The sequence below is a fragment of the Takifugu rubripes genome, chromosome 9 (assembly GCF_901000725.2).
Source record: "Takifugu rubripes chromosome 9, fTakRub1.2, whole genome shotgun sequence".
NCBI classification, from domain to species: domain Eukaryota; kingdom Metazoa; phylum Chordata; class Actinopteri; order Tetraodontiformes; family Tetraodontidae; genus Takifugu; species Takifugu rubripes.
Genome location: NC_042293.1, coordinates 13,688,323 through 14,099,304, shown reverse-complemented (window position 1 = coordinate 14,099,304; position 410,982 = coordinate 13,688,323). Strand labels below are relative to the sequence as shown.

Below are 410,982 nucleotides of genomic sequence, written 5' to 3'. Positions count from 1 at the left end.
AACACAGACTCTCCATATGCAAGTGTAACGTACACATGCGCAGCCTGTCTTGACCAGAACTTCAGAATGCCTCCCAGCTGAAGGTTTCACGCACTGAAAGGTTATTTTTATTTCATTTTGGACAGGCCTGCGTTAGCGTGGTTCCTCCAAACGTGAGTCACAGCTGACGCAGCGCCGTTTGCTTCCCTCTAGCGGCGGGCGTGTGTCACTGCGCCCCGCCGAGGAGGAGGCAGCAGGAATCGGGCATTCCGGTCATTACACTTGACGATCGGCACGGTCACGCCGTCGCTGCGGCGAGACGCGTCAACGAGACACTTATTTCGTTAGTTTCAGAGCACGATGACCACATCGTGAGCACAAAGGTGGGAGGCTACAAGAGACGACCGCAGTGGCAGCAGCAACAGGTAGAGTCGCCTTTTTTACATTCCTTACCTCGTAATTCAACAAGGCGTCTGAAGCAAGCGCGGAAGTTGCTTATGGCCCGCTGTAGGGCCCTCATGTGGTTTTCCTGTCGGACCAGAGAGCATCTGAGGTTCTGGTGTCCAACAATGGTGGATGAAGCCTGTTTTTAATCGCAAGTGGCATCAACGTTGAGGATCTTCTCACCATGACGGGCCACAAGAGGCAGGTAGGTGATCCACAACCTTCATATTAACAACTGGAATATTAATGCGAGCTGTGCAACGGAGAAACACCTGCTTTGCCAGAAGAAATAAGGGAAAACAGTGGAATTTTCATTCCAAGTTCCAGAGGCAAGCTCCGACTGCAGGATAGATACAGGCAGCTGAGATTCCACAGGTCTCAGACACAAACTGTGTCCCACCACATTATAACCGTAGAGGTTTGGTAATGGAGCCCCTTCTCTGTTTGGATGGAGAACATGTCCATCCCAGGTCGGGTTAGATCCAGTGTCCGCTGCCTGTCCTCCCGGTTCAACACGGATTCCTCCGGTGCTGCCTGACACACCCCCATGTGTCACCGGGAACAGGATTCTCATAACCTCTCTGCTGCTTTGATGAAGCCAGATTAACTCGTATCGAAGTCACCACGTTCATTTACTGCAGTTTAAATGAGAACTCCTCCACTTCCCACATGTGGCTGCTACATGCTCTGCATGGGGGATAATGTTGGTTTCCATTTTTGTTGTTGCAGCCCAGTATCGAGCTACTGGAGTTAATGGGAGTGGTGAGAGAGAATGGAAATGAGCAGATGTCGTTTCCTCCCGTGGTAAGAAGCTGATGTGCCTTCAAAATCACAGTTTTAGACCCCGCTTGAGCTTTTGTAGTCTAAAGCAGGAGGATTATTTTTGTCACCCAGCATACACCTCTGTCCTACGACTACGTCCTGGTTGCCAAGACGATTGAAAACCAGCAGCGGGAGGCGTTCAAGAAGCAAATCGAATACATCGAAGAGCTGAAGAAAAAGAACATTAAAGTCACTGTGAGCATTTGCTGCAGACCAGGTTTCTCTTCCCCGAGCGGCCCTCTAACCTGATCAACATTTATTTCAGAAAATTATAAACGACGACCTCGTTTTTTATGGGATTCAAGCACCCAAAGAAATCTTTGAGAAGTACAGGTACCTGCTCAAAGTGTCCGATGCCTGCAACTGGAGTTCGGATCAGAATACCGTCCCGCTCAGCACCCGGTAGGTCCGACTCAGACATTTGCGACTCTGACTTGATATTAACGACACTGTTATTACCGATGAATTAATAAGGACGTGAGGAAGGAGGCAACGCTCCTGATGTAGCGGAGCGGCAGAGGTGGGGGGGAGCGCACCTGTTGCTTCAGTTTGGAATGAAATTTCACTTCCCAGTCCGCTACGTCGGTTAGCAACCCCGAAGCTCAATGTTAGCGCCATGTGTGCATAATGTGGTTAAAAACATTTATCTCAAACACAGTCAACTGGGACTATATCACTTATTTTAACTTTAATGTCACCGGTTCAGTCACAAACCATCGTTATTCATGCCCTTTATTTCTGTCCCTGTTTCAGGATCAGGATTGTCCATTTCATCTTGACTCACACGCCGATTCAGTCTGGAGGTGAGAAAAACCTGCCGCGCCTTGGTTTAATGTCCAATCCGACGCCTCAACTGTCGCCTTTCTCTGCTCCCCAGAGAGTTTACGGGACCTCATGAAGATGAAGGTCTTTGAAGCCAGGTTCTGCTTGCATGAGGTGAAGAGATAAAGATTTATGAAAACTGATTAGGCTGCACGCTTGACACGTCGAATACCCGTAAGAACGAAAGCAAAAGCGAGCTCCTGGCGCCTCCGGTGGTTGTTTCTGCTGGAGAAGAGACGTCTAAAATGATGAAGCGAAACTCGGCTTCATCCTCGGGAAACAATAGATCATCGCAGGTGAAGAATGTGCTAAAGAGAATTCATCGTGAGTCACCATGACGCAGTGAGCCAGGCAGCGCCGGGAGTGAGTGGGCGGGAACGTACACTGACATATGAACCCTCGCTCGGTTTCCGCGAGAACGCCCCGGCCGCGTTTCCGATGGCGGCGGACGTGCGCATCATTATTCACGCCGCCGAAGCTTCGTGTCTGATCTTCGCGTTGTTTCTCGCCTTCCAGAAAAAGAAACAGAAAGAGCTGAAGGAGAGCTGGGCACGATGGACCGCCTGTCTCCAAGGGCAACCCATAACTGCTGTCAGGTTGAGACCGCGCCGCATCACCACTCTGCCCTTTACAGTCGCAATTATTGCAGCCTTATTGTTTTTCTGCTGTGAAGTGGCCGCCGGCGTTCGGCGTCGGTGCGCCCACGCAGGCGCCATTTAAAATGTAGCGCCCCTGCTAGTCAGTTGCTCACTGTAATACAGGAATATACCATCACCATCATGAAACTGGCCACATGTGAGTGGATATATGTGTGACCTCGTGACCTTTGCTCTTTCCCTCATGTCAGGAACTACTTTGGGGAGAAGGTGGCCTTGTACTACCTGTGGCTGGGCTGGTACACGTATCTTCTCATCCCGCCCGCTCTCATCGGGGTCATAGTCTTCCTTTATGGCCTGGCCTTCTTCAACAGCTCGCCTCTCATGTGAGCGTCCTCGCCGACCCCGCCGTATCTGTGTCGCCGGCTCGGCGCTGAACCCTCCGCTCTCTTACAGAAAGGAGGTCTGCGACGCCGACACGGTCATGTGCCCGCTCTGCGACCGCAGGTGTAAAGTGTGGCAGCTGTCTGACACCTGCACGTATGCCAAGGTACGACCACGTGCGCTCGGCAGACGGCTCAAAGTTGTCCCGTTGGTTCTGTCCTCACCCCGGCTTATTTGCCCCCGCAGGTGAGCCTGCTGTTCGATAATAATGGTACGGTCCTGTTTGCAATGTTCATGGCAGTGTGGGGTGAGTTCCACGTCACGTCGTTTTTTTTGATAACATATAATAATTCCATCTCCCTAAACTTCGATATTTCTGTTCATATTAAACAAACCCTTTATCCGCCTCAGGCTTGTGTTATGCAAGTTGGATGTTTATGTAACGCACGCGCTGCCAAGGAAATGCAACATCCCCACCTTCTCATCTCAATCATTCCCAGCCATCTGGCTACGGGGGAGTTCAATCCGTTCATGTGCCATCTTTAAAACATTGAAACTGAGCAGGATGCCAGAGGCTGTTGCTGGTATCTGCTCAGGGTAACCTGCTACCAAGCTAGCTCTGAGCGCTCCTCTCTGGCCGCCAGGCGTTGGCGTGTTTTATGTGAGATCTGACAGCTTCACTATTCAGGAAGTTCCTGTCAGGTACTTGGTACAGATCAGATTAGTAAAAGGAAACTTCGCTGCCTGTTTTCTGCGAAGCAGTGGTGTTTTTGATCTCTATCAGACCCGCATCTGCTGATTAATGAAAGTGGTGTTTTGATTGCAGCTTTAAAGCAAATAAGACATTTCAAGGATCTTTTAGTCAACTACAATTAACTTGTGCTGTTTCACCGTGCAACAGCGACGCTGTTTCTGGAGTTCTGGAAGCGGCACCGGGCTTCATACGTATGTGAATGGAAGGTTTCTGACTGGTGTGAGGAGGAGGTACCGTCACTTTTCGCTTGTTCCTGCTCTGGAATTGCATTTCAGTAAAGGCACCATCAACGTTGGGGTTGAGTGTTTTAGAGTGTTTTAACTGACCGTAGGAGGAGCTGATCCTAGAGATCGTCAACAACGTCAACTGCGAGCCTAAAAAGTACAAGCACTCCTACCTGCGCAGCACGCTGGTGCTGATCTGCGTCACCGCCATGGTGGGTGGCGTTTTCACTCTCTTCTGGACGGTCAGACTCGTGTCTACGGTGACTGGCGAAGACAATCGTGCGCCTTTTTGTTCCTCACAGATATTGGTCATCATTGGTCTGACACACGCCCTGGTGGTGTTCAGGGTGATCGCCGCTGTGCTCTTGGCCGAGGGATCGTGGGAGTTCCTTAGCAACCACTCCAACACCGGAGCCATGATGCTGGGGGCCGTCCTGCATTACCTCATCATCACCGTCATGACCCGGGTACGCAGGCAGCAGCGCCAGGGGCTCGGTCTCCTGTCGGCGGCGTCCTCTCTGACTCTGATCTCGTCTTTGTCTCTGCAGATCAACCGGATCGTTGCCATGAAGCTCTGCGAAATTGGTAAACCCTCAATTTAAAGACTTGAACTGATCCGGGTTGCGAGCTCGCTGTGTTGTGTTGTGCAGGGGTTTGGATGAGTGCAAACAGAATTAGCAAAACAGCGCCGACGTCAGTTGAAGCAGCAGCAACAAACCGCATTATTCAGCCCTATGGTCATCAAGCACTGACAGTAGTTCAGTCTGAAGTGGGACAGCAGGTAATCAGGCAGGAAGTAGGTCAGAGGCACACGGGCCAGGCAGATAAGCGGCGGCAGGTTCAGAGACGGGACGTTTCCTCAGAGGGACATAAAGTTGTTTTCTTTAGAGCCCTTGTCTTATGTAAAGTCAGTGTAGTTCTGCATTATGTTGGACCCAAAGTGGGTCAGGTAACGGTGAGATTGTGGCTTTTACCCGATCCTGACATGGGGTGTGTCTCGATTAGAGGAAACGCGATCTTTCGCTGCCACGGAGAAGAGCTTCACGGTCAAGATGTTCACCTTCCAGTTCTTCACCTATTTCTCCTCCCTCTTCTACGTGGCCTTCTTTCTGGGCAGGTAAGAACAATGTCATAACTCAAGGTCCAGATGTACGAAACGCTTGGGACTCGTGGGCCAGCTAACGCTAATCGTGTTTTGCTTCCCTGACATGCACGGCAGGATAAATGGTCACCCTGGTGGTTATGTTCGAATTGCAGGGAAATGGAGGCTGGAGGAGGTAAAGCATGAATTGTTTTCACCTCCAAGGTTGAAATCAGGCCTCTGTTAACGCTGGACTTTGTCCCTCCCCAGTGTCACCCCAGCGGATGCCTCACAGACCTCTTCATCCAGATGGCCATCATCATGGTGCTCAAACAAACCATCAGCAACATCTTCGAGTTCACCGGCCCGTGAGTGCAACCGGCCGCTGCGATTGGTGTGTGTTGATGGCAACGCACGTGACTCGTGTGTGTCGGGGTTCGTCAGCTGGTTCCACAGGTGGCTGAGGAGGAGAAGGACCCAGAAGCTGCAGAGGAAATGCGCCCACTGTTACCTGAAAGACGAGCAGGAGGCCAAAGACGGAGACGAGCTGTGCGACAACTGCAAGCTTCGAAACTGGCTGAGCAACTACCGTCTAAACAACGTGGACTCCTTCAGCCTCTTCAACGAGTTCCTGGAAATGGGTCCGTGCAACACTCGAGACGCACAGCGGAATCTTGTTTTTCGTCTAATATTCGCCGTTGCCGTGTTCTTAGTGATCCAGTTCAGCTTCACCACCATATTCGTGGCTGCGTTTCCACTCGCCCCTCTGCTGGCCCTCATTAACAACGTCATCGAGATACGCTTGGACGCCATCAAGATGGTCACGCTGGAGCGCAGACTCGTTCCCAAGAAGACAAACGACATCGGTGAGGGTGACTGTTCAACCGCTCGCTCGCGCCACGCCAGTTTGTTCAGGGTCGCGGTCTCTCTTCTTCAGGCGTGTGGATCAACGTGTTGGAGGCCATCGGCGTCTTGGCTGTCATCGCAAACGGGCTGGTCATCGGCGTGTCTTCGGACTTCATCCCCAGACTGGTGTACCGCTACCTCTACGGGCCGTGCGCCAACGGTACCGTGCCAGATATCGAGTAAGGAGGGACTGCTGGGACCTACTTTATCCTGTCCGGTTCTGAGCGATAACTGACTTCTCTCCTTCTCTCTCCTCAGCTGCATGACCGGCTACATCAACAACAGCCTCTCCATCGCCCGGATGGGCGACCACAACATTCTCAACGAGTTTTCCCCTAATCAGATGGTGACCGCGGGCGGCCTGAATGTCTCCCACTGCAGGTTTGATCTTATGTCTTACATCTTATCATCATGTGGAGTTTATTTTAACGTAGCTGTGAGGTGGCTGCTGGGTACTTAAAGCAGTTGGGAGGAGGCGCTACTTTCCTTACCGCAGCCCGCCACCAGGCGTCTCACTGTTAACAAGCTCATGTGTCTTTGGTCTTTTTGTGTCCTAAATTGTTCACACTAAAGGGCCCATTTCTCTTTGCAGCTACAAAGATCACAGGAGCAACGAAGATTACAGTTTGACTCCGCAGTTCTGGCTGATCTCAGCCGTTCGCTTCGCGTTTGTCATCCTGTTTGAGGTGAGTCGGGAAGCCCAGCAGCACAACCGAGACCATCCAGGGCCTGGTACCACGTTAGCATAAATGAATTTGGGCTGCGTAAATACAGAGGTTAGCATGCCGATGAGCTAGCAGCAGCTCCTACCTGAGGACAAATTCATTTGATGACGTTCTGGATTAACTTTCTTCGTCTCACTTCAATAGAATAGCTTTATTGTCATCATGCCCATAATACCAGTTGATCCAGTGAGGCCATATCTGGTGCATGCAGATACAGTATAACACCTTTAAAAAGAGATGAATATCACACCTGAAAATACCGTCAGAGGTTAAAAATGAGCTGACATTCCTGACATTCTTTTCTTCCGCCCACAGCACATCGTCGTCATATTCAAGTTCGTGGCAGCGTGGTTCGTGCCGAGCGCTCCCATGCAGGTCAAGAACGACAGACTCTTTGACAAACTCAACAGGCTAAAAGAGGAACTCAGGTGAGTCACCAACAATATGCAGTCAGACAGGTGAGGTGGCTGGTTTAGTTTTGATCTGAAATAATGTCCCACGGGAACTGCACGAGGTCATGAGGTCGACTCCTGATCAGTCTGATCGTCATAGCTAAGATGACCTTAAGATGATCACATTTGATTCTCTCTTTCCAGCTCGTCTGAAGCCTGACGGCATTCGAACGCTGCGCCCCAGTGAGGTCGTTTCCTCGGCGCTGAAGCTTCTGGACCGTCGCAGGGATCCGGCCTTGGATCACGGCTCTGTCGGCTTCGGACGGAGGGCTCGGACACGGACCAGATCGTCCAGACTGTCCAGCAAATGCACAGATGAGATGACAATTGTACAGTAATTAACTTTACTGGCTGCATCTGCAATGAGATAGTTCTATTCAGAGAATGCACTGATGTCTTGCTGGTGAAGCCTTTCTTTTTGTGAGACGTGCTTGAGCGTTTTTATGGAACGTGCGGCGTTAATTTAAACTGCTATTGCCTGCAGATGTGCGTTAAAACGATGCCTTATATTGAAGGAAAAAAGAGCTGCGGTGAATGTGATTTCTGCACTCTGTGCTGATTGTGCCATTTGTAAATCAAGCAACTTGTGTTTTGCATTAAAATGCAGTATTTTATATGAAGTGAGAGTGTGTGATTCGCCTCACGTAATGTGTTTTAGATATAAAACTATTTGCTGATGGTGTTGACAGCCTTATTTGTACTGACAAAATGATTGACGGACAGTGTTTGTTGTTTGCTTAATGACATTTTTCATTCCATTATCTAATAAAATATTATTTAATACATGTTTATGATTTACTGCGTTTATTTATTCATTTATTTTTAATGCCCACGTTATTGTCGTTGGGAGCCAAAGCATCAATCTTCCCATTGCAAATTTACTTTTATAAGTGATTCTTTTTTGGGAACAAACCGACTGTGGCTGAGGGTTCGGGTGGCGCTCTGGCGCCCTCCTCTGGGCGGCTCTGTCCTCACAGCCAACCGTCGCCGCGCACAGGTGGAAGCCGGCGAGCGCGTCACGTGGTCACGGAGAGCCAATGGGCGGCGCCCTCAGGTTTGACCAGGTGCAGTTGCGGACGTTCCCGACCGCGCTGCGCGTCTGCTCGCGGCTACTGAAGTGTCATTTAGTGAGGGGAAGTCTCGGGGCCAGTGATGTAGTTCCAGCGGATGAGGAAGGACGAAGAGGAAGACTCCGGCCCATGGCGTTAACTGTCGCCCTCGTACTGGTGTGCGCCCATCTATGGAACAGGAGCTTCCTCGCGGCTGGTAGGATCATATAAACTGGACTGGGCTGAGGGTTCGGCAGTCAAGTTTAAACTTTCTATGGCTCGACGACTATTTTCGTGAAGCAAAATCGGGGCTCTGGCTCGCTGGATTCAGCCTTTTAAACACTTGTTGGAGATACGAGGTCAACAATCTTGGGGTCACTGGGCTCGGGGTCACCGTATCTGTCCCAGTCACGCGCCGTTGCCGGGGAACAGAAGGACAAGACCGGACTTTGGACCCGATTGAGTGTCCCTTTGTTTATAAAATATTGGTGTCGTTTTGACGTGCGCGGTGAGCGCATGCGCTGTATATCTGGAATAACGAGTTTTGAAACGTCGGGGCCCCTTATCGAGTTTGTGTGCCTGAGATTGATTGCGGTTCCGATCCGTCTGGTCAGTTTTGTCCAGACAGTCCGGTCCTCACAGTGGATCCAGGGCCTGTATGCAAACCGCGGTCTCTAAAATTAAGGGAGGATCACGTGACTCCGCCTCTGTCTCTGTTTGCAGCTCAGTCGTGCGTGGATGAGTCCAGAGTGCAGGAGCACGTGGTCGCTGCGGGTCCCCAGGAGCCTCCTTACCGGCTGAACTGCCCCCTGGAGCCTCCCTCCCCCCTCTTCAAACCTGCCTGGCAGAAGGACTGTCGTCGCCTCCCTGGACAGGATGGAAAAGCATACTTGGACTTTGCCTCTGTCAGTTTGGAAGACCAGGGGAATTACACCTGCGTGCACCAGGGCAACAGCTCGGCCTCGTTTACCCAGCGCCTCCTCGTTAAAGGTACCTGTAAATACACTTTTCCAGCCTGCCACCGTGTTAGAGGGTGAAGGCGGTCGTGGAACACCTGCAGGCTCTGCTGCCCGGGCTGGTCCTGGACATGAAGGCCTCCATTGTCCGCAGCTCTGTAACAGCAGTGTGTTTTGACAGAGTCCTCGTGCACCAAAGCTCCAGTGTTCAAACCAAATGGGAACGTGACCACGTACCTGGGGCATGTGGGCTCCGAGGTCACACTCAACTGTACTGCGCTCTTGTACGTGGAGCCGGGAGAGGAGCAATGTGACACCACGCTGCAGTGGAGGAGAGAGAGCCGGCCCCTCGGCAACCACACGCTTTACATGCAGAACACCACGTCCTGGTGATTTGAAGCTTTTAAAGCATCATCTTTCCATTATTGATGATGCACATGCATTAATCACAAGTACTGAAGAGTAACAGACCTTCCTTTTCAGGTCTCCTGTTGTTGGTCAGCTGATGGTGAACAGTCTTCTGACCATCAGCCTCACTGAGCACGACGATGTGGGGACGTACAGCTGCACCGTCAGGAACAGTTCTCTCCAGTTCCACGTGCGCAGCATTAGTACCGGTAAGTACGCTTTGGTTCTTAAAGGTGTAACCCTCCCACTGGATTTATGAATCAAGGCTTTTTATTTTCATAATTAGACAACACTCCAGATGAAGTTGCCCCATCTGTCTGTTCTATCCGTTCCCAGCCTTATTAAAACTGCCCAGCAGGGGGCGATATAACCATGGGCAGCACTTTAGACAGAAACCATGAAGGTTATTGTATTAAAACAATTTCAGGAGATATCTGGAGATGGCAGTAAGCAGTCCAATTCCCTGGAATAGTATTACTTTCAAAGAGTTTGGATATAGCAATAGCTTAGCACAGCGTGGCTCTGTCCGTATGGCCTGATTATACTGGAATCTTCTTCGGCCAGGCGGTCCCAGCCACACCGCGGCGGTCGTCGCAGCCATCCTCCTCCTCCTCTTCCTGGGTGTTGCTGCTGTCGTGTTCTCCAGGTGCCACCTGAATATCAAACTCTGGTACAGGAACTCTTACGGGGACTACGAGCTCAACGGTAAAAACCTCTCGTCACGTCCTGTTCGAACACTGTGCAGAACAGTGAGTTGAGTCCGTCTCCACGTCCTCAGATGGGAAACTGTACGATGCCTACATCTCCTACGTGAACAACGACCACGACAGGAAGTTTGTCAACTTTATCCTCAAACCTTACTTGGAGACTAAGAATGCTTACAAGGTGCATCTGAATGACAACGATGTATTGCCTGGAGGAGGTAGGAGCACGACTTCCAGTTAGCCTGTTGCCTCTTAGCTACATTGAAACTGTTGTTTCCTGTGTTTTAGAGGTTTCAGCTCAATGAATGTTTTATGTACGTCTATCCCTTCCTTCAACCAGAACCTTCCGCTGAGCTGCTGATGAACATGAGTCGCTCCCGGCGTCTTATCGTCTTGCTCTCGTATGCGTATCTGGAGCAGGAGTGGTGCTACGCTAACTTCAGGTGGGATTTCTGTCCCGTCCCGCCACATGATGTCAGTGTTGCTGTAACGCTGCCGTGCCTCCCTTCTCAGGCAGGGCCTCCTGCGCCTGCTGGAGCTGTGTCAGCATCCCGCTATCGTCATCGTGCTGGAGGGTCAGTCCAAACGCATGAGGCCCGACATCAAGCAGCTGATTGGCGAGCACCACCACCGGCTGACTGTGCTCACGTGGAGGCACAACTCCGTGGTGAGACTTCTGAGAAGACGGGAGCACTGTTTTATCTTTCAGCAGAGGAGGATTATTTGTATTTACTTTGTGTCTCTGCTGTTTAGATTCCTTCTTCTGTCTTCTGGAAGGAGCTAGCTTTAGCCATGCCTCGCAGGGTGGTCTACCGCAGTCAGTCTGCGGGTGACCCTCAGACCATGCTGCAAGACGACAAGGACCCGATGCTGACCCTCAACCCCGATTACCTGGACTGTCATTCAGACACTGACCCCGCAGGAGATCTGGGTAAGGGCAGCGATGACCCTGAGGTCAACAAAAGGTTGCCGCCCACTTGGGCATCACGCGGAGCATCATTAGTCCACTTTATGCAGCAGAATTGTCGTGTGTAAATGATCTACAATAAAATAAGCTCTTTTTCGTCCTGTTACAGGGCTACACCTCCCCGTGTATAAAGCTCTGGCCTGTAAAGCCCCCGTGCTCCCGGCTGTTCCCACCACTGCGACCGAGCCCAAACCCTCTGACATCGACGTGTCGGACCTGGGCTCTCGCAATTACGCAACCCGCTCGGACTTCTACTGTCTGGTCTCCGAAGCAGACATCTGATCCGCTCTCCTCTCTGTCCTGAACAGTGTTCATCTACTGCGTTGTGTTTAAAGCTTTTTCTTTTTAAATTTTAGAAATTGTACAGGAATGTATGTGGAATATTTGTGTGAACGAGTGGCGTAAATTATATGTAAAGACAGAGTTTCCTGCTGGATTCCCCAGCAGAGGGCAGAGTGCTGTCAGAAATCGCACGTTTGAAGGTCAGAAATGGAGTTGTTGCTATTTGTTAGCACGTTCAACTGTTTGTAATAAAGCAGTTTGAAACCAGGTCTTCTTCTTCAGCGCCTCGTGAAGCTCACCAAAGTGAGGACCGAGATGAGGGCGTAGCAGGGAGGGTCTGGTATCGTTCCTGTCTGAGCAGGAGCAAATATGTCAACAGGGCGTGGTCGGCGTTCCGCCATGTCAGCGACAAGCTCTGAGGCGCTACAGCAGAAATGACAGGTCGCCTTCTAATCGGTGTCTTTATTTGCTGAAAATACACGATACAGGTGTCAAAATGCAACACAAACACAACACAAATCAACACCGCACATCCGCGACGTCCGATTAAAATGTGATTTTTAAACAAAACCAAAGTTTTACAAGCAGAAGTTGCATTAACTTTCAAATGGACATTTAATCAGGTCATCTGATATTGCAGATGGTACTTGAGGAATCTTGATTTTCTATTTAGGAAATAAAATGTCTCAGCATTTGTTTAAAAAACCAACATTGATATGTTCTGATTCTGAGAAATAATGGCACAATTTTGACTTCTTACATGTGAGAAACACTAAAATACAAAAGTCTGAAGGTAGAATAATTTCTGAAAGACAACATTCAAATCTGAGCAAAGCTTTTTTTTTTCCCAAACTCCTGAGGTTTACATTCAACGACTACCTTTATTGAAAAAAAATGTACAAAGTTCATTGCTACACTATATAAAAAGGATATCTGCATAAAAGAGGACGCGCTATTTACAAAAAAAACACACTCTTGCTTGGCGGTGCGTGCACGTTGCCATCTGACAGAAGAAATCCCAGAATCCAAATGAAGAGAGTTCAAACTCAGAGTTACAGATCATCCAGCCATCAACAGTCCATGATCCGGAGCCACGTTTTGTTCAACTGTGCAAATCTGAGGGAAACAATAAACATGCGCGCGCACACACACGCACACACACTTTGTGTGTCTGTGTTGATGCAAAACTCGAAGCAAACGTTTAATAACCCTTCCAACTCCTGCTCAGGTAAGAGAATCTGCTCCAGGAGGGGCGAATGGGGGGAAGTGTGCAGCACTGGTGAGATGAGATTTCCCATGATCTTTGACTTAAACCATGTCTTCAAAATCCCGTCTCATGAACCCTTTCTGTAACACACACACACACACACACACACACACACACACACACACACACACACACACACACACATACACAGGTGTCACCAGGTGTATCCAAAGTGGCCAATCGGCCCACAATATACATTTAAATGTGTGTAATTATTTCATACAGCAACCCTCACTGTCAGACAGGCATTGAGACCATTTTGTTGCTCTGCTGAGACTTGTTCATGAGGATGTTCAAAAGGCAAATGCCGCACCCATGGGAGTGGAGAGTCATGAACTGTGAAAGCCAGTAAACCTACCTGGCCCTGCCCAAGAGGGGGGGGGGCAGGGCGGCGCAGGGCGGGACGGCAGGGTGGTGAAAGAACTGCAGTTTGAACTGATACAGGTGTACCGTAAGAGTACAGCCATCTGACTGACGGAATTCCGGGAAAGAAAACGTCATCTGATGGAGTCCTCCACCTCCACCCGCCCACTCGTTAACACACACACACACACACACACACACACACCCACACCCACACACACACACCCACACCCACACACACGCGCAGCCTTTCTCACGTGGCCACTGACACATGCAGAGGTGGAGCAGAATCCAACTTGTTCCTGCTTGTAGCAACATCCAGGACACTGGATACATTGTCATGGAACTCGTTTAAATCTGTTAAACTGACAGGTTCTTTACCGAAGGGAGAAATTATAAAGGGAAATCAGCGTCTCCCAACATCCCAATTATTAGAAGAATGAAACAAAAGTTGATATTTTGGAACGTTGAATGTATTCCTGCTTCCCTTCGATCAGGCTCCTCACCTGTCCTGCCCTCTGTTGTTTTGGAGATAATCGTGCATATTTACCTGCCGTTTCTGTACTTTTCTTACCGTTTTATATGTTTTGTGCAGCTTCTTGTACTGGAACATGTTGCACAGAACCGTTGACGCAGCTTTGGCTGCTTTAACCTTCCCAGAGCTAAAAGGAGAGGAGGAAGAAAACACTCGTGTTCACCACACCACTGGAGCCCATCATGGAACCGTGACCCAGTTACCTGACCGACCACTCACCTGTTGTCATGTGTGTCTTTGATGCCAACCAGTTTAGGCAGACCATCAAAGAAGGTGATGTCTCTGGCCGCCAGGTAGCTGCTGGTCACCAGGTTGTTGAGGACGCCGCAGATGTTGACCACCACCTCGCTGGAGGGCTCCTTCTGGTGTCCGTCAGCAGGGAGCTTGGTCACCAGGATGTTCACCACTTTTGTGGCTGCACCAAACACATAGGAATAGTCAGGATGACGTTCACCATCCACACGATGGAATGGAAAACAGCATCTCCGAACAGGAACGCTTCCAGCTACTTACGAGAGGAGTAGGATCATAGAGACGTCAAGAGAGGAAGACTTACACATGTCATTCTTGTCTTTGGCGTGTCGGGACATATTTCGAAGGAAGCCTGTGAGGGAACGCAGCTCCAGGTCATTGTTGGTGCGCAGGAGGTCGAGTATCACGGGCAGCATGCGCTCCTGCTCCAGGGCCACGCGGCTCAGCACCGAAGCCCACTGCAGGACAGAGACACGGCGGGTTGGGTTTATCATTTACTTCACCCCGATGGGCGTCATCCCAATAAGCTGCTTACGCGCTTGTCCCCAGCGGTGATGTTCTGCAGCGCTCCAGCGGCTGCCTCCCGGGCGGTGGAGTTGATCTCGCACTGATGCAGCACGCGGTTGTACACGCCCACGATCTGGGGGTGCCAGAGCCACTCCATCCCCTTGGGCACCCGAGCGACCTCGGTGAAAGTGGAGATGTCCTGGTTGTTGCCCTGTCAGGGAGACACAAGGCAGCGCTGTTGGGAGACGGACGGGCCGCTACAGGGACACCGGTGTCAGAGTCAAACGTACATTCTTGGCTTTCCTGCTTTGAGGTGTGAAGCAGCCGATGGCGTCGCCCTTCCCCGAGTCCTGACCTCTGGTGGGTCCTTCAAGGCGCATCAGGGCAGATGGAGGGATCTCATGGTAGAGTTGGTAGGAGAGGTTCCTCAGGATGCAGAGAGCATTTTCCACCCCCTAAAAACACGGAGATAGAGTCAGAGTTGGAGAGCAGCATCGGCTGTGCTCTTTCTTCCTCTTCTTCATGCCTCCCGCGTCTCACCTTGTCCTCGGACTTGTCATCGAGGGAAGATTTGATATAGTTCACCAGTGAATCTACGAGCCCCGGCAGCTCTCTCATCTGCTGGCGGGTCTTTTCATTCACTGAGCTCAGATTTCTGCACATGGGGGTGAGAGAGAGGGATCAGGAACTGATGTGGACTCGTCCAAAAGGATGAACGGGGGTCTTCATCAGAAAGACAAGCGTACCTGAGGCATCCAGTGGTGTTGTAGAAGATCTCACCCTCGGAAGGGGAAAGCGGGTTGCCAGACTCTCTCTCAGACAGGGGGATGAGGATCTTCTCCGTCAGCTCAGGGAGGGTCTCTCGTGCCAGTTTCTGCTTCAGGTTGTCTTTGGAAGAAAGATTCCACAGGATCCCTGCGCAGGTAGACAGCGGAGAGGATCAACTCCACCATTCTTGTCAAGGAACCAAAATACCTCAGCTTGCCAAAACCCTGAGAGGATCCACTGTGCAAACAAATGCCTGTATTTTTCAATGAGGCCTCTTACGGCTACACCATAAATCAGGGGAAGTGAAAAGCGGATTGAAGGGAGTGGAAGGTGCAGGCTCAAACACAGGCTCAGACACAGCCTGCACACTTAAGAGGGGAAGATTGGAGCTCTGCCTGCTGCTCTTCAAACGATCTACGATATGCAGAGGCCAGCGAATAAAGAGCGCACACATTCAATTTACAGTTTAGCAACAGAGGCCTCAGAATGTGTCCAGTCCTGGAGAAGACTGGTTACAATGCAGGGGTGTCGTCCTTCTCCGGTTCATCACGAGGACATACAGTCTTCGGACATCGTCTCCACATCAGGCATTTTCCTACCTGTGATGTTTTTGCGGAGCTCGTCGTCATTTTCCCTCAGAGCCTCGATCAGCTGCGGGATGCCGCCCTCCTCAATCAGCGCCACCTTGTTGTCCATGTTCTCAAAGATGAGATTTCGGGTGGCGCCGGTGGCGAAGCGCTGAACCTCCTGGTGCTCGCTGTTGAACAGCTTCACCAGCTCCCCGATGCCTTTCAAACGACGCACCTAGAGTGGCAGAAAGGTAAAGATGATGCTTCTTGTTACCTTTGCCTCCAGCTTTTCAGCATGTTTTTGGCCAGAATTTACAAAATTATGAAATTTTTACAAGATATTTGGTCAATAATAACCAAATCAAGTGGAGTAAAACATTACAGTGGCAAACTCTTATTCTGAAAAGACAATATGGACTCTTCTTTTGAGTTTTAAATCCTAAGAAATAAAAATTCCCCCCAACAAGAGTCAATCTTCACTCTACAGGCCTGTTCTGTCTGCGGGTCGACCCAGAAAAGAGTCGGAACAGCATTTATTTCATGTCAACAGTCCATTTCCATGTGCGTCTTAATAATAGCTGTGGACATTTCTAACCACTAGTTTAGTCTGGTTACCCACCGCGACTTTGGCGTCACTGTCGTTGTAACACTCGTGCTGAATGTAGGCGGCTCCCAGCACCTGCAGCTCCGGGTCGGGCTCGCCGAGGTGCTGCACCGCCGTGGGCATGTCCAAGGAGGTGATCCTACCAAAGGAGAAAATTCAGCTTAAAGGCTCGGAATGATGACACACTAAAACCGGCGTTTGACTGAAAACAGGAACGCTGTGTCAATTTCTGGAACCAATCCACAACACACAAAACCAGTCCCCCACCTCCCAGTGTGACACCTGACGACACGCACGATATTTACCTAAACAGATAAATGACACCAGCTTAAATCCAAGAGAATCAGTTACATTAAAAAAGGGCTGGTTCTGTAACATTCTTTCGACAGATAGCATTACTGCTATAAAATAGCTAAAAAGATCCGGTTCTCACTGATCAGCTGGATCAGGTTGTTGTTAGATTTGATCCTAGTTTTTAGGTTTATCTGTTTGATTCTGATGAAATCTAACTGGTCAAATGCCATCAGAAGTCCGAAGTGAGCGTCTCACCCGCTGAGGTTGCCCATGCTGACGCCCGTCTCCATCTGCCCGCCGTAGATGTCCATGCCCCTGCCCACGCTGTGCATGCTCTTCACAGACATGGCACGGGACAGGGTGCCTTGACGCTGCATGAGGTTCCCCTGAGATCCCATGCCCAGCCCGGATGCGATGAACCCCCCGTCCACTCTGTCCCCACCCACAGCGTAGGCGCTCCCGCCTGACATCTGGCGCTGCATGCTTCCGGACACCGACCCCATGCTCATCCGGTTGCGGTTGGTAATCCTGCTGATGGTGCGGTGAGCCGGGCCTTTGAAGGACGGCTGGTGGACGATCTCCACCTCTCCTCCAGACATGCCGGCGGTGCGTGAAAGCGTGCCGCTGAGGGACCGGTGTATGGGGAATGAAATGGTGCCTCCTCCTTGCCTCATGGAGCTATTGAAGCCGTTGACCGTGCCCTGGGAGTACTGGCGATTGTAGACGGCGTCCCGGTCCGAGACCATGCTGCCTGCATCGCTTCCATCTGCAATCCAGGGATTAAACTGACCCACCGCGGGCATGGGGACGGGCTCATGGTCCATCTGGCTCTGGTGCCTCACGGTGCCCTGGAAGTTGCCCATGCGCATATTTTCCTGGTAAAACCCGCCGCCGCCGCCGCCTCCAACGAACCCTCCGCTGACGCCTCCACCCCCAACGCTGATCTTGTGGTACTGGGGCATGTTGGGGCCGGCGGACTGGCTGCTAAAGCCTGACCGCTGAGTCATGAGCGGACCCTGAGGATGGAGAAGACAGTGACTCCGTGCCCGGGAAAGAACAGAACCGTCAGCCATTTCTGTCACTCGGCTCGTCACTCGACAAGCTCGGGGAGGAATTTAGAGGGCGGAACTCAAATCTCAGTGCTTGACACTTCACAGCTCAGTGTGAAATACCACACCCTGTGAGGCCCGGTGGAGCAGGTTAGGACCCCAGTGCCATTTGGTTATTTTCTACTGGATCTAGTCAGATGATGCATGACCTGATTAGCCAAATATTTAGAACATGTTCTAAAATTGCTGCAGGACTCACCATCGTTCTGCTGCCCGAGTACGCGAAGGAAGACTTAGAGCTGAAGTTCGGGGTGTAGCTGCTTGTTTGATAATTCATTGTCGAAGAGCCGCCATAGTCTTAAAGTGAAGAACAGGGAGAGAAAGCCACATATTAATACCGATGCCACGCAGCTGCAGCAACAGGGCCTTTTGTGAACTTTACCAACAAGAATATCATGTTTCAAGTTTATTGTAAACAGCTACATGACCCCAAGGACGATCCCATTAGTCTTAGTCTGTTTAACAGTAAATACCTTTTTTCCCTCCAATATTTATTCCCACATGCATCTGAAGTGGGAACAATGGCTCACTGGATTGATAAAAATGGCTCTGGGAGCTTTGAGTCGTCACTGAACGACAACCACGACCTAGCAGGCTAACCTAGCATTAACCACACCTGCTCAGAGTTCATATTGGCCAACCCTTAAATTCAGATACAATAGCAATATAAGCTTCAGTGTAGGCGCACAAGGCCGTGTAAAGATCAGATCTGTCGATTTCTTATATCGACGCCCCCCCCAACCCACGTTAAACCTGCAGAAGAACACGCATAGACACCGGACCCCAGAACATGACATTGTTGTTGACCCATGCATGAATATCTGCTGCATCGACAGATTCTTCAGCTCTGCCACAAACATAGATGTTAGACACACACACACACACACACACACACACACACACACACGCACACACACATCAGTCCGGACCAGTTGGCTTAGAAGTGACTGACACATTGCGTCTCTTGGCCCAGCCCCTACGACACGCACGCCTCGTAACAAGGCTGACTTTTTGCTGAGACTTGTCCACCTTTGAGCGATTAGTCAGTCACCCTCGCTCTCACGCGCACGTGCACAGCCTCTCACTTTCTGTTTGCAGGTTAAACCGGCTGCCTGGGACGGGCGCAGCGGCGGCTGAAAGTGATCCCATTACAACAAATATACTGAAATGACATTGGGGCAGAATTTGCCAGATCAGCAAATGCCGGTACAGCGCTGTGTCCTGATGACACCGGCAGCTCTGGCAGGGATCCACCGCAGGAGCCGACTTTATGTCACAAACGGGAGCGGGAAGTCAGCTTCATTCTCACATCAAGATCCTATCCTACGGCTGAGTTCTGATCAGGCTGTGGGGAGTTTAACAGACACCTGTAAGCTATGCACAGGTTATACAAGTAAACCCAGAGAGACATTAACCACAACTAGAAATGGAGGCTGTAAAGTTATGCATCAAATTTAAAGCAGGCCCTCAGGTGGAACGGCTCTAAAACAACAACCCACTGAGCCGTCAGCAGGTCCCACCGACCCTACAGGAATCAGGTGAACAGGTGAGAGCTGCAGATGGATATGAGGTGGATCGCGGCGTTGTTGCCTCCCATTAGAGCTCAGGGGCAAAAAAGACCCCACCCCCTTTACTCATGTTTGATTTTGACATATTTCTTCAGCAGAATCGTGTCAGTGATGCAGTCACGAAAGTTCAAGCAACCTCGGGGAAACGCCAGAACCGGAAGAGCGAGAAGATGATTCTTTGGCCATCCAACCTGACACGGAGCAGCTCTGTCGAGTTTGAGAAGGCTGCGAAGTATGAGAAGGTGGAGGAATGCTGTCACAAATCAGGCAGCGGCAGGCGCACGAGATTTATGAAGCAGACAAGACAAGACCGACTCGGCTTCGGGGATAATTTAACCACATCCGGCCGAAAAAAAATGTGTGTTTTCACAACACAATGAGCAAAAACTGTAAGTTATTAAGTGCAGACCGGCTGCGGGTCACCAGACGGAGCCATTGTGGTGTTTACGCCCAGCTCAGGCAGACAGCGGTGGAAAACACCCCAGACACAACAGCGCGTTCTTGCGACACATCATCACAGGTATCTCTAACCATCAGCTCCTGGACCTGAGTCAGACCTGAAACCCAACTCCACGGAGGGCGGCCTTCTGACTCGGCTTACTATCGAGCGCGCTCATGAAAGCAGCACTTGTTCCAGCCTGTTACACATTAACCCTTTCTGGGAGCTGCGCTGTGGAAGACCAGCATGCGGCTCAGTTCCAAACCAGCTGAGTGAGCAGGCCAACAAATCCCATCCAGGCTGACAGGAAACAGGTCTGCAGGACCTTTGCACACACACAAATACAGGTGACAGCGGGGGCGTCAAACTGCCCAAATCCACAGATCAAATCCTAAATTCTTACCCTAAATAAGTTCAACGTCATGTGTGGGTGTGAAAGTGTGTTTTTTTTAGTATTTTGGACTCGCCCAGTCTTCAAATTCTATGTCATTTTATGTTAAGATAACATACCTGGGGGGAAGCATCTCCGTGGGAATATGGTGATAAGGCACTTTGGTTACTCTGCATATAATTACATAATCACACACGCAGGCGCACGCTCACGCAAGGTTTCATGAAAATCCAGCCAATGTTTCCAAACCTACGGGCCGAAATCGGAAACACAAACACAAAGAAAGCACAATAGTTCCGCAGCTGCAGCTTTCTGTCCTCTCATTTAGCTGCTGCAAAGCCAAAAAAATCGAGTCAGTCATTCGGCCGGAAGAGCGCGATCAGCCACCTGTGTCACCTTTACCTGCAGCTTTAGTTTCTCCCCGAGCACAACTCCGTCATGCGCGCACTTTACGCGGAAACGCGGTAACCAAGTTCAGATCCACAAGGTGACAACAGAAGCGGGGGTTTACCTGACATGGCGTAGTGCGCGGCTGATCCATTCTGACGCGGAAGTGTGGACTTCTCCGCCAGTCTCATCTGAACCTGCTGCTGGACGCGCTGAGCTCTGGACACCTCGTCCGACGCGGAACTCCCGTTCACCAGGCGGATGTTCGACGGGAGCCCGTAGGTGGTCACCAAGCTGTTGGGCTGTAAAGCGGACAGAAACACGCCGTCTGAGGCCACGGTGCTCATCGTGTCAAGTTTGGGAGAAAAGAGTCAGACACGGTGGTGCGGACAGGCCGTCTGCGCAGCTACGACTGCGGAGGAGCGCAGGAGCGCACGGAGCGGCGGCGCGCCTGGAGGTGGAGCCTCCGAGCCCACAGAGAGCACCTGAAGCAAAGGTAGCCTTCCTCCTGGAAGGGTTGCGACAGGTCCCCTCCTAGATATCGCCGTGCTGTCTGCCCCCAGGGTAGCGTCACTGTTATTAAGGCAATTCGCCCTGAACATCATTAAAACGCCCTTCAGGTCCCCACAGAGACTGTAAATGACAACCCTGCAACGGCCCTCAAATTCACCGTCATTCGCCACCTTTAATGACGTTTGAATGACTCAGATTCATTATTTAGGCTGCTAATCCGCCGTTGTGACACGTTTGTTTTCACACTGAAGCCTAATTCACTCTGTATACCAACGCCACTACCAACCTGTTGAATCCACACTGGTTTCCTGACACACTGGAACTTCATTTTTGCTTTAATACGGTTTTTATTCGTACTTTAATATTGCTGGAGTCCACTAAGAATCCCTAAATCCCCATTCATGCGGGGGAACAACAGTGTGTTTAGCAGTTTGTTTTTTCAGTTTTCCATCAACGATCACCTTCTGCTCCACCAAAGCTGCTCCTCAACGTTAGACTTATTTTTAGATAGAAGTTTTCTTGGTGAGAATAAAGCACAGGGAACATTTGCAGGTGTGTTCTAGTTGGTGTTATTACGCGGGGCCACACCTCAGGTTCCTCTGTTTCTTTAGGCCTTTAGAAAACTATGAGTCACTGTAACCGGCACAAATAAACACATATCTGGAGGGAATGGTGATTTCTGAGCTGTAATATCTACCTGCCTGTTAATAAAGTTAAAAATCAATTTTTATAAAATTGTAATTTAAGAGAATCTCTGTCCTGATTTTATGGGGTCAAAGGGGCCTTTTCGTTAAGCTCCACGAGTTACTCAGCCAATTAAGCTCTCCGTAGATACCAGCAGGTCAAAGTCCCTTAGCTCACTACAGCAGGGGGGACGTCCTCCTCCCTCTGCTCCACACTAGCTCCTCATCGTGCATCACCTGTGCAAACAGTCTTTTACATATGTGACAAAACATGACGCCATGTTGCCCAACAGGCCTCGGGTGAGGAGAGAAGCTCCTGCCTGGGCCTTGAACATCAGTGGAGACCTCCGTAAATGCATAACCTTACTCACCATGACCATGGTGGCTGCAGACATTCCTCTCAGATGTGCACTGGCTGGACGTTCGGGCTGATCTGGCGTGGCCCGAAAGAGCATCAACAGTTACATTCAGAGACGCCAACCTGATTGTTACGCTAATGAATAAGAGATGAGTCAAGGGAGATTATGTGGACAGGGAGGGGCAGAGGAGTGTCTTTGTCAGGTATCGGAGGTCAAAAACCAGACAGAAGAAGGTCTCTGACATGAAGTGCCAGCTCTGGGGGGAGGGGGCCGAGGCCTGGACGGGGGTGGGCACCCGCCTGCACAGAAAAGTCGATTTCTGAGGGTTTATTTTGCAGCAGACCGATGTGGATTGAAAGGATGTTGCAACGCGTTGCTGGTGACTCACGGGAGCGTCGGAGCAGCTGCTTTTGTGAATGGGCCGCCCATGTGACAGGAGTGTGCGCCTCGTTCAGGGAGAGTGATTTCACCAGAGAGTGAGAGTGACAAGCGTCTGGTGCGTCAGACAAACGTCTGTTGATTCACAGCTGAAGCTGAATCACAGCAGAATTACTCAAAGATCCAGGAGCCGATGAACTCCTGAAAGGGTTCAGAAGAGATGAGGCTCCAGAAGTCCATCAGCTGGGGGGGGGGGGGTGACAGGAATCAAAACCAGCATCATTAGCTCCCCGTTTCCACAGAGCGAAGCCCAACTAGGCCAGCTTAATCCCTTTTCTTCAGGTGATTAATGCTAATGGGAGTCACCTGCTTTTACACTTTCCCACGAAAGGTCTCGACATAATTGTACATTTAAAAGCATTTTATTAATCAGACAAATACATTTACAAACAATGAAGGAGCAAGAAAATCATCATATTGTACTCCGTATCGTGGTTTGGGCCCCTCCCTACACCATTGCCACAGGTGTTTCACCTGGGCACCCCCCTCCGGCGTTAATTCCCTCTTCTGAGTCTTTAAATTCCCAAGTTTGTTGTTTATTGGAAGACCGGCTCTCTCTTCAAACACCAAATGAGGCCTCTGAATATCCCTAGAACATAATCAAATAAAGGAAACATGATCAATATACCAGATTTATTGAGAGCCAGAGAGGGTTTAACACATATAACAAATGTAGTGAAATGTCAGTTAAATTATTCTCTTTGTTTAAGTGATGTTATTTTCTGGCTGTTTTAACCGATGACTCTTCAGGTGCGTGTAGGTGTGGAGGAAAAATGAGTTTCTGAGTTGTACATCATTCAGTCATCAATTGAGACTGTCAAAAACACATTTGCATTTTGCAAGCTGCAACTTGTGTTTTCCCCCTGGAAATTAGCAAGAAAGGATGAAAGTCTACATAAGTATTTTATATTATGTGTCACAGTGGTTGGACACGAATGGAGCTCATGAGGGCTGTGCACAGGGTGTGTTCGCTGCCACGGACCCAGAAATACAGGTCAGGTCAGTTTTTTATGACATTTATTCACCTACTGTGGGAAAATAATGGCGCCGAGAACGAAAGAGGCGCGTCAAGGTCACAGCGCTCCCTTATGGTGACATGTGGTAATTACAGACCAGACTGGTTTGTGGAAACTTCAAGAACCTTTCTTTTTAAATAACCCAGTAGTTCTCAGCGAGACAAGACATGTTATTTTTCCCTCTTTTTAATTGTTTTATTTTCTTGATCCAAGGCTGAAAATGTGTAAAAATCATTATTGTCCAGGGGTTCCAGGAGACAAAGATGAATACATATTAATATTATTTTATATACATTTATTGAGTTTATTTTTGTCTGTGTGTTATTTCCTATTTCATCCAGTTGGAATAAAGATGATTAGGTCAAATCCCCTCTTAGAAAAAAAAGTTCTCACAATAAAACATCAAACTCACTGAACTTTAAACTAATATTAAACTCAGTTATTGCAACAGAGTACGTTCCAGCAGTAAAAAAGGTTGAAAAACTTATCAGCATTTAAAAGGCTTGTTAAAAATGATTACATTTGTTATAAAGGGCAGATGTGGGCAGAAGCTATGAAGATGATTCATTAGGCACAAAGAACAGATGCTAAAGGCAGCTAAAGCTAATGCAGATTACTGCTCTCAATGATGTTTAGAATATAAAAGTACAAAAACAGCTGCTGCTTAAATTATACTGAAGCCTAAATTAGCAGAGACCAGCAAGTGTATATACAATTTATACATCCACAGAGTTCAGCGCCATCACAGAAACCATCCACAACATCCCCAATGTATAAAATATTTATATGTAAGTTTATGATAAATTAAAAAAAAGGAGCTAAATTTGCTGTGTGAGAACCACATTTTCAAATCTAAATTTAAAAAAGAGGGCCCCGCTAACATCATGGTGACGTTGAGGTCGGTCGAGGACGGCTCCATCAGGGACCGGGCCTGGTCCTAGTACACCCCGGGGCTGTTACGGATCCCACAGCACAGCACCATGGTGAAGATCATCTCGAAGATCTAAGCAGGTAAGAGAAAGTGAGTGTTTGGTTAAGGCCCAGATCCTCCTCTGGAGGACGGGACACTCACCATGATGACGCCGACCACCAGAGCAGCCAGGCCGATCAGGTAGAGCTTCTCAGAGAACAGCTCGACGAGTTTATCGTGACAGCTCTGTGTGGAGACAGGACATACCCGGTAAATGAAAACTGGGGAAAAAAGGACCCAACGCTCCTCTGAAAGGTTTAAATCCCTTAACTGTAGCCCAGACATTGAGGGGACAAGTGTTTGGCATATACCTGAGACTTCAGGAAATCTTCTGGAGACTTTCTGGGACACAAAGTACTGGCTACTTGCTTGAAGAGAGCGGTGTCGTCGCCTTTACCGCAGCAGTCCAGCTAAAAGATGGAAAATCAGAGGTTGTTTAAAGGCTGTCGAGGAGAAAAGGCCGGACGGTTCCACGTCATAACGTACCGTGGTGTGAAATACATCGAGAACCTTGATGGCAGCATCTTTGCTGGGAGATCCTGAGACATCCACGGCCTTGATGTACGCGGAATCGTAGAAGTTGATCAGCTCTTTGGAGATCTGAGGGTGAAAAATGGTTGAAAAAAACAACCCCAAAAAAAAGAGAGAATCTTGGATGGAAACAATCACGGTCACTTACTGTGTCCCTGTTCATGAAACCCCAGATCGCTGCAGCCACCTCACAGGCAAAGAGGATCACCAAAAAGAAGAAAAACTACAGAAAGAAAAGTAAAAAAAAACAAAAACATGATTACAGTCTTCGTTTATAGATGTGGCTTTTAATGCTGACTTGTAATTTTGAGAAAATTCTTAAAGTGGCGCTGAAATATTGGAATAAATGAAAAGTCTCTCACTGTCCCCAGGAGGCACTGAGACTCCTGAATGGCCCCATAACATCCAAGGAAGCCCACCAGCATCATGACAGCACCCACAGCTATCAGGATGTAAACGCCTGCAAAGACACGCACGCTCAGTGTGTTTCCTCATCAGCGCCGCTAGGGGGCAGCCCTGCCCCTGCGGCGTGGATCTGCCCAATATGCAGCTGATCAGCTGATACTGGGAATTAACTCAAGCACATGTTAGTTTTCCTTAGAGGTAACGAAGCACACCTGTTGAACACGTGGTTTTATCTGTAAACTTTTTTATTTTTTGAAGGGTTTTAGCTGACGTGGTGGACTTTGCTCACAGGAGATGAGGACATTTTTGGCTGGGCGAGTGTCCCTGTCGTCACTTTTTGGGTCAAACATTTGGATCAAATGCCTCGGAACCGCTGATGGAATGAAAGATTGAAATGAAACCTAATTATGATAATTGTATTCTTGGTTTTCAGGCTAACAAACAAACAGGAGAGTTAAGGTTTAGGGATCAAACGGGTTTAAAGAAGTAAATTTATGAGATGTAAAAGGGGCAACTGTTACTGATTTCATGCCAGTGAGTGCCTGTTGTTTGTCTAATTTAATCAGAAATGTAGGTTTTCTTTAGCAGATATTCTTTGCACTGATGGTGCACGCGGCAGATGACACGAGCGCCACATGTTATCTGCTGCGTGCACGATCAGCCGTGCAGACGCTCTGGTGGGAGTCTGTTTCTGGCTCCTCTGCTCTCGCGCACATGCGAGCAGCCTCTAATGCAGCCTGACAGGGCGCTCTGAAAGGACTCTGATGCTGCCCGGCTCCAGACACCTCGCGCTGCACCTCTCCAGCCTCTCCACCCCCAACCCCCCCCTTTCACTTTCAGGACTGGCTGTTTGCATTATTTCCACTGCCTTCCATTGCTATGACAACACCCTTTGAGGATTGAAGGCCATTGAGACTTTGAGGGAGACGAGCCATTTTATGCGGCTGTGGAAGTTCATTTAATTCTTGTCTCCCAGTGTGGTGGTGGTGGTGGTGGTGGGGGGGGGGTGGCAGGGGGTCATGGGGTGGGGGAGGGGGGTCCTTTTTTGGTCCCATTTACTATGTGGTTAAGTCCCAGATGAGCTGAGCTGACCCAAGTCTCATAGTATGCATGAACGATGATGCGGTGATTAATTATTGACGACCAGCAAGAGTCTGATAAATACGCCGTTTTTGTCCTGACACCATCCCAAAGGAGGAAAAAGACGGCAGCATTCCCTCGTGTGTTTCCCCTCATCCTCATCATCGGCAGCAGCATTCCTGACTTTCCATCAGCCTTTTAAATTCTAACTGGGAGAATAGAAAGAGGAATATTTGGTGTGAAAGTGGACATTTCTACAGTAATGGATTTTGTTTTCTGTTGCCATGGAGGCTCCCAGTCCCGCCTTAGTGAAAGGGTGTTCTCAAATAATTCACACACGGTTTCACGGCAACTGGGCTGAAGGTCAACACTGGAGGCGTCATACTAAACGCTGCAGGGCAATCACCTATTATGGGGGGGGGGGGGGGGCATGTTTAAATGGATCAGATCTGGGGTACATCGGTCCACTTTTGCCTGCTAAATAAGAGGAACAGATATTTTCCACTTTTAACCTTCTGACTTCCTCTTAAAAATCTCCTTGTTTTTGTCACTTTCCGAGGTCGCGCTGCTGCAAATGTTCTGCTGGACTTGCTTCCTGGTGGCATCTGACTCATTAGATCATTTAAATCATCTAAATGGAGACGTGAGGCACAAGATCTCCGAAGGAGCCCCATCAGAACACTGGAACCTGCCTCCCATCATAACTTTAGCCGCTGGTTAAGAGGCGTACTTTCAGCGGAACATAAATATCCCTTTTGTGCGCCAGCGCGCTAAAAACACCCGTTCCCAACTCTAATTTGAGGCGGTAATGTGCAGATGTTAAAGGTTATTTGTATCACAGAAGGGCGTATGTTGGAGGAAAGGGGCGGGGCAACAGAAGAAACGCACTCCAGATCTGACATGGGTGGGCCTCTCTCACCGCTCTGCCTTTAACATCACCAGAGCTGCTGCTATAAAAAGCTCAGGTTTGTGTACTTACAGAGGAGTAAGTATGGGAGAGCAGCAGGAAGCCAGATGTAAATTAGTGGGCTCGCTGGAGTTGACGGCCACAACAAACCGACGGTGGACCTTTGAAATCCAACAGTCCTGTCGTGTTCTCCGGCGTATGAGGCCACTCGGACACGGAAAATGATTTATACCACATGTTTCTGATGGAGCCTCCTTTTACATGAGAACGGCCAGTACTGGGACGAGATCCATGATGATTTACTGGTGCTCAGTGGCAGAACATTCTGAAGAGCCAGTTTCTAAACGAACATCTCGCTCTTCTATCTCGAAAAGAGCGGGAGTTTAATTCATATTCTTAGGTGTGAGTTCACCAGCGATGGCTGTGTTTGAAGCACGCTAACTCACTCTGGTGGGACATAGTCAACATCTGTCTACAACATCTGGACCGGCACACAAATATGGTTCTTATATGGTTCCTTTCAAAGGCCAGTGGGACCGCTATAATATTGCCGCTTCTTGTTTAGCAAATTTCAATATAAAAAATTACTTGGTGAACATAATTAAAGCGGGGCTTCCCCGAGGGGCTGAAAGCAAAAGATCCAGATTCTGGCGGCTATTTTAGGGGAATTTGGCTGCCATCTGTCAGGGCGGCAGCTGAGGGAAAACAGTGAGGCGGCGTCTCCGACGGCGCGGTGCTGCGGATCTACGCAGGTCCTGCTTCCTGGCCCTCACTTGGAAGTTGCGACCTCACAACCTTTTAACATGGCTTGGCTCATACAGGGAGGAGAGCGCCCACAGAACAGCCCCCAGGTGACTGTCTGCGGCTTTGTTGACACCCCTGAGGGTCCTGCCAAGCCACTGCAGCCCACCTCCACAGGTGACATTAAGACTTCCCCACATGAGCACATTGGTTTTATCGCTTTAGGGGCCTAAACTGTTGCAGCATTTGACATTCAGAGGTCAATGTGGCGTGACTGTGGGTCTGTGTACTCACTGATGTAGAAGGTTCCCGGCGCCTGGTGACCTTCGAACTGGAGTATGAGGAGGCTGCTGGTTTGACTGTCATGGCGGAGCCAAAGGGCCACTCCTAAGATCACCCCTCCAGCCAGCTGTCCCGAGGAGAGAAAAGCTTTTAATCATGTTCCCTCATCTTTTTCTTCCACCCTCTTTTCTTTGAGGACACCAGGGTCGCTTCAAACACTCAAGACAGATTGTAGCATGAATATTAAACCCCCAGAAGAAAAAGCCTGACTCATGAGATCAAATCAGTGTCTAAAACCTTCCTGTCCGGCCTCGGAGGGCATTGAACTGTCCCGTCCTTTAGAGGAAGTAATGAGAGGATTTCCTGGCACATGAGTGAACCTTAACACAGTCTGTGTCCTCACCCCATTGTCTGAAGCCCACCGGTCAACTCTGTAGCGTATCTTTATTCTGCCTGATCTCTCCTCCAGAACTGGCTATCAGATAAACCAGAGATATCCTATAAAAAAAAAACCCAAAGTGTATCTGAAATGGCTCGAGGTGTTGTTTTCCCCGTGTCTGTGTTTACACGAAGACATGTGCACATTTCGGTGACATGGCACCGCTCTATTGTTCTCCAAGAAACAGGAAACTGAATCCTCCAGATGAAAAATAGCAAAATGAGGAAGAGAGGGCTCAGAGTTTTCACAATGCCGGGCAAAACCAACAGGAAATGCCCCATCATGTGGAGCTCGGACAGGATGCGACAGTTTTGCACTGATCCTTAGAAAAAGTGGGCGAACGCGTGGTTACCGACATGAGTGCAAAGTGGAAAAGAACACCCACAGGATGTCTGATGCGACGTAGCGTAGAAGTGGAGGAGAGCCGAAAAGCTCTTAAAACTATCAAAGGTTGCTGTTATGGCCGGGCAAAGGAATGTCGGGGAACAACTCGCAGAAACTCCTAATCTGGTGGGAGTCAGACTGCTTAAACCAACAAGCTGCGTCCAATACTCCAAGAATCTGCCTGAAAACAGTTTTTACTGATGTGGCTGGCAGGTTATTTTAACTCAAACAGAAGGAAATCAGTGAGAGACAGGAGACGAGTGAGGACCACCCTGATCTTCTGTCTTCACACTGGTGCTCAGCCACGCAGAAAATTAGCGCTGATGAGGGGAAAAGAACATTTCACCTCCTGCCTGGCCAGGGTTTGGGATGTTTCTCCATTCTCTCCTCAAATTACAAGGCAGCACAGCTAACGACCAAGGCTGGGAAATGACCCTTTTCCCCTCCCGCACCTCAAGTTTTTATCACTTTTTCAGGATACAAAATGTACACAGCACTTTAACAAAATCAAACAAGGAGAATAAATGTGCTCAACTCACCCAGAAAATAAAATTAAAGAAAAATAACATATATTTTATGCACTTCGTACAGCCCGCCACAGCCATGGTGCCAGCTCGTCCTGTCGCCAAAAAACAGTGGACTGTCCCGGGTCAGTGCCTCCTTCCAGGCTGGTTTGAGTGTCTGTGCTGCAAACTCCTCCCTTATAATCAAGAGTGAAAAATGAGACAGAGAACTGCCCACCGACAGCGGGAACAGCCAGTTTCCCAGCAGAGCAGTCTGTTCTCCTCAGGTTCAAAACTGGACAGCTGCAATATAACAAAAATAAACTTCTGTGGGTGGTTTAAAAGGAAAATAAAACACAAATTCAACAAAATAACAATGAATGCCAATTAGAACAGTATAACACGAGGTGGATATTGTGCAGATGGATTGATTAACGGTTTGGAGGCGTTGATTTATGAGCATTTATTTGATTTCAATCAACAGCTGATTCTCTGCTGAGCAACAGCGCCCCCTGCTGACAGAGGAGGCGCCGCCGAGCGCTAATTGTTCCATAAGTGAAGCGTAAAAAAGAACCTCTCTGCCAACACACGCGCTGTCGACGCAGCCCTGAAGTAAATGCAAACATAATCGGGCTAATTACCGGCTGTCTTCTCCAGTAAATCAGGGGGATGGAGGGAGAGGACGGCAGGGAGGAGATATATGATCTTTATGGCGTTATGGGCGGATCTTGCGCGTTCATGTCTCCAGGGTCACACTTTCTGTGAGTGAGGAGGGTGACTGACCACAAGCCCTCCCGGCCACGACACCAGAGAGAGGGAAAGAGAGGAGAAAATGACACGAATGGCAATTTAAGCAGCATTAATTGAAGGATGCGCCTCTCGTCCACTGGGCATGCTCCATCTGGTGTGAGGCAGGAACTGGGCTCGGCGTGAATAACACTCATTTGGGGCGTTTATTTGAAGAGGTTTGCTGCTCAGTCAGCTGTGGTATTTTGGTTTTAACTGGAGGACACACGATCCCCGCGCTCTTTTTTCCCCCAGTAACCTGTGGGTGTTCCTCCTCTGCTGAGACAAAGACCTGTGAGCGCACAGAAGCTGCAGGCGGCGCGTCGGTGTGAAGGAGGTGAGTCTGCAGGCAGCAACAGAGGAGGGACTGAAGCGGCGCCGAGGCTCCATCAGCAGCTGCCCGCTACGCAGTCACCTTGCTATCAAAGTCACAAACCTGCTCAAGACCGACCTGATCAATACCCGCAACTCTGGCAGCCCGGTGAGCTGCCTCCGTTCCGCTGCGTCTGCGCTTTCATCTCGACATCTTGGATTTACCGACGATGTGACGTTCCACCCTGAATGTGATGCTATTGGCTGCGATCGTTTTGGATTTCGATTCTGCACCCTGCGGTGAAGCTGGCATCCACACAGTCGTGGGTAAAAACACGGGGTTCTAGAAGAGGGGTCGCTTCCTGCTGCGCGTCACGCGTCGCTTTTGTAGTTGGCGAGAAACGACAGGTTGCCGTGCGCGCTGCTGCCCTTATATAATTGCTTCCTGCCGTCTCCTCGGTGCCGTGCATGACTGCTCGGATCGTCTAGGCTTACCTTTGCGATGAAGGGAACTTACTGGAGAAATGCCTAGGGGACGCGATGGGCCTGAGCGACGACAAGGATCGCATTGTGATAAACGTGGGAGGGATCAGACATCAGACATACCGCAGCACCCTGCGCACCCTACCTGGCACTCGCCTGTCCTGGTTGGCAGAACCTGATGCGCCCAACCACTTTGACTATGATGCCAAGATCGAGGAGTTCTTCTTCGACCGCCACCCTGGTGTTTTTGCACACATCCTTAATTACTACCGGACAGGTAAGCTGCACTGCCCGGCTGATGTCTGCGGGCCCCTGTACGAGGAGGAGCTGGCTTTCTGGGGCATTGATGAGACAGACGTGGAGCCGTGCTGCTGGATGACCTATCGCCAGCACCGGGATGCAGAGGAGGCCCTTGATAGCTTCGGCGGGGGGGGCTTGTTGGACCTGGTGAGCGATGATCCGGAGCCGGATCATGAGCACGCCGAGGACGAGGTGGATGAAATGACAAGGAGGCTTGCGCAGGCAGACACTCATGATCACAGGACTGGAAGCCTGTGGAGCCGCTGGCAGAAACACGTCTGGGCTCTGTTCGAGGACCCTTACTCTTCTAAATATGCAAGGGTGAGTTGCTCTAAGCTTTGCTTTTCCACATTTTAGCTGAAAAATCATCATTTGGGTTCAAGACAGAAAGATTCTGCGATGGTGAACGCAATTTCCATCTGTTGCACGTGTGGGTGGATATATATGTTTAGAGGGGGCTTTTGATGACCTTGAAACAGCCCTCTCGGGGGTCCCCGCAGCAGCGAGAGGGGACGAATATCAACCAGACTTTATCAATGGGCGGCACTGACACGCTAACCTCCTCCGCGTCCTCCTCTACTCTCTAGAGAGACAAAAGGGAATTTATTGTGTCTTTCCTGTGCATTTCCAACGATCCAGGCTGTCTAGGTCAGCTTCACGTTAGGACACCAGAAGCCTGGCACCACCAGGAGAACAATGGCAGGTCTCCAGACTAAATGAGGCTGATGTTAGAAGTGACCAGTTTGGTCTTTCTAGTGGGCAACTGTCCACTTGGGCAGCAATAAAAAGTGGAAACCTTGTGATATGTGATTCCCCCCCCCCCCCTGTAAAGGTTGCTGTGCTGCCTGCTGGTTGAACAGATGTAAAGTACTGATTGGTGTAATTAGCCATCAGGCCCCATTCAGGCAGTGTAAACTGTATTGACGCATCCTCGCTCTTACAGCAAGCAACAGTGAAAGTGGTTTAGCACAGACGTCGCTCATTCACTCACTCACACACACACACATGCACGCACACACACACACACACACACACACACACTGTCACACATATTCACAGACACACGCAGGCGTCCCCAAGGCAGAAAACTCCTCTGATGTGTCCTAAATTTACCAGTGAGCAAGACAAAGCGTAGAGGGGATTAACAGAGTTCCACCCCAAATGGCTGGAAGATTAATTAGAACTGAGCCTCAAAGCTAATCACAGCTTCACTTTTGCACTGTGTATTAGCCAACAGGCAGCAAATAGTCCCCCATCAGGGCCCTGAATGTCACAAAGACTTCAGAGGCCCCAGTTTATGTTTCTACAGTCTTAATATCATCAACAAATCTGAAAATTACCGTCTTCGTTGAATATATGTGGGTACAGAAAAATACGCATTTTAGAGGGGGTGGACAAAATAATATTACATAATCCAAAGCAACAACACCACAGACACAGTACTGATGGATCCAATATGCACTTTTTAATATTCCACCAGAATTTATTATCCAAATGTGAGAGATGAATGTAACACTGAAAAATGAATATTTATGTGGATGCTTCAGCAGTAAAGTAACAAACTAATGCTAGTGTGGTGATATACTGTATAAATCAGGTCTTCTTATATTCCGTCCAAAGATATACTGGCCCTTTAATTCAGTGACAATTATGTCCAACTGCTGATGAGATGGGAAACAGTATGTGGCCCCCACCCCCACCTCTGTGAGACATTCATATTCTATATTAAATTGCATCAACAGCCAGTCTGATCATCATCACTCCGGGGGAAGTGTGTGTGTGTGTGTGTGTGTGTTGGGGGAGAGCACAGCCGTGGGACGATCTGAGTGCCTGTTTTCCATCTGCACGGCTCCTTCAGTAACACGCAGACACGATGAGGCATAAATGTTGGACTTCCACCTGCTCGGACTTGCCCCTCCCCAGCTGCTGAACAACGCTGCACATGAGCGTGAGAAGCACCACAGGGTGCACGTATTCACGCCCAAAGAAACTACTATTGATCTGACTGTGGTGCTTGGGAGGATGATTAACTACCCTCCTGTCTTCCTGCTGAAGATGGGTCCATGTGTTCTCCAGTCCAGCGCTGGAGATGTAAAAGGTTGTGAAGTGGTAGCATGACTGGAGGATAAACCCCGGCCTTGATCGATACCTGAGTGAAAACACTGTATCTGTTACCATCAGAAATATTAGAGCCTAAATGTGATGAAACTCGATCACCCAATCGATACGCAGCGTAGGATAAAGTGTATATTTGCCATGAAGGGAAATATGGGTTCCTTATAAAAGTCCGGTTCTCAGCACACGACCAGTCCCGAGAGCCGGTCGCAGAGGGCGTGACCTTGTGTAGGGAAAGACCTCCAGAGGATGTGGTGCCGAAGGGAAGAGCCCTGGCTAAATTTAGTCATTAGCACTGACACTGATGCCCTGTGTGCTGCTGCCTCGCTCTTTGTAATTCTGTAGGTGGGTTACCCTTGAAAACGCCGTGACCTTGAGGTACAGTAGTGACGGGGGCCCAATGCCTCATTGATCGTCTGCTTCCCAACGTCTTAATCAGGACGACCAGATAAGCCTTTTCCATCAAGATTGTTCTGAATCAGCACAGATTGGGTGACCTAATAGCGGCCTTAAGTCGTATAGAGCGCCCCCTGGAGGCACTAGAAAGTAAACCGTCTGGATGGTGGTGTGGTGGCGCCACAGCCGCCTCATAGCAACAAGGTTCTGGGTTTGATTCCTGCCCAGGTTTTGTGTGGATTTTGCATGTTCTCCCTGTGCCTGCGTGGGTTTTCTCCAATTTCCTCCCACAGTCCAAAGACATGCACGCTGGTTTGATGGGAGATTGGAGGTGTGAGTGGCCAGGGATCGTTCCTGCCCGTCCGCTACTGAACAAATGACTCCTAAACTCGGTGTTGCTTAGAGCCTGTGTGTGATAGTCTGCGTATAATACAATATAATCTGTTTACTTCTGTTGTCTCATGGATGTTGCCTGATTGTCTTCTAACCACACGTGTGGAAATGTGATACTGGGCTCTCAGAAAACTTCCTGGGTGGTTTCTTCTCGTACAGCAGAAGGAACTCGGTACATGTCCCTCCCTAATGTCAGCGCCTGTTCTGGACCCAGTTCACTTTAATGAGGATCTGGATCACAGTTGCCCTTATAGCATCTTCTCTTCCTGGAAATGATAGCGATGTTCAGACACAGCGAGAGCGCCAGGGAGGGCGTGGGGGGGGAAGCCACCGTCAGCCTGGAAGCCACCGTCTGTAATATGTTTGCTTTCATTTTCTCACAATTGATGCTTCTTAATGGTGCTCTAATAATTGTGCTCATTCTCCTCTCTGCCCTCCCCCCCCCTCCTTTCCCCGCTGTATCTCACGCCTGTGTGGCTCAGTGGGTGGCTCTGGCCTCACTCTTCTTTATTCTGGTGTCCATCACCACCTTCTGCTTGGAGACCCATGAGGCCTTCAACCCCATTATCAACCGCACGGAGCTGGAGGACGTGAACAACTTCACCATAGTGCACAACTACCAGGAGACGGAGACCGCACCCTACCTCACCTACATCGAAGGCGTGTGTGTCGTGTGGTTCACCTTTGAGTTCTTAATGCGAATAACTTTCTGTCCGAATAAATGTGACTTCATTCGGAACACGCTGAACATCATCGACTTTGTGGCCATCCTGCCGTTCTACCTGGAGGTGGGCCTCAGCTGGCTCTCGTCCAAGGCAGCTAAGGACGTGCTGGGTTTCCTGAGAGTCGTCCGTTTCGTGCGGATCCTGCGCATCTTCAAGCTAACCCGACACTTTGTGGGACTGAGGGTGCTGGGCCACACTCTGAGGGCCAGCACCAACGAGTTCCTGCTCCTCATCATCTTCCTCGCCCTGGGTGTCCTCATCTTTGCTACTATGATCTACTACGCCGAACGGATTGGAGCTAACCCCAACGACCCTCGAGCCAGCGAGCACACGCAGTTCAAGAACATCCCCATTGGATTCTGGTGGGCCGTGGTGACCATGACGACCCTGGGATACGGAGACATGTGCCCTCAGACCACCTCTGGGATGCTCGTTGGGGCCCTGTGCGCCCTTGCGGGTGTCCTCACTATCGCCATGCCCGTCCCCGTCATCGTGAACAACTTCGGAATGTATTACTCGCTGGCCATGGCGAAGCAGAAACTACCAAAGAAAAAGAACAGGCACATCCCCCGGGCGCCCCAACCAGGATCTCCAAACTTCTGCAAGTCGAGCATCAGCTCCCAGCCCCAGAGCCCCGTCGTTCACGACGATGTTTTCGAGATAAAGTTTCAAGGTAAGGAGCAGCGAAGCCCAGCAGCTGTTTTGTCTGTTCCCACACTCCAGACACCAGATTAAACCAATGAGTTTCCCACCGAAAAAACGATCGATGAAATATGATGAAAAGCAGATTGTGCTCCGGATAAGACAACAGAGAGCTCGTGAGTAATTCTGCTATTGATTTTGTGCTTCTTAATGCCGTGATTCACTCCTCCTCTCTCTCTTAAGGCTAAATGAGAGTCTGCAATCAGCGGGTATTTGTAGTTTTACCAACGCCGTGCGCAGTCACTCCTGCAGCCCTCCGCCAGCTTAAGCATGAATATATATTGACCTCTGATGCACTTCCCTTCCCAGAAACAAACAAACAGAATGCGACGCAAACATTAAACTACACGTGCGCCGATTCCAGGAATCCCAACTGCTTTCAGACAGCACGGAGCGATGCATTAAAAACCCATTTAAACCCGTTTTCCTCTTTTGGTCGTCACCACGGTTCCTTTCTCATCAGAGTCCAAGCTGAACGGCGAGGCAGCTAATGCGGCCCTGGCCAACGAAGACTGCCCCCATATCGATCAGGCCATATCTCCGGAGGAAATCTTCAGCCCCGGCGAGCGAGAGCGCCCCTGCTTCCTGGTCACCACTGCTGAACGCCCCAACCACACAGGGGGCAGAGTGAGGCGGGGTATGTACAGTAACAACCAATCACAGGCCCCTGCAAGACACTGACACCCTGTAGCTTGTAAAGTAGTCGAGGCACGTTCGTCTTTTCCTCTGTGCTGTCACACGTCAGATTTTTACGCACACGCGCACACACACACACACACACCTTCATCCTTTTGGGGGGGGGAATGTAAATGTATATAAATCTCAACACCATCTGTCCGGGCCAAGCACAATCACTGCAAATGCCAACAACACCCGTCCACATCGACATAATATCTATTTTTTGATACCGTGCACAATGTAATATCCCTATTTATTTACAAGTGAGAAAGCTATTTTCAAGATTTATATGATCTAGAATGTGTTGTCTAACATGCCTAAGGAAGTATATATGTGCTACGTGTGCACCATGTTTGTACAGTTTGTGTGTTTTTAATGACAAGTACCATGCAGGATCCTGATCTTTGACTCCTCTTGACCATAACGGTGCATGACATGTCTTGCTGATGGGTGCTATCAGTATGGTGAAGGAGCACAACACAAAGGGAGGAGGGCAAAGATAACAGACCATTACGGGCAATTCATTCAAAATGGCGTACAAAATGCCACCTGTAGCTAAAAGAAAACCACAGTCCCCACCTGTGCCTGCCATTTTTGAGTCTTTCGCAGTGTTATACTCCAAACCATTCCAGTACCACCCGGTGCATGCTGTTGTACTCCTGATGCACCCAATGCATGGAGAATAATAATCTGTCTCAAGTCTGTGTTGACCTGTTTCTCTGGAGACAAAAACAAGAAAGCAACAGGTGTAGTATAACCAGTGAGGACCGCCAAAGAGACAAAAGAAAACCAAACCAAACCAAAAAACCAAACCGAGTGTCGTGGATTCAGTGCTGCAGTGTACTCAGAACGTTCTCTGTTTTTCAACTGAAGGTTATGAAAAGCCTTGGAGCCTTAACAGCATGTCTGGCATGAGCGGGGATGCCTCTGGAGTGTCCTCAGTGTCCGCCCTGCCCTGCAGCCCACCCTGTCTAATGCAGCACTCACATTCTCCCATCCCATCCATTATGTAGCACGCTTGAGTAGCAGACACAATGCCAATGCCATTGGAGGGCCAAGCCACACCCCTCCTTAATTCTCCTGCCTTCGCTCTTGCGCTCTCCTCCCCTCCACCAGTTTTATTTTGTTCTCTCTCTCTTTCTCTGGAAGACTGCGTCTCAGCTGTGCTTATCCTTAAGCTTCCCCAAGGTCTCCTTGGGTGTGTCATCACATCCAACACTAGCAAACCGACACATGCCCCTCCGCATGGGTGACCTCAGTTGCAGACAAAGCACTGTTCTAACTTTACCACAGGCTAACGCCACTCTTTCCCTGGGTTGACATCATTGCCTGTTGCTCTGTTGCTTTTGATCTCATATACTTTTCTGCCAATAACTATTCCCCCCATCTGCTTTTTTTTTTGTTCTTTTGTTTTTTACAATTTTGTGAAAGACAGTTTTCATGATGTAAGCCCTGACAGCAGTTTGCTGGACATTACCAACACACGGCTTTTAAACATATCCCGTAGGAATCATTGCCAGCTGTTAAGGAAAAGTCCTCTTAAGTGCTTTGAATGATGTAAAGTAGAGACGTTATCAGTCCAAAAGTGCAATCCAGGCGAGAATCGATGTTACCTGAGTGGCCGTCAAAAACAAAACAAAGGGAGAAAAAAAAAAGAAAAAAAAGAATCCCATGAACGTGATGTTCACGATGCAATATGGAGATGAAGTCCTACGACACTAGTGATGAATTCTAATGTCAGCAGAGCTACAACTGTTTGTTCATTTGCATGAGTTGCATGAGAAATTCTGTTCAACAAGAAACTAACTGTGTTGCGGTACCTGTGAGAAAAGTTGTCTTTCTTTCTAAAGCTTCTAAAGCTTTGCCACTTTTTATGCATTTTTGAGACAGCTTTACAAGAGACTCAGTCATAGCAGAGGTTTTTATGTAGCTGCCGTTCTTTGCCTTTCCCCAAAAAATCCATAGATTTTATTTTTCGCGTGTCTATTCGACAGGGGCCTCCTGCTAAAACAGGCAAATTTGGACTGAATGAGCTGTTCTAAAGCCCACTGATGCTGTTATGAGCATTAGTTTTATACAGGATACTTTTGTTTGGTAGCCTGCAGCAAACTAGCACAGCTGTGCTGCCAAAATCAAAGCAAGATTCGTGAATTATACAACGACGGCGCCGTCGAGGCGAAGCAAAAGTCATAAATGAAGCTACGTCCTAGTGTGGCATCAGTACACTTGATTCCATGCTCATAACAGTGTAACGAAAGCTTTATTTTGTAAGGCTATAAAAAAAACATGGTTATCGTTGTAACGCAAGCAGAGGCGTGAAGATTTATTCTATATAAGGGGTGGATGTGATGCATTGCTGCAGGAAGGAAATGACGATTCCTTTAAAAGCCCCATTTTAGGAGAAATTTTGTATGATAAAGCACAAAAGTGTATAGAGCCTAAATGTGTTGTGTTCTGATCAGGATGGCTCCTGCTGTATGTACGCCTATAACACAAAAAAATCAATACTGTTACAGTGTATTGACCTTGTCCTGATTAATATGCACAATTCTTTCAGGGCACTTTAACAAACTTAATTTAACCACTTAAACAAACAAACAAAAAAAGAAATTCTCGAGGGAGATTTAAGCGCAGAGACTCATCAGTTTTATTTTTTAATTCCAAATGAGCCGAGTTTAGAGTCGTGTCTCTTGTGGTAACGTTCTATATTTGAAAAAAAGAAAAAGAAAAAAGAAGATAAATAAAATAAGAAGATATTTTAAAAAAAACAAAACAAAAAAAACTTGTGACAATTTGATGTGAAGAGTTGCAGGTGAATTATATGCTCATGCAATTCAAATGAAAAAAAAAAAGCGACAGTATGGGTTGTGGGTCTACTTGGGGAAAGGTAAATGCATGTATTTTACATTTATGCAAAAGAAAAGCATTCAAATAAAATATGTAAATACAAGTCCTTGCATGAAATAAATTTTATACACAACGAGTGTATAGACTCCGTCTTTATTCAGCAGCACATGCATACATACATCCTTTTGTTCCTCCACTGCAGCTGGAGCCTCTGTGCTCAAAAAGATCTGAAACCTGAATAAACGAGTGTGGCAGCATGATGAAAACCACACGCACGCATGAAAATGACCGAACGACTGTCCATCGACCTTTCAAAGCGAGCATGATCGGGCATGTTAATGAACTCAGAGTCCAGGCTCTGCGCAGACACCACGGTGTTGTCTGAAGCCTCGGCCGCGCATGGCAAAGACATGGTAAAGCTGCGCCTTTACCATGATGGAGCAGACGGAGCACATTCCCGTTCCCCTCCGAGCTAGTCCTCATCCCTTACCTCTGTCCGCACCTCCGGAGGTATCCATCCCCACCGCCATGTCCACCGTTCGACATGATCCGTGTAATAATTTCCTTTTTTTGTTATTGTTGTTTTGTTTCATGTGTTTTTTAGAGCCCCAGCGACAGCACCGGAGCAGACAGCCGGCAGAGTCAGTTTGTGTCATGAACCATGGTGTGCCAACCACTATGTGTATGACCCATAACGGCCCATCCCCCACCTGATAGTCCTGTAGCATTGTTGTGTGTATTACTTAGTACTTTTCAATGGGTGTGACAGTGACAACCTGTGCATCACAAACTCAGCATAGATGTAGCACTGAGGAACTTTCTGTTGTCGAGCCTTATGTAGCTGAGTATCTGTGACTGGTTACTGTGTTGTAAACTTGTGTGCCTATTTTCAGTGTGTGCCAGTGCTGTAAATGCGCTTTCTATGTGTGCAGAAGTCGTGTGTACCAATGTTTTTTTGAGTGGTCATCGATATTTGTGTGCTTCTCATGTTGAACGGGAAAAAAAAAAAGAAAATAAATGTTGCTCCGATTTGAACCCCCACCCCCACCCCACCACCACCACAGACCTCCCCCGCCTCCTTCCCCCCCCCCCCCCCCCCCCGCAGCAAATACCCGTCTCCTGTCAGAAGACTCGAACAGTCCAAAAAAAAATATATATATCAATAATCTTGCACTGTCATGATCACGTCTTTTTTAGACCTTTGCACTGTTTTGCACCAACAGACCTTTAAGATTCCTTTGGTAGTTTTATCAAAGCATCAAAGAAAAAAACTTCAAAGGGTGTCATAGCTCAGATTCTTCTTTTCCTGCACACGTGCAAACTCAGTGTGTGAAACCAATGCAGAAACATTCATGTCATACAGGACAAGTGCCTCTGTTATGCAAATTCCTCCTGACATGTCCATAAATGACGGATTAATCGGGATCTTACGTCGAAAACCATTTAACCTGTGAAAACAAGCACCAGCTCGGTCCTCACAAAGCACACAGATGCAGTAAGGCTGCATCGGTTCCAACAAAAAGCAGAACCCCCCGAACCCCCCGAACCCCCCCCCCACAGTAGAGCCGCAGCTTGATCTTTTGTGGGAAAAGTTCATAGAAACAGGGGACCAACTTTTATACTCAACAACTTCAGACACACTGCCAACGGACTTACTGGGATCTGTGTGCGTGTCGGGTACAGCAGGTCTGAATCTGCCAAGCCGAGCGGGACCGGGGGGGTGGCGGCGGTGCGCAGCCCGCGAACCGACATCAGAATACTGAAATTAAGAGTCAACCAAGAGGCGACTAGCGTGTGCCGTTCAGCGAGACTTCCGAGTGTGCGTTTTGAACACTGTATCTTGTGGTTAGTTCTCTCAATAAGGTGTTCGGTGATTGTTTTGATTGGTCTGTTGTTAAGGGAGTTTCTGTGTCTCTTTTGACCGATGCAGGTCAGACTTGTACGATAAAGTAGTGATAAATAAAATCTAAAAAAAAACCAAACCCAAAACAAAACAGAAACCACCAGTTTTTTTTTTTCCCGGTGCGTGTTGGTTTATTTTTTCCAAAGTAATTGCAGGTCAAATCATAAACGACAGCATATTAATTAATGTATGATTTCAGGGATGCATATGCTGTTAATATGCAGCAGGAATAAACTTATTTTAAAAAAGGAGACATGCATTCTTGAGTCCCAACCCCCCCCCTCCCGGCGCAGGACGCCCGCAGCTTATGAATATGTTAGAGAGGTCAAGTGCGGCCGACATGACACCACCAGGGAGGAAAGGTTACGACATAAAAGCTGTGCAAATAAAAAACAGACCATATATGTGACCAGCGAGGAGATAAATAAGTGATGGACAACTGCCAGGGGAGGAAATACGGCGCTGTACGCGCGAGGGGTGAATCAGTATGAAGCGCAGAGATTGACGGCCTCCCGACGCTCAAGATTGCAGCAATAAAAGCAGTGAGGCAGAAAGATGGAGCTCCAGCACCAGTGGAGCCCATCCCTCACATGACCCGTAAGGGCTCCCTTCAGAAAGACGAGCGAGAGCCGTACCTGGAGCCGCAGGCACGGCCGTCTGTCATGGGAGGGGCCGCCCGGAGAAATGATGACCTCTGCCCACAGCCAATATAACTCAGCACACGGCAGTGTCTGCGGCGCCCGGGAGCCTTTGTGGAAGTAAAAGCAGCCCCTAAAAGGTGCCGACGGGCCGTTTAAAGAGCCAGTGAGTTTATATATTCAGTCTGATTTTCCTCATCGCCTCTCGCTAAATAAATGTGGAAGTGCATTTCCTGTCTTCCGAGGCTGCAACGGCGGCGCACACGGCCATAGAGTGTCCAGCCCCGCAGCCAATCAGAAGAGGTCTTAGAGCAGGAACCAGCTGTGGCTGAAAGACGTCCGCGTGCGAACCGTCTCCACACATGCCGTGTTCGTTCCAGCCCCAGGAGAGGAGACGTCCACCTGAAACCAGAGGGGGTCATAGGTCAGTGGAGCCGACAGGAAAGGGACCCACAGGAGGACGTCAGAGAAAATTAGCAGTCTGAAAGAAAAAGGCGCACACACACACACACACACAGTCCAGAACAAAGCCTCCCTGCTCCCCACAGCTGCTGAGGTGTTGGTGGGTGTGGTCAGGTCTGCATCATTGAGGAGACACGTGCCATGGCAACACTGTTACCCAATAGGCGGCGTTGTCATGGCAACAGAGACGAGCTTGCTTTTCAAGGGTAACACATCTTTAAGCGCTTCACGTCCTGCAGCTGTGTGTCTCTCATGTCCTGTCTTTTTGCTCTTTTTTCTGCAGCAGCGGTAGTTCGTCTGTCTCCATGCTTCGCTAGCACACCTCACACACACACACACACACACACACACACACACAAAATCAAACATTTGGATTTGCCAAGGGGGGCACGTGATGTCACACCAAGCAGCTTATGTTGCTGTGACTCCCTGCCAGGAATGGCAGAATCACAAACACGCGTAGCCGCTTTATCTAAGAAATCCCATACTTTCCCACCCGGACCAGCCCGGGTTTAATTAGGAGAGCTTAATCTGCCCAAACTGTCTGATCTGTGAAGGGAGAAAAAACAAACCCAAACAAGCCTTATTTTGGGGCTGCGCTTAATTCATGGGCTCACTGACTGGAGCGTTGCACATCAGTGTTTCCATGGCAACAAAGTGCCCGCACAACACTCTGCACTCAAATGATCCAAATCAAGACGCTCCATTCTAAAAGCTGCTCCCTTGTAAACAAATGCGAGCATTTGCTCGACACTTTGACGGTTTCAAACCTCACATCTAATTAGCAACAACAGACCCTCGCCGACTCCCTCGGAGCCGTTTGTTCACGTCGAATGTCTGTATTAACAAAAGTCTTTCCCCAGATTGGATGAGCTGTGCCCCAGTGTCACTGGCCTATCTCCCACCTCTGAGCGCCGATGATGAATTTTAAACAGGCGGAGGACTTCTTCAGGTGCTAACGGGCAACAGATACCACGAGCAGCATGCGATGCTCTCCCTCCGTTCCTTTCCGCCTGACCTACTTCAGCACCAGAAATAGCAGCACTCAGGTCTCTGCTTCCAATCCGGTTTTGCTATTTCATTTCTCCTGCCATGCAAGACAAGAGGAGGAAAAGAGGAGCGAAAGGGCGCAGGAAGGAGGTGCATGAAGTTCACGCGAGGTCTCCCCTGAACTGCCACTGCTTGCGTCACGCATGACTTACAGAGCAGCTTTGGGAGAGGCGTCCCAACGAGGGACGCGTCTTAACTGTAACGGCACGATTTTGCTTTTCTCCCCCTGTTTTAAAGTTGATGTGCATTTGTCATTTACCAGCAGGGTCTTTTTAACCAGACCCACCTCCTTGTTCATCTACCGTAGATTCATCCGCACTGACGTGACAAAACTAGGGCAGCGTTCAAAGTTTAATGGGAGCGTTTTTACTCCCAAAATCTTTTAGTGCGGCTCTGGGTCGACTGTACACTTAAATCCCATCCCAAGACCTGGATTCTAAAGTCTTTGTTCATGTGTGAATCAGTGACTGCCATCCAAACACTCTGGAAATAAACCCATGCCTGCAGAAATGTGTGTGCACGTGTGTTTAATTCAGCCCGTTCCCCTAATTGCTTCTGTCAGTGATATCCATCTCTCCCACCTGTAATTACTTCCTGGTGCAAGAGCCACAACGCAACCAGATGACCTCAAGGATCCTTTACGGCATTACCACAAGGATTAATATTTCACACTCACGTTAGTGTAACATATTAGCCGGCTCCCTCTCTGACTCTGCTGCACACAGGAGGGCGACTTGAAATAGCTGATCCTCTCCACCGTGCACCTCCGTGCACCGTCTATTCCTTCATGTGCTTCAAGCGAGAGTCACGTAACGCCAAAAATGGAGTCTCTTGTTTCAGGGATGCCTGGCAGTTAAAACTACTTAAACAGACTTCCCCCCCCCCAACAATGGATCCTTTAATTGGATAAAGTTGTTGATATTCAAGGCAACTGAAACATACGCACCTAGAATGGCCAGATTATGTTCAGAACCACATGTGATCTGTGGAGAAGAACAGGTGAGACAAGATTAAAATGCACGCGGAGGCCAGATGGTGGGTTAAAAAGCCGTAACAGCTCTCATTTGCTCCGCACACATGGAGACCGAGATGCTCTGCAAACAATCCCGGCCCGAAACGGAAATAAAAAGCCATATGTCAAGATAAAAGCGGCTTTATTCGGAGCTGCCGACAACTCGAAAGAGCAAAGCACAAATAAGGTTAGTGACGATTGCGTCTGTAAATACGTTAGCTGCTTCCTTGTTTCACGCTCATCAGATTGCAGCTGAAAAGTGGAGCAGAAATGCAGCTTCATTAATTCATACTGGAACACAGTACTGGGCTGTCTGGAGGAGTTACTGCAACTGTCTGCATGCGCCTTGGCAAGAAAGAGAGAAAAAACCTAAGAAAGAAAGCATTAAATTGTGAAAAGGTTTCGGTCAGCAGCTTTTCTTCTCCATAACTGTGACAGGAGCTGAGGGAATACATGAAAACACACATTACTCTTTAAATCCATGAATAGAAACTCATCCACTGACTTCTGGACGTTGACAGGGCAGAATTTGTTGCTGCAGCCACATTCATTGATCTCATAAAGGTGTGGCAGTTTACTAAATATTGACTTTGTTGGTGTGTGTGTGTGTGTGTGCGCAGTGTTCACAGGATAAAGGTGGCCGGATGGACTGAGAGATTCATAGTCATCTGAGCTAATCCATCTTCCCTTTACACACGCGAGAGGACTACACCTTGTCATACACTATCACAGCAGCAATGATCGGGGCACGAATGATCCAGGACTTGCCCTTGGATGTCCCTGACATTCACTTTATTGGCTGCGATCTTAAGCCATATAGCTGCCATTAAGCCTTCAGGTTAACTGATGTAATCCCAGGATACTCACACATATGACCTTATGGGAGAGGAGGGCTGTGAGTGAATGTGTATGTATGTGCACTACACTCTAGTGTGAACCATGGCGAACGGACGCAAAGCGTGTTTGTGAGTGTCTGCTGCCCCCTGCTGGACTGATACTTTATTACTGCGCTGCAGATGCATTTAGCACGACTAAAACAAATAATTCAACTGCACTGTCCTTGTAGGTGTTTCAGTTTGAAAAAAATAGTCCCAGTGTCTTACTTGTGTTGCTCCCTGAAGAGCTGGAACTTCTTCCGGGAGGCGTACTTCTTGGTCCTCTGTTGTTGACTGAGATTCAGAGCTCTGACTGGTTGACGCATGTCTGCCCAGTTGTCCGTAATTACCTCTGCCCCATGTGAACACTCTCCCGGTCTCTGTGGGATGACACGCACGAGTCAGATGCTGCGTTACATTTCATCTACCTATTTAATATTTAAGATCTGCTTGTTGTCGTTCTTCATTTTGTGCACTGGCACTAAATGATTAAACCTAACGTGTGTTACGCTGCTGCACCTGTCTGGGCGACAATGTGCGTCCACCCACTCCAGACACGAAGAACCGTCTCTCCACCCAGCAGAGATCTCTCCACTGGAGTGGGAGAAGACAGGAAGGGTTCACTGCTGAGAAGCTGACTGTGTTTGTTGCTTCCCCAAAGGAACAAATCACCATTTTCTAGAGACAAGAGAAGCATAGTAACACGTGGAATGTGTTTATAAAAATCAAGATGATCAAATGCAACACGAATACAGCAAAGAGATATATCAGTTTGTCCATCATACCTGTCAGACACACGCAATGCATCGAGCCAGCGGCCACCACACGGGACATCTTCTGATTCAGACCTGCAAACACACATATGTGGTCCCTTCTGATCATCAGGGGCATAATATGAACTCTGGAAAAAACATGTGAAGTTACCTGGTACCAGAGACGGTAGAACAGAGCTGAGGTGTGAGGGGACGGGGCTCGGGCTGAGTGTTCTCTTCGCCTGACTCATGAGACCGATGCCCCACTGATACACACAGCCTGAGTCTGAAAGTAGAAGATAATAAAGAGGAATTGTGGATTAAGCCTCTTGTGGAGACATGCACCATTGTGAGTTACCTGTAACAGCCAGCGAATGTCTGAGTCCTGCTGCAACACTCACCACCGCTGCCTTTAGACTCTGAGAACCAAAGAGCTTAAAGTGATCAAGGCAAATAATTACAGATGAATACTGTATCACTTAGAGAGAAAGAAGAATCACCTCCACAATCTGAACATCTGCAGTATAGGCTGGCTTCTGACCGATGCCAAGTTGGCCAAATGCATTAGAACCACACGAGAGCACCCGACCAGAGTCTGTGAGTGTGACGAGAAAGAGAGATATTCAAATTGTCAGCATCATCATACGTATTCCCGTATCAAGGGTCTCACCGGTGAGGAACAGAGTAAAATCCCAGCCACAGGTTACGTTGGTCACCGTCTGAGTCAGGCCGAGGCAGCGCTGAAGAGTTGAGATGTCCGTGAGGTGGCCAAGTCCCAGCTGACCTCTGTGATTCTGTCCACACACAAAAACCTCTCCATCCTCTGAAGTGAAGGCAATATTAACATTAGTTGAGTAACTCACATCACTTATAAGGCATGAAAGACATTTGGCCATTTATCAAAAACCATCAATTCCAATATGGATTTTAAATGACAGGTTTTTTGGTTTTTTTGATAGACTGTTTCTATTTCAAATGGCTTCAAAGCCGTTTAGTTGGTCCTGGAGTCCAATCTGGGATCTGAGCATGTGGACTTTACATGTTCTTCCCATGCCTGTGGGGTTTTACAGGATGAGATGTTTCTTTGTGTGTCCTGGGATGGACAATTGATTTTCCAGGGTGAATGGACTCCAGCACCGTTGGTGAACAAATTAAATGGAAAAGTAAAGGAATGCAATTCCACAAAAATACATTATCAGTAATACGATTTGTCCACTAGAGGGAGCCAAAGATTCAGATATAATAAAAAGGCTGTCTACCCGACCGGATTTCAATCCACTGGTATTGATGAAAGTTTCAAATTCATGAAATCGGGACCAGTCTAAGAGAAAACTCACCGGTAATGACCGCGGTGTGACCACCCCCGCCTGTCACCACCCGCACCGCCTTGTCTTTCAGCGCGGCGGCGTCACAGAGACCGGGCACCGGCCGGTCCTCTACCCCTCCGTGCCCCAGCTGCCCGTAGCTGTTGGCTCCCTGACAGACATGACGATCGCTTATCACCAGCATTGCAGTTGTAAGAAATGATAATGATACTGAGGTTAGCCTTCGTCAAGGCTTAAAGGAAAATGTTTCCTTTACTTCTTGAGACAATTCGTCAACTCTTTAGCTTAAGTTAGCAGCAGAAGGTTGCTTAACATCCCCGTTAGTGTTCTTTCACTGCGCCGGTAAGTAATGACGCTTGTATACAGCTGAGGTCACTGACAACTTAAACATTTCAATATAAATGCAAACATACATACCCATGATTGCAAAGAAAACTCTGGTCCCCTTCTTGCTTGCATGGAGCACCAATGCCGGCCGTAAGGGAAGATTTGCGACACTGTCGTAAAACAGAACTCACGACTCGCTGATTGCTTTAAACATTTCACAACTTTCTCAACTTATTTTGTGCCTTTTAATACTGTTTTTTGTATAGCCCGTGACATGGCGGTCAGTTCTATTTTGTAGCATTAATTTAAATGATTTGGTTGTGATTTTTAATTCAATATTTTGTTGTAATTGGGGGGATACACAGTATCATAATAACGCCACACAGGTAAGTACCCAGAAAATGTCCCGTTTGCTTAAATATCTCTTCTGAATGTAACGTTTGAGGATAAGTGACTACAATACATGTTTATGCAGATGCATTCAATAAAGTTATATGTCATATCATTTGCCACAACATTAAATAGGGTATTTATGTAGTGTTACGTATTAAATCAATAAAATGTAAACTCATGCAGGAAAATCGAACATTTCATTTGATCTTTTTCAGTGTTCTTCAGTGATCATCACCATCAGATTTACATTGATCACATCTGGATGCGGAAAAACGCAGGTAGTAAAATCAAATGACACACTTTGGAGACACAATAAATGTTTTATTGTTCACTTCAATAACTTTATACATAGCCTACCATTAATGTCTATAGTTTTTCATAGTAGAAAAATATTTTGGATTTGAGGAGTACTACAGTTATTCACTTCCAGAGATGTTGAAATGATGAATATATGATGGTCCAGTGCACTGATGTGACCTAATAGGATCAGTTGTGGAAAGAGGTTTCACTATACTGGTTATAACTTCCATAATTCTCTCAAAGCACACACACAGAAACATGATACACTTACATAATAAGACCAACAAAGTACCGGTACATATCACTCAAGTGAAGAAGGTTAAATGTGGAGAAACGTGTTGGAATACAAAATATATTTATAAATGACCATCATAATATACAAGAGAGGAATTTTGGGATGAGGAAACGGTCTGTATTTGGAACATCTGGAGATGTTTTAAACCTACAAAAATATTATGAATGGTGAAGGGAAACAGTATCTTGTGTTAAAACAGCTCTTTGGCTTTGTGCTACTACTAAATGTAGTGGGGTCAGCAGAATAATCGCATGGACGAAGGGTGATTGATACACAAGTATTGTATGGGGGGGGTGAAGAGGTGCCCACCGAGGGACGCTTAGACGCCCAGCTGCTTGTTCAGCCGACAGAGGGCGTCACTGATGATGTCCAGCTCGTGCCGCAGCTCCTCCACCACACTGTTGATGCTGGAAGTGTCTTTGAGAACGTCCACGCTCTGGGTATAGGGGTTGTACCGCACTGTGAAGGGACGCTTGATGGTCTTGGCAAACTCCCTGAAAGGAGCTCAGAGTCATCACGAGACCCGACGCCAGGTTAATCCCATCTCAATGTCAGGCCAAGGGACTTACCTCATCTTGACTTTGGCCTCCTCGAAGCTGTCGGACACAAAGTAGACATCCTGGAAGGTTGTGATGATGCATTCCTGTTTGGATGTTACTTTGGGGTCAAAGGGCATTATCCTTGCATTCCCAGAGAGTGCATGCTGCAAGAGAGGGCCACCGGTGAGGAAAACAGTTGAAGGGGATTTAATAAATTCAGATGAACCCGCGGCTTCGTGGGGGGTCTGTTGTTACCTTAAGTTCGCTGATGGACGACAGCAGCCCCGCTCCGTAAGCTCGCAGCTTCCCTTCTTGTTTGCATAAACCAAACTCCACCGTGAAGAAATAGCACTGCAAGGGACAAATTCCCACTTTGTTTTTTTTGGTTAAAGTAGCCCTGAATGCTTGAGGATCAGTCACTCACTGTAGCCAGTTTCTGCACCGAGTCATCTGACGCTCCCAGTGAAGCCAGACCGATTTCCTGGGAGAACTGGGCGAAGCTGGGCTCGGCCAGCAGGGGGACGTGGCCCAGCAGCTCGTGGCACGTGTCCCTTGGTAGTGAGGGGAAGCAGAATATTAGAGCCAATAGAGCCTCGACGTTCCCTCAGATGTTCATGGTGCGTGTGTTACTCACGGCTCTGGGGTGTACAAGGGTTCGGAGCTGTGCCGTACGTACTGGGTGCAGTGGAAAACCCGGAAAGCTAAACCAGCCAGGAAATCGCGTGGGGACAGATAACCCGCCACGGGCCTGATGGTGAATCCAGTGCGTTCTGGGAAGATGCAAAGATATTTCCTGTTGTTGTTTTTTTTCTTCATTTTTGGATCTTTTTTCAATGAAAGCAAACCTACCCCTGAGGAAGCGCGACACGTCCTCCAGCTGAGGGATGTTGTCCTCCCGAAAGTCGCAATATTTGGACAGCAGCGGAAGGTTCTTCAGGTATTCCCGGCAGGCGTAGGTGGGGTAGAGCTTGTTAAGCTCCCTGTAGACAACTCCCCACGTCTTCACCTCCTCCTCTGTGAACTCGATCCGAGGAATGGGATCCCCACTGCCATGGGAAAATTGCCTCAGCGTCAAAGGAAAATGAGCACGCTTCCAAAACAGCCGCGAAGCGTTCCCGAAGGAAAACTCACTGTTTGTGGGACATGGCCAGGTCGGCAAAATACTTTCGCCTCTTTCGGTAGACGTTGTCCTTGAAACCTGGATGATCCGCGTCCAGCTCGGAGCCGTACATCAGGACGCGGTTAGCACAGTTGTCCAAGTCTGAAATCCTCTTCGGGAAGCAGGGTGCGCCACCCATGTCTGAGAGGAGAGAGGGCGGATTCCTTAGTGTCCCGATGCCTCCGAAGGGGGCCCGCTGAGGGGTGTAACTCACCTTCTTTGTGGAGACAAGAGTTATCCAGAGGCTCCATGTCCAGGACGCTCACGTTCTTCTGGAGCAGCTGGATGATTTCATTCAGCTGCTCGTGGTTGCTGTCGCAGTCCACAAAGATTTCAAACTCAGAGTTGCGTCTTTTGGATTTTCTGGACTCTATGTGCACGAGGTTGACATGGTTTTCCTGGAGGAGACACCGAGAATTAGCCGTCCGGATACAGTCGGAGTGAAGGGGCTTAATGGTGCGCAATTTCAATAAGTGATTATGTTGCATTTTAATCACAGTTTTGAAAAAGTAAATAAATTAAAAAGTGTCAGTAATGTGTTCATAATGAGGCTTAAGTGTGTTACCTGGAAAAGCTTGAGTGCCTTCACCAACCCCCCCACTTCATTCTTGAGGGAAAAGATGATTGTTGCTCGAGCTTTCTCTGACGTGTTCTTCTCGCCGTTTTCTTCGATTTTTTTGAAGGTCGACCTGTTTAACTGCAAGCACAAATCACAAATCACAGACTTTTATAGTTTTCCCACTTCAGAAAATCTGAGCAATTCTATTGTGGAAGTAAAATATTTATGGAATTATTTATGGAAGAACGCGTGCGCCAGCCCGTTCTTTGTCATTCCTGCTCTGCCTTTAAAATCCTGGACATGTTAGTGAATCATAAATCGAAAGAGGCGTGAGTTGCTATAAAGTCCTGCTGGGGGGTCAGATTAAATCCAGCGGGAGGCCGCCGGCTCCGTTCCAGCGCGGTGGCTGCGCGCTCGCTGTGACGCATGACGGCTCACTGCAGACGCAGGGGAAAATGCACACAAGTAATCCCACATTAGGAGCCGACGCTCACAATAAACGACACTTTGGGTTCCAGCTCATGCAAAGACTTCCCCTGACTTTACGCACGAATCTCACGCTCCCTTCTCGCGCCGCCGTTACTTTCAGGGTTTCGTTTTACGCAGGCAGTTTAGAACAATTCGTTAATTTGACAAGAGTTACCGCGTTTCTCCCGCCGATCATCGCGTACACGGCGCGACAGAGCACTTTTCTGTGGATCCGCGCGGGTAGAACCGAGGAATGCATCCGTGCACGGAGGACGGAGGACGGTGGCCGGGGTCAACTCTTCAGGCGTCTCGGTTTAATGGAGATGGACTCGTGTCCAAGGATCGCCTTCTAATCTGATTTAAACCGTGAGCGAGGATATTATTAGCTGCCCGCGGGTGTGAGCACGTTACCGGCAGCGTTTAATCAGGCAGGTTTTATGGTTCATTAAAAGGTTCTTCATCCCATTTCCACATTTCGGATCTGCGTTTATGGCTCTGAGGAAAGTTTACGCGCATCTCTCTGTTGGCAAAGAGTTTTACCTAAAAATGTGCAGCCTGTGAATGAAGATTCTAAAAAAATCTGCTTTTAAAATGAAGTTTAATGGAGCCTTAACGACTTTTAATTTTAATTTTAAATGTCCCTTTAGTTATCTTAATTGTTTGACTTAAAGAAACAGCTTAAATTAATCTTCTAGCCTGCACTTTTACCACCGGGACAAAACACAAGCTGTCTTAAACTGTGCAGTGCATTTAGAAAAGACCACCCCTCCCCTCCCCTTTATTCCTTTTTTCCTCTTTTATTTTTAATTATAGAAGTTCTTACCTCATTGTTGAGCAGTTTCTCATCGAAGCCAATGTTCATGGAGTCAAAGGACCTTCCTCTGCGCGGCCCATCGTTTTTGTTGGAGTACATGTTCAAGTGTCGCCGGCTGTGTTTCCGTCTTTCTGAGCTTTTCCCTCTGTAGATTATCTGTCTGCCCTGCTGCTATTTAACAGCAGGGAGAGACAGGAGGGGGCAATAAGCTGAAGCTCAGCAGCAAATGGAAGAACAGGAGCGCTGCTCACGTCAGCGGGCTTGGGTTGGGGGGGGGGGGGGGTGTAGAGTAGTACCTTTTATTTTAGCTGAAGGACTGAACAAGCTCTCACAAGACCAAGCACTAATTGCAGATTTTCTGCTTCCAAATACAAGTGAATAACAAATGCTCCAGATAAACGTTAAGTCCCGCCACGCTGTTGCGAGATCTGTCCATAAAAAAGTCACAAAATTACTGAAAATGAGAACAAGAACGGCACAAATCCAGTCAGCAACATCTAGTTCAGGGGAGCGCTCAGCAGTTTAATCCCAGTAAGAGCTTTACCACATATTTCCCAGGAAAATGTCACCTTTGTATGTCAACAGCAGCACTTTCGGACCATTTTAGATGCAGTGTTCACTGTTAAAAGCATTTAGACTCAATAATTAAAGTGATGGTCGTCTCCCGTGAACCTCAAGGTTGACACGAGCGGCTAATTCTTTTTTGTTGACGCCGTTAAGCGGAGGTCAACGTTTAAGAGGATTCACGCAGCCCACCAGAGTGCGTTGTACAGTCATCCAGCCTGCCCCCTTCCACAATCCATGCATCTGCACTGTAAGCACCTCTGGGCTCTCGTGCACATAGCAAAAATAATCTGCATGTTTTCCCGTCTTTAACACCATGAGCCTTTTAATAAGATCAAGGCAATCAGTAGAAAAGGCTCGGTGGGGCCTCTGTAGGCAAACCGTGGTGGCTAAGGCGGCTGTGAAGGTACCAGCTCATTACTTATGGAGATAACGCCGCTGCGGTCACCCGAGAAGGTGAAACCTCTCCCGATTCACCATTCATGTGGCCGACGCACATGCTGCTGCGCTCAGGTGGTCCTGGCCCCTGTCACCCGTGACGCTTTACACAACAGCCCAGGCGGTGGAGGGGACTTCCTCCTCTGATCTGGCCGCCGTCCTGTCAGTACAGCCGCAGCGTGTCGAGACACATCAGCAACGCCGGGATATCGCGCAGCTCATTTTTATTTATGATTCCTGCAGCAGACAAACAGCAGCTATAACAGGGGTCTTATTAAAGACATCTGCAGGCACCATTATTGCTACTGACAACTGTGTTTTCAGACATTTTAGTTGGTCACTTTGTGGAATACAGGCTGTAATTAGCTTAAAACTTAAAACGGCCGGGGCGGATGACAGATAATTATCATCACGACAGTGTCAAGAACACCCGACTCTGTTTCAGAAGTCTTTCATGCTGCAGTTGCTCTGGCCACGTCTTTGATGTTGCAGGACGAACCACCTCCCGTCACTCCCAATTCTTTTAACGCCAGCCGTTAGGTTCAAAGTTGGATCCGTTTCCACGGCAACTGTAACATAAAGCATGTTTGCGTCGACTTTGATTGGCAACTCGGTGCATCAAGCCAGCGGGTGCTTTGAATGAGTCCAGCCAAGGAGCCCAAATAAGCAGGGTGTGTACCCCGTGAATGGAAATCTCCGGATAATTAGATAAAAGAACATGACACAACAAATTAGCCATCACTAAGTGCAGTTTTTAAACAAGGAGATTGAGCGGTGCACCTTAGTTTCTACTGGATTCTTTCCCATTAACAATTCATGGTGATTTTCTGCTTCGATGCCTCTATAGACTCACGTCTTCATCCACTTCTGCCACTTCTGCAGAGTGTGTGGGGTCAGTCTGTCCCAGTTCTGTTCACTTCAATCAGAGGGATTTAATCACTGTCTGAGCAGCACGCTGCAATATATCTCTTAGGCTAATCTGAAGCATGGCACTAAGAAGCTGCCCACATGAGCTTTGTCTGGCAATGGGCACTAAGAAGATACTAAAACACTGTAGCACGATGATACGCAGGAGGCTTTTTTGTGGGTAAAGGAGGCTTAAAGGGCCACGACGTCAAGCTAAGTGAAATGATAGATGATGACAGTGGGAAAAGGCTTTGTTTCCATTTAAAATCTCCTTAATTTGTTTTGTGGGATTAAGAAATATTTGGAAGATAAAAAGAAAAAAAAGGTCTTGAAAAGTTCTGTTTTGGCATACAAGTGCTGTGAAAATTGAACATATTATAGAATTTTATTCTGTTTGTACCAAAACTGCAGGTCTATTTTTGAGCTGTAGAAATGAACTGTGGAAGGTAAAGATTAGAAAAAGTACATTTCCCATTTCAGAACAGTCCATTGTGGACACGTTTTGGTCCCATTTCCTGTTTACCTTTTCCACTCCTGATTTAAATGCAGCTGATATTTGAATTTCCGTGGATTTCAGGGACTTTAAACCGAACTTCATCAATAGAATTCCAGTCTTTCTCCTCCCCCCCCAAGCCGTGTTTGAACAACTAACTAACCGGAGCGGTGATTGGTCCTGCTTACGTGCCCTTCCTGTGCAGGACTCGTCTCTTTAATTAGCTCCAGCTCTTTTGTTGGCGAACAAACAGCAGCATCTGCCCTTGGTGACAGGCGTCAGTGTGCACAAGGACGCCACACAACTGCAGCCGTAAACATCTGCTGAACCAGATTCGGTCGTGTGACAAATTTGAGTGTGCTCTGATTAAAAAATGAGGTTAAGCTGTTGCATAATATTTTAAATGTACAGTAATAAGAGTAATTGATTCCTGAAATTTAGGATGATTATTTAACGAGGAGTAATTTTTGGAACACAGTAACGGCTTCTTCTTCCTTCTTTTTTTAAATGCTTCATTATGTTGATTAGTTGAATCATTAAGAGGCAGCATTTCCCTTCACTGTTGAATGAAAGCTCCGCTGACCCTTGACCCTTCGAAGCGACCGTGTTACTGTGACGCAAACAGAGACGCCAGCGTCATTTTGTCGCCGGCAGGCGACGTCAACGTCTGATACCTGGGGAGGACGAAGGGGAAAGTTTTATTGAGATTCTGTTGACAAAAGATAGAAAGGCGGGCAGGTCAGGAAATGAGCTGAAGGGGGCTGTGATTAGCATTGTGCGTCCTTATTAGTGCGGCCAGGTGGCTGTGAGGAGACACAGCCGAAGGAGAGCGTACGTGAGGGGGCACACATTCTTCCTCCTCATTATCCGCAGCACGTACACGACAATGGCCGGCGTGAATGTTGTTGATCTGGGAAAGACCCGTTAGCATCCCTGGACACGGCCCGAGCGGAGCTGAAAGGAACACGTGACGTCAAGAAGACGGAAAAATGCTTTGTGTCGCGTGCCGGGCTTGAAAGGCGAGAGACAAAACCAAAGCCCGTTTGATCCCAGTCCGTAACAATTAAAGCCTCTGGCACCTTCATCTCAGGAGTGGTGTCATCCTCCGTTTCCTGGTTATGTAAAAGCACGTCCAAAATAGAACGCGTCTCACTGTGAGGCAAAACACGAGGCCGTCAAAAGAGCAGCGGGTTGTGTGGGCAGAGATGAGCTGGAGAGGAAGTTAACTGACATCCATCATCAGCGTCACGGGAAGACGGGCGGATGGACCGCGATGTTTGTCGGGGAACGTCTGGGCTTCAACCTGATCTTTGTGACGTGACACGTCTGCGGGCGAGGCCTGAAGCACGGAGCGCCGGGTGGAGCGCAGGTCCCCAGCCCGGAGCCGCCCGGAAAGGCCAAGCGTGATCATGCCTCCATCGTTCTTAAGATTTCCAACAAAAAGACGACGTGACGGGCACGTCGAGGCAACTCTGCGCATCGGAGTGGAGGCCGCGCTCCGAATGTGCCGGATCAGAAAGACATTTCTCCCCAAGGGGTGTACCCTGCCTCTCGTCCACGCTCACATCTCAGGATTTCCATTAGAAAGAGTGTTCTACATATCAATCCAAGCTTTAATTAAAAAGCTGCTATATTCACCAAGCTCGCCGGAGGTCGTTCAGCTCTCCTCCGAGTGGGTGAAATGGTGCATTTGGAAACCAAATGAGTTCATTGTTGCCAGGCTGGAGCCTTTCATCTAGTTTTATTGTCTTTACCGAGTGACTGTCACCCTCTGGTAAACACTTGATGCTGTCATCAGCATTAGCACCATTACTCATATGCTTGGGAAGGTGGCTCATTTCAGTCGGTACCGGTTCACCGTGTCAGACTTTTGTATTTTATCATACACCAAAGGACAAATGAGGTTTATTATTTAATAAAGTCAAACGCTTTGTTACTCTGTCGCCACATTCATCAACCCAACGTTGCAGGAAATCAAGTGGAAAAACAAAACACTCGGGCCAAAAAAGGAGTTTTAATAAAAAAAAATCATCCGACACAAACATGCTATTTATAAAGACGTCAAACAGAGACACAACTGTTGTCGGGTTCAGTCCCCTTTTGATTGTGTGACACCCTCATTGTCTCTCCAGTGGAAATCCAAACAGCTGGATTTGAAGCAGGATCTCAGGGATGGAAACAGACGTGGCGTCTATAAAAAGGATCGTCTGGTCAAAGTCTGGACGGGCGCTGAACCCTGATCCCGCCCGCGCCTCAGGCAGGAACCTGCTTCCTCACCTCGTCTGCCAACCGGGGATCTGCTTCAGACAACACGCACTGCAGGTGCTCAAACTGTTCCAGGGGTGGAAAGGTGCGTGGAGACAGGTTTATTTTCCAAAAAGAAGTGGCAATGGCTTAAAAAAAGGTCTTAAAATAAGTCTCAAAGGCATCAGAAGCAAAACTCCAGGATGTGACTCAAGCTTTCATCCAGCATGAACCTTAAAAGCACTTACTGAAGTCTGAAAGTTGGGAGTTAAACTCCGAGCAGCTGCCACACACGTCCTCTCTGTAAGGTAGCCTTCCCTCACCAAATCTGCCACCGTCTCCTACAGGAATAAACGAGATATTAGACACTTTATAAAAATACATAGAAGGTAAAGTTAGCACTGTTTAGCTTCACCTTCTGAATCTGAACGCAGATGTCAGCCAGAAGCTCTGCTGCCGCCTCTGCCAGAGCCTCGAGCTGCTCGTCTTTTTTCTCTTCCTCGCCGCTCTGACTCTCACGCGTGGCGTCGCTGTCGTGCTGCAGCACCCGCAGGACGGTTCCAATAAGCGGAACACCTTCAAGTAAAGATCAAAGCTCACATTGATGAGGGTCAGTCGAGAAATTCAGCTCATTTTGCCCCTTTAACAACAATACAAAGTGGCGGCGATCGGCAACAGAGCTGAAATCAGACTTACTTGTGTCGGCTTTGCTGCGCCACTGGTCCTGACATCTGTGCAGAGCCTGCAGTACAGAAAAGGCCTGAAGCAGAGTGCTCCTCTGTTCCTGCAGAACGACCGAAAGGTCTTCTGCTTGGCAGAGGTCCTTGCACACAACTTCACCAACAAACTCCCCTACTGCTTGGCCGGGCCCGTCCGGGGCGGCTGGGGGAAACAAATAATCTCTTCAGCTTTAAAGTGACTCGCAGCTTCATGTACCAGCAGGTAAATTCAACAGATTACTGTATTTACCGAATGTCTGAATGCCCTCATCTATGGTTGTGAGAAGCTGAAGGGCGTGAAGGTAAACCTCCAGGCCATTCGGACTTTCAGATCTGCAAAAGTAGTTTAACACTGTTGAATGCTGACCGGGCATTTTTCTATACTGCAGTTACAGGCCTCTGTTTTATCCCGTTGGCACAATTGTATCTAACTTTAGCATAAAGGACATTTGGATTCTTGAGATGCAATATGGAAACAAAACATCTATTTCTTCAGACATGAGATATGTTGGATTATTTCCCTTTCAGGCTCCCACCTGAGCTGCTTGGCTGCTTCAAGAAGACATGACGCTACGTCCAGGTCACCCTCCGCCTGTTTTGGCTGAGCTGTGATCCAAGACTTCATGATGTCTTCATCAAGGTCAAACAGAGTTTCCACCAGTTCTCCAACCTTTTCCAGCAGGTCAGCTGCAAAACGGGTCAGTTATTACCGACAGGAAACTGACCTAATGAGACGGTATTCTCTGAAGCGTCGAGAGACAATCAGACCGTTTAACAGGATCAAAGCCAAAAAAAAATAAATCTAAATTTAACAAATAAACTGAAAACAGAAGTGAGCTAGAATGCAGTACTATTGGTAGAACTGCTCATGATGAAGCAGAGGTTGGAGCGAACAGATGTTTGCTGTCGTATCCGCTGAAGCCACAGGGAGCAGACGTCTTTCTGGGAAAGGCAAGTCAGCAGCAGCCTGCAAGTATCACAAAAGAGGGATGAACACTTGGCTTCTTCACTCCGTTTCGGTCTTTGGAAAGTGCAAATGTCACCTGCTCGTTTCCAGCAGGGTTGGAGGATCTGCGTCTCCAAGAAGCAGCAACAGCACCTCCCTGTGGACGCGGGGAGGAACTGCATTTACAGATTCACCATCACACCGTGGCTGTTGGACATACTATGTGCACTCACCCCAAGTTTTCATTTTGGCTGAGAGTCGCACAAGTGTCAGGAAAACAGGCAATGTTTCCGAGGATTCCCACACAAATCTCCTACAGGAATGGAAAAAAAAACAACATCTAAAATCCCAAACCCACAAATTTCTCAACACAAATATTATATTCTCCTGTTGTCACAGAGAAACTCACTGTGAGACGTGGACAACGTGATCTAGAAATCACCCCGACAAGGATATCTGTAGCTTTAAACGCCTGCAGAAGACCAGCAACATCCTGTAAAACAGTGCATAACAAACATTAGCAAGCATGAAAAGCTAAAAGGTAACTTCCCCAATCTCAGCGTTAAATTATGACCAGCTCTCTTGCAAAATGTCTTTAATTTAATCCAATCAAAATTCATTCAGTTTATTAAATGCACTGTGTGTTCCCTCACTTCTGTAAAACAGATTACTACTTTACCTTGTCCATCGCCATATCCCAGACTTTACACAGATCCTCCTCATCTCCATCAGGGAGCTCCATTTGCCCTTCAGAGTCCCCCTCTGCGTGCTCCGTCACCATCTATAATCCACAACCATTTGAAGACATCGTTGCCATTTAAGAAACAAACCTTGGCTAATGATGACAATGGAAAGCCTACGTTGATGAGGCGAGTCAGTGTGCTGAAGAGCCAGTGTTTGCTGTAAACGGTATCTCCAATAGCGTCCGAATCTCCATCTTCACCTCCACCAGCTGTGTCTGGAGGCGGTGATGGGTTCCGGTCCAAGTCCGGAGACTGACCTCCACTTGATGATGGAGATCTCTCATCTCCCACGCCATCAGCTTTACAATCTAGAGGGCAATTGGATATTTACGTCTCAATTGGATCACTATAAAATGAATCAGTGGGTGAATGTCTAAGATGTCAGAGCATCAATAAACTTCATCTCTAGAAATTTAAGTCCCTCAAGTAGCAAAACAATCGTCTTTGTAACTACATTAAACGGTAAAATAAAACTAAAGAAATCCAAGTGGCCTGGATCGAAGCACCATGAAGTTTGTGAAGTGACACCGACAGACTTAAAGATAACACAGATATATTGTAATTCTACTGCTTAGTTATAACATCCCAATAGCTAATTGCATCAACTTATTAACATTATAGCGTTGGGTTCGTGCGAGCACAGTTCATCCCCGCTGCTTCCTTACATTTAAACTCACCCATAGTGACCAGGTCCTACAGTCCTAACATTCTGAATGTTAAATTAATACAGTTTGTCTGCTTTTCTTTAGCAAATGTTCAAACGGCGTCGGTTGAATTACCGGAGGATACTGGACGCGCATGCGCAAACCACGCTGCCTTCTTATTCTTCTAACATTGGTAAGTACAGAGGTGCGACACTGCCACCTGCTGTCAATATTAAGAACAACATTCAAGCAGTGCGTGTCAACGAGGGAGAGTAATTACGTTAATGTTTTGCTGTTATTTTTTCTTTCTTTCTTTCTTTCTTTCTTTCTTTCTTTCTTTCTTTCTTTCTTTCTTTCTTTCTTTTTAAAAACCCTCTGATTCAATTAAACTAAATTATGTAGATTCAGGCAGTCTCCAATCCTTTCACTGAAATAATAGTACTGAATTTGTTATTAAACATACATTCATCACAAATGTTCCCACTTCTGGTTTCTATTTTGAGCTCAGCCTGTTAAAGATTTCTAAACTGAGATTGTATCCAACAAATGCACAAGTAAGGTCAGAATAAAATAGTATGCAATATATCTCATAGTACAAATTCATTTTAATAACTATGTGACAAAGACAGAGAATCCTCATATTTTTCACAATTGAGAATTCTCTTTTCTTGTGAAAATACGAAATCTATCTGCTAATTCCTGAGCGAAATCCCTGATTTGCTAAGCTTGCTTGATATCTTGTAGTAAAATAACCATATCTCACTTATCTAAGCTTAACTAATGACAATGATCTTCATTTAACATTGAGAAATGATAAGATTTACCGCACTAATATGAGAATACTTATTGTTTCAGTGAACATTTTTGCTCTATAAATCCCATTTTTTTTAATTATTACTTTTTTTTGTCTGAAGGAAACTGTTATATATGCAGTAGGAGCCTTTTGTTTACTTTTGATTGTGCAATGTTAAAACTGTTCCATTGTGTGATTCTCTTTGTTATTGGATATGACACCAAGCCTATATTAAACAATATTCAGCTCCAGTGACATCACAAGCAATTTTGCGACTGTATCATCCTCCCTGAATCAACACAACCAGACCAGGAAGGAATAATAATAAAACGTTTCCCCGTGGTGCACCTGGCCCCCTTTGGGAGTGTTCCGCGGACCTGTTTGCATATGGAGTGTAAGGAAATAAACATGCAAAAAGTCACACAACCAAATGAATACTCCTATTTTAGGTAAAATGTGGGATTTTTAAAGCGTTGCATGAGCATATAATTGAGAAAATCAGCTCTCTCCTCTCCTCTAAGGATGTAAAATCACATTATTTTACAGATTTTCCTCCTTGAAATAGGTTTCTAGAATTAAACTCATGTAAATAAGTAAATAAAGAAGTGAACTCTGTTGGTGAGTTTGACCTTGACGTGAGGCTGACTATCATGTACAAATGTGGAACTGCAGTAGAAGAATGACTTTGATCTAGGATGTTAGTCTTTAGGTCCATTTGTATATCCGTAGCTACCTTTAATACATAAGTAATTAAGATAGTAGGGTGTACTCTTCCACCACAAAACAAATATTAACTCTAATTTATGAGAACTGTTGTGTTAATTGTAAATTTGTTGACTTTCCTGAGGCCACAGGTGCTCTCATGTTACTGATGAACCTGATGGAAAATACACAAACTGACCAAACTCTTTATCTTTAAATGTGACAAGCACAAACAGCTTAAACAGCCAAAGAGGAAAACAATGACACAAGAAGCCTCTTATGGATCCTTTATCTGTGTTGGTGTTGGTTCCCACTATTAGCTACCTTTATTGTACTTCTGTGCTTAATTTCTTCTTATTCTTTACAAATTAAGCTCTTTCTGACATTTTTATGTTCCCACCATGGTCACACTGTGCCACCAAGCCAACTAAATGCTGTCAAAGTTTTATATAGATGCTGATAATCAATACTTAAACCTACGTGTACAACTAAAGACACGTTCCTGCGTATACCCCAGCACCGTACTGAGACTATAGCAGCAAGCACCGGTGGATAATCACACCTGTACATCTACCGCGCAGCACCAAGCAGCCAAGCTGCCAAGTGTCAAATAGTCATTTCCTAATTTAAAAGCAGAAAAGAGGAAATCGATCTTAACACAATGCAACCCTGGTTCTGACCCTCAACCAGACGGGAGCCAAACTGTTTTATTGCTGCTAATTTCTGTTCTTGATTGAGGTGCACACATAATCAAAAGATAAGTAGGATGTGGGGATAAACTGCATTGTACTTGTCAAAGGCGTGATTCAACATTCAGCACATGTTATTCACGTCTTGGCAATAAAACACGAGTTTCCTCAGAGGTGAAGAGTGTCCCTATATAAGGGGCTGCAAAGAGCAGGCTGACATTTACCTGCTACAGGACCTGCAAACCCAACGTGGCCACGATGAGGTGCACACGTGTGTGGTCGTGTTTGCTCGTGTTGTGTGTTGCTGTTGTGCAAGCCAGACTGGGTAAGATGGATGTTAACCTCCATCAAATCTCTAAAAGAGATGGGCTACATTTCTTTGCTGCTTTGCCATCATCCCCTAGGTCACAACCACGTCGGCAGCATCTGCAGCACATGGGGCAGAGAACACTTCAGGACGTTTGACGGCGATGTCTACCAGTTCCCCGGTTTGTGCGAGTACAACCTGGTCTCTGACTGCCACGAGTCCTTCCAGGAGTTCTCAGTGCACATCAGGAGGAAAGTTCTGAACGGGAACCCGACTGTCAGTCACGTGGTGGTCTCCATCAACCAGCTTTCCTTCCGACTCTCCCCAAACCTGCTCACTGTCAACGGCATTCCGTGAGTGCCCGCCAGTTGCCGTGGCGATTAAAAATGTCTCTGATGGACATTCTAATCAAAGCATTCTCTCTTTCCTAGAGCCAAAATGCCATATTACAACTCAGGGGTCCAGGTGGAAAAAAATGCTGTTTACTTTAAGCTGCAGTCTAAAGTCGGAATTGTGGTCATGTGGAACGGCGAGGACGCCGTCATGGTAACAGATTCATCATTCAGAAATATGTCTGTGGGAAAAAAAAGAATCAAAAATGAGAAGCTCTTTTGTTCTGTCTTTGTGTCGTAGGTTGAACTGGACTCTGATTACACCAATCGCACTTGTGGCCTCTGTGGCGACTTCAATGGCATTTCTGTCCTCAATGAGTTCATTCAAAATGGTGGGAATCTTTTCCCGCTCTAGACTTTAAGGCCTCTTATTCCATGTATTGTCTCTGATGTTGGACCCTGTTTCCATAGATCGCAAAATCAGCGCCACTGAGTTTGGCAATAACCACAGGGTTCATCTCCCAAATGATGAGTGCGAGGACCCATATGAGGATGACGAAGAGTCCCAGGAGACTGAGACTCTGAAGGATTCCTGCAGGGAATTTGTGAGTTTATTTTGCGAAACCTTTTGGAAGCTTATCTTAACTCTGGCCTTTCCACACAACCCTGCTACCTGTCTTGTTTTCCCGCACTAGCAAACCAGCTGTGAGCAAATGCTGCGTTCCGAGTCCTGGAGCTCCTGCACCAGCCGGATCGACCCTGAAGCGTACATCCAGGCCTGCGCGCAGGACATGTGCGGCTGCACCAACACCAGTGACTTCTGCATCTGCAGCACACTGTCCGAGTTCTCTCGACAGTGTTCCCATGCTGGAGGACAGCCTCCCAACTGGAGGACATCCCAGTTCTGTGGTAAGGTTTTTTACTTTAAATCAGCTGTGACTGATTCAGGACATGACTGCATCTGTGAAAACGTCACCTGTTTCTTTGACCTAATGACTCATTCTTTCCCTCCACCAGCTAAACAATGTCCATACAACATGGTTTATGAAGAGAGCGGTTCACCTTGCGTGGACACGTGCACACACTTGGACACGAGTTCACTGTGCGAGGATCACAAAATGGATGGTTGCTTCTGTCCTCCTGGTTCGTGTCATTGAGAACACTACGAATAAAGTTATTTTTACTGCTAGTATTGTAAAGTGTGATCATAGTTTGTGTAAATTAACTGTGTCTACTTTAGGAACCGTGTATGATGACATTTCCATGAGAGGCTGTATCAATCAATCAGACTGTCAGTGTAAACACAGTAAAATATACAACCCTGGGGAGGTGTTCCGACGGGACACAGAGGAATGGTAGGCCGGATTCCTTTTTCTAATATCAACACTGCCTTCAGTTATTTTATTCATTTGATTTATTTTGGCGATTTCAGTATGTGTTTGAATGGCTGGTGGTCTTGTAAGAGCCTTCAGAAACCCTCTACATGCGCTGTTGGAGAGGGCTCGCACGTAACGACCTTTGATGGGAAAACTTACACCTTCCACGGAGATTGTTACTACACTCTTGCAAAAGTGGAAAGCAAGGTAAAGACGCTTTTGCTTGAGGATTTGTTTTTATAAAGAAAATGCACGAGTGACAGCATGTCATCACTTCAGGATGCTGCAAGTCCAAAGTTTACCATCCTGGTTCAGCTGGTACCCTGTGCCAATCAGAAATTTGACACGTGTCTTAAGACCGTCAAAATCATCCTGAACAACGACAGGAACAATGTGAGTGAAGACCAAATCGCCAAGACTGGAGTCACAGCCAGACTGCCGATGAGCTAACGTCAGCTGTTTTTGTCCAGGTGTTAATGTTCACCTCTGACGGTGTAGTCAAGCAGAACATGCAGACGGTGACTTTGCCATACCGCTCAGGTGGGTAAGAAACTCTGCCGGGAACTTTGCTGCCACGCTTCACCCTGTGACATTAAGGAATTATGGTTTTTATTAGGTGATATCAGCATATTCCATGCATCGTCTTTCCACATTATTCTCCAAACCACCTTTGGACTGCAAATTCAGGTCCAACACGTCCCTCTCATGCAAATTTACGTCAGCCTGGACCAGAACTACAGAACAAAGACGCGTGGTGAGTGTCGGGCGGCTGCTCTGAATCACCGAAACATTAAGGCCCAGCTCCATGGACTGATATCTGTCTCCTTCAGGACTTTGTGGAAACTACAACATGATCATGTCTGATGACATGACAACTCCTCAGGGCATCGTGGAAGGAACGGCAGCAACTTTTTGTAACTCTTGGAAAACTAGCCTGGCGTGCAAGGACAGAACGGAAAGGCTAGATGACCCCTGTTCTCTTAGCGTGGAGAATGGTAGAACAGACCGCGCGACTATTACCACAGGCAAGCCTCCTTTTGTTTGTCTTTAACATTTTTTCATTGTTGTATAGAAAATTATGCCAAACACTGGTGCGATTTATTGCTGAGACAATCCGGCCCATTTGCAAACTGCAGCTCGCTGGTGGATCCTGATTCATACTACAAGGTACGGCGTAAACTATCTGTTTCGCCAACGTTTATCCAGCATTGATGCGATCGTGATTCATTAAGACTATTTCCTGTCCTCTGCAGCGCTGCCTTTATGCCAGCTGTAACTGTGAGAAGAGCGAGGCGTGCCTGTGTGCCGTCTTCTCCTCCTACGCGAGAGCTTGTGCATCAAATGGAGTCTTCTTGACAAACTGGAGGGAGGACGTGTGTGGTAGGCCTTTAGTTTAACTTTAAAGAAATCACACAGCAAAAAACTGATGTGTAACCACAGCCCAACTGCTCACACAACAGAAAAATACACGCAGAGCTGCCCTGCATCTCAGACGTTCTCGTACAAACATCAGCGATGCCAGCTGACGTGCAGGTCGCTGGGCTCAAACCAGCAGAGTTGCATGTCGGACTTCCTACCTGTGGATGGTTGCTCGTGTGCTGAGGGTCTCTATCTGAATGAAAATGGCATGTGTGTTCCCATGGCCAAATGTTCCTGCTTCTACAATGACGCCTATATTAAGCCAGGAAAGTCCATCAGCATCAATGATGAGCACTGGTGAGTGGATGATATAAAACCTAGTGAAAATTTAAAGATGAATTTTACGATAATGATGTTTTCAATACATCTAACATTTGCTAGCGTGTGCAACAACGGAATTCTTCATTGCCGTTCTTGGAGAGCCCGCATGTCATGTAAGAGTTCCCCCTCTTTTGTTCTTGTGTTTAAACCTGTTGTTTTTACAACCCTGACTGAATTTAACACTTAGAGTCCACGTTGACTATAAAACAAAGCTGTTTCTTCTTGTGTTACAGCGTGTCGTTCTCCAAAAGTGTACTTCAACTGCTCCACCGCAGGGGCAGGGGAGCTTGGACTGCAGTGCGCTCGGACATGTATGAATCTGGACGCCGATGATTGTGTAAGCTGCAGTTTTTCCAAGGAGTTTAATTCAGTGTTTACTGTCCAAATGTAAAAGTAAAGAACACATTAACGTGTGTATTGTTTTCTGTGACTCCGTAACTTCGATATGTCCGTCTTCTCAGGACTCGATGGAGTGTGAGTCTGGCTGCTGGTGTCCAACTGGCCTTCTTGATGACGGCAAAGGTTCCTGTGTAAAAGAAAGTGACTGTACATGTCAGCATGATGGACATCTTTATGCCCCAGGATCGAAAATTAACAATGAATGCAACACTTGGTATGTACTTTCAAATGCACACCGTGTGCATGTATGCACAGTTTTGTTGATTAAAATATTCAAAAGGCTATATTCTCATCCATCTTTGATCTTTTTAGCACCTGCAAAAGCGGAACCTGGGAGTGCACAAAGATAAAATGTCCTGGAACTTGCATTATTTATGGGAGTGGCCACTACAGCACATATGATAAAATCACATATGGCTTTCGAGGAGACTGTGCTTACGTTGCTGTCAAGGTAAACAATGTCAAACAGTATGCATTACAAACTATCCCGTCACCTGTTTACTCCTCTCTGGTCGGTAGCAGTAAAATAAAACCCATCTCAACACTGTCACCGATGGCTTCCACGTCTACAGTGTTTTAGACGTGTATGTTGTGATAAACATTGATTATCCTTTTTTTATATAAGTATAAATGCTTCTCTATTTCTCATTTAAGAACAAATGTGACAATAGCACTGTGGAGAACACCTTTGGAGTTATAACAGAGAACGTACCATGTGGGTCTACAGGCACAACGTGCTCTAAGACTGTCAGGGTCCAGCTGGGAGTGAGTGCAAAAGATGTGTCATGCACCAATCTGCACTTCTGTGTGTTCTGTACACTGCAAAAACAAGCCCAACAACTACATTTCTTTCATATTAGAGAATGGAAGTGAAACTGTCGAAGGGTAAATATGAGGAAGAGGACCTTGGACACGGCCCTTGGATTGACTACAAAATAAGAACAGTGGGCCTGTACCTGGTGATTGACTCCTCTATCGGACTGGCAGTGATGTGGGATCGCAAAACAGCCGTCCGAATCCTCCTGCAACCACAGCATAGCGTGAGTACCAGGAATGAGTGAAATCTCTCAACAGTTCAGACGTTGAGGGGATGGCACAGCAGTAGAGGTTGGCATCATTAAAGTGGCTGACCTTCCTTGTTGACAGGGAAAGGTTTGTGGCCTGTGTGGAGATTTTAATGGTGATGGACAGAACGATTTCACCACCCAAGGTGGGTTGGTAGTGAACAGTGTGTTAGAATTTGCTAACAGCTGGAAAGCGATGAGCACCTGCCCAGATGCAGGAGTCAATGCGGACCCATGCGTGTCAGCATCCAATCGCCAACCCTGGGCAAAAATGATGTGCAGCATCATTACAGGAGAAACTTTCAGGAGCTGCCACAATACGGTAACTAGTTTCTAATTTGATGTGATTTCACACCATGAATGCCTGGAATTATTAAAGCAGTGGATACAATTTGTTTAAACAGGTAGCGTATCAACCATTTTATGAAAACTGCGTGAAAGACTCATGTGCGTGTGACACTGGAGGTGACTGCGAGTGTTTCTGCACGGCAGTAGCAGCTTATGCTCAGGCGTGCAACGAGGCAGGTGTCTGTATTGCATGGCGAACTCCGGAAATCTGTCGTAAGTCAACAGTTTCATCCTGGCTTTAAACCTGGTTTGCTCCCAAGAGAAGATTATTATTTTCCATGTCCTTATGTCAAACAGACATTATGACTCACAACATATTACACTTTGTGTCTTTTTCTTGCAGCTGTGTATTGCGATTATTACAACCGCCCAGAAGAATGCCAGTGGCACTACCAACCGTGTCACACACCATGCTACAAGACCTGTTTAAACCCTGAAGGAACCTGCACCAACCCTATACCCAGCCTTGAAGGTAAGCTGCAAAACAAGAGAAGCTTTGAGGGTCACACCCAAGTTCTAATGCAATGTAAATAATAATTCCTGTTGTTATTTACTTGATCTTTGATATCAATTCAATTTAAACAGGATGTTACCCCATATGTCCAGAAGATAAGCCTATATTTGATGAAGCAACCCAAATGTGTGTGGAAGAATGTCCCACATTTTCAACATCCAGTACTACAACTGGACCTACAACTACAACTGGACCACTAACGACAAGCACTGCAATAACGTCAACTATATATACGACTACAATGAAGTCAACGCATACAACCCCATGGTCTACTACAAAAATTGTACACACTACTACATCAGAACCCGTAACGGCAACCTCAACAACAGAACATTCTACATCAACTGGACCCCCAAGTACAACAACAGCTGTAACTTCTGCAACCACCAAACCTCCTACTTCAACCCCACTAAGTAGCACAACTGGATCTCCCACAACAACTGGACCTCCTACTTCAACTGAAACACCCAGTTCAACCCCTACCACCACCACAACAACAACAACAACAGAACATTCTACATCAACTGGACCCCCAAGTACAACAACATCTGAAACTACACTGTGTATTCCAACATGTGAATGGACAGAGTGGTATAATGTGCATGACCCAGTTGTGGATAAAAATGACTGGGAAACATATGAAAATATCACAAACAGTGGGATACAAATATGCAAAGATCCCATGGAAATTGATTGTAGGTCTTCAGCTTATCCTGACATGAACTTTGAGGATTTTCTACTTGAAACCAAACAAAATGTTATTTGTGATTTGGGAATTGGTTTATATTGTAAAAAGGAGGAACAGCGTATCCGCAAGTGTCTGGACTATAAGATCAAAGTATGTTGTAGAGTAGTTACATGTGGATCCACAACCCATCCAACAATAACTGTGCCAACATCGACAACAGCAATATCCACAATATCAAGTTCTCCAACTACCACTAAACCCCCAAGTACAACAACAGCTGTAACTTCTGCAACCAACAAACCTCCTACTTCAACCCCACTAAGTAGCACAACTGGATCTCCCACAACAACAGGACCTCCTACTTCAACTGAAACACCCAGTTCAACCCCTACCACCACCACCACCACCACAACAACAACAACAACAACAGAACATTCTACATCAACTGAACCCCCAAGTACAACAACAGCTGTAACTTCTGCAACCACCAAACCTCCTACTTCAACCCCACTAAGTAGCACAACTGGATCTCCCACAACAACAGGACCTCCTACTTCAACTGAAACACCCAGTTCAACCCCTACCACCACCACCACCACCACCACCACAACAACAACAACAGAAGGTTCTACATCAACTGGACCCCCAAGTACAACAACATCTGTAACTTCTGCAACCACCAAACCTACTACTTCACCCCCACTAAGTAGCACAACTGGATCTCCCACAACAACTGGACCTCCTACTTCAACTGAAACACCCAGTTCAACCCCTACCACCACCACAACAACAACAACAGAACATTCTACATCAACTGGACCCCCAAGTACAACAACATCTGAAACTACACCGTGTATTCCAACATGTGAATGGACAGAGTGGTATAATGTGCATGACCCAGTTGTGGATAAAAATGACTGGGAAACATATGAAAATATCACAAACAGTGGGATACAAATATGCAAAGATCCCATGGAAATTGATTGTAGCACAACAGCTGTAACTTCTGCAACCACCAACCTCCTACTTTCAACCCCCACTAAGTAGCACAACTGGATCTCCCCACAACAACAGGACCTCCTACTTCAACTGAAACACCCAGTTCAACCCCTACCACCACCACCACCACAACAACAACAACAACAGAAGGTTCTACATCAACTGGACCCCCAAGTACAACAACAGCTGTAACTTCTGCAACCACCAGACCTACTACTTCAACCCCACTAAGTAGCACAACTGGATCTCCCACAACAACAGGACCTCCTACTTCAACTGAAACACCCAGTTCAACCCCTACCACCACCACCACCACCACCACCACAACAACAACAGAAGGTTCTACATCAACTGGACCCCCAAGTACAACAACATCTGTAACTTCTGCAACCACCAAACCTACTACTTCACCCCCACTAAGTAGCACAACTGGATCTCCCACAACAACTGGACCTCCTACTTCAACTGAAACACCCAGTTCAACCCCTACCACCACCACAACAACAACAACAGAACATTCTACATCAACTGGACCCCCAAGTACAACAACATCTGAAACTACACCGTGTATTCCAACATGTGAATGGACAGAGTGGTATAATGTGCATGACCCAGTTGTGGATAAAAATGACTGGGAAACATATGAAAATATCACAAACAGTGGGATACAAATATGCAAAGATCCCATGGAAATTGATTGTAGGTCTTCAGCTTATCCTGACATGAACTTTGAGGATTTTCTACTTGAAACCAAACAAAATGTTATTTGTGATTTGGGAATTGGTTTATATTGTAAAAAGGAGGAACAGCGTATCCGCAAGTGTCTGGACTATAAGATCAAAGTATGTTGTAGAGTAGTTACATGTGGATCCACAACCCATCCAACAATAACTGTGCCAACATCGACAACAGCAATATCCACAATATCAAGTTCTCCAACTACCACTAAACCCCCAAGTACAACAACAGCTGTAACTTCTGCAACCACCAAACCTCCTACTTCAACCCCACTAAGTAGCACAACTGGATCTCCCACAACAACAGGACCTCCTACTTCAACTGAAACACCCAGTTCAACCCCTACCACCACCACCACCACCACAACAACAACAACAACAACAGAACATTCTACATCAACTGGACCCCCAAGTACAACAACAGCTGTAACTTCTGCAACCACCAAACCTCCTACTTCAACCCCACTAAGTAGCACAACTGGATCTCCCACAACAACAGGACCTCCTACTTCAACTGAAACACCCAGTTCAACCCCTACCACCACCACCACCACAACAACAACAACAACAGAAGGTTCTACATCAACTGGACCCCCAAGTACAACAACAGCTGTAACTTCTGCAACCACCAGACCTACTACTTCAACCCCACTAAGTAGCACAACTGGATCTCCCACAACAACAGGACCTCCTACTTCAACTGAAACACCCAGTTCAACCCCTACCACCACCACCACCACCACCACCACAACAACAACAGAAGGTTCTACATCAACTGGACCCCCAAGTACAACAACATCTGTAACTTCTGCAACCACCAAACCTACTACTTCACCCCCACTAAGTAGCACAACTGGATCTCCCACAACAACTGGACCTCCTACTTCAACTGAAACACCCAGTTCAACCCCTACCACCACCACCACAACAACAACAGAACATTCTACATCAACTGGACCCCCAAGTACAACAACATCTGAAACTACACCGTGTATTCCAACATGTGAATGGACAGAGTGGTATAATGTGCATGACCCAGTTATGGATAAAAATGACTGGGAAACATATGAAAATATCACAAACAGTGGGATACAAATATGCAAAGATCCCATGGAAATTGATTGTAGGTCTTCAGCTTATCCTGACATGAACTTTGAGGATTTTCTACTTGAAACCAAACAAAATGTTATTTGTGATTTGGGAATTGGTTTATATTGTAAAAAGGAGGAACAGCGTATCCGCAAGTGTCTGGACTATAAGATCAAAGTATGTTGTAGAGTAGTTACATGTGGATCCACAACCCATCCAACAATAACTGTGCCAACATCGACAACAGCAATATCCACAATATCAAGTTCTCCAACTACCACTAAACCCACAAGTACAACAACAGCTGTAACTTCTGCAACCACCAAACCTCCTACTTCAACCCCACTAAGTAGCACAACTGGATCTCCCACAACAACAGGACCTCCTACTTCAACTGAACCACCCAGTTCAACCCCTACCACCACCACCACAACAACAACAACAACAACAGAACATTCTACATCAACTAGACCCCCAAGTACAACAACATCTGTAACTTCTGCAACCACCAGACCTACTACTTCAACCCCACTAAGTAGCACAACTGGATCTCCCACAACAACAGGACCTCCTACTTCAACTGAAACACCCAGTTCAACCCCTACCACCACCACCACCACCACCACAACAACAACAACAACAACAGAAGGTTCTACATCAACTGAACCACCAAGTACAACAACAAAGATGACAACACTTGTAACTGGCACTGTAGTTACGATCACACCAAAACCTGCTGTTTCCAAAACACCAAGTTCGACAACAACAGCCCATAGTACCACCACAACAACAACAACAGAAGGTTCTACATCAACTGGACCCCCAAGTACAACAACAGCTGTAACTTCTGCAACCACCAGACCTACTACTTCAACCCCACTAAGTAGCACAACTGGATCTCCCACAACAACAGGACCTCCTACTTCAACTGAAACACCCAGTTCAACCCCTACCACCACCACCACCACCACCACCACAACAACAACAGAAGGTTCTACATCAACTGGACCCCCAAGTACAACAACATCTGTAACTTCTGCAACCACCAAACCTACTACTTCACCCCCACTAAGTAGCACAACTGGATCTCCCACAACAACAGGACCTCCTACTTCAACTGAAACACCCAGTTCAACCCCTACCACCACCACCACCACCACCACAACAACAACAACAGAAGGTTCTACATCAACTGGACCCCCAAGTACAACAACATCTGTAACTTCTGCAACCACCAAACCTGCTACTTCAACCCCACTAAGTAGCACAACTGGATCTCCCACAACAACAGGACCTCCTACTTCAACTGAAACACCCAGTTCAACCCCTACCACCACCACCACCACAACAACAACAGAAGGTTCTACATCAACTGGACCCCCAAGTACAACAACATCTGTAACTTCTGCAACCACCAAACCTACTACTTCAACCCCACTAAGTAGCACAACTGGATCTCCCACAACAACAGGACCTCCTTCTTCAACTGAAACACCCAGTTCAACCCCTACCACCACCACCTCCACCACCACCACCACCACCACCACCACCACCACCACAACAACAACAACAGAAGGTTCTACATCAACTGGATCCCCAAGTACAACAACATCTGTAACTTCTGCAACCACCAAACCTACTACTTCAACCCCACTAAGTAGCACAACTGGATCTCCCACAACAACAGGACCTCCTACTTCAACTGAAACACCCAGTTCAACCCCTACCACCACCACCACCACCACCACAACAACAACAACAGAAGGTTCTACATCAACTGGAACCCCAAGTACAACAACATCTGTAACTTCTGCAACCACCAGTCCTCCAACTTCAACCCCACTAAGTAGCACAACTGGATCTCCCACAACAACAGGACCTCCTACTTCAACTGAAACACCCAGTTCAACCCCTACCACCACCACCACCACCACAACAACAACAACAACAGAAGGTTCTACATCAACTGGACCCCCAAGTACAACAACATCTGTAACTTCTGCAACCACCAAACCTACTACTTCAACCCCACTAAGTAGCACAACTGGATCTCCCACAACAACAGGACCTCCTTCTTCAACTGAAACACCCAGTTCAACCCCTACCACCACCACCACCACCACCACCACCACAACAACAACAGAAGGTTCTACATCAACTGGACCCCCAAGTACAACAACATCTGTAACTTCTGCAACCACCAGACCTACTACTTCAACCCCACTAAGTAGCACAACTGGATCTCCCACAACAACAGGACCTCCTACTTCAACTGAAACACCCAGTTCAACCCCTACCACCACCACCACCACCACCACCACCACAACAACAACAACAACAGAAGGTTCTACATCAACTGGACCCCCAAGTACAACATCTGTAACTTCTGCAACCACCAGACCTACTACTTCAACCCCACTAAGTAGCACAACTGGATCTCCCACAACAACAGGACCTCCTACTTCAACTGAAACACCCAGTTCAACCCCTACCACCACCACCACCACCACCACAACAACAACAACAGAAGGTTCTACATCAACTGGACCCCCAAGTACAACAACATCTGTAACTTCTGCAACCACCAAACCTACTACTTCAACCCCACTAAGTAGCACAACTGGATCTCCCACAACAACAGGACCTCCTTCTTCAACTGAAACACCCAGTTCAACCCCTACCACCACCACCACAACAACAACAGAAGGTTCTACATCAACTGGACCCCCAAGTACAACAACATCTGTAACTTCTGCAACCACCAGACCTACTACTTCAACCCCACTAAGTAGCACAACTGGATCTCCCACAACAACAGGACCTCCTACTTCAACTGAAACACCCAGTTCAACCCCTACCACCACCACCACCACAACAACAACAACAACAGAAGGTTCTACATCAACTGGACCCCCAAGTACAACAACATCTGTAACTTCTGCAACCACCAGACCTACTACTTCAACCCCACTAAGTGGCACAACTGGATCTCCCACAACAACAGGACCTCCTACTTCAACTGAAACACCCAGTTCAACCCCTACCACCACCACCACCACCACCACCACAACAACAACAACAACAGAAGGTTCTACATCAACTGGACCCCCAAGTACAACAACATCTGTAACTTCTGCAACCACCAGACCTACTACTTCAACCCCACTAAGTAGCACAACTGGATCTCCCACAACAACAGGACCTCCTACTTCAACTGAAACACCCAGTTCAACCCCTACCACCACCACTACCACCACCACAACAACAACAACAGAAGGTTCTACATCAACTGGACCCCCAAGTACAACAACATCTGTAACTTCTGCAACCACCAAACCTACTACTTCAACCCCACTAAGTAGCACAACTGGATCTCCCACAACAACAGGACCTCCTTCTTCAACTGAAACACCCAGTTCAACCCCTACCACCACCACCACCACAACAACAACAACAACAGAAGGTTCTACATCAACTGGACCCCCAAGTACAACAACATCTGTAACTTCTGCAACCACCAGACCTACTACTTCAACCCCACTAAGTAGCACAACTGGATCTCCCACAACAACAGGACCTCCTACTTCAACTGAAACACCCAGTTCAACCCCTACCACCACCACCACCACCACCACCACCACCACCACAACAACAACAACAACAGAAGGTTCTACATCAACTGGACCCCCAAGTACAACAACATCTGTAACTTCTGCAACCACCAAACCTACTACTTCAACCCCACTAAGTAGCACAACTGGATCTCCCACAACAACAGGACCTCCTACTTCAACTGAAACACCCAGTTCAACCCCTACCACCACCACCACCACCACCACAACAACAACAACAACAGAAGGTTCTACATCAACTGGACCCCCAAGTACAACAACAGCTGTAACTTCTGCAACCACCAAACCTCCAACTTCAACCCCACTAAGTAGCACAACTGGATCTCCCACAACAACTGGACCTCCTACTTCAACTGAAACACCCAGTTCAACCCCTACCACCACCACCACAACAGCAACAACAACAACAACAGAACGTTCTACATCAACTGGACCCCCAAGTACAACAACAGCTGTAACTTCTGTGACCACCAAACCTCCTACTTCAACCCCACTAAGTAGCACAACTGGATCTCCCACAACAACTGGACCTCCTACTTCAACTGAAACACCCAGTTCAACCCCTACCACCACCACCACAACAACAACAACAACAACAACAACAGAACGTTCTACATCAACTGGACCCCCAAGTACAACAACAGCTGTAACTTCTGCAACCACCAAACCTACTACTTCAACCCCACTAAGTAGCACAACTGGATCTCCCACAACAACAGGACCTCCTACTTCAACTGAAACACCCAGTTCAACCCCTACCACCACCACCACCACAACAACAACAGAAGGTTCTACATCAACTGGACCCCCAAGTACAACAACATCTGTAACTTCTGCAACCACCAGACCTGCTACTTCAACCCCACTAAGTAGCACAACTGGATCTCCCACAACAACAGGACCTCCTACTTCAACTGAAACACCCAGTTCAACCCCTACCACCACCACCACCACAACAACAACAGAAGGTTCTACATCAACTGGACCCCCAAGTACAACAACATCTGTAACTTCTGCAACCACCAAACCTACTACTTCAACCCCACTAAGTAGCACAACTGGATCTCCCACAACAACAGGACCTCCTACTTCAACTGAAACACCCAGTTCAACCCCTACCACCACCACCACCACCACCACCACCACCACAACAACAGAAGGTTCTACATCAACTGGACCCCCAAGTACAACAACAGCTGTAACTTCTGCAACCACCAAACCTACTACTTCAACCCCGCTAAGTAGCACAACTGGATCTCCCACAACAACAGGACCTCCTACTTCAACTGAAACACCCAGTTCAACCCCTACCACCACCACAACAACAACAACAACAACAGAAGGTTCTACATCAACTGGACCCCCAAGTACAACAGTAATAACGAAAACATCAACAGGTGTGACTGTAACGGTGTCACCCACCCCCATTGTACCTGTTTGTCCTGATTGGGACGTAGTTGTAAGTATCTGTCTTTTTTTAAAATAATGAATCGTCTTTAACGATGGTTTTTTTACATGATCCTAATCTTACCTTCCTACTGTGACTCCATTTTCAATCAGCAAAATGAGACCTTTTTTCTGTGCAACTGCACCATGGCCAGATGCATCGAGAACAATACAATTGAAATAGTTCCATATGAATGTCCACCGCTTCAGAACATCACTTGTACTAATGGGAAGAAACCAGTTCTTGCGTACGATGAGTACTACTGCTGTCAACATTATGTTTGTGACTGTGAGTGTCTCTGTCATTAAATAACCTCCTCCTTCTTTATAGTTATAGTGTAGAATTTTAACTTTTTTGTCTCTTTTCAGGTGTATGTGAAGGCTGGGGTGACCCTCATTACATCACATTTGATGGGCTTTACTACAGTTATCAAGGAAACTGTACATATGTCTTGATGGAAGAGATTTCACCAAAACACAATTTAAAAATCTATATTGACAATGTCTTTTGTGATCCAACTGAGGACGTCTCCTGCCCACGGTCCATAATTATATCATATGCGTCACAGGTTATCACGCTCATAAATTATAACCTGATTGGAGTTGTTGAGTTAGAGGTAAAAATCTTCGAAGAACTCACGTTAATAGACCATAATCCTAAAGGCTGATCATTTCACTCATTTATCGTTTATGTTTTTCTTTGTAGGCAATTCAAGATGGAGTCAAGTTGAAATTACCATATTCTCAACATGGTGTGAAGGTCTTGAATTCTGGCCTTAACCTGATTTTTGAGATCCCGCGTCTCAACGTAATCATTACGTTTGGAATCACCGGCTTTAGTGTCAACCTTCCTTATAACTACTTTGGCAGAAACACGCAGGGCCACTGTGGTAAAAACATCTCTCTACCATACCCATTTTTGTCGACCTTTCTTAAGCTACAGCGTTAATATCTAATTCTTCTCTCAGGAACATGCACCAACAACCAGGCTGATGACTGCATGCTGCCTGGAGGGAAGCTGGTAGAAAGTTGTGCCGTGATGGCCGACTACTGGCCCGCAAAACACATTTACCAACCTGAATGCCAGATTCCATCTGTTCCCCCCACCACTGGACCTGAACCCATACCTACCTCAACACCGTGCAACCCAGATTCTATATGTGACATGCTCAGGAGCAGGTATACATTAGCTTCCCTGTGCCACTAGCTGAACCAGAAGTCTGACAATCGGAAGGATCCAACTGCTGATTTCCTTTTCAGTGTCTTCGAGCCGTGCCATCCATTTGTCAATCCTGAGAATTTCTACTTAGGCTGCGTGTTTGATAGCTGCCACGTTTCCAACCCAGCAGTGGAGTGCACGAGTCTGCAGACTTATGCGGCTGCCTGTGCTCAAGTTGGCGTTTGCATCCACTGGAGGAACCACACCACAATTTGCGGTACTTTATTTTGCAGGTCTTTTTGCTGGTGTCGGTAAACACAAGCAGGAGTCAACGTTTTCACTTTTATCCTTTCACAGCCAGCAACTGCCCTTCAGACAAAGTTTATAAGCCTTGTGGCCCTTCAGAACAACCAACTTGTGAGGACAAGTAGGTGCCAGCAGATTCGATAATCAGTGAAGCACTAAAGATTCCTTGTTCGGTAGACAGCAGGTATCTTCTGTGATCTACAGAATATGAAAATAACTCTTTTCTCTTTTTTTTATGCAAGTCCTAATGAGCCATCCATGAATTTCACCACTGAGGGCTGCTTCTGTCCTGATGGCATGAAACTCTTCAACAGAGAGTCTGGCGTGTGTGTTGACAAATGTGGTAAGACCTTTATTTTCAGTTCAATGGCTACACAAATTATGCGGCGTTCTTTGTGAATTTTCTCCAAAACTGCTCGTCCTGACAGGATGCCTGGACCCTGAGGGGATTCCTCGGGAGGTAAGGGGATTCTTTTGTCCACATTCATTTAAAACACAGCTTGGTTCTGGGAGAGACTAAGTTCCCCCTCTTGTGGTTTATTATTTCAGTTTAATGAGAAATTCGAGTACAAATGTCAAGACTGCATCTGTGAGGAGTCCACCAAGGCTGTGACGTGCAAGCCCAAGGCATGCCCGCCACCGCCAGTAGCAAACTGCAGTGGTCCCGGATTTGTGCTCGTCAACCAAACGAATCCAGCAGACAACTGCTGTCCTGCCTTCCTGTGCCGTAAGACATGAAGTAGCGCTCCGTACTCGCCTTTAAGGCTGACATTGGCGACGGTTCCATTCTAGTTACTCTGTTTTGTCATCTTTAAAGAATGTCAGAGCAGCACTTGCCCGGTTATCAGCATGAAGTGTCCTGTTGGATATTTGCCGAGTTTGACTGTTCCTAATGGAAAATGCTGCCCAGAACTCATATGTGGTAAGCTCATTTATTCCCAGCTTGAATAACACAGTCTTTCCAACAACAAACCTTTCCTTTTTTTTTTAGAGCCCAAAAGAGTTTGTGTCCACAAAGATGTTGAGTACCAGGTAGATATAAAATATACATATATACAGCCCAACAAGGCTGCATAAATAACCACTAATGATTCTTCTTCTTTATTAGCCTGGGTCTTCAGTTCCTGTGATTGACTGTCAGGATTGTACCTGCACCAATTTGGTCGACCCTCATACTAATTTATTCAAGATAACTTGTGAGTTCCAGCAGTGTAATGAAAAGTGTGATGAGGTAAGAGAATCCTAATCAAACACTGCACAGTACACACTGTCGTGCGCGGATTTAACTCCTTCGTCCTCTCGCAGGGCTTTGAATACATGGAGCCTTCCTCAGATGAGTGCTGTGGAAAGTGTGTGCAGACTCACTGCATCCTCGATTTCAACGGTACCAAGGAGTTCTTGGTGGTAAGTTTTACCCTGTTTATTGGCCACAATTCTGCACACTCCCGTCTTTGAGTCCATAAATGTCCCCAATTCTCAGCAAGGACAATCCTGGTCACCTTCCAAGAGTAAGTGTGAGATACACACCTGTATTAAGACGGCCGGGACTCTAGCACCAGTCAGCTCGCAGATCATCTGCCCACCGTTCCAGGAGAGCAACTGTGACCCCGTAAGTATGGCCGTGCTTCAGCCAACATGCAGCTGACTCCAAAGTCATTCTTGTCCTCTTCCTTAGAACACAGTTCAGACCGCGGCGAACGGCTGCTGTAAGATTTGTGAGTATGACTCTTGATTTGCTGCTAGGTCACTTAGTCAGTTCAGTGAAAAGCTGATTGTGTCTCATTGGAACAAGGTGTGGAGAAGGAGAAGGCCTGTAAGATCGTACCCATGAAGACTAAGATCACACGCAGGGAGTGTCAGTCACTCCAGGAGGTCGAGCTGCCGTACTGCGAAGGATCCTGCAACACATATACAAAGTATGGACACTCTTTCTGTATAGTTCTTTCCATTTTCAGCTTGATCGATTCATAACCCTGCTCTGTTCATTTTTTTAGGTACTCGGAATTAGCAGCTGCCATGGAGCATTCCTGCTCCTGCTGCAAAGAGACGCGCTCCAGCACTCGATCCGTCGACTTGCACTGCTTGAACGGGGACGTGATTCCTCACAATTACACCTACGTGGAGCAGTGTGGCTGTGACCGTGCACAGTGCTCCCAGTCCACCTTAAATGCACGCAAGAGACGGAGCTACAGGCTGGTGTGATTAACATGTGATCGTGTTAACAGACTCAGCCTGTAGAGGTTTCATAATCTTCATCTTAATTCATCTATATTCATCAGTTCAAATAAAAGCATGCAGCTCCAGACTCATCTGTCAACTTTTACTTCGGTCCTGTACTTTTACGTCGGTCGCGCAGTCTGAAAAGATTAAATAAAAAGGGGTCAGTTATTACCGACAGGAAACTGACCTAATGAGACGGTATTCTCTGAAGCGTCGAGAGACAATCAGATCGTTTAACAGGATCAAAGCCCAAAAAAAAATAATCTAAATTCAACAAATAAACTGAAAACAGAAGTGAGCTAGAATGCAGTACTATTGGTAGAACTGCTCATGATGAAGCAGAGGTTGGAGCGAACAGATGTTTGCTGTCGTATCCGCTGAAGCCACAGGGAGCAGACGTCTTTCTGGGAAAGGCAAGTCAGCAGCAGCCTGCAAGTATCACAAAAGAGGGATGAACACTTGGCTTCTTCACTCCGTTTCGGTCTTTGGAAAGTGCAAATGTCACCTGCTCGTTTCCAGCAGGGTTGGAGGATCTGCGTCTCCAAGAAGCAGCAACAGCACCTCCCTGTGGACGCGGGGAGGAACTGCATTTACAGATTCACCATCACACCGTGGCTGTTGGACATACTATGTGCACTCACCCCAGGTTTTCATTTTGGCTGAGAGTCGCACAAGTGTCAGGAAAACAGGCGATGTTTCCGAGGATTCCCACACAAATCTCCTACAGGAATGGAAAAAAAAACAACATCTAAAATCCCAAACCCACAAATTTCTCAACACAAATATTATATTCTCCTGTTGTCACAGAGAAACTCACTGTGAGACGTGGACAACGTGATCTAGAAATCACCCCGACAAGGATATCTGTAGCTTTAAACGCCTGCAGAAGACCAGCAACATCCTGTAAAACAGTGCATATCAAACATTAGCAAGCATGAAAAGCTAAAAGGTAACTTCCCCAATCTCAGCGTTAAATTATGACCAGCTCTCTTGCGAAATGTCTTTAATTTAATCCAATCAAAATTCATTCAGTTTATTAAATGCACTGTGTGTTCCCTCACTTCTGTAAAACAGATTACTACTTTACCTTGTCCATCGCCATATCCCAGACTTTACACAGATCCTCCTCATCTCCATCAGGGAGCTCCATTTGCCCTTCAGAGTCCCCCTCTGCGTGCTCCGTCACCATCTATAATCCACAACCATTTGAAGACATCGTTGCCATTTAAGAAACAAACCTTAGCTAATGATGACAATGGAAAGCCTACGTTGATGAGGCGAGTCAGTGTGCTGAAGAGCCAGTGTTTGCTGTAAACGGTATCTCCAATAGCGTCCGAATCTCCATCTTCACCTCCACCAGCTGTGTCTGGAGGCGGTGATGGGTTCCGGTCCAAGTCCGGAGACTGACCTCCACTTGATGATGGAGATCTCTCATCTCCCACGCCATCAGCTTTACAATCTAGAGGGCAATTGGATATTTACGTCTCAATTGGATCACTATAAAATGAATCAGTGGGTGAATGTCTAAGATGTCAGAGCATCAATAAACTTCATCTCTAGAAATTTAAGTCCCTCAAGTAGCAAAACAATCGTCTTTGTAACTACATTAAACGGTAAAATAAAACTAAAGAAATCCAAGTGGCCTGGATCGAAGCACCATGAAGTTTGTGAAGTGACACCGACAGACTTAAAGATAACACAGATATACTGTATTGTAATTCTACTGCTTAGTTATAACATCCCAATAGCTAATTGCATCAACTTATTAACATTATAGCGTTGGGTTCGTGCGAGCACAGTTCATCCCCGCTGCTTCCTTACATTTAAACTCACCCATAGTGACCAGGTCCTACAGTCCTAACATTCTGAATGTTAAATTAATACAGTTTGTCTGCTTTTCTTTAGCAAATGTTCAAACGCCGTCGGTTGAATTACCGGAGGATACTGGACGCGCATGCGCAAACCACGCTGCCTTCTTATTCTTCTAACATTGGTAAGTACAGAGGTGCGACACTGCCACCTGCTGTCAATATTAAGAACAACATTCAAGCAGTGCGTGTCAACGAGGGAGAGTAATTACGTTAATGTTTTGCTGTTATTTTTTCTTTCTTTCTTCCTTTCTTCCTTTCTTTCTTTCTTTCTTTCTTTCTTTCTTTCTTTCTTTCTTTCTTTCTTTCTTTCTTTCTTTCTTTCTTTCTTTCTTTTAAAAACCCTCTGGTTCAATTAAACTAAATTATGTAGATTCAGGCAGTCTCCAATCCTTTCACTGAAATAATAGTACTGAATTTGTTATTAAACATACATTCATCACAAATGTTCCCACTTCTGGTTTCTATTTTGAGCTCAGCCTGTTAAAGATTTCTAAACTGAAATTGTATCCAACAAATGCACAAGTAAGGTCAGAATAAAATAGTATGCAATATATCTCATAGTACAAATTCATTTTAATAACTATGTGACAAAGACAGACAATCCTCATATTTTTCACAATTGAGAATTCTCTTTTCTTGTGAAAATACGAAATCTATCTGCTAATTCCTGAGCGAAATCCCTGATTTGCTAAGCTTGCTTGGTATCTTGTAGTAAAATAACCATATCTCACTTATCTAAGCTTAACTAATGACAATGATCTTCATTTAACATTGAGAAATGATAAGATTTACCGCACTAATATGAGAATACTTATTGTTTCAGTGAACATTTTTGCTCTATAAATCCCATTTTTTTTAATTATTACTTTTTTTTTGTCTCAAGGAAACTGTTATATATGCAGTAGGAGCCTTTTGTTTACTTTTGATTGTGCAATGTTAAAACTGTTCCATTGTGTGATTCTCTTTGTTATTGGATATGACACCAAGCCTATATTAAACAATATTTAGCTCCAGTGACATCACAAACAACTTTGCGACTGTATCATCCTCCCTGAATCAACACAACCTGGCCCCCTTTGGGAGTGTTCCGCGGACCTGTTTGCATATGGAGTGTAAGGAAATAAACATGCAAAAAGTCACACAACCAAATTAATACTCCTATTTTAGGTAAAATGTGGGATTTTTAAAGCGTTGCATAAGCATATAATTGAGAAAATCAGCTCTCTCCTCTCCTCTAAGGATGTAAAATCACATTATTTTACAGATTTTCCTCCTTGAAATAGGTTTCTAGAATTAAACTCATGTAAATAAGTAAATAAAGAAGTGAACTCTGTTGGTGAGTTTGACCTTGACGTGAGGCTGACTATCATGTACAAATGTGGAACTGCAGTAGAAGAATGACTTTGATCTAGGATGTTAGTCTTTAGGTCCATTTGTATATCCGTAGCTACCTTTAATAGATAAGTAATTAAGATAGTAGGGTGTACTCTTCCACCACAAAACAAATATTAACTCTAATTTATGAGAACTGTCGTGTTAATTGTAAATTTGTTGACTTTCCTGAGGACACAGGTGCTCTCACGTTACTGGACCTGATGGAAAATACACAAACTGACCAAACTCTTTATCTTTAAATGTGAGAAGCACAAACAGCTTAAACAGCCAAAGAGGAAAACAATGACACAAGAAGCCTCTTATGGGTCCTTTATCTGTGTTGGTGTTGGTTCCCACTATTAGCTACCTTTATTGTACTTCTGTGCTTAATTTCTTCTTATTCTTTACAAATTAAGCTCTTTCTGACATTTTTATGTTCCCACCACGGTCACACTGTGCCACCAAGCCAACTAAATGCTGTCAAAGTTTTATATAGATGCTGATAATCAATACTTAAACCTACGTGTACAACTAAAGACACGTTCCTGCGTATACCCCAGCACCGTACTGAGACTATAGCAGCAAGCACCGGTGGATAATCACACCTGTACATCTACCGCGCAGCACCAAGCTGCCAAGTGTCAAATAGTCATTTCCTAATTTAAAAGCAGAAAAGAGGAAATCGATCTTAACACAATGCAACCCTGGTTCTGACCCTCAACTAGACGGCCAGAACTAGTTGGGAGCCAAACTGTTTTATTGCTGCTCATTTCTGTTCTTGATTGAGGTGGAAACATATTTGCCTGATCAAAAGATATGTGGGAATAAACTGCACTGTATTTGTCAAAGGCGTGATTCAACATTCAGCACACCTTATTCACGTCTTGGTAAGAAAACACGAGTTTCCTCAGAAGTGAAGAGTGTCCCTATATAAGGGGCTGCAAAGAGCAGGCTGACATTTACCTGCTACAGGACCTGCAAGCCCAACGTGGCCACGATGAGGTGCACACGTGTGTGGTCGTGTTTGCTCGTGTTGTGTGTTGCTGTTGTGCAAGCCAGACTGGGTAAGATGGATGTTAACCTCCATCAAATCTCTAAAAGAGATGGGCTACATTTCTTTGCTGCTTTGCCATCATCCCCTAGGTCACAACCACGTCGGCAGCATCTGCAGCACATGGGGCAGAGAACACTTCAGGACGTTTGACGGCGATGTCTACCAGTTCCCCGGTTTGTGCGAGTACAACCTGGTCTCCGACTGCCACGAGTCCTTCCAGGAGTTCTCAGTGCACATCAGGAGGAAAGTTCTGAACGGGAACCCGACTGTCAGTCACGTGGTGGTCTCCATCAACCAGCTTTCCTTCCGACTCTCCCCAAACCTGCTCACTGTCAACGGCATTCCGTGAGTGCCCGCCAGTTGCCGTGGCGATTAAGAATGTCTCTGATGGACATTCTAATCAAAGCATTCTCTCTTTCCTAGAGCCAAAATGCCATATTACAACTCAGGGGTCCAGGTGGAAAAAAATGCTGTTTACTTTAAGCTGCAGTCTAAAGTCGGAATTGTGGTCATGTGGAACGGCGAGGACGCCGTCATGGTAACAGATTCATCATTCAGAAATATGTCTGTGGGGAAAAAAAGAATCAAAAATGAGAAGCTCTTTTGTTCTGTCTTTGTGTCGTAGGTTGAACTGGACTCTGATTACACCAATCGCACTTGTGGCCTCTGTGGCGACTTCAATGGCATTTCTGTCCTCAATGAGTTCATTCAAAATGGTGGGAATCTTTTCCCGCTCTAGACTTTAAGGCCTCTTATTCCATTTATTGTCTCTGATGTTGGACCCTGTTTCCATAGATCGCAAAATCAGCGCCACTGAGTTTGGCAATAACCACAGGGTTCATCTCCCAAATGATGAGTGCGAGGACCCATATGAGGATGACGAAGAGTCCCAGGAGACTGAGACTCTGAAGGATTCCTGCAGGGAATTTGTGAGTTTATTTTGCGAAACCTTTTGGAAGCTTATCTTAACTCTGGCCTTTCCACACAACTCTGCTACCTGTCTTGTTTTCCCGCACTAGCAAACCAGCTGTGAGCAAATGCTGCGTTCCGAGTCCTGGAGCTCCTGCACCAGCCGGATCGACCCTGAAGCGTACATCCAGGCCTGCGCGCAGGACATGTGCGGCTGCACCAACACCAGTGACTTCTGCATCTGCAGCACACTGTCCGAGTTCTCTCGACAGTGTTCCCATGCTGGAGGACAGCCTCCCAACTGGAGGACATCCCAGTTCTGTGGTAAGGTTTTTTACTTTAAATCAGCTGTGACTGATTCAGGACATGACTGCATCTGTGAAAACGTCACCTGCTTCTTTGACCTAATGACTCATTCTTTCCCTCCACCAGCTAAACAATGTCCATACAACATGGTTTATGAAGAGAGCGGTTCACCTTGCGTGGACACGTGCACACACTTGGACACGAGTTCACTTTGTGAGGATCACAAAATGGATGGTTGCTTCTGTCCTCCTGGTTCGTGTCATTGAATAAAGTTATTTTTACTGCTAGTATTGTATTATTATTAGTAAGTGTGATCATAGTTTGCGTAAATTAACTGTGTCTACTTTAGGAACCGTGTATGATGACATTTCCATGAGAGGCTGTATCAATCAATCAGACTGTCAGTGTAAACACAGTAAAATATACAACCCTGGGGAGGTGTTCCGACGGGACACAGAGGAATGGTAGGCCGGATTCCTTTTTCTAATATCAACACTGCCTTCAGTTATTTTATTCATTTGATTTATTTTGGCGATTTCAGTATGTGTTTGGATGGCTCGTGGGCTTGTAAGAGCCTTCAGAAACCCTCTACATGCGCTGTTGGAGAGGGCTCGCACGTAACGACCTTTGATGGGAAAACTTACACCTTCCACGGAGATTGTTACTACACTCTTGCAAAAGTGGAAAGCAAGGTAAAGACGCTTTTGCTTGAGGATTTGTTTTTATAAAGAAAATGCACGAGTGACAGCATGTCATCACTTCAGGATGCTGCAAGTCCAAAGTTTACCATCCTGGTTCAGCTGGTACCCTGTGCCAATCAGAAATTTGACACGTGTCTTAAGACCGTCAAAATCATCCTGAACAACGACAGGAACAATGTGAGTGAAGACCAAATCGCCAAGACTGGAGTCACAGCCAGACTGCCGATGAGCTAACGTCAGCTGTTTTTGTCCAGGTGTTAATGTTCACCTCTGACGGTGTAGTCAAGCAGAACATGCAGACGGTGACTTTGCCATACCGCTCAGGTGGGTAAGAAACTCTGCTGGGAACATTGCTGCCACGCTTCACCCTGTGACATTAAGGAATTATGGTTTTTATTAGGTGATATCAGCATATTCCATGCATCGTCTTTCCACATTATTCTCCAAACCACCTTTGGACTGCAAATTCAGGTCCAACACGTCCCTCTCATGCAAATTTACGTCAGCCTGGACCAGAACTACAGAACAAAGACGCGTGGTGAGTGTCGGGCGGCTGCTCTGAATCACCGAAACATTAAGGCCCAGCTCCATGGACTGATATCTGTCTCCTTCAGGACTTTGTGGAAACTACAACATGATCCTGTCTGATGACATGACAACTCCTCAGGGCATCGTGGAAGGAACGGCAGCAACTTTTTGTAACTCTTGGAAAACTAGCCTGGCGTGCAAGGACAGAACGGAAAGGCTAGATGACCCCTGTTCTCTTAGCGTGGAGAATGGTAGAACAGACCGCGCGACTATTACCACAGGCAAGCCTCCTTTTGTTTGTCTTTAACATTTTTTCATTGTTGTATAGAAAATTATGCCAAACACTGGTGCGATTTATTGCTGAGACAATCCGGCCCATTTGCAAACTGCAGCTCGCTGGTGGATCCTGATTCATACTACAAGGTACGGCGTAAACTATCTGTTTCGCCAACGTTTATCCAGCATTGATGCGATCGTGATTCATTAAGACTATTTCCTGTCCTCTGCAGCGCTGCCTTTATGCCAGCTGTAACTGTGAGAAGAGCGAGGCGTGCCTGTGTGCCGTCTTCTCCTCCTACGCGAGAGCTTGTGCATCAAATGGAGTCTTCTTGACAAACTGGAGGGAGGACGTGTGTGGTAGGCCTTTAGTTTAACTTTAAAGAAATCACACAGCAAAAAACTGATGTGTAACCACAGCCCAACTGCTCACACAACAGAAAAATACACGCAGAGCTGCCCTGCATCTCAGACGTTCTCGTACAAACATCAGCGATGCCAGCTGACGTGCAGGTCGCTGGGCTCAAACCAGCAGAGTTGCATGTCGGACTTCCTACCTGTGGATGGTTGCTCGTGTGCTGAGGGTCTCTATCTGAATGAAAATGGCATGTGTGTTCCCATGGCCAAATGTTCCTGCTTCTACAATGACGCCTATATTAAGCCAGGAAAGTCCATCAGCATCAATGATGAGCACTGGTGAGTGGATGATATAAAACCTAGTGAAAATTTAAAGATGAATTTTACGATAATGATGTTTTCAATACATCTAACATTTGCTAGCGTGTGCAACAACGGAATTCTTCATTGCCGTTCTTGGAGAGCCCGCATGTCATGTAAGAGTTCCCCCTCTTTTGTTCTTGTGTTTAAACCTGTTGTTTTTACAACCCTGACTGAATTTAACACTTAGAGTCCACGTTGACTATAAAACAAAGCTGTTTCTTCTTGTGTTACAGCGTGTCGTTCTCCAAAAGTGTACTTCAACTGCTCCACCGCAGGGGCAGGGGAGCTTGGACTGCAGTGCGCTCGGACATGTATGAATCTGGACGCCGATGATTGTGTAAGCTGCAGTTTTTCCAAGGAGTTTAATTCAGTGTTTACTGTCCAAATGTAAAAGTAAAGAACACATTAACGTGTGTATTGTTTTCTGTGACTCCGTAACTTCGATATGTCCGTCTTCTCAGGACTCGATGGAGTGTGAGTCTGGCTGCCGGTGTCCAACTGGCCTTCTTGATGACGGCAAAGGTTCCTGTGTAAAAGAAAGTGACTGTACATGTCAGCATGATGGACATCTTTATGCCCCAGGATCGAAAATTAACAATGAATGCAACACTTGGTATGTACTTTCAAATGCACACCGTGTGCATGTATGCACAGTTTTGTTGATTAAAATATTCAAAAGGCTATATTCTCATCCATCTTTGATCTTTTTAGCACCTGCAAAAGCGGAACCTGGGAGTGCACAAAGATAAAATGTCCTGGAACTTGCATTATTTATGGGAGTGGCCACTACAGCACATATGATAAAATCACATATGGCTTTCGAGGAGACTGTGCTTACGTTGCTGTCAAGGTAAACAATGTCAAACAGTATGCATTACAAACTATCCCGTCACCTGTTTACTCCTCTCTGGTCGGTAGCAGTAAAATAAAACCCATCTCAACACTGTCACCGATGGCTTCCACGTCTACAGTGTTTTAGACGTGTATGTTGTGATAAACATTGATTATCCTTTTTTTATATAAGTATAAATGCTTCTCTATTTCTCATTTAAGAACAAATGTGACAATAGCACTGTGGAGAACACCTTTGGAGTTATAACAGAGAACGTACCATGTGGGTCTACAGGCACAACGTGCTCTAAGACTGTCAGGGTCCAGCTGGGAGTGAGTGCAAAAGATGTGTCATGCACCAATCTGCACTTCTGTGTGTTCTGTACACTGCAAAAACAAGCCCAACAACTACATTTCTTTCATATTAGAGAATGGAAGTGAAACTGTCGAAGGGTAAATATGAGGAAGAGGACCTTGGACACGGCCCTTGGATTGACTACAAAATAAGAACAGTGGGCCTGTACCTGGTGATTGACTCCTCTATCGGACTGGCAGTGATGTGGGATCGCAAAACAGCCGTCCGAATCCTCCTGCAACCACAGCATAGCGTGAGTACCAGGAATGAGTGAAATCTCTCAACAGTTCAGACGTTGAGGGGATGGCACAGCAGTAGAGGTTGGCATCATTAAAGTGGCTGACCTTCCTTGTTGACAGGGAAAGGTTTGTGGCCTGTGTGGAGATTTTAATGGTGATGGACAGAATGATTTCACCACCCAAGGTGGGTTGGTAGTGAACAGTGTGTTAGAATTTGCTAACAGCTGGAAAGCGATGAGCACCTGCCCAGATGCAGGAGTCAATGCGGACCCATGCGTGTCAGCATCCAATCGCCAACCCTGGGCAAAAATGATGTGCAGCATCATTACAGGAGAAACTTTCAGGAGCTGCCACAATACGGTAACTAGTTTCTAATTTGATGTGATTTCACACCATGAATGCCTGGAATTATTAAAGCAGTGGATACAATTTGTTTAAACAGGTAGCGTATCAACCATTTTATGAAAACTGCGTGAAAGACTCATGTGCGTGTGACACTGGAGGTGACTGCGAGTGTTTCTGCACGGCAGTAGCAGCTTATGCTCAGGCGTGCAACGAGGCAGGTGTCTGTATTGCATGGCGAACTCCGGAAATCTGTCGTAAGTCAACAGTTTCATCCTGGCTTTAAACCTGGTTTGCTCCCAAGAGAAGATTATTATTTTCCATGTCCTTATGTCAAACAGACATTATGACTCACAACATATTACACTTTGTGTCTTTTTCTTGCAGCTGTGTATTGCGATTATTACAACCGCCCAGAAGAATGCCAGTGGCACTACCAACCGTGTCACACACCATGCTACAAGACCTGTTTAAACCCTGAAGGAACCTGCACCAACCCTATACCCAGCCTTGAAGGTAAGCTGCAAAACAAGAGAAGCTTTGAGGGTCACACCCAAGTTCTAATGCAATGTAAATAATAATTCCTGTTGTTATTTACTTGATCTTTGATATCAATTCAATTTAAACAGGATGTTACCCCATATGTCCAGAAGATAAGCCTATATTTGATGAAGCAACCCAAATGTGTGTGGAAGAATGTCCCACATTTTCAACATCCAGTACTACAACTGGACCTACAACTACAACTGGACCACTAACGACAAGCACTGCAATAACGTCAACTATATATACGACTACAATGAAGTCAACGCATACAACCCCATGGTCTACTACAAAAATTGTACACACTACTACATCAGAACCCGTAACGGCAACCTCAACAACAGAACATTCTACATCAACTGGACCCCCAAGTACAACAACAGCTGTAACTTCTGCAACCACCAAACCTCCTACTTCAACCCCACTAAGTAGCACAACTGGATCTCCCACAACAACTGGACCTCCTACTTCAACTGAAACACCCAGTTCAACCCCTACCACCACCACAACAACAACAACAGAACATTCTACATCAACTGGACCCCCAAGTACAACAACATCTGAAACTACACCGTGTATTCCAACATGTGAATGGACAGAGTGGTATAATGTGCATGACCCAGTTGTGGATAAAAATGACTGGGAAACATATGAAAATATCACAAACAGTGGGATACAAATATGCAAAGATCCCATGGAAATTGATTGTAGGTCTTCAGCTTATCCTGACATGAACTTTGAGGATTTTCTACTTGAAACCAAACAAAATGTTATTTGTGATTTGGGAATTGGTTTATATTGTAAAAAGGAGGAACAGCGTATCCGCAAGTGTCTGGACTATAAGATCAAAGTATGTTGTAGAGTAGTTACATGTGAATCCACAACCCATCCAACAATAACTGTGCCAACATCGACAACAGCAATATCCACAATATCAAGTTCTCCAACTACCACTAAACCCCCAAGTACAACAACAGCTGTAACTTCTGCAACCACCAAACCTCCTACTTCAACCCCACTAAGTAGCACAACTGGATCTCCCACAACAACAGGACCTCCTACTTCAACTGAAACACCCAGTTCAACCCCTACCACCACCACCACCACCACCACCACAACAACAACAACAACAGAACATTCTACATCAACTGGACCCCCAAGTACAACGACAGCTGTAACTTCTGCAACCACCAAACCTCCTACTTCAACCCCACTAAGTAGCACAACTGGATCTCCCACAACAACAGGACCTCCTACTTCAACTGAAACACCCAGTTCAACCCCTACCACCACCACCACCACCACCACCACAACAACAACAGAAGGTTCTACATCAACTGGACCCCCAAGTACAACAACATCTGTAACTTCTGCAACCACCAAACCTACTACTTCACCCCCACTAAGTAGCACAACTGGATCTCCCACAACAACTGGACCTCCTACTTCAACTGAAACACCCAGTTCAACCCCTACCACCACCACAACAACAACAACAGAACATTCTACATCAACTGGACCCCCAAGTACAACAACATCTGAAACTACACCGTGTATTCCAACATGTGAATGGACAGAGTGGTATAATGTGCATGACCCAGTTGTGGATAAAAATGACTGGGAAACATATGAAAATATCACAAACAGTGGGATACAAATATGCAAAGATCCCATGGAAATTGATTGTAGGTCTTCAGCTTATCCTGACATGAACTTTGAGGATTTTCTACTTGAAACCAAACAAAATGTTATTTGTGATTTGGGAATTGGTTTATATTGTAAAAAGGAGGAACAGCGTATCCGCAAGTGTCTGGACTATAAGATCAAAGTATGTTGTAGAGTAGTTACATGTGGATCCACAACCCATCCAACAATAACTGTGCCAACATCGACAACAGCAATATCCACAATATCAAGTTCTCCAACTACCACTAAACCCCCAAGTACAACAACAGCTGTAACTTCTGCAACCACCAAACCTCCTACTTCAACCCCACTAAGTAGCACAACTGGATCTCCCACAACAACAGGACCTCCTACTTCAACTGAAACACCCAGTTCAACCCCTACCACCACCACCACCACCACCACAACAACAACAACAACAGAACATTCTACATCAACTGGACCCCCAAGTACAACGACAGCTGTAACTTCTTCAACCACCAAACCTCCTACTTCAACCCCACTAAGTAGCACAACTGGATCTCCCACAACAACTGGACCTCCTACTTCAACTGAAACACCCAGTTCAACCCCTACCACCACCACCACCACCACCACCACAACAACAACAGAAGGTTCTACATCAACTGGACCCCCAAGTACAACAACATCTGTAACTTCTGCAACCACCAAACCTACTACTTCACCCCCACTAAGTAGCACAACTGGATCTCCCACAACAACAGGACCTCCTACTTCAACTGAAACACCCAGTTCAACCCCTACCACCACCACAACAACAACAACAGAACATTCTACATCAACTGGACCCCCAAGTACAACAACATCTGAAACTACACCGTGTATTCCAACATGTGAATGGACAGAGTGGTATAATGTGCATGACCCAGTTGTGGATAAAAATGACTGGGAAACATATGAAAATATCACAAACAGTGGGATACAAATATGCAAAGATCCCATGGAAATTGATTGTAGGTCTTCAGCTTATCCTGACATGAACTTTGAGGATTTTCTACTTGAAACCAAACAAAATGTTATTTGTGATTTGGGAATTGGTTTATATTGTAAAAAGGAGGAACAGCGTATCCGCAAGTGTCTGGACTATAAGATCAAAGTATGTTGTAGAGTAGTTACATGTGGATCCACAACCCATCCAACAATAACTGTGCCAACATCGACAACAGCAATATCCACAATATCAAGTTCTCCAACTACCACTAAACCCCCAAGTACAACAACAGCTGTAACTTCTGCAACCACCAAACCTCCTACTTCAACCCCACTAAGTAGCACAACTGGATCTCCCACAACAACAGGACCTCCTACTTCAACTGAAACACCCAGTTCAAACCCCTACCACCACCACCACCACAACAACAACAACAACAGAAGGTTCTACATCAACTGGACCCCCAAGTACAACAACAGCTGTAACTTCTGCAACCACCAGACCTACTACTTCAACCCCACTAAGTAGCACAACTGGATCTCCCACAACAACAGGACCTCCTACTTCAACTGAAACACCCAGTTCAACCCCTACCACCACCACCACCACAACAACAACAACAACAACAGAAGGTTCTACATCAACTGGACCCCCAAGTACAACAACAGCTGTAACTTCTGCAACCACCAAACCTCCTACTTCAACCCCACTAAGTAGCACAACTGGATCTCCCACAACAACAGGACCTCCTACTTCAACTGAAACACCCAGTTCAACCCCTACCACCACCACCACCACCACAACAACAACAACAACAACAGAACATTCTACATCAACTGGACCCCCAAGTACAACAACAGCTGTAACTTCTGCAACCACCAAACCTCCTACTTCAACCCCACTAAGTAGCACAACTGGATCTCCCACAACAACAGGACCTCCTACTTCAACTGAAACACCCAGTTCAACCCCTACCACCACCACCACCACAACAACAACAACAACAGAAGGTTCTACATCAACTGGACCCCCAAGTACAACAACAGCTGTAACTTCTGCAACCACCAGACCTACTACTTCAACCCCACTAAGTAGCACAACTGGATCTCCCACAACAACAGGACCTCCTACTTCAACTGAAACACCCAGTTCAACCCCTACCACCACCACCACCACAACAACAACAACAACAACAACAACAACAGAAGGTTCTACATCAACTGGACCCCCAAGTACAACAACAGCTGTAACTTCTGCAACCACCAAACCTCCTACTTCAACCCCACTAAGTAGCACAACTGGATCTCCCACAACAACTGGACCTCCTACTTCAACTGAAACACCCAGTTCAACCCCTACCACCACCACCACCACAACAGCAACAACAACAACAACAACAGAACGTTCTACATCAACAGCAATATCCACAATATCAAGTTCTCCAACTACCACTAAACCACCAAGTACAACATCAAGGTTGACAACAACTTCATTCACACTTAAAACTGGCACCGCATCTACGGTCACACCAAAACATCTTGTTACCGACACAACAAGTTTGACAACAACAGCCCATAGTACCACAACAACAACAACAGAACATTCTACATCAACTGGACCCCCGAGTACAACAACAGCTGTAACTTCTGCAACCACCAAAACTCCAACTTCAACCCCACTAAGTAGCACAACTGGATCTCCCACAACAACAGGACCTCCTACTTCAACTGAAACACCCAGTTCAACCCCTACCACCACCACCACCACAACAGCAACAACAACAACAACAACAGAACGTTCTACATCAACTGGACCCCCAAGTACAACAACAGCTGTAACTTCTGCAACCACCAGACCTACTACTTCAACCCCACTAAGTAGCACAACTGGATCTCCCACAACAACTGGACCTCCTACTTCAACTGAAACACCCAGTTCAACCCCTACCACCACCACCACAACAACAACAACAACAACAACAACAGAAGGTTCTACATCAACTGGACCCCCAAGTACAACAACAGCTGTAACTTCTTCAACCACCAAACCTCCTACTTCAACCCCACTAAGTAGCACAACTGGATCTCCCACAACAACTGGACCTCCTACTTCAACTGAAACACCCAGTTCAACCCCTACCACCACCACCACAACAACAACAACAGAACGTTCTACATCAACTGGACCCCCAAGTACAACAACAGCTGTAACTTCTGCAACCACCAGACCTACTACTTCAACCCCACTAAGTAGCACAACTGGATCTCCCACAACAACTGGACCTCCTACTTCAACTGAAACACCCAGTTCAACCCCTACCACCACCACCACAACAACAACAACAACAACAACAACAGAAGGTTCTACATCAACTGGACCCCCAAGTACAACAACAGCTGTAACTTCTGCGACCACCAAACCTCCTACTTCAACTCCACTAAGTAGCACAACTGGATCTCCCACAACAACTGGACCTCCTACTTCAACTGAAACACCCAGTTCAACCCCTACCACCACCACCACCACAACAACAACAGAACATTCTACATCAACTGGACCCCCAAGTACAACAACAGCTGTAACTTCTGTGACCACCAAACCTCCTACTTCAACCCCACTAAGTAGCACAACTGGATCTCCCACAACAACTGGACCTCCTACTTCAACTGAAACACCCAGTTCAACCCCTACCACCACCACCACAACAACAACAACAACAACAACAACAGAACATTCTACATCAACTGGACCCCCAAGTACAACAACAGCTGTAACTTCTGCAACCACCAAACCACCAACTTCAACCCCACTAAGTAGCACAACTGGATCTCCCACAACAACTGGACCTCCTACTTCAACTGAAACACCCAGTTCAACCCCTACCACCACCACCACAACAGCAACAACAACAACAACAGAACGTTCTACATCAACTGGACCCCCAAGTACAACAACAGCTGTAACTTCTGCAACCACCAAACCTCCTACTTCAACCCCACTAAGTAGCACAACTGGATCTCCCACAACAACTGGACCTCCTACTTCAACTGAAACACCCAGTTCAACCCCTACCACCACCACAACAACAACAACAACAACAAAAAGTTCTACATCAACTGGACCCCCAAGTACAACAACAGCTGTAACTTCTGCAACCACCAAACCTCCTACTTCAACCCCACTAAGTAGCACAACTGGATCTCCCACAACAACTGGACCTCCTACTTCAACTGAAACACCCAGTTCAACCCCTACCACCACCACCACAACAACAACAACAACAACAACAGAACGTTCTACATCAACTGGACCCCCAAGTACAACAACAGCTGTAACTTCTGCAACCACCAAACCTCCTACTTCAACCCCACTAAGTAGCACAACTGGATCTCCCACAACAACTGGACCTCCTACTTCAACTGAAACACCCAGTTCAACCCCTACCACCACCACCACAACAACAACAACAACAACAGAAGGTTCTACATCAACTGGACCCCCAAGTACAACAACAGCTGTAACTTCTGCAACCACCAAACCTCCTACTTCAACCCCACTAAGTAGCACAACTGGATCTCCCACAACAACTGGACCTCCTACTTCAACTGAAACACCCAGTTCAACCCCTACCACCACCACCACAACAACAACAACAGAACATTCTACATCAACTGGACCCCCAAGTACAACAACAGCTGTAACTTCTGCGACCACCAAACCTCCTACTTCAACTCCACTAAGTAGCACAACTGGATCTCCCACAACAACTGGACCTCCTACTTCAACTGAAACACCCAGTTCAACCCCTACCACCACCACCACAACAACAACAACAGAACATTCTACATCAACTGGACCCCCAAGTACAACAACAGCTGTAACTTCTGTGACCACCAAACCTCCTACTTCAACCCCACTAAGTAGCACAACTGGATCTCCCACAACAACTGGACCTCCCACTTCAACTGAAACACCCAGTTCAACCCCTACCACCACCACCACAACAACAACAACAACAACAACAACAACAACAGAACATTCTACATCAACTGGACCCCCAAGTACAACAACAGCTGTAACTTCTGCAACCACCAAACCTCCAACTTCAACCCCACTAAGTAGCACAACTGGATCTCCCACAACAACTGGACCTCCTACTTCAACTGAAACACCCAGTTCAACCCCTACCACCACCACCACAACAGCAACAACAACAACAACAACAGAACGTTCTACATCAACTGGACCCCCAAGTACAACAACAGCTGTAACTTCTGCAACCACCAAACCTCCTACTTCAACCCCACTAAGTAGCACAACTGGATCTCCCACAACAACTGGACCTCCTACTTCAACTGAAACACCCAGTTCAACCCCTACCACCACCACCACAACAACAACAACAGAACATTCTACATCAACTGGACCCCCAAGTACAACAACAGCTGTAACTTCTGCGACCACCAAACCTCCTACTTCAACTCCACTAAGTAGCACAACTGGATCTCCCACAACAACTGGACCACCTACTTCAACTGAAACACCCAGTTCAACCCCTACCACCACCACCACCACCACAACAACAGAACATTCTACATCAACTGGACCCCCAAGTACAACAACAGCTGTAACTTCTGCAACCACCAAACCTCCTACTTCAACTCCACTAAGTAGCACAACTGGATCTCCCACAACAACTGGTCCTCCTACTTCAACTGAAACACCCAGTTCAACCCCTACCACCACAACAACAACAACAACAACAACAACAACAGAACGTTCTACATCAACTGGACCCCCAAGTACAACAACAGCTGTAACTTCTGCAACCACCAAACCTACTACTTCAACCCCGCTAAGTAGCACAACTGGATCTCCCACAACAACAGGACCTCCTACTTCAACTGAAACACCCAGTTCAACCCCTACCACCACCACAACAACAACAACAACAACAGAAGGTTCTACATCAACTGGACCCCCAAGTACAACAGTAATAACAAAAACATCGACAGGTGTGACTGTAACGGTGTCACCCACCCCCATTGTACCTGTTTGTCCTGATTGGGACGTAGTTGTAAGTATCTGTCTTTTTTTAAAATAATGAATCGTCTTTAACGATGGTTTTTTTACATGATCCTAATCTTACCTTCCTACTGTGACTCCATTTTCAATCAGCAAAATGAGACCTTTTTTCTGTGCAACTGCACCATGGCCAGATGCATCGAGAACAATACAATTGAAATAGTTCCATATGAATGTCCACCGCTTCAGAACATCACTTGTACTAATGGGAAGAAACCAGTTCTTGCGTACGATGAGTACAACTGCTGTCAACATTATGTTTGTGACTGTGAGTGTCTCTGTCATTAAATAACCTCCTCCTTCTTTATAGTTATAGTGTAGAATTTTAACTTTTTTGTCTCTTTTCAGGTGTATGTGAAGGCTGGGGTGACCCTCATTACATCACATTTGATGGGCTGTACTACAGTTATCAAGGAAACTGTACATATGTCTTGATGGAAGAGATTTCACCAAAACACAATTTAAAAATCTATATTGACAATGTCTTTTGCGATCCAACTGAGGACGTCTCCTGCCCACGATCCATAATTATATCATTTGCGTCACAGGTTATCACGCTCATAAATTATAACCTGACTGGACTTGTTGAGTTAGAGGTAAAAATCTTCGAAGAACTCACGTTAATAGACCATAATCCTAAAGGCTGATCATTTCACTCATTTATCGTTTATGTTTTTCTTTGTAGGCAATTCAAGATGGAGTCAAGTTGAAATTACCATATTCTCAACATGGTGTGAAGGTCTTGAATTCTGGCCTTAACCTGATTTTTGAGATCCCGCGTCTCAACGTAATCATTACGTTTGGAATCACCGGCTTTAGTGTCAACCTTCCTTATAACTACTTTGGCAGAAACACGCAGGGCCACTGTGGTAAAAACATCTCTCTACCATACCCATTTTTGTCGACCTTTCTTAAGCTACAGCGTTAATATCTAATTCTTCTCTCAGGAACATGCACCAACAACCAGGCTGATGACTGCATGCTGCCTGGAGGGAAGCTGGTAGAAAGTTGTGCCGTGATGGCCGACTACTGGCCCGCAAAACACATTTACCAACCTGAATGCCAGATTCCATCTGTTCCCCCCACCACTGGACCTGAACCCATACCTACCTCAACACCGTGCAACCCAGATTCTATATGTGACATGCTCAGGAGCAGGTATACATTAGCTTCCCTGTGCCACTAGCTGAACCAGAAGTCTGACAATCGGAAGGATCCAACTGCTGATTTCCTTTTCAGTGTCTTCGAGCCGTGCCATCCATTTGTCAATCCTGAGAATTTCTACTTAGGCTGCGTGTTTGATAGCTGCCACGTTTCCAACCCAGCAGTGGAGTGCACGAGTCTGCAGACTTATGCGGCTGCCTGTGCTCAAGTTGGCGTTTGCATCCACTGGAGGAACCACACCACAATTTGCGGTACTTTATTTTGCAGGTCTTTTTGCTGGTGTCGGTAAACACAAGCAGGAGTCAACGTTTTCACTTTTATCCTTTCACAGCCAGCAACTGCCCTTCAGACAAAGTTTATAAGCCTTGTGGCCCTTCAGAACAACCAACTTGTGAGGACAAGTAGGTGCCAGCAGATTCGATAATCAGTGAAGCACTAAAGATTCCTTGTTCGGTAGACAGCAGGTATCTTCTGTGATCTACAGAATATGAAAATAACTCTTTTCTCTTTTTTTTATGCAAGTCCTAATGAGCCATCCATGAATTTCACTACTGAGGGCTGCTTCTGTCCTGATGGCATGACACTCTTCAACAGAGAGTCTGGCGTGTGTGTTGACAAATGTGGTAAGACCTTTATTTTCAGTTCAATGGCTACACAAATTACGCGGCGTTCTTTGTGAATTTTCTCCAAAACTGCTCGTCCTGACAGGATGCCTGGACCCTGAGGGGATTCCTCGGGAGGTAAGGGGATTCTTTTGTCCACATTCATTTAAAACACAGCTTGGTTCTGGGAGAGACTAAGCTCCCCCTCTTGTGGTTTATTATTTCAGTTTAATGAGAAATTCGAGTACAAATGTCAAGACTGCATCTGTAAGGAGTCCACCAAGGCTGTGACGTGCAAGCCCAAAGCATGCCCGCCACCGGCAGTAACAAACTGCAGTGGTCCCGGATTTGTGCTCGTCAACCAAACGAATCCAGCAGACAACTGCTGTCCTGCCTTCCTGTGCCGTAAGACATGAAGTAGCGCTCCGTATTCGCCTTTAAGGCTGACATTGGCGACGGTTCCATTCTAGTTACTCTGTTTTGTCATCTTTAAAGAATGTCAGAGCAGCACTTGCCCGGTTATCAGCATGAAGTGTCCTGTTGGATATTTGCCGAGTTTTACTGTTCCTAATGGAAAATGCTGCCCAGAACTCATATGTGGTAAGCTCATTTATTCCCAGCTTGAATAACACAGTCTTTCCAACAACAAACCTTTCCTTTTTTTTTTAGAGCCCAAAAGAGTTTGTGTCCACAAAGATCTTGAGTACCAGGTAGATATAAAATATACATATATACAGCCCAACAAGGCTGCATAAATAACCACTAATGATTCTTCTTCTTTATTAGCCTGGGTCTTCAGTTCCTGTGATTGACTGTCAGGATTGTACCTGCACCAATTTGGTCGACCCTCATACTAATTTATTCAAGATAACTTGTGAGTTGCAGCAGTGTAATGAAAAGTGTGATGAGGTAAGAGAATCCTAATCAAACACTGCACAGTACACACTGTCGTGCGCGGATTTAACTCCTTCGTCCTCTCGCAGGGCTTTGAATACATGGAGCCTTCCTCAGATGAGTGCTGTGGAAAGTGTGTGCAGACTCACTGCATCCTCGATTTCAACGGTACCAAGGAGTTCTTGGTGGTAAGTTTTACCCTGTTTATTGGCCACAATTCTGCACACTCCCGTCTTTGAGTCCATAAATGTCCCCAATTCTCAGCAAGGACAATCCTGGTCACCTTCCAAGAGTAAGTGTGAGATACACACCTGTATTAAGACGGCCGGGACTCTAGCACCAGTCAGCTCGCAGATCATCTGCCCACCGTTCCAGGAGAGCAACTGTGACCCCGTAAGTATGGCCGTGCTTCAGCCAACATGCAGCTGACTCCAAAGTCATTCTTGTCCTCTTCCTTAGAACACAGTTCAGACCGCGGCGAACGGCTGCTGTAAGATTTGTGAGTATGACTCTTGATTTGCTGCTAGGTCACTTAGTCAGTTCAGTGAAAAGCTGATTGTGTCTCATTGTAACAAGGTGTGGAGAAGGAGAAGGCCTGTAAGATCGTACCCATGAAGACTAAGATCAAACGCAGGGAGTGTCAGTCACTCCAGGAGGTCGAGCTGCCGTACTGCGAAGGATCCTGCAACACATATACAAAGTATGGACACTCTTTCTGTATAGTTCTTTCCATTTTCAGCTTGATCGATTCATAACCCTGCTCTGTTCATTTTTTTAGGTACTCGGAATTAGCAGCTGCCATGGAGCATTCCTGCTCCTGCTGCAAAGAGACGCGCTCCAGCACTCGATCCGTCGACTTGCACTGCTTGCACGGGGACGTGATTCCTCACAATTACACCTACGTGGAGCAGTGCGGCTGTGACCGTGCACAGTGCTCCCAGTCCACCTTAAATGCACGCAAGAGACGGAGCTACAGGCTGGTGTGATTAACATGTGAGCGTGTTAACAGACTCAGCCTGTAGAGGTTTCATAATCTTCATCTTAATTCATCTATATTCATCAGTTCAAATAAAAGCATGCAGCTCCAGACTCATCTGTCAACTTTTACTTCGTTCCTGTACTTTTACGTCGGTCGCGCAGTCTGAAAAGATTAAATAAAAAACGAGAGCTCCTCCATGGGTCAACACGGTTAGAGACAACTTCCACAGGTGCACAGCATCTCTGTCCTGAAATATTGACTCAGGGAGAGCGAGTGATGCACGGCTGGATATATTTGCAGGACTGTTCAAGGTGTCTTCATATGTCAAACATATCAGAGAATGAAGCTCATGCATAACGGACCTTTACATGAGACTGAGCGCGCGCGCACACACACACACACACCTTAAATTCCTTCCTCTATCTGTTTAGTGGCATTATCTGCCACTCCCTTGATGCCCCATAAAAACCCATGCGCGTGTGTGTGTGTGTGTGTGTGTGTGTTTAAGGTTTGGATATTTAATATTGAGGCTGACAGATTCAAGTAATATAAGAAACCAAAAGTTAAAGAAAAAAAGAAACTACATTTCTGGTAATGACTAATTTAGGACCCCCGCCCGCCCACACACACACACACACACACACACACACCAACACACATCTAAAGAGGTGAACCACACACATCTGTTTCACATCAGTTGCTCACGATTAGAACATCTTTACTCAGGATATCTATGCCACACACACACACACACACACACACACACACACACACACACACACACACACACACACACACACTGTCAGTGCCTCCACTGACAGCTGCTGCGGTTGCTGTCCTCCATGTTGTTGTGAAGCATCTACAGGGGTTTCAGCCCAGAGTCATGAATAACTACATCCCATTCAGGTCACATATGGGCCACCTGGGCTTGCAGTGTGTTTGTGGCCTAAATTTGATGAGCTTTTCACTGCTGGACTAAACACCAAGTGAGATCCAAAGAGCTGTCTGAGGCTATCGGGGGTCTGACTCTCTGGGAGCAGATGGTTAAAAGAAGTCTCCACAACTTCACAGTCAGAGACACGGAAACGAGGAAATATTTAGACGCTTACCTACCCTGTAAATATGTGCTCAGATGATCTATTACCAGGAAAAAGACCTGATATTTGACCACGTTGTCTAGTCCCAAATTCACACCCTGCTGTTGCCATCCTCTGTGTAAACATGTCCCAAGTTGCTCATCGCGTGTCAACGGTGGTTTCGGTGTTTTCCACTGAATGTGCACATGGAAGCGTGGCGGAAACATACAAGATTAAGAATTAAAAATTGCTCTCTCACATCAGGGAACTGGGACATGGTAGACTGTCTCCAAACATTTCAAAAGGCGACTAATTCCTTCACAAATATCCATCAGTACATAACCTATTGATTCATGGACTTACTCAAGATTGCACTTCATCTCATTTGAACCGGCCATTAAAAGATGGAGACAACCCACAGCTTAAAATCACCAGCTGAGGAGCGTGCATAATGCTTGTTTAAATATGCGTATTCTGTAAACAGGACCTGGGCAACAGGGTTCCCTATTGGTTTCACTGTTGCAGGCTTAGCAGTTTGATTCAACTATACGTGGTAATGTTTGCTGAAGATTGATTGGCCGATACGAAATGACACACAACACGTAAGTGAGATAAACGGTGTTGTTCTAAGCAACTGGGTGTGAATACGATAGAAATAAAAACTCATGTGGCTGACACCCAAAAAATTCAAACCCCTCCTGAACTGTAAACAGTAATTATGATCCATGCCAGCACATATATATGAGACCAGTGTTCTTCAGACAGCATCAGCATACTCGTCATGGCAACAGCCAGGATGCTTGTTGAGTGGGCCTTACCGTGGCTCATCCTTTACATCGGACTCTCTGTGGGGACCACAGAGGACTACACTGGATATCATCACTATAGATTTGTATCAAAGACTGAAGTACAGGCTACCATTTCCTATGACCAACACACACCAGTGTTGCCTCACTCTGACCACCAGTTCTGCAGTACTTGGGGAAATTATCATTTGAAAACCTTTGACGGGGGGTTTTTGCACCTTCCCTCCAATTGCACCTTCACATTTGTTCGTCATTGTAAGGGAAGCTATGAGGATTTTAACATTGCCATCCAGCGGCAGGAGACACCCGGGCTCCCTGTTGTCAAGGCCTCTGTGAAACTGGAGGGGTTGAGCGTGGAGTTATCCCAAAACGCCATCAGCGTTGATAACAAGCGGTGAGTCTGAGTTTTGACCAGGGATGTTACCTGATAAAGTGGCTAAAAAGAAGGCAAACGTCTGACTGCTTCTTTACTTCCTCTAGGGTGACGCTGCCATTCAGCCAGGATGGTGTTTCTATTGAAAAAATCCTCTCGCATGTGCACGTCAAAGCAAAGCTGGGCTTGGTGGTCATATGGGACGAAAAGGACTCCCTCTGGGTATGTAGTCTCATCACATCATAGTTCCTATAATGTCGTCATTATGCTTTGAGTATAGAACAGAAGTGCTGCTTTTGATTCCTCTGTTTGATTTTAGTGATTGTTGGAGATATGTGGAAACATTTTAAAATCATCTTCTTAACCTGCTGATTTCAGTCCTGATCATAGAAAACAAAAGCATGATTGGGGGATAAACCTTGAGGATAATTTTCAAATTTCTGGATTCTGTTTACAGCAAGGTCTTAATGCAATTTCTTTTTTTTAAAAACTTTCAATTGATTTTAAAGGTCGAGCTGGATTCAAAATTCAGAAATCAAACTTGCGGCCTGTGTGGTGATTTCAACGGGATTAATGACGAGTTCCGCCACTCTGGTGAGTACAAAGAGAAGCCAAATCAACGGTGCACGACATTAAAATCTAAAATAATCCTCTCTTCTGCCCTCCATGACAGGAATGCTTATAAGTCCTGAGTTTTATGGAGAGACCCGGAAAGTCAGTGATGATGATCAAAAATGCACAGAAATCAGCTTCCCAACCACTGAAAATTGTGAAAATCAGGTGCGTAACCCCTTCCCCCTTGTTCACCTAGTTTTCACGTGCCACTGCTGCCACCTTGAACCTTATCTTAAATGGTGATCTGCAGGAAAGCCTCTGTAAGAACATACTGTTGGGAGCCGCCATCCTCGACTGTCAGAAACTGGTTGACCTCGATGCCTTCGTGGACATCTGTACTAAAGACATGTGCAGCAGCACCAACACCACAGACTTCCTGCCCGTGTGTTCCACCATATCGGAGTACTCCCATCAGTGCGCTCATGCGGGCGGGAATCCGGGGGCCTGGAGGACCCCCGAGTTCTGTGGTAAACAAAGCAGCCGCATCTTTTCACTGTGTTTATTTCGTAACCACTGCTTCTGACCGCTGGGTTGTGTTTGGTGCGGAACAGCAAAAAAGTGCCCCTTCAACATGCAGTACAGCGAGTGCGGCACCTCGTGTCCGGAGACCTGCAGCCACCCCCAGAGCAGCCAGACGTGCACTACCCACTGTGTGGACGGCTGCTTCTGTCCAGCTGGTAAATTCTGCCGCTTTCATCTCCTCCACCCTGCGTCATTCAAGTCTTGAGTTGAAGTACGACCACCTCCCTGCAGGGACGGTGTTCGATGACGTCGGGCGCAGCGGCTGTGTTCCCAGGAGCGAATGTCCGTGCTCACACAACGGAAGGCTGTACAGTCAGGGAGAATCGTTCTCAAGGACGTGTAAAAACTGGTATAGCCTTTGTTGTCAGTGCCGAGCTTGGCTGTGCATTTAAGATGCTTTGATGCGGTGAAGTGACTGGACTGTTTTGACAGCACCTGTGCCAAGGGGAAGTGGAGCTGCCTGGAGCTGAAGTGTCCGGGAATCTGCTCCATACTCGGAGGCTCCCACATCTCCACCTTCGATGACAAGACCTACACGTTCCACGGAGCCTGCACATATGTCCTGTCCAAAGTGAGGAGCTCTAACATCAGGTTATAAACCTTATGAAGAAATAACAACTGATCTCATCTTTATCTCCGTGGTTTTAGAAACTCGACACGCAGGTCAGCGTCCTGGGAACCCTGGTCAAATGTGAACAGGCTGAAGTCCCAACGTGCCTGACTGCCGTCGCTCTGCTGCTGTCTAAAGACAGGGTAAAGGGTCTACTTTGTGGTGGGGCTTGAATAAACTGCAACTCCTCATGTAATCACCAGATCATGCTCCTTTTTAGGTAATTGTGATCAAGTCCAACGGAGAGGTTTTATTCAACAAGCAGAGCTCTGCGCTGCCTCTAATCCTTGGTGGGTCACTTCCCTATGAAGTCATGAGAGGACTGAAATCTGGAGACTGGAGGCATCTTGTTTAGGTTTAAAGTGTTTCCTCTCTTCCTGCAGATGACGCCATGGTTTTCACGCCGTCCACATTCTTCATCGTGGTCCACACTAACTATGGGATAGATCTGGAGGTTCAGATCACACCTGTAATGCAGCTGTACATTAAAGCCTGCGACTCCAATAAAGGGACTCTCAGAGGTAGGATTTCCTTTTGTAATTGTTTGTGTTCCAATGGATAATGTGGTGAATATTGCAGCCACTGCGAATCTCCTTCTTCGTCCAGGGCTTTGCGGAGATTTCAACGATGTGGAATCCGACGACTTCAGAGCCACGAGCGGGCTGATCGAGGGGACCGCGTCCATCTTCGCCAGCACGTGGAAGATGGATTCAAGCTGTGTAGATGTGACTATCACAGAGGATCCCTGCACCATGAGCATGAACAAGGGTCAGTCACAGGCTCAAAGCCAAATATCATCCTTCTCTTTTCACACCCTAACTCAGAAGTTTGTCTTGTCTGCCTGTTTCTGCAGCGGAATACGCCACACACTGGTGCTCCTTGCTGTCAGACCCAAAGGGGCATTTTGCCAAGTGTCACCGTGATGTAAACCCAGAAGACTATAAAAAAGTAAGCAGTCCCCTTGTTTTATCTGCTCTTATGCAGCCATTTTACAAATACACGGCCCACCTGCAGACCTACTGATCCTCTCTTCAGATATTCAAGGGTCATGACCTTGGGATTACATTACCCCACAGGCCTCTGACTCAGCAGTGTCACTATCACTGTTGCCATCTTAAATACTTGTTAAAAAAAAGCCATTTAAGGTAGCAGGTTTGTTCATTTCCATTGCTCAGCCGTTGTTGTGAAGCAGTCCCGCAGTCCCAGGGAAACTCCAGTTAAACTTTTAACAATGCATTGTGTTTGAACTGGTCACTGACATTGCGACTGCCCCCCCCACCCCCCACCCCTCCACAGGCCTGTATTTATGATACCTGTGCCTGCAAAAACAGTGAAGAATGCATGTGTGCGGCCTTATCCTCCTATGTCCATGCGTGTGCTGCTGAAGGGATCCTGCTGCCAGGATGGAGAGAGCTTGCATGCAGTAAGAAGCCCAGACCATCAGATCAAACCTCTCTTGTGTCTTGTATCTCTACATGTATGTTCAAATTCTAACTTGTCTCCTTTTTTTTTCCTTTTCAAAAGAGAAATACACAAACAACTGCCCGTCCAATTTTGTCTATAGTTACAAAATGACCAACTGTGCACGCACATGCCAGTCCCTCAGTCAGACAGACCCAACATGTGCAGTCGCCTTCACACCCGTCGACGGCTGTGGATGCGCTCAAGGGACCTACCTCAGTGAGAAGGGAGAGTGTGTGCCAGCCTCGGAGTGTCCTTGTTACACCGGAGACGTTGTCGTTCTCCCAAGGCGATTCGCCCAAATCCATGGAAAAACCTGGTGAGGATTCCTTTGTTCTTTTTATTATTATTATTATTATTATTATTATTATTATTATTATTATTATTATCATTATTATTATTATTATTCATTGGGGAATGTGATGGCCATCTGGAAGGCTGAAGGCTCAAGAGGATCAATGTCAGGGTAACTTATTTGTGATATTATTTACAACATTAACAGGGAAGCCTTCATTTCAAGTTTTAACTTTTGTTAGCTGCACAAATGCTGTGTAGCTTTGATCACCACCAACTTTTCTTATTTCTCTCATCTATTGATGCCTTTTAATAAGCATTATCATTCTGGGATGGCTATTAGATTTACTTTTGTGGGTATTTGCTCAAGCTGATACTGTAGAGTTCTTCACAGGTTCTTTCCATTTGCAGTGTGTTGTCTTTATTTGTTCCTGAGAGTGAGAGTGAAGGCGTGGCAGGACCCAAAATGAAGGGTGTGACAGCTTGTTTGCATTGGCGTCCTTTCAGTGGACTTGAAAACAATAACATGTCTTAGTGAAGTCTACATTAGCTGTTGATCTCTACTTTTTGGCTGCCACCCACCATTCAAATGCTAACAGAGAGCTAATGCATCCGTCTTCTGAGGCTTCTTACTGTAATTCACTTCCATTCACTGCAGCATCTTTTTAGCAGCTGTGGTAAATTTCTTCTGGTGATAGATGAGATGTGCTGATGAAAAAGCAATCTTCGTAGACACCGACTTGGTTTTAAGAGATGTTTATTGGAGAGAAAAGTCAGGTATCAATCGGACGCTGCAGCTTGTCCGAGGGAGGTTTCGTGGTCCCGATGGTGAAGGTCTCCGAAGTGCTTTGTTCGGTAGAACCTTATATATGGTCAAGGAAACACATTCCTTTCTTGTGACCCCTGCACTCCTTCACAACACCAAATCACGAGCACAGGAAAAACATAGGTGACAGGACACAGATGGATCATGTTGATATGGTGCCAGGATGGCTGAAGAAGATAAGGTCTCTAAAGCTAAGATCCTCAGAGGTCAAAAGTCAGGATCTGCTAGGGATCAATACACATTCTTCAGACACTACACAGCTTTTACATGATGTCTGCACTACGCATATTTTGTTGGCATTGACGCTCTCACCATTTTGTGAATTTCAGCCTCTGTCACAGTGGGAAGCTCACATGCAATGGACCTCTCACAAATAACTGTGCGTATAACCAATCTGAGGCACAATTTGGATGATTTGAGCGTCACCCTGGTAACATGCTGTTCTTTTCACCAGCGTGCACCGATCCCATGGTTTTCTTGGACTGCTCAAAGGTCGACCCGGGAACCCCAGGAGCACAGTGTCAAAAGAGCTGCCAGATGCGGGACATTGACTGTGTATGATGGCTGACTGCTGGCAATGAGTTACTGGATACTCGGATACTGTTGCTTAAGGATGACATGTTTCTGTTGTGATGGTGTCCAGGTCACCCCCTGTGTCTCAGGCTGCGTGTGCCCCCCTGGTCTGCTGTCAGATGGCAGAGGAGGCTGCGTTGAGGAGGACCAGTGTCCCTGCACATACAATGGAGACATTTTCAGCTCTGGACAGAACATTACTGTGAAGTGTAACACCTGGTGAGCATTTTCCCTTGATTAGGTGATGCTGCTTCAATTCCATTTGTTTGCGTTGTAGTTGTGGTAGTTATGGTAACAGGCCGAGGGATGCTTCAAGTCAATGAGAGTTCTCATAAGGAACAAGTTGCACAGACTCGTATCATTTTGATATTAAGCATGCAACGTGATGCAACATGTCCTAAATCAATCCATTCAACCCGCAGCACCTGCAAGAACAGCAACTGGATATGCACCGAGGATGACTGCGGCGGCACCTGCACCCTTTATGGAGAAGGACATTACATCACTTTTGATGAGAAGAAATTCTTCTTCAATGGAGGCTGCAGCTATGTGTTTGTTCAGGATCACTGTGGGGACGATGTGAACGGCACCTTTAAGATTGTCACCGAGGCCATTACATGTGGAACAACCGAGACCGTTTGTTCCACAGCCATAAAGCTCTACTTGGGGGTACGTCTGGCACTTACACATGCCGACATTTAAAACTGACATGATTTAATAGTTCTAGATTACAAATGATCTGATTTTCTTTGTTTCAGGGCAAAGAAATTGAGCTTGTAGATGAAAATATTAGAGTCATAACAGGCATAGGAGAAGAAATACCATATAAAGTCCATACTGTGGGTCTTTATCTCGTTATTGAGGCTAGCAATGGTCTTGTCCTCATGTGGAATAAGAAGACAACAGTCATGATCAAACTCAGCTCCAAATTCAAGGTTTGGCAGATACATGGAAGAATATTATGAATGACTTCAGTATTTACAAAATGGATTTCATACTTTCCCAGGGAAAACTCTGCGGTCTTTGTGGGAATTTTGACGGGAACATCAAGAATGATTTCACCACCAGCAATGAGGAAACTGTGGTGGAAGCCACTGATTTTGTAAACAGCTGGAAACTGTCACCCACCTGCCCCGATGCAAAACCACCAAAAGATTCCTGCGGCCTTTACTCGCACAGACATGCATGGGCATTAAAACAATGCAGCATCCTCAAGAGTAAAGTCTTTGCCAGTTGCCACTCAAAGGTAGGGAAACTAACCTTAACCATGGTAGGTCATTGTGATCAGAAAACTAAAAAAATAAGACAATGAAACATGTTTGAAAAGGTGGAGCTGAGAAGCTTTTACGATGCCTGTGTGAGGGATGCATGTGCCTGCAATGCCGGTGGAGACTGTGAGTGTTTCTGCTCGACCGTAGCAGCTTATGCAGAGGCCTGTAACGAGGCTGGAGCCTGCATAAGATGGAGGACCCCAAACATCTGCCGTGAGTGTTTCTAACCCCCCTCGTGCTTATTATCTTTCAGTTTTATGACACATATGTGAGTTAAATGAAAACTCAACCCATTCTGGCATCATGTCTCCTCTTCTTTTTTTAGCCCTCTTCTGTGATTATTATAACTCTGATGGAGAGTGCGATTGGCATTATGAGCCCTGTGGAAAACCATGCATGAAAACCTGCAGGAATCCTTCAGGAGAGTGCTACAACAAAATTCCTGCTTTAGAAGGTGAAAAAAAGCCCACATGGACTTATTTGACCTTTAATGCTTAAACAGATGTCTATGTGCCAATAACACTTAATGTTTTACTGCTTTAGGAGAACTTTAGGGTGAGAATCAAGACTATAAATTATATGATCATCTGGGAAAATTTTAAAAAAATGTGCACAATTATATCCAGGATTTTTATGGGGTTTATGCCTCATATCCAAATCTCTGCCCTTTCCCATTTTCGTTTCAAGGTTGCTATCCAAGATGTCCAGCGGAACGGCCATTTTTGGAGGAAGCTACCATGAAGTGTGTGTCAGGGGACCAATGTGGTTGCTATGACACAAATGGAAAGTATTATAAAGACGGCGCCAATGTACCTACAGCGGAAAACTGTTACACCTGGTAGGACACACCGAATTTTACTGATGAAGCAAACATTGTTTCCAGGAACAGCATATTCTGGTTGAAACAACATGCCAACCAGGTGTGAGGTCAAGTTTGGCTGATCTACTAACGAGCATATTCCAAATGAAGAGTGAGATTTAATTCACAGTATTTGTTTTCCAACAACAATTTCCAATCTTAAGCATTCTTTGTTTTCCTCATTGTTTATCACAATTAATGGTAATTCAACTAGTCGTGCATGTCCACGTACAACAAAGCTGTTAAAGCTGCATCGATTTTCTGTACCTTAAACAAGAATAAGGCCTGCTGAGAATAAGATCTTATTCTCACTAAATACTTGCTAATGTGGCAATAGAGAGAACCAGGATATCAGAGCAATGCTGTTCATGTAAACAAGGTCATTCTGAGCTTTTACTGTCATCACTGTCAAGTGTCTTTTCTCTTAGCTGTCACAGAAGTGTTGACATATATAATAAAGTCCTGAAAGTCCAGATTAAACACTATAGAAATCATGCCATTCTACTATATAAACAAAACTGAGTATCTTTAAATTGTAATTGATGCTTGAAGGGAATTTATTTTAGTAGTTGATATGTGTAGGAAGTGTTTTTAACCTGAACAAATGTTTATTTATTGCTCTTTTCTTTCCATTTTAGTACTTGTTCTTCAACAAAGATTGAGTGTAAATACACCGTCGAAGGTGATATTTCTTTTCTTCTTGTCATCGCATCATATCCAGTGGACTGGAAAAATAGTGATGTTCTGCAAAGTCAGGCGATATTCATGTGAAATCTTTTGCAGCCTGCACTTGCTACTATAATGGAACCATATATAAGTATGGAGATATCATCTATGACACACACGATGGAGATGGAACATGCATAACTGCTGTGTGTGAGGAAAATGGGGAAATTGTACGACGGATTCAAGATTGCTCCACAACTACCCAAACACCCTTTACTTTTACAACCGGTAAGATTGACAACAACACCACTGGCCTATAAATCATAACACAGACAGATGTTTAACGGGAGTTTAATTATTTTTTCCGACAATTACAGAGAAAACAACACCAGCAACAACACCAACTACAATCACAGAAAGTTCCACAACTACAGCTACAGAAGGCTCCACAACAAGTAAATCTACACAAGGACCCACACCACCTACAGTTACAGAAATATCAAAAACCACAGTCTCTGAAAAATCCACAACTCCAACTACAGAAGGACCCACAACAAGTAAATCTACAGAAGGGCCCACACCAACTACAGTTACAGAAATAACAAAAACCACAGTCTCTGAAAAACCCACAACTCCAACTACAGAAAGACCCACAACAAGTAAATCTACAGAAGGGCCCACGCCAACCACACCTACGGAAAAACCCACACCAACTACAGTTACAGAAATAACAAAAACCACACCGACACGGTATCCCTGCAACGTTGTTTGTGAGTGGTCAGCCTGGATGAATAATGACTACCCAGATGTAAATGATGGTGGAGATTTTGAGCTGATTGAAAACATTCCCGGTCTAGATCTCTGTAGACAGCCACTGGAAATTGAATGCAGAGCAAAATCATTCCCAGATCAACCTTTGGATTATTTGGGGCAGAACGTAACATGTGATCCTAAAGTTGGACTTAAATGTTACAACAAAGATCAAAGTCGGCCTCGCATCTGCCTTGACTATGAGATACGAGTCAAATGTTGCATTTGTGAGCCTAGAACAACCACAGAAACAATCACCTCAACCACAGTCACAGAGCCAACAACACCAACTAGAATCACAGAAAGGTCCACAACTCCAACTACAGAAGGACCCACAACAAGTAAATCTACAGAAGGGCCCACACCAACTACAGTTACAGAAATAACAAAAACCACAGTCTCTGAAAAACCCACAACTCCAACTACAGAAAGACCCACAACAAGTAAATCTACAGAAGGGCCCACGCCAACCACACCTACGGAAAAACCCACACCAACTACAGTTACAGAAATAACAAAAACCACACCGACACGGTATCCCTGCAACGTTGTTTGTGAGTGGTCAGCCTGGATGAATAATGACTACCCAGATGTAAATGATGGTGGAGATTTTGAGCTGATTGAAAACATTCCCGGTCTAGATCTCTGTAGACAGCCACTGGAAATTGAATGCAGAGCAAAATCATTCCCAGATCAACCTTTGGATTATTTGGGGCAGAACGTAACATGTGATCCTAAAGTTGGACTTAAATGTTACAACAAAGATCAAAGTCGGCCTCGCATCTGCCTTGACTATGAGATACGAGTCAAATGTTGCATTTGTGAGCCTAGAACAACCACAGAAACAATCACCTCAACCACAGTCACAGAGCCAACAACACCAACTAGAATCACAGAAAGGTCCACAACTACAGCTACAAAAGGCTCCACAACAAGTAAATCTACACAAGGACCCACACCAACTACAGTTACAGAAATAACAAAAACCACAGTCTCTGAAAAACCCACAACTCCAACTACAGAAAGACCCACAACAAGTAAATCTACAGAAGGGCCCACGCCAACCACACCTACGGAAAAAACCCACACCAACTACAGTTACAGAAATAACAAAAACCACAGTCTCTGAAAAACCCACAACTCCAACTACAGAAGGACCCACAACAAGTAAATCTACACAAGGCTCCACAGCAAGTAAATCTACAGAAGGGCCCACAACAAGTAAATCTACAGAAGGACCCACAACAAGTAAATCTACAGAAGGGCCCACGCCAACCACACCTACGGAAAAACCCACACCAACTACAGTTACAGAAATAACAAAAACCACAGTCTCTGAAAAACCCACAACTCCAACTACAGAAAGACCCACAACAAGTAAATCTACAGAAGGGCCCACGCCAACCACACCTACGGAAAAACCCACACCAACTACAGTTACAGAAATATCAAAAACCACAGTCTCTGAAAAACCCACAACTCCAACTACAGAAGGACCCACAACAAGTAAATCTACAGAAGGGCCCACACCAACTACAGTTACAGAAATAACAAAAACCACAGTCTCTGAAAAACCCACAACTCCAACTACAGAAAGACCCACAACAAGTAAATCTACAGAAGGGCCCACGCCAACCACACCTACGGAAAAACCCACACCAACTACAGTTACAGAAATAACAAAAACCACACCGACACGGTATCCCTGCAACGTTGTTTGTGAGTGGTCAGCCTGGATGAATAATGACTACCCAGATGTAAATGATGGTGGAGATTTTGAGCTGATTGAAAACATTCCCGGTCTAGATCTCTGTAGACAGCCACTGGAAATTGAATGCAGAGCAAAATCATTCCCAGATCAACCTTTGGATTATTTGGGGCAGAACGTAACATGTGATCCTAAAGTTGGACTTAAATGTTACAACAAAGATCAAAGTCGGCCTCGCATCTGCCTTGACTATGAGATACGAGTCAAATGTTGCATTTGTGAGCCTAGAACAACCACAGAAACAATCACCTCAACCACAGTCACAGAGCCAACAACACCAACTAGAATCACAGAAAGGTCCACAACTCCAACTACAGAAGGACCCACAACAAGTAAATCTACAGAAGGGCCCACACCAACTACAGTTACAGAAATAACAAAAACCACAGTCTCTGAAAAACCCACAACTCCAACTACAGAAAGACCCACAACAAGTAAATCTACAGAAGGGCCCACGCCAACCACACCTACGGAAAAACCCACACCAACTACAGTTACAGAAATAACAAAAACCACAGTCTCTGAAAAACCCACAACTCCAACTACAGAAGGACCCACAACAAGTAAATCTACAGAAGGCTCCACAGCAAGTAAATCTACAGAAGGGCCCACAACAAGTAAATCTACAGAAGGACCCACAACAAGTAAATCTACAGAAGGTCCCACGCCAACCACACCTACGGAAAAACCCACACCAACTACAGTTACAGAAATAACAAAAACCACAGTCTCTGAAAAACCCACAACTCCAACTACAGAAGGACCCACAACAAGTAAATCTACAGAACGGCCCACGCCAACCACACCTACGGAAAAACCCACACCAACCACAGTTACAGAAATAACACAAACCACAGTCTCTGAAAAACCCACAACTCCAACTACAGAAGGACCCATATCAACCACAGCTACAGAAGGCTCCACAACAAGTAAATCTACACAAGGACCCACACCAACTACAGTTACAGAAATAACAAAAACCACAGTCTCTGAAAAACCCACAACTCCAACTACAGAAGGACCCACAACAAGTAAATCTACAGAAGGGCCCACGCCAACCACACCTACAGAAAAACCCACACCAACTACAGTTACAGAAATAACAAAAACCACACCGACACGTTATCCCTGCAACGTTGTTTGTGAGTGGTCAGCCTGGACGAATAATGACTACCCAGATCTAAATGATGGTGGAGATTTTGAGCTGATTGAAAACATTCCCGGTCTAGATCTCTGTAGACAGCCACTGGAAATTGAATGCAGAGCAGAATCAGTCCCAGATCAACCTTTGGATTATTTGGGGCAGAAAGTAACATGTGATCCTAAAGTTGGACTTAAATGTTACAACAAAGATCAAAGTCGGCCTCCCATCTGCCTTGACTATGAGATACGAGTCAAATGTTGCATTTGTGAGCCTAGAACAACCACGGAAACACTCACCTCAACCACAGTCACAGAGGCAACAACACCAACTACAATCACAGAAAGGCCCAAAACTACAGCGACAGAAGGCTCCACAACAAGTAAATCTACAGAAGGCTCCACAGCAAGTAAATCTACAGAAGGGCCCACAACAAGTAAATCTACAGAAGGACCCACAACAAGTAAATCTACAGAAGGGCCCACGCCAACCACACCTACGGAAAAACCCACACCAACTACAGTTACAGAAATAACAAAAACCACAGTCTCTGAAAAACCCACAACTCCAACTACAGAAGGACCCACAACAAGTAAATCTACAGAACGGCCCACGCCAACCACACCTACGGAAAAACCCACACCAACCACAGTTACAGAAATAACACAAACCACAGTCTCTGAAAAACCCACAACTCCAACTACAGAAGGACCCATATCAACTACAGCTACAGAAGGCTCCACAACAAGTAAATCTACACAAGGACCCACACCAACTACAGTTACAGAAATAACAAAAACCACAATCTCTGAAAAACCCACAACTCCAACTACAGAAGGACCCACAACAAGTAAATCTACAGAACGGCCCACGCCAACCACACCTACGGAAAAACCCACACCAACTACAGTTACAGAAATAACAAAAACCACAGTCTCTGAAAAACCCACAACTCCAACTACAGAAGGACCCATATCAACTACAGCTACAGAAGGCTCCACAACAAGTAAATCTACACAAGGACCCACACCAACTACAGTTACAGAAATAACAAAAACCACAGTCTCTGAAAAACCCACAACTCCAACTACAGAAGGACCCACAACAAGTAAATCTACAGAAGGGCCCACGCCAACCACACCTACGGAAAAACCCACACCAACTACAGTTACAGAAATAACAAAAACCACAGTCTCTGAAAAACCCACAACCCCAACTACAGCATTAACAGAGGAAACAACGACTTCAAAAGAGACCTTAACTACCACAATTACGACAATAACTAAACAGACTACAACCGCGCTTGAACTTAGAACAGGTGCGAAGTATACAACAACAAAACCATCTGGTGGGGTGATTGCTGACACAACAGAAAAAACATCATCGACTAAACTTACAGCAACTACAGAAGGACCCACAACAAGTAAATCTACAGAACGGCCCACGCCAACCACACCTACGGAAAAACCCACACCAACTACAGTTACAGAAATAACAAAAACCACAGTCTCTGAAAAACCCACAACTCCAACTACAGAAGGACCCATATCAACTACAGCTACAGAAGGCTCCACAACAAGTAAATCTACACAAGGACCCACACCAACTACAGTTACAGAAATAACAAAAACCACAGTCTCTGAAAGACCCACAACTCCAACTACAGTAGGACCCACAACAAGTAAATCTACAGAACGGCCCACGCCAACCACACCTACGGAAAAACCCACACCAACTACAGTTACAGAAATAACAAAAACCACAGTCTCTGAAAAACCCACAACTCCAACTACAGAAGGACCCACAACAAGTAAATCTACAGAAGGGCCCACGCCAACCACACCTACGGAAAAACCCACACCAACTACAGTTACAGAAATAACAAAAACCACAGTCTCTGAAAAACCCACAACTCCAACTACAGAAGGACCCACAACAAGTAAATCTACAGAACGGCCCACGCCAACCACACCTACGGAAAAACCCACACCAACTACAGTTACAGAAATAACAAAAACCACAATCTCTGAAAAACCCACAACTCCAACTACAAAAGGACCTACAACAAGTAAATCTACAGAACGGCCCACGCCAACCACACCTACGGAAAAACCCACACCAACTACAGTTACAGAAATAACAAAAACCACAGTCTCTGAAAAACCCACAACTCCAACTACAGAAGGACCCACAACAAGTAAATCTACAGAAGGGCCCACGCCAACCACACCAACTACAGTTACAGAAATAACAAAAACCAAAGTCTCTGAAAGACCCACAACTCCAACTACAGTAGGACCCACAACAAGTAAATCTACAGAACGGCCCACGCCAACCACACCTACAGAAAAATCCACACCAACTACAGTTACAGAAATAACAAAAACCACAGTCTCTGAAAAACCCACAACTCCAACTACAGAAGGACCCATATCAACTACAGCTACAGAAGGCTCCACAACAAGTAAATCTACACAAGGACCCACACCAACTACAGTTACAGAAATAACAAAAACCACAGTCTCTGAAAAAACCCACAACTCCAACTACAGAAGGACCCACAACAAGTAAATCTACAGAAAGGCCGACGCCAACCACACCTACGGAAAAACCCACACCAACTACAGTTACAGAAATAACAAAAACCACAGTCTCTGAAAAACCCACAACTCCAACTACAGAAGGACCCACAACAAGTAAATTTACAGAAGGGCCCACGCCAACCACACCTACGGAAAAACCCACACCAACTACAGTTACAGAAATAACAAAAACCACAGTCTCTGAAAAACCCACAACTCCAACTACAGAAGGACCCACAACAAGTAAATCTACAGAAGGGCCCACGCCAACCACACCAACTACAGTTACAGAAATAACAAAAACCAAAGTCTCTGAAAGACCCACAACTCCAACTACAGTAGGACCCACAACAAGTAAATCTACAGAACGGCCCACGCCAACCACACCTACAGAAAAATCCACACCAACTACAGTTACAGAAATAACAAAAACCACAGTCTCTGAAAAACCCACAACTCCAACTACAGAAGGACCCACAACAAGTAAATCTACAGAAGGGCCCACGCCAACCACACCAACTACAGTTACAGAAATAACAAAAACCACAGTCTCTGAAAGACCCACAACTCCAACTACAGTAGGACCCACAACAAGTAAATCTACAGAACGGCCCACGCCAACCACACCTACGGAAAAACCCACACCAACTACAGTTACAGAAATAACAAAAACCACAATCTCTGAAAAACCCACAACTCCAACTACAGAAGGACCCACAACAAGTAAATCTACAGAAGGGCCCACGCCAACCACACCTACGGAAAAACCCACACCAACTACAGTTACAGAAATAACAAAAACCACAGTCTCTGAAAAACCCACAACTCCAACTACAGAAGGACCCACAACAAGTAAATCTACAGAAGGGCCCACGCCAACCCACACCAACTACAGTTACAGAAATAACAAAAACCAAAGTCTCTGAAAGACCCACAACTCCAACTACAGTAGGACCCACAACAAGTAAATCTACAGAACGGCCCACGCCAACCACACCTACAGAAAAATCCACACCAACTACAGTTACAGAAATAACAAAAACCACAGTCTCTGAAAAACCCACAACTCCAACTACAGAAGGACCCACAACAAGTAAATTTACAGAAGGGCCCACGCCAACCACACCTACGGAAAAACCCACACCAACTACAGTTACAGAAATAACAGTCTCTGAAAAACCCACAACTCCAACTACAGAAAGACCCACAACAAGTAAATCTACAGAAGGGCCCACGCCAACCACACCTACGGAAAAACCCACACCAACTACAGTTACAGAAATAACACAAACCACAGTCTCTGAAAAACCCACAACTCCAACTACAGAAGGACCCACAACAAGTAAATCTACAGAAGGGCCCACGCCAACCACACCTACGGAAAAACCCACACCAACTACAGTTACAGAAATAACAAAAACCACAGTCTCTGAAAAACCCACAACTCCAACTACAGAAGGACCCACAACAAGTAAATCTACAGAAGGGCCCACGCCAACCACACCAACTACAGTTACAGAAATAACAAAAACCAAAGTCTCTGAAAGACCCACAACTCCAACTACAGTAGGACCCACAACAAGTAAATCTACAGAACGGCCCACGCCAACCACACCTACAGAAAAATCCACACCAACTACAGTTACAGAAATAACAAAAACCACAGTCTCTGAAAAACCCACAACTCCAACTACAGAAGGACCCACAACAAGTAAATCTACAGAAGGGCCCACGCCAACCACACCAACTACAGTTACAGAAATAACAAAAACCACAGTCTCTGAAAGACCCACAACTCCAACTACAGTAGGACCCACAACAAGTAAATCTACAGAACGGCCCACGCCAACCACACCTACGGAAAAACCCACACCAACTACAGTTACAGAAATAACAAAAACCACAATCTCTGAAAAACCCACAACTCCAACTACAGAAGGACCCACAACAAGTAAATCTACAGAAGGGCCCACGCCAACCACACCTACAGAAAAATCCACACCAACTACAGTTACAGAAATAACAAAAACCACAGTCTCTGAAAAACCCACAACTCCAACTACAGAAGGACCCATATCAACTACAGCTACAGAAGGCTCCACAACAAGTAAATCTACACAAGGACCCACACCAACTACAGTTACAGAAATAACAAAAACCACAGTCTCTGAAAAACCCACAACTCCAACTACAGAAGGACCCACAACAAGTAAATCTACAGAAAGGCCGACGCCAACCACACCTACAGAAAAACCCACACCAACTACAGTTACAGAAATAACAAAAACCACAGTCTCTGAAAAACCCACAACTCCAACTACAGAAGGACCCACAACAAGTAAATCTACAGAAGGGCCCACGCCAACCACACCTACGGAAAAACCCACACCAACTACAGTTACAGAAATAACACAAACCACAGTTTCTGAAAAACCCACAACTCCAACTACAGAAGGACCCACAACAAGTAAATCTACAGAAGGGCCCACGCCAACCACACCTACGGAAAAACCCACACCAACTACAGTTACAGAAATAACAAAAACCACAGTCTCTGAAAAACCCACAACTCCAACTACAGAAGGACCCACAACAAGTAAATTTACAGAAGGGCCCACGCCAACCACACCTACGGAAAAACCCACACCAACTACAGTTACAGAAATAACAAAAACCACAGTCTCTGAAAAACCCACAACTCCAACTACAGAAAGACCCACAACAAGTAAATCTACAGAAGGGCCCACGCCAACCACACCTACGGAAAAACCCACACCAACTACAGTTACAGAAATAACAAAAACCACAGTCTCTGAAAAACCCACAACTCCAACTACAGAAGGACCCATATCAACTACAGCTACAGAAGGCTCCACAACAAGTAAATCTACACAAGGACCCACACCAACTACAGTTACAGAAATAACAAAAACCACAGTCTCTGAAAAACCCACAACTCCAACTACAGAAGGACCCACAACAAGTAAATCTACAGAACGGCCCACGCCAACCACACCTACGGAAAAACCCACACCAACTACAGTTACAGAAATAACAAAAACCCACAAACCCACAACTCCAACTACAGAAGGACGCACAACAAGTAAATCTACAGAACGGCCCACGCCAACCACACCTACAGAAAAACCCACACCAACCACAGTTACAGAAAAGACCATAAAAACAACCAGAATTACCGAGAAACCCACAACTACCTCAGGGGCTGTAACTACAGTTCCCACCACAACCAAAAACCCCACCACCACATCAAAAGGCACGACCACTCCTGAAGTAACTACTCCATTTTCAAGATCTTCTACTCCTGGAAGTACAACTTGTTTCTGCAAATACCAGGACCAAACATTCTCCCCAGGTAAGCTGTTCATCACTGATTATTAGGAGTTTATTAGGGTTTCCTTTCATCATTTAATGAGCAAATGTTGCATTCCGACTTAACCAAGAATTTTATATTACTCATTTTTCTATATATCTTTATTTTTTTTAATTCAGGGTCTTTTATGTACAACAAGACTGATGGAGCAGGCTGGTGTTTCACTGCATATTGCAACTTGACCTGCAATGTTGAGAAGCTTGCAAGACCATGTGAATCTACAACCCCACCTCCTTCTACTACTGTCATCATCACTACAACAGGAAGTACTGCAGCAACAACCAGTGCACACACCACCCCCAAAGGTCGAGATTGTACATTTCTCACCCCACCTCGAAAGGTATTGGAATTTATCTTTACAACAAGTTGAGTCAGTAAAGATTGTCTGTATACTTGAAAATTGTGTGAGGTAAAAAAAGATATCCCCGCATTTTAGATTCTTGCCAAGATGTCACCATAACGTACACACTGTACCATTAATGGGAAAAAATATATATATATATGTCACTATTTTTTTATCACTTTTTAAGTGAACATATGATTTTGTTCTTTCCAGCATGGTGAAACATGGTATTCCGATAACTGCACCAAAAACATTTGTGAAGATGGAAAAGTAACTACAGAGTCAATGTGTAAACCGGTTACGGTCCCAGTGTGTGAAAATGATGAACCACCAGTTAAGGTTTACGAAGAAAATGGGTGTTGTTTCCATTATGAATGCAGATGTAAGTTCAATATTGAAGCCTTGATTTTTAATTTCAGATTTCAGGACAGCAGCTGTGAGTGAGACCTTGCTGTCATGTTTGCAGGTGTTTGCAGTGGCTGGGGAGATCCTCATTATCTGACATTTGATGGGAAGTATTACAGCTTCCAGAAAAACTGTACATACGTCCTGGTCAAAGAGATTGTTTCTCGATACAATTTTTCAATTCTCATCGACAATGAGAACTGTGATGCTTCTGGAACCGTGACCTGCCCAAAGGCTTTGATCATCAATTACAAAAACTTCAAAATTGTTCTTGCAGCCGAGAGAAGCCCATCATTTAAAAATATGGTAGTTGTTGGATCACGGTTGAAAGTTTGCCTTGAATTCTGATTATAATATAAAGGAATGGTGAAAATTTACGCTCAGTGTTGTGTCTCTTTAGGTTATTGTCAATAACAAACAAGTGTTCCCGACATACTCTAATGATGACTTCAGCATAACAAGTACAGGAATTGAGTTGCATTTGAAAATCCCAGCAATCAACGCCACTGTGACATTTAAGGGGCTTATGTTCAGCGTGGAGTTGCCATTTACTCTTTTCCACAATAACACAGAGGGACAGTGCGGTAAGCTGCATTCCTTTATCACTATTACAGCCTTTAAAAAGCAATATATTAAATGTAAATACCAATGCTTTTGCAAACCTGGCCCTTTTTTTTTATAAACCTTTCCTTTCCAAAGGTTTCTGTGACAACAACAAGCAGAACGACTGTCGATTACCAAATGGCCAGATTCATCCCTCGTGTTCTGAGATGGCAAACAAATGGAAAGTAGAGGACAAGAATAAGCCATACTGTGAGAAGCCCCCTCCTCCAACTCCATCTCCAGGTCCAACATCCACCCCAAAACCGTGCAAACCTGTTATTTGTGATATTTTGCTGAGCGAGTAAGTCTCTCTAAAGACCGATGCAACAGGCCACATGTTCCACATGACACATGGCACGCTGGACTAACAACCCTGCTTTCTCTCGTACATCCAGCGTGTTCAAAAAATGCCACGATGTCATTTCCCACAAACCGTACTATGAGGCTTGTAAGTTTGATGTCTGCCGCACAAATGCCTCCATTGGTTGCAGCAGTTTGGAGGCCTATGCCGTCAAGTGTGCCGAAGCGTCCGTTTGCCTCCCGTGGAGGAACGCTACCAACGGATTGTGCGGTACGAGATTTTGACTCTTTTTTTTTTTAGGCGCTTCAGTCACACCCACCTTCATTTTTGCTCACTCTTCTTTGCTGTGTTCTAGAATATAAATGTCCCCAAAACAAGGTCTACAAGGCTTGTGGGCCGTCTGTGGAGCAGACCTGCAATGGAGGGTAACCGCTCATTGCTGTTATCAATCAAATCAATGCACCTATAAAATAAGTCAATTCATAAGTGTGTGTTGACCCGGCAATGTGTGAAGGGATAGAATTACTTTGCTTTAGACAAATAAAACTAACTTTTATGTTGTTGCCATAATTGTTTCATTCAGGTACAACAAGAAGTTTGCAGAATGCCAAGGAGACGACTGCGATAAGGTTGGAGAGGGATGTTACTGTCCAGAGAATACGACCTTGTTCACTTCAAACTCAGATCTCTGCGTCTCCATCTGTAAGAAAATCTTTGTTTTGGTGTTAGAGAGCCCGGTATTTTGTCACATATTCTGCCATTAACATGATGTTTGCTTGTTTTTTTTAATATTAAAGGTTGTACTGGTCCTGATGGGAAACCTAAAGAGGTGACGTCTCAATTACTGAATATGTCCAGTTTCAGTGCTGCTGTATCTCTACATCATGATCTCTTGAACAGGTTGGTGACACTTGGCAGAGCGGCTGCAAGAAATGTGTTTGTGATAAAGACACTATGGGTGTTGAGTGTGAGCCCATCATATGTCCCATTCCCACGCCGGTTGTTTGTAATGAGGAAGGTGAAGTGTTGGTGAACCAAACACTCGACTGCTGCAACAAACAAATATGTGGTGAGGGTCTGAGCGTCGGTCCGAAATGCCTTTTCACGAAACGGTTGTTGTGCCTAACCATCGTTTCTCATTCCTCCATTCCCTCCAGTATGTGATAAGTCCCAATGCCAGCTGCCACCGGAGTGCAGCTTGGGCTTCACGTTGAAGAGGAAAAGCTCAAATGACAGCTGCTGTCCATCTTATCACTGCGGTAAATTCTGGCAAACTCGTTTTTTAAGACAATCCAAAACAAATTGTTCTTACTAAACTACTAAAGAGGATTGTTTTCTGTCACACAGAACCCAAAGGTGTCTGCGTCTTCAATAACAACGAGTATAAGGTCGGGATAACTGTTCAGATAGAATTGAATTTGTTCAATATATGACTGTCTGTCAGATTGTCCTTAATTGCACTGTTGTCCTCCTGCAGCCTGGCGTGGAGTTCCCCAAAAACCCGTGTGAGCAATGTCGGTGCACTGATTCGCAGAACCCCAGCACAAAGACGAATACGATCGAATGTTCCCCAGTGCCGTGTAATAAAAGCTGTCCAATGGTACTTTTACATTGCATTTTGACTTTAAGCTTTTCATTCAACAAATGATTGTTTTTTTAAGTCATGGAAATGTCACGGATTCACCGACATGAACGGCCACGCTCCGTTCTAGAGGGAGGAGGAACGTTGCAGAATCTAATTGGCTGTTCTTTTTCCAGGGTTACACGTATAAACCCCAACCTGGAAAATGTTGTGGAAAGTGTGTACAGACGAGCTGCGTTTTTGTGTATCAGAACAACACAATCAATATCAACGTAAGCAGATGTTAGCAGGCCACCTCATATGGTCTTAACGTTCTGCCACTTTTCAGTTATGTTCTCCAACCGATCTCTTCTGCATTTCTAACAGATTTCAGACACTTGGTCGCCACCAAATGACAAGTGCACCATTTATGAGTGTAAGAAATTCAACAATGTGTTGATGACATCAACGAAGGAGACAATGTGCCCTGAATATGTTCCAGACAACTGCGTTCCCGTAAGTGTCAACTTGTCCTGAATGGAGTGCCCATACTGTTTTTATTACTTCAGTATTTTACAAACTAGGTTTCTTACAATCAGATTTGATGGCTTAACTTTTTGGTTTAATCCATGTTTTTTGAATTATAGGGAACTGAACAAACCACCAAGAATGGCTGCTGCAAAACTTGTAAGTGTGAAATACTAAAACCAGCTGGTTTTGGGGATTTTTTCCAATTTCAGACATCATTCAAACTCAAAAGTTACCAAGGACCTTTCTTTCCATAACTCTCCATTCGTGTCAGTTGTGATAAACACGCACTGTTGTGGCCGTTAACAGGCATTCCCAAAGCTGACTGTGAGATAATCAGGAACACCACCCATCTGGAAAAAGACAATTGCAAGTCAGTTGTGCAAGTGGAGCTGACGTCGTGCTCGGGATCCTGCGGAGCATCATCATCAATGTAACTATCCAACCCTGCTACTCATCCAGGCTGAAACAGCCTGAAGTTGATGCTTGTTGGCTGAACCCGATCCTGTGTTTGCAGGTACTCTGCCGAGAGCAACAGTTTGCTACATTCATGTACCTGCTGTCAAGAACTGTCCACCAGTAAGAAGGAGGTGGAGATGTTGTGCAAGGACGGCAGCAAGAAAACAAGCTTCTACATTGCAGTTGAAAAGTGTGGATGCAAAGTTAAAGAATGTCCTAAACAAGATTAGACCAAAGTCACAAAAGTTAGTTTCATTGTTGGGAATTTCTGACTACTTAATCTGAGTTGTATACGCTCTGGTGCTTCTCTTGCCTTGTATGGGATGGCTGGGATGGCTTCAGATACAAATTTGATTGCTGCTCTTGTAGCTCTGTCTATTATAGTTTCTGTCATTAAAGCTATATGATTCATCACAAGCTCCTGTTCTTTTAATCCTTCTTTACAACTGTTAGTTATTATTGTTATTACAACTATTATTGTGCTAATTCTAAAAGCTCCAAAAATCAAACGGACGTTTTTCTTGAGCTTTGCAACTTTTCATGCACGCTCAAAATTGCTCAAGTTGGATATATCAGCAGCCTTTGGCACTGATGGAACGAAGATGTTGACACATTCAGACATGTGTTAACTATAACACGGTATTCTCACCAGTTTCCTTCCAAAACTTGGAAGTAAATGTGAAGTAAAAATCCGGGTAACCACAGAGAAGCAATCTTTTGTGAATTACATGATGCCCTGGTGCACATACATGTATAATACATTACTAACTGTGTCTATTAATCCCACACGTTGGTTTAGATCAGAGGATTTGCTGTTCGGCAAGTGATGAAGCAGTTATCATGCTGTTTGTACTGAAACACCTCAGTTTCTGATGCCCTGTCAGCATCATTTTAGGGTTACTTTGTGTTGACCCTGGAAAATGATGGAGGCCCGATGACACCATCCATAGGATACGTGTTCAGCCTCAGAGATCATGTTATTGAAATGTAGGACAGCATTGACCACCATCGCTGGTTGTCAGCAATGTCCACAAGTTGAGGCAGCGCCACTTCAATTATTCAATTCAATCCAGGCTGACTGTTGCACCACATTTGGCCCTGACCTGGGTACTCCGCCAGACAGGTAATTTCCTCATATAGTGTTTTACATCCATATGATACATACTGAATAGGAAGTTGTAATACAACATTATATAACATATTACCCTTGGCTTTGATCACTGGAAGGTCACATGTCAAAGTCCCTCCCTTTGCCAAGGTGAAAAACAATTCGATCTCTGATGGCACCAATTTAATTTCATGGATATGATGGCACTTCAAAAAGAATAGCAAAAACATTGTTTCTTTGAATATAAGCTTTATTATTTTAATATCAATTCTTTCTACAATAGCTTTCAAAATGAAATGCACGGAAATAAGTTGATTGGCATTCGGAAAACCGCGTGATGCACATGATTGTTTGTTGGGGGGGTTTGTTTGTTTTTTCGTTAAAAGTGCTCCGACTGGAACCTAATCATGATCGTTTTGTCCAGCCGGAACCTTTTAAGTGTAACACACACACTATGTCGGCACAGAAGTCAGCGCACAACGCTGACTATTTCAGTACTCATTTTTTGTTTTGTTTTAAATAACCCTTGGGGTGATTTTTGTATTTAGTAATGTACGAGTTTGAGATTATATGTTAAAGCAAGTCAAAGTGTTCGTCGCGGTGTCAATTTACCTCGAGGTAACAAGTTTATTGCCGACTTCTCTGTCAGGCTTGTGCTCTCTTTTGATTGTCAGTGTTAGCAAATATAATGCTGGTTAGCTAAGTTAGTATAATTTTTAAGACAAAATTATATAGTGCCGCTTTTCTTTAGAATGTACTGCATCGCCGTGAATAAAGGCACTGATGCTTCAATACTAAGAGCCTTATCACATATTTTGCTGAACTAGTTCCTCGTAACATTGATGATTATCCACTGGTTATTTTCTAGATTTACCTTCTTCATCGGGTAATTTGACGTTAGCGGTTGAGAAATATGGTCAACAGATCGTTTACTTTTGTCCCTTTAAATCACAATATGTGGGGAAATTAAATGCTTGTCAGAGGTTTGAGCACTGCGAGTGTTTTTTTTCTAGTGTAAATCTGATTCTCTTTCTAATGGAACTGTCCTTACATTCATTCTCAGTCATTTTTTGAGCCATGGCGTCATTATCAGAGGAAGTGTTACTGGTGTTGAAGAAAGTTCGCCAGCGGAAACAGGATGGCACGCTTTATCTGATGGCTGAACGTATTGCTTGGAGTCCAGAGGGAAAGGACCGCTTCACTGTCAGCCACCTGTATGCAGATATTCGCTGTGAGTGCTTAACAGTGCCAGCTCAGAGGCATTATTAGCATAATGCAAAGTTGATGGGTGTTCATGAACTAAATAAATATTCTCCTCTGTGTAGGTCAGAAGATCAGCCCAGATGGTAAAGCCAAAATTCAGCTTCAGCTCGTCCTTCATACCGGAGAGAGCACTACATTCCATTTTTCTAATGAGAGCAGTGCGCTTAAAGACAGAGACACTGCCAAAGAACTGCTGCAGCAACTTTTGCCCAAATTCAAGAAAAAAGCCAACAAAGAACTTGAGGAGAAAAACAGGTGACTGAGCAGTCCACGGCATTACACTGAGTCCAGAGCGATGCCAGGATTAAGAATGCAAACATTATAATTCTCCAGTTGGTTATAAAAGAGCAGCAGCTGTTATGGATTGTGTGAAAAAGAAATAAGTATAGAGCACTGTTTTTGTCTGCAACAGGATGCTTCAAGAAGACCCAGTTCTCTTCCAGTTATATAAAGACCTGGTGGTGAGCCAAGTGATAAGTGCTGATGAATTCTGGGCCAATCATTTAGGCGATGTGAAAAACAACTCCGTACAATGCAACAACAAACAGGATGTTGGTATTTCTGGAGCCTTTCTAGTGAGTCCATGAAGTCTTACACCTTATTTCGGGGGGAAATGTTTGATTGAAACGCTCATAATGCCGCAAATGTGATTTGATGCTTCTCAGGCAGATATTCGACCACAGACAGACGGCTGCAATGGTTTGAGATATAATCTCACAGTTGACATTATTGAGTCCATCTTCAGAACTTATCCCGCAGGTAAACAGGAAAAAGTCATCTTTGACATAACGAGTACTAGACTGAGCAAAGCCCCCTTTGGAATTTACTTTAACCGCACTTTATTAGTTCAACCGTAACCATTCACATAAACGTCCGTTTTGCTTGCAGTGAAGCAGAAATACAGTGAAAATGTGCCTCATAACATGACGGAGAAGGAATTCTGGACCCGATTTTTCCAGTCCCATTATTTTCACAGAGACCGAATCAGCGCAGGAACACAAGACATCTTCTCAGAGTGTGCTAAGCAGGATGAAAAAGGTAGCGTGATAAGCGTGTGGTATTCCAGCTCAACGCACCTCGACAACATGTCATTTTACTACTTTATGGCTGATTTGTTTTCAAAGGTCAATGTTTTACCTCTGTCTAATGCAGGATTAAAATCTATGGTGGAACAAGGAGTGAGGAACCCTTTGGTTGATCTCCTGGCGTTAGAAGATAAAACATTAGATGAGGTGGGAGTTAATGAGAGTTTCATGTAGTCACGGCAACAGGGTCAGCCTGACTTCCTCTTCATTTGCTGTAATCTGTCACAGGGTTATGGAGTTAACGCAGCTTTACCTGCAGCATCGACTTCAAACAAAACCGTGAGGGAGAGCAGCAATGCTGCCATCATCAAGAGGTTTAATCACCACAGCGCCATGGTGCTGGCAGCAGGCTCCCAAAAGAGGTAACAGCAGCTCAGCTGGAGAAGATGTGGACTTTTTTTTGTTAATGACGTTGTGTTTTTAAAGAGAGAAACTGACCGACCAAACCAGTGAGACCAGCAGCACAGATGGAAACTCGAGAGATTCGGACCTCTTCCAGCCTCCCGTTAAAAAGGTAAAGAAAAAAAATTAATTAAAATTCTACCATTTGCTTACTTTGGTTGACTTTCTTAGGTGAAATTACAAGAAGCAACTGAATATGAGGATCTCCAAAGGGAAAACAAACCAAAAACAATCGCTTTAAACCTCAAGAAATCAGACAGGTGCGTTGTTCTGTTTATGTTCATTTTTAGGCGAATCCAAACAAAAAGGGGTCACAAGTCCTGTCACATCTATCATAAAAATATCCAAACGGATCTGCTTATTCACCTTCCAGATATAAATGTTTTTAGTTGAAATTTCTCTTTTCCAAGGTACGCCCACGGTCCCGTGCCACTGCAGTCCCAACATTACGCCACCAGTCAGGATATCATCAACTCCATCACCTCCATCCAGCAGGAGATCTCCAAATACAAACCCTGCCTCACTCAGGTCACATTTTACTCCTCGACGTTTCTCGGACCACGCCCAGCCAACTGGGGGTCAATTTGTCAATTTAAATGGAATTTTAGAAGATGTTTCTGCCTCTCCAGGTGTTGTGCAGCACAGCAGCCAGCTCTGCCATTGCTGCACTTTCTCCAGGTGGCGTCCTCATGCAGGCAGCAACGCGGCAAACTATCAATCGTGAGTGTGTGACACACACTTTGAATGACGCGTTTGGAATGTGCTCTGTGTTTACTCTTATTCCGAATCCTTGTGAATCCCAGAGATGGTCCCCACTGATGTCCAAGGAGAGCTGAAGCATCTTTATACAGCTGCTGGAGAGCTGCTGAGACACTTCTGGTCATGTTTCCCTGTGAACACGCCATTTTTGGAGGAAAAGGTGAGCAATTTCCATCCAATAGCAGGCGCTGTTGTAGCCAGGGTGCATGATAACTTCTCCCTTTTTTGCGTCGAAGGTGATCAAAATGAAATCAAACCTCGAGAAATTTCAGATGACCAAGATTTTTCCTTTCAAGGAGAAGATTCAGCGTCAGTACTTGAGTACAAATGTAAGTTGCAGTCATGAATGCAGTCATGAGTGACAGCAGGTCAGCGTTAATCCTTCTAAATGTCGCCGCAGCTCACGGGCCATTTGGAGGACATGTTGCAGACAGCCTACAGCAAGTTTCATGCCTGGCAAACGCGGCGTATGATGAGGAAAACCTGAGCTCGGCGCCGAGGATATGGATGTCTTTTGTTTTAATGGACTCATGACCATTGTGAAGAGCCCAAAGGTCACATGAAAGCGCCGTGGTTTTGCTGGATGCCTAATGAGGACGTTCACTTGGACAGTTCTTCAGCAGAGACTTAACTGCAACCTCCCCATCACAAATCTTTCTAATTGGATTCTTCCTTTCGTTTGTATTTTCTCAGTGTTTGACAGATGGGGATTCAGTGGACCTTTTAAAGTGCTGAATCAAGACCAAATTTTGTCGAGGTTATTCAGGAAAGCGCTCAGGAAGCACGGAAGAAGTGTGGGGATTTTGAGGTTTTTGGTGTTTGGGTTTTTTAAAGTCAGAGAGCAGAAAATGAGAGTTGGTACAAATGCATTTTTTAGCTCCGGGCACAAGTTGAACAAAACGAAAGGAGAACTTATTAAAGCAATACTGTATCGACATTTCACACCCCGGTGTGTGTGACTGGAACCACACTGGTTTGTGATGCCTGTACGCTCGGTCTGCACTGAAACAAACAAGAACTGACTCTGAATTAAAGGACACAAATAGGACTTTTGCCTATTTGATCGTTTCCTAAACCTTTCAAACACCAACACTTGTAGTTTATTGTCAATACAGGTTAGTTCCATCACCGACGCCCATTTCTGCAAATATGTTGAAATAATAAACGTTCTTTAAATTGGTGAACCTTTCATTTGCGTGCGTGCGTGTTTATGTGCACGTTATGGGTGATTTGTTCATGATTTAGGGGGGAGGGGAGGAACCGCCACCCTGCTTCAGGAAGTCCCCTCACCGCCGCCCGTCACATCGGTCGGGCTCTCCCGGCAGGTCCGTTTACTCTCATCGTGACCGACTTTTTCCAAAAAGCCCACGGAACCGGCCATGTAGGGTGCGGTTGAACGGAGCTGTGGGCGCTAAATGCCGCGTCGTTCCGAACATTTGGTAAGTTTGCGGGCAGAATGCGGTTTTGGACAGCTAGCTAGCTCGGACGGCTGCTAACTGTAAACGCAACCCACGGCGATTTCGCAACTTCAGGTTTGCGACGTTTTCCCGCAGACGACAACAACAACAAAAAAAGGCGCACCGAACACAACTCCGCTATTTTTGCCTTAATTTATAGAAGTTGTCGCGGTTCTTTTAGTAAAAGATCAACGCTGGTATCGGCGTCACCAGACGCGTCTCGTGACCCGCGATACAGCGGAATCGCCCACTCGCAGCAGCCGGATCGATTCCTCGGCTCTGCAGCGAAAACACTCTCAAATTAATCTGGTTATGCAAACTGGACGTCAGAAATCTGGTGTTATCTGACAGTGGGACGCAGCAGCTCGTCCAGCCAGTTCTCACGCACACCCCGCAGCCCTAAACTCGACACTTGCTGGACGTGCGTGTGTAGAAACGACTGTTTACCCCCAAAACCCTCAAGTTTGTGATTGAGTTAATGGTTAAGTGTAATCCTAGATTAACAATAATACGAAAGACAGCCGTTTTTCTGCAGCCCTCCCAATCCAAACCGATTTATTTTTTTATATTGTTGGACTGACAGGAAATTGAGTAAAGTGGAGTCACATCTTGTAGGTTATACAGGATAATGCATGACTGATGGCTGTGGCATTCAAGGTTGAAAACCGGCTCTTTTCCTTCCATCCCAAACTTTGCTGACTGTTTTCTTTGTCATTTGTAACCCAGCGAAAATGCCTCCGATACCAGTGGCACCTGAGAGCTGCAGTCACATCCTGGCAGAGTTTGACTGCCTCGACCCGCTTCTGTCCGCCCTTCGGTTAGACTCCGGCAGGCTCAAGGTACATGCCCCCCCCCCACTTCATGAACTGGCCCGCTGAAGGCTTCAGGATTTTCTAAAGGGGGCTTTTTGTCACAGTGTACCTGCTTGGCCGTGTCGAGGAAGTGGCTGGCGTTGGGCACGTCAGCCGGTGGGCTTCACCTGATTCAGAGGGAAGGCTGGAAACAAAAGCTCATCCTCACTCACAAGGTAACATCGTACCTGTCTCAGCTGTTGGGCTGCACGTTATGACGGGTGACATGCATCTTTTAATCTCCTTCCCAGGAAGGTTCCATCACTCAGGTGGCTTGTTGCCCCCACGATGAAGATTTCATTGCTGTTGCAACAAGGTTAGCGGTGACACAATTAGGTGTCATTTAGAAATGCACTCGCGCCTGCTGGGTTGTCGGGTTTCTCTTTTTGGTGGTTCCCTTTTTGGTTTTGCATTGTTTGGTGTCTGCTCCAGTCAGGGTCTGGTGGTGGTCTGGGAGCTGCAGCTGGAGCGGAGGGGCCGCCCAGAGAGAGTCAGCGTGTCCTGGGAGCACCGCGGTCAGGCGGTCACCAGCCTCTGCTGGGACACCAGCAGCCTCAAGGTGTATGTGGGCGACTCCGGTGGCAAGGTGTCGCTTCTGCGTGCAGCATCTTCCAAACTGGGCAAGGTAACGACCGCGCGACTTGTGGCTCGTGACAAGAGACCGTTAAGAGTTTAACCTCCTCCTCCTCCGTGTACATAATCCCGTCTTTACGCTGTGGACCACATCTTGTTTGTGTCCAGGGTCCATTCGTCATCTTCCCTGTTCAGACCGTCACCACGGTGGACTCCAGGGTGGTTCAGCTTGGGTACCAAGATGGCCGCCTGTTGGTGTCTTCCTTGACTCGTTGCTACCTGTGCGACACAGAGAGGTGAGCAGCACGCGGTGTTCACCAGCACACTTTGTTGTTCTCAGTTTCTCTTCATGTGTGCGTTTGTTTTCCCGCCGTTCAATTACAGAGAGAAATTCTGGCGTGTTGGAAATAAGGAGCGTGACGGGGAGTACGGGGCTTGTTTTTTCCCTCAGAACAAGGGCTTGCTGGTGGGTCAGCCGGCACTGCTGTACTGCGCCCGGCCGGGCTCTCGGATCTGGGAGGTTAATTTCAGCGGCGAGGTCCTGAGCACCCACCAGTTCAAGCAGCTGCTGTCCTGTCCTCCTCTGCCTCTCATCACCCACAGGTCCAGATGAAACGCCGCCTCTGGAACGCCGTGTTCGGATGACAAAGTTCTAACTTGTCTGTTTTGGGCTGCAGAAACGAGCCTCATTACGATCCAGATCGGAGGGCGTCCCAGTCGGTTGCCTTCTCCAGACTCCTTTACTTGGGGTAATTTCCGACACATGTACGGATCTCTTGCTGAGGTCTGTTGATGGCCTCAGACTAACAGAACCGCGTTGCATTTGTGTGCAGAGACCTACACCTGTTGTCCTGGTCCGATTCAGCCGTCTACATCTTCACCCCTCAGAGTGGACAAGTGCTGCTGTGGACTGAAGTCAAAGGTTCCTGGCTTTTCCAAAACCACAGTCATCCATAAAAATCCTTTTTTTTTTTTTTTTAAACTTTGCTCCGTTTTTGCAGACATACTGGACGTTGCCGTCCATCGCAACGAGCTGTTCTGTCTCCACGGCGACGGGCGTCTGTCTCACCTCTCCCTGCTCTCTGCCGAGCGCTGCGTGGAGCGCCTGCTGCGGCGGGAGTCTTGGGCTCTCGCTGCGACCGTCTGCTGCATGTTCCAGCACGCCGTCACCACCAGCAGGGTGAGGCGCCTGCGGGGTCAGCGCCCTGAGGCAAAAGGACAATTTATTTAGTTGGCCTTTGCTCCTCTTTGATTCAGGCCAGGAAGTACGTTCCCATCGAGCGCCTGGAACACCTCAGGGCGCAGCTCGGCTCCAGCCCAGACCTGGAGCTCTCCGCTCAACTGGAGCAGGTCATCGGAAAACTGGAGCCTTCGGATTCAGCGTCCAGCAGCCGCAGGAGCAGCATCTCCTCTCACGTATGTTCCAGAGACGCCCTGTTGTCCCGTTAATGGCACCTTCTGGGCCGATGGTCACTGCCGCGCTCCTGCTGCCTTCCCAGGAGAGCTTCAACGTCCTGGACTGTGGAATTTATCGGGTGATCAGCCGCAGAGGGAGCCAGTCGGAAGAGGAGACCGGCTCCCTCATCAACCACTCCATGTCGGAGGAGGAGCGGCTGAAGGAGTTCAGCTTCACCCAGGAAGAGGAGCAGATGGATCATGGTAGGACTTCAAGTTGTGCTTGTTGTCAAGCACCATCCTAACGTTTGCAAATTCACTACATTATTAATAATATTAATCAACAATCATGTTAAATTTTGTCTGAGATCTTTATCTGTACAGTCTGGCATGAATGTGACTAGAAGCTATAAAAATAGTTTTTTCCATTTATATTTGTTCACTTTTGAATCTGGCCGCAAAAATCGCCGATGACCCAGAAAGGTGTAGAATCATTCACGCACGTTATTTTTTCTTTTTTTCTTTCTCTTTTTCTCTGCTTTACTTTCTTTGTCCTAACAGGATTAAATGCTTTTTCTGCCTCTTCTTCTGATTTCAGCAATACAAAAGAGTGAATTTATTTTCAGTATCACATTTTATTATCATTCTGCAGATTCAAGTAAAAATCAAGTATGATCTGACAATAACTTTTACTCTTTGCCGCCTGTACTGAGCCTCTCTGTATTTGTGTCTCTTTGGAGTTAATTTAACGTGCTTTTGTTCTGATGAGAAAATGATTAAATCATTGAAGTGATATTTGAGTGTTGATGATGTCTTAAGCTTTACGTTCATAATCACACCTTTTTAATATGAATTTTGTCTTCTTTTCACATGAACATCACCATTTTGGTTCTTTTTGCATTGTGCAGCTTCTGATTTTCTCGATAGCCACGTCTTGCACCTCGGCTCCACCTGCTTGCATCACGTCCTCTGTCTCTCATCGTTCCCCTCCAGTACTCCATCCATCTGTGTTTTTTCCTCTGGCTTTTGCCCCACCTTGATTCAGATCCCCAGAGCAGTGAGCGTGTGGAGGCAGAGCGATCAGAGCAAGGCCTGCAGTTCCACCTACCCCTGTCATTCCGCCACAAACCCCCTCGCATCGCACTGCAGGCTGTCAAAGACAGGTGAACACGGGGAGAAATGATTAGTTAGCCGCTCCAGAGAGAGTAATGAGTTAGATCTGCAATTAATGAATGTTTAAGACGCTTAAATGATACTGCTTGCTGCGTACGAAAGTGACAGCAGGGTTTTCACTGGGCTCTTACTTCCCTATTTTATAACTTAACACGATCTGGTAGGACATTAAAGAGAAAGCAGCTCCAGTGAAGTAGCCGGTTCTGGAGGATGGAAAGAAACAATTGTGAGAGAGAGTTCCCTTTTTCAAACTGAAATAACTTGTTGTTCCAGTCCAGCTGTCTCTTCAGAGGACAGAACTTCCTCTTTCACAGAAGACTCACTTCCAGTTTAATCCTTCACACTTCATCCGCGTTCCATGATTAATTTTTAAAATGTCACACTCATCCATTGAGGTTCTGTCCATCCTCGTAGCTGTAATCCGCTGGCACGTGGTTTTATGTCGATTCTCCTCCCGCAGCGTGTCCAGTTTTGTTAAGAAGACGACGGAGAAGATCAACACCCTCCAGATGAACTCTGAGCTCCGACAAAAGCCTGAATCCAGAGAGGGCGGACAGGCAGACGGCGCAGCGCCTCCCTTGGAGGACGTGGACTCTGAGTAAGTGTGCGTCTAGAGAGTAGATGCTAGCCTAATTACATAGGGTAAAACGTTGTGTTTCTCTCTAGAGTTAACGACGAGCTGCTTCACGCAGAGGCCGACATGCAGGAGCTCCGGTCGGCCACAGAGCGAGCTGCGTGAGTAAGCTCCAAGCATGTTCCTTCAGTCTGCAGAGCAGAAACTGACCCATTTGTGCCAACATCAGAGCTCAGATTCAAGATCCGCTGGTGCTGCTGGATCCAGCCAGCCTGACGGAAGCTCTGCTGGATTGGCTGCCGGCTCTGGAGCGAATCCTGGGCCCCGTGGAGGCAACTGCTGCGGTTGATTCACACGTGGACGTTCCAGGCGATGAGAAGTGGGACGGGGGGGATCTGGCTTCGTGCTCGGAACCGGAGGAATCTTTCCTCACTTTTAACAAAATAACAGAAAACGTTACAGAGGAAGAGAAGAAAGAAAATTCTGATGATTTCAGGGGAAAAGAGGACCAGAAATCGTCCATTTCAAACTGGACCAATCCAGAACCTGTTCGATTGGAGCCTCCTCGACCCATACAGACGGACCTTCTCTCTGACCTCACTCAGCTGGCAACGCTGTACGCCGAGCTGAGCTGCTTCAGAAAGCTGCTGACCGAGCAAGGCTTGGGCTGCACGTCCTTCCTGCGCCGCTACTTCTTTCTGCTGGACCAGGAGCGCGTGAGAAGAATGTGTCTGCTGTGTTACCAGGAGCAACCAGAGGCGCAGCGCTCCTTCATGGAGGCCATGTTGGGTGAGACGCTTTTGATCCTTCGACAGTCGCTCCACCAGGAAGAGACCAAGCCAACTGTCTCCGTCTGGACTGTCTTTCTCTGCAGATGTGACCCGGTCCAGTAAGATGGTGGAGGTCATCCAGCGAGGAGACCTGCTGAAGTCGCTGCGCAGCCTGAGAGAGCTGCAGCCATGGCGCGCGCCCCCCCTGCTCGCTCACTTACACAGGTGGGTGCTCGGTGTCTAACGCGTGAGGTGGACCCTGTCACTGATTTCACCCGGTCTTGTCTAGGCTGTATGAGAAGCACGGCGAGGCGGCTGTGAGGTCACTGTCACAGTTCTATCCCACCGTGACGCCTGCTGATGTAGCGGCCATGTCTCAGAGGAGCCACTTCCTGGCTTACCTGGATAATTTGGTCCAGTCACAGACTGAGGAGCACAGGTGACTCCTGCGCTCGTCGCCACTGTCGACAGACAGCAAACGCTCCCTTTCTTGATGATTTCTTCCCCCCCCCCCCGCGCAGGTTGTCATTTTTGCAGTCACTTTTGGAACCAGAGTCACAGAAACAAGACTGGCTGGCCCTGGCCCTTTCCCACGATGCTCCTCAGCGCTGTGATACCATGACCCCCGAGGGGAAGCCCAGGTCTGGCCTCAGCGTGTGCAGAAACTCTGGTTTATGCTGTCCGCCCAGCGAGTCACGGTCAACTCTCGTTGAAGGTGGCGTTCTCACTGCTTCACCTGGGGTTACGGACGCCTCCTGTCGCTCCTGATCCGCCTCCCCGCAGACCTGCCCTCCAAACAGAAGACGGCAGAGACCTGTCGCGCCCACGGGTACTGGATGGGCTACCTCTACCTGTGCCGTGAGCTGCAGCACCGCACAGAGGCCTTCTCCACCATCTGCCATCTGGATGACATCAGCCTGCTGGAGGACCCTGAGGGTAAAAGCAAACCCCCCCCCCAGTAAAACAAGCCAATCATGATGGCGTTGTTTTAAATGCCAGGTGTTGAGCCTCAGACCCTGGACGAATGGAAGCTGCTGATCCAGTTATCCCAGCCGCGCAGCAGTGAGGCGGAGCCAGAGCAGGTCAACGGCAGCAGCTGGTCCGACGGCGCCGACGACGGCGGCGGGAAGATCGACCCAGAGAGCCTGACGCTGATGCTGGCTCGTACGGCCGGGCCCGACACCGCCATGGCCGTCCTGGAGGAGTGCGGGCTCCAGCCGGTCCTTTCGCCGCGCTCCAAGCTGGTCTTTGAGTTGCAGAGGGTCACAGAGAAGAGGCAGAGGTGGGTGATAGCGGCCGAAACGGCGGCTCCTTCCTCTCATTCCAATGATTCCAACAACAACCGTCCTGTTTCAGAGCGATGATCCAGATGATGCTGGAGCGCTGCGATCGCTTCCTCTGGTCCCAGCACGCCTGAACAAAGATGGCAGCTGTTTGATGCTGGAAACACATTTATTGTGCGGACCGTCGCAATTATCTAAGCTTGTCGAACTAAATTGAAGGTATTTCTGGAATTAAGAACAGTATTACTTAATGTTAACATGTTTTTGCACAGTTATTTTCTACATTCCTTTCAGGTATATATTGCTTAACTATATTTTATGTATCTATAACAAATATAAACCTAACAGTAAATAAATTATTGAGCAATAAATAATAAATATTGCATTAAATTACTCCTGCGTTTGTGTTTTCGTATTTTTATTTCGAGCTTGAATCGAAACAAGAGATCATTGTGGACACGTGGGGAAAAACCCCAGAAGGGACTCGATGTGGACGGCAGGTATTTGCCTTTTCAGAACAAAGCATTTCTACATTTCAGCTCTTGAATGTCAGCAGCACCCAGGGGAACGCTGGAGAACAGAGATAAAATTAATAACAGTGTAATGAAATGGGCCTGGGTGACCCGCCTGATGGTATCGCACACCTGCAGCATCAAAGCACCCGGAGCCAAACCCCCCCTGAGAGGTGCCAGCACGCTGAGCGCTTCGCCGGCCCGGTCCGAGAAGGCAGCTCCTCTGTCGTCTCGGGGGGAATTGCTTTATTTAATTGGAATGATCCAAATGTGACAGAAGCTTTTCATCAGGCCGCAGAGGTCCGTTTGATTTGTGAAGCTCCTCGGGGAATCCTGCGTTTCATGTTGCCGCGCTGTCACCAGGGGGGCAGATAAGTGGATTCTGCACATACCTGCAGGCTCCGCTGCTGCTGTATAAACAGCGGCGTCGACACTCGGACCCCTGGTTCTGGTCCCTAACCTGAAGTGAGTCCTCTCAACAGCTTTGACAGAGCAGATGGACGCAGCGCTCATGGTGAGTCTCTGATGGCTTCTCCTTTCGCGAGGACGTCACCTCAGCTCTCACCGGTTCTGGTTCCAGGTGTCGATCCCTTTGTTGGGGCTGGCTCTCGTCCTGCTCTCCCTCCCCGTGGAGGCTTCACTGACTGGACAGTTTGACAACAGCTCAGGTAGGATGTCTGATTCACGACACCCAGCCAGGGTGGGTCTGATCTTAGTCCTGTGGAACCTCCAGGAAGCTCCTATCTGGGATCTGTGTTCATGAAGGAGGCCCTCCGGAGGGCCATGGAGCTGACGGATGCTGCTTACTCCCGCACAAGTGAAAGGTAAAATAGTGGGAAATCCTCACCCACCATCCTCACAACCAAGATTAGTCGGAAATGTGATATTAATGCCACTGATAGAAGTTTCACCGCGCTATTTTGGCCCTGAGGCTGCCTGAAAAGCAGCTTACAATGAAAGTAATCGCCGGTGTAAAGCGCGTGCTGATGTCGGAAAACAACAACTGCAGGGTGAAGAAATCCCTCTCTGAAGGAGCCCTGAGACCCAGCGACCTACTGGCCCATTTCAAACAGATCCAACCCACGACCAGGACTCAGATCTGGGCTGCAGAGCTGCTGGACAACACGGTGGAGCTGATCAGAGAGATGGTCTACACCCACACGATGGTGCAGCCCAGCCCCCACGGTAAATCTTACACCCCATAAAATGCCCCTCACACCTTCCATTTCAAATATACGACCACTTCCTGCCGCTGCGTTGGTTTTCCGTCGACTCCCAAAGAGCTGCTGAGCGAAGGCGACGTGGAGAATCTGCTGCAGGCGACGGGCTGTTCTGCAGAGCTGCAGAGGCCCAGCTGTGGCCCGGGCTGCCTCCCGGAGCGCTACCGCTCCATCACGGGGGAGTGCAACAACCGGTCAGTGCTCGCGCGCGCACGCGTGGACGGGGGCGGCCCTTTTCCCTGACGGCTCTCGTCCTCTTCAGACAGCATCCCAGATGGGGCGCCGCAAACACGCCGTATTCCCGCTGGCTGCCTCCGGAGTATGAGGATGCCTGGGGGGCCCCCAGGGGGTGGGACCCAGGGCACACCTACCATAACGCCACCCTGCCTCCGGTGAGAGAGGGCGCAGGCGCCGCCTCACCTCCCCCCCCCCCCCCGGGTGTTTTAACCCTGCTGCTGTGTGCAGGTGCGCCTGGTCTCCCAGGAGGTGTTGTTCACTCGCAACGACAACATCTCGCTGGACTCCGCCCTGTCCCACCTGCTGGTGGAGTGGGGCCAGTGGATCGATCACGACATCGTGCAGACGCCACAGAGCCCCAGCACGGCCTCCTTCAGGTCCGGAGCCGACTGCACGCTCAGCTGCAGCCGGGAGGCGCCGTGCTTCCCCATCCAGGTGCGCGCCGTGTTCAGAACTCATTCTGAGGTGAATAACCCTTAAATCCTGAAAGACGTTCGTTGGCTTGGTCTTCAGATTCCTCTGTCAGATCCTCGTAATGGCACCCAGAGCTGCATGCCCTTCTTCCGCTCTGCGCCCAGCTGCGTGGCCGGGACCTTGTCCCAGCGCCGCCGCGAGCAGCTCAACGCCATCACCTCCTACGTGGATGCGAGCATGGTGTACGGCAGCTCCGCCGGTTTGGCGCTGGCTCTCAGGAACCGGTCCTCTCCGCTGGGCTCCATGGCACTGAATTCTCAGCACTCTGACCACGACTTGGCCTACATGCCCTTCCTGCCACGCATGCAGGCGCACCTGGACCCCTGTGGCCCCCGAAACTCCAGCCTGTCAGGCGGCAGCTCCCGTAGGTCTGAGCGTCCGGGCAACAACACGTCCTGTTTTCAGGCTGGTGAGTAAGAGGTTCAGCTCTCATGTTCTGCTTGGTCTGTTGGTAATGATGCACTTTTCCCAGGTGATTCCCGAGCTAATGAGCATCTGGGAATGATTGCGCTGCACACGCTCTTCCTGAGAGAGCACAACCGGCTGGTTGAAGAGCTGCACCTTCTCAACCCTCACTGGAGTCCTGACATCCTGTATCAGGAAGCGCGCAAGATCATGGGAGCCATCCATCAGGTACCAAAGGGGCCATTCTCGTCCACCTCGGTGAGTGTTCCCGGCGCTGAGCTGCTGCTTTTAATGTTTTAGATCCTAACATGGGATCACTACCTGCCACGCGTCCTGGGAGAAGAGGCAATGGTGCGTCTGATGCCTCCGTACAGGGGCTACAATCCAAATGTGGATCCAAGCATCGCTAACGTCTTTGCGACTGCGGCGTTCCGGTTTGCTCACGTCACCGTGCAGCCCGTGGTGACCCGGCTGGGGCCGGGATACACCGCTAACTCCCAGCATCCTCCGCTGCCTCTGCATAATTCCCTCTTTGCATCCTGGAGGATTGTCCAGGAAGGTAGAGCTCCAGAGCCTTCACCGTAGACGACAGGTTCCGCAGGTTCTCCTCACTTTTCTGCCTCTTTTCCCTCCCGGTGGGTCAGGTGGCATCGACCCGGTGCTGCGCGGCCTGCTGCTCTCCCCAGCCAAGCTGCAGACCCCTGGTCAGATGATGGTGGAGGAGCTCACAGAGAGGCTGTTCCAGGCCCAGGGGGGGGTGCCTTTCGACCTCGCGGCCCTTAACCTCCAGCGGGGTCGGGATCATGGTCTGCCTGGTACCGATTTTACTCCCTTTCTGCTGCTTCTGGGTACGCGCACATGCAAAGTTCTGAGAACCAGCCGTCTAATCTGTCAGGTTGCCGCTTCGTTATTAATCAACAAGCCCGGTGTCAACGTGTGCAGCCATCACCAACGCTGTGTCTGAATGGAATGCTGACTCACAAACCAGTTCCAGATGTAGGAATGTGCCTGGAGTAAAATCCTCCAGAGGCTTTTGTGAGACGGATAAATCTGGTCGCTGAAGTGGGAGCACCTGTTTCCATCAGTGAATATTAACAACAGATACTTTGTTGTTGGCTTTTACAGCACACTGGGCGCGGTCAGCCCACATTTCTGTTTGTGTACCAGGACCTGGAGCGGCTGCTCCCAGCTGCCGACCACAGGCTGATTAAACCCGCCTGAACTTTCTCTGCCAGCAAACAGCTAAATGGCACTTTGCCACCCTGCCCACACAGGATCTGATGTGTGATTAGGAGGGTTTTTTATGCACCGTTTATGTAACTTGTCTAAGCTGCGGTCAGTCAGAATCACTGTGCTCCTCTTCCTGGAAGGAAGAGTCAAGAGCAGGACGTGACTTTACAATTTAAGCGGAACCCTGAGGAGGGAGTTCATCTCTAAATTTAGGCAGGAGGCAAAAGGTTCTTTGTTTATTCCAAGCGGTTTGGAGGCAGAGTGGGGGTTCAAAATGGAACGTTTAACTTCTGGGCTCTCGTCCCATCAGGCTACGGCTCCTGGAGAAGGTTCTGCGGACTCTTGGTTCCAAACACGACGACAGAACTGGCCGAAATTCTACACAACCTCACTTTGGCCCACACCTTCCAGCTCCTCTACGGGACGCCCCACAACATCGACGTGTGGGTGGGGGCCATCTCTGAGCCTGCCCCGCCCGGCGGGCGCGTCGGCCCGCTTCTGTCCTGTCTGCTGTCCAGACAGTTCAGAGCTCTGAGAGACGGAGACAGGTGGGTCCGAAGGTCCGCGCCGTCCTTGTCGATGCCAGTGGAGAACCGTGACTCTGTGTTTGTCTCCTGAAGGTTCTGGTGGGAGAAGGAGGGCGTCTTCACCAAGGCTCAGAGGGAACGCCTCCGCTCCGTCTCCCTGTCCCGCATCATCTGTGACAACAGCCACATCGCCCGGGTGCCCGCCGACCCGTTCTCACACACGGGGAAGGTGGAGGACACGATGCCTTGTTCACACCCGCTCATCCCCCACCTGGACCTGCAGCCCTGGAAGGAACCAGACTCAGGTGAGGACGCCCACCACAGCAGCAGGCCCGTTTGGCACAGCTCCGCCTCAGTCTGCGACACCCGTTTCAGATCCCAGCTGTGGTCCCATACCCAGAATTCAATCTGGGTTCTGGCTGCTGTGCGACTCGGTGGTTCTGTATCAGTGTCAGACGGGCTTCAAGCTCTCGGGATCTTCGTGGACCCGCTGTGACCCAGTCAGCCAGCAGTGGAGCCCCAGTCCTCCGACATGCAGAGGTCCAGATGGAGGCATCAAAAATGTGCTCTAACGCAGCAACAAAGCTCAAATCTAAATATTTCTTTTTTTATTGGCAGACATCAACGAATGTGAAGAACAAACTTCCGCCTGCCCAGAAAACTTGGAGTGCCTCAACGTGCCCGGTTCCTTCATCTGCTCAGGTTTGTGGGGGACCTTTGATGGAGCTCTTTGGATAAATCCTTGTTTTTACTCCGTCATGTTCTGTCGTTGGTGGATCCAGACCCCTCGGCGCCGGCGGCCGCCTCCGTGGTCGGCGCCGTGATGCTGGTGCTGGTTGGAGCGGCCGCTCTCCTGCTGCTGCTCTTCTGTTACCGCCGGTAAGAACGTCCACAACAACACTTTCAATCCTTTAAATGAAGCATCAATAACCAAATGTTTCCTCCAGATATTTCCCCAAGAGAGAAGAGTCGGGTGCTGCCTGCTGCCACCAGAAAAGTTAGCAGATCCTCCTCATCCACTTTTTTGCAGCTGAATTATTAAAAAAAACAAAAACATGTTTTTGTTGTTGACCTGCTAACGGAGCTCGTTTAAGGGATTACAGCTTCCATTTCTGCCCACAAGTCAAATTGTGTCGTTAAGCCGATTAATGGGGTAGAAATCCGAGCGAGGGGATCAATAAGAACCTTACGAAAGTTTTCAATCCGGAAACCAAAATCTTACTGGAATATCTGCTGCAAAACCAGATTTGATTGTAAAACCCTGGGAGCAGCATTATGGGATCCATATCCCAGTTCCTGATTCCTGCCAGCAAACCAGTGAGGAAATTCCGGGATGAGATCAGAGCCAAATCACACCTGGTATCAGCTGTTCGGATCAATAACACACACGCGTGCACACACAAGTGAGGTAAAAAGGCTGCATTGACTCAATTTAATGTGTTTACACTAAAATACAGTCAATTATCAACACTGAAGAAACAACTATTGCACTTTCTGAAACTTCATTTTTACCTTCCATCAGATTGTGATAAATGTGTAAATAATGTGTAAAAATTGGCCGTTGGGAGCAAATCTGCGATCTGATGAGGTCCAATCAATAAAGGTTCCCTATTATGGCTGGTTACTGTGTTCATGAGCAACATTCAAGGCTTTGAGGTCCTAACGAGACGTGATGGCGTCGCCTCCCATGAGGGTTTTTGGGGTTTCGCTGCCCTGGCCCCAAATGTTCTGGGGTCCCGTCCTGACGAGGCCCTTCCACAGCATCAATACATAACTATCTTTATGTAATTCTGGTTTTCATCCCACGATAAATGACCTCTAACCTCGTCTCCAGAGTCAACAGGAAGTGAGTGCACGGAGCACGTGTACTCGGATTACTTGTACTTAATTCATTTAAATGGGCAGTTCCTTAAACAGCACGAACGGGCTCATCCTGTTACAAAAGCACAAATTTGAATTCACCCTTTGCATTTTTTAAAAAAAAAAATCTATTTTCTCAGTTATTTGAAGTATGAAGGGGAAAACTGCCTCCAGCTCAAATTACACCATGTGCCCCCCCCCATTGTTGCAGGAGATGCCGTAGCTGTGTACTGGTTGTAATCTAGTACCATCAACAGTTGCTGCCTCCCAACGCCGCTGGAATGGGTCGGTCCATCGTGTTCTTCTGTTTCCCTCTCACTGCATCCACACACACACGAATGGTTCCTGCAGCTCCCCACACGGCCCCCCCCATAGTAAAACCCTCCTGTTACCACAGTCCAATTCCTCGGCGACCCGGGTCGACGGTGCTCTCTAACCCTGGTCGGCGACGTAGAAGCCCAGCCTGGCTGTGGTCATTTCTCTGCGCAGACGCATCACCTCCCAGAACATCTGCTCAGCTGAGCGAGAGGAGACCAAAAGGGCAGAAGGTGAAACAAAAGCAGGCCAAACGTGCACAAACGTGCGCTGTGTGCCTTTACCGTCGTGCCTCACCAGGCCCTGCTGGATGTAGCGGATGTAGGTAAAAAAGTTACAGACTGCGGCGATCTAGAGGAAAAAGGTCACATGTGACAAGCGGTAACCGTAGCGACCGGCGAGCAGCGTCCGGGGGAAGATGACGGGAGTTACCCTCGCTCTGCTGGAGGGAGAGATGAAGTGGTAGCTCCCCTTATCGCCCAGTTTGATGCGGTGCCTGCAGAGGCGCGACATGCCGCTCAACGCGCACTTCCTGCCAACAGAGGACGATCAGAGTCGGATCAGAGCTGCCGAACACGTTCGTCGCGACGGGGAACAAGGAGCAGCGAAAGGAGGACTGAACGCAGAAGAGCGCAGGGTCAGAGGGCGCCGTTAGCGGAAGGTGGGTGCACGTTCAGGCACATGCAGGCGGTTAATGAACGGACGCGTTGAGGAGCGTTCAGGCACCAGGGAGACGGTGGGCGAGAGGACAGACGGGGGATCGTTTCCTCAAGACTTACGTCTCTACTGCTGCTCTAAAGCCGCTGGAAGAAAGATTTTAAACACGAGAGTGATTAGAAGTGTGCCCGGACTGCACCCCGGTACAGAGAGACCCCTCCAGCCAGGATCATTTAGCAGCGGGGTGGGGGTGGGGGGGGTTCTTACTTAGCTGCTGCTATGAGAGGATGAACACAATGAAGTGATGAGTCCACACTCACTTGGGCCCGCCGCACTCCGTCGCCGAGGCTTTGACCACGGGCGGCGCCGACACGGCCACGGGCTCGATAGTCAGCGAGTTGCTCTCCACGGCGCTCTGCACCCGCTGCGACAGCTGCAGGAAACAGAACGTGGGTGAAGGGTGAGCTGGAAGATCAGCCGCCGGCTCACGTCTGCAGGGCTGGAACCTCGGATCTGGTGAAGGAGAGGCAGGGGCCGACGTCCTCGCTGTAGACGCGGCTCAGGAAGGCGGACGAGCGCTCCAGGCTGGGGTTTTCCTTCCACAGCAGGAACTCTGCGTACAGGACAGAATCCATCTGCAGAGAGGAGACAGAGCGTTGGGACGGGCGCGCCACCAACCAGGCGGAAGCTTGAAAACAGCCTCATGACCCTCATTCGCTGAATGCGCCTCAATATTCAACGCAGGTATTTATTACGGCCGTCTCTGAAAATAGGAAATCAATCACTTCTCACTATCAACACAACTGGAAGTTTATAGACATTAACCTTCAAACGGTTCCAGTCCCATAAATTCATACTTTCTAGGGGACAGACTCCCCTCCCTGACATGAATGGAGGAAAGAAAAGCATAAAATAACTGAAGGATTCTCCAGAGCTCTGTGTTTATGCCCCATATAAAACCTGCAGTGATCTGTTAGCGCTCCAACATCAAAGAGGAGAGACAGCAACACTTTTAACTTTCAGTGTTTCCAGGAGACTTTGAGCAACAAGGCTGATTGATGCGCTGCAGGTTTGGAGTTTACCATCGCCGCGTTGAGCTCGGAGAGACGGATTAGTCGTTCTTTGGACCATAAAAGGCCACGGCTACAGCAATGCAGTAAATCTGTCAGCATCTGAGGATCAAGCACGTTTAAACGGCTGCCGTTACCTGACTGCGGTCTATGCCTAATCCCTCATCTCAAATCCTAGCGGGAATGGTCACCAAGAAAGCCCGGGGACCAGGTAGAGTATCAGAGAGAGGAGAGCAGGAGCAGCAGGCTGAGGGAGGAAGACACACCAGAGACTGAGAGGAAGAACAGGTCAGGGGAAGGTTAGTACTGGCCGGGAAGAAACGGCTGAAAGGAAGAAGAGCGCAGGAACGAGTGGAAACGCTTGAACTCGGGTTAGCTTACCTCTCGCTCCTCTTTGGACACAGGCTGGATGGAGACGGAGGAAGGTTCTGCTCTTCCAGCTAGGGATGGAATGGTGCCGCTCATGCTCTTGTTGCGGCTGTGGTGCTTGTAGGCGCCCCTGGTGCTCGGAGACTGCAGCTGAGGGTGAAGCTGGCGGTTCGGCGAGGAGGGCGTCGAGGTCAACACCAGAGTCTTGAGCGCCGTCACTTCAGCTTGAAGGACATCGATCTGGGAGTCACGGCCGAAGACAAGAGAAAATGATTCAAGGATGGAGGAACTCATAAAGCTAGAAAGGCTCCACAAACCTTTCCCTGAGCCTCCTTCAGCCGCTTTTCTGACGCAGCTCGTTTGACATTAGCTTCACGCACCATTTTGTGAGCTTCCTGTTGTGAAAATGACACCAGGGACACATTACTTTTTATTTTATTCTCAGCTCGGTATCATAACATCTTGTAAAATGTCTTCGCTACTGTTGTTTTTCCTTTAGTAAGATGATGAATCAGAGACAGACCTCAAACAGACTGGCAGTCAGCTCTTCTAACTCCTGCTCCAGCTGGTTCCGGACCTGTGACAGGCGCTCGCACTCCTTGTCCTTTAGTTTCAGTTCCTGACACAAGTAGGTCACAGTCATATTTTACAGGAATGGACGTGTGCACTGGCTGGTATTCTAGGTCACAAGAGGCTGTGCGTGTGTCAGCACAATATCATTTACTGCACCTTCTTTGCGGCGTCCAACTGTTCCCTGAGGATCTCTGACCCCTTTTCTCTGATTTCTTTCTCTCTGTCCTCCAGGGAGGACCTACGGAGCAGGGACAGGTCGCCATGGGCTCTGCCTGATGGGGGCCCGGCCTGGCCTCCGCCCTCCACTCTGAGGTCCGGCTCCGGATCCAGATCTACCAAACTTCTCACATTCAGAAACATAGCCTTAATGAGAGAGAATAAACATATGCAATAATGCACAATAAACTGCTCTGTCCTGTTCGATCCCTGTCGTGCACGTACATGTCAGGAGGTCGCACGTGTGGATTTCTATTCAGATCATTCAAATTTATCCACACCATTCATTTAAGGTGGGGAATGCCAGCAAAATCTCCGATACTTAACAAATCCTACACTTCAATATGACTTTTTCAGCTATTTTTACACCTCACTAATTGATGACTTAGAGAATTGTCCCAAAAAAAAGTCATTATCAATTACAACAGCAGCCTGTCAATTGATTATTACCCGAAAACCTAGTTTCAGTGTTTCCACTGATGCATTAAAACCGCAAATGAGCCAAAGTATTAGTTATTGTTTCGGTTCAGAGACTCTCCAGCGAACACTGTTGGCTAATGAGCGCTAGCCGCGGTTAGCATAAAGAAAACAACTTAAAGAAAGGAATAAGATCCCTCTGTAAACGCCCTTACCCTGTCCGGGTCCCGGACCGCAGTTCAACCTAGCCCGGCTCTTATCTGAACACTTTTGCCCCCCGGAGTCCTTCAAATAACTGTTGTAGTTCCCGAATCGCCAAAACTAACCTTCGTAGTTTCGGGTACCGTAAAATCTCCCGTTTTAAATCACGGTCGGCGGAGGAATGCGGACGCTGACGGAAACAACCGAAAACAATAGCGCCGGGAGCAGCTGCGAATTAATGCAGACAAAAGCACAAAAAAAAATTAAAAAAAAGCAACTCAGGCGGCCGGTTTCAAACTCTTTTGTCCATCTCTTTTAAACCGCTTTTTATTGATTTCCTTTTATTTCTCCGGCTTCTCTCTCCCGGGTCGGAGCTCCGTCTGTGACCCAGGTCACATGACAGCCGCATCTCCTCCAGCACTGTCACCAGAACAGCCGCCTCCTTCTTCTTCTACGCCCGTGGAACCGCTCCGGCCTCCGGCTAGCTAACGTTCCCCAGAGTTCCCAGAATAATTCCAGCATTTATGTGGCATTTTATTGTCATTAAAGTGGGTGTTTCGCTGGATGAGGGGACTGCGGTACCAACAAGGCATCCACGGTTACATAAAGGAATCCGGAAAAAAAAAATTTTTTTAAATAAATGGTTTTTCCAAATAGCATTCCTAATTAGCAATTAGCGCCGACGTCAACGTTGCTTGAGCAGTTGAAAAAATGTCTTAATTTAAGTACAAGAAAATAAAATCTGTCAACAATTAAAGATGAATTTGGTTTTTTTTTTAAAGTGAATTCCTACAGTCTTTATGAAGAAAAATAAATTAAAAGACTAATTTAGATATACAGTGCAGTACATGCACATTTGGAATGTTCAACTTTATTGCTGTAATCAAATTAATAAAGTGGCCTGAGAAGTAACAAAAATAAACAAATATTCCAATACAACATGCCTGCCCACTGCAGAACACACATTTGTTCAATCAATAAAACTCATAAACATTCTTTTCAGTCCAGCTTTTCAATAATTGACCTTCTACTTCATCACTTTCCTGTGCTGATGATGAGCCATTGTTGGACGAACCTCCTCACACATGAACCATCGTGAAAACACAAGTTTCGCTTACCGTCCAACAACGCAGCCTCCTTCCTCGGTTCCTCTGCTCGACTTCAGTCTTGCTGCCTGAACATCAGGTGTTCCGAAAAACACGCTGGAGGAATAAACTGCTATTCCGGATCTGCCTGCTCTGAGGACCTCATATCCTGGACCAGCTGACGGCATAGGCGGAGGAGACGGGGAAATCCGGACACTGTGGATTCCCTCAAAAGCATCCATACTTCTTTCCTGCAAAGCTCAGGAAGTTCAGGAATTTCTTTATGGCTCCAGCAGAGTTGCGCACAGCATGATGAATACTTGTATGTGTGGGGTGTAATGATCCCAAGACCTGCACTCTTCCTTAACACCTGAAGTACAAATGGGAAAAAAAAGTTCTCCTGTTGTTACTTTGAGTCACTGTGGCCTCTCTTCCCAGCACTGCAAACTCAGAAGCTCTTTACTCTTCATGTTGTAATGCTCCAGGAATTTTCTCTCTTTGAGACATCCTGCGCAAACACCACTGAACCTCTCAGACCTGGTGAGTGAAAGACAAATATCCCGGAGAGAACATACTTACAAAAGCCTCCCAGCTGTTCCCACTCTGCTAAAGATTAAAAACCGGCTAAAATATTAATAAGGCTGGGAGGTGAGTGGGTTGAACTGACTCTGCACTGACTGCGCTCCGTTGTCCGCTTAGACTAGAAGGGTTAATAATCACTGTTTCCAGCGCAGTCGTGCACATTCCTCCCAGCAGGGAGGAGGTCAGGCACACACTCACCTGGCCAACAGCTCCCATTACCAAACACCGATTGTCAACGTTAACAATGGAGTTCCGGGTAGTGTAGAAAATCTTAAAATCCTTCTGATCAAGTTTCCAGAATCATCAAATCCACACCGGTTGCTCCGACCCATCGGTGTGTGGCTGCGTCAGATTAACAGTCTCACAATGCGCCTTTGTTCCCCAAACAGATTAACACATCAAGTGACCGGGAGTGTGCGGCTCCCTGGTCCTCTTTTCCTTTTTTCTGCCTCTCTTTCCACAACACTCTCCCACACGACTCCGGAGGTTCCAAGTTGTGTGGTGAGCGTTGGACCCTTGGAATGCTGGATGCCGACTTTGTGATCCTGTTGTGACTCTTTGAAGCATTTCCATGAGATCCAGGCTGCTTGGCTTCGGGCTCTGTGGACCTCCGGAGAGCCGCGCTCTTTTCCTACATGTCACCTCACAGTCGAGCAGCAGGTTGCCCAGCGAGAAGCAGCGATGACGGTGACGTACTCCCGCAGGGTGGCCGACGCAGGCCTGGGGACCTTCTTTCACCTGCTTCTACGATGGAAGGGCAGCATCTACAAACTTCTCTATAGAGAGCTGATCATCTTCAGCCTCCTATACTCCTTCTTCAGTATCGTTTATAGGTCAGAAACCTCAAGGAATAGTGCATCTTGTCACCACTGCAGCTAATAGAATCTGATTTATTTCATTTTACATAAAAACCTAACACATCTTATTACGATCTGGAACTATGACCTGGTGTCGGCTCATCTGTGGTTAACTCATCATCAGGTTTGTGTTAAATAATGACCAGAAGAGGCTGTTTGAGAAGCTGGCGATATACTGCGACCGCTACGCTGAGCTCATCCCCGTGTCATTCGTATTGGGTGAGCCCAGATTAATCCTACAGATGTCGTTTAATTTAGGTGTTTTGTGAATATTTGACTGCTACCTTCTTGCAGGGTTCTACGTAACGCTGGTTGTGTCGCGTTGGTGGGGCCAGTTTGAGAACGTCCCCTGGCCGGACCGATTGGCAGCGTTAGTTGGGGGTCACGTCCGCGGGGCGGACGAGCCCTCCAGGCTGACCCGGCGGACCCTGATGAGATATGCCAACCTCTCGGGGGTCCTCATCTATCGCTCCATCAGCACTGCTGTCTACAAGAGGTTTCCCACCATGGAGCATCTGGTGCAGGCGGGTATGGAACCCAACAACTTCCTGCTCATTGAGCTCTGTTTTAAGGTCCTGAAGAACGTGCTCTCTCCCTGTCAGGCCTGATGACTTCAGAGGAGCTAAGGCATCTGGAGAACCTGCCCTCTCCTCACAACAAGTTCTGGGTTCCTTGCATGTGGTTTGTGAGCCTGGCTCTGAGGGCTCGCACCGAAGGGCGCATCAACAACGACGTGGCGCTCACAGCCATTTTCACCGTAGGTCTCCATGTGAAGATCTCTTCAGAAATGTTGTTTATTTATGTTTATTTCTCTGTTCAGGAGTTGAATAGTTTACGTGCGAAATGCATGAAGCTGTACGGTTATGACTGGATCAGCCTGCCGCTCGTCTACACTCAGGTTTTTCTTTAGTTACTGCACCAGCAGATGGCAAAGTGTGTTAATGTAGGTCAGATGGTCCTAAATTGGTGTTCTCTGTGGTCACTAGGTGGTGACAGTGGCGGTCTACAGCTTCTTCTTGGCCTGTCTGATCGGTCGTCAGTTCCTGGATCCAGCTCAGGGGTACCCTGGTCACGACGTGGACTTCTTCCTGCCGATCTTCACCCTGCTGCAGTTTTTCTTCTACGTCGGGTGGCTGAAGGTGACGAACATCGTCCACGCTGGCTGCCACTGTGGTCGATTTTGGCACTTTGTCACTGTTCTCTGTTTTGTTTTCTGCTCCTCAGGTGGCCGAACAGCTGATAAATCCATTCGGCGAAGACGACGACGACTTTGAAGCCAACTGGCTTGTTGATCGTAATCTCCAGGTTTGGAACACGGGTCGACCAGTTCCTCGCCACCCCAGCCTGAAGTGTTATGGTTTACCTTTGGTGTGTTTGTGTTGCCTCTCAGGTTTCCTTGCTGTCCGTAGATGAGATGTACGACAACCTTCCGATAGTTGAGAGGGATATGTACTGGAACGAGTCGGAGCCTCAGCCACCATACACCGCTGCCAGCGCTGAACACCGCAAGCCCTCCTTCATGGGCTCAGCTTTGGACATCAGGTCCAAATAACAGTCTTTGGACATAAGTCACACACACATTGTAGTTTTTAATGGTACATCAACGTATTTCATGGTTCTCCTTGATGACTGATGCTCTTTTTCTTAACTAGTGTTCCAAAAGAGGAAATGGAGTTTCAGTCCAATCTGGAGCAGATCAAAGAAAATGAGGAGGCCAACTACTCCACCCCACTGATTGGGGGTCTGGGTCGTTTGCTCGGTGTCCAGTCCCCAAGCTTCCACCGCTCATCACGGTTGTCTCTGCTACGCCGGCGTCCCGGAGCTCCTTTGAGCCGCTTCCCTCTCTACCTGCACCCAGACGCGCCATCGACTCCGGTCCAAACCCGCCAGGCTTTGAACCAGGAACGAGATCCCGACTACGCCTTTTCCGCCACGTCTCTGTACGAGAGGTCCGGCTTCTACAGCTGCCCGCAGACACCCATTCACTGCGTGCCCCCCGCAGTGCCGCGACCTCGACCCCCTCGGAGGACAGCCAATGAGACTGACCGCAGCTGCTGCTCTCTGGCTCCTCCGACGGTGGGGTCACAGTTACTGCCCCCTGACACCCCCGGTCACATCCCGCCACCACCATCTTCTGCTTTCCCTTGGCTCAGCGAGGATGCCGAGGTCCCCACAGCACCCACCTTCTCCTTTCCAGACCCACTGCCTGAACTCTGTCCGATATCTAAACTCAGACCGGGTCACGGCCTGCTGGCTCGCCGTCCTCCACCTCCGCGTCTCACGCTGGACCCCCCCCCCTCAGCCGAGGGCCAGGCCGGGCCCCTCAGTGCCCGGGCAGCAGGAACCGGTGGAGAAAGGGTGTTTTCGTTCACTCCTCCCTCTCGCGTCGCAGGGGCAAATCCCAGTAATCCCAGCAGCAGCTCGGGCAGCATTAATGCAACCGGCACCAACGGCTCTGGCACAACAGGAAGTCACAGCAACTTTGGCAATCAAGGGAATTTCAGTGCCAATCTGAAGGGTAGCAACGGGGGCACCAACGGCGGACTGAGCAATAACGTGGGCGCCGTTCCTATCCCAGCGCCGCCACAGGCAGAGAGCAATCAGCAAAACTCGCCCAATGATTCAGGAATCTCATTGGCTGAGGCGGACTTGCTGGGTGTGTTGGTGGACAGAGGGATGAACAAGGTAGCAGGAGGGAGGGAGCAGGAATAAAAATAAGGCTGTTTTTGTAGCATTTCAACAACACTGATCCGTGTTACACCGGAGGGGCACGACCGAGGTAATCTCTACTTCCTGGGAGGGTCTTACAGTACAAGTAACCTCGTGATGCTTGATCACCTCAAGAGGTTTAATCATCAATATGTGGAGGCGGAACCTTCCAGTTGCCTCCAAAACAGGACAAAACGTGCTGACACTAGCAGTTACCCTCGAATCCACATAATAAATTCAGCTGTTAAGCATGTTTCTTTTTGATAAATTTTGAAATAAATGTCAATGTCTATTTTATTACATAAAATCCAATTACCGGTAACTGAAAAAAGACTAGTAGTATTTTGCTCTATTTCACATAATCCTCTGCAAAGCCAGTTAGGTCAAAGTTCAAGGAGTACTATAAACTTCTGACCCAACCTTCTTGCTTACTATGCTTATTTTTCTAAATTAGCTACCCTAAAAAGCCATTTTAATGCACACCAATAAAACGCAGACACAGAAATTCTAATCTTTTAATTAGAACACAATCATGTTTACTGATCAGATAAAACTTTAACATCCCACTGGGTTAAAATAGACCCATTTTCAAGTACAAATATGAAAACAGTAAAATATTGATAAAAGCATAAAAACATAAAATTGCTTTATTTGGGGGAAAAACTTAAAACTATACAGCGACAGGTCTGTATGAGACCCTACTTGGACAGAGTTGGAGGCAAGTGCCAGACGGCCGAGCTGGTGCGTTTAAAGTAGCGCGGCTTGCTCTTGTAAAAGATGTCTTCAAGTTTGGGAGGTTCGATTACTCCAAACAAAGAGTCGAGATCAGGAGGGTTGAAGTACTGTTTCATTATAATCTGATTAAGGTTGTGATCTAGAGAGAGAGAATTATGACCGCATTATGATCAAAGAACAACAGTTTAAACTGATCAAAGCCCGGCCCGTCCACGTCACCTCGTATTTCCGATACTTACTCTCTGCCCAGGAGGGGATCGGTTTCCTGGGCGCAGACTCGTCGTCCGTCGAATCATCACTGTTCTGGTCCATCCCATAGTCTTCTGCAGTTTTGGACAGCACAGGTTTGTTGCCACCTTTTGGAGTGATGACGTACGACTGCGGTGATTTCTGCAGGACGGGCAAACATGGCGAGTGACTTTGTGTCCGATGAAAAAATCCTTAAAACGAGGCAAAAGAAGTCAAATTCACCTCCATGTCCACAGTCACGTTGAGGCCGATGCCTTTTCCAACCGGTGTGCTCAGGACGGAGCGCTGCGGAAGGGAGGGGGAAAGTAAGGTTTTATCACGATGGTAGCGACACCTTATCAAACAGCAGTGACATAAATAAATACACAAGGCTGCAGTGGACATCTCCACAGGTGGGAGACCATTAACATCCCAATCAGAAACCCTTAGAACCCATTTCCTCTGTGTCTCACCTCGATATCCACAGTCACATTCAGGGCAGTAGTGTTCTGGGGGGGCAGACAGAGACATTTAGGCCAAAGACATAATCACAGCTAAATTTGACGACCATGAAAGTAGCAAAATTAGGATCCTGTGACTCCGATTTACCTGTTTAGCAGCAGCTTCCTTCTGTTTGGCAGCTTCTCTTTCCTTTGGAGCTTTCTGCTCTGCGGCCAGTCGCAGCTGCTCCTCCTGGAAACGCAGACAAACCCCAGAAGATGCATTTAAAACGCGGAGAGCAGCGTGAGCCGGGCAGGCGGACGCGCGCTCATCCTTTTTAGCTTTACCAGTTTCCTCCTTTCCTCGAGCGCCTTCCTTTTCTCCTCCAGTTCTCTCCTCTCCTTCTCTCTCGCTGCTCTCTCCAGTTCCCGCTGCAGAGCCAGAGATTTTTCCTTCTCCACTCGTTCCCTGCAACACAGACAAGTGCGTTCGTACCGTGCATAAGCTCGCTCCATATATTCAGACCGACCCTGCCTGGGGTGAGACCGCTTCCATTGATGATGGAACCCTTTGCGTGTGTAATGTTTAATAACCTTTCAGCGGCTGCCAGCCGCTCCCGCTCCAGCTGCCGCTCCCGCTCCAGCTGCCGCTCCCGCTCCAGCTGCCGCTCCCGCTCGTGCTCCTGCTCCCTCCTCAGCTCCAGAGCTCGGCGAGCTTCAGCCAGTTTACGAGCGAGTTCCTCCTCTTCTGCCTTCTTCTTGGCCAACAATTCCAGCTGTCGCTTCTCCTCCTCCTTCATGAGAAACACACCAGAGCCAAATCAAGAGGGGGGGTACGGGGCTCAACGCAGGCGATGGAATCACCATCCTACCATTTTCTTCTTTCTAGCCTCTTCTTCCAACTTCTTCTTCTCTAGTTCCTCCTGGCGCTTGACAGCTGCCTTTTTCTTGGCTTTCTCCTCCGCCAGGCGCTGCAAGTAGAACCAAATCTGACACATCTGACCCGCCTGGTGCTGAACGTGCAGAAAGAGCGGCTGTGTACGCGTACCTCATTCTTCACCTCGATCTGAGCCATCTTTTGCTCAACCTTCTTCTTTTTTTCTTCCTCCTTCTGCTCTTCTTTCACTTTGGCCTCAAAGACTCTTTTCAGCCTCTCATCTCTCTTCCTGCAACAAATAAAAGCATCAAGTTTAAAAATGAGAAGGAAAAGTCGAAGGTCTGATTGTTTTTTTAAGGCCGAGTTTGGACCTTTTGAGTTCTTCTTGTTTCCGTTTCTTCTCCTCCTCCATCTTCTTCATCCTTTCCTCCTCTTGTTCCTGCTTCTTCTTCAAGGCTTCTAATTTGTATCGCTCTTTTGTCTAAAATTTAAAAACCAGAAGGCTCATTTTAGGCCTCAGCTCATGTATCTGAAAAGTTTATTGATATGAAACCAGAGCAAAAATCAACTTTCATTCGACTCTACACTTTAAGTATAAACTTAAAGCACCTTAAATGGTACCTAAACTAAAAACAGACAAATGCATTTATAAATGTTAACATTGTCAGTAGAAGATTTAGGTTTTCATGCTGTCTTTGAACTCAATTATCCTCCAGAAGCCAAGACAGGCATTTTGGACCAGTTGGCCGTTCCTTTACATTTTTGCTTCCTCCGCTCACATCACCATGGTGCTCTTACTAACAACACCTCCAAGAGTCCAACCTGGAATCAGCCCAATAACCATCATCACTACCCCAGTCCGAATAAGAACAGAAGAGCCACAGATCCCCACCAGTGACAGGACAGCCAATCTTCAGCTTCTCTTTCTGATCAAACATTCCGTTAATTCACCAAAGCCAGCCTGACAGTGGGTGTGAATATTAGTGAGGGGCATGACAGCATTTTACACAGTGCTCTTAAAAACAACTCCCCTTTCAGCAATGAAATAAAACAATATTCTGAATTCCACCAGTGTTCTGGTTCTAATTTGGGCGAATGACTTCAACACTGACACTTGAAAGGGGCTTGTTTAAAGGAAACGGTTAGAAGAAGCTGCGCAGTGAAGTATTAGAACACCCACAGTCACGGTGCTTCAATAATACACTTACCACGACACCATTGCTCAACTGTGGGCGATAAAATCCACAAAGAACACCGCATCACAACAGCTCATAGAAAAACGCATCATTTTGTCTCACTGTCCCATAGGTGCTTCTCTGAGTGAGGAACTAATTTACAGAACCAGCTGTGATGACGTGACATACCTTAGGGTCAATCCTCAGGGGCGTGGTGTGTTTAATGAAGGATTTAATGACACCGGTGCGCCCGAGCGTGTTTGGAGTCATCATGAGCATCTGGTTCTTCTGCACGGTGTGGAGGAAAGATCTCATGTTGGGCCTGATGGCCTGTATATGAATAAGGAGAAAGATGGACAGCCTTCTCAAGCACGCCGTCATCTCAAAACAGTGCCACTTGACATCGAAGGGCCTTACACTCTGACTCTTCTTGGGAGGAGAGAACCTCTTCGTTGGGCTTTCCTCAGCAGTATCTGGTGCTTTGCGCTTGGTGCTCTGGCGTGACCTGCACAAAAGTTCACGTGTCGCTGAAAGTGGCTGCTGGCATTAAGGAAGTAAATAAATAAATAAATAAAACGGTCTGTGAGCTGCCACTCACCTGCGCCCAGACTTTGCTTTATCACTTACAACTGAAATACAGACAAGACAGGGAAAAAACCCCCGTTAACATCAAATTCACGTCACAATCAGCATGAAATGGTAAACAAAAGAGCGACTGGGTACCTGTTTTTCTGTTGGGGGTGCTCATTTTCTGCTCGGCACTATACAACGATGGAAGTGCCAGTTTGGGAGAGTTTGCAGCCACTGAGCGAGTGACGCGTCTGACAGGTAAATCTACAGGCTCCTCAGCCTGGACGCATCAGTTAATCAGTTAAATAAAGCATCAGTTTAGTTAGCGACTCTTTAAGCATGGTAATGTATAGACATACCTTTGAAGTTGCTGGTGAGCCCTCTGCTGCATTATCCTCCGTGTCGTTGCTGTAAATGTGAGCGGAGAGAAAAAACAGAATGCAGTTTGTTCGAATAATGCTGAAACGTAGCATTTTCAGATCTTACTGACTTACACTTCTCCCTCTTCTTCAACAGCATCTTCTAGAACCACAAAGAGCAAAGAACGACGTAAAAAAAACAAGAAATCAAAATCCACCCTGTCGAGTGTTCAGGAGTCACGCCTCACCCTCATTATTGCTGCTGCACTGGGAGCTGGTGGCGCGCGCCACCTTCCTCTTCAGCATGGAGCGGCGGGAGGCCCGGCGGACCGATTCCTGAGTCATGCTGTGCCGCAGACCCGCCAACGAGTGACGCAGCTTGAGAGAGCACTGTACAGAGCTACGCCGTGAGCTTTGAGCCACCTCAGCGATGGCCACCTTTGTAGCCGTGCGGCCGGGGGAACACACCAGGATTTTGGCATTTTCAGCAGACAGGCGGTCTGTTGAGGAGATGCTGACCGTGACTTCAGGGGCAGGCGGGTCAGGCAGGGACTGGTCAGCTGAGGCACTGGGGGCCACCTCAGGCGCAGGTAACTCTGGTGGAGGCTGCGCACTGTCAGGATTGTCTTCTCCTTCGTCCTTCTCCTGCTCTCCCACCGGCTTCTCGTTCTCCGTCTCTTCCGTTTTAGGCACCTGGCTAACATCCTCAGTCTCCTCGAACATTGTCTGTTTCTTCTTGCGAGTGGTACGTTTAGGTCTTGAGGCCTCGGGAACGCACTCCTCTTCAGCAATAAAGTTCAGCGATTTCACAGAGGAGCCACGGAGGTTGCTGCGTCTCCCCTTTGAAAACCTGGGATGACAAATGAAAAAGAATAAAAATGAGAATAAGGACACAAGCAAAAAAAATCATTAGTAAAGCAAGGAGGAAACAAACCTCCTCCTGGTTTGATTCTCCTCATGACGACCCACAGACACGCGCTTTCTGCGACTGTTTTTCTTCTGCGATGGTGTTTTAGGCATCAATTCAGGTTCAGTATTAAAATCTCTGAGGGGGAAAAAGTTGGTGAGTAAAACATATAACCTGTCAGCCCAAAGAGGACAGCAAGAACCTTAAAAAGACCCTTTTGTTTTGGTTCAGGTTACCTTGAAAACATGCGGTTGGCTTCCTGCTGGATCTCTTCCAGCCAAACAACGTGGACATTTTTAATTTCATCGATGAAGTCCTGCATTTTGCCGACAAACATTTCCCGCATGGATTGCACGGATGACAGTACAGGGTTCATGCCTGCCTACGAAGGGATTGTCTTGTTAAACGTGTTCTTACACATTTTCGTTAATTTACAAGAAATAAAGCACCCAGCCATTGATGACCAGGAAGCCATCATCAATAGTAACACATAAAAATCCAACACTTTAATGTGTATATGTATATCTGTGTATATATATGTGTATATAAAGACACACACACACATATATATAATGAATAAATAGTACAGTAAAACTAGTGTTACAGTAAAACTGGCAACATATTCCACATCCCCGAACCTTTGTGGCGTTAGCTTCAGTGGCTAAAGCTTCCAGAGCTAACATGTTAGCACCAAACATAGCACAAAACGCCCAACACAAACTGACCAGAGCAGCTCAATCATACTCCACGCTGACACCTCCCCAGAAAACATTAAAAAATGGATTTCAGAGCTCATATGTTAATGATTTAAAAACGCTGCGCACCTAAAGCTTGAAGCCTTTTGTTATGTTCCAGCAACTTGACGTTACCCTTAGGTTTTAGGGTTCTCGGTTGGGAATCCAATGGTCGTTGCCCTGCTGCACAGCTATTACAGTCGCATACTTACGTGCAAACAAATATACGGGGAAAAGAAATGATAATCCCCCTACTTGACCGCTAAAATAAACCCCTTCTCTCCGGCGAGGAAACTGCAGACTTCCCCGCTGAAACCGTCCAACTGTTTCAAAACTTCACCAGCCAATCCCGACACGCGGTAAGATGACGTAGGCAAAGGTTTGTTGGATTTAGTGTTAGTGGCCGCGCGTAAGGGTGAAGAGCAATGGCGCCAACCGTAGCGACGTTACGTTTTAAGAGAAATCGAACAAACCCAACGGAAGTCCTGGGCGGGGTTACAGCGCCGGTGGTGATTTAAATCAACCAATTATCACATGGCAGGATGTCGAAAACGTAGAAGCACTTAAACGCCACATTTATACTTCTGCTAACGGCAACAACAATAACAATAACACAATATGTCAGCCAACACTTATTTAAAAAGCAATTTTCCAGCACACATTGTATCAATATCAAAACAACTATTCAGGATATTTGTTATTATTCAATTTTTATTTTTGGGTTGTTTCAGAAAGGCCAACAGTAAGAGGTCAAAGCCAGTTTACAAACGCACCCTGGTCCTCGAGGAAAGGTCACAGGCTGCCCTGGAAATGAACACATTAATAACATTAGTTACCAGTAATCAAATCTGGCAAAAGATCTAAAAGCATTTAAAAAAAAAAAAAAAACAGATCATATTTACATGACATGGGATGAGGGATCAGTAAATAAAATGACAACATGACAGGAGAATGTCAGAAATTATTCTCTTTGAATAATATAATACCATAAATGAGTCCTCGTCGTTTTACCTGGCATGAGAGGAATTTGGATTCCTGAGTCCTTGAGAACCACCTGTAGATTACAGGACTTGGCATCGCTGTCAGCGCCACCTGCCTGTTGCCTGAGTATAACACAAACGTCATCTTTCCTCAGCAGCCAGTCCATCCGACAGCCCAGATAGCTCACGCCTCGAATGCAGAGCTCGGAAAGGTCGCTGGGGAGGAGCGGGGAAAACGCCAGGCACTCCTTTTGAACTCTATGGAAAAAAGAAGTAGGACTTTTAAAGCTCTCTTCAAACTGACATTTAATTTACTTTGGCGAGAAGATGCACTGACCTGAAGCCAGTGTAACCGAACAGCACAGCCTGTAGGAATCCACCCATTCCTGTGAGAAAGTTGACTGCGCCAGAGCCATCGGACGACTCGCTCCACACCTGCGGGGACAGGTAACCACGTCAGCATCCGTTAACCAGCATTTAATCTTTGTCAAGGTGGGAGACACCAGGACACCTGGAATGGTCCTTGAATGTTCTGGAAGCACTTCTGGAGTAAAAGCTGAGCTTTCTCTGTGTCCCCCAGCTCCAGCCAACCGATCGCAAACATACTCTGAACAGGACAAAAGAAAAGGTTCAAATATACAGTATACAGTAATAACACACTCAATCAGAGCGTTGTGCATAAAGTGGCACCAGTGGAATATAGACATTTCAATTTTAATTTAATTAACTGTAGCATGTTTATGTGGTGTGACGACAAGTGACAAAAACTTTATATTAATTTGCTCCTATTGTGCAGCGGGTTGGCTCTTACCCACGTCATGGCTGGCCCATTAGGGTCTGTTACCGGCTCATACACCTCAAGGTCATTTTTCCTGACCTCTAGGGGCATTTGGAATCCAAGAGGATAACCCAGCATCACCGTGTCGGCCTGTTTCACTGGATACCCTGTGAGGATCGCACAGATGCTCACAACTGTGTCATATATGTCTGCGAAAGGTCAGTCAGCGGGTAAAGAGTCACCTTTGACGTAGCCGTCGTACTCAGGGTGGTACTGGGATGCCTGATCAAAAGGTATTTTTAGCCGTTCGGCCACATCCCGCCATTTTTTAGGTGCAGGATGATGGAGGAGGTTGGCCAAATCCTCCGCAAAGTGGAGACTGGCGGGCAGAAAAATCTGAAATTTGCGGGTAAGTTCACAGTGGAATGTGGTGCAAGTGTTCGAACCTCAATTTGGCCGCTGCGTTTGTGTACACCGAGTTGTTGACATTGCGGTAATACTCATCGGGCGGCATGACGCCTAACAAAAGTGGACAAAAGTGTGAGTTGGGTTTAGGAAACCCTCCAAAATACACTCTCTATTAGCAGTCTTACCCAAAAGATGATACTTCTGGTCTTCGGGGTTCCATTTAACCCTGGAAACCCAGTAGTCTGCCACACCGTACACCAGCTCAGCGCCGCCCTCCCTGAACACAGACAGATCCTGCAACACAGAGCTCAGTCACCAGGAGCCCAGAGGTCGAGATGGCACCAGGGTGAGGAACCAGCGCACCTCTGTGAGGTAGAGGTAGTTCTGAAAGGCCAGGGTGACGTCTCCGTTTATGTGAATCTCCTGTTGTCCGTAGACATCATCTGGACACACCTCCCTCCCCGACAGCGCGCTCTCCCAGGGGAACTTTAGTCCCTGTGAAACCAGCTTCAGCATGAATCCCAACCTGACTTGTGAGTTCCGTCGCTGTGCTCAGGCCGTGGCTAATATTCAAGCTACGTGCTATATGGTGATCAGCTGTGCTCATTTACCATCATACCTTGTACCCCTGCTTCTGCGCATTGTATTTTGCACCATCGACCGTCCCCACCCTGTACCTCAGTACAGCTCGAGCTAGCTCGGGGTAGAACAGCGCTATGCCCGGGTACATCCAAATGTCCTGTCACAGGAACACAAGGTCATTTCAGGATGCCAGTCCAAGATGAATCATCTACCCAAATGTGTCTGATACCTGGTCCCAGAACACGTGGCCCCAGTAGTCCTGCCCGTCCCCGCCATTAGACAGCCCGCCTGGACTGATTCCACCGAAAGAGCTGGACGTGTCGTGTATGGATGGGAACGCGCTGAGCAGGTAGAACATGCAGCCAATCAGAGCCCTGCAGAGCCTTTCTGAACCCACCACCTCCAGCGTGCTCTTCAGCCACAGCTCCGCCCAGGCCTTATCGTGAGACGGCCGCAGGTCACCTGTCCCCATCTGAGTCAGGCCCTCATCGTACGCCCCCTCGGCGGACTCTGAAGTGTTGGCCACAGCCAGGAGGAAGCCCCAGCACACTTGGCTCTGTGCGGCAGGAAGTGTCAGAGAAGAAGGCACGGGCGTCCAGATGAGGTGCACCGCGGGACGAGGACCTCCGGGATACTCGGCGCTCTTCGTCATCCCATGAATGTACCTGAGTGCGTGAGATAAGTTGTAGCATATCCTATTCAACAGTCAATAAAGTCTTCCATCAACCTTACCTTCCTCCTTTATAATCGGGACCCAACTTGAATTCAACGTCTTGGCTTTGCGGCGTGAACGAGCCGACCATCTCAACGGTGAACGGCTCCTCTGAGGTCACATGACGCACCATCAGGACCTCCATCACCATAAGGTTGGGGTAGCATCGGTGTGAATAGAAGGTCTGGGAGACGGCCACGCTGGGCGTGGTCAGCGTGTGGGTAAAAACACCTGGAGGAGAAGACGGGACACTGAGGACGATTCAGGACAGCAGACGACCTCTGGGGAGGGTACCTGCGCGGGCGTCCAGGGTGTATTCCTGCCGGGCCGATGCCTCTACCCTCATCACCACAGCGAGAGGACAAGGCACATCTGCGCGGTGACACCGTCCTCCCTCCCCGTTGTAAACGCCACCCATGTGCATGACGTCGTTGTACACCCGCCATCCCAGAAGGCCGTTGGCTAACGGCGGGAGGAAACGGGGATCGGTGGGTAGAGAGTCGGCGGTGAAAAGGTATGGGTCTGAGCCACGCGGCATGGCGAGGGCGAGGGTGGCACTTCGAGGAGGGCCTGGGCAACAAAGCCACGCCGGTACGTGTGAAGTAGCACCGAGCTAAAAGGAAATGTTTTAAGCCCGTCATGAGATATGAGTCAGAACAGGAACAACATGCTGCTTCAGCATTTTCCACCTGATCTGGGTTTTTTTAACACTAAAAATACATGTTTGCTTAACAGACTCCTTTAATGACCTCTTTAATGGCATTTTTTTTTGGGGGGGGGGGAATTAAGGACAAGAGTAGTGGAGTTCTTATAAATAAAGTCAAAGTTCAGACCTCAGGAATTTGGTCCCTTTAATAAGGTCTCGTCTGTGTTCCGACCTTTTGATGCCCCCCCCCAACAACCATCCCCCATTACTGACTTGGGAAATAAATTGATTGGTAAACAAGTAATTCGTTAAGACTAATTGAGCAATCAACAACCCGCACAGACATGTCTAATATATATATAAACTTCATGACTTAAAAAAGAAAAAGTTTTTCATACGTGCAGATTTAGGAACGTTTGACGCGCGTCCGCGACGAGGTCAGCAGAGCTGGACGCAGGAGGAGGAACAGGAGTGATGGTGCGTGTTCCCCGAAATGGTTTGAATGAAAAATGATTAAAAGCCACTTTGATGCTTCCTCTAAAGGTACTTTCTTGGTTTATTTTCCAGGTCGGAAAAAAAAAAAATCGAGCATTTGTGTCGCCGGGTCGGGCTGCAGGGAAAACCTGGAGTTGGGTGTGATCCAAAACCCGGAGTGGAACGGACACCGTTGTTGCAGTTTGGTGGGCAGGCATTTGCTTTTGGAGTTTAATTAGGGCGTATTGTTTTGTTGCCTGCGGAGTTGGTATGGAAAAAATAGTCCCTTAAGTTTTACCATTGACACCTGTACACATCCTTTCATAAAAAATATATTAACTAATTTATAATTTCATATTTTTATTGTTGCAGAAGCCTGTAATAGGACAAGATGAGTAAATTATGAGGTGATTCATCAATACATTGGTACCTGTAAGCTCTTTTTGTAGTAAACCCTCTCATGCATGTTCTGTTCTGATGAGGGATTATGTCTGTCACTGTGAGGGCTGTGGATGCTGATACTGATCCATCCGTTGCCTTGGCAACTGTGGCTGTTCAGTCACATATTGTTGACTTAGTTTTTCATGTCCTAAATGATTTCATTTACATTAAAAGTCATAAATGACACCTTTTGATGGCGAGACTGATCATTTTGATAAAGTAAACCTGTTGTGGAGCGCTTCAACCCCAGCAGCAGTGCTCCACACCGGCCACCTGGTGGCGCAGAGCAGCTGTTTGTGTAACATCTGGCGTCATGCCGGAGGTCAGATCCACAAACCCTGGGAAAAAGCAGTGCTTTTCCCATATAAGGCTGCAATCCATCCGCTTCCCTGTTCCTCCCCAGCTCCCAGACTCGGGGTGGGGGGGTATTTACAGAGAGCGCCTCGACCGGCCTGGCATTCCTTATTAGGAGCTCAGCTCGTCAGCGGGACAGCGGTCCATCTCGGGTCCGATGGGGGGAAACGGATGAGCTTCGGCTACGCTTTAACACGCACGGACGAGATCTTTTGTTTAAACGTCTGTGCAGAGTCTTCGTCACCGCAGCAGACGTAACGACGCTCGCGCTCCGTCATCGATGATTTACGGCCCACCTGGGAGACGCCGGAGATGGACGTACCAGTCCGGTCACACTGGAAAATCCATCCTGGCCCAGTTCTCCTTCTCCACCTACTGAAGTTGGAATGAGAAAACTGTAGAGATGAAGAACCTGGTGACAAAGCGCGGAATTAAGAGCCAACAAACCGCCGACTGTCGTCAAAAACCAGACAGAAAGTACAAACACTTTTTTTTTATTAGAGTGCAGACATTCATTCAATATATTAGAAAAACCAACGTGATGAGAGGCTACATGGCATTTTACTTCAAAAGGGTATTATTTAAGACTAATATTTATATACACAGATAATATACATAATCAAGCTCCCTCTCAAGAGTGGAGCAAATATTGAAAAACTATGAGAATACCTTTATCAGTGGTAATATTAAAACCATGAAGAGCGGGAGTGTTCGTCGGAACATTTCTTTAATTGCGCATCGGTGGCTGATCTTCATCTACGACTTCTTCCGGCGACGCTGACAGAAAGGACGGGCAAAGCTTCGGAGATCGCTTTTAAAGTGCTGCGGCGGAACGAGCTGGTTCTGGTCACGTTTTCTTTAAGAGCGAGGAGTGCGTCTGTGGTCACAAAAAAAAATAAAAATCCAAACATGTGGGGAAGTGCACAGGTGGAGAGGTAGGTGGCTTCAAACACGTGTGGGAATATAAATAACCCAGCAGAGCTTCATGGACTTCCTGTGAAGACGGAGCCTGATTGAAGAGCTGTCTGTTGCTTTTTTTTCTTAATAAACACTTAAACTGCTTCACCACACCGTACATTTGTGAGTGAGGGCATTCGTGAACGTGTGGCATGTGTTTGCAAATGCAAAAAACACGAATAACAAAGTGGGAGCTTTGAGGCCCAAGTTGCCTAATTTGCTCCGTGATTGTGCATGAAGGAAATATATGTTGCACGAGTAGGAATGTGTGTGCATGGTAGCGGTTCCCCGATGCACCGTTGCGGTTGTTGTTGGGTTTCAGGTGGTACACCAGCCCCGGCGTCTGCTGTCGGGGGCCTCTGGGCCGCTGCTGCTGGTCTTCTGCTCACAAACTGGGAATTAAAACAAAAACACAAGGCACAAAGGCCGCTCCAGCTGTTCGCAGAGGCCTCGCAATCCAGGTCAGGACTGCTGTGTTTAGGAACGTGGGACATTCGGCTGCTTCCCCCTTTGGCACCGGAAGGAATGCGTGGAAGCAGAGACGGATAGACGAATGATGGATGGAGGAAAGAATAGAAGGAGGGGTGTTTCCCTGGTTTTGGTCTCCCCATCTCGCCGTCTATTTGGAGAGTTTGCTGATGACCCGAATAAGAGCTCCATTTTCATCCTTTAGACGCTGGTTGTCTGCTCTCAGGTCAACCAGGACCTGGTTTGAAAAAATAAAATCACAGTAACATCAAGTGATGCTGAAGTGATGCAGGAGGTGATATTTTAAGTCCCGTTGGTAAGATTTAAGCAAATGTTTACGGTCAGCGAGAGCTTGAGGTTTCTGGATGTTAAGAGGATGTCAAAGCGTCAGCGTAGCGTCACCTTCCTCTCAAGAATCTAGCATGGCAGCACGTGTGCGACTGCCCGAGGAGCTATTCTCCTCCAGAGTGGGAACGGCTGCATGCTATGACGACGTGGTTTATTAAGCTAAGCTAAGCTAAAGTTAGCCAAGTTATAGGACATTATTACAAACCCTAACCCGGTTGTTGGTGGGGAGCTAAGAGACCTTCACAACACTCCATGCCTGCAGCAGCCAAAGCCAATCTAACAGAGCAGAAGCATTCCAAAGAGTCTGTGGCCACGGGAAGAATGTCTTCTCACCTTTAGCTCCTCCTCCAGCTCTCCCAGTCGTCGCTCCAGCATCCTCCGGTCCTGGTGTCAGAAAGGTGTGGAGGAGAGTGGAGGTGAGGAGAAGCGTGAAAGAGGAAGAGGAAGCAGTGAAAAGGTGAGAAAGCGGGTCAGTTGTGCCTGGTGGCTGCAGTGAGGCCGCTACCACGGTACTTGCCTTCCTCTCCAGCTCCAGCAGAGCCGAGCAGTCGCTGAGACGCTCCTGTCTCTGTTGGGTCAATGTCAACACATCAATGACTGTAACTCAGCGTTCCTCAACAGACTCAGTTACCTGATAATTATCCTCCCCCGTCCTCTGTAACTACATCACATCAACAGCAGGCATGTTTGCTAATTATTGTCATTTACAAAGATAATCTGGTTACAGTTGCACAGACGCACAATCTGACAACGCCACGTCTTTTATGGCATCTGGCAAAGCAACTCCAGGCTGCATTTCACACTCGGTCTTATTTATTCTACTATGGTCTGTGTGACATTAATGCAAGTGGCTTTCAAATGTTACTCGAAACAGACTTTCAAATGCAGTGCCGTTGACACAGCCCCAGGTCATGTGACCTAAAGTGTGATTTAATGCTGTTAAATACCAACAAAGGGCAGAGGTTTTTTATAAACCTGTGACTCTGTGTGTTACTTGGGCGTTTCTTTACAGCCGTCACTCTATTCTCCACTTCAAGCATTTAATTATTTGTTTGTTACACAAAGACTCTTCAGTGGTGTTAATTATGAGCCTAAACTGGGTGTGAGTGTGTGTTGAAACCCTGAGCATCACCGCTTGAGCGTTTAACCACGTTAGTGGCAACAACATGAACAGCAGCCACAGTGACGAAGCATCACTTTGGGAGGACATTCAAGTGTCTCCGCGTCATCACCTGTGTGGCCTTTTCCAATTCCAAGCGGGTCTGACTGATAACCCTCTGGGTGTCCTGCAGCTGGGTCTGGAGCTGGCTGTTTTCTCTGGAGACCTCCTCAAACAACTGCAGGGACACGGCAACACGTTTGTGTGGTGGCTGTTAAACAGTTCCAAAGGCAACACAAAGACAACCCCCAAAGGGACTAAAAGGAGGGGGACGCCTCACGAGTCTCGGTACCTTTTTGAAATCTTTGGTCTCTCCCCCTGGGGTGCAGTCGTTACACGAGCTGTCCGACCTGAGTGCGTCGATGAGCAGAGGTCAGAGATAACGCTCTCGGAAAGACTACGCCGATTGATTGATTGAATGAATGAAGGATGAGGGGAAAACAAACAGGGCAAAGGCCGCGGCCATACCTGGAACCCAAGTGTCCGACTGTCTGTAAACACAGAAGATAAGCAGAGCCGGTTACAGGCGGGATCTTAACCTGCCGCAGCAAGACCTCAAACTAAACACACACGTACCCGTGGATCCAGCCCACTTCCTGTAAACTCTTCCTCTCCGCTTGGCTCGTTGTCGTCGTTCTGAACACGACAGAGAAACTGCAGGTTAGGTGCCGAAACCAAAACACAACTCTGTTAAAGCCATTATTGTTCCGCATTTCCTGCTGACAGTTTTCTCTTCCTAACATGGTTCGCTACCCATCCGTTAAACAGACGCTCCCAGTGTTTACCTCCCCGGTCCTCTGTGCCTTCCTCCTGGCCCGAGCTTGTCTCCTCTCTCCGCGCTCTCTGGCCCATCTCTCCATTTCATTTTCCCCAGTGCTGGTGTCAAGATCTAGGGAAAAAAGCCCCCATCTAACGTGTCAGCATGTTCTTGTGTGCTGAAAGGAACTCTTTTGAAAAGGTCATCGGTGATCTGCACCTTTCTTGTCAGCGGTTTGTGGTCGCGGGGAGCCAGCGGGCTGCGTGAGGCCCAGCAGGTCGGACTTCTGCAGACTGGCTATACGAGACCTCCAGCTCACTTCCTGTAAACACAGTATTCTCCTGCTAAGTGATGTCACATGACCTGAGCACAGGCCTATAACTGGAACATATGGCCCTCACCCCTTCCTCTGCTTTCTTTAGTTTTGCTTCCTTCTCCTCCTCCTTTTCTCTTCCTTTGTTGTCCGTCTTCATCGTCTTCTCTGCCTCCTGCAGGTCGGTCAGCGTCACCCCCTGACAAATAAACAAAACAACAACAAACAAACACCTTTATTCAATCTCTGCCCACCTTCGTTGTTTCTAAAGAGGACCGTCGGGCTCTTGTCTGTACCTGAGTGGAGCGGCGGGACTGCCGTGCGTGTCGTGAGCGAGCTTTCCTTTGTGCCTCAGCCTCCTCGTCCCGCACTGGCGTCAGGTACGACCTACACAAGTCACATATTTTCAGATAAATGCAGCACCATCACCTCTCACACACCAGTCAAAGACCTACTTGCGCCTCTGCTTGGTCTCCTGCTCGCCTGTGGTTGGAGCTTGAGAGTTGGCACTGGTGACAGCAGACTGATCCTTCTGTTCCTGAGGAAGTCTAAGAGAGGATGGTAGATTATTTACAAATACAGACAGGCCTTGTTAAAGGAAGCCAGTGGCTTTTCAAGCATTTAAGGGTCTATTCAAACCTTTATCTGGTATTTTAATTGCATTGTAAATGTAATGAAAGATGTCCCGTGCGTCATCACTCTTATCTACTCATGTCACGATGTGTTGGTCTACCTCTGGGACAAGACACTATTAAGATGGCTGAGTCCACTGGAGCTGGTTCCTGTGTTAGCTGAGGTTACCGACGGGTCGTCCAGTCTCTTTCCGTAAGACGAGCTGAAAATCCAGTAAAACACAGACATGTTTTGCAGTCACGCCTCGACGCAGACAATAGCCTGCGATTCATCAAAAACAACACAAACAGGTGGGGAGTGGCGAGCTGCACAACTGACCTGTGGAGCAAAGAAGGAGTGGAGCTAGTGAAATCATTCCCTGGCTGACTATAGAGGCGTCGGGTGTAAGAGGAGCTACGGCTCAACCAGCTGAGGGGGAGGGACAGACGGACAGACAGGCAGGCAGACACAGACGTGAGCACATTTACAGCAGAGTGAGGAGCTCTGGAAGCACAGACAGCAGAACACCCACTTGTTGGAGTTGTCAGGGCTGCTGTCTGGAATACTGAAGAGCCTCCTCGTTGGGATGGGTGGCACGCGGGCGAGTCTTGGCTCCTAAGAAGGATGGAAGAGATCGCTTTGTTTTTCTTGTATGACTCATGAAATCATAAAAGAATCCTTTCATTAGAGGCATGAAAGATGAACCAAAGCAGCTGGGTTCTTATTACTTCAGCTCTTCCCCGACCATTATATATAACACGGATCACATTAGATTTAATGATCAGCTCGTTACTGGGGAAAAAAACTATATTGAGAGATTAAGGCGAGATTATTATGGGTCAAGTTAGCATTACTGCTAGCATTACTACTGCACCACCCAGTGAGCACGCTAAGGGATACATATCAAACACACCCCAACATTCCAGGTAAAACAGCCTGATCAGCTTATCCAACTGGTTATACTGGGACATGGGATGGAAGAAAACACTGTTAAAACCGTGTTGACCTTTGCATCGGCCTCGGAGCTGAGGCGGGGGCTGGAAGCAGACCGGGTCATGACCAGGCCAGCGTCTGGTACTCTAGCGTGGTCCTGACCGGAGTCTGTCAGCCCAGCAGAGCCCAGAGTCACAGAGCTTCCCGCCTTCCTCAGTGACGTTCTCCAAGAGCCCGGCGCTTCGGTGGTCGGGGGCTTGTTCAGGTCCTGCAGTAAAACCAGGAAACGTCAACACTTTTGTTGCCTGACCGTCTCTCCACGTTGCGACCACACTTGTCCGTTACCTTCTTCATTTGGCTCACAGCAGAACCCACTGACATGGAGGTAGGGAGCAGGCCGGTCGTGTTGCGTTTGTTGTTCAAGTTATTAATGAGCTCTCGGTTTTTCGCTTTCTCTGCAACCAAGTTAAATTCAATAATCAAGCACAGAAATGTATTTGTCTTTCTTCAAACTTCCTGTCCGGCTCTTAAGGTTAAACTGATTTTTAATAAAAGCTGTGTCAGATTCTTTTATTCTTACCCGACTCAGCGTCACTCTCCGATTCGCTCTCCTCTTCGGAGCTGGAGCTGCTGGAGGCCTTCCCCTGGCTCTGACCCGTCTGGCCTTCCTCCTCCTCATCCTCCACCGGGCTGCTCGGCAGCGCCGGCGACGTGTGCTTCTCACGCTCATGGAGGCAGATCTTCTCTTTGCTGCTCATACGAGAGATAGAAGTCCTGGAAGGGCGGGGCCAAGGTGGGGGGGGACAACAGGTGGCATGCAGGGGGGGGGGGGCTGATCAGTGAGGGCACTCATTCCATGTGCAGCCGATTAGAGCGAGCATGCAATGCATTGTGGGTGAAACAGCGGGGTGTAGCGTTGCTGTCTATGGCTACGTTCTACTGTTCTACCTGCAGATGTTCTTTATGTTCTTGCTGCATGAACAAAGTAACATAAGAAGAACAGGTACAGGACAAAACACGACACTGAACAAAGATGCTGGAATGGATTCACTCTTAAAAATACTAATGGTAAAGTAGAGTTCATAATAAAGGGGTTCAACGCAGAACTGAATGTGCCCGTGGGCTCCATCTATTCGAAGCAGTGTCGCTGTACAAATGGCTCATGGGAATACTTGCATGCACACTGGGAATACTGGGATTCAGCTGTGTTCATCTGCTGCCACACGCACAAACCCGCTGGCACTGACCTGCGCGCCCGAACTGGTACGATGGGTATTTGCTGGCTGGTCTCAATGACAGGAGTCTGTTTTTCTTTCTCGGTGCGTAACTGGAGAGAAATATAAACACCGACCGTAAACAGGCGCAAAAAAAACCCCTCTGCTGCCGTAAAGTCATCAGTCATAACAGGTTTATCTGGAGGTAGCGGCGAGCGGATGCCAGCAGGGACTCACGGCGTTCTGTTTCTTCTGAAGCTCCTCCAGCGCGTCCGCGAGGTTCTCGTCCGCCACGTCTAAAGGCGTTTGGCCCTACAAGGACATTCACAGCGCAGCATCATGGCACACGTGCGGCCTTTTTTAAGTAGGTCTAAAGCTTCCCCAACGCTCACCACGTTGTTGACGGCGCCCATGTCGCACATGTTGTCGGCGAGCAGGCTGCACACCTCCTCCTGCCCCCAATGAGCCGCGGCGTGCAGCGGCGTCCACCCGTCGCTGTCCCTGCTGTTCACGTCCACGCCGCACTGCAACAGCACCCTGCGCCGGAGGAGCCCGGGAGACGAGAAGGACGATTAGGATGTCACGTGACTTTTGTTAGAAACAGCTGCAGCACATTGGGAAATTCCGGGCTGCGACGCTCCAGACGGATTCTCACTTCAGGACTTCGATGTAGCCTTTGGCGGAGGCCACGTGCAGAGCGGTGGCCTTGGTGTTCGGGTGAGGCGTGAGCGTGCCGCCTACTGCCAGCACGGCCATGGCGTCCTGCAGCATGACCCGCTCCTCTTCCTTTCTGGACTTATCCACATCTATCCCTGAGGAGCAGAAACACAAAAAGGACAAAGTTTAGTCCCAGATTTCCCCTGTAAACAACAAACAAATGAATAAATAAAAGCACCTCACCTTGCTTTTTGATTTCCGCTTTGAGAAGTCTCTCCATGGCGTCTTCCGTAGCCACGTCAAGAGGAAGTTCTCCTTCGCTGTTGACTGCTCCGACATTAGCTCCGTGCTCTATCAGGTATCTGCAAAAACAACAATAACAACATGTAGAGGCCATGTGGCACTCAGCTCCCCACGTCATCATGGTGGCGTATTTGTGTCACTGGAAACTGGGAGGGATTTGAGTCACAGGGTCATAATTTCACCTCCTACTTCAGCCCAAAGTCTAAACTGTGGCCCCAGAGAAGCTCCCCAGGCTGCTGGTTCCTTTAGGTGCTTTACTTCCAGATTTTTGAGTAGCAGCTGGATTCATACGGGTGCTTTTTCAACATGATAGCGTGACTGTGCCTTTTTCATCTGGACATGTTTTACAACACTCACTTAACGATCTGTATGAAACCACAGGAAGCGGCGGCGTGCAGCGGAGTCCAGCCCTCGTTGTCCCCTCTGTTGATGTCGCTGCCGCTCTCCACCAGAAACTGGACCATCTCTGCGTTCTCATCAATGCAGGCCTGCCAGACAGCACACGTGACACCATAAAAACACTGTTTACAGCAGGAATTACAGCCCAGGTTCGGCAACGAACCAACTTATTTTAGTTTGTTATGACAGCCAACGCCAAAGTCCCTCCCAAAATCCATTAAACGCAACTGAGGCACGTGGGTAAAACAATGACTACTGTGTCTGCTGCTTCTAATGACTTGGTTAAGTGGGCTGCTAACAGCCCTAAAGTGCTTTTCAAAACAGTAGAGGCAGGGAAACAGTGGGCCTATTTAAGCGTTTTCCCTGAAGCAAAGTCTCGCAGGGATCCCAACGTGATCCAACACACATCCCAAGATGGATCTCATGAGGGCCCCATGCTGCTGCGTCAGGATACGTCACATTCATTCCAGCCACTACTTGGCCGAGAGAGTCCTCCTCAAAATAAGTGAATCCAGACAATGAAACGAACATCTTAAATAACAGAAAGAGGAAAATAATTGTCTAATTCTCTTTTAGCTTCAGGACACCTGCTGCGGGGGATCATGTGACCAGCTACGTGCCCGTGTCCTCCAGGAGGTTAGAGCGGCGAGTGTCTGCAGCTGCGCAGAACCTCGACCATCAGGACATCTTAAGCCACCTCCTGTAAGAGGCTTTGGGCAACTAATCACAAAGCTGCTCGACGCCTTAACGCACCGGTGGACAACCAAAAATCACCCACGCCATCGACCTGCGATCCACAACTGTGGCTCAGCAACTTCACCCGAACATCTCAGAGCCAAATCCCAAGTTATCAGCCCCGAAGTGAAACCCAGCTCAGTGCATCCGTCCCGGATCGGATCGGATCGGATCGGGGCAGCTGTGGTAAACAGTAAACGCAGCACTGACGTGCAGGAGAGGGAGGAGGCCCTCCGAGCCAGCCGAATGAATGAACAGAGGACACTTCACCCCATGCTTGTTGCGAGGGTCACACTCGTCCGTGCAGCAGACCCCTTTACTGGGTCATCAAGTGACTCATTGTGGATGCTGCCTTTGTAACAGCAGCCTGCTCTGTCCCAGGAATGCTTTCCATTTCTTCATCTGAATTCCCTAAAGTCCCCACTGTGGGGAATTGTCAAAGGGAAGGAGAAAGAGCGGCAGGGAGAAGAAGAGGAAGAGGAGGAGGAGGAGGAGGAGGGGGGGGGCACAAAGCATAGTAGAGAAGACAGAAAGCCTTTGGATGGAGGGGATGGAAAGTTTAGAGAGCGCGGGCCTATATTTAATTCTGGTTTCCCGGCAACCGATGAGTAACGGGGAGAAACGGACCGCGGTGGGTGACAATCCCACACACGGCTGGTCTGAAGGAGGGTCCCATCCAGGCAGCACGTGCCTGGCTGGATGTAAAACTTCCACAAATAAAACCCAGCCAACCCTAACTCTGATTTTCCTCCCAGGAGCCCAGAGCAGATGAAGCCCGGTTCACCCGGAGTGGAAAGAAGAACCGGGTCCACTGGTGCACTCGGGTGCCCAGATGAAATGCAGCGCGTGGTGTGACGGCACGGTGACGTGTTTATGCCACGCGGCGTTGTAAAAGCAGAGGAAAGACCGAGGGCTGGCGTGACAGCGACGCTGTCCAGGCGGCTCCTCTTTGTTATGACTGAAGGGAGGGATGATACCGAGCGGCGTGAAGACACGCTCAAAGGAGGCCGAGCCAACAGAAACAATCCTTTAGAATTCCATCGAAACCAAAAAGGTTAAACATTCATCAGCACCGACTGAACCAGGGAGCTTCCTCCACTGGGCAGCACAGTGAGGATGCATCCATCCATGGTCAGAACGCTGAAGCGTGGCGCCGGATCAGGCACGAGAGTGTTTCGACATCCTGAGGGATGATCAATACGTCTCCCAGAGATTACCAGAGCTACAAACAGACATGGTTATCAGCATTTGGACTGTAACTCATCCAAGTGTCCCCTGAATGATAGTCAAGCTCAAAAGCACAAGTCCAGAAGCCAGTTTGTGCATCAGATCAGGTCAGATCCATCATGCAAGAACTGATGGGTTGTTATTGAAACTGCATTCACTGACCTTCTATTTCACCCGGGGGGACCGTTTGCTCGGACGGAACCTATTAATGTCCAAATGTCGGGCTCCGGGGTGACCGGTTTTACTGTCAGATGCTAACAGTTGGAAACTTTAGGCTAGAAAAGAGGCCTGTTAACGACAGACAGACCAATGTTTGCAGAGGCCAGAAGAGTCGCTGAAGCCGGGCCAAGAGATGACAAAGTGATGACTTTAGCCTCGCTATCCTGCAGCTGCCACGTTGAAAAGCTGCGTAGATGCCGAGCACCACAAAGTCTACCTCTTCCCCCCCCTCTTTTACCCTCATCGTTAATACCTCATCGACAGGACGATTACAGCAGGCAAAGGCGAAATGTCGCTGCTTGACGGGAGGCGACAGTTAGCAACTAGTTAGCCGAGCGCGGACCGAGTTGCTAATGGTTTTGGAAGTCAGGGCAACTTAACTACCTGATGAAGCGCTGTCAGCCCGTCTATGTTGGCGTGGTTGATGTCAGCTCCCTGCCGGAGCAGCGCCGCCACCTCCTCCCGATCCCCGGCGGAGCAGGCGGCCATAAACACGGCGCCCTGCGCGAAGCGAACTTTGGCCCGCCGCGTCCCAGAAACACTCAGGGTATCCCGGCCCTCCGATCCAGTCCGATCCGTCTCCGAACCCAGCCATCGCTGTAGCTGATCCTGCCGTCGCTGTTTGGCAGCTTCGGACCGGGAATGGTCAGTAGCCGCCATCTTCCCTGGTCTGATTCAGCTCATGGTACGAGGAGAAGCGGGGTGGATGGTTTGGATCGAGGCTCCTCGGGGCGTCGCCCCCTGGCGGACACATGGCGACAGTGAGCCGTGAACTTCAGAGGGAACTTTTCTCCCACGCTGCGTTCAGGGTCTACTCGGAAATTCTTTATCAAGCTCGACCTTGTCTTGATCTCTATTTCCTTTTTTTTTAAAAAAAAGATAATTGTTTTTATTATTGATTCATGTTGTGTGTAGATTTGCTACTGTTTGACCAGACAGTCGAGTACAGTATAGAAATACTCAAGGCAGTCCAAACAGGGGTAAGGATTCACTCAAACGCAACAAAACCTAAAAATAAGAGTACAGGCTTGTTATTTGAGTAGTATATATTTTGCTTGAGATGTTTTTGTCCCAAGCAAACGGCCTTTTATTTACAAAAGCAGTTACATATTCATCAAATACCTAACTTTGCTTGAATTCTACAACCAAGCTGCGGGGGGGCGCTTCCCGATGTCCCCCCCCCCCACTCCTGCCAGGCCCTGTCACACGGTCTCCCAGATCCTCTTAGTTGTAATGATTTTGTTCTCCTCTGTTTTATTTTCAGGCATTACCTTGTTATGTTATCATAAGTCATAAATCAAACCAGAAACGTGACGCACGTTGCTGCGCCTCTGGTATGAAGATCAAAAGCACTTGAGTAGTTTCTGGCTTCGGTCGCATTTTAAATAAATCGCATTTCAGTTAAGTAATGAATAACATTTCTATAGGAACCTAAATACTGTGTCACAAGTCCAGGATTCTCTGTGATTAGAACGGAACAACTCTTTATTGCGATGCCTGCAAAGCAGATACATTTATTTCCAAGAATTTGCTTTGTAGTTTTTTGGGCCAGTTATACTCCGTATGCATGTTAGATTGTTCACATTAACTCTTTTTTTAATGTATATTTGACCCTTATGACGGAGCCAAAGTATTGACATATGCAGTAATGTGTCGTATTTCTGTGCTTGTGCTATTAAATGTAGAATTTGATCTGCGTCGGAGCCTCTGGAGGCTTCCAGGAACAGACGTTTGCTGTCCTCTGCTGTGTGTGCACAGCGAGATTATAGTGAACGTCGTTGTTGTTTAACGGATCTCCGAGTATTCGCAAGGTAAATCATCCACAAACTGCAGCCAATTATGGAAATTTATTGAGATTAATCACAGTAAATCCCAAGCACATCCATGCATCCCATTGACTTACAACTATTTGAGTGAAATAATTTAAATCTTACAACATTTTATTGCATTTTCTTGAGTAACAAATGGTAATTTTTTACCAGAGAATGAACATGACATCACACCACATATACAATTAAAACAAATTGCCCACCAGATTTAGCTTATTCCATATCATTTTAAAATAAAATCAAACTCCTGAATGTTAAATTAGCGAAACGTCAAAGTGTTTGAGGTTACAAATCAATAATAAACTTCATTCTTGTGAGTCTCATTCAAGACGATCAGATTATAGAGATGGGTTAAAATATAAGAACTTTTCACTTAAATAATCTTCTTAAACATGACACTTCCACACAAACACAGAAACCTTTAGACAGTAGTGCACAAGGACATATTTTACAAAAATGGAGTATAATGAACAGACATTTGGAATCGTCAGTGTTTTCTCAGCTCCAGGCGCTCTCCTTCCACTTGGAGCTATAAGTACTGCTCTGACGTCATTCCACAGTGAACATAAACACTTGCCTTTTTTAACCACGCTCATTCTCTTTGTAACATCCTGTTATTCAAGTTTGTACATGACCGTGTCCCCACAAGCCTTAACTTCTTCACATTTAGACACACTTTGTCTAAATGTTTTATGATCCACGGCTTAAGAGTCACAAGTGTTAAAACACACTGGAAATGTGATAAATTATTACCATTTCCAACCCTCCGCAAGGGCTTCATCAGACCAAAATGTCCTGGAAGCTTTTCATTTAGTAAAACCTGAACTCTTCCTAACTGCACTGAGGTCTGAAGCCTGTCAGAAGCTCTCTCGGCCGCTGGCTTCTCCACAGTCAGCAGGAGGACAACTGCTTTGCATGACGAGACCCCCAGAAGAGAGGATGGAGGGAGGGGGCGGCGGCAGCAGCAAGGAGTCCGTTCTGAAGGAGCCTTGCAGGTCCATGTTGATACACAGCGCCCCGGACAGCAGCTGGTTCTTGTACTGATCGAGGCGCGTGAAGGCATCCAGGATGGAGGAACTGCTCCCGTTCACCCAGGTGGGGAACAGGTTGGCAGAGCTGATGCGGGACGTAAGGGACTGGTAGTGGTGGAGCTCCAGCTGGCAAGAAAACCTGCGCGTGCATTAGCAGGGTGTCAATTTGCTGTCATTCAAAGGAAGGAAGTGAAGGCTTGGGCTGTTACCACAACCAATAACTACCATCTCTTACATATGTTTATAATTTTAGCTGAATATTTCCACCCTCAGAGGAGAAATCACTATATGCTACCCGCAACTAACTGCATTTCACCCCCAGATAAAACCTTCACTGCCCCCAGGTGGCCAAAATTGTAAAGACCCGGCAGGTTGAATCCCAGCCATGCTGAGATGGATGTATAAACCCGAATATAAGAGGGGAGCCACACATACCTCGCAGACACATGCTGGAATACGCTTCTGGAGGCCTGGCGCAGAACACACTGAAGGACTTTTAATACCTGCTCTCGAATCCAGCCCACGTCTTCTTGCACATCTGGCAGCCACTCCAAAAATCTACTCATGCAATATGTTAGTCATAAAAGAGGAGCGAGAGGATTTATGAGCGCTGTATTTGTAAAAAAAGCATGAGTAAAAACATAGCGTAACATAATTAAACCATGAGTAAAAAGATTATTCTAAATAACGTCATAAATGCGACTGCGGGATCCCATAATCCAGCATTTTTCTCTTGGAGAGTCGGATGACTTGAATCCAACAGTACCTGAGGGTAAAGGAGACAGCCGACTCCAGAGGGAGGGTGTAGGGGAGCATCAAGGCCGACGCCACCCTGACAGGAAGCATGTTGCCGAGAGTCTTCACCAGACTCCTCCTCTCCATGCAGGCCTCCACCAGAGCTGCGGGAGGCAACAAGGTGACTGACTACTGGAAATAACCTATAATGTCACAGTCTATTAACAGAAGTGTTTAAAATAACCTTATAACATTACGCCTCATCTTTAACACTGCTTGTGTCGGGTCTCTGCGGCTGCCTCGTTCGGCCAGTCCCGCACCCACGTCGGCTGTGGCGTCCTTCCCTGGGTTTTAAGTCCATTTTCTCTGTTGTGTTTGTCAGATCACAGTGTCCCTGATCTCACATTCTGCTGGTGCTTCACATCACCTCTGTCTTCATTGAATAAGTGCCAGATTGGATTTATGCCTTACAACATTTCATAGTGTTTGCTGGTCGAACTGATACCATATTTTGACTCCTCTCTACGATTGGACCCGATTCGGTCTCACCTCTGTTTCTGGCACAGTGATGAATGACATCATTATTATAACTATCAGTATCTGATGACCTCGATATAAGATGGCTCACAGGCCCAGTATCCAGGCTTCCAAGTCAAAATGACCTTGTATTGAATAAATAATCTGTCAACAGTGACCAAAAATAGATTTCAGCAGTTCTGCAGGGGGTTTATAGAAACACAATATTAATGTATTACTTTATGGTCACGAGGTTGAGTGAATACATTTTAAATAAATTCCCACTTAGGTTGTTTTAAGGGTTATTTGCTGGTAGTAAAAACCATTAAAGGTCAACAACTGATGATGATCGACAGTTAAACTGGAAAACGTGGAGACGGATCTGTTGCTTTGCCACATAAGTTACCTTTGTGCAGGGTGGGTGAGAGGCGTTCAATGAAGTGCTCCTCTATGCAGGCACTGCAGTGAACCACCGCTGCCTCCTCTTCATCATGTTTATTGTCCTCCTCATCGTTGTGATCCGGCCTCTCTTGGCCACTACCCAGCAGCACTCTGCCTCTGTAAGGCCCGTTGAAGTTTAGCAGCCCTGACAACCAAAGCACAGGCAGAACGTCAGTTTGGCACCTATTTGGGCAGCGTTTAACACAAGCAGCAGCTTTGTTCAAGCAAATAAAAAGTCTGGGGGCGATTTTAATTTGCGTTGGCTTTTGGAAAATTGATGAATAATCCAAATTTTGTATCTTGGAACACAAGAGGAAACAAAGGAAGACAAAAGTGGGACATTAAGGAGCCAAATACGAGAAAGTGAAGGTGGGCCTGAAGTGACCTGAAGGTGTTACAGGTAGATCTGTCCCCGCCCTACAGGCTTGTTTAAAGGAACAGCTTTAACAAAAGAAAGCCAAAGCTTCTCACCGTTCTTCTTCAGGAAGTGCAGAGCGTCTTTATAGCCCTGTTTACACATGACCTTCATGACCTGCACCCGGAACACCAACACATACATAAGTCTCTCACGAGGAGTTCACTTCAGATCATCCGAGCCAGTGGGTTTAAACGTGGACTGTGTCATGTGACCTACCGCCGGGTCTGGCGGGAACAGCGCCCTTGAGACCCTGTAGAGGTTGGTGAGGGTGAACTGGATGCTGGTGTTGGTGAACCTCAGCTCGTGTATGTTGGTGGAGGAGTCCCGGGGGCAGATGTCGCTCTCGCCAGAGAACGGGGAGACGGTGATGGTGTTTTTCAGCTCGTACTGGGGGAGGTTGTTCGAGATTCCTCCATCCACGTAGCGCTGTGGGAACGACAGCACAGTCAGGAGCAGCTCAAGTCCTCCGACTTTGATTTTTCAGAGGACATCCGAATGATTATAGAACAGGTGATGTCACATCCAGAAGTGAGTCAGGTTTGTTTTTATTGAAGCTGGCGACCCTTTGACCCTGCTGTGTGTGTGTATACAGATAAGAGCAGGGTGACATCAGTTTCATGAATCGGAGCCACAGAACAGAACAACCTCGCCGTCTCTGCCAACATGATCACATTGGGCTTGAGCTCTTTAACCAATCACTGAGGCGGGGGGGGGGGGGGGACTCTCAAAACCGCTGCTTGGTTTTTCCCAGAAAAAGTTAGAGCTATTGAAAAAAAAGATTGGCAAACCCCTTTAGCATGCAGCCTGTAGAGGGATTTAAAAACTATCTTCCACACTTGTGCTACCCAGAACAAACAGATTCTTGGAGTGGGGGCACCAATGGGGGCAGAGTTACGGAATGACTCAAGTGCCAAAGTAACAACACAATGATAGGAAACAAGGTGCAAAGTTGAAGGAAAGCAGCGAGCCAACCCCCAGCTCAGCACACACCGCCAACGCAGGGCTGGCGAGCACGAGGAGGGCCGAGACGTCCGTCCTACTCACCACTCCTCGCAGCGTGGGGGGAATGATTCCACAGTACACCGGGATGAACGCGCTGCAGACACATGCCTGAAAAGAACAAACGAACGTCAACAAATGAATCGTTAATTCGAGGAAGAACACACTCAAAACACACCTGCACCAGCTCCTCTTTGTCGTTGAAGTGCGAGACCAGGACGTTTTCTCCGTCTGCCACTCGGGTGAGGGAGACCCCCAGCCGCCCGCTGGCTTGATGGTGACAGTCAGCTGGGAGCGTGCGGCCCATCATGTGACGTACAATCTTCACGAGGTTAAAGGAAGGGTGCATCGGGCCGAGGAACCGCTTCCGTGCCTCCTTTGCAACATCAATGATGCTCGCACCAGTTTCTCCTGCAAAGACAATGAGGGAAAGACAAATCAAACAAATGTAATCAGTTACCATCACATTTACAGAAAGGTCTAAATAGGGTTATTATTCCCCCTCAGCAGCAGGCGGCAATGCTCTATGACTGCTGATCAATATACTGTGTAATACATCATTAATAGGATGAACCAACACCATTACAAAGGCAGGAAATTACATTTGTACTTGCAGCTCACAACACTTTTGTCAAATACATCAATTCCAAATGTTTCGTACCAAGACAAACTCCGGTAACCAGGGCGGTGGCAGTGAGCGCTCCAGCGGACGCTCCATAAATGTGCCTGGCGTTATGCACCAGGAAAGGCGCTTGTTCCAACAGACAGCTGGCAACACCAACGTGGTAGATGCCGAGGAACCCACAGCCGGCAAACGAAATGTTCCACGGCGAGTCTAAAGGAAACATAACGGTCCGCGGACTCCTGAGGTTTATTTCACAAGGACAAAAATGCGGCAGATACACTGGAAATACGTGTCGAAAAGTTTGTATCTTTGTCCCGTTACATGACTGTATTATTAACGTAACCTGCTGTTGTTGCTTTTTTTTCTCTCCTCTAACTTTTTAGGGGGAAACAGATGACCTCTAACTTTAGCAGATTCCAGCGGATTCAGATTCAGACCAACGCTAAACTGAGAGGATGTGAAAGAGCAACAAAAAGACTATGTTTCTCTTGTTTTCTAGATTCTACTCCTGATGAACCCTGAACGACTTCCAGCACGGGGTGTTGTTGATACGGTATTTCACCGAGTGTGAGTTCGTGGGATGGGGAGGGGCTTTCCCTGATTATCCAATCACGGCCGAGAACGAGGAGAAAACCGACCAATCACAAGTAAGATATCAATACGTCATAGCCGACGACAGGTCAGGTCGCAGCAAGTTAAAAAAAACATGTTTTTTGTACTAAATTTATGTGACAATTACCTCTGTTTACCTAAAAGGCCCAACCTATGTTCGGCTTTATCTTGCTGATTTTTTTTTTCTTAAGGAGGAATTTGCATTGATCCGTCCAGAGGATATTGGGTAATGGTTTACAAATCGATTGAGCAAACCAGTGACAGCGCTTCATGTTCTGTTCATTTCTGCCAATTCTAATTTAAAATATGTAATAAAAAATACAATACATCTGTAGATGTTTATTGCAGGAATAGTCATATTACACGTAGGAGTTATTACATGCTAACACGATTTCACAGAAGAATCCCATCAAAAAATAGGGATCGGGTTTTGATGAATGGGCCAACTCGAGAAGGAAAAAAAATCATAATAATCAACATTTAAACATTGTATTGATCGTGCGTCGAATCTGAACGCTGAACTACTTAGACAGCAGACGCGCAACAGCGCCACACTGTGGTCAGAATGAGGTACTGCAACACTGACAGCTTACCGCCCCCTGCTCAAATTTTGGCGGCGCTCTTACAAGGGGCACTTGCTATGTGTGTCGGGAACAACCGAAAAGGCGGCACAGTTGCTGCTCTCTTGTTATATGGACGATTAGACTCCGCTCGTCGCTTGTCGGTGAACTCTGTGTAAACAATGGTCGGACATGATTTGAAGCCCTTTCGTTCAAAAGTGTCACAAGGAAGTGCTCAAACAGAGACGCAGCCTCGATTGGCGATAGTTTCGGTTAGCACGGTAACATTAAATTGTAACAATACTTGTTATATTGTACGGTTCCGTCTACATTATCTGTCAGATCATTAAGAGTTTAATCAAACCAGATGTGTACAGGATGCAGTTGCTAATATTTGTAGCACAGCTGCTGTTAGCTGTGAGCTAGAATCAATGCAATTGTTTCAGACACCTTGCAAGCATGTATAGAAAATTATTGCCTGAATTCCGGCGGGCATCTGCCCAAGTCTTGCTTAACTACTGATTATTCTTACCATGAAATATTCACATAATGCCTAACTTAAACCCGAGAAGGAAATTAATTCGGAGAAAGCTTTCTAGAACTGTAAACATTAGCTTAAATGGAAAAAGGCAACCACGAAGGGGAAGGTCGTGATGAAATTCACAGGGAACAGTCCGATGTTACCACGGATGGTCCAGGTCTGAGGTTCCCTGGACTTTTAAATGACCAGGCTCAGGAGAAGTCAAGTAGGCTCAGATCTCAAGGCCAAACTAAAGATATGGATGAAGAGAGCGATGCTGCACCTGCGACTCCCCCCAGCTTCACCTGTGGTCCTTTCATATCAAGCATGCCCCTACATCTACATCCCAGTTTGTCTTCATCCTCATCGTCCTCCTCCTCTGGGGTGTGTCTCAGTCCCCCCTTGCCTCCCTCGGTGGAGCTGACGTCTGTGTTGGCTGATACCAGGCTGACCCTGGATGTGTACAAAGGAGGAGCGGCTGCACTGCCTCTGCTTTGGGCCTCCATCCCAGAGCAGCTAATGGGAGTGCAGTACCTCACAGTGGGATCAGAGGACAAAGCAGGCCTGGATGATGCACTGGATGTCATCCCCAATCTGACAGATCTGCACACACTCACGATCCGAGGTACAGTTATGAATACGTTGTCATAATACATGTTCATGCCACACAACAGTGCCAAACAGATGTTTCATTGAACATTTACATATGAACAAATATATCTGATTCCAGGACACCGTTTTTATGATGCACAAGGTGACCCTCTTCCAGGCCTGCTGACCACTCTGCCCATGTCCTTTTCCTGCCTTTCTCAATTGGTGCACCTGGACCTCTCCTTCAACCAGCTCTCCTGTGTGCCTCCCTGCCTCCTTGGATTGCCGACATTGTCGTCTTTGCTCCTTTGCCAAAACCGGATCTCAGAATTGCCTTCTGATGTCGGCCAGTTGTCCTCTCTCACCTACCTCTCCCTCCTGGGGAACAAACTAATCACTCTTCCCCCGAGTCTGGGTCAACTGTCAGGGCTGCGCACGCTGGATGTTTCCCTCAACCTTCTGCAGCGACTACCTGATGAAATTGGCTCCCTGGGGGGTCTTGTTAAGTTGGAATTGTCCCAAAACAAACTGAGGCAGCTACCAGAGAGCATGGGTGAGTGTACGGGTGCAAAGGTATTGTCGTTTCTTTGTTGTGTTTGTTAAAGTCACAGTTGCATCATTAACCAAGAACACTTCCTCTCCTTTGTTGCCAGGTTCTCTCTCCTCTCTCAGGGAGCTTTTCATCTACAGCAACGATATCCGTGTCGTCCCACCTTGTCTGAACAAACTGCCCTTGCTAAAAATAGACATGCGTGGCAACCCTTTGGGACGACCCCCCACGCCTCCTCCTCTCCCTCCTGTACCTGGTAATGGAAAAAGAGACTCTTACTGATCTATGTTCTCTCAACAGATTGGCCCCTGAGCACCTTTATTTTCTTTACAGATCCAGCAGAAACCAAAATTCAAGAACTGCATCTGAGATTTAATCAGCGCAGGTGAACTAAACCAGGGATTACTGTCGACACGTCGTGTTTCTGAGCAGTAATTTATACCGCGGTGCTCCTTTTGCTCTTTAGCTTTTGTGTTTCGCCCGCTGGGTGTCACGTGTTTCTCCCGGGGGGGGCTGAGCTGCTGTTCCCCCCAGGGTGCCTGTTGACAACCACAAGATTGGAGTGGGTTGAAAAGACACCAGAAAAGACGTTGGTACATCTGGAAGAGCATGAAATCTTACTGAGTTGTCCCCTGGAGCTTCGACCACATGGAATCAAATTTTTTAAAGTACGTATTGAAGCACTGAAAACTATATAAAGAAATATGGGAAGATTTAAAGGTCATCATAATTATTTCAATGCATTTAGATCACATGTTCGTAGCATTGTGTGGACAGGTGAAAATCCACTAATCTGTTGAACAACCACTTTTCATCTTTTGGCTGTTGCAGCCTGTAGAGGTGTGTGTGCCGTATCACCGGCCCAAGAGAACCGAGGTGGTGGTGCAGAGGTTTGATGGATTCTCATGGAGCACTCTGCCCACGGTGCTGAGGAGAGGACGTAAACACCGGAGCGGTAGCCAGAGTCGCCGTCCTCCCAGGGTAAAGCATCCCAGTGCAAGACCTTTTAATAAAGCCGTAGCTGTCTTTTCTGTGACGGTGACAAATTTTAATGTCAGTGTTTAAACAAACGACCTCTAGCTGGCCTGCTGCACAGTGCGCCAGTTCTCCTGGTTTATGGTTGTGTCCCGACCGGTAAAGGACAGTTGCTCTCTTACATCAGCTGGAACTCTGCTCGTTTCCAGCGCCGACCCAGGAATAAAGCTCCACTTCCCGCCAGACTCCACCTTGGAGAACCGCACTGTAACCTTACAGGTATCCCTTCAGTCCAAATAACAATGACAACCCTTTCTGTCGTAGAATTTCACCGTCCTGCTCTCTTTAGGTGCTTCAGGTGTCTGCAGCGGAGATACAGGTTCTGTGTGGAGACCCTCAGGCTCGAGTTAGCCCCCTTCTCTGCCTCTCCCAGAATCCAAGCACAGATTTCCTGCAGCCTGTCAAAGTCCAGGTTCCCCTGCCTCCTGGAGTCACAGGTGCAGTGTGTTCACGTGGGGCCTTCTGACCTTGGGCATTTGCTCAAAGTGGCGCCTACTTACTTTTCTATGCCGCCGCACAGTCTGCTGTTGTCACCGTCTTTGCTTGTAGCCGCCTGAGCTCGTAGAAAGGTTAGCTGTGAACTGTTGGCCCTGCTTTTAATGAAGTCTGCCTCGCTCTGCGCTGGGCGTCTGGTGACCTTGTGTCGGGGGAACAGTCGGCACCGACCGCGTCTCAAGCGGCTTCTGCTGCTGCCTGAAAAACACTTTAGAAAAGATAATGATCTTCTGACAGGGCGGTTTTGCTGAGAATCCTTATGCGGTCCTGCTAAAAACAAAGCCATTTCAACCCGTTTATGTCACCAGAGAAGTTCCGAATACTGAAATTCTGTGCCGTTACAAATTACAGGTGTAATTCTGCTGTGTTGGACAGCACCGGCGCGGTCGACCCTCCTCCCTATGCATGATTCTATATTGTTTTCTTCTGTTTTTGAAGGTCATACAGCTGACATGTCCTGCTTGCATCTCCTACACGGAGACCCTGCGGCCCAAAGTTGGACTGACATCACATCCCAGGTGTCTCTCTACGTCACCCACGTCTACGCTATCTTCTACATCACACATTTCTCCTGGTGAGATTTTGGCCCTGTATTGTGTGTTCCGTGTATCCACTGTAGTTGTTTTTACACCCTGTGTGTGGTCACAGGTACTGGTTGTGGTACACCACTCAGCGAATCGTTTGTGGAACCGTGAGGAAAGTCTACCAGAAGCTAAAGCAGTTCAAGGTCCAGTTTCTCGTCCTGCAGCGCAAAACGGATCCTTCACAAGTTATTCTGCAGTGTTTACCTTCGAACAAGGTTTGTTGCTCCTCTCTCTGCTCTGTAGAGTTCATTTAACTACGTCCTGGACCCGTGTGAGGGGGGTGAACCCTGAACACATGGAGAAAAGCCAAATTCTGCTGCGGTGTGCACAGGTGGACAACAGGGTGCAGTCTCTGGCGGAGCTTTACGACGGACCGCAGCCCTCAGACATGTGCGACCTGCTGGAAGGGGAGCAGTTCTTTGCCGGCTTTGAGAGGGGCTTGGACATCAGCACAGGTCTGAAGGTTTGGTTCAGGTCTCAGACGGGTTGTTCTTTTCCTGCTGCTCACAGTCTGCTGGTGTCCCACAGAGAGACCGGACTGCGTGGAGGGAAGACTGTGCTTTGTGTTTTACTCCAGCCTGAAGAACCTGAAGGAGGTTTACATCTGTGCAGTGGAGGGTCATACAGGACCTGTGAGGGGCCAGGTGAGAAGATCACAGTCATCAACCAACTACGGTGACCTTTACTGTCTCTGGCCAAACATAAAGTCCATTTTCCACATTATTCCGAGTATGCATGGACCTAATATAACGTTTATTTGCAGGTAATTATTGTCTCCTGTTTATGATGATATTGTTTTAATACTAATATTTAGTATTAGGGAATAATTTAGAGTTTGGTTATCATACCAGTAGCTACTTCAAACTGCAAACCTATCTTTTTAGCATAAAGAGAAACTAATAATGAGAGAAAAGTCAAAAGGTCTGAGCTTGCTGCACTGTAATTATGGCCGCGCTGAATTCTCTGGACTGGATTATGATCTCTGAGTCCCACCACATGATGATGCCACCAACCTGTGCTGCAGGTGTCCTTCTATAGAGGGGAGATCCCCGGTGATCTGCCCGAGGAACTGGCCAGGAAGAGGAAAGGCCACGATAACCAGTGGCTTGCAACGTTACCAGTTAAGCTTCCGGTGAGGGACAGTTTTCGGCTTTGACATTGAACATCCTCCTGCAGTCCTGCTTGAAATCAGCTCCCGTGTTTTTGCCGCAGGCCGCAGATTCGGAAAATGGTTTCTTGGTGGAAAATTCCCAGCATCCGCCGCTGAACCTGGGCGATCCTGAGAGCGGCTACCTGACAGAATCCAACCTGCTGTCCATCTCTCTCCAGATAGGACAAGACTGGCGGGTCGTCGGCATCAACCTTGGCTTAAGCTACGAGGAACTGGATCGCATCCAGTACAAAAGCAGGTCAGTAATGTTTAAATTTGACGTCTTTTGGTCTATAATGATATTTAAAAAGGGAGAAACCTGCCTGGTGAAGCACCGGCAGTCCAGACCTTTGTACATGGGGATTACGGCGTCAGACCTGCGGAACACTGATTTGTAGCATCTCTGCATGAGCGAGTGATGTAACGAGTGCGTGCATGTGTGAGATACAGAAAGCACACTGGGAGAGAAGGAGAAGAGGGGTTTGATTGTTTTAATCTGCACTGTCAGCCATCGCGGAGCCATCTGGGACACTGTAGGAGATTACACGTAGAGTGGTGCTCATCTGTCCCTCCTCTTCCTCCTCCTCCTCCTCCTCCTCTTCCTCAAGCCTCATGATTTATCCTGAGGGTGGAAGAACAAATGGAAAAGATGTTTTCTTTCGGATGCTTGAATTGGAGCTCTGGCGTCCTCCCGTGTCAGTAAAATTGTGGAATTTTTATGTGGGCAGGACTGAAATCATATCCGCTTACTGACATTATGTAATGTGCTGCTAAATTCAATATCAAAGCTGATTCCATAAGATAAAATCCTCTTGCTCTGGCCACCAGGGACAACTTGGGAGCCCTGGTGCTCGACATGCTGTTTCACTGGGCCAGAGGGCAGAGAAGGGCCGGGCCGGGCGCCGTGTCGAGGCTGGTGAGCGCCATGATCGAGAGCGGGAGGAGGGACCTGGCCGATGAGATAGAGGACACGGTTCGTATAGGAAGGAGAAAGTACTCGGAGTCTCTGAAGAGGGTGGGCCTGGAAGAGGAGAGCTCCACTTTGAGCGAAGGCACAGCAGTCGGCGCACCCATGCCGGGTCCAGATGGTCAAAGGTCACCGTCGCAGCCCTCGCTTCACGCCGCTGTCTAAACAAACGCATTGGAGTCGAAGATGGATAACCAGCTCATGGAGCGAGGCGCCGCCTGAAACTCTACATCTGTCCTTTCCCAACGTGGTGTGCAGCCACTGTAACCATAGTAACTATACCTATAATATCATGTCATGTTGTGACCCACGGCGGCCATACCATTGCCCCAAACAGTGTTTTGTTCATTTTAAATGTATTTAAGGAATTTTGGGGCTGCGTGATCAGATTGGCCTTTGTGGACGTGCACAGGCTGGACTATGACTGGTGCCTTTTGGTTTAACAAAGATAACTTGACTAACAGCGAGTATTTTTTTTTTTTTTATCATAGTTTCAGAATGAAGATTCACATTAGAACATTTTTATGTAGTTCCAGCTTTTATACGTTGGAGGACTATATAAGGAAACTAAGAAATAAATACAATTTATCTAAAGGTTGCTTTTAAATGTATGGGTTCTCTGGAGGTATTGAAAATGCTGAATTGACGTCACTCAATTCGTGTCACCTACACGTATTGAGTGACGTCAATTCAGCAAAAACAGCCATTTTGCCCCTCTGAGGATGTTCAAGGTTATCAGGTTTACGTCACCATGACGCCGGGGCCCCGCCCCCTTCACCTGGGAGCAGAGCAGCAGTTGGGCCACTCGCCACCAGGGGGTGCAATTTCTCAAACGCTCCCGTTCCATCTGATTTCTCCAACGCACCCCCCCCCCCCCGCGCCGCCTGCCCGCGCTCACTCCCACCTCCTCTGCCTCCCTCCAGACGCTTGGACGCTAGTAATGCCGGTAGGTTCGCTTTTCTCTTCTGTCAGTCAAAGTTGGAGCGTTAAAACAAGAAAACCCGCTTTGGTTTAGCAGCGCCAGCCGCCACCGGAGAGGTAACGGGACCAGCCGCATGTGGTACGTAACGTGCGGCTGCACGATGCGTCGCCCGGAGTCTGGTCCTGAAATCCTTTAACAATCACTGATGTTGGGAATTTGACACATTTACGCCATTATAAATTTTGGGGGAGCCAGAAAGGGACGCACGAAGCTGGTTGCTGATGCATGATGATGCGTGTGTGTGTGTGTGTGCGGGGATTGAGGCTTCGACGCGGGAGGAAGCGGCTCATCCTGCATTTTGCTGCAAACCTCGATTTTCCTGCACATACGCGCGCAACGATGCGAGCTCGTGTAAAACGCACATTGGTGTATCAACGCAATGACGCGCACGTTGCGTGCGCGTCTCAGAATGGTTCTCCTCGCGGCAGGTGCAGGCTCAACCCTGAGATGCGGAGACGTTTCTAACGGCTGCCGTTGGCTTCACGGGGATCGGATGAGGCGCCGAACCGGTCCGAGAGTCCGTCGCGCCGCAGCTGTTGGCCGCCCTCTGCCGGCTCCTCCGGGCCGGGAGGCTCCCGTGGGCAGCGATGGTGGCGGTGGGGGGGCGAAACCCACTCGATCTGCGCCCACCTCCCCTGTCATTAACCCAGAGCGTGTGACTGGCGTTCGATAGGCATCGGTATCCTGTCAGCATTCAAACGGGACGATTCTTTATTCACGTCAGCCATCTCCTGCTGGAGGACATGCAGTTGTATCCGTTTGGCTCCCATAAAACCCACAGCAGTCACACATGACACCGGCGGGTTGTGTGGAAGGATCCAGTGAATGAAAGTGCTCCTGCAGCCTTCAAATAATTGATGAGGTGAGCCGTTGTGGGGTGGACCGTGACGTCTATGTTTTCCAGGGGACCTGTTTCGGGCTTTCATTGACTTTAAACAGGAGTTTGGGCTGGACCAACAGGACTGTTTAATATTTAATCTGCACTGGACTGCACTCCACCGCTGACTGTAATCTGCAACATTTGGAGATGCTGTTGGAGAAAATGAAAAGGGATTAACACGAGAAACTACCCCGAGTGATGCTGGGATCACGGCTCCTTCGAAGCGATCGCTGTCTGAAAGTCGTGCTTTTCTGATTCCAGTTCACCTCCCGTTCAGGCTGGAAGACCCTGCGGTGGCCCTGGTGGCTCCCACTTTATTCAGCAGGTATTAGGTTTATAATCCTGATGCTGCAGAGAAGAGTAATCAGATTTATCTGTGACACCACAAATGTTATCCCCTGTTTCCGCTCTCGATGGCCAAAAATAGACACAACTTATGCTGGTGCTGGAAAAAAGGCAGCAGCTGTTGATTATAAGGGAGAGTGTTGAGACAATATCTTGAAAATGAGCCATTACAGACAATATCACGCTGTCATTTGAGGCATTTGACTTGTATATTATGGACATGAGTGTGGTGGTTTTGACCCTCCAGGCTGCAGGAACGCACGTGTGTGTCTGGGTGTTGAAGCCGTCTGTGCTGTGGGGGTTTGTTTTTTTTGAGTCTCGAGCTAGAGAATCCTGTTTCTATGAAAATGGGCTGAAAATGAGGAAGAGCGCGCCAGCGTTGTCCTGACTCGGCAACATTTCTCCACTGAGTCACAGTCATGCCTGCGCACCGCTGACAGCGCGCTCACTTCCTCTCATTAGCATCCACTCACCTCCAATGACCTTTGCCCCCTCTCAAGGAGCTCCTGTTGATAAGATATGACTGCTTTATGTATTCATGAGTGAAAGGAAAACTCCAGATGTTACGCAATTACTTTCTATATTGGCCATGCGGTATCAATCATAGACGTTGTGTGACTCCGCTGACACACCCTGCATTGGGGCATTAAAATCATCACTGGTTTGTCTCCCTTCACGCACATGTGCGCCTTTGTTGAGTGAGGAGCCAATAAGGTCGCTAATCACTTATATATTGTGACTATTCCACATCCACTATTCCAACTGCTTTCCAGCAAATGTTTGACTGTCTGTGACTGGAGGCAAATGGGAATCAAGAATGCAAAGTTTACGGCTTTGCGTCATGGAAAGCTGCAGGTAGTTTGCCCTTTTGACACACGTGCGACACTCGCGGACGGTAAAAACGCCAATTCCTCAATATACGATTGCTCATTTTTTGCCCTGACTTTTGGTGCACGTGCGCCGCTTCGCTGACAACGTTCAACGTCCCCGACCTTGGCAGAAAAGCCGTGTTTATTGCCACATTACTCAAAATAAAGAACAAGGGTCAAAAGCAGCCGTTATCAGTGACTTGCACAATTGGTCCGCTTTGATCAACAGTGCTCTCCCTTCCCGCCGGTGCACCGGCTCGCCCTGCCCGCTCAGAAATGTCTTCTTCTGCGGTCCCTTTTCTGGCTCCTGATCCCCTGTAAATAAGTGATGCTGCACACTGAGGCCGGCCGTCTCCTCCAGTTGTCATGGCAGCACTGTAGCACCAGGCTGTGGACTAGATAAGCATCCCGGGGCGGGGGCGGCTGCGTGGGGTGGATGGACTGAAGTGGACAAACAAGAGGAAGACGCCAACGTTCATCATCTTCAGCCGATGGCGGCGGCGGCGGCGGCGTGGACGCTCAGGAAAGAGTGGTTGGGTAGAGGCGCTGCAGGATTGTGTTGGCGTGAGTGGAAGAACATGGAAACAGGAACCAGAAGTGCTGCGCGCAGAAATGAGAAGTGGCAACGGCAAGAGGGAGCAACGGCAGAGGGCTGGAGGAGGTCTGCTGTGTGCTGGCTGCTCCCACACCTCTGGAGCAGCCAGTGGTGGAGCCGGCCCGGCCTCAGACCCCCGGCCAGGGTAAACACGGCCTGAGTCAGGGCAGAACGGGGAGGAAAAGGCTGCGTTTGTAGTCCTGAAACCGATGGCTGCTGAGGAGCAGAGCGGTGGAGGCAGGTCAGGGAGCCACGGTGGCCGGCCGTGATTGGTGCACGGAGGGGGTGGAGGGAAGGGAAGTGGGAATGAAAGCGTCTTTTATCCACACTGAGGGTATTCAGTGTCAAAAATAGGCCAGAATCTCCGCTAAATCAGGTATATTTCATCTGTTTACGCCAACGTACCCAAAGGAGCGAGAGAGAGAGAGAGAGAGAGAGAGAGGATGAATAAAACATGGCCGCTCAAGGACGAGCCTGATGAACAGATGTTCCAGTTAGATTGATTTAACAGACAATGAGGCCGGCGTTGTGTGTTTAATAAATACCTATTTTTAACACATGAGCCACAGCATGCAGCAGAGTGGAGGTGCACCCTGTCATCTTATAACTAAAACACACAAATGATTTATTAGCTGCTCACACTGCTGATACCAGGAGAGAAGCTCTTTAGGTGACTAGCACAGCCTGATGTTGCCAGACCTTTGGGATGGGAGCAGTTTTGGAATATCCCTGATGACAGATCAATAAAAGAGGCGTCAACGTGCTTTTTGTGCTGTTTAACAGCTTCTGCAGTGGCCCGGGACAGGTGGGCTTAAACAGGAGCTCCACTAACAGAGCCCCTCACCTTCTCAATCACATCGTGTTTGTTGATCGTCTGTAAACAGGCTGGCGTCGCCTGTGTGACAGTTATCTGCACTGTTGTCATGGTTACCAAATGCTACTACCACAGAACTGTCCAACTAGCGCAACGGTTTAAGCACACCCTCGTTCAGCATCACTTCCTGTTCGTCTTTTATCCAGTGATTCGACGCAGGCCGTCTGTTTGGCAACATTTTCCCCCGAGTTAATGATGAAGCCGGTCCTCGCTCGCCGCCCTGACTGAGACGGGCTTTTGGGTTTGCGTTTGCAGGTTCTGTTGAGGAAATGTCGCTCTGTCGTTTTTGCAGATCGGCTCAAATTAAAGCGCACAGGATCCCACCGGAGCAGCAACGACCCACGGCAGCAGGACCGTCCCAGAGCACGTGCACAGACTGACACCCACCGGCCGCGGCTTCACATAAATGGCTGACAAACAAATAAGGTGAGGTCAGGAATGGCCGGCACGGCTCCATCGAGGGGCCGGGCTTCATTTTCACTGGTTTTTCCCCAGTTTGCCTGCCAAACTGATCAATGGGGGAGTCGCTGGTTTGATCGGGGTGACCTGCGTGTTTCCCATCGACTTGGCCAAGACTCGCCTGCAGAACCAGCAGAATGGATCTCGCCTTTACACCAGCATGTACGTGCTCCCTGTCTCTGATCTCCACTGCACGTGCTGCGCAGGCGCCCCCTCATTGTTGCTCCTGCTTGTGTTGCAGGTCCGATTGCCTTATTAAGACCATCCGGTCAGAGGGGTACTTTGGGATGTACCGGGGTAGGTTTTCTGCGAGAGGGTCGACCACACCAGGACGCTAACAGAGTCAGTCGCTCACTTTCTCCCCTTCTTCTTTTCTTTTCCCCTCTCAGGAGCGGCGGTGAACTTAACACTGGTCACGCCAGAGAAAGCCATCAAACTGGCCGCCAACGACTTCTTCAGACATCACCTCTCTAAGGATGGGTGAGGACTGACACACACTCACACCCCAATTACTGTCTACTAGCGCGCAGCCCTCCACATGAGCTGTCTGTTCACGCCAAGGCTCCAGGTACTCCTCCATCCTCTCAGGACATCGAAGCATCTTCAGCCGTTCTGTTTTACTTTTAAAATTTAAGGATGACAGACTGTGTTAGCGAGCTTAATTAGCACTGCTTGCACATGTAACCAGGTGTGTGCAGCCCCCCCCCCCCCAAAGGGTTGTGGGCATATGCTTTTATCGCTATGGTGACAAAAGCGCGGGTTGATGAATGATTGACTCATCTGGTTCACCTTGTGAATTATTAAGCCTCCCGCCAGTGTGACATGGCTATACAGAAGACAAAGATTAGCATCCCTATCTGTGGTGCTGACAGCTCCAGAAAGGAAGCCACCTGCTTTAAATCATTCCTCCTTTCCTTTTCTTTTCAGAAAACTTACCCTGGTCAAAGAAATGCTGGCAGGCTGCGGCGCAGGCACCTGCCAGGTGAGTTTCCACTCTTCACCTGCAACCATCAGTGTCCCTCTGCCTGTAGCAACAGCAGAATCACACTATAATTCTGTCTGGGGGAATCACCGGAATGTTGTCCTGTTACTCTCACAATGGCTGCTTGATTTGACGAGCCAGATAAGACCGAGAGGCTGTTGTCACTGAGGGCAAAGGCTTCAGTATTGCAACGTGATTAGATTAAGTGTAGCAGACCTTGGATTAAAATTGCAGCTGAGTACATGGCAATCTCACCTTTAATCCAGTTAACTAGTCACTACTCCAAGGATTACACTGGGACACGTATATATCCATTGATCTAAAGTGTACCAGTAGATACACACACTACCAATTTATCCAAAACTATTAATATTCCAAATACAAGAGTGTTAAACAGATTTACTGACAGTGTTGCAGGGGAAGCCATTACCTGACACTTTTTGTGTTGCCATAGGTAATTGTCACAACTCCTATGGAGATGCTGAAAATCCAGCTCCAAGATGCTGGGAGAATTGGTAAGAGAAACCAAATACGGCGTTATTAAAAATGAAGATAAAAATGGAGAAATCGCGACCTCGTGTGGCCATTTTAGGGATTACGTGTTGATTCTGCATCCTGTGTGTAGTGAATTCAAAATGTCTGCCCGTGTAGCTGTTTAAACTACAGCAGCACGTGGCTTTACTGTGTGAATAGATAACTGTGATGGTTCGTGTTTCCTCTGCTTCTGTGTAGCTGCTCAGAGGAAGCTGATGCCACAGACAGTAGCTCCAGGAACTGTGGAGCCCAAGTCCCCTACAGCCATGCAGATTTCCAGAGAGTTATTCAGGGAAAAGGGCATTGCTGGGCTTTATAAAGGCCTCGGTGCCACTTTGCTCAGGTAGGACAGAGTTGGCTTTTTTCCTTTTTTTTCCCAAGTTGCAACCAGCTTCAAAGTGCTCTCTCTGGATTGTGCCTCCGTTTGTGTTTGTAGAGATGTCCCTTTCTCCATCATCTACTTCCCCCTCTTTGCCAACCTGAATAATCTGGGGAAAAGAGGCGCTGAAGGACCAGCTCCTTTCTATGTGTCCTTCCTCTCAGGCTGCGCTGCAGGGAGCACAGCGGCCGTTGCTGTCAACCCCGTTGATGGTGAGCAGTGTGTGTGTGTGTGTGTGTGTGTGTGTGTGTGAACTGCTGCTGCATCTTCACCTGAGCTCTGTGTGTTTCAGTGATAAAGACTAGACTGCAGTCGCTGAACCGAGGGAGCACCGAAGACACGTACAGCGGCGTGACCGACTGCATCAGGTGACCTCATTATCTCTGCTCTGTGTGTGTGTGTGTGTGTGTGTGTGTGTAAAGTCAAGGTGAGATTTATTTAAAGCAGGTACCTCAGAGGAGGGTCTCAGGAGACATGAATGAAATCCACTCTGCAATAACAGCCACTATAGTTTGGTTTAACTCACACATGAGGGGATTTTCCAAACACGCACTGGTCCTGTTTACGTTTCCCTCCCATTAATTAATTACACGTTGAATTAACGTGTTTAATAAATGTGTGGAGATACGTCAAATGATCTCCTGGTTGCTGTAAAAGAGCACGAAGGCCGGCGACGTGTGTGCTGCCCTCTTGTGTCCGATTTAATTCACACCTCAAAGTTTCTTGTATTCATTAACTTTTCTGCCCTCTCAGGAAAATCTTGCGTAACGAGGGCCCGGCGGCCTTCCTGAAGGGGGCCTACTGTCGAGCTCTGGTCATCGCACCTCTGTTCGGCATCGCCCAGGTGGTCTACTTCCTGGGTGTGGGGGAATATATCCTCAGCTTCCTGCCTAAAAAAGACAACTAAGAAGCGCCTCCTTACTGCCCCCCCCCCCCCCACACACACTGAATTACACCGACTGTGTGAGGACGCACCTCATCTCAAAATGTTCTTTTAACGGGTCGGAACCCGACCAGCCGGTACATATTGGTTTTAATTTCTTCTGTTGAATGTCTGAAATTGTTCCGGGGGGCAGTGTTTGTTTGCCAAGCGGCCTGCGGGGGGGGGGGGGCTTCACTGGCCGATGTTTTTGGAAGCGAAGCCACAAATATCAGTCGGTGATGGATTTCTCAATGTGATTGTTGAATTTTAAAAGTGGGTCTGAGGTGGAGCGGCGTTGCCCCCCCCCCCGTAATCGCAAATCCGTTTAAATTGATTGCACATCCATGCTTTATTTAGATGAATGATGAGTAGAATATTTCCGGGACCTCGTGTCTCTCTTTATTGACCCCCGGTGACCCCCCCCTGTCTGGGATTCTCAGCCCATCATCTCCGAGGCTGCTTCAGCCTTTTTTCCTTGTCTTAACTGGAGCTTAGCAGCAGGAGCCAAAGAGCTAATGAAACCCGTTTCCTTACTGTAAACTTGACCCCCCCCCATCCCGTCCCGACACCGGAGCCCCGTCACTGGCGACCAAGATGACCTTGATGAGGGCGTCCAGTCTCGTTCCCTCCCGGCTGCTGAGGCGGGAGCAGCTTCTACTGTCACACACATAAAATATCGTTATCATTTGTGAGCTCTATTTATCACTATTCCTTTCTATAGGAGGTATAGCACTATATATATATATATATATATATATATTTCTATGTGTTGTTTATCGTGTCAGCGCGTCCACTTTAACTCTGTTGTCCATATGCAAATGATATGATTTTATGTTTTAGGATCTATTGTGTGTTTTGTACTTGACGGCTTATTTGCACACCGACCTCTTCCCGCCCCCTCCCCCCCGCTCGCTTGGAGCTAAACGCACGGTGATCTGACTGTATGCAAAGGGGGGGGCACTGGTGTGGCAGGTGGAGGTTTCTGGAGGTGCCATTTCTCCCGAGCTGGGTTATTATGGTATGGCAAGAATCGTTTCTATGACACTCTGACGGTGCTTCTGTTGTGCTCCAGGCCGAGGCTGCACTGACTGAATCTCATTATCACTGTCTGAACCAGAGGCCAAAGCTCAGGGAGGGGCAGCGGATGGGCTGGTGATCCTGTGGCCCCTCCGGCACCAAGGCAGCAGAGTTACAGGGAAAACGGGGGTGGGGGTGGGGGTGGGGGGGGGGACTGTTTGTTGTGTGAGCTTGTCCGGCAAAAAAAAACAAAACTCCTGCTTTTCCAACCAGAAACCTCCGTTTCTGTCACATATTGGTGTCGTTTTGCTTGTTGGGCCTGTTTTTGTGTTGTCAGCCACCAGCGTTTTACTGATTTTATGATCCGCTTTGGTGAAATATGGAAAATATTGTGCAAAGTTATCGGAACAGCCGTGAAGTTTTGATGAACTCGTGTGTTTTTGGTTGTGTGCGTCTGTGTAGTGCTGTAGTTGATGTGTAGTTGTGACACAGTTTTTCTCTTTGTCAGACCCCCCCTCTCCCTCTTTCTCTGTCTCTCTCCCTCTCTCTCTGTCTCTCTCTCCCTCTTTCTCTGTCTCTGTCTCTCTCTCCCTCTTTCTCTGTCTCTCTCTCCCTCTTTCTCTGTCTCTCCCTCTCTCTCTGTCTCTCTCCCTCTTTCTCTGTCTCTCTCTCCCTCTCTCTCTTTTCTTGTATCTGTCACACTTCTCTGACACTTCGCCCTCCTTAGCGTCCACAGCTTGGTGTGTGTGCATGTGTGTGTGCGTGCATGTGTGCGCGGAGGGGCACAGAAACACCGAATGTGAGTGTGTACAATCATAGAAAGCACAAAGGATTTTAAGGCACAAAACACAACTGGACAACTTGGGTTCCTGACAAATCACATTTATTTCAAAGTGTCGAGATGAACTTTTTATTGTGGCGAGAGAGTTTATGTCTGTAAAACTTGATCTATCGGGCTGGGACCGCACGTCCCGCTGATACCCACACAATGTATATCGCCTACTATATGAATCAGAATGTAACGTAGATATTATGAGATGTATTATAAATATAGTAAAGAGTTTATTACATTTTAATCGAGAGATTTGCGCTTTACATGTCACTGATATGCAATAAATGGAAGCTGCTCGCAGAGCCCGACGAACCACCACACAGCTGTCAGATTTACGATGCAACCAGGGACCTTAGAGGCCTTCTGGAATCTCCTCGCCGCCTCTGTTGTCTTTCTCCAAGAGGAATCCTGTATTAATGCACTAAACAAAGCCCCCCTCCACCCCCCACTGCCACTGTCAGCATTTCTCTGTGACAAACAGGGTGTTTATGTAGTGAATGAAACACTATCCCCACGCGACGATGTAATGGAAATGAACTCTATCTATTGTGTTCCCTGTCACAACTTACTGTTGAATAAACGGACTGTCCTGGAAAAGTCTCCTGTGATGCTTCGCGTGGCCGCTAGGGGTCAGTGTGGGCCCGCGGAGGCGACTGGTGGCGCACCCGTATGGAGCAGATGTACCACAGGTGGATGCTGAGGAAGTCAAGCCATCATCTGTCACGCACGATTCTGTCGCTCGCAGCTGCTCCTCCGCAGATTTATTCACCTTTTCACAGAATGGATGGATTTGGTGTCTCCAGCCTGGTGAGACCACGGAAAGATGCTTTTTTTTTAAAAAAAAAATTGTTTTACAAATCCCTCACAGTTCCTGCACGTTTCAGCAGAAATGATGCCGTGACAGGCTATTCATTATTAATCCCCTTCCTTTTTGTAGTTTATTTGGCAGCGTCATTTACATAATGGCACTCTGGTGCACACACACACGCCGCTCTCTTCCTACACGTGTGTATCCATTTCAGCCAGAGTCAGATTTCATATTGAATTTAAAGCTCCTTTCATCAGACTATTTCATCCGATCCAGTGTTTACGCACGCACGGCTCAGTTTCCAGACTTTGAAGCAGGCAGAGGAACGAGCATCAGCTGCTGCCCCCCCCATCCTCCTCCTGCTCCATGATTTAAGCACACACGGTGGACTATTCTTAGCCTGTCAGGCTTTCTAGCAAGAGGAGGAGAGAAGGTGGAGGGAAAGGTGCACGTTGGTGAGCTCAGGAGGCAGACGATAATGGAGCAGGGGGGGAAATTAAAAGCTGGAGACAGTTAAGGACCATCGATAGCAGCAGAGAGTGAGTGTGTGTGTGTGTGTGTGTGTGTAGGGGGAGTAGTGGTGTTGATGTGTATATAGGTCACTAAATCAATAGGAATCAGGTTTTTGAAGAGAAGAGAGGAGAAGGGAGGAGAAGTGGGGAGAAGGGGGGTATTTATAGATACCAGAGGAGATGGGTGACAGGCACAGTGATGATGGCAGCACACGGGAGAGAAAAGACCACAGAGAGTTTTACCAAACGGCCAAAGAGCCGCTGGAGCAAAACGAAATATAATCAAAGGGAAATCACTGTAGGACACTTGGAGCAAATGACCCTCTGGGCTCCATCGACCAGAACAGGCGACCCGTTACGGAGGCGCTGGCCTCCTCACATCCCGCTGAATTCTGATCTGTGATATCAGAACAACGTGTGACTGGGTGGAATATTGGTCTCCTACAGAGGAGGGGTTCGCTATGCGCCAATAAAAAGCATTACAGGCTGCACGGATCCTTCAGAAAGACCTCAGGTCAGAGGTCACAGTGCATGTATGGATTCAGCGCAGTTTCATTAACAGGCCTGGATTATCTCATTTATGCTCTGACGTCCCCCCCCCCCCCCCTCCTCCTCAGTCTGGCTGCTTCATGTAGGAAGACTTCCATCACAAATTGAACATTTGCTCAGAGGGGGAAAAAAGCAATTGAAGAAATTGTTTTAAATTACCGCCTGACTGGATTTTTCCCCCCCCTGTAGGACGAATTCAAGGTCATGAACAAACTGTTCCTCCACAACTGGCAGTGTGATGTCAGTCAGCTCGAATCCCCGGTGGTGTATTAATCCATCCCCCATCTCTGCATCTAATTTGGACAGTGTTTGCATGAAGGCCTCCTCCTCCTGCACCAGAAACTGGAGGAGTGTTACTGCAGGAGTGCTCCTGATCTCTGGACCCTGCCTAAAAATAATCCAGCACTCAAGATGAGGAGCATCTAGAGACCTTCTGACCAGCAGGATATTTGGTTTGGACCTGGTTGAAACAGGGCTGAAGCCTTAAAGACACTGAGAAAATAAGATGAAGAATAAATATTCATAGATGAATGTCAAAAATATGACATTATCCTGCATAATGAGCAAGACTTTTCACAGCCAATAATACTACAGCGTAGAAACTTCTGGATTTCTGCTTTTTCCAGATCTCTGCGAACTCTTTCCAAGAGTAATGAGTTTCCCAATTAACCCATTAAACTCTGCAATCGAAAGCCCCGAAGATCCAGCGCTGCTGCGCTGCTCATTATGTGCTTCAACATAATCCATAAAAGTTTCACACTGGGAAAAAAGAAACAGCAGAATCCGATGGTGCCATTAAAACATCATCCAAGGATATAACCCCCTTCAAAGAGCCGGTCCAAAGATGACAGTCACACCAAGGGCTTATTTTTGACCAGGTGGGAGCTGGAGCAGATTTAAAATGACCCCCGGAGAGATCCAGGTGCAGGAAATGTGGCTTGATTAATTGACTGTCAGAGGAACAATGGTGGCCATTGATGACGCTAATGGATTATTAAAATCCAAAGGTCTTTGAACGCACCATCACGTTAAAGCCTTCTTGGCGATTTTAGGGGCTTTCTGAAGGAAAAGGAAGGAATTTTAGTTCTTTATTTATTGCACAAGCTGGAGAAAAGTCAGAGAGAGAGAGGGAAAGAGAATGAGAGAGAGAGAGGGAGGGAGGGAGAGAGAGCGGGAGGGCGAGAAAAGGAGGAGGAGGGAGGAGGGAGGGTCTGAGACTGGTTTAGCCTACCTTTCCACTAGGAGGAGAGGAGAGGCTGTTGAGGAGCAACCAAACAATAAACAGCTGCTACTACAAACCCCGACAGCCTCCGACAGGAGTAGCCGCGCATCATTAGGAGCACGCCGTCGCCTCCACCGCGGGAGTCAAGTTACCAGCCATGTATCTGAACAGGGAGGAGGGCGGCAGCAAAGGTAAGACATTCTTTTGGCGGAGAGCCTGCAGACAGTTTGAAGGTGCTCTCACCCCCCCCCCCCGACCCGCTTCCATCTCTCCGAGGTGACATTAAAGGTGGGGTGGTGTTCTGGCCGCGCTGCTGCCCGCACCGCCGCCGTGCGTGGAAAGTGTGGGCTGTCATTATGTAATATCAGTGCAGTTAATTGCCTGGCGGGAGGACGCTGGTCATTACCCCCGCTCGTGCTTTTATTCCAAACTGCACCGCAGACGGTTGATTGTGAACCTGTTGGAGGAGACGAAGCCGCTCCGACATATGCGGGATTCTGCCGGCGTGCGGGGAATGTTCTGCGCGTCTGTTGATGCCTAGTTGAGGGAAACACGGCACAAGGTCAAAGCCTGTAGCCACAATGGGAAACCAAGTGCATATAGGTTATTTACCGCCTTTACAGCGGACGACACCGTGCGCGAAGGCACGAGGCTGCAGCGCACTGCCCAGCGGGGGCAGAAAACTGTGCGTCGGGCAGATCTGGAGGGTACAAAGGAGGAATATTTGAGTAATCTCTCCCACGTGTTTATGAGGCGTGATTTCCTCTCTCGTGCAGAACCCCCCCCTCCAATCGCCACCCCCGTGCGCGTACAGCCACCATGAAGCATATCTAACCCTCTGGGGGCTTAAAGAGGTAATGATGATTACCACTTAAATCTCCAGGTTACACCAGAATAACACCTGCTGCTGCCGTCGTGCACGGTGGGGTGGGGGTGGGGTAGTCAGGGAGGGGAGGGACGTGCACGGGAGCAAGTGGGAGGAGCCACTTTTGTTCATTTCCCTCTGATGTGGGATAATGTGATCTCATCACGGCTGGACAACATCCCTGGAATACACCACAGGGATGTGTAACAGCAGCAGCAACAGCTGGGCCGTAGAGTGACCTCTGCACAGGTGACCAGCGTCACAATTACGGGGACTAAAAGGCTTTAAAGAGTCCTCGTTTGGCTGTAATGAGCTCCAAAATAACCACAGTAGCAGGAGAGGGCGTGACCTTGTCGCTGGGATTTAATGACTGCGGGTTGACGGACATTCACGTTAAACACTCGCGGGGGAAACTGCAACCCCCCCCCCCCCCCATAGGCAACGTGCATGTGCAAGCACAGGTGCAACACGTCAGGCTAGGAGGACACAGGTGAGAGCGTGAGGGCGGCGTCCTGGGCCCCGTAGCTGCGTGTCGGGATCTGTAGTTCCTGGATGGGCTCGTCGTGGCTGGTCCAGCTCGCTTTAATTCATACTTTGCTGTATTTTGTGGCTGTTGTTTGTTTGTCAAAGTGACAAACAGAGAGGAAACGCCCCCTCCGATGGAAGCATGTTTACGTGTAATTGATGGTTTTATGTGCTGTGACACGTCATGCAGCTGGAGATTTCTGCCTTCTTTCTGCAATTCAACAACAAACCAACCCCCGAGGCTGAGACTCAAACTGTGTGTGTGTGTGTGTGTGTGTGTGTGTGTGTGTGTGTGACATCATTTAGATGCATCAGGAGAATTTTGTTTAGTTATTTGGGAATCTAATCAGAGCTCTGAGCAGAAATGGGGCGGGCCTGAATTATTGCATTAGAAGACGAGCACATTAACGGATGCGGAGTTGCATCCGAGCCATTTCAAGGCCTCACAGATGGTTTTTAAAGAAGCCAAGGTGGGATTTCAGCTGGTGTCACTCGCGGCGTGCTAACCGTTCCGTGCACAGCTGATAAACCGGCGTTCCGCCTGTATCGGACACCCACTTGTTCCCAAAAATGCGAGGCTGTGCTTGAATTTGCTCATTTTTCCCATCTTATTTGATTATATTGGCTGTTTCAGCAATCGGCTGTTTTTCCCATTATCAGGATACAAAGAAAGAATCTAAACTCTTTGTACTGTTCTCAATAGTGTCAAAGCCTGAATCACGACTGTATAAAATGGTTTTTTTTGCAAGTCGCTGCCTTGTTGAGTTTGCAGCATCATTTCCTTAATGCAAATATGCAACTGAGGGTATTTACCAAAGACTAGAGAGGTTATGGAGAATAGATGGTAAAAATAAATACAGTATACATTTGTTTGCTTTTTTCATTTTTAATGTCCAATAATGGACAAATTGCTTGCCTTGTTGCCAAGGCAACCACAAAGCACTGCTGACTGTAGCTGTCATCTTTGTAATTAGCTCAGTTTGTGGCAGTATTAGCTGACTCTCGCTGCTGCCTGTCAGAGTAACCAGCCTGTGCAGTAGCAACCAGGAAGTGGAGCCGAGCCATTAGCTGCGTGCTTAACTACGATCCCAGGCTTCGCCCTGCTTTTACTGTCCAATTTTATGGGTCAGCGTCCCATCACCATTAGTGCGCACGCTAAAATAACAGCAGCGAGCAGCAGCCAAACGGGTTGAAGGTCAAAGAGAGATGACAAAAGAAATGTTTGAAGCTTAAAAAGAGAAGTGGTGTGAGGACCTGTGTGATGTTTGAGGTCATGTTTGTAAGTCAAAGGGAAGCCCGGCGTGAATCCAGCAAGCGTTGTCTCTGCGAACCGACGGCGGCTCGTGTGGTAAAGTTCCAACGAGCCGCGGCCTTTAAATTCAGGCGGCGTCTCAAGGTGGAGCGGGAGCGCGAGGGATAAAGGTCCTGCAGGGACGTATTGATTGTGGCCTCGGAGGATTAAAGGGGATGAGGACAAACAGGTTGATCATATGTGAGCCTGACAAACCACCCAAACTGCTGCCTACTGTCGAGTAAACATCTGGAAAAAAGACTTGATGTGAACCCTGATCAATACCGAACGGGCGTTTTAAAAGTAAATTGGAGACAGCAGAAAGGAGAGAATGCTGGGGATAAGCAGCACCCTATTATTGTTGTCTCTTCGGTCTGAAGGCTAAATGGTTGGTTATTTATACCCAAAACATTCAGTGACTACTTTAGGCTACTCACTGGTGTAGAGAATGCAGCTGTGCTGACTCCTGCAGTGGCTGCTGCACGTCCATTAGTAGATGACTTCAGCAGAGCCAGTCCTGCCCTTGTTTTTGTCATTTCTCTTAATCCTTTTAAACTTTCAGTGCTGGAAGTGAGACGTCAAATGATCGAATCCGCCGGCCTGAAAATGCATTTGTTTGAATTGAGTGTGTCAGAGTGGCAGGAGGAGTTCAACCACGATCTGTCTGCAGCCTCGGCCCTGCAAACAGGTCACTCGTGCCACAACAGACCCCCCCCACAGGGGGTCCTAAACAGGTCTGAGGCGGTGGCTGTTGGTACTGATGAGCGATATTACAGAACAGTTAGAAAACCTAATAAATAACTTGAATGCATTAATCGGGGCGACTGCCCCCTGGTGGTTGATTGCGGTATGGCAGATGTTCCTTCTCTTTCTGGAAGTCAAATATTGTGAAGGCTAATTTCTAACAGTTTGCCTGATCTCATCATAGGAAGCTATAAAATAACACTGACTGGTTACAACAGTGCACGTTGTTGCTAGTAATCTGGTAACCTGTAGCGTTAGCTGTTACGGCACGTAGCAGGTAGCATTCTGAGCTACCTGCTGGGAAGGAATTAGCAATTTGATTAGCTGATGCTCTCAACATCAGAACTAATTCAATATTTGGCTCTCAATTAACATCGTTAGATGGATTTTCTTGCTCTGAAATGCTCACTTGGAAGCGTTCTGATGGTGAGGGTTGATGGATTTGGAAGTTGACGCCGCGCGCCAGCAGCGCCGCAATATCGCCGCTATTTGATTATGATAATCTTATTGATGATACAGTCGTCTCCCACCTGCTTTATCGTTACTGTCTGCTCTAACTGGGGAGCTGCATTTGGATTGGAGTGCACTGGTGCAACTCCAACTGGCTGTTTCCTGTAAATTTTGCTTTTGTTCTTGCAGAAAGGTTCATATATAGGGGGGGAAACCATTTCAACCTGATTATTTATCTCAAATGCTCTTGAATCCCCGGTTGATTGATTTTTATGCTGCTGAAACGAGCCTGCGTGTGACTGCGGCCTCGCCACCCTCTTCACCAGCACCAGTAGGTGAGGAAAATCTGCAGGGCCCCCACATGTCCACAGAAAACCCTTCCTCACTTGTGTGGAACGTCTGTGGTGGAATTCCATCTGATGCCAGAAAAGCCTTTTCCTTCTTCAGTCCACCTAAAGACGGTGGCGTCGCCATAATTGCAGAGATTTACAGCTTTGTCTGTCGGAGACGGCTCCGATGAGCGGCTGTAATAGATTTGTTGGACAGGAGCTTGTCCCTTTTATCGATGGAGTCCGCTGAAGTCGGGCGCGGGGTAGATTTGTGAAGTGGCGGGACGATTTAATGCGTCCTACCTGTGATTGTCCAACTCTTGCGTTTTACGGCGTCTCGTCCCAGACGGCCCAGCGTTACTTCATCCTGGGTGGCAGCTTTTTATTCTATGCATCAAGACGCCGTGAGTCTGTGAGCCAAGGAGGAGTTCCCTGGATGTATTTGATGTGCGGTCACATTCTCTGGCCGCCATCCCACGTGAAGAAGACGTACGGGCGATACAATCGGGGTCGGTATTGATTGACGCCGTTGGCCAGCGCCTCTAATCTAAATGATTTGTTTGGCTCGGGGAAGCGGAACGCTGAGAACTCTTTCAGAAAAGAGATTATTGCTTTGGCATCAAGGCGTCGTTACTTCAAGACTTTGTGACAAAGCGGAAATTATTTCAAGGACATTTTTTGGTTCTCATGAGCAGCAGCGCCACCCCCCCCCCCCCCCCCACACACACACACACACACACCAGCACTGCAGCAATGTTATTAAGTCTAATGGTGCCATAAATGTGTGTTTACATATAATCAATGGCCACAGTCACCAACACTCAGCAGGACTTCAAGTTTGAGCTCGCTCAGTCGTCCAGAGGACGTTTCTGACGGACCAGCTCCTCCTCTGCCCCCCCCCCCCCCCCCCCCACTCCTCCTCTTGAAGTCAATAACCACAACAGTTGACGACTTGCTCAATAGAATTGAGTAAAACGACATTGTGCTGCATCGTAACGTGCAGCTGCTCGATGCGTCACGGCCGAGGAGAAGAAGTGGGGAGTTTAGCAGATGCCTTTAACCTGGAGGAGACGGGAGTTGGACACGAAACCTCAGAAATCGATGCCGCGCTGCTCCTTCGTGCCCGTTAAACCAATGCGGTGGGAAATAATTTGAAGGTGGATCACTGGGGCAGTTTTATTTTTTACCTCCCGATACAAAAAAAGAAAAGAATTAAAAAGGAGGAACTTTGGGGGGAAAATGTCCTCTCAGCCTCTGCAAGCTGCCCTGTTGTCTTACTAATGAGCTGCATTGGAATTCGATGTGGTAACGGAGGAAAATTCCACATTGGACAGTAAATTAAGTAGAATATTAGTTCTGAGCGCAATATCTGAGAGGTATAAATTGGCATAATTGCTTGATCAGCCCGTTTGACATTTAATGGCTCTGAATGGAGTCAAACGGTTAAGAGCTTTGCTTCGTTTTACAGATGGTTGTTGTGCTCTAAGCCGCCGGAGTCAGAGGATCAGGCGGCGGCGGCGGCGCCTCGACGCTCGCAATTATACGCCTTTTGTGGGAACACCTGCGAGGAAACGCGCGCCGTTTGGAGAGAGACGATCATCTCCCCCGGTGAAACGGGGGGGGGGGGGGGGGCCGTGTCAGCTGATTAGAGCCGAGTCTAATCACGCGTCAAACCAGCATGTGACGTGCACCTCAAAGCAGCAAAAATCACATTTGTAGAGACGGGAAATGACTTCCCATTGATCCGCCCGCTGCCTCCGCTCCAGCCCTGGTTTTCCTCTTATGCAATGTGCATCTTATGCAAGACACAAATAATTTGCTGGATGTCAAAAGTTGTTTTGTTTTTTTTCTTTGAATTTGAACAGTTTTGGTTTCCTCTCCGTTAGTTGAGCGTGTGTTGGGTCGAGGCCGCGGGTTCCGACTCCACCTGTTGAGAAAGTTCCACAGTGGCGCGGTGATTCGGGGGGGGGGGAGAGGGCGGCATCGCTTAACATCAGCTTCCCGGATGAGGAGGGACGGCGGAGAAGAGGTGGAGAGGCAGGCGATGGAGTGGAGGCGAGCGTGAAAAGATGCAGCGTGCGAGAGGCAGAGGGAGAAGCGGAGAGAGGGAAAAAAGCCCCGGAGTGCTGCTCAGTCAAGGTCACACAGAGGAGAGGAGAGGAGAGGAGGGCCTGCTGGTGCATGACTATGCTCGTGTGTTTTTAACAGGGAAAACGGCCCGCACGGTCACGAACAACGGGCTGCTGACAGCTGATTGCTTTATTCTGGGGGGGGGGGGGGATTTATGGGGGGGCTGGAGGAAAGGAGGGAGTGGGAAACTGTAACTGAGGCCCCACAAATCACCTAAAACTGCATTATTGGGGACAGAAATGTGAATATGTGGGTTTCACCACGTCGGCAGCAGCGTAAGGTCGCCGCTGCCCTCCCGTGCGCTCCTCATGCACGCCGTTGCGTAACAGCGGTGCCATCGTGCCGATCCACGTTCTCTTTGAAGTCTTTTTTTCTCCCTCCTCTCCTGTTGTTTTTATTCGCTCGCCGCCTCTCTGACCTCTGCAGCTTCCACCTCCACGCTGAGATCCGAGCGCAGCAGTGATTGGAGGAAACGTCTCCGCAGGTGCTCCTTACTTCCTGTCTTTAGGAAGGAGCGAGCGCCGATCTCCCCCGAAGTTGCTCCAGTTTTGATTAGCGGCGGAGGGACGGGACGTTGCATAATGGATCGCCTGGCGCTCGTCGTCTTAGCATCAAGCGACGTGAACGTGGGGATTGTGCTTCGCTGAGAACAGCCTTTATTCCGGTTATCCTCGCAGGAAGTCACGTGGACGTGTTATCAGCGCTGTCTTTTCAAACATATTAGCCCCATTTGCATCCCGCGCCCAGGAGAGATTACATGCGTGAGCGGTTGCCATAGCGTATTCTGGCGCTCCGGGATACCCAAGTGAAATATCTGAGGTGGTTTGGCGCTCTGGGATTATTCTTCCAGCGCGACGGTGGCCTGTGTGATAGCAGGGAGATGAAGAGGCTCCCTCCTGTTGTTATCACCGCCGCAGATTGTACCTGCCTGGATGGATCCAGGCTTCCTTGATCCCATTTGTTTAACTTATAAGGAAAAAAGTAATTATTCCTGCCTATTTCTCTGTCACCCTGCTGCCACTGCTGCCACTAATCCTCACATCAGACCTCCAACACTGTTCAGAATGCCAGAAAATACACGGCAAATTATATGTTGTTACCATTTCACTTTTAGGAATCTGTACACAGAAAATGGGCTCTCTGGCATTTTCATCCATCCATCTATGTCACGCTGGAGCCCGTCCCAGCATGCATCACATCTAGCATGCATGGTTTTTGGACTGTGGTGAGGAAAACCAGAGAAAACCCACCCAGGCAAAAGAGTGAACTAAACTGGGCCATGGCAGGATGTGGCGTGTTTTCAGGTCAGCGTCTCTGCCCGCTGTGCTGCGAATCAACATTTCATGTGTTCATCTTCAGATGTTGTCACCAAACTCTTCTGTCTCCCTTAATCGCCGTGTTTGAGGGGCCTGCTGTGTCCTGCTGGGGTCACACTATCAAACCATTCGTGGCACGTGGACCAGGATGACGATAACGATGATATACGGCACTCTGCCACCAGGGGGCGATAGACACACCGGGGGCTTTACTGCCCACGTGCTTCCAACTCTGAAACTAAAGTACAGATACTTGCTCAGGAAATGTTTCTGTGGAGACGTTTCAGTACAGCGTGTTCCACAAACGTGTGTGTACTCTCAAACAAAATGTGTGTGTCGCTGCACTGTCTCTTGGTATTTAGCGTTGAGAGGGTGTGTTTGTGTGTGAGCCACCCTGTTTTTTGGCAAGGTGGTCAGACTGACAGATTGGGCTGTGCGACTGCCATCTCCTCAGCTTGGCTGCCTGAACGTTTCTCCCTCGTTCCGACTTTCTCTGTCCTGTCCTTCCAACTATCTCATGGCCATTTTACCCTGCTCCAGCAAGGCGAGGGGGTATTTTTTCCTGCATTTGCCTTATCTAGCTACCTGTACGGGTGGATTAAGTCCACTCGCTGTTCCGTAACCTTGGTATGTGATGGATCGGTGGTCTCGCTCCTTTTTCTCATTTAAAACACATGATTTGTTGTGACAGTGTGAGTTCGGCTCTATATTTTACATCAACTGTATTAGGTAGAATGGATTTCTGTATTTTAGGAACAGCTGATCCTTTTGGCCTTAGTTTGTCAGAAGCTTGGGAAGCTTTGGACTGATTTTTGGGGAGTTTTCATTTTGAAGGAAGCTTCACTGCCCTCTGGTGGTGGGGTGAGGCTTTGGTAAATGAATCCTAGCCCAGGATAAACCGAGCTAGTTTTTTTTCTTTGTCGTGTTTTATCCGTCAGAACGTGTCTACTCGAGGTCTATAATCGCACTGGCGCCGTCTGATCAGTCGAGGACGAGGAGAGCCAGCACAGCAGGGGGGGCTCTGTCAGCGAGAGTTATTTGATGTTTTCTGGCATCATGAACAAGTCAAACAATGGAAATGTCAGTGTCTTGTGTTGCAAATTGAGGCAATAACAACCACTGCTGATATCTTTACCTGCTCAGGTGTTCAGCAGAAGCTGGATTTCCACTAAACTGGCTTGTTTTGTATTATTTCGGTACATCCTTAAGGTGCAATAGGAGTTAATATTAGCCCAAAATAGTAGGTGGAATCCCATTTGTTGAATACAGTCTGACAGAGCGAACAATGCACTGACGTGATGGATCTTCCCAGTGCTAATTTTATACATAATTATCACCCAGTCTTGTCTCATTCTTTGTCCTCTTATCATAAATGTTAAAAGAAAAGTCCCCATTTTCTTTTCCTCTCGCCAGTCTGATTGACAGTCTTCTCTGAGCTCCAGGTTTGTTTCTTTCTACAACTTTAATGACCTTCAAACCATTCTAAACAGGTCGGTGGTAACCAGGCTACCTGCGCCACGCCACGGCAACAGGCCGCGGTTAGGATTAAGTGTGACACGAACGGGAATCACCTGAGGTTTTGCTGTAACCACGGAGACTGGGACATGTTTAAGGTCTCCCTGGCCGTGGTCCAGAGAAGACATTTAGAATCAGCTGTTGCAGAGCAAAGAGAGGAGCTCGAGGAGCAGAGTAATGAGCCTAATGGAAATGGGCAGGAGCAGATAACTGGAGACCCGGCGGAGACCAAACAAATGTGCAGTTTTATCGCCACTGATTGAAGAGTTGCACAACAAAACGAGAGGATCGGATGCCTTCAGAACCCCCCCACCACAAAAAGCAGGCGGAGTGTTTCTGAGTGTTTGTGAATACCTGAGTGCTCAATTTGCTGAGCCCGACTCACCCGTCTCCGTCAGTCGTGGATCATTCCCCACCCGCCATCTCACTTCCGCTGTGTGCCGGCCGATCGTCCCGTGTTGGACTCGGCGCCGGCGGCCTGAATCTGCGCAGCCGGAGGAGGCCGCGGTTTGGATCCGAGCGATTGTGCATGCAAGGGAGCGCGCGATAGCCGGAGTCGCCCAAGCAGTGAATTCGTGATTGGTCCGGGCCGCGGAGCTGAAATGGGTCTTTGGCGCCGCTGGTCTACAAACCTGATATCCTGCAAACATTTTTCTCTCCCGCCTCACTCGCAGGCTAATGAAATGCAGCAAGCAAAGACCAATTTTCACACACACAACATTTGGTGATTAATAACAACCACCCTGAGCCCCTTTTGTAATTACAGCTCTCGGGCCTGGGAGGGACCAGCGATACCCTTAATGAGTCATAAAAGGCAAAGAATTATACACTCCAGTGGTCTTGACATTGGGTGATATTTCAAGATTCAGCCGCTCGCTCTGAATCTATATTTCCCACCAAGTTGGCGCTCGTTCAAATGCCCGTGGACACGCATTTGTGAAAGCAAACAGAGAAATCTTGACTTTCCGGTCCCGCGCCTGCGCTCCGCGTGCACGGCGCTCGTTACAGGCTGCGTCCCGTCGCACCGCCTGCTAAAAACAAACACGCGAGTTAAACAGCCAACTCCCAGAGTGCACTGTGCTTCAGCGCCGCTCGCTCGCCACCAAAATATGCACGTTGATTACGTAATCAAAACAAGAAACGTGCATCGCCAGAGCGGCTGTATGGAGGTTCTGGTGCCACCATCCAGTGTGCTGACTGTGCACCACAAACACTTAGCTGGGTCAAAATGTTCCGTATCACACCGGACTGTATATTGTTTTGGCCGCAGGCGGCCTCCTCTGAATACTTCCTAATTGAGCGTTCATAGATGAATAATGCAGGATGTCATAGTATCCGCCACGCACGCCATCTTTCCTGGGGTCTTTGTGCCCCCCCCCCCCCCCCTCCACATCTGAGAGCCCATTACACTCTATAGCACGCTGCTTAATTACAGAGCAACGGAGGAAGGCAGTCGGCAACAAAGTGGGAGGAAGGAGCAGGAGCCAGAGTTGTGCTATCTGAAGCTAGCATCTTGCTAGAGGAGGTAAAACATGCTCACTGAGGTCTATGATGGCAAATTGGAAGCGTGCCTGTAATGATTGTCTTATAAATCTAGTAAATGTTTGATGCTAGCTGCACTCTGCCATCCCTGCCCAACAGGCTTTGAGGCAAATACACACTGACTGCACATCAGACATAGCTCGGGATTGACAGGCATGTGGCTCCCGGCTCCCTCTGACAGACTTACTCCTTCATAAAGTTGCCTGGCAAACCTCATTAGAGACTTTTCCAACAGGCCGTATTGACACGAGTCACATAAAGAAAGGTCCACATATCCAATATGGAGGTCCTCAGGTTTTATGTGCATGCCTGTGCATGGATTTATAGTGGCGTATAAGATATTAAATGTAAAACACGTGTTATGAATGGTGGTCCGTGGGGGAAAACACCAGGCACTGTTTTCATAATGGTGGGAACATTAACATTCTGTGTAAATAACACACACACACACACACCAGTCTGTTTCAGTCTAAAGCCCAGTGCTCCATTTACCCCTCTGAAATATTAATATTAAGCAATGGGCTTATCTTTATCGAATATTTAATCCAGAACCGAATTTGCATCTTTAAAATTCTGCTTGGTTTTATTTTCGCTGTTTGGAATTCCAACAGAATAAGAATGACACAGAGCGGATCGGGGGTGGTGTAGAGACAGCTCAGAGTCGCTCCGGGAAGCTGGGTAAAAACGCGTCTTCTGTCCTTTCGCCTGCTCTGTTTTCCATCCCCTCCTTCAGAACGCAGCGCTGCGCTCGCTCTCCCCCTGCGCGTCGCCACTCTCTGGAATGTGCTCCACACACGTCCTGCACGTGTCCTGTTGACGTCCTGAGAATCGGCCCAGGCACAGGCCCCCCCGAGAGGTCCCAGCGGCTGAAGCCAGGAGCCGCCCGGAGCGTCTCTGAAGATCACAGCAGCTCCACATGCGGGTCTAGTTGCACGTTCCAGCCTTTGAGGACCTTCTGAGACCGGATTCCTTAAACGGGCATCCAGTTGATCACTGGTGCATGTGGCTGGATATTCAATGTAGTGTGAAAACAAGTGCTTGGGAGGGGGGGGGCATGAAACTGAAGGGACGGTGGAGATGGATTCCAGGTCCTGCGCTGTGTCACTTTTATTATTATTTTTAATGTTCTGCAGTGGTGACAGTTTTTCAGCAGATAAAAATCCAATGTATGTTTGGAGGGAGAATTAGTGACATGGATGTAATGAGTTGGTCCTGTGTGAATGTTTCCACTGCTGCCCCCCCCCCCCCCCCCCCCCCCCCAGCCTTCAGCCTGTCAACCCCCAGCGAGCGCAGCCTTGAGGGTAGGGCATGTGGTTGTCCTCTGCGTTTCTGTTTTTTTTATATATCAACACGGACTGATCCTATTTTGGGTGCTGCTTTTTTGAGTCAAGGTTTGCACAGCCTCGCCAGTGACACGGCAGCCACCCCCCCCCCCCGCCACGCACACACACACACACACACACACACACACTCTTTATGATATCATCTGTTTATGACCACACGCGTGATGCAGGAGCATCTCTACCTGGTCCCCCATCCTTCATGGCTGTGGGATCCTGGCAGAGAACACATATGGTCCAGCTCGTCCCCCCCCACCCGTACATCTGCAGCTCCCTTTAATGTTTTATACAGTCGACCACTTTACTTGTACTTGCCAAAAAGAGGAGTCGCGTGCTTCACCGGCTTTCCTGTTTTGGCTGAAATGTGCCGATCGGCTCGTTGGACTCATTTAACGGTGACACAGCGGTGACCAGCTGTGTTGTGACAGTATAATGTTAATGGTGGTGTAGAGGGGGAATTATGTCGAGAGGTTAATCCGACAGGCCAAAATAGATTAAAATTGCCCGAACAGTAATTAGCACAAGAACCAGTCCAAATCATTGGCAACAATCAGCCAGTGGATGCTGATCTAAGAGGAACCTCTGTTTAGAGAGTTTCCTTTGTGTTCTCAAGAGCCCCTCAATCAGCTTAAAGGTCAGCTTGCATACAAATCACACCGCCGCCCTGTTTGTCCTTTCAGTAATTCAGCAGGAGAGACGAGGAGAAGAGGCGGCTCCAGCGGCCCTCGCTGCTCTTCGCCTATTCCATCTGGCCCTCCACACACGCCGAGGGTTGCAGCTCCGGTGAAGAGGGTTAATAAATCAGCTTAAGATCGCCTGTTTTTCATTCCAGCCGCAGCAGTTGTGTACGGCGGTCCGAGCGCCTCGCCGCTTATCGGCGTCTCATTTGGCAGGCGGACCAGTCGGGTGTCTTCAGGTGAATGAAGCCCTCTGAGGAACGCCAGAAAAACGAGAAAGTGATGAAAACCAACAGCTCCAGGCTCTCCACACTTAATCAAATATTTATAAAACCACTGTCCTGCTCACTCCTTTCCTACTAAACACGCGTTAACGGTGATTTCCCCCCCCCCCCTTCTACCTGGTCTTTTTCTTATTTCCCCCATCAGCTGTGCCTGCAGTAGCCTGATAAACACATCTTTATCTTGATGTTGGGGTGTTAATGTCAAATAGGTGTGGGAGACGTGTGTGTGTGTGCGCGTGTGTGTCAATCACTTAATAGCTTCAGCCAAGCCTGCCATTTATTATCTAATGCCCTTCAATCCAGTTGGAATGCTCCGGCGTCCACAGAACAAACAGTTGCATCCTTATCGCTACGGGAGTCGGACTCGCTCGCGTCCTCGCAACGTGAGAATTAAGACCGGCTCTTGCGGTGTAGCGGCGAGATGTCCTCAGGTGCTGTGTAATTGCGTTAATGGAGAAGGAAAATTGCGGCGCTCCCAGCAGACGAGAAGCCTGATATGTAGCTGGAAACGATGTTGCCCAGAGGTGCACAGCTGCCACCTGTGATGGAGGAGCGGCACAATGTTTACTACGCTCACACAGGCAGCGGAACTCCACCCTCTTCTCCTATTCTGTGCAATCATGGTCAACGTAAGCAAATCGATAGGAGCCGGCGTTCGCTGTAAGGCAGCCCGCCACCAGGGGGCAGTCACACTACCTTGGCCTCGCCATAGTCGGGAAAAACAATTCCCCTCATGAGAATCCCTGATTTCTAGTATTTTCTATGCACACTAAAACATACAGTTGATATTTGACGATGTTAGCGTGAGTTTCTGTGGTGTCCAGCTGGCGTCTAAAAGCAGAGGGGCATTTAAATCTGCCCCCGGGTGCAGCAGGGTCCCCGGGGCCTCGGCTCAGTCCGCAGCGCTGACGATTACAGGATCCCTTCGATCACAGCGGAGCTTTGGCGTTAATGCACGGCCACTGATGTGGGAGGTCACCTGGGGGAAAAGGTGGTTAGTGGAGCGATGGGAGTGTGATGAGAGCGGCCGCCGGGCAAATATAATGCCCCCTCCTGCAGGGCCTCTATTCTCCCGCTCCTATGGCGGCGGAAATTACAGATGATGCACGTACGAGGACAACATCAGAGTGGTTATTCCTTTAAGGAAGCCATTTCCTCTCCTCCGCCCACCGATCTAATATCTGTTTGTTGGTGTTGTCGGGATTTAAAAGCACGCTAGCTTTTTTTTATGGAGTCTGAACAGAGGCGACTTGGGCTGGGCTGGAACCGTCGATACTCGCTGGGGGCTACCTTCTCCACCGTTCTGGGGTTTTACTGCCTGACTGGTAATAAAGTGCTCTTTACAAGGAGTGTGTAATTGAACAAAGCAGGCAAAGGTACTGCGGTAGCCTGGGGGGCGATCATAAATCAAAATTAATTAAAGACGGCACTTCCATGTCCGCTAACCCCGTGGTTTCAGTCGTGCGCTATCGCGCCTCAGACTGGGTCGATGGTCTGGCCGTTGAGTCTTTGAGGAGGTTTTTCAAAGGAAACGTCTGGATTTGGCTGCTTCGCTGTCGTCTGACTGTCATTAAGCTGTCACTCAATTAAACTTGCACTTGTCCTGCCAATACTTTAATTACACCCTCAATAATTGTTTTCCCACTTTTGACGGCGCGGGAATATTTAGGCTAATAAATGTTTTTTTTTTTTTTTACAGAGAAGCGTTGGAAGTCGGACACAGGTGGCGCTTACGCAACATACGTTTAGCATGTATGCAGCGCAGCCTCGGGCCTCTTTCGCTAACTACAACGGACTAGGATTAGATTTTGTAATGCCACCCACGTAATACATCTGGAGCATCTGAGACCTCTTTGTCTTGGTGGATGTCACCGGCGCTGAGCTGGCGATGTGGGCAGATGGGGACTGTGGGCTTGTATGCATATGCAGGAGCTTCACAAATTGCTTCTCAATAGCATTAGAGTTGAGTCTCTTTACCCTTTACTCCCACTCTGCTTATTCCTGCACCACGCTCTCCTTTTCCCCGGCTTAGTCACGTCCCTAAAGCTCCTGCGTTCCCACCCGAGTCTCTATCGGGTGGAAAACGCCCTGAATGCAGCACAGGACGGCACATTCCCCTCCTGATGCCTCCAGAACTTTGACGTCCTTTCGGGATTGATTGTCATCCTAAATCTGGGCAGCTGTGTAGTTCTCTTGCACCGAATGTTACATAACTACCAACAATATTGATGGTCTGAAAACATCCACTCACCTGGAGAGCGACTGATTACAACAGTCTGCACGCAGATGTTCGGCGAATGCTTCCTGATCCTCACGCTTGTTAAGATTTCACTTCATCCCTTTCTTTCCCGACTGCCGGTATTTTCATCCCTTTCTTTCCCGACTCTGCCGGTATTTTCATCCCTTTCTTTCCCGACTCTGCCGGTATTTTCATCCCTTTCTTTCCCGACTCTGCCGGTATTTCCATCCCTTACTTTCCCGACTCTGCCGGTATTTTCATCCCTTTCTTTCCCGACTCTGCCGATATTTCCATCCCTTTACTTTCCCGACTCTGCCGGTATTTTCATCCCTTACTTTCCCAACTCTGCCGGTATTTTCATCCCTTACTTTCCCGACTCTGCTGGTATTTTCATCCCTTACTTTCCCGACTCTGCCGGTATTTCCATCCCTTACTTTCCCGACTCTGCCGGTATTTTCATCCCTTTCTTTCCCGACTCTGCCGGTATTTTCATCCCCTTACTTTCCCGACTCTGCCGGTATTTTCATCCCTTACTTTCTGCTGGTATTTTCGCAGCCACCTTCGGGGACCACAGGTGTTCAGGTACAGAATAACTTACTGGTGGGGACAGTTTTATTTGGCAACCAAACTGTCGGCTCCTGTTGGGAACTTCACTTAATCTGTATTCCAACCAAACTTCGGGCTGTAGCGAGGTCTCAAGGTTCAATCGTATTACTGAGGTGGACTCTAGACTCCCTCCTGAGTACCAACGGCTACGATGTGGATCAGGTCAATAAAGTCAAAGGCGTGCGCGGTGAGTAATGCCCTGTTTTAAAGTGAGAGGAATGCTGGTAGGGCTCCGGGGAGAAACGTGGCGGAGAAACTGATTCAGCCTCATTAGGGCTCCGGATGGCGTGAGAGTTGCTCATCCTGGGATTCTTGATTAAATGTGGGCGGGATCTCGGGAAAAGAGCGGGCGAGATTCGAATTGGTTGTTTGGGATTCGCCCAAAATGGTGAGTCCATGTGTGAATGCAGCTCTGGGTGCTCCTCTTCATGTCGATACACTTCGAAATCCTCAGTTGTGGTTCCGAACGACGTCACCGGCGCATTCTCGGTGCCGGAGTTCTTTATCAGTCCAGGAATTCACGGTGCCGGCTCAGACGTAACAAACACCTCCACAGGCCTCAAACAACGCGATGCTTCAATTTAATTGCCGTAAAATGCTCGCAAACATTGCAATTTTAGCACAGATGCAGCAAAATTAGTCATTATTTTGGCTGCAACAATCAGGAGCCTGTGAAATCCTGGGGGAGAGACTATTTATTCCACTTAGTAAAACTGAGTCGCATGAATCAGAGCCACAGTCTGTGTTCCGCCACGTTTCCTAATGTTGCTGTTTTACAAAATAACCATAGAACTAAATAAACCAGAGTGTTAAAACCTCTCGGTGACCGACTGTAACGACGACAACAGCGAGCTCCAGGTGTCGAGGCCCCACTTCCCCACTTCCAGGTCATAACTCGGGGGTCAATTTCAGGCCTGAGCGGTGTGTCACCTGTTAATTAGGACTCTCTTTTTCCAGTGTTTCCTGTCAACAGCGTTGCAGCTATTTGACCAATTAAGCTACCCGCCGTCTTAAAGCGGTATTATTTTCATCAGAGATGATCTTGGTGTCACCCACACTGTCCAGAACGTGTTTACTTTAATGTGCGATTCATCTGTTTGGTATCAAAGGTGCTAATGGGATGACTGTGCCATTATACAGCAGGTGACACCGGGCATGTGTCACATGACGCTGCCCTGCCATGGAGTTTTACCCCCCTTATGTCCGAGCAGACAGGACGTGGGTGGCCGCCCTCTTTCTCTGTGGAAGTCTGTGTGACAGCAGTGCTGCAGCCGAGCCGCGGGGACCTCGCAGGGACAGCGAGGCAGCGGCGCTCGCCGGAGACGCTCGCTCCCGCCACAGGTGCCCTCCGCCTGTCAAAATCGCCGTTCGCCCCACACGTCCCGGCGACGTGCCGCACGCGCTGCGTGGATTTGCACGCAACGATGGGAAAAATCCGAAAGGCTTTGTCACATTTTGTGGTTGTGACAGGACAGCGGCGTTTGTCTCGATGACCACATCAGCTTTCAGGAGACCCGTTTGTCCACCGTCTCCTCAGAAATGGACACATTGATGTCCACAAACGGGAGACGCTTTACGTCCCCAACGAGGCGAAAGCTGTCCATCGTTTGTCCTCTGCACCGTTTGTCGTACCCATGCACGTCCTGAGGCTTTGGAACATACGAAAACACGTTGAAGGGCAAATCAAAGAACAACAGGTCGTCCTGCGAGCGGCGAGCGCCACCGGTCTGTGAAATGTCATCTCGCCATTTCACAGCAGCGTCATTTAGGTGGAAGCGCCGTGATTATTCGCCACTCTCTTCCCCCCCCCCGAATCAATTTTACACTCCGGCCACACAAACGAGAGGCGGCAGCGCGCAAAAAAATGTTTCTTTTACCCATTAAAATGCAATCGGTGGCGTTGGCGCCGTCCATTTTCCCGCTGAGATATATGGTTCAGAAAAAAGGCGTTTCAGGCGCCGTATCGGACCAGGAGTAACGTTCTGCTGTCGCACGCACGTGCAGCATCACAGCCTCAAGGGACGTCTGAGGATTAGCCCCAGCGGCGGCTCACAGAGGGCAGGATCCAGACTCCGGTACAAGGAGGGGCCGCTTTGAAGCGGCGGCTGGGCTGTGAGCTCTGCCCCCTCGTCCACCTCAGAGATGTGGCGTGGCAGCTCTGCTGACTGGACGCTGCTCCAGTTCTGCCTGTCCAATTAGCCATCTCCCCTACCCCCAAGGACCGCTCTCTTTCTGCTTGGCTTAGCTCGCTGCATGTGGGCCAGATCACCTACGTGTGCTCACGGCGCCGAGCACTGAAAACCACTCGGGTCTGAAGACGTTTGAAAGGCTGTTCTTCAAACTGAGATTCGATGACAGAATACTAGGACATCTAGTTCCAGAACGTCCCCCCGAAACGGCCGTTCTTCGTTCTGAATAAGGGAATTGTGATTTTGGGTGATCGAACCATCAAATTGTCCGTACTTATCCCCCTGCTCGACTCCGTTTGTTGTCCTCCTCAGCAGAAGGCTTTATTGCAGCCTCGTTTCACTCCGGCGCCATTTGTTTTCTCTTTTATGTGCAGAAAAAACCCCCACAAATGGCAAACGACTCGCGTGTTGAAGAGTGCTTTGACTTCTAAAGGCCTCTGATCAAAGGTTCTGAACTGCTTGCTTAGGCCACTTCAGTTTTAGCAACTGGTTCCCTTCTGTGATTCATCTCCTGTTTAGATGAGCTGCTCGTGCACGGGGATCCGAGCAGTTTCCCTTTAACATTTCCTGCCTGTTTTAGTTCAAAACGCCGGCTCTGTTTTATCTCCCGGCTGCTTTACCTGCTGCATCCGAGCTTGAAGTTCTGTTTTCTTCAAGGGCGAATATATGTTGACTGCCTTGATAGCAGGCTGCTCTAAGACTAACGATGCCTGTTTGTCTCCGCAGCCGCCGCGCTAATGATTTGCATATCTCCCGAATACTTCAGTGCCTTTCCTCTAAATCCCCGAGTCGGCCGGCACACGGCGCGGCTTCCCTGCAGCCTGCAAAAACGGAATAAATCACAGAGCCTTTGTCCACCGATAAAAGCCTGACCTCTCTGGACGCAGCTTTAAACCGGCAGTAAATATCTCAGAGCGGGACACAAATTATAAACCATACCGCCCCACCCTATGGATTCTCAATGGGGGGGGGGGGGGCTACGAATCACCTCACTTTATAGTCCCATCAGAAGAAAAAAACCCAAAACCATCCATCAGTAAACCACTTAGCTCTAACGTGACCACTGCTGCCCTTAGCTTGAAACCAGTTCAGCTTTCCTTATTTAAGATCCATTACGGCCCATCGTGGTTGTGCCGTGTAATGGACTCAACTTTATTGACCTCTCACTGAATATAGTGTAGCGGGATGAAAATAGTCCACGGCCTCTGTCTATTTCTGAACATCTATACATGTAGATATTCGCCCTCCAGCCAGTGGATGTTTTTCTTTTCCCCGGCCCTCTAACGCTCTGCAGGCTATGGACATGCCTTTATGCCATTATTCCGCTCCAATATTGTATAGAAATTGTGTGTGTGTTGGGGTGAGGCTCGGGCAGCGTTCCTATTATGCTGATCTTATCTGTGCCGTTGCACTCTGACGATCAGGAACACGATCGGGTGATTAGCATTCAGTCTTTACCAGCGCAGGGGTTCAGATGGACGGCTCGGTTTGGGACTGCCCGCGCATTCTGATGCAGATAGAATATTTAACAAAATAATCGACTCCTGGCTGTAATTAAAAGGTGGACGTGCAGGAACTCCTGGTGGAAACCTGAGCTGAAAGTGAACCTCCCGGTTCTGATGCTCTTCTTGGGATTCGGTATCTGCCCCTAACGTGTCCGACTTAATTAAGCTAATGTTCCAACTTTCCCCCCGCGCGGCACCGCGAGATACGCCACCGCTGTTCTGAGAGATGGGTCAGACAGAGGAGCATTTTCACAGCAACACCAGGAGCGTTCCCTCATATCCCGACTAGTCCAGCATTTAACCAGATTAACGCTCTTACATTCGCCCCAACGCTGGGGTATTGGGGGTAAATTCGGGCTTTAGCCTCTTTCCCAAGGACATATCAGCGTGCATGTGCAGGCAGCAGACAGGGATCAAACTGCAAATCCTTTAATCTGAGGACGTCTCTTCTGGTCCGGCTCTGTTTACTGACGCCATCTTACAAATTCACCCCCAGTTCCTGCCGCCAGTTCCTTTTCGCGTCGCTGTGGGTGCGTTTTAACGCCGGCGTCGACCCGTCGGTGCTCTCGACCCGACTGCCAGTGGCCTCAGGTGTCGCTCTGACTTCAAAAACGGTATTTGAGGGAATTCGGTGCGCCTCTCGTCCTCGTTTTCCTCCTCCAACAGGTTTAGCCGATGCTTCCGGCGCCCTTTGAGCTGGTCTCCTCCTCGGGGACCTGCGGGATAACACCTGAGGGAACTAATTACCTCGGTCATGTGACCCACAAACCTGTAAAAGCAAAACCTTTTTCTGCCCCAACAGTCATGGGGCAGAACTTTGGTATATTTACACCTGTAGGTGTGACGATGAAGAGGTGTCAAAGGTCAGAGGAAAGACCAGCATCTGTGAACACGCAACTCCTCCCACCCTGTCTCCAGTCTCCGAAGCCCACGCCCGGCGCCGCCCGGGTTAGCGTCCGGTGCTAAGCTCTTATAAATGCTAACTGCATTAACTCTGACAGTCTTGCATCTCATCACAGGCGCAACAGTGAAGATTAAGAGTTTGGACCCAGCGACGGTGCGTCCTTGTTTTGTCCTCTGGCGTGAGGGTGTCGGGTTGAAATGCTGACGCGCCAGGTTTAAAGCGCTCTACGGCAGCTAGCGTGTAAACAGGCGCGCAGGTGCAGGTGTTAATCATCACAACACACACACACACACACAAACGGAGGTGAGCAGCAATAGACGTGTTTTTTACGACTCTTCCAGAGCCTCCTCTCACTGGGCATCTCCTGATCCCCATTAATCACAGGCTCTGTTGTATTGTCAGCATGCCCCCCGCCCCCCCCCCCCACCGCTTTCAGCCCGTCACTTAACAATATATGACAGAATGACAGCGGCGTGACGCTGCAGCGCGCTTCGCTACTCCGACAGGAAGGGGGCAGCGATGAGCGCCGAGTCCTCCCGGAGAACGGGTGCACATGTTTGACCGGAGCGCCGGGCCCTGCGACGCTGATGAATATAAAGCTCCTGGAAAAGCGCCGCGTTCGCATTTTACTCCAAGAAGATGCATCGGTGCTCATCTGTCCTGGTTTGTTGTGTTTGTGCGCAGGCTCGGTGTCCCTCAGCGTGTTCCTGGTCTCTCTGGCAGTGACGGTGTGTGCTGTCTGGCTGGTGGCTCTCTGTGGCGTCTGCGGTTGGTGTCAACGCAAGCTGGTGAGTCCACAAACGCACAAAGAATCACTAACTGGTTTCATCAGCGCGGTTTCAAAAGAGAAAAGCGGGTAAGTTTCCATCCCGACCTCCACTGAGGAATGGAAGGAGCGGCGTCCGTCTGCGGCGTGACGAGGCCGGAGAGACGTGGAGCATTCACAGGATTGTTCTGAGCGGCTAGAAATGGGCCTTTTATTGGAAACCTGAACTTGAACCAGAGTTTATTCGCCTTCGTTCTAACCTGCTTTCAAAAGGGAGCCATTTCAAATTCCATTTTCTTCTCTGTTCCCCAACAAAAACGCCTTCAAAACTCAAATTTCTCCTCCTTGCACTTCAAACGTGCACCTGAAATGCTGCGGGAGGTCTCGGCGGTGAGGGGTGGACGGACCAGAACCTCCAGCGGCTCCGGCATCGGGCCCGTGTGATGGCGGGAGCAGACTGACCTCCAACAGAGGGCGTGTCATCGCCATTATGTGCTATGAAATGTGATTGATTAGAGAGGCAACCACTCATTAGGCAGAGCTGTAACGCCTCCCTTCAACGATCACTTTTAGCTTCACGTGCCTCTAAAGTTGATTGATTTCCTTATTCTTCCCAGAGACACGGATCATCTTTTGAGGCTGTGAAAGGTGACTGTCTAGATCACTCCTGGATGTTGTTATTGTAGGATATGAACGGGGGGGGGGGGCTGTGCCGTGCAGTGTTTTCATCTCTGAAACATTTCCTATTCCCCTAAAGACTAAATGGAGCAGTGAACAAATGGCTTCCTGCTGTGGGCGGTGATATTTCGCCTTCAAGCACCTTGGAAATTTCTGGAGGTCTTTTTTCGGAGCGGCGCTATCAGTGAATCTAATTTTGTTCGGCGCGGCGTGAGGATGACGATTTGTCGGCCTCATGACGATGATTACAAAATACAGCAAAGAGGGGAGAAAAATGAAGTGGACTGGTGTTGAAAAATCGAAACTCCTGGGATTAATGAATCAGACGGGAAAACATAACGGAATGCTGGCCAGCCCTAGCTAGACAGGCTAATAGCGCCTGCACGTTTTATTAAAAGGAGCAGTAGAGGTGACATCGAGGAGACACATGAAACTGGATAGAGAGGATGTGACTCTCCTTTGATCATTATATTTACTAAATCTTGGGTTTGGCTGCATTAGCATTAGCTTATTTAGCCTTTCAGTCGTGGATGTGATGATCCTGTTCAGTAGAACCTACCGGACCCACAGGATGGTGTGTTTGCTCCTCATTTATCTGTTGCATGTTCGTCTTTGTATCTTTTCGTGCCTCTGATGTAGGAGAGTCGCAGTAAAATGCTAATTAAGTCCTTTGTAGTCTTCTGGCCTCTTACATTTAGGGGGGGGAAAAAAGTCAGTGGCTCACTGGTGAGAAAGCGCATTAAACCCTTTAATGTACAAAATAATAAAGAGTAACAGAGAAAATGGCAGTCGTTTCCATAATAACAGATGTGTTATTGATGACAGCAGCGTTCGGCAGAAGCACAAGTACCGCTCGTCTTCTCCCATTAGGTGCCAAAACATTAACGATGGATGCAGAGGCACAGATTCGCTTTTTAATCAATACAAAAAGAAAGAAAAAAGATCTACAGCGGAGGCCATCAACGACCTGGGTCAGGTCAGTCCAAACACAAACCAACAGGCCGACCCAATTACAAGCCAGAACCCACCTAAAAAGGTGGTTTTGAGGAGAAAGTTAGAGGGGAAAAAGTCCAAACTTTGCTGTTTTGTTCTATTTCCTTGCCTTTAAAACTGCTGTTCCAAAATAAGTCAGGATACAGATGTTTCCCGCCCTTCTCTTCCCTCATCCCGTCGTCTGTTATCCAACCCAAGCACTTGATTACAATGTAAATGCCTCATAATTTGCATAGGCAATGTGGTCCAACTGAGATGGCTTTTTATAGTCGAGCACTGCGGCGTTCTACTCTGCTCCCCTCACAAAACATCCCTCTCATTAGCTGCGCAGTAGCTACTCTTACGTAAAGCTAGCGCAGGCGCGAGGCCCGCCCACATCTGAAACCTTGGTTTTCGATATTTTCGGGTGTACTCTCTGACAGTGTCGGCTTTCATAAGGACAAACGTTTGCCCGCAGCTTCACGTGTCAGTCGTGAGTGGGCTCGTGCCAGTTCGGGTTATGATTCATTGGTCAGTCGACAGGACATTTTTGGCCGGCGTTGCTTTCGGTATTTTAGCTTCGGCAACTAGTGCAGTGATTTTTTTATTTATTGTAAAAGTCCTCATGTGCAGCCATCCCGAAGCCTCCCTCCTGCTTGTCTTCCTATTATATAAACCCACTGGAAGCGCTCAAAATTGAATGCAATTGTCTGCAGCTGCTGCCTGCTAAGTCTTATTGATGCCAGGCGAGATGCTCTTTTTCTTGTAGCGTATTTGACTAAATTCCCGATCCAGCTGCGTCAGGCCTTCTTTTTCTTTTTTAAAAACCATAATCTGGGCCACATGATTGGGATGCTGCTGTTCCAGCGGCTGTCAGCCCGAGCTCGTGCGGCTAGCATCTGCCGGCGCAGCGGCGGCTGTTTGGCATGCAGCAGCTCTTCTGCAGGTTGTTGTAAGCCCTGATCCATGACACGGTTGTGGGTGCAGGTGGGCCCGGCCCGATTCGTTCGGCGTATCGACGCTCATCGTGGGTCGGTCAGCAGAACAGGATGATGCGTATCTGGGGCCTCGAGCCGCCCCGGCTGCGTATGCATCTAAATGTTTCGCTTCTCCAGAGAAATCCAGGTAATAAAAATGTTGTGACGGTTGAAGATTATCGTTAAACGATTCGGCGTCGGACGAACATGTTAACGCCCTTCTAATTAGGATGTAATGTGGGTAATATCGAGTGAACGTGCGCGCTCCTGCTGGCTGCTAATTCAGGGCAAACAAACACAGCTGGGTGGCGGAAGGAAGCGCACTGCCAACTGAGGCAGCCGCAGCGGTGGTGTCGCTCCGGCTCCTCGCGTGTCTGATGTCTTTCACCATCACCCTGGGCTGGCCAGGCGTCCAGTTCTGCACGGTTATCGTGCACGTGCAGGTAAACGAGTCGGCACATGAACTGGTCAGCAACACATCAAAAACAGCCGCCCACCGTGGAGACGCTCGCATTCATACTGTTTGCTAGCGTTTGCACTGGAGGCTAATGGGACAGCGACTGGGGGAATGGTTTTTTGAAGGTAGATTCTGAGCTCGTTTGATCCACGTTGGGTTCTCGTACCCACACGGCAGCGTTGGAGGTGAGAAGGGCCGAGGAAACCGAGTTCTGGGGGCAGACTGGCGAGGATTAAAGTTGAATAGCGTTTTGATGATGACAAGATCAAAGCAGAAGCCATCAAAGCCACCGCCTCGTCTTAATTCACCATTCTGTCCAGGTTGGATCAGGATGGTTCCCGGTTGGTCCGTTAGCAACAGAACAATGACTTGGCTCCAGCCCAGTGATCTGTTGAAGGCTCCCAGCCCTGTCACTGGAATCCACTGATGTCACCGGTCTGTCAGCTGACTTCACGCTCCCGGTTCCTTATCCTGGGATAAGGCTCGGAATCTGGAGCGCGACCCAAAAATGTGATGTCATTTTTCCCTCCATGCAACTTTTGGAATTAGGAGACCAGTGATCATCGTTGGCCTCTGTGGACCAACTGGGCAGCAGAGTTGTCACCATTTGTCCACGCTGGGATCCAGGGTCGGACCAGTCGGAGGCAGATGGAATCCTAATCCCGCATGGGGGGACCCAACATCCCAGTTGTTCAGAATTTCAAGGTGGGGGTGGGGGGTGGGGGGGTTCGGGCTCTGATGCTCAGAGGTATTACAGTTCATAATGCACCGCGCACGCTTCGGTCATGTGACTCCGGCTCAGCCACCAAACCACTGAACGAGTGCGACGGCCTTCGCCGTTTTAGATCATTCCGGAGTATTTTCAAGGGGATTTGAGGAGCAGATGGAGAGGGAAATTGCTCAGCCTTCCGCTGCTCCCGTTTAACCCTCATTTGCAACCCGGAGCTGAATTTCTCTTATTGTCTCATGCCTCCGTCCTGGGAGCGGCAGAGCTCTGGCCCGTTTGTCCCCGCCGCCGCCGCCGCCACGGCGCCGCTTCGCTCCTCTCTGGTGATGCACGAGAGGCGTCGGTCTGTTCGGGAGCTGAGTGGAGCAGGGAGGGGCAGCTTGCAGGCGCGCTCACTGCAGCGGATTTGAGTCCGTCCTCGTCCTCGCGCCCAGCCCACCTGGGCTTTTCCGTCGCTCGCTGTTCCGCTCCGCTCACGTTTCACACCTGTCCCTTCCTCCCGTCGCGTCGTCTCACTCGCCATCCGGCTCTGTCCTGGTTTGGCTCTCCTGCCGACTGCCTCTTTGGAAATTCGGGTTCTATTTTCAGCTCTCCTCTTCCCCTGCTGGACTCTCGCACGGCCACCGCCTCTCTCCCGGGCCCCCTCCAAACAGGCGCCGGATTGAGGCGCGGGCTGATGGCGGAGGCTAAAACCACAAATGCTGAATTTTCCAAACCTGAGTCCCTCCTCTGGGAGACACGGGTGTATCAAAAGTGAGGCCAAATCTGCTTTGTTGAGGCTGAAGGCTGCGATCTGGGGAGTCGATCAGACTGTTGAAACCCCCGACAGCCCTGGTGGGTGCAGCTGTGCACCGGCTCGGTCCTGGGAGGGCCATGTTTATTCATGTGTTGACCTTTCTAGTCCAGGTTAGAGCTGATTATACACCAACAGCTTTGTTTCCTGGCGGGTGACAGGCCTCAGCGCTGCTTTGTGGGCTTTATCTTTTCTGCTCAGCAGTGCTGTTGTCAAATCTGTGTGGTTTTTTTGTTTAACAGGTCCAATGATATCAAAATCCACCCGTTATGTATCTGTCCTACTTGGACCTCGCGGTTCTGGTACAGGTTTGACCGGGTTCCTCGCTGGAGCTGCCGACTATGGAGGAAAATGACTGTGGAATTGTTTCAGAAGTTTTCTATTTAACTGAACTGAGCACAGATGCTTGGAAAAACTGCCCTTTATTGGATGGAAATAGTCCCTCCGGGCGGAGAGAGGAGCTCGTCCTGTCCTTGTGAAAGGAACATGAGGACATTCTATCAAAACCCACTGTTATTGTAGAAAAAAGAGTCGGGTTTGCAAAACCCAACTTCTTTTCAAACCACACTTTGCTTTCAGAGGCTACACAAAGAGGAAGCACAGGTTGAGGTTAAGTCAAGCTGGAGTTCATCATCCATGGCAGGTGGGACCAGGTTGGGTTACTGTCCAACGTCGGCTGGTCCTGCCCCGTGTCAGCAGGGTTTACCGGCATCCTGACGTGTGTGAAACCCCTCTGGCTGTAATCAGCGTTTCCAGGAGGACGCATCCTACACGGCTCCGTTCAGACTTCCATCATTTCCATGGTTACAGCAGGTCACGCTCCAGCTATTTAAAAGCAGCCCAGCGAGAGACTTTAGAGGCTTCTCCGCCGCACCCGTCGGATTACCTTAAAGAGGCAACGGCGGTGTAAATTTCAGGGTGGCGTGAGTGACGAGGGTGGTTTGAAATGGCTCCTCGGGGCAGGTTCCGTTTGGCTTTGAAGGTTGTAATCAGGAGGCCGTGGTGTAAACGAGAGTCTTTCTGAGATGATGGCAGAGACGTTCACAAAACGCAGCTTCAAAGCTAAGCTAACCTTTTGTTTCTCCACTTTCTCCCCCACCCCCTCCGCCCGCCTGGCTCAAGGGGAAGAGGAATAAGCCAGGAGTGGAAGCGGCAGATACTCCAGACTCGGCACGTGCGCGAGGGGAGAAGAAAGCCATCAAGTAAGTGCTCAGGAACCGGGCGGGGTGGAATGATCCGGTTCTAACGGACTTCCCTTGATGTCCCAACACAAACAAAGCAGAAAGTGAAATAAGAATCAGCCCAATCTGCCCTTAAATGAAAGGTTAGCCAATTAACCAGTCCAGCAGATAACGTCCCGGTTATCTCGGTGAGGATCCGGGCTGGGTGAGTCCACTCTCTGACTTATCTTATGGGTTTTAAGTCTCCCCGAAGGCATCTGCGGTGCCTTCAAAGTGGTCTCGGTGAAACAGCCGCGGCGCTTTTCTCTGAAATCACAGGTTTTTGTTTTTTTTTTCCAGGGCTGAATCTAAGTTTAAGGCCTTTTCTTCTCTTGATGAATCAAGGCCGTAGGTCAGTCGCAGCAAATGTCAGCTTTAGCGAGGTGCTTAAATCCACAAAATGCCTCCATTAACCTGCTGATCACGACTTCTCTCCCGTAGCCGCCTGTCGTCTCGGGCGTCTGTGAATGTTTCTGCTTAACGCCTGTACTCTGTGAATGTCCCCCGAGTGGAGCGTCTTGGTAAACGTGTGCATTTTCTCTCTCACCGGCTCCAGCGCCGCTGCGCCCTGTTGGTCATTTCAGCTTCCACCTTCTCTCTGTGTGCACCTGCCCCCCCGCTCTGTCCGCTGACCGCCGGCCACACCGATTCACCCTTTGTCCTCTTTTCCACCTCGTTCGCTCGTGTGTTTCTCGCCGGAGACGGGAAGCGAGTTTTTTAACGTTTTCCCTCTAATGTTGTTGTCAGAGGTGGCGAACAGACTGTACCCGCTGTACGTTTCCATGAACTCAGGACCTTTCTGGCTGCATACCTTCTGTGTTTCTGTGTCTTTCTCCAGGCTGCTTTATGAGGAGCTTTTGTGACTGTCTTTCCCCCCTCCAGGCTGCCCCCCCTCTCTTTCTTTTTATTTTGTAATTGTGACTTTTCATCACCAGGTGGACAAATAGACGGTAATGTGGTCCTGCATTCTTATCATGTTGAATAATTCCTTTGATGCAGCTGTAAAAGCGACCCCCTCCTCCTCAAACCGAGCCCGGCTCCTGAGAGCGGGAGGACGCGGACGCTTGCTCGGTGCCGGGGCTGCCTGTGGTTGTGTTGCTCTGACCTTTCTCTCTCTTTGGCCGCAGTGATCTAGACAGAGACTTTTGGAATAACAATGACAGCAGCACAGTGCAGCAGAGGTGGAGCTCCTATCCGCCAAAGGAGTTCGTACTAAACATTTCTCCCTATGCCCCATACGGAGATCCCCGCCTCACACTCAAGTGAGTCTTGGTCCAAGGCTGGTAAGAGACTTCCCCCCTGAGCAGGGCTGTAACGAGGCAGGGGCACCACCTCTCTCCCCATTTCCCCCCGTTCCTCCTCTCTTCCATCCCTCATCCCCCAGCTGGCCAGCGACCACCTCATTAGACTGGGCCGCTGAATGCGGACGCTACAACGCCTGACAGCTTATTAAATCCACCTAGTTTCATTATTCTTTATTATTTCTCTTTGCCCACGGAGACAATTTTCTCACAAGTCGTATTTAGCCAAAAGGCCTTTTCTCCTTTTCTTTTTTTCATAAATGCCAAGCAAACTGCACATTTCTTTTATTACTGTATTGATGTGTAATGCGATTTCCATCAAGGATGATGGTAATGGCACCCATAACAACCCACCCAATCAAGTGGACCGGAGGCCAGCGATGGTTACTAATGATTACTCATAATCTGCTGGGGAAATGTGAGCGTAGGAAATGTCACACGCGCACATTAAAGCGTCCCTGCGACGGCCATTTGACAGCCCAGGCCTGGAACACCCCCAGGCTCATCTCTCGTCACCTTTTCACGGAGACGGAGGCGCACGTTGGGATGCCCCCTACTCCCTACAGCCCTGCCGGTGCCACTAACTCCTGAGCTCTAACCTCTCTCCCATGGGGTCTAACCATGGAGACGGACAACCCTTGTAGCCTCTCTGCTACAGACATCTGTGCTTTAACCCACCGCCTCTGTGCATCTCTGTGGTTTTGCTTGTGTGGATCCAAAGTGATTGTGGAGGGTTGACCGTTACACCAGGTGCCAGTGTTCACCTGTGGTTCACATCTGTCTGTGGCTTCTCTCTGATCCTCAGTTACCCCATATCTATCTAATCCAACGTACACACCTGACCGTTCCATCGTAAAGGGAGATGAGGTAAAAGTGGTTTCATGAGCGAAATAAGAGGTTTAATAGAGCGGTTGCAAGGTCGCACCCAACTCCCCGCGGGCCCCAAGAGGAGCGTGAGTGGAGACAGCTTGCTGCCAGTCTGATCCACCCTCTAATAACTGGTCATCTTTAATAGACCTAGCTGTCGGGGGCCACGTGTGAGATTGCCTGGAGAGCAGCAGCAGTGTGTTTATGAATGGATTACTGTCTGCAAATCCTCGCCTGAAGATAATGGGTGCTGATCCCAACCGGCTTCAGACCTGCGCGCTGGCGTTTTGTTTACTATTTGCAAAGCCCTCCGGCGTTCTGTTTAAAGTCTTAACCTTTCCCCCGTGAAAAACCGATAAAGGCAGGGCCGCAGTGGCGCCGCATTAAGCTGCTATTATTCAGGAAAAAGGCAGGTTATCCAATTAAAATAAGGCGGCATTTTGACCCCGAGCCTTTTTAAAGTGGGAGAGACTAGAGACGACCTCCCGACTCCGACCCATAAAGTGTCGCTAACGCCGACACACGGCTGGGAAATCATTTCCTGTTTTAGATTCCCCCGAGATCAGCAGCCTTCAATCTCCGTGACACCTGCCCTCATTTATCAAACAGGGTAGCTTTCCCGTAAAATCTATGTTTGCGTATTTATGGTGCTGGATGTTCAATAGCGTAATATTTCAGCGCCCAACTTTATCTTCCACCACAGCAGCCGTCCGAAGACACCGTTTTAAACCGCACAGTCGGTCCCGTTTACGCACGTCATTACGTGAACACGCCTCTTCTGATGACCTCGACGAACGCGGCTCGCGTCTCCTGCACTGACCGTCGCTCCAACAAACGCCAATGCTGTGATTGATGACCGATCCACGCGCACTGTCAGGTCAATTGGTCAGAATTAAATGTGAAAGGTGACCTTCAGGACGAGAAGATGAAAGTGTAGCACGCAGACAGACACACACGCGCATGACTGACATCCTATTAGCTTCCACTGTTTTGTCAGGGGGAACAGAAGCGGCGTGCATATTAATTAATCTGGTGGTGTCACCAGAGGGCACTACTGTGCTTTAGTCTTGATCATCTCTTTTGTCTGAGCAGACACGAGCTTCAGGAGTTTTAAGAGGTCCAATTTCACAGGAAATGCTGGATCGTTCCTGCGCCGGGCGCCTCCCTTTAGGAGTCGGAACTATTATATTGCTGTTATTAATGAAGTGATGAGCAAATTCCAGATGTAAAGATGTCTTTATAGGAACAAACACGCTTGTCTTTACCGCAGTCTCCCTCGATGAATCCATTATTTGCTCATAAAGCACCTCCATTCTCCTCCATTTGCCTGACTTTCCCCCCTCTGAATTCCTCTTTTTATTGCATGCTGCAGATTTCAAACACATAAATGAACGGGAGAGTAAGAGCTGAGCAGCCGATGTCCACACACTGTCGCCGCTAGTGAATGCTGGCAGCTGTAATCTCGGTCCTCCGGCCCCAGAGGAGCGACTTCTTGCTGGTTTTCCCCCCCTTCTACAGGCTCTTTGTAAATTCTTCTCATCTTCTGCTTCTTCCTCCCTACTGTCTTCTCTCCTTGCACCCATCCTCCTTCACCCTGGACTCCAGACCTTTTCCCATCCACCCGCCTCTCACTCGACCTGGAACAGTAGATTCACCCGCTCACACACACACACACACACACACGACTGATCTGTCCCACTTCTGTAGCCATGTTATTTCTTAACCCCCCTCTCTGCATGTTGTGTGTGTGTGTGTGTGTTTGCGTGCGTTTGTCTCTCTCTCACTCTGTGGTGTTTTCCTTCTCTGCCCGTCATTATTCTCCCTCTCCTCTCCCCTCTGTCTGCCGCGGGACCTCCGCACCCTGTTTCTGTCTCTTAGTGGGGCAGTGTCAGGGAGTCAGAAGGGGGCAGCAACTGGGCATGGGGATAATGGGGGGGGTCCTTATCACAGCGACAGCATGAAGAGCATGGTGACGGAGGGCGCGAAGGTCGGGAGGTGGACGACCGTCCAAGGCCACGTGCAGTCCGGAAGACTGAGACCCAGCGAGTGAGTTCAGAACCCAGACGAAAACAAACAAACAAACAAGCATTCCAAACACAGCGCTACAGAACGTCACATCCGTGCACTTTATAGGTGAAGCGGCAACAGGTTTGTAGCAGGATTATGTATTTGACTGTAAATCTTCCATTCCCTGTACAGAACTTATGAAAACATTCAGATTCCCGCGTGGTTAGTGCTGTAAGGTCGTGACCTTTGACCTCTCACTGTGGTGAAATGGGGAACGTCCCCGTGCAGGCAAGAGAACGCTTCCAGAAAAAGAACAGCACCATCTGGCACCGCATAATTAAACAAAAGTCAGATCCATGTGCATCGATCTGCTGTGAAGAAAGTGACATTTCCCCAATTTTGACAGAGTCTCATTTCAGCAGGAAACCGGCAAAACGACATTATTTATTTATTTATCTATTATGCCCCCATAATTAAAAACGAGGAATGGCCTAAACTGGTCTGGCTGCAGGAAATTGTCCCACAGCGGATGACAAACGAGAGTTAAGCCGAAATCCCAGCAACAATGAGAAAATTATTCCACTCAGAATTGCTGCAGTTTTGCGTCATTTGTCTCCAAAAGTCGTAAATCTGAAGCGTCACAACGTCTCTGAAACATCCTACTGGTGAAAAACCAGCTTCACCCTTGGTGTATCGCCCCCCCCAGATCCGCCTGTCTCGGTAAACTTCCACAAACACCTACAACCTGCCCCGAACGAGAGGAAAGTGGAGCAGTGAAGCACCGTCCCCCGCAGCGTGACGAGACACCTCTCAGCCACATGTGGGTCGCCGCCCGCATGCCCCTCCCCCCCGCGGTGACGTCTTCCCTGATTTAGCGTCTATATTCACCCTCGTGTAAACGAGGCAGTTAATTTTCGCTTCTTGGTGATTTTTTTTGCACCTTGCTTTGGCACCTCATGCCTGTGATTTATTCCTCCACAACACATTTACTCCCGTCACTCCCTCCCTTCTCATTCCTCCCTCCTCTTCTCATCTTTCTTTTTGCCCCCCCCCCCGTCTATAATTGGATTCTATTTTCAGGCACCTATAAGTGTCTGCGTCTCTTGTGTTTGTGTCTCACACCCCATTTTCTGCCTCTCCTCCATCCTCACCCTCTTCTTTTACACTTCCATCCCTCCCTCCCTCTTTGGTTGTGTCAACTCACTCCTCATCTTATTCATCATTTTGTTACATTGTATCCTAGAACATTAGAGGGGTAGTTGCAATGAAAAGCCTCGCGTTATCCGCTGTTAGAGGCAGTAATGACGAATGGAAGACGGTACCTGTCTGACATGAACACGTCTCTCCTGACCTAATTCTATTTGACGATCTGGCAGGAGAGGAGGATCGACGTAGAGAGGATGAAAGGATATTAGCTGATGTACAAAACTGTAGGTAAACACAGAGGCGGTTTACTTTGAGGTGACGTTACTTTAAAAAGTCAATGAAAGAGGATGTTTGTGAAGAGTAGGGGATAGAAGAAAGTGAGAGAATGAGGGAGGGAGGGAGGGAGGCAGCTGGACGCCTTGGTTGGCTGTTGGAACGTCTCCAGAGATGTGGCATCTATTTAAATGGCGGAAGTGAGAGACGGGAAGAGAGGCTTTCAGAGATGGGATGAAAGTTAACCAAGGAGGGAAGAAAATGGGGATCTCTGGTCACAGGAGAAGCTCAGCCAGGCGCACGACCCACGCGCCCCGACGAGGTCACCTGACGCACTCTCGCTCCACGCCGGTGCGGACAGTACAAATCCGACCTCTCACTCCCTCACGCAAACAGCAGCCGAAGGCCGCGCGCGCGCAAAGGACACATCAGACACGGCGGGCGAGCTCCCTGCCGTGCTCGGCGCCGTCCCACGAGCAGCACACGGCACACAGCGATCACTCAGGCTGCACCTTCTACTGCTATTTGTGCTACTGCTGTTACTGCTGCTGCCTCACGTTGCTCTCTTTCTCTCTCCTCCACCTCCTGTCTCCTACTCCCTACACTCCTCCCCCTCCCCCTGCCCCTGCCTCTACTCTGTCCTCCAATGTCACACTTGCTCTTCCTCTCTCCTCCTCCTCCTCACAATCATTGACTTCCTGTTCTGTTGGACTTTCCGGCCTCCCTGATGTCAACTGGACTCCTGCTGTGCCTCCGTGCCCCCCCTGCCATGACTCTTCCTCTCGCCTGTGTGTCTCTTACCTCACTTCTGATCAACTCACCTCCACTTGCTGTGGCTCCTCTCCTGTGTCTGAATCCTTCTTCCTGATTCCTCACCATCCCATCCTCTGTCGCCCTTGGCCATCCTCTCGCACTCTATCTTCCCTGCTCCTCTGTCTTCCCAGCTTTGGGGATCCAGTCTTGTCCTATGCATCCACATTGGAGCACATCCCGTCCGGGCCAGCGCGGCCTCGGACGCTCCTGCGGCAGCAGAGCCTCCAGCAGCCTCTCATCCGCCCACCAGGCCCCGGCCTGAGCCACCCCCCTACCACATCCCAGAGCTTGGGACAATTAAACACAGCGACCGGCCAGCCTGGGGGAGGAGGGGGCGCGGGGAAAGGAGAGGGGGGTACCGGCAGCGGTGAGGGTGGGGGTACACGAGGAGGTCCCCGGGGTGCACGGGGCAGCCCGACGGGAGCAGGCGCCTCTCGCTATAGGGGAGGCGGAGCAGGAGGCCGCTCACGGGCCAATCCCGGCAGCTGGGATTACATGATGGACCAGATCCGGAAACGAGGCCTGGATGTCAAGTCCTTCCTGTGAGTTCATAGATCTCCGTCTGTTGCCTCTCTGTGCAATTAAATGTGTTGTTCTGCAGCCGCCATTGTGGGATGATGTATTTGATCTGTGTCTACTGTTTCTGCATCAGATTAATGTTTAAGTCAAGAGTTTCTTTGCTTTGATCCTTGTCATATACTATTCTGGGCTGCCTCTTTTGGGTGTTTCCTTTGAAGCTGCCTCTGACATCCAGGGAAGGATATTACCTCCTTGTCAAAAATAAGTGTGCTGCTCCTCATGCGTAGAGTATAAAATGGAGGCTTTTGTGTAGAATGAATGTAATAATTTAACTCTGATTTGCATGAGAACGGTGATGAGAAGCCAGTGCTCTCATCAGACTAATTTATTCCTTTAGAAAGTGTAATAAATATGTTGTTAAGGTGTTATAGGTTTAGGCTCTGTGGCTTTATAAGAAATGGATTTTATCTTATTAAATTGTCATAGATCATAATTATAACTAATGATTATGAGGATTTATCATGTGGGGTACTAAACAAAGTCAAGAGCCTTTCAAATCTCATCAAGTGAATGGACACATTACAATTACATTACAATTACCATACATTAACGGCCAGCGATTAGCGACTTTGTGCACGCATGGTGCCGTTTTACTGCTCGTTGAACATCTTTCAGCATTTTAAGCAGAGGCGGCGCTGCGTGCATGAGGAATGGCGAGGTACTGACAGCATATTGGGGGCTGTTTTGGTCCCGTCCGGTGATAAATGGTTCAGTGTTTACACTGCGCGCTCTGTTAAACAGCAACATCTGTTTGGACGGCATTCATCCTGTCTGCTGCGATTGTCTCCGCAGAACGGAGCTGGCGGTGATAGTTCAGGATATTTATGAGCAAAACTCCCAAAAAATACACCCACTTTTTTCCACCGGATTAGATGAATGAACTGTTCGCTAAACAGACACAGCGGCGAGGCACAGCCACCTTTAAGGGCCGCTTGCAACCAAAATGGCGTCCTCTCTTCTGACATCACGCTGACCTTAATTCCAGTAGTCACCCCCTGTCTTGTGTTCTTCCCCCAGCACGCGCGCATCACATGTCCGTGTGCATCAGTAGAGCCACGGGGGTTAACCGGCGGCGTGTAGATTCGTGTTAACCCTGAAGCATTGATCGTGTGTCAGCAGCACCATTACTCCTACGACGTATTGTTACATAAGGGCAGGCGTATGTGGGGGACGGGGGGGGCTGATAATTAGATGAGGAAGGACACAGCAAAGGTACGTGTCACATGGCACAGGATCAGCTTTTCACTGGAGGATTTTGAGCTTTTCCAGGCTTTTATTATGAACTAATGCCACTCAGAGTCCTGCCTTCCAGCACACCCACCCTCCGCCAAGGTCACTGCAGACGGCGCTCAAGCGCAGGACGCATCGTTTTGAGGAGCGATTCGGGTTATTGTTGTAATTTCTCCCCTGCAGCGGCAACCCCGTGTCTGATTGATGACAAAAGCTGGTACCATAACAAAATGAGTGATTAGTGTATTCGGGAAAAGTGGTCAGGCCAAATGGCCTCTGTGTGGGTCTTCTACGTAGACAGAAAAATGCTGGGACTTCTAGTGTTAATAGAGGTGAACGCTGTTCGTTTCAGTCCCGGCCCCCCTCCCCCACCGGCTGAATTATGGCCAAGTGAATGTCCTGATGTCACTGACACAGGTTCCATCTTTTTCTAACCAAATGTCTCTCCTGGGTGATTGGTCTTCATGCCGTTTTGGCGACAGAATCAATAATCAATTTATTGATGTCCGTTGCCACCCTCGCTTTAACGCTCGTTGCATTGATTAAAACGTCTCATTGGTGTTTTTGAGTGTAAATGCTCAATTTTAAAGTTACTGAGGGATGTATGGGAGGATGGTGACCTAATCCGAAACACAACCCTATAGTTCTAAAACTAGTCTGCATCCGATGATGATGCACCCGGAACGGCATTGACATTTATAGAGCAACTCCCCCCCACCCCCCCGCTATAACCCAATACTAGATGGGTTCCTGTCACATCGTTGTGGATAGCATATGTATGCTGAGGTGTGACCTGAGTCTCTGACAGGTTTAGAATGGGATTTGACCAGTATGGTTACTATACAACCTGATTTAGCCAGTAAAAACGGGTCTAAATGCATAGAAACATGTTGGTGCCAAAGAGAGCATTTCATTAGAAGGCTAAAGCTAAGCTACCAGATTTCAAAACAAACATTTAAATCATTTTCTGAAAGGTTAACTTGAGGTGAAAATGAAAAACCAGCCAACGAAGAGGCATTTGAGTTAATCTGACATATAATATTGGCGCTTACACACAAAACAGGGAGCTTATTTAAACAAGGCTTCAAGCACAGCTCTGATGGCATTTCAGAGAACTTTTGCCTGGTGGCAGCTGCAGACTTTCATTTGGGGGTATTAAGCTGTAGAACCCTGGGTTTGGGTGACGGGAGTGCCGGCCTGGTGAGACGGCCGGGAATTAAAGTGTAGGGGGATAGAAACGAGGCGGGAAAGGGGATTTAGGAAGGAGCACGTGAAGCGTAGTAGAATTGATGAAACGAGAAGAGCGCGACACGGCGAGCGAGAGAGCGCTGACCCAGAAAACGGTGAACCTCGCGGCTCACCTCAAGACAGTGTCGCTCAAATAGAAACAATTAGTCCAGATCCTCTTAATGAGGTTTAATTAAATCTTAACTGGAGGAAGACAATGGGAGAGGTGAATGTGGAGGGAAAGCAGGTTGGACGAGCTCCGTAAGTCAGGGAGCGCTGCGTGCGTGCGTTCGTGCGTGCGTGCGTGCTTAAATATCGCGCTCATTAACCAATCAGCAGGACTTCCTTTAGTTATTTGTTGTTTGGATGATGTAAACACGCCGGGTCACCTTATTAAAAGAAGAGCGTTGTTGAGACTTTGGCCTTTAAGAATCCATCTTAATATCCTTCCCTGGACTGTATTACTGCTGGGGGGGGGGGTTTATTCCTCTTGTGTTTCCTGTCTGGACCTGAAATGACCTCTCTTCTCCCCCTCTGTCCCCTCTGCGCCACCCCCGTGTCCGATTGTCCTCTCGCCTGTCTGTTTTCTGTTTGTCTCGGCGGGAGCCAGCGAAGGGAAGATGGTGGTCCTGGCTCTGGCCATCGGCGTGGCCGAGCAAGACGACTTTGCCAATATCCCTGACCTGCAGGAAGCGGCGCAGGCAGCACCGCCAGCCAATCAGGAAGCGCCTCCCGAGAAGAGGTACCGAGCGACGCACGAGTGCTTGTTGTGTGTGACAGAACGGGAGTGCAACATGACGGCACGCGGCAGAATCCATGTCGTAGGCGGTTTCGGGAATGGTGGTAGTGGAGGGTGGTTGTGCCGCCCTGGAGCGGCGCCACAGTTCAGCAGCGTTGTGGATAAAAGCTCGGTTAAATGTGGCCTAACGCTGCGATAAGTAAACACATAAAGCAATTTGGTTGTTAGCTGTAAAGCAGTAATGAGCTCATAAATCACAGCGCGCTGCATTTATGACTAAACTTTCATGTGGGTGAATAAAGCGGCGCCTTCTCCCGCCAGTGGTCTCGTTCCTCCTGACCGGGATGCAAAGCTCGCATCCGGCTCCAACATCCTCATCCAACACTCCCGCTTCACTAAGACCTCCCTCTGCTAATTGTCGGATCTTCTCTTTGTTTTTCCCTGTTTTTATCCTCTCCAAACCTTTATGCCTCCCGCGTTCCTCTTTTCCCCTCCCGCTCATTAGCTTCCTTCAATCATCCTCTGCTGCTCCGAGCGTCCCGTCTCGGCAGCTCCTCCGAGGGCCCGGAGAGCCTCCTCATTATTCCACGACGTGGTAGACGCTTACATAAACATGCTGCTAAAAATAAACCTTTTCCTTGGCACCTTACGCGCTACGAGCCAAAACATTTCCCCTCATCTACTATCTGAGAATGTTCTCGTCTCCCAACCGCCCAAAATAATTTGTTTAGCGTTCTCTTCAGGAAATGGATCTTTTCTTTCCTCCATTCACAACTAATAAATGTCTGCACAACAATGGCGCTGTCGCGTCTGACAGCCCGACCGTCTAAGACCACAAAGACAGATATGAAATCCCTTCTTTGGTCCGACGGCAGGCAGATGCGACACACTCGGCTTCCCCTGCGGTCCAATTAGGTCATTTAAACCTCACTCTGATTCCGTGGAGAATCGGGAGACAATTTGGAGATTACGTAATAAATGGAACCAAAATAGCAGGGCAGGGCGAACAAATTCTGATTTACTCGCCACGCCAATTACTCCTCATTCACAAGTGTTTCATCGGTTTGACATGTGTTTTTTTTAAAAGAGCGGCTCCTGTAATTACAATCCAGTCGGTAAACGTTTTCTTATCAAGGCGTTTCAGCTGCAGGGAGACATTTGCCGGGCCTCTTGTGTTTTGTGCTCTCAAAGCTAATAAAATAGCTTTTATTCGGTGTAAAATGTGCTGTATGAAGGGATTTTTTTCCCCCCCCCGGCCCTATTCCTGTGCGTGCTCCATGGATTTGCACAAGCACGAGGCTATTCTTTGAGCAAGAACGCCGCCTCTGCGTGAAGATCCCCCTTCTGCTTTGATCAGGACTCCTGAGGATTTCCAGCGGAGCGGTTGCATGTTTCAGCCATGACAGAATGACTGACGCACCAAGCCCCAAACGCATCATGTTGCCTGGCGATGGGCTTTAAATTCAAATCTATAATAAGGTAAATGATTTAGGCCGGAGGCTAAATTTAGAGAGCTGCTATGCCATCACTTTACCTGAAATGCAACGTGTTAGCGTGCTGCTTGTATATAATTCCCTGCACTATAAGCGCTGACTTCACAGATGTCTGACCGTGATTGAATCAGTCACACTCCTGCCATACTGCTGGTTCTGACCGAGGCTCTCCAGTCTGCAGAGGCAAAGCGCTGCTTCTTCATCCGCTCTCCAGACACCCCTGTGATGTCTCTGCCATCGCGCTCCGTGGATCCATCCCGAGTCCATCACTCATCTCCACGCGTGCATTGCTGCATGGTTTATGATTTCACTTAGGTAAACAGGAGCAGCGAATTAATGTAGACAAGGAACGAGCATCTAGCTTACGCGACGATTTTTAAAAAGCATGTATGTGCTGCGTAATGTAGCCATTTTATCTCTGGATCTTCCAGACATCCGTTAGTTTCAGAAACTAGAAACATCTGAAACTAGTTCAAGGCTAAATAACCTTGTGAACAGGCTCGTAGATGAGGGGTAGTTAAAGATAACGGTAAGAGCACAGCTTGTTTTGCAGTGGCCGCGTGTCACCGCCCGGCCCGGCCCGGTCCAAGGCGAGCTAAGGCGCTATTCCGCTCCCGCTCCCACAGCCCGGGTGGGCGTTTATTCTCCAGCTGCAGCGGACCGCCGTTTCTTTCAAGGTTGAGGGAAAGTTAAAGACCCTTCATTTAAAATAAACAGCACAGGGAGCCACACGTGCTAGCGTGTTAACGTAGACTCATTTATGAACCGCGGGTCTTGGAAAGCTCAACCGTGATGTAAGATATGGCTTGTTAATGCCTCATTGGTATTCAGAACTCTGTTGCGATTCGCTGAACCTATACAGTAGGTTCTCCTCCAGTGTTTCTATAAAGGGAACCCGCGGTCCCAGAGAGCTTTGGAACTAGATCACTCTCTGAGCGTCAAGCCAGCCGTCCAATCAGAGTGTGAGTTTAGGACAGGAGAGGCGGGCTTTGCTTTCCTTTTGCCACATTAACATTCAATCCACTGGCCTGTAGTCCTTCAATTATTCATCCATCCATGTTACATCACTTGTTTTGAGCCACTGGAGTTCTTCCCCAACACATATGGGGAAAATATGTTTATACGCTGCTGCAAACGGGCTCTGATCCGGTTCTCTGATTGTCTCTTAATTGCTCTCTGGTTTGTGTAAGACTGCTCTGTAATTTATGAGCTTATTGCTTAACTTGAAATGAAAGGCGATGACAAATGCAGTGTTTGGCGGCGGTTATGACCTTTCACTTAAATCAATATAAATGGCTGTTTATTCGAGATCATGGAATTATGTTTGCAGAATAACTGCATTAGCCGAGGGGGAGTTCGATGTGAAGGACGCGTGTTGGGGCTAATGCTACGCTAGGTTTTTCTGCAGTCACAGAGGCTGTTTTAGAAGTTTATGTCAAATGTGCCGTATAGAAGCACATTATAATAGCACAGTTATTCATTACAGGATGATCTCATGATGTCTGATTGCTTTTTAAAGCACCTGAACCGGTCGTCTATAACCACCACTGTCCAGCGTTACGAGCATTAATAATGAATTAGATTCGCGTTCATAACATAAAAATCACTCACAGACATGGGTTTTGCAGAAAGTGTTGCAAATTGTAAAATTTGTGTCGGGGGAGGGGAGAGGTGATTAAACGGTGATTATGGTTTTCATTTATTGGGACGTGGCGGTAAACGGTAACCTTTTGGGTAAATGAATAAGAGGCCTCGTTAAAACGGCTTCCAGATGATGTAATCTGTGCTTGTACATAAACAAGTAAATTGATTATTCTATGCTCTGCTAGTCTGACACGGCGCTCCTCCTGTGACAGGGGCTTTAAGAGCCCGAGTAATCGGCGGCGGTCCTCCGGGGCTCCAGTTACGGCTCTCCCTGAGGCCCTGGCTCCCCATGGCCCCCACACACAGGCTGACATCACTGGGGGGGGGGGGGGGGGGGGAGAAGGGGAGGGGTAGATAGGGCCAAGGCAGAAAAGAGTCAAATTAAGAGCATTCGTAGATAAAGCATGCGTCGAGGGAGGCAGATAAGCAAAAAGGCCACATGATAAATTAATTTCGGTGTTTTTATTGTGCCCGTCAATGCGCGGCTGCACCCAGCAGGTGCACGCTGCTGCTCGTGCACAGCTGGGATATGGTGGTTGGAGTCACACATTCAGGGCCAATCTTTTATTTAAACAGGATCCAGGGAGTTTGTCAGACTCCTAATTGGAGTTTTGATTGACTTCTAAACAATTTGCATGAGCTGACGCGCTGGAATTCCCCTGAAAGTGACTTTAATCGAGCCCAGAGACGCACGAGTGTTTGCGGAGGGGGTTGCAAGGGAACCTCCCATGATGCTCTCTTGAAAATGGGATTTTAGTAAACGCTGCTATTTTAGACTCATTTACAGCCCCGATGTCCAGGAAGTAAATTGGATAATAGCAAAAACATCCAGATTCATTTATCCGTCTGAGAAGGGAAGCGTGGGGCTAACTGGTCCACTCTGGCATCAGCGCTTGGGTGGTGGGAGCGGCGCCGTTTGTGACTGCGAGTTTCCCGGAAGTACGGCGCGGCCCCCGACGAGCGAGATAGCTGGTGGGTGGTGATGAAACCGAGCGTCGACGTTGGGATGCATCGGGTCGGGTTGTGTGTGACATGCTCGGGAATGGGTGCGGGGCGGGGGGGGGAATGGCAGGGATGGTGGGTTTCTGGATGGGGTGGGGGGGCTTTCTTTCCCGCGTCTCTCTCCAGCCTTGAAGCGGAGTGTCTTCCCTCCCCTCTCCCCCTCTCTTCGACCTGCTGGCCCTCGGTCAGGTAACAAAACAGGATAGTATCACAGGACGGTGAAACCCAAAGTGGCCCCGCCTGCCTCCATATGTCTGCTCATGTGAGTGTGTGTGTGAGGCGCTCACCCGTACCTGTCATATATCCTAAATACCTTCTTCGTTGTCTGTGTTTGCCTGTTTGCTGCACCCCTCCCAACACACACTTCCCTTCACGCCCACTCCCAATAACCTCTCATCACACACTCCAAACCCCCATACGTACGGTCTGTGTTGCTGGAGCCGTTGCCATGCCAACAGCCCACTTTCCCTAGGTGGGAAAGGATCTGATCCGAGTCCACTCTGCCTCCTTCTGGAAACGGTGGACAACTGCAGGCTTAAAAGCAGCTATTTCCTGATCAAAACCTGCCCAAAGAGCTTTAAAAGCGAAGCGTTGGCACCAAAACGGAGCCGCCGGATTCCAACCATCTGCCACGAGCATTGCTGCTATTTTAAGTCTTTAATTAATAAATAAAAACTCCCTGAGTTATTTTTTTCTGATTGGATTGGTAATTTTCTGTGGCGGAAGCCGCCTAGAGCAGCGCACCACCCTGAGGTGCTGCAGGGCTCCGCAGCTCTTTACCTGAGAACGCTGAAGCGCTGAATGGTGCATGAAGGAGAATGAATAATTGAAGACGTCCCCCCCCCCCCTTACTGGTAATTGTGAGGAGGTGGAGGAGGGAGCTGCTTCCAGGCCTTCCAGCCTTTCTCCGTGCTTCAGAGCTCTTTTTGAGTTCCATCAAGTCTCACACGCTGTTTGCCTGCGATTTTAAAAAAAGAAGGAAACAGACGCCTGGAAATGAAATCACCTCCCTTGGCAACTAACACAACTAACACCAACTGATGAATATTCCCGTCCCCTCTCGAAACAGCTCCAGTTCCTCGCTGGTTGAAGTGATTGTTTGCTTGTTACGTTTGCCTGCTTTTTCCGTCTGTCTATTTGTCAGTACACCCCCCCCCCCCACACCTCCCCCAGTTCTGTCTATGTCTTCTGCAAAAAAAAACCCAACAAATGTACACATTTTTGCATTCAGTGTCAATTCTCCATTCAAATTTGCAGTTTAGAGCACTCAAGAAAAAGGCAAAAAAAAAAAAAAACGAGCAAACAAAAATGAGCAAACGATGAAAGAAGCTTTCTCTCTGCTGGCCAGACAGACAGACAGACGTTCTCTGGGCTCCTTGTTCCAGCCTGACTGAGGCATTGAGTGACCTCTACTTGCATATATCCCATATGCACATGTAGCCAATGCCAGTTTGCGCTTTGGCCCCCCCCCCCCGACCCCCCTCCTTTTCCCCAGCCCCCACTTTTAGAGTGTTGCTAAATGGTCAGAAAATCCGACTAGTTGACTCTCAGCTGACTGTTGATCCTCCATTTCTACCAACAGCCTCTTTTGTGACACTCTAAATGTGCATTTCCCACCTTCTTTCTCCTCGTCCCCTTTTTGTGTTTTAACCAGACTCATATTTTAGTCCGACGCATCTCCTCCATGCTCCTTCATTAGGTGTCTCCTCACAAAGAGCATTTCTCTGTTGGCGGTGATCAATTGTATTTATTGTCTCTTTCTTTCCTTCTTTGTGCTCTCTCTCCCTTTAGCATGTCGTTTGTCTCCTGTTAGATAACCTGTGTGTGCGTAGCTCTTTAATTTCCTTTTCTCTCTCTTTCTTTTGGATATTCCTCTGACTGACCGAACTAAGCCTCTCTTGTGTTTCCAGGCTTTCCTTTCTTCCTTTCTTCCCTCTCTTTTCTTGCAGCTCTACTTTTTCTCTCTAACGTGCTGGTGTTTGTAACGATCTCGCTCTGTTCCTATTTTCTTTTTTGTGACCTCTCTGTTCATGCTATTAATACTTGCTATCTCTTCTTACACAGATAAATAATTTCAGCTAGCTTTTTCTCTTTTCTTACATTACTTGTTGAACTCTTCTCTCCAGCTTTTATGATTTTTATCTGTTCTGTTTGTGTTTGTCTGCATTCTTTCTGCGTCCGCTCGTCTCTTTTCGATCTCTTTGTGTTTCTCCTCCTCTTCTTCCTCTCCTTCACTATTTACCGTTCTTTTATTGCCTAACAGTGTTTCAGTGTTTGGCCGCTCCATTGTGCCTTGACCAGTCATCTATGGAGTGCTGTTCGTCCAATGAGTCACATCACATTGGCCCTGGACTTTGTATTTTCTGTCTTCCTTTGTTCTCATAAGATTAGTTCTGTTAATCGTTCCGTTATTTTGAATTCTCTGTGACTCTTCTTCCTCTCACGATGTATGAACATGGAGGTATTTTCTCCCACAATGCTTGTCCCTCTTTAACTTTTATGTTTTTTAACTCTCCTTGTGTGAAGAAACTAAAATCACTCTCTAACATTTTGTATTAACTCTGCCATGGGAGATCTCTGCTCTGCTTGAATTAATATTTTGTGTTTCAATGCCGTTTATTCATAAACTCACTCGTTACAAATGTCTCCCTGCTCTTCTCTATGTTGTCCTCAGCGACGTTCTGTTGCTGTTTGTCCTTAATCACGTGTGTCCTGTCGGCGTCGAAGGGTTTAACCTACCCTCCGAGGTGTTGCCGGATAATTGGACAGTTTTAAATTCAGCACTTCTGTTTTTGTGTTCTGTTCTGTCTGAAAATCTGTCATGGATGTTTGCCACCCTGGACACATTTATAGTCGTCTCACACTCATCGGACACGGTTCCATCAAACACCTCTCGCCGCATCAAGCGTCCTCAGTTCGAGATCCCACCGTTTCATCTTCAGCAGACTTTATTTTGGCTAGAAAGAGGCCCGGTCCACTCTGAAGGGACATCTATCCCAGCAAACCTGGACCCAAACCATTGTTTCAGTTAGACGGTTTTCACGTGCCAAACAGGTGGAGGTCGGACTCTCCCGTGTGCTCGGCCCCTCTCCTTATTTTTCGGGGGACATCAGTTAGCGTCTCAGCGCATGTCCACGCCGTTTTCCTTCCAGGTCATCATCTGTGTTTTATTTACAGGGGCAACAAACCGGCTAACAGCCCCAAGGGACAACCCCCTGATGCTGATGGCCACTCCTCTGTGACTGACCTGGCCAACTCTCTCACCGGGGATATGGTGATGGTAAGGTCCTCTGTTCCGCCAGATCTCCCCCCAGCGTCCTACAACAGTAGCAGCAAAGGTGCTAAACAAGTAATAAACATTAGCTTCAAACCTTCAGACCTGCGCTCTTTAATTAATATTCCACAAGCTCTAGTTGCTGAAGGTCTGATTGCATCCATTACCGCCCTACAGCATCGGTGGGGATGTTCATAACATTTGAATAATTCCGCACTTTGAGTCTTGGTGCGTTATTATGACCTTTATCCTCGTAGCCAACAGTTGTCTGCCGTAACTCTGCAGCCACTCAAGGTTTTTAACCACCCTGTGATCTTAACTGAAGGTTAATTTGGAAGCGGCTGCAGGGGAATTCTTATCACCCCAACGTGTTTCCCTGCAGTCGCCGTTTGGGCTCTTGGCGAAGCTCGTTAATCTCGTTTCGGCCAACAGTTTGAAGCAGCTTCACCATCTCAGTGCATGAATGATTGACACATTCAGGATATTTTCTCTGTTATTGGAAACTGATGGAGGGTCAGAACCATCACTCTGATCCAGGGTTCATCGTGGTGACACTGAGGTTAATGGAACAGGTCTGAAATTTTCATGCCTTAAAACGACTTTTGACTGAAGTTTCAACTTTGATTTGATCCAGTCCTAGAAATTGACGCGTCCTTGAGGTGACGGCTGCACTTGACATTGTAGAATTCTGACTCTCTCCAGAACTTTGGTCCGTGAATCAGAACGCCAACTGTGAGCCAGCAGTGATCAGCCGGTATTACCTAATTATTGCTCCTTTGAGAGCCCCAAACGGATGCAAACGCCTCCAAGTAAAACGCGAAACCAGCCGAGCGGAGCGACAGCGCCGATGCTTTTCGTTCTGCACCCGCACCCCTCTGGCTCGGCGACGTGGGACTGCAGCTGCAGACTCATCCTCCAGCTTTGAAGGTCCACGTAACATCACCATAATTGAAAAATAAACACAGGCCGTTTCCCACGGTGGCAGTCAAGCGAGACGATCCATCCAAGGTGACTCGCATGCTAAAGTGGGCTCGAGATATTTCACACTTTCCCTGGCTGTCGGCTCTAAAACCCGTATTGACAGAAACTGAGTCGGCGGCAGTTTGTCATTTTCTAAAAGACAGTGCGGCCGAACCAGCGGTTTCAGGCTGCTCTCCGACTGACTGCTGCTCTCAAACCCGGCGCTCGTTGTCAGCTGAGGATCGGTGCACGTCTTATCCAGCCAAACCCCCCCCCCCAAAAGCAAGACTTCTGTCTTTAGAGAGAAAACAATAAAGGACGCTGACAGATGGCGCAGAGATGAAGACGCCAGAAAGACGAGAACGCCAACCTCGAGCTGCGTTCCGTCCCTTCCGTCTTCCTCTGCGGTCTGTCAGACGGTGTCCTTCAAGTGAGCAGCAGTGATACAGCAGTTGGGGGGGGGGTGGGGAGGGGGGGCAAGGGTGGTCCGAGGCTCTGAGCGCCTTCTGGTTCGCTGATTTCGCACTAAATAAGACGCCGTCGTCTTAACACCATGCTGGTCACTGTGCTTTTAAGGTAATTCAGCGCTAACATCTGCACCCCCCCACCCCCCTCCACAGCCATCGTGCACGTGCCCGTGCTGATATTACGGAGCCTGATATTCACGTGAGCGCGCCTGTCGCCCCGCAGCTGTCTCCAGGATCTGAGGACGACGACGGCGAAGGGCCCATCAGCGAGAAGCTGGGCCGGATCCAGTTCAGCATAGGCTACAGCTTCCAGAACACCACCCTCACCGTCAAGGTGCTCCGAGGCCAGGAGCTGCCCGCAAAGGATTTCTCCGGGACCTCCGACCCCTTCGTCAAAATCTACCTGCTGCCCGACAAAAAGCACAAGCTGGAGACCAAGGTCAAGCGGAAGAACCTCAACCCGCACTGGAACGAAACCTTCCTGTTCGAGGGTACGTCTCAGTCCGCTGAGCCCGGATCTTCCTCAACAGGGTTTTTATTCTGTTTTTTTTTTCCTGGCTTCATAATTCTCACACTTTTAATTCAGCGCCTGGACTTAATGATTCCTTTCAGTTAATAACAAAATATTAATGGCGTTCATTCACGCAGGCGCCAGCACCGTGGCGCCGTCGGCGTTAATGCAGAAATAATTACAACCCACAGAAAACCTCATTTACATCATTTACATCTACAGCGACTTTTGCTCTCATTATTGGTAATAAAGATAATCAATGGCTTATTTTTGTGATTCGATTTGCAGTTTCTCCCCAGGTTTTTAAGAGAAACCAGCTAATGAGCTGTCACATAATGAGCGCCGCGCTCAGACTTCAGCATCGCATCTGTCTTATATTCTAGATGATGTCTCAGAAATATCCTGAGGTGTTGAAACGTGAATGAATTTGGTCTTCAGGACTCTTCCTCACGTGTGCTGAAGGGTCCTGCAGTTGATGAAATGGCCTTTGGCCTTTTACCCCAGTCATGTCCACCATGATGGGTGAAGATGACTCTGCCCTCTGTGTGCTCTCAGGAATATGGTCCCTATTTTCTGGAACTTTTCTCTCCTTTTTTTCAGGCTTTCCTTATGAAAAAGTGAGAGAGCGAACTCTGTACCTTCAGGTGTTGGACTACGATCGCTTCAGCAGAAATGACCCCATTGGAGAGGTGTCAATTCCCCTTAACAAGGTGGAACTGGGCCAGATAAAGACCTTCTGGAAGGAGCTGAAGCCCTGCAGTGATGGCAGCGTAAGAACGGAGCAGATAATTACCCGGCTGTGGTGTCTCGTGTTGGCTTTGCTCTTCACTTTGTGCTTTAAACAAAGTCATAAGTTAAAATGCACGCAGGGGGTCATTACCTCCAAAAAGGGCACCAATAACAGGTCCATAAACATCTCCTTTGAGATGGTTTAAGCTCACTTTTGGGGAGATCTCTTTTGCTTATCGACTACAGGTACAACACATTACGGCGTGGCAGGCCGCAGGAAGAGATCAAAGGTTAAATAACTCACAATTTAACTCTGGAACATGACAGTTCCAGCATGTAGGCTGGTCATTAGGCCTTCAGAAGAGCAGAAGAGGCAGGAATGTTAAAAGTTACAGACTCATTTAATGTTAATGAGCAATGTGGAGTCTGATACTCCATACTGTTATTCATCCTTGCACTGTGTGTGTGTGTGTGTGTGTGCGTGTGCGTGTGTGTGTGTGTGCGTGCGTGTGTGTGTGTGTTCGGCAGGGGAGACGAGGAGACCTGCTGGTGTCTCTCTGCTATAATCCCACAGCTAACACCATCACTGTGAACATCATCAAAGCACGCAATCTTAAAGCCATGGATATCGGGGGCACCTCAGGTACAGAACCCTTGTTTACTTAAGTTTTCCTCTCGTTCTCCTTGTATGACCCCCCTTCCCCCCCTCCCCATCACACTGGAAACTTCTGTGTTAGCATTTCCTGACCCGTCTGTGCCGAGGACACGGGGGCTGTCTGGCTGGCAGGCTGGGTTGCTCTGTAGATATCAGAGACTCCAAGGTGACATTACGTCAACTATCGCTGCCTCGCTATCTCTGTTTTCTTTCCTGTTCCTTCTCCTTCTGTATATCTAAGATGATCTCCAGCCTGCCGGCCAAATATGTGTCAGCTCAGTCTGGTAAATTGTCTGCCTGCATGCAGCCTTTGCTGCCTTCCCAGAGCGCCCCGCTCGTGGCTCCATTAAACTTCGCCCTGTCATTGTGGGACATCCGACCTCAGATCTTTGTCTCCTGCGAACTGCTGCAGATCCATACGTGAAGGTGTGGCTGATGCACAAAGACAAGCGCGTGGAGAAGAAGAAGACGGTGACGATGAAGCGCTGTCTCAACCCCGTCTTCAACGAGTCCTTCCCGTTTGACGTGCCCGCCCATGTGCTAAGGGAGACCACCATCATCATCACCGTCATGGACAAAGACAGGCTCAGCCGCAACGACGTCATCGGAAAGGCAAGTCCCAACATCCCCAACCGGAGATTTTCCCCCTTGAAGCATCTCTGGAGGGTTCAGATGGCAGCAGAAACACTTGTTTGATTGTTTCCCCTCTTTCAGATCTACCTATCATGGAAGAGCGGACCGGGGGAGGTGAAGCACTGGAAAGACATGCTCGCCCGGCCGCGCACCAACGTCGCCCAGTGGCACGCCCTCAAGGCCTGATCAGCCCCCAGCTCCCTCCGTGTTCCCATCCTTCCTTCCCCTTCCTCCTCCCATCCTTATGCACAAGACTGACTTGCTGCCAGGCTGCGAAACACGGGTACAATTAGCCATCTGCTCTCTTAAACCTTTAAAATCTTTTCTTTTTCCTGCCATACTCCTCTCTTCCCCTTCATCCCGTCGTGTCTTATCTTTCTGTGCCCCCCCCCCCCCCCCCCCCCCCCCACGCCATCTCTCTGACTGTCTGTATGTCACTCTGCCTCCTTGGTTCAGAGCTGCGCGGCAGCTCCTGATGCATTTAAGGTGCCAGTCCCCTGGGATCACAGTTTTGAGTAACAGTCTAATCTCATATAATCCTAATATGGCTATTTAAGGTAAACAACACTACTGTACGTACATGTACATAATAATGTATTTGATGTATAGATCGGTTGGCAACACACGTCTGGACTGCTGCGGTATCTTTTCCATCGCCTGTCTTCTCTTTCCCCGTCTCTGCTGTCTGCATCTGTGGCCCCGTCCTTATCGTCTGTCTCAAGTGTATCACATCCTCTCTCCATTCCAGCCCCCCCCCCCCCCCCCCTCCACCCAAGAGTGGTTTAATGTTCAGCTGAAGTTGTCAAAAGCGATCGATGCTCAGTGTGTGATGATCCCAGCTGACCTCCAGATGGAACTGTTGATACCGCTCTCTCTTCTCCCCCCCCCCCATCTTCTTCCTCCTTTCTCTTCCTCCGGCACAATATTAGTGGACTCTTCTTTCTGGACCCTTCCCCTCGCGCTCCCTTTGTCGTCCGTGTGCTGTGGGTGCCGTGCTGTAGCTCCAACAAAAATAGAGATGAAAAAAAAAAACATAAAAAGATGAATAAACAAACTGGACTTTCCGAGACTGGGAAAGCAAGAACAAAACGAACTTGTGAAATGGATCACTCCTGATTTTTCCAGACAAAAGGCTCCGATGGGAGGGAGAAAAAAGAAGATGAAGGATGAAGACACCCCAAAAATGATACGATGATGTCATTTTCACAGCCTCACCCACTATGGAAAACCAATTTTCAAATCTTCCAATGTAAAGTAGTGCACATACATTTGATATTGTGTGCACCCTTCTTCTCTTTAGTGATGAATCTTTGTGCGGCCCTGTGTCTTTTGTGTGCAGGTGGGGGTTGATCAGCATCACTGAGTATGTACCTGTTGCCGTGTGTGTGAGGGTGTGTGTACACAGGCGCCACACATTTTAAACTGGACAGAAATCTTCTCTTTTCTCTTTCTGGTCTTGTGCTCTTGTTGCTCTTCTTACTGCCATTGTTTCCCCATCCTCCTTGACCAGCGGGGAGATCTATCTGCACTTTTTTGAAAAATGTAACAACAATAATGGCGACGGTAGTTTTGATGCTAACTGTAGTCATGGTGAAAACAAAGGGAGGAGTATCTGAAAGGGGGAGCATCAGCTGGGGAGAGGAGGAGGTCCACGCTGGGATTCCAGGGTTTCGGAGATGAACTGGAGGACGAGGAGGGTGGATGCAGGGCTCTCATCCCCTTATTTGTCCTCTTTTTATGTTCCTTTATAGTTCACCTCATGTGTCAGGGACCAGACTCCTGCTGGCAGGCTGCGGGTGTCACAAATGTCAGGCGTGCATGGAAAGATGCAACTTGTCCTCCCGTCACGGGAGGCCGGTCAGGCCAACTGTGCTATTACACACTGCAGGAGAGTCCTGGGCGCAGCAGCGCAGACCTTATGACTCTAAAACCGACTCCAAAGCAACAAAGATGATAACAAGACTGATTTTTGCTCTTTTCTTCCCCCGCTCCTTTGTTGCTGACATTCTAATCTATACTGGTGAGCTATCGCAGTAGCAGAAGAGACATTATCTCATCCCTGAGTGCCTGAGAGCACTAAAGAGTCTGCTGGTAGCGGCCCCACATTCACAGGCTCTCGGTTCAGCTTGATATTTGCAGAACATAAATAAACAGTCTGCGCGCTGCAGCAGCCATTAAGAGACTCTTTGCTGCGCTCTGTTGTAACTCTCCCCTCTTTTGAAGTCTGACAGAAGTCCTGAAGCTTAAAGATGGTCAGCCCGGAGCCTTCCCCCGTGGTGTGAGACTTGGTGCTGGCTCTTCTCCACTCATCCAGGCCAGCACCTCTCGGAACAACTGGCCAGAAAGGAAGCCTCTGTTTTGACAGCCACCGCTGGCATTGCCACAGCACATTACACCTCTATTAGGTGGTCAGAAGGGAGCAGCGTCTCCGTCCCTGCAGCGGGGGCAGGGAGCGTTGGCGGAGATGAGACCGAGTCGACGCAGACCATCGAGTGATTTGTTACCACGACACAGATGGCTGCGGATAAAGTCGAACCGATCGGAGTTCGGCAGGAGTGTGAATATTCATGAATCGGTCCCAGTTTCGTCCACCATCAATTGTTGCCGGGTGAAATCGCCGCGCGTCAGGGTCCACGCTGCTTCGTCACCCGCGACCCTGCAAACTGGCAGATAGGCTCTTATTTTTAGTAACGTGATGCAGCAGATCCTCCAAGGTTGGCTGGAGGGCAGCAAGGTCAGGTTGTGCTTTTTAATAACTGCAGCCTGATGTGATTAGCCAGCATCGCTGTGCTTTGTGCAAAGGCAGGATATAAATGTGCATTCAAATGCAAAATGTCTTCTTTCAGAAGGACATTATGGGGCTATTCTGCCACTTGAGTTGACACTGTGAGGGAGATGATTGGACGGACATTTTGAATTATGACCAGGCAAATGGGTCTCTGGCGGTGAGTGTTGCAGAATCATGGAAGGATGCGTTTGCTCATTTTTGTGCTTGTACGTTTGTGGCCCGATCTGCTGCCTTCCTGCTGTTCATGCCGCACTTGTGTCAGTCAGGAGATGAGAAAACTGACTTTCACTGAGAGGGAGATGGAGTGCGACTTGATTCTTGCTGAACCACAGTTACTTTGCCTGGAGTCCTCCCGCATGGCTGAAGGAGAAGGCAGGAACATTTGGCGCTGCCAGGAACCAATGATACACACAGGCAAAACAGCCTCCAACCAAATAGTCCAAACAAAAGCTTATTTTTAAACGGAGCGTGTGCGACTCGGCGGCATGTGATTCACGAGAGCAGCCCCTCTTACCTCACAAAACCAACCGAGTGTAACGACCATGCTAATTTTCAAAGTAAACACAGACGAGTGTAGTTTGCACTTAAGTCAGAATCACCACAAGCAAAAGAAAACGAGTGTGGCTTGTAATGTGCCGGCTGCTCATTAATGTACAGTACAAATACAGTTGAGCGGCGGAGGAAGCCCAACCTGCCTGAATAGCTGCCTGCAGCCCCCCCCCCCCACCTGCCTACCGACCTGCTCGGCGCTCCCCAGCAGGGAAAAGCTTCTTCTAGTGTGAGTGGAGCAGATTCTTTACACACGTATGACTCTAGTGTGGTCAGGTTTGCATGGAGGGATGATTCATTGCACAGAAGTTATTGGTGCATTTCAGGCCCACATCTCCAAATATATCTCTCTAACGTAGCAGTCGGTGACGTTCAGCACCCCAGGTTGAGAAAAAATCTCTTTATGGAGCTGTGACAGATGCACATGAAGGAATTGGCCTTTATGGCAAGCCAGGATTCATGTAGGCGGCAAAATATGTCAGAAATCCTTCGACTCTTACAGCAATATTTCCTGGAAAATGGGCAAAAATGACTGGTGGTTCGCCGTCTGAGAGATGTCAGCTCTGAAGTTCACGTTTAAAAAGCAGCTTTTCTAAGTGGGAAATGTGTCCTGGTGATGAAACTGTTTTTTTTTTTAAATGTTAAAGAGGCAGATTCAAAGGAATTCAAGTGTGGTGGCACTGATGCACATTCTCGGGGTTAAGGAAGAACAGGCCCAGTGGGCTGTAATTCATCCCAGTTTATTTAGGAAGCTGCACACTCCATAAAATAACAGCAAGACCCAACATTATGTCCCGTCACTGCCAGCTCTCAAACTGCAGCACCATTAAAATTTATGGCCTGCTCTGAGCCAAACGGCATAAAGGAGAAAGCAATTTTCAAATCCAACTTTTATTACACTGCCACCTGTCTGCCATTTGGAAATGTATTGCTTTTTGTTGGCACCGGCGCTGGCAGCACTGACCTTCAACTACCCCGAGCTCATGAATACAGAATGGCGGTGACGCAGGAGGAGGCCACGCCGTCTCTGTCTCCCAGCGTGGCGTCACTGGCTGGCAAAGCCGACCCCAGACTTCATTTCAAACTTCACGGCAGACCAAAAGCTTTCAGCGGTCTTTATTTCCCTTTTCGTTAAACTAAATAAAAAGCCAGCCTTGGGTCTTCTGTGAAAACGGGAATAAATCACGCCGTCCTCTCGGGGTCGTATTTCTCCAACATTTGTTGAGATTTATGATAATAAACAATATTTTTGCATCGCATTTAGGCTAGGCGTAAGGTTCTAAACTCATATTTTACGCAGGAGGAGCTGCTAACGGTCCTCAAGCTAATTACGAAAAACTGAAAGAAATGCTGCAGTTTGCAGATGTTTACAGTCGGTGCTTAAGAGATCATTCTTAATTCTGTGCTTATTAAAATAGGAGGGAAGGAAGAAATGCAAACGAGCCAAACTCTAGTTTATTGACATTGTTCCTTAAGTAGCAGCAAAAGTTTTCTAATCTCAACTTACTGGAACAAAGCAAAAGTCAACGTTGTGCAGAGCAGCCGCCAGCAGACTCGCTAAACGAGTCCGATAACACGACTGGGCCCGGGGGGAAAGTAAACGCTGCTCAACGTTAGCCCAACATTTATTTTGAGGCAAAAGTTGAAAAGCAAGAGGGCAGATTTTGCCCGACTCGCATCTTCGGGCGACGAGCAGAAGCAAAAACAAGCCATCAACGCTTAAAATCAGCTCCGAAGCTCAGTAACAATGACAGATTCACCGCTCGGAACCAGCTGGAGCCTCCGAAAACACCAAATAAAAGTCTGGTGCAAAGGTGGTTTGACACTTTGGTCACCTGGATGTAAAAAAAGCCACTTTGGCCACATTCAAAGTCCGAATCTATCGATTCCAGCACTCATCTGCTCCATCTTCAGACCAACAAAGGTGTGATGAAGTTCCCACGACATTGACCTTGAACGGCCCCGGCAGAACCCGGCCGACCTGCTGATCCGAGCCCGGACGGAGGGAGGGACGACATCCATCTTTAGACTTTCCCTGGGACGTTTATCCGCGGGCGTGTCCCGTCACCTAAATTCATCACTGTCACCCGCAGCCTCCCTCCTCCGTTCGCTTTCTAAATAACTAAAAGCTTTATTGGCTGAAGGGGTCGCACCTGTTTGCCAAGGGATTAGCACAATATTGTGAGCGCGGCCGTGCTGTTTGTCCTTGTCACGCCCTCGTCCCCTCTCGTAGGACGCGTTGTTTTCCAGGGTGGATCCGCGTCCACGGATGCGTCGGGCTGCTGCAGGCCTGTGGCGTCTCCTCCGCCTGGAGGACTCGTGCTGTCTTTACTCTAACGAAGCATGTTGTGACGACTCGGCCCGCCCAGGAGTCTGTCCCGGGCTGTCTGCCGTCTCCCCCTGCTCAGACGGACCCTCTCCTCCCCCTCCTCCCCCTTTTAATTGATTTAAGCGTCCGGCCCGAGCCGCGATGTGACTCCTCCCAGTCAGGGTTAAAGTACGCTAAGTTGTGTGAACTGTAACAAAATGAAGGTGAAAAACGGTAACGAATAATAACCTCTTTTTTTTTCTCTTTGCGTTGGCATTTGACCGTCGATCAGTGTGTGTGTATGTGTGTGCTCGGTGTTCTTGTGTTTGGTTTTCATTTCTTTGACAACGTGACAAGTGAATCCTTCCGATTTTGAGAACTTTATGTAAATATCGTCGGTGGATTTAACATTTCTTGTATGCCAAGTTTTCCTTTTGTCAACTCGACGAGGGCGAAAACGCTGATGTTCCTGAGCTCCGGTGGTGATGTGGACGATGCCTAAGCTGATTTCTTTTTTTTTTTTGGTTTTTTCCCGCCCTTCTTGAATAAGGGCTTTTGATGTCCGCTGTATTTTTGTCGGAGGGGTTGTGAGGTCGGCACAGGTGAAACAAACGGGGAGGAGTGGTACCCGACGCATCCTGTACGCACACAGCCGCAACACTGCACACCGGCCTCTCATAAATCAGATTCATGTGAATGAGAGCGCCTGTAGCCGCTGTTTACTAGGCCATAAAATGCTCCTTGGCTGCTCACCTCCCTGTGGAGTCGGCCTGCCTCGGCCGCCTGGCACTGCGTCTCGCCCTCTGCTTAAAGGCTGGGGGATTTACTGTAATGCCATTGTGTAAGACGGGATTGGCCCTGTCCCGACATTGACGAAGACTCCCACATTGAATTTGGAGTCATTGTTGGCATGCTGGAGGCCATACGTTGGAAGGAAAGGGCATGTAGATTTAATAGAATGGAAGGATACGCACCACCCGCCTTTAAAGACCATTAACAAGCTCGTAAGTCCCTCTCTCATTCCCGGTCGGATCATAAAGTTAAGCACAACAGTCTGATGTAAACTCGCCACGTAAACCTCTGTTGTCATAATATTGTTTGCATAAGCCCTTAAACTTCGGCGGGGCAGCCTCCAGGATGAGGGCAGGAGCCACACCAACAGCCATATGGTGGAGCGAGCGGGCGGGGGTTTTTAATTACTCCGAGAAAACGAGGGGAAATGAGACCAAATGTCCAGAATATCCCCGGTGCCTTCTCCCATCATCCTTCGCTTAAAGAAATCAGAAGTGCGGGGCTGCTGTCCGGCCTCTGCGGGTGTCGGCACACACACTCCCCAAATCCCAGCGCGCCGGTGCGGACACGCTTCATCGGTTTCACGTTACTTCTTAGGGCCGTCGACGCCACAGACGGGACACGGCGCAGCAGATCCCAGCGGCCGTCAGCAGGAGGGACAGCAGATACACTGATGCCTTCAGCTGTAATCCCATCCTGGAGACGGTCGCGCAGGGAGCACACACACACGCACACACACAGTGCATATCGAGGGTTGCTGTCGCAAACGCTGCCATAATCTGTGGGCAATAATAATAATAATAATAGTAATAATAATGAATAAGGGATCCCACCTCCCTGCAGTGAAATCCTGCGGCTTTGCGGGATGTCAAAGGTAACACTTCTTCACCCATTTTCTGGACTCACCCCGGCCCACCTCCTCAAAGAGTGCTCTAACCTGAGACACACAATTGTGATGTGTACAATCTGATTTAATGTATTTTTGCCAACTTTGTATAGTGTATAAACATCTATAAATATATGAAAAATGACAGTACTGTATAGATTTTAGCTGCCTGGTAAGGTCCATAGCATATACTTGGTAGACTAAAAGAGTAGAACTGTTCAAAAGCCAGTCATTGACAGGATGCTTTCTGTAAAACTGGTGCCACTGGCCATTTTTATAAACTGTAGGTTTTGTTTCTGCTTTATTTTTTTATTCTTGCCAGTGGGATCCAAAGTGTGCGTTCTTTTCACGTTTGTTTGTTTTCGGTGTTTTTTTTATTTTAAAGACACAGCGAGGTTCTGGCAGCCAGGAGAGTGCACTGGAACGCAGACTGGGACCCCGTGTTGTGTGTGTGTGCGCGCGTGTGTGTGTGCGCGTGCACGCACGTGCTTGAGCGTGTTAGATGTAGTGCTCTCTGTGCAGTGCCTCCCCCCCTCCCTCCCTCCCCCATCTCTTATGTAGTGCGTCATGTGACGCGGTGTGTTCAGGCGCAGGATGACTGTCTGCTGACGCTGGCAGATGCCCCCCTCCTCCTCCTCTTCCTCCTCCTCTTCCTCCTCCTCCTCCTCTCTGTCCACTCCACCTCTACGTTTTCCTTCAAGCTCCCACCAAGTATAGATTTCCACTTCCTCCTTCCCCATTTGTAATTTACTCTCATTCTGGAAGGGGGGGGGGGTGTCCGCGTACACCGGGGGGGTCTAATTTCTCACTAATCCATGCCGCCTCATCTGTCTTCGATCCCTTCGTCCATTAGCTGTCGAGCGCCTGTTTTTTTTAACGCTACAAAGCTCTGTGGACCAGAGAAAGATTTAGCACAAAAACAAAAAGTCGAGCAGATCCATGCTTGGACTCACCTCCATCCCTTCATCTTACTTTTAGCCTTTTCTGTGTTCTCTCTGGAGGGGGGGGGGGGGGGGCACTGCCAGCTCAGCCAGCTCAGCTCAGCTCAGCGCTCAGAAACACAAAGCAGCCATATTCAGATGTCAAGCACAGATCTGTGACTTAAATCCACGTTGCGGCGGCTTCACCGCCGCCGGCGTTTGTAGCCAGAGAACAGCCTTAATGTTTGGACCAACTACACAACCAGTGGGATCTGTACATTTGCAGTGGACCCCCCTCCCCCTCCCTGTCCACAGTTATTACTCGGTATCCCCGCGTGTGGCTTGGTTGCTATGTACATATCTGTGTAGTACTTCTGTTGATGTCCCTGTGTTAGCATAGCGATGGGTTCTTACTGGGCGACCCGGGTGACCAGACGCCCCCATCTCCCTCCCCTCGAATACTCGATACATTCCATCTCAAATAAATAGCGCTTCTTGTACATTTTATAAAGAATAAAGGGTGAGAACATTGATTAAAATTTCAAAAATTTGAATGATTTCACGTCATTCTGGGGAAATTTTGCATGTAATGCAAGATAAAAAGTCAGAAATTAGCCTTGAATCGCCCGGGTAATATTATAAATTACAAATCTCAGTTTAGAACAACTGAATTTTTCAGATTCCAGGTATCAGAAAGTGTTTGAACATTGGATCTGATCATTTGCGACGTTCACATTCGATTGGTTTGATGCTACAAAGTGACATGACGACACTCGTTAGACGGCGTTACCTAATGGATTCTTTTGAGGGAACTTTTCAACACTGCCACAAGCTCCATCTTCCCCCCGTGGAGACCGCCCCAGCCTCTCCATGCCTCCGTAATCCAACCCCCCCCCCCGCGCTGACCTCACCTGGATCTCTGAAAGGTCAGCAGGTCGCAGTCAGCGGCACCGCTGGACTTCAGGGCGAGGTGAGCGAGGGGGCGGAGAGCCCTGGGAGGAGGCGAGAGCGCCGCGGCCCCGCGGTCTCCTGGGGCAGGAGGGGTGGGGGGTCCAGGGCATCCCAAGGTCACGCCCAGTAGGCTTTGGTTTTGCGTTCCATGTTTTCTTTTTTAGCCTCTCCTGTTTTTTGGGCCGAGCGGACTGTGATCTTACCGGCTGATTTTCTTCTGCTCCACCCATCAGTGTTACCGTGTGTGTTGGGTGGACGGAACCATGGAGCTGAGCTCTGAGTTTGTTCCATATTAAAGAATCGTTTTTACTACAACCGTGTCCACACTTTGTCTTCCTCTCTTGGTGTCCGAGGATCAAACACAGCAGCCCAGTGGTCCCAGCCTGGCTAATAAAGAAGCTGCTCCCCTCCGCTGGGACATTAACTTTGTTTTACATCTGCACACATTGACTTTATCTAACGGAGCTCTGGGCTCCGACAGAATGAGACACCGGCGCCACAAAAAAAGTCACAGATACCAGCTCGATCATTAAACTGCAGCGTAAGTGATTAAAAAATACTAATGACACTCTAATTTAACACATTTTCCATTTAGAGGCAACAATTTGCAAAGGCTTTCTGCTTTTTAGAGCAATTAAAAATGCACGCAGCCACTCGGCTGTGAGGAGCACACGGTTCAACACGACGGCGGAGGAATCGCACGGCTTCATGCTCCTCTGAAGGGAGCTGACGGATTATGACAGATTGGCTCATTAATTAGCTCCTCCGCTCTTCATACAACTGGCTTGGTTTCTGACATCCCAGCACTCCAGCTCAACAGCTGCGTGCGCCTCAGATTAAACACAATCACAGGCGTGTGGTAATTGCTTCGGTATTCCGAAGCGTTCCAATCAGAACCAGCCTGGAAATGAAACGGAATGCGTTTTCTGTCGCATAATCGATTTCCTACGGAGTCCACCGATGGCCTGTCTCGCACGTGTCCGGGGGAAAATGCCTTGTTTAATGCTCCTCACAGTCTGCGTCTTTGACAGCAGAGATGACTCGAAATGGGGAAAGAAAGAAAAAGGAGACGACACAATTTACTCCGAACCTTTTGTGGCGGATTTGCCTATTAAGTACAGAAGCCAACCCAGGAAGCAGGATGGAGATAAAGCCCCCAACAGTAAGGCGGTGAAGCGGGGTGAGCCTCCGAGACCCGCAGCACAAAGCGGGGTCTCAATGCCTCGGCTGTCTATTTGGTCTCGCCAGATATTAATTCCATGCTTCTTCCCTGTGGCAGCACATTACCGAAGCAGCAGAGTCGGGAGCGGAGCCCGGCTCCTTCGGGCAGAGGTTCCGTGCATCCCTGATCTGCAGCAGACGGTGGCGTGCTGGCCGAGTGCATCAGCTCAATGGGAGACCCTCGCTGGCGCCGCCTCGGCCTATTTTTAACAACTGAACGCAGGGTTTTTGCTCTTTAAATCCCTTTTCCTGCAGCAGCAGAAGAGGTTCTCTTCATTTTCCAGTTCTCTACGTCAGTATTGTAGAGCTCATGGGGGGGAGGGAGGGGGGGGAGCTTCTGATTTCAATCAGAGTACAGCAGGTGCTGCCACTGCTCAGTTGTGCTCTGCCTCAACTTGTTATCATAAGTGAAATCATCTGGTGTCATCTTTGGAATGGAAATAGACGAGCAATCCATCCATCCATCCGCTCTTTGGTTGCCTTTATAATTAGAAATGCCAAGAAGGTTTGCTTTGTGTTTAAGAGAAAAGAAGCAGGAAATGAGACTGTCAGTTTCAATGTTTCCCTGTATTTATGGGGTTTTTCTTCTTCTCTCTCTCTCTCTCCCCGTGAATAAGATAATGAACAGTTGCATGCTCGGAACGACAGCACGTCAAGGAAGAGAGAGACCGGGGAAGTGCTACACAAGCAACAGCTGGATAAAGACGGGCTCCGTGTGCCAGATGGAGGTAGAAAGAAGCAGGTGATGAGGCAGAGGTGAAGATGTGGAGCGAGTCCAAGCAGATGAGGTTGATAGGTGAAGGCATGGAAAGAGGGGAATATGTGTGTCAAAACTTACCTATTGCTGAAACAATATAGGAAATCAGGTGGTCAGCGGGTGTTCGTCCTCAGTGTGCACACGTGTACGCCCACATCTTCCTGCTCACGTCGGGGGACGAAGGCGTGTGTCAGGAATGGTCCCTTTTATCAAGATGCCATGCAAATCCAGTCCATCCATCATTTCTTATGTAAGCTTTAGTCTGGCCTGTGCTCGGGTGTCTGCGGCACCACACTGCCACCCAGCGGACAACCGCGGAAACTACAATCCTCTCGAGACGTTTACGCGTCCTATATGATGCAGGGAAATATTATAAAAATGTGCAAAATTATATAAATATGTAAGTTAACGCTACATAAGGACAACAAAACTATAATCAGGGTGTCTCCTGTGCTGCCTTGAGGCACTTAATCTCCTCGCAACGTTTACCTGAAACACCCTGGAGTTGCAGGTGACCGTCTCACGAGTCTGCTGTTGCTTCTTAAAATTCACATCTGGCGCATCTGTCACGTTTGTTGCTTCTGCTCGTGTTTACAGGCATCAGCTGACCAGTTACACCGTCAGACCCGGCCTCCGTCCCACCACGACAACTGGTCCCGAAGGACAAGGCGTTGCTTTGACTTCAGGGTCAAAGGTGGCTCGCGTAGCTTAAAGCGCTGCAACGGCCCCCTCTGGTGGTAGGCTGCAGTAAAGCAAGGTGGTCAAAGCTTTTTCTCCTTTTTAATGGATGGAATTCTTATGAAAGTGACAGGTGAGCTCGATTCTTCCAGTTTTGCTCCACACATGGCCGTGGTTGATGACTGACTGCTCCTCCGAGCGTGGTTTTATCTCCAGATTCTTGTTATTTGACAGTTTCGTGTCTGAAAATGAACAACGCCGCCTCACATGCGTCCCAATTATTCTGGTTCTCTGCCAGACCTCGTTAGGACGCCCAGAGAGCAGCTTCATCACCTGAGGTGTCATCTGCAAACCACCGATGAGACGCCAAAGGTAAACCCCCGCAGATGGGGAGAAACGTGCGGCTGGGTTTTAAGTAATCTGTCCGAATCAAAGGCTCCCACAACAACAGGTAAAATAAATGTATGGATTCCACTTTAAATAAATAATCCACACAATAATTTTATTCCTTTTATTATCTGAGATTTTTAATCTAATCTGTGACCAGAAGGGAAAAAGGTTAAAAGGTTCAGAGCTTCAGCCAATCAAATGTGAGATAAACCTACCCCCCCCCCCCCCCCCCCCTCCTTATATATAATTTACTACACGGTATTATTTTATACTCTTATACAGTATAAGATCAAACTCCCAATCCTCCAGGTTCCTTCCTGTTAGAGGGACTTTTTCTGCCACTCTTGGTGGGGGGGGGGGGACAACTGGAGACAACCCTGAAGTTTCATGGGACACTGAGGTTACATATAAAACACATACTGGGCATTGAAGAACTGTATATAATTTCTGTGTTCAGGTCCAGACTCTAATATCATGATTTGTGCTTACATCTATACACACATCTATACACACATCTATACACACATCTATACACACATCTATACATACATCTATACACACATCTATACATACATCTATACATACATCTATACACACATCTATACACACATCTATACACACATCTATACATCTATACATACATCTATACACAGATCTATACACACATCTATACATGCATCTATACACACATCTATACACACATCTATACATACATCTATACACACATCTATACATCTATACATACATCTATACACAGATCTATACACACATCTATACATGCATCTATACACATATCTATACATACATCTATACACACATCTATACATCTATACATACATCTATACATGCATCTATACATGCATCTATACACACATCTATACATACATCTATACACACATCTATACATGCATCTATACACACATCTATACATACATCTATACACACATCTATATATCTATACATACATCTATACATGCATCTATACATACATCTATACACACATCTATACACACATATACACACACATCTATACATACATCTATACACACATATATACACACATCTATACATACATCTATACATACATCTATACACACATATATACATACATCTATACACACATCTATACACACATCTATACATACATCTATACACACATCTATACATCTATACATACATCTATACACAGATCTATACACACATCTATACATGCATCTATACATGCATCTATACACACATCTATACACACATATACACACACATCTATACATACATCTATACACACATTTATACACACATCTATACACACATCTATACATTGGTTCTGTGCTCGTTTGAGGACGTTGTGGGGAGACGCCAGAAGCCGCCGTCCTCTGACCTCCTGAGGGTTTGTCAGACGTTCTAATCAGAAACAAAAAGAAGACAAAAAAAGGACCAAATCTGCTAATTCATGTTCACTTGTAAGGGTTTTAATTAAGTTTCATTAATTTAAATCTACCCAATTAAATGACATATATAGAACATTTTTATCTCAGGGTGACATTTCATCCTTTCTTTCATATAAGAAAATCAGGATTTTCCTCTTAACGTTGCCCAACGTGTGTAAACTAATGAGCAAAAATAATTGTGGCCCCCGTTCCCATGGATGTCTGCGGTGCGTCAGCCTCTAACACCACCCTGGGCTGTGGGGGCAGCAGCGGAGCACGGGCCAGGCACATGGTGGTGGGGGGGGGTCAGGGCTCCCACTGTGGGCCAACGCTCAGAAAAACCAGTTACATCCCAGTCAGATAAACTCCAGCCGTCAATGTCCAAACAAAAAGGCTTTAAAAGCTGCTCGGAGCTTCTGCAGACCACTTTTGATTCATTTGTGCAAGAGAAATTCTCATTCAAAGTCTGAAAAGTAACTTTTTCAGGCTAAAATTTGCAACTTTTCAAATTGTAGTGCATATTGTCAACAGAGACTCTGGGAAAGATTAACTTTGGGGTTGTTTTGTAGCACAGTTTCACTTTATTTACAGTCAATCTCGATGCTAAATCACCACATTGATGCATCTGCATGAATTCAAATATTAGTTAATGCTTAGCATCTTTAGCTGATCGCTACTGACAATATTCAACATTTTCACCTCTAAATGTTGCAGAGTCTTTATTCTGGACCTCAAACACCAACGTGATGTGCACACGTGTCATGGACATGCACGCGCATTAACACATTTGTTTCAATAAATAACCAGGGTGGAAAACAAGCAAGAGGAAGACAGAGATTATTGAGTAGCGCTGCTGAACAACAGAGCATCAGCAGTGTGAGCGTGTGTGTGTGTGTGTGTGTGTGTGTGTGTGTGTGTGTGTGTGTGTGTGCGTGTGTTAAAGGTGCATCGCCGGTGTGAGGCGTCTGCTGCAGCGCCAGAGTCGAGGCACCGTGCGATGGGGGAGCATTAATATTTCAGCGCCGGGATAAATATTTCACTCCAGAATGAGATGGGAGGAGAGGATACGTGGAGGGAAAGAGGATGGGATTACATACGAGCCCCACATGAATAATTAGTGCGGCGATGAGAGGAGAACACGGGCCGCCCGCTGCGTCTTCAAGGCGGAGGACACGAAAAAGGCCTCGACGGCCCGTGTGCCTGATCCTTTACTTTATTTCACGTCGTCCCCCCATAGTCTCACTATCTAAACACTGACACCCCCCGTCCTCCCCCCCCAGCTCCTCTTCCTTGCTGCAGACGACACCTGTTTAGCACGTCGTGAAGGTTTTGTTAATCCAAATCCTATGACCACATTTCCATGCGCGCTGGGTTTATGGAAATAGCGGCGCCGCGGGCGGACGGCGTGCTGGCAGGCACATAAAACAGACGGAGACCCCGGAACTGTGGGGGTGCGTCACGCCATGTAAACAGGAGCTGCCGCCGGTTCCCAGTTAGGACCTGTTTTTGCTTAAATGGTGCTGACTTGGTCCGCACTGTTAGTGTTTAATAGAGGAGGACACCCACACACACACACACACCTACACACACACACACACACACACTCTCTCTCTGAGGCCTGCTCTGACAAAGTCATTTGCAGCTGAATGAGATGTCACAGAAGCTGCAGGTTTACAGTCTCCCCATTTAACGAGATTAGCAGCTCAGCCATGGAGGGCCACCCTGACGTCCCCCCTCCCTGCGGATCATCTCAGCCCGCTGCTCTTCCTGCCCCTCCGGGCTTCCTCCTGCCTCTTCGTGGCATCACTCCGGCTCTTCGTACTCGTAGTCCATCCCGTCCCTGTCGTACTCCAGTTCGTACTCGAACGCGTCTCCCTCGCACGTCATCTCCTCCGTCTCGTACTCGGCCTCCGCCTCCTCGTATTCAAGCTCAGCTCCTTCGTACTCGGTTGCTGCCTCCCCCTCCGTATCGGCCTGGAAAGTCGGTGCTGCTCCGTCTGCGTTGTGTTTGTTGCTGCTGTTCTTCAGAATGCCGTGAATCACCGGCTCCTCTCCTGTCGGGGTCACCTCTTCGGCCCGCTGCTCTGCTTCCTGCCGCCGTCTCTCCTTCTCGGCCCTGCGCTCCTCCAGGAACTCCGCGGCGCCTTCTCCCACCACGAGCACCTCCTCGCCCACTCTGGGCGGCTCGTCCACCGGGTTGTGGTCGTAGGAGAAGAGCCGCAGTCCCCTGAGACGCTTCAGGCTGGGAAACTCTGATATCTTGTTGCGGTCGATGTCTAAGATCTCCAAGTTCTCCATGCGCAGCAACACTTTGGGGAAGGTTTCAAAGCGGTTTCCGTACAACCACAATCCCCTCAAGGCCTCCATGCGCCACAGGTCAGAGGGGAGCGTTTTCAGCCGGTTGTCTCCGATCTGGAGGGACTTGAGGTGCGGCAGGTCGTAAAGCTCCCGGGGGAATCTCTGAAAGTAGTTGCTCTCTATCCAAAGGCAGCGCAGACTCTTCAGGTTCTTCAGCTCCGGGGGCAGCATCGTCAGCCGGTTGTTGCCCAGGTACAGACGACAGAGGTGGGTAAGCTGGCAGACGGCCGGGGGGACGTCCTCCATCTTGTTGAAGTCCAAGGCGAGGATCCTCAGGCCTTGCAGCTTGGAGATGCCGTCTGGCAGAGTCCGCAGGCTGTTTCCGCACGCGTACAGCTTCTCCAGATGCATCAGGCGGCAAACCCGTGGCGGCAAACGCTTGAACCGACGGTAGCTGAGGTCCAACACGGGATCCCCGCTCTCGAGGAGCTCCTCCACCCCGATGGGAAGCTCCACCTCCACCTCCTCTTCCTCTTTTTTCTTCTTTTTGGTGACTTCTGCCTCCTCCTCCTCCTCTTCCTCCTCCTCCTCCTGCAGACCGTCCTCATCCCCTCTGTCTCCCTGACCCTTCCCGGAGGAGTTACCCATGATGGGGCCTGCAGCTCTGGACCGCCGCGTGAGTCAGGTCAGGGTCATGTGATCAGTTTGGTGTCCGTGACAGCAGAACTCTCAGTCTGGGAGCCGCCGTCGCTCCATGGGTGAAACCCTCAGATCCAAACAGCATCATGATGGGGGACAGATGTCATTCAGCAGCTGCGGGAACGTCAGGGGTCCGTTAAATTAAGCAGTAACAGTAGTAGCAAAATTCCTGCACGTAGATGAGCACCAGCTGGAATTAATGTTCAGTTCTTGCCCTTTCAGTCCTCTTTAACTTCCTGTGGAGCTTTGAGCACCTTCGAGGTCACCTGTTGGTTCTATTAACCTGGGAAATAAAAGTCCGGTGGCAGAAAATCATTTTCCTTCTTTCGGGATAAACCCACACGGCTCAGCGACCCGGCCCGAGGCAAAGAGAGACAGGCGGGTAATGGAAGTGGTTCCGGCAGTTGATGTAGCCGCCCCCCATCAGAGGACGGAGGTCTCCCGCGGTTTAAATGCACGCTGGCGAGGGAGGCGGGAGACGGCGCCGACTGACCGGAGTAACTCCTCTCCTGTTGACGGGAAGGTTTACACTGAAGAGCTCTCACTCCTCCCTCTGAAACACTAACAGAGCGGCATCCACATCACATGGTCTGTGTGTGTGTGTGTGTGTGTGTGTGTGTCCAAACTAAATGCCAAGGACATTATCTGTAGGCAATATTTGCACATTTTGATCACGATAAACGCAGTAATTAAAAGATATTTAATTAGAGTTCAGATACAATGAGGGAAGTTTAAAGTGTGTGATAAGCCGTAAAGTATGTTAAAGTAATAAATACTGACCTCGATGACACTCCTCCACCTTAATAAGCCACAAATTTCCACCACAAATGCAGTGCCAATCAAAAGAAAGTGTTTTTTAAAACCTAATTCAAACTGAAATCAATTGAGCGGAACCCATTTTTATTCTGTGACTTTAGTTTCGCGTAAGTAACTGGAGACGTTGAATTAAAGCTTAATTCCTCTCAATTACAATAATTCAAGTCTAAACCTGCACGTGAAACCTGGTGACGCAGGGTTTTATTCTTTACTTTTACCCCCCCCCCCCACGATGGAGCGAACCAACGCCCCAAATTGAAACATCTAAAGTGTCCTTTACTGTACTTTTTTGTGATGGAAAAAACCTGCAGGTTTCCTGAGTGACAGCCTTTTTGTTGGACGTGATATTGAGGAAAAGCCTGGAAAAGCTGCTGGGGTCAGGCGTGCAGCGCTTCTGTCAGCCTGATCAGCCCTGGCAGGAGAAAGGGACGAACGGGGAGACAGGCCGCTCCCTGCTTGAGGATAATCCTGTCTGATGTGCTGAAGACTAAAAGAGCTGATTTGCAAATTTCTGCGTCGCATTGAAATGACCCTGAAATGACACAATGGACCGTAAGCAGCGGCAGACACGCAGGCAGAGACGGGGACCTGCGGTGGTGGGTGGAGGTTCTGGCTGGAAATAAGGGAATCGTTTTAAACCTGCGTCATGTTAAACTTCTGATTAATTATTTCACCTAGAATATTGCTTATATGACGTCACGTGATGAGAGAGAAGTGCTTGGGAACTGTTTCCCACCAGGGTCAAATCAGGGCGGGGGGCATGTCCGGCGGAGCACATTTGCGCCACCTGCTGGTCAGATAAGGAACTGCGAGAGTTTTTGACACGTCAAAACAAAAACCTTAAGGTCACCCAGAGTCAATGCCACCTGAGTGATAGTTATAAAGTATACTTAAGATTTAGTTTCCCAAATTATTTTTCTTTGCTTGAATTCGAACTTTGCGTCTGTGCGCATGCGGGATCACTAGATGGCGCCATAAAGTCTTTTTAAAATGTCCACCTGCCAAACGTGGCCACAGTTATATAAGTATAATATAAGTTATAGCATAATCACATTTACAGCAATTCACCAAGGCCAGAATTTGTCCTCGCACAGAAAATCAGGAGATGTTTTTGGTTTTCCTGCTCTGTTAAAATACCATAGATATAAATACAGCTCGCCTGCTAATTAGTTATTAGCAGCTCAATGATTATATAAATAGCACTGGCTTCTGAATTATTCAGTGATGTTTTATTCTTCTATTTAACATAAAAGTTTAGGCGGTAAAACATCGATTTTACAGGAAAAAAAACAACTGCGTAATTGAGGAAAGAAACCCTTTTTCCCTTTCATCACATTTGAGAGAGGATGAAGTTGTATTCACCGTCTCTTTCTCGCATCATTATTTTCCTTAAAATTTCCAGCTAATCATTGAAATAACCTCTTGTCTTTGGTCCGTCCTCACCACCGCATCCCCTCTGTTCATGTTAGGCGCGACGTGTTTTGCATTAAAACACACTTTACAACCTGCAGTTACGGGCGAGAATACTGACAGGAGGACTCATTCCGTGTAAACAGTGGAGTGGAAATGATTGGCTGTATAGCAGGGAAAGAAACACGGTCTGGCACAGATTCTGAGATACGCAACAGCCCTTCAGTAAACAAGCAAATTTCATCAAAGAGTAAATGACGTTCAGGAGAGTGTGACGAGCCGTGCGCGAGCACGCTGGTGAAAAATGTACACGAGATTACGAGACATGGATACACACATTGATCTGTAATAAATACACAATTAGAAACGTATGCAGCATCTTCCACTGTAGGTTGATGGAAGAAGCGAAGCTCCGATTGTCCGCGGAGGGGAAACAGCGTGCGCCGCTTCAGTCTTTAGCGCCCGACTTGATGTTCTGCTGCCGCCGCCACAGGACCTCCTGCAGCTCCGAGCCGCCGCTCTCCTTCTGCAAAACAGCGACGCGGCGAGTTGCAGTTACGGGTTCACGCGAGGGCCGAAAAAGGCCGAAGAGGCGGGAAAAGGCGCCACTGACCTCCAGCTGCTCCTTCTGCACCGTGATCTGCGAGTAGATGCGGCTGCCTTCGTCCCCGCACACCGACCTCAGCTCGTCTTTGTTGAGGGAGAAGAGCTGGGCCCCGGTGAGGATCCCCAAACATTCCACTGCCCTGCGGAGAGGACGGCACAGCTTGGACCATTTTTAGATCTTTCCGTTAGGAAAGGGGAGCGTTCGACGCTGGTTGGGTGAGCGTCGTGGTCGACTTACGGTTTGGAGAAGCCTTTGGAGCTGAGCCAGGTGATCACCTGTTCTGTGTTTGAGTCGTAGGTGAGCGGCACCTGCTTGGCGGCCGGTCGCTCCACACGGATCTTCCTTACCGCCTGCTGACTCTTATTAGCGGTGATCGCCATCAGTAGCTCGGTGTTGACCTCGTCCATGCCTGCGGCACAGAAACGGAGCGGCGGGGCGTCCAAAACGAGCCGCACAAACAGAGCAGGTGTTCAGGCATCTACTCACGTTTGTCTTTGTGTCTCCCCTTGTTGAAGCTGTCTCCATGGCTCAGAGGACCAGGAGACGATGGCCCGTAGCCTTGCTGCTCTCACACACACACACACACACACACACACACACACACACACACACACACACGCGCGCACACACACACACACAGAAATACAGGTCATCGTACAGCAACCGCAGGTTTGTCATTTTTCCAAAACAGGTTTGTCTTTCGTCTCAATCCAGCTGATAGATTTTTGCCTGTGAGCCAAGGAAAGTGCGCGTGTGAAAATGTTTCCACGTGAAAACAAAACAGGAAGGACAGCATCCAGCAGCTGCTGCAGGGCTCCTGGGAACCTGAGTGCTGCATGGGAATGCCATAAAGAGGAAGTCCTCAGGCTGACACCTGCAGCCTGTCTTTTGTTGCACGGACGGGAGGGGAAACGAGCACCTGTAGGCGACACTGGACTACTCAGCGACTGTGAGACCTTTCGCCAGGGCGCCATGGACGACTCACCGGGCTGAAGACGCTCTCTGGCTCCTCCACCACGTCCAGGATGTTGAACGGGACGTAGCCGGTCTGGCCGCTGCGATTGCGTAGCTTCCACCACTGTTTGCCGTCCTCTATCACCTGGGGGAAGACACCGTGCACGTCACGCCGCGGCACAGGCCACCGCCGCCACGCGGTCTTTTAGCCAACGCCGCGGGTTTACCTCGAGGATTTCGTCCTGCAGCACCGACAGCTCGTTGGCATTCCTGGCTACAAACTGGTAGCAGATTTTGGCATATTTCCGGGCGGTCACAGGCATCCCGCTGTAAGACCTGCCGGGACACACGGCGCCGTCTCATTAACGGTGTTAACGTGGGCGAGGAAACGTGGGCGAGGTCGGCAGCTTACCCGTTGGGAGAGCTCGAGGAGTGAGGTCCATAAAACTGAAAAATAACAGAGAGGCTGTCAAATTGGCGGGTCACATTCAGGCGCTGGTGGCGGCTCGACGGCCCTTACGTCCTCAGCTGACTGTTGTCTGTACATGGGGCTGGTTGGGGGTCCCAGAGGCTCGGGGGGGCCCTCCGTTTCCCACGAGGCAGCTCGGATGTAGTCCACCGGCACCTCCCAGCCGTTACGGAACTTTGGGTAATAAGGCGGAGCGCACTGATCCCTGGGCCACTCCGCTCTGCAGGAGGAACAGATTGGACTCTAAAGAACCGCGTGTGGATCTTTGAGGACATGATACGGTTGCTAAGGTCACTTCTGACGTCCTTGTATGGTCGGATGGTTACAGTTGTACTTTTATTGTTCTTTTCATTGTTGCCGTGCTTGTAAACGGGGGCCAGACGTGAGCACGTTTAATTAAAGCCGTCCAAAGTGGTTTATTGACCTGGGTTTAGTCCATCCGTCCCCCAGCAGCTCAAAAATGCTGGTCTCTTTGGGGGTGAGGTGGCCGTGCAGGAAGTCCACCGCATCTCTGCAGAGGTGGGGGGAGATGATGGACCGAGCCAGATCAGGACTTCCGAGGCTCTTCAGCACCTGTGGACACGGACACAAGGTAAACCTCCCAGATGGTTCAAGGGACATTAAATCAGACAATGGAATGAAGAAAAACTAAGTGATGAGTGCTTAAATCATTCTGTTTAGAGACACTGATTATCTGTCTTTTCGAACAGCAGGGTCAGAGGTCGGAGCGGCGAATCCAGCGGGTTTCTCTGAGACTGTGACCACGCCAGGATCAGATCTCACGCTGCTTTAGTCAGGTGAGGACTGTGCTTCCAATAATATCCATCCATAATAATAATCCATAAGAAGAGATCGCCCTCACCATCTCCAGGGGGCCAAAGAGAAAATGCACCAGCTCGGAGGCGCTCGGGTTCTCTATGTGTTTCTTCAGTTTGGCCTGCAGGGGGAGCAGTGACAGACAGTGAGGCGGCGACGTGTCACCGATTGGGGGGGGGGGGGGGCAAAGAGCTGCGATATCTCACCAAGATGTTGAAGGCCAGCTTCAGTTTCTGCAGACTGTCGATGAACTCCGCCTCAGTGGGGGGCTTGGCTCGCAGGGTCAGCATGCCCTCTGCGGACGAACGGAGCAACAGTGACCACACACGCTCTCCATAGTTACAGGACACGCATTCCAGTGGCGGCCCAGGCTCGTGGAGATAAGAGGTACGCTTGAATTTGTCCCCCAAATGAACACTCTCCAAGTTTCAGTGCTCAGTCAGACAGTAAAACAAAGGAAGACAGATCTATGTCGTCGCTGTTTCTCAAGTTCTCAACAGTTACGATACTTTTTATATGACATTCATTCAGGAACAAACCCACATTTGTATTATTTTTACATCTCTAGGACCAAATAATGTGTGGTAAGTCACCACCAGCTGTGTGTGCTGCAGCCTGACACACACTCACATGTGCTGCACGGCAAACATGACGCAAAGTTCAGGAACAGACTGTAATATTATTACTTTGCACGCCATAAGTCAACAGTTACTACACCAAATATGCCCATATTCTGGTTTCAAATGGATTTCCTAAAAAGAATCTCAAGTCTCAAGTCTGAAAGTGTGAAAAGATAGTTGCTTTTTAACTGGAATATATCATATAGGAAGTAATAATATTCCACCATAATGTCCTTTGAGCATTATGCTCTTTAAAAGAACCCCGAACCGCTTGTAGTACCACACATGCGCCACTAGAGGGGGCGTCCCAGGTCAAAAGGCACAAAAAGACAGAAAGAGCACGTGAGACATCTGAAGATCGTTTCAAACCCGTCAATCCACCGCATAAGAAGAAAGGGAGACAGACCTGCTGGTCCTTTCTTCTTGTTCTTCTTACTCTTGTTGCGATGGTTGAGCTGGGAAAAGGCCTCCGCTGCCTTCTGCAGCCGCGACACAAAGATCTCGATGTCATCCAGGGTGCAGTTGAGGACTTGCTGAGGGCAGAAAAGTCCTGACGTTTAGCACGAAGGAGGCATGACGGGAGAGCAAAAGGGATCAGAATCCTCACCACGTCGATCTCAATCCTCTGGATCAGCCTGTCATGTGACTCGGCCTCATGCTTCCCGGACCCTCGTCTCTCTGCGTCCAAGAAACACACATTCAGTTCAAAGTGTCTCTGCTGAACACGTTTATCCTTCTATGCGATGGACTGTCCAAAAGTGCTCGCTGTGCTCTCACCCAGGGGGGCGGGGGCGGCCACTCGTCCCTTGGCAGCAGGCGCGGGGGCAGACGGGGGCAGGATTGTTTCCCTGCGGTGTTTCATTTTCTCCTGATTGACCCTGGTAGAAGAGATGGACAACACCAGCGGCTAAAGGTCACCGGTTCGGTACTAATCTGGGTCCAAATTTGGGAGCGTGTTCTCACTTCAGAGTCTGGGGTCTCATCTTCTTCCCGTGCTTGTTGTCTCCGAGGGCGCTGTCTAAATCCGCGTGGACTATCTCGGCCTGAAAGAAATGCCGGAGGTTAGCATGCGGCTGCTTTTACAGCGTCATGGCTGAAGCGTCGCGTCGATTCTCCCGGTGAAACTCACGTCGACCTCGTCGCAGTGGAAGAAGTGAATGTCAGGCTTGTGCTGGTCTTTGTCCTGACACACCAGCAGCAGCACGGAGGCGTAGCGCGTCTGATTGGGGACTGTCTGGCTCATGTGGATGGTGGAGAGGGGGAAGTTCTCCAGCTCCTCCTGCAGGAGCAACAGGGTGAGGCGGTTAGCGGCTAACTGACGTTAGCTTGGTGCCATGCTGCCACATCCTAGCACAAACGCAGGGTGGACAGCGTGTTTCTGAGAGTAAACTGGGGACGGACGGGCCATTACCTGCGTGTCGCAGTCCAGCAGCCTGACCGCCTTGTCTGTGACCTGCAGCAGCACCTCTTGGGCCCAAATTTTGTCCTTTGAGTCCAGAAGGGCGAGTTTCTTGATGGCGTCGTCCACGGTGACGATGGATTCTGCCTTGTCCATAATGAAGGTGGAGAGATGCTGGGAAAAACATGGAGATTTGCGGTGTCATTTGTCGATTGTCTTTTCAAATCGAACCTCTCCAATCTCATGAAACGTTAATCTCCTGCCAGTCGGTGCTTAACTGGCCGTTTGTCTCAATGGTGGCGGTATTTAAAGCAACCCTATCTGTGCTGTCGTGCCGTCCGACACCTGAGGCTCCCTCCATCTTCAATATCAGCTGCTGTTTTAGGCCTGACTGCTTTATTATGTCAGATTCTCCGGATCAGACATGATCAACAGCCAAACCAGGGCTTTTATCTCCAACACACCATAATGCTTTGCTTTTATCTTGCTGTTCACAAGGTTCAACTGCTTACATAATTATTAGTGACAGAGAAGAACAGAGTCTTAAAATGATCAAATCATTAGATGAGAGCTGCTAATTTCAGTTATTAGCTATCGACTTGGTTCAATAACTAATCCTAATCATCCGACGTTACTGCGGCTGAGTTCACGTATCGGTCAAGTCACAAGAGAGGTGAAAGGAACAAAAGAGCAGCCAGTTATATCACTCAAAGAGGTTCTTCACTGTAGAAGAAAACTGGCAAACATTAACTTTTTATGTCACTGTAATGGGTCCCAGAATGACTTTGAACCCTTGTAGTCATGTTATTTATTCCATCCACACCACCGAGGTAATAAAACCAAGCCGCTCTTACCTCCACATGATACTGTGATGTTTCTTGCATGATAAAATTAGAGTTGGAGTACTTTTTCCTCTGTTCTGTTGAGAAGAAAACAGACGCGTTGAACACCAGAAAGCACCTGTTACATCGCTGAAGCGCTGATCTGATATGAGTGAAGCAATAAGGAAGCAAGCCAGGCAGGTAGCACAGCCCTGGGACGCTTTACACGCAGGGGCTGGAGCTACGTGACAATGATTTACAACCATATAAAAAAAGCAGGATGTGATCGTTTCCATGCACAGACCATCAATATTGTCAGGGGAATCATTAAATCTCCCATCACAGCACGTTGACCTGGTCCTGGCACAACGCTGACAGGTCAGAGGTCACCGAGGATACGCCCTAGCGTCGCCAAACACGGTAAACTTTCACGTGTGCTGTTCCCATCATTTAAAATGGTGAGTTGGTGTCAAACCAGCTGTTTGTTGCAGCCAACAACGCGGCGCTGCGAGTGGGAGAGCCCAACATTAATATATTAATGTGCTAAACCACTTACACGAGTGCCAAATGCTGGACCCTCGGAAGCAGAAGGGAGGAAAACGGCGCCATAAAAATGACCTTGTGATTTTGCAGTAATGCGCGATGCTATTTGTTTTATGTGACTCGCTTTTATGAGGCAGCTTCTTGAATACCAGCCTTTATTGTCTTCCATCGACATCGGAACAAAGTGCACGCTAGCAACCAGGCGTGCTGGCTGAGCCCGGTGTTTTTCTCCCCCACCCCCCCGCTGGGTGTGACCATGCCAGCGTGTTCAGCGTGTTTACCAGGGGAATGATGCGCAGGTGAAGCGTTGGGTAAAGGAGGAGGTGTTTATGCTCTGCCAGGTCTCGTATCAGGTCTCCTCCTCTGCGCATGTGAGATTTTTCTCCTATTTAGACGTTCCTGCACCAGCAGGTTGACATAAAAGCCCCGTTCAGGACCTTCATCACATGAAGCTCAAACATGGCCCACACGTCTCCAACTCTGACTCTTTATATCATGTTACTGTCCAAATCCAGCAGGCGTGTGTTTTTCCTGCTCCTGCCATTTCCTCTCCGCTCGTTCCTTCCTGCTTGCCTCCCCGCAGGTGAACCACCAGCGTCAGGTGTCAGTCTGAAAGCGGAGCTCCTCGCATGTGTTATTAATGACTGCCGTTTATTGCCAGTCAATTTGCAGCCGTGCGACGTCGTGCAATAAGAGCCACTTAAACGCGCAGATGGGCAGATTCCCGGGGCTCTAATGACCAGCGACAAACGTATCTCCAATCATTCAACCAACAATTAAGGCAGCTTAATCGGAGGGAAATGAGCTCATTAGCATATGACCGACGACCTGAGCAGATAATGTCGAAAGCAGAGACGAGCAGATCGTGCTGATGAAGTTCCCTTTCGGGTTGCGGTTTCCGGTAGGGACCTGCTCTCCTCGGGGACACGCCAAGAACCACGAGAGATCTGGAGGTTCTGAAAGTCTGAAGATTCTGGCTGGCGATAACCGATCAGGGGGGAGGATCTGCGCAACATTTGCATCCATCGGCTGTTTTGCATCCAGGAAATTGAGCTTGAGGGGAGCAACAGAGCCACATCTATCCAAATTTATCCCGCAATAAATGGGTGGCACCCGAATGGAGAGCTCTCTACGGCCCCTGTGGTTCGGAAGGACAGCCTGCCATCCTGGGGGGGGGGGGGGCAGTCGTCACCATCTGCTGCAGCAGGAGAGGCGAGCCAAGGAGAAGTAGCCTTGGTGTCTGCATGGTGAGATATTTCACACTGATCGCAGGGTTGCGTCCTGTTGCCATGTGGATATTTCACAAACAAGGAGCTCCGCGGTCAGCGGGAAGGTTCGGGAACATTTGACATCCCTACAGTTAGTTCATCTGTCGCACAGAACCGTGGAGACGTGGGAGGGAGCAGCTTTCCATGGCCTCCTATTCTAGCCCCTCAGTGCTTTGGAAGGAGGCGCCAGCAGTGGCCTGTGAGCTCATGTCTGAGCAGGCCGAGGAGGAGCCCAGCCAGCAAGCATCCTCCTTTCCGCTCTTCAATGACCCTTTTATTCACCTGCAAGACGCGGTTATCCCCACCCTGTTCCAACCACACATTAAAAGCAGGCACGCCCTGCTGTCCCATGGTTCCCTCTCACACTCGCTCGCACAAGTATGCAGCTGAACTAAAATGCCATTCTTACACTGTCGCTCAGCTCAGACCAGCGGTCGACGGTGGATCTGGGTAAAATTGTGGGTTTGGCTTTTAACAACTGCCGAAATGATGCGTTCACTGACCCACACAGCGCCGGAGTTTCCGATTTTCCGTGTCGGGCCACAGGGCTGAATCTTAGCTACCTTGGCTTTCCTCGCCACGCCTGTGCACGAGCGTAGGCGTTTGACAGCTCAGCACAGCAGCGACACGCGCGAGGAGAAATCTCTGATTATTATTAATGAATAACACAGAGCAAGTGTCTATAAAACAATTCTCTCCGAAGTAAAGTCCACAACCTTCAATGTGAGAAGGTCAATAAAAGAATCTTCTTACCGTAGAGGGCCTTGGCGCTGATCTTGCTGTCCGATCTGGCCACTCCACTGCAATGACAAGGGGGGGTAAAGGGGTTACGCTGCGTGCTCTTCATCTTCCCCCCTTCACCTCCGAAACACACCCCCCCCTCACTCTCACGTCTCATAAAAACAAGCCCGTAAAAAAGTCAGAAAAAGCGATTCTGAGGAAAGCGGAGCGGGCCGGCGCCGAGGCGAGATTAGCCTGAGATTCCGAGCATATGGAGCAGCCAGGGAATGCGACGGGAGCAGGGAGAGTGGAAAAGGTGGAGGGGAGGGGAGGGTGAGGAGAGGGCGACGAGGGCCCCGGAGCCCACGAAAAGCAAACAACTCTTAACAGAGGCGCTCTGTGCCCGAGGTCCCTGACCCACACCACCCTCCACATACTGGTTTAGTGATTCTCTGGTGAAGGAGTAACTGGGATCGGCCGGGACAGAAGTGTAAACACGTGAGGCGCAGCAGGAATGTGAGTGCGAGTGAGTGCCGCTTACTTGGCCGGCCGCTGCGACTGCCCGTGGGCATTCATGGTTCGGGGCGTCAGCCTGGGGAGACCTGGGGGGATGGATCAGAACCAGACGGCGTTAACAACATTCTCACACGTGCTGAAGGTGGGACAGCGTTGTTGCCACGGCGCGCTGTCATGCACATCCGGCTATTCTGTCTTGATTCTGCAGCGTCTGCCATCCAGTTACCATGGAAACCAATCTACGCTGCCAGGATGAACTACCCCTGATTAGGAATTAAATTGAGTTGGGAGGAAAGTCCCAAATCAGACTGTGAGGATGGCGGTAAACCTCCAAATGCAGCCCTGGGGCAGAGGAGGAGTGGGAAGTAAATGAGTAATAGTGTAATAAATGAGGTGTTACAGTAGATGCATGACTTCAGAGTTCTGATGATAATGAATAAATGAGGCCAGAGGCGCGAGGCTGCTATGCTAAGGTGAGAGGCAGGTGTTGGGCCTGTGCGGCCGCCTGTCAGGGGCCCGATGCGTGACAGGAGCAGGCGACAGGCGACAGGCGGTACACACACCGTGAAACCAGATCCCCCGCGATGGCGGCGATATTGTGAGTCAATTGGATTGGTTTTGAAAACCTACGCCGACGTGTGATGCAACAGAGGCGAGAAGGCAGCTCACGCCTCTCCTTCTGGGCTCGACCCGTCTTACGTAACAAACAGCGGACCTGCTGCAGAAATAATCAGCTGTTGCACAAGAGAAAGAGCTGTTTGATGGTATTAGCGGCTAATGATGACTGATAAACACCCTCAAGTTAGTCGTTAGGTGCAGCCAACTCCTGCCAGAGCCTTTTTTGTGCAGCTACTCCCCTCCTCAACCGCAGGCCTGTTTATGTGTTGTTAGTGATCTACACCTGGGACGCTCCGCAGGGGCGGGCGCACGGGCTTATCTCTCTCTGCGGATCATAAACACAATTGCACGTAGCCGATAATCCGCTGGTAGAGACAGTAGAGCTGCAACTCTGTTCAGACTTCCTCTTTCTGTCCTTATCTCTCCAGTCATCGGTTTCAGGAGAGAGCTTGAAGCGGGAGCAGAACCGGCTGGGCGTCCCGCGCCGTCGGCCCCGCGGCAGGGGGCCCCCTCCGCTCACTTCCGCCGCCGCGGGGCCTCATTGTTCGAGCGGCACAAAGGCCAGTCGTGCCGATGATTGATGTCATGTCTAATGGAATGAGGTCGGACATATTTGTACTGCGGTGAGAGTAATGTTGTTATTTCAGGGCGCTATCAGTCACGTCCAAATGTGATTTGGGTTTTAAATAAATCAAGCGGGAGGATCCGTGGCTGCAGAGATCAGGGTTTGCCTTTAAACTGTTTTAGGTGCAGGAGATCAGTCAACAGTGACTCAGCAAACCAGACAACCCCCCCCAGCCCAAAACACACACATCAAGCACACATCTGTGCCTTCATTAGGAGAAAAGACAACGTGTCAACACCAGCTCAGGCTGTAGAAACCCGTCTTTTTCTGACAAACTCTGACTGGAAATAAAAAAATAACAGCTGGGATGATATGAGGCAATATGTGATGCTGATAGGGCCAACCTGGACTTTGCTCTATTCCCCTGAGTAAGCATTTTGCAGCTGATAAGAAACCTTTATCTGATTTTTTTTTTTTTACATACACACATATTTCATCCCCCTCAGCATCTGGCTGGATAGGTGCTGTGATACCTGCTGATGGAGTGATCACATGTCGAGAATAGACTATAAAAAATAATTATATAAAGAAAGAAAAGCACTCGCCAAATAAAAATTTAAAAATACTTAATTTAAAATTGAGGTATGTGCTGGAAGAGCACCCATGATTGCTACAAATATACAGTTTACCTTGGATTAATTACTGTCATTTCAAACATCAATAACATCGATTTAATTATCTGGTAACAAGTCGAACTGTGTAATTAAAGTAAAAGTAATCTCTGCTTTTGAGTCTCCTGAGCCTCATATGGAAAAAAAACACCTTATAAAATAAATGTATATCAAATGTGTAAGTTCAAAACAAACACGCGGTTCCTGGTGAGGGTGGCGTTAATCAGCACCTGTGGTGGTGGCGAGTACTCACACAGGTGAGATCCTTCCCGGACTGGACTCGATCCACCTGCAGGGTCAAGCCGCCATCACAGCCGAGCGTCGCGGGAGAGTCCGATGGTCGCCTGAAACCCAAGATTGGCCAAAGCTGCTGGTTTGTGTCCCAGAAACGGCGGCGAGGTAAAAGCTGGAGGGCAGGTGAGTGCGCAGGTAACTCAACCTGGTGGGCGGGGCTTCGCGGGAGGTTTGGGCCGCTCGGTGTGTGTGTGTGTAGGTGTGTGTGTCGATGCATTTATGAATCTGCCAGTCTTAAAACAACAGTGGACGAGAGCCCCAATTGTGAATTCTGAAATTAAAGGCACCATTTTAAACATGACACCTGGACATTTGCACAGGTAGCCGCTCGGCTTTAAGAGCAATAATCAATCACTGTAACAGATTGAGAAGAAATGAGCTGATAAAAGCAGATTTAAAGAGCGTTTATGATCCGTTAAGTAGCTAGACATGTCTTCTTTTTTTTAATAAGCTCACTCCTGAGTCCTGGGGCCGTTTATCGAACAAAGCCTGTGTGGTCTGAATAACTGAGGAGCACCAGCGTGGAACTCTGGCCGGGTTTCAGTGTCCCAGCCTGGGCAGAAGGTCGCCTCAGATCTAGAAATGTCTGGAACAAAGCTGCTAAAACCACCGCCTCACACGCACCAGCGTTTCAGTGCTCGTCTGCCGGGTCTCTTCAGGTGAAATGGGGCTTGTTTTGACTGTGGTTGCTGTGGAAACCTCAGTTTTGGTTTGAATATTAACTTGAGCCGTCAGTGGTGAGAAATAACCTGCTCAGGTAAAAATAAATGATTCAAAGTTAAATCATATACATTAGAATGTTGCTTTTGGTGTTTTGACACATTCTTGTTTACCAGAGTGTGTTTAATTATTAATAGTTGTAAATTATAAAGAGCAAAAGGGCATTGAACTTTCATTGCTACAAACCTGCCCTCTAGTGGACGGAAGATGACGTTGCAGTACATAATAAATCTATTAAATCTGTGAGACCTACAAAAAACCCACACTGGAATATTTTTAGAACACATTTTATTATTAAAACATTATTAGTAAATAAAAGCAGCGCATTGGATTTCTCATAAAAGGCAAACGTAGTTAATTTTCTGGCTCTATGAACCAAAGGAGGTGAATCACTGACAAAAAACCAGAGGAGGGTTTTTCATGAATAGAACCTGGAACACAAAGAAGAGCAAACAAAGGTCTGTTATTGTCCCTCAACAAGCTACACGAACAAACCGAAACACAAAAAACTGTAGCGCATGTCGAATCAACGTGTAAAAATGGCGGCCTGTTTGCTTTAGCTTAATCCCCATTGATTTCATGTTTATTTTGGCCTTCTTCCATCGGAATAAACCAGGTCCACCTTTTCAGAGGGAGAGACTGATTTGTTGCTCTAGTTTCTATCCGGGAAGGATGTGACGACATCGTGCGAGGTGTACGATATCACTTGAATGAATGGCACCAGGATAAATAATTCAAACAAGCTCGAGACAGGAACCAGAGCTTATTTCATTCCTGAACAAAAGCTTGAAAAACAATAAAGCTGAATGCTGTCTGCCATTTCAAAACAAACAGGAGACATGCTCATTATGTCGGCATATCTTGTCAATCAAAATTAATGAAGCCTTAAACCTGGTCCAGTTTCTAATGGCGTACTTGATCTGCTACATATTTACCAACGTGTGTGTCATGTTCACTGCTGTCGTGTTCCAGCCACCTGGAAATGTACTAAACCTTTCATACAATTACGGCAACCTGACTTTTATTATTACTGTTCAATAACAATACATGAAGCAAATCACCTTCAGGACTTGGAAATTTGAGCGTTTGAGAGGCACTTTTAGTATATCTCTGGACATACTGAGATTTTAACAAAAGAAAACTAGAACTTTTTCATAATGATACATCATAATGATTATAATGATAATTCATTAAGATACAGACTCGAGTGTAGAACTGACCTGACCAGGCGCGTTAACATGCTCAACGCCACGAGTCCGTCAACTCCGTAGGCAACAATCAGGATGCTGCTGGTGATCACATCTGCCCTCATCACATACGTCTGATAGGTCAGGAAATAAATTACCAGAAGAACAGATATGACCGTCACCAGGACGTTAGCCAGAATATAGTCGCTTCTCTCTGTCAGGTTCCCCTTCGCACCTGTGAATGTGTCAGACACAAACTGTGAACATGCGTGAGCATACATATCTGCCTTTCCCTGACTTCTTTAAAGAATGAGCAGTTTTTATTTGGCACAGGCATTGGTTTAACAGTGGATGCAACATTAGAGATGCCGCCCAACTGCATCTCTATTGCATCCTTAGCTACATTAGCGCTGTGGTAAGCGGTGTGATGCATGTTTTGTTCCATGTGACTGTACTCCTACCGCAGAAGTATTGGACAGACCCCACAACAGCCAGGAGGAAGAGGACACTGACATCAGAGGCCAGAGCATCAGCGGGGTAAGACAGGGACAAGCCTGGAAGCAACAGATAACCTTCACTGCTCTCTCCATCAACTAAAGCCGGGGATGTCCGTGCTAGCGTGGCGGACCCAGCAGCACTCACTCTTTGTGATGATCAAGCCGAAGGTGAAGAGCAAGTAGAAGACAAAGTAGACTGAGGTCAAAGCCAACAGCAGCTGGAAGGTCAGAGACAATAGCTAGACATGGAGTTAAGGTGTTTATGCACACTCCCTCTGGGTTTGTCTATTTAATTCGCTCTGAGATTAAAAGGATACCACGCTGGACGATCGTCCTGAAAGTGAAAAGCAGAGACGTTATCTATGTTACAGTTGTTTAAGGCAATTTGACAGCTAAGAACCTAAGGCGTGAGCGTGTCTATGGCAACGCGTCCACCTACCTGACCTGGGCAGCGCCATTTGAGTCTTCTTCGACGACGTTTCCTTGTAAGTTGCGGACCTAAAATGTGTGCGTCTCCACCTAGTGGACAATCCTAAAACTGCACCATAAACGTGCGCGTTCAAATTATGCTCGCACAAAAATCCTGATAGTCAAAAACGATATTAAAATCAAAAATTCGATAGTATATTTTTCACCAAGAACATTTAGCTGCATTTTATTTTGGGCTGGGTTTTCACAAAACCTGCCCTATGACTTTTATCAATTGATTTAATGTTGTTAATTATTTAAACTGGATCAACTGTCTTTTTGCTTTTGTTTTGATTAATGGCAAAATCATGCAGTCATGAATACATACACTTTCTAAATATTTGATTGTATATTTTAACAAAAGGCTAAAATATGGGCCAAATCTTAATTCCCATAGTTAAATTAAATATATGACTGAAGATAGCAAAGATATTGTAAATGTTAAAAATGTGTAGGGAAAATTGGAAACTTGACGCTACAATGGTGATTTAGAGTGCCATTGTTTTCTGTTTATTTAGTGCATTTTTGTGATTACGTGAGAAAAAATAGTAACTTGTCCACAACATCTGGAATAAACAATCAATAAAAATAGGTGGAAAATAAGTTATAAGTTATTGGCCAAATCTAGAAGAAAGAAACTGGTGCGCACACTGAAACTTTAAAGACTCTAAAGAATAAAAGAATCCACTTGTTAGTGGCAGGTTTAAAATAATAATTTTCTAAGCTTATTTTGTGACAGAACTTCAAGGGATGACTTCCAGGGGAAATATTAAATACTGTCACTTTACTCCAAAACGCACATTTGCTCAGGCATGACATAAGAGACGTAGAAACGCTATACTAAATGAACTGCTTCAGTCCAGCCAGCTGTTTCATTGTCCCCTGCAGCCTCTATCTGTTTCTCTTTCTTGCTTGTCCTCTGAAAACAATCTACATAGTGTGGCTGAAAGAACGGAGGCGTTGTTTAGGTTGAATGGAGGAAAAGCAGAGGGGTGGGGAGGTTGAGAGGGAGATGCTCCAGCTGTGGGGGGACAAGACAACAGAACAGCATCTCACATGTGGGCTGGAGGAGGGAGGGCACGAGGCTTGTGGGAGCTGCACACAGTGGCATTGTTACAAGGGGGGGGTGCAGCTGATAAGGTTTGGAGAAATGGATCATTCCCTCAAATCCTCCCCTCGGGAAGCCTTGACACAGAACACTCCTGCCAGTGTATATGGCTCTTTAAGCTGGAGGAATCCAGAAAGTTGTAAATCCAGAGGTTCACAAGTGGTTTTACACCCCAGGAGTGAATAAATATGGAGCTTTACGAGCATGAATCAGGTTCAAATGGAACTTCGGGTCTTGTGATGACGTCCCAGTGTGATGGCAGGGCTGCAGAAAGCATTCTAAAAGCTTAAAGTCCACATTTTCTAAGGAAGTTTCAAGTGCTGTCTTTGTTAAACAGGCAGTGTATAAAACAGGCACCAAGTGATGGGGAATCCCTCTAATCTGCAACAAGTGAACGAGTGTGACGTGCAAAATACAGCAAAGATGCCAGAATATGGCTGCTAATAAAGCTTAATCTTTACTATAATGCGCGTGCGCGTGCGTGCGTGTGTATCGTCCGCGTCCCTCACCTGCCCCATCTCCTCTCCTCCAGCTCACCTCCCGTCTGAGAGGCAGCACGCTCGCCCAGAGGAGACCTGAACTTCTCCTCCTTTACGCACATTTTCTGCCATTTTTAAACCTCCATCCTCTATAATTCATATTAAAGGCAGTAAAGGGAAGGAAAATAAGCAAAAGAAGAGCTCTGAAATGGAGGTGCTCCTCAAGTGAAAGCTGCTTGGTGGATTTTTGTGCACTTTAATTGAAAGGAAAAGTCGATGCCGTAATTGGAGGCGTTTGGTTGAGAGGCGTCAATCCACAGTGCCAAGTTTTGGAAAGGGAGAGAGAAGTTCTCCGCATGACGCGCTGCTGGATTTATGTGATCTGAAACAAGAGTCGCGATTTAAACAAAAAAAACAAAACCTTCTTTGGAAACCGTCATGTTCATGTAAAAGTTTCCCCGATCCGAATCGATCTGTTCGGACCGCGGGGAGACTTTGATGGATTTTTTAAGCGGGACCCGCTAGAATGGACGTGGTAGATGAAACAGAAGCTTTACAGAGATTTTTTGAAGGTAAGAATTCTTGATTATTTGACGCGTTTCACACCTAAAAGCACAGAAAATCTGCTAAATTATTGAAGCTGCCGTATGAGAGCAGCGTTAATCAATGTATTTGCTGATTATTAAAGAAGTAAAAAGTGTTGAACTCCGCGCGTAAAACCCGGCAGGTGTCGACAGGTGAGGTTTGGTGTTTTTCCTCCTGTTTGCCAAGTAATTTTCCATCGTTTTAGGTTTCAAAAATGCAAGAATTCGGAAAGATTAAGTGGTCCGAGGAGCCAAAGTGCTGGTGATGGGTAACAGATCGAGTTTAACGACTGATCCATAACCCTTAATCCTGTGGAAAAAAAACCGTAAAGGCGGGGAGGGTGATGCATGTGCGTCTGAATTTAGGTGCTGCTAAACTGTTTAAGACGCGTGACATTGATGTGTTCCGCAAAATTAAAGAAATAAATGAATAAACGCGCTTTTAAATGCAGATTTTTGTTGAGAGCGTATTTTTAAGACCAGCAACACCGTGATTGACAGCTCGCCACAGAATTCGTGCCACACTAATGCATTTTTTTGAAGGAGCTTAACGTGGAACGGGGGGAACGCACGCGTGTCTCACAATTTATGCTTTGAGAGACCGAAGCCTTAATTCCAGTGTACACAGCGTTGACTCGAACATACACAGCCATCCGTGACTGTCAGGGCTTCGCTGCCATTCTGACAGGAATTCAGGCTGTTTACATTCTTGCTTTGGGAGGACCAGAGATGTTCTCGCTCTGGCTTTATTTCAGCCACTTTCTCTTGGACAAAAATGTCAACTTGTCCGTAGTTAAAAGAAGCCCCAGCTTTGTTGTTCCTATTTAACTTGTTCTTGAGTTTAGGGTTAAAGGATTTGATTTTGGAATTTTTGATGTTCTGTGTTCAGGGACACAGGATCCGAGTGATGATGGTGCAGTTTTATGGCTGTTTTTCTCGTCTCCAGAGAAACAAAAATGGGTTCGACTTTAAAGACATTCTGAAACACAAACGTCCGTTTCGCTACGCCGATTCACGCAGGAAACCAGATTATTAATCTATAAAACGATCCCAGTCTGATGGGCAGAAGGTTTCTGAGGAACCAACGTGTCCAAAGGCCATGAAGACATGAAGGACGATGAGGCCACGCTAACCCTGGATCCTACTAGAGCCATATTTTCGATTTGGAGACTTTGGACACAATTTTGCGCCTGAAATCAAATAGTTTAATCTTAATCTTGAATTTATGAACTGAGATGATGAAATAAAATATTTATTTTAACCTCTTTTGGCTCATCTGACATCTGGTCTGGAGCAGGACCTTGAAGTACTTAAAACTCGGAATCTTTTTTATGACTCATTCTGCTCTTTGGCGTTTAAACGGCGTTTTAATCGGATTAGTAGAATATGTATACATTTGCCTCGGTGCGCAGTACATTCTTGGCATAGCCTCTGTCGCTGTTCAAACACAATGAGGTGAGGCTGGTGTTTCTCCAAGAGGTTTTGGGCCATCCCCGCGCTCTCCCCGCTCCTTCTGGCTCCATTAGAGTGACAGTCGGCAGACAGGGTGAGGAGGTGAGATAATGCAGACGCAGGGTGGAGAGAAACAGCCCAGCAACCCCCACAAAACTTGACCTTCCCTTCTCTGACTCAGAGAGACAGCTCACAGTCCCTGTCTTCGCTCTCAGAACCAAAGACTTGTGACATTCACTGGGGCGGCGTTGCCCCCACATAATCCTGGAAGCCCCATCTTACCTGACGCGTTCTATTAGAGGCTAATTTGTAACGGCTGCGCTGCGTTTTCATCATGTCTTAAATGCCTCCGAGGACCCGTCCACGTCTACAGCGAAGGTGATGTCACCACCGTCACGAACACCCCCACTAGCTTCAGCTCAGAAACAAACGGATAAATAAACGACCCGACGGTGGGTTTTGAACCGCATCGGCCAGGAACGGCGCTCCCCTCCTCGCCGTTGGAAAGACGGAGAACTCCTCACCGGTCTAACTCACCCGGTCTCCCGTTTCTACTCCCCCAGAAAGGGTGAATCACGGCCGCTGGGGCAGGCGGCCATCTTTGCGAGACCCGGGCGAAGCGCTCTCCAATGGCGCTCCTGATTTATGAGCAGGGATTTGCGGCCAGAGGAACATATTGTTTTTGAGCAGCCAGGCTTACGACGCTTACGAGCTGGTTTTATTTTTCATTCCTCACTCCCATCAGTGATAACTTACGGTGGGGGGGGGGGCAGGTGGGGGTCCGTTCGTGTGTGTCATAATAGGTCTGGAAGAAATTACCTGATGTCCAGATTCAGACTGTGTTGTTATTGCATTTAACTGAGCAGATGGACGAGTTCGCTAACGCCTCCCAAGTGCCCCCTGGTGGGAGGATGCTGCATATTCACCTCACAATTGAATGTTTCTGTTGTGAAACTCTGCCTAGATCCCTGATGAGTCGGTTGATCCTTCATTTACGATTTACGTTTGTCTAATTTTAATCATTGCGACTGTGTTATGAGTCTTTTAGTTCAGTTTTCTGTCACTCGCAGATCCAAAGATGGTGGATTCTCTCTGTGTTTTCTCCCACAGCTATGGAGACATGAACCACGTGTTTCTGAGCTCGTTCGCGTGTCCGTGTGGCGTTTAAGTCCTGCGGCTAATACGACATCACCGTGTTGAAATGAACAGGTGGCGGTTGGGTGGAGGAATTCCATGATGTCCGTGTCGGAGCTGTGAGGTCAGCCGGGAAAGATAAAGTCCAGATATGACAGACGTGAAGCGAAAGTGAAACAGGGAACGGGCACTGATGCTCATTTTTATGTTTTCATATGAAATAAAATCAGTGATTTTGATCAACTGCAGTCAAAGGAAGTTGAAGCTGTGGTTTCCCTTCTGCTCCAGTCTTGGCCTCCGGCCGGCGTGGAGCTTTTTTTTGTTGCTCCGTGTCTCAGTCGGGGCCTCGTCACTCACCTAATCTCCTCAGCCAGGTCCACCAGTGCGACCAGTGCTTGTGAGCGACAAGGTCTGTGTGTGGCAGCCTGGTACAGCCCTTTCTCATGACTCGGAAATAATCCTCATTATAGCGCTTTCCAAGCACACACACACACACTCACACACACACACACACATTTGTTACCCCGATCGGCGTCTCGCAGATTTAAAGAAGAAAGTCTTTGAGTGAAGAAACATGTGAAAATAGAGGAGTTGCTCTGCTTATCTTCTGTTTCAGGTCTTCTGTATCTAAAGGACGTCAACATGCTTTGGTTACGCGCAGGTATTCTGGCCTTTCTGCTCTTCTTCAGACCTCTTTGTTAGCTGCTACTTCATTAGACGTCTTTATATTCCTGTCGTCAGTGATGCCTGTGTCCTACTGATGCTAACTGTGGCTAAATGTCCGAGCTAACGCTGATTTCACGGCTTTGATTTTATGTACGGATATATTTCATCTGAACAAACCGCATGATTGTTTGCTTCTGCACTTTGATGATGTCATCATGACTAAGAGGTTGATTCTAGTTGAGGTGGTTCCACCTTGAGTATTGGTGAAAATCTATCAATGCTTTATATATTGGACATATAATAACGGGGTGTGCTGTGGATCACGCACACACGCGCACACGCACACGCACATGCACACCCCTCTCGGGCCTCAGAAAGGCCAGTCTGTGTGGCAGAAGGCCTGACAATCGTGTCACTGTTCCTTGTTACTCACAGCTGGATGGAGACGCATAAAAAGTTACACATCCTGTCAGGAACATTAACTGATTTCATGATCCGTAACGCAATCATTTAGAATGATTTGAACTATGATCGCTTGATTAAATGGGAATATTTCATTTGCATCCAGTCTGATCTTCGTCTCAGATCAGATGTGGTCGGGTTTAATCTTGTGTTTGGTTGCTGCGATGAGCTCAGATCTGAACGCACTCCCAAATCTCTCTTATTTTCATTGACATCTTCTCATTCTTGGTGGGTGTGGGTTGTTGTTTTTGTGTGTTCATCCCCCAGACGCTGGGGTGGATGGTTTGCGTCAACATTACAGTGATGAAGTCAAAGATAAAAACCGTGCCTAACGTTCAACTTTATAGTTCGAAGTACATTTGGAGGTCATTAGTATGCTATCCATCTGTTTTTAAGATAATTAGAACCTGTTTTTTCTGCTCCTTGTGGACACTAACAGGCCAAGTTTGTTGGTATTTTAAGTTGTCTGCATTAAAATCAGTTGTGTTGCGAGACCTCTAAACAGAACCACTTTATGGGACGTACTCGGCTTCTGGCTTCTCCTTTCTCATCGATTTGCATCGTTGAATTTTACCCCCATTCCATTCCATCCTTGGACATCAAACTTGTGTTCTATCTCGCCTCTGCTCTCCTCACTCCTCGTTATCAGGCCTGCCAACTTTAATTTACTGCCTCTTTGGGTGGGGTGCACATCTGGAACTTATTTTACAGGGGGAACCATCCCGATTTTCACCCCTTGCACTGGCAGGTATGAAGAGACATTAACCATCTGTTTCCACCAGCAGAAGCAGCCAGTCAGTGTAAACATGCCGGCTGGCTCAACAACAACGCTGCGGTTTGGAGGTTTAAGACAGAACTTTCTGGGCTCTTCACTGGTTTGGCCTGGTTGTTCTGAAGACCAGCATTTATTTAAATCATAGCAAATATTTAAAACCTGACACCCCAAATAATTGGAGGTGAATGGCAGCCCAGCAGAGAAACTTTGACATTAAAGTTCAGAGGTGAAATTTTTGTTAGTTTGGAGGGGGGAAAAAAAGAAACGAGACTTTTTTTTTCCCAGGGAAACACAAAAAAATTCCTTACATTCCCAACTGAGAAGCTACTTAATCTATCAGAGAAAAAGTGTGTGAGCGAACAAGGGGAGAAAAAATGAGAAAAGAAAGCCGGGGTTCCCTGCTCATTCTGTCCGTGTGTGCCAGATCCCACTCCCCCTCTCTGCGCTGGCGCTGAACAACCAGCGATGAAACTCATGACAAATAAATCATCTTCAGACCTGCTGATATCTAATGAATGCATGAAAAGTTTTTGCTCCATGTTGGTCTTCACAGACTAAGAGGGGGTCATGTGGTTGGGATTTCTGGGGCTTTGACTATCAAAGGGTGCAAATGACCCCAGGGTGAGGTAAAGAGAGCTTTAGGGAATTAAAAAGGTAGCGTGGGGATAACAGTGTATAGCTGATTTTAATGCTGCCACCTGTGCATGAAAATGGAAGAGAGGGGTGGTTTATTGTGTATTGTAGTAACTGTTATGAAGAGGGATTCCATTCTGTACGCCTAAAACAGTCGGAGGCTGATTCATCAGAAAGGTTGTCGAACACATTTTTAGTCTCTTGGTCACTCTTGTTTTCTTAAACACTCAGAAAAGTAAATTAAAGCTCCTCTGCCTACGTGACATTGCTTGATTATCTGTTGAGAAGAACGTTGCGAAAATGTTCCGATATGAATGGAAGTCTGTTTGGGGCCAAAATGGCAGCATGTTGCAGGAATATTCCCTTTGCTAATTCCCAGATGCTCTCCATCTCCTCTGTGTTCCCAACCCTCCCTCCTTCACAGGTCATGATATTACCAGTGCTCTGGAGCCAGTCAACATCGACACCAGTATCCTGGAAGAGTACATCAGCAAGGAGGACGATAGCACTGACATGTCAGTAGGGGCTCCAGAACCAACCTGGCAATGTCATAACAACAAGCACCGAAAAGCCGAATCCGTTAATGTTTTTACAAAGAATTTGTTTATTCTGATAAGGCTAATCCCCTTTTTTTCCCTCTCTCTCAGCTGTTTCTCAGAGGTCCACAGCACCCCGGGAGCAACGTACTCGTCTCCCCAGGCAGGAGTGTCGTCAGCTGGGGGGTTGGTGTGCGCTGTGAGCCCCCCTATTCCACTGCGCCAAGGAGCCCCCATAGCAGGGCCCCCTAACTGTCAGAACACCTACCCCCAAGGGCCATCTCTGGGCCTGCGACACAACTACTCTTGCCTGGGTCAGCAACAGCCACACCAGCAACAGCAGGCCCACGTAAAGCCTGAGCACAGGGGCCACTACGCTCCTGGGTGAGCACAGGGAGGGATGGATGGATGGATGGATGGATGGGTGCATGGATGGATGGGTGGATGGATGGATGGATGGATGGATGGATGGATGGATGGATGGATGGATGGATGGATGGATGGATGGATGGATGGATGGATGGATGGATGGATGGATGGATGGATGGACGGACGGACGGGTGGATGGATGGATGGATGGATGGATGGATGGATGGATGGATGGATGGATGGACGGACGGATGGGTGGGTGGGTGGATGGATGGATGGATGGATGGATGGATGGATGGATGGATGGATGGATGGATGGATGGACAGATGGATGGATGCATGGATGGATGGATGCATGGATGCATGGATGGATGCATGGATGGATGGATGGATGGATGGATGAGCAACAGTGGCTCCGTGTCCAAAGCTGCATCCACTTAGGACCTGGCAGTGAGAGAAGAAGAGAAAAATCTGCTCAAGAGACAGAGCTTCCAACTCTATTCTATTCTATTCTATTCTATTCTATTCTATTCTATTCTATGGATGGATGTATATACTGTATAAAATGCTCGGTTATGCAGCAGAGGACGTTTCTAACACTTTCAGTCCAGGCTGACGTACATCGCCTGAAGAAAATTTGTACCCATCAGTCAAATAAATGAAAATAAATGAACCAGAAGGGGGAGGGAGGCTGATAACAGACTGAGGATCAAATTACTTCCAAAGGAAAGCAAACCTCCACTTCTTGTTTCTGTCCCAATTATCAAATCAGTTTAAAGTCAGAATAAAGAAGGAGGAACTTCCCAGTGCAAACAAAACCCAAAATGACAAAACTGAACTCAAGAACTAACTTCAAACTCCAACAAGGAATCTTTGGATTCCAGATGTTTGTGGGAAAAAAGAGCTGTCAAATGTTCTCTTGAGCATTTTTCCCATTAATTACAACAGAAAACACAGCAAAAGGGAAATCAAAAAAGATGCTGTAATGTGGTTTTTGTTAAATGTGAAACATCTTTCTCCTGTTGTTAGGACCCTCCCTGAGTCCCCCCCGGACTCCAGCTCAGAGCCCTACTCCCCCCAGCAGGTGAATGGTGAGTAACCGCTCTCCTTCTGTATCACCCAACTAACGAAACGGTCCGACAAATCGTCGTATCGTCGGGCGGATTCGGGGAAGACATTCATCTCAAGTCAAATGTTACGTATCAGTCTATCGTGCTTGAGCCTGAATGGACAAAGGGAACTCCAGGTCGTGGCCAGGTCGATCAATAGTTGCGTCATATATGAATAAATGATCTCTTCTGCCACCTGTTGGTCACATTAAAGTCGGTCTAATCCTGTGATATGTTTTGAATCCCTGAGCACAGACGACCACCAAACTAGCCAAATGCAACAGGTTTCCATGCACGTCTGCATTAGACCCCTCCATGATTGTGTTTTAGACCCTCACATGATCAGGGCCATGACACCAGAGAACATGTGTCACATGACTCCCACGCCGCCGCTCCCGCCACACGGGCACTACCCCATGTACCTGAAGCCCGAGCCCATGATATCGCAGTATCCCATCGGACCTGCTACGAGCGCCAGCGGAGACATGCAGCAGACACAGATGCTCCATCAGCTCCTGCAGCATCCTCAGGGCCAAGAGTGAGTCCCGACCACAGCAGCGTGGGGAGGATGGGGGTCAAAACTACCGGCTTATATCGAGGTGTGATTGTTTTGACCCTTTCGATTTGGCTTTTCCCCCCGCAGCAGCATCCCCGCTCATCAGGCTAAGAAGAGGAAGCACTCCGACTCTCCCAACAGCACCCTCAATACCCAAATCCTCACAGGTATCATCAAACAAGAACCAGGTAGGCAGGCATCTTTCTCCCCTTTCTCGCCTCCTCTACCTCACGCTCGCCTGCTTTTACCCGCCCCTTAAAGGTTGTGCAGACAACGGCACAGCTGCAAATACTTCCAACATTTGGATAGGCCCCGCTTTGATTGCTGGTATTTGACTGTCGCAGGGCTGATGCAGGACGCCGACAACGCCTATCTGGACCCAAACTATCAGTGCATCAAGTGGCAGCCGCACCAGCAGAGCAAGTGGACGCCGCTGTACGACGCCAACGGCAAAGAGCTGTGGGTGGATCTAATTCTGGCACATCTGCGCGGCGTGAGGTCATCGGCGTAGGGAGGGAAAAGAACTGAAAACAGAGTCAGGAGTGGGGGAAAAAAAAATCATAATTGGTTGAATAAATAATTCAGCAAAGCGTAAAGCCGGACAGGCAGTGCAATAACACAGTTGCAAAGGTCTAGGAATTCCACAGAGGTGAGTGGTGTGGGGGAGTGGATAAGTGCAGGGTTTCAGCTGGGAAAGACAAAGTGAGGGGGGGGGGGGGGGGGGGGGGGGGGGGGGGGGGGGAGAGGGAAGGAGTGGGAAAAAAGGCAGCGCGCACTTACTTTTGCAGGGCCAAACTAACAAGAACTATAGTTAGGGAGGGAGGTTGAAGTGAACTTTTCAGACCTTTCAGATATGTTCAAAATGACCTTGCTGGCCATCGCAACAATTAGCCGGAACAGAAGGTTTTCTTTTATGTAAAATAAGATTTATTAATGCTTCCAGAAGAGCTCAGGGCTGTAAATTAATGGCGCCGCATCTGGCGCCACTGGGAGCCGGTGCAAGACGATCAGCCGATGTGATGAGGATTATTTATGTTCAAATGATTTATATCAAATTTAAAAATGGCTCTGAGTTAGTCCTTTTTATCTCCCCACATTTAAAACATTGAATATTTTGCATTAATCTCTCTCGATAGCTTGTGCCTAAAAGGCCCAAATCCCGACTCTTGCCTTACAACACATTAATTCCCATTATTCCCATCTTTTACTCGCCCTGTCTTCACAAGGCCGATGCCCACCTACCGCGTCGATGCCGACAAGGGCTTCAACTTCTCCTTGGCCGACGACGCTTTTGTCTGCCAGAAGAAGAACCACTTCCAGGTCACCGTGTACGTGGGCATGCTGGGAGATGCCAAGTACATCAAGACCAGCGAAGGCCTGCAGCCGATCGACTGCTTTTATCTGAAGCTCCACGGAGTAAAAGTGGGCGAAGAACGCGTCGACATAAACGAGAGCCGTTCACCTGTCCGTGTGTTCACTGTGAATGTCTTTCACCACCAGGTGGAGGCTATAAACCAGTCCATCAGTGTGGAGCAGTCACAGTCCGACCGCAGCAAGAGACCGTTTAAGCCCGTGCTGTGAGTATCGGCGCTCACTTTAGGATCGTTATTGGTTTTTAACTATGCTCTCACATAATAATAAATGTCTTAATAAACGTCATCGTCCACAACTTTCAATATTTAGAGTAATTCCATATCAGCAAACCGCACAGGCCTCAGAGGGGTGAAGAAGGCGCCTTCATTCGGTGTTAAAGTTTAATCTCTGCCGCTGGATGATGATTCAAAGCACCACCGAGTGGTGAAGATCCAGAAGATGTGTCCCAATTCTTGTTATGTGGAGATAAACAGTTGAAAACTCCGATAAACACTTTCAAATTCCATCGAGACAAACATTTGGTCTTGACCTGAAGCAGATGCGCGGCGAAGAACAGCCGAACCGATCATTTATTATCTGCCATATCTGTGATTCTGCTGCTCCAAGGGTCACCCTGCCTCCAGAGCAGGTCACAAAGGTCACAGTGGGGCGGCTCCATTTTAGCGAGACCACAGCAAACAACATGAGGAAGAAGGGCAAGCCCAACCCTGATCAGAGGTAAAAGACGCAGCTTCACACCACAAACAAGAGCCACAGCTCCCTTGGTGACGTCTCCTGGTGTGTTGGCGTGTGTGCTCGCAGGTATTTCATGCTGGTGGTGGCGCTGCATGCCCAGTCCCACAGTCAGAGCTACATTGTGGCTGCGCATGCGTCTGAGAGGATCATCGTCAGGGTAACGTCAGGCCATGTCTGTCTGCCTCCTACAACAATAATATGTCTTTCACATGACGAACCTTTTAAAGGCCCAGTGTGCTGGATTTTAGGTAGAAAATCCCACACGCGTGAGCATGTTTCAGCAAAGATGATTGAAGATGAAAAAAAAAATTAAGTTCAATTTCAGACTGCTCATTTCTGTAAAGCAGAAAAAACAGGAAGCAAAGCTCTAGAATCCATCACACTGGACCTTTAAATTGTGACACACTTTACATTTTTGGCTGACAGATGTTTTGTAAAACGAGACGCGTTTGACGTTTCTCCAAGAAGCAAAGATGTCGAAATCTTGAGGATCTGGATCCAGAAATATAAGAAGCGCCGTCTGCTTGTGTGTCTCCACCAGGCCTCCAACCCCGGCCAGTTTGAAAGCGACAACGAGGTGCTGTGGCAGCGCGGCCAGCTGCCAGACTCGGTGTACCACCACGGCCGGGTCGGCGTCAACACCGACCGGCCGGACGAGGCCCTGGTGGTCCATGGCAACCTGAAGGTCATGGGCTCGCTGGTGCACCCCTCTGACATCAGGGCCAAGGAAAACGTCCAGGAGGTCAGGATGAGGCTTGTGTTTCCCTGTGTGTCCCTGTGAGCCTCATGTGCTTTCCACCTGCTCCCCTCCCCAGTTCAACGGACCGCTGTTACGCTTGATCCAGACGTTGGCTCATCTTGTCTTCATGCATCATTCTCATTGTGTCTGCGTAGGTCAACACCACAGACAATTTGAAACGGATCTCTCAGATGAGGCTGGTGCATTATCAGTACAAGCCTGAGTTTGCTGCCACCGTGGGCATAGAGAACACTGCAGAGACCGGTAACCATTTCACAGGTTCATGCTGAGCGTGTGGCTGCATCACCCCACGTCTTTGTCCGCTCGCATTGTGTCAAAATCCAATCCGGCTCCTGCTCGGCTATTTTATTTGTGTCTCCCTCATTTTAGCAGCCGTGAAAATGAAGGCTTTTGCTCACGCTGTGTCCTCCTGCAGGAGTTATCGCCCAGGAGGTTCAGCAAATCTTGCCCGAGGCGGTGAAAGAGGGCGGCGATGTGGTGTGCGCCAACGGAGAAACCATCGCCAACCTGCTCGTCGTTAACAAGGTGATGAAAGTCTCAAAACGCACGCTCCACATTGCAAGGGCATTACCTCTTCCACCCAAGCACTGGATGAGTTTTTGGGTGCTTTACTTAAAGGAACTTATCTTCATGGAGAACGTGGGGGCGGTGAAGGAGCTGTGCAAGCTGACGGACAACCTGGAGACTCGTATAGACGAGCTGGAGCGATGGAGCCGCAAGCTGGCCAAGCTGCGTCGCCTGGACAGCATGAAGAGCACCGTGAGCGGAGGCACCGTCAGGTGAGAGAAGCGAGCAAGCGCCATCTTCACATCGAGGTTCAACAGGAAGAAATACTTACGTTTTCCACTCAATGCAGCCAATCAGGAAGTTATTTCAGCAGAACAGGAAGTGGCCCACTCAAGAAGAAGATGGTGCGACCTGGTAGTAAGGTCTGTACCAATAATGGTATATTTGAAAAACAATGTAACTATTGATGTTTGTAACTGGGGTGTTGTTTTGTTTTTCAGAATTCTGTCCCAGATCAAGGCTGCATCAGCCAGCGGTTCATGCAGGGAGCCATCCTGGCCCTGGTCATCGTCATGGCCTTCAGGTTGGCTGGGAAAAACTCCTCTATCATAAAATCTGAAAGCATCTGCATGTGCTGGTCATGCGATGATGAGTTTGTATGTCTTTGTCAACCCAACAGTGTCATTTCCATGTCCATCCTTTATGTGTTGACCCTTCACCACCGAGGAGATGTCACAGACAAGGACGGGTAAAGAGACGCTCACCTTTGTGCTGAAATAGATGTATTTCTCATGTCCTTTCTTCTCATTTAATCTGTTCCTGCCTTCTGTAGCTCTCTTCCCTCCTGTGCTTTGCACATCTCTTGGATGCCCGTCTTCACTGCCACCGTTCATTTCTGTCCACCTGTCTGCCTGTGGTACCTGCCTTCCTTCCTTTCTATTCTTTCAGTCTTACTTCTCAGTTTTGTGTTTTCCTTGGTGACTGTCCAGAAGCTGTCGTGGTTTTAATTGAAACATCTGACTGATGTAGGTCCAGAGCTGCTCTGGGATCCTCGCGGAAGAGTCCATACACTCCAGCCTCTACAACACCAGGTGAAGGGAGGCCATTTAGTTTTATGGCCTAAAAAAGCATAAATAAGACAGGAATAAATGGCAGGAAACAAAATGGATAGTTGACGATATAAAATGGGCTTTTTGATTGTGCTTCCATCTCTCCCGTATTCTTCAGCTTGTTGTTCAACTCCTGCTGTGAACAACCAATCAGTAACAGGTCTGACACTGAGCAACAACCAGTCTGCACCGGGTACGTAACCAGCTCACCAGGCATCTTCGTAGCGTTCATCCACCTTCGGTCAATTAATAATCCTTTTCAAGATTTAGGAAGCCTCTTTCCAACGCCGAGCACCATTAATAAGAAGGCCAAGTCCAGAATGATGGACAAAGACGGCCGTGGCCGTAACCGCCTGAGTCACACGTCCGCCCCCTTGTCCTTTGCCAAGTCCAAAAGGCCGGTACCTCCAGACCTGGATGAGGCGGGAACTGCCAACCGTCTGCCCGGGGGTCAGAGCGTGTCTCGTAGGCAACGCAGCCTCCATCCTAAAGGTCAAATCAGCGTGAACAACCTTGTAAAACACGTCTTTGAAAGTTTGCCTCATTCTGCATTCTGCACCATTTAGCTCCCATGTTGGCCAGTCTACAGATCCTGGAGAGCAACCAAGAGATCTCCGCAGCAGGTTGTGCAAGACCCGACAGCTGCAGGTAAACTTTGTTAGTTTGTCCGAGAACTAAGAACGTCCTCATTGTCAGGCTTTATTATTCTTCTCACATTACCTCCTGAGTTCAGGCTCTGATGCTGTGTTTCTCCATGTCAACTCCAGTTACACTGTGTCTCTCCGGGGCAACAAAAATTCCACCACATCACAAATCACTTTGCACTTGACGTGAGTATGCGGCCGTGCGCGAGGCTTTTAGCAGAACCTCAACTGATTAGGGTTTGCTGTGGAGAATGGCATGCTTCCAGTTGATGAATCACAATTGCATATCCCATAATTTCACTGACGTTGGTGTTGTTGTGACCTCGTTCTTTATGTTCAGCTGACGCCCAGAAATGAACCCGTGGTTGTCGCAATATTGCGCCTTTATTTAAAATTAAGGGAGATAAAACTGTAAACAAGGATGCGAAACCTTTACTTTTAGGTAGTTTTATGAAATTTGGCCAAATCAAGAGTATCTTAAGTTTTTTTGTTTCTTTAATTGCAGATCCGCCTCCAGCGTGTGGGTACGACACTGTGGATCCACCAGGGGGCGACTGTGCCCGAACCGGTCAGAAACAGACCTCCATGGGGGACAGAGTGCGGCAACACAGGTAAGTAAACATTAATCCATCATAGATTTTAAGGAATTTTACAAAAATAAAAGATTCTTGTCTTCTCAAAGGGGACTCACCACCTGTGGTCAATTCCCATATTGTCTTTCCAAGACGTCACTTATCACTTCCGTGTCTCCTTATCAGTGAGTCCACCTGTCTCATCACTATGGCAACCATGGGGCAGCCTGTCAGTGTAGTTGGCCTTGATTAATCCTCGGCTTCATGTTCTCTTTGTTCACAGAGCGACGTGAGTTGTGCCGGCGATGGAGACTCCTCGTCATTCTCAGAATACCATTTCCTCATTGAGAGCAGCTGTTTGTGAGATGTTGAGTCGCAGCCCCACATTTTCCCTCTGTGGTCTTTCTGATGGGATTATTGTACATTTTTTTTAGAGATATTCCTACCAAATGATATTGTTTCCATCTCTCCGTGTGTTTCCATTAAGGCATCTCGTTTAGCTGTGATCACTGGAATTTAGACAACTTTTTAGCCGTGCGTCTGTGAAAATGTTTGAACACTGAATTTAACAACATTAGGACTGTTAAATGTGATACTGTAACCCCCCTGAGACATAACCCCCCCTTTTTTATTATTATTATTTCATCGTTTGAGTGTGCATAAACTGAAATCTCCGGCCACATATTTTGGTCACAGATCTGAGACATTTTCCCCTAAAATTCCACCTTAAATTGTGGTGGAGAGGTTAGAAGTTTGGGTCTGAATAGTGGGAGTCTTTTTTTAAATTGAGGATTCTTATTAACACCACTAACGATTAGCTGTCATCCTTTTCCACGAGCCTGTAAAAACACTTTTCAGTAGTTTTATACACTGGAGAAGATCATCAGCATCTTCTGACGGCCTCGTGGATGGTCTAACTTTTACTGGAAATATACCTCAGAAGTGCACACACTGGCGGATCCTGGGTCTTTACAGCAAAACACGTTTGCGTCAACTACACTGTTTTCTCTTAATGTCGTGTGTGGGTTTTTATGAATGAGTTCTAATTATTGCATTAAAAGACGTGTGCTAATCACATATTCACTGGATGAGGCGCAGTGAGACTGGAAATCACTGGAAATGAACATGTTGAAACACTGACTTGTGACTTCACATTGTGGAAACAGTAAGTGGTATTTCAGGGAATTTTGGAAGAGCTTACACTGTATTTGCAAACTGGAAAAATGCTGTAAGGCAATAAATAAGGCTTATCTTATCAGGGCTTTCCGCAATTGTTTTCGATGAAGTATCTCATCGCGTAGGTAACATGCAGCACCTGCTTTGAAAATTCCCTTTTCATGTCTCGCACGTGCGGCCAAGGCACAATAATCTATGCCCAAAAATGAAAATGTGTTCACTACACTGGTCTTGTTCATTATTTAGATTTTCAACATTTGGATGCATTCAACCATAGCACAATTAATATCATCATTATATTTTCTATTATCTTTCCTTGTTTTAAAAAAACACCTCCCTTTAATCTTGCCATATGTTTCTACATCAGCAGTCCATATGTCTGTGTGTGTGTGTGTGTGTGTGTGTGTGTGTGTGTGTGTGTGTGTGTGTGTATGTGTTCATACATATGCGTACCAAGTGTAAAATCAATATTGGATGTGGAAAAAACAGCCATCACACAAAATATTATGAAGTATGATTTTGAATTATAGTGTACATTTCATTTATATCCACAGTTTCGATAAATGAAACCACTATAGCACTTTTTTTTTTTGCACTGTATATATGTGTCTAGCTTTTGCTCTGTTAACTATACCAGACTTTTTTTTTTTAGGTAGTAAAATTACATGTACCTGTATAGCTTAATTTTGTAACTACCAGTGGTCATATAACGTGTTCTTTACATTGTTTTTGAAATTCTTATTTTTGTTTGAATGCATTATCAATAATATATTAACTTTTAGCAAGTGCAACCCAGACATGATTGACAACTATGTGAAAACACACACACGCGTATTCACCCCCCAAATTATGTGAGTACCATAATATCTTTACTTTACTAGTGCGTTATAAAACTATTTGGCAGAATATATGTTGTAATACTATGAATGCATGTGGAAAATAAATGTGTTTTTAAATTTTCGTCAACCTGATTTGTTTTTATTGTTGCAGAAAGCTATTTCACATTTGGTACCACTAGATGTCAGCAGAGTGCTATTCACTACTAATACGGAGGAAGTTTTGCCCTGAGTTTAGACTGTCGAGCAGACAACTTATACCCAGAATTTTTAAAAGATGCTTGATGTCGAAATAAGACATTATGTTCACATAAATTGAGTAACATAGTGTAAAAAGGCAAATCTGGTTCCAAAAAGCGACATTGAAACAATTTACGAGGAGATGTAGCCTGAGAAGTCAAGCTTCGCAAACTAAATCTCCTCTCACGTGATCTGTTACGTCACAATTAGATCCGGAAATCAGTACGTGGCCTTTTTGTCTTGGACAGAAGAAGCTGGAGACTCGCATTACTATAGAATGGTAAGATTATTCAGTTTTATCTTTTATTCTTGGAGTTTATAATAGTCAATACTATTTTGTCATCCAAATATGTTATTGATAGGTTTTCTTTCTCTGCATGTGCATCATTTTTGGAATATATTCATTCGCTAGACATGGGCTAGCACAGAACATTAGCCTCTCATGTCAAATCCACAGATTGATTTGGACTTTCTGGGGACACAATCAAGCAAAGACTCGGTCTTGGGAATGAATCACTTAACTGACTTAAGTTTATCCCCGATTTGTCTTTGCTTTGACTGCAGGAGCTCGAGGCAATGACGAGATATACCAGCCCGGTGAACCCGGCTGTGTTCCCCCACCTGACTGTCGTCCTGCTGGCCATCGGCATGTTCTTCACCGCCTGGTTTTTTGTGTATCCTTCCCTACTTGTTCGACACAACCTTCTTTTTGTGGTTTGAACCGCGTTGTTCATATGAAATTACATCACTGCAGCGCCCAGTGGAGCTGGAAGATGGTAATGATTTGCCAGGATATTGTGCTGCTGCAAACTCCAAAGTAGGTAAAATATATAGCGGCTGATGTGAGTCTTATTAAACGTTTAACTTTCATACATGCTGTTTTTATCGGGTGTCGTTGTTTGCAGCAGATTATTGAAGATCTGCGGATTCCTGATGGAGATCCACATTTTAGATATTGTGTTTTATCTCTGACCTTAACTTTCCTCTTTCTGATAGTGGTTTTTAAAAAGAGCCCAGTACATCATTGGAAAAATATTTGCGAAGTAAATACGAATTAAGTGTGAATAATGCGCAGGACTGTTATAAAACATATTGACCATTCAAATATGACAAACAAGCAAAATCAAAAGAAACCGATGAGGGCAAATATGTTTTCCCAACACTGTTTGGTTACTCCAATGGCTGAAATTCTAAAACCACAGCAAGAAATTCCCAAACAGTCACTGCTGGAGTGTTGCCGAAGGCACTAACCCGCTGTTGATTCTGTTCATATTTGCTAACCCTTAACTCGTCATCAGCTATGAGGTGACATCAACAAAATACACTAGAGATGTGTACAAAGAGCTCCTGATCTCCCTCGTGGCTTCGCTTTTCATGGGATTTGGTGTGCTGTTCCTCTTACTTTGGGTTGGCATCTATGTATGAAGGTACGTTTAAAAACTTGTCATTAGCTCTTTTCAGCACTTAAACTTTGGCACTTGTTAACCACATTTTCCCCTTTTTTTGGATAGTTTTGGCTGTTGAAAGGAGTCATTCTGTTGGAACCAAGAACATCAGACGGCACAGGCTGGTTGAGATTGGACTGCACTGACATTATGGGATCATATGGACTCTGGTTGTCTTTTCAAGTAAAGAAGATTTATACAACTCCTGTTGTCTGTTTGTTAACCTGAGATTTTCAGTGGCTGTTTATTAAATGTTTATTACTGTTTTAACAAGAGACTAAAAGTTAACTGCATCTCAGCCAGTCAGGGGTTTGAGATTAGACAGATATTTAGGGGCTGTGGTCTATTCATGGTCTGTCTTTTTTGGGGTTTTTTTTTTTTATGAGTGACACCTAAAACCACAATCCCCGATTAATCTGCATGGTAAAAATAGAGCAGTCGGCTTCGCCTAATGTCCGAGATAATGCCTAGATGCTCGGTAATAAAGGATTACACGTGGATTAGAGTCAGGTTATTCAATAAGAAAAGTGGTAACCACTGAATTTTTTAGCTGAAATTGGCTTCATGAATTAAAACAATGTAAACAGCATATAAAGTAAAAAAAGAAAACAACAGATAAAAGAAATAATCTTCTTTGCTGTAATCCCAGCAGCAGTAACATTGATCAAACTAGTGGCCTTTCTTCGCAGCCCATCTCACTGGCGAGCCCTGGTGAAGGCGTCGTGCAACCACCTGGAGTCCTCGTATAGCCTGGGGTCTCCCATATATAAAGCTGTGCGCTTGTATAAATAGTAATACAGCACTGCCGCTGGAAACAGAAGCCACAGATGGTAAACAGTAAGGATTGCAGCTGGACTAATGTCAAATGTAGCCTTGGAGATGTCCACCAATTACCTGTTCTCTGGAAAACAAAAAGGGACAGGAGGCCATCTGTCCAAACGAAACGGTTTGAATCGAGCCATCGGAGGTTCTAAAAGAGAAAAGACGGGATCACAACTGCGTTTAGGAATGGATGTGGTCAGTATTTAACTGAGCTACACACTATTGCGCAGACTCCAAATAAAACGCACTGCCAAGCAGGTCGGGACATACAAGAGCTCTGATCGGGTGTTAACAAAATAAAACCGGGTTTTATTTGCGCTGGGTTGGCATAAAGGTGCCCGTGACGTTGCCTACCAGCACCCAGCAGTGGAAACAGATGCTGAGGGTCAGGTAAACGGCTGAAGCCATGAGCAGAGCCCTGAACCTCTCCAGCAGCAGGAACACAAGGCCGACCTGGAAGACGTAGGTGTTGAACATCATCAGTAGAATGATGATCGCGTTGAATAAGATGGCTAAATCCTGGATGCTGGAAGCACAAAGTCAGTTTTATGTTAGCCATCCACTCGGAACGGGGCTTGCAACACCAATGCCGAGAAAGATACGCGTTATATGCGTTTTCTGATGTAATTACAGCTGAAGCACTAGAAAAAAGGTGCTCTTACATGAACAGCACTAGTTGGATGACGGGCTCTTCTCTCAGCAGTTCACTGAAGGAGTTGACAAAGAGGTCAAAGGCCAGCAGCGTCAGCTGGATCAGGAGCACCAGGGAATAGTTACCGGTCTGAAGCATCTTCAGGGACTGGTTTTACAAACCCTGATCCCTTTACCGTCCATCTACGATAAGAGAGTTCCGACAGGTTAAACGTGGACAGTAGAAGAAAATCATGCACATCATAGGAGATAACTAGTCATCAATGCTCCGTTATCCAGTCTTGGATTACGCGGTAATTTTACACACGGAAACACAAACATCACGCTACCCTGCATCTCTTTCTAATCTCTCCTTGGATTGATCAAGCGTTCTATTGTAAAGTCTGAGGATAATCCCGCACACTTGTGATACAGTTGCCACTGATTTGTTTTACCTCTTCTTTGAGATTATTTTGTTCTTTTTTTACTTGTAGCAACTAAGAGTTGACGCCAGCTACGCATGTACTGACAAACAAAGGCCACGCAAATGCTAATTAGCTTGTTTATACTTACTTGAAAAGCACAAAAATAAGAACGAAAACCCAAGAATGGAGGCTAAAACGCGTAAGTTTGTTCGGCCATGCTACCAGCTTCCACCGTCCATTGCTGCTTTTCAGCGGCAGCACAGATTTCCATGGTAACGTCCACTTTACCGTAATGGTAGAGATATAGGCCCAACAAATATCTAATGAAACAACACTAACGATCATATATATAATCACGATTGTTTTTCTTACGTCATAGTTGTATATTGACTCTTATTTGACCTATGGTTTGCAGGAAAAGGCTGTTTTGCGGTACTGAGAAGAATAAATAAATTCTGGTTGTTAGTCTGCAACAAGCATGACGGTAATGTTCCACGGCACGCGATTCCGACGCCACCCAGAGGCAAAAGCTCGCGCTTCTGTTACTGTTACTGTGACGTGACCTGCGCTTGTGATCACCTGTGTGTCGCGCGCCGGAGGTGAGTGAACACAAGTTTCTTCAGTTCTGGGAACGATCACTAAACTCTAATTTTCGGTTTATATTCCACATTTGACAGCCGGCAACCGCAAGTGTGACAATAATTTACCTTTAGGTGGTTTTTACTGTTCCATCGCGGTCCAACAACTGTCCACCTTTTCTTAACTTTTGAATCAGGTTGGTTGCAAGTTGCGCTGCGTTCCTGTTAATTTTTGGTGGAAAGTCTCAAACCTAGCGAGCTGTTACTACTAAACCCGCAGTGTTGTCACGTTGTTTTCAAGCAGTTGTGCTTTTTAACGCGTGTAGTCCTGTCGGTTATGATGACCCGAGGTATGATTGATGTATCGAGGGAGTTTTTCAGGTGTCCCGATCGTATCGCGTCTTACTGATGTAAACCACTAATGCACCGCACAGCTGGTTGTTTGACCTTTTAAAGACAGGTTTGACAGTTCTAAACTTTAAATGTTTGCACACAGCTTGTGCCAAATTGATATCAGCATATATAGGTCAAGGGGTTCACATCTTCAACTATTATCAGTCTATAATTTATTGGTTTTATGCCTGTTGTGACATCATGACTGGAGAGATATGGAGAGGCAATATTTCATTTTGGTGTAATGCAGCTCGCAAACGTCATCTAATGACTTTAAAACGTCCCTTTCCTGAATTGATTTTGAAACATCACAAAACACCAGTCAGCACCATGCCTGGTTGGCATCTATATCTCATATTTGGAATCACTGTTTTTCACAGTATTTCTAGCTTTATGTATTGAGTTACCTCTCCTTTACATCCCTCCTCCAAGAGCATACAGTGAATTGTCCCACATGACACACGATCCGGTTCCGTATCCACTGCACATCCTGGTCAACAGTGATCCAACGTGCTTGCACAGACAACTTTATTTCAGTTTACACCCAAGTAAACAGTGACGTGGATGTGCGGCACCAAGTGAAAAGGGTTTATTATAATTCCATCAGAGGGCCTTCAGGAAGCTGTTATGTAATCTCACTCAATGTTTAACAACTGGATCGCAGCAGCTGTAGATAGCGTGCACACTCACAGCTTCGCTTGCTCCAAATACCTGTAGTTTAGTCATTTCACAGCATCACTCAGGACAAAGCGTGCGATCGATTCTGCAGTCTCTAAATATGTTACTGAAATGGAAGTTTCCTTTCTAAAGGGCACCAGCTCTCCTCCCTGTGCAGCAATGTCCAAGTGGCTTAACGACGGGGAAGTGCTCGTGGGTCAAGGCAGCGGTGAGGCCGTACCTGTGAGCCCCAGGCTGCGGAGCATCCCTCATGGCAGCCCCATGCCAGGCCGGACGCGCAGCCCTCTGGCTTCACCCAGATCTAAAGAGGCGGCGTCGAGCCCACAAGCTGAGGTCATGGGCAAGGCCAAAGAGCTGTTTGTGCTTTGTGACAAAGAGAGCAAGGGCTTCATCACGAAGCGAGATATGCAGGTGAGCGGCCGGTGCGGCTGAATTAAGCATCAGCATTAGCATTGATATAGCTTTGAACCGTCTCTCCGTCTGTGGTCAGAGGCTACAGGGCGAGTTGCCACTTTCCCCCGAACAGCTGGAGGAGGTTTTTGAGAGTCTGGACCGCCGGAGCAACGGATTTCTGACGCCCGTTGAATTCAACACGGGGCTTGGTGAGCACAGTTTCAGGTTTTAGTTTAGTTAGCAGGTGGAAGGTGCTGCTCTTTCTGACATGTGAGTCTGTGCTGCAGGTGAGCTGGTGGGACTGGAGGACACCGCTGATCTGAGTCAAAACCAACCAGAGGAGGAGGTCAATGGGCTGGACCTGTCCGAGGACCCCACTGTGGTTAGAGTTGTAAATGTCTTGACGGAACTGGGAGGGGACAAACACTTCAAAGAGTAAGGTCACTGTTCGAATTTTGTCTAGCAAATGTAGAGTAATCTATGCACAGATACCGGCTTATTGCACCTACCTAAACAAATAAAGGCAGTTAGACCCTGGGAAATATTTTATCCACTGGCACACTTCACTGTTATAAAAGATGGAAGTTGTCCTCTCATTTGATTTGATTTGTATTTGTATTTGTATTTGTAACAGTTGCACCAACATATTCAGTTAAGCAGAAAGGAACACATTTAGTAAATTTATGGGAAATATCTAATCATAATTAGCACCAAGAAGTTCCCTGAGATGGACTATGACCTGGCTAGGCTGTGTTCCTTCCTCTAGACTGGTATCTGGCTCCAACCCCAGTAACATGGATCAGGCATAACTGGTGGTTAAGGGATGTTTGGGTGGCCGTGGCAACTTATAATTGAACTGCTACAACTTTATCCTCTTGGCACACACTCACCTTGTACAAGAGTAAACTAATAATGTATCTTAAAAAAATGGAATTAATTCAGTTACAATTACACCATCCATCCCATTTTAAAACTCAACTGCGTTTGTATTTGTGTGTGTGTGTGTGTGTGTGTGTGTGTGTGTGTGTGTGTGTGTTTACATGTGCATGCGTGCATCTATGCCTGTTTCCAGTCAGCGGGAGTTCATTTCTCTGTGGTACGAGCTCCAGAAAGACAGACCAGAGCTGCTCAGTGCTCTGGAAGGCATCCTGATCCATGCGGTGTCCCAGTTACAGGACTGCATCCGAGAGAGGGACAGCCTGGAACAAGCATTACGAAGGTCCTTCTCCCTCCAGGCTGTGCAACCATGTAATGACAAAGCCGAGTTCTGCCATAGTTACTCCTCTGTTTTCTGTGTTCTGTTGCAGAAGGGAAAGTGAACACGACCAGATGGTTCGGTCCATATATGAAGATATGGAAAGCCAAATTCGAGAGGAGAGAGAGAAACGCTCGGCTCAGGTACGGACGTGTGTTGATTTCATGGTTTTTGGCCGTGAACAAAAACGATGATCTTTACAGCGTTTGAACAATTCATTTTGAATTGAAGGAAAGCATCAGACAAAAACAGAGAGGGGAACTTGAGGAGGTGCTGAGGATCCGGGATCAAGATTTGGAGAACACCCTGAGCAAACAGAAAGAGGTAGGCGTCCGAATACTGCTGCGTTGTATTTTTAAAGTTTAATGAGTAACCGTGCTTTTCCCTTTCCTAAGCTGGAGTCCAGAATCCAGCAGCTGAGTGCGGAACAGGCAAACATCAAGGCGCACAATGTGCAGCTCCGCAGCCTCAACGTGCAGCTGCAGGAGCAGGTGGAGCACAGCACAGAGCAGCTGCAGGCTGCTCTGGCTCAGCTCGGCACGCTGCAGCACAGCGCCGACCTGGAGCAAATGGACAGACAGAGGTGAGAAGCAAAGACAGAAAACCGGCGAGCAGTCGTGTGTGGCGTTGTGTTTGAGTAAGACGGCGAGCTTGCCTTATACACACACGTCAGACAGGTTTGAAGAGCCGCTCATTAGCATGTTTGCTTTTTTTTGGGGTTGTCTATAAAAGGATGCTAAAAGAGATAAAGACAACATATTAAGCAAATACACCATCCCCAGTGGTGCACAGTTATGAAGTTTAAACAAGCTCAAAGTCAATTTTACTCCCAGGCGTGATGGTTGATGTTGCCTACGGCAATAGGGAAGTTTAAATTTACTTCAGGTGCCAGTTTGGGTTCAGCGTCTTGCTCCATGCCACTTAGAATGCTGGGTGCAGATTTCCAAACCACAGGCCCGTCCAGCACCGGGGACAAGTTCTGTGGTACCCAAGTAGAGAATCTGCTGCTCAGAACCAGGCCGCAGCCACATTCATCCTGATGGAGGAACAGGTGGATTTTCAGCCATCTTTGTTTGCTTCACTGCAGGAATGTGATGCGTGTGTCTCGGAACATCCAGAAAGAGAAGGAAAGCTTGTTGAGACAGCTGGAGCTATTACGGTAACCACAGCTGGAATCAGTTCCCACCTCTGTGTTGGACACAGCCGGTGAATCCTGGGGATTTTTGCCAATCCTGATTTCCCTTTTTCTCTTTTTTTCTGCATCAGGGATATGAACAGGAGGCTGCGGGATGAGAAAGATGCCCAAGAGTCACAGAAGAGGGTTAGTCACAATCACTCTGTCCTTCCTCATCTTCCAATAAATTACTACCTCAGTGAAGACCTTTGTTCCCCCTGGACGCCGAAGATTTACCCAACCTGAAGCGAGTCCTTCAGATCCCAGCCCTGGACAGTGATTGTGTGGGCACATGTCGATGTTTGGTTCTACACTGATCTTTTGTCAATGTTATCGATGGTGTGTGAAGGTTTTTCTTGCTTCTCTTTTTAACATGAACAATGTTCTCTGCTGAAGACATGGTCAGTGAAATTAAGCACTTGATTTTGTACATTATTGAGTCCTGTAAACCCCAAAGAGTGTTTTATGTTTATCAATGACACTGTACTGTCCATAGTACGATTTTTGCAAATGCCATCTGAAGTGGGTCCATCATCTACCTCAAATAAAGCCCTTTGTCACAATTCTTAAAGGAGACTCTACATGTGGCTTCTTTTTGGAAAAACATCGGAGAAAGTTTGTGCCATTTTTCGTCCGTGTGTAGCTTTTAAAACCTAATGTCTAATTCCTTTTGCCTCACTTTCTACATGAACACTTTTAGACTCCAAAAGTGACTTTGCAGAAGCAGGGGTCAGTCATAGGTAGCTACATGCCCCAAGAAAAGCCACTGCAAAGGTTTGTGTCCCCCACTGCAGCCATGTGGTGCGGTTTGTGCGATGACACGGCTGATTTGTGTGCTCTTTGTTTCTGAAGACAGCTGAGCTCATCTGAGGAGTTGGAGCAAACTAAGGAGCCAAATCTGTCGGGTAGAGTCGGCTGTGACCAAACCGAACAGGTGCAAACTCAGGTGGGGAGCGTTTACAACCCCGGGACGACCGCCGGGCGCTTCAGAAGTGATGAACTGCACGTTCTTGTCCGACCTGCAGAAAACGAGCCCTCAGACGGGGCCTCAGCGAGTGTTCAAAGTGGTTTTCCTGGGAAACTCGGGAGTGGGTAAAACCTCCTTCATCCACCGCTCCTGCACAGGAGAGCTGCGGAGGAAGCTGAGTGCCACAGTCGGTGAGCTTTGCTTCCACTCTGACTCCGTTACCGACGCGACAGAGACGCATAAACGTGTGCAACCCGGCAGGGATAGACTTCCAGATGAAGACCTTAACCGTGGGCTCCGCCACCGTCACTCTGCAGCTTTGGGACACAGCAGGCCAGGAGAGGTCAGGCCACTCTCACAAGGGTGCATTTATGTTTTTACTCCCGTGTTTTTAGCCTTTTACGTTTGCTGTGTATTCTTAGCAAACACTCCACAATGCTCCGTGTCTTCAGGTTCTGCAGCATCACCGAGCAGTACTACCGTAAAGCGGACGGCATCCTCGCCATGTACGACCTAACTCAGTCCGCCTCCTTCGCCGCCGTCAGAGGGTGGATGCACTCTGTGAAGGTGAGCGGGCAAAGACCAGGTGGACGTTTTGGATGGAAAGCAAAACATGCAAAACAGTTTGTCTCCATTTGAATAAACCAGCAGCTAAATACAGTGTTGTAAAATGCCCAAAACCCATATTCAGTACTTTCACTTTCACTAATACCAGATTACTTTGGTAAACAAATGCTGGTGGAATGAAAGTCAGAAGTTCTCTCAATGAACTAGGTCGATTTATGCTGACCACTTCTCTTCATCACTGGGGTTTTGTAACCTTCTCTCCCAGGAGAAGGCATGTGATGGAGCGGTACTGGTGCTGCTGGCTAATAAACTGGACAGGGCAGACCGAAGACAGGTGGCGGCGTCAGAGGGGCAGGGGCTTGCAAAGGTGCAGCACATTTGAATAATCAAATTGCGCTCGGCAGTGATTTACAAACAGCTCTGAACTTTGTGGTTTATGCAGCAACACCAGGCGTTGTTTTATGAGTGCAGTGCCAGAAATGGCTGCAACATTGAGGAGGTCATGACAGAGCTCGCCAGGTATGACCCTTTTGATTGCTGGTGCCAATCACATGCGACGCAACAGCAGTGTGTTGAAATTTAGGAAGGAAATGCTTTTATTTTGTAATTCCTGCTGTTCTCACCTTCTGGCTACTCTATAAAACTGCAGCAAATAAGCTTCAGATTGTACCGTTATTTTCAAGGTGAATTATACAGATTGTATAAGCTGAGATGCATTTAGTGGTAAGATATTTATATAAATACGGGTGCCATATTGTTCAGCTTCTATCCAATGACTTTACCACTATAATGTTCCTCATCTTCTTAACTGCTTTATGCCTTTGGGGTCGCGGGGAGGGTACACAATGGCCTAAGTTCGTTGCAGGGCCATATATGGGCATTTCTGGGTTTGGTGCCTTGCTCAAAGGTACCTTGGCAGTGCTCTGAAGGTGTTCTGCCCCTACAACCAGAACACCTTCCATGTTTTGCCTTCACTGGGGCTCGAACCCCTCTGCTTCTCAGCCCAGCCCCCAACAGGCTGAGCTATCACCGCCCTTAATGTAAGAGTTTAAATTGTCAGTGCTAGATTTTAATTACATCTACAACAATGAAGCTCAGGACTGGAACTACCGGTACTCTATTTTGGTTGGCAACAGCCACCGTAAGTCCTCAGACACATAAAGAGGTTGAGAGCAGCTATTCAAATGTTTTACTATCCAGTAATAATGGAAATCGTTTCTAAAGGCAGAGCAACTTAAAACAGTATCTCATTATTCAGCAACAGTATTCAGTATCTCATTATTGTAGATTTCAGTCCCTGTTATATCGACGGTTTGCAAGAGACCAACCAGCAACATGAGCCCTTTTTATTTTAATTTTTTTTAAATTTCGTGTTTTCCTCTCCATCTCAGCACATTAGTGACTCGGCATGACCGACAGTGTGAAGCTGTCCTTTCACTGACGACGGACACTGACAAAAAGAGCTGCTGCGTCTGAAGAGAAGGTGATGATGACGACGACGATGATGAAGGGCACCAGGGGTTGTTTGGTGCAACGGTTGGGTCACAGTTCACCCAGCAAACTGCCATTTTAGTTCCACGTGTATGTTTTCTTTTCATGTACCGCTACATATGATCAATAAACTGTATTCTGAGGAATACTCTGCTGTCAGAATCTTTGCCCGATTTCTTACAGACTGCATTGACCTTCATAGTTCCAGCAGGGCTGGTTCTTGTGTGTGCGTGTGAATCCAGCTGGGGGCAGCCATGTCTTCTGCAGAGCTGCCGGAGCCGCCTGTTGTGCCAAAAGAGGAGAGACTTTACTTTGGTGGGAGGCTCGAGACCAGGCGTCGGCCCAGGACTGCGTCAAGGTTAACCTTGAGAGACGGCCGCGCACTGACACTGGCGTTGGAGTGACCCGGGGAGACGTTTCGCTAAACTGACGACATCCTTCTGGGCCCAAACTTAAAGGTAAGAGTGTTTTAGTCTCCCCGGAGAGCAAATGTTCCATGACAGGGGAAGTTAAAAATAACTCCTGGTGGTTGGGAGGAGGGGGTTTGTTTGGTTGGACAGTCGTGTTTGCAGTGTTTCTGTCCTGCCCCTGTGTACAACAATGCAGTAATTGACTCTTTACTCTTATTTACTGTTTCTCACGATACTCAGTCAAACCTCCAGAGGAAGAGAGTTGAGCTCAGGTCAGGATAAAATAGACAACCTGTTGAAAGGAGGGTTATGTTCTGTGTGACTGGAGCGTGAGGAGATCAGGTTGAGTTGGGACACCTATATCCGTCTGCTGCGGGGCACGCGACACCACCGGTAAAGTTGCTTCTCCCAACAACGGCACATTTCCTCTGTGAGCTGTTGCTTTCCTGATTTCTGTTGTCAGCAGTCACCAAAATCAAACTTTAGCCAAACGCTGACTTTGCTGCATGTTGAGGTGTCATCTTGCAGTGCTCCAAAGTGCTGGAGGTCCGAGCGTTCTGGGTTCCGTCTTCCCCAACTGGCGGTTCGCTCTGATCTCCGCACCGCCCACACTGACACAAGAGCATTTTTCATTTCAGAATGGAGGCTCGAGCTCAAAAGAACACCTGTGGGACTATTTGTCTGAAATATCTTATTTTTCTATTCAACATTATTTTCTGGGTAAGTTGGAAGAGCACAAAAAGACATTTATTTAATCAAAAGAACACTTCTCACAGGAGTGGACTAATATGTTTAATCTATTATTGGGGGCTTTCTGTTGACACATAATGTGTCAGCATTTCTGGAACATTCAGAATTGTAGAAATGGTAAAAAAATGATTAAAAGTCTAAAATTTCTTCTTCTTCGGTAATAAACGCACTGAGAAAATCAAAGTGCTGTAAATTACAATACATTTGGAAAATTTACCATCTTGGATCACATCTCATTTGAACATGTTTCTAATTCTTAGAATAACACAGAAACCACGATTCAGCAATTCTAAAAAGCGATGACTATTCATCAGTTAAACTGTGATCTCATTTTAGCAGAAATCTGTAAATAAAGACCAGGGCGAAACCTCTTTACATGTTGCCTCAATGTTGAAGTTATAGCATTTTCCTCCAAAATGTGGAGGAGCTGAAACAATAGGATTGTAACAACTATAAATAGCTCAAAAAAGTCAAAAAAGAAATCAGTGCATCTGGTTTGAGTTGGGTTGTTCTCTCAGTTGGCAGGAGGGGCTGTTCTGGCCGTGGGGGTGTGGACTCTGGTGGAAAAGAGCGACTACATCACTCTACTGTCCTCCAGCTTCTACTCGGCCTCCGCTTACATCCTGATCGCCGCCGGCGCCATCGTCATAGCGACCGGGATTATTGGCTGCTGTGCCACGCTGAGGGAGAAGAAGAGTCTTTTGATTGTGGTAAAATGGATCAGCTACACCTGTGACCGGGTTCCTCGCTGAGCCAGTTTAATTGCTGCAGGACAGACACCTTTAAATTCCTGTTTATACCCACAGCTCGCGTTATCTGTTAATCCCAGATGATCCCCTGTTGTCGGTTGTCTGCCCTCGGTGCGGCTCATTATGTCAGAGAAGCTGCAGGACATCGTCAGTGGTTCAGATTTAGATTTGGCTCATGCAGGAGGAATGAACGGCATCACAAGCTGCTCGGCCTGCAGAGCGTGTGTCAGACACACGGACGCTGTCAGTGGAAATGATACAAGCAAAACTGGATGATTTGCATGGCGTTGTGGTTATTTCTGTACCCCACAGGCTTTGTAAACAATAACATTATCCCACTATAAGACGTTATTTGCTCCAGTATATCCTTGCTGTGTTTTATTGGTATTTATATTTTATTTTGTTGTTGATTCAGCTCTTATTTTCCCTCTCCAGTATTTGTGCTTGTTGCTCTGTATTTTCCTGCTGGAGATCATTGCCGGGGTGCTGGCCTACATTACCTACCAAGAGGTGACCAAGTACTTTTTATATGAATTTGGGTCTTTTTCAGTCATGTGACCAAGGAGTCATAACTCCCTTATTCTCTCAAACACAGATCTTTCATTCCAAAGTGTGCTTTTCCTTTTCCATCCTGCATCAGTTCTATTTAAACCGTCTCTCCCTCAGTAAAATGCTGCAGCTGCTGCAGGATTTGTTGTGATATCCTCTCTGCCTGCTGCCCTCTGCCTTCTTATCCTTTATACTGTTTTCACACTCTTCTCATATCTCTCTTTCTCCTCTTTTCCTGACTCCAGTGTTTCCCTTTCTGCTACCAGGTAATGCACTAATCTAATATAAACTGGTCTATTTTCAGACTGCCTTTAAGAACTCGAGCAACAATAAAACAATGACATTTTGACAAGTAAAAGAATGTTTAGAAAAAAAATACAGAGTGAAGTCGGGAGATTTGTGCTCATATGTTTTAGGTGAGGAATAGATTTTTTGCACAGGTGTGGTGGAATGTTTCTGGGAATGAAAGGCTTATTTTTTATTGATGGGGAGGCTTGCAGATGATGTGCTTTTCCTGAACCATCTCTGAAATGTTCCTGCTGTTCGTGCAGCTGGATGAGGACCTGAGGCAGAACCTCAAGACGACCATGCAGCAGAAATACCGTCACCCAGGAGAGGAGAAGGTCACCGAGGCTGTGGACAAACTTCAGCAGGAGGTGCGGCAGTAAAGCAACAGCTTATTTCTAAAGGCACCATTTAAAAAGCTCAACAGTTGTTTATTTGTTCAGTTCAAATGTTGCGGCAGTCACAATTACTCCGACTGGGCCGACAGCGTGTGGATCCAGCAGAACAAACGGGTGGTTCCTGACAGTTGCTGCAAAACCCAGATCGCCCTCTGCGGCCAAAGAGGCCATCCCTCCAATATCTACAAAGTGGAGGTATGTAGAGTTAGTTATGTGGCTGCCTTTTAGTAAATGATATTGATTTATTGTTAATGCTGTTGCTTTTCTCCTGCTCCTAGGGAGGGTGCATCATGAAATTAGAGGAATTCATCCTAACCCAGCTGTATATCCTCGGTGCAGTGGGTATTGGGATTGCATTTCTGCAGGTAAAACACAGACCACTAAACAAAATCCAAGTTCAAAATAAGATTCAAAATTCTACGTGTAACATGTAGAATTTTCTCTCTAACCATTGCGTTATTTATTTTGCTTTTTAGCTTCTGGGGATGATGTTCACTTGCTGTCTTTATCGGAATTTGGAAGAAGATCCTTACTGATTCCTGAATTTTATATATATATAAAAGGCACATAGATTCTTAATAGTTTAAACAAGTTATTTAGACAGATGCATTACCTATTACAAATATGTATTCATGCAATTACAATAACTTACAATGTAGCTGCTGGGCAGCACCGTTTTTCTGTTATATCGTGCCTTAAATAGCTATAAAACTTGTGTATCAGTATGTGCCATATATAAGTTTTATTCAACTAATAAAGATGCAATCAACCTGTCTGTTAATTTTTTAACCTTGAATTTTATGTGCCGCTCCCGTTTTGTCATTTTATTTTGAAATCTCGCACCGGATGTTGAAGTCAGCTGACCGCGCTTCCGCCTTCCGTCTGCGACAATTTGACAGTAACAGACGCAGATATTTTTCTTTCTTCATTTCAAAGATCTGCGTTATCATAGTTATCAGTCAAATGTCTGCCAAACCGACATGCCTGACAGTGGCGAGTGCTTCTCCTCAAGGTAGGTCCCTAAACTTATTTAAAGGGTCCGTGTTAAGACAAATGCAATGTTTTCTATATTGAATGAATCGGTCTCATAAGCCTAATATCGGACATCTCTCGTCTAAACAAAGGGAATAATCAAGCTTTTGAATTGTTGTGCTCTTTTAGGGGTGTCAGCCAAGTCTTTCCAGCAGTGTTTCTGTCTGTGTTCTTCAGTGTTTAATCTACAGACCGCCACACAAGGAGTGAGACGCGTTCATTTCTTTGATTTATTGCCTCACTTCTCGGACATATTTCATCTAGGACCGACATTAAGAATTTTTTCCTCGCAGGGGAAGCCGATAGATTTTTCTGGAGTGGATGAAAGCACCAGCAGATGGGTGCAAGACTTCAACATGAAAACCTGCGCTACACCAGCCAAACTCGAATCTATAGATGGTAGGAAAGCCAAAGTGGATAACTTTATGCTTGTTTTGGTGTTTCCCTACTCAGTGAAGTTGTGCTGACCTTTTCCAGGGGCCCGATACCAGGCCTTGCTCATACCGGACTGCCCTGGGGCTCTGAACGACCTGGCACACAGTGGCTCCATGCATCGCATTCTCACACACTTTATCTCTCACCAGAGTAAGCGGACCTAAGCCTTGGAGACAGTCGGTATGAGGTGTTCACATGTGCAATGCAGACTTGTGCTCGTCTCTACAGAACCCATTTGTGCTGTAGGACAAGGAGTATCAGCCCTGTGTTGCGTCACCGAGGGACAGAAGTGGATCTTCGGTGGCTACAGCTTCACAGGGGTCAGTCCTGTTGGGGTTCCCGTTTAGAAAATACTCAAATTTCATTGTTTCTCTTAACATCAACTGTTCTGTGGGTTTTTTTTTTTGCAGCCCTCAGTGTTTGAACTGGTGCGGCAGCCTGATTTTGCCAACCTGCCTCTGGTCGTAGAGGACTTTGTGAAAGATAACGGTGGATCCTACACAGGTGGGACGCTGTGTACGTCACACCTGCCCCGGTAACGTGTCGCAGACGCTCATGTTTTTCCGTTTGCTTTCTTCCCAGCGAGTCAAGAAGACGCAGTGCACGTAGTCGTCGACAGACACCTGATAACGGGTCAGAACCTGCAGTCGACCTCACTTGCTGTAAATAATCTAATCTTGCTCTGTGGTGGGAGGTAAAAATAGAAAACCAGGACCATCATACCCGTGGACAACGGCGCGGTCGGCCCACATTTTTATTTACGTAATCATACAAACATTGATCTGGGGCAAATACTGGAACAAATGTTTGGCAACAGTTTGGAAGTACATTACTTGCAGCATTGTCATTAAAAATCCGATCAAATAAAAGAAACAACTTTGTATAGTTCTGGTTTGAAGAGGAGTTTGATGTTCTGTTGAAATCAGGCGTCTGCACCCTGATATTTACATTCATGAACGAGGATAATACTACATAATGAAGTGGGGGGTGTAGGCAAATCAAGTGTCTGCAGTTAGTACCACAGAAACCAACAAATCCCAGATTTGTGTGTGGTCACGACATTCATGCAGGTTGAATATTAACTAAATTCCATCAATGGCACATTTCAGAATCTCCTTACTTACAAAAAAATGATCTCCAAACAGTTCTTGAAATTTCGCTGCACCTTGTTTATGATGGGAAGCAAAGGTGATGATAGGAAGTCCCACTCTCATAGAAGATCATAGAAATAGTCCAATCCTTGTCCCAATTCCCACAAGGAAATTCCTGTTCCCAGTTCTGCAGCTAAAGAGATCCTCAGGTAGACTGACTGTAAAAGAATTTGAAAAGAGCGAGTAAGAAGAGTATGAAACACCTTCAGAGAGAATGAATCATCAAAAGGCACACTTGCCTTCAGGGTTGGATAGTACGCCACGTGTTTAACGCCGCCGTTCCTGAACCCAAGAGAAGATTTCTCAGTCAACGGCGTTTTTTTGCAAAAACCTGCTGTTGAATTAAAGTGTGTTTGACGGCGTTACCTCTTGTAAGTGATGTAGTGTTCGCCCGAATATTCATCCCAGGCATGTTTTGGTCTGTGTTCACGCAAAATCTCAACGTACCTGCAGGAAAATCAGGCGAGTGTTGTTAATACTTAATAACAGTTTTACTAATAAAGATAGGCAGAACGAGACACGTGCTGGTCTATTACACTGTTATACACCTATAACAGGTTGTCGTTCCTAATTGTGCTGTGCTGATTTCAACGGTACGACTTGGTGGAGATACAGCCAGAGAGGAACAGCTCAGTTACCTCCCGCCCAGGATGGGCTCTGCCCCTTGGGCTGCGAAATCAAGGCCATACAAGTTGAGTCCCAGCAGGATCTTCTGCCTCCACTGAGCAGTTGGTGCCAGCTGGAGGATGCAGTCTCTCACCCAGGGGAGGGGGGAGCTGGGGCCCGGCCTGTCAAAACCAAACAGCAATAAAAGGGAACGGCGTCACTCTTGCTGTCGCAGTCGGAAGTTTTCCTTCACTTCCCTCTGACTTACTTTGCACCGTTGGAATAATCGTACGTCATCAGGCTGAATCCGTCGACGACAGGGGCCAACTCTTCGAACTCCTCCTGACCAAACATACCAGGCTGTCCCGTACTAAAGGTTTGGACAAATTGGCATCATTTATAAAACTTTCATTACTTTCGCTCCATGTTAAAATGTGTAAAATCAGAAGCACAACTACAGAGGATTTAACGTGGCGTTCCACAAGGTTCAGCATCAGGACCAAGGTTATTCTTATTAAGTGTGTCACAGCATGAATTTGGTTATTTTTCTAAGGTTAATTAAATTTAAGGAAGTTACCTTGTGACAGCAGGCGGAATGACGAGAATACAGTCTAATCTTTTTGTCTTCAAAGTCTCACAGATGTGTTTGACCAAGTGGACCAGCTCCCTGTGCACAGATGTCACATGAATGAAGATCAGCCTTTACTCATCAAAGTGGCCAAATGAACGTTTGAACATCCAGACGTACTTTCTTTTGTTACCCCCCAGCTGGCTCCAGAGCTCCAGGGTGAACCCGTCGAAACCCTCGGTCTGCAACAGCGCGCTTTCCATCAGTCGGACGCACAATCGCAGCCGCGAGCAGTTAAAGTAAAGTTCAGTACCTTCGCGATGTCCACCAGCTCGCTGGCCAGCTCCTCGATTTCATCCTCACTCGCCAGCACGCTCATATAATCCTGGTAAGACCAGCCATCGAATAGCAGCCGAGGCACTGACGGAAGAAGGAGCGCTTCAAATAAACGGGCGGCAGAGTTTTACCTGCGCCGACATCTCCACACGCGTACTCACCCATCCGGATTTTTTTGTTAGCCTTGCGTACACCTTTGACCCAGCCTAAGAAGGTAAAAGGACGGTATGCAGGATTTAGATCGGTAAACACCTTTCACCTGACTGACAGGGGTGGAAGTCCTCTACCTGGGTCGTGATCATGGAGTCCAGTGACGTCAAAGGTTTCGGGCCCCCTTCGGCGGAGCTGAAGCCAAACTGGAGACACTGAGGTCATCTTGGAGCCAAACAGCTTAGCAATGTCGTAGCCGTGGGAATTCCACTAGGAAAAAGATGACGTAATAACTGCAGTCATGATGACTGTTTCAACCTGGAAGCTTTAGACTGACTTGGAAAACAAGAGTATTGCGGCTGTCAGAGGCAGGAATGGTGTTCTGGAATGAATGACTTCATCAACGGGTTGACTTACAGGTGTGACATATCCAAGCACCTGTCCTGGGAAAGTCTTCTTGATGTGAACACAGTGTCTCTTTTCTTCCCTCACTATATCTTTCCAGTGTGGGTCGGACACCACCAGGCCTCTCTCCAACACAGACGATTCAGCAGGAGAAGTCTGGACGGAACATAATCGTTAGAGATGGAGCCTCATCTGGATCCAGTGGCATGACAGCGAAGAGTTGCAAGACCGGTCAGGTCACGGAGACACAACCAATCTGGAGGTAAAGCAATAACTTAACTCACCTCCACCTCAGCTTTGTGCGGCTTCTTTGCATCGGTTTTGGAAAGCGTGGCACCGGCTAGCCAGTAGCAAGAGGTGGCGTGCAAAAGGAATAACGTCGTTTTCATTGCCAAAAAATCAAAGAGAAAAACATTCGTAAAGCAGTTAAAATTAGGACCGGGTTAGCCTAGGTTTGCAGCGCCGATGATTCCTTCCTGAATGAGACCTAATAGATAAACGAATATTCTGTCCTACGATGTGATATCACGCAAAACAACGAGCCTCAGCAGCCAGGCACACTGCCTGAATTTGGGACCAATTACCGGGCCTTCTTTTTCGGTTGCTTGTTGGGTTTCTGTCCGGTATGATTGACAAGGAGGCTCTAGTGTTTGTCGAAACGTCAACCTTGCTGGGCAACTTCCGCGTAGTGTTTCCAAAACAAAAGTTGTTTCCGGTTACACGTTGCCGCAGTTGGTCGCCCCCGCCACTTGGTGGCGGTGTGGCCAATAAGTGTTCATGGTATTGTAACCAACGAAGAAAACACAGGGAAACTGGAAGACGAAAACATGTAAGTGACACAGAAGTATGAATTAAAATGTTCCTTTTTTAAGAATATTTTATCCCGTTTCTTCAATTGTGGTGTAAACAGCCGTATGTTTGTAAAGTAGTAAGGTGTACGTGTAGTAATCTGTTGACGACGCATAGCAAGAGCAAATTCTTTAAATTGTTACTGTATTTCTGTCCTAAGAAAGAATGTTTAAACCCAGAGAACCCTGCAAGATTAATTTCAGTTTATTGCAGCAATATCAGCATGTTACTCAGAAATGGACGTCTTAACTGATGTAAGAGATATAAATATAATGAAAGGTACAGATTTTAAGAAATGTAGTTGTAGTTACTGATATTAGGGAATAAATTCAGCTTTATTTAATGTTCTACGTGATACCTTTTCATACTATTGATTGTTTTAGTCAAACTGGAAATTATGATGTGAACTAATATTTATATTAGTGTGTGTTGCTAACACTGGTTAACTCTTATTTGGGTATTTTTAGTGAGCAATGACTGTCGAGCAGTTTGTGACAAAGACACTTGAGCTTCTGCAGGAGGAGAGAGAGGCAGAAATAGAGGAAACCAGGTTTGTGCCGTTATATTGTCAATCATGATCTTTGTATGATGGTGTCCGAATCCAAAAATGTATCTCACGTGTAGGCAAATAAGTATTAAAAGCAGATATTCTGTTCCCAATCTTAATGTTCACAGGCTTTTTGTTGATGTGAGGTGTCATTTAAAAATCCTTATTTTGTTGTCTGCAGGTTGTGGCGGGAAAATGTCTCTCTCAAAGACCTTCAGAGTAAAGGCGTTTGCTTGCTCAAGCTACATATTGGAAGTCAATCTACAGGCCTGTATGGCCGCACAGTCCTGATCCTCGAACCAAGAAAACACCTTGGTTTCTCTTCCCTGCCAAGCAATAGTTTTGGACCTGGTGAGAGCGCGGGCTTTAAAAAGTGGGATTTTATTTTTGTGTATTCCAGGTTTAAACTTTTCTATTCAATGTGACTTCCACCACAGGGGATATAGTTGGTCTGTACGACACCGGTGGATGTTCTGCTGATTCACAGGTTGGGACCGGAATAGTAACAAGGGTCAGCCAAGCGTCTGTTAGCGTGGCCTTTGATGATACCAAGGACGGCATCAGCTTTGATACAGATGCACTCTACAACCTCCTGAAGTTGGCAAACGATGTCACCTACAAACGAATGAAGAAGTCAGTAACATCTGAATTACCATTGTCTGTAACGAGCATAGATCACAGAGAAATGACGTACGAGCCCAGTAACAACTGTTCCTGCTCCTAGGGCCTTGAATGAATTGAACAGTTACAGTAACGGACCAGCTGGCAATTTGATAAATGTACTCTTCGGAGAAACAAAACCTTCTTGTTTTTCACAGTCAAGTAAGTCAGACTTACCCTTTTTCATCAAAACTTGGTCATGTCATCTTTGTACCCGAGTATTGGACCATTTCAGGACCCCCTGTTTTGTTTCATCAGACGAAACTGAATTCTTCAACAAGAATCTCGATGATTCCCAGAGAGAAGCTGTGACCTTTGCTCTGACCCAGAGAGATCTGGCCGTAATTCATGGACCACCGGGGACTGGGAAAACCACCACGGTGGTGGAAATCATCCTCCAAGCCGTCAAGCAAGGCCAAAAGGTGCGTAAGATTGTAAAAGGATTTTCGGATGAGTCACGGCGGTCTTGTTGAAGGGAGATTTCCACACCTGCGCAGGTCCTGTGCTGTGCTCCCTCAAATGTGGCTGTGGATAACTTAGTGGAGAGGTTAGCACAGTGCAAGATAAAGGTCCTGAGGCTGGGCCACCCTGCCAGACTGCTGGAGTCCATCCAGAAACATTCATTAGACGCCATCATTGCTCAGAGCTCCAACGCCGACATCATCAGCGATATCCGTAAAGACATCGATAAAGCCTTTGTGAGTGTTTGACGGCGCTCCGCTCCTGCCTGGCATTGTGCCGTCTTGGCTGGTGTTGTCATATTTTTGGTGTTTCTTTCAAGGTGGGACTGAAGAAGATGCACAATAAGGGCGAGAGGGCGAGTTTCAAGAGGGAAATCACAGAGCTGAGGAAGGAGTTGAAAAGCAGGGAGACCACAGCCATCACCCAGATCCTCAAAAGCGCCGATGTCGTTTTATCAACCAACACGGGTCAGTGAAGAGGAGGGAAAATTCCCCCCCCCCCCCCCCCGCTGGTGTGAAGATGAAATGCAATCACAAAGTGCTTCCCTGCGTCTGCAGGTGCTTGTGACGACGGGCCTCTGAAGTTCCTGCCAGCGGAGCATTTTGATTGGGTGGTGATAGATGAGTGCGCTCAGGCCCTGGAGAGCAGCTGCTGGATCGCCCTGCTCAGAGCACGCAAGTGTGTTCTGGCTGGAGACTACAAGCAGCTACCGCCTACCATCAAATCCCAAAAGTAAAAGCTTTAACAATCCAAACTGTAAATGAATATTCCTTTTCTTGGATCTGAAATCAGACGGAGCCATCTTGGCGGGTCCAGAGTGAGGCAGGTCAGAAGCTGAATCCTGTTTATAGGGTTTGTTTCGTCGTCCTCCGCAGGGCTGCAGTGAAAGGCTTGTCCGTCAGTCTCATGGAGCGGCTGATCCAGATGTACGGAGACACGGTGGTGCGAATGCTGACGGTTCAGTACCGCATGAACGGCGCCATCATGGAGTGGGCGTCTGATCAGATGTACCAGGGAAAACTAACAGCTCACAGCTCTGTGGAGAGTCACCTGTTAAAGTAGGTGGGAGCATGTCACTCTTCCATACCGCTTTAAATGAGACCACAACAACGAAAGTCGCGTCTTTCATGCGAAGAGACCTGCCAGGAGTCGCCTGCGTGGAGGAAACCAGCACGTCAATGCTCCTCATCGACACTGCTGGCTGTGGGCTCAACGAGATGGAGGTGGCGGATGAGCAGTCTAAAGGCAACGAAGGTTGGTTTCTCCCATTGCCAAAATAGTTGCAGTGAATATTCCAACAGGTTTGTGGAGTGTTTCATCCTGACCCTCAGGTGAAGTCGATATTGTTGCGCTGCACATAAAAGCCCTGACTGAAGCTGGTCTCAAAGCCAAAGACATTGCCGTCATCGCCCCGTACAACCTGCAGGTAGGTCAGAAACCTCAGGAACCAGCCAGCTGGTCTGCACTTCTACAGAAAATAAGAATTCCTACGTAAGTCAGTGAAATGGAGGCTTTTTATTTCCCTTATGTAGGTTGATCTTCTGCGCCAGAGGCTTTCAGTGAGACATCCAGCGCTGGAGATAAAGTCGGTGGATGGATTTCAGGGCAGAGAAAAAGAGGCTGTGGTGTTGTCGCTAGTTCGCTCCAACAGAAAAGGTATTTTTCTGTTATGATCAAAAGCGGGATTTTCCCTCCGCACGAGTACTTTAGCTCTTTCCTTTTGTAGGGGAAGTTGGGTTTCTGGCAGAAGACAGAAGGATAAATGTGGCGGTCACCCGCGCCAGGCGTCACATCGCCATCGTGTGTGACACGCGTACGGTCCAGAATCACGCCTTCCTCAAATCCCTCATTGATCATGTGACCCAGCGTGGCGAAGTCAGAACAGCGTTTGAGTACATCCACGACATTGTGCCGCAGAACTACACGCACGACCACAAAGGAGGAAAGACAAACACATCCGCCCCCAAACAAAAGGTTAAAGATCAGCCCCCCAGCAAGGAGAGACAGGAAAAGAAGACGCCAACTGGTAGTTGTAGTAATGTAAAAGCTGGGAATAAGAAAACCCAAAAGCCCACTGAGACGGCGCTGATGAAGGAAGAGGAGAACAAAAACAGATACTCCGAGATCAGGAAGCAGGTGGAGCTCTTCCTGAAGGACCGCGATGGTAATGAGCTCCAGTTTCCGTCTTTTTTCACCTCTCATGACCGCCTGCTGGTCCACCAGGTGGCCGAAGAGCTGGGCCTGACACATGAGAGTACAGGCGAAGGCAAAGACAGGCGCATCACAGTGTCGAGGCCTGTGAAACCGGTGCCGGCCGAGCAGCTGACGCCAGAAGAAGAGGTCGACGTCCGCTCGAAACCCTCTGAATCCACACAGGAGTTGCTGCGTCAGCCTCAGTTAGGCCTGAAAGAATTACATTTAGAGCGGATGGAGAGAGAGCAGCAAAAACGGGAAGAAAATGCTCAGCAACGACGGCAGCAGAGCAACACCCCGCCAGCTCCATCGTCAAAGAACACCAAATCGGCTAAAGGTCAGTAGGAGAAACGCTCCCTTTCTTCGCCCTAACCTACCACCAGGGGGCGATCGGTGTCCTTTGGCCTCATTTCTGTCGCTGGTTATTTTACAGCTTGAACCTGACAGCAGCTTCTTGTCAGTATCCCAACATGATTGTGTCTCTTTCAGGTAAGAAGGTCAAGATGGGTGCCTGCGACATTGCTGCGGCTGCTGCTCCAGAGGACGACTTTGACGCTCTCCTCAGCGCCGTCCGGAAGGCCGACAGCGTGTGCAGCTTCGTCAAGTGTAAAGCGTCTGTGCTGACTCTCGGCCAGCTTTGTCTGCACTGCAACAGACAGTATTGCCTCAGTCATCACATCCCAGAGGTGAGGCGTGAACGCTTCCCCCAGCCGTCGTTGGCGCCACTTGGAACTACCCTTTCTCATATCTTAAACCTTTTCCAGGTTCATGGATGTGGAGACAAAGCCAAGTCCCACGCTCGCATGAGAATTAGCAAAGAAGGGGTTCTTTACGCTGGAAGCGGGAGAAAGGACACGTCCATGGACCCCAACAAGAAAGCCTACCTGCACAGGAAGCTGGACTCTAAACTGAAAGATATGGCATCACAAAGAAAAGCGAAGCAAGAGGACAGATAACCGTCCAAGTTGTTCGGAGTTCTGAATGAAACGGCTGCGTTGGTTCATGAGGGAGCTCCGCTTCACTGCTGCTGGACAGCGGAACACGACAAACCGCAAGAAAAGGGTGATAGTGTGCGATGGAGGATTAGAGCAACTTTAAATAAATCAGATCAATAGAACGTTTCTTTTCTCACGCGAAATGAAGTGAAAATGTCGGACGTTTCTGAATTGGTTGGCACCAAAATGAAAATTGATCCAAGGTTTTTCTTTAGGTTACTAAGAAAACATGTGGAAAAACTGTTTCTATTTAATTAATTGGGTTTATAAGTGTAGGTTTTCATGATTTGAATGTGTGTAGTTCAAAGATGCAATCCGCAGTTCTCTTATTGACCACTAGGCGTCGCACTGATAAGACTCTGACAGCGTTTATTTGACTTAATTAAAACAATGACAGTGATTGATAATTTCACACATGTACTCCAAATGTTGTTGTTTTTTAAATTTACAAAAAAGCCCACAGATATGTAACATCTGTATATCAACATAACTTCCTGTCTGTCCTGACAGCTCATACTTTTGTGCACTGCATGGACATGGAGCTGCTGTCATTTAACTTTGTCCATGTCCATGGACGTGATTGACTCGTCCTCGTGAACGGCCACACCCCCTGATGACTGACAGCAGATGTGCTGGTGATCCTTCCAGTCCTGCAGCGAGAAAACAAGTGCATGAGAGTTGCAACGTTCACCGAACCTGTTCAGTGTGTCTGCAGGGGGGAGAGAGAACGCACTCCAGTTGTGTTTGCACTCAAAAAAAAAAGAAGAAGAAAGCTCATCTTACCTTTCTCTGGCAGAAGGTGGAACAGTAGTTGACCTTGTGACAGCCCGTGCACTCACTTATGGCGACGCGACCGCAGTTCACGCACATCTGCTACAGAAGCACGGAGAACCTGTGACGCAGGAGGGACACAAGAGCCGAAGGTGTGTGAGGAGGCCTCTTACGTTGATGATGATCTCTGTCATTTCAGAACTCCTCTTGGCTTCTGAGTCCTCTGGCTGCTGGAATATGATCTGGTTCTGAAAGGACAAACACTATGTTAAACGTATGTATTTAAGGGTTCTATTCAGATTGTGTTTTTTTTCCCCCTCACCTCTTTCCTGCCCCCGTGACCTCTGACCCCTGTGATGTCCCCTGGTGAGTTTTTGGCCTGTTCTACCAGAGCCTTCAGCTGCTGGGCGTTGCTCAGCAGCGTGTTGGCCAGCTCCTCCAAGTACAACCAGGTGTTCTTCTGGGCTTCGCTCACCACGGGGCCCGACCCTCCGATGGGCCCCACCTCCAGGCTGGACACGAGCCCGTTGGAAGGCGACGCCACCCCGGTCATCTTGGCATGAACCGGCTGAGGAGAGACGGCGAGCGCTGGCAACGCCGTCAGCACTGCGGGAGAGAAGGAGCAACGCGAGTGAGCGCCGAGGCCCAAACACTAAAGTCTCCATCACCGGGATCCGTGAGGATCCGTCCAGAGCTGCGACCTGCCGTGCTGGTGAACACCTCATTCTGGGCCGAGCCTTCGGAAATAATGGCGGCGGCAGTGGTGGCGGGGTCGCCCGGAGTCCGGTCGAAGGTCAGGGTCCCCGAGGTGGTAAACTGTCCCGAAGGAGACACTGTGACTGTTGAAGGGCAGCAGACATTTTAATCAACAGGAACCCACATTGGGGCGGGATGGAAAACGGGTCACGTGACGCACATGTGGTTCCTGGAGCCAGCGTGATATTTTTGGGCGCGGGAGGTTTTTTGGGGGGCAAGACCGCAGACTCGTCCTTCTTCCGTCTCTTATAGGGGACGAAGAGGCGAATTGGACCGGTCTGGACGGGGCACAGAGGGCAGATTGAGGGGCAGAACGGAAACAGCTGACGGTCAGAATGAAAGTAGCCGCACCATCGTGATGTTTTCTGCTACCGGAGACTCTGCATCCTTTGGACACTGAAGGGGAGAAAGACACTTAAATGGACAAATTTCCTGCCTGATCTGGGGACTGTCTGTGTCCCGTGATCGTGCAGACGCAGCACTGGCGACTCACCTCGGACAGGTCGTCGCAGCAGGCTGCGCAGGTGCACGAGGCCGCGTGGGGGTTCAGGATTCGTTCCTACCCAATCAAAACACACGTCAAATTCTGTCAGAACCAGATTGACCGAAGGCTAAAGAAGTCCAGTGTGCACCTGAATGAGGCACAGCAGGGGCCGCCCGGCGTATCTGATGCTCCTCTTCCAGTCTTTGCTGCTCGCCCTTCCTGCCAGGCCTTCGAACTCCGTGGGAGTGAACCACTGCTGGTTGTGCCTGATGCAGCGACCTTTACCCCCTGAACACAGCACGACAGAGCGCTCAGTGTGTGGTACACGGACCCTAAAGTGGGCGAGCACGCGTCCGTGAGCAACGTTAGCAACAGCAGGTTCACCTGAGCCCAGTCTGCTCTTGTAAAGGACGCCGCTGGCGTTCCTGCAGCGAACCGGCAGCTCGTTGTTGTACACCGAAGGGTCCCAGTTATACTTGGAGCAGGAGTCCTTCACCTGAGGGGCGCCCAGCGAAGTGGGCGGGGTTTGTGGGCCTGAGGAAGATGCTGAGAGTGACTTAACTAGCATTCGTTTGTGTTTGTGTGTGTCTGTGTGTGTGTATTTATGTTGCGAGGCAGGTAACTGTCACGCACACACACACCTGGTGATGCGATGGTAGCGGCAGACTTGAGGCCGGCGGCCTCCACGATGCTGCCGTCCGTGTGGACGACAATCAGTGTGGCCTTCTGGGTACTGAGACCTTCACCCAGCTGCAGGGTTGTCCTTCCGCTCTATGGTGCACACACACACACACACACACGTGTTTACCTTACCTTCATCACTTCTCTGACCTCATTCTGGGGGGTTAAATGACATCATCCACATTTTAAACAACAGCAAAACCAGAAGGAATAAAGACCTTCGTTCTAGGTTTAAAACTTTTGAACAGAACTGGGACTTTTTGAGGTTTTTGCATTAGAAAGAGGCCAAAATCAACCGATGAGCTCTGCTTAAAACACAGGCAGTGACTGGATGTAGACACACTTCCCTGTGTGTGTTATCAGTGTGTGTTATCTACCAGCATGTGCTCAGGCAGACTCTCTGATGTGGCCACCGTTGTGGTGAAAACATTGTCCTCAGATGTTTGAACGTCTCGCACCGTCACTGTCGTCACACCTGCAGGGAAAAAGAGTGAAATATAATCAGGTCGGTTTTCACCCATATTTTTTGTTTTTAAAAAAATGTCTTGATGAACACAAATTCAGAAATTACTGACAATGGAAAGTAAGATTTATGCCATAATCTAATACATCCCATTGATAGAATTATTATGGGATAATAATCTAATCTAGTGCAGACTGATACTGAAAAAAAACACAGACTGAAACATTTGGATGTTGCAGGTCGAAAAGAGCAATAAAATATACTTTTCATTTTTCTCCCAACATATCAGATGTATGTTGCATGATTAAACAAAGCCGTTTAAAGTCAACGATCACTCAATTTCGGCTGTAGTTTTGCAGGCAGTGTAGTCTTTAGCGTGCACTTTCCTGCACGGTGCACGCTCCGCCAACACTAAAGGCCCGATCCGCCACTAAAGCCCGCCTTGCCTGCAAACGCTGCCTCGGCCTCGTCTGGGTTCGGCAGGGATTCGGCTCCGATGTCGATGTTTCCCGGCTCCGCCATCACAGCCATCGTGGTGACTTCGGCCTCAGACTCGGTATCCGAGCCGTCCACCGTCGGCATGCCGAGGGGCGGTTCGTTCAGCCCGAGCGTCTTCGTGGCCGAGTCCGTCTCGTCCATTCTCACGAACGACAAGAGCCGAATGTGAACGAGCGGCCGCGGCGAAGACCGGGCTCCGAACACAGCCGAGCTCGCCACGAACACCGGGAGAACGAAGCGCACGCAACCTCGGCGACGCCTTATTCGAACTACAGCGATATTTTTTTGCTCACATGTAAAGGAAATGGCGGGCGAATACGCGGAAAGAGAATGGCTCCCGGCCTTCTTGGTTGTTTTTCCACCAGCACAGAGATGTAGCGGAAATTACCGAAGGGTTCCGGAAGGACCCGAAGGGATGCCGTCTACCAGAAGTTAGAGAACAAATGAAAATAGCTAGGTTTATATTAGGTTTTTAAATCTGTACTGTGAAAACACTAAATTGTTAATCACTATTTTCATCTCGTTTGTAGTACGACTTAAAAGAAGCCATTCCCGTGGTTCATGTGCGTTGACCAGGGTTGTCCACTAGGTGGCAGCTCAAACAAACACGGACCCGATCAGCTGCTCTCAGGTCAACTTGCTCAATGTTAATTAAACAAGGATTTAGAGGGAAACTGATCTGAATCACCATGAGATGTTGTAACCAAGCCATGCTTGATTTATTCACCAGTCGCAAAGGTGTACACAAGATTAAAAGACATTACTCATTGTGGACGGTATCATGGCACCATAAATGCTTTTAGTTTATAAAAGTTTCAACTGCAACAAGAGTCAATGGTCACGACAGCTGAGTGTGAAACTATCATGCACATGTGAAACAACAGTACAGTGCGCGTGTGCGCGTGCACGTGTGTTTTAACTTAATCCTCCTGTGTCTGCTGTAATCCATCTGTGTATGTGTGTGTGTTTTGAGGGAGGGGGGTGTGTGCCACCTGACGTCAGGCTCTGGGGGAAGGGACGTGTTCATGATTTTTTTGGGGCTGTAAACAGACGTGAAACTAACGTTGACTGATGCGGAAGGATCACAGCATCAACAGGATGCCCCCTCCAGGAGCCGTTTTTTCCTCTAAATGAGGTCCCACTGCTGGTTCTTCTTCTCTCCAAGTGTGTTCCGACCCGGTCGGGAACTTTTGTGCGTCCCAGGCGGTCGCAGGTTCGCCGCTGCACCCCTCTCCGAGTCCCTCAGCAGGAGGAGCTGCAGCAGCGTGTCTCTGCTGCCCGCTGAAGCCACAGATTGTCTAATTAGATTAACCAAGGCTTTCCTCAGATAATCATCGAGCCAGCTCCTGCTTTTTTCCCCTCCTCGGATGGAGCCCTGCTTGAGACGGTGAGCTCGCTGAAGGTCAAGCCGAATGTCTGAAAATTAGTGAGGTTTTTGGAGTACCTCTTAGTTTGGGTCCGCAGGGTATTGAGTGAAGAGCGGCGGGCAGGTTATGGGCTGTTCCCGGAGCTGTGCGTGACGCTGCAGGGTAATCGGACCGACACTAATACCTGCTGCTGCTCACGGGAGATGATGGGGGAAGTTTCTGTGAGTAACATTTCTTCTTTTCCATGCAGCAGTTACATATATACGATGTATATATATATCTGCCTCTGAATGGGGCCGTTTGTTCATTTATGGCTTCTGAGCATCTTTAAGTCTCAAGTTGTGTCACTGCTGATTGGTGCTTCAGGGCCTGATCATCGGGGCTCGGCTTTGCCTCATTTATTCGCAGCCTTGTTTTATTTCTGTCCCCCAAATGGGAGCTTTTCAGCCCCCTTTCATGGTCCCCGTGCGTGTGTGACTTGCGTTCAGCCTCTCTTATTTTCCGTCCCTCCTGTAGACTTAACAGGCTGCTTCTCTCTTGCTTAAATTAAGCTTTGGCCGACTAATTGACACAGATTACACCTGAAGGCACGGAGGTCATAACCTGTAGAGAACAAATATAAAAGCTTCTAATTCACGCCTCCTTGTCCCACTATAACCAGTCCATTGAGCCTTCCTGTCCCACTATAACCAGTCCATTGAGCCTTCCTGTCCCACTATAACCAGTCCATTGAGCCTCCTTGTCCCACTATAACCAGTCCATTGAGCCTTCCTGTCCCACCATAACCAGTCCATTGAGCCTCCTTGTCCCACTATAACCAGTCCATTGAGCCTCCTTGTCCCACTATAACCAATCCATTGAGCCTTCCTGTCCCACTATAACCAGTCCATTGAGCCTCCTTGTCCCACCATAACCAGTCCATTGAGCCTCCTTGTCCCACTATAACCAGTCCATTGAGCCTTCCTGTCCCACTATAACCAGTCCATTGAGCCTCCTTGTCCCACCATAACCAGTCCATTGAGCCTCCTTGTCCCACCATAACCAGTCCATTGAGCCTTCCTGTCCCACTATAACCAGTCCATTGAGCCTTCCTGTCCCACTATAACCAGTCCAGACCGGATCTCTATAATTGTTTTTCACTCAATCATTTAATTCAGTCCTCTTTCTCTTTCTTTCCTCTGGATTAAAGAGGATTGTAAATTCTTTACCTCGAGGATATAAACCGTCTTTTTTGCCTTTTCCTCCCACTTAACTGAAGGCAGCAAATCTCCTTTATTTCCTCTCTCTCCACACAGTCACTGGGTCCCTGTCAGGCCACCTCTGCAGCTCAGGCCCACCACTGAGTCAGCATTTTGTTTGGAAGGCCTCCGTTGAATCCGAGGGGAAGCAGCCATGGCCAACAACTCTCTCCAAGGCTCCAAACATGGCCGACACGGCGAGGCCAACCACGAAGCAGATTTCAGCTGCTCGCTGCAGGAGCTGCGCTCGCTCATGGAGCTGCGGGGAGCCGAGTCGGCGGCCAGGATTCAGGAGCGGTACGGAGATGCCGGGGGCCTGTGTGCCAGACTGAGGACGTCTCCTGTGGACGGTAACTCGTGTCTTTGAAACGCTGGCACGTAACTAGGCCGTTTTATCTGAGTCACAGACCTCTGACCGCCACATGGGCGCCGTTAAACCAGCAGAGGACATTTCAAGTGTCCAGCTTGAGGGTCCGTTGATTCTGGGTGGGACAAAGTCGCCTGTGACCCGCGGCGATGTTAAACGGGAGGTTCTGGTCTGCACAGCCTCTTTACCTGCAGATGTGCTGCTCATCTGGCTAAAAGGTTCATCTGTAGATCAGGTTCTTTAGTTACAAGCAGCGGAAGTTGAAGCATGAAGTTGTTTTTGGCTTCTGTGGTGAATGACTGATAAACAAATATATTTACAGATGCATCTGATAGCTGATGTTTATGTTTCCTCTGTATCTTATCCTCCTGTGAAGCTAAAATGCAGGTACATTATTACTATTATTCCCGGTTGTCGGCTGATCTGTTCGACCGCACCAGACTGGACTAGTGAACTCGATTACAGGCGGGCCTGACGCTCTGTCAGTGTAATACACAGATCATTGTCTTTTAATCTGTCTGAAATCTGCCCCCAAGCTGACCTAAATTCTGTCGTTGGCATTTGATCCAATATTAGCAAACCCAAGTGCATTTTTCCCCCCTGAAAGCATCTACAACCTGCCGCTTTATGTCCTCGTCCTGCTTCCTCCCGCATTTAAACTGAAGTCCTGTCCGATTTCTACCGAGACGGGAGCGAAAGCCTCCAGAGGTGTCTCTGCCTGGACCCAGTCAGCTCAGCATGTCTCACACTTCTGCCCTTTGACTTTTTCCTCCCCATCAATAATTCATTCCCTCTTCCCGTCTTGCACACGCTCGATAAACACCTTGAGACTCCCACTGTCGGCGAGGGCTGAAATGTCAGCTGTTGCTCCCAGATGGAGGGTGGCTGCACTCTGTTTAGCTTATTTTGTTCAAGTTTTGCTTTGTTTTGGTTTTTTTATTACCAGAAATGATCTTTTAATGTTAGATGTGTTTTTAATATTTGATCGTTTCGGTGACACTCCGACCTCACCTCTGCCAAATTGTGATTCTCACACTTGTGAGTGTCCAGGAGAGACAAAGTCAGCCGTGCAGCAGCAGTGGGTCTGCGGGGATCCCAGCATGTTCTGACTCGTCATTGCTCCACAGAGGAAACCAGTCTGCTCCCAAAACCCCAGAGAGGAATAAACAGCAGGCAGAAGGAGCCCTCTCTGGTCTCAAGTGTTCAATCAATTTTGCTCTCGGTTCTCCGCTGCCCTGAGGGAGGTCAGGTTGGGATGTTTTTGGAAAGAAATGTAGGATTTTCCCCATCACATATTGCAAAAGTTGTCCTGACAAATTCCTAACGGCTCCATTGATGGTTTAAGCATGTGGAGGACATTTCTCTAATGCCCTTTTCTTCACTCCTGCAGGTTTAGATGGAAACTCTGAGGATATTGAGAGGAGGAAAACGGAGTTTGGACAGAACCTCATCCCTCCGAAAAAGCCAAAAACCTTTGTGCAGTTAGTATGGGAAGCCCTGCAGGATGTCACACTCATCATCCTGGAAGTGGCAGCCATTATTTCATTAGGCCTTTCATTCTACAGACCGCCAAACGCTGAACGCCAGAGTGAGTTGTCCCCTTTTTTCCCCCCATTTCCACACAAAAACCTTTGCAGCGTGTGACGAGTGAGTTTGAGATGTGTTCAGAAGGTTGTTGTTTAGCTCTTTACGCTCTACTGCATGTTTGTTCATTAAATGAAATGGCATGAATTGATTGATTGATCGCAGCTCAACAGGAAGTCGGTGCACACACCTTTGTCTGCTTCCTGTTGATGCAACTAGACTTACACTGTTTGACTTCAGAGGCTGGTCATTATCATATTGTATATAAAGGAGCATTCGGAGCTCACGGTTCCGTCTCCACGGTCTGTTCGTGACTATCGGTCGGTCACAAGTCATCATTGTCTGTTTCACATCCTGCTGAGATTTGATTGACAACTCAAAGGGGAAATCACCTCCTGAAATTAGGCACATGTTCTTCCGGACACAGAGGTGTTCGAGCGCACGACCTAATCAGAAAATTAATTACGCTGGTCCAGACTGCGGCAGGGCGGCCGGCGGCGTGGAAGACGATGGCGAGGCGGAGGCTGGGTGGATCGAGGGCGCTGCCATCCTGCTGTCGGTGGTGTGTGTTGTCCTGGTCACGGCCTTCAATGACTGGAGCAAAGAGAAGCAGTTTCGCGGGCTCCAGAGCCGCATCGAACAGGAGCAGAAGTTCACCGTTGTGCGAGGAGGGCAGGTGGTCCAGATCAAAGTGTCTGAAATCATCGTGGGAGACATCATGCAAGTCAAATATGGTAAAGTGTCATATTCCCTGAGAAGAATATTGAAAAAAATTCTGTTCAACCAGAAGCAATGACAATTGCCAGGTGCTGACCTTTGACCTCAGATGTTTGGTCTGGTTGATATAGCTGCTTTAACTCGGGAATGTGATTTACGTTCCTCAATGAATTTTAAATTCATTTTAATAACAACGGAGAGTCTTGTTCATCTGGATTATTCGGGATTATTCCTGGTTTATCTGCAGCTCACTGTGGATGTTAAAATACAGGTACGAGTTTAGGGAAGCAGCAGCATCATTTTAGTTTTCTTCTGTGACCTAAAAATCAGGTCAGCAAGTCATTTCACCAACTCATCTTGAGCTTCTCTTCTCGGCACCAGGGAAAAGTCTCAATAACACACCTAAGCGACCATTATCTGACCTCATAACTCTGTACCTACGCGTGCCAGGTGACCTCCTCCCGGCGGATGGCGTCCTAATTCAGGGAAACGATCTGAAGATTGATGAGAGCTCTTTGACTGGAGAGTCGGATCACGTCAAGAAAAGCCTCGACAAAGACCCCATGTTGCTCTCAGGTACCAGAAATCAACACCATTTGCATCAGAGAGCAGCAAAGTTCAGAGCGACCTGAGCTGCTGCTTGTGTGTTTCTCTTTAACCACATATTATTTATAGTTTTCAGACGTGGAGATTAAATAAAGTAACTCTTCCTGCCGGATTCTTGTTATTGTCATTAAAGCATCTTTGCTAATTTACACTGGACTCTAACCTCTATAGGTGAAATTAATATAAAAAAAATATAACGTGGGAAAAAATGTCCACCTTTTCTTGTACATACTGGGCAAAAGTTACTGTGATAAAACACTTTATGGTGTGATTTGAGCTGAATTAATGCTGTTTCTCTCAGGGACCCACGTGATGGAGGGATCTGGGAAGGTGGTGGTCACCGCCGTGGGTGTGAACTCCCAGACGGGGATCATCTTCACACTGCTTGGTGCTAGTGAGGAAGGTGACGGGGATGAGGAGAAGGCTGAGAGAGACAAAAAGAAAAAGGAGAAGAAGAAGAAAGACAAGAAGGAGAAGAGTGAGAAATGTCCCATTTTACTGCAACTAGTTCCATATATTAGGATGGATTACTGTCATTAACAATATCACCATTTAAACACTCAGCAAAGCTAAATTGGATTAAAAAAACAAAAACCTGTGAATATTAGTGAGGTTTACGTGTTCTGCCTCTTTATGTCCATCTTTCATCATTTCATTTGCTATATTGTGGGCTGACTGCTCTCGCTTCCCTCTTTTGCAGGTAAAAAAGATGACAAAGACAAGAAAGGTGAGCAGCTGCATTAGTCAGGTCATGCTTGTTTATTATTCCGCTCACAGTGGTTCCTGTTTTCAGCTGTTCAACAGCCAGAAACTGTTTTTTGTCCTTCGCATATTTGCATTTGCATTTGAATAGATGTGCAACAGCAGCAGTGAAACATCTGCAGTCATAGCCATTTTCCCCCTGGGTGTGCCCATATCTCCTGGTTCCTGGTGGACCCTCATGGTTCAGCCTGCGTCTGTGTGGCCACAGTCAGCAGGTGCTCCTGACTCTGGTGATGGTGATTAGGACCAAGCAGATTATTGGCCTTAAGCTCTGCAGCTGCTTTCTTCTCCTGCCTGCTGCTGCTGCCTGTCCACTAATAGCCTCATTACTGAGCTGGGATCAGTGTGCTCACACTTGACACAAACACACACACGCCTGCAGACCCGCATATCCACGACCTGCACGGTCATTCATGATTTTGTGGTGTAGAGACAGAAAAAGTATTTTACTGATTAGTCCCGTGTGAATGGATCAAATCAAGATGTTCACATTTGGTACCTTCGCTGACGGTGCTTGATATTGTCTGTAGGAAAAAACAAAGATGGCACCACTGAGACGCAGCCACTCAACGAGGACGGAGAATCAGAGAAGAAGAAAAACCTACCGAAGAAGGAGAAATCCGTCCTGCAGGGGAAACTGACCAAACTGGCCGTGCAGATCGGCAAAGCTGGTACAAACAAACCCTGACAGCCAATCCTTTTTTAAAAAAATGTCTCAACATTGTTTGGGACAACAATTCAAATATTTTGCCCCTAAAGGTTCCATTCACATTTCCAGATCTGTTCTATTATCAATTCCCTCCTTGTTTTTATCTGTTTGTCTCTTCAGGCCTGTTCATGTCGGCTCTCACTGTCCTCATCCTCATCACTCGCTTCCTCATCGATACCTTCTGGATCCAAGGCGTCGTCTGGACCCAAGAATGTGCGCCCATTTACGTGCAGTTCCTGGTCAAATTCTTCATCATCGGTGTGACGGTGCTGGTGGTGGCCGTGCCTGAAGGTCTCCCTTTGGCTGTCACCATTTCTCTGGCCTATTCAGTGAAGGTAATCCTGTTGATGTAAATCCTGTTGTTGATTACATTCATAGCTGTGAGAGACCCTAATGGATCAGTGGTCATGTGACCTTGTGGTCTCAGGGAAACTAACAACACACACATGCGCATTTTGTCCCGTTTCAGAAAATGATGAAGGACAACAACCTGGTTCGCCACCTGGATGCCTGCGAGACGATGGGCAACGCCACGGCCATCTGTTCCGACAAGACCGGCACCTTGACCATGAACCGCATGACAGTGGTGCAGGCCTACATCGCAGGTCGCTTCTACAAAAATGTGCCAGAGCCGGACCTGGTTCCTGCCAAGATTCTGGACCTGCTTGTCCTGGGCATCGGGGTCAACTGCGCCTACACCACCAAGATTATGGTGAGCTGTAAAAATAGCCATCCATTCGGGAAGCTCTGCGGTTTAAAGCGTTTGGCCTAAAAAGCAGGTTGATTTGGAAAGCTGCCAGAGGAGCTTAGAGCCCATCTGATCACTACCTGCTGGATCAGTGCAAAGATCAGCGCACAGACGAGACACACGGGTTGGCGGGTCCTACAGAGGTCCCTGCAAGGCTTTTTCATCAGTTTCCCTTTAGTCTGTGCACTCATGAGATTACGCAGACCTGCTTTAATATAAGTAGTTTACTGTGAAAATCAGTACGTTGGTAAATCCACTTTATTTTCAGGAACATTTTCACCTAGGAGACAGCAGCATTCTAGCAAACACTGCTGAAGCATCTGTGCAGCTACACTACATTAATTTAGTGCCGAATCCACATTGGTAGAAATTTCTTTCTAGAAATTTTGACCCTCTCTGTGATGGTACGCTGGACAGCTCATACAAATGAGCTTCTCTGACCAGCTGGCAGTGTATCTGAGCAGTTCCTAAACTCTAACTGTGGTTAAACGTCTTCTCTCCAGCCACCAGAGAAAGAAGGCGGGCTGCCTCGCCAGGTGGGAAACAAGACCGAATGTGCCTTACTGGGACTCGCCCTTGACCTGCGCCGAGATTATCAAAGCATCCGCAACGAAATCCCTGAGGAGAGACTCTTCAAAGTCTACACCTTCAACTCCGTGAGGAAGTCCATGAGCACGGTGCTAAGAAACCATGATGGCAGCTACCGCATGTTCAGCAAAGGCGCGTCGGAGATCCTGCTGAAGAAGTAGGTCTATGTTCGCAGCTCTTTCCCGCCAAATTCTGCTCCCACCGAATTACACAAGTTTCTGTGTTTCCAGATGCTGTAAGATCCTGATGATCAACGGCGAGACCAAAGCGTTCAAACCTCGGGATCGAGATGATCTGGTGAAGAAGGTGGTCGAGCCCATGGCGTCAGAGGGGCTCAGGACCATCTGCCTGGCCTACAGAGACTTCCCAGCCTCTGAAGGAGAGCCTGACTGGGATAATGAGGGCCACATTCTCAGCGGTCTCACTTGCATTGCTGTAGTCGGCATCGAGGACCCGGTTCGGCCCGAGGTAGGTCTGCCAGACACCAGAACCATCTGCGGCGTGTGGTCTACTTACTGCACCTCAATGTTCCCACCAGGTACCAGAAGCCATCAGGAAGTGCCAGCGGGCTGGAATCACCGTCCGTATGGTGACAGGGGACAACATAAATACTGCCCGGGCCATCGCCATTAAATGTGGCATCATTCAACCTGGAGACGACTTCCTGTGCATAGAGGGGCGGGAGTTCAACCGGCGCATTCACAACGAGCTGGGCGAGGTTTGACTGGCCACAGACCGAACGCAGCAGATTCAAAGGTGCATTTTTGCAGGGAAATCCTCAGATTTGTCTTTTTCCACAGATTGAACAGGAACGCATTGATAAGATTTGGCCAAAGCTGAGAGTCCTGGCAAGATCATCTCCAACAGATAAACACACTCTGGTCAAAGGTCAGACATGTTGGGTTTATACTCGGGTTTATGTTTCCACAATTCGACTTTAAGAATGAAAATATATCCTCATGTACTAATAATATATACTAATATCCTGAAGATAAAAGTTGATCCACACAAAGAGAAACGATGTGCAAACTTCAGAGCCTCTACTGGTGAGCAAGTGTATCTCAGCCATCTGTTGATCTTCTTCTCAGGGATCATCGACAGCACTGTGCTGGAACAGAGGCAGGTCGTCGCGGTAACAGGAGATGGAACAAATGATGGTCCGGCCCTGAAGAAGGCCGATGTTGGCTTTGCCATGGTATTGACCACCACTGAAATTTTTAAATGCCTTTTTTAAATGTTTTAGTTCTCCCATTTGTCTGTTCTCATTTCTCTCCTTGACTGATGTCTTTCAGAATTGATAAATTAGTATTATTGTTTACCTTTTGTACGCTATACTGTCCTCTGTTGAATAGTTACATCTTGGCTACTTCGGGATCAATTTATCAAAAGCATAAAAACACAATTGAAATGAAACTAATGTGGAATTTTGACCAATTAGAGCCTTTTTTATACAAGCTCATCACGCTGCGTTCTGCGTTCAGGGTATTGCGGGAACAGATGTGGCGAAAGAAGCTTCTGACATCATCCTGACGGACGACAACTTCAGCAGCATAGTGAAGGCAGTGATGTGGGGCAGGAACGTCTACGACAGCATCTCCAAGTTCCTTCAGTTCCAGCTCACCGTCAACGTGGTCGCCGTCATCGTGGCCTTTACAGGCGCCTGCATCACCCAGGTGAGGATCTGTCGCCGCCCCAGTAAAAGAGCAAAGTTTGATTTATATTGTGAAAACAGGATTAAGAGTTCTCTATCTTTATCTGCAGGACTCTCCTCTGAAAGCGGTGCAGATGCTGTGGGTCAACCTCATCATGGACACCTTTGCTTCGCTGGCTCTGGCCACGGAGCCGCCCACCGAGGCCCTGCTGCTCAGGAACCCTTACGGCCGCAAGAAACCGCTCATTTCCCGCACGATGATGAAGAACATCCTGGGGCACGGTGTCTACCAGCTGACCACCATCTTTGTACTTCTATTCATTGGTACGTCAACACACCACAGACAGCTAATATGGATGTACTGTATATGTGGCTTACATAAAAAGGGATTATGGTGTGAAGCCACCTGCTCAGGAGCATTTGACCTCTCTGCTCGCAGGTGAAAAGATGTTTGAGATCGACAACGGGAGGAACGCCCCTCTTCACGCCCCCCCGTCTGAGCATTACACCATCGTCTTCAACACCTTCGTCCTCATGCAGATCTTTAACGAGCTGAACGCCCGTAAGATTCACGGCGAGAGAAACGTCTTTGAGGGGGTCTTCAACAACCCGATCTTCTGTTCTATTGTGCTGGGGACATTGATCATACAGGTACGACCTCAGGAGCCAAGAGAACATGGACCTGTAGCCATTGAGGCAGTGGTGATACCTCCTCAGATTCATGGTGATCCAATGGCTTTTTTTCTTTGTGTAGATCGTCATTGTGCAGTTTGGTGGGAAGCCATTTAGCTGTGTGAGGCTGACCGTTGAGCAGTGGCTGTGGTGTGTCTTCTTTGGCCTTGGCAGCCTCCTTTGGGGTCAGGTGAGACTAGACGTCCCGACAAGCTTATTTAAAAAACAGGATCTTCAGATTTGCCTTTGTAGTCTAAAATATTCTCGCTTCTGCCTCTCAGCTGGTCTCCAGCGTCCCGACCAGCTGGCTGAAGTTCCTGAAGACGGCGGGGCACGGCACACAGCGGGAGGAGATCCCCGAGGAGGAGCTGGAGGAGATGAAGGACTGCGACGAGATTGACCACGCTGAAATGGAGATGAAGAGGGGCCAGGTGCTTTGGTGCCGTGGCCTGAACCGCATCCAGACGCAGGCATGACTTCATCTCTGTCGTATTCAAGTCAACATTCCGTAGCTAGACGGGGGTTAATCCCTGGACTAATGGCCCTGTTTTTCCTCAGATCCGTGTTGTGAACGCCTTCAGGGACAGCGTGTCTCCCTACGAAGGACTGGAGACGCCTGAATCACGCAGCTCCATCCACAACTTCATGAGCCACCCGGAGTTCCGCATCGAAGACTCGGAAACTCACATACCGCTCATTGATGAAGTAGAGGGGGAGGATGACGCCCCCACCAAACGCAACTCCATCGTCCTCCCACCACCTCTGACTGGAATATCCAACATGTCACATCTGCAGTCCTCCCCCAACCAAAACAATAACGCTATGGACGGCATCGTCCCGGTGCTTAAGGACCCTTCCAGACCTGGGCTGATCGGGCCAAACTCTCCAGGGTTGCCGCCAAGCCCAGGAAGCCCCCTGCACAGCTTGGAGACTTGTCTCTGAAGCCCCACCCCCTAACTTGACCACTTCCTGTCACAACATTCCGTTTTTGCTCTTTTTCACAGCAAGAAGCCTGGCTCCAAGGAATGAAAACATTTCAAAAACTGACCGATCTGATCGATCCTCCTGAGGAATCCACTTGCTGTTTTGTTTTTGTTTTGTTTTTTAGAATCCAGGAAGCCGGAATGTTTCCAGGTGTGTCTGTGGTCTCAGGGGACAGCAGGCTCGCACAGACTGACATTTCCTTCTTCATTTTGCTAGACATGAACTCTTCAGGTGTTGTTTAGGGGAACAAGTGTTTGTGAGGTGATCCATTAATAATGTATTCCTTTGTAAATATTCATGTTACTGTTCAAACATAGATTTAGTTTTAATCTGCAGCATTTATCAAAAGATGAGCTGATTGATTAGATTTGTGTCTGTGACTTAAATGTATAGAGACGGTCAGTTTTGTTGGGGGTGTAAGGGACTTGTGATTACTTGTGTTTTGTAGACAGGAGTATAAAGTAAATGTCTAAAGTTTAATAAATGATATGTCAAAACGTACAGACCACATTGTCAAGATTATGTTCATAGAGTTATAAAGATGGATGAAGTGAGCACTTAAAGGCAGAAGTTCTTATTCATTTATGACTGTTGCTGCTGCAAATGACACCTTTGCAACAAGATGACAGCACCCATGGTCCTGATCCCTGCTACATTTTTCCATGATAGAAGGATGCAGCAACATGCCACCCACCTTTTCTCATGCAAAGTTATAGTTATCTGTTGTTTTTGAATGTCTAAACTCTCATTGTTTACATTTAATGTGAACAAGGGTCAACAACCCCCACACCTCCTGCAGGGTTTAACCAGAAAAGTAAGCTGTTGGAAGGTTCCCATCTGGAACCCATTCTAGGGAACAAGCTGACCTTGCTGGTTATAACGTGGACGTGGATGTGGTGCACACAGTTGTCTGTAGCGATTACCTGGCCGTCTGCTGTTTGGCTGCCAGCTGCAGCTGGTTCAACAGTCAAACAGTTCCAAAATCTGTTGACCCAGTCCCACACATGGATTCGCACGGACACCGGAACAAGAGGGACCAGGACAAAATGTGAAAGCCATTATTCTGTTACAGAGGCACAGCTGTCACAATTGAGATATCAGGATCTTCAGGATCCAATAACTGCAGGATCTTTCCATCCTTGCTTCCATCCTTGAACACTGGAAAATATCAAACACTGCACATCATCTCGGTTTGATGACGCTGTTCCTGCAGGAAGGAATGCCTGACAGGGTTTTCTGACTGTTACCACTATGTAATACTTTATCTAACATGTCTATGATTCATCATTGTTATACCGACACCCAGAGTTTAAATGCTTCCGTCCATTTCAAATGTTTCGACTGTTAAGTGACATTGCTATGTGACAGATTCTTTGTAAAAAAAATTTTTAAAAGATCTGTTTGCACTTGCATGTACAATCACTTTGAAATAAAGTGTAAAACTTTTCAGTGGCACAAATATAGTATCTATGGGTTTCCTATGAGTCTTAATGGTTTTCTGGTCCCTAGTGTCAGAAGGTAACGATGAGATTGAGGTTCCATGTGAAGCCAAAATGAAGACAGTAAACCCTTTGTATTACGTTGATAAAGAATGCTGAGATTACCCTCCCTTAATTTGTAGGGTAGATTTAGAATATTATTCCTCTCACATTAGAGGCAGATTGGAGAGGCAATGTATTTGAGTAATAATTATAAATGCGGTCTCTTTCTGCATTTTCAAAACCTCAAGAGAGAACAGTCGACTTCAAGTGTCTTTTTCTTTAATTGTAGTGTATTTATTTATTCGTTTTATATATTATTCAATTAATCACATTAGAGTCTGTTTTCGAGTTAGATTGGGCACATTGGACTACAATCCCATGATGCAGTGCGTTGAAATTCGTAACCAACCAATAGCGGACTTTGACGTTGTCATGTGACAGCAGCGAAGGAGATTTGAATAGTTTGCATGGTTGTGTCTTGTAAATTTTGCACTTTGAACGTGAAGCAGGAAATTTTGTTGTTCTTCGTCGGGACGTCGTCTTTACAGGGATCACTACTGGAACATTAGACGCGTGTGAGTGAAAACGCTCTTAAGCAAACAATGTTAAATCTTTAGACCTCATATTAGGTACATTTGTTATAAGCTAATGTTAGCGAGTGGGCTGCCGGGTTGCGAGGCTCGCGGGGATAAAATTAGAAATTCAATTAAAGTACATTATACTTTTATTTAATCATGTTCATGCAAAATGTCGTTATTCTTGTAGTGTGGCGAGAGGAGTTGAATGAATCTTGTTTAATACTGAGGGAAGAGCCACCACCAGGATGGACTGTCGAGCTAACAGCGGTAAGTTGCTTTCGGCCACGTCTTTGCTTGCAAACGTAAGCTACCTTCATGTTTATTCCCTCTCTGCTTGTCTCCGGCCAGATCTGTTCTTCCTGCACGAGGAGAAGTTTGATTTTGATATGTCTATGTCACCTGCAAGGTAGGGAAGGACAGGACACTTTAATAATAAAGAAACAAAGTGCACTGTGATCTTTATCCAGAGGGAAATGGTGCTTCTCTCGTTCTCTATGTGTCAGTCGACTCATCACAAGTGCTTAAAATTAGTCAGAGAACTGGTAATCCAAACATGGTGAAGATCATTTATATCCTGAAATATGCTACTGTACTGTCCAACAACTCACTTTTAGAATGCAAAGTAGTTGCTTAGGTATAGAGTAGAATAGCAAGTATAGTGTATATAGTTATATAAGTATAAAGTAATGTTTGCATGTTGGTTGTAAAATAATGAGTTTCAGTTCATTCAAGTTTCCAAATTTAGTCTTACATATAGAGTATTTCAGTCAAGTGAAGTACATTATTTTTGTAAAACCTTAGCACAAATAGGTGAAATGAGAATATTTGTGTACTGTGACATTTACCCCACATCTATTTATTTATGATACTGGTGATTTCTCTCTCTGAAGCTCAAATGGTGATGAAGACGAGGTGTTTGTGGAGCCAGTCAGTCGTAATGAGAGGTGTGTGTCTGTTAATGTGAAGACACAGCTTGATGGTAGACAACTGCGGACAAGCTGGAGTCCACTGACGGGGGACCAGCTCGAGGCGGTCTGCCAGGAAGCCCACAAGTTGGCCAGTCAGCTTCAGAGTGGTGAACGGAGCCAGTCGCACAGTGAGGATGACAAGGATAATGAGGCGACCGCTGCCGTGACCACACAGCCCGATGAGTTCGTCCAGGATTCTCAGGCTAAACTGCATGTGTTTGAGCAGTCTAACAGGGTTCTCAGCCCCATTAAACGAGAGACCTTCTGTGTGCAAGAGAGCCCCCTGAAGCAGCTGCCGCCAGCCATCCAGCAACGCCTGCTAAGAGGAAGCAGCAACACCAGCATTGTTTCATCCCTTCGTTCAGCCAGCGCACCTCTATCCACCCGGCCTGCCTCTGCACACCCAAAATCAGTAGTAAAACCAGCTTGTGTTACCAGGCTAAGCACTTCCAGCCCCGTGACCAGGGCCAGGTCTCAGCCCAAGGCAGGGCTCCGAGGAAAAGCCCCGTTGGGTGCTGTGCTGCCAAGTAAACCAGCTGCACCAGTGGCTTCCACTTCAACCACCAAGAGCAGAGTGGAAAAAAACAGACTGCAACCACCGAGCAGAGTAAGCACGGGTTGGGTCACGGTCCGGCAGAGACTGCTCCCAACGAATCGAAACAGATTTTATGTCGACCTGTGTTTCTCCTTTTGCAGACAGTCATTGGCCGCAGGTGTAGCCCCCCAAGGAGGACAGAGTCCAGCGAGGAGCTGCTGTCTGATTCTGCCAGCGTTGCGTCCGACATCAGCGACTCCTCCATCAACTCCAGTCTGCTCGGAAAACGCAATCTGGCGCCACGCGCCAAGGTAGTGGTCGCCGTCTTTTCAAGGTCATCTCGATGCGTGTTAATCTCTTGTTATAAAATGAAGACGTACTTTCTCGCTCAGGGTGCTGTGAAGAAACTGCCGGTTGTGAAAGCTTCACCCCTTCAGAGCAGGAGGGTGATGGAGAGGAAAAACACGTCCTCGTCGTCATCATCGGTGTCCAGCTTCAACTCCAGCATTTCTCTGTCCCCTGCTAAAGGCACGCTACGCTCGCCATAAAATGTCAGTGCTTTTAGGCACTAAATAATAATTCCTGCGCATGTCTCTTCAGGTAAACTGAACTCCTCTATGAACCGGAGTGTGAGTAGCTCCACTGGCCCCGCCCCTGGCAGTGACGGCAGGCCCATTAACCCCAGCAGAGCACGCCGCTCCACCATCAATGCTGCTGCGGAGCATGCGTCGTCCGTCGCTGGACGCCGCACGCTGTCCACACAGGCCAAGAAGGCCACGCCCCTAAAGAGAGCAGAATTCACGCCCACTAAGAGAGTTTTGGAGAAGAGCGGCTCAATAAGTGCGACCTCCACAACTCTCCCTCAGGGCGGATTAAGGACTAAATCCAAACCTGAGGCCTTGGTTCTAATAACACCCAGCGCAGGAGTCAGAGGTCCCAACCATGGAGACAGTAAGCTCATAGCACAGCTGGAGCTATTCACAGGGTTTTTTTTTTAGCATTTATTTAGTTAGCAAATTCCAGGAATATTGATATCTGTGCTTTGTTTCATCTATAGAGTCAAAGATGTTGAAGCCAAAGAGGCTGGAGTCCGTGATCAGCATGGACAGGTAAATAACTACTAAAGAAATGTCTGATATGTGACCTGGACCATTGACGTCTTCATCTGTGGTGCAGTCTTCCTCAGAAGAGCTCGGCTGGTCCTCTGACCCCCTCTGCTGGCACGTACAAGCCATTGCAGTTCAAAACAGGTCGTCCGTCTTCCCTCCCGACGCCAGTGCGCCGCAAGCCGTGCACCATCCCTGTTTCTACACCCACCAACCCCCCCAAGCTCACAAAACCACCACTCGAATCTGAGGCAGACCTTCCCCCAGAATCTAACTCTGGTGACAACGAGCCAAGCTGCAGGTGAAATTCTGTAAACTGCTGCTGACGGAAAGCTACAAAATGATCATTCTGCGTCCGAGGGCTTTTCCTGTAACCGTGACAACGCAAGATTTTGTGCTTAATCGTTATGTCATTGTAGCCCGAGTTCCACGGTTGCACTTGAGCTAGAGCCCGATGACCCCAGCATCGAGCCCGATGACCCCAGCATCGAGCCCTTCTGTCTGGAGGAGGAGGAGGAGCTTCCTGTTGTGACCTCATCAGGTCCTCCTGAGCCTGACCAATCAGAGAGCGCAGAATCTGGAGGGACGCACAAAGAGCTTGAGCACGAGTCTGAAGCCAGGAACCTGATTGAACTGGAAACTGCCAATGAGAGCAACCACAAGGCACATGAGGTTAGAACAGCACATGCACCATTAAAGCTCCCAGTCCGGTTATGTGCATAAAAAATAGATAAGAGGTTCTGGCTGATACGAGCCAGAATGTTAATCTTGAGTTCATAACTGGTGTCAGATGATGTCACCGGTGATTTAAAAAAAGGCTCAAATGTGAGGCCCTTGTTGTGTCTTGTGGTTGAAGTCCCACCCCACATGACCACTCTCCCAGTTGCCCCGTTAGCATCTCGCCCCAATTTGAGGGGGAAATGAAGTCGGTGACCGGAAGGATGAATTCTCTGCAGGTTCTCCTGTTGGATCTACCTGCTCCGACTCTGCAGCCTCAAGAGAAACTACTCATCGACCTGACCAACACCCCCAACCTGATCCGAACCAGCAACAAGTCCTGCACCGGCACTCAGGTAAGCTGCCCTTCTGGTATCCCAGCCTCTGAAAATGTCTGCGGAAGATCACCTCTTCTCTGGCGTTCCAGCAGCTGATCGACCTGAGCTCTCCGCTCATCAAGTGGAGTCCAGAGAACAAGAGTGAGAACACGGCTCCTCTCATCAACCTGTCCTTCTGATCGTCACCCTGCAGTAACCTGCCGCCTGTCTGCCAAGATTCCACTAACGTCCATCCAGAGATTTTATCAATGAAGCCTCCTGCTGAGGCGTTTAGTCTTGAAATTCTGAAGATATTCAAAGGTTGCTGAAGTTTTTCTGCACCCGTTTGTGCTTTTGCTGCTCTTATCAATGTCTAAATAAATGATGTGATTTACTGTGAGCCTTCGGATTTGTGGGATTTCTGTGAGTCGCTCTCGTTTTTGGCCCTTTCAAACTTTTTAAGAGGCGTTTAATGTGACTGGAGCGCACAGCAGATGGATGCGGGATGGAAACCGCTTCGGTTTCACAGCTTTTCAGCCTGTTATCAACTGTCCAAAGATCAATACGTGCTAGATTCTTGGTCAGCAGGTGTCCAGCGGCCCGTCTGTCTCACCAGGTCCCTCCAGAGAACTTCATGCCAACACAAACCTTTTATTTAGTTAAGCTGAGAATCAGCAACGTGTGACCAAGTCATCTGACCCCCCGCGGTGGCTTTATAAACAGTGGGCTGCTGACAGAGTCCATCTGCTAACATGGCCTCCTTCACGTGCACGCTCGGTCTCCTCTTCCTCCTCACGGCCTCCAGCTGGGCTGAAGAGAAGGTGAGAACTTTTATGTTCTTAAGATTAAAGATGATTTATCAAGGGGTCAATCAGGGTTCAATCAGCTCACGTGTGTCTCAAACTGTTGCACAACAAGGAAAACATTTAAAAGACAGATGTAACTCTGCTAATATGACTTATGTTTGAATATAAAGCTCATTTACGGACACCACATGTAGAACAGCACTAAACGATGTCCCGATTTAGGATCTGCCTGTCTCTGAGCTGCTGTGGAGGGCAAACAAAGATGTTGGTAAGATGATGACGTCGATGTTCACACAGAAGGAAGGAAGCAGAAATACTGTGTCGGGTCAGTGGTCAGTGGTCAGCATCACCGGTGTCTGGTGTCTCCACCTGCAGTGCGCAGACCCGACGAGCCGCTGGTCATCGATGACATCGCCTACAGCGGCGAGGGCGAGAGGAATGCTGATGCCTGCACATCCCGCGGCTGCATGTGGGCCAAGTCTTCCGATGGGAAGGTCTACGTCCCCTACGTCATCGCCTCGCATTACTGTAAGCATCGGATACTTTTGGAGAAGTCGGTTATATTCACGTTCATTCACTAATATAAAAACAATCAATCCAGCGTTTACTTTCAAACGCCTGTGGAAGCGGTTTAAAGCTGCAGGCCAGCCTAAATCGAATGTGTGAGGTGTCTGTGCGTCTCTTCAGCCTCTCGAGAGCGCTCCATCATTGAACGCGGGCTGCTGTCCTTCCACGACGTCTCCTGCATCCGCTTCACCCCCCGGAGGAATCAGCGAGACTTCCTGAGCATCGTGTCAGACAGCGGGTAACAAACAGCTGTTTGTAGGTGCACGCTGCTAGAAATGGTTTTTGTTTTCCCCCACACACAGAAATCTGGCTCTTCCTACAATGTACGAATCCACTTTTGGTCAAATCAAAGCAAAATGACCAAAGATCAAAGCAAATATTATCAGGAAAGCTCATTTTAACGATGCACTGCGGTTGCTGTCTGTGTGCAGCTGTTACTCCTACGTGGGTCGCCAGGGTTATTCCCAGACTCTGTCCCTGGACCGCCAGGGCTGCCTGTACCACAGCACCGTCCAGCATGAGCTCCTCCACGCCCTCGGCTTCCACCACGAACAGTGTCGCTCCGACAGGGACAATCACATCCGCGTGCTGTGGGAGAACATCCAGCCAGGTCGGCCCCCGTGAAAGCAACATCCATCAACGTTTACCCCGAACACCTCAGTGTGCTCGAGCTGTTCCTTGTTATGAATATGAGCCTGTGTATGACATTTGTCCCCTGGCAAATATGAATGACCTTCAGTAGGTGTACGTGATTGGTTTTGGTTTTGGTTTTCCTCACAGGTTTGGCGTACGCATTCGACAAAATGAACACTCTGAACCTGAACACACCCTACGACTACAACTCCGTCATGCAGTACCACAGGTGAACCACCCAGTCCCTCCCATCACACGCCTTCGTTGTGTAAAATTCATCTAAGTTTATGATCTCTTACTCCCAAATGTTGCCTTGAATAACGTGGCCATAGAGCGACAATAGTGGAGGCATGTTTTAGAATATAGAAAAAAAGCTGGATTCCACTGAGTTTAGACCAACTTCATTAGATCAGATGTTGCAAGAGCCCTAAGACTCTCTCTGCCTGATGATAATTGTTGTCTGGAATCCTTCAGGTATGCATTTTCTGGGAACGGTAAACCCACCATGGCTCCCATCCCCAACGCGAATATTCAGTTTGGAGAGGCCACTCAGATGAGCAGGAACGACATCACCAGGCTGAACACTCTCTACAAGTGTTAATCAGTAAAAGAGGATGTGCTGGGTGTGGGTGATATCCTGTTATATTTAAATCTAATCCGTGTTGAAGGTTGCTTTAAAGCTTCTGTTTCCTTTGCAACAGGTGGTGAAAACAAGAGGCAACTGGCTGGTTGATTGCAGTGTTTGAGAAAGCATGAATTCACTATTGTGCCGAGTATCTGCAGCAATACGTCACAGAGATTTGGCTTCACAACAGGTTTTCAATCTTACTCAGCTCTTGTCATTAAAAACCTGTCATGATTCTGTGCTGACCGACATTAGTGTTGCGCTTCTCCTTCCTTCCACTAGAGGGAGACATATCCCACAATTTAAGACCACATGCGTCAAAAGTTGGTTTATTCTAAGCTAAAACAAGATGAGCTTTTAATAGGCTAATGGAGAAAGTTGCGGTTTACAGCAACATAAAGGGTTAGAATCAACGCACACATGCAAAGTATAAAATTTCAAAGAATAAGGAAATTATAGGGGGAAGAGCAGAGTGCAAAAAATAAAAATAATCATACACAGGATATAACAAATTGTATAAAAGTGTTAATCTATGGGAGGAAAGCTGCATTAATTGTGGGGGGAACATTGCGCCTTCATTCAGCTCAAACCAGCTCTTATCAGTTAAAATGCTGAGATGATTATTGCAGACTGATAAACACAGACTATTATTCAATAGTGTGATTCTTCAGTATCAGAGATAATGCATATGAAATAGTTGAGCGCCAGAATCCAAATGATTTGACAGACAAAAGTCTTGGAGGAAACAGGGGACTTGTACGCTCACTTGATAAGATCTCTCTTTGTAAATCTGACCTGAGGCCAACTCTCCAAACTGGATCTGTCACATTCTTCAGGGACGGCGGCCATGATTGACAGCCTGGCTCAAATCAATGGCAGTCTGTCATCGGGGCCGAGTCCATGTCAGTCTGAGACACGCCAAGTGTCACCACGGGAGATTTATTGCAACAGGAAGTGCATATTTGCGGGAGGAACAGCGTGTCACATTTAATGACGGCGTTACTGGTGTAGGTACAGATAAAACCGTAGCCTTCTGTCAGGAGGGGGATGTGAGGCAGGGGGAGGGTAACAGCTCCATGACTCAGCGTCGCCATCAGGACAACAGGAGCGCCGTCCTCCCTGGAGCCCGGCGCCGTCCTCCCTGGAGCCCGGCGCCAAGCATCACATCCGCCGGTTCAACCAGAAACAGTGACTCTCATGTATGTCGAGCGTCTGCGTGACCTCGGTCCCGTACAGGGAGGGGTGGCGAGGATTCCTCACCGCCCCGTGTGTTGTGGTGTGTACCTGCCACAAATTCTTGACATCGCTGCGGAGAAAAGAGGAGTCGCTCGGACCCCAGAGCGCCATTCTTCCGGACCGGAGCTGCGGCCCGTGGGAGCATGGAGTCGCTTCATTTCCAGGCTGTTCCGCCTGTCTTCATAGCATTAAATGACACATTATTGACAAAATCTTTCATTTAGCTCGCGTTCTGACATCATCTAAGCTCCGCCTCTGCTTGCATTAGGAAGTGTTCCCTCCTTTCTCGTGGTCATGGCGGCACATCCGCGAGCGGCCATCATTGGCCTCTGTTTCTGGACGTGGAGCTGGACTAAAGTGGATGAATCAGGGATGCTGCCTGAACAGAGGTCCGCTTCAGTTTCTGGCAGCCCCCCCAGGGACAATCTGACAGAGCTGTGGCCCAGATCCCAGCACGCCACCTCCTCCTCCTCCTCCTCAATTTCCTTCCTTTCAGACATTAGACTCGCTGTCCGTGTCCCATTCGGAGCTCTGGCCAGGACATCAGATCCGGGGCTCGCCGTCTCTCTCTTCCTGCCTGCCTGTTGGCCGACCCGGCCTCAGAGCTCCAGCACACTGGGCCCAGTCATGGCCCACCGGCCGCCACGGCTGCTGTCCCGGTCAAACGGCCCTCGTCTACAAAAAGGGAGCCATTGTGCCTGCAGTGTGTTCAGACAATAAGTGAGTTAATATGAGCCAAACGGGACTGAGGAGGGGGGGGCAGGGAGCTGTCCTGTCAGTGTTCGCCCAGTAATGTCCAGTTGCACCATTTTCTCCCTCGGCCACTCGCGATTCTAGGTGATTAAACATTAAATTCACAGAAATAGCTCAACCAGTGAGCGAGTACGTCTAAAGGAGAGCAGCCCAGAACAGGTTCAAACCCACTAAAGCTATCAGGTAACGTCCCAGTGATGGACGATACCTGCCTCTCCTCTGATGGGTCCACTGGGAGCAGTTTTAATATAAACACTGATGGATGGACTGACACATATTTTTGTTAAATTCCCGGATGATTGGAGTGGAGGATGGATGGTTGTTGGTTCCAGACCACATGTCCGGACCCGCTAACCACCAGCTAACTACAGGCTCCCTTTTTCCGGGGTTGTAGGAGGAAGGGGGGGGGGGGGGGGGGTAACTCCACATGCCGGCTTCCTCAGATTTAGATGCAGGTTTGGGATCATAATGCAGTACAAAACAGACCTCGGTGGGGGGAAGAAAATGGGAAATCTCAGGGTGGAAAAACAAAGTGAAGATGTTGTGGATGGAAGAGCGGGATGTATGGTGAATCTTATGGAAATACTTTGTGGTGACACACAAAATCTCTTCATGTTTCGACTGCATCACAGTCAAGCTCTCATATTAATGGGCCATTTAGGAGCTTTTCACTGTTCAAAGGAAATTCCTGCTGATCCTGGCAGGAAATCTTGCAAATCAAGCATGTCGGAAGCCAAGAGAAGAGCTGCGACCTTATATGGATTACAAGCTTTTTCAATCAGCGCTAACAGAGTGCGTTGGCATGTTAGACATGCAGGTCAATCACATGTTGCACTGGTCACGGTCATGTTCTCTGGGTCTCTGTATCAGTGAGAGCAGATCATGCAGCATTTGACCTAAATACAGATTTAATAACCACATTCTGGCTGGATCAGCATCTGTTAATCCAGGACGTCACATCTGGGAGCTGAGGGGACCCGTATCCACTCTCTACTTTTCTGGGATAAATGTCTGAGCATCAACTTTGATCATCGGGCTTCGGTTCCAGCTCAAAATAATGCACAGTGACTTATATTATTGTATATAAAGAATGTCCGGCCTGTTACGGCCCCAAATTGTATTATTTGAGGGATATTTACAGCTCTAAGTAGTGATTTCTAAAGGTAAAACATATTTAAAGGTGTTTGTTTGAGAAACTAATGTAGCAACCTGATTAGAATTTAGAATATCTCGAGTTTTATTCAGTCAGAGTGAACGACCGGCAAGCCTGTGCACCACAAAGAGCCTATACATGCACATAAATGCTGAATTAATTGGATTATTGGGATTGACAGCATAAATGGATTGATTATAGGACAGCAGGGAGGCTCAATGGACTGGTTCAAGTTGGACACAGTGTTAATGGACCGGCTAATAGTGGAGCAGAGAGTCTTTAGAGTCTTTAGAGTCTTTAGAGTCTTTAGAGTCTTTAGTCTCTTTACACCTGCCTCTCAGTAAAGTATCTTGCATCTGTTGTGTCCATGCAGGTCACTGAATTCCTGGGATAAAACGCCCCTTTACCTTTTTATTTTGTAGCCCCGGAGGCCGGCAAATGCTCCTGTCAATCTTCCCCCTGCCTCGCCTCCTGTCCTGTTGGGAGCGCACCGCGGCTTCGCATCTGGATTTTACGCGTCGGCCGGTCCACGCCTACATTAGTGCCCGCCTCCTCCCGCAAACCCCGCACACTCTGGGCTTTTCACGGCGGAGACCTGTCGTCGCGATCCGCGCTCTTTCGCCTCTCCTCCGGTTCGAAAGCCCCGTCTCTTCTTCACCTTTCGATGGGCGTCCGCGGCGTCGTTTGCCTTCAGCAGCGCAATAGTTAACGAGTGCCGGATGCGCCCTCACTCCAGCAGACCGCTACAGTACGAAGATGGCGTCGGAGGGAGCCAGCGGGGAGCACCCTCCTCCGGTACAAACACTGGCAACCGCCGTGCTGGGGAGCGTCGACACGGTAAGACCCCGGAGGTTTCCAGAAACACCCGCGAACAGTCGAGGTTCGCGGCCGTCGGGCGGTCAGCGTGTCGGGTGGGGGGGGGCCCGGAACGCGCTGCGCATCGAACCGACTGGTTGGTGGAGCAACAGCGGTGGTCAGCGAGACGCTGCCTGGAGGAAAAACACGGGGGTTCGTGGTCGTTTGGGGGGGGATTTATGACTCGGAGCAGCTCTGACGGCGGCAGAAATACGCGTCGAACCCGCCGAACCTTCATCTGCAGCCCATAAACCTCCTGATCCTCGGAGCTCACAATTCACAGTAAATAAGTCGCAACAGGATCAGTCTGCGTGCTTCATTCTGAGAGCCTGTAGCGGTTTATTCCACTGTCTTCTAATATTTGGGAAATGACACCTGGGCAGCTGATTGTGACGCGACGCAAAAAAAAACCTCACCTGGCAAAAAGCTGCAGGCGGCCCCCGCAAACGGGAGATTTCCGCTCCTGTGGCCCCTCCAGGTGCAGCTGCGCTGGTTTGCTCTCGCCTGCTTGTGGTTTTTCGCACATGCACCCCCCCCCCCCCCCCAAGTTGTGATGAGTCGGGTCCCCCCTGAGCACGGAGGGGTCACGGAACCTGTCACGGTGGTGTCAGCCCACCGGAAGTGCTGTGATGCTTCTGCATCCCTTTCCCTTTATTTTATTTGATAGTTGCTGGTGTGTGTGTGTGTGTGTGTGTGTGTGTGTGTGTGTGTGTGTGTGTGTTATGGGGGGGGGAGATGCAGCGGTGGGTGGAAGGCAGAAGAGTGGGAATAGAGGTTCACTAGACACCTTTCTAAATTGGTCTTAATTTCAGTGACTCAGCTGGCATAGCTGGGAGTATCATGTCAGCCCCCCACACAACACACACACACACACACACACACACTCTCTGCCCTGAAGAGCCTGGAGGCTCCTTTTCATCCATGCGAACAGGTGCTGCAGAGACGTGGGTGCCGAGCGGCCTCCTCATCCTCCGGTCAGGGAAGAGACGCTTCCGGCTTCGTGCCCCCCCCCCCCCCCCCCAACCCTTCCCGGCCCCCGCTGCTGCCAATGCCTGCTGTGGTTAAATAAAGCTCTTTGCTCTTTGATGGTTGGCCTGAGGTGGGGGAAGTTTCTCGTTTGCGAGGGCCACGAAGGGACCCTTGCAGTCCAGAGCGGGTTGGGTCAGAGGTCAACGAAAGGCACCTTTCAGCCATTTACCCTAGAATATGGTGACGTGTTAACAGCCTGTTGGTGCGTTCTCGCGGGGTGGGTTTAAGTGCTTTTGCCCCAGAGTCACCCAATTATCAACTGTAATGCGGTTTGTGCCTCCGGGTCAGGGGTTCAAAACCTCCAGGGTACGTATATGAGGGGCAACAGGGGCAGAATTCGGGCTCGGCGCACGTTCTCTCTGGAGCGCTGAGCCACGTATTGGGCTCGATGCAGGGTTGTGGATCAGCTCCGGCCACGATGGACTAGACTGCGTCCAGCTCCAGCCAATCAGAGCGCAGGACACTGGCTGATCGATGAGGGGAGACTCCATACGAGTCAGACACAGTGAGGACGGATGAATGGGAACCAGATGAAAGGTACGTCAGAAAACCTTTGATCTCCACAAAGGCTGTATTTAAGGATCCCACCTGTTGCACCAGGTGATTGTGGAATCTTCCCGCTCGCAGCGTGAAGGAAATGATTGATCAAACTCGTTTTGCATTGATCACCGGTCCCCCCCCCCCCCCCCCCCCCATTCTATCCTGTCCTGTCCCAATGATTGACACAGTGGGAAAAGTGTGAGGCGGTTCTTCCATCATTGTGTAATGGAAGCCGAGAGCGTTCGCTGGTGTTTACATGCTGCCGTGTTGGGGGGGGGGGGGGGGGGGGGGGCAGCGTGAGCGGCTGCAATGCCATCGCCTCTTGTTCCTGGCAACCAAATTTCTTTCCCAGAGACCCGAGGGCTCAAATGTTCCCGTAAACAAGTAATAGAGGTCATCAGACAGGCTAATTGTGTAATTTAGGGGAGCGTCGGTTAACCAAGAAGGCGGAAAACATCGTCTTGATTTCAGCGGCGCCGTTGGAGCACGCGGAGCGGAGCCGGGTTCATGTTTTCAGATGTCGGTTTGCCATGGAGGTGAAGGGGCCTTTGTGTGGGCCCGGCAACGCCGACCTGATTACGTGTATCGGGTATCAGCCATAACCCAACCCAGTCACGGTGGCTTCTCCTTATCACCGTGGCAACCGGTGCTCTCACGTTACCCGTCTTGAACTGTGTGTGCACGGGCTCGGTGCCGTCGGAGGGTCACGTTACTGCTCTTTTAAAGGTCTCATACTGGATTATTAGTCCCCCGGAACCTTCCCCGTAACCGTAGGAACCCTTTTTACGTACGCCAATCACGCTTTGTCCTTCACGCTAACGGGACCGGAGTCGAGAGGAAGCTCGCACATCTGAGGAACGCTCGGCGTCCCTCGAGGTTTGGAATAAACTGAGGAAGGTCTCATTAAGCGGACCGGCGCCAAGGGCGAGCCTCTGAGCTCCGGCCGGGCAGCTATGCCCTCGCCGCAGAGTTCACGGCTCATGGAACCCATTAGCGCCGGCTTCCCTCACCTGCTCGCCGTGCTGAAATGCCAGAGAGGGACGCAGGCGCCAACCCCCCCCCCGCCCCCCCCGACCACCACAGGGCCTCGTGACAGCACGGCTCAGGGCTCAAATGTGCAGCGTGCACAAGCGGCCCAGCTATCCGAGCGGTGACGCCGCTGCGGGGGCTGGAGGACTCGATGTGTCATGAAATCTCTCCTGCTTCGGTTTCCAGGCTCGGATTTAAAAGGCGGCGAGACGTTTTACACCGATTCAGAGCCTCCGTCCCCGGATTTTAACAGGACGTGTCAGTGGAAGCGGCGAGGGGGGCGGGGCTTCTGCCGTCGCCCTCGGGCAAACGGCTCTTTTGCCACGAGTTAGCATAGATGGAGCCGTGACTAGATGGGAGCTGGCCCAGAAGCAACGTGGCATCTTCTGACTGTTGAAGCGGCACGGTGACATTTAAGACCGTCGTGGACGTTTATTCCAGGATACAACAATAAACGTGAGAATTCACCCCAGGGATGTCCACCGAGGGGGGGTCTCTCTCTCCCTCTCTCACTCTCTCTCTCTCACACGCACACACTTTAAATTAGACTCAGATTGACACCAAAATGAGCATTTGTGGAAACTGTCTTGGCTGAAACGCGGATCACATGACCTGGATTAACGAGCAGACAGACCAACCTTTGTGTTGGCACAGTGGTGACATTTCCTCTGTCTTAGGACGGTTTCGCTTGCAGAACCCTCCCATTTTCCCTTTTTAAGGGAGTGTGTCTCGCCGTGTTTATTCCTGTGGATTTATAATGTGAACACCCCCCCCCCCCCCCCCCCCCCGGGAATAGTTTTACTTCCAAAAAAACAAAGGAAAAGTGGGCCAGAGATTGAGCAGGTACCCTCTTCGTCAGACATCTTCCAGAGGCCGAGTGGCTCTTTGGCTACTACAGTTTCCTCTTCTCTGTGGTGTGTTGAGGTTTGATTGAATAAATAGCCTTGTGGAATGCTTCCAGACACCAGTAACACAGCTGGAAGTGCGTTCCTCAGCAGATGGCGGCACCAGCGGCCAAAACTGTAGATGATAAAAAAATCTGACTTCCAGTGAGCTCCAGCTTCAGAGCTGATCCCCTCTGTTAAGCTGCATCCTCCTTTTGTATTTTGTTTGCAGAACACACACACACACACACGCGCGCACACACACCACGTTGTTTGCTCTTTAATGCCACAGCTCTGGAATGTCGACTGACCAGCTGCCTTTTTTTAACATTATGGGATGTGACCAGGAAAAGGAAAAGTGTCCGTCTCTGCACATTCACTGCAGTGTTGAGAGATGAGCTAGTTTAACGGGTCAACGTCGCATCGTGCGGGTCCTCGTCAGGACAAAAAGAAGCATCTTAATATCGTGATTTCGATGACGTTATTAAATGGCATTGTTCTTTAATTAGTGTGAGAAGCCAATGGAATGTATTTAATAACAGTTTGTGGTTTCTACCTGCACAATAAAGAGCTTTTAGAAGTGTTTGATTAGAAATTATGAAACCTCTCTCTCACCAACTGTTTCCACCTCTCCCCCCCCCAGAAATACGAGTTCAACATGGATAACCTGAGCAAGCCGGAGCTGCTCACTCTGCTGAGCATCATGGAAGGAGAGCTGGAAGCCCGTGACCTGGTGATCGAGGCCCTGAGGGTGAGTCCACGCCACAAGCTAACGAAGCTATCGCGCGGGTCCGAACCCGTTGATAGCAGGGCATGCGCGGACACATTTGTAGAACTATGTTGAGTGCTTGACCGGGGCTCCGCGCTGCCGGGTCCTTTCTGTTCTTTCCGATAAGCGGCCGCTCTGCTCGCCTGTTGCTGGCTGAGTGACCGGTTGGTTTTCGCCAGAAAAGGTCGGCGTAATCAAATCTGCACCTGCTGTGTAAACGGTCGCCTCCATTCCGCTGTACTTACTGGAAACCCATGATTTGCTTTGGTGAAATGTCAAATCCCTTCTCTTTCTAGATTCACTATCTCGTCACATGTTTTCACTTGGTTGTTGGCGGTTTTCGGAGCACGCGCTCGTGCGTTCACGTCCTGAAGAGTTGCTCCCGGGCTCGCTCGCTCGCTCGCTCACACACTTGCATGCGAACGCACGCTGGCGTGCCCCCGTGTTCCCCTCTGCAGATCTGTATTTAGGCCAGGATCTGTGCCTCGGTGCCTCCACGCTCTACTTTTCTGTTTCTTCTTCTCTGATAGGACGTTAATGTGAAGTGACTGCAGCAGAGCGGCGAGTCAGCGCCGTCACGTTCAAGTTTGAAATCGCATTTTCCCACTCTTGGCTCGTCGATACTGTCAACAGCGGGAGGGATTTTCAGGAGCGGTCTTGAACTATTTTGTCTCTTGAGTGGACGCTTTAATGTAACGTTTGAGGCGATGTCACAGTCCAGCGTTATGAGCTGTACAGTCTGCATGCAACCTGCTAGAAGCCTAAAGCCACTGACTTTTACACCTAAACTGCACTTTTGTGAGTGATTCCATCACTTGGTGGCTAAAAAAATATCTATTAAGTTCATTTTTGAGTATGACTGCCTGTGGGACCTGCATAACGATGCTTCCCTGTGTCAGCTGAGAGAAACATATCAGTGTCTTGTCCAACCTGACGGAAACCTTTTATCTTCTCTTCATTCTTGAGTAATTAGCATCATTTTATACTTTCCAGCTAGCCTCTTATTCCACTGCACCCATGTTTTCCAAAGGCTCCCCGAAGGCTCGGTGTCCTCCGCGGATGGATATCCAATCCAGGTTTAACAGAAAGGAGCCTTCTGTCTGTGTCCCGTCTGCTCTCACCAAACACAATGAGGCTGTTTGTTCAGACGCTGATAAGCCTCCTCGGAGGGAGAGGAGGAGAGGGAGGAAGAGCAGGGGAGGGAAAGGGAATGAGCATGGAGAGATAATCAGAAAGTATCTGGAATGAGAATTGGAGATTGTCAAACCTAATCAGGACAAAGAGGATGAAGAGTGAGTGAGAGAAGGGGGGGCTGTGAGAGAGGGGTAAGAAATGGAGGTGCTGTCGTGTGGGACAGCGTGACAGGGAGGATTAGCCAAACTCCCCCATTCAGCCACTTTTTTGGGTCTCTATTCACCCCGTCCCTCTGCATAATGGAGGGAGAAAAGCATCATCTGGCCACCAGCTGCAGGGACGTCGAGAGGACACGATGTTCATGTGCATGTGCTTCGCTCCACTCGAAGGTCCCAGGTCACAACGATGTTCGTGGCTGTTTCGCCTCTTCTGTGAGTCCTTTCCGCCTCCTGCTGAGCACGAACATCTAGTCTGCTGTGTGTTTTAGCTGCACCTAAACGTACACTCGGAGCAGTCCAGTCTGCTTTTGACCAATTTGAAGCGTGGCTCCATGCAAACATGTCGGGGCAGAGAGAATCAAAACCCCCAAAATTAAACCCCCAAATCGGGCTAAATGGGCTAACTGGCAGCATCGTTAGTTGGCACGGTTACAAATGGTCTGAGAGGGACTGAAGTTGGAGCGCAGGCTCCTTTTTATCTGTATTACCAGTTCTCCCAGTTCAGCGCTCGACTGCTCCCGTGCCAGACGCTTGTCCCGACTTTAACAACTTGGCACGGTCGCAGCGCTTGTTTGTGCCACAGGGGTATTATTTGGAGGCTTTGGTGCCGCAGATTAATTAGCTCCTGGCCAAAGCTGGCTGAGCTGCCCTATCAGGTTTCGTGCTGGAGAAGAAGAAAGGGAGCCAAAAGCAGATTAGCCAAACGACAGAGATATCACATGGTTGGTGCGGCCGAAGGCGACGCGGGTCGCCCGCTCCTCAGCGCCAGCCGGCATTTGAGTCTGTTTAGGTGTTCCGCTAAACGGCGTCGCCGCTCTCACCGGTAGTGTAGAGTCAAAGTGGACGAAGTCGCCGGCCAGAATGGAGATTAAGCGTTTGGCTGCAGGCCACCGGCAAGTTCTGCATTTGCTCATAAACGCTTCTCTGCTCACGTGGCTACGGCTGCTCCTGCCTCGCTGACACACGTTAGCCAGATTTGACAGCATTTTACTACTTTAACCGTGTATCTGAATAGAACGCCGCGCTCTATTGCCGTCTTCGATCAACCGCATGGGTCGGACGGCCGTCCTGATGTGGACGGGCCTCCCGGGGAGGTCACGTGATCTGCCATATGACCAGGCCAGCTCACGAAGCTCGCACATGCTTAGCGCAACACAACACATGCCCCGGGCCATCCAGCTTTCTCCAGTGTCACATTATCTCTGACCATCTAGCTATTTAAGGCATGCCCTGTTGCTGGGCTTTTCCAGCTCTACCTACACACACGCACGCTCGCTCACACACACACTCAGCGCCGCGTTTGTCTTTTTAACTGTTTGTTCAGCTCTTTTCCCCACAAGTGGGTCCTTGGCTCGGCTACCTTCTGCCCAGCTCTGCGCAGCATCCCTGTTGTTTTAAAAAGTCAACGAGAACGACCACAAGCTGCATTTGGAGCCTCCTTAGATGTAGATGAAATACGCTTTTCATCCTCGTCCGACCCATCTTTTTGAGCCCGGTTCGGTGGCCCGAGAGAAGCGTTTCTCCCCCGGCAGGATTTGGACTGTAAATTTGGTTAATTAGAAGCTTGTTTGAACCAGCATCAAGTCTGACGAAGCTGTGATGCTCAATCTAAAACCGAGGCTTTTGTACACGTTCACCCCTGGTTTTAACCCTTTCTGTAGCACGCAGCATCTGATCGGTGGGCTGCCTAGCAACCAGTAACACCCCCCCCCCCCGTTCTTTGCGAGCTCCCGGGCTCATGTTTCACTGCCACCCACTGACAGCACTTAGCAATGAGGCTAGAACGGCCTTTTGCACCGCCCGTTCTGCTCTTCCTCCGTCACGCCGCTCGCTTCGCCGCTCATCGGGCCGAAGTATGAGCAGATCTCCGGCGGTTTGGTGTCGTCAGGGAAACGCTGATGTGATAATCCAAATCTCATCCCCTCAGGCTGTTATGAATTGTGTTGAAAATGACTGCCAATCCCATGATGCTCTGACCCCCCCCCCCCCGCCCCAACACTGGGACTGTAGTATTGCAGCACATCACCACTTCCTCCCCCCCCATTCTAAACTGGAAGTGGTACGGCCCATTAGTTGGCGTCTCTGTCTCTGGAGATCTGCTTGTCATGACTTCTTTTATTTTATTTTTTTTTTTCTTCTTCTTGCTGGTGTTTGAAGTGCTGTCAGATGGGATCCTTCCTGGGGGGGCTGGGGGTGGGGGGTGGGGCTGTCTCGGAGTTGAAAGAGCATGTCTGAGCGGCTGCGCGTGCACTTTCTGTGCACCTGTATTCTTTTACAAAATGTCCAGAATCTCAAACGTCGGACGTTGTTTTGGTTCATGTTCTCATATTTCATTGATCGGAATGGGGGGGGATCGGGATCAGCGGATCGGAGGATCGGATCGGATCGGAAGCTTTTCTGGATCCAGTCTGAATCGATAAATAAATAACTTCTAATTGTGTGTTTGATGGAGAACCGACTGTGTGAGAAGTGTTCAGAATTTTCCTGCAAATACCCTCAGCTTGGTTTCAGGTGTGTGTGTGTGTGTGTGTGGGTGTGTGTGTGTGTGTGTGTGGGGGGGGGGGGGGGGTCCATCAGTGCCTCATGTATGTCCTCTTACATGCGAAATATCTTGAAATAACTAAAACGAGCGCTCAGCGAAGTGCTGTAAAATGGGTCACGGCAGCCATCCTCTCTCTCTTCCCTCTCTTAATCCTCTCTTTCCAAATGTGACCCCCCCCTCCCCTCCCCCAGTCCTACACAGGCCTATATTTCATTCCTCATCCTCCCCTCACGCCGCATCCTTGATGTAGTTACTTTATAGGATGTCTGCTTTTATGGGAAGTGCTTTAGCCGTGCACTCACCCACGTGGGACCAGAGCCCCCAGCGCAGCAGGTCGTGTGGAAGCCGGATCGGCTGTTTCGCTGCTTCTGTTGGAAATTGTTCCAAAATGATCGTCCATTGTTGATGAATCTACAGTTTGACCATCCCAGGTTCTTTAACACGAGATCTGGGAGAGAACCCCGTCGTGTTGGGTTTTTCCAGCTTTAACTTGGCTGATTTGAGGCGTCGGAGAGGCTCATTAGGCGGCGTAATTATCCTTTTATTAAATAATTCAGCCTTGGCAGCTTATTTTCCTGCTGCCCTCCTCGTATATGGAGCACATGTATACGTTCGACTCTCTGATTTGAGTTTCTCTGTTCTTTTTAACCCTGTAATTTGTTTTTGACAGATCTTTTTTTATTCATTTATTTGGCTGCTTGAGCGTCCTTGTTCTTCAGCTGCCTCCTCATCCTTCCAAACTAGACCTCCAGGTTCTTATTGGTCGGTAACGACGTGGCTGCTGTGTGATGAGAGCATCACGACATGAGGACACACACACACCCACACACACACACACACACACTGTCATCAATGTAATAAGAAATGGAGATGCCAGAAAGTGTCGGCTTATGAGGAATTTTTGGAAATCTGAACAGAATATGTTGGACACGGCGTGTTAAATGCGTGTGTACGGAGCCTGCGACAGGTGGAAACACACACACACAAACACACACACACACACACACACGTCTGGGCTCTTTGCATCCGTGCCTTCAGGTGTAACAGTGTGGGTGTTCAGCTGGAGCAGAATGAGAGCGGCGGTTGTGAGCGGCCAACTTCGGGTCACCAGAAACTAAAAATATGTGTTCTGTTGTTTGGTTTTCCATCTCACGCCACCTTTTCTTTCTTCTCTGCCGCGCGCGAAATATTTACGGTCATCTGCCGGGCCCGATAACCCGCTGCCACCGCCAGAGGCATCGGAGGGAAGCGCGGCAACTTTCCAGGTTATCGCGGAATAAAGTGAAGCGGTTTAACTGGAGAAAATGAGCCCAGATGCAGGTACCATGTGACGTCCTCTGTGACCCCGGTGCTGGTGGTAAATGTGGTAAACGGGTTGTAAATGAATGATCAGATTCAGGCCAGTAAATTTACCACAAGTTTACATAGTTTGAACCATCGTCAAGCACCGATTTCTTCAACTTTTGGCTGTTTTTTAGATGAGTCACTGTGGGGGGGGCACACCTCGACCTCTTCTTCCATTTCAGCCATTAATCGATCACACCTCCCTGCAGTGTTATGCACCCCCCCCAAAGTGATGATGCATTGTAGTGAAAGCAATTAGATTTAGAAGCACTGGGTAGCTGCTCCGGCTCTCCGTCTGCTTTGGTTTCCCTCACATTCCTCTCCGATCCGACAACTTTTCTTTTCCCGGCGTAATTTGTTGCCGTGGTGTTATCAGGACATCAGAACACTTTGTCCAGGGAGGGGGGCGGAGGTCGTGACTGACTGGGTGCAGAAAGTGCTGTCGAGGAGGGGCTGCGAGTTCTGCCCGAGCACAGTTGCTGCTTTGTCTAGACGCAAAGCTCCGGGGACACTGGGGCCGCTCTGTTCTCTCCCCAGACGTCAATTTCTGCTCAAATCAACAGAACGATTGTGCGTCGGCGGGGAGAAAGTTGCCGGGCGACACGTCAGGAGTTTCTCATCCTGACAGGAGACCGGAGGACACATCTGGAGGACCGAACCGCCTCAGAAATGAAATGCATGTCAAAACCCGGGATTATCTTCAACGCGGTTCAATCCCACCCCTGGTTAGGAACACGCTGCACTTTCCAGAAGATGGATGAATAAAATAACATGATGAGGGACCTAGCGGGTATAAGCCAGCTTGTAAATTCCTTAATTACACTGTCTGCGTGTGTGAAGGATACACTAAAATTGCTGTTTACGCCCTTTAGTGTCGTTAATAACCAGGCTATTCAGCTGTGTAGGAACCCGACCTCATGCTTCACAAGCTTATTGACAATCTGGTGACGTCATTCATTCAAACCAAATTTCTCTTGAGCCCGGTTCTCGCCTGTCACGGCCATCGGTGCCGGCCTCTATTCAGTCCCCATCGTCACTCTAATTAGTTTTCTTTCCCGGATGCAGACGTGCCGATCGGAAGAATCCGCCGCTGTTGTTTTTATTCATTTAAACCGAATTGCTGAGCAGTTCTGGATCAGCATAAACTCGTCTTTCGCAGCCAGATATGAAGCGCCGAGGAGGGAAGGATTCCACAAGCGGAGCTTTAATTCAATTGTTTTTCCACAGCTTTCTTCCCTCATCAGGCCGAGCCCTGGTGGAGTCGTTCTGACCCGATTACGATCGAACCGGAGCCCTTTTTGCTGCTCCACCACAAGCCTCCATCACCGGGCAGGATTCTTTTTTTTCCACCCTTCCCACACTGTTTTAATTCAGCGCAGCGAGCTGTTGTTTTTACCGCTGCCAGGAGGCGCCGCGTCATTAAAGTGCGGTCTCTTTATGGGAAGCCCCAGTATGCATTTTTTTGTAAACGGCGGGGGCATTGGGAGTGGACCGGGGGCGTGTTGGGCCAATGGTTGCGTCCCTGCCAGTGTTTCAGTCTCCTGATGACCAGTTTGGGTTTCAACCTGCAGAGAGAACGCTTTAGCACGGCGTGGTGGAGGTTTTGGCCGGCGCGCGCCTTCCGCCAGAAACCAAAATGGCACTTAAGGTTTAGGACTCTGGGCTCAAAGATTAAGTTGAGGTTCACGCTCTAATGTGGAGTTAGTTTTTCTTGGAGCCGAAAGCCGATTCTTGCTCGGAGTTGCCAGGGAGCGATTTCTCACAGGAAACTTGTGTGTCGGCTCTGAAGAGAGGACGTGGTGAAGGGGAGCACAAGGACACGACTACTGCTGGTGCAACTTTTCCCTTTCCTCCCTAAATCTGATGCAGTTTGCAGATTGTACTCAACCTTTTGGTCCCTTTTAATTACAGTCGGAAGCCACCAAACATGAGTGAACAAATGTTTCCCAGAACTGTCCAACTCCATCAAGTCCATGTTTGGATTCTGCTTTTATCTAGTTGCAGTGCTCAGTGGGGGGGTTGGAGTATCGGGAAGAACCCTCGTTTTCAAGGATTCACCTTCTGCCAGTGCCCCTCCCCCACATCAGCCCGACAATAAATCGGCTTTTAACGTTTGTTTCTCTGATACTAATAAAACATCTCAATGATGAAGAAACGTGGATATTTTGCAGCTAAGAAAGTGACGTGTGTGTATATAATTATTGTTTTTGAACTTGACTGAGCCAGTAATCCCAGTTCCTTGCGGGTCACTTTAGATATAAAGAGTTAAGTGGCAGAAACGTTAAAAGCTGGCCGTTAATCCCCCCCCCCCCATGCACAGGAGAGCAGGCAGCCAGCGTCTTCAGGCTCTTCAGCAGGAGCCCCCAGCTGTGACTTTACACGTTCCTCCTGATGTCTGCGAGGGGCTGATCCCCTCAGCGCCCCCTTCGCTCATTCGCTTTTCATTTAAATTAAAATAGCATTTAAAGCTGATTAAAATGGCTTTTTTTAAAATGCCTTTAGCATTAAAGTAGCTCTGAAGGTAACCAGTGCTGCAGGTGGGATCAAACATTCCACCAAATTCTGCTCAGCTAGTTTCGTGCAGCAGAAGCTTTTTGGGGTTTTTGCAGGGGTTTGTTGGAACACACTCATTCCTCAGCAGCGTTTCTTTGGTCTTTTGGTCATAACCTGCTCTCTGGGGATGTTCTATAAATAGAAGCTTCGGTCCTGAAGGCTTTGCTGGACAAGCGATCACTTGGTTTTCAGGTTATTTCATGTTTAAAGTGTTTTCTGGAAAAATGTGCTGCTGCTTCTTTCAGAGAATATTATAGCTTCTGTCTTGGGCATCACTGTTGGGTTTTCTGTGTGTGTATGTGTGTGTGTGTGTGTGTGTGTGCACCCGTGTCTAGAATAAGAGAGCAAGGTGCCATCCAAGAGGATTGTATCCAACAGCTTCTCTGATATCACCCATCAGTTAAAAATCACAGAGCTCAGCAGCCCTGACAGCTGACACACAGGTTCAGTGTTTACCCTGGTGTGTGTGTGTGTGTGTGTGTGTGTGTGTGCGCGTGTGCGTGTGTACATGCTTTAATGGGGTGCCTGTGTGTGTTCAGCGTGTGCCTGTTGGCCTTTGTGGTTTTTTCCCCCATTGTGCAGTTAAATCAGCTGAAAATAAATGCTGACACACATTTAATCAGAATAAAAGATGCATTTGCATGACTGCTCCACAAACTCTTGAGCACACACACACACGCGCGCACACGTGCAATATGTAATAAACACACTTCCAGTTCCCTATCAGATGTTCTGTGGGGGGAGGGGGGGCTTTTTGTGCTGTTGCCCACAGGGACTGTGAGGCTTAATCAAGCAGCAGGCCTGGGTTGGTTTACTGTGGCATTAAAGATAAAAATAGGCCATAAGGAGCTGACTGTACTGGGCAGCAGAGACACACAGCTGCAAGTCATGCTCAGTGTGTGTGTGTGTGTGTGTGTGGGGGGGGGGGGGGGTGGCATCTAATACAATCTCTGTGTTTACATCCCTTAAATGAAACACTTGCCTCGGTCCCTTTTGTCTCAGGTTTCCCCCCTTCGCATCGTAGTTTTAAAATGTGCATGTTGTGTAGCTGAAGTGTGTGTGTGTGTGTGTGTGTGTGTGAACCCTTGAGGTGTCCAGAAAGCTAGTTGTTATCTGACTGTACCCTAGTTAACTCTGCGTTAGCTTTGCGGGTCATTTAGAGATGCTGCGTGTGTAGCTCAGACCGAGGCTACACTTCCCTTTTTAGGCCTCTCAATTCCGTTAAGTTTAAGGTCGGACGTTTGCGTGTGTAATTCACATCCTGATGAGGCCGAGGTTCACACACGGCGTCCACCCCTCGTGTCTCGCATCGTTGGTCCCCGGTCCGAAGGGGGTCCAAAAGCTGGAGCCGTTCGAGGAGGCCGAGTGACAAGTCTCGCAGCTTCAACTGTTCTCACGCTGCCGCCCGTCTCTAGCGGGGGGATTGGCTGACATTCAGCGTCTCATAGCAACCCACAATGTATGCATTGTGTGACTGAAGGATTCTGAGAGCTGCTTCGGAAGTCCCAGAAGCTTGATCGTTATTGGTCGTTGTGTGAAAGAGAGAATTGTAGAATAAGTGTGTGTGTGTGTGTGTGTGTGTGTGTGTGTACAGTGGTCCCTCATCAAACTTTCATCCAGGCCGTCAGCTGATCTCGGTAAACATGAGTAGAAAAAGCTGCAGCCACGTGGGATTCTGGGTAAAAATATCCCAGCGTCGTGGCTCCTCCAGTGTGTGTTCTGCATAGCAACACATGTAACGGGCTCATCTGTGTGTTTCTATCAGCTCCTGTTAACGAGGAAATGACACAAATGTCTGGTCAAGCACAAGCTGTGTTCTGGTAAAACGAAAGATTTCCACCTGCTTCGTTGTTAAAACTGTTGCTGAACTCTGCAGTTGGCCACAATATCAATACCGAAGGCCACAGACTAGTTATTGATTAGTAGAATAATTACTGCTGCCGGATTTATGGATGTGTGTCAGCGGCATGATGAACATAAGAGTTTCTACAGTTGCATCTGGAACCTCCTGCTGGTGGCACAGAACCAGAACTTAGCCGTCTTTACATTAGCGGGATTGTTTTGCTGCCCTCCCCCACCTGACATCCATCCCAGTGGAAGGCGGGAAGCAGCGTTGCCTCGACATCGGCCTGCTAAAATTTTTCTTTTTTCAGCGCTTTGAAGGAAAATTAGGCTCGACATCCGTCGGCGACGTATCGGAAGGAATCGCCGGGATCAAAGAGCTCTCCTTCGGTGGAGGGAAGAGCGTCACGCGCCGCCTCCAACCAGGAATTCCCAACATGTCTCCCGCTGCCTTTCCCACGTGGTGAAATGAGGCGTGAGCCCGGCTTTTGGGTGATGAAGACGAGGATCAGTCGCACTTTGAACTTCCAGCGCGTTGCGTAACGTCACTTTGGTGTGTGTGAGCGCAGCCTGACGGAGGAGAGACTTGACCGTAGCTCGTTTCCCACCCCCTCCGTGATCCCTCCCTCAACCGTCATCCGTCTTTTGCTGCTTTCGTCTCTCTCTGAAGCTTTGTGCTCTGCTGAAACTCGCCCTGGAACGGACGCCATCGTTATCAGGAGGGACGTTTTTTAGGGGCTTTTTTGACAAATTCAATCGGAAAATATAAATATTAGGCTTTAGAGCCTGGAGGTCAGACTCTCCAGCACCTAATTCCCGTTTTTTATTTGGTGCCTCCTCACTGTTCCTGGTTCCTACATTCTGATTTGATCCCCAGTGGAAGTTCGAGCAGCCTCACTGCGTCACTCCTGTAGCAACTGACGGACTGTGTGTGGGTGAATGACGGATGAGGCCCAGGTTGATTGGAGACATCTGGGAGGTCAGCACAACCCAAACCCCCTCATCTAGAGTCAACATCTGGATATTTCTGTGTGTATTAAAGCTGCACCGTCGAGACGCATGGGGGGCAAACATGAAGAACCAGAATCAGGATTCATCTCCTGTTTGCACCATGAATTATTTACTCTGCCGCATCATCTGGTGTAGCGGCTACAGACCGAGGAGGCAGCGCATCGGTCTGATTGGATTATTGGGCCTAATGTCCCAGACACGCCCCTGCTTCATTAACTGATTAGGTCCGGTTCTTTTGAACCATGCAGAGCAGCATCTATTGATCTTTACATTCCAATAAGACTGTAAAGAAATAAGCAGACTGTTGGGCATCGTTTCACCCAAAAACCGCCCATAAACATTTCATAGACTCCCCCGATGGCGACGCGCTCGACGGTTGAAGGCGGGACTGAACGCTTCGCCACGGCGAGCCGAGACCAGAACCCGTGGAGAGAAAGGTCGATGTATCGACACGACTGTTCTCTGGGAGAGCAGCAGCACAGGAAGGGTCTCAAAAAGCCTAAATGATGTTTTGAGGCACAATCGGTGCACAAGTAAACATATGTTGGTATAAATACAGGGTCAACAACCGTTGGGAAGCTTTGGTCGGCAACAAACAACAACAGAACAACAACCAAAGGGAAGATTTAAGTGGCTTCTGAATGGCCCAAGAGGAGGGAACACAAAGTTACGCCCGCTAAATCGACTTGGAGCCCAGATGACCGAAGTTTATTAAGCACTTTTGATCTATGTTGTCATGGCAACTGCGATTTCTGGACACTTTTCAGGTATTATGACAGGTTTGTTTGCCCGTAAGCTCTAAAAGAGAGAGGCACCTTGATCGGGTGTTCTATTTTAATTTATTTTGCATAAACACACGATGGACGGGACATTAAGCCGCCTTTGATTAGTCATTTTAATGGGATTTGTCTAATTAATTGTACACATCATGCTCGCAGACGATGGGATGGCGTTTGCATAAATGGGTTCTCCAGATTAATTGGTCAGATTCTTCCTGAAAAGCTCCTGATCGACACAGTTTCCCATAGTACTCGAATCCTTCCTCACATCTTCTGCATCTTTTAGCCTCACGCAGCTTCTCCTTGGATATCAGCTTGGGTGACACAGAAAAAGAGACAACTGCTGCTCTTGTAGCCCTTCAAGTCCCCTCAGGTTGCTTCTCCTGAGGGCCGTGCGTGGCCCACTTGCGGGTTTTGTTATTTAGCCGCCTCGTCTTTCTCTCCGTCCTTCCTGGCAGCGTCCTCCTCCCCTTTTTTTCATCTCCTCCTGCAGCGATCCGTTTCTGATTCTCTCAATTCTGGCCCACTTCCCTGAACCCTATCACCCAGCGAGTGCTGCATGCCGGTAAAGGTTGATGCTAATAATACTCTCTCAAAGCCCTCCACCAATGCTGCATTTGTAAATACCTCAGCGGTGCACAGCATCCTGGTCCAAATGTGTCAGAAACCACCTGAATTGACGTGCGGAACCTGCTGGAAACATGCTAGCAGACGCCATGTGCTTGTATATCTGAAGATTCTTTTTTCTCTCCTCTCTAACAACAACCAGCGGATCTGTGGGATCAATAATGGAGCCTCCAGGGGATTTGGTGTTTGACAGCTGATGAGATCTCAAAGGATTTGGCTCCAACTGGGGCAGCCTAATAGGGCGACCTGTGACCCCCGTGCAGCGCGACCAGTAAATATTGATGAGCGTTAGCATAGCTCCGAACAGGAAGTGAGCCAGGCTGAAGTTGTAAAGATTTTTGCCACACAACCGGTAAAATGTTGTCCAACATACACTAAATACCAACTGCGGCTCCAGCCGTCGCAGGACGTCGTCGCTTTGGAGGCTCCGAAGAGGGAAATGTTCTTTTCTAACGGCGTGTTTGAGACGCACGCCGCTCTGGACGGCTGGCGATGGTCAGTCAGTGTAAACACGCCGTAAAGAAAACGTGAAGTGTGTTTTTCTTCTGCGCGCACGCGTGTTTACGAGTCTCGCTTCTCGACATCTCCTTCTTTGGCCAAGCCAGCCGGCACGCCTTCCCGCGTCCTGCTCCCGTTCTTCCCTGGCGTTCCTTCCCTCGCCTCCACATTCAAAGCCTCCAAATGTTTGTGCCTCGCCGATTTTTGTTTTAATCGGTGCCTCGTCCTGATTTGCTCACCCACAGAATTAGATGACTTGATCCTTCAGCTGTTTATTGGGCAACACAGAAGCCTCATGTGACACGCAGCCACTGTATTATCAGGAGATTTATCGGTCCATGGTTGGATTGTTCCAGAGTGGACGTCACGCCAGGACAATCGCAGCAAAGCCCTCCGTCATGTCGCGCCGAGTGTTCCGCGCCTCATTTCTGTGCTCTGATTCATCCGCTGGTCACCGTCGTATTTACGTTCTGCCGGCGGTCGAGCTCAGAAGACGGATGGTGACACGAGCGGCCACAGCTGTGCAGCAGTTTTCAGCCGTGCTGGAAGCTTCCAGTAAGCCGAGACCCATCCAGAGTTGTGTTCGGGCCTGTTTCGACATGGAGGAGGGCAGAGTTCTGCTGGTTGTTTCGGAGAACCTGTGGCGGGAGGGCGAGGTGAAAGGGTGGCGCGTGCTGGAGCAGCTTCTGCACATTCTCCCGAGCTCCAAATGGAGATAGTTGTGTTTTCCCCTCGGGAATCGGCGCTAAAACAGCCGACCGCTCCGGGGAAAGCTGAGGATGTGGCAGGAATGATGTCACATCAAGCCTGCGCAGTCAGAAAGTGGCGCCATTCCTGGTAAATGGTTGCGAAGAGGTTCCTTTGGTGTAAACGAGGGGGGTTCTGATCTAATGAAAGGGAGAAACGCACCGACTGAGACCAATTAAAGCCCAGAATTCCCAGATTTCCCAGATTAAACGCGCCTCTTCTTTTCTCTCTAGGCTCAGAGGAAGGAGGTGTTTCTTCAGGAGCGATATGGCCACTACAACCTGACCGACCCTTTTCTGGCTCTCCAGAGGGATTTTGAGTCCGGGGTCCCTGGAGGCGACAAGGAGCGGCGGGCCATGGGTTCCAGCCCCATCTCCGTCCTGGAGGCCGTCATGGCGCACTGCAGGAAGATGCAGGAGCGCATGTCGGCTCAGCTGGCTGCTGCCGAGAGCCGCCAGAAGAGGGTGAGAACGTTTATTGTCCATTTGCACAACCTGAAACTCTGTTGGGAACTGCAGCGGCGTGCTCGTGCTCGTGCACGTGCGGAGCTGCATCATCGTTTCTGGTGCGTCGTTTCTGTTTTGGACGGTTGATTGTTAGGTGGGCGTCCATAACGAGTGTGTTGGGCTTTATTTTATTATGTGGCCCTAAGTATCAGGACAGCCCCCGATGCCTGTCTGTCTGTCTGTCTGTCTGTCTCTGTCTGTCTGTCTCTGTCTGTCTGTCTGTCTCTCTGTCTCTGTCTCTGTCTGTCTGCCTGTCTGTCTCTGTCTGTCTGCCTGTCTGTCTGTCTGTCTGTCTGTCTGTCTGTCTCTGCCTGCCTGTCTCTGCCTGTCTGTCTGTCTCTGTCTGTCTGTCTCTCTCTGTCTGTCTGTCTGCCTGCCTGTCTGTCTCTGTCTGTCTGCCTGTCTGTCTGTCTCTGTCTGTCTGTCTCTCTCTGTCTGTCTGTCTGCCTGCCTGTCTGTCTCTGTCTGTCTGTCTGTCTGTCAGTAATGGCTCTGTCCTGTTTTTCACCCCCGTTCTCTTCATCCTTCTGTGCTTGAGAATCGATGTGAGGCAGCGTTTGTGTGAAAGGTTGGCAGAATAATTGGGGGTATGTGATAGAGTGGAAAATCCTATATGAAGCCGTGTGTGTGTGTGTGTGTGTGTGTGTGTGTGTGTGTGTGTGTGTGTGTGTGTCGTCCCTGAACTCTGTAATAATAACAGATATATTTTGAGCCAATTGGTGCCTTAACCACATGGATGATGAGGTATGGAAGGGGGGGGTTGGGCTTTAGCTCGTTTTTGTGGCAGTGGTTGAGATTATGGTTGTTGTTGTTATTAATATTATTATTATTATTATCTATAATTTCTGCCAAGACAGGCCTGGTTGTGGCTCCACAGCTTAGTTTTAAGGTTCAAAAAGATGAATGAGGTTTCTCTCAAGTTGTAAACTCCAGTTTAGCGTCCCAATACTTTCCTTTCCGTGGTCAGACGCTGGCGAGGACGCCGTCGACCTGTGCCCCGACTCTCACCCTAACCCCGATTCCCGTGAACGTGCCTCGACACCGAAGAGCTCGTCGATACCGCTGGCGTTTCTATTTTTGTGAATAATGCCGTGGCTGAAACGAGAAGACCTTCCTTTGGTGTCGTGTTCTTGCGCTCGCAGAGCTGTTGCTACAGGCAGTGGGAGCGTCGGGAGCAGGAGGAAATGTTAATGAAAAGCTCTAAAATAACCAGGAGAATATGGATGGTTCCGAAAATTCCATGATTTCCACACACAGTGATGCATTTGCAGTATGTAGGGTTCCAGGACCTGGTTCCCTGCGCTAGGAGGGGGTCTTCGGGTTGCCGGGTCGACTGCATGCGCTATCTTTATTCCCTTTCCTGCCTCTTTGGTCTCCTGTGAATAATTTGCTGAATTATCCATGAGGTCTTAGACAAGCCGAAGGCCCACTTTTATGCCCGGCGCGCTGAATTGGGTTACGGGCTTAATGAAGACACATGTACTCCCTCATGAATCAGTCATGAAGCGTGAGGAAGCCCCCTCTCGTGATGGTGAACAAACAAGGTTCCAGCCGTTGGTGGAACTTCTTAATGACGTCGTTACCCGACGACGTCTTTGTTTCTGTTTTCTCCCAGTTGCTGCCGGTGGTAACTCGTTTGGTTTTTATCTCGCTCCTCGGCTAATGGCCAGCGAGCTAGCGCATAATTATCACTTTTACACCCTGCTGCAGCAATTATCACACTCATTAAAGCTCTTATTAATTCCTAATGTCAGAATGGAGCATATTAAGCAGATCCAGGTTGCCAAATGTGCTGCAGTTATGGAGTTTCTGGTGAGGTGGACAATGGCTGGTGTGATTGGTCGCTGGTGCACGTCATCCTCCCTCAAACCATCTCAAGCCACCTACTGGTTGAGCCCTGTAACGCAGCCTTGTGATCCTCCACGTGCCCGACCAGGCGCCAGTTCACCGCTGAACTGGGTTCAGTCCATCCCAGTGTGTCACACGATGTGTTGACCTCCAGCAGATATAATCCTCGGCCAATTAGCAGCTAGTTTTAGTACTTACTGTACTTTAGAAAAACGGCCTCCACCCCCGTGCACTTCCGTAGCATCATCCAGTAGTGTGCTCGCTGGTGGCGGAGGGCGAGGGTCGGGGGAGGCAGGTCACCGGAACTTTTGTTCGAGGCTTGTCAGGGTGATGGGGGGGTCTTGGCCGTTGGGTGGAGAGCCTCAGCTAAGCCCTGTTACTCCCCCTGAAGCTGGCTGTGCGCTAACAATAGCAGCAGTGCAGCCGATACGGAGGCCGGCGCTTTGACAAGTCATCAAAATTCAAGCAGCGGGGAAACGCTGTGCTTGCACTAACGCACGCTGAAGTTCTTGATACGGGGCGGTTTACCTTACCTCGCCAAATACTACTTCCCCCTCTGCTTTTTCAGATAAAAGAATCAACCTGTGTGATTTCTTTCAGCTGGAGATGGAGAAGCTGCAGCTGCAGAGTCTCGAACAGGAGCACCGCAAGCTAACGGCGCAGCTGAAGGACGAGCGCGAGAAGAACAAGCACATCGTCATGATGTTGGTGCGCGAGTGCAAGCAACTGGCCACGCGGGTGGTCGAGGAGTCGCAGCGCTTCGACGAGCTCCAGGCCCGCCTGGAGGAGGAGGGCCGCGCCTCCGGACGCCTGCAGGAGGAGCTGACCACGGAGAGGCAGCGCAGCCAGCAGATGGAGGCCAAGATGGAGAAGCAGCTGTCGGAGTTTGACACGGAGCGGGAACAGCTGCGCGCCAGGCTGGGCCGCGAGGAGGCGGAGAGCCTGGGTCTGCGGCAGCAGGTGGAGCAGCTCAGGACTGAACAGGGTGACGGGAAGGATGGCGCCGCCGCCGCCGCCACCGTCGCGCTGCCCGAGCCTAAAACGCTCACGTCCGTCTCCGTCACCACAGAGCCCGTCAGCTCTCGAACAGCATCGTGCCAAACGGACCTGCCCCCCGCCGAGGCAGAGCTTCCCAAGAAGAACCCCCTCGCTATACCCGTTAAACCCACGCCTGCCAATTACGTGGGCCTGAGTCTGCCGAAGACGCCCGGCCGGGGCATCGCCCACAGCAGCTCGGGAGGACTGGCGCAGGCGGAAAATGGGTCAGAGGGTCAAGTGCCTCATGGCTTACCGAGCGGAGTCAGCCCCCGTGTCCAGGCGGCGCGCTACAAGTTCCAGGAACAGGACCAAAACGGCACAGCGTCCCAGAGTCCTCCCGCTCGTGACCTTTCCCCTACCAACCGGGACAACTTCGCCGCCAAGCAGCAAGCGCGGCACACGGTCACGCAAGTCCTCTCGCGGTTCACCAGCCCCCCCGCCGGAGGTGGCGGACCGCTCCGCCCGGGTCTGCCCCACTCTGCATCGGAAGGGGGCCCTTTTCCAGGCCGCCTGAGCCACCCCATTGGCCTCAAATCACCAACTGTGGCCAGGATTGACCGTGGAAACCCTCCCCCCATCCCTCCAAAAAAGCCAGGGCTTTCCCAGACCCCCTCTCCTCCTCACCCGCCCATTAAGGTGGTGGGGGACAGCAGTCGCACCCCTGCAGCTGGGCTGAAACCAGCCACACCCCAGCTGCCACCCAAACCTGCCCTGGACCTGGTCCCAGCCCTGACGGCCTCTCAGGTGGGTTCCTGCTCCTCGTGTCCCTCCCCGGGGCCTGGCCGGGGCCCTCGGCCGCAGCCGGCGGCAGCAGCATGTGCAGAGTGCCCCCCCGTCGTCAGCACTGTCACCACTGTCAGTAGCACCTCCTCCATAAACCCCCCTTCCACCTCCTCTTCCATTAGTGCTCCATCTTCCCGTAGTTCCCGCTCCTCAGCAGGCAGCCCCCTGGCAACAGCATCAGGTAAAAGGGCTCCACCTCCCTCCGGTCCTCTCCGCTCCCTTTATCTCTTCCACTATATTTCTGTAACTGCAGGAATGAAGCACAGAGTAGCGCAGCATTAATCCAGCCGGTGTCCTAAACCACCTCCTGAGACCTGTCGCTCTTTTCTGCCGTCTCTCCCTCCGACCTTGAGGCGTCCTCTGCCGGGACGCCCTTCCTTTCCCTGTCTCGTCACGTTAGCGGCCAGCGGTGAGAGCGTGTTGCTAACGTGCTCCTGGCTGCGTTGCTCAGGGACTCGAGGTTGTCGTGACGGCGGGAACCGAGGCAAAGCAGACGGATCCTCTCACTTATAACCCCTGTCCTCTCTGAAGCTGATGCCAGAGGCTGCTCTCACTCCTCCCCTTCCCTTCCCTCCTCTCCTCCATTAGCATGCCACCACCACTCTCTCACTTCCTGCTCTCCTTCATACAGTCGCTTCACCTTTTGATTGCTTCCCAGCATAAATGCAGCATCAGAACCACAGTGTTTGTACATTTTATGATTGCATGATATTGCCTAATAAATAAATCTGCTTATTCGTGAGGATGAGGAGAATGATTTTGAACTTAAAACTACATTTCCTGTTTATTCTGCTTCCTGTTTCCCCTCTTTGGCTGTGATTCAGTTGATATTTACTTGATTTTTGGTGTTTGCATGTTACTCTGTGATGGATGTTTGAGTATGATAAAAGGAGAATCTTGTTGTTTCCTCTGACGTGTTATAATCTGTAGAATCACGCTGGTATGAAAAGTCTGAGGAAATATCTGACACATTAGGTCTCTGAATAACTATTTAGACGCTCCGTCTGCAGCAGACATGGAGTTTTTGGGGACATTTCAGATGCTTTTCATATTTTAATGCTGTCCCCGCTGTAATTACACATGAATAGCATGTCGTAACTGTCCCTTTTGTGTTTGCGACATTTGAAAGCGTCTCTTCCGTCAGCAGCACGTTTCATTTTTCGTTCGACCTTTTTGACATTTTTTGAATCCTCGCGCCCGTAACCGCTCCTGGCCAACGCCGATGGGCCGGGTTTGTTTTCAAAGAGCTCAACACGAGAAGAAACGTCCGCTGCTGATCTGACAGAGACGATTCTTGATTTTTCTGTGGAATTAAAGTGTGCTCTCGTTCCCCCACGATCCCTCCTTGCACCCGTGCTCAGCACTTCTAGAAGCCCCCTCTTCCTCCTGCTCTCCTCCTCCCAGTTTAACCTGTGCTGCTCCTGCTCCTCCTCCCCCCTGCAGGCTGGTGTCCCTCCGTAGCCTCCTCTCTAGGCGGCGGTGGGCCTGCTGCCCTGGACAGGCGCCCCCTGCTTTCCCAAGCTGCTTCCCAGGGAAATGTCACTTTATTGTCAAAGCTGCTTAACCAACCAGACCCGACCGCCAACACCAACACCACCACCTCCACCTCCACGTCCGTCAACACCTCCTCTACCACCGCCGTGGGGAACACACCCGATCATCCCGACCGAACTCACCACCCGCACCACAACCTCAACCAAACCTCTGCGCTGTTTGCTGCTGCTCAGGATGGACACACAGGTAACCAAGCTTCCCTCTTTAACTGGAGTGCTTTTAACATCCCTGTCTGTCAACGTCCCCTTAAATTAGTGCCCATTTCCCCCTCAAATGGGCTTAAATGCGAAGCGGATTAGTTTCCAGAGGAGCGTCGCTCTGGTGACTTTGTGTGAAATTAGATAAAAACAAGCCGCTGTTAAGATGCTGCGCGCTTTTATAACGGCGCGATCGGGGCTGAAAGACAAAAGGGAGTCCCAGACTGAGCGCGACGGGGATGTTCCAGACATCAAACCCACGACACTTCTTTCCTTTTGTGTTCTATACCCCCCGCCCCGGTGTTTTACCACAGTAAAAAACAGTCTCTGTAGTGAGATGGTCCAGGTCTGTATCCTCAGTTCAGATCTGTTACTATTCAAATTTAGGTGGACTAATGAGTCGTTTAAGGTCATGGAGGTGGATTTTAACCCCCAAACCCTGAGACCGACCCACAACAAGTCCAGAAGTGCTGGTCCGGGCGCGTCAGGAGCCTCCGTGCTGCTGTAATCTTTAATCACATGAGTGCTGTCTGATCCCATTAACAGAGATGGTCTGTGATGCTGGACCTTTTACTACCTCAGCACAGACGAGGGCTCTTTAACACACACACACACACACACACACACACACACACACACACACACACACACACACACACACACACACACACACACACACACACGATGATCCCAGCTCTGCCCCATCACTTCTTTCACTTTCCAAACTAACACAGCTGTTTAGAATTTGAATTTGTTCATCAAGAGACGTCAACGAGCACATTTGCCCCACCGATACCCTGCAGAGCCGGTATCCATGGCAACGGTTGCTTGATTTGCTCACGTTTCGAGACGCGGTGTCATGTGATTGTTGATGGCGAGCATCTTTCTGTCCCCGCCAGAGCGCGTGAAGCTGCTGCTGTCTTCTGGATCACCCGCTGATGTGTCGCACCAAAACGGATTCACACCTTTGCACCTGGCCGCCGCCTACGGCCACCGCAGGTGAGCTCGCAGCCGCCTGCGCTCGCACACTCGCCTCTCAAAAAAAGAAGAGGAGTTACAGTTTTAAGGGGATCATGAATAGAATTGAGTTATAGTGCTCAAATCTGGACTAAGATCGATCCTGGTACTAGAGAGGCAAACACTGGTCACAGCATCATTGACCAGCAAAGCTCCAATGGAGGGTGTGTGTGTGTGTGTGTGTGTGTGTGTGTGTGTGTGTGTGTGTGTGTGTGTGTGTGTGTGTGTGTGTGTGTGTGTGTGTGTGTGTGTGTGTGTGTGTGTGTGTGATGCGCAGGACCAGCTGGGGAATGTGCAGTGTTGTAATATCTGATCAGTGTTATTTTTAGAGTGGGGATATCCAGAAGGCAGGCAGGCATGCATGTGCACACACACACACACACACACTCTGTCATCCCCTTTTCTACAGTGGTCATGACTCAGTGCTAACGTTAGCAGACAAGCTCGGTTTTTATGAGTAAACAGAAATACAGTTTTAGTGCTTGTGTGGGCTGATTGATGATGCTAGGCTAGGCTAGGCTAAAGCTGGCTGCCTGATGGCATATTCAATTACCATGCAGATGCATGATGGGATGCAGGATAAAAGCATCTTTGGAGTGTTGTGATGGCGTCCAGCCCAACAAAAGCTACACTTCACATAAACCTTTCTTTTGCTTCCTCCAGCTGTGTGGAGGCGCTTCTGGCTGCTGGCGCTGCTGCGGACGCAACGGCGGCCAACGGTCAGACGCCTCTCTTACTGGCTTGTGAGGCAGGAAGGCTGGACTGCGTCCGAGTCCTGCTGACGGCCGGAGCCGATCGCTCACGCACCACCGAGGTAGGTCCTCCTTAACTTAACCTAAACGGCAAAATCGCCCTGGAATTTTTCCCAGTTTGGTTTAATTCAGCTTCGTTTTTGTGAAACTGAAGCTAATCTTCAACCTCACCTCACTTTCGTCTTTATCACTCGCGCTCGTCATCTTGTGAGTGTTATCGAGGGTTCTTTCATCCGATTGGTGCACTCTAATGGCTGTGCAGGCATCCCAAGTCTCCACGGCAACCATAGGGGCCTTTTAGTTGCTGTGGCAGCTTGTGACAGGAGCCTATATTTAGTTTGCTGCTTTGTTCCACATTTAGAAGGCTGGTTTCTCATCTGAGCCACAGAATCACATGTGAAATTCTCTATAGCATATCTGACCCGTTCAGCGCACGTTTATTTTTAGACCTGCAGAAAACGTTGGCCGGCGTGTTGAGTCAAACATAATGATTTTACAGGCGGGTGGAGGGTTTAATTCTCAATGTGGACCGCACATTTTGCTGTCTGTCCTGCAGAATATCCTTTATTAGATAATTAACACACAAGTCAATGAAGAAAACCAACATTTAGTTCTGATAATGTGGCATAAGTCTGTGGCTGTCCTCTGCAGGACGGCTGCACGTCTCTTCATGCGGCGGTGCGTTCGGGACACGCCGATACCCTGCGCCTCCTCCTCAGCCACCCAGCCCAGGGTGACCCCGGCGTGCCACCGGAGCCGCCTGCTGCCCTGCTGAACCGGGCCAACAGCGACGGCTGGACGGCCGCACACGTGGCCGCCGCGCTCGGCCTGAAGGTGAGAAGCAGCGTCGCCTCGCGCCTGAATCTAAACAGGAAGTGGTTCACTAACACGTTTGAAATAACTCGCTGTATCGTGGTGCTGATGTTTCCCTCCCCCCCCCCCCCCCGTCTACACTGTCAAATCCTTCTCTGCGCCCGTTAACCTACACTCGCATTAACCCGTCCAGCCTGTCTTCTGTTAATGTCCCGTCCTCGGCACGGCTGACCTTGCTGGTAGGAGACACCAGACGAGCGTCGGGCCTGAATATGAATGAGGAGCTTCGAGCTTTAATGAGATGTTGTTGGAGTATTCCTGAGCAGAACTGTGTGTGTGTGTGTGTGTGTGTGTGTGTGTGTGTAGGAATGTCTGGGGGTGCTGTGCAGCCACAGTGAGCAGGACATCTCCAGGAGAGACAAGTGTAATCGCACTCTTCACGACCTCGCAACCGATGACTGCAAGGAGCTACTTGAGAACCTCCGTAAGTGACCTCCTAGACCAGGGGGGGGGGCAAATCCAGTCCTCGAGGGCCGGATCCAAGCCGGACTTTCTGTCCCACAGGTAAACACGCTCACCTGGGGTTCCATTTGCCTTGGTGAAAGCGGTTTCTCCCTGGTAGGATGCAAAGCCTGGCTGGATTCCAGCCTTCGTGGATTGGACTTGCCCATCAGAGGAGGTCAAATCCAGTCCTCGATGGTTGAATTTAAGCAGGGATTTACATCCTACCAGGCAGGAAATGTTTTCACCAAGGTAAATGGAACCCCAGGTGAGAGTGTTTACCTGTGGGACAGAAAGTCCGGCTTGGATCCGGCCCTGGAGGACTGGATTTGCCCACCCCTGTCCTAGACGGTGGCGTGTGCTTATACAGACAGGTTGGTTTCATGGCAATGTTCCTCTTCCTCCTCCAGACCTGTACCAGGCTCTGGTGTGTCTCCAGTCTTCAGGTGGAGGCACAGACGCGTCCCCGTGTCCTGAGGAGTCCAGCGGGACGGCCGGCAACCAGCTGGTGTTGGGCAGAGTGTCAGTCGACCGGACCATGCGATGGGCTCAGCTGACCTCTGCCCTGAATCAGATCTTCACCTCGTACCTCCAGACGGTCTGTGGAGAAGCCCCATCGGTCGGGGGGGAGAGGACGCGGTCGCCACTGGGCCTCGGACCTGGGAGCATCTCCTCCCTCCTCATAGGTGAGGACACCAAACTCTCTGTCGCGTCATTTTACAGTCTGTGTTGGACGCTCCAGCCGTTGTTTTGGCTTAATGGTTACCATAGTAACCGTGTTCTAGAGGAACACTCAAATGTGACGCGGCTGAGGGGCGGAGCTTGATACGGGCTTGGTGGTGGTGGGTGTGTGTACACATGCGATATCATATTTGTTGGATTTAATAATTAATCTGTTGCTGGTGATCATTTCATTGTGGATGAATCTTAAACTACAGGCTGCTCGTGTGTGTGTGTGTGTGTGTGTGTGTGTGTGTGATGAAAGAAGCAGTGTGATGCATAATAGATGAGGGAGATGGGGCGAGACACCAATTTAGGATAAAACGTCCGGGATCAAACGGCAGACGTCCAGACGCTCTTTGGTGTCTCGCGTTATCGGGTGAATCTGTCGGCTTTTTTTTTAGCTGGAATTTTGGGTCAAATCTTGTTTTTAACTCGGCATCGAAAAAGGGGAAATCCTAAAAAAACTACCTGCTGGTTTTCGGTGGAGACGCGGCCCAAATATTGATGGAAAAACCAACATGTCCGTTGTTCTGCAGAGACCAAATGTTCAAAAGACTGAAAGAATTCTTGGAAAAATAAGCTTCGCCTTCTCCGGGAACAAAACCAGAATGATGTTGCGCAACTGACATTTGTTAGCCTGAATATTGGCGCTGGTTTGAATCATCGCTGCTGGTTCGAAGTAAAATTTGTCCTTTTTAGTACGAATGTGAGAAATTGTTGTTACTGACCGTTTCATCCCCGTCTTCTCTCTCCCAGGAGACACCGAGTGGTTGCCGGGTCAGGAGCTGCCTCTGTCCCCGTGGGACCTGGTCAGGAAGCCTCTGAGCCAGTGCATCACCATCCGCATCAAAGGTAGGACACGCGGAGCCAAAACCCAGGTGGAACCCCCAGAACCTGTAAAACAAATGGAGAGGAGAGTCCGGAAAAGGAGCTTTGACACATAAATAACAGATCCTGGCAGCTTTGTTGGCCACGGATCGTCTGTCAGGCCCGTCCGTCACTGGGTGTCGCCATGGGTTCCAGACAATGGCCCAATAACAAAGCTCCACAAGACCGCTGAAAGATCTCCAAAAAGACCCCCCCCACCCTAAACTAAAATGTCTTGAAACGACAGGCTCGGCTCCCGCGTCTGTGACGGGGGGATTTCACGCCGAGCCGCCTCTTTGTTCCGTCCGAGGATGCAATTTTTGGTTTTTTGATTTGATCCGAGCCGTCGGCGGCACCAGAAAGGTTCCCCCTACGGCCCCGCTAATGATTATGGATGAGTCACGGCCGCAGATATTGGAATAATCTGTCTTTGTCTGCTGCCCCCGCTCCTCCAATGACTTCATCTGGTGCGTTCGTTGCGTCGGTGAGTCAGGAAACGACAGTCTGGCACCCTGGAAATCACCTCCCAAACCATCGGGGCGTTTAAGAAGAAACAAAGAGTTTCTTCCTCCAATCAGCCGATCGATTTACCGCTGCTTCCCTGAAATCTATGTTGAGTCTTCCCGTTTGTGTGTCGAATATTCCGGCTGTTTGAGGGCAAACGGGACAGAGCTGAACGTTCGGCATCGAGTTTCTGAGCTGAGAAAGGTCACCTTTGGTGGCTGCAGCAGTGTGATGTCACTGCTGCGCCCGGCAGCCAGGGTTTGAGGATTTACCGTGTCAACGTTGTTCCTGACAGGTTTGTCCGAATCCTGTTTGGATGAGCTGGCTCTGGAATGTCTCTTCCCTCTGCCGCTGCTGTACAACTACGTCCGCCTGGTACGTAAACGCACGCACACGCGCTCTCATTCACACGAAGGGGGAAGGATTAGATGAAGTCAGGAGGGAGCAGAATGATTGAGCTGTATAGGAGGGAGGGGAAGTGACGGGCAGGCGAAAAGGAGCGTTTCATTAGACAATGCTTTCTAGTGCTTATAGCGCCCCCTGCTGGGCGTTCGGTAAACCTACGTTTTAACTGCTCAACAGTAATTCACATGGGGGTAAATATTAAAATATCCACTGCGTGAAGTCATACAAAACAGGAATGATGGCGATAAGTGAAATGTATGTCAGCAGAGAGGATAATCTGCTCAACAGGAAGTAATCCTCTCCTCCTCATGTCTCCGGCAGGTGCAACAGTATGGAAACCTCATCTTTCACGGACTTGAAGGCAGCTGTCAAGAGGACATCGCCAACGCGGTGGCCGGCTGCATCAAGGTGGGTCGGGGAGCTGAAACATCTGGCCTGATGTGGCCCCAGCGGCTCCATCCCTGTTTAGGAACGTCGACCTGCAGAGTGTGATGCAGCGACACAGACGTCGCCTCACCGTTAGGCCGCTTAAATCCAGTTATATACATATATTAACGTCCTTTTCTACACAGCAAGTTGTAAAAAGCATTCACGATTATTGAAGCCTGGAAAATTAATCCCCACAAATCTGAGAGACGGGGTGGGTGAGCTTATTCTACTCGGCTGCCGAGTAGAATAAAACCATAATTTGGTTTTCTTTTATTCATAATTGAAAATGAGAATGAAGCTCTTAAAAAAAATAAAATAAAAGAAGACTGCCGACAGCCGCGCATTCAGAAAAGCCCTCCGTTCATTCACCTTCTCCTCCTGCTCCACTTCTTGGTGCAGTAGTAATACTACATTTTCATTGTTTCCATGACAACGTGCTCCCATCTTGCCTCTGCATCCTCACTCATCCTGCCCTCCTCTCTCTCTCTCTCTCTCTCTCGCCCAGTCAAAGCAGGAGGCAGAGGGGCTCGACTGTGACGTACTGAGGGTGGAGGTGGACCAGCACCTGACCAAGGAGCAGCTGCTGGAGACGTTCATCGACTGTGGTAGACACACACACACACACACACACACCCCCACACACACACCACCTTATCCCATGTCCACCTGAATGTGATCAGAATTCCGTAATAATCCTACCGGTAATAATCCTTCCTGATGCCGTGTGCCAGGTTTTCTGGTACCGACGGTGGCGTCAGCGGGCCGCACAGCTCGCTGTGTGGTCGTGCTGCTGGAGGGCCTGGAGAAGGCCTCGTCGCTGACATGCCTCCTGGGAGACCTCTGCCACAGTCTGGACACCAGAGACCCGTCTTCGCCGCTCCTCCTCAACACGGGTACGATGGCAGCCTGTCGGGTTTCAGAGGACCGTCGCTGATTAGGCTGAAACGTTGTGGTGAAGTGGAGGACTTCCTGTCTGTTTGCAGGTCCTCACCACTTCTGTGAAGGCAGCTTCCTGATTGCGACCTTGTCGAAGTCCCGCCTCCAGGGGTCAGAGCTCCGCCTCCAGCAGCATTTCCGCTGGGTAACGCTTCGTTGGGACCAGGAGCCGCTGCACGGCCTGCTGGGAAGGCAGCTCCGCAGGAAGTTGCTCCATAAGGTCAGAGGATGTCCACCGCCAGCTTGGTCCTATTATCGGTGACCAGTTACAATAACGCGCCTGAATTGTTTCCACCCCGCCCCCAGGTGGGATCTGGAGTCTGGACACCTGACGGCCTCATGGAGCGCTCGGTGCTCTGGGTCAGCCAGGTTTGGCAGCAGCTTAATGCCTGTCTGTCACGCCTTGGCACCCATGAGGCTTTGCTGGGCCCACAGCTCTTTCTCTCCTGCCCGGTGGTCTCGAACAACACACAGGCGATTGTCAGGTGAGCGTTTCCCTCCCAAAAATGTGTCACCGTAGAGTAACTGAAACATATGTGAACCACAGACACACACATAGAGTTGGGCTACATTAATTAGCATGTTAGCTACAGTCGATTTTTACAGGCCACTGAAATGTTTTTGACACTTTATAATATAGTTGCAGTAAAAATTTCTCACGTTTCCAGATGGTTGGCTCGACTCTGGAACGCCGTGGTCGTCCCCCGCGTGGAAGAAGCCATCATCGCCCGGGTAACGACCAAGCGCTCCTCCTCCTCCATCTCCCCCTCTTCCTCGTCGCAGCGACCGTCTCTTAGCAACTGCGGGCTGAGTGCAGGGCAGCAGGCGGTGGTGAAAGCCGCCCTCAGCATCCTGGTCAATAAGGCCGTTCTCCTCGGCTGCCCTCTTCGCCGACACGGTGCGTGGGCGCCACAGGATGGCGAGGGCTCATTCACGGCTTCTGGCGGTTGTGCTAAGAATAATAAAATAACATCACACGACTGATTTCTGTGGTCTGTCCTCGGCAGAGATGGACAGATACCTGCTGGAGTTCCGTGGCGGAAACTTCCCGCTGTCGGGCATCAGCTCCTACAAAGGAAGCGGCGGTGGAGGGGGCAGGCGGGGGCGCGACAGCGGCAAGTTGAGACGGTCCAACACCAGCCCGCGGAAGAAGGGAGGATCCACACTGAAGTGGAGCTGCAGCGGTTCCTTCAGGGAAGGTAGGGCAGTTGCCATGACAGCACTGATAAACTAGGATCTGACGGAGGGGGGGCTTCGTGTTCATCTCACTGCATGTGGGAGCTTTTTTGGAACCTGTGGACAAGGAGGCACGTGCACTTTCAGATGAAGACTGAAAGGTTTTCAGAAGTTACAGACTTCGTTGATAATTCGTGGTTCAAAAGAAAACTCCAACTGTTCTACGGAGGAACCACAAGGGGGCGCTATTAACGGGTATAATGAAGGGCAGAATTCGGACAGAATGCGTTTCAGTAATTCTGCAATTATTTAATTTGAGTTTAAAGTATTGAACCATTCTTACCCAGCAATTTTTTTTTGTTGTTGCAGGTTCGAAGTCCAGCACTGACGTCCGCTTCAGTGCCAATGGCAAAGATCACAGGTTTGTCTCCTGTTGAACTGATTTCATTAATATCAACTGGTATTTAAAAACCTGGGGCTGTACTCAAGTGACCATAAAATTGTTTGTAATTGTTTTTTTTACAGGGAGCCTGTTGGTCTGTCTGTGTTCTCAGACGATGAGACTGATCTAATCAGAGAGCTCCAAACCATGTGCTCCAGTAAATCAGAGCCAGACATCAGTAAGGTACAGTCACATGTCACCATCAGTTCTCCAACTCCGCTATTTAGATGAAGCGTTTGTATGCAAATCTCAAATTCTGTGCAACATGAAGGTTTATCAGTGTCTTTTACTAGATCAAAATCTTAATTCAAAGGGTTTTTTTTGCATTTATATTGGACCCTGACTCCTGATTGACTGTATATGGAGTTTTAACCTAACGTGACAAATGAGCACTTTTGTATCTGCTGCCCCCTGGCGGCCATAGTTAGTATCGCGTTTGATTTCAGTTGATTTCTGCACATGATTAATCTGCTGACTTTAAATGACAGACAGGCCTCTCGCTAGAAGTTTGTTTTTTTAAGCAAAATCGGGTCATCATACTTATTTTAATGTAGTCTGACTCATCCCAAAATTCTGTTTTAAATAAATTTCCAGACACTTCCTCATGAAAAAAAAAAAAAAAAAAAAAAGGGTTTGTCAGCGCCTCATGAACCTCCCCACCGTCTAATTCCCTTACACCAATGATCAGCTGCACAGCAACACTGCTGCCGTCACTCACGTTCGGTCCAGGTTTCACCAGTTTCGTCTCTTGCAGATCCTTCAGGCCAAAGATGACCTCATCCTCTTCGCCAGCACCCCCGCTGGGACGCCGCCGGACCACGCCGCAGAGCAGGAAACCGCCCACGATCAACAACTGCAGACGGTGAGAGCACAACAAAGATTTAAGCCCACAAAATATTTATAACAGTAGGTGCTGCGTCTGGGGAAAAACAGAAGATTCATCAGCGGGATTAACCCCGAAATTCGGTTGATGTCCTTTGATGTGGTGGGATTTAGGAGCTGCCGCTCACCACAGGAGTCGTCCAAAACACTGCACAAGGGAACAAAAGACAAGGAACCAAAACATTTTAAGTGATTAGCGAGGGAATTCCGGCAGAAATCTCGTGTGTTTATAGTTCCTTAACTTAAATTTCTACACTCGGTTGTTCCCGTTTCCTCCTGTGAGCTTCAGATTTATGTTTAAGTGCGTCCTTGTTAAAATGGCCGCCGCTCACCTGATGCTACGTCGCCTGCAGCCTGGCGTCGGTCAGTCCCGCAGCAGCTCCAGCAGCCACGCAGCCGTCCAGAACCGAGACCGCCGATCCAGCCCCCGCGCCAGATCGCAGCTCCCCATCCCGAGCAGCAGGGGGCAGCAGACACGAGCCGCTTCCACCGCCAACGGCAGCCCCGTCCGCAACCAGACGCCCCCCACCCGGGGCAGAATCAGCAGCAGAACGAAGCCGATGCCCCCCAGCAGCAGCAACAACAACCTCTACCGTAACAACATCAACAACCAAACACAAGAAGACATCTGGATCTTCAACAGAGACCTGCATGACAACAACAAATAGACTTCCCCCCCCCCCCCCCCCCCCCCCCCCCCCCCCCCCCCCCCCCCCCCCCCCCCCCCCCCCCCCCCCCCCCCCCCCCCCCCCCCCCCCCCCCCCCCCCCCCCCCCCCCCCCCCCCCCCCCCCCCCCCCCCCCCCCCCCCCCCCCCCCCCCCCCCCCCCCCCCCCCCCCCCCCCCCCCCCCCCCCCCCCCCCCCCCCCCCCCCCCCCCCCCCCCCCCCCCCCCCCCCCCCCCCCCCCCCCCCCCCCCCCCCCCCCCCCCCCCCCCCCCCCCCCCCCCCCCCCCCCCCCCCCACCCCCCCCCCCCCCCCCCCCCCCCCCCCCCCCCCCCCCCCCCCCCCCCCCCCCCCCCCCCCCCCCCCCCCCCCCCCCCCCCCCCCCCCCCCCCCCCCCCCCCCCCCCCCCCCCCCCCCCCCCCCCCCCCCCCCCCCCCCCCCCCCCCCCCCCCCCCCCCCCCCCCCCCCCCCCCCCCCCCCCCCCCCCCCCCCCCCCCCCCCCCCCCCCCCCCCCCCCCCCCCCCCCCCCCCCCGACCTCCATATTCCGCCACAAACGCCCCACAATGTAAAGACTAGACGACCTTTGACTCTTAGTATTCGTACTTGTTAACTGTACTCGTTACACTGTACTACAGTTGTGTACTTGGGGACCATAGTTTTATTCTATTACAGTATTTGAAGTATTTGACTATTTGGTAGAAGTTTACCTGAGGAAAAAAATACCAAAAGAACGTGGTGAAGGCGACGCCGTCGCCTTATTCCAGAGCATCAACCTGCAAACTACAGTATTCCGCCAGAATACGCCGATGAAGCGTTCGACTGCCTCCAAACAGTAGAGAAATCCGGTGCTCCTGCCTGGTGCGAGGCCATCGGAGAGCAACTGAAGGTATTTATCGTGTGGTGAAAAGTGTTTTTGGATCAATGCGTTTTTTTTGGGGTTTTTATTTTTTGGCTATCAAGTATTTTGAGATATTCAAGTGTTTTATCTAAATAGCTGCAAGGTTGGTTCAGATACTGTTGAAATTAATCAGGGTTTTACAAAATATATTTGTAAATAAGAATTAGTTTAAATGCTCTATAGATTGGTGTATGTGGTCTGATGCTTGTACAGTGAAACCTAAAGAAACTGCTGACCCCCCCCCCCAAACTTGTATATAGTGTTTGTAAAATGCGTTTGGTTCTGAAGCCTCTGCTTGTTTCAAAGCGGAGGATTTGTGGCAATAAGTACTAGAAGTGTATGAACACAGGATGTCCTCGATCCACTGTAAGCCATAATAAATATTTAAACGCCCGTCGCTTCTCCCCGGAGTCACGTTCATTTGACCCCCACCCTGTTTTCTTCCATCACCACCGTTCTTATGTTTCCACTTTAAACATGTACTTTAAGTGGACGCTGTTTATATATAAATATCTATACATATGTACAGGAGAGATTTTAGTCCTTTTGATTTTGATGGCTGTTTGAGGTTTTAACAATTGTCTTTCAAGCACAAACATTAAAGTCGCTGTTTAACACCCCCCCCCCCTTTCCTCCCTGCTGGACTTAATTTTCCTTCTTTATTAGAGCCTCAGTTTAGAATTCCCAGAACTTTCCAGGTTCAGATCATTTATGCAAATAAGGTTGATTTCTGAAACTTTACAAATCTTGAACAATGCAGTGATTTTTTTTTTTTTGGACAAAATAATTTTTGTATTATATTTAATGCTGATTGCTTAATTCTAGGTTTGTATGTAGTTTCACACATCTGATTTTAAGCCTTTTATCTGGTGATTTGCTTCTGTGGTATTTACCATTTTTAAAACAATTTAAATATAAAAGTACGACATGAATAAATGTTAAATAAATGACACCCTCACTGATTCTCAAAAACATTTAGTTTAATTGGAAATATAATTGAATATTTCTTTACAATATTTGGACGCGTGTCCTATGAGTAAGAAACAAACCAGTTTTGATCTTAAATGGTTTAAAAAAAGAAAAGTCACAGTTAACGTGTCAGAAACGTCTCCAGTACCTTCCGATTTTTCCCGCCTCGCTGTTTTCCAAAGCCACCGAAGAGAAAAATCAGATTAATCGAAGCCTTTTTCCAGTTTCAGGTGGAAGAACGAACAAGCATAGCGGGTTTGAGACTGAAAAATTCCGCTTGAAAAAGGCGGCGCGGCCTTTAATGATTCGTTTCCTCGCAGCGAAAGCAGACGAGTCCCTCAGGGCATCTCTAAAGTGCATTCAAATAGAAAAATACGGGTCGTCAGAGTCAGTAAACAGCAACAGGTGGCGAGTGTGTGTGTTGGCGGTGAGGTTTCTGAAGGTCAGACCTCCTAAAACATGCAGGAAATTATTTCGCTGCACAAGGCAACAGGAGAAAGTTTGGCAAATCTGTGCTGGTAACCAGCTGCTGGGTGCACGTGCGTGTTACTGAGGACGCGCCAGAGAATTCTCTCTGATGGAGCTGGTGACGTTTGAGGAGCTTAGAGCCGTTTCCACGTCAACCCTGAAGTTTCAGAGATGTTTAATTGGGACTGAAACTTCATCAACTGGTTTTAAAAATGGTTCATAACAGACAGGAAAGAAGTGAAGTGGCAGCATTAAAACGCAAATACAGCGTTTTCAGAGTTATTGCACCTGTGCTGCGCCTCTGGAAGCTGTTTAGATGGACACAGGTGGATGAAGCTGGTCTACCAACCCATCACTCATCCAGGTTGCCACGCCTCTATGGTGAGCTAGTGCGTAATCTGGAAGCCAGACAGAATCCGATGCTAGATTATGGATTATGGGACCGCTGCAGTAGAAAAGAATCCCTTTGTTCAAACATTTAAACAACAATTAACAAAAAAAAAACAAAACAAGCCCTGACAATTTATGCTTTTTCAAAGCAAATGCAACTCCTGATAATCTGAAGTGATTGACTGTGATTAGAAGGCACTCAAACGGTGCAGGAGGGTGAAACCAGCCATGATGCCGGAGGAGAAGAGCTCAGACCTGCAGCGCGTCTCCTGCGAGGAGGGCGAGATGATCCGGACCATCTGAGCAGCTCCAGCACATCCGAGAGCACGCCTGCGTGGTTAACCAGGCACTTCAATAGAGTCTTACTGGAAAGAAAACGCCAGCCTTGGAACCGCGTCAGCAGCCGTGGAGCTACCGCGCACACTGAGCCAGATCAACTATTATCAACGGTCAGATCAATTATAAGTGTATAGAAATCAAGCACAAACACGGCACTACAATTTTCACCGGTCCGATTATATTTGAACCGTTTCTTTCCCGGTGCTGACTCGAACAGGCCCGGCAACCCTGGAGTTAAAGCTTCTCAGAGCACCTTCAAACTGCTCGGTCTCATCCTCCAGTTTTTGTCCGTTAGAGTTACGGGTGAGCGTGTGCCTGGGCGTTTACAGCCGCGTGTCGTGGACCTCGTCCTCCGCTTCCTCCGGCAGGGAGGAGATCTTGGCGGCCTGCGGCGGCGCCCTCTTTATAGAGTTGAGGCGGTGCAGCGTCGGGAAGAGCCGCAGCCGGTCGGCGGCGCTCACGGCCTGTTTCAGGTGGCTCATCTCGTTCAGGAGCTTCTGGATGGAGTCGTAGCTCTTCACAGAGCTGCCTTCAATCACCTGCACAATGGAGGAGGTGCTATTAGCATCCCAAGTGTCCTTAAGAACGTCTGTTTGATCTTAGAACAGGTAGAAATCCAACAGTCGCTACATTGATTCAGGCAAAACAGAATAAAAAAGAGCCCCAAAGTGAATTAAGGATTGAGGAATGAATTCCTTCCTGCTTCCTCCTGCAGGTCATGACTGAGGTCATTTCCCTCATGCTATCCTCACGGTAGCCGCCAGTTCCAGCACAACCCCCCCCCCACTAATGACAAGCAAATGTTGAGCCCCGACAGCCACAACGCAAAGGTTCTGTCCTACAAGTTTTACAAGCGTCCACGTTACAACAGAACATCCGAGCCCAGTTTAACAGGAAACTCACCAGGAACGACTGGCACTCCAGCAGCGGCTCCACTTTATGCTCCGACAGGATGACGGTGCAGTCAGAAAAGGCGTGCTTGAGGGTCTTCCTCAGGACCTGCAACGTTCTGCTCACCAACACACAAACGATCGCAATCAGTGCCCACTTTAACTCCGAGTTCTGGTTCTGCCGAGGCATGAAACAGCAGGCAGCGCTGACCCCGGGCTAAACCTGATTGCTCATTAGACACTTTATTTACTATAAGCACACACGATTACCCTTCCCAGTAGATCACACACAGAATTACCGTAAGCGTCGCAGATTGCCACCATATGCAGTGACAGGAACATCACACATTCGACATGGATGACTTGGGTTGTACTGTGACATCAGGACGCCACACACACATTGGAAGTATAAACAAAGCCTGGATCACTTAAAGGCAATCGGCTGTGATCCAGGATGCATCGAGAGCTACCTTTCATTTTTGCTACTGATGTACGCAGGCTGGGTGGGTACGTACATGGTGTCGAGGTAGGCCGACGGCTCGTCCAGCAGCAGGATGCGGGCCTTGCTGAGGATGGAGCGGGCCAGACACATCAGCTGTTTGTGCCCGTGACTCAACACGCTGCCTCCGTTCTCCAGCTGGAAGTCCAGCCTGTCGGGAAACTGCTCGATCACGGACTTCAAGCCCACCTGTTGACACATGTCAAAGGTTCATTCCCCTGACCGGCGCGGTGTAGTTACTTCAGAGGTCGGAGGTCGGACCAGGGCGGCTAACGAGTGAAGCGACACTTTAAAACCCAACATGTGATTTGTCTTAACAGCACCGGCAGGACAGAAATGGCCTCACACGCTCAGTCAAGACAGAACCCTCACCTGATCGGCGACCCGCCACAGCTCCTCGTCGCTGTAACGTCCGTGTGGGTCCAGGTTCATGCGGAAGGTTCCGGTTAGAATAAAGACTTTCTGTGAAACAAAGAACAAAGGGATCTGTTGCCACACTTCAGTTCACATCCCATCATAGCAGAAAAGTGTCTGGGCGGTCCCAGACGTACCTGCGGCACCACGCCGAAGGCCTTCCTCCACTTGTGCAGAGGGACGGAGTTCCAGGAAATGCCGTCGATGGAGATCTCGCCGTCGGTGGAGGCGAGACGCAGCAGAGCCGAGAGCAGGGTGCTCTTCCCCGAACCCGTGCGACCCAGCAGCCCCATCTACGTGCACACACGCGCCATTTGATGTGTTTACAGTTCATTTAAAAAAAAAAAAAAAAGGTTAAACATCTCATTCTTAACTTTTTAGCAACTACACCTACGATACGTATAATAAACTAATGTGCAATTAAGGATCAAGGAGTTGTAAAAGGTCACTTTCTTCACTTCTCATGCATCAACAATTTTCTGATCGAACAGGAGACCCCTGAGAAGCTAATGGGACGAGGGTAAAGTGCTGACACTTAATAAGCTCTGCTGTCCACCAGGATTCATTAGGAGGAGCTCATCCTGACTGCAATTACCTCCAGGAGCAGAAATGGATACAGGAGCCACATGCTGCAGCTTTATCTCATGCTACTGAAAGCTGTGGCCCCCATTGATGCCCGTTCATGAAATAGCACAGGGCCCCACATTTCCTACTAAAACATATCTTAGGGTCAATTTCTGTATTAGTGGGAGCAGAAACCATCAGATCTATCTGAAATATCTTCACACTGGACCTTTATACAGCTTTTAACCTTGCGACGACCTTGCTACTGTATGCTACTTTTACTTGCCGGGCCCCCTCTCAGATGATCCAAGTTTGATAAAAAGAGCCAACACACATCACTCTGCCATAATTCATTAAAGGTTCAGCTGTCACTCAAGACTTACGCTGAGACCGCCCTCCACAGAGAAGGAGATGTCACTGAGGACGGCGCGACCTGCCTCCGTGTATTTCACCGCCAGACCCTGGACGTCCATCTGGCCCCGGTTTGGCCAGTAGTCCTGGGCATGTGGGTTGTCGATGATGAGGTCAGGGCGTCCTTTACCACCAGGTTTTCCCGGCAGCAGCTCCTCCGACGGGAGGTCGATGAACTTGAACACTCGATCGACTGAGCGCATCTAAAGGAGCGGGCCAGGAGATTAATTTCTTGAAGCATTTCAGGGTTTTCAAGGCATCGTATGAATGGGAAGATTAACTCTGGTGATAAAACATCAGAATCCAGAGGGGGGGGGGGGGGTGTTAAATAAACATTATGCTCTTGCATTGTATTCAAATGTGGCGACAAAAGCATCAAATAAAGGTAGCTGCAACAAGGAAGAGCTTAATAAAATGGATGACGAATCACTCTGAAACCTGGACAGCGTCGCCCGGTCGTGAGTGAGGGAGATTTGTCGCCGTGCGGCCGTTTTCTGGATCTGAATCAGCCACAATGTGACAACTCCCCCAAATACAAGCCACCAAAGGGAAAACGTGTTCCGAACAAAATGTCCCGTATCGCGATAAGCTCCATCAGCTCTGTTCAGGAGCGTGTGTGTGTGTGTGTGTGTGGGGGGGGGGGGGGGGGGGGGCACCGCAGGCGGGCGGGTAGAGAGACCTTCAAAGCCTGTGAACAAACAGCAGTGAGCAGTCATGTAGCTGCAGATCACCACGTTCTTCCTCTATCTTCTGAGTAATGCTCAGACAAGACGCTGAAACAACATAACTAAGCGCTGGACTGAAACATGAGCGCGTTACTGATCCCAGGTCAGGTGCAGGACTCCCTTCTGAGGATGGTAAATGCAGTATCACACTGGTACGCAAAGAAATGCATCAATCAAGCATCTAAGGTTAAACATAAAACCATAAAAAAGTCCTAAATACTCCAAATTGGAATGCAATTAAAAGTGGCAGATCATGACATCAACCCCCCCCCCCCAAATTCTAACAACTGGATTAGCAGATGTGAACTTCACTGGAGCAGCTGGGACCTCTACACTGACGGGTGCTTTTCGATGTTAACTTCAACAAAATTCAACAGCGAGTCGCTGTCAAGAGACGACAACGGAAGGCCAGACACCATCCGCTGAAGCTGGAATATAAAAACAAACCTATAAACTCTGAGATCCAAACGTTCCCGTTTGTGGAATACGTGATCAACCTTGAAGGGCCATTCAAAAGCCAATTTGAATAAGAATGAACTCTCGCCATGACGCAATCAAAGACAGTGATGAGTGTGTTTGCGCTGCTACATACTAAGCCGTCCACAGTGATGCTGGTGATGACGGCCCATTGGAACGTCCCCAGGATGAGCATGGCGAGGGCCACGATGATGCCAATCTCCCCTGGTTTGTCCTCTGTAGAAACACACAGCCGTGTCAATCAAAGCCTCCGTGATGTCAGAAAAACACTGTTGCGCAACAGCTCAGGTCCCGGCCCTTTTGGGAAGTAATGGGCTGTGAAACTGCCTTGTAATGGCACTCAAAGCACATGACGCAATCACACATGTTGGGCTCGATGAATGGGGCACGCACAGACACACACATGCTTCCTGTTGTGTGGCAGATTTGATCCATTTGTACAGACAAACCAAGTTGAGAGTATACAGTGTGACACACACCGGTAGCCCATAAAATAGCCATTTACTAACCAACCCACAGACAGAATTCTGTAAAATTAGATTATTCTCCTGGAGTTTCAGCAGTTTTGCCTCATTTGCAGTAAATGTCAGCGTTCCCGTATGAAAATAAAAACATTTGTTTTAATTTTAAAATGACGCTTTCTGGCCAAATTAAAGGGCGGATTCTCTTTACACATCATGTCTGAGCCTTACAAATATAAATATTGATGACCTCAACGTAAAATGTCCAACTACTGAATGCAGAGACGAGGACAATTAACCTCCAACGTATTTTATAATTTAGTCCAGCCACAATATTAGAGTAAAACATGGAGAATCAAACATATCGGAAGCAACACATTAACCAATTTCTCTGGGTCTACTTTACTGTAGTCATGTCTGGGTTCAGGTGTAGCCTAGGGCGGAGAGGAGCAGAAGAAGAGGCCCAGGAATGTGACCTTGGTCAAAACAGATTGTTTTCTAAATCCTAGAAGAGCCTTTAAAGTGTGTACACTGTAAATTAATGTTTTTAGTACATTCCCTTCTTTCGATGCATTACTCACTGAAATTGAGGGTTTCGTTTTTGGTGGGTATTCCAGTTAAAATGCCTGGCCCACCTTTAAATGACAAGGGGTTCTTTTGTAAAAGCCAGCACTCACGGTTGGTTCCTACGGCGATGAAGGCGGCAGCAGTGAAGAAAAGGACGAAAATGATGTCACAGCGAAAAAGAAACCAACGCAGCGTGGACAGGTAGTGGAACCAGGTGGCCGTGTGAGTGTTCAGCGCTTTATGGAAGAGAGTCTCAAAGTACGTTTGGCGTCCAAACGCACGAATTGTCCATAACCCCTTCAGGGAGATGATGAGGTGGGAGAAGATGGGACTTCGAGCTGAGGGAGAAAAAAGAAAATAAATGTTCCCGCACTTGATTCAGGGTTTGTTTTTTCCCCCCCAGTTTTGATACATTGCTGCTTTGGCTTGAGTAGTCACGGCTCTAAGCTGTGAATACGTCCAATATGTTCATTTATGCCGATATAAAGATTTGAGAGACACATGCCCACTATTATTTTTCTGAAGTCGTGTTTGTGACACCAGAGAGAGCAACATCAGGATGTGGTGGGAGGAAATCCCAGGTCGGCTCAGCTCTCTGCCCTGCGCACACTCCGGAAAGACCCCATCAGCAGCGAACCACACATTTAGTAAGAGCTGAGGGCAGAGCGGGGAAGTGTAAAAACCACATGGTGTAGCATCGCTGTCAGCAGTCCAGTGACCTGCTTTCTCAGCTTCCCCCCCACACCACACCGCCCATGACCAAATATCTAATCCAGGCTTTTTTCTTTCACACTTGACCATGGTTGTTCCTCAGGGTTTCAAATCTAATATATAGTTTAATTGTAAAAATCAAGGGAAATTTGTGGTTTCCTAGGAAAAAATAATCTAAATGATACTTCTCTCTATAGGTTAATTTGTGCGATGATAAAACCTTTTTGTAAATGATTCCCCCTCTGTGGCAACCATCCATTCTGTCAACCCTTCCCTCCGTCATGTTTTTGTTCTTTGTGGCGATCTCTGCCCCCTTGGCCCCCAGCCATCACCGTCTCTGTCTGTTGAGTTATGATTACTGTGGCATCTGCCCCAGAGGCTCGTTTCCTCTCTTACCTCCATCGTGCTCTCGCTCGGATCGTTCACTTTTGTCCTTCTCAACACTTGTTCTTGAGTTGTCAGATAAAACAAATGGGTCATAACGCCACCATGGATGACATGCTCCCTCTGGTGTCCTCACCTTCAGCCTCCAGCAGCTTGAGCTGCTGTCCGGTTCTCAGGAAGTATTTCCGAAGAATGACGAAGATGATGGCCAAGGGGATGGCAGCGATGAAGATGTAAGGCCGCATGATGGACACAGTGAAGATGGCCCCCGTAACGATCAGTGTCAGCTGGTGAAAGCGAGAGAAGCAAAGACGTGAACAATACAGTGGCCTGTTTCTGTTCAGGAATCCCAAAGACACTAAAAATTAAAATAAAGACATTAAACTGACTGATGATTCAGATACGACACCTCAGAAAGGTATTATATAGGTACCTGAATAAGGTCAAACAGCACCAGAGGGAGCATGTCATCGATGGTGGCCATGTCCTTGGTGAATCTATTCATGATTCGGCCTGAAGGAGTAATGGAAAAGTTGTCAACCCAGGAAGCAGGAGAACAAATTTAAAAAAAGACCTGAGGGATAAAGACCTGTCTTCATAGTGTTGAGCACAGCCATGGGGGCTCGCAGGACAGCGCTGAGCATCTGTTCATGAAGCCTTTTGGACACGGTGAGCAATGTGTGCACTAACGGGAGACCCCTGAAGAATCCCAAGGCCAGAACGCTCTCCGACGTGGCCACAAAGATGTATATGATGTAGTAAGCACTGGTTGGCGTGACGATGACTGCCAGGTGGGTGGGCGGAGACGAAGTATTGGAGTGCTGCTGATCTATGTAGTTGGGTGATGATGGGTTGGCGCCATCCCTCCAGATTGTGCTAACATAGCAAGAGGACAGGTTGATCCACATTTAGATATACTCCCTATATATTCCTCAGAGAACATGAATCCCTATTATTAATAATTTAATTTGCCAGAAAACTATTTAGTGGGGGCTTATGTTCAATAAAGAAACTAGGAGAAAAAGTCAAGAAACATGCAAAAACTTTCACTGTTGCTTCCACACAAGGTGCCATCGGCGCCACTAACTTTCATTAATCACAGCACTTACTCGGTAATTAAGAAAATGCCGATGACTGAACCAGCAACCTGGTGACAGAAACAAAACAGGAACTTTGTGATCTGAATCCATAGGAGGTTCCACAAGATGAACCAAAACAACATTATACCTCAATCACGAAGACAACAAATATGAAAATCAGGACGTAGACCAAACTCTTGTTGGTGGAGACGTAGCGGAGGTACGTGCTCCATGAGGTAGTTTCAAAAGTGTTGTCACGATCATCAGCAAAGCATTGCTGGGGAAAAATAAAAACAAAAACACAAAGTAAAGCATGTGATTCATCAAGAACGCCAAGATACAAACTTGTGCAGCGAACGGAAAATCTTACCTCCATATCTTCCGTGTCCACATCCTCACTGATATCATAGACGCTGTCCTTGGACAGGCGTCGAGCATAGATGTCCAGCTCGGATGCCAGGTCACACTGAGGCGTGATGGACAGCTTTTTTCTGAAAGAGGACTGTATCTGCGCTCGGCGCTCCTGGCCCTGAGACGTGGTGATGAAAGCCAGCACGGACTGGCGCCTCTGCCCACTGAGATGATGCAGCCCGTGATGGTACGCGTTGCTTCGGGGGAGCACCTCCTCTACCTGATCGTCCTCCGGCACCACAGAGAACCTCCTCTCAGAATGTTCGTGGACCCCATCCTCTGTCGCCGTGGCCTGGGCGGCATTTCCCGCGTTCGAGTTCCCCATAAAAGAGAACTTTCGAGCTGCTGCCAAGGGACTGAGGATGAGGGACTGCTTGCGTTTTTCTGGGTAGCCGTCACCTCCGGGATTGCCTTGGGATCCGGATACAATGACTGGGGGTGGCGGCTGACGGAATGACTGGCGAATGGACTCAGGACCCCGGAAACCTGCAGTTTCATCGACGGAGACCCTGCGAAGGGTTTCCGTGAGAACGGAGCTACGTCGCTCCGCATTGATGTTGTCGTAGGCCTCCAGGCCGAGGAGGAGCGAGCTGAAGTCAGGCCGCTGGGCCTGGAGCTCCAAGAACGTGCCGTAGAAGTAACAGTCTCCATTGTGCAAGAGCAGGATTTTGTCAGCCCGCTTGAGATGCTCCAACTTGCTGGTGACCACAATACGGGTTTTGGAGCCCATCAGTTTACACACACACCTGTGCATCGAGACAGAAAACACGCGTTGTAAAAGATTACGGCTCAAAAATGTGGCATCACTTCGCAGGGCATCAGTTTGAAGCATTGGCTGTCCAGACTTGTGTATGTTCAAGGTGCTGAGTGACAGTACAGCAAAAACGCTCATAATATGCGAATATGGAAACATGTTCGGCCAGGTCGTCATAGTGAGGTGAAATTTGATTGGTATGAAGCCGTCAGGCCTTTGCTTGTAATATTTTAATGAGTATTTAAATTCCTGAGTCGTGACTTCACGCAGGTCACACTGACCACTTCAGAACTATTACTTTAGGATCATATGAAAATTCAAAGTAATTTAAAGCTAAAGTTATTTCCAAACTTTTGTGGGTACGTTTTTTTGTCATTTTCCCGCTCCCTTCATCCCTTTGAGAAATTCTGCGATCATCTTTTCCTGTACAATGTCCTTATTTATTTTAGAATTTCCTATAACTCTCCCACCACAACTGACTCAGGAAACAACCTCGAGCTTAAACCTGATCCCTAGTTCTAACACCCACAACCTCCCCCGAATGAAAGTCTCAGGATACACACTTCTCAAAGATCTCTCTCTCCGTTACAAGGTCCAGGTGGGTAAAAGGTGCATCGAGCAAGTAGAGGTCAGCATCTTTGTAGACAGCCCTGGGAGGGGGAAGCAGAGACACGCTGGAAGTTAGACACATGAACACATGGAAACAACAAAAAGCCAGAGGATGATGACAAATCTGGGAGTGGCTAAATCAATATCAGGGAATATTTAGAGTTTAATAAATAATGCATGGGAATATGAGTGCGTGTGACTTTAATGGTGCCATAAAGCTCTAATGACACCATAGAAAGCACTCGTCATAGTCGAGACAGACCATAGAACACGCAGCAGCAGATAAACAAATAAAGATAAAAGATAGTTATCAGCTCTGGGGAAATAAATCTCAGCAAGTGCCTGAGTGTTTTTACTCCTGGGAACCGACGTGAAGAGTTGCCTTTTCAAACAAGTCAAGAGCATTTGTGCTTTTAGTGGATCCTCTTGATGGAAAAAGTTATGGTGATGCTGAGGAACAATTTAGAGACCTGAGATGTACCTCTTTGGCTTCCAAGTGTCTGTTTTGATTTTCCTCTAAACTACATGAAAAACAAAGGCAAAATTATATCCAAATTTGCAGCGGCCTGTGAAAATAGAGTAGATCCAAGGGGGTGGACGAGGTGCGCTGAAAGAGTGTGGCAGAAAGTACCTGGCCAAACCCAGGCGTGCCCTTTGACCTCCGCTTAGGGTCACCCCTCCTTCCATGAGAAGTGTCCTGTCTTTGTCAGGTAGCAAAGCAAAGTCCTGAAGAGAAAGAGGAGCTGTCAAACCCCCGCATGATCTCGCCAACAGCAGGACAGTTAAAAGCCTCTGTAGTCCTCTTATATAGCAAGAAGACCACTGAGGCACTAAAAAGCACAAACCACAGATGAGCTCCAAACATGGAAGCTGCCACAAAACTTTACTGACAATCATCAGGTATAAGAGCAGGTGAAAGACAGCCACACGGCGATGAGGATGAAGCCAGCGCACAAGTTTATCATCGTAAAAAGCTTCCTACCTTTTGAACAGCAGCTCCCGCTGTCCTGACTGGAGCGCATAGGAAATCAAGTTAACATGTTTAAACAGCTTGTAAAGTGAAGGTAGAATGACAAAAGCACATGCTGTGTGTCTCACTGAACAAAAAGACCTGGCCAAGCTAGCAGAGAAAGGTTAGACTTGGAAAAAAGATGAGTTTACAGAGGCAGGACCACCCACTGCAGTGTGTCTGGTGCTGCCGAAGAAGACAATAGTGTGAAATTACAATCACATGCCCACTAAAGGCTGTGACCGTCTCACTCTTGTGTGACAGGTTTTCTCTGGGGATTCTCCCTTAGATCTCTGTGCCCCCCCCCACACCTCTTGGTTTTCTTCTCCAAACTCTTAAATGCATTCGAATCAGAATTGAGATTCCATTTCTCTAAATGAGACACCCCTGCGTGCATTTGATCCCTAGTGTGCAGGTCCTGTCCCGCTTGTACGCAAGAGCTTGGATTAAAAGAGTACAGGACAAACCAAACTTTGGACAATACAGTCAACACTGGGCGACCTTTCAACATTCTGAGAGAGGCCGTGAGGAGGCCTTTCCTTCACTCTCGTCATTTACATACAATATATGGAATTCACAATGCACCTTCTCTCTATCCTGCCTTTATTTCACTTTTACGCCTCTTCCCAAGCATGAAATGGAGCCTGGCTTTTACACCACATACATGTAGAAATGCCAGTATTCTAAGGAAAATCCCCTTTGCTTGCTGTGACAACAGGTTGTGTTTTTGTAAAACACAATGACAATACCGGTAAAAGCAAAGGAACGATGACTGTACGCTGCACTGATTTCACTACAAATAATGACAAGAGTGTAGAATTGAAACAACTACTTAAATACACTTGTACCAAGTTAAAGTGATGATTGGGGATTTGTTTATCGATGTCAAGGTTTGGGTTTTTAAACATTCGTTATTACGGGGCAGACAATTAGTCCCTTCAACTCATCTGTGTTGCAACAGTCACTGAGAAGTGGCAAGCTCATATTCCATCCCAGTGACATACAGTAATGAGATTACCATGGCAACAGAGAACACATTATTCTGTTGAGGGGGCAGTCACTCAACACAGGGGTTCATGAGTGTGTGGGGAGGGAGGGGGGAGAGATAGAGAGCGCAATTGACAGGATCTGCAAGCATGTGTCTGTTCGGAGACTCTGAAGGAGTTTCCAAGTTTCAGGTTTCCATGTTTCCACCGTTAAGCCCCTCTCAGATACAGAGAGCAGACGCCCAACGGAAGATTAAAAACTTACAAGAAGCTGGCAATAGAAGAAAACTGCACTACAAGTAATAGAGTGAACGTATTTGTATTTTTAATGCTAACGCATTTACAATAATTCAGACGATTTGTGCTCATGCTGTGCCCTCTAGACATTAGAGTGTAAATCCTGTACCTCCTCCAGCTGACAGGCCTTGATCACAGACGTGTAGCGGTACTCGTCATAGGTCAGGCCAAACAGGATGTTGTCTCGGATGGTCCCCGGCATGATCCAGGAATTCTGGGGTGAGAAGGAGATGCGGCCACTGTGTTTGATTTTACCTTCTGTAGGCACCAATTCTCCCAGGATCATCATGAGCAGGGAACTCTGGAACAAACGGGTTCACATTTTAGGTCATTTGTTTTCTTCTTCACAACTCAGAACAATACTAATGGCTTCTTTAGGAACAATTTGGGATAATAATGTATGCGGGAGCATCTGGCTCACCTTTCCTGCACCAGTGGATCCAGCCACTGCCAGCATCTTTCCCTTCTCCAGATACAGGCTGATGTTTTTGAGAACTGGTGTGACATACAAGTTGGTGAAGAAGAGCCCGGGGTCGTTGGCCATGTGTCCGTTCGCTTTGTTCTCCTGCTTGATCTTCTCAAACAATTCACTTATTCCCTGCAGGAGAAAAAAAAGAAGATAATGTGAGCAATGACACATGTTTTGAGCCATTTTACAGAAGTGGCCAGAGGCTCAGAGACACCAGCTGTCAGGAACAACAGATTCTCCAGCAGAACACTCACACTGTCCCAGTTTCACAATGGCCTGATTTCACTACAACCTCTGTAAACATTAATGGACAGCTCATCGCACCATTGCAAAAAAGGGGAGTCTGCTCCACTCTGGCTAAATCATTGACCCCTTTGACATTTTATGGGTCCCCCTTCATCTAATGCCAAGGACTTGCTGTGTTTTATATACATCTGTCTCTGCAATTCTTATTCTAATGAGGTGACGTAGATGCGTCAGCAGTAAAGAAAGGCAACACCCATCCCATTCATTTGTGAATGGCAGATTCCAGGAGGAGGGGAAGAGGGGAACCTGGGAATTAGGACCACTGAATTCGAGAAATTCGGAAAGTTCCCAGCACCGTTCTGTGCCATGAACTAATTAGGCGAAGTGAAGGATGATGGCGTTCTCACGGTGTTAGGTGGTCAGTGAGTCACACCTGTGGCTGAGTTTACAACCTCCACGGATTGATAAGATTACCAACTCTCTCCTAGTGATGTGAAGGAATTATTGATGGTAGTATACCTGTAACAACTGATGGATTTAAGGGTTGTTGGAATGTTAACTTCTTTATCACTAATAAAAAAAGAAAACACACCTGACTGACAACTTTTGAGTGAGTTATTGAGTCTTTTTTCTAAGCAACATAACCATTTTATTCGGCAAAATGTTATAAAGTAATCTGAAGATCTCATTCTACATTAACATATTAAATGGTAAATCAGCAAAAATGTAAAGATTCATTTTCATTTAGTTTTTCTCATTTGGGTGTAATGTGACTTAATTCTGGGGCACTAATGAAGTGATGACATAAAATAAAGTATCCATTTAAATTAAACCTCGCTGCATTTAACAACAACAGTCTCCCATTCAAATGTGGCAGATGAACAAACCTCATCCCAGGACGCAGAAACATTGACCAGCTCCACTTCAGTGGTGGTCAGGTTGTACTCAAGCACTCTGTATTCTTCTTTTAACAAGAAATCCTGTAGAAGAAAACACACACAGGATGGCCACATTTAAAATTCGATATCCCTATTTGGGCTAAACTACACATTTATACAGGCCTGACTGTCCCAGCCTCCCTCTAAACGCACCTCGATCTTCTTAACCAGGGCCAGTGTGTCGTACCACATCTGGATGGACCCTGGCAGCTGGCGGGTCAGGGTCATCCGCAGCACCATGCAGTACGAGGCTGTGGTGAAGATCCGCCGCAGGATGATGCCTTTACTGAGTGCATGTGGCACAATGGCAGACACGATGACCAGGATGGCAGAGAAGAAATAGGCAGCGCTGTAGAAGTAACGCAAGTAACCGATCTTCCTCGTCAGTGTCATCTCATCCCTGATGATAAAGGGGAGGCGGAAAACAGACATAATGCTTCAGTCCCATGCACGAGACATAGTTGGAGATGATATACTGTACATGTATGGACTGTTTTAGCTTCACAGAAAGTGCAAATTCTTACATTTTTAATGACAATTGGAACACAGTATCCTCTTTTAGGATATCAGGTTAAAACATATGGATCATGGTAGTAAATGTCACTTTGGTGATAGAGATATTGTTTTATGTCTCGTACTGTCTGATGTTCTTGATGATCGTCTCCATAACGTCCTCCCACCCATATGCCTTCACAGAGTGAATGTTCTCCACAATCTCCGAGGTGAGAGCCAAGCGCCGATTTATCATTCCTGCTCTCTTCACCCTGATCAGTGGGGAATTTTACATCATAAGCTGCCAGGCCCAAGTGTATAATAGACTTATTTTGACAGACAAAGATCTATTAAGTTAAAATGAACATTAACAGGTTATTAAAAACATTTCTAAGTATTGATCAATATGTATCCTAGAAAACTATCCAGAAGATACAGTTCAAGAAGCTTGAGCCTTATATGTTAGTAATAATATGCATGGCAGTGTAGCGTTTCCCCACCGGTGTGGTCCCATCTTCTGTGAGAGCCAGGCCTGAATGATGCCCAGTAGAGTCAACGCAGCCAGTGCACAAAAGCCATTCACCTCAATCAGCTCCCAGATCAGACCCACACACAGGATACACTGCAAGGGGGTGATCCATATAAAGTGGGCCAGACCCAAGCTCTGGAGGAAAAATACAGGGAACACATGATATATTTGGGTGCATGTGAAACCCTTTGCTCCTGACCACAAAGAGTTGCTGTAAGACAAATACTTCAGAGTATAGCATAATAAATCAGGGGAGTTAAAGGCACTAAATCGGATGTGGAATCAAAAACGCTGGACATAAGGAAAATGAGACGCCACGCTGGTGCTGCTCCAGGTCAGAATCACTGCACTATTGCACTGCCGTCTTACTCCCAGTGAGTCAAAGCACCATGAAAGTGAGTCCTATTGTAAAGAAGCAGTTATCTCACACACTCTGACCTCACCGAGGCAAACCCTCAGTTACCTCTGAGGTCACATGCCATTGTGGCAGCAATTTCATGAGGCATCAAAGACGTGCTGTAGGGAGGACAGAAAACAAACAGTTGTCCAGACTGACAGAAAAAAAATCTGCACCACAGTTGGTTTCCATTTTCAGTCAGTCAGACAGCACTACGAGTGCAGGTGTAATGTCGGTGGGAGGCGTATTTCTCAGCTCAGTGAATTCGCTTTGATCTGCTAATATTCACAGGGAATTCGTACAAACACATGCTGAGACTGCATCATCTCAGCCAGTCATAATGAGACAGTGGTGCATCTTACCAACCGCGTTTATGTCATATGATAATGGCCTCAAAGCAGGTAGCAGAGTGTTTCCAGATTCAACGCCCCAATGAGACCAAAGTCAACACACATCATTTCTCTCTCTCTCACACACACACAATAATTCATGGACATAATACATTCCCCATCCTCTTACCCTAATCATCTCAACTAAATGCCTAATCCTAAAGCAAGACTACCTTTAACCTTAAAAACAGTTCTTTACCTTTTATCGGCCCTATAATGTTGTGAGGAGCAGCAAAAGTGTCCTCACAAACCAAAAGTGTCCTTACTGTCAAGTGAAATGGGCAGTTTGGCCCTCAATACGCAACATGTCACCAGATACCCATACACAGGTGTGAACTATTAGCTGTTAACACGCAGCAGGCCATTAGGAATTTATAATGGTTTCTAAAATAACCGTTGGATGTTCTCACCTCATCCAGCTTGTTGAGGTGGGCAGACATCAGACTGACCAGCTGATCAGTGCTGATCTTATCCAAGACTCGACTGGACAGTTTCAGAGTCTGAAAAGTGTCAGGTCAGAAAAAGGTCAGAGCACAAATGTGGAAACTGAACTGTACTCACTTTCAGTCTGACCTTACAAACAATAGCAAAGAAGTTCCTCCTACATGCACTAATCAGCTGGGATGTTCTGTTTTGTAACAACAACTGGTTGTTACAGAACTGCAGTGTTTGATGTAATCAGAACGAGCCCCAGTCTGACATTTACACATGAACTCCAAAACTTCACAGCCAAACAAAATAAAATAAGTAAAGTCGAACAAATGTCTGCTCTAACTTTTGCTCTGTTTACCTTCTTATATATGAGGCTGAACAGGGCAATGCGGATCTGCATGCCCAGGTGGTGCAGGCCAAAGATGGCAGGCTGTAGCAGTAGAAAGCGGGCCGTGAAGAGGAGACAGAGGCCCAGGGCCAGGAAGTATCCCTGGCTCCGCTCCGGAGCATGAAAGGGGTCGAAGGAGGCAATGATACGACCCAAAAGCTGAGGTTGCACAGTCTTGGAAGCCTCCTATCACAGAATGGAACATGAGAAAGATCAATTACACATATGAAGAGATAATTTATTCACAAAACTCATTTTGCTGCACGATGACAAACTACTTAAAGCCAAATGACCCAAGACCTGCAAAAACATGTGATTCTTTCAACAATCCTGTTCAGAACAATGAACGGGATAACAGTTACTCTTTCAACCCAAAGACACAAGCTGCAGCACTCTTGAATGAACAGCTTTCAAATTCGTTGTCAAAGATTTTCTGCCTGTCTGAAAATGTGGAGACCATGATCTGGATTTCGACACGTCCAGCTAAATACAACTTCCAACACGGAGGGAAATCAATCCATGTTTAATTTGGCACATTCAAGACGGATTACACTGTCAATTCTCCGTCCCCCAATGAGAACCTTCTCCTCAGCTCCTCTGTTTGCCCACCCAGGCTCCACCACACAAACAGCATTCTTTTTGTCATGACAACCACCTCCTACTACACTAACTGACGCAACGGCTGCTGTGACCACCTTCAAATAGGTCCGGGGCAGGGAAAGCGGGTTTGCGACACCATGGTGCAACATGCTTGTGATGATTGTCCGCCACCCGCCACTCCATAGCCCCCCCCACCCCCGAAGTCATCAGGTAGCCAGCACAAACACACTCAGGTGGAGCTGAGACACAGTAGTGTGCGATCCAGAGAATTCCATGAATTGCCTGGATGACACCGTGGACAAGTGGGCTCAGTTTTCATAGAGTGGCTGAAGGTGGAACTGGATTGGACCTGATAACAGGTGACCTGGCCAGCACAAACCGGTGTGGTGACAAAGAATATGGAGATAATGGAGAACGGGAGCCCAGACGGGACAGTTCAAGTGTAGGGGACATGGCCACAGTAAAAGGAGATGCACGGAAAACCCACACATTTCCACATTAAGCAGGATGGCCGACAAAGAAAAGGTACACTCATAAATGTTGAGCCAACAAGGAAGGTTAACTGTCCCTTGGTAAGAGATACGGTGAGCGCTGTTATGGTCTGAATGATTTAAAATAAAACTGAATCTAATATTCCAGAGTTTACCTTCAAAATTAGACTCACCCCGAGGTAGAGGAGGATGCCAAAGAACAGGAAAGGTCCTAGGAAGCATCGGGCCAGCGCTCTCATGAGCTTGGGTCGCTTCTTGGCTGAGACGATCTCTCTGTCCCATTCTCTGCAGGAAGGATAGTTACTGCACAGTTACAACAGCAGGGGAGACGGGGCCGGAGAGTCACAAAATACCAGCCAAATTCAGCGTTTGTTTGGCTAAAGGCAACAGACCAATGCATTTTTTCCCCCTCCTTTTAATCAGCCGCCGAGTCTGTGCAGGTACAAGCAGCAAGGCTTTATTTTCATGTCAGAAATTACAAATGGAATCACCTTGACTATAAATAGTTCATGATTCACTTTGGTGTTTATTTCCCATGTTGGCTTGTTTGATGTCTTTGTTACAAACGTATTGGATTCACTTCAGTTCCAGCTACAGTAACTGGTCACACTCTCAAACTGGGATGTTTGGCTGACCAGCGCAGTGGTGAGTGGTGGGACAAATAGTTCAGGATGAGTAAAGCGGTCTAAAATAATCCTGTCAGACAGCAACATTTACTCACACCTTCGAAATTCAGGGTAAAGGGATAAAATATGCAGATACACTTTTGTTCATGTGTAAAAGGATCCCAACAAAACATATGAAATAAACGCTAATTAATAAACACTAAACTAAATGGTGAACAAAAAAGGGGCAAATAATAGTCCAATTTGTATCTCATTTAAGTCTCTTTTCAAGACTTGATGGAGGATTTTTATATTTTTTTCCTGCATAACAGATCCCTGCGTTTGCATGAGCTCTTAGCTCATGAGCTCTTATGTGCTTTGGGCGTAAAGTTCACGTTCCCAGAAACCTGCACCGTTTGCTTCGTCAGTATAATAAAAGTAAAAATCAGCCACTGCTGACCATTCATCTCCCAGTGGGCACTGGGCCCTTTCTAAAAGGTCAGCTTCTTTACTCCCAAGTATATTAACGGCCATGTTGGCACAATTTAGTGCGACACGGGCCCCTGGGTTACTAGGAAGCAAGGCTGATGCAGAACAGTCATGGCCATTAGCCATTATTAAAAATAAAGAAGTAAAATCAAGATATCATCACTAAAACCATTCACATCCATGTTAACCTTGTCCATCATGTATTGTCTGATTGTTTGTTTGGCACACATGCATTGGGTTTATGTCTAGACTTTGCAAATGCCAGCCCATATTTTAACTTGGCAGATACAGTAAACATGCACGGCATGCATAAAAAGCCTGACGGTGAAGACTTGTGGGTTGCAGGATTTTGAGCAATTCTTCAACCACAGAATGACAAATTTTACTTGACTGGGTTAAAGTAAAAGTCTGCAAATGCAACTTGTTTATATTTTCCCTGCAATACCACAAACGCCCACTAGTCAGAATGGAACCATTGTTAAAATTACGGATAACATTGACGAGATAGAGAGTGGACCTACATTGTGGAACTCTTCTATGCATCTGGAATTGGTTGTGTGCTGCATTTATTCAGTGTGATGGTGCTCATTAAGAGCTGAAGTGCCTGTCCTGACCTTTTAGAGCTGCTGCTCTCTGCATGCTGCCAATACTTGCAGGTATTTTCAGAGAAAAATCTAATTTTTTTGTATAGAAGATGTACAGAAAAAGAATGTAGATTCATTGACCAGCCTGCATATTATATCAATAATTCTGCTGTCAGTGTGAGTTGATAGTTTCCATTAAATGTGAATTTCATCATTAAGATCTGCACAAACCTTTCAAGTCTTTCAGAGAGGTTGTCCGCAAGATCAAAAGAAGGAGCTTTGTAAACATCTGAGAGCTCCAACTTCTTCTTGAAGCCTTTCCTCAGCAGTGGTGAGGTCCACCTGCACACAACCATAAAAGACAGTTGGCGTCATCTCTTCAAAGGTCTGATAGTCCACTCGGACTCAGGCGCACGAGAAACTGCCAATATCACAGAGGCAATATAGTCGACATAAATGTTGGATTTTTGCACTGAGCCGGATTTATCTGCAGTTGTACCCATGATGCTCAGCAGACCAATGAGAGGAATGAGAAAAGGTGAGAGCTGCAGCAGCCTCGGTGACCACAGGTTCTAAAGGCTGACATTAACGAGTTTACATCACTTCAACTACAGAGACGACACACAAATCAAATCAGGCGTGACACCTGTGGGCTAGGTAAATATTCTCAATGTGACGTCACTGAAATTTTATTCATGATCAAACTTCATGACATAATTTGAACTATAGTTGGTCCGGTGTCTCACTTTAGAGGTCGCTTTCCAGAGCAAATTCATTTAATTCACCCCCCGTATTTGTGCCTAAAAGGTTTCACCTTATTGGGATAAACTTAAAAGAGTGAGACGCGTTAATACCGACACGAGCCTCGGAACCGAACCTGCACCTTCCTCAAAAAAGACGCCTCAGACGAAACTCGTCTTACCAGAAGAAAAATTTGGATAAGAAGTTGGCATCTTCCACTGGTGACTTCTGCATTCTAAGCGCGCCGCCAGTTTGGTTCGTGTGCACCTGAGTCGCTCCCGAGCGCGTCGGTCACATTTGTGTCCCCCCGCGTGGCTCCGTGTGCGCGACCTCGTGGAGAGGATGTGCTCGCTTCGTCTGTCCTCCACCTTGCGTCTCTGCGACCTCTTCGGTTGGGATTTCTTGCTTCTCCTCGGACCAGACTGTTGCCGTGCGCGGCTCTCTGCTCCTCTGTGCGCCAGTGGGAGGACTGTCCATCCTTTATGGGCTCGCAAAAGCGCACGGAGACGCACGTCACTTCCACGCCGCCTGGGCTGCGCATTGTCGCAACTCGGATGAAGCCAAATAAAGTGAACCACAACAACTGGGAGCAGCCCGAGTGAGGTATTCAATGCTGTTCGCACAGATTCTATATTGCTGCATTCGGTTTCAGCCGTTTTGTTAAAATGTCTGTATCAAAACCTAAACGATAAAAATCCCAGCATTTTAAATGTTTCAGCAGCCATTGACAAAGTAAATATTGGTGCATTCGGTGTGTTAATGAATAAAAAAAGACATTTATCTAGTCTATCATTTATAATAAGGTAATATTTAATTCAGAGCATCAGTCATTTGGTGTAATACTGGAAAGAGAAACTTCAAGTGGAAGACAAAGATGGTTTCAATGCAGCTGCAGGGGACAGTCTCTGGCCGGGCTTTCATTTCACTTTATTCCGTATTATTCATCTTTTGTAATAAACAGCATTTCCAAATGAAGTTGAAACTTTTAAAATCAGTTTTAGGCTACACCGTTTCACAGGGAGGATCAAAGCTTCCTGGCATTCCATACAGGAACACAGATAAAAGATGGAAATCCGGAAAGTATTTCAAGAAAAAAACAACAACCAAAAAACACTTAAATCTAGATTAAAAACAATAATCAAGATAATTTCATCAACACAATCAATTGTTAAGACATGAGATTTATTTCCTACCCAATTACTCTGAACATGTGCATCTTATAACAGTGAATCATTACGCAAACCATAACCGATATGGTTAATTTAACAAATTACCCTTTCCTAGTTACTTCACGTTTATTAACACCCAAAATGTATATATTTACATATGTAAAAGAAGCGATGAAGCGTTGAATATATAAAAGTGCTCCGGAGGTTTGGTGCGTGGAGGGAAAGGTCTGGCCCCTGCTGGACATTTCCGGTCTTTGCACGCAAACGTTAATAAATGACTGCAATCGCAAATTCCTTTGAACTAAACGCTGATTTCAGGCCAATTCCAGTTTCAACTAAAGGGCTGAGCACAAAAGAGAAGCCAAAAGTCAAATTTCCTACTGAAAGGGAAGGGTGGTTTCACCAATGTTCAGCTTGCTGATAAAAAGCAGGAACCCAGGGGAGGCTAAACCCCTGGGTTCCTGCTT

At 48.0% G+C, this 410,982-nt stretch overlaps 41 protein-coding genes and 2 long non-coding RNA genes across 88 annotated transcripts; 24 read left to right on the top strand and 19 right to left on the bottom strand.

Moving 5' to 3' along the window:
* The first annotated feature begins 212 nt into the window (after window positions 1-212).
* On the top strand, window positions 213-7,968 carry LOC101077036 (anoctamin-9). 3 transcript variants are annotated; one of them, XM_011607663.2, is made up of 25 exons: window positions 213-404; window positions 521-628; window positions 1,153-1,227; window positions 1,318-1,440; window positions 1,511-1,647; window positions 1,999-2,048; window positions 2,123-2,181; window positions 2,584-2,663; window positions 2,915-3,049; window positions 3,120-3,213; window positions 3,294-3,354; window positions 3,949-4,031; window positions 4,133-4,237; window positions 4,328-4,492; window positions 4,574-4,610; window positions 5,031-5,142; window positions 5,245-5,302; window positions 5,377-5,474; window positions 5,551-5,747; window positions 5,820-5,972; window positions 6,044-6,191; window positions 6,271-6,393; window positions 6,605-6,698; window positions 7,053-7,165; window positions 7,334-7,968. In XM_011607663.2, exons 2-25 carry the CDS (start codon window positions 608-610, stop codon window positions 7,347-7,349), a joined length of 2,337 nt encoding a protein of 778 aa, XP_011605965.1. In that variant the 5' UTR covers window positions 213-404; window positions 521-607; the 3' UTR covers window positions 7,350-7,968. The 3 variants fall into 3 exon arrangements, with proteins under 3 accessions (XP_011605965.1, XP_011605964.1, XP_029697590.1); XM_011607662.2 differs by having other exon boundaries at window positions 491-628; XM_029841730.1 differs by having other exon boundaries at window positions 213-628.
* A 420-nt stretch (window positions 7,969-8,388) lies between these two features.
* On the top strand, window positions 8,389-11,555 carry sigirr (single immunoglobulin and toll-interleukin 1 receptor (TIR) domain). The gene is given in 10 exon segments (NM_001280012.1): window positions 8,389-8,455; window positions 8,962-9,228; window positions 9,376-9,583; window positions 9,678-9,811; window positions 10,167-10,307; window positions 10,381-10,524; window positions 10,647-10,749; window positions 10,820-10,973; window positions 11,060-11,237; window positions 11,383-11,555. Coding segments are annotated over 10 exon segments (1,569 nt in total).
* A 446-nt stretch (window positions 11,556-12,001) lies between these two features.
* Window positions 12,002-22,252, bottom strand: pkp3a (plakophilin 3a). Of its 3 annotated transcripts, XM_011607659.2 has the most exons (14): window positions 22,176-22,252; window positions 20,733-20,910; window positions 18,023-18,120; window positions 16,970-17,730; window positions 16,436-16,559; window positions 15,847-16,051; window positions 15,226-15,394; window positions 15,020-15,134; window positions 14,770-14,934; window positions 14,508-14,690; window positions 14,277-14,430; window positions 13,940-14,135; window positions 13,760-13,847; window positions 12,002-12,902 (listed from the first exon to the last, which is right to left on the bottom strand). In XM_011607659.2, the coding sequence occupies exons 1-14, from the start codon at window positions 22,197-22,199 to the stop codon at window positions 12,864-12,866; spliced, it is 2,499 nt and encodes an 832-aa protein (XP_011605961.2). In that variant the 5' UTR covers window positions 22,200-22,252; the 3' UTR covers window positions 12,002-12,863. The 3 variants fall into 3 exon arrangements, with proteins under 3 accessions (XP_011605961.2, XP_011605963.2, XP_029697588.1); XM_011607661.2 differs by lacking the exon at window positions 22,176-22,252 and having other exon boundaries at window positions 20,733-21,126; XM_029841728.1 differs by lacking the exons at window positions 20,733-20,910; window positions 22,176-22,252 and adding an exon at window positions 20,341-20,665.
* Window positions 22,253-23,895: 1,643 nt separating this feature from the next.
* On the bottom strand, window positions 23,896-30,054 carry LOC101068531 (CD81 antigen-like). The gene is made up of 8 exons (XM_003967720.3): window positions 29,896-30,054; window positions 28,546-28,660; window positions 25,481-25,578; window positions 25,267-25,341; window positions 25,074-25,187; window positions 24,899-24,997; window positions 24,690-24,773; window positions 23,896-24,620 (listed from the first exon to the last, which is right to left on the bottom strand). The coding sequence occupies exons 1-8, from the start codon at window positions 29,959-29,961 to the stop codon at window positions 24,555-24,557; spliced, it is 717 nt and encodes a 238-aa protein (XP_003967769.1). The 5' UTR covers window positions 29,962-30,054; the 3' UTR covers window positions 23,896-24,554.
* Window positions 30,055-30,482: 428 nt separating this feature from the next.
* kcnc1b (potassium voltage-gated channel, Shaw-related subfamily, member 1b) lies at window positions 30,483-43,596 on the top strand. Of its 3 annotated transcripts, none has more exons than XM_029841741.1 (4): window positions 30,483-32,061; window positions 35,127-36,042; window positions 36,535-36,708; window positions 43,463-43,596. In XM_029841741.1, the coding sequence occupies exons 1-4, from the start codon at window positions 31,498-31,500 to the stop codon at window positions 43,528-43,530; spliced, it is 1,722 nt and encodes a 573-aa protein (XP_029697601.1). In that variant the 5' UTR covers window positions 30,483-31,497; the 3' UTR covers window positions 43,531-43,596. The 3 variants fall into 3 exon arrangements, with proteins under 3 accessions (XP_029697601.1, XP_029697600.1, XP_003967771.1); XM_029841740.1 differs by lacking the exon at window positions 43,463-43,596 and adding an exon at window positions 37,623-39,761 and having other exon boundaries at window positions 30,484-32,061; XM_003967722.3 differs by lacking the exon at window positions 43,463-43,596 and adding an exon at window positions 40,201-40,663 and having other exon boundaries at window positions 30,485-32,061.
* Window positions 41,615-48,237, bottom strand: sergef (secretion regulating guanine nucleotide exchange factor). Of its 3 annotated transcripts, XM_011607667.2 has the most exons (11): window positions 48,031-48,237; window positions 47,626-47,764; window positions 46,959-47,111; window positions 46,789-46,883; window positions 46,647-46,707; window positions 46,461-46,574; window positions 46,322-46,384; window positions 46,056-46,214; window positions 45,765-45,916; window positions 44,596-44,632; window positions 41,615-42,539 (listed from the first exon to the last, which is right to left on the bottom strand). In XM_011607667.2, the coding sequence occupies exons 1-11, from the start codon at window positions 48,070-48,072 to the stop codon at window positions 42,346-42,348; spliced, it is 1,209 nt and encodes a 402-aa protein (XP_011605969.1). In that variant the 5' UTR covers window positions 48,073-48,237; the 3' UTR covers window positions 41,615-42,345. The 3 variants fall into 3 exon arrangements, with proteins under 3 accessions (XP_011605969.1, XP_011605968.2, XP_029697613.1); XM_011607666.2 differs by lacking the exons at window positions 41,615-42,539; window positions 44,596-44,632 and adding an exon at window positions 44,685-45,030; XM_029841753.1 differs by lacking the exons at window positions 41,615-42,539; window positions 44,596-44,632 and adding an exon at window positions 44,994-45,102.
* A 396-nt stretch (window positions 48,238-48,633) lies between these two features.
* tph1a (tryptophan hydroxylase 1 (tryptophan 5-monooxygenase) a) lies at window positions 48,634-52,582 on the bottom strand. The gene is given in 10 exon segments (NM_001032676.1): window positions 48,634-49,422; window positions 49,498-49,631; window positions 49,723-49,818; window positions 49,892-50,018; window positions 50,102-50,237; window positions 50,317-50,513; window positions 50,599-50,767; window positions 50,841-51,024; window positions 51,192-51,323; window positions 52,477-52,582. Coding segments are annotated over 10 exon segments (1,440 nt in total). The 5' UTR covers window positions 52,567-52,582; the 3' UTR covers window positions 48,634-49,247.
* Window positions 52,583-56,862: 4,280 nt separating this feature from the next.
* On the bottom strand, window positions 56,863-60,353 carry saal1 (serum amyloid A-like 1). 2 transcript variants are annotated; one of them, XM_029841746.1, is made up of 13 exons: window positions 60,198-60,353; window positions 59,638-59,828; window positions 59,457-59,558; window positions 59,187-59,270; window positions 59,011-59,090; window positions 58,875-58,934; window positions 58,683-58,798; window positions 58,368-58,518; window positions 58,082-58,164; window positions 57,809-57,994; window positions 57,528-57,688; window positions 57,361-57,453; window positions 56,863-57,199 (listed from the first exon to the last, which is right to left on the bottom strand). In XM_029841746.1, exons 1-13 carry the CDS (start codon window positions 60,199-60,201, stop codon window positions 57,122-57,124), a joined length of 1,389 nt encoding a protein of 462 aa, XP_029697606.1. In that variant the 5' UTR covers window positions 60,202-60,353; the 3' UTR covers window positions 56,863-57,121. The 2 variants fall into 2 exon arrangements, with proteins under 2 accessions (XP_029697606.1, XP_029697605.1); XM_029841745.1 differs by having other exon boundaries at window positions 60,186-60,345.
* A 2,213-nt stretch (window positions 60,354-62,566) lies between these two features.
* Window positions 62,567-80,789, top strand: LOC101069803 (mucin-2-like). The gene is made up of 44 exons (XM_029842086.1): window positions 62,567-62,673; window positions 62,753-63,008; window positions 63,087-63,201; window positions 63,289-63,379; window positions 63,459-63,592; window positions 63,683-63,896; window positions 64,005-64,130; window positions 64,228-64,342; window positions 64,420-64,570; window positions 64,643-64,756; window positions 64,834-64,903; window positions 64,980-65,117; window positions 65,194-65,358; window positions 65,436-65,530; window positions 65,617-65,743; window positions 65,824-66,079; window positions 66,164-66,216; window positions 66,337-66,440; window positions 66,565-66,716; window positions 66,815-66,953; window positions 67,157-67,267; window positions 67,363-67,542; window positions 67,649-67,888; window positions 67,971-68,127; window positions 68,258-68,386; window positions 68,500-68,840; window positions 74,015-77,032; window positions 77,134-77,308; window positions 77,389-77,636; window positions 77,726-77,909; window positions 77,988-78,198; window positions 78,280-78,455; window positions 78,536-78,605; window positions 78,727-78,827; window positions 78,913-78,944; window positions 79,034-79,211; window positions 79,302-79,406; window positions 79,476-79,516; window positions 79,593-79,715; window positions 79,790-79,888; window positions 79,965-80,093; window positions 80,160-80,199; window positions 80,277-80,400; window positions 80,479-80,789. Exons 1-44 carry the CDS (start codon window positions 62,607-62,609, stop codon window positions 80,684-80,686), a joined length of 9,102 nt encoding a protein of 3,033 aa, XP_029697946.1. The 5' UTR covers window positions 62,567-62,606; the 3' UTR covers window positions 80,687-80,789.
* LOC115251022 (protein saal1-like) lies at window positions 79,403-82,687 on the bottom strand. Of its 3 annotated transcripts, none has more exons than XM_029841762.1 (8): window positions 82,538-82,687; window positions 81,973-82,163; window positions 81,792-81,893; window positions 81,522-81,605; window positions 81,346-81,425; window positions 81,210-81,269; window positions 81,018-81,133; window positions 79,403-80,841 (listed from the first exon to the last, which is right to left on the bottom strand). In XM_029841762.1, the coding sequence occupies exons 1-8, from the start codon at window positions 82,539-82,541 to the stop codon at window positions 80,798-80,800; spliced, it is 681 nt and encodes a 226-aa protein (XP_029697622.1). In that variant the 5' UTR covers window positions 82,542-82,687; the 3' UTR covers window positions 79,403-80,797. The 3 variants fall into 3 exon arrangements, with proteins under 3 accessions (XP_029697622.1, XP_029697621.1, XP_029697623.1); XM_029841761.1 differs by having other exon boundaries at window positions 82,526-82,631; XM_029841763.1 differs by having other exon boundaries at window positions 80,793-80,841; window positions 81,033-81,133; window positions 82,526-82,631.
* A 2,225-nt stretch (window positions 82,688-84,912) lies between these two features.
* LOC115251085 (mucin-2-like) lies at window positions 84,913-102,225 on the top strand. The gene is made up of 45 exons (XM_029842085.1): window positions 84,913-85,013; window positions 85,093-85,348; window positions 85,427-85,541; window positions 85,629-85,719; window positions 85,799-85,932; window positions 86,023-86,236; window positions 86,345-86,470; window positions 86,568-86,682; window positions 86,760-86,910; window positions 86,983-87,096; window positions 87,174-87,243; window positions 87,320-87,457; window positions 87,534-87,698; window positions 87,776-87,870; window positions 87,957-88,083; window positions 88,164-88,419; window positions 88,504-88,556; window positions 88,677-88,780; window positions 88,905-89,056; window positions 89,155-89,293; window positions 89,497-89,607; window positions 89,703-89,882; window positions 89,989-90,228; window positions 90,311-90,467; window positions 90,598-90,726; window positions 90,840-91,180; window positions 97,119-97,778; window positions 98,304-98,468; window positions 98,570-98,744; window positions 98,825-99,060; window positions 99,162-99,345; window positions 99,424-99,634; window positions 99,716-99,891; window positions 99,972-100,041; window positions 100,163-100,263; window positions 100,349-100,380; window positions 100,470-100,647; window positions 100,738-100,842; window positions 100,912-100,952; window positions 101,029-101,151; window positions 101,226-101,324; window positions 101,401-101,529; window positions 101,596-101,635; window positions 101,713-101,836; window positions 101,915-102,225. Exons 1-45 carry the CDS (start codon window positions 84,947-84,949, stop codon window positions 102,120-102,122), a joined length of 6,897 nt encoding a protein of 2,298 aa, XP_029697945.1. The 5' UTR covers window positions 84,913-84,946; the 3' UTR covers window positions 102,123-102,225.
* Window positions 102,226-103,886: 1,661 nt separating this feature from the next.
* Window positions 103,887-126,376, top strand: LOC101078162 (mucin-5AC-like). Its single transcript, XM_029842081.1, has 47 exons — window positions 103,887-104,391; window positions 104,478-104,592; window positions 104,880-104,964; window positions 105,044-105,150; window positions 105,236-105,452; window positions 105,537-105,662; window positions 105,739-105,856; window positions 105,940-106,078; window positions 106,156-106,260; window positions 106,338-106,407; window positions 106,501-106,638; window positions 106,724-106,885; window positions 106,971-107,065; window positions 107,414-107,540; window positions 107,642-107,897; window positions 109,028-109,077; window positions 109,153-109,253; window positions 109,342-109,490; window positions 109,694-109,940; window positions 110,030-110,206; window positions 110,278-110,517; window positions 110,599-110,755; window positions 110,868-110,996; window positions 111,230-111,380; window positions 112,040-112,083; window positions 112,185-112,379; window positions 112,447-112,522; window positions 112,787-112,817; window positions 121,450-121,741; window positions 121,879-122,099; window positions 122,316-122,484; window positions 122,569-122,813; window positions 122,908-123,091; window positions 123,207-123,411; window positions 123,506-123,681; window positions 123,767-123,836; window positions 123,995-124,113; window positions 124,209-124,240; window positions 124,312-124,480; window positions 124,569-124,670; window positions 124,759-124,799; window positions 124,889-125,011; window positions 125,170-125,265; window positions 125,360-125,488; window positions 125,620-125,659; window positions 125,810-125,933; window positions 126,018-126,376. The coding sequence occupies exons 1-47, from the start codon at window positions 103,973-103,975 to the stop codon at window positions 126,187-126,189; spliced, it is 6,735 nt and encodes a 2,244-aa protein (XP_029697941.1). The 5' UTR covers window positions 103,887-103,972; the 3' UTR covers window positions 126,190-126,376.
* Window positions 126,377-127,496: 1,120 nt separating this feature from the next.
* gtf2h1 (general transcription factor IIH, polypeptide 1) lies at window positions 127,497-131,763 on the top strand. The gene is made up of 15 exons (XM_003967529.3): window positions 127,497-127,685; window positions 128,131-128,298; window positions 128,393-128,585; window positions 128,743-128,905; window positions 128,996-129,089; window positions 129,219-129,368; window positions 129,483-129,562; window positions 129,644-129,777; window positions 129,842-129,929; window positions 129,989-130,077; window positions 130,228-130,345; window positions 130,447-130,537; window positions 130,621-130,736; window positions 130,813-130,905; window positions 130,977-131,763. The coding sequence occupies exons 2-15, from the start codon at window positions 128,145-128,147 to the stop codon at window positions 131,061-131,063; spliced, it is 1,650 nt and encodes a 549-aa protein (XP_003967578.1). The 5' UTR covers window positions 127,497-127,685; window positions 128,131-128,144; the 3' UTR covers window positions 131,064-131,763.
* A 97-nt stretch (window positions 131,764-131,860) lies between these two features.
* Window positions 131,861-139,045, top strand: hps5 (HPS5 biogenesis of lysosomal organelles complex 2 subunit 2). The gene is made up of 22 exons (XM_011607602.2): window positions 131,861-132,015; window positions 132,760-132,872; window positions 132,950-133,060; window positions 133,136-133,200; window positions 133,317-133,509; window positions 133,626-133,753; window positions 133,842-134,060; window positions 134,135-134,206; window positions 134,291-134,379; window positions 134,459-134,637; window positions 134,715-134,873; window positions 134,957-135,116; window positions 135,898-136,015; window positions 136,486-136,623; window positions 136,692-136,760; window positions 136,829-137,388; window positions 137,474-137,594; window positions 137,659-137,808; window positions 137,891-138,010; window positions 138,085-138,305; window positions 138,369-138,651; window positions 138,726-139,045. The coding sequence occupies exons 2-22, from the start codon at window positions 132,765-132,767 to the stop codon at window positions 138,784-138,786; spliced, it is 3,324 nt and encodes a 1,107-aa protein (XP_011605904.2). The 5' UTR covers window positions 131,861-132,015; window positions 132,760-132,764; the 3' UTR covers window positions 138,787-139,045.
* Window positions 139,046-139,380: 335 nt separating this feature from the next.
* Window positions 139,381-144,313, top strand: epx (eosinophil peroxidase). Of its 2 annotated transcripts, XM_011607622.2 has the most exons (17): window positions 139,389-139,678; window positions 139,745-139,832; window positions 139,898-139,988; window positions 140,174-140,349; window positions 140,446-140,578; window positions 140,647-140,776; window positions 140,850-141,056; window positions 141,135-141,504; window positions 141,568-141,728; window positions 141,801-142,059; window positions 142,145-142,315; window positions 143,041-143,278; window positions 143,351-143,562; window positions 143,633-143,797; window positions 143,876-143,959; window positions 144,040-144,136; window positions 144,205-144,313. In XM_011607622.2, the coding sequence occupies exons 1-17, from the start codon at window positions 139,661-139,663 to the stop codon at window positions 144,257-144,259; spliced, it is 2,655 nt and encodes an 884-aa protein (XP_011605924.1). In that variant the 5' UTR covers window positions 139,389-139,660; the 3' UTR covers window positions 144,260-144,313. The 2 variants fall into 2 exon arrangements, with proteins under 2 accessions (XP_029697587.1, XP_011605924.1); XM_029841727.1 differs by lacking the exon at window positions 143,633-143,797 and having other exon boundaries at window positions 139,381-139,678.
* A 348-nt stretch (window positions 144,314-144,661) lies between these two features.
* Window positions 144,662-150,550, bottom strand: rab3il1 (RAB3A interacting protein (rabin3)-like 1). 5 transcript variants are annotated; one of them, XM_029841749.1, is made up of 11 exons: window positions 150,054-150,550; window positions 148,258-148,441; window positions 148,052-148,147; window positions 147,846-147,923; window positions 147,541-147,768; window positions 146,596-146,724; window positions 146,410-146,522; window positions 146,212-146,235; window positions 145,865-145,964; window positions 145,717-145,783; window positions 144,662-145,635 (listed from the first exon to the last, which is right to left on the bottom strand). In XM_029841749.1, exons 1-11 carry the CDS (start codon window positions 150,260-150,262, stop codon window positions 145,550-145,552), a joined length of 1,314 nt encoding a protein of 437 aa, XP_029697609.1. In that variant the 5' UTR covers window positions 150,263-150,550; the 3' UTR covers window positions 144,662-145,549. The 5 variants fall into 5 exon arrangements, 4 of the variants coding, with proteins under 4 accessions (XP_029697609.1, XP_029697611.1, XP_029697610.1 ...); XM_029841751.1 differs by lacking the exon at window positions 150,054-150,550 and adding an exon at window positions 148,950-149,061 and having other exon boundaries at window positions 148,258-148,464; XM_029841750.1 differs by lacking the exon at window positions 146,212-146,235.
* A 15-nt stretch (window positions 150,551-150,565) lies between these two features.
* On the top strand, window positions 150,566-154,528 carry best1 (bestrophin 1). Its single transcript, XM_003967700.2, has 9 exons — window positions 150,566-151,435; window positions 151,584-151,678; window positions 151,754-151,987; window positions 152,062-152,216; window positions 152,280-152,357; window positions 152,446-152,598; window positions 152,684-152,764; window positions 152,850-153,001; window positions 153,112-154,528. The coding sequence occupies exons 1-9, from the start codon at window positions 151,284-151,286 to the stop codon at window positions 154,169-154,171; spliced, it is 2,160 nt and encodes a 719-aa protein (XP_003967749.1). The 5' UTR covers window positions 150,566-151,283; the 3' UTR covers window positions 154,172-154,528.
* A 142-nt stretch (window positions 154,529-154,670) lies between these two features.
* Window positions 154,671-160,532, bottom strand: incenp (inner centromere protein). Of its 3 annotated transcripts, none has more exons than XM_011607598.2 (21): window positions 160,284-160,532; window positions 159,696-159,841; window positions 159,487-159,597; window positions 158,801-159,402; window positions 158,688-158,715; window positions 158,553-158,601; window positions 158,347-158,473; window positions 158,222-158,252; window positions 158,041-158,128; window positions 157,813-157,953; window positions 157,657-157,674; window positions 156,820-156,929; window positions 156,620-156,737; window positions 156,444-156,542; window positions 156,166-156,365; window positions 155,920-156,040; window positions 155,741-155,824; window positions 155,605-155,640; window positions 155,375-155,437; window positions 155,143-155,293; window positions 154,671-155,042 (listed from the first exon to the last, which is right to left on the bottom strand). In XM_011607598.2, the coding sequence occupies exons 2-21, from the start codon at window positions 159,833-159,835 to the stop codon at window positions 154,867-154,869; spliced, it is 2,493 nt and encodes an 830-aa protein (XP_011605900.2). In that variant the 5' UTR covers window positions 159,836-159,841; window positions 160,284-160,532; the 3' UTR covers window positions 154,671-154,866. The 3 variants fall into 3 exon arrangements, with proteins under 3 accessions (XP_011605900.2, XP_011605901.2, XP_011605902.2); XM_011607599.2 differs by having other exon boundaries at window positions 159,696-159,837; XM_011607600.2 differs by lacking the exon at window positions 157,657-157,674.
* A 354-nt stretch (window positions 160,533-160,886) lies between these two features.
* pgghg (protein-glucosylgalactosylhydroxylysine glucosidase) lies at window positions 160,887-165,149 on the bottom strand. Its single transcript, XM_003967698.3, has 14 exons — window positions 164,698-165,149; window positions 163,948-164,266; window positions 163,674-163,884; window positions 163,171-163,606; window positions 162,979-163,098; window positions 162,723-162,854; window positions 162,545-162,653; window positions 162,398-162,470; window positions 162,194-162,330; window positions 161,985-162,118; window positions 161,685-161,780; window positions 161,511-161,608; window positions 161,205-161,431; window positions 160,887-160,997 (listed from the first exon to the last, which is right to left on the bottom strand). Exons 1-14 carry the CDS (start codon window positions 164,989-164,991, stop codon window positions 160,921-160,923), a joined length of 2,463 nt encoding a protein of 820 aa, XP_003967747.2. The 5' UTR covers window positions 164,992-165,149; the 3' UTR covers window positions 160,887-160,920.
* On the top strand, window positions 164,118-165,287 carry LOC115251024 (uncharacterized). The gene is made up of 4 exons (XR_003889569.1): window positions 164,118-164,244; window positions 164,704-164,776; window positions 164,867-164,979; window positions 165,146-165,287. It is a non-coding gene; the product is annotated as an uncharacterized lncRNA (long non-coding RNA).
* A 759-nt stretch (window positions 165,288-166,046) lies between these two features.
* LOC101061865 (protein phosphatase 1 regulatory subunit 12A) lies at window positions 166,047-176,618 on the bottom strand. 4 transcript variants are annotated; one of them, XM_011607593.2, is made up of 25 exons: window positions 176,254-176,618; window positions 173,647-173,777; window positions 173,230-173,348; window positions 172,985-173,141; window positions 172,722-172,866; window positions 172,567-172,641; window positions 172,363-172,442; window positions 171,696-171,889; window positions 171,461-171,570; window positions 171,189-171,383; window positions 170,715-170,797; window positions 170,522-170,611; window positions 170,304-170,405; window positions 170,026-170,118; window positions 169,867-169,957; window positions 169,659-169,769; window positions 169,477-169,579; window positions 169,286-169,389; window positions 169,077-169,136; window positions 168,969-168,991; window positions 168,793-168,850; window positions 168,574-168,678; window positions 167,859-167,909; window positions 167,675-167,725; window positions 166,047-167,231 (listed from the first exon to the last, which is right to left on the bottom strand). In XM_011607593.2, the coding sequence occupies exons 1-25, from the start codon at window positions 176,527-176,529 to the stop codon at window positions 167,145-167,147; spliced, it is 2,694 nt and encodes an 897-aa protein (XP_011605895.2). In that variant the 5' UTR covers window positions 176,530-176,618; the 3' UTR covers window positions 166,047-167,144. The 4 variants fall into 4 exon arrangements, with proteins under 4 accessions (XP_011605895.2, XP_011605896.2, XP_011605897.2 ...); XM_011607594.2 differs by having other exon boundaries at window positions 171,696-171,865; XM_011607595.2 differs by lacking the exon at window positions 167,675-167,725.
* Window positions 176,619-177,697: 1,079 nt separating this feature from the next.
* pnpla2 (patatin-like phospholipase domain containing 2) lies at window positions 177,698-182,979 on the bottom strand. The gene is made up of 9 exons (XM_003967696.3): window positions 182,500-182,979; window positions 182,017-182,249; window positions 181,884-181,949; window positions 181,056-181,265; window positions 180,893-180,953; window positions 180,387-180,566; window positions 179,496-179,628; window positions 179,165-179,287; window positions 177,698-178,868 (listed from the first exon to the last, which is right to left on the bottom strand). The coding sequence occupies exons 1-9, from the start codon at window positions 182,684-182,686 to the stop codon at window positions 178,556-178,558; spliced, it is 1,506 nt and encodes a 501-aa protein (XP_003967745.2). The 5' UTR covers window positions 182,687-182,979; the 3' UTR covers window positions 177,698-178,555.
* Window positions 182,980-183,697: 718 nt separating this feature from the next.
* Window positions 183,698-190,125, top strand: pidd1 (p53-induced death domain protein 1). Of its 2 annotated transcripts, XM_011607592.2 has the most exons (15): window positions 183,705-184,780; window positions 184,886-185,299; window positions 185,400-185,552; window positions 185,630-185,681; window positions 185,763-185,964; window positions 186,128-186,277; window positions 186,377-186,550; window positions 186,621-186,768; window positions 187,265-187,400; window positions 187,475-187,625; window positions 187,742-187,865; window positions 187,939-188,054; window positions 188,435-188,542; window positions 188,623-188,819; window positions 189,389-190,125. In XM_011607592.2, exons 1-15 carry the CDS (start codon window positions 184,255-184,257, stop codon window positions 189,690-189,692), a joined length of 2,955 nt encoding a protein of 984 aa, XP_011605894.2. In that variant the 5' UTR covers window positions 183,705-184,254; the 3' UTR covers window positions 189,693-190,125. The 2 variants fall into 2 exon arrangements, 1 of the variants encoding a protein (XP_011605894.2); XR_003889560.1 differs by lacking the exon at window positions 189,389-190,125 and having other exon boundaries at window positions 183,698-184,780; window positions 187,939-188,085; window positions 188,623-188,764.
* Window positions 190,126-190,398: 273 nt separating this feature from the next.
* Window positions 190,399-199,794, top strand: slc25a22a (solute carrier family 25 member 22a). Of its 4 annotated transcripts, none has more exons than XM_029841758.1 (11): window positions 190,399-190,473; window positions 194,365-194,498; window positions 194,568-194,693; window positions 194,773-194,828; window positions 194,921-195,011; window positions 195,459-195,513; window positions 195,968-196,028; window positions 196,246-196,390; window positions 196,484-196,638; window positions 196,719-196,794; window positions 197,180-199,794. In XM_029841758.1, exons 2-11 carry the CDS (start codon window positions 194,479-194,481, stop codon window positions 197,331-197,333), a joined length of 939 nt encoding a protein of 312 aa, XP_029697618.1. In that variant the 5' UTR covers window positions 190,399-190,473; window positions 194,365-194,478; the 3' UTR covers window positions 197,334-199,794. The 4 variants fall into 4 exon arrangements, with proteins under 4 accessions (XP_029697618.1, XP_003967743.1, XP_029697619.1 ...); XM_003967694.3 differs by having other exon boundaries at window positions 190,426-190,587; XM_029841759.1 differs by lacking the exon at window positions 190,399-190,473 and adding an exon at window positions 190,745-191,371.
* Window positions 199,795-202,285: 2,491 nt separating this feature from the next.
* On the top strand, window positions 202,286-251,797 carry syt7a (synaptotagmin VIIa). 2 transcript variants are annotated; one of them, XM_029841733.1, is made up of 13 exons: window positions 202,286-202,479; window positions 223,424-223,527; window positions 229,232-229,311; window positions 230,457-230,591; window positions 233,376-233,543; window positions 235,868-236,278; window positions 239,383-239,514; window positions 246,828-246,930; window positions 248,575-248,842; window positions 249,463-249,632; window positions 250,120-250,234; window positions 250,659-250,858; window positions 250,961-251,797. In XM_029841733.1, the coding sequence occupies exons 1-13, from the start codon at window positions 202,446-202,448 to the stop codon at window positions 251,063-251,065; spliced, it is 2,025 nt and encodes a 674-aa protein (XP_029697593.1). In that variant the 5' UTR covers window positions 202,286-202,445; the 3' UTR covers window positions 251,066-251,797. The 2 variants fall into 2 exon arrangements, with proteins under 2 accessions (XP_029697593.1, XP_011605893.2); XM_011607591.2 differs by lacking the exon at window positions 230,457-230,591 and having other exon boundaries at window positions 250,961-251,796.
* Window positions 251,798-265,844: 14,047 nt separating this feature from the next.
* lrrc10b (leucine rich repeat containing 10B) lies at window positions 265,845-268,069 on the bottom strand. The gene has a single exon (XM_029841754.1). The coding sequence runs from the start codon at window positions 267,490-267,492 to the stop codon at window positions 266,350-266,352; it is 1,143 nt and encodes a 380-aa protein (XP_029697614.1). The 5' UTR covers window positions 267,493-268,069; the 3' UTR covers window positions 265,845-266,349.
* A 1,497-nt stretch (window positions 268,070-269,566) lies between these two features.
* eps8l2 (EPS8 signaling adaptor L2) lies at window positions 269,567-280,784 on the bottom strand. 3 transcript variants are annotated; one of them, XM_011607590.2, is made up of 21 exons: window positions 280,587-280,784; window positions 278,528-278,588; window positions 278,020-278,066; window positions 275,489-275,553; window positions 274,647-274,808; window positions 274,365-274,514; window positions 274,199-274,278; window positions 274,013-274,113; window positions 273,843-273,913; window positions 273,642-273,768; window positions 272,822-272,910; window positions 272,662-272,736; window positions 272,224-272,372; window positions 271,851-272,019; window positions 271,743-271,777; window positions 271,558-271,666; window positions 271,362-271,475; window positions 270,863-270,938; window positions 270,614-270,785; window positions 270,383-270,515; window positions 269,567-270,295 (listed from the first exon to the last, which is right to left on the bottom strand). In XM_011607590.2, the coding sequence occupies exons 2-21, from the start codon at window positions 278,560-278,562 to the stop codon at window positions 270,218-270,220; spliced, it is 2,037 nt and encodes a 678-aa protein (XP_011605892.1). In that variant the 5' UTR covers window positions 278,563-278,588; window positions 280,587-280,784; the 3' UTR covers window positions 269,567-270,217. The 3 variants fall into 3 exon arrangements, with proteins under 3 accessions (XP_011605892.1, XP_003967740.1, XP_011605891.1); XM_003967691.3 differs by having other exon boundaries at window positions 280,610-280,783; XM_011607589.2 differs by lacking the exons at window positions 278,528-278,588; window positions 280,587-280,784 and having other exon boundaries at window positions 278,020-278,322.
* Window positions 280,785-281,641: 857 nt separating this feature from the next.
* Window positions 281,642-285,259, bottom strand: LOC101079516 (transmembrane protein 80). Of its 2 annotated transcripts, XM_029841765.1 has the most exons (7): window positions 285,140-285,259; window positions 283,494-283,592; window positions 283,372-283,388; window positions 283,200-283,293; window positions 283,019-283,111; window positions 282,591-282,792; window positions 281,642-281,801 (listed from the first exon to the last, which is right to left on the bottom strand). In XM_029841765.1, exons 2-7 carry the CDS (start codon window positions 283,510-283,512, stop codon window positions 281,789-281,791), a joined length of 438 nt encoding a protein of 145 aa, XP_029697625.1. In that variant the 5' UTR covers window positions 283,513-283,592; window positions 285,140-285,259; the 3' UTR covers window positions 281,642-281,788. The 2 variants fall into 2 exon arrangements, with proteins under 2 accessions (XP_029697625.1, XP_003967739.2); XM_003967690.3 differs by lacking the exon at window positions 285,140-285,259 and having other exon boundaries at window positions 283,494-285,134.
* A 9-nt stretch (window positions 285,260-285,268) lies between these two features.
* On the top strand, window positions 285,269-301,228 carry myrf (myelin regulatory factor). Of its 5 annotated transcripts, none has more exons than XM_029841718.1 (27): window positions 285,269-285,681; window positions 291,240-291,330; window positions 291,463-291,735; window positions 292,750-292,811; window positions 293,160-293,367; window positions 293,476-293,552; window positions 293,730-293,844; window positions 294,612-294,807; window positions 294,886-294,962; window positions 295,366-295,476; window positions 295,561-295,666; window positions 296,036-296,236; window positions 296,389-296,497; window positions 296,670-296,779; window positions 296,873-297,033; window positions 297,111-297,183; window positions 297,262-297,344; window positions 297,441-297,509; window positions 297,594-297,677; window positions 297,791-297,852; window positions 297,989-298,063; window positions 298,135-298,362; window positions 298,437-298,518; window positions 298,638-298,700; window positions 299,020-299,125; window positions 299,197-299,271; window positions 299,370-301,228. In XM_029841718.1, exons 1-27 carry the CDS (start codon window positions 285,636-285,638, stop codon window positions 299,448-299,450), a joined length of 3,024 nt encoding a protein of 1,007 aa, XP_029697578.1. In that variant the 5' UTR covers window positions 285,269-285,635; the 3' UTR covers window positions 299,451-301,228. The 5 variants fall into 5 exon arrangements, with proteins under 5 accessions (XP_029697578.1, XP_029697576.1, XP_029697577.1 ...); XM_029841716.1 differs by having other exon boundaries at window positions 293,476-293,573; window positions 295,561-295,651; XM_029841717.1 differs by having other exon boundaries at window positions 293,473-293,552.
* Window positions 301,229-301,502: 274 nt separating this feature from the next.
* On the top strand, window positions 301,503-303,052 carry tmem258 (transmembrane protein 258). Its single transcript, XM_029841767.1, has 4 exons — window positions 301,503-301,618; window positions 301,903-302,012; window positions 302,637-302,765; window positions 302,850-303,052. The coding sequence occupies exons 1-3, from the start codon at window positions 301,616-301,618 to the stop codon at window positions 302,761-302,763; spliced, it is 240 nt and encodes a 79-aa protein (XP_029697627.1). The 5' UTR covers window positions 301,503-301,615; the 3' UTR covers window positions 302,764-302,765; window positions 302,850-303,052.
* On the bottom strand, window positions 302,637-305,020 carry tmem138 (transmembrane protein 138). 2 transcript variants are annotated; one of them, XM_029841764.1, is made up of 6 exons: window positions 304,809-305,020; window positions 304,383-304,439; window positions 304,268-304,312; window positions 303,960-304,131; window positions 303,678-303,753; window positions 302,637-303,591 (listed from the first exon to the last, which is right to left on the bottom strand). In XM_029841764.1, the coding sequence occupies exons 1-6, from the start codon at window positions 305,003-305,005 to the stop codon at window positions 303,479-303,481; spliced, it is 660 nt and encodes a 219-aa protein (XP_029697624.1). In that variant the 5' UTR covers window positions 305,006-305,020; the 3' UTR covers window positions 302,637-303,478. The 2 variants fall into 2 exon arrangements, with proteins under 2 accessions (XP_029697624.1, XP_003967736.1); XM_003967687.3 differs by having other exon boundaries at window positions 304,268-304,439; window positions 304,809-304,931.
* On the top strand, window positions 304,505-312,943 carry cracr2b (calcium release activated channel regulator 2B). Of its 2 annotated transcripts, none has more exons than XM_011607574.2 (19): window positions 304,505-304,549; window positions 306,442-306,720; window positions 306,800-306,911; window positions 306,990-307,137; window positions 307,775-307,921; window positions 308,010-308,100; window positions 308,189-308,281; window positions 308,353-308,540; window positions 309,045-309,116; window positions 309,224-309,278; window positions 309,832-309,905; window positions 309,984-310,077; window positions 310,157-310,289; window positions 310,360-310,441; window positions 310,551-310,665; window positions 310,931-311,032; window positions 311,108-311,184; window positions 312,057-312,614; window positions 312,807-312,943. In XM_011607574.2, exons 1-18 carry the CDS (start codon window positions 304,520-304,522, stop codon window positions 312,139-312,141), a joined length of 1,977 nt encoding a protein of 658 aa, XP_011605876.2. In that variant the 5' UTR covers window positions 304,505-304,519; the 3' UTR covers window positions 312,142-312,614; window positions 312,807-312,943. The 2 variants fall into 2 exon arrangements, with proteins under 2 accessions (XP_011605876.2, XP_029697594.1); XM_029841734.1 differs by lacking the exon at window positions 304,505-304,549 and adding an exon at window positions 305,149-305,259.
* Window positions 312,816-316,078, top strand: cd151 (CD151 molecule). Its single transcript, XM_029841760.1, has 9 exons — window positions 312,816-312,959; window positions 313,205-313,286; window positions 313,835-314,026; window positions 314,501-314,575; window positions 314,860-314,880; window positions 315,166-315,270; window positions 315,343-315,492; window positions 315,576-315,662; window positions 315,774-316,078. The coding sequence occupies exons 2-9, from the start codon at window positions 313,206-313,208 to the stop codon at window positions 315,831-315,833; spliced, it is 771 nt and encodes a 256-aa protein (XP_029697620.1). The 5' UTR covers window positions 312,816-312,959; window position 313,205; the 3' UTR covers window positions 315,834-316,078.
* Window positions 316,079-316,154: 76 nt separating this feature from the next.
* On the top strand, window positions 316,155-317,649 carry gatd1 (glutamine amidotransferase class 1 domain containing 1). Its single transcript, XM_003967683.3, has 7 exons — window positions 316,155-316,309; window positions 316,459-316,535; window positions 316,623-316,728; window positions 316,807-316,914; window positions 316,993-317,084; window positions 317,175-317,268; window positions 317,347-317,649. Exons 1-7 carry the CDS (start codon window positions 316,261-316,263, stop codon window positions 317,460-317,462), a joined length of 642 nt encoding a protein of 213 aa, XP_003967732.3. The 5' UTR covers window positions 316,155-316,260; the 3' UTR covers window positions 317,463-317,649.
* Window positions 317,487-320,686, bottom strand: chid1 (chitinase domain containing 1). Its single transcript, XM_011607577.2, has 12 exons — window positions 320,265-320,686; window positions 319,993-320,136; window positions 319,713-319,845; window positions 319,587-319,631; window positions 319,403-319,509; window positions 319,270-319,331; window positions 319,099-319,188; window positions 318,790-318,891; window positions 318,554-318,703; window positions 318,282-318,362; window positions 318,155-318,197; window positions 317,487-318,073 (listed from the first exon to the last, which is right to left on the bottom strand). The coding sequence occupies exons 1-12, from the start codon at window positions 320,367-320,369 to the stop codon at window positions 317,975-317,977; spliced, it is 1,161 nt and encodes a 386-aa protein (XP_011605879.2). The 5' UTR covers window positions 320,370-320,686; the 3' UTR covers window positions 317,487-317,974.
* ighmbp2 (immunoglobulin mu DNA binding protein 2) lies at window positions 320,119-326,093 on the top strand. 2 transcript variants are annotated; one of them, XM_011607578.2, is made up of 16 exons: window positions 320,119-320,242; window positions 321,297-321,379; window positions 321,558-321,727; window positions 321,814-322,009; window positions 322,101-322,198; window positions 322,295-322,458; window positions 322,534-322,734; window positions 322,818-322,965; window positions 323,056-323,230; window positions 323,374-323,556; window positions 323,634-323,752; window positions 323,830-323,924; window positions 324,031-324,154; window positions 324,225-325,028; window positions 325,181-325,377; window positions 325,456-326,093. In XM_011607578.2, the coding sequence occupies exons 2-16, from the start codon at window positions 321,303-321,305 to the stop codon at window positions 325,645-325,647; spliced, it is 2,943 nt and encodes a 980-aa protein (XP_011605880.2). In that variant the 5' UTR covers window positions 320,119-320,242; window positions 321,297-321,302; the 3' UTR covers window positions 325,648-326,093. The 2 variants fall into 2 exon arrangements, with proteins under 2 accessions (XP_011605880.2, XP_011605881.2); XM_011607579.2 differs by lacking the exon at window positions 320,119-320,242 and adding an exon at window positions 320,748-320,809.
* deaf1 (DEAF1 transcription factor) lies at window positions 326,036-329,730 on the bottom strand. Of its 5 annotated transcripts, none has more exons than XM_029841742.1 (13): window positions 329,288-329,730; window positions 328,756-328,853; window positions 328,339-328,468; window positions 328,082-328,231; window positions 327,846-327,985; window positions 327,707-327,772; window positions 327,565-327,627; window positions 327,374-327,491; window positions 327,159-327,296; window positions 326,780-327,063; window positions 326,631-326,720; window positions 326,470-326,556; window positions 326,036-326,336 (listed from the first exon to the last, which is right to left on the bottom strand). In XM_029841742.1, exons 1-13 carry the CDS (start codon window positions 329,478-329,480, stop codon window positions 326,235-326,237), a joined length of 1,659 nt encoding a protein of 552 aa, XP_029697602.1. In that variant the 5' UTR covers window positions 329,481-329,730; the 3' UTR covers window positions 326,036-326,234. The 5 variants fall into 5 exon arrangements, with proteins under 5 accessions (XP_029697602.1, XP_011605888.1, XP_011605884.1 ...); XM_011607586.2 differs by having other exon boundaries at window positions 326,470-326,559; window positions 327,565-327,609; window positions 329,288-329,729; XM_011607582.2 differs by having other exon boundaries at window positions 326,470-326,559; window positions 329,288-329,728.
* A 582-nt stretch (window positions 329,731-330,312) lies between these two features.
* Window positions 330,313-341,835, top strand: LOC101077487 (plasma membrane calcium-transporting ATPase 1-like). Of its 3 annotated transcripts, none has more exons than XM_011607572.2 (22): window positions 330,313-330,726; window positions 330,804-330,927; window positions 332,002-332,294; window positions 333,702-333,899; window positions 334,372-334,629; window positions 335,063-335,188; window positions 335,520-335,696; window positions 335,919-335,945; window positions 336,511-336,651; window positions 336,810-337,024; window positions 337,159-337,401; window positions 337,941-338,182; window positions 338,256-338,493; window positions 338,564-338,743; window positions 338,826-338,913; window positions 339,114-339,220; window positions 339,507-339,698; window positions 339,787-340,000; window positions 340,116-340,327; window positions 340,431-340,538; window positions 340,630-340,818; window positions 340,907-341,835. In XM_011607572.2, the coding sequence occupies exons 3-22, from the start codon at window positions 332,099-332,101 to the stop codon at window positions 341,288-341,290; spliced, it is 3,735 nt and encodes a 1,244-aa protein (XP_011605874.1). In that variant the 5' UTR covers window positions 330,313-330,726; window positions 330,804-330,927; window positions 332,002-332,098; the 3' UTR covers window positions 341,291-341,835. The 3 variants fall into 3 exon arrangements, with proteins under 3 accessions (XP_011605874.1, XP_029697569.1, XP_011605873.1); XM_029841709.1 differs by having other exon boundaries at window positions 330,791-330,927; XM_011607571.2 differs by having other exon boundaries at window positions 330,313-330,927.
* Window positions 341,836-343,228: 1,393 nt separating this feature from the next.
* Window positions 343,229-347,434, top strand: gtse1 (G-2 and S-phase expressed 1). 3 transcript variants are annotated; one of them, XM_029841732.1, is made up of 12 exons: window positions 343,229-343,388; window positions 343,579-343,658; window positions 343,740-343,797; window positions 344,282-344,933; window positions 345,056-345,205; window positions 345,287-345,422; window positions 345,495-345,845; window positions 345,952-346,003; window positions 346,071-346,301; window positions 346,420-346,672; window positions 346,957-347,073; window positions 347,145-347,434. In XM_029841732.1, the coding sequence occupies exons 2-12, from the start codon at window positions 343,637-343,639 to the stop codon at window positions 347,232-347,234; spliced, it is 2,112 nt and encodes a 703-aa protein (XP_029697592.1). In that variant the 5' UTR covers window positions 343,229-343,388; window positions 343,579-343,636; the 3' UTR covers window positions 347,235-347,434. The 3 variants fall into 3 exon arrangements, with proteins under 3 accessions (XP_029697592.1, XP_011605872.2, XP_029697591.1); XM_011607570.2 differs by having other exon boundaries at window positions 343,230-343,388; window positions 344,282-344,966; window positions 347,148-347,434; XM_029841731.1 differs by having other exon boundaries at window positions 343,230-343,388; window positions 344,282-344,966.
* A 306-nt stretch (window positions 347,435-347,740) lies between these two features.
* Window positions 347,741-349,914, top strand: LOC101077035 (high choriolytic enzyme 1-like). Its single transcript, XM_003967679.3, has 8 exons — window positions 347,741-347,855; window positions 348,063-348,108; window positions 348,216-348,368; window positions 348,528-348,645; window positions 348,839-349,017; window positions 349,188-349,269; window positions 349,515-349,665; window positions 349,742-349,914. The coding sequence occupies exons 1-7, from the start codon at window positions 347,787-347,789 to the stop codon at window positions 349,639-349,641; spliced, it is 774 nt and encodes a 257-aa protein (XP_003967728.1). The 5' UTR covers window positions 347,741-347,786; the 3' UTR covers window positions 349,642-349,665; window positions 349,742-349,914.
* Window positions 349,915-353,354: 3,440 nt separating this feature from the next.
* cttnbp2 (cortactin binding protein 2) lies at window positions 353,355-388,536 on the top strand. Of its 2 annotated transcripts, none has more exons than XM_029841704.1 (24): window positions 353,355-353,644; window positions 357,788-357,895; window positions 371,442-371,672; window positions 374,163-375,564; window positions 376,827-377,123; window positions 378,034-378,133; window positions 378,815-378,965; window positions 379,555-379,737; window positions 380,083-380,200; window positions 380,628-380,903; window positions 381,697-381,792; window positions 382,607-382,686; window positions 383,038-383,124; window positions 383,651-383,750; window positions 383,877-384,038; window positions 384,129-384,301; window positions 384,388-384,566; window positions 384,750-384,979; window positions 385,089-385,280; window positions 385,627-385,678; window positions 385,783-385,882; window positions 386,454-386,561; window positions 386,935-387,250; window positions 387,765-388,536. In XM_029841704.1, exons 1-23 carry the CDS (start codon window positions 353,564-353,566, stop codon window positions 387,247-387,249), a joined length of 4,821 nt encoding a protein of 1,606 aa, XP_029697564.1. In that variant the 5' UTR covers window positions 353,355-353,563; the 3' UTR covers window position 387,250; window positions 387,765-388,536. The 2 variants fall into 2 exon arrangements, with proteins under 2 accessions (XP_029697564.1, XP_029697563.1); XM_029841703.1 differs by having other exon boundaries at window positions 386,935-387,252; window positions 387,768-388,536.
* On the bottom strand, window positions 379,648-382,841 carry LOC115251025 (uncharacterized). Its single transcript, XR_003889572.1, has 3 exons — window positions 382,584-382,841; window positions 381,669-381,834; window positions 379,648-379,767 (listed from the first exon to the last, which is right to left on the bottom strand). It is a non-coding gene; the product is annotated as an uncharacterized lncRNA (long non-coding RNA).
* Window positions 388,537-390,631: 2,095 nt separating the features above from the next.
* Window positions 390,632-409,580, bottom strand: cftr (CF transmembrane conductance regulator). The gene is given in 27 exon segments (NM_001048040.1): window positions 390,632-390,847; window positions 391,212-391,317; window positions 391,714-391,886; window positions 392,070-392,159; window positions 392,249-392,404; window positions 393,059-393,289; window positions 394,404-394,504; window positions 395,427-395,654; window positions 396,548-396,698; window positions 396,845-396,924; window positions 397,001-397,287; window positions 397,521-397,558; window positions 397,639-397,767; window positions 397,861-398,647; window positions 399,219-399,305; window positions 399,896-399,990; window positions 401,666-401,857; window positions 401,978-402,154; window positions 403,159-403,251; window positions 403,363-403,609; window positions 403,848-403,973; window positions 404,202-404,365; window positions 405,427-405,516; window positions 405,807-406,022; window positions 407,101-407,212; window positions 408,837-408,947; window positions 409,528-409,580. Coding segments are annotated over 27 exon segments (4,536 nt in total).
* Between the last annotated feature and the right edge of the window lie 1,402 nt (window positions 409,581-410,982).

Excerpts from the sequence above, each read along its gene's own strand:
- deaf1 (XM_011607582.2), bottom strand. The coding sequence starts at position 329,480 with ATGGACGAGACGGACTCGGCCACGAAGACGCTCGGGCTGAACGAACCG. Across the intron at positions 327,064-327,158 it reads GGTGTTCACCAGCACGGCAG|TGCTGACGGCGTTGCCAGCG; the intron begins GTCGCAGCTCTG and ends TCTCTCCCGCAG. Across the intron at positions 326,560-326,630 it reads TGACAGAGATCATCATCAAC|CAGATGTGCGTGAACTGCGG; the intron begins GTAAGAGGCCTC and ends GTGCTTCTGTAG.
- LOC101077035 (XM_003967679.3), top strand. The coding sequence starts at position 347,787 with ATGGCCTCCTTCACGTGCACGCTCGGTCTCCTCTTCCTCCTCACGGCC. Across the intron at positions 348,109-348,215 it reads GAGGGCAAACAAAGATGTTG|TGCGCAGACCCGACGAGCCG; the intron begins GTAAGATGATGA and ends CTCCACCTGCAG. Across the intron at positions 349,018-349,187 it reads GTGGGAGAACATCCAGCCAG|GTTTGGCGTACGCATTCGAC; the intron begins GTCGGCCCCCGT and ends TTTTCCTCACAG.
- epx (XM_011607622.2), top strand. Across the intron at positions 140,777-140,849 it reads ATAACGCCACCCTGCCTCCG|GTGCGCCTGGTCTCCCAGGA; the intron begins GTGAGAGAGGGC and ends TGCTGTGTGCAG. Across the intron at positions 144,137-144,204 it reads CTGCTCTTCTGTTACCGCCG|ATATTTCCCCAAGAGAGAAG; the intron begins GTAAGAACGTCC and ends TGTTTCCTCCAG.
- tmem138 (XM_029841764.1), bottom strand. The coding sequence starts at position 305,005 with ATGATCGTTAGTGTTGTTTCATTAGATATTTGTTGGGCCTATATCTCT. Across the intron at positions 303,754-303,959 it reads GTTTCCACTGCTGGGTGCTG|AACCTCCGATGGCTCGATTC; the intron begins GTAGGCAACGTC and ends TTTCTCTTTTAG. Across the intron at positions 303,592-303,677 it reads TTTTGTTTTCCAGAGAACAG|CGGCAGTGCTGTATTACTAT; the intron begins GTAATTGGTGGA and ends TTCTGTTTCCAG.
- best1 (XM_003967700.2), top strand. The coding sequence starts at position 151,284 with ATGACGGTGACGTACTCCCGCAGGGTGGCCGACGCAGGCCTGGGGACC. Across the intron at positions 152,217-152,279 it reads CGCTCACAGCCATTTTCACC|GAGTTGAATAGTTTACGTGC; the intron begins GTAGGTCTCCAT and ends TTCTCTGTTCAG. Across the intron at positions 153,002-153,111 it reads GGCTCAGCTTTGGACATCAG|TGTTCCAAAAGAGGAAATGG; the intron begins GTCCAAATAACA and ends TTTCTTAACTAG.
- cracr2b (XM_011607574.2), top strand. The coding sequence starts at position 304,520 with ATGCTCCGTTATCCAGTCTTGGATTACGCG. Across the intron at positions 306,721-306,799 it reads TCACGAAGCGAGATATGCAG|AGGCTACAGGGCGAGTTGCC; the intron begins GTGAGCGGCCGG and ends GTCTGTGGTCAG. Across the intron at positions 309,279-309,831 it reads CCCAAGAGTCACAGAAGAGG|ACTCCAAAAGTGACTTTGCA; the intron begins GTTAGTCACAAT and ends GAACACTTTTAG.
- cttnbp2 (XM_029841704.1), top strand. The coding sequence starts at position 353,564 with ATGGCGTCGGAGGGAGCCAGCGGGGAGCACCCTCCTCCGGTACAAACA. Across the intron at positions 378,134-378,814 it reads GCCGCCTACGGCCACCGCAG|CTGTGTGGAGGCGCTTCTGG; the intron begins GTGAGCTCGCAG and ends TGCTTCCTCCAG. Across the intron at positions 383,125-383,650 it reads CGGTGGCCGGCTGCATCAAG|TCAAAGCAGGAGGCAGAGGG; the intron begins GTGGGTCGGGGA and ends TCTCTCGCCCAG.
- cd151 (XM_029841760.1), top strand. The coding sequence starts at position 313,206 with ATGGAGGCTCGAGCTCAAAAGAACACCTGTGGGACTATTTGTCTGAAA. Across the intron at positions 314,027-314,500 it reads AGAAGAGTCTTTTGATTGTG|TATTTGTGCTTGTTGCTCTG; the intron begins GTAAAATGGATC and ends TTCCCTCTCCAG. Across the intron at positions 314,881-315,165 it reads GTTTCCCTTTCTGCTACCAG|CTGGATGAGGACCTGAGGCA; the intron begins GTAATGCACTAA and ends CTGTTCGTGCAG.
- gatd1 (XM_003967683.3), top strand. The coding sequence starts at position 316,261 with ATGTCTGCCAAACCGACATGCCTGACAGTGGCGAGTGCTTCTCCTCAA. Across the intron at positions 316,536-316,622 it reads TACAGACCGCCACACAAGGA|GGGAAGCCGATAGATTTTTC; the intron begins GTGAGACGCGTT and ends TTTTCCTCGCAG. Across the intron at positions 316,729-316,806 it reads CAAACTCGAATCTATAGATG|GGGCCCGATACCAGGCCTTG; the intron begins GTAGGAAAGCCA and ends GACCTTTTCCAG.
- LOC115251085 (XM_029842085.1), top strand. The coding sequence starts at position 84,947 with ATGAGGTGCACACGTGTGTGGTCGTGTTTGCTCGTGTTGTGTGTTGCT. Across the intron at positions 87,699-87,775 it reads TTCTCTTAGCGTGGAGAATG|AAAATTATGCCAAACACTGG; the intron begins GTAGAACAGACC and ends ATTGTTGTATAG. Across the intron at positions 88,781-88,904 it reads ATCTGGACGCCGATGATTGT|GACTCGATGGAGTGTGAGTC; the intron begins GTAAGCTGCAGT and ends CCGTCTTCTCAG.
- sergef (XM_011607666.2), bottom strand. The coding sequence starts at position 48,072 with ATGCAAGCAAGAAGGGGACCAGAGTTTTCTTTGCAATCATGG. Across the intron at positions 47,765-48,030 it reads AGTTTTCTTTGCAATCATGG|GGAGCCAACAGCTACGGGCA; the intron begins GTATGTATGTTT and ends CATGTCTGTCAG. Across the intron at positions 46,884-46,958 it reads TTTTACTCTGTTCCTCACCG|ACTCTGGTCGGGTGCTCTCG; the intron begins GTGAGACCCTTG and ends TCACACTCACAG.
- LOC101078162 (XM_029842081.1), top strand. The coding sequence starts at position 103,973 with ATGGCAACAGCCAGGATGCTTGTTGAGTGGGCCTTACCGTGGCTCATC. Across the intron at positions 110,518-110,598 it reads TTGCCAGTTGCCACTCAAAG|GTGGAGCTGAGAAGCTTTTA; the intron begins GTAGGGAAACTA and ends ATGTTTGAAAAG. Across the intron at positions 112,818-121,449 it reads ACAAAAACCACACCGACACG|ACTACAGAAGGACGCACAAC; the intron begins GTATCCCTGCAA and ends CCCACAACTCCA.
- tmem258 (XM_029841767.1), top strand. Across the intron at positions 302,013-302,636 it reads TTCACCGCCTGGTTTTTTGT|CTATGAGGTGACATCAACAA; the intron begins GTATCCTTCCCT and ends ACTCGTCATCAG.
- pkp3a (XM_011607661.2), bottom strand. The coding sequence starts at position 20,955 with ATGAGCACCGTGGCCTCAGACGGCGTGTTTCTGTCCGCTTTACAGCCC. Across the intron at positions 17,731-18,022 it reads ACTCGGGCAGCAGAACGATG|GGTCCGCTCATGACTCAGCG; the intron begins GTGAGTCCTGCA and ends CTCCATCCTCAG. Across the intron at positions 14,691-14,769 it reads AAAGCAGGAAAGCCAAGAAT|GGCAACAACCAGGACATCTC; the intron begins GTACGTTTGACT and ends TCTCCCTGACAG.
- kcnc1b (XM_029841740.1), top strand. The coding sequence starts at position 31,498 with ATGGGCCTGAGCGACGACAAGGATCGCATTGTGATAAACGTGGGAGGG. Across the intron at positions 36,043-36,534 it reads TTTCGAGATAAAGTTTCAAG|AGTCCAAGCTGAACGGCGAG; the intron begins GTAAGGAGCAGC and ends CTTTCTCATCAG. Across the intron at positions 36,709-37,622 it reads AGGGGGCAGAGTGAGGCGGG|GTTATGAAAAGCCTTGGAGC; the intron begins GTATGTACAGTA and ends TTTCAACTGAAG.
- syt7a (XM_029841733.1), top strand. The coding sequence starts at position 202,446 with ATGTATCTGAACAGGGAGGAGGGCGGCAGCAAAG. Across the intron at positions 239,515-246,827 it reads GAAGCGCCTCCCGAGAAGAG|GGGCAACAAACCGGCTAACA; the intron begins GTACCGAGCGAC and ends TTTTATTTACAG. Across the intron at positions 246,931-248,574 it reads TCACCGGGGATATGGTGATG|CTGTCTCCAGGATCTGAGGA; the intron begins GTAAGGTCCTCT and ends GTCGCCCCGCAG.
- rab3il1 (XM_029841749.1), bottom strand. The coding sequence starts at position 150,262 with ATGGATGCTTTTGAGGGAATCCACAGTGTCCGGATTTCCCCGTCTCCT. Across the intron at positions 148,442-150,053 it reads GGAGGCTGCGTTGTTGGACG|TTTGGTAGATCTGGATCCGG; the intron begins GTAAGCGAAACT and ends GAATGTGAGAAG. Across the intron at positions 146,236-146,409 it reads ACGGAGTGCGGCGGGCCCAA|CGGCTTTAGAGCAGCAGTAG; the intron begins GTGAGTGTGGAC and ends TCTTTCTTCCAG.
- pgghg (XM_003967698.3), bottom strand. The coding sequence starts at position 164,991 with ATGCCTGCCCACCAAACTGCAACAACGGTGTCCGTTCCACTCCGGGTT. Across the intron at positions 163,099-163,170 it reads GCCACGTGTTCTGGGACCAG|GACATTTGGATGTACCCGGG; the intron begins GTATCAGACACA and ends TTCCTGTGACAG. Across the intron at positions 161,432-161,510 it reads TTCGGTTACACTGGCTTCAG|AGTTCAAAAGGAGTGCCTGG; the intron begins GTCAGTGCATCT and ends TTTTTTCCATAG.
- hps5 (XM_011607602.2), top strand. The coding sequence starts at position 132,765 with ATGCCTCCGATACCAGTGGCACCTGAGAGCTGCAGTCACATCCTGGCA. Across the intron at positions 133,061-133,135 it reads AGCTCATCCTCACTCACAAG|GAAGGTTCCATCACTCAGGT; the intron begins GTAACATCGTAC and ends TCTCCTTCCCAG. Across the intron at positions 133,201-133,316 it reads TTCATTGCTGTTGCAACAAG|TCAGGGTCTGGTGGTGGTCT; the intron begins GTTAGCGGTGAC and ends TGTCTGCTCCAG.
- pidd1 (XM_011607592.2), top strand. The coding sequence starts at position 184,255 with ATGGAAAAAGGCAACCACGAAGGGGAAGGTCGTGATGAAATTCACAGG. Across the intron at positions 185,682-185,762 it reads CTGAGATTTAATCAGCGCAG|CTTTTGTGTTTCGCCCGCTG; the intron begins GTGAACTAAACC and ends TTTGCTCTTTAG. Across the intron at positions 187,626-187,741 it reads AGTGTTTACCTTCGAACAAG|GTGGACAACAGGGTGCAGTC; the intron begins GTTTGTTGCTCC and ends CGGTGTGCACAG.
- LOC101068531 (XM_003967720.3), bottom strand. The coding sequence starts at position 29,961 with ATGGCTGTGGCGGGCTGTACGAAGTGCATAAAATATATGTTATTTTTC. Across the intron at positions 25,579-28,545 it reads GCCGGGAACCTTCTACATCA|GCGTTTACATCCTGATAGCT; the intron begins GTGAGTACACAG and ends GTGTCTTTGCAG. Across the intron at positions 24,621-24,689 it reads TGGTGGTCGGCGTCATCATG|ATCTTCGAGATGATCTTCAC; the intron begins GTGAGTGTCCCG and ends TTACCTGCTTAG.
- incenp (XM_011607598.2), bottom strand. The coding sequence starts at position 159,835 with ATGAACCCTGTACTGTCATCCGTGCAATCCATGCGGGAAATGTTTGTC. Across the intron at positions 158,602-158,687 it reads GTTGAAGAAGAGGGAGAAGT|CAACGACACGGAGGATAATG; the intron begins GTAAGTCAGTAA and ends TCACATTTACAG. Across the intron at positions 158,253-158,346 it reads CACCCCCAACAGAAAAACAG|TTGTAAGTGATAAAGCAAAG; the intron begins GTACCCAGTCGC and ends TCTGTATTTCAG.
- gtse1 (XM_029841731.1), top strand. The coding sequence starts at position 343,637 with ATGGACTGTCGAGCTAACAGCG. Across the intron at positions 345,423-345,494 it reads TTCTCTGTCCCCTGCTAAAG|GTAAACTGAACTCCTCTATG; the intron begins GCACGCTACGCT and ends ATGTCTCTTCAG. Across the intron at positions 347,074-347,144 it reads AGTCCTGCACCGGCACTCAG|CAGCTGATCGACCTGAGCTC; the intron begins GTAAGCTGCCCT and ends CTGGCGTTCCAG.
- LOC101079516 (XM_029841765.1), bottom strand. Across the intron at positions 283,112-283,199 it reads CGGCTTGATCATCACAAAGA|GCTTGTCCCTGTCTTACCCC; the intron begins GTGAGTGCTGCT and ends TGTTGCTTCCAG. Across the intron at positions 282,793-283,018 it reads GTCTGTCCAATACTTCTGCG|GTGCGAAGGGGAACCTGACA; the intron begins GTAGGAGTACAG and ends ACACATTCACAG.
- slc25a22a (XM_029841758.1), top strand. The coding sequence starts at position 194,479 with ATGGCTGACAAACAAATAAG. Across the intron at positions 196,029-196,245 it reads CCAAGATGCTGGGAGAATTG|CTGCTCAGAGGAAGCTGATG; the intron begins GTAAGAGAAACC and ends GCTTCTGTGTAG. Across the intron at positions 196,639-196,718 it reads TGCTGTCAACCCCGTTGATG|TGATAAAGACTAGACTGCAG; the intron begins GTGAGCAGTGTG and ends TGTGTGTTTCAG.
- LOC115251022 (XM_029841761.1), bottom strand. Across the intron at positions 81,894-81,972 it reads CACTGACTCGCCTCATCAAC|ATGGTGACGGAGCACGCAGA; the intron begins GTAGGCTTTCCA and ends TGTGGATTATAG. Across the intron at positions 81,426-81,521 it reads CACGTTGTCCACGTCTCACA|GAGATTTGTGTGGGAATCCT; the intron begins GTGAGTTTCTCT and ends CCATTCCTGTAG.
- LOC101061865 (XM_011607593.2), bottom strand. The coding sequence starts at position 176,529 with ATGGCGGCTACTGACCATTCCCGGTCCGAAGCTGCCAAACAGCGACGG. Across the intron at positions 170,406-170,521 it reads ACTCCTTCTTTGCTCCACAG|CTCGTCTTACGGAAAGAGAC; the intron begins GTCAGTTGTGCA and ends CTGGATTTTCAG. Across the intron at positions 168,851-168,968 it reads GTCGGACACTTGGGTTCCAG|GTCGGACAGCTCGTGTAACG; the intron begins GTATGGCCGCGG and ends CGACGCACTCAG.
- pnpla2 (XM_003967696.3), bottom strand. The coding sequence starts at position 182,686 with ATGTTTCCTTTAGACTCGCCGTGGAACATTTCGTTTGCCGGCTGTGGG. Across the intron at positions 181,950-182,016 it reads ACAAAGAGGAGCTGGTGCAG|GCATGTGTCTGCAGCGCGTT; the intron begins GTGTGTTTTGAG and ends TGTTCTTTTCAG. Across the intron at positions 180,954-181,055 it reads TGTTCCCGCCAGACCCGGCG|GTCATGAAGGTCATGTGTAA; the intron begins GTAGGTCACATG and ends TTCCGGGTGCAG.
- myrf (XM_029841714.1), top strand. The coding sequence starts at position 285,636 with ATGGACGTGGTAGATGAAACAGAAGCTTTACAGAGATTTTTTGAAG. Across the intron at positions 293,368-293,472 it reads CAGCATCCTCAGGGCCAAGA|CAGCATCCCCGCTCATCAGG; the intron begins GTGAGTCCCGAC and ends TTCCCCCCGCAG. Across the intron at positions 295,477-295,560 it reads AAGCCCAACCCTGATCAGAG|GTATTTCATGCTGGTGGTGG; the intron begins GTAAAAGACGCA and ends GTGTGCTCGCAG.
- eps8l2 (XM_011607589.2), bottom strand. The coding sequence starts at position 278,164 with ATGAGACGTGAGAGTGAGGGGGGGGTGTGTTTCGGAGGTGAAGGGGGG. Across the intron at positions 270,786-270,862 it reads GGGGAGACACAAAGACAAAC|GCATGGACGAGGTCAACACC; the intron begins GTGAGTAGATGC and ends TCTGTGCCGCAG. Across the intron at positions 270,516-270,613 it reads TCCAAAGGCTTCTCCAAACC|GGCAGTGGAATGTTTGGGGA; the intron begins GTAAGTCGACCA and ends TCCTCTCCGCAG.
- gtf2h1 (XM_003967529.3), top strand. The coding sequence starts at position 128,145 with ATGGCGTCATTATCAGAGGAAGTGTTACTGGTGTTGAAGAAAGTTCGC. Across the intron at positions 129,778-129,841 it reads GCAGCAGGCTCCCAAAAGAG|AGAGAAACTGACCGACCAAA; the intron begins GTAACAGCAGCT and ends GTGTTTTTAAAG. Across the intron at positions 130,737-130,812 it reads CGCCATTTTTGGAGGAAAAG|GTGATCAAAATGAAATCAAA; the intron begins GTGAGCAATTTC and ends TTTGCGTCGAAG.
- ighmbp2 (XM_011607578.2), top strand. The coding sequence starts at position 321,303 with ATGACTGTCGAGCAGTTTGTGACAAAGACACTTGAGCTTCTGCAGGAG. Across the intron at positions 322,735-322,817 it reads AAGACATCGATAAAGCCTTT|GTGGGACTGAAGAAGATGCA; the intron begins GTGAGTGTTTGA and ends GTTTCTTTCAAG. Across the intron at positions 323,925-324,030 it reads TCGCCCCGTACAACCTGCAG|GTTGATCTTCTGCGCCAGAG; the intron begins GTAGGTCAGAAA and ends TCCCTTATGTAG.
- chid1 (XM_011607577.2), bottom strand. The coding sequence starts at position 320,369 with ATGAAAACGACGTTATTCCTTTTGCACGCCACCTCTTGCTACTGGCTA. Across the intron at positions 319,632-319,712 it reads ACTCCATGATCACGACCCAG|GCTGGGTCAAAGGTGTACGC; the intron begins GTAGAGGACTTC and ends TTACCTTCTTAG. Across the intron at positions 318,704-318,789 it reads GATTATTCCAACGGTGCAAA|GCCGGGCCCCAGCTCCCCCC; the intron begins GTAAGTCAGAGG and ends TGGTTTTGACAG.
- LOC101077487 (XM_011607572.2), top strand. The coding sequence starts at position 332,099 with ATGGCCAACAACTCTCTCCAAGGCTCCAAACATGGCCGACACGGCGAG. Across the intron at positions 335,189-335,519 it reads AGACCCCATGTTGCTCTCAG|GGACCCACGTGATGGAGGGA; the intron begins GTACCAGAAATC and ends TGTTTCTCTCAG. Across the intron at positions 338,494-338,563 it reads AGGACCCGGTTCGGCCCGAG|GTACCAGAAGCCATCAGGAA; the intron begins GTAGGTCTGCCA and ends TGTTCCCACCAG.
- saal1 (XM_029841745.1), bottom strand. Across the intron at positions 59,559-59,637 it reads CACTGACTCGCCTCATCAAC|ATGGTGACGGAGCACGCAGA; the intron begins GTAGGCTTTCCA and ends TGTGGATTATAG. Across the intron at positions 59,091-59,186 it reads CACGTTGTCCACGTCTCACA|GAGATTTGTGTGGGAATCCT; the intron begins GTGAGTTTCTCT and ends CCATTCCTGTAG.
- LOC101077036 (XM_011607663.2), top strand. The coding sequence starts at position 608 with ATGACGGGCCACAAGAGGCAG. Across the intron at positions 2,182-2,583 it reads CCAGGTTCTGCTTGCATGAG|AAAAAGAAACAGAAAGAGCT; the intron begins GTGAAGAGATAA and ends CTCGCCTTCCAG. Across the intron at positions 3,050-3,119 it reads TTCAACAGCTCGCCTCTCAT|AAAGGAGGTCTGCGACGCCG; the intron begins GTGAGCGTCCTC and ends GCTCTCTTACAG.
- lrrc10b (XM_029841754.1), bottom strand. The coding sequence starts at position 267,492 with ATGGGTAACTCCTCCGGGAAGGGTCAGGGAGACAGAGGGGATGAGGAC.
- LOC101069803 (XM_029842086.1), top strand. The coding sequence starts at position 62,607 with ATGAGGTGCACACGTGTGTGGTCGTGTTTGCTCGTGTTGTGTGTTGCT. Across the intron at positions 64,571-64,642 it reads TTGCAAAAGTGGAAAGCAAG|GATGCTGCAAGTCCAAAGTT; the intron begins GTAAAGACGCTT and ends TCATCACTTCAG. Across the intron at positions 78,606-78,726 it reads CAACCAACTTGTGAGGACAA|TCCTAATGAGCCATCCATGA; the intron begins GTAGGTGCCAGC and ends TTTTTATGCAAG.